The sequence below is a fragment of the Culex quinquefasciatus genome, chromosome 2 (genome assembly GCF_015732765.1).
Source record: "Culex quinquefasciatus strain JHB chromosome 2, VPISU_Cqui_1.0_pri_paternal, whole genome shotgun sequence".
Classification (NCBI taxonomy): domain Eukaryota; kingdom Metazoa; phylum Arthropoda; class Insecta; order Diptera; family Culicidae; genus Culex; species Culex quinquefasciatus.
In genome coordinates this window covers 57984953-58486516 of record NC_051862.1, presented here as the reverse complement: position 1 = coordinate 58486516, position 501564 = coordinate 57984953, and the positions used below count along the sequence as shown (strand labels likewise).

At 37.2% G+C, this 501564-nt stretch overlaps 21 protein-coding genes, 2 long non-coding RNA genes and 1 pseudogene across 41 annotated transcripts in view; 9 read left to right on the top strand and 15 right to left on the bottom strand.

The window, feature by feature from the left end:
- Nucleotides 1–14750: 14750 nt before the first annotated feature.
- Nucleotides 14751–63326, bottom strand: LOC6038117 (SHC-transforming protein 1). Its single transcript, XM_038255545.1, has 8 exons — nt 63079–63326; nt 56611–57168; nt 44716–44786; nt 44409–44640; nt 44055–44342; nt 43844–43991; nt 15282–15496; nt 14751–15214 (listed from the first exon to the last, which is right to left on the bottom strand). Exons 2-8 carry the CDS (start codon nt 56728–56730, stop codon nt 14993–14995), a joined length of 1296 nt encoding a protein of 431 aa, XP_038111473.1. The 5' UTR covers nt 56731–57168; nt 63079–63326; the 3' UTR covers nt 14751–14992.
- Nucleotides 63327–66836: 3510 nt separating this feature from the next.
- LOC6038116 lies at nt 66837–71617 on the bottom strand. Its single transcript, XM_038256791.1, has 7 exons — nt 71397–71617; nt 70985–71335; nt 68184–68275; nt 67950–68119; nt 67768–67857; nt 67558–67711; nt 66837–67503 (listed from the first exon to the last, which is right to left on the bottom strand). Exons 2-7 carry the CDS (start codon nt 71329–71331, stop codon nt 67121–67123), a joined length of 1236 nt encoding a protein of 411 aa, XP_038112719.1. The 5' UTR covers nt 71332–71335; nt 71397–71617; the 3' UTR covers nt 66837–67120.
- A 6572-nt stretch (nt 71618–78189) lies between these two features.
- LOC6038115 lies at nt 78190–84292 on the top strand. The gene is made up of 5 exons (XM_038256793.1): nt 78190–78605; nt 83091–83468; nt 83526–83625; nt 83680–83769; nt 83823–84292. Exons 1-5 carry the CDS (start codon nt 78199–78201, stop codon nt 84102–84104), a joined length of 1257 nt encoding a protein of 418 aa, XP_038112721.1. The 5' UTR covers nt 78190–78198; the 3' UTR covers nt 84105–84292.
- Nucleotides 84293–88946: 4654 nt separating this feature from the next.
- LOC6034238 (40S ribosomal protein S3-A) lies at nt 88947–90609 on the bottom strand. Its single transcript, XM_038250350.1, is given in 3 exon segments — nt 88947–89318; nt 89320–89616; nt 90571–90609. Coding segments are annotated over 3 exon segments (636 nt in total). The 3' UTR covers nt 88947–89018.
- A 200-nt stretch (nt 90610–90809) lies between these two features.
- Nucleotides 90810–92718, top strand: LOC6038114 (odorant receptor 24a). The gene is given in 6 exon segments (XM_038256792.1): nt 90810–91096; nt 91098–91634; nt 91696–91729; nt 92101–92166; nt 92223–92312; nt 92368–92718. Coding segments are annotated over 6 exon segments (1182 nt in total). The 5' UTR covers nt 90810–90851; the 3' UTR covers nt 92578–92718.
- Nucleotides 92719–116063: 23345 nt separating this feature from the next.
- On the top strand, nt 116064–116775 carry LOC6038113. Its single transcript, XM_001847898.2, has one exon. It carries the CDS (start codon nt 116180–116182, stop codon nt 116723–116725), a length of 546 nt encoding a protein of 181 aa, XP_001847950.2. The 5' UTR covers nt 116064–116179; the 3' UTR covers nt 116726–116775.
- On the bottom strand, nt 116718–117551 carry LOC6054142. The gene is made up of 4 exons (XM_001870070.2): nt 117393–117551; nt 117269–117328; nt 117030–117200; nt 116718–116871 (listed from the first exon to the last, which is right to left on the bottom strand). The coding sequence occupies exons 1-4, from the start codon at nt 117394–117396 to the stop codon at nt 116765–116767; spliced, it is 342 nt and encodes a 113-aa protein (XP_001870105.1). The 5' UTR covers nt 117397–117551; the 3' UTR covers nt 116718–116764.
- A 736-nt stretch (nt 117552–118287) lies between these two features.
- On the bottom strand, nt 118288–140411 carry LOC6038111 (cyclic nucleotide-gated cation channel beta-3). Its single transcript, XM_038256251.1, has 6 exons — nt 140278–140411; nt 135668–136616; nt 124167–124339; nt 123572–124107; nt 123402–123486; nt 118288–119868 (listed from the first exon to the last, which is right to left on the bottom strand). The coding sequence occupies exons 2-6, from the start codon at nt 136543–136545 to the stop codon at nt 118610–118612; spliced, it is 2931 nt and encodes a 976-aa protein (XP_038112179.1). The 5' UTR covers nt 136546–136616; nt 140278–140411; the 3' UTR covers nt 118288–118609.
- A 5528-nt stretch (nt 140412–145939) lies between these two features.
- LOC119766018 lies at nt 145940–150012 on the bottom strand (annotated as a pseudogene).
- A 9586-nt stretch (nt 150013–159598) lies between these two features.
- LOC6038110 lies at nt 159599–161301 on the top strand. The gene is made up of 2 exons (XM_001847895.2): nt 159599–160624; nt 160686–161301. Exons 1-2 carry the CDS (start codon nt 159599–159601, stop codon nt 161289–161291), a joined length of 1632 nt encoding a protein of 543 aa, XP_001847947.2. The 3' UTR covers nt 161292–161301.
- A 45-nt stretch (nt 161302–161346) lies between these two features.
- Nucleotides 161347–166529, bottom strand: LOC6038109 (probable tyrosyl-DNA phosphodiesterase). The gene is made up of 5 exons (XM_038257208.1): nt 166326–166529; nt 166180–166260; nt 165031–166108; nt 161622–162207; nt 161347–161558 (listed from the first exon to the last, which is right to left on the bottom strand). Exons 1-5 carry the CDS (start codon nt 166366–166368, stop codon nt 161418–161420), a joined length of 1929 nt encoding a protein of 642 aa, XP_038113136.1. The 5' UTR covers nt 166369–166529; the 3' UTR covers nt 161347–161417.
- Nucleotides 166530–166817: 288 nt separating this feature from the next.
- LOC6038108 (inactive peptidyl-prolyl cis-trans isomerase shutdown) lies at nt 166818–168393 on the top strand. Its single transcript, XM_001847893.2, has 2 exons — nt 166818–166927; nt 166987–168393. The coding sequence occupies exons 1-2, from the start codon at nt 166884–166886 to the stop codon at nt 168275–168277; spliced, it is 1335 nt and encodes a 444-aa protein (XP_001847945.2). The 5' UTR covers nt 166818–166883; the 3' UTR covers nt 168278–168393.
- Nucleotides 168394–172504: 4111 nt separating this feature from the next.
- Nucleotides 172505–177171, bottom strand: LOC6038107 (ATP synthase subunit beta, mitochondrial). Its single transcript, XM_038254214.1, has 3 exons — nt 177042–177171; nt 176054–176841; nt 172505–173605 (listed from the first exon to the last, which is right to left on the bottom strand). The coding sequence occupies exons 2-3, from the start codon at nt 176771–176773 to the stop codon at nt 172811–172813; spliced, it is 1515 nt and encodes a 504-aa protein (XP_038110142.1). The 5' UTR covers nt 176774–176841; nt 177042–177171; the 3' UTR covers nt 172505–172810.
- A 4123-nt stretch (nt 177172–181294) lies between these two features.
- On the bottom strand, nt 181295–196184 carry LOC6054198 (CDK5RAP1-like protein). The gene is made up of 3 exons (XM_038250349.1): nt 194460–196184; nt 182090–182360; nt 181295–182000 (listed from the first exon to the last, which is right to left on the bottom strand). Exons 1-3 carry the CDS (start codon nt 196182–196184, stop codon nt 181612–181614), a joined length of 2385 nt encoding a protein of 794 aa, XP_038106277.1. The 3' UTR covers nt 181295–181611.
- A 430-nt stretch (nt 196185–196614) lies between these two features.
- LOC6054195 (ankycorbin) lies at nt 196615–305329 on the bottom strand. Of its 2 annotated transcripts, none has more exons than XM_038253798.1 (8): nt 303988–305329; nt 261841–261945; nt 228751–228858; nt 223404–223691; nt 216154–216354; nt 199627–200198; nt 198868–199569; nt 196615–198806 (listed from the first exon to the last, which is right to left on the bottom strand). In XM_038253798.1, exons 2-8 carry the CDS (start codon nt 261898–261900, stop codon nt 196841–196843), a joined length of 3897 nt encoding a protein of 1298 aa, XP_038109726.1. In that variant the 5' UTR covers nt 261901–261945; nt 303988–305329; the 3' UTR covers nt 196615–196840. The 2 variants fall into 2 exon arrangements, with proteins under 2 accessions (XP_038109726.1, XP_038109727.1); XM_038253799.1 differs by lacking the exon at nt 303988–305329 and adding an exon at nt 281435–281493.
- LOC119766977 lies at nt 202409–210355 on the top strand. Of its 3 annotated transcripts, none has more exons than XR_005277240.1 (2): nt 202409–202791; nt 209945–210355. XR_005277240.1 is itself a non-coding variant. In XM_038253801.1 (2 exons), the coding sequence occupies exons 1-2, from the start codon at nt 203997–203999 to the stop codon at nt 210251–210253; spliced, it is 315 nt and encodes a 104-aa protein (XP_038109729.1). In that variant the 5' UTR covers nt 203984–203996; the 3' UTR covers nt 210254–210325. The 3 variants fall into 3 exon arrangements, 2 of the variants coding, with proteins under 2 accessions (XP_038109729.1, XP_038109728.1); XM_038253801.1 differs by lacking the exon at nt 202409–202791 and adding an exon at nt 203984–204002 and having other exon boundaries at nt 209945–210325; XM_038253800.1 differs by lacking the exon at nt 202409–202791 and adding an exon at nt 203990–204014 and having other exon boundaries at nt 209945–210325.
- A 1056-nt stretch (nt 305330–306385) lies between the features above and the next one.
- LOC6038101 lies at nt 306386–316408 on the bottom strand. The gene is made up of 4 exons (XM_038253277.1): nt 315964–316408; nt 309932–312172; nt 307528–309877; nt 306386–307471 (listed from the first exon to the last, which is right to left on the bottom strand). The coding sequence occupies exons 1-4, from the start codon at nt 316280–316282 to the stop codon at nt 306451–306453; spliced, it is 5931 nt and encodes a 1976-aa protein (XP_038109205.1). The 5' UTR covers nt 316283–316408; the 3' UTR covers nt 306386–306450.
- Nucleotides 316409–322105: 5697 nt separating this feature from the next.
- LOC6051870 lies at nt 322106–331576 on the top strand. Of its 3 annotated transcripts, none has more exons than XM_038256485.1 (5): nt 322106–322285; nt 322373–323469; nt 329529–330044; nt 330662–330829; nt 330887–331576. In XM_038256485.1, the coding sequence occupies exons 2-5, from the start codon at nt 323359–323361 to the stop codon at nt 330998–331000; spliced, it is 909 nt and encodes a 302-aa protein (XP_038112413.1). In that variant the 5' UTR covers nt 322106–322285; nt 322373–323358; the 3' UTR covers nt 331001–331576. The 3 variants fall into 3 exon arrangements, with proteins under 3 accessions (XP_038112413.1, XP_038112412.1, XP_001868233.2); XM_001868198.2 differs by having other exon boundaries at nt 322107–322285; nt 330662–330826; XM_038256484.1 differs by having other exon boundaries at nt 330662–331576.
- A 3388-nt stretch (nt 331577–334964) lies between these two features.
- On the top strand, nt 334965–335661 carry LOC119767712 (zinc finger CCHC domain-containing protein 24-like). The gene is made up of 2 exons (XM_038256988.1): nt 334965–335289; nt 335356–335661. The coding sequence occupies exons 1-2, from the start codon at nt 335128–335130 to the stop codon at nt 335470–335472; spliced, it is 279 nt and encodes a 92-aa protein (XP_038112916.1). The 5' UTR covers nt 334965–335127; the 3' UTR covers nt 335473–335661.
- On the bottom strand, nt 335544–337999 carry LOC119767711 (zinc finger protein 37-like). The gene is made up of 2 exons (XM_038256987.1): nt 336807–337999; nt 335544–335939 (listed from the first exon to the last, which is right to left on the bottom strand). Exons 1-2 carry the CDS (start codon nt 337535–337537, stop codon nt 335714–335716), a joined length of 957 nt encoding a protein of 318 aa, XP_038112915.1. The 5' UTR covers nt 337538–337999; the 3' UTR covers nt 335544–335713.
- Nucleotides 338000–348756: 10757 nt separating this feature from the next.
- Nucleotides 348757–351067, top strand: LOC119767507. Its single transcript, XR_005277554.1, has 2 exons — nt 348757–348890; nt 350915–351067. It is a non-coding gene; the product is annotated as an uncharacterized LOC119767507 (long non-coding RNA).
- An 8612-nt stretch (nt 351068–359679) lies between these two features.
- On the bottom strand, nt 359680–393689 carry LOC6038097 (trehalase). The gene is given in 8 exon segments (XM_038250105.1): nt 359680–360109; nt 360179–360277; nt 361688–361811; nt 363293–363432; nt 363435–364263; nt 364323–364806; nt 365336–365707; nt 393504–393689. Coding segments are annotated over 6 exon segments (1836 nt in total). The 5' UTR covers nt 365497–365707; nt 393504–393689; the 3' UTR covers nt 359680–360109; nt 360179.
- Nucleotides 393690–398906: 5217 nt separating this feature from the next.
- Nucleotides 398907–399953, bottom strand: LOC119765905. Its single transcript, XR_005276923.1, has 3 exons — nt 399591–399953; nt 399238–399523; nt 398907–399177 (listed from the first exon to the last, which is right to left on the bottom strand). It is a non-coding gene; the product is annotated as an uncharacterized LOC119765905 (long non-coding RNA).
- A 15319-nt stretch (nt 399954–415272) lies between these two features.
- The window catches only part of LOC6052855 (heterogeneous nuclear ribonucleoprotein L), a 357965-nt gene continuing 271673 nt past the window's right edge, over nt 415273–501564 (bottom strand). For 8 of the 14 annotated variants that reach the window (XM_038253811.1, XM_038253810.1, XM_038253809.1 and 5 more), the window contains 8 exons: nt 488007–488024; nt 476682–476696; nt 458102–458280; nt 452315–452407; nt 429747–429874; nt 429529–429679; nt 429258–429462; nt 415273–425530 (listed from right to left, as the gene is read on the bottom strand). In XM_038253811.1, coding sequence (XP_038109739.1) covers nt 425301–425530; nt 429258–429462; nt 429529–429679; nt 429747–429874; nt 452315–452407; nt 458102–458280; nt 476682–476696; nt 488007–488024 — 1019 coding nt within the window. In that variant the 3' untranslated portion in view covers nt 415273–425300. The remainder of the gene's footprint in view (nt 425531–429257; nt 429463–429528; nt 429680–429746; nt 429875–452314; nt 452408–458101; nt 458281–476681; nt 476697–488006; nt 488025–501564) is intronic. The other 6 variants (XM_038253816.1, XM_038253820.1, XM_038253817.1 and 3 more) reach the window with 3 other exon arrangements.

The window sequence follows — 501564 nt, the reverse complement described above, 5'->3', positions numbered from 1 at the left end:
TAAGTTTTACGAAGCATTGTGTCTTGTTTGCCTGTTGTATAGCAAGAGGATTACTAATAACAGTAATAAAATGCTAACTGGAACGATTAGGGACTTATAGGGCTAATGAGTACCCACGGGACAATTATGCGTAGAAACACAAAAAAACGTTCGAAAAATTTCAATCGCGTTTTTCTCAGTTGCTCTATTTCGAACATGGGACAATTATGCGTAAAACGGCAGTAAAGGTATGAAAAGAATGAACAAACACGACAATTAGTATTTTGTTTTGTTGATGACTTTAAAATTTTGACGAAGGTAATTTTTCTTAAATGTAGTAAGGCCGTTGCAAATATTTTTCAAAGTTCTTTTTTTTCAAAAAACTTCAAAATTTTAGTGACAATTGAAGTTTAATCTTGGTTTAATCAACTGAAAACAATCTAAAATGCATTTTTTTGCATTTCCCATAAGTTTGTCTTTGACAGCATTTCAATTTGATTGAAAATACATTGCTCATAACTTAAAATAGGATATATATTTTTTCAAGCTTAAATATTTTGGAAACTAGTGATTGCAAAACAACTTCAAAAAATATTTGCAGCGGCCTATAATGAATTTTAAAACTATTTTTTAAGTTATAATTTGTTTTGACAGAATGTACTGTATGATCAAATCAAAAGCTTACACATAAACATTCCAACTCCCAACCTCTTAAAAAAGTTGGAACGCTAAATTCAACTCCCAGTGCACAGTGGTCCAGATCGCAAAATTAAGTGATAATATTACATGGAAGCCCAAAATATGACCAAAAATCATTTTTTTCAACACTTTAGCTCAATTCTGAAAGCAGATTCAGATTCAGCGGGCAAATTACATTGAAAAACATATATTTGGACAATGTTCGAATTCAGTAAGGGTGGTCCCATATGGTTTTCCTTTGAAAATTAGACTTTTTCAAATGAAGATATCTCAAGTTAAAAAAAACACCCTTGAGATTTTTTCAGCGTTTGTAGTAGTCTCCTCTTTCAAATGCAACCTAGCGCTTTAAATTTGGCTTGCGCCTTTTCGAGATATTTAAGTTTTAAATTTGCATCTTTTAACCTTAAAATGGCTGTAACTTTTGACCCTTAAGTCTAAATTGACTTGTCAAAAAATAAAAATGTTTGTTTTTTAGAGCTCTAAAAGTGCCCTGAATACCACTTTTCTCTAAAACTAAACCCTGAATTGCCACTTTAAAATAACTGATTTTTTTAAGGTTTGCTCAGATGCTTTCTATAAATATGGTCGTAGAAGGTGTAGATTGCTAGATAAAATTTTGGTGTCTTCGACAAAGTTGCTTGGATTGGCAAGCCCAACAACTTTTTAGAAGACAAAAAAATCCCAAAAATATTCCTGAAAAGTTAGATTTTCAAAATCACCCTAATCTTGAACCACCCTAATTTTCAACCAAACCAAAAGTTGCCTCTTTTCATTTACAACAACTCTTCTGAAGACACCAAAGCTCCAAAACTTCTCCATTTTTCGGAAAATAAATTTTCCACTTAATTTTGCGATCAAGACCACTGTGCAGCGATTTGTAAGGATGTTTAGATGATCCTAGAACTTTGCAGAACTCAATTTTATTAAATCTGTAATTTTTGCGATCAAAAACATCGTTCCAACTTTTAGTCGCTTTAAAAAATTTGAATTATGTTTTTAATCGCAAAAATTATAGATTTCTTGGGTGAGTTTTCAAAAAGGCGTAAAAGCCACCGAGACCTCCGACACTAATTTTTATTTTTCTTCAAATTGAAACAAAATTTAATTTATCTTTAATGTAGAAGGACGTGTACATGAACAAAATCAAGATTTATCTGTATCTCAAGAACGGAATTTCGGATTGAGTTGGTGTCATCGGCAAAGTTGTAGATAAACGCTGAAAAAATTGTTGCACTTTTTAAAATATTATCAATTTTTTTATTTCACTTTCTAACACTAAAATTCAAATTGAAAATAAATAACATATTTTTTTGGGACAAAAAATGCCATCTTTGGGCTGTGACACAGAGAGATAAAAATACGTTTGCCCAAGGTATGATTCTTGAAAAAATAGTTATTTTTGGAAAAAAAATCTAAATCTTGCTAAAAACCTTTTTTACCATATTAAATGTAAGGGATGATTTAAACATTCTGCGTCACTCAAAATCTGATGATCTGATCGGATCTGAACATTAAAATAAAATCAAAAAATGAAAAAGTTTTATCAAAATTTGCATATTAATTGCTTAAAACATGCCCCTTAAAAGTCGTTTGAATTTACGAGTCAATAAGCTGGTTTTACACCGTTAGGGAGAGTTATTTTATTACGTAACGCAGTTAGGGGGGGTGGGGGTGTCGGTGTCTGTTACGAAATGTTACGAAAATAGGGGGAGGGGGGAGTGCTGAAAAGTTCTGTTACGTAACGCAAAATTTTCATATAAGGGTAATTCTCCGCCAACTCACACAGCAGTTGCCCCGACCCCTCTTCGATTTGCGTGAAACTTTGTCCTAAGGGGTAACTTTTGTCCCTGATCACGAATCCGAAGTCCGTTTTTTGATATCTCGTGACGGAGGGGCGGTACGACCCCTTCCATTTTTGAACATGCGAAAAAATAGGTGTTTTTCAATAATTTGCAGCCTGAAACAATGGTGAGATAGAAATTTGGTGTCAAAAGGACTTTTATGTAAAATTAGACGCCCGATTTGATGGCGTACTCAGAATTCCGAAAAAACGTATTTTTCATCGAAAAAAAACACTAAAAAAGTTTTAAAAATTCTCCCATTTTCCGTTACTCGACTGTAAAAAAAATTGGAACATGTCATTTTATGGGAAATTTAATGTACTTTTCGAATCTACATTGACCCAGAAGGTTCATTTTTTCATTTAGAACAAAATTTTTCATTTTAAAATTTTGTGTTTTTTCTAACTTTGCAGGGTTATTTTTTAGAGTATAACAATGTTCTACAAAGTTGTAGAGCAGACAATTACAAAAATTTTGATATATAGACATAAGGGGTTTGCTTATAAACATCACGAGTTATCGCGATTTTACGAAAAAAAGTTTTGAAAACGTTACTTTTTGCGTTTCTCTTTGTTTCGTCGTCCGTGTCTGTCGCGGGTGACCATGAACGGCCATGATCGATGACGACCAACTTTTTCAAAACTTTTTCCGTAAAATCGCGATAACTCGTGATGTTTAGAAGAAAACCCCTTATGTCTATATATCAAAATTTTTGTAATTGTCTGCTCTACAACTTTGTAGAACATTGTTATACTCTAAAAAATAACCCTGCAAAGTTAGAAAAAACACAAAATTTTAAAATGAAAAATTTTGTTCTAAATGAAAAAATGACCCTTCTGGGTCAATGTAGATTCGAAAAGTACATTAAATTTCCCATAAAATGACATGTTCCAAAATTTTTACAGTCGAGTAACGGAAAATGGGAGAATTTTAAAACTTTTTTAGTGTTTTTTTCGATGAAAAATACGTTTTTTCGGAATTCTGAGTACGCCATCAAATCGGGCGTCTAATTTTACATAAAAGTCCTTTTGACACCAAATTTCTATCTCACCACCGTTTCAGGCTGCAAATTATTGAAAAACACCTATTTTTTCGCATGTTCAAAAATTGAAGGGGTCGTACCGCCCCTCCGTCACGAGATATCAAAAAACGGACCTCGGATTCGTGATCAGGGACAAAAGTTACCCCTTAGGACAAAGTTTCACGCAAATCGAAGAGGGGTCGGGGCAACTTTTCCCGATTTCGTGTGAGTTGGTAGAGAATTACCCATAAGAATTATTAAAAAAAATGCAAAAAGACCTTGCGTTACGCGTTACAGGGGGGGTAGGGTGTTCGCTCATCTGTTACTATTTGTTACGAAGGGGGGGGGGGTCAAAAATCCCAAATTTTGCGTTACGTAATAAAAGAACGCTCCCTAAAACATGGTTAGGAAATTTTGTCAAAACACACTTCTCTATGTTTTGACAAGTGCGCAAACAAAGTTTTCCTTCACACTACGGTTCAATACTAGGTTTTTGTTTACTTACGTGTTGGATTTGTTGACTTTTTTCACTAACCAACACTATGTAAACATTTAAATTGCTCAATTCTAGACTTTTAGCTGTCGGTTGTAGAAGCAAACCAGCAAAACTAAGTTGCTTGTACCGTTGTTTTGTAGTTGCTAATTTATTTTTTTCATTTAAAAAAATGTCTTGTGTTCCTAGATTTAATATGATGTGATATCTCCTCAAATAAGCATGCACACGAATGTTCAACTGTATTTTAAATATGTATTTCAAGCATTTATCTGCTCTCCTGTTTCGTTATAGTAACTTGATAATGGTTGCATCTCATTTAGTTATTCACTCTTCTTTTTCGTTCGTTCTTTCCTTCTTTTTTCCTTTTGCTAACGATTCTCACTCTCTCACTCTCATTTCTCTCGCTCTCTCTTCTCTCCGTCTATAACTGGTAATGTTTTGTTTACTTGTTTCAGTTTGTTTGCTTGTTTGGAAATAATACGGCAAAATGTATTTAATAACTATATTGTGTTTCATTCTTCTCTGTTTTCTGTTTGTTTGTTTTGTTTCTGCTCTACTCTGCGGTTGTTTGTTGCTCGGAAAAAACTGCGCAAAATTGGGAAATTACTTTTTTTGTTCAGTTTCGCTCGCGTTCAATCTCACTACTTTTCTCATTTCGCGCGCTCTCACTTTTACTCACAAGTATTCAATGTTTGCGTTTCGTTTAATATGTATATATATTTTCTTGTTTTTGTTTTGTTTTTTTTTTCTTTGTTTGTATGTATATTCCGATCATTCAGCCAGCTGAGAGGGAAAAAATTGTTGCACGTGTGACGCAAATGGATAAAGTTTTTTTCTGATTTTTTTTTTCTTTAAATATTTTTGTTTGTGAGAGTGTGTGTGTGTTTGTTATTGTTAGCTTGAATCTACAAATGTTCTGTTGTTTGTGTGTCGAATAAAACATGCTTTTTGAAAAAGGTTTATATTCACAATATTTACTGTATGCGTTTTTTTCTCAATTTTGTTTGTCGCGCTTTTGCTGCAGTAAGTAAAGAAGAGTAGTAAAATATGACGATCAAAAATAAATGTCTCTACGCTTTTCTTTTGCAATTTTTTATTTTTTATCCGTTTTTTTTTTTTCAACCAACAGCACTGTAATTGATAACAATATATAATCGGTACTTTCTGATTTTCTTTTTAATTCTTTTACCTCTGGTAATAGTAATTGTAAGTGTGTTTTGTATTTAATTTCCTGTTTGTCTCATAGAAGAAATCTACTAACCGCTAATAATTTTAAATTTTCCGATTTCCTTCCCCTGTCCCCCCCGCTGTGTGGTAGAATATTGATTTTGTTTTTTAATTGTTATATAATCTTGTTAATCTCTTGGTATTTTTTTTTTCTTCATTCGAAATGTTATTCGTTTGTATGTTTTACAACATGCATGCACATGTGCATCAGGTTTGGTGATGAATCTTTTTAAGTCTACCCGTCCCTGGTTGTTCACTTGGAGCAGTTCGCTAGATTTTCGATATTTTTTCTACTTTTTTTATTTTTTTTTAGATGTAACTTTGATCAAATTGTCAAATTTTTATAAAAATAATATTTGACTTTATTGGAAAACATTGAATCATACGTCGAAGGAGAAAACGACTATGCATTTCAAATCGAGTTTGAAACAACATTTTCCATGCGATATTCGCAGTGCCGATCTTAAAAAGCTTGCAAAAAGCGAAATGAGTGAAAAATCTTTCAGAGAACTTCTGGAATACCTACACGAATAACTTATTACGGAATAAGGCAGAATTTCAACACAAATTCCAGAAGATATTACAATCTCTGACCAAACCAATGACACACAATTATAGCAAAAAAAATTGCATATAAAAAAGAACAACGCTAGTTGTTCAGACCGAATAAAAGAAGTCCAAGCGCTCAGGCTGAGTGTAAAACCAAAAAAAAAGAATCATACGCGAAAAACTCAGTTGGTTACTGTTCATGAACGTCTCAAAAAATCAGGATCGAAGCAGACCGGTACGAGCGTCGAAAAAAATTCCTGTTACATGTTTTTCAATCCCGCAACGCAAACTTTGCGCTTCGCGATGTTTTTGACGTAACAAAAAGTAATTTTGTTTCCAATTTCTAAATATAACTTTAAACAATAAGGTTAAAAGATCATTCCATGGTTTTTAATTCTGAAAATAATTATTTGTGAAAAAATGGCAACGCTATCAATTATTTCAAATTATTTCCAACCCCATTTTTGTATGTCAGCTGTCAAATTTAAATTGAGACTTTAAGGGGCATCTTCGTTGGTCTAAGTAGACTGCCCCTTTTTAAATCAAGCCAGTAAAAAAATAAATAATGTTTGCTATTCTTGAGAATGGCTTTTATTTTTCGATTTCGTGTCAAAGAAATTCAAAAAGCAGCTGGCTTCATAATTTTTCGTTTCAATCAAGAGGTTAAAAATAAACGCCTCAAAAAAATAATAAAGTCGCTTAAACTAGATAAAGTCCAACAAAACTAAACAACAAATTGATAGAATTATGTCGAATGTAGATTTTTCATTGGAAATTATCATCTAAATTAAAATAATTTCTGCAAACAAAAAAAAACTTAAAGATTCTCGACTAGGTTAGTTTACAAATTAAAGTACTCCAGAAGAAGCTAATATAGATTTAGTTTGACTTGTTAAAGCTAGTTTTTAGTTCACGTGAGTATCAATCAATCAGCACATCTCGAATCTAGAAAAAGTTTACTATAGACGCTTCTTGCCAGAATTCATTAAGATAGCTTTACCCATTAAACAGACTATTACGCAAAAATCAACCATTCGTCTGATCTGAGATTTGCGAGAACGGTTTCCAAATTATTATCGTTTGACATTTTCGTGTTGGACAACTGAACATAACACTTCGGCGTCATCAATTAAAAGAAATACACCCTCTCAATCATGGAACTTTTATAACTGACTTTGGGTTTATTCTATCCCAAAATCATGACTTACCAGTAAACTACGCAAACGTTTACAAAAGGCGAGTCGAATGAATCGACAATTGAACAAGAACTTGCTGCCATACATTGGGCAATACATTTAGACCGTATTCGTATGGTAGAAAATTCAGTAAGGGCTGATCAATGACCTCTAATTTATCTGTTCTCTATGAAAGAGCCATCATGGAGACTTACTAGGACATCAGTTTTTTTTATCGCTACTATAATTTGCTTATTTATGCAAACCTTAAGTGTACAATGTCAAGTAGACAAACATTTTGGTCGACTCTGCTCACAAACATTCTTTGGCCCTGGCAAAACAGCTCTTGCTTGCATGTTGGTACCAAACTGACCAATATTATCAGGATAAAGCTCGTTTGATTTAAAGAAGAAATTTTTACGGAATAATGGGATAAGTAGAATCTTTTTTTTTTTGAATTCAATAGCACTTTAAACCATGTTTATTCGAATACTAATAGCACAGGAGCAAGGCAGGGTAATACCGTGCAACGACCCTCGCCCCGAACCACTCCAGTTTTTCCATGCGCTGACGCAAGCATACATAATAGAGTGTAACAAAAATGACTTTTTGGCGGGCATTCAGGGGTTTGTTCCGGTGGGCATACTGAGCCTAAATCCCAAATATGAGCTTGATTGGACGTCGCAGGAGCTGGCGCTCCGCCCTTCAATTTTAAATGGGATTTAACCCGTAAAAAAAGATTTTTTCAAAAATGTCACTTTTTGAGGCATTTTGGCCACCAATGCGTTTACCAAAAACATCACTGGCGTGTAGGCCAGATCCTGCGCATCTTTTGGTATATATAATTGAAGTTTGGAGCATCCTGGAGCTCGGTACAGACCTTCAAAGTTTGGCATTTTTCGAAAAATCGGTCCCAGCAAAATCAAATGGCGTCTCGGGCGTCGCGAGGTGCGACGCATATCTTTTTTGCCGGGGCCGATTTTTCGAAAAAATGCCAAACTTTGAAGGTCTGTACCGAGCTCCAGGATGCTCCAAACTTCAATGTTATATATACCAAAAGATGCGCAAGGATCTGGCCTACACGCCAGTGATGTTTTTGGTAAACGCATTGGTGGCCAAAATGCCTCAAAAAGTGACATTTTTGAAAAAAATCTTTTTTTACGGGTTAAATCCCATTTAAAATTGAAGGGCGGAGCGCCAGCTCCTGTGACGTCCAATCAAGCTCATATTTGGGATTTAGGCTCAGTATGCCCACCGGAACAAACTCCTGAATGCCCGCCAAAAAGTCATTTTTGTTACATCCTAATACATAACCTAGCACCAAATTCTGCTCCCCGACTTATGATGTCACGGTAGAACGACAAAATAATTAAGCTCGTGCAACTGATCATGAGTCATACGCCACCCGAAAAGCCCTTTATAGAATATCGCCAAATATTAGGCAATTAAAGAATTGATTTCAACGGGGCGATGTTATAGCGCAGGGGAAAATTGAGGGAGTGGCATAATTATATTCATGGACATGTCAATTCAGGTAGAAACACGGCTTCCTCATTATGAAACTCATTGTAAAAATGTGTAGATTAAAGCAATCTCGACATTCTAATGTCGTAAATCAAGTCTTTTGCAAAAGGGCTTAAACTCATGACTTTCAGTTTAGAGTTGAACTCGCGCAACCACGCGGACAGCCAGACAAAACCACAGAGGTCAGCATAAAAAAGTTCATGAGGTTCATCGATGCTCTTCATCGAAACTGACCATTTTTGTTAGAACAAAGTTTGGAAAACTGACTATAATAGTCGAAATAATTCTTGAGGAAAGTTAGTTCCAGTTCTAGTTCCAGTAGCAGCTCTAGTCCAGATCCTCTAAGGAAGCCCAGACCAGCCAGACCCACTCCAGCCGGACTGAGCCGTTTGAGAAGTCAGCCGAGACTTAGCCGATTGAGAAGTCCACCCGGGACTTAGCCGTTTGAGAAGTCAGCCGAGACTTAGCCGATTGAGAAGTCCACCCGGGACTTAGCCGTTTGAGTTCAGCAGCATAGCAGAATCAACACGGTATTCGGGGTCTGGTTTCAACCCTGGTCTGGTGCAGAGGAGCGGAAGGAACAAAAATAGCAGCTTACATCTATAAAAGTGATCGAAGGAAGACTTAGTAGACAACCTCATTGTCAATAAAGTAAGTGAAAAGATTTTGAGTGACCAGTGCCTAAGTATTGGGAAATATCACAATTCCACAACCAATAAACGATTATAGTCAGTTCTTGACTGGACTTAACGAGTTTTTAGGTTCCTGGCTAGTATCTACTCAGCCGTAAGGATAACCTCTCTTCTTGAAAAGAAAGTCCTTGTAATAGTCAAGCATTACTCGCGATTCTTCCACTTGCCATTCATGTCCGCTTCGCTTACCACAAAAAAGCGTAACTGATGACAACGCTAGGAGAAATTGAGGCATACATTATCAGAGAATTTAGCAATTTGAACAAGACCCCGAACTCTTCAGAGAATTTTAGAAAAAAACGAAATTTTTAAGAGAACGTCGCCAAAGTGTATTCGGTTGATATAATTTACTTATCAAGAGGTTAAATTTAAATATTCGTTGACATTAGATATTTTGGACAACAACCAAATAATCGTCACGAGTGTTCCGAATCCACCAGAACCAAGTCCAGAATCAAATAAACTAAATGCCTAAGATCTAGAAGCAGTAAATGTTATTGATAAGCTGAAATTAACAAACTTACAATGTGCAAAGACGTCTACAATCTACCCAATTGTAGCGAACCTAATTTCCTACTTAAACTCACATCCTCATCCACGCCCAGACATTATTTTATAATCCAAACGTACATGTATCCCCGCCTAGCAACAAGGCTGGCGAGGCATCACTAAAGCCAGAGGTCCGTCCCTCCACTACTCTCTCCTTAGAACAGACAAAAGAGAAAGAGAGAGAGAGTCAAGAAGGCTCTCACTAATTGATTAATTTCCCCAGGTAGTAACCTTGGCATTCCTGTCCTCGGTTGACTCCTCTCCTCGCCCTCACCCTTACCGAATCTAAAATTCCCAGGAAAAGTGCGCAACTCTAATAAAGCACACCTCTTATTAAGTCCTCGGCCCTGGTTCCATATGCATTTGGGCTGGGACGTAATCATGCCTGACGACAGCACACAAGGGCATCAATTTATGAAGGGTGGTCAGGGATAAGCAAGTCCGGTAGCAAGTGCGCTTCGGACTATGACGTCACCGTTCGGTGTTTGGGGCAGGTCAAGGCCAAGAGGTTCAAGCGGGGAAAAGACCTCTCGCCTGGGGATGATACCCGGGGAATAGGTAACGAGACCTCCAAGTTACTCATCTTCTGGGAAACTAAAAAGTTGCTGGTACTCATGGGCTCCTAATACACCAAATCCACACATAGGGTCCCGAGCGACATCTAAGTACAGCGCCCCGGATCCAAAGGTGAAAACAACAATGGAAATTTCCACTAACTTGATCGTGGGAAAAGTCCAAAGATCACTTAGTAGTGGAAATTTCCGATACCTTTGGAATGTCCACGCGCTCGCGGTTTTTGACCGGAACCAAGGTCACTTCCCCTCCAATTATTGAGAGAACCGATATTTTAGTACAAAGGAGTGGGGATGGAATGCTAATCTCGACCTTAGTATAAATAGTGATCGAATGGACTCCATTATTCTGTTATTCAGTTATTGAGTTATTCGGGTATTCAGTTTAGGCTATTTTCTGATCCTTAAAATCGTGGTAGTAGATCCTTGAATTGTGATCCTTGAACAGTAATTGAAATTGTAATTGTATTTGTGCGTCAATAAAAGGTTGAGTGTGTAAAGTGAAGTGTTCTAAATCCGAAAGTATAATCTCACACCCAAACGACCCCTCGGAACGAAGGTCCTGGCTAGAACCAGTATCTACACAATCTTGAAATACCTAGTTATTTACTTCAACGTTAACTTTCCCAATGCTTCTGCCAAATATTATTGATAGTCTAACTGAGATTATCAAGAGCATTGAAGTTACCGAGTAACAACGAGGCAGCAGTCCACATCATCCCGCTGACGCTGCAGTGGAAATCCGGAGGCGACGACGACGGACGACGAGGCAAAACCGCTGATGCTGAGTCGGCAACCACGCCAGTTGACGTCGCCGCAGCAGCAGGTGTTTTACATTTATATTTTAGGCAAATAAAGTAGTTCTGTTTGAGACTCCGAAGGTTGTCGTAACCTTTTTAAAAAACTGCTCCCTGATTCGTAACTTTGATTCACAGGCCAAAAACTAAGAATAGACAAGTTAGTTCAACTAACACAAATCCAAATACTGTAAACTGTACTATAATTCTTTACAAAAAAAAAAACATAGAATTATAAGTGACCCAATTGAAATACAAAGAATTATAGAATACTATCATGATTTGCCAATTGGAGGTCATGTAGGTTCTTATCGATTTTGAGAAAAATGAAAGCATATTTAAGATTCAATAGACACCTAACGACACTTACGACAGCTGTGTCGGACTTCTTCTACACCCATAAGCTTTAGTAAGTCCTACACTAAAACGTTTAAAAAAAGCATAGAGAATTTCAAGGATTACAGTGCATTTCGCAATTTTTCGGCAAAGTCGACGATGTTTAGAACTACATCGGTATTGCTGACTTATTTCACCGAAGCATTGCTCCGGGTAATTTCGAAACCAAAGTTTTTTAGACGTTATTCTGCTAAACTAAAAGAAGATGCCAAGGAGAGAGCGCTTGATATCATGGCGGACTCCTGGCAATAGGTTAGACAATTTGAACTCAATTTAAATGAACAAAATTTTATAGTCCGAGATACTACAACAATTTAAATCGATGATCCATGTGTTATCAACCTAATTTCCTACTTAAAATCACATCCCCGCCCACGCCCAGATCTTTCCTCTTAGTTAATCCAGACGTACATGTATTCCCGCCTGGCAACAAGAACCGATATTTTAGTACAAGGGAGTGGGAAATGGAGTCCTAATCTCGACACTTAGTATAAAAGTTATGGAGCAACCTGGACCAGCAATATTTGGGCAACTTGAGGAGCTCAACCGAAAACAACAGCAGTTAGTAACGACGCTGGAGACACTCCGAGACGCCTAGGTCAGCACAGTGTCATCGACAGCAGTATGTGTAACATCAACGGACACCATCATCAACCAGCCAGCATTCCTGCCTGCGTAGAGACTTTTAGGGACTAGCGCAGGCCTCTGTACAACATTAATGCATTTCAATAAATCACTCAGTTTTGATACTTCAAGGCGAGCGGCCTTCAATCCGAGACTTAAACTTTAAAAAAACATCCCAAACAACTAATTCGTTAAGATAAATAGTGATCGAAAGGACTCCATCATTAGTTATTAAGTGAGCGGGTAGTAAAGTAGGCTAATTCTGGTCTTGAGCAATTCCAGCCCAAAACAGGAATTTTTTAGGTACTTTTTTCTCGACCCTCTTCGATTTCAATGAAACTTTGTAGACATGTTATCCTAGGCATATATAAGCCATTTTTGTGTAAATGGAGCCAGTAACACTCGATAATGACATTTGAGAGGGGCGTACGTGTTTTCAATATTTTTGTATTTCGTAATTTAAATATTGCTGTATCTCGAAGCCGTTGCATCGTATCAAAAAGTGGTCAAAGACAAACTTGTAGGAAATTTGACGGGCTTTCCGAAAAAAATACACTAATAGAAAAAAACACTCCAGTTTTATGAGATTTTTTGATTTTTAAGTTTAAAAGTTTAATTTGGAGGTAAGCCCACGATTTTTTTCGCTCAAATTTTTTGTGAAAATAGCCTAAGATGTTACAAAAAGACTCACAAAAAAATGCAGGATGGAGCAACTGACCTAAAAAAATACAAAAATCATTTACTGAAACTGTTTTTTTTAAGTGCTCTAAACGTCAAAATTTTCAAAAGCCGAATACGGGAATCGATTCTCCAGACAATTTTACATAAAAGTCCCCATATTGACCATTGTCCTAAGTCCAATCCTTGTGAAGTTACAGCGGTAATTTATTATCCAGGTTACTTTACTACACTGAAAAAATATTATGTTTTCAGTTATGAGCAATGTAATTAGCTTATATCTGTAAGCCCATACATCCAATTGAAATGTGGTCAAAGACAAACTTATGGGAAATTGGACGAGCTTTTCGGTAAAAATATTTTCGAAACTGAAAAATCAAGTCCGTCATATAGAAATTGCCAAAAACCATCAAAAAACCTATTTTTTAACATTTTTATTTTTAAAACCGCTGTAACTTCACAAGGATTGGACTTAGGACAATGGTCAATATGGGGACTTTTATGTAAAATTGTCTGGAGAATCGATTCCCGTATTCGACTTTTGAAAATTTTGACATTTAGAGCACTTTTCAAAAAAAAACAGTTTCAGTAAATGATTTTTGTATTTTTTTAGGTCAGTTGCTCCATCCTGCATTTTTTGTGAGTATTTTTGTAACATCTTAGGCTATTTTCACAAAAAAATTGAGCGAAAAAAAAAAATTGTGGGCTCACCTTCAAATTAAACTTTTAAACTTAAAAATCAAAAAATCACATAAAAGTGGAGTGTTTTTTCTTTCAGTGTATTTTTTTCGGAAAGCCCGTCAAATTTCCTACAAGTTTGTCTTTGACCACTTTTTGATACGATGCAACGGCTGCTTCGAGATACAGCAATATTTAAATTACGAAATACAAAAATATTGAAAACACGTACGCCCCTCTCAAATGTCATTATCGAGTGTTACTGGCTCCATTTACACAAACATGGCTTATATATGCCTAGGATAACATGTCTACAAAGTTTCATTGAAATCGGAGAGGGTCGGGTACAACCGATTCCCTATTTGACATGGAATTGCTCTCTTGCCAACGCGTAGTTAAATAAAACGAAAAGAAGTAAAGTGAACCCGTCGGTTTCTAAAAAAATGTAAAACAGGAGTTGTGTTTAAATAAATTATAAAAGAAGTAAAGTAAAGTAAAGTTTCTAAAAAAATGTAAAACAGGAGTTGTGTTTAAATAAATTATAAAAGAAGTAAAGTGAAGAGAGTAAAGTGAAATGTGTCGAATCACCGAAAGTATAATCTCACACCCCGAAGCAACCCATCGAGACGAAGACTTCAAGTGGTGATAAGGTCCTGGCCGATGCCAGCATCTACACAAGAGAAAGAAGATTCCTTAGAGGACTATCGCAGAAAGGCAGATAAAATAAACCGATTAATTAAATAAACGAAACGGCAATGATGCAAAATAATCGCGAAAAGAAAAAAAATAAAAATATTTTTTCCAAACTCAGCAAGCCAGTATTCAAGGCCCCGACTTCCCTTTCCATGGAAGGGGAAAGCCGTCACAACTGACGCTGATGACACTAAAACGCTGGAACAAATTTGGGGATCAGGTTTAGCATAACAAAAAAAGCCCAAAATTCATTAGTTAAAAAAACGTTATTAAAGAAACAGTAATTTAAAATTTTATATTTAACAAAAAATATAGAATTAGAGTAATTTTACCAAAGCTAGAGGAGCGCCAACATTTCAACATTTGTCACATGAAGATCATACACAAAAATTCATCTAAATTTGAAAAAAGGAAAGATAAAATCGAAAATCTAGTGAACAGCTCAGTTTCCTTTTTTTGTCTGTTTGTTCTATGTCACGCTCGACTTGTTTAGCACTTTTCTTCGTTCATTTGTTTTGATCGAATAGTTTAGTATAATATAATATATATATATACGAGTAAAAAGAAAGAAAAAATATAGGATCTATAGAGTTTCCATTTTACAGTTCTTTGTTTTGTGTTTACCTTTTTTTACATAATACACGTGGCATTACTTTTTCCCGTGCCGGTACCCGGTGCCACCACCTCCATGGCCACTACTGCCACTACTGCTACAGCACGCGTGCAGATTCTGATGCTGCTGCTGGGGCAAACTTCGCTCGGGTGATTGGCTGCCGTGCGAACAGCACTGGCACTCGCACCCTCAGTTGAGCCCCAAATGTGACTGCGACTGGGACTGGGACTGCGACTGCTGCAGCTGCTGCTGGGCCTTCTGCTGTTTGGCCTTTGTCAGCAGATCCGTCGTCCGGAGGATCGGATGTCGCAGCAGCAGCGCACTCTCCGCCGAGATGATCGGCAGCGAGTTCGTCCAGTGGTAGTTGATCAGGTGGCTGATGCTCTCGAAGATTCGGTCTTTGGTTCGTACCTTAAACAGACAAAATAAGAACTCGATCAATAAATCCCAACAAATCAAACCGCTTCAAGCAACTCACTATTCCCTCGGGGTCGATCAGCAGCAGGTGCTTGGGCGAGTTGTTCTGCATGCCGGTGAGCACGTACTGGCCGGGCGTGCCGGCCGACTCGCGCACCAGAAAGTCGCCGTCGTTTTTGAGCAGGTGCTCGCTCTGGGCGCGGCTGATGTTGCCGTGGTACCACGACTCGGTCAGCAGCTGAGATTTCTGGATCTCCGACGAGATTGTAAATGGTTCTGCATATGATTGATTTTAAAAGGAATTATAGATAAGTCTATCATGATAGTTGACGGTTAATGTGAATAGTAAAGTGGTCAATGTAATACCGAATTAAAAAAAACTCTTTTTACAACAAGTAGGTATTATCACATCAAAGTTTTAGTTCTTCATTAATTTAATGTTGCCCATTCATCCAATTGAAATGTGGTCAAAGACAAACTTATGGGAAATTGGACGAGCTTTCCGGTAAAAATATTTTCGAGACTGAAAAATCAAGTCTGTCATATAGAAATTGCCAAAAACCGTCAAAAACCCTATTTTTTCAACATTTTTATTTTTAAAACCGCTGTAACTTTACAAGGATTGGACTTGGGATAATGGTCAATATGGAGACTTTTATGTAAAATTGTCTGGAGAATCGACTCTCGTGTTCGGTTTTTGAAAATTTTGATGTTTAGAGCACTTTTGAAAAAAACAGTTTCAGTAAATGATTTTTGTATTTTTTAGGTGAGTTGCTCCATCCTGCATTTTTCGTGAGTGTATTTTTAACATCTTAGGCTATTTTCACAAAAAATTTGAACGAAAAAAAATCGTGGGCTCACCTTCAAATTTGACTTTTAAACTTAAAAATCAAAAAATCTCATAAAAGTGGAGTGTTTTTTTTCCTTTCAGTGTATTTTTTTCGGAAAGCCCGTCAAATTTCCTACAAGTTTGTCTTTGACCACTTTTGAATACGATGCAGCGGCTTCGAGATACAGCAATATTTAAATTACGAAATACAAAAATATTTAAAACACTCACGCCCTTCTCAAAAATCATTATCGAGTGTAACTGGCTCCATATACACATAAATGGCTTATATAAGCGTAGGATAACATGTCTACAAAGTTTCATTGAAATCGGAGAGGGTCGAGAAAAAAGTACCTGAAAAATCAAAATTGTTATCCGAGCATTCGTTGGAGAAGGTTGTCTGATTCAACATGACTCGTCGCGTCCCGGCGCAAAACGCCGGCAATATCGCCCTACCTGCGGCTCAAGCAGGCAAAAAAGTGGGAATTTCCAAAAGGAAGGTTGAGGCCTCAACTGATGGCCAAAACCGGGGATTTCAAGAGGAAGGTGCTTTTGGAAGTGACATCGAACAGCAAAAAGACGAAAAAGAGCGACGGTACTGTACCGATGGATGAGGAGGAGGAGAACTCTTCGTCGCACGAGGAGCAGCTTTTGAAGAACAACAAGTTCGCTGGACTGCCTGACGAGGACCAGGTAGCGGAAGCAAAGGAGAATGAAGTGAAACAGCGAAAGGAGAAACTGCCTCCTTTTTATGTGCGGCAATCAGCAGCAACGATCGACTTTCGAGCGGGGCTGGTTGAACTCATCAAGTCTGGGAAAGTCCAAGGCAACATTCGTCTGTGTCAGGACGGATTTAAGGGCTAAGAGAAAGACCGAGCTCCGAATTTTGTCGTTTTGCGCTTGCTACATTTCGCTCTCCCCGCGCGTTGCTTTCTCTCTCTATTCTCTATCGCCGTGTGCACCGTGCTGCCAGCAAGGCGATAGGCATACTTTTGTGCCGCATGAACGTGATACCAATAATTATGCCGTTGATTCCATATTACTTCTGATGTAAAAATCTTCAATTATTATTTCAAGAACATTGTGAAGATTTTTGTATTCCAGTATTATAAATTATTACAAAAATATGTAAATAGTTCAAAAAATCGTACATTGTTCGAGAACTTGATTTTTATAGCAATGACCCGGAAGTTTTTGGTTGCATAATGTTTCATCAAGCGTTGGAAACATATTTCAAACGCAATATGAAGAGTTTTGTATTCAAATACTACAAAATATTACAAAAATTCGTAAAATACAGCAAAATTCTAACATTGATCTAGAATTCAACTGTTATCGTGACTACCCCCCAGAGTTTCTAGTTGCAAAATGTTCCATCAAGTATTAGATACATTTTTCTTAAATAATCTGAAGAGTTTTGTACTCAAGTACTACACAATTTTACAAAAATACGTAAATACAGTAAAAAACGTACATTGTTCGAGAATCTGATTTTTATAGCAATGACCCCGGAAGTTTTTGTTTGAATATTGTTTCATCAAGTGTTGGAAACATATGCCAAAAGCAATCTGAAGAGTTTTATATTCAAATACTACAAAATATTTCAAAAACACGTAAAATACAGTAAAATTCAAACATTGTTCTAGAATTCAACTGCTATCGTGACTTCCTTCACAATTTCTAGTTGCAAAATGTTTCCTCAAGTGTTAGATACATATTCCTAAAATAATCTTAAGAGTGTTGTAATCAAGCACAAAAAAGTATAACAAAAATACGTCAAAATCAGTAAAACATCAAAAATTTATCTAGAACTCGAATTGAATCGACATGAACTCCACAGTTTTGGGTTGCAAAATGTTTCATCGAGTGTTGGAAACATATTTCAAAAACAATTTGAAGAGTTTTGTTTTAAAGTACTACAAAATATTACAAAAATACGTAAAATACAGTAAAATTCCATAATTGTACTAGAATTCGCCTTTCATCGTAACGACCCCCACAGTTTCTAGTTGCAAAATGTTTCATCGAGTATTAGATACATATTTCTGTAAAAACTGGAGAGTTCTGTTTTCAAGTACTATAACTTACTACAATAGATTGTTTTTAGAACTCAATTTTTATCACGATGATTTTCACAGTTTTGATTCGAGCATGTTTCTTCACATATTTTTTTATGATGGCCCACCACAATTCCCCACACCAAAAGCTCATTATTCCAGAGCCCCCTGGTTATGGACGCAAACTGATTTCAGATCGAATTCAAAATGAAAAGTAATACAATAATGAGCTGACTTTACTAGGATGTGCGGTGTGTGCGACATATTTCATAAATAATCCAAGGATGTGTTTGAAACATATTTCTCAAATAATCTGAAGAGTTTTGTATTCAAGTACTACCAAATTGTACAAAAATAAGTAAATACAGTAAAAACATACATTGTTCGAGAACCTCATTTCAATAGCAACGTTTTTGGATGAAAAATGTTTCATCAAGTGTTAGAAATATATTCCTAAAATAATCAGAAAACTTTTGTATTCAAGTACCTACTACAAAGTTTTACAAAAATAAATAAATTGTTCGCTCTACAGCATTGCCTTGGCGTTCTCGATTGCGAGATTCCTACTCGAAACTAGGTGTCCGAAGGCTTGATTGTTGAGGCAATTGCAAACCTCTTTTTACGCCTTACCTTCATCCACCCCGGAATTCCAACTGACGACCTTTGGATTGTGAGTCCACCTGCCTACCAGCGACTCCACCGAGACAGGACCCAGGGAGACGATTCCTACACCTGGATTGAGCTAACGACCTAACCTCCAGGTTAGACTGGGGGCCAACATTCACTTCCCCAATCGATGGAAGGCGTGATCAGACAAATCTCGTCTCGAAAAATGCCACCGGGACCGTCTGGGATCGAACCCAGGCTGACTGAGTGAGAGGCAACCACACTTGCCCCTACAGCACGGTCCCGGCAAAATTTTACAAAAATACGTAAATACAGTGAAAATCGTACATTGTTCGAGAACTTGTTTTTTATAGCAATGACCGCCAAAGTTTTTGATTGCAAAATGTTTCAATATGTCGATACCTCTCTGCTCTCTTGTACTAAGCTTGCAGGTTTTCCAATCTTGTAAGCATAAGAGAACACAGAGGCATCGAAGTGTTGGAAACATATTTTTTTAAACAATCAAATACTACAAAAATACATAAGATACAACAAAAATAAAATACTGATCTAGAATTAGATTTTTATCGTGACGATCCCCACAATGTTTAGTTGCAAAATGTTTCATCAAGTATTAGATACGTATTACTGAAAAAAAAATTGAAGAGTTTTGTATTCAAGTACTATAACTTATTACAAAACATTGTTCTAGAACTCATTTTTTTATCGCGCTATTCAAGTACTATACATTGTTACAAAAATACGTAAATACTGAAAAAATCAAACTTTGTTCAAGAACTAGATTTTTATCATGATGGCCTCCACAATTTTTGGTTGGAAAATATTTATTAAAATGATTGCAACATGTTTCCCAAATAGTCTGAAGAATTTGATTGTTTTATATCGTTACTCATTGAGGTATAAAAATATTTTTCAATTATTTATTATTGTGGGCTGGATTAGAGATAAAAGATATACTTCGAACAACTTATCAAACACGCAGAAAAACATTTTCAATTCAATTCAATTAGTGTTTTTATTAGAATTTAGCAGTTTTGTTCAAGGATGTAACATTTGCAATTCAGAGACTTGGAGAACCTTTCAATTGAGATCAATTCATATGCCTTTGCAGGGAGGGTACATATTTCTACGTTTAGATTTTTCCAGCTGAGTGCTCTTTTAGGGAAAATAAATTTTGATAAAAAAAAAATCCTAGATCTGATGATTTTCGAATCAAAAAAATGATTCCTTACACATTTTGTTGATTCGAAAATCATCATTTTTTTTAATCAACGCTAAACGTCAAAGCATTTTTTTTTTTTTTCAAAACACTGAAGGACTTTTGTGGACTTGAGAAAATCTAGGTTTGTCTCAAGGCAAAATTTTTGTTGATTATATTCTATTCTATTCTATTTTTTTATTCATTTTATTTAATTCCTTTATGTTGAAATTTCCTGAATTTCTTGGATATCTAAATTTGTTTTGAAATGTATCATTTAATTTTTTTTTATTATTAGAATTTTTCGAGCTTAAAAAACAAAAATAGTACCTCTTTATAATTTACGCTTGAATTACCTTTTTTATTGCTCAAATTTTATTTAATTTTTGGGTTAGTTTTGAAATTTCATGTGAGTTTTATTAATTATTTGTATTTTATGATATATTTAATTTTCTCAAATTTCGTCAATTCTTGGAAATTTCTAATTTCTTAAATTTCATTAAATTATTTAAATTTCTTGATTCATCCAATTTTTTCAATTTATGAGCAATTCTCTGAGATTTCGGTCATTCGATTTTTTTTTTGTATTTTTTAATCCGGCTGAAACTTTTTTGGTGCCTTCGCTATGCCCAAAGAAGCCATTTTGCATCATTAGTTTGTCCATATAATTTTCCATACAAATTTGGCAGCTGTCCATACAAAAATGATATGTGAAAATTCAAAAATCTGTATCTTTTGAAGGAATTTTTTGATCGATTTGGTGTCTTCGGCAAAGTTGTAGGTATGGATATGGACTACATTGAAAAAAAATGTTACATCGTAAAAAAATTTGGTGATTTTTAATTTATTTTTTGTCATTAAAACTTGATTTGCAAAAAACACTTTTTTTTTATATATGTTTTAGAGGACATAAAATGCCAACTTTTCAGAAATTTCCAGAATGGGCAAAAAATCTTTGACAGAGTTATGATTTTTTGAATCAATAGAGATTTTTTCAAACAATCGAAATACTGGTCGCAAAATTTTTTCAACTTCATTTTTCGATGTAAAATCAAATTTGCAATCAAAAAGTACTTTAGTGAATTTTTGATAAAGTGTACCGTTTTCAAGTTATAACCATTTTTAGGTATTTTTTTGAAAATAGTCGCAGTTTTCTTATTTTTTTAAATTAGTGCCCATGTTTGCCCACCTTTGAAAAAAATATTTTTGAAAAGCTGAGAAAATTCGCTATATTTTGCTTTTTCGGACTTTGTTGATACGACCCTTAGTTGCTGAAATATTGCCATGCAAAGGTTAAAAAACAGGAAAATTGATGTTTTCTAAGTCTCACCCAAACAACCCACCATTTTCTAATGTCGATATCTCAGCAACTATAGGTCCGATTTACAATGTTAAAACATGAAACATTCGTGAAATTTTTCGATCTTTTCGAAAAAAATATTAAAAAAAAAATTAAAATCAAGAATAACATTTTAAACAGGCCAAACATTCAATATTACGCCCATTTGAAATGTTAGTCTCGATTTAAAATATTTTTTCAATAGTGGGCAAACAGGGGCACTATTTTTAAAACATTAAAAACTGCGACTATTTTCAAAAAAGTAACCTAAAAATTCACTGAAGTACTTTTTGATTGCAAATTCGATTTTACATCGAAAAATGAAGTTAAAAATTTTTTGCGACCAATATTTCGATTTTTTGAAAAAATCTGTATTGATTCAAAAAATCATAACTCGGTCAAAGATTTTTTGCCCATTCTGGAAATTTCTGAAAAGTTGGCATTTTATGTCCTCTAAAACATATCAAAAAATAAAAAAATAAAAAATAGTGTTTTTTTGCAAATCAAGTTTTAGTGACAAAAAAATTAATTAAAAATCACCAAATTTTTTTACCGTGTAACATTTTTTTCAGTGTATTCCATATCCATACCTACAGCTTTGCCGAAGACACCAAATCGATCAAAAAATTCCTTCAAAAGATACAGATTTTTGAATTTTTACATATCATTTTTGTATGGACAGCTGCCAAATTTGTATGGAAAATTATATGGACAAACTAATGATGCAAAATGGCTTCTTTGGGCATACCGAAGGCACCAAAAAAGTTTCAGCCGGATTAAAAAATACAAAAATTAAAATTAAAGAAAAAAGACCGATTCCGTAGAGAACTGCTCATATAAGCAAAAAAAATTTGTTTCATAGAACTGAAATTTTTTATGAAAATAGTGCTCTAATTAACACAAAACAATCTAAAATGCCCTTTCTGCATTGATTATTATATTTAGCTTATTTGAGCTCGTTTGAAAATATGTTGAACTTTTATGAAATTACAATGTTCAGCACCGCAAAAACTTTTTTTTCTCGCAAAAGTAAAATTTTCGTCAATGCTTAGATATTTTGGGAACTTATGATTGCAAAATAACTGGACAGGTGTTTAATGCATTTTAAAACACTTTTTTCATGCAAATGAAAATAGTTTGCCCCACTCCCCCCTCGACTTTGGTCAGAGTCGAAAGACATAAATTTCAAAAAATATTTGCTTCGGCCTAATTCTAACTTATCCAATTTTACTAAATAATTCGAATTTCATAAATATCTCAAATTTTAAATATTCTTAAATTTCAACAATTTCTCATTGATTTCAATTTCTAGATTTTTTTTTCTAGCATTATTTCTTAAAAAGTTCAAATTTGTAATGGAATTTCAAGTGCAATCAAATGAAATCAATTTAAAATACATTCTCCTGCGTTTAGAATCATTGTTGGCATGCTTGGATTCATTTAAAAATCTTTGGAATTTTGTTAAATTTTCAATGTACAAAACCACAAAGCATTTATTTAAACAATTATGTTGTTTCGTCAAATCATACATTTTTGGAAGACTAATGATTGCAAATCCACTGTTCGGGTGTATAATGCATTTTCCTATTTCACTGAAATGTTGAAATTCTGGCATGTAATTTAAAAATATTATTTATTTTTTTCCGTAAATGCATTTTTAATCAATATCTGGTAATAAATAGCTTATGGAAAGTGATCAAGCCTGTTTCTATCAGAACTTTTGCAATAATTTAGACGGAAGTCATTTTGAATCTTTAACCATCCAAACATATAAAAAAATCCACAATTATCATTCTGCATAGTTTGAAGATAAACTATCTTTTTCCCACCAAAAATGATTCCAGATAATAACAATAAAATTAAAAAAAAATTGTATCGTTATTTATTTTTTGCAAGAACATGCAAATTGACATCTGCCCGTTCAAAAATTGTTTGTATATATTCAAAAATCCGTATCTTGGAAAGGATGTCGTTGTTTGTTAGTTTATTTGAGGTAATTTTAACCTTCTTGGTCATTTGCTGCCAATCTCTAGAAGGAATTGTTTTATTGATACTGTGTCTTGAGCAAAGTTGTAAGTTATGATAAAGAGAGATTAGAAATAATTGCAAAACTCTTAAAAAAATACATAACTTAACTATCATAAAACAATTAGGCCTTTGTAATTATTTTTTAAAGTTTATGTTCCTCGACTCTGGTCGGGGTCGATGGGGTGGCGGGCAAAAAACAAAATAAATTACAAGCCATCGTCTCAACAGTTGTATAAAAAAGTGTTATAAAATGCATTTTACACCTGCCCGCCCAGTTGTTTTGCAATCATTAGTTTTCAAAATATGAAAGTATTGAAGAGATTTTTTTTTCGCTGAAAAAAACTTTTTGAGGTGCTGTACATTGGATTTTCACAAAAATTAAAAATATTTTTGAACGATCCCAGACATGCTAATTATGATTTTAAATGCAGAAAAATGCATTTCTAATTGTTTTCAGTTGGTTAGACTTCTATTTCCTTTAAAATTTTGAAGTTTTTTGAAAAAAATATTTATTGCTTCCTGATTTTTCGGACCAATTTTGAAGGAGGGGTGACATAAACTTTGTAAAATATTTGCAACGGCTTATTTTTCACAACTTTGTTTTCTAAAAACTGCATTTCTAAATATTTTTCTTTTTTTATTAATATAAATGAACAAAAGAGGCATCTGTAGAAGTGAAAAAAAGTTTATTCAAAAATGCTGATTTTCTAAAGGTGCTATACAATTTATCTGAATTTCTTCATGATGACCTACAACATTGCTGAAGACAATTGATCAGAATTTTTTCTCTAGATATAAATTTTCTTATATTTACAAAACACAAAAATATGAAAATCAAAATTTTATAATGTAGGTCGATTTTGTATAGAATGACATCTCAGAACTCCATTGAGTTGGTAGATGTCCTACAACTTCTCAACAGACCATAGATCTACCCAGTGTAACTCACTGAAGCTACCTGGAAATAATCTACCTTTATAGTTATTGATATAAGCAGCCTTTGATCAGGTTGACCTTCATCTCTGAACTCTGTAGAGTTGGTAGATGTCCTAGAACTTCTCAACAGATAATAGATCTACCCAGTGTAACTCACTGAAGCTACCTGAAGATGTTCCAACTTCACAGTTATTGATATAAGCAGCCATTGATCAGGTTGACCTTCATCTTTGAACTCCAAAGAGTTGGTAGATGTCCTAGAACTTCTCAACAGATCATAGATCTACTCAGTGTAACTCACTGAAGCTACCTGGAGATGTTCCAACTTCACAGTTATTGATATAAGCAACCATTGATCAGGTTGACCTTCATCTCTGAACTCCATAGAGTTGGTAGATGTCCTAGAACTTCTCAACAGATCATAGATCTACCCAGTGTAACTCACTGAAGCTACCTGGAGATGTTCCAACTTCACAGTTATTGATATAAGCAACCATTGATCAGGTTGACCTTCATCTCTGAACTACGTAGAATTGGTAGATGTCCTAGAACTTCTCAACAGATCATAGATCTACTCAGTGTAACTCACTGAAGCTACCTGAAGATGTTCCAACTTCACAGTTATTGATATAACCAACCATTGATCAGGTTGACCTTCATCTCTGAACTCCGTAGAGTTGGTAGATGTCCTAGAACTTCTCAACAGACCATAGATCTACCCAGTGTAACTCACTGAAGCTACCTGAAGATGTTCCAACTTCACAGTTATTGATATAAGCAGCCATTGATCAGGTTGACCTTCATCTTTGAACTCCAAAGAGTTGGTAGATGTCCTAGAACTTCTCAACAGATCATAGATCTACCCAGTGTAACTCACTGAAGCTACCTGGAGATGTTCCAACTTCACAGTTATTGATATAAGCAACCATTGATCAGGTTGACCTTCATCTCTGAACTCCGTAGAGTTGGTAGATGTCCTAGAACTTTTCAACAGATCATAGATCTACTCAGTGTAACTCACTGAAGCTACCTGAAGATGTTCCAACTTCACAGTTATTGATATAAGCAACCATTGATCAGGTTGACCTTCATCTCTGAACTCCATAGAGTTGGTAGATGTCCTAGAACTTCTCAACAGATCATAGATCTACCCAGTGTAACTCACTGAAGCTACCTGAAGATGTTCCAACTTCACAGTTATTGATATAAGCAACCATTGATCAGGTTGACCTTCATCTCTGAACTCCATAGAGTTGGTAGATGTCCTAGAACTTCTCAACAGATCATAGATCTACCCAGTGTAACTCACTGAAGCTACCTGGAGATGTTCCAACTTCACAGTTATTGATATAACCAACCATTGATCAGGTTGACCTTCATCTCTGAACTCCGTAGAGTTGGTAGATGTCCTAGAACTTCTCAACAGATCATAGATCTACCCAGTGTAACTCACTGAAGCTACCTGGAGATTTTCCAACTTCACAGTTATTGATATAAGCAACCATTGATCAGGTTGACCTTCATCTCTGAACTCCGTAGAGTTGGTAGATGTCCTAGAACTTCTCAGCAGATCATAGATCTACTCAGTGTAACTCACTGAAGCTACCTGAAGATGTTCCAACTTCACAGTTATTGATATAACCAACCATTGATCAGGTTGACCTTCATCTCTGAACTCCGTAGAGTTGGTAGATGTCCTAGAACTTCTCAACAGACCATAGATCTACCCAGTGTAACTCACTGAAGCTACCTGAAGATGTTCCAACTTCACAGTTATTGATATGATCAGGTTGACCTTCATCTTTGAACTCCAAAGAGTTGATAGATGTCCTAGAACTTCTCAACAGATCATAGATCTACCCAGTGCAACTCACTGAAGCTACCTGGAGATGTTCCAACTTCACAGTTATTGATATAAGCAACCATTGATCAGGTTGACCTTCATCTCTGAACTCCGTAGAGTTGGTAGATGTCCTAGAACTTCTCAACAGATCATAGATCTACTCAGTGTAACTCACTGAAGCTACCTGAAGATGTTCCAACTTCACAGTTATTGATATAAGCAACCATTGATCAGGTTGACCTTCATCTCTGAACTCCATAGAGTTGGTAGATGTCCTAGAACTTCTCAACAGATCATAGATCTACCCAGTGTAACTCACTGAAGCTACCTGGAGATGTTCCAACTTCACAGTTATTGATATAAGCAGCCATTGATCAGGTTGACCTTCATCTTTGAACTCCAAAGAGTTGGTAGATGTCCTAGAACTTCTCAACAGATCATAGATCTACTCAGTGTAACTCACTGAAGCTACCTGGAGATGTTCCAACTTCACAGTTATTGATATAAGCAACCATTGATCAGGTTGACCTTCATCTCTGAACTCCATAGAGTTGGTAGATGTCCTAGAACTTCTCAACAGATCATAGATCTACCCAGTGTAACTCACTGAAGCTACCTGGAGATGTTCCAACTTCACAGTTATTGATATAAGCAACCATTGATCAGGTTGACCTTCATCTCTGAACTCCGTAGAGTTGGTAGATGTCCTAGAACTTTTCAACAGATCATAGATCTACTCAGTGTAACTCACTGAAGCTACCTGAAGATGTTCCAACTTCACAGTTATTGATATAAGCAACCATTGATCAGGTTGACCTTCATCTCTGAACTCCATAGAGTTGGTAGATGTCCTAGAACTTCTCAACAGATCATAGATCTACCCAGTGTAACTCACTGAAGCTACCTGGAGATGTTCCAACTTCACAGTTATTGATATAACCAACCATTGATCAGGTTGACCTTCATCTCTGAACTCCGTAGAGTTGGTAGATGTCCTAGAACTTCTCAACAGATCATAGATCTACCCAGTGTAACTCACTGAAGCTACCTGGAGATTTTCCAACTTCACAGTTATTGATATAAGCAACCATTGATCAGGTTGACCTTCATCTCTGAACTCCGTAGAGTTGGTAGATGTCCTAGAACTTCTCAGCAGATCATAGATCTACTCAGTGTAACTCACTGAAGCTACCTGAAGATGTTCCAACTTCACAGTTATTGATATAACCAACCATTGATCAGGTTGACCTTCATCTCTGAACTCCGTAGAGTTGGTAGATGTCCTAGAACTTCTCAACAGACCATAGATCTACCCAGTGTAACTCACTGAAGCTACCTGAAGATGTTCCAACTTCACAGTTATTGATATGATCAGGTTGACCTTCATCTTTGAACTCCAAAGAGTTGATAGATGTCCTAGAACTTCTCAACAGATCATAGATCTACCCAGTGCAACTCACTGAAGCTACCTGGAGATGTTCCAACTTCACAGTTATTGATATAAGCAACCATTGATCAGGTTGACCTTCATCTCTGAACTCCGTAGAGTTGGTAGATGTCCTAGAACTTCTCAACAGATCATAGATCTACTCAGTGTAACTCACTGAAGCTACCTGAAGATGTTCCAACTTCACAGTTATTGATATAAGCAACCATTGATCAGGTTGACCTTCATCTCTGAACTCCATAGAGTTGGTAGATGTCCTAGAACTTCTCAACAGATCATAGATCTACCCAGTGTAACTCACTGAAGCTACCTGGAGATGTTCCAACTTCACAGTTATTGATATAACCAACCATTGATCAGGTTGACCTTCATCTCTGAACTCCGTAGAGTTGGTAGATGTCCTAGAACTTCTCAACAGACCATAGATCTACCCAGTGTAACTCACTGAAGCTACCTGAAGATGTTCCAACTTCACAGTTATTGATATGATCAGGTTGACCTTCATCTTTGAACTCCAAAGAGTTGATAGATGTCCTAGAACTTCTCAACAGATCATAGATCTACCCAGTGCAACTCACTGAAGCTACCTGGAGATGTTCCAACTTCACAGTTATTGATATAAGCAACCATTGATCAGGTTGACCTTCATCTCTGAACTCCGTAGAGTTGGTAGATGTCCTAGAACTTCTCAACAGATCATAGATCTACCCAGTGTAACTCACTGAAGCTACCTGAAGATGTTCCAACTTCACAGTTATTGATATAAGCAACCATTGATCAGGTTGACCTTCATCTCTGAACTCCATAGAGTTGGTAGATGTCCTAGAACTTCTCAACAGATCATAGATCTACCCAGTGTAACTCACTGAAGCTACCTGGAGATGTTCCAACTTCACAGTTATTGATATAACCAACCATTGATCAGGTTGACCTTCATCTCTGAACTCCGTAGAGTTGGTAGATGTCCTAGAACTTCTCAACAGACCATAGATCTACCCAGTGTAACTCACTGAAGCTACCTGAAGATGTTCCAACTTCACAGTTATTGATATAAGCAACCATTGATCAGGTTGACCTTCATCTCTGAACTCCATAGAGTTGGTAGATGTCTTAGAACTTCTCAACAGACCGTATATCAACCACCAACTAACTGTAGCTTCAGAAAAAAACCTACCTGAAATTTCTAAATTCATAAAAAAAATATAATGATTTAAAAGTCTTTGAAAAATATAAAGAAAATATTCTGGCACCACTGCAAACGAACTGTCAGCACGCGAGCTCGAGACAAAATGAGAGAGTAGAAATCTGCGGGAATTTGTTTATGTTTCAGATATTTTTTGGGAAAAAGATAACCACTCAATTATTTTACAACTAAAGTATGTCTTTATATATATCAAATTGCAGGTAATTGTCTCGACTACAAACTGTCGAGCTTAGATTTTCCAAAAAGGCTTTCGTTTCTTAAAAAAAGTTGGGAGGAAAATAAGGCATTTTTCAACGTGTTTTAGTACCTTTTACTAAAAAGATAACCACTCAGGCTAGACTTAACCAATCAAGCTCATAGTTAACCAGTAGGTGCGTAAGAATGTTGGCTACAAAATGTCGGGTCGGTTTGTTGAGAAAATGTATCGTTTTCGAGATATTTCAATTTTACTGAAAAAACTCCCAGCTGGTTCTCTTAGCCCTTAAGGTGCTGGTGCAATCCAGGCAGCACTATCAACTGGTCAAGGAATACTTGACCGAAAACGAGGCGGAGTACTTTACCCATGATGTCGCCATGGATAAGCCGTACAAAATCGTCGTCAGAGGTCTGTACGACATGCCAGTGGAGGAATTAGCTGCCGAGCTAAAAGTTTTGAAACTGGATGTGTTGGCCGTGCACAAAATGAGCCGACGCAACAAAGACATCAAGTACCGTGACCAGCTCTACCTGCTGCATTTGGCTAAGGGATCGACGACGCTTCCTGAGCTGAAGGCAATCCGAGCGGTTTTCAACATTATCGTGTCGTGGGCGATACCGACCAGTGCATCGTGACGTCACACAATGCTTCAACTGCCTGGGTTTCGGGCACGGAGGTAAGAACTGCCACCTGAAGCGTCGTTGCGCCAAATGTGGTACCGATGCGCACATCACATCCCAGTGCATCCAAGATTCGCTGGTGAAGTGCCTCAACTGCAACGGTGAGCACTCGTCAACCGACCGAAAGTGCCCCAAGAGAGCTGAGTTCGTGAAAATTCGGCAGCAAGCATCGACGAAGAATCAGCCTCAGCGTCGTAGAACTCCTCCAGCCCTGGTGGAGCAAAATTTTCCACCTCTTCAACCGCGACGCCAGGTCCCGAACTTGGCACCGTTGCCGTTGGATCCCAGGAAGAGAGCTGAGATGAATCATCCACGGCCGGGTTCCAGCCAGGAGCCGAGACCGCCACCACCGGGCTTCAGCCAGGAGCCAAGACCAACCCAAGAACCAGCAGTTGAGGAAAATGGTAATGATCTTTACACCTCAACCGAACTCCTCAATATTTTCAAACAGATGTCCGCTGCACTGCGTGGATGCAAAACCAAGACCCAGCAGATTGAAGTGCTGACCTCGTTCGTCATCCAGTATGGATCGTAGGTCCCTCAAGCTGCTGAATTGGAACGCTTGCTCCATTAGGAGGAAGAACTTAGAGCTGGTGGATTTTCTTCGCGAGAAGGAGATCGACGTAGCTGCCATCACGGAAACTCATCTGAAGCCCGGTGAAAAAGTTTATCTGCAAAACTACAAGATCGCGACGCAGCTCGATAGGACCACCTCTGGAGGAGGAGGTGTGCTTGTCGCTGTTCATCGTGATCTCAAGCCACGCCGGCTGCCACACTTCAAGCTGGACATCATCGAGGCCGTTGGGGTGGAAATTCCCACTTCGGTTGGCCCAGTACTCTTCATTGCTGCATACTGCCCACGTCAGGTGAATTCCAGAGATGGTTCAGCAGCAAAACTGAAGAGCGATATCCAGAAGCTGACACGGCGGAGCGCAAAGTACATCATCGCTGGTGACCTCAACGCGAAGCATGAAGTTTGGGGCAACAGCAGGAGGAATCGGAACGGAGTGATTCTGCACAACGATCTGCAAAACGGATACTACAACGTTGTGAGTCCGGATCGTCCAACGAGGGTGGCTCGGTCTGGGAATCACTCAATCATCGACTTCTTCATTACCAATATGGCTGAGAACGTGGCTCATCCTGAGGTGTTTGAAGAGTTGAGTTCTGATCACTATCCGGTGGTTGTGGAGGTTGGAGCTTCCGTTACTCCGCAGCGGCAACCAACCCGGAAAGATTACCACAACGTTGACTGGCAGCAGTTTCAGCAAGTGGTCGACAGCAACATCGACTATGATCAACACCCGGAAACTTCTGCCGATATTGATCGTTCGCTGGAGGTGATCCAGCAGGCTATCAACCAAGCAGAGGCTGCCAACGTTCGGGAGGTTCCTGTTAATTTTAAGGTAACTGATATTGACGTAGATACTAAACACTTGATTAGACTTAGGAATGTTTATAGGAGACAATATCAACGGACTGGGGACTATGACAAAAGATTTCAGTGAACAATTTGAACAAAATCATACAAGACCGACTTGACAATATCAGAAATCAAGAATTTTCAAAACATGTAAGCCAGCTTGGGAATTATTCAAAACCATTTTGGAAACTTTCAAAAGTTCTTAAAAACAAACCAAAGCCTATTCCTCCTCTTATTGTTGAGGATTCTCCTTTGATTACATCCGAGGAAAAGGCAAATGCACTTGGGCTTCATTTTGTTAGTTCACATAATCTTGGCGCTTCCATGACCAGCCGTAAAGAAACATCAGTTGCCAATAGTATTTCAACAATCAATGACTCTACCTTTGAATTTCCTGCAGATTCCCATGTTTCTGGTGAGGAAGTCAAAGTTGCAGTTAAACAAATGAAAAATATGAAAGCTCCTGGCTTTGATAACATTTTAATCTAGTGTTGAAAAAACAGAGTGATCAGTTCTTTCAACATCTAGCCAATATTTTCAATAAATGTTTGCAACTTGGTTACTTCCCCACCAATTGGAAACTGGGCAAAGTCATACCAATTTTGAAGCCTCAAAAGATCCAACATCGCCAACAAGTTATCGTCCCATTAGTCTTTTGAGTAGTCTGTCCAAACTCTTTGAGAAGGTCATCTATTCAAGGCTTTTGGATTTTACCAACGATAATAATATAATTTTGAATGAGCAGTTTGGCTTCCGAAAGGGACATAATACTGCTCATCAGCTTACGAGAGTAACTAAAATCATCAAGCAGAACAAGCTTGAGTCTAAATCAACTGCTATGGCTTTGTTGGATGTTGAGAAGGCTTTTGACAATGTTTGGCATGATGGTTTGATACATAAACTGTATTTATACGGTTTTCCAATGTATCTTATCAAAATTATCCAGCACTATCTTTCGGAGAGATCGTTCAGGGTTTTTCTGAATGGGATTGCTTCTGGATTATTCAACATTGATGCTGGGGTTCCCCAAGGAAGTATTCTTGGCCCACTTCTGTACAATATTTTTACATCTGATTTGCCTACTCTTCCTGGTAATGGTGTGTTGTCACTTTTTGCTGATGACACTGCCGTTATTTATAAGGGTAAAATAACCAGATATTTAGTTGGCCGTCTTCAGAAGGGTCTTGACGTTCTTTCCGAATACTTTGGCGACTGGAAAATTCGCATAAATGCAGCCAAAACTCAAACCATCATTTTTCCACTTTCCAAATCGGCCAGATTTGTCCCAAAGGATGATGTTTTGATTAAAATGAATGATGTTTCGATACCCTGGTCAAAGGAAGTTGTCTATTTAGGTCTCATACTTGACTCGAAACTATTGTTTCGGCAGCATGTAGATAAAATATTGAACAAGTGCAGCATTCTCATCAGGTGTTTGTATCCTTTAATTAACAGAAAATCAAAGCTATCTTTGAAAAATAAGCTAGCAGTTTACAAACAAATAATTTACCCCGTTATTGAGTATGCAGTACCTGTTTGGGAGTGTTGCGCTAGAACTCATAAATTGAAGCTCCAGCGTGTCCAAAACAAGGTACTCAAAATGGTTTTGAATGTTCCTGGCTGGACAAGATCAAGTGAGGTTCATGAATTAGCAGAAGTAAAAATGTTGGATCAGAAGATTCAAGAAAAATGTTTGAAATTCAGGGAAAAATGTGCTATATCTGAATACCCCTTGATTCAAGGATTGGTTTAGTTTATGGTAAGTTAAGTTAGTTTTAGGTTAGGTTATGTTTTCTTAACATTTTTTTTCCTCATTGTACCTAGTGTTACAAAAATGATAAATCATATACTTTTAAAGTTATGAAAATGAACAGTGTTTAAATCACGAAAAGCAAATTAAAGCTGAAGAGCCACAGCTGACCACTTATTATGTAAACCAAATGTAATTATTATAAGAAAGATTCAATAAAGTATATTTAATTCAAAAAAAAAAAAAAAAAAAAAAGTACTCTTCATTGCTGCATACTGCCCACGTCAGGTGAATTCCAGAGATGGTTCAGCAGCAAAACTTAAGAGCGATATCCAGAAGCTGACACGGCGGAGCGCAAAGTACATCATCGCTGGTGACCTCAACGCGAAGCATGAAGTTTGGGGCAACAGCAGGAGGAATCGGAACGGAGTGATTCTGCACAACGATCTGCAAAACGGATACTACAACGTTGTGAGTCCAGATCGTCCAACGAGGGTGGCTCGGTCTGGGAATCACTCAATCATCGACATCTTCATTACCAATATGGCTGAGAACGTGGCTCATCCTGAGGTGTTTGAAGAGTTGAGTTCTGATCACTATCCGGTGGTTGTGGAGGTTGGAGCATCCGTTACTCCGCAGCGGCAACCAACCCGGAAAGATTACCACAACGTTGACTGGCAGCAGTTTCAGCAAGTGGTCGACAGCAACATCGACTATGATCAACACCCGGAAACTTCTGCCGATATTGATCGTTCGCTGGAGGTGATCCAGCAGGCTATCAACCAAGCAGAGGCTGCCAACGTTCGGGAGGTTCCTGTTAATTTTAAGGTAACTGATATTGACGTAGATACTAAACACTTGATAAGACTAAGGAATGTTTATAGGAGACAATATCAACGGACTGGGGACTATGACAAAAAGATTTCAGTGAACAATTTGAACAAAATCATACAAGACCGACTTGATAATATCAGAAATCAAGAATTTTCAAAACATGTAAGCCAGCTTGGGAATTATTCAAAACCATTTTGGAAACTTTCTAAAGTTCTTAAAAACAAACCAAAGCCTATTCCTCCTCTTATTGTTGAGGATTCTCCCTTGATTACATCCGAGGAAAAGGCAAATGCACTTGGGCTTCATTTTGTTAGTTCTCAGTTTCTTTACGGCTGGTCTTGGCGCTTCCATGACCAGCCGTAAAGAAACATCAGTTGCCAATAGTATTTCAACAATTAATAACTCTTCCTTTGAATTTCCTGCAGATTCCCATGTTTCTGGTGAGGAAGTCAAAGTTGCAGTAAAACAAATGAAAAATATGAAAGCTCCTGGCTTTGATAACATTTTAAATCTAGTGTTGAAAAAACAGAGTGATCAGTTCTTTCAACATCTAGCCAATATTTTCAATAAATGTTTGCAACTTGGTTACTTCCCACCAATTGGAAACTGGGCAAAGTCATACCAATTTTGAAGCCTCAAAAGATCCAACATCGCCAACAAGTTATCGTCCCATTAGTCTTTTGAGTAGTCTGTCCAAACTCTTTGAGAAGGTCATCTATTCAAGGCTTTTGGATTTTACCAACGATAATAATATAATTTTGAATGAGCAGTTTGGCTTCCGTAAGGGACATAATACTGCTCATCAGCTTACGAGAGTAACTAAAATCATCAAGCAGAACAAGCTTGAGTCTAAATCAACTGCTATGGCTTTGTTGGATGTTGAGAAGGCTTTTGACAATGTTTGGCATGATGGTTTGTATGTATGTATGTATGTATTAGTACCCCCGTCTTGGCAGGACTTGGCCATGACCGCAGTATGTTTCAACTGAGACGGTTTGGTTAGTAACCGACTTATATCTTAAGGACCTTAAAAGATTATCATTAACATTCCAATCATTTCTTATGATATGATTAAAAAGACAATGAAGCTCATGTGACTTGGGCCAGGCGATCCACGACTCCCTCGTCCAGTCCATAAAACATATGAAGGCCCTGGGATGTTATTTTTTGAGAGGGGTTAGTATTTTTTTTGTGGGGGGTTGTTAGGCGTTTGAATTATATACAATGAATATAGTAAATATAATAAATATAATAGCAATGATAAATACAATGAATATAATAAATATAATGAATATAATAAAAATAATGTATATACAATAAATGGAATCAGATTAAATATAAGCAAACAAGTTGTTTCGAAGCATTCACTCTCAAAATTGTAATTAAAATAAAGAATGTAATTTAATGCATATTAAAGCAGTTATGTCTTATGAAAATAACAACTAAATAATAAGCAAATAAAAAGCAACAAGCAAATCTAAAACCAAATAGGAGAGAAATGTATGAACCCGAGAAGAAAAACTTCGAAACAATTGTCAAACCTTGTTTTAAATAGAAGTTATAAATTGTACCGATTTTCGCGAGTTTGATTAGGCGTTTGAAATATAATCATATTAAAAAAAAATATAATCAATGTTATTAATTATAAGAGATATCAATGTATATATATAAAATAATAAAACAATCAAATATCCCAATAATATAAAAACTCAACAAGTTGTTTCGAAGCTTCTATCATTTTATTTTGGAAAATGCAAAGAATTAAGAAAAATCAATGTTATTTAACAAAATTATACTTATAATAATTGCATTCAATCTATACCATTACACCGCTATAAAACGATCGAATCCTCCCATCTGTACATTTTGTTTTAACATAATTTTGCCAGAATTCATTTATAAAATATAAAACTCAAGGAAATAATTAAAAAAAAAAAACTCATTTAACTGTGATAAATTTTGTAAAACATGAAATGAAACTAATAAATGCAAATTAAAATTGATTTGCTTTTAAGAAACATAAATTTTAATAACAAAACCAAAATGCCAGTGCAACTCTTTCAGATGGAATTGTGGAGTCTAGAGAATAAATGCTTCGAAACAGCTTAGTTTTAATATTATGTACCGATTTTGGCAGCAATAATATTCATTTATTGTTAAGAAAATAAGAACGACTGATTAAATGAACACAATACGTTACTATTGACAATAAAAAACAAAATCGCAAACATTTAAATTATTAACGAAATTCAGGAAAATAACATTAAAAATATATTATTGATGCCAAAATTGAAAGACAACAAAAGAAATATAATTTTTGGAGTCATCCAGATGGTTCCAATCTTGGGCCTGAAATTCAATATTATAAATTATACATGTGACCAAACAGAGATCTTTAGAATAACCATTAAAAGAAGCCATCAGATGGATCCGCAAACTGTTTAGTAAAAAATTTAAATGAATTTTACAAACAGAAGTCAAAGTTAAAAAAAAATAAACTTATTCAAATTAATGTGAATGAATGTACAAACAATGTTGTAAATACCGAAAAAACTGAAAAAAATTAAGCTAACAAACTGGATTCAAAATTTACCAAATTAAAGGCAGTTCAGGAATCAGTGAATATTTTTCAAAATGCCGTATGTTTGCTAAATTATTTATAAGCTAGAAGTATTGAACTCAAACTAAAACTTAGTAAATTTAAAATTTTAAAAATCATTCATGAGGCTAGGAGCAGTGCTGAAATAAATGTTCAATATTCATTAATATGTTTGAACGTTATTTAAAAAAAGAAGAATATATAATAAATAAGTTGAAGCCGTTAATCATTTCCTAAAAAAAATATGGAGTTCGTCACGTAAAATTATATATCAGCTAACAAAACAATTAACTACGGGTCCTCACTGCTGGCTTTTTAGCTGGAAAAAATATGAATAAACTAACATTTTGAACAAATTATGAAACACCAAATTTGCAGGAAAAGTTAGTTTTTTCCTAAACGAAAAATTTATCATGATTTTTTTAAACTATATTCATAAAAAAAAATTTATTTTCCATAACCTACCACTTTTCTTTATATGGATTTTTATTGTCCAAATGTATAAGAAAAATCAGGAACAGTTCAATTTAAAATTAAATTCTACCCATAAATTGTGTGGGTCAAAAGTCAAGCATGCCATGGAAAACATAACACTGACATAAATTGAAATAAGGAAAAAAAACATTGTTACCATGGTTGCCATGTTGTTGTATGACATGTTTCTAAACGGAACTTTCTCACCGGGATTCTGGTGTCCAGCTGAAAGGTTGTTCATCGCTGGAAATCCTTCAAGCAGCTTACCCAGCGCCATGGTTTTCAATAACATTTAACACCGATATTTCAACAACACCGAAATGGTTTTTTTTCCCAAACTTCCAATGATCACGATAATGATGGCAGCAGCGGCACCAACACGAAAAGATCGCAAATTCACACAAATTCCCCACAGTCTCTTCTTTCGACTTTATGGCACTAAACATCGAAACTTTTATAATCGTTGGAAGAAAATCACTAATTCGACTAAAACACACCAATTTTAAAAGATTTTCCACGAAAAATATCTCTAATCAATCGAAAGTAAAGAAAACGCGACGCAGCGAAAAAAAATCACTTCCGATCACACCGACTACTGCGATCTCTCTTCACAATGTTTGGCATGATGGTTTGATACATAAACTGTATTTGTACGGTTTTCCAATGTATCTTATCAAAATTATCCAGCACTATCTTTCGGAGAGATCGTTCAGGGTTTTTCTGAATGGGATTGCTTCTGGATTATTCAACATTGATGCTGGGGTTCCCCAAGGAAGTATTCTTGGCCCACTTCTGTACAATATTTTTACATCTGATTTGCCTACTCTTCCTGGTAATGGTGCGTTGTCACTTTTTGCTGATGACACTGCCGTTATTTATAAGGGTAAAATAACCAGATATTTAGTTGGCCGTCTTCAGAAGGGTCTTGACGTTCTTTCCGAATACTTTGGCGACTGGAAAATTCGTATAAATGCAGCAAAAACTCAAACCATCATTTTTCCTCTTTCCAAATCGGCCAGATTTGTCCCAAAGGATGATGTTTTAATAAAAATGAATGATGTTTCGATACCCTGGTCAAAGGAAGTTGTCTACTTAGGTCTCATACTTGACTCGAAACTTTTGTTTCGGCAGCATGTAGACAAAATATTGAACAAGTGCAGCATTCTCATCAGGTGCTTGTACCCTTTAATTAACAGAAAATCAAAGCTTTCTTTGAAAAATAAGCTAGCAGTTTACAAACAAATAATTTACCCCGTTATTGAGTATGCAGTACCTGTTTGGGAGTGTTGCGCTAGAACTCATAAATTGAAGCTCCAGCGTGTCCAAAACAAGGTACTCAAAATGGTTTTGAATGTTCCTGGCTGGACAAGATCAAGTGAGGTTCATGAATTAGCAGAAGTAAAAATGTTGGATCAGAAGATTCAAGAAAAATGTTTGAAATTCAGGGAAAAATGTGCTATTTCTGAATACCCCTTGATTCAAGAATTGGTTTAGTTTATTGTAAGTTTAAGTTAGTTTTAGGTTAGGTTATGTTTTCTTAACATTTTTTTTTCCTCATTGTACCTAGTGTTACAAAAATGATAAATCATATATTTTTAAAGTTATGGAAATGAACAGTGTTTAAATCACGAAAAGCAAATTAAAGCTGAAGAGCCACAGCTGACCACTTATTATGTAAACCAAATGTAATTATTATAAGAAAGATTCAATAAAGTATATTTAATTCAAAAAAAAAAAAAAAAAAAAGTACCTGAAAAATTCCTGTTTTGGGCTGGAATTGCTCTAAACACAACCCACAAAACACTTATGCAACTACAAACTGGAGCGTATGGTACGGTATGCCCACGCATCCTTCCTCCCCTGTTGATTCTGTGAAATGTGATCCGTTCACAGAATCCTCTCTGTGGTAAAGACAACACAGTATGGCCGGCCGCTTTAATTTTTGCAATACATTTTTGGGTGTTCTCGTATGTACTGCAATTATTAATATTGACAAGAAAAGCTCAGCCGATTGCATTTAAATATCCATTCAAATTTTGATGTTTTTTGAAAAAATATGTTTTTGCCCCCTGATTTTTTGGGCCAACTTTGAAGGAGGAGGGGGGAGGGCGACAAAAACTTTAAATAACATTTGTACCAGCCTGAAAACAATTAAATTTTTTTTTATTTTGAAAACGCTTCTTAGGGACTATCAATAAACCACGTGAACACTTTTTTAGAAATCTCAAACCCGTGGACAATTTTCATACAAAAAACACTGTTTTGTATGGAGCGCGAAACGCCGCGTACCCCCCCCCCCCCCTCCCATTCCTATGGCTTTTGAGGTTAAAAAAAACCCTAATTCTTCAAATGGTCTTGAAAACGCTTCTTATGCATTGAATTTGAAAAATCATGAGGTTTGACATGCATCTTGCCCTTTTTACTGGACCAAAGTGGCCTGTTCTTCCCTCGGGGCACCTAGAACCGATCACAGTAGGTCAGAATTGATTATTCTAATAATTGGACACTAGTTATAGGCTACTCTGTTGAAATCATGACGTTTGAAATGCAACATGCCAAAATTACTGCACCTTCCTTATCAATCTTTCTCCGGGGTCCCGGAACATGGTTCCTGTAGTTAATTCTTTTTTTTTTTTTTTTCCATAACTTATTTTTATTAGGTCCTTTTAGGTGCTACGACCAGGTTAGGACCGAGGGTCAATGGTACAAAAATAATAAAAGAGAAAAAAACGTAACTGTAGTAGATGATCATTTTCCCGCGCCATGTGTCAACAAGTGTGCGATCACATCGATCTGTTCCTCGGGTGTCTTGCACTGCCTCAAGCGTACTCGGTATTCTCGGTAAATGGCCCACAGCTCCGACTCGCTGTACAGCTTCCGTTCGCCTTGTTGCTCCTTCGGGGTTGCACCGGCGCCGGCGCCAGTATCTTCTCGACTTCTTCCTGCGGGACGAGGATGTTTTCTTCCGTCCCGACGGACGGCACCGCTCCAGGTAGCGGAGGAAAATCCGCCGCGGTGAACGCGGCTCCTGCCGGAGTCTGTTTCTCCTTCTTCCATGCTGGCGGCTTCGGCTTGGACGCCTGCTGCCTCGACTGGATGAACTGCGCACGTTTGGGACAGCTGCGGTCCAGACCCTCGTGGGATTCAGAGCAGTTGACACACTTCTTGGCTTGCGTTTCTTCTGCTTTGCACTTTTCCGTGCTGTGGGCACCCCCACAGCTGCTGCACCTTGGCTTGAGATGGCAGTTACTGGTTCCGTGACCGAACTGCAAGCAGTTCTTGCACTGGGTCACGTGCGGTTCTTTGTTCCGGTAGGCCACCCACCGGACGACGACTGGTCCACTTTCTTTACCTTGCTACTCAACTCCTTCAAACTGGTGTGCCTTGGGAAGAGCACGATGAAAGGCGTCTCATCGATGGCGGAAGCTGCTGCTTCCGCCTGATGGCGTGTACTGCCAAGACGTCCAGCTGATGTTCCGTCTTGAGCAGCTCCTTGATGTAATCTGGTTCCGCGTTCGGGAGACCTCGCATTACTACCCGGTGCGGTCTCGCACTGCGCTTTCCGTGCGTGTAGAACTGCACCTTGTTCTTCTTCAGGTGGGCTTGCACCGTGTCGAAGTCGTCGCTCGAGAAGCACGTAATTTTGGTGCCGTACCGCGTCAGTTTGTGTTCCGGCTGGACATCACATGTCGACATCACCTTCGCAAGGCGGGTGAAGCTCATTTCTTTCACCACCAGCGGCGGCTGCTTCTTCTCCCCGGCCGAATTGCCGGGTGCTGGAACCACGGGGGTGGTTTTTTCTGCTGCTGGGTTCGCATTGTTGTTGTTGCTCTTCTCCGCTAGCGGGCTGAACTTGTTGTTGCTGAGCAGTTTCTCCACTTCCTGGCCATCGCCGACGTTGATCTCCTCGTTAGCCTTCCTGCGCCGAACCTTGATCACGGGACGAAATTCGCCCCCGTCCTCTCCTCCTCCTTCGGAGTTTTCCACCTCCATGCCCGTCGCCGCCTGCGTTTTGGGTTGGAACCCGTCCGGTTTCTCCCACACACTTTTCTTCATGGCCGCGTTCCAGTAGAACGGCCTTCCATCCTCGGTTCTATGCTCCGTCCACTCACTCTCCGCCGTCGCGGCCGCCGCCATGGCCGTCGGCGAAAGTTAAAAAAAAAACACCGTCAAAAACGCGCTCAAAAGACACACGTCTGCTCTGAGCAAGCTGTCAAACTGATCTGTAGTAGTTAATTCTGTAGTGTCTTATATTGGGGGATCTTTATACGTCATATCTTGTCAAGAGCGATATTTTTCGTTGATATTTGGCCACAGAGGATTATTTAAAAATCATCGGAATAAAAGTTCCGGTGAAAATCCGGCCATATCTCGGTTCCCCGTGGTCCACCCAGGATGAAAACTCCATAAGACAAGTTTTGGCAGAACTTGGGGAATCAGCCGCGTTCCGAGATGTGGATTGATTCGATTGCTTCCTAAGTCCTTAGTGAATTGCTTGGCCTACTCCGCCCGTTGGTGACAATCACACACGAAAAAGCTCAGAGAGCACGGCACTCTCTTGATCTGCACTGCATGGTACACCATGGTGCTGTCAAATGTGACATTAATGATGAGTAAATTAAAAAATTGCATTTTTTTTAAAAAAAACATTTATGTTATGCAATCAAACCAACACGCAGCCGATCGCAGACTTTTTTTATCAGCTTGAAACGACATAGTGTTGTGAGGGAGTTCAGAAGAAAAAGCGAGAGTATTCAGACTCAGCGTCCCGAGCAGACGGAAATAACTTGAGAATAACATTTTTTGATATTTGAAAATATTAGGCCAATAACATTTTACGTTATTTATAACAAGATATGTTATTCGCCGTTAAGATTTTTGTGTGTGATTGTTATTGTAATAACAGACTAATAACATTTTGAGTTATTGTTCGAACAAATCTTTGTTATTATTTTTTGTTATTTTAACAACTAATCCGATCATCTCAATGTTATTCCCCAGTTGTTTTTGCTTTCAACCAATATCAGACCAATAACATAAACTGTTATTAAACTCTTATGTAAAAAAGGATTTTTTAAGAAGATTCCATAGCACTTTCTGTTATTTTAACAGTAATTGTTATTGAAATGGCATGAATTTTTTTATTACCGTCTGCCCGGGGTTACCACATTGTTTTTTTGAGGTCTGTAATTTAAAAAAAAAGTCTGTACTTGAGCAATTCTCTACGAAATGGGTCTTTTTTCTTCAATTTTAATATTTGTATTTTTTAATCCGACTGAAACTTTTTTGGTGCCTTCGGTATGCCCAAAGAAGCCATTTTGCATTATTAGTTTGTCCATATAATTTTCCATACAAATTTGGCAGCTGTCCATACAAAAATGATGTATGAAAATTCAAAATCTGTATCTTTTGAAGGAATTTTTTGATCGATTTGGTGTCTTCGGCAAAGTTGTAGGTATGGATACGGACTACACTGGAAAAAAATAATACCCGAAAAAAAAAGTTGGTGATTTTTTTATTTAACTTTTTAACACTAAAACTTGATTTGCAAAAAAACACTATTTTTAATTTTTTTTTATTTTTTGATATGTTTTAGAGGAAATTTCCAGGTTGTGCAAAAAATCATTGACCGAGTTATGAATTTTTTAATAAATACTGATTTTTTCAAAAAATCGAAATTTTGGTCGCAAAAAAAAAATTGAATTTGAAATCAAAAAGTACTTTAGTGAAATTTTGATAAAGTGCACAGTTTTCAAGTTATAGCCATTTTTATGTAACTTTTTTCAAAATAGTCGCAGTTTTTCATTTTTTAAAATTAGTGCACATGTTTGTCCACTTTTGAAAAAAATATGCTTGAAAAGCTGAGAAAATTCTCTATATTTTGCTTCATCGGACTTTGTTGATACGACCTTTAGTTGTTGAGATATTGCAATGCAAAGGTTTAAAAACAGGAAAATTGATGTTTTCTAAGTCTCACCCAAACAGCCCACCATTTTTTAATGTCGATATCTCAGCAACTAATGGTCCGATTTTCAATGTTAAAATATGAAACATTTGTGAAATTTTCCGTTCTTTTCAAAAAAAATATTTTCAAAATTTTCAAATCAAGACTAACATTTTAAAAGGGTGTAATATTCAATTGTTTGGTGACGCAGTGACAATGATTCTATTCAAATATTCTCTAAAGTTAGATTCTCATTGAGTATCAATGGATAAATCTTTACCAAATTCGCTCAAATTTGGAATAACGTCATGATTCGAATTCCCTGACGCTTCGAAACCCGGACACTTTATCTTGTTTTATCAATTATTTGGATATAAGTTCGCATTATGAATGTCAAAACTGTGTTATTTGATGAATTCCAACATTAACTTTCATTTAAAGTTTGTTTGATTGCTGTAGTGCCAAAACAATTAAATACAATAAAATTATAAGTTTACCAAAAATGCGAAACATTTCACTTGAAATATTTCATAGGCGTTCGAAGCACCGGGAAGGCAAAGCAGAAATTTATGGTTTCGATTTCCTTAAATTCTAGCAAATTTTTATATAAACTATCGATTGTTTCAATGTTAACAGCTTATTCGAGACCTTAAGAATGCCATTCAATCACATTTCAGTCCAAATTTGTGCGATTCATAAGTAAAATCGAGTGTCCGGAATTCGAAGCAAAAGTGTCCGGATTTCGAATCAGCTTTTATCAGTGTCCGGGATTCGAAGCACAACAAGTCATTTTAATTTTAAAATTCTGATGAAAAATTGTTAGAAAAGACATAATTTGCATGCATTTTCTTGCAACTGACTGTTTATACTACGTCCTGATGATATTTCTACATTTTCAACTTATTACATGATTTTTTGCCAGCTATAACAAAAATTATATGCTACTAAGTGTCCGGATTTCGAATCATGACGTTAGATGCTAAAAATAACCCAATAAAAAAATCTGGTAATTTTTTCTGGGCACCCTATTACTCACTGATCACTGTCTCACTCATTCACTAACTGACTCATGCACCAGCTCACTTCCACGCTTGTGTGGTCACTTGGACGCCACCGACGCCATTTTATTTTTTTGAGGCAGATTTTTACAGAAAAAAAATAAAAATTGAAGGTCGGAAAAAAACTAACTTAACATATCACTTATTAGGTACTTACGCATATCAAAAACATCCTTCACGATGGAACTGGAAGATATCGACTTATTGCTGTGCGAGTTGGTATTAGAATGTTTGTCGTTCACGTAATCGTGGTTGGGAAGTGGTGTGTTCAGATCTATCAAATTGCTCGATATCCTGTCGCGTGTCTACAAATTAAAATGCGTTACAACTTCAAATTTTTGAGGTTAGCTACACACTTCTTGACTTACCCGCACGCTCGAGGAACTGTGCGACTGCGAGGAGTGACCGTTCTCGGTGAGCAGATCCGGCGGCATCTTGTCCGGCAGATCGTTGTAGTACTCCTTGTCCGTCTTCACAAACTCCCGGAACTTGTTTTGCGTTTCCGGCTTGTTGAAGAACTCCTTGTACCGCAGCTCGAAGGCCTGCCCGATGGTCGCGATGAGGTCCTGGGCGACGCCGCCGCCACACTCGAGCACATAGCACGCCCGCCACTCCTCCATGTCCTTGGCCACGTACGCCACAAAGTCCAGCGTGTCCTGCGAGGGGAATTACAAACTTGTTAGTTGAAAATGCCCGAAACGTTCATGAAAGCTAAAACTCACCGTATCCCCACCGGAGGCGAACGATATCCGGGGCATGTCGTGCTGCGCAATCACGTCCCCCGTGTCCACGCTGACCAGCGACAGGTACTTGCTCGAGACGGTCAGCGTGACGTTGGTGCCGGCGTGCTCCATGTCCGGCGCGTCCGATATGCACTGGAGGACGCGTTTGTCGACGCGCCGTTTCTTCGACGATTTGAGACTAGCGGCTTCACATACCCGGTTGATGCATTCCCTGACAAAGCAAAGAAAATAAATAAATGGTTGAAACAGGATATCGCAAAAATTTGCGCGGTGGTTTCAAGCTTACTTTGCAACTTGTGACCTCGTGGCGAAATCTAGCGTTTTCATGGACGCCTTTATTTCCAGACAGCCAATGTACTGCGTGAAGGGAGAAAAGAGAGAGAAATATCGTTTAAGTTTAACCTTCAGCACTGCGATATTTTACTAGAATTTGAACGATTCTTTCGGTTTTTTTTAAGAAACAAAAGTGTTCATGAAATGTAGAAGTATAGAAAAATAGTTTACTATCATTTTTACACAAAAAAACACCTTTATATTAAGAAACACACTAAAATTATTTGTAATGAGCCATCAATAAACCACGTGAACAAATTAAAAAAAAAAACTCCTAAACTTCCAGTTCAGAGCTTCAGTATTTGGACAAATCTAACCGCAATTAAAAAAGTTTCCAAGTTTCGCGTCAGTAACTGTAATATTTCAAGTAGGTTGCAGTATTTGTTACATCATTTCATTAATGGATACCACATGGAGAGATTTTTCTGGGCAACTCTAAAAATCAAATAATTCATTTTCAACCTGACCCTAAATCGTAGTTCAGTTTGTTCGGTTAACAAACATTTTGGCGAAGCTAGCTGATTATTTAGTTGAATTGGCTCATGCGAGGCATGGGGTTAAATTTGGCAAAAAACTGTTCAATATTACGCCTTTTTGTTTGTCTTGGTTCCAAATATTTCACAATATATATTTTTTTAACAGATATCAGAAAATTTCATCAATATTGTTTTAGATTGAGATTGAGTGTTTTAGATCGATTTTGGAAAAGTTTTCTAAAATGGCAGATTTTCAAACTCGTTTTTCGGGCACTTCCGAGCGTTTTTTCGCAATTCGGAGTGCATATCGCTTGTTTGCTTTTTTTGTTTAAGGTGTTTTTTCTTGTCACTTACTCCGTATTCATAAAGTGTTTTTTTTTTACAAATTTGTTTTAGTTAATAAACAAGATTGTCCTATTAAAATTTAAAGCTTTAAAAATTCTTCAAACATTTTGTATTTATCGAGATGAGAAATTTTCTAATTTTTATTTTATTTTTTGACATCACAATCTGCAATTAAATAATAGTTCAAAAGATTTCGTTTATTTAAAAGTAAAGGCATATTGGTATCACATAGAAAAACTCATCTTTGAAATTGCATTTCATGTATGAACATACTCAATAATCAAAAGTCGGATCAATAGTTTTCAAATATGAAAAAAGTAGAAATTTATCAGCATTACGATTTTTTAGTTTTTAGAAATGGGCGAGAACTGATACTTTTTCTTATTAGTAATTCTCTACGAAGTTGGTATTATTTTCTTAATTTTAATTTTTGTTTTTTTATCGGGCTGAAACTTTTTTGGTTCCTTCGGTATGCCCAAAGAAGCCATTTTGCATCATTAGTTTGTCCATATACTTTTCCATACAAATTTGGCAGCTGTCCATACAAAAATGATTTATGAAAATTCAAAAATCTGTATCTTTTGAAGGAATTTTTCGATCGATTTGGTGTTTTCGGCAAAATTGTAGGTATAGATAAAGAATACACTGAAAAAAATGATGCACGGTAAATTTTTTTTGTAATTTTTTATTACACTTTTTGTCACTAAATCTGGATTTGCATAAAACACAATTTTTTTTTTGTTTTCTGATATGTTTTAGGGGACATCAAATGCCAACTTTTCAGAAATTTCCAGAACGGGCAAACAATATTTGATCGAGTTATAATTTTTTGAATCAATACTTATTTTAAAAAAATCGAAAAACTAGTCCCAAAATATTTTCAACTTTATTTTTCGATGTAAAAGCGATTTGTAATCTAAAATTACTTTAGTGAAATTTTGATAAAGTGCACCGTGTTCAAGTAAAAGCCATTTTTATGTATTTTTTTTAAAAAGTCGCAGTTATTAATTTTTAAAAATTAGTGCCCACTTTTGAAAAAAACTATTTTTGAAAAGCTGAGAAAATTCCCTATATTTTGCTTTTTGAACTTTGTTGATACGACCCTTAGTTGCTGAGATATTGCCATGCAAAGGTTTCAAAACAGGAAAATTGATGTTTTCTAAGTCTCTCCCAAACAAACCAACATTTTCTAATGTCGATATCTCAGCAACTTATGGTCTGATTTACAATGTTAAAATATCAAACATTCGTGAAATTTAGTGACTTTTCGAAAAAAATATTTTCATTTTTTTAAAACAAGGTTAACATTTTAAAAGGGCCAAACATTCAATATTACACCCTTTTGCAATGTTCGGCATGATTAAAAAATTGACAATTTTTTTGGTCGAAAAGATTGAAAAAATAAATTGCGGAAAGTTAAGAGAATTGGTCATGCGTTATTTAAAAATTCGCTGAAAATACTTGGCACTTATTTAGGATGACACTTATTCATGATTGTAATTTTTTTAAATTATTTTATAATTTATATCAATTATGATGAAGTATCCAATTGGCAACATAAACAAATCTTTGAGATATTTTTGTTATTTAGATTAGATAAATCCAAATTCCTGATATTTAAATTTTGAATAGTTATTCAAAATGCACTACAATGAATCATCAGCAAAAAAAACCCCATTTTCCAAATAAGAAATAAAACACCACACCCAAGGTTTGACCACTTCTCATTAGTCTGTCCTTGCCGGCCAATTCCCTCCTGCTGCAGCAGCTTTGATGAATCCAAATAGATACCAATTCCCAGTACCCGGCGGCTGGCAAACTGCGACTTATGATATCCCGCAGTGACTCACGGGCAAGATATTTGCGCGCGATAGAGAGAACCTCTAAAACATCTGATAGGGGAGAAGCATCTATTTTCATCAAGTTTTGGTATTGTAAATCTTGATTGGATTTAAAATATTTGAGTTTGTTTTTTTTCAGATTGATTTTTTTAAATGAGCTGAAATTAAATACTTTTCCCCTACCCTGCGTCATCGCTGGCCGTGTAAAATATGCAACAAAAAATCTTCTTCCTTCAACAACAAACCTCACATATCTCTTCCCATAACAGTCGGCTGAACATCGAGGGCGCGCGCGTCAACGCCGGACTCGTCACGCGGTCTGTTCATCAACTCCACTCAACTGCGAGGTCCAAATAAAACCCCGTTGTGACCTTTGCATGAGTAATATAAAGAATTTTCGCATACGGTACCAGAGCTACACACTCATCAGCGGAGCTCAGCTGGAAAGGTCTCTCCGGTGGTGCCTATTACCGATAATGGCCAAACTACATGGCAGCGAATAAGTGGACTCACGTGACCAGCCTCGGTGTGGTGGAGGGATACCTATGCTGGAAAGTTTTCATTCTTCACAGGTCGCCTCAACAAAACGGTGGCGCTAATCCGTTTGGTATAAGCCGCTTGGAGTTGATGCAGGGTGGCGGCTCAATTGAATAAAACGAGCAGACGTTTGTCTTTTTCAAATGATTGCAATATATATATATATATATATATATATATATATATATATATATATATATATATATATATATATATATATATATATATATATATATATATATATATATATTTTTTTTTTTTTTTTTTTTTCGAAAAAGGCCACTTTGACCAAAGGTCAGTAAGAAACTAGATTACTTTAATGATCCCTTAAGAGTTATCCTCTACGTTTTCGCAAATCGATCTTTCAATGTCCAAAGAACCCATTTTGCATCATTGATTTTTATAGTTTTTCCATACAAATTACAATTACTGTTTATCATCAAAAGTTGAATTTCCAAAATACGTAAAAATGTTTGATATGGGGGGACTAAAACGGCATCCTTTGCTCTAGAATTTAGGATGGTGCAAAATCTGGTATTTTTTGGAAATAACAGTGATTTTTGAGGAAAAAAATAACAAAAAGCGTTACAAACAAAACTTTTGAAACCATTTTCAGAGGCAAAATCAAACTTTAAATCAAAAATACTTTTTCTGTTTTGTTTATCAAAAATAATTTATAAATTAAAAAATCAGGTCCGACATACTGAAAGGTCAAACAATATTTTTTTAAGCCCTTTCAATAGGCTAAGAATAGTTGATTCTACAATTCCAGAACTTCTTGTTGTTTAAAAGAGCAGAAAATATCACAAAAGTTTCTTTATAAACATTTTGACAAATCGAAGAATCACGATACGCTTTATACATTTTTACAGTTATGCTACTCAACTACCAACAATTTACTAAATATAAAACAATTTTTGAAAATGTTTTTTCCTGAAGTTATATGCCTTTTTTATTTATCTATTTTTTATTATTTATGCCTTTTTGCACTCTCTGGTCCCAAAATTATAAATTTGCAAAACAAGTCTTATAGTGCCTATTTTATAAAAATAAATCAAAAACAAACGATAACCAATGCACTTCAAATAGTTTACAATCAATTGTTAAAAGTTTTTTTCTTTGAAACTTCAAACAAAACAATGTAAAAGGTCCAAAGTCAAAAATGTAAACAAACCAGATTTTCTCAGTGAACGAGGGAGTTAAACTATTCTTACATACCGAGAAAAGTATGAAAAATATGATCTTTTTTTTTGGAAACAATATGTATTTTACAAAAGGCAATATATTTTGTTATTTTGATATTTTGTTTGTTTTCAATCGATCCCGCACGGGTAAAACTTTAACGTGGGGCCAAATTTATATTTTCAGTAATTTTATTGACAATTTTTTTTTCGTAAAATTCAATATAGGAAACCATTAACATAGTAGTTTTACACAAATTGGGTAACTAATTTTCGAAGTTTGCATAATCCGGTTGAAATAGGAATTGAAAAAAAACTACAAACTTCATCCTTGTTTTCTCAATGTTTCAAAAAATGGAAACGGCCGTTTTACAATGTTTTGCATAACTTTCCATTTTTTGCAGTAATTTTTTTATTCTGGCCCATGTTTTTTGGGGTTATTTTGAAAGGGGGAACGATTTGAAATTTGCATAGCCCTTATTTAAGGATTTTTTTTTTATTTTGGAAATATATGACTAGTTAACTGTAAAAATATTCTTAAATTGAGTTTTCTGCATCGATATTCATCATGTTTATGTTAAGGCTCATTTAGAAACATTTTGAATTTTAAAACAATTTCAAAACTTTTTCCCCAAGAAAAAAAATCCACAAAACTTAAATAATTTGGAAACTGATTGCAAACCGATTCAGTATTTTCAATTTTTTTTTGTTTGCCTCCTCAACTTTGATCAGTAACGAGGGAAATAAACTTAAACAAAATTTTGCAACGGCCTTTTTCTACATTTAGGTTTGTGATTTTTGTTATTTCTGGATTTTTGTTATTACTTAAAATGTTTTTTTACTCTGATTTTTTTTTTACTTTTTGTTTTTAAATTCATATTTTTTCAATTGCGTCGATGCAAATATTTTTCAAAGTTTCTGTCCTTCGGTGCTTTTTTTGAATTACCTCAAACATGTTAAAAAATATTATAAATGCAGGGGAATTGTTATCAGCTGTTTGCACTTGGATTGCACTTTAAGAGCGAGTCCACGAGCAAAGCATACCCATCTCGCATCGACCTCACCAATCTGCCTGAAATTTTCAGAGGTTGTTTGTACATATAAAACTAGCATCTGGCCAAAATATGAGCACTCTAGGTCAACGGAAAGTGGGGCAAATCGGGACACAAAATTTGAAGGTTCAAAAACGTCAAAAATCTTTAAAAGGCTATAACTTAGGCAAAATTCAATTAAATTTCAAAATTCAAAATGCATCTGAAAGGGCTCAAAAAATGCAACAAAATGCAGGGTCGAGCATCCCGATTGGTTAAATCTAAAGGGAGTTATTGGCATTTTAGTGAAAAAATAGCATAATTTTCAAACTCAAATAAAAAAGTGTTCCATCCAGATATCAACTCGGTTCGACCTGCAGCTTGTAGGGGACATCTGGGACTACCATCTGAGACTGAGAACGCTTTGAGTAAGGCAGTTTAATATATTAAATACACACTTTTACTTTTAGTGAATTTTTTGTTTGTAAATTTTTGCTCGGGGGACCCCTTAGATCCCATTTTCTGGAGATAATTTTATCATATTCGTGTTCCTGAGACAATTTCACAAAAGAAACATGCATAAAAATGTTTATTTTGATCCATTTTAACCCTTTAAAAAATAAAAGTTAAAACAAAATCTTCGATTCACATTTATTGAAAATCAAGCTCGTTTCCAAGGATACTAGATGACACCAGAAAAAAGCAGCTTCATAATTTTTTTTAACTTTCATTTTTTAAAGGGTTAAAATGGATCAAAATAAACATTTTTATGCAGGAACACGAATATGATAAAATTATTTCCAGAAAATGGGATCTAAGGGGTCCCCCGAGCAAAAATTTACAAACAAAAAATTCACTAAAAGTAAAAGTGTGTATTTAACATATTAAACTGCCTTACCCAAAGCGTTCTCAGTCTCGGATGGTAGTCCCAGATGTCCCACAAGCTGCAGGTCGAACCGAGTTGATATCTGGATGGAACACTTTTTATTTGAGTTTGAAAATTATGCTATTTTTCACTAAAATGCCAATAACTCCTTTAGATTTAACCAATCGGGATGCTCGACCCTGCATTTTGTTGCATTTTTGAGCCCTTTCAGATGCATTTTGAATTTTGAAATTTAATTTTGCCTAAGTTAAAGCCTTTTAAGATTTTTGACGTTTTGAACCTTCAAATTTTGTGTCCCCATTTCCGTTGACTAGAGTGCTCATATTTTGGCCAGATGCTAGTTTGATATGTACAAACAACCTCTGAAAATTTCAGGCAGATTGGTGAGGTCGACGTCCCATACAAAGGGGTATGCCCTGTTCGTGGACTCGCTCTTAAATTACACTGAAAGTTTTTTGAAAAAACTTTTTTTTGTCTCCTGATTTTTCGGACCGTTTTTGAAGGGGACAAAACTTTTAAAAATATTTGCAACAGCCCTATATTTAAAAAAAAAATTTATATTTCTTTTTAACCTTAAAAAATGTTTTTTTTTTCTTTTAATTTTGCTATCTTTTTTAATAAATTCTTGATTGCTTAAAAAGTTTAAAAAAATCAATCTCTTCAAAAGTTTAACATTTTATAGATTTTTTTTTGCAGTTTTTTTAGTTTTCAATCATAATTCTTTTTTGCGATACAAGCGAAGAAGAGAACCAAGAAAATAAAAAAAATAAACAAAAGAGGTGGCGACGACAAAGGACGAAATTTAGTATTTAACCAACCCGAGCATGGGTAAATAACAAGGAAATGCGTAATAATACCTTTCTCTGGTATCAATACCAAATTTTGGTATTCCTGGACCCTTAAAAATTTGTCTTAAGGATTATGCAAGAGCAAAATGTGGTATCATACCAATTTAAGGTATTGTTTTGATATTGCAAAATTGCAGAATTTGTCAATGGTCGAACACCACATTTTGGTATTATTTTGGTATTGAAAGGTTTCATCAATTTTCTCTGAAACTATGGATTTTTTTAAATTTTTGACGAGATAATTAATTTTGCGCTAACTTGACTTGAAACCCAAAAATGTTAAAGCTGATTTAATTTTTTTTGTGATATACCCACTAATATTTTTTTCAAAAACGTTGAAATTTTTCTAAGTTGGGATAACCAAATACTTTGAAAAACGAGTCAATCAACAGATTATTGAATTTTGGTGAATTTCAATCCAGTTTCATTTTAATAATACTTATTTTTCAATCTTGTTATTTTTCAGAAGCTTCAAGAACTTCAAGTACAGCCGTTCATCAATGACAAATGCATTCGGTGTGGTGAAGAATATCACTAAAAACAACATGGAATCATCAGGTGAGTAGATTTGGTTGTTGCATAAGGATCATTTACGTTTTTCACTAACTGCAACTGCTGCACTAAAAATGGTATGAAAATAGCAAATTTTGGTATTACTTGTGCAAATACCAGCGACCAAAATGTGCTCTTGGTTGCCCAGTAATAGATGGTAAAATACCATGAAATCAAACCAATATCATGTTTGTGGAAGACCACAGGAATACCAAAATATGATTTTCCAAGCTTAACTTAACTTTCATTTTTTAAAGGGTTAAAATGGATCAAAATAAACATTTTTATGCAGGAACACGAATATGATAAAATTATTTCCAGAAAATGGGATCTAAGGGGTCCCCCGAGCAAAAATTTACAAACAAAAAATTCACTAAAAGTAAAAGTGTGTATTTAACATATTAAACTGCCTTACCCAAAGCGTTCTCAGTCCCGGATGGTAGTCCCAGATGTCCCCTACAAGCTGCAGGTCGAACCGAGTTGATATCTGGATGGAACACTTTTTTATTTGAGTTTGAAAATTATGCTATTTTTTCACTAAAATGCCAATAACTCCCTTTAGATTTAACCAATCGGGATGCTCGACCCTGCATTTTGTTGCATTTTTTGAGCCCTTTCAGATGCATTTTGAATTTTGAAATTTAATTGAATTTTGCCTAAGTTAAAGCCTTTTTAAGATTTTTGACGTTTTTGAACCTTCAAATTTTGTGTCCCGATTTGCCCCACTTTCCGTTGACCTAGAGTGCTCATATTTTGGCCAGATGCTAGTTTGATATGTACAAACAACCTCTGAAAATTTCAGGCAGATTGGTGAGGTCCAAACGACGTCCCATACAAAGGGGTATGCCCTGTTCGTGGACTCGCTCTTAAATTACACTGAAAGTTTTTTGAAAAAACTTTTTTTTGTCTCCTGATTTTTCGGACCGTTTTTGAAGGGGACAAAACTTTTAAAAATATTTGCAACAGCCCTATATTTAAAAAAAAATAATTTTATATTTCTTTTTAACCTTAAAAAATGTTTTTTTATTCTTTTAATTTTGCTATCTTTTTTAATAAATTCTTGATTGCTTAAAAAGTTTAAAAAAAATCAATCTCTTCAAAAGTTTAACATTTTATAGATTTTTTTTTGCAGTTTTTTTAGTTTTCAATCATAATTCTTTTTTGCGATACAAGCGAAGAAGAGAACCAAGAAAATAAAAAAAATAAACAAAAGAGGTGGCGACGACAAAGGACGAAATTTAGTATTTAACCAACCCGAGCATGGGTAAATAACAAGGGAAATGCGTAATAATACCTTTCTCTGGTATCAATACCAAATTTTGGTATTCCTGGACCCTTAAAAATTTGTCTTAAGGATTATGCAAGAGCAAAATGTGGTATCATACCAATTTAAGGTATTGTTTTGATATTGCAAAATTGCAGAATTTGTCAATGGTCGAACACCACATTTTGGTATTATTTTGGTATTAAAGTGTTTTACCAAATTCCTCTGAAACTATGGGAAAATTTTGACCAATTTTGACAAAATAATTAATTTTGCGCTAAAATGATGTGTCAAAACGAATGCTTTTATTGAAAACCGGAAATTTCAAACTTGATTTTAAACATTTTTGATATACCCCCTACAGAAATGACTTAAAATTGTGGAAAATTTTCTAAGTCAGGATGGCACATTTTGGTATTATTTTGGTATTAAAGTGTTTTATCAAATTCTTCTCAAACTATGGGAAAATTTTGACCAATTTTGACAAAATAATTAATTTTGCGCTAAAATGATGTCTCAAAGCGAATGCTTTCATTGAAAACCGAAAATTTCAAACTTGATTTTAAACATTTTTGATATACCCCCTACAGAAATGACTTGATATTGTGGAAAAATTTCTAAGTCAGGATGCCACATTTTGGTATTATTTTGGTATTAAGGTGTTTTATCAATTTCCTCTGAAACTATGGGAAAATTTTGACCAATTTTGACAAAATAATTAATTTTGCGCTAAAATGATGTCTCAAAGCGAATGCTTTCATTGAAAACCGGAAATTTCAAACTTGATTTTAAACATTTTTGATATACCCCCTACAGAAATGACTTGATATTGTGCAAAAATTTCTAAGTCAGGATGCCACATTTTGGTATTATTTTGGTATTGAAAGGTTTCATCAATTTTCTCTGAAACTATGGATTTTTTTAAATTTTTGACGAGATAATTAATTTTGCGCTAACTTGACTTGAAACCCAAAAATGTTAAAGCTGATTTAATTTTTTTTGTGATATACCCACTAATATTTTTTTCAAAAACGTTGAAATTTTTCTAAGTTGGGATAACCAAATACTTTGAAAAACGAGTCAATCAACAGATTATTGAATTTTGGTGAATTTCAATCCAGTTTCATTTTAATAATACTTATTTTTCAATCTTGTTATTTTTCAGAAGCTTCAAGAACTTCAAGTACAGCCGTTCATCAATGACAAATGCATTCGGTGTGGTGAAGAATATCACTAAAAACAACATGGAATCATCAGGTGAGTAGATTTGGTTGTTGCATAAGGATCATTTACGTTTTTCACTAACTGCAACTGCTGCACTAAAAATGGTATGAAAATAGCAAATTTTGGTATTACTTGTGCAAATACCAGCGACCAAAATGTGCTCTTGGTTGCCCAGTAATAGATGGTAAAATACCATGAAATCAAACCAATATCATGTTTGTGGAAGACCACAGGAATACCAAAATATGATTTTCAAGGGCGCGGGAATACCTAAAATTAAAACCATGACAATACCAAGTTTTGGTATTCAAGCAATGTTCAAAATCCAGAAGACCTCAACTTGGTATTGAAATGATTTTATTTTGTGGTATTATTTTACCTTTGGAATAACATGGTATGGTATTGTTGTGCCCTTCCACATACAAGCTTTTGGTATGATTTCATGGTATTTTACCATCTATTACTGGGCAACCAAGGGCACATTTTGGTCGCTGTTATTTGCCCAAGTAATACCAAAATTTGGTATTCCCGTGTTATTTACCCCTGCTCGGGAATAGGGGAAATATACTCATTTCCATCACACTAAGCTTTTCGAACTATTCTCGTCACTTTAGCAGTTTGTCGTAATTTTTCAGATCATAAAGTATACATTTTATTTAAAAATCAGGCGAAAAATCAACATTTGGACAAAATAAACATTTCACAACTCGAAATCATTATAGTTGATGTCAGTAAACGCTTCAGTTTTTCAAGGTATGGTAGATTTAAGCTCCCTGAAAATGTTTCATTCGATAGATTTAAATTTCAGTGAACTCCCTGTTAATGAATAACATTGTAAATTTGGGTATAAATTCCATGAAATCATATAAAACAACCATGCGCACCCATTTTTGTACTACTCCCCATAGATAACCGTGGGTGCGCATAGTTGCTTAAGATGATTCCATAGCATTTAAAACCAAATTTACAATTTTATTTATTGGCAGGTAACTAACATTTAATTCTGTCAATTTGTTCAAATTTACCATACCTTGACGAAACTGAAACGTTTACTAGCATCCATTTCAAAAACTTTGAGTTTTGTTTGCAATGAAAAAACGTTTATACTCGTTTGTGAATTGTGAGTTATGTAAAAAAAAAAACATTGTATAACGTAAATTTTCTATTATATAAATTTTTGCACAGTAAAAAATTGTGTGAAATTGGAAGGTGTAATTTGGGAAGGTTGAATGTTACCTCTTTTATGATGTAATTTTACATCAATTTAGACTGAAAAATTGACATTAAACCAGAAAAGAGGTAAAATTACACATATAATATTACCATGAATTTTATTTTGTGGTTAAAAATTGTGAAGGTTAAGCTTACAATTTTAGATTTAGTTTTTAATAATTAAAACGATATTTGAGTAACCACTCTAGACATTCCAGTTGGTTTCAAATAGTGGTGTGTCATTTTATATCTTTAGGGACCTGATTTTTGTTTTATTTTTATCAAAACAAGCAGACACCATGTGCGCGCCGGCAGAATATACTATCCACACTCACAAAACGAACCAAAACGCGAGAAAGCAAAACAAGACTAAACGAACGGCAAGAAATGTAAAGAAAAAGAACCCGTCGGAACTATAAAAAAAAACGAGAAGCAATTAAAACCCGCTTACCCGCACATCGAACGTGACACCTTCGTTCATGATGACATGGTCCGGATGTAGCCAGTCCGGTGTCGGTTTGCTGTTGCTGAAACCCTTATCCAAGCCGGAAGCTTCACCGTTGCGTGGCATTGTTGCGCTTCTCGGTCTCAGTTTAAACAGCGGCGACGACGACGATTGCGATGCTGGAGAAGGTGAGTCTTCAGCAAATCTCACCACTCTCGGATGCTGCTGCTTGAGGTCGTATTTTTCGCTGAGATTTTTGTTCCCTCCCGCACTTTTGCTTCTTGCTCTTCTACTTTTCCGTTCCGTTGATGTCTGATGTTGCTGCTTCCTCAGACAGGACCCGCGTTGAGATTCGATAGCTTCGTTGCTTGCTATGTTGGTTGCACTTCGTCTTCACTGAATTCTAAACTCTAAACTCTCACAAACTCCCTCTCGGTTGCTCTCCTTAGATTGAAAGTCACATCGGACCTCGCAATGACTATTTGGACTCTGGCTGACTTAGTATGATGATGACTGACTGCTTCTCCGGCGCTGGATATTCACTTTGTGCTGCACATCGATTAACTGTTGGACGAAACGGAAATTTGCAATGTGAGGAATGTGTTACTACCGTAGAGGAGTAAAGGTACTGCTGGTTGAAGCAAGTGTGCTAAGCAAAAACGAGAGATTTTTTTTTGTTTCATGTGCGGTGAATGAATGCTGGTTGTTGCGTTTTGCTGTCTGTTTATAAAAAACCGTAAGGATTTTATTGCGATCGCTGAGGTGTAAAAATGGTAGAGTGAGCTAAATTTTTGCACGAACCTAGTATCAGTTGTTTTGAAACTTATGATAACAGTAAGTTTAAAAAATCATCTCCGCTCTACAAAAAACTAGAAGTTTCTTGTTATGTTTTTTTTCTTTGATATATTTTAAAATATGTTTCATGGTTTCTAGGTTTAAGTTAAGTTTGTTAAGTATTTGTTAGAAAAAAAGCCCAAATTTTTATTTTTATACATATTTATATTTTGCTTATTTTGATTTATCCGTAGAAAAACTATGCACTCTCTTTGCATCTTATTCTTGAACGACGAAATCACCTACTTTTCTCTACCAAAATAACAAAATCAAAAAGTTATACTTTGGATTCTTTGGTCAATTTTCCACTAGGAGAAGGTAAATTAAGTTTGTGAATAATAAATATTATGTACTTCTGAACCATTATTTAAAAAAAAAACTCAAAATTTAAAGGCATTTTCAGTAGAACAAATTTCATATAAAATGTAAAAACTTTTGATTCGTGCTTCGATTTTGAACGAAGAATTATGACTATCAAAGTCTCCCCGGAATTCAAATTAAGAATTTTTAACTTAACTATTTTTAAAACAATTTTGAAAAAACTTTTTTTCCCAAAAAATAGTGCATGGACTTTGTGTAGATTACCCCAACACATGTTTTTAAAATAATAATCTTGAGAAAAACCTTACCAGTTGGAAAATATTCCCATCTTAATTCTATCAATGTCACCTCGGTTCACAATCACATTACACAAGACAAACGCTCAATTTTTAGAGGTTGCGGATGAATTTTTTTTTTCGGATGAATAAATGACCCAAAAATAAAAATTTTCAAAACGAACCTATATTGTTCGTGAATGTATGACAAAAGGTCAAATGCCAAAAGGTCGAATGGACAAAAGGTCGAATGAAAAATGGTCGAATGGACAAAAGTTCGAATGGTCAAAAGGTCGATTTTTTTTGCAAGATGAAATATTATTAAAGAAGCAGTCCGTCAGGCTGGGAGATGTTGTGTCCGGAGAACGTGATGTGATTGACGGCACACCTCAGGGATCCTGCCTCAGCGCGCTACTTTTTAGCCTGTACATCAACAGTCTCCCAGGGTCCCTGATGTGCGAGTACCATCTGTATGCTGACGATCTCCAAGTCTACGTTTCCGGACCATCAACCGAAGTGGACACTCTGGTCGACGCTATCAACGAAGATCTCGCGGCAATAGCTCGTTGGGCCGATGCTAACTGGCTCGCACCCAACCCCAAGAAGACCAAAGCGATTATCTTCTGCAAGTCTGGAGCGGTTGTGCCACTGACAGAAATAAAATTCTGTGGCGAAGCCGTGCCGTGGTCTGACGTCGTTACGAATCTCGGCCTGAAGTTGGATTGTCAGCTGTCGTGGTCCCACCAAGTCAACGACGTTGTTCAAAAGGTGTTCAACTCTTTGCGTACGTTTCGTCGTTTTGGCCCTGTACTCTCTACGTTGACACGACGAAAGCTGGTGCAGGCGGTGGTTATGCCAATTTTCACCTACGCCGACGTTGTCTACTACCCTGGACTGTCAGCTGCGCTCAAGGACCGCTGTACCGCTGTTTCAAAGCCGCTGTGCGTTTCGTGTACAACATGCGCCAGCGAGACACTACTGCACTGCCCACCATTGAAAAAACGGCTAATATCCACTTTTGGCAAAAACGAGATATTAGCACCAGGTGGTAGAGGATGTTCCAACGCATCTCCTGGAACTTGAATTTCACTGAAATAGTGTTTAGATTTGGCTGCCGATGCGAAAAACCAAACGGCTAATATGCCACTCTTACGGGAAATTGCATTGATGGAGATTTTGTGACAAACACTAAAACGCGTTTTTCTCGGAATACTTGATTTGGCATAATAGCCGAATTTTCAATTATGGGCAGTGCAGCCGTGAGGACTACCATCCTGGGTGTTGATCTGCCTGCAAACTATCAACTTAGGATCTGCAGCTTTATGCGCCAGGCCTACTACAAGAACCTTCCGGATTACATCCAGCAGCACCTGCAGCGTGGACAGCTAGAGCGAACACGATGCTTCATCATTCCTCGGCACACAACAACCAGTGGAAAGAGTGTGTTGGTGTATGGATCGACCTGCTGGAACGGACTACCGACTGATGCCAAAAACAAACCAACATTTTTTTTTTTTTTTTATTCATAGCTTATTTTTATTAGGTCCTTTTAGGTGCTGCGACCAGGTTAGGACCGAGGAACGATAATACAAAAAATAATAAAAAAAAAAAAAGAGATAATCATTTTTCCGCGCCATGTGTCAACAAGTGAGCGATCACATCAATCTGTTCCTCGGGTGTCTTGCACTGCCTCAAGCGAACTCTATATTCTCGATAAATGGCCCACAGCTCGGAGTCGCTGTACAGCTTCCGTTCGCCTGGTTGGTCCTTCGGGGTTGCACCGGCGCCGGCGCCAGTATTTTCTCGACTTCTTCCTGCGGGACGAGGATGCTTTTCTTCCGCCCCGACGGACGGCACCGCTCCAGGTAGCGGAGGAAAATCCGCCGCGGTGAACGCGGCTACAGCCGGAGTCTGTTTGTCCTTCTTCCATGCTGGCGGCTTCGGCTTGAACGTCGGCTGCCTCGACTCGATGAACTGCGCACGTTTGGGACAGCTGCGGTCCAGACCCTCGTGAGATCCAGAGCAGTTGACACACTTCTTGGCTCGCGTTTCTTCTTCTTTGCACTTTTCTGTGCTGTGGGCACCCCCACAGCTGCTGCACCTGGGCTTGAGATGGCAGTTACTGGTTCCGTGACCGAACTGCAAGCAGTTCTTGCACTGGGTCACGTGCGGTTCTTTGTTCCGGTAGGCCACCCACCGGACGACGACTGATCCTACTTTCTTTACCTTGCTACTCAACTCCTTGAGACTGGTGTGCCCCTTGGGGAAGAGTACAACGAAAGGTGTCTCATCGACATGGCCGTCGGCGAAAGTTGACAAAACACCGTCAAAGACTAACAAACCAACATTGGGCACGTTTAAAAAATTTGTCCGTCATTTATTATGAGCCTTCTGCCACTTAATTTTGAGCCTTCTGTCACTGTTCTAGCTGTAGTTTAAATAAGCTATAATTTGTTTGATTTATCAAACTATCCATTGTAATTTCCTTTACCGTTACTTCCTTGACCTTAAGCAAAGTGTATACACTAACAGGCTATCGTTACAAATAAACAAACAAATTACAAAATTAAATGAGTCTAAATGCAAAAACAACTATTATTATAATTACTTTTATTAAAGACACTTTACCATTGCAATGGAAAAACAACTATGAAAAGGCACTTTTAACGGTTCACAATCAAAATCACACAATCACAATCACAAAAAAATCATCAATCAAAAATAGGATATTTTTTACAATCTAATCTAATCTAAAAGGATATTTAAAAATATATATATAAAACCTGCAACATATGTTAGAGATCAGTTCATTTAAGAACCGCTCATGTTTGAAAGAATGGACAACTCACCAAAATATTACGACAATCAAGAATAGGTTGTAAAAAGTTTAGAAGTAAAACTTGTTTCTATAGAACTGCTCATGTTCGAAAAGATGGAAAAATCAAACAAAAATATTACGACAATCAAGAAAAGGTTGTTTAAAAAATAAAAATTACAAAATATTTTAGAAGCCACACTTTTTGCCTTCCTCAACTCACTGACGAAAGGCTATAAAATCACTCAAAAAATGAACTTCCTTATTTGACCTCCTAGACCCACCTTCACGTACACATGTCGACTCAGAATCAAATTCTGAGCAAATGTCTGTGTGTGTGGTGGGATGTTGATCAAAAAAAATGTGCACTGCGTTATCTCGGCACTGGCTCAACCGATTTTGTCTGTTTTGGTCTTGGGGTCCCATAAATCGCTATTGAAATTTATAAATTTTAGTTAAGTACTTCAAAAGTTATGGCAAAAAAACGATTATGACTTAAGCCCGGGAGATTGTAAAAAGGGTGGTTTTTGTTACAAAACCCGTCATGTTATACATTTTTAGAAAGGTACCTTTCTCAGGAGTCCAAAACATTGAAAATCTGACAACCCTATCAAAAGTTATAAGCACTTAAGTGTTATTTATACACTTTATTGAGGCCGGATCTCAGATACTTTGGTGAAAACGTTATGCGGATCTATCATGCAACCCGATGTAAGATAAGTAATCAAAAGACCTTTCCAACGCGCCTAAAAGATTGAAGATCTGACAACCCTATCAAAAGTTATGAGCACTTATACACTTTTTTTTAAAGTCGGATCTCGGATATTTTGATGCAAATGTTGTTCTGATCAATCATGCGATCCATCGTTAGATGCGTAATCAAAAGATCTTTTTAATGAGCACAATAGAATGAAAATCTGACAACCCTATCAAAAGTTTATTAATGTGAGGAAGGCTTCAACCAATGTTTTTTTAAAGGAAAGACGCTGAAAATCGATGGGTTCATGTTCAAATCTAAGGCTACCAACTGCACGGATTTTTTCCTTAACATACGGATTTTCAACACTTTTCGTGGATTTTTAACAGACCGGATTTTAAGGATATAGATGTCGCCCTCCTGGTCATAAATCATAAGAATCATTTTCCCTTCAATAACTAAAGGAGCTATTACGCAAACAAACAAACTCGCACTTTTTGACAGTTTGCAAGTTTGCCTGCTTTGTTTGTTTGCCTGGATTTGTTTGTGCAAACGTCAGCCATACATTTTGCCTTGTTTGCGAGTTTGGCAAACTGTCAAATACGAAAAATTGCGAGTTTGTTTGTTTGTTTGCGGTAGTGTAATGGCTCCTTAAAACATATTTTCAATTAAATTTACGCCTGAAAGGGTTAAAATAAAATACAAAAATAATTGCTGGAGGTCATGTTGTTGGCAAGGGCCATTTGTAAACTGACCCAAGTTTTGAAGAAAAAAACGATTTAAAATATGTATGTAAGTAAATCACATTAATGAATATTTCCAAAGCAGAATGGCAAAATTTTATAAACTGACGAAATCTACTTTTTAAAATCAAATAATTAAGCACACAAGCAATAATTTATGCGATTAAATTTGTAGTGTCTTTTGGAAAAAATCCCATCCCCTACATCAATTCTATTGACTTTCAAGTATCTTTTCCTTATATTTTCTTCATGATTATCTTAGAAAAAAAATCCTTCTTCCTGTGCGACTTGAGTACTTTTCAGGATTTTTTTCATAAAAATATTTTTTTTGTAATTTTGACTATAGTTTTTGGAGTGACTAATTTTAAATTTAGAGAAAACAAAAAAAAAAGCTTAAATGTTTTCTCTAGAAATCAAATATCAGAGTTCTTTTTAATCTTCGCAAGTTCAAATTTAACTTGATATCAAACACCAAGAATCGTGAGTGTGTTTTCATTTATGCTGCCGACACACATCCCACATCTCACATCCGCACCACCACCCAACACAACCGCTCGATGCAGTAAATACCAAAGCGGAGAAGTAAAGATATCGATTGCACTTCCCAGCCCCAAAACCATCCAAAGAGATTTGCCGCAAACTGCGCGATGATGGGTGTGGGTGGTTGACACGGGGCTGGTGTGACACCACTCGCCTCTTCCGGAACCACTTTACCCAATCTTGAGCAGCAAAACGGAACAACCGGAACATTATCGCGATGTTGTTTTCTTTTACGAGGGAGGAAATTACCTTTTAAAGGAGAATAATATAATTCTTTGAAACACGAGACACAACACACATTCAGATCACTTGGTAAAATTTAGAATTTTCGTTCTCGGGCCCGCTGCTGCTGGCTGGTGCTTGTATGGGTGCTACTGCTTAAGTCGCTTGAACTAGCTTAGTTGCTTTTACTATCTTCCTTTTTTCGCTTCTGGTCAAACTCTAATGAATTTGCTAATCACTTCTTTGTGGAATTTGTCTAAAAAGCAATGCTCACTTCTTTTGCACTTCCTAACACTGTGGCACTAACCCGGAAGACCCTCGTCGTAACTTAACCCGAATTTTCCCCCGCGATTTCCTTTCCCGGAAGCTTCTTGCTGTCCAGCGCGAAATTTGTCAAAATCGAGGTGTGACGACCTTTTTTTTTCTTCCTTTCGTCACTCACAAACTTTGAGGACGACCCCCCTGTCGGCTGGCCACAACACACCGAGGACGTTGGCACCTAGCTGCTACTGCTGCTGGGTGGTGGCACACGGCGGGGACAGCGGAAAAATCCTCCGAAAGGCTCTGCCCTGTTTTGCTCTTTTTTTCCTCGCAAAAATAATCTGCGCGTTTCGGACTCTTCGGCTGTTGTGGGAAGGGGGCGGTCACAGATTCTACACCGTTGGACACATCCTGCCGGAAGACGTAGCCGAAGGGACACACTGCACTCGCGGCCGATTCGCGACGGAATTTACACTGCAACCGGAACTAAGCTTAGAAGCGATCTGGTTCTGGTTTGTGCGGAGGAATGTTGAAAACAAACTTTTTGGAAAACTTTTCTTCTTCCCTTCGCTCTTTCTCGTGATGACTGTGAGAAGGTGTGAGTGAGTGTGCAGTTTGATGGTTGCACGAGTTGTGTGCGTGAGAGCTGTCAAACGATTATGTCAAATGTTTTTATAGCAAACGGTGCGAGAGCCAATGTCAGATTAGGGGTGGTTTTTCGATGGTGTGCGATTCAAAATGGCCGTTATGTTGTGAGAAACGGGGGTTGAAGGTAGAGTGTGCAATTTTGAACGCTTGATGGCCCATGTCCGGTGAGACATAGGCTCGGTCGTGGCCTCGTGGGTTATTAGAACAAAATTTAATCTGAACATTCAGAGTAGCCCGCTCACTACACTGGTTGTTGGCATAAAGCATAAGCAGGATTCGCTAAATATAAACATTGTGTCTTTGAACCTTTTAAAAATTAAATACATAAATCCTCTTAAGTTGAGGAAGTATTTAACATTATAAGAAACAATAAAAGAAACATTATTTACCGTTACAATTATACAGCAATTCCAGAGTTTTTTTTTTTTTTTTTTTTTTTTATTTTTTTTTTTTTTTTTAAAGGACCAAATATATCTTTCATATGTTTATAGGACCTAATAAAAAAAACTCTAGAATTTCATTTCCAGAGTTTTTTTTTGAAAAGGACCAATAAATTATTGTTTTTCATATGTTTATAGGACCTAATAAAAAAAAACTCTGGATTTGAAAAGAGCATAAACCGAAAAAAAAGTTCTCCGATCGGGCTAAATTTGACCCATGTAGAGAATGGTAACATTTTTTTCAGAATATTTTGATATGTTTGATCGGCTTCTAATAGAACTTTCCAAATTTTAATGAATCTATTGAGAGCTCTTAAAACTGCTGTCCATTTTCAAAAGTCGCGGTGAAAACTTTAATTCTAGAGTTTTTTTTCACCTATAAGCTATTGTCTTTGTTTATAGAACAACTCTAGAATTGAATGGATTTCGTTACCCGATAAAATTATCATTATTATTGCCGCAGTCGTGAACAGAAAAGCAACTTTTTAAACGCTATTATTGCTATGTGAAGAATTTTATCAAATTTTAGAACAAGTTTGAGGTCGGTAAAAGAGTATTGTTACATTTTTTTCCATAGAGCTGCCAAGGAAAAATCTCGATTAAATTTTCAAAAGGCCCTATCTGCATAGGAAACCCATGAGGGATAGGTTGTTTTGAAAATTTAATCTAGAAATCAAATCAATCAAATCAGAAAGAAAGTGGCTGAACGAGTTCATCTTCAAATAAATGTATATCCGGAGTTTTTTTTTAAAGTCCAATAAACCAGTTTTTGCTTTTGGGTGTTTTAATACCCCTGACTGGCGGTTTCAAAAACACCCAAAAAGCAAAAACTGGAAATTTGGTTTATTGGACCTTTTCAAAAAAAAAAACTCCAGATATGATAAAATCAACCAAAAAATAAGAACTAGCATAAATGTTGCATGTGGCTTCTAGATAGCCGCAATAAGAAAATGTCTACTTTTCAGTATTTATTTTCCAACATTTCTACAGCAATCCTATTTGAAAAAGCATAACCCGAAAAAAAAGTTCTCCGATTGGTCTCATAACTTTTCTGGCCAAAATAATTAGACCCGAATTTTTGTTTGTCAATTATCGTGACCTACACCGTGCTTGGGTGTTCCGAAAAACTACCATTTTCGTCAATTTTCGCAAAAACCAAATTAAAAAAAAACAGAACTCGCGCCATCATTTGAGTTGTGTTGGACGCAATTGAAAAGAGAATTTTATTTTCATGATGGAACTTAATTTAAAATCTATAACATATTGAGAAAAAACTATAATTGACATGTAAACGATAGAACACCTTTTTCCATGTAATAATTCGGTTTATTCATAAACCACGTGAACACTTTTTTGAAATCTCAGACCCACCTCCCTTCCTCCTCGTGGACAATTTCCATACAAAACAAATCTTTTTTGTATGGAGCTTAGACAATCGTTGAACCCAAACCCCACCCCCAAGGTGTCCACGTGGTTTATGGATGGTCCCTTATGAAATTTGCAAAAGGTTAACAATGTCTAAAAAACTTTCCGAGAGATTCATGGAAGGCCATTTGCCTGCGATTTTTGTTTATATAAAACAGAATTTCTTAACCTTTTTTTAAGCTGGTAGCTTATTATAAGTACTTTCAAAATATGTAATATTCCAACATGTTACAAAATGTCCATGATTCCTTATGAAATGGGACCATCCATAAACCACGTAGACACTTTTTTGGGAATCTCGAACCCCCCCCCCCCCTTCCCTTCGTGGACAATTATCCATACAAAAAAAAACTTTTTTGTATGGAGCGTGGACAATCGCCATACCCCCCCCCCCTAAAGTGTCCACGTGGTTTATGGATGGTCCCAATGTTGGCGTTGAAATATCAATTTAAACAACTGTAAAAAGTCTCTTATTTATTCTAATTGATTGCTTTATTTTCACATTCCTTCTCTGATACAAAAATATTGCATAAGCCTTCTTATTTGGATGAATAAGCATAATTCAAGACATTATAAAAAAGATCATAATATTTTTCACTTGCAGTAAATAAACAGATAATTTTTTCAACATAGGCAAAGTTATATAAAACAAATCGAATAACCAAATACCAAGGGATGCAAAAAAGACGAAACTTCCAAAAGTTGTATAGTTGAATTGGCATTTAAATTTGAGTTGTCAACTTTATTCTATAATATCAAAATTATTATCACATCTCATCTAGTCTGGTAATAAAAAGCAGTTTTAAAGCTTAAAAAATGCATATTAAAATAATATTATTTTCTTAAAACATAATTTTGTAGAACGACGAATGGCCACAATTTGAGTAAAGTCACCATAATTTAATAAACAATATAAACATTTTATAGAAATAATAAATAAAGCTTTAGATCCTGTTTATTCTTGACACATTTTTTTCATCAAAAGCAAGTTCCGAAAAAATTAAACAATGATTCAATATTCAATCTATTCATATTTATTAATCAATACCTTAAATTCGTGTATTTATTGACGACTTCATAAATAAGTAACACCAAGCTAAATGACAGTATTATATTGAAGTATTTGTGTTGCTGGAACCTCTAGAACCTTACTGTGCTTAATTAATTAACTTCTTCATATTAACAAGCATATGCGCAACTACCAAAAATTCTAACAATCTGAAAGTGATTCCCCTAATATTTGTACTACTAAAAATCTTTTCAAACAAACTACTCCACATTGGTGTTTCAAAAATCTACCATCTCGGCAGCCCGCCATTGTTTCCGTTTATCTTTTTCGAGTTCAAACTGGTGCACGGTTTCTGCTGGCGCCAAAATTCCTGCCGATTGTTCAGGAAGTTGATGGCGTCCTTGGCAAACTCCGAAATGCCCTCCGAGTTGTCGTCGGCCTTTTTCAGATCCGGATGCTTCAGCAGATTCTCCAGATATTCCTTGTCCACGTACAGGTCTCCGAGAAGGCGGCGCGCGGCCCGTTTGTCCAGCTCTTCCCGGGACAGGACCGGCTTTTTAGCGGACTTGGGTTTGTCCACTTTGGGGGGTTTCTTCTGGGCCGGAGGAGGTTGGTTCTTGGCGTTGCTGCCGATGGTGTTCTCGATGGCTTCCTGGGTTTTTTGGACTCCTGATAAAGATTTTTTATTAGGTTTAAAGTTGTTCAAAAAGATTGAAATCTTACCTAATCTGAAACTGGCAAGTTCTGGCCGAAGTCTCAATCCGCGGTGGAAGAACATCAAGCTATGCTCAAATTGGCCCAAATAATAGAGGGCTTCCGCCTTTTGGTAAATCGCTCTAATGTTGGATTTATCGAGGAGAAGAGCTGTTTCGGCATCCTAAAAAGAAAATATTTTAGAAATAACATTGACTCAGTTTTATTTCAAAATTATACCTGTAAAGCCTTGGCAGGTTCTCCGAGCTGAAGATAACACTTGCTTCTAGCAACCAGAGCACTCTGATCATTGGTGTTCATCTCCAAAGCCTAAAACACGTAAAAATCGTTAGTGTCGCCTACAAAACCAAACCCCAAGCTAAAAATCATAAAACAAATAACATATGTGTGCAAAATAGTGCCTTGGAGATAAAGTGGACCGCATTGTCCAGATTTCCGTTCTTGATCTCACGCATTCCCAGCGTCAGAATGGCTCCCGGATCGGCCTCGGTGTCGGTTCCGGGCAGCTGCAGTGCCTCATGCCGTTCCTGGCGGCGTTTGTTCAGTAGGTTCTGCTTGATGTCGTAGTTTCCTGATAATGAAAGTTAAAATTTTATTTAACAGCATGTAATTCGGGATACTCATCATCTATTCACCAATGCTAACAGCAGCTGCGCGATCCTTATCGGTGTAAACCTCATCGAAATAACGCCGTTTTTTCATATCAACTGGTTCATTGAAGAGATCCCTAGAAATTAAAAAGTTTATTTAAAATACAACTCTGTCCTTTTTAGAACAGATTTCTATGATTGATATAGAAGAACATCATGTGAATTTGATAACAACACAAATTTTAATTTTAAAATTGATTTTTCCGAATTTACTAAAATCAGGGCAAAAAGTTATGTAACATTTCGTTACATTAATCTTATCTTATCTTATCTTCTTCTATATATATAAATAATTTCGACGGTTTTGTTCGAACGCGAATCAATTCAACACGGAACGTCAGATCGAGGTGCTCTTTGTTGCGTTGGGTTCGTATAAGTCCAAGGAAGGCTTATATGCTAAAAAATTGCCACTTTGGCCACTCTGGAACCGATTCCGGAAAAAATACAGATTTTATGGGAAAATTTTCGTAAAATCAAATATTGATCTCAGGAGGCTGAATAAGCAAACAAGCAAGAAATGTCAGGAAACCAAACAAGGGCAAGACGAAGTTTGCCGCGACGAACTTGTTCAAATTAAATAATCTCTTTACAAATGACTAACTTTCTGAACTTACAGGAAAAATGCTAAATCAGGCCTAAACATTTTATTTTTGAAGCATTTGTAAACAATTTTTTTTTACATAAGTTCATTTGTAAAATGCACAAAATTCTCCTAAATAGCAAAAGTTGCACTCTAATTCAAGTTTGAAAAATAAATCGAATCTAAATAGAACTAAATAGAAAACTTAAATAGAAAGTTATTTTCTACCAAACGTTTATTTTTTTGACGAAATAATTATGTTTTGTAATTTATGAACAAAAACATGCTGTTCCCTCACTATTCAAGCTCACAAGCATTGTAAGATCTAGTGAAAGAATTTATCTTATCGATTCATCAACACCTGGAAATTCACTCCACAGACATTATAATGTCCGTACATATAAGCGCGAAATGATATCATTATTTTTCTTCAAAAATCTTTGCATTGCATTTAATTCATAAGACATCCCAGGACCCAAAACCGGGAATATACGTTTTCCGGGATTTTTATATGTTTATCAGCTTTATTTGAAGCAAACTGATGCTAAATTTTTGTTACAAAAATTAAATATGATTTTTCCGACACTAATTGTAAATGCGTTTCCTATAAGGAATATTAATTTAATGAATTTTATAAAATTTTAATGGATTTCAAGTCATGATTTTTCACAAGACAGTTCCAAATTATTTTTTGAAGAAGATGAATAGTGCCCAAATGATGAAAATTGGATCGGTTCAATAGTTTTCAAAGTATTATCGATAAAAAATGATGGCTCCATTATTCACACACCAAAAACATTTTTTATAAAAATGTCTAAAAGAGAAAATTAAATTTATTTTCTGGTCTATTTGTACATTTTTTAATAAAAATGGACGACACTACCTTAAACTTTTATTTTTTTAAGAGATATAAATAACTTGAAAGTAGCTAGAACTATTATTTTTTTATGTTTGATGTTTTCACAAAAAAAAACCTTCACAACATTTTTTCTGTAATTGTTTTGATGAAAAAGAGATGAAAAGTAAAGATCGCAATATATTTTAAATTGCATGGGAAGAATGAAGAAACTATTTTTGCAGGGCCATATTGCACCCTATGGTTCAATAGTTTTCTGATCTCATTGGACATATTTTTCAGATATAAACGACACTACCTTTATATTTGATTTGTATTAGATAAATAACTTTAAAATAGCTGGAACTAAAAACCAATGCTAAATATCAAGTTTTAACTGAAAATTGTTGGTTATTAAATGATAAAAAGTTGAAAAGTAAAATTAACAATAAATTTATAATTGCGTTGAACGATTGAAAATACTATCTCCACGGGCAAAGAATTTGTTTCTATTCAAAGCTCTACATACCATTTTGGAAAATTTGCATGCAAAATATCCATTGAAAAATACACTGGAAAGTCACTAACAATCGTTTTTTTCAAGTTTTTGAAGAGTTGAATGGTTTTTTTTTCAAGGTTGGCATGGAAAATTAGGCGGTTTGTCGCTTCTGAATTTGATGTCAAAATTGCAAGCAATATGTAATACTAGAAGCAGAGCGAACCAGCACATTCAAACTTTGTAGAAAACCCATACAAAAATTGGAAAAACAAAATTTCTTTTTTCTACACAGCAAATAATCCGGTGGATAAATGACATAAAAAATCATGCACATCACCTTTTTTTCTACAAAAAACAATTTTTTAAACCTGAGAGATTCAAACCATGCACATAAGGATATGACTGCGTTTTAGCTTGTACAGATATCGAACCGTTGAAGAGTTGAAACAACATGAGTTTAACTTTTCGGCGATGTAGGTTTCCCATTCAGATGGGTACATATTTTTGTGTGTAATATTACTTAAAATAACATAAAATAATACATAACATATTTTACACTCAGGCCTTTTACATGCAACTGAATTTCTACTTTCAGTGTATGCTACCCCATGAATTTAGAATGTGCAAGCAGTTTTTGCATTTTTTTAAGGCTTGGGTTACTGACATCTTCAGAATTACAAGCATTAACAAAATGTTCATGGTTTTAGTCGTATTCAAGTCTATTGTGCCTTTATGATCTCGATCGATGTTTTATTTTATTGTCCCAGTAGTTTGACCTCTTTTTCAACCAGGTCACATGTCTCTTTAAACCATCCAAACCAACCAAAAACTTGTTCCACTTGTACCCTCATTTACCCCTACCCCCAACTCACCTGTACTTTCGCGGCGCATTCTTATTATCACTGACCTCGGAAAAGTGTTCCGAATGTTGCCTCACCAGGTGCGTCTCCAGCTTGGGCTGACTCAGCTGATGGGGCACCGAGAGGGTAGTCGGTCCCGGTCCCCCATGATGCCCGGAATGACCACCACTTCGATCTACTCCAGAGCTGCCACCTCCTCCACTACCCCCACCACCACCACCACCCCCGCCGGAACTGGCGCTGTGCGTCTGATGATGGTGATGGTGACCTCCGTCGTCCCCGTCCTGCAGTCCCACGCGGACAAAACTCTGCAGCAGCTCATCGTCTCCGCCGAGGATCGTGACGGCCGATTTGCTCATTGCCCTTGAAATGATTCTCGTTAATTAGCACAAGTGACACAGTTTACCAACCGGAAATGGCACACCTAACCAACGGAATGTACGGACGACCGACGGAGAAATGTTCAACTTTTTATTGACTTTCAATCCCGACACTCGACGAGAAGTGAAAGAGCTGTTGGAACACCTCGGGTGCCGCAGAGTCATGGAAACAAACACTCTTGATAATCGATTTGTCATGGAATGGGAAGGGAAGTTCCCTTTTTTGTGTCGAGAAGAAATACAAAAATTCGGAGAAAAAAAACCTACATGACCGAGTGTCCTGGCCTCCGAGGGAGACTGGCGAAAAATTGAGGAATGCAAAACAGGCAAACAGCGAGCAGCAGCAGTTGTAAACGGGAATTCTTTCGACAAATACCTGAAAGCGGTATAACAAATAGTGTATTTCATTCCGTTACATGAGCAATTCTCTACCAAAACCGGAAATGGATTTTATTTGTATTTTTTGATTTGGCTCAAACTTTGTGGGGGCCTTCCCTATGACCAAAGAAGCCATTTTGCATCATTAGTTTGTCCATATTAATTTCCATACAAATTTGGCAGCTGTTCATACAAAAATGGTACGTATATATTCGAAAATCTGTAACTTTTGAAGGAATTTTTTGATCAATTTGGTGTCTTCGGCAAAGTTGTAGGTATTGTTAAGGACTATTTAGAAAAAAATAGGTACACGGAAAAAAAAATTCCCGATTTTTTTATTAACTTTTTTTTCACAAAAACTCAAATTCCCAAAATACGTATTTTTTGATTTTCGAGATTTTTTGATATGTTTTAGGGGACAAAAATCCGCAACTTTTGAGCTATAGAGAAACATGGTCAAAAAATCTGCCGCCGAGTTATGATTTTTTGAAAAACTGGTGATTTTTGGAAAAAATCGAAATTTCATACATAAAATTTTTTTGACCTCATTTTTTTATGCAAAACTGAATTTGCAATCGAAAATTACTTTACAGATTTTTTGATAAAGGGCCCCGTTTTCAAGATATAGCCACCGAAAGTTTGATTTCAGCGAAATATTTGCAGTTTTTCGATTTTTAAAAATAGTGACCATGAGTGACCATTTCTAAAAATATTTTTTTTGAAAAGTTCAGAAAATTTGCTATAAAATTGTCCAAGAGACATTGAAGATTGGACCTCTGGTTGCTGAGATACAGCGGCTTAAAGAAAAAGAAACACGAAAATTGAAGTTTTCTAAGTCTCACCCAAACAGCCCACCATTTTCTAATGACGATACCTCAGCAATTAATGGTCCGATTTTCAATGTTAATACATGAAACATTCGTGAAATTTTCCGATCTTTTGGAAAAAAATATTTTGAAAAAAATAAAATCAATACAAGCATTTTAAATGGGCATAATATTCAAAGTTTGGCCCTTTTAAAATGTTAGTCTTGATTTAATTTTTTTCAAAATATTTTTTTCAAAAAGATCGGAAAATTTTACGAATGTTTCATGTATTAACATTGAAAATCGAACCATTAATTGCTGAGATATCGTCATTAGAAAATGGTGGGCTGTTTGGGTGAGACTTAGAAAACTTCAATTTTTGTGTTTCTTTTTCTTTAAGCCGCTGTATCTCAGCAACCAGAGGTCCAATCTTCAATGTCTCTTAGACAATTTTATAGCAAATTTTCTGAACTTTTCAAAAAATATTTTTAGAAATGGTCACTCATGGTCACTATTTTAAAAATCGAAAAACTGCAAATATTTCGCTAAAATCAAACTTTCGGTGGCTATATCTTGAAAACGGAGCCCTTTATCAAAAATCTGTAAAGTAATTTTCGATTGCAAATTCAATTTTGCATAAAAATGAGGTCAAAAAACATGTATGAAATTTCGATTTTTCAAAAATCACCAGTTTTTCAAAAATCATAACTCGGCGGCAGATTTTGACCATGTTTCTCTATAGCTCAAAAGTTGCGGATTTTGTCCTAAAACATATCAAAAATCTCGAAAATCAAAATACGTATTTTGGGAATTTGAGTTTTTGTGAAAAAAAAGTTAATAAAAAAATCGGGAATTTTTTTTTTCCGTGTACCTATTTTTTTCTAAATAGTCCTTAACAATACCTACAACTTTGCCGAAGACTTGGTGATCAAAAAATTCCTTCAAAAGTTACAGATTTTCGAATATATACGTACCATTTTTGTACGAACAGCTGTCAAATTTGTATGGAAATTTATATGGACAAACTAATGATGCAAAATGGCTTCTTTGGTCATAGGGAAGGCCCCCACAAAGTTTGAGCCAAATCAAAAAATACAAAAAATAAAAATGGTCGAAATCGGCCGGTTTTGTAGAGAATTGCTCACATGTGGAATGTAACCAGAGGTTCCAAGTCCAAGAATTATGAATCAATTTAATTTATAAACAGTAAAAATAAAGTTTTAGCAACCCTTCTACAGGCTGATTCAAATAACCATTTACCACATAAATTCTCCTTTTCGAAAATGTAAAATGATTTAGAAAAGAAATGTTGGTTTACGGTAATCGGGCAAGTACGTGTGTCAAACGAGTTCTGAACTGAAATCGCTTTGGCCAGTTGTCGCACACAGCGTGTGTCAAGATAGCACGACAAGATTGAAACTTCTTTCATATAAAGAGTGACAATAATGCATGGAGTTTTTTTGGTTTTTATTAAATAAATCAGGATTGAAATCGAATTTTGGGGATCTTTGACGGTCAAAAGGCGAGGCATTGCTCGGATTCCTGTCTAGATAGTACAAGAATGCACACGGGCATCGATTTACTGATAAAAGCTTATAATTTATCTTCGCAGAATAATTTTAAAAATATGTTGTACACCATTTTAAAAAATCTTATAAAAAATAAAAAAAATAGACCTAAAAAGGATTTAACTAATTATTTTGTTTGAAAACGATTAACCACCCCTGCCAGTAAATGGAAATGGCACCGTGAAATATGTAGAGTCTGACTGTGTTCGCGTGATTGGCAGTCTTATTTTTCCGCCAAAGGGTTGTGCAAACGGAAATGATACACCGAAGGCATGCAACCAAAACTGTTGTTTACTGACTACGTGAAGAATTCCGCACTCTAACTTTTCCTCTGCTACGACGTACTAAATTTGAATTTCCATCGAAGGTATGCCGTCCTAGAATCAACAGGTTGGTGCGAAGGCTGAAAGCTCTGAAATGGTAAGGATATTTTTAGAACTTTTCCGGCTGAAAGAGAATTTCTATTTGGGTAAACACCTGAAATTCGCTATAAATAGAGTGCTAATGGTGCAATCAAATAAACATCATAAAACAACCCCTCCCACTTCAAATCAAATTTTAGAACTCACCTGATCATAAAGCCCCAAAGCTTTGTAAAAGTTTCGAACCTGCAATGGAAAGAGAAAGAGAGCGAAAAAAGCACAGGATATTCCATTGGTACCGTTTATCCTGTACTAAACCCAGTTTGAGCTTTTGCGTGCTTACCTTCATGTACTTCAAAGCTTCATCGCGCAGGTTTTTGCCCGCCACCTCGATTTCGTCCACGACGGGCTTCGAGTTTTTGGACCGCTTTTTGATTGGTTTGTTCATGGCGCGTTTTTGGATCCGCTGTAAGGATATGAAAGAAAATTGTCATTGTTTAGATAACGTTCGATAATGAACTACTTTTTCACAAATCCAAACCACAGATATAGCAACTTGAAAAATAGATATAGGTTCACAAAATTTCAAAACTACTAATTATTGGTTTATCGAAAAATGCAGAAAAAATTTAAAATGTTCAATGGAAATAAAAGAGCTGTAAACAAACTAAAATACATTCTCCTTCGTTGTTTTTTATGTCTAAGAACAAGAAGAACCGCTTAAAATACGAACGATAGTGAAGTTATAGTCTACCTTTAACTGGGTCGAATCGGGACAACACTTTTAGAACATAAAATTTGGAAAACAACTCACTTTTTTATGTTTTTGATGATTTATTCCCATTAGTTTTTAAATAGCTTTTGTTTTGCAATGTTTAATTTATTTTAATTTATCAGTAAAATATTTAAAAGCATAACATTTAAAGTATTTTCTATACTTAAAATACTTTAAAACCATAAAATACTTAAAACACATAAAATACATAAACTACTTTAAAAAAACATATAATACTTGAAAAACATAAAATACTTAAAAAACTTAAAATACTTAAAAAACTTAAAATACTTAAAATACTTAAAATTCTTAAAATTCTTAAAATACTTAAATTATTTACAATACTTAAAATACTTAAAAAACTTAAATTACTTAAATTACTTAAATTACTTAAATTACTTAAATTACTTAAATTACTTAAATTACTTAAATTACTTAAATTACTTAAATTACTTAAATTACTCAAATTACTTAAATTACTTAAATTACTTAAATTACTTAAATTACTTAAATTACTTAAATTACTTAAATAACTTAAATTACTTAAATTACTTAAATTACTTAAATTACTTAAAATACTTAAAATACTCAAAATACTTAAAATACTTAAAATACTTAAAATACTTAAATTACTTAAAATACTTAAAATACTTAAAATACTTAAAATACTTAAAATACTTAAAATACTTAAAATACTCAAAATACTTAAAATACCTCAAATACTTAAAATACTCAAAATACCTAAAATACTCAAAATACTTAAAACACTTAACCCTCTACAACCTAACCCCGCCTTTAGACGGACTTCGATCTAAAAAATCGCCAAAAATCAATTTTCTAACTGATTTTTGATCTGTAAAAAGCATTGGAAAGAATAACTCTTAAAATTTTAGAAAATTTATGGGTTGGAAGTTTTACTTGTTTTATGTGACTTTGCCAATGTTTTTAAAAATGTCATTTTTTTAGGAGTCAACTTTGGCTGTGTTTTTTACTTACATTTCCTATATTTTCAGTAAAAAGAAGTATGCAGTAATTTTTGTAGTGACCCAGACTATGCCTCTACGCATTTTTTTGCAATTTTAATGATGATGGTGCCATTCTACAGCAGAAAATGTGAAAAACATGCAAAAAATTAAAAAAAAGTGACTGTAAAAACGTAAAAAAATTAGATAGGCAAAATGTAATTATATTAGGTGGTAGAATAGGCCAAATACTACCAAAAACAAACATAAACTAAACAAGATAAATGCAAACTAAAATACTAAAAATAAAACAAGAAAAACATAAAGAAGTAAAGTTTTTCGTAGAACAAAAGTTGCTCAAAATGACCTCCTGAACACGGGAAAAATAAATATTTTCGAAAAAAAAATTTGGGCAGGGTTAAAATACCTAAAATACTTCAAATACTACAATTGAAGTATTTTATCAATTTTAAATATTTTTATTAAAATACTACAAACACTGAAATGGCATAAAAAAATACTTAAAATGCATAAAATACTTAAAATACGTAAAAACCTAAGAAAATTTAAATACATGAAAAAAAATGTACAAAGTATGTAATGAAATCGAATTGTCAGACAAACTCCGATGAATGATGATGAGTGTTCGTATTTTATTATTTGGTTTGAATCTTTTTATACGCAACGCATGTGTTATGTCCAAAGTAGACTTTTTTCATCGCCATCATCATTGATTAATTTTCTGTACTCTAATATAAACACTTTCAAATGTTTCAAATTTGAGCAACATTTTTAAAAGGTCCAACTTAGATGGTTTAAGACCTCTCAACTGCCCCTGAACGCATAAATGTCCCATATGCATTTTAATCGATTTTGAGTTAATGATGCAGTTTGGTTCAAAATCGTGTGCCCTTTCAGAAAAGTCTACAACCTCTAGTACTTTGTTCTAGAAATCAGGAGGAAATCCAGTTTTTTCGTGAAAACTTAACACGTAGCCGTATGTGTGGGACAAACTTCAAATGCGTTTTTCTCAGCTTGCTGTTTTTGCATATGGGACATTTATGCGTACAAGGGCACTAAAGGACTTTAAAATAAACACAATGTAACCAACTGATTGCAGATTATGCAGTACAAATCCATAACAGTCTGTAGTTTTGAACCAAAAGCAATCGAAAACTGCCAAAAATAAACTCCCTTGCACTGTTGCTGTACAGAACAATGTTGCGAATAACCTTCTGTTGACCACGTTTTGATAACAATAAAACTTAAAGCTACCAACTTTGTTTTTTGAGTTATTCTTCTAAAATGTTGCTTTTTTCTGAACATTTGTCCTTATTTTTCTTCAAGATTTTTTTTAGAGATATGTAAAGAGATATGTTATATGTTAATTGTTATTATTTTCAACAAATTTCAGCAAATAATAAAAAAAAAGTACAGATAAAGCTTTATAAAATCCTATCAAGTCAGCATTCAAAGGATAAGGTACGCGAAACAACGAATCGCGATACTACAAACTACATCGAACTGCGACATAAATCTAATAAGATAATCGATTTTACATGGTGGGTGAACGTTTTGTTGTGGTTCCGCTGCTGCAGCAAAGTAACGATATTACGTTGATGGAGCAATATAAAATCCACGGTTGGAGGTGGATGATTTATGCTGTTCGATTCACCGAGCTATTGGAACCAAATAAGCACTGACGTTGGGGTCATCAATCGCTATGAGTTATGGGGTCATTGATTTTAAGGGAAATTGGAACTCACGAAGGTTAATGAAAGTTAGAAGAAAGTTAACTGTAATGCAAGTAGTAGCAATCAAGTTACGTTAAAATGTATTAAAATCAGGTCAAATGAAAAAATAATCATTTGACATAATTATGAGAAGTTAACCAGTTGTTACAATCGAGAAATCCGATTACATTTCAATTCAAATTTTACTTTAAATTCAACCGCAACTATTCAACAAGCAACAGTATCCTTTTGCCTAACCAACATGGATTACATCAGGAAGCTGAGCCAATTGAAAGTTTTTCAACACTCTTTCAAAGAGCCATCCGAATTTTACGCAAGTGTCCTGGTTGTTCCAAACCGAGTGGCTGGAGTGTCCGGTTTAGATGTGCTGAGTGAAAATTTCAAAAAGTTTTCAGTAAACTTAACATGCACACTAATTTCGATTACGATGTTCTTACTCGTTTCTGTGAGCACGATGTACGAAGTTCGTCACAACATCGACGATCTGATATTTTGCTTCGTAACAATTGGACTTTTCCTACAAGCTTCGATGAAAATTTTCACTCATCTCTACTATCGCCAGGAACTGCTATGGATCCAGGAATACACGAAAAAATTGTACCAGGAAGAATGCATAAATCACAAGAAACTGTTGATGGACTTTGTCACATTTTTTTTTTTTTTTTTTTTTTTTTTAATTTATATTTATTCAGTTTTCTTTTCCATGTACATTCATTCAGTTAAAATATTATTGAGTGTCCAATCACAATCGATGACTTTTCACCTCAATTTTAAATACTAGCAACTTTCATTTATTCATGAAATATTGTAGCTTTCGCTATTCAGTGATTTCAAATGTAGGAGGTCCTACATGTACAAAAGGGAAAAGGGATACCTTAAAACTAACTTATAAACTATATAAAGAGCGGATCAATGCAGCTGAAGACTGCAATGATTTTTGTCGAAATGCATCAATTATCTTATTGGACATAACATCCAAAGTGTCAACTTCGGCTAATTGATGAAGTTCACTGGTGCTGAACCAGGGAGGAAGTTTCAGAATCATTTTCAGAATTTTGTTCTGAATCCTCTGAAGTTTTTCTTCCTGGTTAAGCAACAGCTTGTCCAGATCGGCACAGCATAAAGCATGGCAGGTCTGAAAATTTGTTTATAAATTAACAGTTTATTCTTGAGACAAAGTCTAGAATTCCTGTTTATAAGTGGATACAAACATTTAATATATTTGTTACATTTAACCTGGATACTTTCAATGTGATCCTTGTAAGTAAGGTTTTTGTCAAAAGCAAGTCCAAGATATTTCACTTGATCCTCCCACTTTAAATTTACCTCATTCATCTTTATAATGTGATGACTTTTGGTTTAAGAAAATCAGCCCTTGGTTTGTGAGGGAAAATAATAAGTTGAGTTTTGCAGCATTTGGAGTAATTTTCCATTCTTTCAAATAAGAATTGAAAATATCCAAGCTTTTGTAATCTTCTTGTGATGACACGAAGGCTTCTACCTTTGGCGGAGATGCTTGTATCATCAGCAAAAAGTGATTTCTGACATCCTGGGGGCAAATCAGGCAAGTCAGAAGTAAAAATATTGTATAAAATTGGACCCAAAATGCTTCCTTGAGGGACGCCAGCACGTACAGGTAGTTGATCAGATTTGCTATTCTGATAACATACCTGCAGAGTACGATCCGTCAAATAATTTTGAATAATTTTCACGATATAAATCGGAAAATTAAACCTTTTCAATTTCGCAATCAAACCTTTATGCCAAACACTGTCAAATGCTTTTTCTATGTCTAGAAGAGCAGCGCCAGTAGAATAGCCCTCAGATTTGTTGCTTCGAATTAAATTTGAAACTCTCAACAACTGATGAGTAGTTGAATGCCCAAGGCGAAATCCAAACTGCTCATCAGCGAAAATTGAATTTTCATTAATGTGCGTCATCATTCTATTAAGAATTATTCTTTCGAATAATTTACTAATAGATGAAAGCAAACTAATGGGCCGATAGCTTGAGGCTTCAGCAGGATTTTTATCCGGTTTCAAAATCGGAACTACTTTGGCATTTTTCCAACTACTGGGAAAATATGCCAAATCAAAACATTTGTTGAAAATTTTGACCAAGCTACTTAAAGTTGCTTCTGGTAATTTTTAATTAAAATGTAAAAATGCCATCCTCACCAGGGGCTTTCATATTTTTAAATTTTTTGATAATAGATTTTATTTCATTCAGATCCGTATTAAAAACTTCATCTGATGAAAATTCTTGTTCAACAATATTCTGAAATTCTATTGAAATTTGATTTTCAATAGGACTCAAAACATTTAAGTTGAAATTATGAGCACTCTCAAACTGCTGAGCAAGTTTTGAGCTTTCTCCCCATTAGTTAATAGAATATTATCACCATCTTTTAAAGAAGGGATTGGTTTTGAGGTTTCTTAAGAACCTTTGAAAGTTTCCAAAAGGTTTGGAATAAGGTTTAATTTGTTCGACATCTCTTGCGAACTTTTCATTTCGCAGGAGAGTGAATCTGTGGTCAATAACCTTTTGCAAATCTTTTGAATTCGCTTCAGTGCAGGATCACGAGAACGTTGATACTGTCTTCGGCGAACATTTTCAGACGAATCAGAAGCTGAAGATCGTCATCAATAATGGGAGAATCAAATTTGACTTGGACTTTAGGAATAGCAATATTCCTAGCATCCAAAATTGCATTAGTTAAAGATTCCAAGGCTGAATCAATATCAGCTTTGGTTTCTAAAACAAAATCATGATTTAAATTATTCTCAATATGATGCTGATACCTGTCCCAATTAGCTTTGTGGTAATTAAACACAGAACTATTGGGTCTGGTAACTGCTTCATGAGAAAGTGAAAAAGTTACTGGAAGGTGATCAGAATCAAAATCAGCATGAGTCACTAAAGGACCACAATACTGACTTTGATTTGTCAAAACCAAATCAATTGTTGATGGATTTCTAACAGAAGAAAAGCAAGTTGGCCCATTCGGGTATAAAACCGAATAAAGACCAGAAGTGCAATCTCTGAATAGAATTTTACCATTGGAATTTACTTTTGAATTATTCCAAGATTGGTGTTTGGCATTAAAATCACCGATGATCAAAAATCGAGATCTATGCCGAGTAAGTTTATTCAAATCCCCTTTGAAATAATTTTTATTTTCCCAGTGCATTGGAAGGCAAATATGCAGCTGCAATCATAATTTTCCCAAAAGAAGTTTCAAGTTCAATGCCCAAACTTTCAATAACTTTTAACTTAAAGTCACGTAACGTGCTATAAGTCATACTACGGTGGATAACTATTGCAACTCCACCGCCATTTCGATTCATTCGGTTATTGGTTATAACTTTATAATCTGGATCACTTTTCAAATAAGTGCCAGTTTTTAAAAATGTTTCGGTTATAACAGCAACATGCACGTTATGAACTCGTAAAAAGTTGAAAAATTCATTTTCTTTCGCTTTTAAAGAGCGAGCATTAAAATTCATAATATTGATGGAATTACTTAGATCCATGATTAAACTTCAGGGTAAGAACAACATCATTCGCAAATTTTAATCCAATCTGGATTGCTTCCATCATGGATGTAGCATTACTCATTGTTTGAATCAAACCAAACAGTGAGTTTTGCAAAAAGTCATTTTTTCAAACGTAACATCGCCGAGATCAGAAGATCCCAAAGCGTTGCCAGCAGAAAAATTTTCAAATGAAATTTGAGGTACCTGCCCAATTTGAAAATTGGTAGAGGATTTAAAATTCGTGGATGAACCCGAACCCGAAACGACGTTGGCATAAGAAATGCCATTGCTGTTACCTAACTTTTCCACGGTAGGGGTATTGTTCGAGTGAGACAGCACGAACGTTTGATTTAAAGATGCAGGTACAACCTGACTTTGAGAAAATTTCGGTTTGGATTTCGGCTGATGCTTAGCACGAGAATCCAAAACCTTTTTCTGATGGGGCAATCCCAGAAATTTGATTTGTGATTTCCACCACAATTTGCACATTTAAATTGGGTGACTTCTTTCACGGGACAATTGTCCTTGTCGTGAGAAGAATCCCCGCAAACCATGCATTTTGGAACCATGGCGCAATGATCAGTACCGTGACCGAATGCCTGGCAACGCCGGCACTGGGTCAGATTCTGGCCATTACCGCCATGTTTCTTAAATGCTCCCACTTTACCCGTACATGGAACAAAAACTGTACTTTGTCCAAAAGTTTCAAATTGTTGATTTCATTTCTGTTGAAATGAATCAGATAAAATTGTGAAGTCAAACCAAAGCGAGAAATATTCCCGTTTGATTTTTTCTTCATTGGTATTACTTGGGATGGGGCAAAGCCAAGCAACACCTTAAGTTCGTTTTTGATCTCATCCACCGACAAGTCGTTGGAGAGACCTTTCAGGACCGCCTTGAATGGACGAGCATTCTTGGTCTCATACGTGTAGAAATTGTGTTTGTGGTTTTCAAATAACCAACAAAAGTTTGGTGATCTTGTAAAGATTCCGTCAACAAGCGACATTCTCCTCTTCGACCAAGCTGGAACGAAACCTTCAAATTGCAAGTTTCCTTGCAATTCTTCAGTTGCGTTCGAAAGCTGGCCAAATCGGAGACGGAAGTCACTACAATTGGCGGAGCCTTTACTCGTTTCTCGACGGCAGAAGGCTCAGTACGAGGAGAAGGATCCTTGTCAACAGTTTCGGATAAAACACCGAAACTGTTTGCCAATGGAATTGGAGGATTGACCTCACTTTCAGAATCAGAATCAGACCTCGGATGAGGCTGTTTTCTTTTTCTGTTTCCGTTAGCCGGTTTAGCGTTCAAACGCTTCACCGACGTAACGACCAAATCTTCAGAAGATTTGCGTTTACCTTTGTTTTGACGCATTTTGCAAGCAAAGTTCTCTTAAAAGATGGCTTCGTTTGTAAAATACAACAAAATTTCAGGTGGGGTTAGTCTTGAAAAGACTGTTTAGAATTTTGGAAAGTAACTCAGGTAGTCTTTAAAAAGACTGTGAATTTTGTTTGAAATAACTCTGAGCTTAGGTAGTAAAAAATACCGCAGCTCTAGTGTCCGTTCACCACGAAGGTTCGCAAGACACTGACTTTGTCACAATGCTGCATGTATTGATGAGAGTTGTTTTGGTGTGCTACGCAATTACGAGCATGTCCATGATTTTGGGCCCATTAATGATAACGTTGTTATCAGGACAAAAACTTCTTACTTTTGGATTCTGGTTCCCGTACATTGACCGTAACTCGTGGCTTGGTTATGGATGTAACTTTTCGTTGCAACTTATTTTGTCCCTTTTCATAACCTGTGAATACATGGGACTTGATATTATTTATTTTATGACAATGCTTAGCTCCGTAAATCAGATTGATTTGCTGATCATCAAAATCAAAAATATTGGAACTCAAATTGAGCAAACTGATGCCAAGTTGCAAGAGTCTTTGATGGAAATTGTCAAACGTCATGAAGAACACTTAAAGTAAGCGTTAGTATATATTGTTTAAAACTTTAGTTAGTATTAATTATCCAATTTTAGATTCGTTCGAACCGTCGAAAACATGTACAGAGGATATTTTTTCGTTCTTTATGCAACTCTTGGATTCACGATTGTTCTGGTTTTGTATGCTATTGTAACGGTGAGTTGAAATTTAATCATCCTCAAATTAAATTATTAATGTGACAATTTTTAGCTCTCATGGATCGCAGGATATGGCTCCGGAATATTTATAACCTACCAATTGTTTATATTTTGCCTCGTACCAACAGTTCTGGAAATTAAGGTGAGACCATTGCTGTTGAAAGAATACCTATCCCCAAATCTAAATCATTTCAGAAAGAAGAGCTCCAACGAGAAATCTACAACATTTCCTGGTACGAGTGGTCACGTCAAAATCGTAAATCTCTTCAACTGATGCTGCAAACCGCCCAGCAGCCCAACTGTCTATCGCTGATCTTCTGCCCGCTGAACATGCCCACCTTTGTGGAAGCGATGAGAATAATCTACACCATTTTGACGCTGCTGCTGACTTTCAGGAGTGGTGGCAATTCACGCGAAAATGTCAGTCTACAGGTGTCTGGTGGAATGAGAAAGTTTGGCAAGCGCAAGCATGATTAAGCAATGTTTAAAGAGTTTTCAATTAATTTTGACAAAAAGTATGGTTTTTATTTTCATCAAGCAAAAACGTATCAATTTTTAACATGACAAGCTAAACTAAAGCAAATAAACATGGATATCAAAATGAAAAAGTAAAGAGTACTTTTGCACTATATATGAATAATAAAATGAATCTGATGAAACAAAAATCATTTTATTAATAAAATATGATTTTGAAAATTCTACGTCAAAAAAACAAAATTTACAACTTTTGCCTTTTGCCAAAACACCCAAAAAGCAACAAATGAAAATTATGTTTATTGGATCTTTAAAAAAAAACTCCACACTCATCAAATTGTATGACAGAAAAATACCCAAGTAGCAAGAAAAACATCGCTTTTTATTTTTTTTTGTTGAACAATTGCTGCACAAGCGTTTTTATACGTTAATTATTGAACAAGTGTCATACAATTTGGTCAATTGTTCTCATTTTGATCAAAAAACCATTGTTCAACATGGTTGTGTAACACAAATGCCAAATCTAGCAATGGATTACGAATAGTTCATTTTAAAGTTTGTTCTGACTCAAATGGAACATGCTTGTAGAACTCGAAAAGCAAAATGACATTTGCAGACATGATGTTCCATTTCAGTTTGCTAAACATGATAACATAATAGAATTGACCTCTGGCTTCGAATGGGATTTCACGTAAACAAGTTGTTTAAGTTTAGTTCACGTTCGTGTTTTACAAACCGAGCAAGAACATGTTGACGAAACAAGCATAGATAGTTCGAAAAATAGAAACAGCTTATGTTCAAAAGAAGTTTTGGGTAACTGTTAGTGAACTTGGTAAAACTTAGATGACCACTCATCCAACATAACCCCTCGTGGAAAGAAGCAGACGCGCGCCCGGACTTGACATTTGGAGTGATTTGCCCCAGATTTTTGTTACAGACATTTTAGTATCTTCAAAACTACGGGAACTAGGGCGTCCAATTTTCCCGGGTTTTGAATTTCCCGGGAAACGGGAAAAACATTTTTGAAATCCCGGGAATTCCCGGGATCCCGGGAAATTTTTGAAGCAGTCATAAAATGTATGTTTTCATAATATTTGATATGTTTTCAAGCTCAATAATAATAATTGGTGACAATCTACACTTCAATCTAAACAAGGACGATAGTTTTTAAATAACTTCAAAGAAATTTAAATTGTTTTTTTTATTTAAAAAAAGTTCAAATTTAAATTTTCAATGTCATTGAAATTAAATAAGTGTTTTATAAATAAATTTCTTCTATATATTTTAATATATGCCATAACTAGAAAAGCTAGACAAATTTCTTTGAAAATATCTACAAAAACGAGAAGCGACAACAAAACAAGAGTTTTTTTTAAAAAAAAAAAAGGTCCTATAAGCTATTGTCCTTCATATTTAAAAAAAAAACAGTCAATGCAAAATTTTAGATAACTTTTGTATGTTTTATTTTATATAAAACATATTTTAATAATTCTCTTTAAGTTACTACCGCCAACTAGGGAGAATCAGGAATACAGACTGAAAAGGTACAGGAGATTTCAGAGCAATACATTTGGAAATCGGTGTACTAATTTTTTTTCTGTTCCTGTTTTAACCGAAGTTATTCAAAACACGATGCAATTTTTTTTCTTAAATAGCTGTCTTATTTCGTTACTTGCCCCAAAATCCGGAGTTTGCCCCAAATTCTACAACAAAATTTGAATTTTCAGAGCAAAATTTGTTTTTTTTCAATTTCGGGAATTCCCGGGACAAATTATGAAAATTCCCGGGATTCGGGAATTCCCGATTTTGGAAAAATCCCGGGATTTTTGTCCCGGGAATTCCCGGGATGGACGCACTAACGGGAACTATCGATATATTTTTGTATTCATCCCCTAAGCTACTATTTCCATAACGATTTACAACAAAATTTGTCAATTTTTATAATCAAATTATTTTAGGATTGGGTCCGTAAGTTCGACAATTTAATAAGACAACAACTTCCTTGGTTGCTGTGCACCCTTTAATTTGAAAATTTGATTTCAATCATAATTTTCCTAAATTCAAATCAAAATATTTTACAAAATTCTTCCAAAAATCCAATATTAATGTTCCGTCTTTTACTGTCTTCTTATTTCGGATCTTAACTAGAGTCAAGAGGCCTTATATTTAAATACCTTAATATTTTAATCGACCAATTTTCAAAGAAAAAAAATATGGTAAAAAAACTGTATTTTAAATACATTAATTTAGTAAATAACAAAATAAATACATAAATGTAGTAACACTGTAATTGCTGTTAGGAACATGTATCAACCAGTTGATTTTTCTCCCACGATAATTATCAAATTGTTTTGAATAAAAAAATAATTTTATTTCTTTAAAGAGTTTTTCATATAAAAAAAAAACAAAATCACATCATTATTTTTCCATACAAGGCAGCATACAATCTTGCGGGATAGTCATACAAAATGGGCTTGTAACAATTCGACAGCCTATATCTTGAGAAGAGGTTATCTGATTGATTTTAGGCCAAGTTGTAGGTTATGATAATGAGATTTAAAAAACTAGGTTCAAGACATTTTGTATGCTAAGGTGGTGCAAAATCTGATACCGGAGATATTTTTCTTATTTTAACGATGCACATCAATCAAAGCTTTTGCACCGAGATTTTTGAAGTATATAGAAAACTACGGGAATTTTCGATTCAGTTTTGAATTCATCCCCTAAAATACTGTATACAAAATTAATTTTACAGTCTGATTCTTGCAGGATTGGGTCCGTAATTCGACAATTTTGGAATCCTTGGTTGCACCCTTAAAACAAATTGTGATTTTTGTAAAAAAATCTAAATCATTATTAAACAATTTCAAAAATCTAGTTTTAGATGCAAAGTCAAATTTTTAATAGAAAACGATTTTAATATTTTTTTTGGATAAAGCCGTTCTGAAGTTAGAAAAGCTTAAATTTGTGAAAAATTCCTATCATTATCGTAGTCGTATTTTTCTGAAATGAGTAAAAATGAGTTTTTCTAAGGATCACCTAATAAGCCTTAATCCTTCAACATTGGAACAATCTCGGCTACTATTGACTATTATGAAACATTAAATTTATTAAGTTTTTTGGAATTTTCGAAACTTTTAAAAAGGGTCAATAAACGCTTAACCATCTTCTCAATCTAAGATGTTACTATGTGACTACATTAATGTATTTAAAACAAAGTTTTCTTACCATATTTTTTTTATCTTTGAAAATTGGTCGATTAAAATATTAAGGTATTTAAATATAAGGCCTCTTGACTCTAGTTAAGATCCGAAATACAGATTCAAGATTTTGATTATTAAAAACATCCTTACCATATTAAAAAAAAAGTGCATCAACAGTTTATAATTTACTTACTCTACACTCTAAAGGATTAACTATGAATCTCATACTATTTATTAACTGGAAAAAAATACTACATTAACAGAGCATTATTTTAATTGAAAATAATCTCTAGAAATTTAATAAAACAGCTGTTTGGTTGAAAAATATTCCCACTGCGTGATGCATGTATTTGCCCACTTTCATTAATTCCCCAAAGAATAATTTAAATCATCATGATATGTGAGGTTTCCAATTGTAAGATTGAAAAATGCAAGTCATGTTTTTTTCATGAAACAATGTGTTCAAAGTACTGTCAACTAGGGTGAAACGGAACTGCAGTTTTAATAGAGACAGTCATACTAATGCACTTATTCTTATTAGCTTTAAATTTTAAATGGCTTTACAAATTGATTTCAGTTAACGGTTGTAAAATGATATGCAAGTCATTAAGGTGAAACGCCTCATCATCACCAATGGCGGTGTGTTAGTGCGATGTGAATGTATTGGAACGATGATGATCATTGAAATCCGCATGTATTAGTCATGACGTCATTGATGTATAAATGTAGTAGTGACGTAATATTCTGTTTACGTCAGCGCTGTAAACAAGGACGATGTTTGAAAATATTAAAATAAATAAATATTATTGTTATATTCGGAACGCATTGAATGTTCCGTTCGCAAAGTTAGGTGGGAAATGGGTTTTTCGAAAAATGGTACAATGTTGAGAGCTTGGTTAAAAATTAAGGCTATGTTTGAAAATTGCCGGGAACGATGGTGTAGTAGTATGCGTGGTTGTCTTATATCCCAGTTGGCCTGGGTTCGCTCCCAGTCTGATACCACCTTCCGTCGGATGGGGAAGTAAATGTTGTCCCGGTCTAACTTAGAGGATAGATCGTTGGCCAGGTGTAGGAGTCGTCTCCCTTGGAAAAAGCCTGTCTCGGTAGAATCGCTGGTCGTCAATTGGACTCACAACCCAAAGGTCTTCAGTTTGAATCCCGAGTGTAAAAAAAATGTTTGGATTGTCTCACCGTTTCAAACCTTCGGACACCTAGAATCTGCGTCATTTTTATGTTGAAATGGTTGTAACTTTTGACCCATTGACCTTTAAAAAAACTTTGTTTTTAAGAGATCTGTCTTTGACAAAGTTGCATGGATTGGCAAGCCCAAAAACATTCTAGAAGACAAAAAAATCCCAAAAATATTCCTAAACAGAAAATTTTTCAAAAACACTTTAATCGTGAACCACCTCAATTTTCAACCAAAAGTTGTCCCTTCCCATTTGCAACAACTTATCTGCAGACACCAAAGCTCCAGAACGGCTCAATTTTTCGGAAAATTCATTTTCTACAATATGAAATGGTATGTGCTTGGTTGATGAAAATTAATTACCTTTATTTTTCTTTTACGCAAACATTTGTATTTTTTACTTATCGAGCACCCATCCGGCTCAACCTTGTCATGTGCCACGAGCTGAGAGGGACTGATTGCGGATCTTAGACTGGTCTCAACTTATCACATTCACATTATTTTGGACATTGAACGGCTTGAATCCTACGCCCAGTTTAACTCAACCACCTCGACGGTTCCACCGGCTCTCAGCTCCAGCGCCGACGGCTTGCTGCGGGGCGTGTTGTACATGATCTCATCCCTCTGCTCCACCACCAACACGTTCTGCGGCAGCGGCTCCTTCGGGCCGATCTTGCCGTTCGATTCCCACTGCAGTATAATCTTGACCTGTATTTCGAGCACTTCCAGGCGCAGCAGGACGTGGCGGGTGATCGTGTCGGAGCACTCGTTGCACGGATCTCCGGAATGGATCATCAGTCCGTCAACGAACTTCATCGACTTGCTAACGCTAACCGCGCAGCTTACCAAACAAGACCGCCTCATAACCCTTGACGCCGGAATCCACCGCAACAACACCGTAGCAGGCACCACACACGGACAGACCTCCGATCAGCTTCTGGACGACGGCGGTCAGCTCCCGGATGCTGTGGCCCTTCTCGCCGAGCATGTTCTGGGTGCGGGTGGTTATGATGATCTCCGAACGGTTTGGGGTGACGTGAAACTCCACATCGAAGTAGCCCACCGCGGCCAGCCAGGCAGAATTCAGGATTCGGTAGACAGATTTTGATGATTTTTGATGATTCTGTAAGCCGTCTCCACACTGCTCGGAGGGCCGTGCTCTTCACTGTCCGCGCACGAGCTGGGAAAATTAAAATAATTATTGATCACAATATTAGGTGAAACAAAACCAAAATTACCTGTGTTTGCAGATTCCGGTGGAATCTCGGAAGGTCCAGGAAAACGGATTTTTTTCTTTCCCGTTCTGTTGCCAACTTGAACTCCGTAAATGACAGATCTCTGCTGAAAAAAACACAACTGTCACAACCTTGCACACCAGTGAAAAGTGTTGCCATTCAGGGCAGAGTTTTATAAATTGTTTTTTGAAATATATTTTTCATGTAGATTATTGAGCATTTATATCAATTGTAATTACAATTTATTAACCAAAACAGCTCATTTATCAATTGTTTCAATATTATACATCAGTACGAGTGAAAAAATCAAACAAGAATACTTAATTATTTAATTTGATTAAAAGTGTTCAATTTAAGTCTCTGGCAACCACATTCTTGATGACAACCAACATCAGTGTGACGTATGGCTGTGTTGAAGTGTGTCTGAATACAAAAAAAAAAAACTCGCGAAAAATTCCAATTCGCATAATTTGATTCTAAATTTCGCTAAAATATCGCGTTTTGAAGTGTTTGACCGCAATTGGCAGGTCCTACAGTGTGCAGCACGTCCAGTGATTATCGATTTATTAAGGTGAGGTGATTAAAACGGTAGTTTAGAGGCGTTTTAAAATGCGCGTATTTTTGTATGGTGAAAATTTTCTTTGCAAAAACAGGCTAAATTTTTTAAAATAAAAGATTTTTCGAGCCTACTATAAGTTTAGCCGTTTTCCCGTGGTAGTTTTGTACGTCGTGATTATTTTTCTATATTTTTAAGCTAATCATAAGTGCGAGGAATCAACGATTTTCAGAAAAATTTCTAATTTTCACCCAATAAGGTGGATCGGGAAACAATCATCATTAACGTGGAACGGGACGGGGTTTCGCCATATGTTTTTCGCCATATTTGATGATGGCCCGTTACACCTTAAGAGTTGCAACAGTTTTTATTGTTTGTAACTGACTACTTATTACTAAGTATTATTGTTCATTTACTTGTTGCAGTTGAACATCTGTTTTAATTGACAAATTCTCACAGTGTATATCCAATTAAATCTCTATCAATTTATCTATTTAAATTTCGCAATAAGATGGTAAACCACTTCTCAGATTGTACCAGTCTTGAGAAGCTCGTCCCTCCAACATCATGGAATATCTCAGAAAGATAAGCCAACTGAAGGTGTTTCGCCACTCTTACAAGGATCCGTTGGACTTTTACAACCACGTTCTCGTTATGCCAAACCACGTGGCCAGCATTACGGGGCTGGATGTGCTGAAAACAGACTACAAAAAGAGTTCGTTCAATTTTGTCGGTTTGATTCTGGTGATCCTGCTGTTTTTCTACGTGACCTTCTTCACGGTCTACGAAATGCGTCACCACGTTGAAGATTTGATATTGCCTTGTTACGATTGGGATTTGCCTGCAGGTTGTGATGAAAATTTACACCCATCTGTACTATCGCGATGATCTGCTGTGGATCCAAGAGTACACGAAAGAACTGTTCCAGGAGGAAACAGCAGCGCATAAGTCGATACTCATGGGTTACATTGAAGTGCTGAATGTAATAGCCAAAGCTGTCCTACTAGCCTACGGGTCGTGCAGTTGTACCATGCTGACTGTCCCGATTGTGTTCACGCTACTGTCGGGACACAAAACCCTCACGTTCGGATTTTGGCTTCCGTTCATCGATCGGTTTTCTTGGCATGGATGGATCCTCAATATGGTAATGCAAATCGTGATGTCCATCGTTATTGTCTCCGAAGACATTGGATTGGATATTATATACTTCATGACAGTGATGTGCTCTGTAATGCAGATTGATCTGCTGAAAGTTAAACTTCAAAATGTGAACGCCAAGATGGAGAAAGGTGAAACGGATATTACGGAAGAATTAAATGATATCTTTAAACGTCATTATGAACACATGGAGTAAGTGCATATTTCATTTTTATTCATTTTTCTTCTAACTTGTTTGAATTGTGAAATTCAGGTTTGTTCGAATTGTCGAGAAAGTGTACAGGAGCTACACAGCAAAAAATCCGATGGTAAAATCGCATGCAAAAGCATGCACATCACCTTCGTCAAAATAAACACTTAATTTTACACGCTGCATGTACAATTTTTGTAAACACAAAAAAAAAGTTGCAACCGACGGGATTCAAACCCAGCACCTACAGTAAGGACTGGCGCCTTAGTCCGCTCGGCCATCAGACCGATGAAAAATGTAAAGGATAAACGTATATGAGAGCTCCACATTTCGGTCAAGTAGGTTTCCCATACTAATGGGCTACACATTTCAGGGTGTAATATTACACAGAATCTCATAGAATAATGCAAAATTTATTTTACACCCAGGCCTTTTACACGCAGCTGGATTACTACTTTATTTGCTGTGTATTTCTTTGTTCTATTCTCCACTCTTGGAGCATCGTTAGTACTTGTTCTTTATGCTATTGTAACGGTATGTTTCATATATTCACCATTGATATTTAAACATCGCCGATTGTAATTTTTCAGCTTTCGTGGATTGCTGGATATGGATCCGGAGTCTTTATAACATATCAATTATTTGTCTTTTGTCTACTACCAACTCTGCTGGGAACTAAGGTTAGTCTTCAGAACTATTAAAACACAATTCATAATCTCCCAAAATTCTGTACAGAAAGAGGAGCTCCAGCGTGAAATCTACGACATCTCCTGGTACACGTGGACGATCGAAAATCAAAAGGTGTTGCGTTTCATGCTGGAGGCGGCTCAGCAGCCAAACTGTCTCTCGATGATTTTCCACCCGCTGAGTATGCCCACCTTCACCGAGGTCATCCGAACGATCTACAGCATTTTGACACTGTTGCTCACGTTCAGGAGTGATTAATTCCTGAGCGTCATTACATTTGAACGTATCACGGAAATGTTTAGAATGTTTTCACCTCACAAAATTTAGTAGACACAAACGATCACCAAAAACTTGTTTGAACTAATTTTGATGTTAAATAATAAAAACTCTAGAATTTCAGATTTCATTGTTTTTTTTTTGTTTTTTTTTTTGAAACTTTGTCCATCGATACCTTAGACCGTTGCAAATTTTTTTCAAAGTTTATGTCACCCCCTTCAAAATTGATCCAATAAATCAGGGGGAAAAACTTTTTTTTTTTAAAACATCAAAATTTTAATGAAAGCAGAAGTTTGATTAACCGAAAACAATCCAAAATGCATTTTCTGCATTGATAATCATATTTAGCATGTTTGGGGTGGTTTAAAAATATTTTGAATTTTTATGAAATTCCGATATACAGGACCCTAAAAACCATTTTTTTCGAAAAAGATAGTTTCGCCAATAATTAGATATGTTGGAAAATAATGATTGCAAAACATCTAGACAAGTGTACAACGCTTTTAAAAAATTCAAGGTGCACGTTGACCTCAAACCTCATGCTTCATGTAGGTCAGTGTCTCCAGAAATGATTTTCTGATGGATTTGGTGTCTTGGGCAAAGTTGTATGTTATGATTAGGACTGTTCAGAAAAAAATATTTACTCGCTATAAATAATATCCCGTTTATTTAAATAACAACATCACAAAAACTCGATTTTGATAAACTTTACCTCCATCGATATTTTTCATTATTGATATGTTTAAGTATGACGGACGTTTTGTTGTTGGCCAAGTTATGATTTTTTGAAAGAATAATTTTATTTATGTATCAAAAAAGCACACAAAAAATTAAAATTTTTATACGTAAAATAAAAAATTAAATCGAAAAGTTCCTTTGTAAAAAAAATTAAAAAGTGCATCGTTTTGGAGTCATAGCCATGTTAAGTTAAATTAATCAACAAAATTGTAAATTTTTATTTTTTTAAATAGTTTCCATCTCTGTCCTTTTAAAAATAAAAATATTCGAATAGCTGAGAAAATTCTATACAATTAGCTATTTTGGCAATTGATTATACGACTTTTGGTTGCTAGTTACAAGGCCACAAAGAATAAAAGGACAAACAATGAGTTTTTTTAAGTTCTACCCAATAAACACTCAATTTTCAATCGATGATATCTTGGAAACCGTTGGTAAGATTTTCAATGATAAATGTCCTTGAATAAAAAAAATTAAATTACGACTTACATTTCAATAGGGCCAAATTAATCTCTAACAAATTGATAATTGCATGCATGAAAACAATTAAAATATGTCTCTAAAATATATTTTTTAACGGTTAATTTATTTTTAGAGGGTAACCATTTTTTTGTTTTAAATAATCTAAGACATATTTTACATCTTTACCAAAGACCATTCGACCAGAAAACTTAGATACCGCATTTTCACAGCACTTTTGTTTGATGAATACTTGTATCAAAATTAAAATGGATAGACAGGTTTAAAAAATAAAATTCTTAAATAAGAAATACAGTCCTGACTCGATTATCCGGAAGCTTCGGACAAATTTCAATTCGGATAATCGAATCACGAGCACAATTTTTTTTTCGTTGATGGGGTTTTTGATTGTCGAGCTTAAGAGCGAGTTTTTCACCAATGTGTAACAGGTCGTATCGCGGTGCTCCGATTTGGATGAAACTTTCAGCGTTTGTTTGTCTATACATGCGATGGCCAATTGCAGTTTTTCTCATGGTTTTTTGATTTTTCTATAACAAATATTTTACAAAATTAGTTTTAGCCCTGTAGGCCAAGAAGACGACACTTTTTGGTCTCAATTTTGTCATATTCGAAATCCTCGGACAATTTCACGTAAGTTAGAAGTATTGGAGTTGTAATTTTGATTTAAAAATAATTAAATAAAACATTTTTGAAAACCCGATTTAATCCCACCTGGGGTGAGAAAGAGCCTTTCTTACTAAAGAATATAACAATGGTAAAACTTCTTTCAATTAAAAACATCGACTTTGTTTATTTATAACGTCAGCACAAAAGAAAGTCTTATGATGAAAGCAATGTATTATGATGATATTATGAGTATTATGAATGATATGATTTCCAAAAGAAATGAAAAACGCTATTTTCACCAAAAGAATATTTTTAATCGTACAATATGTTTGTACGTTTCTAATCAAACAAGCGTTTATGACAAACGCGATCATAGCAAGCTTCCCAACAACGCACACCGCGGTTTTGGTTTTCTAGTTTCGGTACGAGCCCTTTTGTGTGACTGTGTTGGTGTTTTGGTTCATCGTACCAGCGCACTAAGACAAGCAAAACCGAGGTACAAGTGAACTGCGTGTGCCGCACGGTGCAGGGAAGCTAGCCATTCAGCTTCTACGAGAGTGACAGAGTCAGAGATAGCTATTTTTAACAACCGCACCACTACACACTCAATCGCGAGAACCTTAGGAAGAAAGCCATTGGAGTCGCCAGCATTGAACACTTTGAATACGATATAAACGATGAAAAGTTTAGAAAGCTCCTATTATCCTATCCAATGAACCCTGTTAAATAAACTTACGAAATCACGAAAAAATGAAGTCTACATTTAGGCGATTTTAGGAGCGCACGGGAAACAAAATGATTGTAGCCGGATGAATGTCCTATGTCACAAAGGTTTTTGCATAAACATTGGACAGTTATGCAAAAACGGACAGGGCAAAAGAAACCGAAAAGCTACGATATCTTACATATTGAAGGAAACATCGGTAGACAAGCTACTACAAAATGAGTATAAGTCGAGCCACAAAATATATGCGCCAGCATTCTCGCGCCAGTATTCGAAGCTCAACTTGACAACTTGTCGACTTGGCGACGAAGCGTCGAAAATCGATGCAGTGTGATTTTTTGACGATTTTTCCGATTAAAATTCATGCTGAATCGACATATTTACGAAGATGGAAATGACGTCCAGCCTTAAAGTAAAACCTATACCTTTCTTTAGTAAGAAAGGCAAAAAGTAAATCGTTCTAAAAATTGATCGGGATTGCCGATCGATGTCGAATTTGTTTCAGATGCTCACTCATGGTCTGTACTATGAATGTAGCAAGAAATTTCGAATAAAATCAGAAATGAAAAATGTTGGCGAAGGTCACCAGGTGGGCTTTTACCTTTTTTTAGGGATTTTTTTTCTTATGGTAGGTCAATCTAACGGCTCTAACTCCAGAACCATAATATGAATCTGGATGAAAATTTGGGAGGTTGTAGGGCTCAAAAAATGCAATTTTTGAGATAAATAAAAGATATGAAAATGAAAAAATTTGACCATATTTTCATTTGAAAACTGTGTATTTTGTTGAAAAGTCTGGCCGCATCCGAAAACAGATGGATATTTCGAAATTTGCGCGGCAACTCGCCCAGGTTCAGCACACTAGCTTTCATCTGCATTTAGAAGAATCGAAATCGGATATATGGGAGCTGAGAACGGCGCGACACAAAATTTTGCAAAATTTTACCACATACGAACATCACTCGACCTCCACGGAATTTATTTTCTCAAAATTCGAGGGTTGGAGATAGACGAGCTCTGTCAAGGTGAATCGATAGAGCGTCAAAAATCGATGCAGTGTGATTTTTTGACGATTTTTCCTATTAAAATTCACGCTGAATCGAAATATTTACGAAGATGGAAATGACGTCCTGGCTTAAAGTAAAACCTATACCTTTCTTTAGTAAGAAAGGCAAAAAGATTTTATTTTTATCGAAGATGGCGGCCGAAACAGCGGTGATGTAATATTGAAAAATGCATTTTATTTTTAATAGACAATCAACAACTAAAATTTGACTAAAACGGGTTTGCAGAACTCGAATTTTATGTTAAAAAAAAGAAAACGATTTTTTTTTTGTTCTTGCTTCGAACTTCGGATAATCTAAACTTCAGAAAAACGAGGCTTCATATAATCGAGTCTGGACTGCTTATATCAAATGATGCAGTTTTAAGCTATTTTCCAACTATTTGCAAAATATTTTCGTTAGGGAGCGGGAGTAAATGAAAAAAAGGATAATCTATTCGGTAAAAAAAACTAGGTGTTCCGATTTTCGGTTGCTCAGATAATCATTTTATTTAACAAATTTTACATTTTCTAAGCTTAAACATTATTTAGAGAATGTATAATAAATTTAAAAAGAAATGTATATTTAATGATTCATAAAAATAAATTGTAGCTCTAAAAGTATAACAGGATATCTAAATTTTAAAAAGAAAAAATCAAAAAGTTTTATTACCTACAGATTTTCTTATTATTAATTATTTAATTCGCCTTACTTTTTTAATACTTTTCAAGACGGATGAGAAAGTGCTTCTTTTACATTATTATCCAGAACACAGATTCACCTTAACCAATCTTCAGATCAAATTCAAAGTCTAATATATACCGAAGAAATTCCGAAACAATAAAATGTTATATTAATATTAAGCCAAGAGCATTTGGAGATTTTAGTTTTATTTGCTTCTACTGTTGCCCTTTTTGCCTTTTTTGCAAAAGAAAGAGTTGAAAAGCGCAAAATTTGTATCGCGTGCTGTTTAAACTTTCGTGAAGTTAATTATTTTTCTCCAGCAAAAGTTTTAATGATTGTTGCGAAATAAACTTCTCGAGCAGACAGCATTATGAAGGTATCCTTGAAAGTCATTTACTTTAATTTAATAGAGGCAGTCAAATGAGCCCATTCCTGCTAATTTTTTTTGTGAGGTTAATAAATTAGTTTAAAAACAAACTCGACTTCCTACCGCCTACAAACAGACACAGACACACATACACAAACAGTTACCACTGGGATCCGGAAGGCCGGAGGACGACTCATTTTGCGCTTAATGAGCAGCAGTTAATCCAAAATGGGCTGGGAAATTTGTGCACACCGTGTTTCGCGCGTACCGCTTTCGAGTTCGACTTAAAGCTCCGTTCGCCTGGAAACGACTGACTCCTTAGCCACCGGTAGCAATTGGAAAGCACATTCACCACCAATGCTATCCGCGAGCCAATTTTCTAATTTGCTATTTTCATCGAATCAACAAAAGTGAGGGGGGCAGAAGGGGGTTTACGACGGTTGGATTTGCGATATTTGGCGGACTTTAGGAATGGCCAAAGAATAATTTAGGAAATTCTCAGATTTTTTATTTCATTTTTTGGTATCATTGCGTTAGTTAATGATTGATTCGTTGAATGAATTGATTTGTTTTTTTTTTCTAGTTTTACGACACCATATCACATGTGACTTTACTTACATATGATGTAATTTTTTACGTGTTTCCTTGTTTTAGCACGATTTTAAAAACTCTTTTTTTTATTTTAACTCACCACTATCTCTTTTTAGTGATATCAAATGATGGGACCTCCATTTAAATGCTTCCGACAAGGGGGGGGATCCAACCAATTCGCCACCCATTTTAGACCTTGAACGGCGTTGTTGGCTACAGGTTGGTTCTGGCCTGGCCCATCACCCGTCGACTATGGCTATATCTGACTAGGTGGTACTAAAACAATTATCCTTTCTCACCCATTTCAAGTTTTAGGCCGTCTAGGCTGATGATTTCACCAAAGGAGGGTGAGTTGTTTCGACTTTTTTTTCCTCACCCTGACAGAGGAGAAAAAAGTTCCGAAGGCACGTGCCGTGGAAAAAGCGCGGGAAAACCCCGAACCTCGCGGATGGTTATTTTCAGACTTTGGCTTGGTTGCGACGACGCCCTGGCCGATCGCATCGATTCAACAGTTTTATCAATCGGAGCCAAATGGTTGCGTTGCGTTGATTAGGTGGTTGAAAATTGGTGGAAATTGCTGGTGGTTTGTTTGTTTGTTTATTTCTCAACAGGCACTTATTGCCCAAATGAACTTAAAAACTAAGACTAAAACTAGAACATTCGTCTTAACACTGATAAAAACTTGGACTTTAACACATCGCGGGACAAACTGACGTCAAAAACAGAGGACACTTTATTGAAGGCTCGCTTCAGTCCGACGATGGCTCCGTTGGCGCTGTAATTGGTACGGCGGAAAGGGATCTGCATGATTGGCGTGTGGCGTAGCTGGCGGGCAGGTGCAGTTAGGGTGATCTTTTCTCGAAGAGAGGGGCAATCGATCCTGTCGGTCAGAACGTCTGAAACTGTCAACGCACGGGCCAGGTCACGACGCAGCTGGAGAGTGTCGAGATGCATGAGCTGGCAGCGGTCTTCGTATGGCGGCAGCTGCTGGGGATTTCTCCAGGGCAGCAGTCTCAGGGCGTATCGGACAAACCTGTGTTGAATTCTCTCTAGCTGATAAACGGCGTTGTTGTAGTGCGGAGTCCAAACCGACGAGCAATATTCCAGCGAGGACCGGACCAACGAGCAGAACAGCGTTTTCAAGCAGTGGATGTCGGTGAAGTGGCGTGTCATACGGGTGGTGATGATTTCATTATATTTTGGCAAATCTTTAATAAATGTGCAGTTTAGTTGAAATCACATCACTAATTTCAATTTGGTTAATTGATATTCATAAAATGTATCAGGAAATATTACATAAATAAATGATGAATTTACATCAGATTCTGGTGAATATTCATCAGGTTCACATTCTTACACATTGTTTAGGTAATATACTCAAAAAAGAGGTAATATTCAACCTACCAAATTTTCATCATTCTAAAATTCAACTTTTTATTGCTGTGTAATGTGATGAGAACGAGAAAAAATAATTTTAAATCATAAAAAAAATTTAAACACTTTTATAAACACTCAAATACCAAAAATCAAAATGCGTAGCAAAATTGAATTATATCTTGCTGTTATGAAACAAAAAAAAACATTTTTTCGAAAATCAACGATATAAAAAAAAATCTCTTGAAAAACTTTAAAAGTATGAAATTGAACAATATTTCACACTCGTTTTAAACTATTAAATCTTTATAGAATAAGAAAGTCAATGGAAAACCGAAAGTCGTTTTTGTCTCCCATCGATAGCAAATGGGTAATTCTCTACCAACTCACACGAAATCGGGAAAAGTTGCCCCGACCCCTCTTCGATTTGCGTGAAACTTTGTTCTAAGGGGTAACTTTTGTCCCTGATCACGAATCCGAGGTCCGTTTTTTGATATCTCGTGACGGAGGGGCGGTACGACCCCTTTCATTTTTGAACATGCGAAAAAAGAGGTGTTTTTCAATAATTTGCAGCCAGAAACGGTGATGAGATAGAAATTTGGTGTCAATGGGACTTTATGTAAAATTAGACGCCCGATTTAATGGCGTACTCAGAATTTCGAAAAAACTTATTTTTCATCGAAAAAAACACTAAAAAAGTTTTAAAAATTCTCCCATTTTCCGTTACTCGACTGTAAAAATTTTTGGAACATGTCATTTTATGGGAAATTTAATGTACTTTTCGAATCTACATTGATCCAGAAGGGTCATTTTTTCATTTAGAACAAAATTTTTCATTTTAAAATTTCGTGTTTTTTCTAACTTTGCAGGGTTATTTTTTAGAGTGTAACAATGTTCTACAAAGTTGTAGAGCAGACAATTACAAAAATGTTGATATATAGACATAAGGGATTTGCTTATAAACATCACGAGTTATCGTGATTTTACGAAAAAAAGTTTCGCCAGATATACAGATAAATCTGTATTATACAGATTTTTTGATCCCAAAAATCACAAAAATCTGTATATACAGATTTTTTAAAAATGATTTAATTTGAAAATTTCAATAATTTAGTAATTGAATTATGCTTTAATATGATTAAAAAGCTTAAATCTGTTGTGAAAAGTCTAAAAAAATCCTCTATGGCTTCGAATTTGATATGATACAGATAAAATACAGATTTATTTTTAAGAAAATACAGATTTCCCATAAAATAATCTGGCAACGTTGGTCCAGACTCGATTATCCGAAGCCTCGATTATCCGAAGTTTCGATTATCCGAAGTTCGATTATCCGAAGGTTTGTATGGGACTTGGGATAATCGAATCACGAACAAAAAAAATTTTTTTTTTTATTTTCTTAGGCCGTTGCAAATATTTTTCGAAGTTTATGTTCTTTTTATGTTTTCTATTGAGAAAATTATTGAGAAACCGGGACCGTGGTGTAGGGGTAAGCGTGGTTGCCTCTCACCCAGTCGGCCTGGGTTTGATCCCAGAAGGTCCCGGTGGCAAATTTTGAGACGAGATTTGTCTGATCACGCCTTCCGTCGGACGGGAAGTAAATGTTGGCCCCGGACTAACCAAAAAGGTTAGGTCGTTAGCTCAGTCCAGGTGTAGGAGTCGTCTCCCTGGGTCCTGCCTCGGTGGAGTCGCTGGTAGGCAGTTGGACTCACAATCCAAAGGTCAGTTCGAATACCGAGGTGGATGGAAGCTAAGGTGTAAAAAGAGGTTTGCAATTGCCTCAACAATCAAGCCTTCGAACACCTAGTTTCGAGTAGGAATCTCGTAATCGAGAACGCCAAGGCAATGCTGTAGAGCGAATAATTTGGTTTTTTGCCTTCCTCACCTTACTGAAGAAAGGCTATAAAATCACTCGAAAACTGAACTTCTCAATTAGACCTCTTAGACCCACCTTCATGTATACCTATCGACTCAGAATCGAATTCTGAGTAAATGTCTGTGTGTGTGATGTTGATCAAAAAATTGTCACTCGATTATCTCGACATTGGTTGAACCGATTTTGTCCGTTTTGGCGTCATTCGATCCGTCTTGGGGTCCCATAAGTCGCTATTAAAAATTATGCAGTTTAGTTAAGTACTTCAAAAATTATGTTGAAAAAACGATTTTAACAAAAGTCCGGAAGATTGTAAAAAGGGTGGTTTTTGCAAGAAAACCTATCATGTTATACATTTTCAGAAAGGTATTGAAAAGACCTTTCCAATGAGCCAAAACATTAAAGATCTGGCAACCCTATCAAAAGTTATTAGCACTTAAGTGTTATTTATACGCTTTTTGGAGGCCGGATCTCAGATATTTTGATGAAAATGATGTCCGGGTCTATCATGCGACCCATTGTTAGTTAGATAATCGAAAGACCTTTCAAATGAGCCTAAAACATCAAAGATCTGACAACCCTATCAAAAGTTTTTAGCACTTAAGTGTTATTTATACACTTTTTAAAGGCCGAAACTCAGATATTTCAATGAAAATGATGTCCGGATCCATCATGCTACTCATCGTTAGTTAGATAATCGAAAGACCTTTAAAACATCAAGGATCTGACAACCCTATCAAAAGTTATTAGAACTTAAGTGTTATTTATACAATTTTTGGATCTCGGATTTCAGATTTTGTGATAGAAATATTGTCTGAATCTTCCATGCGAACTATCGTTGGATAGGTTTTTTATCAGACCTTGCCGATGCGCCAGGGGTATTGAAGGTCTGCGAACCCTATCAAAGGAAATGAGTAATAAAGTTGATTTGTTAAACATATTAAGTGGGAATGTTGCTATTTTTACTGAATGTATTGACTTTATGAATGTGAGGAAGGCACCAATTACCTAAAGGTGGATTATGTAACGTTTTTATTGAGAAATTGAAATTACAGCGATTCCTATGTTGCTTACCTTTTCGCAATATTAACTCCAAAATAATCCAAGTTTGTTATTCCGAAAAAAAACTGTATCACTTAATATCCTCGCGCGACTTCCGCCAATATCATAACGCTGGCTAAGCTGATTTGCATATGACTCCACCTGCCAGGCACTTGTCAGCAAACACCATATTTCATAGCAGCAGACCCAATAAAACAATCACTTCAAATCAACAAATATGTTAACCTTTACAAGCCACTTTTGCGCCGACACATTTTCCGCGCCCATAACATTCGCACCGATTTCTCTTTTTTATTCACATTGGACTTTTCCTTTTTCCAACCAAGAAATCCCTCCGAAATTTGCACACGTGCACACCACCCACATAAACAACAGCCAAAACTGCCAATCACATGCGGTGACTGTGGCGTGACACACTAAAATCGCGCCCGTGGTGAATCTATTTTTACACACGTGACGAAAGGCCGCGCTCACACGTGGAAAACTCGCTCGATGATTGGCCGAAATTGAATCATAATCCAGCGATTCTCCCCGCGGGGAATTGGCGGTGGTGAGCTTTACGCAAAATTCGTCCTGACATTGATGCAATCCGGCCGGCAGACCGACGACGATTGGCACCGGTTACGGCCACGGGAGCTCCCGAACCTCGAAGGAAACTCTGCCGCGGGAGGCTTGCGTGTGTACTATGTATAGGAGTTCATAGTGAAAGTGAACCTCCCCGCCCCTCAGGTAAGAAGCAGTAGGTAGCACAGCGCAGTCACTCACTAGTGGAATAAGGTTTGAAAATGTCGTATCTTGAATTAGTTTTTGTCAAAAAAAAAAAAGCAAAGCAATCCACTTAAACGACCCCCGGGTCTTTTTTGTTCTCTGTTGTAAGTTTCTGCTCATTTCCAGGCGTTCGAAGGCTATGTGTGGTGAGTCACTCAAAACTTCTTTTACGCTAATGGACCGACGTTTTACTTCCCCATCCGATAGAAGGCGTGGTCAGACAAATCTCGTCTCGAAAAATGCCACCATCTGGGATTGAACCCAGGCCATACTGGGGTGAGAGGCTACCACGCTAACCACTGCGCCACCGGACCCGGACGAGTTCTTGTCAACGATCAACGAAAAAAAAATCGGATACCAATCGCATCTAAATAGATGACTTTGGGAAAACCTGGTTATCGTTCAATTTGATCAATTTTTATTGTTTCCAAACAGCTTTCAGCAAGTCTTGTACATTTTTATCTTTTAATTCTAAGCAGACCTGCCAAACCTTTTGGCTCAATTTTTACATGTTTGATCGTCAAAATAACAGTTGATTTTTTTTTTGGTTTTGTTTGGTGGAATCGGTTCATAGATGACCAGTGAACATAATTTTGACAAAAGATTTGTTTTATGTTTTAAGTAAAAAAGTGGTCCGGTGCGCGGGTCGGATTGATGTTTGACCAGGGCCCCGGCGATGGCCTGATATAAGCTACCGAACAACATTAAGTTTTACGCCGACTCGATTTGGAGGTTAGAAAGGAGTGCACTGTTTACATGGACTTAGCACAGTTCGATGCGGTCGTCGATTTTGTTCGGGGAAATTCGTCGACAATCGACGAAGACCATGTAAACAGTGCACACGAGGTGTCAAATGACGTCACGGTGTAAAACCTAATTGGCAATATGGCGTCGTTTGTTTACCAACATGGGATTGTTTGTGGACGAACCAAAAAATTCATTTTTTGTAGAAATCGACGGTAACATTTCAAAAGGCATCATGTACATTTTGACACTTTCTGGGTTATTGCATATTCTGAAAGTACTCCTAATAAGCTACCTCTCCACCAAAAATGAGCAAAAGTTACTTCAGTAAAGTCTGTTTAATCATGATTTTAAATAAAGTAACATAAACAAAATCTCTGCCATCAGCAGTCCCTGTTTATATAGCCCTGTCAACCTGTCAAACAAAAGACTACATGAACCTCGTGACGAAGAAAAAAGCATCATGAACAAAGCGCCATGTAGGGAAACTATGCCCTTTCTCAGCCTATTTCTATTATCAGCCTATCAGCACTTTGATCATGAATTACAGCTTTCATAAAGTGTTTTTTACTTTTCCAAAGTAACAAATAGCTCAAATAAAAGTGAGCAAGCAACTCTCCATTGTTGATACATCTGAAAATGTTGATTTAATAGCGAAAAACGGCAAAAGTGATGAGAATTGGTCGAACGGCTTAGAGTGATTAAAATGGGTATATTTCCCCTACATTCGGCGAAGAAAAGCGAATCATAACAAAGCAACCCCCCTCAATGACAGCAGGGTGATATCGACGTTGGTGATTTCAAAAGGAGTTATGTTTGTTTTACTGAAATAAAATTACGGAAATGATGTTTTATTGAATTTGGATGATCAAGTATCAATAAAAGCAACCTTTTTTCATCGTTTGTTATTATCAGAACATCTTATTTTGCTTTTATATTAAATTGGGAATTGAAAATGGGTGCTCAACATTCAAATGCGTTTTTCTCAAAACGCATGGTTTGTACATGACGCTTTTTGAAATGTTGGCGTCGAAATTTCTATAATCGTTGTGTACTAATTTCAAAGTCATACATAATAAACAAAATTAAGTTAAATTCTAGAACAGAAAAAATATTTTTTTTATGTTTAAAGGACCTAATCAAAAAAAGTCTAGATATTTAAATCAATTGTTCGAAAGCAAATCCATAAATTCGTTTTTTTGGGGTTTTCTTTATTACTATCACAGTTAAAATAAAAGTTCATAATTTCAGAAAATTGTACGCCTTTTTGCTGCCCACTCTACCTGTCCAAATATGAAATAAACTGTATTAATTTTTTTAAACATCTTTAAAAATACGTTTTCGATTTGCGAAAATGAAACATGTACTTGCGATGAAGTCTACATTTCAATTCAATTTTAGCCTAAATGTAAGCTGTTTAAAACAATATTAACCTAAACATAAGTTATGTGCTTACATTAAAATATATTCAAAGAGTTTTGTTATAGAAGAAATTTGTTGCTTAAAAAGTGAAAATCGGAAATTGGGTACTAAAGCCCTATGTCAATTTTTATGTACAGCGGTAAAAAACACGATTAAAAACCATTTCTAATCACTTTTTTTCATTTTAATGCAAAATTTTTTTTTGACAAGTTAACATTTTTTCGATGGATCAACTATGGTCCCCTTGGAACGAGCTGTCAAATAGGAGCTTTTCTGTCAAGAAGGACCGCGAGGTTAGTTTTTCAAAATTGATTTAAAAATCCATTTTAAACTCTTTGTGGTCGTACAAAGGGTCATTGTACTCAGAAAAATAAGCTTTATCGCTGTAAACAATAATATCAGTATTCTAAGCTTCATTTTAGGACCCAATTATCCTTAACAAAACATTTCCCCTTTTTTGACATAAAAAGTAGGGAACAACAACTACCAAAGTTGACCCCAGAAAAAACTAAAAAAATGGCAATGTAACATGAGAAGCAAACTCACCAAACCCAACATTTAAAAAAATCCAGCTTTTTAATGCATTTTGAAGATTCGAACTTGGTTAAAAAATGGATTATTGGCGAAATGCAAGTTATAGTTATATTTGCTTTGCTTTAAAATATTTTATTTAAAAAAGTATGTTAATTCAACTGGTCCATTCCCCAAAAACCCATTCTCAACTCTGTATTGCTCTTTTGAGTCGTAATTTATCATATTGCAAAAATCCTAATACTGGGAAATTATATATTAGCTATTTTTTACATCACAAAAATCTAATAACAAGTTCATGCAACAAGTTTGTGCAACTTTGTAAAATTACTCAGTGCGAATTTTGATTCGTAAACATTTTAAACTACAATAATGAGTCCCAAAAAGCTCAAGAAACGATCTTGAATTTGCAGTTTCAGGCAAAAAAATAAAAGGTAGACAAGGAAAAAAAACATATTTATTACTTTTCTTTATAAATTATTGACACTATTGACATAGTAAGCAAAAAACTCCCGGGAATTTCCGGGAAATTGAAAAAATCAACTTTCGATTCCCGGGAAATTGAAATCTCGAGAATCGTCACCCTCTAAGTGGATTTTTTCCCTTAATTACAGAATGGCAAACTAAATGCCAAATGGCATCATGCCGAATGGGAACAATATTTTTTTTTCAAGGTCCTAAATATGTCTGGGGAATGGGTCATTCTGGGGAATGGGTAATTCTGAGAAGGTGGCATTCTGGGGAATGTAATTCTGGGGCATGGGATATTTTATTGTTGACCTTTTTTTTTTTTGATTGATACGATCTAAAACTGCCATATTCATCTTCATGTACAAAGATTATTTTATTTTTCATTCAAATTATTTTAATTTTTTAAGACAATATGAAACTCTCCACCACAAACTTCTACACTTGCAGTCACTCTCGCCCTGTTTGGCTCTGTGTTGAAGCAAAAGGTTGTTTTGCCAAACTTCTCCATGCCACCCGCGCATCTATCGGTTATAGCTGCATGTTTGATAGTGAATTCAAAGAAACGACGAAAAATATAATAGCGAGAAAAAGATACTAGAACAAATATCTTATGATGGTAATAATCGAATCATTTTTTTATGAATCAACATTTTATTTAATTTTTCAATATTTCTACTAAAATTTAAAAATAAGATTTTTAAAACTCAAAAAAGGGTCATCAAAGCTATTTGTTCAAAGTTAATTAGAAGGATTAAAAAACGTTATTTTATAACAAAAAAATACTATAAATGCTTTTACACATTTCAGCAAGGTTTCCTTAACCAAATATAGATGTTGCGATTGGCGCGAATAAACAACCCCAAACCTCTAAGGGGAAAACCCCAACTCTATAACCCTATTCCACTGTATAGAGTCACCCACCAACCAACCGTCCCAATAATAACTGATTCAAAAATAGCGGTAGCGAAAAACCAACCAAACAATGCGACCGCCGACCGCGAGCTCCGCTCGGTTGTTATTTGTGTGTAGATAAATTTGTGTGTCAGAGACCTAGCTCCTCTGCAAAATAAAAAGGAAGTTTGAATATAAACAAGAGGTCGTGCAAAGGGGTTGGGAAACTTTAATGGGTGGAAATTGAATTCTAGAGGCTATAAATAATATTAAACGGGGTTGGCAAAATTATGTCGTTTCAAAAAGTTCAACCTTTCAGGCGGAGCGTCTTCTTTGCCTTTTTTTGTTATATTTTTTTCCTTTTTGATCAATTTAAGAATACACTTAAACGAGTCACTCAAATGTTTAAATTATTTTCAGTTAGACTCTTATCTCAAAACTTATCACAGTATCATTGTTATTGAATGTTTGATTTATCGTTGAAAATCAAGCTTGCATTCAATGCAAAATACCCTTCAATACGCGATCTTATGATTTATGGCCAACAGACACGCCTTTTCCTCTCGGCTTCGACGATGATGATGATGAGTTGATGAAGGTTTCATGTTAGTCGATTTGCGTTATTGTTTGGAAGAATTCCGCAGGTCTACCGGTACCTGCCTTGGAGTTCGTTCAACCACCACGCAGTATTGATTAGACAAATATAAATTTAACGGTAGCCGATAATGGCGATAAAATGAGCCGAACTTTATCTTTTTGGTGCCAATGAGAAGCTGCTACAAGGAGCAACTACCGTTAGTTTTATAGTTCTTGATTGAAATTTGAGCCAAAGGTTCCAAAACCAGAAATTTTTTAACAAAATTTTATGTTCAACCGAAAACAAATAGCTAAAAGTTAATTATCTTTTCTCAATCAAAATTTTATATCAATATCTTAGGTGGATTGTACAATGACCTTAACATGCCATAATTTAAAAGTAAATTTATATTTTTAAAAGTCATTGAAAGTCCTTACTTCAATATACTCTGTAAATTGGAGAAGCTTCCATTGACCGATTCTTCGGCTCCTTTTTAAAAAATCCCAAGTTTTTTTCAGCGTTTTGGCTGTAGTGGCACAATTAAAGAAGAAACCCCCCAATGTTATTACATATTTGAAAAGATATTAATCTTCTCATTGAAAAGTGCCGGCGACAAAATTGGGCGAAATGTTCACCGCCCGGAGATCGCGAGTTGGCGCGAGCGAATGAACACCGCGAAAAAAGATTCGGGGGTGCATTGGGGTTAAATGATCATTTCGTCATTCGGTGTAATTAAAAAATAATTATTTTTTCGTAAATATCGCTACTGTGATGCGATGTAATTCATTTTTACAGTAAATCAGGCATTGTTACATCAAATTTGACCTTTCAAACGCACTAGAATGGCCAAATTTTAAAACATCAATGTTTGCCAATTTGACCGTTTTACCCCCAATTCCCCTTGTAGAACAAAAGAAAAGTTCATCCGCGGTCTGTCAGCAGCGCGCTGTTTTGTTTGCTGGATCAACATTTGGAAATGTCGAACGTTGAAGGAAATCGCTCAAAAAATGGAAATTAATCGATTTCAAATGTTATGGCCGCAAATGAAAGGTAAGGGTGGCTAATTTTTGATTCCGATCTGTAAAACTTCTGGCGAGGGTTCTGGGCACTGCGGCAATCGATTTTACCGGCGGGTTGCTTCCGGTTGCATTTGATTTGAGGAGAAGGTTTTTCAATCCACCAGGGGCTTATTCGGGGGCAACAGTTTCGGTAATCCGGAACTTCCGGTAAGTTTCATATTTGCAGTGTTTAGCATGAAAAACAAACTTAGACCAATCTTTCAAGTGTGCGCTCTTTTTGAGGAGGGGGCGCAAACCGAAGAAGAGCGCAACTCGGGGGAGCGTTATTTCGGGGTTTGAGCGCAAATCGAAGGAGCGTTATTGCGGGGTTTTGGCGTAAAATGGGATTTTCTTTTTAATTTTATTTACAATTAAACGAAACATTTATATAAGGGTCATCCACAAAACACTGATAATGGGCCATCCTCAAATCTGGGTGTCCAAGAACTCCCGGATGTCATGGCCTAGATAGCTACCTGATCAACGGAGGTCTATATGGGTGAATTAACCATCGGTATAGCTTCAGATAGCTTTAGTGAACCACGATGGATACCCTTCGCCATGTTGGATTATTATGGGTCCTCCAGGAACTCCCGGGAGTTATGACCTGATGATTTACCTGACTTCCGAGAGTTCCTGGGAAACCCATAACAATCAAGCATGGTGCAAAGTGTCTATCATGGTCCACTGAAGCTTCTTGAAGCGATACCGATGGTTGATATACCCATATAGTTTCGCGTTGATCAGGTAGATCATCAGGTCATCACTTCCTAGAATTCTTGGATGATCGATAACAACGTACCCCAGAGTATCTATCGTTGTTGACTGAAGCTACCTGAAGCCACACCGATGATCAATTCACCCATATAGACAATAGGGTCCTAAAGCCCTGAGTCAATTGTTATGTTCAACGGTAAAAAAAAGATTATAACCCATTTTTGATCATTTTTTTTTTTTTCATTTAAATGCAAAAAATAGGACAGGACAACATTTTTTTTGATGAATCAACTAAGGTCCACTTAGAACGAGCTGTGATTTTTTTTTAAATTGATTTAAAATCGATTTTAAATCCTTCTCGGTCGTACAAAGTGTCATTGTACTCAGACAAATAAGCTTTATCGTTGTGAACAATAATATCACAAATGTAAGCTTCACCTTTGGGCCCAATTGAAACAAACATATCAAACGAAATATTTGAAACCAAACCTGCACAACAACAAACAAACAGAGAAATGAGGCGCTAATTTGGATTCAACAAAGTATTTAATTCCTTTCGTTATTGCAAATCGACTTTTGATTGCATTTTCAGATTTGTATGAAACCGAGTTGCGTTGGAGAATTTGAACGGTGTGCGTCGCGGTCATCACGCAGAATTTTCGTCGCCGTTTCCGTCTTTGTTGTCCCCCCGATTGTGTGTGTATTTCGATCCGGGCGGTTTCGGGATGTTTGACAGTTGCGTTGGAGAATTTGAACGGTGTGCGTCGCGGTCATCACGCAGAATTTTCGTCGCCGTTTCCGTCTTTGTAGTCCCCCCGATTGTGTGTGTATTTCGATCCGGGCGGTTTCGGGATGTTTGACAGTTGCGTTGGAGAATTTGAACGGTGTGCGTCGCGGTCATCACGCAGAATTTTCGTCGCCGTTTCCGTCTTTGTTGTCCCCCCGATTGTGTGTGTATTTCGATCCGGGCGGTTTCGGGATGTTTGACAGTTGCGTTGGAGAATTTGAACGGTGTGCGTCGCGGTCATCACGCAGAATTTTCGTCGCCGTTTCCGTCTTTGTTGTCCCCCCGATTGTGTGTGTATTTCGATCCGGGCGGTTTCGGGATGTTTGACAGTTGCGTTGGGGAATTTGAACGGTGTGCGTCGCGGTCATCACGCAGAATTTTCGTCGCCGTTTCCGTCTTTGTTGTCCCCCCGATTGTGTGTGTATTTCGATCCGGGCGGTTTCGGGATGTTTGACAGTTGCGTTGGAGAATTTGAACGGTGTGCGTCGCGGTCATCACGCAGGATTTTCGTCGCCGTTTCCGTCTTTGTTGTCCCCCCGATTGTGTGTGTATTTCGATCCGGGCGGTTTCGGGATGTTTGACAGTTGCGTTGGAGAATTTGAACGGTGTGCGTCGCGGTCATCACGCAGGATTTCCGTCGCCGTTTCCGTCTTTGTTGTCCTTCCGATTGTGTGTGTATTTCGATCCGGGCGGTTTCGGGATGTTTGACAGTTGCGTTGGAGAATTTGAACGGTGTGCGTCGCGGTCATCACGCAGGATTTTCGTCGCCGTTTCCGTCTTTGTTGTCCTTCCGATTGTGTGTGTATTTCGATCCGGGCGGTTTCGCGTTTTCGCATTTTATTTCGTTTTATCTTTCCACAGCCGGCTGTCTAAGATTAAATCATTTATGCTAAACTCAACACCAAATAACCGGGAATAGTCTCATCCGCATACTCCGACTGATTGCCTTGAGAATGCATAATACATCACACCATTAAACAAAATTTATTGATTATTGGGTCACATCATCATCCTCTATGTTGAATCCTGACCATTACCCTTACCCACTAACAAAATCCCAAGTAGAAGTAGTTTTCCGGCACACGCGGGGGTGTGGATATCGTATAGAACCCACCCTTGGTAGCAGCCTGTGCTAACTAACATTCCCGTCCCATTCCTCGAGATCTACAAACTGACATGGCGGGCGCCGTTGGTGGCCAACGACTGTTTCCTATTCGCACCGGCTCTAGTTTTGATGATCGTGATGTTTTATCTTTTCAGCGCATTCATGCATGCTGTTGATAAGGGAAACATCATTTGATCGTTGAAGCGTGTGACCGGTTGTGCTGATGGGATATTATGGTCCTGTTCAGCAACGGAGAAGGACAACCATGGGTGGTCTCTCATGCTCATGCTCATGCTCATTTTCAGATTTGTATGAAACCTTGTCCATTGATGTTTTTTTATGACCAAAATAGTTATTGTGCACTATTGCCTCATATTCTTCATACAAAATGGTGTCTGTCTATACACAAGTGCTGTGAATGTTTTCGCAAATCTGTATCTTGAGATAAGATTTTCTGAATACCAACCATTTGCAAAGTTTTAAGTTATGACCAGGATTGAATTAAAAACTTTGTTTAGTCTAAAAAAGATTATAGTTACAATGGTTAATACACCCACACCCAGAACTGGGCATCGGCATACGAGAGGATAAAGAGCACGATTCGGTAGTAAAATGCTACTGTATGCGGACGGAGAGGATAAATCCCGAAATTGCCGTGAGTACTTTACTCATGGGTTCATTTTCCAAAAAAGTTCATCAATCAAAAAAAAGTACCGGTACCGAGATTCGAACCCAAGACCTTTGGCTTATTGAACCGTGCCTTTGCCGTATAGGCCACCATGGTTCGGTGACTAAGTGGTGGTCATTTGTCCATATAAGCCACTCAATTGGATGAACTCGTCAATTAACGAATGAACTCGCGAGAGGTCTTTACTCACGCAAAATAGCACTTTCCTCACGTTTATTTTCGGGAGGACTTTCCCCTCGTTCTTTAACTTTGGGTGCATATAGACCCCCGTTGATTAGGTAGATCATCAGCATGGCTTTCTACCTTAGGTACTCGCGAGTGTGTAGTAGTGCGGTTGTCAAAATCGTTATATCTGACTCTCTCACTCCACTGCCACTGACATTGTTTATGTTTTGCTTTTCCTGGCACGGTTTATTGTTCGTTTGTTATTGTTTTGGTTTTAGTGGCACGGAGTCATGCACTCACACTAATGCAAAGCAAGATCGTGAGTACCTATGATATACAGCCTTGGATCATCAGGTCATAACTCCCGGGAGTTCCTGGAGGACCCATAATAATCCAACATGGTTCTTAGAAGACTTATAACAATCCAACGTACCCCAGTGTCTTCATCGTTGCTCACTGAAGCTACACTCAAACCCCGATGGTTTGACACAAACTGTTGTCAGACGAACGGGGTCACTTTTTAGTTTGACACCCCTTTTACACGGAGTTCACGCACACTACCAAACGTGTGTTTTGATAGTGTGCGTGAGCGCCGTGTAAAAAGTGACAGTTCGTCACTTTTTAGTTTGACTTTGACCAACCAACGGGGTACAAACTAAAAAGTGTCCAACGAAAAGTGACCAACCATCGGGGTTTGAGTGTATACCGATGGTTAATTCACCCATAAAGACCTCCGTCGAGACCTCCGTTGATCAGGTAGCTTTCTAGGCCATGACATCCGGGAGTTCTTGGATACCCAGATTTGAGGATGGCCCATTATCAGTGTTTTGTGGATGACCCCTTATATAAATGTTTCGTTTAATTGTAAATAAAATTAAAAAAGAAAATCTCATTTTCCGCCAAAACCCTGCAATAACGCTCCTTCGGTTTGCGCTCAAACCCCGAAATAACGCTCCCCCGAGTTGCGCTCTTCTTCGGTTTGCGCCCCCTCCTCAAAAAGAGCGCACATTTGAAAGATTGGTCTAAGTTTGTTTTTCATGCTAAACACTGCAAATATGAAACTTACCGGAAGTTCCGGATTACCGAAACTGTTGCCCCCGAACAAGCCCCTGGTGGATTGAAAAACCTTCTCCTCAAATCAAATGCAACCGAAAGCAACCCACCGGTAAAATCGATTGCCGCAGTGCCCAGACCCCTCTCCAGAACTAGTTTTACAGATCGGAATCAAAAATTAGCCACCCTTACCTTTCATTTGCGGCCATAACATTTGAAATCGATTAATTTCCATTTTTTGAGCGATTTCCTTCAACGTTCGACATTTCCAAATGTTGATCCAGCAAACAAAACAGCGCGCTGCTGACAGACCGCGGATGAACTTTTCTTTTGTTCTACAAGGGAATTGGGGTAAAACGGTCAAATTGGCAAACATTGATGTTTTAAAATTTGGCCATTCTAGTGCGTTTGAAAGGTCAAATTTGATGTAACAATGCCTAATTTACTGTAAAATGAATTACATCGCATCAAAGTAGCGATATTTACGAAAAATAATTATTGTTTAATTAAACCGAATGACGAAATGATCACTTAACCCCAATGCACCCCCGAATCTTTTTTCGTGGTGTTCATTCGCTCGCGCCAACTCGCGATCTCCGGGCGGTGAACTTTTCGCCCAATTTTGTCGCCGGCATCTTTCAATGAGAAGATTAATAATTGATTTTCCAACATAGAAATGACATGCATAATGAACAATATTATACCTGTGCTTCTCCTGAAATGAAAATGTAGCGTGACGGGACAACATCGTAAAACTGGAATTTTAAAAGGCACACCAAAAAAATCGACACAGTTTTGCCAGATTGATTTTTTAAAACTTTTGCTCTTCTACACATTATCACAATTTGAAAAACGAATCTTTTGCTTCTTGAACTGAAAGATTTGGTTGAGATTTGAGTTTTTGCCAGCCATTTCTTTTCGTGACGGGACAACGAAAGGAGCAGATTTATGAAAAAACTCCTCTCCCATTCAATGACTTGCAGACCTTATTTGGTCAATATTTTTGGCATTTCAGATAAGAAAACGCATTTAAAGCACATTGCAATTATTAGATCATAATTAAAATGAAATTTTTCATATAAAAAATCACATTGAAAATTGAAAAAAGTGACATTTTGGTGTAGCTTCGCTAAGAATCGGTCCATTGCGTTTAATTTATCCTACCTAGTAAAATGCACAATAAAGAAGTTACTCATGTGGGAAAATCCTGCCTAAATCACCTCAATATACAAAAAGCAATTTACGAAAAGTTTATCATTCTATATTATTGAGAGTTGCTTTGCTGCGATCAAGCTTGACTTGCAAAAGTTGCCCCAAAGTCGATTAATCCCTAACCGTTGAAAAAGGCGTAATTTGGCAATTTATTTGTCCATAATAACATTATATTTTCACCACATGAGGCACGGTTTACACGCTCCAAACAGGTGAACAACTTATTTTCCAATTTCGATATCAAAGTGTGAGACAGCCGGCGGATGTGTGTGTGTGTGTTGGTATCAATCGAAGAGTGTATCAACAACTCAGCGGCAGCAGCAAAAAAAGAGCAGGAAATTTGTGCAGCCACCTCGCGCACGATGCTGTCAAACAATTCAAGTTTAATATTTCAGCAGGTTGGTTTGGTATCAAGTGTCAAGGGTACCCCAGTGTGGGTTCGATGTGTTATTTAAAAAAAGATAAAAAATGAACAATTTTTAAATTGGTACTTCACTCAGTGATATCCTTTAATTTTTCATTTAAAGAAAATCATTTAAGTCTTTGTCTGAAATTCATCTTTGTTGGTAAATCATTTTATATTTTATTGCAAAAAAAGTGGAAAATATGTCCGGATGAGTCTTTGAAAAACTTAAATTAAAAACACAAATGAAGAAAAGATAATCTACTAGAATGCTTTAAGAATATTTAGCTCTTTAAGAACTCTTCGTGAATCCTGCGTGACTGAGATAGAACAATAAACGGAATAAATCAATTAAAAAAAACTTTTCTCAAAATCTGATGTTTTGTGCAAACATTGTACAACATTTTGATCAGTAAAGAAGGACCTAGAAGGTATTAGACTATGACAAACAAACTCGATTTTTTTTACAGTTTGAAAGTTTGCCTGCTTCGTTTGTTTGCTGAAATCAGCCTCTATACATTTCGCATTATTTACGAGTTTGAAGAAATGGAAAGATAATGAAATATATATACAGGGAAACCTTTAAACAAGAAAAATTAGTTCCCAAAATCGTAAACAAGCGTTCTTGAAATTCGGAACCACGAACAAAGTGTTCAAATTTCAAGGCACGTTTTTTAAATCATACCATGAAATTTGTGCATTTTGTCCGTGGTTCCGAATTTCGTAGACGCTTGTTCACTATTTTGGGAACTGATTTTTCTCCGTGCAGCTTCTAAAAAAATTGACGACTCCGACTACGGCTCCGATTCCATAGCCCTAATTCTTCCAAAACATTAATTTTTCTTTTTTTTTTGTAATTTTGGAAGACAAATAGAAGACAGAAGATTCTGACACGCAGCCACCCCAACTGTAAATCGTTCTTAAATATTCCACTATAAGGCTACTACTACCGGTTCACGGTCAAGGACGTCTCGCAATGGAAATCAATAAATCTAGCTTGTTTATAGTGGCTCCAGCGAGCAATCTTAAACTTGTTCGGAATAGGACTTCCCCCAGAATGGTTTCCCAACGCCTCGGGTCTTACAATTATCGCGTCAACCGTCATCATGCGCGTTTATTGATTCAAATAACACGGTGCTCACCGTGCATCAGTCATTGATCTCGCAGATTTATGTCGGTTTTGCGAGCCCAATTCGCTGAGGCAGTAGCGGTTGACATTGAATCACGCTTCGTACATCCCTAAAGTTGAACGAACTTCTTGCTTTATGCAACTTCAACGGTCGTGATATCCCGGGTACAGCGGAAGAAAGTGAAACTGGTTCTTCCATTATGTCGCGTGTGTACGCAAGAGATGTTACCAGACACACGACTCACCTTGAACGGCACTCGATATATAGATCACCGCGCGGGCTAGGAAGTGACTTAGTTTCGGACCCGTAGTTCAGCAACGATGTCGTCGACCAAGTGCGCGATCGCGGCAGGTCTGCTGCTAGTCATCGCCGTCGGGATGACCCTGGCGGCACCCCAGAAGCCATCGGAGCAGCAGCAGCTTCCGGTGAAGGACGGGCAGTTCAACGCGGTGAAGAGTGATCCTCAGGGATCGACGGCGAGGAACAACGAGCGGAAATTGAGGAAGAACGACGATGGCGAGGAAACGCTGGAGGAATTCCAGGCCAAGTCGGCGCACTACTCGTACGACTCGTCGATCGACGACTCGATCATGGACCAGAAGATCACCCGACAGGAAACTCGCGAGGGGTTAGCGTTGAAGGGCATGTACGCGTACAGTGATGGGTTCTACAAGCGGGAGGTGCACTACGTGGCGGACGAGAAGGGCTATCGGGTGGTGAAGGAGATCTCGATCCCGATCGGTGACGGACCCCAGGTTGACCCCAACGGTAAGGCGGACGTGTCGTCTTCGTTGTCCGGCAAGTACTCGATCACCGCTGATGACATCGCGAGGCCGATCAAGAAGAACGCAAAGAAGGTTGTTTAGTTGGAGTTATTTATTGTTCAGATGAATAAAGCGAATGTTTTAAGATCGTATACACTTTTGGCGTTTGGTGGTCTTGTCCAGCTGGCAGCTCTCGTACGAGTTGCACTTTACGTTACCGCAATAGGCTCCGGCTCCGCCAGATTGATCTGCAACGGAAAGATTACGTCATCACAAGTTTATGTGCGAATATTCTACTTTAAGGTAGACTCGGCTGTTATTGACTTTGGTTATTGACTTGGGTGATCATCAGCCATTAAACAACCACGAACCTACTATATCACAATCTTAAGGGTAGTAGACTTACACTTGTTGGAACCCGATCCGGCGCCCTGCTGCAGCTGGTTCGGGCTGACACAAGACTTGTAGTTGCACGTATTAGGGCAGCACTTGCCACCACTGGCACTGCAATCTACGTCGCTTAGACACTTCGGGGTACAGGTCTGCACCTTGGAAGCCAGCGGGCACTGCCCGAAAGCTAGACACAAAAGAAGAAGATCGAATTGAAGATTCTACCTGGGAATTCAAGGTTAAAGGTTCACTTACAGGCGGCCTCGATCGTGGCGATCACCGCCAGAACAAACAGTCCCAAAACAAGAAATTTGGCTGAAATAATCGAAAAAAGGATCAATTCCGGGTCAAAAATACTAACTTTCTACCTCGATCTTACCCATTTCAATCGCGTTGAACTAGTTCTTTGTCTCTCCAAATAGAATCGCTTTCTCCGAGTTGGATGCTGCTACGCTGTGAGTTGTAACCACCTCGACAGACTGATTAAGAATGCCGAACAGTTCGGCTGGCTCTATCAGCTTAACCTGTTTTTAAGTGGGGCTGATCAAACAACAACATAAGCGGTGAGGTAGGCAAAAAAGTGGCTGGAGTACGCGCTGCCGCCGCGTGGCGCTTAGGTCATTTGCGTATTTATAAGCTGCGCGGGTAATAAAATTGTCTGTGGACCGGTTTAAACGGCGCAAGATGCTTGCGGCTGGGCCGGGGGTCTCTGAGAATTGCGAATTACGTCGTCGATCACGTTTCAGTTAGGTGGAATAACTGGGTTCATTGCGAATATGAAGAGCTCGTGAGGAAGAGGTTTTACTTCCGGCTGTAGCGAGGGATTGTTTATAGTGTTTGTTTTTAAGGACACGCTGAATCCGGAGTAATATATCACGATTAATTTAAAATTTTGTTTGTCCTTTTATCAGCAGAATTCACATTGGAGTTGCTTAATTTACTGTTTGAAACTAGAAGAAATAGTTTGATAACTGTAAAGTACTTTTAAGGCTACAGTTTATCAAACCAAAGTATATGTAAGCAAATCTAACTAAATTTAAAACGAATTTTTCGATTTTTGTGATATAGCTCAGTCCCTGGTTTTAGGTGTTGCTTCCATGGGTCAAAGAATGGCAGAGAACCGGATGGTCGAATTTCGAGGTCATTGGACATTGTCTGGCCCCGCCTAAACTCAAAAGCATACACCGATGATCTTATTATTCATCTAGAGACACAGTTAAAAAATGGTTTTAAGGCTTTTCTCAACAAGATAAGGCACAAAACTATACAAAAAATAATTTGCAACTCTTTCCGTTTATTTGCATCCAGCCTTTTGGTCGTACATGTTAAAGTACATAAATATATGTAACTCTCTCGGCGCGGCGCGCAATATCGGCATTGACATTGATCGGTTTATGAGGCCACTCCTGACATTTATTTATGACGCCGAAGGGTACCGATTATAACAGCTATAGAAAGACAACGTTCAACACAACTGGTAATTTATCAGAAGAGTATAGGGTGAGAAATTACGTAGTTATTAGACTCTTAGAAGAATAGATTAACATAGTGCTTCAGGAGGTTGAGTTTAGTGGCACGTGTAACATCGTTCAACATTTAAACGGGCGATTTCTGCTGATCGTAATCTTCTTTGGACTCTTTGGAAAGCTCGTTCAGCAGTTCGTACTTTTCTGCGTCAGTCAAGTTGATGTAGCTGTTGTTGTCCATCAGCTCCTTCTTAATACTGTACATGAGATCGCACGGTAGATCGACGTTCTTCTCGTTCTCGATCTGCACCTGGGTGGTGTGAACTTCCAAGCTGTGCGTTGAAATTGCATCATCGGCTTTCGCGGATTCAACTCCGTTTGCCTTAACCCCAAGCTCTCCCTTGAATCCCTGCGTCAGCAGCTGAACCGCTGCGGACTCTCGCGGTAACGCTTGGATGACCGTTTTCAGCAGCTTGGGCGACGTGGTGTGATCAGGGTTACTAATCACCACGTCGGTGTCCGCGTCGTTGGTGTTGATACTCTGCTGAGATTCGGCCTTTTCACGGGCCGCGTTCTTACGCATCAAACTCTTGGCACGTTTCTTCAGGATGGCTTGTGCGTTAGGATAGTATACGATGGCCTCATTCAAGTCTGATTTAGATAGTACAAAAAGGTTCGAGAACCCTTTCGATCGCACATCAGCAGTTCGACGATTTCCTTCAGCCCCATTTATCGCAAGCAGACTAATCTCCCCAAAAACAGACCCTTCGTACAAAGTCGCAAGCACCACATCACTCCGCGGACCTCCCATGACCTGAACCTGTCCAGTCTTCACGATGTACATCTCCTTGCCAACCTCTCCCTTGCGACACACATAATCCCCAGGTAGGAACGTAACCGATCGTAACTTCAACACCAACTCCCTCAACAACGCTTCCTCACAATCAGCAAACAACTGAACCTTAGACAGCGTCTGAATATGCACCGAAATGGCAATATCGGTCTTCAAATTCGCCGGCAGCGCATCCATAATGTGCGTTTCGTCCAAACTTCGCTGCTGCTCCCAGGTAAACGTGAACCACATCTTGACCCGCCGTTGCAAATCCGTCGGCAGGTTCAACTGACGCATGTACTCCAACGTTTCATCGACCAGCTGTTTGTACTCCGACTTGGACCGGGTGGCGGTTGCGATAATGTCCCGAATCTGACCGATCAGCAGGGCAAACACAAACACCCCCATCAGCCAGGCGGCCGTCATGAACAGCAGTTCGCCTTCCTTTTCCGGCTTGGGGTTCTTCCCGATTGAGGTCGCCGTTTTGGTGGCGAATGCGAAACACCGCACGTACGCGTGGCCTTTGTTGCTGAAGACCCACCGGTTGGAACCGAGACCTGGAAGGGGAAAAGTAGGCTTTGTGAGGTTTTGGATCGAAACATTTTTACAAAAAAGGGATTTTATGAACGATTTCGTTCTTTTAACTAAGCTGTAGATAATGATGAAGACAATTTATATTTTAAAAAAATGCTTTAACTTTTTTCAACATGATATTAAATTTAAAAACCCGTTTTTTATATTTAAAATAATGTTTTGACATATAATTTGATACATAAAAATGGGTATCGGGAAAAGTTGCCCCGACCCCTCTTCGATTTTCGTGAAACTTTATCCTTAGAGGTAACTTTTGTCCCTGATCACGAATCCGAGGTCCGTTTTTTGATATCTCGTGACGGAGGGGCGGTACGACCCCTTCAATTTTTGAACATGCGAAAAAAGACGTGTTTTTCAATAATTTGCAGCCTGAAACGGTGATGAGATAGAAATTAGGTGTCAAAGGGACTTTCATGTAAAATTAGGCGCCCGTTTTGATGGCGTACTCAGAATTCCGAAAAAAAAACGTATTTTTCATCGAAAAAAAACACTAAAAAAGTTTTAAAAACTCTGCCATTTTCCGTTATTCGACTGTAAAACATTTGGAACATGTCATTTTAAGGGGAATTTAATGTACTTTTCGAATCTACATTGACCCAGAAGGGTCATTTTCTCATTTAGAACAAAATTTTGCATTTTAAAATTTCGTGTTTTTTCTAACTTAGCAGGGAAATTTTCTAGAGTGTAACAATGTTCTAAAAGTTGTAGAGCATACAATAACAAAAATTTTGATATACAGACATAAGGGGTTTGCTTATAAACATCACGAGTTATCGCGATTTTACGAAAAATAGTGTGAAGGTTGACTTCAGATAATCGAATCCATACAATTTTGGGGATTGGTCATAACTAGTTTTTCCATACAAGTTTCCATACAATATTGGGGATAGGTCATACAAAATGGGTTTGTAAATGTATGAAATTCTGAATCTTGAGGGATTTCCTGATCGATTTGGTATCTTCGGCAAAGTTGTAGGTTATGATCAGGTTTTTTTAGTTGTATGTTATGACTAGAAGGCGACGGGCGGGAATTCCCAGGAAATCAACCATTTTTGGACCTCTCAATTTCCGGGAAATTCGGTCGAGACTCCCGGGAGATTTTAAACTTATAACTATCGATGCAAAATTATGTAATCTCTGATAAGATAACAAGTTCATGCAACAAGTTTGTGCAACTTTTGAAAAATCACTCAGTGCTAAGATTTGTACCGTAAACTGGGGTCAATCGGGACACATGGGGCGAATTGGGACAACAGTTTTAACTATGTTGGAGCACAATATTTTGATTTTTCTGGTTGGTTTCGGTTAGAACAGACTCAGACCAACAAAATGTGTACATCCATTTCCAAACTTAAAAGCTTTAAGTGCTCTAAAAACTGTTGTCCCTATTCAGACTGTAGTCCCGATTCGCCCCAGATTACGGTAATCATTTTAAACTACAATTTTGAGTCTTGGAATGCTTGTGTATTCGCAGATTCAGAAAAAAACAAGAGGTTGATATAGTTCCTCAAAATAATTAGGCTACTTAAAATAACGTTTCTTAGAATACGTTAATTGCAACAAAATTCATCTATTTTTTATTTTTGACACTATTGCCGTAGAAAAAAACTCCCGGGTCCCGGAAATTCCCGGGAAAGGGCCAAATCCAACTCCCGGGAAAATGAAAATCTCGAGAATTGACACCCTCTAGTTTTATGATCAGAAAAAAATACACGACAATTTTTATTTTATTTTATCTTTTATGACTAAAAGTTGAAAACATACAGACAAAAACTTGGACAAAAACGTATTTTTTTATTTTCGAAAAAATATAAAATACGTATATTTTGCCTGAAACTAAAAAACACATCTTTAGAGCCATGGTGCGTGATGGTGAAAAATCTGGTTTAAGAGATACGATATTTAAATAAAAGTATTTTTTGAAAAATAGAAAGTTTGGACAAAAAATCTATGAAATCATTTTTAATAGCAAAATCGAATGGGCAACCGAAAATGACTCTACATTTGACCTTATAAAATCAACGGTTTTCAAATAATAGCTACATTTAGGTGTAAATTTTCGATATTATTTGGGTTTCTCGGGTTAAAAAAATAAATCTTGAAAGAAAAGCATCTTCAGGAGGGTTATTTCATATCGAACTGAGAGTTCGGTAGTGAACAGCCTTTTACTCATAACTTTATAACTACTATATCAAAAGACTTTCTTCAGGTTGCATTTTATGGAAAATATTCCAAGGAATTCCATTAAAATACAAATTTAGCCCTTAAATACACCCTAATATTATTTTTAAACATTAAAAGTTTTAAAATGTGGTTTCGACCCATTCCCTATTTTTGATATTTTTTTATTTTTTCAACGTCGTATTCTCTGGACAATTTTACATAAAAATCAATGAAAACCTCAAACTAAAATGAACGATTGACGGAATACAACGATTTTACTGAAACAAGTTTGATTGTGCGAAATAGAGCTCACGGAAATAGACAGATCTGTTGCTACACACCAATTTCTCATTACTGAATTCAGTTAAATTTACTGAATTCTGCACTACTGGAATTTCCAGTAAATGAAAACTTGCTGAAATTTCAGCAAACTTTGACAACTCCATACAAATTTTAACTGAAGTTCAGCGAAAAACTAACTGAAGATTTCAGTAGTGCAGCTTCCAGTAAATATTAACTGAAAACGAACATAAGAATTTGCTGTGTAGCGAGCATAATGAAAATATATTCATGGCCGTTTCCGCTGTCATTGTCATTTGGTCATTTAGTAGATGCTTTATTTCGCAAAATCACACATTTTTTGTAAAATCGCTGTTTCTCGGCAATTGTTTATTTTAGTTTGAGATTTTAGGGAGCACTTAAGGGTAAACATTTTTTTTTAATTAGCCTGTGATTTTCAACTGACAATTCTTGAACACTATTTTTCTGATTTTCAACGTTAAAAATTGAAACTTTTGCGAAACTTTCTAATCTTTTCAATAAATTTAAAAAAGTTGATCTAAAATAGAAAATCTAGAGCAAATTTTCAAAACAACCTATGAGTCATGGGTTTCCTATGCAGATAGAACCTTTTGAAAATTTAATATAGAATGAAGAAAAAAAACTATGTTTAGACCTTTTTAAAAGTTAAAATAATAGAAATGTTAAACCTGTAAAATGTCTTGCCGCACTGTAAAAATTTACAAGTTCAATTCAAATGGAATTAGAAAACAGTTAGCACGTAAAAAATCAAATGAGATCAACGGATCGTTATTTAAAAGTACGAAACGCAGGTTTTTTTTTCTTGCTAAGAAATGATAAGAAATTTGTAGAAAAATGAAAAGGATTTTTAAAATTGATAAAATTTTCTGTTCACTTGTTATATATTAATTAACTTTGGTTATCAACTGCTTTGAAAGTAACATGTTACACTCTTCGATTTAAAACAAAAACCAATCCCATATATTTAAAAAATAAATAAATAATTCTCAACCCTCAAACAACAGCGACTTACCTTGATAAGCACTGTACGCATAGTACGAGCACGCCGTCAGGTGAATCATGTACAGCATATAGGTGAGCGTCTTAACCACACGAATCTAGCATGCAAATGAGAACCATCTATTAATACCAACTGTATACGGGAGACGTGCCAATGTCGGTCGTCTGACCGTCGGTACTTACCATGTGCGGTGACGAGATCACTCGATCCATAAGTTTGAAGAACTCCCAGAAACTTTGTATTTTCAGCAGTCGAGGCGCTCGGAAAACCACGTGCTCCGTTCCAAACTGCAGATAGAGCAAATCTAGCGGCATAAGCGCCAGAAGATCCATTTTGAACTGCAACTTCCGCATGTAGTTCTTCCGGGTGAGATCGGTATCCTTTACCCAGAACCCTTCAAACAGGTACATGACCCGATGCTTCACGAACAGAATATCAATCAGGTAGATCACGTCGGCACAAATGTCCACCGCGATCCAGTACTTTGTGTTCTCCGGAGTTTGGTACGGAAAGGAAGATCGCAACGGGATGACCCAGGCATTGTACAGGAACGACAGCGATACGATGAACAGCCACGAGATGTAGAACTTGCCCTGTGGGTCGAGCACGGTGTTGGTTTTGGTCCCCGCGCAGAATATCGGGCAGAAGTAGTGGTGGGTGCAGGTGTTGGTTCCGGTGGCCGACTGGAGCGTCAACGCCGAGTTCTGAATAGCTCGTACTAAAAAAAATGAGACAATTTTACTACCAACAATTACACACAACTATGGAAAAACCCACATTCAACGTTGTGCTTCTGGGTGGAGGGTGCGGTCGAGGGGGCGCTGGCACTGCTCGAGGGCGTTGGCGGTATTTCCAGCTTGTTTCGCATCCGTTTTGTGCGCTCGGAAAATCGATTCGCCAGGTGCCTCAGGCGCCCGGTCACGAAATCGTTAGCGTTTGGTTGGGGGCTCCTAAAGGGGAAGGTCGAATGAGTTTTGCGTTATTAGAATTTTATGCTAGTGAATCATCAACAAACCAAATATACAGTCGAAATTGATACTATTTATGAAAGACACATTTTAAAATAATTTAGGGGATAAGCATAATTCAATCTTAAAAATAATCAATTTGTTAGAAAAGAAAAAAGACAAATAATTAAATAAACTGAAATTTGATTTACAAATTGTACATGTTTATGACATTTAAACACCAATAGTTTGAATTTTATTCTTAAATCAAAACCATATTGTTTAGAAAGAAAAAGTGCAATCAATGGCATGTTTTTAAAAATACATTTCTTAATACTATTGTATTAGTCATTCATATTAAAATTAAAACATTGTTGAACTCAATGGAAATTTCGAATCTTAGCTTTAAATTTAGATAGTAATAAGAATTCTAACCAATCAAAAAATCAAAACAGTACCGTCATCAGGGGTGACATTGGGTCTGGGGGTTGAGATTGGGTCATACAAATTTCAGCATTTTTGTATGACCCAATCTCACCCCCCAGACCCAATGTCACCCCTGATGACGGTATGCAAAAAATTGCTGAAACAGCTTTCCCAATTCACCTCAGATGACGATATTTCGAAAAATTAGAATTTATGAAGAATGAATCTTTGAAATAGTCTCGAACAATTTTGCCCAAAAAAAAAAAAAGAAAAACTAGGAACACAGATGAGCAGATTTTGCAAAAAACATTTAATGAATACAACCCTATAGCTTTCAATTTAGAGCAATTCTCTACCAAAATCGGAAATGGATTTTATTTCTATTTTTCGAATTGGCTCAAACTTTTTGGAGGCCTGTCCTATGACCAAATAAGCCATTTCATGTCATTGGTTCACCCATACAAGGCTCCATGCAATTCTGGCAGGTATTCGAAAATCTGTATCTTTTGAAAGAATTTCCTAATAGGTTTGGTGTCTTCGGCAAAGTTATAGGTATTTATTGATGAGGACTATTTAGAAAAAAAAGCTGGCTCACGGAAAAATTGCCAATTTTTAAATTACCTTTTTCACATAAAATCACTTTCTTGAAATCCTTATTTTTTATTTATTAAAATTTTAAATTATTGAATTTTTATATGTTTAGAGGACAAAAAACTGAACTTTTGAGCAAGAGACAAAAAAAATTGCCGCCGAATCGAAAAAAAAATTCTCGAATTTTTTTGCTTTAGTTTTAATGTAAAATCAAATTTGCAATCGAAAAGTACTTAACAATTTTTTTGATAAAGTGCACCAATGTTCAAGCTATAGCCACTTAAAATTTAATTTTAACCTGATTTTTTTTTCAAAATAATGTCCATGATCCAGTCTTAACAATATTTTTTCGAAGAATTGAGATTTTTTAAATAAAATTGCCTAAAAGATAATGAAGATTCCACCTCCGTGTACGCACGAGTGCAAGCAGCAGTCAAGTGCTCAGTGCTCCATCGTTTTTTCGAAATTTTTCGCCGTTTTTTTTTTTTTTTTTTTTTTTTGAAATTAAATGTGTCTTTATTGAATATTCTTATAATAATTACATTTGTTTTACATGCTAAGTGGTATGGCCTAATGCTCTTCATTTTTGTTGTATTTTTCGTTTTATTATTAACTGATCACATTTATTTTATTTAGTTCAAATTGTTTTACATTATTGCATTGAATCGAATACATTTGGGTAAAAAAGAAAAAAAAATCATTTCAACAACTAATCCTAACTTAAAACTAAAAAAAAAATAAATTCATTGAAATATTCAAAATCACTAGAACGAGTAAACTACGAACTGTATTTTAAGATGAATGCTCCAAGAGTTCTTACTTGTTCCTGGCGAGTTTTGCAACCACGCAGTGTTGTTGTCATCTCGATGAAAATGTTCAAAAGTTCTTGTGGTGAAAACAGGTCACTACTGCCTTCACCCGTTGATGTTGGTTGGTTTTCCTCGGTTGCTGACTGAAGCCTGGAGGTGTTGTATGCTCTGCAACTCTTTGCCGCTGATTCAACGGCAATGGCTGCAGATTTGGAACCACTCGAACAGATCCCGCTCCTGGTGACGCCAAAGCAGGAAAATCCACGTCCGTGTATGCTGGTGGTGTTTTGCGACGATTTGGTTGGTGCCTCGTCGTCGCTTGCTGCCGAATTTTTACAAACTCAGCACGTTTTGGGCAGCTCCGATTCTTGGTAGAATGGTCGCCGCCGCAATTGAAGCATTTCGCTTCGATGTTGTCGTTGATTGTTTCGCAAGCTTGAGTTTTGTGCTCACCTCCGCAGGTTGCACAACGACTCTTGATGAAACAGTTCCTTCCACCATGCCCAAACTGCAAGCAGTTCGAACACTGTGTCACGTCACGGTGCACTGACGATAACGTTCCCAAGTCACGATGATGTTGAAAATTGCCCGAACTGCTTTCAGCTCAGACGGCGTTGTCGATCCTTTCTCGAGATGAACCAGGTACAGTTGATCACGATACTTGATGTCCTTGTTGTGTCTCGTCATCTTGAAGACTTCGATTACGTTCAACTTAAGAGTTTTGAGCTCAGCTTTCAGCACACTCACATCCATGTCGTACAGGCCTCGGAGGACCTGTTTCATGGGGCGTTTACCTGGATCGTCATGGCTGTAGTATTCAATCTTGGTGTTGTTCAGAAAATCTCGAACGTAGTTGTAATCCTTTCTGGTAGGTAGCAGAATTTTGAGTCCATCAGCACACAAGCGAATGGAAGCTCGTAAAGCACCAGATTTGATAAACCCGGTCAGCCACTTTCGCACCGAATCCGATGACGATGTTTTCACAAAAATGGGTGGCAACTTTTCCCGTCGTTCAAATTCTTCCTTCTCGCTCACGTCCACAGGAGGGTAGCGAACTGGTTTCCAGACGAATTTTGAGCGTCCTTGCTCAAACTGCCTGGCTTTGCAGGTAGCGCTTCGGCATTCTTTAGCTTCTTCAAATCTGCCGATCCTGCTGGTGAGGACCGCCTCTTTTTCTTGCCCTGAGGCATTTTTGCACTTTTTAAGCACTTTTCAGGAGCTAAATTCCAGGAGTACCTCACTGATTGGTGTTCCACAAGGGAATTATTTTTCGCCGTAATTTACCGTGATTCGCCGCGAGTTTGCTCCAACAGCATGCCAAGGGCCGGCCGTGGCCGTGGCAGTTCGAGTGCGGCCTCGAAAAACCCGCGAAGTTCGTCTACCGGCCGTGTGCAAAAAGGTAAACAAACCAACGCCTCGTCGTCCGCCATCGCGCCGGGGAGTGTGTGCGCCAAAGGATTTGACCCCAAGTTATTACACCCTAATTACCGTGTCAAGGGCCGCAGCCCTATAAGGCTCCGTTCAGCTACTTCCGGCAATCTGTCGACCGATGGCGCTTCAACATCCGCCAACATTCCCACTAGTAACAAGTTCGCGAGACTGAGTGACGAGGAAAGCAGCTACAACAACACCGACGGTAGCACTACCGACGACGACGACGACCATGGTCGTGCACGGAAGAAAGTGATTTCGCCAAAAAAAGTAATTACTCCAAAGGAACGACGACCACCACCAATTTTCGTTTTGGACACGTTGGCGGACGATGTTGACGAGCAGCTGGAAGGCCTCGTGTACTGCCTCAAAATAGGTAAATCGTCAGTGCAAGTGTTCACATTTGACCAAAAGAACTTCGACCTGGTTGTGGAGAAATTGAAGCGTAAAAGCTTCAAGTTCTACACATTCGACCCCGTGCAGAAGACAGCTGTTAAGGTCGTCTTGCAGGGTATCAAGACCGCCCGATCTCCGTCCTCAAGGAGCACCTCTCGGGTGTCGGAATAACGCCGCGAGACATAAAAGTCCTCTCGCGGAAGACAACCGTCACAGGTACACACACACTGTACCTGTTGTACTTCGACCGCGGCACCGTCAAAATTCAAGACCTGCGGCGGACTAAGGCGTTGGACGGTTTTGGGTAAACTGGCGGTTTTACTCCAAAATCCGACGGACGCAGCGCAATGTCACCGTTGCCAGAAATTCGGCCACGGCTCGCGGAACTGCAACCTCCAGCCCCGCTGCGTGAAGTGCGGTGAGTCACACCTCTCGGAGGTGTGCGCACTGCCACGAAAGGCGGACTTGGGGGAAAACGCAGAACAAACCAAGCCGCGCGTAAAGTGCGCGAACTGCGGCGGTAACCATACCGGTAATTACACAGAAAAAAATATGTAAATTTCCAAGTCATGTAAACTATGTTTTAAATGTAAACTTGGTACATGTAAAAATAAAATCATATGTAAAATGTTAAATCAGATGTAAAAGGCGATCATGTAAAAATATATCGCATGTAATCTATGAATCAAATGTAAATGGAACAGTTTTTGCCATTTATTTACAAATCTGAAACATGTAAATCTTGAAAGAATGTAAATAACAATCAATGTAAATTTGAATTAAATGTAAATTTTCATTGCGACTGCCAAGTGACAGCTAATCAAAATAAAACAGTTCAAGTGTGTTGTTGTTAGGAAGCGGTCGTTCAAAAACATCCATAGATTGATTCGATTTTAAAATTAGAATATTTCGTGTCAAATTTAGTTGTGTTTGTAACGATATGCGAATTGGAAGCGGTGTCCAGGTGTAACATCAGGTAAGAGAAAGTCAGACGTGAAAATAAGTTCACCGGTGGATTGATTGTAGCTTTTAGAATTTTCAAACAGTTTTGACTGTTATTTTGCCTAATCTTGATCCTAAAAGTATCCAACCTTTTTAGCGCAAACGTATTCCCATCAGCTGGACTCATCCGAAGCGGCCGTAATCTTCAGTATCAGCATCTGACTTCCACCGGTCAGCCAACCAACGCAGCGTACGCAATTGGCCATACCAACCTCGGGCATCCGGAAGTCGACATCGCAGAATACGCTCGGAAGCATCAAACTACTTTTTTCTTCAACCCGTTGTGCGCGTGCAATTCGAACTTCGAGGTGATTCTTCCGGGGCAAATGGGGACAGTTGGAGGTTGTGCTAATTTTCGCTCTACATTCTTCCTCGAGTGCACAAAGCTGGAGATGTCCGCAATGTAAAAAATCCAGCCGGATCGATTCCATTAATCTGGAACATTCCGCAACTCCAATGCCTTCTGGGCTCTCCAAAAACACCGGCTGATCGGAGCAGGGATGCTTGTCGTTGGGCCGCTGGCAGCTTAATTTCTGATCACAATTTCAAACAGTTACTTCTTTTGATGTTTTTAATGTTTTTTGAAGAAATCTATAGAAACACATGCATTTTTGTGAATTTTCTCCTTAGATGTTCTGTTTTTGTCAGCGCTCTCTTTTCGCTTTGTTTCTTTTCGTCAACAGTGTCGCGGCAGTGACAGTATTATCGACGAACAAGTTTTGCTGCATGGGCAAAAAGCCAGCTCCCAGTCAACTCAATCGGAATTCTGAAACGGAATTCGATTTGAATCGTTTACGTATTCCGTTTCAAACGCAACAACCGATTCCGTGTACGTATCGGTTGTTGCGTTTGAAACGGAATACGTAAACGATTCGAATTGGGTACTAAAGCCCTATGTAAATTTGTATGTACAACGGTAAAAAACACGATTAAAAACCATTTCTGATCACTTTTTTCATTTTAATGCAAAAATTTTTTTTTGACAAGACAACATTTTTTCGATGGATCAACTATGGTCCCCTTGGAACGAGCTGTCAAGTAGGAGCTTTCCTGTCAAGAAGGACCGCGAGGTTAATTTTTCAAAATTGATTTAAAAATCCATTTTAAACTCTTTGTGGTCGTACAAAGGGTCATTGTACTCAGAAAAATAAGCTTTATCGCTGTAAACAATAATATCAGCAATCTAAACTTCATTTTAGGACCCAATTGAATTCCGTTTCAGAATTCCGATTGAGTTAACTGGGCTGTTCCTGATCAAGGTATACGAATTAAAAGCGGCCTTTTTGCCTTCCTCACCTCACTGAGGCAAGGCTATAAAATCACTCGAAAAATGAACTTCTTAAATACTACTCCTAGATATACCTTCACGTATACCTATCGACTCAGAATCAAATTCTGAACAAATGTCTGTGGGGATGTGTGTAGACATGATTTTTTTTCCACACGATTATCTCAGAACTGGCTGAACCGATTTTGGCCGGATCCGCCTTATTCTGTTCGTTTTGGGGTCCCCTAAGACCCTATTAAATTTTATTCTGTTTAATGAAGTACTTTTAAAGTTATACCAAGAAAAAGTTTTTTTGTAGCTGCAAGAAAGGGTAATTTTTGCATAACCTCAAAGGCCGGATCTTTTTGCTTACGCGCGAGAGTCGCGCAGCATGCGTAGGGATTTTGGTCCACGCGGGGGATTGGCAGCCACACCCCCTTGCATGCGTATCGCCCGGTTGCCACATTGCTTAAGCAGTGTCTGCGTCTCTTCTGGAAAAAAATCTGTATTGATTATGTTGCTGCATCATTTTGTCTCGACAAAGATTTACACGAACTTTTTAATTTTTTTTATAACTCATGAGACTTTTCTCCTTTGTTTTGGAGAGTTTGTAAAAAAAAATTGAAAATTGCTGTTCAAGTTAAATCAATAATTCTCGATTAAATTTTCAAAAGGCCCTATCTGCATAGGAAACCCATAAGGGATAGGTTGTTTTGAAAATTTAATCTAGAATTATAAAAAAAAATGAAAAAAAAATTAAAAAAAAACTCTTAAATTAATTTGTAAATACAACCTAAAATACAACATAAATGCGAGGAAGGCACCAACCACCTTAAGGTGGATTCAGTAACGTTTTTTATTTAAAATTTTAAATTTTGTTTAAAAAAATCTAGAAATTTAAAATTTAATAAACCCAGGTTCTTTTCTAAAAATTTGAGAAAAATAGTTTACTCACTGAGATGTTTTTTATCTAAAATTTTGTGAAAAGCACCTAGTTTTTTTTAACTTAAATAATTTCTAGAGATTTTTTAATAAGGTTCTGAAACATTTTTTTTTTCAATTTTAGCTTTTTGAGTGTGTTTAGCGCCATGAGTCAGGGGTATTTTGAAAGACTCAAAAAGCAAGATATGGAAATTCTAGATTTGTCGAACTTACAGATACAAAGTCAAGCAAAATAATGTAAAAGGGCCGAAGCCGAAGTGTAAACAAAGAGTATATCTTGCTCATGTCAGTGGATATTTACAATAGGAACGAGTTTACACTTCGGCTTCGGCCGAACTTGACTTGAAAAAATTAAAATATATATCAATATAACTAAATTTAAAGCATTTGGCGCATTTGGACACTAATAAGAAGTAAAGCCTAATCTTTTGAATATTTTTTTAAATTCTTTTCAAATAAAAAAATCTGGCCACGTACAAATCTTTGCATCTGACATCCCTAGTTTGGTTAACAGCGCAAGCCCTAGCAGCAAAAGTTTTGAAACACAATTTTGACTACGCCCATGTGTTTCAACCAACAGAACAGAAATGCAAAACAGAATGTCAAAAAACATAAAAGCCAGATGAAACGTCTTTCAGTCAGCAAAAACATTTTTTACAAACAGATAATTAGTGTCTCTGTTTTCGAAACGTTCCGGTTAAATCACGACTGCGATGGCATCGTGTGCGGTTCTCAAGATCGGCTGCAACAGGTGAGCGTGTAGTAGAAATTCGTCCGCAGTCTGGGACTGCTGGTACAGCCATCCCTCATATTCGGAACAGTTTACAGATCTGACAATGTTCAACAAATCATATAAAATCGATAATTGAACATAATGATTTGCTTTTACCTTCACTTGAAAGCTTTTCTTGCGATCTTTCGATTGATGTATAGACCGGCTGTACATTTTTACGTTTTATATCAAGTTTTCAAAGAAAAACATTGACCCTTGAAATCCACAAATTCGGAACACTTTTTTCTTACGATGTAAACAAACTTTTTTTTTCTCTCCAGGAGTACATATTTTTACAAAATAATGACTTTGCATTCTGAAATCAATGAAACTCATTCTTAGTAATGTTTTATGAATGGTCTGATAACTTTTTTGTGAAAATATCAGTTAAATTCAGGTGTTCCACAATTGTGGGAGACACAATAACATCCCACAATCATGGAACAGGCAATTTGGAGGCAGTGTTTTGGTGCTCTGGATAAAATAGTCTTGAAATGCAGTTTTTGTTTAAAAAGTATTACTTTTACTAGTGAAATAGCAAGAGAATGTCCAAATAAAGGCCCTAAAAATAGCAGGGTCGACAGAAAAGTTGCATTTGGCATTCTATTGACAAATTACCACAAAAGTGTTCCGAATTTGTGGGTGTTCCGAATATGTGGGATGACTGTACCGGTTACGACAGTCAAGTCAAACGCTAACCTTTTCGACTGCAAGGCGATTTCCATCATAACCTACATTCCAGTTCTCAGGTGGCACCAATGGTGACAAATCTGCCACGACGAAACACCCAGCTCAACGAGGTCGAGGTTGGAGAGTTCCAAAATGTGCAAGAAAAAAAAAAAACAAAATACCCAAACTGACGATCGTCGTTCGCCACGGAAGGGGAGGATGTGGTGTTTGTGCGGTCCAGACCGGAACTAGCGGTGCAAAATCGCTAGCTGATAATGCCCAGCTGCAGCCCCCAAACGACCCGGCGTATTCGAGTAGCCCGTATGACCGCGTACATGACTTGGTTTAACGAAGCCTCGCCAATCCAGTTTGAAGGGTGAGTAGAGCGTAGATTTCAACTTATTCGAATTCAACCTCTAATCTTCTTCTTCTGCAGGTTATCACTATCTGTACACGTGCACGTAGCTGTGCCGCTGGTCCCGGAGGTTGCCGATAATCTTGCCGTGCAATAAAGTCATTACACCGCAGCACAGCCGAGGTCGTTTGCCTTAACACAAATCATCTACACACAAAAAAATATTTCCGAATGTTACATCATTTATGATGTAACACTTTTGCACGTCATTAAACATTTAAATTTAAATGCAATTTGATGTAAATTTGCAACAAATTAAACGCAAAAACATGATTTTACGTGTGATTCAACCGTTTACGTTGAATCTCAAGTTTACATTAACTGAGTTTACATGTGATTCATTTTTTCCGTGTCGAGTAAATTCACATATTTTTTTCTGTGTACTTGCAAAAATTCTAACTTGATTTTCTCGCCTTGGAACGCATTTGCCCCTCGCCCCTGGTGTGACCCTACAAGAAAGGTGGCCACAAGTTGACAACGATCTAGCGTGTGTGAATCATCCCGAGTTCAGCGTTGCGCATTGCGAGTTCTACAACTAATGAATGTTCGGCTCCAATCCGGGCAGCATCCGCCATCTACATTCCGATCCTCGTCGCGATCCTGATCGCGTGATCTTTCTTGCGATAACTTATCATCAAGAAAAGGTTATTCTGCGTGGTGCCTCAAAATATCTTCAAAACCATAACCAGGTGAGTTACTTTAGAGATTTCTTTTTTGCAAGCTTTGTTTACAAACAATTTCTTTGTCGTAGAATTACATCAGAGAGTTAGAGAGCCGCAGACGATCATGGATATTTGTAAGATTAGGCTCCCCACGGTCATCAATACAATGGTGAATAAATGCGCCACGCTGCAGACCTCAATTCGTAGGTAAATATGTTCTTTAGTGTTAAACTCACAAAATAATATTCGATATCATCAACTAAAACAAAGCTCCGTTGTGTCTGGAATCTGGAAACGGTTACAGATTCCAGATTCAGCGGAGCAAAAAAATTTTTTTGCTTTGGAAAGTTTACATTATTTTCATTGGAAATTAGCATTACATTTAGTGGAAATTTACACGTTTCTTGAATTGTTTTGCTTTAAGCATTTCCAATGAAAAGCATGTAAATTTCCGATGAAAGTAATGTAAATATACATCATTTATCATGATACCTTTTGGTACATGATAAATAATGTAAATTTACAGGAATATTTTTTTCTGTGTACCGCGGATGCGTCGTGCGCAAGTCCTACCTCGAGGAGCAGGAAAAGAGGAAGAAGAAAGCAGCAGCGTCCCACCCTCCTCAGCGAAGTACGAGTGCAGCCGTTCCTGCAGCTGGCCAGCGAACGGTTCCAGCAGACAACTCAGCGTTCCCTCCTGGCTGGGGGCGATCGTTTGCCAGCGTGGTCGCTGCCGGCAGCGGCAATGAGGCCCAGCAAGAAGTGACCGGGGAAGATCTCTTTACCCTGCCGGAGTTCTTTGCTCTCGCGGGGGAGATGATGACGCGGTTTCGGAGCTGCCGTAACAAGGCGGAGCAATTTCTAGCCCTCGGGGAATTAATGATTAAGCACATCTATAAAGGATAAAAACTGTGATCTAGTTTTAAGCTTTCTCTATTTCTATCCCCTTTTCCTAGCAAGTTTAGTAAGTTTTTTTTCTTAATTTTTCTTACTCTTGGCAACACCTTTATTTACAAGCAATAACTGTTCCAAAATGGATTATGATGTAACACACAGCTGAAAGGAACTCCAAAACTCTGTTTTGTACCTCAAAAGAACTTATTGTATCTGATTATTCACCAATAAAACCGAATTTGAATTTGAATTTGAATAATGAAGATTGAACCTGTGGTTGCTAAAATACCTCGAATAAAAGATTTTTTTTTGTCTCATCCAAACAGCCATTTGTTTTCTAGTACCAATATCTTAGAAACTACACCCAACCGGCGGTCGCATGATTTTGATGCATGGCAGCATGAAAGTATATCAGAATCTGCATGAAAACTGTCCTCATGCATTTTTTGCGATATAGGGGTATGACATTTTTGCCCGTTACCGACAATTATCGACATTACCGACGGCAGATTGATTGTATTGCAGAAAAAAAAAACCTTAACAGAACGAGGATTGAACCATCAACTTCTAGGTTGCTGATCCGACACGCTACCACCGCGCCATGGACGCTTGATGAATGGTGAGGGACAGAGCGCGAACATAATGTTCTCTCTAGATTGTTGCTCGGGGACGCGCCAGCATTCTATGTGTTGGTGAGAACTGCAGATCGCTGACGTGTTTACACGCGGGCAAAAATGATCTATGGGCTTGCTGCAAAAATGTAATAAAATATAACATTTTCACTGTTGCAGATTTTGAGATATATTTTTCGTTTGGGTGTAATGGCCCTATTATCTGCTACAGTTCTATAAATAATAAAAAATATAAATTTAAACAGGTACTTTTGAATTCATATGAAAATTATGTTTAGAGACCAACCATGCGTTTCCTTCAAGTTAAAACATAAATCACTATGCGTCTCCATAACATACTGTTATGTTAGTTACAAAATAAAACTATTTAAAACATCTTCAAAACATAAAACTAACTCCTAAAAATTAAAAATTTCGACTCACGTGGCATCCCTGTCCTCGATAATCCGCTCGTTACTCGCACTGTTGTCGTCCACCTTGGTCGGTTCCGACACGTTCGACACATTATCCCCCGGTTCGTCACTTGCGCCACCCATGTCTCCTCCCCCTCCCTCACCATTACCAACACATCCTTTAAACGGTTCATCGCACAGCGAACTTGCCGACTCGGAGACACACACCTGGAGTGTCTCCAGCGGAGTTCCTACCGCCACCAGCTTCGGTGACCCGACCTTGACCTGTGGAGACTGTGGTGACTTCTGCTGCTTTTGATCCTCTTCCTTCATCGTGTAATGCTGGTGTTCTAATTTGACCAACATGTTGTTTTCATCGTTGATGATCCGCTTTACCAGCTCGTGGGTACTTTTCAGGTTCGAGACAGCTTCCTCGGCTTCCAGGCAGCCTATCTTGCCGTTCCGGAAGTACAACCGGGATTTGTAACTTCGTGGACTGAAGGTTTTGATGCGGCGTTTCTGTGTGATGTTGACCTTAAAGGTCGGTGACTTTACCTTGGAACTATCGGTTCTTCCGAAGCACATCTTCGTTGGACTACACTTGTTCCGAATCTGTTGCATCCTCCGCTCAAATGCCTTCCGTTGACGTTCCCGCCGGTACAGCTGTTCATCGTACTCCCGTTCCCGCTTCAATATCTCCTCCGTTACGGAAATAAAGTCTTCCAACTCTTTTATGTCCTTGGAGATCTCCTCCAAACTTTTGTGCAACTTGTTCTCATCACGACTCCCATTCCTGGAAATCCCAGGACCACCGTTGAACCGAGTCCCATTGGCTGATCTACCATTTTTCTCCGGGTACAAAAGGGTCTCCGAGCGGGACTTGTTGTCCTCCCAAGCGGTCGAGGACATCCTGTCGTTTTTTTTCTACGCGACACGCGACTCGCCACACGCGCGTTTTCAGCGCGACGTTCTCAGACCAACTGTGGGGAATAGATAAAACAGCAAGCAACGTGCGACTAAATTAATACGACACTCTCTGTGTATGTGCACTTAGTAAGTGATTAGTCGCAGTCGCTGGTATCATCCTCGCCGGGTAGGTCTGTTCAATGCTGACCGCAAGCGCGTTTAAAATCGATGATGGCGACCGGTCGTGAATACTAATCGCGTGTTTGGAAGTAAATTTGTGGTCGTAATTGTGTTTGCACGACACTTCAGCTAGAAGCTGAGAGGTATGGAATGAAGGTAGGTGGAATGACTTCTAGTTGGCTATACTGCTGGCTTCTTACTAAAACAAACATTCGAATCGAAGGAGTAACTCAACTAAATTTATTAAACATCATTATCTTTCTTTATGAAAAATCTCGTTATCAGCGAAATTATATATTATTTTCTATCATTTTCAAAATATAAGATTTTTAAACTTTTCTGAAGTCATGTTTTTTAAATCAAGCTTTAATAAAACTCCATTGCAAACATATAGCTGGCAGTACAAACACACATTACATTATCATGATTACTGAGCATTTTTTCCCGAAACCTGGATTTGAGATTTATTCATTTTCATACGAATCCAGAAAAAAAAAACATTTTATGCATAAACTATTTTCTAAAAATCATATCTCCGGAACTGTTGACCCAATTTTAGCTCACCACGTTTCAAAAGAAATGTGATTAGTTGAGCTTTTAACGACAAATACTAAGACATTTTAGAAACATAGCTAAATATATCTCCAGATCAATTCTAGAGTTTGATTGGACCTATAAACATATCGACGCTGTCGTGCTATCTTGTCGCACCCGCCATTTCGATGTTCCGAGAAAAATGCGTTTTAATGTTTGACCTTGCATAAACAAAAAACTAGAGCACGCAATGTAAACAATAACAAACACGTTTTGTTTGGCTGACCACTCTGTGCATTGTCCCGAAGTTTGGTTGAAGTTGGTTGCTGGAGTACCGAGTTATATTTACAAATATTTACGTTAGTCTAACTTGTACGTGCGTCAAACGCGTTCTGACCTCAAATCCCTTTGGCCAGTTGTCGCATTTACATCAACTTTCAGTGAGTGACAAGATAGCACGACAAGATTGAAACTTCTTTTATATGTAGAGTGACAACAATGCACAGAGCTTTTCGGTTTTTATTGAATATCTCAGGATTGAAATGGAATTTTGGGGATCTGTGAAGGTGAAAAGGTGAGGCATTGTTAGCTGCACAAAATGGCGTTCTTAACTCAATTTTACCCAAAATCCACGTGCGACAAGTTAGCACGACGCCGATGATATGAAACACAATACCTTATAGGAACTTTTTCAAAAAAAAACTCTAGAATTGAAACATTTTTTGATGATTTGAAGTTCTCAGGACTAAAATGCTTACAGGAAGGAAGTTTTATGTAGCATACAAAAATATGTTGAATATCCATCAAGGGGTTACATGCATGCAGAAAATCTCAAAAATTCATATTACAGAATATTGAATAAATCCGATTAAATGATGATTTTTCCGCTTTTTTGATGAAAATTTCATGAAGATATTTCATGATTAAACTGAGTTAGAGACGATTTGACCTAAAATTTTTGCCATGCCTATAGCGAACTGTCATATTTTCTGAGCGTTTTTCTTTAACACTTGTAGCACCAACGGGGTCAAAACTTACGCGAAGCACCAAGGAGGCAAAAAAAAGTTAGAAATGCAACTTCATCCGGCTGTATCTTGGCGAAAACTGAACCGATTTGGATTATTCTTGTTGCATTCGATCCAGAAGGATGTCAAGAATCACCTACAACAAGGTAGATCCAAAACAGATTCGTCTACCCTAAGTTACAATGAAAAAGGCATTTCCAACTTTTTTTTCCAAGGGTTCCAAGAGCCGGTGTAAATGCATTTCCAACTTTTTTGACCCCGTTGGGGCTACAAGTGTTAAACACAGAGTTGATTTACGGGAGTGAAGACTCTCAAGACATATCCCGTGTGTTCAGACAAGCCCGATTTTAAATTATGTTTTTTTTTTGAATAATAAGAAAATAAAAAAAACTCATGATTTTTTCAGTTTAAGGCAAAAAAATATTTGTACCTGATACAGACTTTTCCTAAAAACATGCAACCGGGCGTTTCGAATCTGGCGCGACTCTCGCACGTAAACAAAAAGACCCGGCCTTTTGAGGTTATGCAAAAAAATCACCCTTTTTTGTAGATACAAAAATCTTTTTCTTATCATAACTTTTTAAATACTTTACTAAACAGAATAAATATTAATAGGGTCATATGGGACCACAAAACGAATCGAATAAGGCTGACCCGGCCAAAATCGGTTCAGCCGGTTCTGAGAAAATCGTGTGGAAAAAAATCATGTCTACAAACATTCCCACAGACATTTGCTCAGAATTTGATCCTGAGTCGATATGTATACGTGAAGGTATATTTAAGAAGTTCAATTTTCGAATGATTTTATAGCCTTGCCTCAGTGAGGTGAGGAAGACAAAAACCTATTTCGGTACATTAAGCACCATGCGTCTCCAGCAAAATGCACTGGAAACTCATTTCGATGAAGACGCATGGTACTTCGAGTTCGATTGATATACCAAAATTCGTGTTTTTCCAAATGTCATATCTCAAAATCCTGTGAATGAATATTCACCATTTTTGGATATTCAACGCAAAATATCCTAGAAAATCATGGAAAAATATGTTTAGCTGTGAGCTCTTATGTCCCAAGACCTTCAAATCACCAAAGAAGTTTTTAATTGTATGCAGCGATGACATGGCTTCGTATTTTTCGTTAAAAGCTCAACTAATCACTATTCTTTTGAAACGTGATATATGATGATATATGATTATTTTTTTATCTGGCTTTTGCGAAAATCGTTAAAAACGCATTTTTTTAAATTCTTTTTCGAATAGAACCATGGACTACCCAACCGCCAAACAAAAAAAGGTTTAAATTCTATAGGCCAAGGATGTCTTATGCCAAATTTGAGCCCTTTTGATCTTGATCCTGCTAGTTTGACGATCGATGTGTGCTTTCGTTAAATTCTATTTAAAAAAAATAACAACTCGTCTCTTTGTATTCATAGTAATACATTCTGCTAAAACGCTCAACCAAACCATAATTTCCACCCTCGGCTACATTATAAAAATAAAATAAAAAGTTTCAACAAATTCCAACTCCATTATTATACATCTCAACATAAGAAGCATAACCAACAACGAAGTCAACACCACCCATTAGCCCACCCGACTATATTTCCACTCTTCCTTCCATTCCTGGGGGTGGTTGGTTGGGTGCTGTTCCAGTAAACCTTTTACTGAAGGCAACAACAACGAAAATGAAGGAAAACGCCAGTAAATCCAACAGACAGCTCGCGTGCTTTTTCCGACCAAAATTTGCCTTCAGGTTACACCACCTTTTAGTGTGGCCTAATTGGACGTTCCGTAATTCGTATTTACAGTTCTGCGACCACAATTGGGGGGCGTTTCCCCGATGGAAAACTCAGTTGCATTTTTTGCTCGATTGCCTTTGTTCTGCGTTTGGGATACCATTTCCGTATTGATTGGCAATCGTGAAAGGGGTGTGATTTTTTGCATTTGAGATTATTCGCTAAATGTTGCGCTGTTTCTAGAAATGTTTACATTAACTTACACGTAATACACTAACTAACACATTGAACCGCTGAACCGACCAAAAACTAGCCTAATTTTCCCGAGGAAAAGGTTTTTCACTAGACCAAACTGAGTATTATGACATCCTAAATGAGCTATTCTTTATTACTGCGAATAAGATAAAACGTCGGAGATGCCGATTGAGCTGGAGCGCATGTCCTTAGAGGTCCTTCTTCCCGCTAACACATCCACACTCCTCTCCGGAAGGATGCGGAGCACGTGGCGGCAGCAACAGGTCTACGTGGAACGTGGTCGGGTTTGTTTACCAACATGCCGTCTTTGCGGGACCTGCGCAAACGTGACGTTGATATTATTATTTTTTTGTGTGCAAAGGTCCTTGCACTGTCGCGGGATTATTATTAAAAAATTCAAGAATCGAAACGTGACTCAAGGTTATGGTATACATCGTTTAGGTTGAACACTACAAAGTAAGCCATTATGTAACGTGATGATTTGAAATCCGGACACTTAGTACCATATTATTTTTGTTATAGCTGGCAAAAAATCATGTAATAAGTTGGAAATGTAGAAATATCATCAGGATTTAGTATAAACAGTCAGTTTTAAGAGAATGCATGCAAAATATGTCTTTTCTAACAATTTTTCATTAGAATTTGAAAATTAGAATGACTTGTTGTGCTTCGAATCCCGGACACTGTTAAAAGCTGATTCGAAATCCGGACACTTTTGCTTCGAATTCCGGACACTCGATTTTGCTTATGAATCGCACAAATTTGGACTGAAATGTTAGTGAATGGCATTCTTTAGGTCTCAAATAAGCTGTTAACATCAAAACAATCGATAGTTTATATAAAAATTTACTCGAATTTAAGGAAATCAAAAACATAAATTTCTGCTTTGCTTTCCCGGTGCTACGGACGCCTATGAAATATTTCCGTTGAAATGTTTCGCATTTTTGGTAAACTTATAATTTTATTTTATTTAATTGTTTTGGTATTAACTACAGCGTTCAAACAAACTTTAAATGAAAGTTGATGTTAGAATTCATCAATTAACACAGTGTTGACATTCATAATGCTAACTTATATCCAAATAATTGATAGAACAAGTTGAAGTCCGGGAATTCGAATCATGACGTTATCATCTTTCAGTATTGTTTTTTTTTCTGAAAACTGGATAAATGTGTATATTAACCGATTTCCATAACATTAAAGCTCGATTCTACTGTCAAATTCATAAAATGATTTGCTTGATTTTGAGATAGATTTAAATTTTAAAATATAATTTCCAACTACTTTTACGGCAATCATATAAAGCACCATGGGAGGAGGCGCATGGTGGCTTAACCCTCTACAGCCCAATTTTTTTTTCGAAAATATTTATTTTTCCCGTGTTCAGGAGGTCATTTTGAGCAACTTTTGTTCTACGAAAAACTTTACTTCTCTTGTTTTATGTTTTTCTTGTTTTATTTTTAGTATTTTAATTTGCATTTATCTTGTTTAGTTTTTGTTTGTTTTTGGTAGTATTTGGCCTATTCTACCACCTAATACAATTACATTTTGCCTATCTAATTTTTTCACGTTTTTACAGTAACTTTTTCATTTTTTTTTTCATTTTTTTCACATTTTTTGCTATAGAATGGCACCATCATCATTTAAATTGCAAAAAAAAGCGTAGAGGCTAGTCTGGGACACTACAAAAATTACTGCATACTTCTTTTTACTGAAAATATAGGAAATTTTAGTAAAAAACACAGCCAAAGTTGACCCCCAAAAAAATTAAATTTTTAAAAACATTGGCAAAGTCACATAAAACAAGTTAAACTTCCAACCCTAAAATTTTCTAAAATTTTAAGAGTTATTCTTTCCAATGCTTTTTAAAGATCAAAAATCGGCTGGAAAATTGATTTTTGGCGATTTTTTTGATCGAAGCCCGTCTAAAGGCGGGGTTAGGTTGTAGAGGGTTAAGTAAATTTTAACATTTCGTCTGCTGTGTGCTATCTTGTGACATAGACCGTTTTGGTCGAAAATGAGTTAATGATGACGTTTTGCTATACTTAACAAACACTACAAGATGCTTTAACCCGATTTTGGGAACTCGCTTCCATTTCCCGGATATCGGAATACACACTTGTGACATAGACCAATTTATCATCAAAATGATCGTGCACACTTGTGACACGTCATACATGTTGTTGGAAAATGTGGAAACGTTTTCTTGTTTTTCACAAATTTATGTTGATACACACTTTCTAAAGGCAGTGCAATCTTTTGTTTTTGAAAATATACTGATTGAGTCGGTTTAACTATTGATTTAAGCCTGTTTTAGTTTGTATGGGAATTCTGTGCACACTTGTGACACGTAGTACAATTTTAAGCGGTATACGCACTTCGGAAGTAACCGGTCAAGAAAAAAATCAAATGGGCAGCAGCGGCAGCGCAAGCAAGTCAGAGAGGGTGAAGAAAAGCCCCAAGAAATCGCTCTCTCTCCTTTGTTCTGCTGTTCGTAAAGCTGTTTCTTGACCCCTTTCCTTCCGATCTCCATACTAGCCTTTACTTTCAAACACACTTGTGACACGTGCTTTTCACATTTTTGTTTACATAATTTACTGTATCTTTTAACTGGCGTTACCAATTTAGTTGAAACTTTTGGAGCGTTTAAAGCGATATTATATGAATCGATTGCTTAAAAAAGTTTGGCTTTATCATTCATAGTTTTGAAAATATTTATCATTAAACTTGTCATTAAACTTTAAAAATCGATTTTCTCGAATAGTACTAAATCACAGAGATACTCTGTAACTAAATGGTCGTTGTCACAAGATAGCACACAACAGACGATTTTGTAAATAAGCCTTGCCGTATTTCGAAATGTTTTGCGTTTCTTTTACCTTTAATAAGTATAAACTTAAAAAAAAACGATTACATTATTTTTTAAAAGTTTCATTGTTACAGTTTATTTCTGTGATTTTTGGATGTTCTTGAAAATGATAAAAAGATTTCGAATTTCGAATTTGGAAATTTGTTTGATCCGGAAAAGTTTTCTGGGTTTTTTTTTCGAATAATAATATTTGTAAATGTTTTTAATTAATTGTTTTTTTTTTTAGGAGCAGCTGTGGCTGAATGGTTACAGTGTTTGCTTTGTAAGCGAATGGTTCTGGGTTCGATTCCCATCTGCTCCCATCGAGAAAGTTAAGGACATAGAAATACTTGAAATGCTGAATATAAACGAAAAAACAAAGTCGCCGAAGGCGGGGTTCGAACCCCCGTCCTTTGGATTGGTAAGCAAAAATGCTAACCACTAGGCCATGGCGACTTGGTGAGCCTAGACTGGAATTAGGAATACTGTTACAACCAACCCGCAACGCCTTTCGAGGTGTATCCTAGGGTTCCACCTCTCCTACTAACATTGAGTCCAAAACCTCCCTACAAACATCTATACCACTAAGGTGACGTAGGGGTCCTTGCGCACTTTAGATACGTGTTTATTAACGATCCTTCCCATTCCTGAGGATAGCTTGGACCCGGCCTGGACCCCCTTATGCCCTGGGCTGTATTACACACTCATCAAAAGATGAAGACATGGTATCTCCCGTGTTGGATTATTGTTCCGGATGAGGGTCTAACACAACCAGACCAAACAGAGGGATAAGCGTTGTGGAGCCTTCCGGTGGTGGGGCGTCCTCCAAATGCTAATGCTAATGCTAATGTTTTTAATTAATTGTTTTTTCTATTGACAAGACACAGATAACGATAATCAAGAGTGTTAACTCATTAAAGTATGTTTATGGAACGTTTTAAATAAATCGTTATCTGGCTGGCTGTATCTCCTACAGACATTAAGAATTTGTTTTAGGTTTTGCTGAATTGGGTCCTAAAGCCCTTTGTAAATGTTTATGTACAACGCTAAAGAAACGACTAAAAACCATTTCTGATCACTATTCATCACCATTTAAATGCAAAAAAAATCGACAAGACAACAATTTTTCAATGGATTAACCGACGACACGACAAGACACTCGGTGAAAAATCCCAATCAAAAAGTGGTTCCTCCGTGAATTCCGTGAAATCCCCGTGATTCAGCAAAGTCACGGTAACTTTGAGGGACCCCTCGGTTTTCGTCGAAATAAATGTTTCTCGCAGCACTGCTTGTTGATAAATATTTACAATCGATGGAAACAGCTGTTTTGTGTTTTGATTGTTTTTATTTTTTTCGATTACGTTCCTGGTTTTTTTTTTCCTTCGGAGAAACCGCCTGAAAAGTCCTCGGGTCAATCGGCCGAAAAGAATGAAAAGAGACCAGCGACCGCCGCTGCTGCTTCCGGCTGGGATGAAAAGAAAGCCGCTCTGGAGAAGAGGCAGCGCACTCCAGATTTCTTACACTTCAAACGATCCGTTACCTGCGCCCAAGTTTTGAAAAATTTTGGCCTACATCTCCTCTTCGGCGATGGTTCGGGACAGGTTATGAAAATTATTCGATAAGTTCCTATTCCTTCGGTCCGGGAGCTTCTAGTCCTGCTTATTCTCTGTCTTCCTCTTTTGTTAGCTCATATTGGCCGAGTAATGCCCGATCAGTAGTTTAAAGAAAAAAAAACCCCGAGAGCGAGAGAAGTGCTGGTTTGCGAAAGTAATTCGCTGTCAGCTGAAGAAGGGAAGCTTAGAACTTCCAAGAGGACGGTCAACAGGATCAAGAAGGTGACGCCAAGCTAAGTAATTTGTATGTAGTTCAACGATGAATAGCATCAGCCGGAAAAGATGCAGGTGTTGCCGCGGCCATCCGTTCCACAGACTTCAGAACGACGGAAAAGATGGCCGCAACGCCGGAGACATGACGGGTTACGAGGGCGATGCGGTCCATCAAGCGTATCGGAGCAGTCACCGTTAACGAGAAGACCCGAGAGATGCTGGAGCAGCCAAAGCTCGTCAATTTTTTTCAAGATGGCGATACTATCGCCGAAGAAGCGCCTCCAGCCCGGTCCGGCCAAGGCCAAATCGACTACCACGACCAAAGCGTCCCATCCGCTGGCGTCGGCCAAGGCAGAGTTCGGTAGCGCCAATAGTGCCGGGAATTTGGACTGTGAAATGAAAACCGACGTCGAACGCTTTTCCGCACAGGAAGAGGAAAATCAACCCGATTAGGACGGCGAGGAGATCCAGTTGAACATGGTGCTGGTACCAACTTGTCTACATGGAGGAAAAGCCAGTACAAACAAGAATGAAATGAAATGAAATTTACGAACCATGTGGAGGTGGACCGGATACGGTACCTGCTGGTACAGTCTGGACGAGGAGTCGGAACGTTCGGCCGAGAAAAAGGTTGTCGGCGGGAGAACTTCGGTTTGCGACGAATTTGTACAAGAGCGCCGAGAGCCTCTTTCACCAGGTTGCGGCACATTCCGCAAAGCTACCAGGACAATGAAACATCCACAAGGCGGTTCCGAACCTGAACAGCCACCTGTTTGTACGGGCGATGGAGAATGTGGCGGAGTATTCGATTAGTGCCGATCGTGAGGAGGACCAACGTGACGGGCAGGTCGTAAACTGCTCGTGTTGGAGGGGATTGTGGAGAATTCATGTACCTTTATTATTGCATAACAATATGAAGGAGTTACCCAACTTTAAATTTATTATCATTGAAATAGTTATATTTTTTATATTTAAGTTTTCACCCCCTAACCCAAATACAGTTCTGACTTTTGAACCGATCATTACTGCGCCGCTCCTTACCCTCCAGCAGGTAACCATTTACAGGGCCACTCTGTCCAGGTCAGGAAACGAAGACGACCCGCGTTGAACTGCTTCTCCAGGGCGGAATACATCTTGGCGTACTTCTTGAGCAGATCTTGCTGCGCTTCTTGGCCAACACATTCACCTCGCTTGTCTTCAGGTCACGCTTCTTGCCCAGCGACGTCAGGTAGTAGTTCTTGTACCACTGGCGGAACGGGGCCACATCGAACATTACCGTCGTCCAGACAGAGCGCACGAAACTTCCTGTTTTCACCTCGGGTTCGCACAAAGTGGATACGGCTGCCATCAATCTTGGCGGCGTAGTGTCCCAACTGGTACTTCCTCTTCTAGCGGATGGCGGCCTTCTTGCCACCGGTTGTCCGCTACTTGTGATAGCTATCGCGGCTGATACAATCAAGTGGAAAGACAAAATTATATTATTAACATGATTGTTTCTGAAATCTCTCAGAATCGATTCCTCTCCCCACCAGCTGAATCAACAGAACTTCACCAGTTCGAACTTGGATGCTTCAGAGCCACATCGGTTGATCAGCACAAATCTTCTCGTACTCTCAGCTCACAATGGCCATCCGTCCGACCCCGTCCAATATCGTGCGTTCACTTATCCCACCACTCGTTTCCACACTCGTTCTAGAGTCGGAAATAAATCCGCCAACTGCCCCACTACGCGGCGTCGTATCAACAGCGGCGTCCATCGTCAAGATGACCAGTGGTGGGTACACTATCGTAGGTTGGCCAACGGTACCGGACGTGGCCCTGCTACAGACGAAAAGCCGCGGGAAGTCAAGCTCTTCCCAGATCAGCAACCGGTCGCCGGAGAAGGCTTTTGTTTATTTTGCCAAAATGACATTTCTCGCCATCACCAAGCCAGTGCAGCCAAATTCAAGATTTTTTTAGAAATTTGTTTGACGTTTCCAGTTTGGCATTTCGAGTTCCCGAGGAACTGGAGGGGTAAGCCGATTTGGTACCCACTTTTTGGAGCCGAGTGGCTTGTCGTGTCGTCGGATTAACTATGGACCCCTTGGAACAAGCTGTCAAGTAGGATTATTTCTGTCAAGGAGGGCCGCGAAGTTAATTTTTTTTAAATTGATTTAAAAATCAATTTTTAATCCTTTGTGGTCGTACAAAGGGTCATTGTTTTCAGAAAAATAAGCTTTATCGTTGTGAACAATAATATCACATTTTTAGGATTAAGTTTAGGACCCAATTGAATGCTCAACTGGAATATTATTATTCACAACGATAAAGCTGTTTTTCTGAGTACCGTAATCTGGGGTGAATCGGGACTACAGTCTGAATAGGGACAGCAGTTTTTAGAGCACTTAAAGCTTTTAAATTTGGAAATGGATGTACACATTTTGTTGGCCTGAGTCTGTTCTAACCGAAACCAACCAGAAAAATCAAAATATTGTGCTCCTACATGGTTAAAACTGCTGTCCCAATTCGCCCCATGTGTCCCGATTGACCCCAGTTTACGGTACAAGGGACTGCTTTACGACCACAAAGGATTTAAAATGGATTTTAATCGATTTTAATTTTTTTTTCATTAATTTTTTTTAATTTGACGGAAAGCATTCTACTTGACAACTTGTTCCAAGGGGACCATAGATGATCCATCGATAAAATGTTGTCTTCAATTTATTTTTTTGCATTAGAACGAAAAAAAAGTGATTAGAAATTGTTTTCAATTTCAATAGGGCTTTAGGACCCTATTGGGGACCTTATTGTGCAACCCAGTCACGAAATATTCTAGCAGAGCTGGTTCTACCAGAATATTACTAGAATGATGGAAAATTTCTGCTAGAATGCTTTAAGAAGTTTATACTGAAAGCCAGACCATGGTAATTTTAAGAACATTTGCTAAAAATGCTGCTTATTAAATTAACTGTGGCTTTTTGGTAAAAGTAAACGCAAATATGGTAAAATGTACCATACTTCTGCAAAATTACATGGAAGCAACTACAAAATCATTATCATTCTCTCGGTATTGGAGGGTTAAAATTACCATACCGCTCTCGACATAGTAAAACTGACTGCGTTAATCAGTCAATCCAATCACAGAATGTTTTTAACAAAAATACGTCGGTGCGTGTTCTCAATTTAACCCTACGATATGGTAGCAACTACCATGGTTGGGTCACAGGTTGGGTTTTCAGCACTGACGAACTGACGTGCCACCCCGAATCCAAACTTGACCACACTTTCCTATCTTCCTTATCACTCACCCTCAGCGATCAGCGATTGTCAAACAGACGATTTGACAGATGCGCAGCTGCACTTGCTGAGAAACTTTCAGGAACAACAAATGAAAATGGGGGAAAACATATTGAAGCCTAAAAACTTTTGCGAATTCTGAACTAAAGGATGAATATTTTGCAAATATTGCATTATTTAATGTGAAATGAGGCAAGAAATTGCGTTAAACATCCAAATTAGGCCATTTTTTAGACTTTTCGTAACATTTCCATCCCAACTCTTATCCGCCATTTTGAAATGTTTTTCCAGATTTCTTCACAGCAAGGAAACAGCTGATGTGAGAAAATTTCAAACTCGAATTCTGACAATCGCCGAAGAAGAGAATAGTAGAAAGAAAAAGAAACAGTGTGCGGTCAAAAATGATCGATAAATTTGTTCCTGGTGGCACGTCAGTTCGTCAGTGTTTCCAGTGTAAGAATATCCAGCTCTGTTAAACCTACTACCCAGTAAGAAATACGGGGCCGATCGGGTCTGATCGTAAGAACGACGATCAGACCTACAGGGGCCGACGCGGGTCTGATTTTGAGACACGCATCAGACCCGAATCAAGGTATTTTGCACCCGAAACGTCAACCTGTCAAGGTTGTTCGAACATCGCAAGAGGCCTACGTGCGTGGCCGATGTAAGAACGACGTAAGGGTGAAAAATCGGACGCGCATCAACCCCTTTTTTGTGCTCTTCTTCTTCTTTTTCTGTCATCTGTCATTGGGTTTGTTTTGATTAAAACAGTTATTTTCAGGTTTTAATTCATTTATTTTGCTGCTCCGCATCACCAACTTAGGCACGATTTCCCGAAAAAAAAAAACGGTGTACACATAAAGAATGCTCTGGACGAGGGGAACTGGCTTCGGTTGAATTGGAGTTGGACGCGTTCGTCCAGCGGCCGTTCCAAGGGCACTTGCATCGCGACAGAAGTCCGTCAATCCTGTTCCGTGGTGCGTCGTACCGAAGGTATCTGCAAGGAGGTGGCCTTCCGGCGTGACAGTTTCGGATTGCAGCTGAGGGGAGGGTGAGTTCCTCGAATGTTCCATTTGCTCTTGATCTGGACGAGCGTCCCACTCGTCGCTCCGAAGGAACTTGTGAGCTGTCGTCGTTCCAAGGTCGCTGGTAATGCCATGGTCGTCCTGCGTACCTGTTCCGGACTATATCGGCCTGTTAAAAGAGAGGAAAAATAACGGGAATTGGAGAGTTAGAAAGCGGGTAATTGACCGGAATCGTGTTGAACAATGGTGGCAGTGTATCAGGAACGTGGACCGGTTTCAGAGATTCTTCCGGGATACTCACAATCGTATATGTGATTGTCATCGGCTTCCATCAGGATCCAGGATCGGAGTTGTCCAATTGTTGCCATGCGCGTTCCGATCCTAATCCAAACAGCGACGTGACGAGGGAACTTGCAGGGTAATGATTGTCCATCGAGCATATTTCGTCCAGCGTCGTTTCCAGAGCACTTGCAGGTTGGCGACCACCCGGCAAGTTTGTCCTTTCCGAGGGAACCTTGAGGTCGTCACTGCCGTACCAAGTGGCATTTCCGAATAGCAACTAGAGCAAAGTTCTAGGAACATCTTCGGGGAATCTTGGGGAAAGAACTTCGAGGGACACGGTTCCGGAGATTCTTCCGGGCTTTGTTCGTACCTCCAGTTGGGATCCTTGTTCATGAGCTCAATCGAGTGCATCTGAACGGCCCGCAGACACACGACCACTGTCGATCTTGCCAGCATCCGATCCGGAATCGCCCTTTTTGTCGTCATCTGGTCCAACGAGGTTGCGCACACGTCAAGTGACTAGCTCGATTCCTCCGCAGCTTCTACCAAATCTTCCCAAGCTGCTCAGGTTCGCTGACTTTTTGCTCCACCACCTTTGATGATGACATCCACTACCCTGCGGTTGACTTCCCTGCACACTGTTTCCGGAAGGATTTCGCACTAGCTTAAGCTTCTAGAACAGCGATTCTCAACGGGGGTACCGGGCCTACTTGATTTACATGGTAGGGGGTACCAGCCTAGAAGAAGGTTGAGAATCGCTGTTCTAGAACATCGATCCTGGCCGCGGCCTGCTTGTCTTCCATCTCTTTTCGCTGGTACTCCTCGCGAAGGAACTTGAGACGTTCCTTGGCCTTGGCGTCCAGTCCACGACCTCCGACGCCGGCGTGGCCATTCTATTGCGAGGGAGATGGCGGTTGACTGACTGGAACCGGTGAGGGACGCCCTTGGAACAGACCGGAGCATGACCGCTTTGCAATTGAGCAGCTTGCTGAGCCGGTGAACTGCATCTCTGAAAATATGGAAAAAATCAATTTTAAAATGAAATTTTATCACATTTGGTTTTTTTTTCTTACTAAGTACTTTAGAACAGCCAAGTCGTGCATCGAGAGTGTCTGGCCGGCGGCAGAAGTTGAAGCTGGCCGGTGTAAAGGTTCTTCAAATGGTCGGAGTCATCTAGGTAGGACTGCTGGCGATGAAGAGATGGTGGTGGATGGGGCTGGATTTCCCATCGTCGTTCCAAATGATGTCTCCATGTTCTGGTGTCCATTGGCAACTTCAGCGCGTTCCGGAATCGAGTCTTTTTCAACTTTTTCGGGTTTATTTCTGGCGTTTAGTCCGGGTGCACGGTAGAGTGCACTTGTATCAACCGGAACCGGCGAGTTCAAGTTAGAGTGATTGCGCTGTCCATGTGCTTCTCATCATCTTCGACTAACATAGATGTCCGCCGTCACGGAATCATCTTCCGCAGCTACACTGTAATGACGCCGCGACGTTCGGCGATCACCGGAATCACCAAGCTGGTCAGCATTCACGAGGTGGTATGCGACCAACGGTTCCGGATTCTGGATCGCATTGTTACCCACCCGCCGGGTCGGTTCTGTCGACGTGCCATTGTTTAGAGAGTCGCGTTTCATAGAATGGCCCTTTTGGCGGTTATCTAGGGCTTCCTCGGCTCGGCAGGAAGGTATCAGTCGTTTAGCAGATTGGCCAAAACATGTCGTCGCCTCTGCGCTTCTCTCTGACATTGAGAAGTCCGGAAACCTGCCTCCCAATGGCGGAATCTTTGGCTTGGCCCTGGTTGTGCTCGTGCTGTTGTGCAGTGAACTGGTAGTAGCCAATTTGGACGTCTCAGGCGACGAAATTTTGGCGATTAATGTGGTTACGATGGCCACTCTGTTCCACTCCAGCTGTGGTTTATGTTGGCACTGGCATTTCTGCCACGGATTCTTCTCGCGAAAGGCCAGGTCGTGGATCGCTAAAAAAAAGTTAAAATTATTCTAATATCACTCTGAGTTTTAAAGATTCCTTACCCTCTGCTGTGTCGACGTACCAAACTGACGGGTTACTGTTGAATTGGAAGTAAAGAAGCATGCCATGAAGAAGAACTCTTGCACAGATTCATTACTATTCTAACTATCGTACAATAAACACACTACTAAAGCGTACTCTCGATAGGTTATGGGCCTATCACTTTGAAAAGTTTAAAAATGTCAAACGGTTCCAGAAGTCGCGCGGATGGCGCAGTAGCTGGAAGCTCCAACACGGGATCCGGCGTTCCGGGCCTCGAAAGGCTGGTGGGACGCGCGAATTGGAGAACGTGGAAGCTGGCGACGAAGACCTATCTTCAGCTGGAAAAGCTCTGGGGCGCAGTGAAGCCGAAGCGGAAGACGGACGGAACGTTCGAGGCGGTTGAGGAGGAAACGGATCTTCGGGCGAGGCTCAAGATCATCACTCTAATCGATCCGTCGCTGTACGTCCACATCGAGAACGAAGAATCTGCGCGGACAGCCTGGGACAGTCTGGAGAACGCGTTCGAAGAAAAGGGCCTGGTCCAACAGGTCGGCCTTCTCCACAAGCTTCTCCGTTTGACCCTGGAAGCGTGCAGCTCGATGGAGGATTACGTGAATCAGGTGATTTCTGCCACGAACCAGCTCAGGAACGCGGATTTCAACATCCCGGATCTGTGGGTCGGAATGCTCCTGCTCGCGGGACTTCCGAAGGATTTCAAGCCCATGATCATGGCGTTGCAGAGTTCCGGCGTGGCCATCACCGGAGATTTCATAAAAAAACTTCTCCAGGAGGAGGAAGGTTTCTATGGCAACGAGCAAAACAGTCCGGCCTTCGCAACCACCAAACAACCTGGTCGCCACGGTAAGCAAAAGCAGCAGCAGCCTACTTCGTCCAAAGGTCCCAAGTGCAGGAAGTGTCAAAAGTTTGGCCACATCGCTAAGGACTGCAAAGACAACAAGGAGCAGAAGAAAGGTGGCAGCACGTTTTGCACCGTGCTTTCGACGTTCGATTTGGGCGACGCCGATGACTGGATCTTCGACTCGGCCGCGTACGCTCACATGACGGCCAACAGGAGCATGCTGGACAACTTGGACAACGGATGCGGTAAGGTCATGGCAGCGAACGGTGAACTGATGGACATCGTCGCTACCGGTACTGCCGAAATTTGGCCGAAGTGTTCCGGCGGCAAGGACAGCGTGACGGTCAGTGAAGTGCAGTTGATTCCGTCGATTGCGGCGAACCTTCTCTCCGTGAGCAAGATTGTGGAGAAGGGTTACACGGTGAACTTCACGAACCGAGGCTGTGAGGTGTTCAACTCCGACGGCGACCTGGTGGCAACTGGGAGCCACATCAACAACCAGTTCAAGCTGGAAAAGGTGTGCGGCTCGAAGGTTGCGATGGCGTGCGGTGCTGCTCAAGGCATGGACCTGTGGCACAAGCGCCTGGGTCACCTCGGTGCGGACAACATCCGCAAACTCGCGAACGGTGCAGCAGATGGAATCCAGATCAACGCAAAAGCTACGAAGGATTGTCGGATCTGTCCGATGGGCAAGCAGGCGCGGTTACCATTCGGGAAGAACGGATCACGAGCTTCGGAACTGCTTCAGTTGGTGCACTCGGACATCTGCGGGCCGATGGAGGTGAACTCCTACGGCGGCAACCGTTACTACATCACGTTCATCGACGACAAGTCTCGGCGCATGTTCGTGTATTTCCTGCAACGAAAGTCGGAGGACGAAGTCCTGGCAGTGTTCAAGACCTTCCACGCGATGGCGGAGCGCCAGACCGGAATGAAGCTGAAGACGCTGCGCACCGACAATGGTAAGGAATACACCAACAAGGGCATTCAAGGCTACCTGCGGACCGCAGGGATCCGGCACGAGACGACGAACGATTACACCCCCCGAGCAGAATGGGATGGCGGAGCGAGCCAACCGGACCATCGTGGAGAAGTCTCGGTGTCTATTGTTCGAGGCGAAGCTGGCGAAAGGCTTCTGGGCTGAAGCTGTGTCGACCGCAGTGTACCTGATCAACCGATCGCCAACCCGTGGTCACGAGATGACCCCCGAGGAAGCCTGGACTGGTAAGAAACCGAACCTTTCGCATCTCCGTGTCTTTGGCACAAAAGCCATGGTCCAGATTCCGAAGCAAAAAACGTCGCAAGTGGGACGCCAAATCCCACGAATGCATCCTTACCGGTTTTGACGAAGAAACCAAGGGATACCGGTTGTACGACCCGACGCAGAAGAAGACGCTGATAAGTCGCGAGGTGATTTTCCTGGACGAAGGAGTCGCCGAACGCGGCGAGGTAGCAGCGCAGCAGGTCAAGCCGATCCCGGTGGTAACACTGGACGTTTTGGACTTCGGAGAGACGAGGTTGCAGCCGGCCCCGGCGGAGCCTGTTCCGGTCGAAGCTGTACCGGACGCCCCGATCGACCACAGATCGGACGATGAAGACGAGGAGGAGCAGTCTGAAACTGACTCAAGCGGTGAGCGATTCATCCACGGGAACGTTGACCGACCTTGTGCTCCCTCCGCAACAATCTTCACAACCAGCTCGGTCACAGCTGTTGAGGCGCAGCGGACGGGAGCACGCGTTACCAGGCAAGTACAAAGATTTCTCTGTCAAGTGCCCTGGTCTCCCCGGTTTCAACCCTCCACAGGCAGCTGCATCTGAGGACGAGTTCCCTGGTTCCTCGGACGACGACTACGAATCGGCCGACGAACACGGCTTCGCGGCGATGGCAGCCGGGTCTGGAGTCGACGACCCCGTTACGTTCCAAGAGGCGCTGAAACGAGACGACCGTGATTGCTGGAAACGGGCCATGCAGGAGGAGTTCCAGGCCCTGGTCGACAACAACACGTGGACGCTCGCCGAGCTGCCGAGCGGACGGAAGGCCATCAAGTGCAAGTGGGTTTTCAAAACCAAGCACGATGCTGAAGGACGAGTGCAGCGGCACAAGGCGCGGCTGGTCATAAAGGGCTACTCGCAGCGAAAGGGGGTAGACTTCGACGAAACTTACGCCCCGGTCGTTCGATATAGTTCGCTGCGGTACCTGTTCGCCCTGGCCGCGAAGCACGACCTGGCTGTGGATCAAATGGACGCCGTGACTGCCTTCCTCCAAGGAGACCTCGTCGAGGAGATCTACATGGAGCAGCCACCATGTTTCACCGACGGTGAACAGAAGTCGCTGGTCTGCAAGCTGAACAAGGCGCTGTACGGGCTCAAGCAGTCGAGTAGAGTCTGGAATCAGAAGCTGGACGCAGCTCTGAAGAAGTTCGGACTGGCCCCGACGAAGTACGATCCGTGCGTCTACCTCAGCAAGAGCGATGGCAACATCCTGATCGTGGCCATCTACGTCGACGACCTGATGATCTTCAGCAACAACAGCGCGCGGACGAACAAGCTGAAGAAGCAGCTCAGCAGCCATTTTCGCATGAAGGACTTGGGAGCCGCGAAGCACTGCCTCGGAATCCGGATCGAGAGGACGGAAGATGGAATCGCCCTGGACCAGGAAGCTTACATCGAATCCGTTCTGAAGCGGTTCAACATGAGCGAGTGCAAGCCGGTCAGCATCCCGATGAACGCGAGCGAGAAGCTGTCGAACGAGATGAGCCCGAAGACCGAGGCCGAGACCGCGCTGATGAAGGACGTCCCCTATCAAGAAGCGGTCGGCTGCCTCATGTATCTGGCCCAGAGCACGCGGCCGGATATCCTGTTCGCGGTCAACACCTGAGCCGGTTCAACCGGAACCCGGGACCGAAGCACTGGAACGCGGTGAAGCACCTGCTGCGATACCTTCGCGGCACAGCTACGCGCAGGCTGAAGTACAAGCGGGACTCTGAGTCGGAGATTGTCGGCTACTGCGATGCTGACTGGGGATCGGACCCGGACGAGCGCAAATCCACAAGCGGATACATTTTCCTGGCGCAAGGAGGAGCGATTTCGTGGTCCTGCAAGAAACAACCCACGGTGGCGCTCTCGACGTGCGAAGCCGAGTACATGGCGGTGTCTGCGGCTGTCCAGGAAGCGTCGTGGTGGCGCGGGATCTCAACGCTGTTCGGATCCAACCAACCGATCGAAATTCGGTGCGACAACCAAAGTTGTATCGCCATCGCCAAGAACGGTGGCTACAACCCCCGCACGAAGCACATCGACATCCGGCATCACTACATCCGGGATTCCCTCGAGCAAGGTGTGGTTAAGCTGGAGTACGTGAGCACGGACAACCAGATTGCCGATGGACTCACGAAGCCGCTGCAGAGGACGAAGCTGGAGGAGAACAGGAGTTCTATGGGCATCACTTCTACTTCAGGAGGAGTGTTGAATTGGAAGTAAAGAAGCATGCCATGAAGAAGAACTCTTGCACAGATTCATTACTATTCTAACTATCGTACAATAAACACACTACTAAAGCGTACTCTCGATAGTTACACAGCCAAAGAATGTCCCCCTGCTCCGTTCAAATCTGGTTGCTGATCCGCGCTGTTCAACCTGTTGACCGTCATTGAGTCACTTCCGCGCATTACGTTTTGAGACCGTGTAGTGTTGTTCCGAAAGCTCTTGCAGATTGGCCAGCGTCCTGCGGCCATGGCCGTTGCGTGTGGCGGTTCCGGATTGCAAGAACCTATTAAAAAGTAAAAAAAAGAATTATTGCTCTGACTCTGGACGAAAATATTACAAGAACATTACCTAATTTATAAAAACGGATAGGTCGGGAACGTGAACCGGTTCAGCATTTAATCCGTCGTCCCGAGGGCACGTGTAGGGCGACGGCCGTCCGGCCAGCGTGCTCCGAGCTGACTCTTTCCGGTGGCGACAAGCCTGCGAGCCTGTTTCATGATGCGTCTATCGAGGGAACTTCTGGAGCCATGGCCGTACCACGTGGCAATTTCGGATTGCATGAACCTATTTAAATAGAACAATTGAACTTAAAGTGGACGAAAGTGTCACAAGAAAATTACCGAAATTTTTAAAAGAATTGGCAAGGAACGTGGAACGGTTCGGGTGATCTTGACCTAGCGCCTAAGTGCAGCATTTAATCCGTCGTTCCGAGCGCACATGCAGGGCCATGACCAACCATCGAGGCTGTTTCGTGCAATTTGCCAATTGCGGTATTGAAGCGCTGTGGAAAATAATTACGTTTATTCACGTTTTTATTTACCACGCTTCGCCGGGCTGGGGCCGAACGCGACTAGCAAGTTGCGGCTCGTGAGGTCAATTCCTGCATTCCGTTGGTAGCGCTGCGGACCCCTCGATGTTCTGCCATGGCCCTAGAGTATCTTGTAGTGAAGCCGGCTGGCCGTCACGCGTGACAATTCCGGATTGCGGCTGGGGTGAGAATTTCTAGGACCGTGGGCCAGATTTTAATCTAGTATTGGCGTTGCGGCTTATGCCTCGATTCAACTGCCGCGTTGTACGGCCACCGCCTCATCTTCATCATCCTATTGAATTAATTTCGGCGATCGTTCTCCTAAACTACCCTGCGGTTGATTTCCCTACAGACTATTTCCGGAAGGATTTCGCTTCTTCAACCTAGGCGGAAGGTCGTTCTGCTGATCCTCATGAACGGGCTTGACCGGTGAAGACCCCAGTCTTCCGTCTTCATCCTTTTTACTCTTCAGCTTCTGATCCAGTTCCTGCAGCTTCCTGGCCGCGGCCTGCTTGCGTTCCATCTCCCTTCGCTGGTCCTCTTCGCGACGCAACTTGAGACGTTCCTTGGCCTACCTCCGATGCTGACGTGGCCATTCTATTGCGAGGGCGGCTGCTGTTGACGGACGGCCAGTTCACGCTCTTAGCGTTCGCGTTCACATTGCTTGTTGTTGTTGCTTTAGTTGGTGGCGGCATATCCTTCGGCGGGCTCGGTTCCGACAAACTGTAGCTTCTGGTTGCAGTCAAAATCGTCGTCCTTCGCCAAGCCCTTTTCTTTGATGATAGCCTCGATGCGCTGCAGCTCCTCGTCCTGGAACAGAGCCGCCGCCGTCGAAAGTTTCCGCGGGTGATCGTTGTGATCCCGGTGCTGGTCTCGCTGCTGCTGATTGGCCAACCTTGGAGGTTGCATTTGTCCACGATCGTCTATCGCCTTCTCCGTAGGGGTCACGATATCTACCACCTGACTGCGTTGAGATTGAAGATGGTTTGTACCGCCCCGTAGCCGTCCGATACGAAGCTCGGGGGGATACTGTTGTATCCGCCTCCGACGCCACTGTTATTTCGCATTCCACGATTGTCCCAGTCATCGTTCATCGGTCCCGACAAAATTAACCGTCCGATGGAGGCGGTGCCGATCCGGAACTTCCACCTGACCTCATCTTGCTTGCGAATGTCCACGTCAACCGGATCAACTTCCGGCATCCTTACTGCCGACGCATTACTTGTGTCCATCTCGTCACTATCGTGGACGGCACCTCACTCATGTTAACCGGGATTTTGTTGGTGTGATGATTACTGTCACGGAACCATTATCAGAGCGGAAGAATCATGTGAGACACGACGTCGCGGCTTTTGACACCACTAACTTTCACATTCTGCTCGGAAAAAGAAGTGGCACAAAGCAAGACCGTTTCCGGTTCGAACTCAGCAGCTGATGCCCCGGGAGGTTGTTCCACCGTTGTTTCCGTTGAAGTGGTTCTGAAGTATGGCGAACTATCCGCGTTGGACCGCTTGTTATGGACAAGTACGTGAATCGGTCTTCGTCAACCGAACCTGGACGCATTCGTATTGCGTATGCCAACGCTTGCGACGTCCAAATTGTCGTTTCTAGGGCAGGTTCAAGTGCACGCCCGTTTTGCAAGCTATTATCGGTCTGATCAACCAGACGTCTATAACTGTGAAGAATCTATATAAAAAAAATCAACAGTTGCTATAACGAAATTACCAAAAATCAGAAAAACTTGCCAAAATCATGGTTATTTCGCTCTTGTGGTCAACGGGCGGGGAGGTTATTGGCCAGGTCCATCGTTTATCGGTTCGTTCACGTCGTCGGGACGAGACGGAAACCAACTCCTCGCTGGACCAGTTCCTGCATTCCGACTGGTTGTTTCCGGAACAGTGGCAAGGTGCAGTTTCTCTACTCCTTGATCTCATTTTGCTAAGACCGGAAATAGCCGCCGAACTTGAACCTTCTTATCTGCCTGGCCATGCAGTATTGTCGACGAATCTGCAAATTTTCCGCACCAGAAAGCCGGCAGGTTCTTGCTGATAGACTTTCCCGCAGTGTTCCCAGCTTTTCCTCCTAGTGAATGTCCCGTATGTCCTTCCGGAGATTTGCATGATTCATGCTGGGAGAACTGACCAGGGCTAATGGGCTGACTGCCTTGCAAATGATCTGTACCAGGTTCCGGGAGCATCTTTGGAGTTGAAATTCTGGAAGTAATGATTTTTAATAATAATTTAAAACTCGAGCGTTCTGATCTAATTACCATTTGAACACCGTGACCCATTTTCCTGAGCTCAGCTGGCATCTCTGGCAAAGCTTGTCCTTTCGAGGGTCACCACTTGCCGGCAGGTTCCGGTGGGCGATTCAGGTACGGACTTGTTTTTGTTTAGCAGCAGATCGGAACGGCTTTAATAAGGAGAACTTTAAATTAATCAAATTTACTCAGAAATACAAGAATTGACTCACCGTAAAGCTAAATTTCTTCCGAAATTTTCCCGACTTGAAAAAATGTCCAAAAGCAAGATGGTTGTTTGGCAGTTTGACAGTTCTTCAAAATTTTCGCAATCACGAAAGAGCGAGAGAGCATGCTTTGCAAAACTTCGATGAAAATCAAAATCATGCCTTCTCTTTTACTCTACCGCGCAGCATACAGTTCATCGAAATTTTCGAAAAACATCGTTGCCTTACAAAACATCGTGGGTCTACGGACTTTCGATCTGGGTAGAATCCTGCTAGAACGCCGTGACTGGGAAGTACGGGTGTACTCGGTTTTATGTCAAGTATCTTTTATGTCAAGACGACTTCACCCCTCAATATTAAATATTTTAACTTCTTTTTTGACGTTTGTTCGCTAAGTTTTTGCGGTTTCTGCTAAAGTGTTCCAGGACAGAATAAAACCCGGAATGGTATCTACGCCGGAGGCCCACACCGTTACCTGCAACGGGCCCTGCGGACGGACCGTCCCGCCGTCAAGCGCCTCCACTTCCGGCCTCATCCTAATCAGCGGTTCCGATCTGCGCTACTGGTTCTATGACCAGTGCCAGCTGAAGCTTTGTCCCATGAACTGGAAGCGTTGCGGCGGTCCGGATGTTCCTGGAGGAACGCGGAAGGTGATCAAGGTGTCGGAAGAACACTTTGATCCTTCGGTGCTGTCACCGGAGATGTGGACCGGGATCTTTTCGGAACTGTCCCCTCGTCAGCTGCTGCAGGTTCGACTGGTGTGTCGCCACTGGAGGGACATCGTGGACGGAAGTGGTTCATTGAAGGACAAGCTGACTGTCGTATTCACGAAAAGGGTTACCATTGATCAAGACTACAAACCGGCCCATCTGCTTCCGGTTCATCGAGCTAACTTCGAGTCTAGCAAAATTGCCTCTGTTGGCTCGTGGTGGCCACCGTTTGGACACAATCTTGTTGAAGTTTCCTTCAGCAGCTGCAAAGTGTCCCTACCGAATTTGCTGGAAATGCTTAAACACGCGCCAAATCTTCAAGTCATTGAGCTGCTCTATTACGATGAAACCAGTGAATGTCCCGATCCGGCGAACTTTCGGCTTGACAAGGTTGAGAAGCTCACGCTTGATGGACGCAATATTACACAGCTGTCGGAAGTCTTTCTCGATGTTTGCCGCAACCTGAAATCCCTGCGGCTCACCTGGAACTTTTACGGAAACCACGACGATTGCGTCAAGCCGTTGGAAATGGCTAAATTTGTCGGCGACCTGCGCAACACTTTGGAGGAACTTTACATTAACTCTTCGGATGAAATCGTTACCGAACTGCTCAAACTTGATGGCCTAAAGTTGAAGAAAGTGGCGCTGCTGGATGATCCGGTGGATTACAAACTGCTTGTTCAACTTTACCAAAAGTATCCAGCTTTGGAGTATCTTGATATTCATGAAGTCGTTGATTTGGGATTTATCGTAGAAAAGGTTTGCATAAAAACAACATCGGTAATGTTCCTAAATTATTGTTTTTGTACTTTATTTACAGATTCGCAACGAAATGGTTCATATGCTGCCCAATTTGAAGCATTTATCAATCAATGTGGGTCCGTACTTCGGCGCGGATCTTACGTGTCTGTCCAACTTTACCAAGCTTCAAAGCCTCGCGCTTTATGGCTACCAAGAGCAGAACATAAGTGCCTACGAGTTCGATTTTCCGGACGGTGGAATGCCCAATCTGAAGGAACTATACCTGGAGGGTATTTACTTTCCTTACAACCGTCTCCAGCAGTTCCTTGCCAAGACGCCGAACGTGCACACCTTAATCATCGAATACGAAAACCTCTTCGACACCTGGTCGGACTTTCTGACGGCTATCGGAACGCTCAAGCTGCTGCGGAAGCTGTCCATAGACATGATCACCTTCAAGAAGTCAACCCGTTGCCCGTTCCAGTGTCTGCCAACTCTGAACATTCTAAACATGAATCTGGGCACAATGCCGCACTCTCTAGCGAACATGGTTCTGGGCCTGTGCCCACACCTGCGGGACTTTCACGCAAACTCAATTTCCAACTCGAAGAGCACGATCAACGACGAAGTGCTGCGTGTCATCCTTAATCAGCTGTGCAAAGTTAAGCTGGAGCACGCCAAGTAGGGAAATTTTGTTACTTATCTCATAAAATAAACACTAGAATTAGAAAAGAACTTGATCGGTATATTTATTGAACAAAAAGTGTAAAGATGCGAATAAGTTACATAATTATTCCATAATACTCTTAATTCACCCCCTCAAATAGTCCATAAAGAACGGTGAATCCTCCGGGGCGTACGGAATGATCGGCACATCGTACGGCATCGGGAACGCGGGATGCTTTTTGTCACCACTGCTCTTCGAATCCATCGGGAAGAAGTTTTCGTCAATCTGGAGAGAGACAATCGACAAATAGAAAAAAAACTAATCTTCAAAGCACCTTCCGCAACCTACCACAAACTTGGGCAGAAACAGCACGCCCACCTCGTAGCTGTTGATCCGCAGCGGCGCCTCGAACTTTGCCGACTTGTTGTACACGCCCCACGCCGCCTTCGAAAGGTTGGCCGACGTCAGCAGGAACCAGTACAGGCCCCGGTGTGACCATCGGCAGTAAGTCTTGATGTGCGGAACCGCCTTCGTCCGATTCCGGCAGTCGCTCTTCCACTGGTGCAGGTGATCCTTCAGCCAGGGCTGCTTCTCGTGGGTCGCCCTCATGTACGGCAGACAGCCGCCCCCGAGCAGGTTGTCGTGGCTGTTCCGGACATTCGAGAAGCTCGGGAAGATCATCCGAAAGGCGGGCACCCGTCGCAACCCGATCGGGGCGGAGTCCCGCCGGAAGCTGGCCATGATTTCCGACAGGACCCACGATTGTGGGTTCGGGCCGAGGCTGCCGATGCTGGAACTTTGCGCCACCAGCGGGCACGCGTCGTCGATCGGGGCGGAATGCTTGCCCAGCAGGTAGCCGAGCCGGGGGTGGCCCCAGAGGGGGCCCTTGGCCGTGTTGAGGTGGCCGCCGGGGATGGAGGCGACGAAGAAGACGCTGGAAAGAGATTTTTTGTTCTGTTCAGACTTGTTTTCTTATTACAGTCCTGCCTCGTTTATCCGAATTCCGAAGTCCTCGGAAAAAAATCACGAAAAAATAATCGAATCACAAAAATAGTAATTTATGCAACAAGTTGCAAAAAGAAGATTTTTAATACGAGTGCTGAATTCTAATATTTGAAAAAATCTAAAACTCTAAAATTCTAAAATTCTTATGTTTGAAAATTTTGGAATCCTTAAATCCTTTAAATTCTTAAATTTTTAAATTTTTAAATTCTTAAATTTTTAAATTCCTATATTTTTAAATTCTTAAATTTTTAAATTCTTAGATTCTTAAAATTCTTAAATTCTTAAATTCATATATTCTTAAATTCTTAAATTCTTATATTCTTAAATTCTTATATTCTTAAATTCTAATATTCTTAAATTCATTTATTCTTAAATTCTTAAATTCTTACATGCTTAAATTCTAATATTCTTAAATTCTTATTTTCTTAAATTCTTAAATTCCTTTATTTCGGAGTTTTCTAAATTCTTAAATGCTGCCATTTTCACCGCCATCTTAAATAATAAAAAAGACATTTTTGGAGTCATATTTAAGGTTAGAAATTCTAATTCATAGAATTTAGAGATTGCAAATTTTGACGAGAACTTTGGACAATAGAGTACGGACTGGGTTTCAAATTTTCTAATTCCTTGATTTCTGGATTTTTTTATTTCTTATTTTTGAGTTTTTGATATTTTGATTTACACTTTTTTTAAAATTAAATAATTTTGAAATTATAATTTCTTTGATTTTTTTTAATTGTAACTTTGTTGAATATTTAAATTTTTGATTACTTTAAAATGTTTTAATTTTTGATTTAAAAAAAATAATTTTTGAATTTTTAAACGACATACCGTCATCTGGGGTGAATCGGGACTACAGTCTGAATAGGGACAGCAGTGTTTAGAGCACTTAAAGGTTTTTAATTTGGAAATGGATGTGCACATTTTGTTGATCTGAGTCTGTTCTATCCGAAACCAACCAGAAAAATCAAAATATTGTGCTCTAACATGGTTAAAACTGCTGTTCCAATTCGCCCCATGTGTCCCAATTCGCCCCAGTTGACGGTAACTTATTTTTTTATTGTTTGAAGTTTTGAGGCTTTGAGTTTGTGATTTATTGATTTTTTTCTATGTTTTTACATGTATAAACTAACTGATTTTTTTGAATTTGTGTTTTGAATTTCTTTTTCAATTTCTAATTCTAAAATTCTGTGTTTCCATTTTTTTAGTTTATGAATCACCTATTAATTATTTTATTTTTTGAGTTATTCTGCCAGAGAATTGAACTGTTTGGCTTTTACCTTTTGTTCACTTTAATTCGAGCAAAAACAAAATCTGAAAAATCTTTCGTGACCCGTTCCTTGACCGTTTCTTGGGCGTTTTTTAATATGGATTTTTGCGTTCTTTCCGAGCTCCGTGCCAGCCTTAAACAAGAACCATGGCCTATCTATTTCCTGGGCAGTAACATAATGTTTTTTTATGTTGAAATTTTGGGTTTTTAAATTTCTTCATTTCTAAATTCAAACAGTTTACAAAATAATAAACATTAGTTTTTTTTTTATTTTTTGTATTAAACTTATTAAATTTAATTTAATTAAAAACTTACCTAAATGGAATATTTTAAATTTCAGATTTTTTTAACCCTCTTCAACCCAACTCCGTCTTTAGATGGGCTTCGATTTAAAGAATCGCCAAAAATCATTTTTTCAACCAATTTTTGATCTTTAAAAAGCATTGGAAAGAAGTACTCTCAAAATTTTAGGAAATTTATGGGTTGGAAGTTTTACTTGTTTTATGTGACTTTGCCAATGTTTTAAAAAATGTAATTTTTTTAGAGGTCAACTTTAGCAGTGTTTTTTACTATCATTTCTTATATTTTAAGTAAAAAGAAGTATGCAGTAATTTTTCTAGTGCCCCAGACTATGCCTCTACCCATTTATTTACAATTTAAATAATAATAGTGCCATTTTATAGCAGAAAATGTGAAAAACAAGCAAAAAAATTCAAAAAGTGACTGAAAACATGAAAAAAATAGATAGGCAAAATGTAATGATAGTAGGTGGTAGAATAGGCCAAATACTACCAAAAAGAAACATAAACTAAACAAGATAAATGCAGATTAAAATACTAAAAATTAAACAACAAAAACATAAAACAAGAGAAGTAAAGTTTTTCGCAGAACAAAAGTTGCTCAACATGACCACCTGAACACGGGGAAAAAAAAAAAGTTTGGGCAGTAGAAAGTCAATGTTAAAATTTTGGGTTTTTGAAATTTTAGATTTATAAATTTTAATAACTTTCTATTTTTTTATTTTAGATAGCTTTTAAAAAAAATATTTATATTTTTTTAGAACTTAGTTGAAATTAAATTTATCATTTTTTTTAAATTTTTTTTTGAACTTTAATTTTTGTTGAATGTTGAAATTTCATGATTTTTAAATATTTGGTTTTCTAAATTTAAATAATTTCTGTTATAAATTTTTTGTTGCATTTTGCAAATCAATTTTTGAAACCTTGACGTATAAGAATTTTATAATCTAATTTTTTTTTGTGATTTCTAATTGAATTTCTGCAATTAATATTTTCTAATTTCTAAATTTTCGAATTCCACATTTTTTTTTACTTTTAAATTTCTTATTTTTAATATATGAGTTTTTTATATTTGAATTCTAAAATTTAGATTTTTTTAGAACTTCTGACTGCTTTGAATTTTGTTTTTTGGCAAATTAAATGATATTGATTCCCCTCTGTATAATTTAATTCTTACACTTACTTGACCTCCCCGAAATCGGTCCGCTGAATCCGCGAGACCCACGCCGCCAGCTGGGCAAACTTGTACGAGTTCAGGTACGTGATCAGACTTTCCCGAAAGCCCGTCCTGCTCTCGCCCGCTCCGGTGTCCGCGTCTTCGGCCAGGGCCGGCAACCGCGGACTGATCCACAGGCCCTGCGTCCGATTGTGAAAATCGTCTTCGTACAGGTTGGCAGTCGAAATGACGACCCGCATCGATCCGTCCGTGTAGCCGTACAGTCCCATCTTGGTGTGGTGAACTCCGAAGGGTGTCGCAATGTGCACCTTTAGTGCCGTTACGTTGGGCTTTTTGGTGGAGACCGTTTTCAGCTCGGGCGATTCATCGCCGTACAGGATGAGGAGTGGACGATCCTCGTAACCGGCGAAGAAGTAATGCCCCAGCAGCCAACCAATGTCGACCATGAAGTTCATCTGCACGGAGCACTCCAACTCGCCCAAGCTGGGATCTAGGAGCTCCTGGAACGTGACCGAGAGGGGCTCCCGATGCGTCACCGGAGCGTCCGTGATGGTCGTGAAGAACATGTTGTAGGGAGCTGCTGCGGCGAGTTTCGCGGCCATCTTTCCCTTGGGCGCCACCACCGGGTAGTAGTCGTGGATGTTTCGCGGGATCACCTTCTTCAGCGACACTCCCGTTTGTGGAGTCGGTTTGCGCGGTTGACTCGACGACGGTTGCTGGGCAGGAGGAGGTGCTTCGGCCTTCTTCTGTTCCTGCTGCTGTTTGGCCATCCTGGCGCGGCGTTCGGCAAACAGGTCCGCAACGGCATTGCCCTTGGAAGGGGCGCCACTCGTCGTCGCAGGTGATTTGGTTTTCGGAGGACTGGAGGCCATTTTAGCCGGCTTGGGCGGTGTCGCGGCCTTTACTTTTTCGACCGCTGTTGGCGTATCGTCCTTTTTGGGTTGCTTCGCCGGAGGGTTGCTCTCTAGCTCGGGGTACAACTGGGCGATGATCTTGAGCTGTTCCGCGACCACCTCTCGGCTCATGGACAGCTCGTCCGGGATGCGGTATTTACCTTTGGGAGATTCCGTAAGGATGGATTCGACTGTGGTGAATAGAATGAAAGTTGTTAAATTTTTGGGAAAACATTTCGTGTGAAAGGATTTTTGGACTTACGGTGTGGGTGAGAAAGGTCCTTGAAATGGTTAGGGTTTTTGCGATAACAGTCCGTTCCGTACTGGCAGATCTTTGTAGGTACTGGAAATAAAATTAATTGATTTACTATTATTTGTCCAAGCTTTTATCCTTGCTTTGATACTGACCTTTGTCGAAAGTCCTTCTTTTGTTGGTGTCCTTATCAGCCATAACAATTACAAGACTAGTAACAAAATACAACAGGTACACTGATAACAGCGCACAAAAAACTGGTAGCAAATTCTTTATTATGTTCTTTTCACAAAAACACGAATTTTCCTCTGAAAATTTACAACTCGGCTTGCCACCTAGAGAAACAATCGGCACCGCTGTCAAAACAGCATAAACGCATCAAAACAAAACCGCTACGCAACATGACAGCTGAGACAGTAGCGGCCCCCTCACGTGCCATACACGCTTACTGAAAATTACACTTTGTTTTGTTTGATTTTGGCACATTTCAAACGTTTTTTTGTTCAGTCAACTCAGATCACCATCGGAAAGTGTAATTTTTGTTAAGCGTGCAAAATTCCGCGCGCCTCTTTCTCCCTCCTTTTTGCGCTGACCGTTCGCCATTCTTCAACGCGCGGAGTCATATTTGTTTACAAAAGCGCGAAGCACGCGACTTGCACCGGCGAAATTCGCGACTCTTGATTATTCGTACCGGATCTTCCACACCAGAAAAAATGGACGAAAACGGTTCCGTGCTGAAGGAAGCGCTCAACATTGCGTGAGTTTTGCGTTTTTTTTGTGGGAGCCTGAATTTTTAATGCTTTTTTTTCCCGATAGAGATTTGCTCGGGGAGAATGGCGCCCAGTTTCAGATCAGCACCAAGTACAATGACCACGGGGAGGAGTTTTTCATGGAGGACGACTATGGCAGCGCGGATGAGGACGAGGACGCCCACCGGAAGATTATGAACCCGTGGGACAAGAGCTTCGACGAGTTGCGCGGGCAAATGTTTATGGTGTCGGAGTTTGTCTACAAGCGGATTACGAAGCCGGGCGTGGGGGACGAGCTGGTGCCGGACCGGGCCCGGGTCAAGATCGACTACAACGGGTACTTTGAGGGGGAGACGTACGCGTTCGACAGCACGTCGATGCGCGGCGAGTTCAAGACGTTTACCATTGGCAAGTCCGAGGTGCTCGAGGGCCTGGAGGAAGCGGTCAAATCGATGAAGCCCAGTGAGGAGGCTCAGTTTGTGATTGGGTACCAGGTGCTGTTCGGGGAGCTTGGCTGCAAGCCGCGAATTAAGCCCAAAGCCGATGCGCTGTTCATAGTCAAACTGGTCAGCTTTACCGATCCGGGAGATGCGGCCGCACTGGACAATCTCACCCCGGAGGAGCAAAGGTCGTACGCCGTCGTCAAGCAGAAGGTCGTCGACACGCGGAATCACGCCAAGGATTACTTCAAGAAGAACCTGGTGGCGAACGCCATCAACGACTACCACAAAGCGGTGAACTACTTGGAACAGTGCAACATCAAAGACGAAGCCGAGCAGCTCGAACAAACCGAAACTCTCATCCAGATCTACACCAGCCTGGCCGTGTGCTACAACAAGAAGGACAACCCGCGCAAGGCGTGTCTCATGATCAACGAAATCCGCCGACTAGGCAACCTGGAACGACTCCCGCGCGCCCTCTTCCACGAAGGTCGCGCCCTCATGAACCTCGGCGAGTACGGCCGGGCCAAAACAAGTCTCGTGAAGGCCCAGAAGTTGGAACCGACCAACAAAGAGATCGCCAAAGAGCTGAAAATCCTGAACGAACGGTGGGAGAAGAGCCGCCAGGACGAGCAGTCCATCTGCGCGCGGGCGTTCGGCCTGAAGGAGCGCAAGGACATCCGACTGACCGAGGAGCAGATCAGCTTCACCAACACCATGAAGGGCACGCTGGAGGCGTTCACGGCGGACGAGCGCAGCAAACAGCTGACGCTGCCCGAGGGGCTGACCAGCAAGGAAATGGACATGGTGCAGGATTTGGCTGACCAGTTTGGGCTGCGGCTGAACCTGTACAAGGACAACAACAAGGACTTTTACCGGCTGGAGAAAAAATCGACTTCAAAGAAGGACGAAGAATGAGCGAGGAGCAAAGCTCCTGGTGGACATTCCGTGATTCGATACGTTTTTATTATTACCAGTACAACTTGGATTACACGTTCTATGTGAACAATAAACAACAAAGATAATCTGTAAAATATGTTTAAATTGCGTCCTTCTACAAGCTTGAACTATAGTTATATTACCCAGTCACGACTTTCTAGCAGGATTCTGACAGAACCAGCTCTGCTAGAATATTTCGTGACTGGGTAGCTGCGAAAGTACCAAAATATAACGAGGAGTCAAGAAAAACGACATTCTATAGAGTTTTAATAGGTCCTATTAGGGTCCTATAGAGTTATCTAAGGCCGATGTCACGCACACTAGCACACCATTTGTTTTGCTGGACGGTACAAAATTTAACCTCAATCTTTTTCGTGTACATACACGCAATACATGCGCACGTAGATAACTCTATAAACATATGTTAATTAGGGCGGGTCATTTTTTTCGAAAGTGCTCGGATCCGGCTAATTTCCATGTAAACTTTAACCCCCCAGCGACAACCCAGTTTTCAACCAAATGAGCTCAAATTTGGTATGAGACTCCGTATGGGTACAAGATGGACCTTATTTCAGCCGGATCCGAGCACTTTCGAAAAAAATGACCCACCCTAATGTAAATATATCTAGAGTTTTTTTTTAAAGGTCCTATAAACTATCGAGAAATTAAAAGTGAGAGTGTGTGCGTGCCACATGGAGTTAAACTTTTCGAAGTGCCATGGAAACCTTCACAGCAACTGCACAGAAAGTTTAACTCCATGTTGCACACACTCTCACTTTTAATTTCTCGATTGTCTTTCATATGTTTAAAGGACATATCCAGAGTTTTTTTTTTGATTAGGTCCTGTAAACATATCTAGAGTTTTTTTTTTATTAGGTCCTATAAACATATGAAAGACAATAGTTTATTGGTCCTTTTCAAAAAAACTCTGGATATGAAAGACAATAGCTTATAGGACCTTTTCAAAAAAAAGTCGAGATATTCAAAAAAAAACTCTAGAAAGTAAATAGTTGATCTCAAAATGTTATGAAATGAAGAACCACCCTAATGACGTTTCATAACGTTGGTAGCCCTTTTAGCTGTTCGCTCTTCATCGACAACTTTTGACAGACCTTATTTACTCTCTATCTTTTTCTCTCAAAAATTTTGTAGAGAGAATTAATGGATATTGACAGGCAGACTGTTTTCATCATGTCAAAATACAAAATTTTTAAAATGCCGACATGCCTTTAGAATCCTCGGCCACCTCGGGAAAAAACCGGGAAAAAACCGGGAATTTATTCCACCGGGAGAAAACCGGGAAAAACTCGGGAATTCGACTGACAAACCGGGAAAATATTTTAAGTTTAGTTAAAATTCGACAAATTCCTCTTAAATGACTTCAACTTATACTTTTCTCTATTAGAATATTATTCTAGATATTCTAAATGAATAATTCGGGAAAGTTTGGTTGTTTTTTTTTTTCTGTTGAGTATTTAATGATATATTTCTTAGGCGAGGGGGGAGAAGCAACTACGATTACCACTACACCACCGGACCCGGTTTAAAAAAACAAATGTTTGATAAGCTGCAATTTTTCCGAACCGCGGTTCAATAGAAAATTTACTCAGCGCTATGATTTTAGAAGTCTTATTTCAATAAGTATTGAATTTCATAAGCACAATAAACAATTTATTTTTATTTTGAGGGTGCACAGCAGCAATTATTCCAAAATTGTCAAACTTACGGATTTAACCCTTCAACAATATGAGTGTAAAAAGAGTTAAAATCTGTTTTATTTTCTTTTTTTGGATACAGTAAATTTACGGAATAAATAACCGATAGTTCCCATAATTTCGAAGATACTAAAATTTGCGTACCGAAAATCGTGATGCAAAAAGCTTAGCTTGATGTGCACCGTTAAAAATAAGAATACAGCTCAGACTCGATTATCCGAGGGCCTCGGAAAAAAATAAAAAATATAATTATTGAAATAAAAAGCCACAGTTTCAACATTTGCATGGAAAAAGTGTTTTAAAATGCATTTTACACTAGTTCAGTTGTTTTGCAATCATTAGTTTTCAAATAATGTAAAATATGACGAAAACAAACATTTAAGCGCAAAAAAATAAACATCGAAAATTTTCAAAAATTTTAATGATTTTTAAATCAGCCCAAACATGCTAAAATTGATTTCAGTTGAATCCACTAAAATTTTCAATGTATAAAAAAATGTGTCCCCTGCTTTTTCGGGCCAATCTTGAAGAGGGGGGGAAAATAAAATTTAAATAAATAAAAATAAAATTTGCCTAAACTATTTTAAAATGATTTAGAATTATGAAATCCAAGATAGCGGGCAAAATGACTGAAATGAAATATAAAAAAATGCATTTTTAAATTTAATAGGTGACTAAAATTAAGTCGCTGAACTCGAATTTGATGTTCAAAGTAAGAAAATAAAAAAATACGAATTGTTTTTTTATTGTTCAAACTTTCGGATAATCGAGACACGGACTGTTTACAATTTTTACTGTAAAACATTTGGTGGAATTTCAAAAATCTGTTTTCAGTTGTATTTTATAAGATGATTTTTGGCTATCTCAGTCAAACAAATTATTAAGGACAAATTGCTATGAAACTTTGTGCCTATGTTTTTAAATCAGATTTGAGTACTTTTGTATAATTTTAAAATGTCGGAAATATTTGGTATTTAAGATATTTTTATACAGTTTTTTGGGAATCTTTTAACAGTTAAATGCCTACCAAATTGTGTTCAGATTCAGAACATTTGAAAAAATATCTTTCTCTTAAAATTTATTTTAAAATTGTAATTTAAATTTTAAATAAAATTTTCAGATATTTTAAAATTACAATATTTTCAGAGCTCAACTGCATAATAGTCATTTCAATACAAACAGTCACTATTTATTTTTATTCAAACACAAAAATGTAGTTTTTGTTGGGTTTTATTTAGTTCTCATCTGAAAATTCCGTAAAAAAAAAGATTAACTGAATTTTTGACTGTTTCGGTTGTGTTGTTCAGAAAATCGTTACTCACAAATTTAAAAACATCCAAACATGTTTATTTTTTCTTTTTTTCAATAAATTTGGCACGGCTCATACAAAGGATGTATCGAGAAATTATGCCATTATGTTTATGTTTGCGCGATCTGGGAGTCGCGATGAGGGGTTGAAGTACAGGCCAACTCAGAGGGGTTTTTTTTACAGTTACATTTTTTCTAGAAATCATCTCATCAATACCTAAATACTTGCCGAAGAGACCAAATCGATCAGCAAAAAATGTTTTAAGTTACCGATTGTTTAAATATATAACACTTTTTCTCTGGAAGAATCGTTCTTCTTCAATTTACAAAAGCGTTTTCAAAGAAAACTGAAGAGTATTTGCATAAATGTTGTTGTCTTTGCAAATCTTTTCTACCCATGCTCATACCCAACATTGTCAATGCTATTTCCTGCCTTCCAGTAATAATTTATGTAATTCTTAAATTTAATACAAAACGATTTTATGTTTAGAAAAATTGTGGAGCATGGAGATGAAAAATCACAAGCATTATGGATATTAAGGAATTGGACTAAAAACTGTTAAAGACGGCTTCTTAATTTTTGTACTCAATTTGAAAGCTTTCTTGAGAAATAAAAATATTGAACCAAAGGTATAGTTGTGTATGCGTTCAAAAAGTATTTTGATTCTAACGTCAGTCTATAAAAAACATTGTAATTTGATTCAAAACTATATGGAAAAATTCCTTCTGGCCTCGGGAGAAAACCGGGAAAAAACCGGGAAATTGAAAATCCAAATCTGGTGGCCACCCTGCTTTAGATTAATGAATTCATTATTTTCAGGAAATATATTGAAAAGACAAACTGGATTTAACTAGAATAAAGTCTCTCAAAATATTTTTGAAACATTTCTGCATTTTTCCTTTGCCTTAACCCATAACCCAAGTCCATTTTGTAAAGAAAAACATGCCAAAAAATTTCCAACGTAAAAATAGACACTCAAAACCGCAAATTACCTAACATTTCAATCACGGGATGCAATTTTAGAACCAAATTACGTCCGTTCCCAAATTATCCAGCCGACCATCCCACAGTCCACGGAACCGAGCAAAAACAAAACTGTTACGTAACATAACCACACTTTTCGGACATTTCTTTTTCTCATCGGGAAATTTTTCTTTCGAAACACACAAAAAAACGGCAAGATTTTCTCACGATCAATGCCATAAGCCTATATTTTGAACCGATTCCACCCTGCCGCGCAGCGTTCCCCTTTCACGCGTCGCGCGGATCTCTTTACCGTCGTTTAAAAAAAATCGTATTATTCGTGTTGTGTGCTCTAGAACACAGCGCGGAATGAAACTCGAAGAAGATCCCGAAACAATGTGGGAGGACTTCGGGATCCGCTTCGAAGGCCCCATTCGCGGCCAACTCGCTCGCTCTCTACTGGTGACTAATTACTGTTGCTGCTGCTGATCTTTGCGGGTGTTTTGTGTGTGTGTCGATCAGATCTTAGGCGGCTTCCTTGGCCAGACGTTCGGCCTTCTCGGCGACCTCCTCGATGGGGCCGACCATGTAGAAAGCGACCTCCGGCAGATGGTCCAGCTCGCCGTGCAGGATCTTGGTGAATCCCTTGATGGTTTCCTCCAGCGGGACCAGCTTGCCGGCGTGACCGGTGAAGACCTCAGCGACCTGGAAGGGCTGGGACAGGAAACGCTGAATCTTGCGGGCGCGGGCCACGGTCAGCTTGTCCTCCTCAGACAACTCATCCATACCCAGGATAGCGATGATGTCCTGAAGGGACTTGTAGTCCTGCAGGATCTTCTGGACGCCACGGGCAATGTTGTAGTGCTCGGCACCGATGATGTTGGGGTCCATGATACGGGAGGTCGAATCGAGGGGATCCACGGCGGGGTAGATTCCCAGCTCGGCAATGGCACGCGACAGCACAGTGGTGGCGTCCAAGTGAGCGAAGGTGGTGGCCGGGGCGGGATCAGTCAAATCGTCAGCCGGCACGTAGATGGCCTGCACCGAGGTGATGGAACCCTTCTTGGTGGTGGTAATGCGCTCCTGCATGCTACCCATGTCAGTGGCCAGGGTTGGCTGGTAACCGACAGCGGACGGGATACGACCCAGCAGGGCAGACACCTCCGAACCGGCCTGGGTGAAGCGGAAAATGTTGTCAATGAACAGCAGCACGTCCTGTCCCTCCTGGTCACGGAAGTACTCGGCCACGGTCAGTCCGGTCAGGGCGACACGGGCACGGGCGCCGGGGGGCTCGTTCATCTGGCCGTACACGAGAGCGACCTGGGGGGAAGAAGGGGGAAAGAAGAATAGAGAGTGTTAGTGCATTCCTTACAATTTCTTAATTTAAATAGATTTTTCAGATCTTCAGTTTCTCCAATGGCTCAATTTAAACAAAGAAATTTATTATTTGTATCAACACTTGTTTCCAAATCCAAAATAAGGAGAAATTTTCATCAAAAGGCACCTTTTTTTCTCTAACTTAGGAATTTAGTGTGAAATATGAAGGGGTTATTAGACTATGACAAACAAAAAACTCTAACATTTTTCGCGTTTGACAGTTTTCCAAACTCGCAAACAAAGCGAAATGTACGCAGCAAATTTTGTAATCATCAGTAATCATCACTTTTGCTGAAATTCGGCAATGTACTAAAACATTGCTGAAACATCAGTAACTGCATATCTGTTTGGATGCTGCCGAGAAAACAATCCTCTTTCAAATGTCTTGTATTTTTTAAATTTTGTATTGTGATCTTTAAAAACAAAGGTAAAAAAAATAATAACAAATGTCTCGATTAATGAAATAAATGTATAAATAACATGTTTAATGGCAAGCAAAATCAAATTTTGATAACTGAAATACCAGCAACGATTGCTGAATCTTCAGCAAATGATCTGTCAAACTGACACAAGAAAATTACTGAATATTCAGCAAAATAAATTGACGTTTCTTTTGCTGAAATTTCAGTTGTTTTGACAACCATTTTACTGAAATTTCAGTAAACTATCTTTCAAAGTGACACATGTCAGTTAACTGAGAATTCAGTAAAATCTAAATACAGTAGTTGTTCGGTAACTGGGCTGAGAATGTAGCCCAGTCATCGAATGCTGTTCGCTAACTGGGCTGAACGAAAAATAACGAGGGGACTACCGATGCACAATATTTATTTGATGAAATATGAAAATAAAAGTTACTCAAATTTGTTTACAATGATTACTTTTCATATTTCTTTAATTGTGACTTGAAATTACATAAAAGTTTGAAAAAAGTTTTTTTATTTGTTGACCATGATTTTTGCATCCATTAACCCCTCGGTGATTTCGGTTTGTTTTGGTTTTTTGACGTTTGTCTGCTTTTTAACTGGGCTACGGCCCAGTTATCGAGCGCCCAGTTAAAAAGCAGCCCAGTTAAACAACGCCCAGTTACCGAACAACTACTGTAACTGAATCGTTTACAGAAATTTCAGTAGATGAAAATTCAGTAAAACTTTAACAGCGAAAAAAAATTGGTGTGATGCAGGCTGCCGTTTCTGCAAACAAATGCAAGCGATCAGTGCGAATGTTTTGTTTGTTCGGCATAGTCTAATACCTTCTTTAAAAGCTTCAACATATTTTTATTTCAGTTGAAGAATTCAAACAATGTTTGTTTGTTCTCGATAAGTAATTTATAGCCAATAATACGAGAGAAAATTGTATAAAAAATTTCTGATGAGACAAATACTTTGAAGATTTGGCAACCTTGTTAAGGAGGCATTAGACTATGGCAAACAAACTAGCACTTTATCACGTTTGACAGTTTGTCAAACTTGCAAACAAGCCAAAATGTATGCAAGCTGACGTTGCTGCAAACAAATATGTTGGCGAACAAACAACGCAGACAAACTGGCAAACTTTTTTTGTTTGCCGTAGTCTAATATCTCCTGTACGATATATTGCCACTTAAGTTGGATTTATAGAATTCTTCATGACAGAATGTTATGTTTTTATATGTTGAAGGGTTTGCGAAAGGTAAAAATCGCCATCAAGTTGTTTAAAATCATCATTTTTTTTTTATTTTATAGCGAATCTTGTTATATTCTTGGATAAGTTTTAAAACAGTGTTCAAATGCCAAAAAAAAACTTGTGCATTAAACCGCTATAAAGATTATTTAGCACAATACCTTCAGTTTTGAACTTGTTTCATCGATTTTAATGATTATTTCTAATGAATTTGTAACTGTTTCAAATTAACTTTTTGTTTTGTTGTTCAGTTTTCTTTAAAAATAGCACAACCAGAAAAATAAACAATACTTAATTAGTACAGATTTTTGAGAGATGTTGAGTTTGAATTGCATTCATATGTTAATTTTTAAAACTTGATTTGCTGAAAATGATTTTTCATTTTGATTTTTACAAAAAGGCAAGGATAAGCAAAGTTTGTAGTAAAAACTATTTCAAAATTAGTTTTTACGTTGTTATTATTCTGGAAATTAGCAAACACTTATAAGTCTGTTACACCTACAAATAAGTTGAATAATTATAATGTATGCTTTTTGGAACTTGATTTCAGTGAAACAAAACAACTTTGAGTTGTTTATTCGACTGAACAGCTAAAATTTTTCTGTAAGGTAAGAATGAAAGATCTGTATGTGTTATCTAAACCCGGGTTACATAATCTAACCAGCGCAAGTTCGTACTCCAAATGTAATGCCCCCTTTTCCCACATCCCAAATCTCTCCACGTAGATCTTACCTTGGAGGTCTTGTCCTTCAGCGAGATGACACCACCCTCAATCATCTCATTGTACAGATCGTTACCCTCGCGGGTGCGCTCGCCGACGCCGGCAAACACGGAGTAACCACCGTGGGCCTTGGCAACGTTGTTGATCAGCTCCATAATCAGTACGGTCTTGCCGACACCGGCACCACCGAACAGACCGATCTTACCACCCTTGGCGTACGGGGCCAGCAGGTCGACGACCTTGATTCCGGTGACCAGAATCTCCTGCTCGACGCTCATCTCCACGAACTCGGGAGCTTCGGCGTGGATCGGGGCGGACAGGTTCGTCTCGATCGGGCCGCGCTCGTCGATCGGCTCGCCGATGACGTTGATGATGCGGCCGAGGGTTTCGGCACCGACCGGGATACGGATGGGCGATCCGGTGTCCAGGACACCCTGACCGCGCACCAGACCCTCCGTACCGTCCATGGCAATGGTACGGACGGTGTTCTCGCCGAGATGTTGCGCAACCTCCAGCACCAGACGGGCCTGACGGCCCTGCACCTCCAGGGCGTTCAGAATCGGCGGCAGATTGTCTTCGAACTGGACGTCGACGACGGCACCGATAACTGCCACAACCTTACCCTGGGCGACGGCAGCTGCCTTAGCGGCCGTCTTGGCCGCATAACCGCGGGCCAGCACCTGTTCGGCACGGGCCGCCACGGTCAGCGCGGTTTTCATCGAGGAAAACATCTTGCGGAACCCTTGCGTTGTCCTTTTTCACTTCACTGGCCGATCTCTGCTTTTTTTGGATCGTCAGCCTAAAAGAAAGAAAAACCCGCAATTAGAAAGAACCGACTCCAAGGGGGCAAGAAAGAAGAAAAATCCGCCGCCGGAACACACAATTATCTAACATGGAGGAAGGTGATTACGCAAACCTTTTTTCCTCTGTCTCTCTCCCGGCGGGGCTCTGTCTCTCTCTCTCTCTCACACTAGCAGCAGCAACGGCAGGCACACTTACCCTTATGACATTCGGTCCAAAAATGAATCTCGCGAAATGCTCGTTCGTGTGGTCTCGAGGCTGGGCAGGTTGTGAGCGAGCTGAGAAGAGAACCGGGCCCAATCTCCAAGATGTCGGCCGGCCGGGCAGGGTTGGCAGATTTGGCTTGAGCAGGGATGTCTGTAAAGAGGTTGTGAAATGTGCTGTGCTTGTTTAGAAAATACTGAAGATTCTTCAGATTCTTGAGAAAAACAGAACTAAGAAACAAAGAAGCCAAATTTTTCAGAAAATATGCCATTTTTTCAAGAAAGGTAACAAACGAAATTAGTTTATCAAATTTAAAGCAAATCTGCTGTTCCAATGTTTTGTTCTGTGTCCAACATGATTAATCTGTACCGCACTAACCTATCTGTTCGGCTGGCAGTTTTGTCACCGAGAGAAATCGACGAAGAGAGAAATGTGCAGAGAGAACCAACAGCTAAAGTCGATGAAGCAACTGCCAACGGGAGAAAAAGCGACAACACTTTTTAGCTCAAAATTAGTCTCGCGAGGGGCTTCAATTTTTTAAATACCTTAGTTTAGGGCGGTTAATTTGTTTATCTTTTCTTGCTGATTTTGAACGATTAAGCGACATCCGTGAAAATATGCATAATTTTAGGATGCCCACTGGACTATTTATTTCGAGGTTATATAAATACTCGATTACAGTTGAAAACGCCTTTCAAAAGCTGTAAAATTGAAAGTCTGAGTACTGATATGCCAACATAAGGCGCTCGATAAAAATAAATGTTATTCCCTTATCAAAGTTCAGGCGCACTTACTATTTTAACATTTTGCGCTTAAAATACAAAATGAGTTATGGATGGCTCCTAAACGAACAATTGGGTACTAAAGCCCTTTGTAAATTTTTATGTACAACGGTAAAAAACACGATTAAAAACCATTTCTGATCACTTTTTTTTTCATTTTAATGCAAATTTTTTTTGACAAGACAACATTTTTTCGATGGATCAACTATGGTCCCCTTGGAACGAGCTGTCAAGTAGGAGCTTTTCTGTCAAGAAGGAACGCGAGATTAATTTTTCAAAATTGATTTAAAAATCCATTTTAAACTCTTTGTGGTCGTACAAAGGGTCATTGTACTCAGAAAAATAACCTTTTCGCTGTAAACAATAATATCAGCAATCTAAGCTTCATTTTAGGACCCAATTTAAAGAAAAATACTGATAATGCAATTTTTAACTGCGGCGAAATCGTGACTTGCCATTTTTTTACTTACCTCAATTTTCAAATTAAATTACAGTCCAGGCTCGATTATCCGAAGGCCTTGGCAAAATTTCACTTCAATCGAATCAAGAATTTTTTTGACGAAGAACTTCGTCTTAGGGCTCTATACGGGGTAGCAATCCAAAATTTCGCGAAGCGAAATTAAACCGAAAAATGAAACGCCTTCCCCAAGCAGAGGGGAAAATCACAAAAGCAGCGCGGCCGACGGTTTTGATATAAATATAAACGCCACTCCTTCCACAGCATTAGTTTAGTCGGTGGTCTCCCACCGAAGCGAGAGGAGCTCAGCTCTTCTCGCTTCCCTACAAAACCATGGGTAATTTAAAGGCTGGCTTCAGTCGGTGGTCTACCACCGAAGCGAGAGGAGCTCAGCTCCTCTCGCAAGCGCCACCAGGTGGCGTCTTCAGGAACTAGCCTTCCCGCTTCCCTATAAAAATGCAAGCGCCTCAATGTGATGCCTTCTCTAAATACCACCTAGCCTTCCTTACATGATGTTAAAAAATCAAGAATTCAGCTAAATGTTTCTTTATTCGTTCTTCGTCATTTTGGTTATGCCTGTTACATTACCACTGCACCTTTTTTTGTCTTATTGTTGATTGCTCCTAAATTACTCTAAAGTGATTTAAAAAATTTTAATCCAAGATGGCGGCCAAAATGGCGGTGGTAAAATAAAAAAAATGATTTTGTAATTTAATAGGCAATCAACCATTCAAACTTGGCTAAAATGCGGTCGCAGAATTCGAATTAGGGGAAATTCTCGTATGTTTGGCAGGTTAAGCACTCGCTCCTAACTCCATCCAATTTGCTGATTTTCACTATTTAAACAACTAATTTTGCAAAACTTTTGATAGAAACTTGCTTGCTCACTTCTTATTAAGCTATTTATCACTCCATTTCAGTTGAAAACGCTTTTAATTAGCTTTAATTGAATGTCAAAGTTCTGACCTGCCAACATTAGAGGCACGCTGGAATTAGATGCTGTTCCCCTAGATGTTAAAAACAAGACAATTTAAAAAAACGAAAAAAATGTTGTTAATGTTGTTGGATAATCGAAACTTCAGATAATCGAGTCTGGACCTCGGTCTAGACTGTATTAATAATATTAATTAACTTTAATTAATAATATAACTTTTATTTCCTGTTTTTTTGCTATAATTCTTGGATTTATAGAATTTTATTAAATTACAGTCCAGACTCGATTATCCGAAGTTTGATAATCCGAAGGTTTTATGGGACTTCGGATATTCTAATCAAGATCAAAACAACAATTTGTCAACATCAAATTCGAGTTTTACGACCCCAATTTTGTTAAATTTGAATGGTTGATTGCTAATTAAATTACAAAATGCTATTTTTCAATATTTCAAAACAGCCATTTTGGCCACCAGCTTCGATTTAAAAATTCTAAAACACTTTAGAGTAGATGAGGGGCATATGAAAGCTCGACAGTCAAAAATAAGACAACGATAAATAGTCGAGTCTGGACTGTAATTAAATTTCTTGATTTTCATGAATATATTAGATTTCTAAAATTTTCAGAATTTCTGAATTTTTAGTTCTATTTGAATCATCGAATCCTCTGTTTCTTATTTTTTTAAATTAAATTTGAATTTCTTGTTTTTTTTCAATTTACTGGTTTTTTATTTTTGCTACGATTTTTTTAATTTATGTAAATTAGGTGAACGGCATGTTTTAACGTCGTGCAAATAATATCAGCACTTTGGCGTTCGATTACAGCTTCTAAAAAGTGTGTTAAACTCGTATCAAGCAATAAATAGCTAAACGGGAAGTTAGCAAGCTAGTTTCTATCAATACATTTGCAAAACAATTAAGTCCTTTTCCAATTAAGGGGTTTCATACATTTAGAAAATCACAAAATTTCATATTACAGAAAATTCACTAAATTTACTAAAAAGATGATTTTCAATCACTCCTGAAACTTTCACGAAGATATTTCATGACTGAACTGAGAAAGAGACGATTTAAGTTCACAATTTTGCCATGGGCAAAGCGAACTGTCAAACTTTGTGAACGTTTTTCTCTAAACAAGGAGTTGATTTACGGGTGCCACGATATCTCGAGATGGGATGGTCCAAATTTGATGAAATTTGAGGTGAAGACTCCCAAGACATATCCCGTGTGCATGACGAAGCCCGATTTCGAAATGTAGCTTTTTCAAAAAAATACAATAATCAAAAACTGACGATTTTTTTTTTAAACATAAAAATATTTTTATCTTTTTTTTAAAATTATGTTTTTGAAAATCGGTCTTCGTCATGCACTCAGGACCGGTTTCACGAGTCTTCACCAAAATTTTGAGCTGATTTGGTCAAAGCAGTGTTGAGATATCGTGGTACCTGTTTTTTGAAACTAACTTACTTAAAATAGCTATATCTCGAATGGTACATCCAAATGTCTTAAAATTAATTTCGTTAATAGATGAAAAAGTACATCTAAATGCCATACAAAAAGATTATAAAAAAGTTTGAATGTGTGCTCACACCAACCTCGGACATTGTTGATGATTTATATGTATGTAACCCCTTAAGTCAAACACACGAGATTAATTCCCCCTATTTAAATTTGCTGAATTTTGGATTTTTTTCAACTTTTTCATTTATTTTTTTTTATTTCTTGGATGTCGTGTTTTTTTAAATTTCTTGATAATTTTAAGTTTGGTATTTTTTATTGAATTATTTAAATTTTCATTTTTTTTTAGAATTCTTGGAATTCATAAAGTTCTTAAATTTCTTAATTTTTTTAATTCCTAAATTTTCTGAATTTTCAGAATTTCAGTTTTTTTAATTTCTGCAATTCTTGAATTTCTTGAATTTGTAAATTTTTTACTAATCTCATAATTTGTTACGGAACTTGAAATTGTGTTCCGGTTTCGGCTCTGCATCTTGAATTTCTTATGTGATTCTTAGGTGGTTTTGGTTTCTTCCAAAGAAGAGGAATTTTCGGATAAATAACATTTTCCTCAACGCTTAAGTTAGAATATCAACTTTATTGAAATTGGTCTATACTTAAAGAATTCAAGTACAGCTTAAGATTGATGATTTGCTTGGATACAGAATTAAAAATAGAAGAGCAAAAGAAACCGGGCGCGACGATTCCCGTTCGCTTGCCCAGCGAACACACACCCTAATCTTCCAAATATCTACTTTTTTTTATCTTTCCACAATTTTAAAGTGAAAGTAGAACGAACGAACACGTTACCTGTGTGTCCTCAGTGCAAATTGTGTGTGTGGGTGAGAATCTCAAGAAAACGAACCTGGAACGCGCGGATCGCGGGGCCACCAGTCTAGCTGTCGTGCAGCGAGTTGAGCTTCTTTTCCAGCATCTTCTTGGAGTCGCAGAAGCCGTGCTTGGTCTTACCGAACGAGTTCGGCCCGGAGCTGGTGGGCGTTTCGCGGCCAATGTTCCGCATCCTCATCCGGCACTCGGCGGGCATCTCTTCCGGCTCGTCATCGCTGTCGTCGGCGAATGCATTGGCGGTTGGCTTAAGCAGCTTCGGCTTTTCCTTTTTTGGACCGGACGCCAGCTTGAGCTGAACGGCGGATGGTTTCTGCTGCTGCTGCAGTTGGAAGCCGGCGGAGGTGGGTTTGGCCGAGGGGGGTTTCTGGAAGCTGAAACCAACTTTGGATATGACTGGAGGGGCCGGCGGAGCGACCGGTCCTTCGTTATCTGAGCCTTGAAAGAGAAGATTTCTCCAAACATTTAGCAAGACGCCCTCCCGCAAAAGGGCACTTTCCACCTTCCCAAAATCATTCAAATCTCACCATCGCTGCTGCTGCTGCCGGAACTGGACGAGCTTCTTCGGTGGTCGTACTTCCGCTGCGACTCAGCGGCCTTCCTCAGCTGGGCCTCCTTCCGTTGGCGTTCCTCGTCTAGCTGGCGCAGCCGTCGCTCCACCGGTGAGAGCGACCGTGACCGGGACCTGCTTCTCTCACGAACCACCGGAACAGGTTCACGGCGGGGTCGCGGCGGTCCTGTTTGTAGCAAGTTTGTGGACGAGGGGAAGCAGGAGGAGGAGTAGGAGGGCAAAGACAACTGGCAAAATTAAATATCTACGGTTCAATTTTGTTGTGTAATTCGCAGTGGCCGTGTTGCGTTACGTACGTTTGCGCGTTTAACCTGGCCAAATCACAGAAAATTTCGTTTCGCAACCGGGAAGGAACAAAGAAAATCTTTTGCAAACACCCAATTTTACAGTACCTTCAGTTCGTTGATCCCAGCGGCTCATTGTGCAATTTTGATTATGGTTTGATGATTGCTTACTAAATTACACTTTACAGTTAAGTTTGCTATTAAATTATACAATTTAATGGGATTTTATTCACAATTTCTTTTTGGTGTACGCAAAGGAGTGCTCTCCTCCTGATGATGGCCGAATCGATTTTAATTTTATTTTTGACATCTGTGTTGGGTGACATTTCTCTTGTAAACACGAAAAGGCCTTTTTGATTTTTGCACGCTAAATTGAAAATATTAATTATTCGTTGTCATCCATTCTCACTTTTTGCTTTGTTATTTTGCTTAGGGACGTACCTACTCAAAAGTCTTCATGAAACAGGGTCATTTTTATCGAGCTGTCAAATCGCAACATGGAGATAAAGTTAAACTTTGTGGACAGTTGCTGTAAAGCTTACCAAGGCGTTTCAAAAAGTTCAACTCCATGTTGCACGCACACACTCTAACTTTTAATTTCTCGACAGAGTAAATTTTCTGTTACGGCAGTTGGACAGGTGGCCGTGACCAGATGGTCATCGTAATAAAACTCGCCGTAAACGATTACACTATAATTTATTATAAAAGAACTGTCCGGCTTGGCGGCACAACAGAGAATGGACGAGGATCACAAACAACATGTTAAAAGAAGACGGTATTGCTTGTTGGCATCTATCAGCTGTCACCACAAATGCCAGTGACGAGCCCAGCGATAAAGATCTGGGGCGGACTGCAGGGTTTCCAGATCCCAGGTCCAGTTGTCCTAACATTTTCAAAACAATCTGATTTTGTGTTATTTTTTATATTTACAAGCACGAAAATATGGTATTCACACATTCTGCTGTGACCTTACAACGGTTTGACTTTTTTTCGCAATAACTCGGAAATTTCAAAGAAACACCCCAATATTTTTACAGATTCTAAAAGTACGTTAAATTTGCCATAAGAATAAACATTGAGCAAAGGACTTAAGAGCGAGTCCACGAACAGGGCATACCCCATTGTATGGGACGTCGTTTGGACCTCACCAATCTGCCTGAAATTTTCAGGGGTTGTTTGTACATATAAAACTAGCATCTGGCCAAAATATGAGCACTCTAGGTCAACGGGAAGTGGGGCAAATCGGGACACAAAGTTTGAAGGTTCAAAAACGTCAAAAATCTTAAAAAGGCTATAACTTAGGCAAAATTCCATTTATTTTCAAAATTCAAAATGCATTTGAAAGGGCTTAAAAAATGCAACAAAATGCAGGATAGAGCATCCCGATTGGTTAAATCTAAAGGGAGTTATTGTCATTTTAGTGAAAAAATAGCATCATTTTCGAACTCAAATAAAAAAGTGTTCCATCCAGATATCAACTCGGTTCGACCTGCAGCTTGTAGGGGACATCTGAGACTACCATCTGAGACGGAGAACGCTTTGGGTAAGGCAGTTTAACATATTAAATAGACACTTTTACGTTTAGTGAAGTTTTTTGGTTGTAAATTTTTGCTCGGGGGACCCCTTAGATCCCATTTTCTGGTGATAATTTTATCATATTCGTGTTCCTGAGACAATTTCACAATATAAACATGCACAAAAATGTTTATTTTGATTCATTTTAACCCTTTAAAAAATAAAAGTATAAAAAAAACTTCGATTCACATTTATTGAAAATCAAGCTCGTTTCCAAGGATACTAGATGACACCAGAAAAAAAGCAGCTTTTTAATTTTTTTTTAACTTTTTTTTTTAAAGGGTTAAAATGGATCATCATAAACATTTTTATGCATGTTTCTATTGTGAAATTGTCTCAGGAACACGAATATGATAAAATTATCACCAGAAAATGGGATCTAAGGGGTCCCCCGAGTAAAAATTTACAACCAAAAACTTCACTAAAAGTAAAAGTGTCTATTTAATATGTTAAACTGCCTTACCCAAAGCGTTCTCCGTCTCAGATGGTAGTCTCAGATGTCCCCTACAAGCTGCAGGTCGAACCGAGTTGATATCTGGATGGAACACTTTTTTATTTGAGTTTGAAAATGATGCTATTTTTTCACTAAAATGCCAATAACTCCCTTTAGATTTAACCAATCGGGATGCTCTATCCTGCATTTTGCTGCATTTTTTAAGCCCTTTCAGATGCATTTTGAATTTTGAAAATAAATGGAATGTTGCCTAAGTTATGCCTTTTTAAGATTTTTGACGTTTTTGAACCTTCAAACTTTGTGTCCCGATTTGCCCCACTTCCCGTTGACCTAGAGTGCTCATATTTTGGCCAGATGCTAGTTTTATATGTACAAACAACCCCTGAAAATTTCAGGCAGATTGGTGAGGTCGATGCGAGATGGGTATGCTTTGCTCGTGGACTCGCTCTTAACGTTTCGGTTGCTGTTCTACGAGCGAATATGTAGCGTGACGTTACAACGGTGGAGAACTTTATTCCTTTAATATTTTTTAGAAAAGGCTGTGATTCTGCTCTGATAATCTACATAAACTAGACCTTGTTATGTTTTTAAACGTAAAATTGACTGCTGAATGCCAAGGGAGCGGCCGTGGCTGACTGGTTACGGTGTTCGCTTTGTAAGCGAATGGTTCTGGGTTCGATTCCGATCTGCTCCCAACGAGAAAGTGAAGAACATAGAAATTTGAAATGATGAATATATGAACGAAAAATCAAAGTCGCTCGAGGCGGGGTTCGATCCCCCGTCCTTTGGATTGGTAAGCAAAAATGCTAACCACTAGGCCATGAAGACTTGGTGAGCTTGGACTGGAATTAGGAATACTGTTACAGAGAGCGAGTTGTGGCGCTATAACCGCGGCAAATAGTGTCCAGGGCATTCGTGAAAATACAATGTCCCATCCCAGAGGGTCCCGGAGTACCAAACATTTTTAGCATGGTGCTCCCAACGAATACAACCAAATCTCGGAGCGTATGGTGGTGTGTCCCCACGCTTCTTCCTCCCCTGTCGATTCAGAATTGTGTTTTTGTTCGAACACTCTGTGCTCAAACTCAACCCACTTCAAACGAATCATGTCTCTGCGATAAACTTTACGCAGTAGGCCTGGCCGCTTTACGGTCTGTGATGTTTCAATGCATTCCGATGCAATGACGCACTACAGATGTTAATAAATGACAAGAAGAGTGCTAGGCGTCATCTAACCTAAGGCACTCTCCAGGATCCCTTCGAAAGATTGGCTGCGCTAGAGTTTGGTTAGATTGATTAGATTAGATTAGTAAAATTGACTGCTGAATGCCATCATTGGTTTCTGAAGAAAGTTAAGCAATTTTTTGCAGCCGCTGTACATTTCGTGACGTTACAACGCAGACTTTCACAGCAAGGGCACAGAGTAATCCAGAGGGAACAGTCCAAACAAAAGTCATCAAATCTTATGGCTGCGTTACGAGTTTACCCTTTGGAATCATAGCGCGTTATGGGATTCCCGTTGAAATTTGTCATCGTAGTAAACTCATGGTTTTTCTTTTTTTTTTTGTTTTGACAACTGCTGGCATGGATTTGAAAAATGTCATCTGTTCAGAGTTTCTTTAGAACATTAAACAGCAGGAAACTTCTAGCAACTGTTAGAAGACGACCACATTAAGTGAAGTTTTGAAATTTGACCTTTGAATCAGTTGGCCATACGTCCAAGTGTCCAAATTGATACTCCTCAGAACGTTGAAGTTTACAACCAAAAAAGTCGACTAAAATTGTGGCCGGCAAAGCGAACATTAACGAGTGGGGGGCGGGGTGGAGGGGTTCATGAACGCCAGCAGTGGAAACCAGGTTGTTTGGTTTCCAACATCAGAACTCACGGGAAGCAATGATGAAAATAAAAAAAACACATTTATAGTCCTTGTTCTAGTCTTGCAAATTAGGGAAGTCAGTTCATCAATTCAGTTAAGGATTAAGATAATAAATTGAAGTAAACTAAAAGCAAAAAGCTTCCATCGACTCAACATCACATATATTTCTGGTCACTCTTTGAAGAAATAAACTAAAAATATTAATATAAAAATAAATTGGTAAATTCGACTAATTCGACGGTAACATTTCAAAAGGCATCATGTACATTTTGACACTTTCTGGGTTATTGCATATTCTGAAAGTACTCCTAATAAGCTACCTCTCCACCAAAAATGAGCAAGAGTTACTTCAGTAAAGTCTGTTTAATCATGATTTTAAATAAAGTAACATAAACAATATCTCTGCCATCAGCAGTCCCTGTTTATATAGCCCTGTCAATCTGTCAAATAAAAGACTACATGAACCTCATGACGAAAAAAAAAGCATCATGCACAAAGCGCCATGTACATTCGGCGGAGAAAAACGAATCATAACAAAGCGTCCCCCTCAATGACAGCAGGGTGATATAGACGTTGGTGATTTCAAAAGAAGTTATGTTTGTTTTTCTCAAATAAAATTACGGAAATAATATTTTATTGAATTTGGATGATCAAGTATCAATAGAAGCAACGTTTTTCATCGTTTGTTATCATTAGAAGATCTTATTTTGCTTTTATATTAAAATAGGAATTGAAAAATGATGCTCAACATTCAAATGCGTTTTTCTCAAAAAGGATGGTTTGTACATGATGCTTTTTGAAATGTTGGCATCGAATTGATCTATCTGTGAAATCACGACGAAGCGGTCGGTCACAAGGGTAAAAATTAAGTTCCGATCTCGGTTCCGATTTCAATGGATCGGTGAACGGCAGCAGCTCCAGAAATCTTGTTCAAAATAGTCACACAATTTTATTCTCAAAACACAGCCAACGTCCTGAAAATATCACATATACATTTTTTTTATTAAATTTATCGCTTTCAGAAAATTCACCTTGTTGATTTTAGAAATGTTAAAAACTTTGACAGTTTACAGAAGTTATCTGAACCTATAATTACGACAAGCAAAAGTTTTGCTGAAGGGGGGATGTACCGCGATGTACCGCGTAACGCAACCATGAATTAAATGCCAGTGCTCCCTCTGGATTACTCTGTGGCAAGGGTTGTAACGTTACGGAAATTCTCAATGCTGTATCTTTGCGAAAAATTCACCCATTTCGATTAAATCAGTTGCATTCGACGGGAAATTTATTCTACTTTCAGGATATTATTCAGCTTTGTAAAAATGGTTCCTGACCACCGGAGATATTCCGGGTTTCCGGAGGTGGGTTTGAAGTAATTTTTTGCTGATTGAGGTGCCTGAAAACAGGATATTTCGGGTTGTTGCACTTTATATTTCACTTCCGTCAAAAGTCAAGGATGTAAATCTTTGATTGTTTGTAAACATTGATTTTACAACCCTGAAACTATCGAGGTTTTTAAGCGAAGATGGCGTTCGAATGGTGAACGCCCGAAATGTCAAAATCACGCAGTGGTACCAACATTACGGAACAAGTGTGGCTGTCATGCCATGGCACACATTTTTTTTTTCTTATGTTGGTGCTACTGCGCGATTTTGACATTTCGGGCGTTCACCATTCGAACGCCATCTTCGCTTAAAAACCTGGATACAGAATCCAATCACAGCATCTATTTCGCCATTAAATCAAGTTTGAAAATTTTCCCACTGGTATACTAGCCCGGAGGATTCTATGACAATTTCCGGAATTCCATTTCCCGGAAAGGACGTTTTCCGGAATGGACATTATCCGGAATGGACGTTTTCCGGAATGGACATTTCCCGGATTTTTTTTTATATGACCTGATATGAGACTGAATGGAATCTTGCCTACTCACTTACTTGTAGTTAAGAATTATTTAGTTTGTACTCCGTTGGTTTTGACAACAATATGAATATTAGGGTGGTCCAAATCTGGACTTTTTTGGGGCTACCCCCTGAAATCAAAGATTGACCCATCACTAGGCTAAATTCCAAATTTGAGCTCATTCTGACCACGGGAACCCCTCCCTCCAATCGCTTAAAGTTTGTATGGGAAAAATCGTCAAAATGTATGGAGAAAAGCAACTGTTTTACTTTTTTACCTGTGGAAGGCGCCATAATTATCCGATTCTTACCATTTCTCAAATGTAGAACCTTCATTATATTTAGAACAACTTTCCCGAAGACACCATATTTTTAGGATTTTTTCCCGCAAAGTTATTAGCGCCCAAAGCTGACCATTTTTGCGCGGCCAGCTGTAAGGGGCTACCTAACAACGATGTTTATTTCCAATTCGTACACGCACGTGCTCTCTCTCAGGTTCAAATTCTCTCACGAGCTTGCTCGCCTGCTTGCCTGCCTGTTTGCTTACAAGCGCGCGCTGTTTCTCTGCTTGGACTTTTGTCGTCGTCGTCGTCGTTTTCGTTTGCCGTCCACTGCGCTGCGTTCCTGCATGTTTATTATAATTTTCAACTAAAATAGCAGGTTTGATTTGAGATATAAAATTTAATGTAATATGTGATCAACAAAAGATATCATATTATAAGAGCGTGTGAGAGAGAATACAAATTTGATGAATTAGTTCATCCATGAGTCGTCATCTGTTCTGATCCAAACCTAATTGCAAACGTTTTGGATTTTAATTTATCTGCTTTTGTTACAAGAATGACCATGCAGTTTTTTTAGATAAAAAAGGAAGGATTTTTTTAAAACTGAATCCAAATGAGTATCTTAAAGGGAGGCCGCAACTGCAAGATCTGAAGGTAGTTAACGATTGTGCAGAAAGAGATGTTTCCTGAATCGAAAAATTTACAGGTAAACTGACAAAAAATGATAAACAGTTGCAATATTTGTTGCAGGTGGTCTTGGAACACAGAAAGAAATTTCCAGAAAGAATAAAAAAATAATTTTAGAGAGTATGTATAGAAATTTTCAGCAATAATTGTAAAATTGCCTTGATTTGTTCTGATTTGTACTAAAGTATATTTTTGTTAAAGCAAACTACCTAAAGGAACAACATTTGTATTACCAGAAGATTTTTTTTAAATAATTGAATCATTATCATGTTTCTTTAGCATATACGAAAAACTGCGTGTAATGCTTGGAAAAACAAACAAACCCTGTTCTCATGACATTTGCTGTAACTTTTTAATTGAGCCTAAGCTGTCTTTTCTTTAAACTATTTTTTTCAGCGAGGTTTTTTTTATTTTTGACATAATTTAAGAATTTATATGCTAAATATATGTCAAGACAATCCTGCTATTTTAGTTGAAAATTATAATAAACATACCAGAAACGCAGCGCAGCGGATAGCAAACGAAAACGACGACGACGACAAAAGTCCAAGCAGAGAAACAGCGCGCGCTTGTAGGTAAACAGGCAGGCAGGCAGGCAGGCGAGCAAGCTCGTGAGAGAGTTTGAACCTGAGAGAGAGCACGTGCGTGTACGAATTGGAAATTAACTTGGTTGTTAGGTAGCCCCTTACAGCTGGCCGCGCAAAAAGGGTCAGTTTTGGGCGCTAATAACTTCGCGGGAAAAAATCCTAAAAATATAGTGTCTTCGATAAAGTTGTTCTAAATATAATGAAGGTTCTACATTTGAGAAATGGTAAGAATCGGATAATTATGGCGCCTTCCACAGGTAAAAAAGTAAAACAGTTGCTTTTCTCCATACATTTTGACGATTTTTCCCATACAAACTTTAAGCGATTGGAGGGAGGGGTTCCCGTGGTCAGAATGAGCTCAAATTTGGAATTTAGCTTAGTGATGGGTCAATCTTTGATTTCAGGGGGTAGCCCCAAAAAAGTCCGGATTTGGACCACCCTAATGAATATAAATACATGAATGATAAAAAGAAAGTGAAATGTTCGGACATGAACAATAGAAGCAAGTGTTGACTATTGAAACAATACTTTATCAACCACCACGAGATGTAACAATGTAGATCGATAGATATTAGATGTTTCTTACATTCTTTCAATGTGTTGTTATGTAAGAATTTTTCCTTCTTTTGTTAATCATTTGACTTATGTGACTAAATTCTACCATATTTAACTATAAAGCAGAATGATTATTTTCAAAGAAGGGAAAACCTGAAGAAAATAAAAAGCTTTTCAGAAAATCAATGTGTAATAAGTCCTGTCAAGAAAATAAATAGCTTGAGTGTATTTTTAAAGAATGAAAAACCTCAAGGAAAAATACATTATACATTGATTTTCTGAAAAGCTTTTTTTTATCTTGAGATTTTCCCTTCTTTAAAAATACACGTTCTTTCATCAAAGTAATGGGATTTTATGTAAGAATTTTCCTTCTTTTGTTAATTCTACTAAATTTCAACTAGTTTTTGTTAAGGAACTCTGCACTATAAAGAAGAATGTGTTTTTTAAAGAAGGGAAATCCTCTAGAAAAAAAAGCTTTCAGAAAATCAATGCATAATGTATATTTTCTTGAGGTTTTCCCTTCTTTAAAAATACACGATCTTTAATCGATGTGATGGAATTTCGTGTAAGGAATATCCCTTCTTGTGTTAATCGGTTGACTTTTGTGACTAAATTCTACCAAATTTTATTATAAAGCAGAATGTTTATTTTCAAAGAAGAGAAACCTCTAGAAAAATGAAAAGCTTTTCAGAAAATCATAAGCATAGGTGCCCAAAACCTATTTTTCAGCCTCGGGATTCGAACTGGCGACCTCTCGATTGTGAGTCCAGTGCGCGGTCCGGTTGATCCACACAGGCAGACATGAAAAGCTTTTCAGAAAATCAATGTATAATGTATATTTTCTTGAGGTTTTCCCTTCTTTAAAAATACACGATCTTTAATCGATGTGATGGAATTTCGTGTAAGAGATTTCCCTTCTTGTGTTAATCAGGTCACTATTGTGACTAAATTCTACCAAATTTTACTATAAAGCAGGGTGATTATTTTCAAAGAAGGGAAAACCCCAAGAAAATTTATAGCTTGAGTGTATTTTTAAAGAATGAAAAACCTCAAGGAAGTACACATTATAAATAGATTTTTTGAAAAGCTGTTCATTTACTAGAGGTTTTCCCTTCTTTGAAAATAAACATTCTGCTTTATAAAAAAATTGGTAGAATTTAGTCACAAAAGTCATCTGATTAACACAAGAAGGGAAATCCCTTACACGAAATTCCATCACATCGATTAAAGATCGTGTATTTTTAAAGAAGGGAAAACCTCAAGAAAATATACATTATGCATTGATTTTCTGAAAGCTTTTTTTTCTAGAGGATTTCCCTTCTTTAAAAAAACACATTCTTCTTTATAGTGCAGATTTCCTTAACAAAAACTAGTTGAAATTTAGTAGAATTAACAAAAGAAGGGAAAATTCTTACATAAAATCCCATTACTTTGATGAAAGAACGTGTATTTTTAAAGAAGGGAAAATCTCAAGATAAAAAAAAGCTTTTCAGAAAATCAATGTATAATGTATTTTTCCTTGAGGTTTTTCATTCTTTAAAAATACACTCAAGCTATTTATTTTATTGACAGGACTTATTACACATTGATTTTCTGAAAAGCTTTTTATTTTCTTCAGGTTTTCCCTTCTTTGAAAATAATCATTCTGCTTTATAGTTAAATATGGTAGAATTTAGTCACATAAGTCAAATGATTAACAAAAGAAGGAAAAATTCTTACACATTGAAAGAATGTAAAAAACATCTAATATCTATCGATCTACATTGTTACATCTCGTGGTGGTTGATAAAGTATTGTTTCAATAGTCAACACTTGCTTCTATTGTTCATGTCCGAACATTTCACTTTCTTTTTATCATTCATGTATTTATATTCATATTGTTGTCAAAACCAACGGAGTACAAACTAAATAATTCTTAACCACAAGTAAGTGAGTAGGCAAGATTCCATTCAGTCTCATATCAGGTCATATAAAAAAAATCCGGGAAATGTCCATTCCGGGAAACGTCCATTCCGGATAACGTCCATTCCGGATACTGTCCATTCCGGATAATGTCCATTCCGGAAAACGTCCTTTCCGGGAAATGGAATTCTGGAAAATGTCATAGAATCGCCCGAAGAATGTGTCTATTGAAGCCTTTTTTTAATTTTAATATTTTTGATCAGTATTTTTGCCTTCCTCACCTTACTGAGGAAAGGCTATAAAATCACTCGAAAAATGAACTTCTTAATTTGACCTCGTAGACCCACCTTCACGTATACCTATCGACTCAGAATCAAATTCTGAGCAAATGTCTGTGTGTGTGTGTGTGTGTAGGGATGTGGGTCTGTGCACCAAAAAATATGCACTCGATTATCTCAGCACTGGCTTAACCGATTTGGACCGTTTTGGTCTCATTCGATTCGTCTTGGGGTCCCATAAGTCCCTATTGAAAATTATGAAGTTTAGTAAAGTACTTCAAAAGTTATGCTAAAAAAACGATTTTGGCGTATGTCCGGAAGATTGTAAAAAGGGTGGTTTTTGTAAGAAACCCTGTCATGTTATACATTTTCAGAAAGGTATTAAAAAGACCTTTCCAATGAGCCTAAAACATCAAGGATCTGACAATCCTATCAAAAGTTATTAGCGCTTAAGTGTTATTTATACACTTTTTGGAGGCCGGATCTCAGATATTTCAATAACAATAATGTCCGGGTCCATCATGCGACCCATCGTTAGTTAGATAATCGAAATACCTTTCAAATGAGCCTAAAACATCAAGGATCTGACAACCCTATTAAAAGTTATTGGCACTTAAGTGTTATTTATACACTTTTTGGAGGCCGGATCTCAGATATTTCAGTAAAAATGATGTCCGGGTCTATCATGCGACCCATCGTTAGTTAGATAATCGAAAGACCTTTCAAATGAGCCTAAAACATCAAGGATCTGACAAACCTATCAAAAGTTATTGACACTTAAGTGTTATTTATACACTTTTTGGAGGCCGGATCTCAGATATTTCAGTAAAAATGATGTCCGGGTCCATCATGCAACCCATCGTTAGTTAGATAATCGAAAGACCTTTCAAATGAGCCTAAAACATCAAGGATCTGACAATCCTATCAAAAGTTATTGGCACATAAGTGTTATTTATACACTTTTTGGAGGCCGGATCTCAGATATTTCAGTAAAAATGATGTCCGGGTCCATCATGCAACCCATCGTTAGTTAGATAATCGAAAGACCTTTCAAATGAGCCTAAAACATCAAGGATCTGACAACCCTATTAAAAGTTATTGGCACTTAAGTGTTATTTATACACTTTTTAGAGGTTTGATTTCAGATATTGTGATAAAAATATTGTCTGAATCTTCCATGCGAACTATCGTTGGATAGGTTTTTTATCAGACCTTGCCGATGAGCCAGAAATATTGATGGTCTGCGAACCATATCAAAAGAAATGAGTTATAAAGTTGATTTGTTAAACATGTTAAGGGGGAATGTTGCTATTTTTACTGAATGTATTGACTTTATGAATATGAGGAAGGCACCAACCACCTAAAGGTGGATTAAGTAACGTTTTTTTATTTGTATGACTGAAAATAGGGTCTTTACTGCCGCTTTCAATGCAAAAAATGTCAAGAAAACATTTTACGATGGATCAACCATGGTCCCCTTGGAACGAGCTGACAAGTAACATACTTTCTGACAAGAAAGGGCGCGAATTTAATTTTTCAAAAACGACTTTTTTCCATGTTAAACTCTTGTGGTGGTTTAAAGGGTAATTGTACTTAGACAAATAAGCTTTATTGATATGAACAATAATGTCACCCATTTATGTTTAACTTTACGACTCAATTTATCACGCATATAAAACTGGTTGTTAGAATTTCACGAAAAATTAGAAATGGGAAGTGTTTAAATGTGAAGAAAGGACGTAGAGCAATGTCGTACCGCCCTTCTCAAATGTTGCTCCAGTTATGTAAATTAACGCCAAAGTGTTGATAGGCCGATAATAGAAATGCGACGAGAAAGGGTATATTAGACCTTATCTAAGGGGTTTTGTTCGTTTCAAGTTCCATACAGAAATAACCCAACAGTATCTTTAGTCAACTTAGCTAATTATTATCAAAAACTTACACTCTCCGCCAACTTCTTGGCTCCATTCCTGTCGGCAAACTCTCTGATACTACTCAGATACAGCGGCACCGCCTTCAGAATCTGCGAATTCGACTCCACAATCCTGACCGCGACGTAATCCCCACTCACGATGGTCTTCCGTTCGTCGGCGTCCTCCCCTCCAACGGGAACATCCCCTCCGGGAATAATCACCTTCACGTTGCCATCGTTTCGCCCGGCCAAATCGTTCGGCGACCGCTTGCTCGTCCCTTCGACGAGGATCAACTCTTCGCGACCGACAAACTGTGCGTTCAGGCGTTCCGCTCCCGCGCGGAAGACTTTTATCATTTCGCGTAGGCGTTGCTGTTTGACGGGGTTTGGGACGTCGTCCGTGAAGCGCCGATGGGCGGTCGTTTTCTCCCGCATGCTGTACGCAAACAGGAATGCCGTGTGATAGCCGACCTGCTCGATCAGGGACAGCGTTTCGGCGAATTCTGCGTCGGTTTCACCGCAAAATCCGCAGATGAAGTCGCTGGACAGGGTCACGTTCGGCACGATGGTGCGTACTTCGTCGACTAGGTTTAGGTAGGCTTGCCGGGTGTAGCCGCGGCGCATTCGTTCCAGGACGGTTGAGCTGCCGGATTGTGCTGGTAAGTGGAGATTCTTGCAGATGTTCGGGTAGCGAGCGATGGTTTCTAGAACCTCACGGGGGAAGTCCTTTGGATGAGGAGAGGTAAATCTGATTCGCATCTCTGGAACTGTTTCCGCGAGTTCAGTTAGAAGTTCGGCGAATCGGAGGCCTCCAACCTTAGTTTTGTAGACAGTTTTGAAACCTGGTGCTAGAACGGAGGCTTGCTTCTTGCCATCCGACTCCGTACTAAGATCCCGATAACTGTTCACGTTCTGGCCAAGCAACGTAATTTCCTTAATTCCTTTCGCCTCCAAATGAAGAGCCTCCTCGCGGATGGAAGCCACCGGCCGGGACCGCTCCTTCCCTCGCGTAAACGGAACAATACAGTACGAGCACATGTTGTCGCAACCTCGCATGATCGACACGTACGCCGTCCGCGATTTCCGATCCAGCTTCACCGGCATCACGTCCGCGTACGTTTCGTCCAACGAAAGCAGCACGTTGATCGCCTTCTGTCCCTTCTGGCCAACCGCCAACAACCGCGGTAAATCCTTGTAGCTATCCGGACCCGCAACCACATCAACGGAACCCTCCTTCTCCACCAGCTGCCGCTTCAACCGCTCGGCCATACAGCCCAGAACCCCAACCTGCAATGCCCTTCCCTCCGATTCCCGCCGCTCCTTCATCAACCGCACGTGCTTCAACCGGTTCCACACCGTACTCTCCGCTCCGTCCCGAATCGCGCAGGTCATCAGCAGCACCACGTCGGCGTCCTTAATGCTTCCGGTCCGCTGGTACTCGTGACCCTTAAGTATCGACCACACAATCTCCGTATCGTTGGTGTTCATCTGGCAACCGTACACCTCGAAGAACACCTTCCTCCTCTGGCCCAGCAGACTCTCCCGGGACAGGTACGGCGGGATGTCCCGAGGGTGTTGAACCTGGTGGACATTTATACCGTTTGACGATGCGGAGGCACTAATGAAGTCCTGCAGGCCTGGTCCGCTATGGAGGTCCGGTTTACTGGGGCTGACTTTATCGTGTTTCCAGCGCACGGCGAGGGTGTTTGGGTTTAGATAGCGGCGGGACAGGAACCGGAACGCGGTGCACTTCATTGTAGAACTAGTTTTAAGGATTGATTAAGTAACCGAACTTAGTGCAATTTTGGTAGATCTCTTGTTTACATTGCAAAGAACTAAAAAACTGTTCAAAAATTCGATTGACCGCTGTACCACGCTGCTGCCGGAAAAGGCCTTTTCGTGACAGTTCAATCACACGGTTAACAGCAATTACGTAGAATCTGATATGCTTTTAGAAAAGTACAGGCTGGATTGTTCATTTTCCACTGCACTAGAAGCTTATTTCATTGGCCAGGCCTACCTCGTAAGTTTAACCGCAAATATGATTGTTTGAAAATGAATTAGCTTGAGTGAATTCTCAAAGCTGCTCACTAGGTTTGTAAAAAGATCTTGCATGTCCAAAAAGCAAATTTACAAATTAGGTAAATTGGAATTTTCTTTCACACAAAAGGTATATATATATGGATTTTATTTTCAACATATTTATGTACACACAATACGCATTCCAGTACCATAAATGCACGACGGTTGGTACTATCAAGTTAAAACAATATAAAACAAAGTATAGTCTAGTTTAAAAACCGTTTCTCGATTAAAATACTGAGGATTTAAGGAGTAAAATAATTTAAAAAGGGAACACTTTAAAATTCACAATTAAAATACTCTCGTATATCTACACATTTGTTCACAATTCACACCAAACTCGACGCCCCCAAATTGTACACCTGATCATCGTTACCCCCGTAAATCCCCGCCGTCGAAGCTCCATGCTGCATCCCATTCGCTGACGGTGCCCCTCCATTGCTCAAGTGGTACGGTATAAACTGCCGCGGCATCGGCACGACCACATCCACCTGCGGATGTGGACTGCCCCCGGCAACGGGCACGACTCCACCGGAGTTGGAGGCTGCGGCAATTTCACTAACTTTGGCACTGATGTAGCCGGAATCGTCGTTGGACAGGTTGTCCTGCGACTTGCGGAACTGCTGGTGGAAGGGCGGGGCTTGCAAGTGGTGGTGGTGCACGGGTTGGCTGTTGGGGGTCAGTTGGTAGGGGAATTCGGGGGACGGGGTGCCGGTGCTGCCGCCGGAGATGGCGTAGGACGACGGGTTGATGTACTTCCGGCTGGAGAGGAGCTTCTCCTGGAGCGGGGGTTGCGGGGGGACGTAGTGGGAGTGGTGGTGGTAGGAGGAGGGCGGGATCAGGTAGGGGTCGTTGCCGTTGAGGAACTGGGGCGAGTGGGAGGGGTAGTAGAGGGCGGGGGTCGATTGGTGGTTCGGGTTGACGCGGCTGTCGAAGTGGGTGGAAGGGTAAGGGGATTGGGTGAAGATCTCGTTGTCGTTAAGGTATGACGGGAGGGGGTTACGACTTCGGGCGTGGGCGGTGAGAGGCATGGGTTCCGGGAGGACCGGCTGGGACAGGTGTGAGGTTAGATCTGGAGGTTTGAGGGGCGGTTTTGGCTTGTTTGGCAGCTCGTGGAAGTAGGCATCTTTTGGTATGAACAGCTGCTGCCGGATGGCAGCGACCGGCGGTTGGTTCTCGACCTTTGGCAGTGCTTTCTCGTACATCTCGATTAGACTCTTGGCCGTCACGGGGCGATCATCCTGAGGAGGGGGTCCGTCCACGCAGTCCAGGTCGTCCTCTTCTTCACTGGAGTCTGAGTAGTTGTCACCCTGATCCAGTTCCGAGTGAACTTGTGGTGGTTCAACCTGTTGAATCGTGGTGTTCTGCAGCTTCGAGATGATGTACCTGACTCGATTTTGATCCGAATCTTCCGCTGTAGCGGGATCTTCCTGAGTTCCACCCTCAACAGGATCGCCATTCTCGTTAGCCTTCTGGAACAGGTCGTGAACACTCTTCTGCAGCACCTGACTTCGCCAATTCGTCCCGTTCAATATCCTACTCTTCAGCTCCTTCAGCTGCGTCAAATTGGCCATGTCCGACAAATCGCACTGATCGTCCGACTCCCAGTCTTTGTCCTGTTCATCATCGTCCTCCTCTTCCTCCTCCTCATCTTCATCTACCTCTTCACCCTCCTCCTCACTCTCTTCCTCCTTCACCGCCTTCTTCCGGCTATGGTTCGGCGCCGACTTGATCGTCGTATTCGACGAACTCGGCAAGTCCTCGAAGCAGTTGTTCGCGTAAAATCCATTCACCATCGGCACGTTCACACTATCGTGCACGTGCATCTCCAGCTCCGAGTCCTCTTCCTCTCCCCTCACGCTAACCATCTCCATGAAGTTCGTCGACGCCATATGATGATCATGACCGTCGTCCAAGCTCCCAATCACCTTCTGAACGCGACCGCCCAGCAGCGACGAGCTCGGAGACATGGTCGAATGCGGCGTCGAACTACCACCCCCGCCGTTGATTCCGAGCATCAACCCGGACGCATTCCGGTGGGAGGAGTTTTGCGAGCTTAGCGATCGCTCCTTGCGCGTGGTGATGTCTTTGGAGATTTCCGGCGAGACGGGCACCGCCGGCAGCAGGGATTGGGTTATCTTTTCCATTTCCTGGGCGATGTCGTAGGCGGTGCCGTTCAGGTGATTCGTGGAAGGATCGCCGCGCTTTGAGGAGGCGGTTTGGGCATGGTAGACCTGCTGCGGATTGCTCTCGTAGTGGTGGATGTCCTTGAGGCGGTCCAGGGCGAGGATGTACCTTGAAGGAAATGTTACATTTAATTTATCTTTATTTCAGTTTAAAAATCATTCTCATTTACCTGTTATCCGTATGCTTCTTCTTGGTGATCTTCTCCAGTTCCAGTATCTTCTTCGTTTTACTGAGCAACTCCTCCAACCGCTCCGTCACCTTAATCTTCTCGTTCCGATGATCGTAGCTCGAAGACCCGGCCGACGACGACACCTTGCGATCTTCCTTGGAAGAATTCCCACCGTACGCCGAACTCGGCACCCTGTCCTGGTATATCACATGCTGCTGCGGTTGCTTCTCCCGATCGTTGTCCTTGTCCGAGTAGCAGTAGCTGTCCCGGCCGGAGTGACTGATCGACGAGGATCGCTTGCTACCGTTGAGGTGTTCTGCGTCGAACTTGCGGAGAGGCGTCCGTCGGTTTGGCTCGTCTATCTCCGAGTGGTTCTTGATGTTGGAGTTGTTGGAACTCTCAAAGTGGTCGGAGTAGTCCGGGTTCCGGTTGTGGCGCTCGGGGAGGTGATCTTGCGAGTCCAGGAAGTCTATGCTGCGCGAAAACTGCGGAGTGGAGGACTTTATCCGGTCGGACAGAATGTCATCGGCACCGTCCAGGAGCTCCAGACTTCGACAGCGCGTTAAGGTGTTGGTGTTGGCTTCGTCCTTCTTCGTTTTTGAGTTGTGGGGACCGGTTGATCGTTCCACGATGCCACGTTTCAGCCACTGTTCCAGATGTAACCGCTTGTTCTCGCACTGAACCCGGTTGGCGATCATTGTTCTGAAAGAAATTTATTTTCATTAAAGTAACCTCAACTTGAGAAAAAAACCTTCTTACTTCGTCAACTCCTCAATCTGGTCGTCGGTCTTCAGCGCCAACGCCGTCATCCGACTATCCAACTTCTCCGTCGCCCGGTGCACGTACTTCCGTATACTCTTCCTATTCTGGTTCATCCTCTGCTCCAGATGCTTGAAGAACGGCGCACAGTAGCACGTGTTCCCCACGCCCACCGGTCCCTTCCGGATGTTCCCCGCCAGATCCAGAAAGTACTGCTCCCCCGTCGCAAGCGGTTCCTTCGGCAGAGTCTCCAGCTTCGGCGACGGAAACTGCCGCGGATCGGGAAAATAATGACACCCGTACGGGGACCAGTGCTGCGGATCGACGTCGTACCGCGGGTCCGGACCGCCACTCCGGCCGCGGCTCTTGTCGCGAGACTTGCGACTTTCGTCTTTGCTGCGCGAACGATCTCGACCGTCCGCGGTTTTGGGGTCGCGGCTTTTCCGGTTGTGGTGGGAACTGCTGGAGCTGCGTTCGCGGGCGTGCCGCCCGGAGATCTCCACCGGTGTGTTGAGGATGTTGATGATCTCGACCAGGTTCTTGCGGATCGCGATGTCGCGTGGTGTTTCGCCCTGAAAGAGAGGAAATGAGACGATTGAGACACATTTTAAATGTTATTCAGAATGGCAGAGAACCGGCGGCCAAATTCCGCAGTCTTTAGGCACTGTCTGGCCCCGCCTGAACATAGAAGCAAGCACCCGCTGGATTACTCTCGACTTCCAATTCCCTTAGGCAATTCAGGGATCGATCGACGCGTATTTAATATGAGAAGGTAAGGCTTCATCCATAAAGTACGTCACGCTAAAATCAGCCAAAATTTACTCCCCTCCCCCCCTTTGTCACGCTTTTCCTATACTTATAACACGCAATGTCACACTTGCTCGGACCCCCCCTCTCCCCCCCTAGAGCGTGACATACTTTATGGATGACGCCTAATATGGTTCATCAACTACGGGGATATATGCGATTTTAATGTGTGGACTTTCTGATGGTCAACTGGTCAAATTTCAAGGATAAATTCCGACCGGGATTTGATGCCTGAACCTTCTGTATGTGAGACAGATGGCGTAACCATTAAGCCATTGTATTGGTTATAGGGTACGTTATCCATTAGTGGACCCCTTCCCTCTGACCCTCTGGACCCTCTGAAGGGTTTTTGATGAAAAATTCAATAAAATCACAATTTATAGCGTATTGTTGTCTACAAATCTTTTATTTGCCATGTTCAGCATCATTTAAAACAATGTTGACTGACATTGAATAATTCAATTATTGTCCTTTTCACCAAAATAAGTGTTTTGCCTTCCTCACCTTACTGAGGAAAGGCTATAAAATCACTCGGAAAATGAACTTTTTAATTAGACCTCCTAGACCTACCTTCATTTGTACACATCGACTCAGAATCACCAGCTGAGCAAATGTCTGTGTGTTTGGCTGTATGTAGACATGTGTACCAAATTAATGTCACTGGAATATCTCGTCACAGGCTTAACCGATTTTGGCCGGAATGGTTTTAATCGATCCGTCTTAACGTCCCCTAAGTTGCTATTTAAATTCATGCAGTTTTATCAAGTATTTAAAAAGTTATGTTAAAAAAACTGTTTCATATTAAATTAAAATTATGGTAAAAAGGGTGTTTTTTTCATGAAACCCTCACATGTTATATATTTTTAGAAAGCATATGAGAAGACCTTTTAGGTGGTGTAAGAATTTTCAAGATCTGACTTACCTATCTTAAATTACAAGCAGTTTACAAAATGGTCTGAATTCACATAACCTCAACTGGTCGGGTCTGATCGCCGCGAAAAAGCCGTGTAGAGGGATGCCATTTTCCTCAAAGGCCGTGTCTGTATAATCTTAACAAAAAGTCTGTAGGTAGTCTGTTTTTTTACTCATCACTTATTTTTATTAGGACCTCTTAGGTGCTGCGAACGTTAGGGGATATACATAAACATGTGGACACTTTACGGGGGGTTGGAATCACTATAAATGAGAGGAAGGCACCAACCACCAAAAGGTGGATTAAGTAACGTTTTTAGTTCGACATCTGAAATCAGCCATGGCCCAGCATTTTTACAACAAAACTGCATTTATGTTTTAACTATCCAATCATTTTTTGACTGATTATTTAACTTCAGCAAGTCGAAATAATGTAAGTTTAAGGAGCATTACTATAAAATAAAGCGAAGAACTGCTAATTGAGGGGTCCAATATAGAACAACGAAAATCCAAACTTTTCCAAAAGTGGACCCTAAAACGTATGCTGGGTGGGGAGAGATCGGACAGCATACGTTTTAGTGGCGACGGGGATCAAGGATTTTTTTTTCTCCGGTGAAAAAGTAGTGATTTTGGTAATTTTCATCGCGTTTCGCGGTACGCGTTTTGCGTTTTTATAACTCCAAATCATCTACGGCTTTGCCGAGGCAAAGAAGTTCAGTGGTGATCGGCTCGAGTCTACCAAGCAAGCGGCCATTTTGAAGCTTCTTCGAGAGCGTCGGTGGAGCGAATTCCGTACGAGAAATCCGGCTGATCACGGTTCCGGAGTGGACGCAGTAGGCTGTGGCTGTTGGAATCTGGGAGGAGAATCGTTAGCGGCAAGTAGCAGAAGCGGAGGTCGGCAATTTTGGCAAAATCTGTCGGCGTTGGTTTACGTCGGTGTGGACCGGACAAAGGCTGCCACGCGGTACGATTCTTTTGTTTGAGCTGTTTCTTAAGGTAGGGGCGATTGGGGCCAAATAAGTTCCTTTTGCTTTTTTTCTTTATTTTAAAATCATGTTCCACTGATCGTATCACAGTTGGAACAAGTTCGTGATTTTGTTTGTCCTAACATTTTAACATTTTAGAAAATTGAGTGTGCGTGTGTGTGAGCTCTTTTTGTTCTGGGTAGAACAAAGGAGGATAGAAAATTTTCATCCCATTTTAAGAGTGTTCTTCTTTTTATTTATTCAGTGCGGTGAATTTGCCGAAGGTTTGTGAAGGTGCTTATTGGCGGCGGAGGACGTTCACGTTCTGTCTGCTGAACTTCCGGGTGAAATCCTCGGTGCTTTTCAACAAGGTCGGAGTTCTGGTATAGGAGAGCCGGAATTCTGGTGAAGTGCGTCGGCTTTTTCTGCTGTCAGAACGACGGTGCTTCAGCCCAGGAGCAAAGGTTTGGTAACCTTGGTGGTGAGTTTTTAAGCAGACTTTTTTGAAAACTTTTAGAGCCTAATTTGGCCATTTTTGGTGTTTTCTTTTCTTTTATTTTTGATCTTTTGTTCAAAAAAGTGGTTCTAAATAGAACAAGATGAGCATTGCTTCCACAATTGAGCAGTACCGGAAGGGTTCGTCCTTCGGTGACTGGGCTGAAAGATTAGAATACAATTTTAAAGCCAACAAGTATACCGACGACTTGATGAAAACCCACTTTATGAATTTATGTGGTTCATACTTATACTCTGAACTGAAAACTATTTACAAAAAATCTGATCTCGATAAAGCAACCTATACAGAATTAGTTGAAAAACTCAAACAAAAACTGGATAAGACTGTACCGGACCTGGTTCAGCGGTTCCGTTTCAGCAAGAGGATTCAGCATCCTGACGAAACCGCTGAAGAGTTTGTCCAGGCGGTCAAACTCCAGGCCGAGTTTTGCAATTTTGGGGAGTTTCGCGATAATGCAATTTTAGATCGGGTTTTGGTGGGTTTAACTGACGATGACTTAAAAGAGCAACTTTTGAAAGAGGAGAAATTGACGATTGCTAAAATGGACAAATATATTACAACATGGAATATAGCTAAATCAAATGTACACGCAATCAACGCACGAACACACACACCACCAGGGAACATCAATCAAATTAGAAGGCCGGTTAGGGAGCGACTTGGCTTTAACCCATACAATAATAGACAGAACTCGCAATATCGAAATAATTACAATAGAACAAATAACTACAATAGACAGGAACATTTTAACAATCAGCAACGTGCACACATTTCACCACGAGCTCACAATTCTCAACGTAATGTTCGATTTCAACACAGCAACAGAAATTTTAATCGAAATGCAAATTACAACAACAATAACAATGGTTACAATGGGGAAAACAAAAACTTCAGATACAGGGCGGACTATTCCCGCATGACGTGTGATCACTGTGGTCAGTTGGGTCACATCAAGCGGAAGTGCTTCAAGCTGAGGAACCAGAGAAGGGAAGCGGTAAACTTTGTTACTGAGGACAGAGCGGGACCTTCAGGTAGACCGTCAGCTGGACCTTCAGGTGGAACGTCTGCTGAGACTGGTGCGGAGAGACAGCTGTCTAGCATGATGGGGCGGCTGAGCACTGGTGGGAATGTTGATCTCGATACATCTGATACTGACTGTGAGGAGTGGAATGCAGGTGATTTACAGTGTATGTGTGTTGCGTCCTTGAATAAGATTAGTGAGCCTTGTTTGATCAACGTTTTGTTGGATAATATTTTTGTTGAAATGGAAGTGGACTGTGGTTCAACTGTGACTGTGATGGGAAAATTGCAATTTGACAATCTTTTTAATAAGCGTTTGCTGAAGAGTAACAAGCAACTTTTAGTTGTGAATGGGAACAAGTTGAAGATCTGGGGAGAAACTGATGTTTTAGTGCAACTTAATGGTTTGAAACGCAATTTGAAAATTATTGTTTTAGATACGGACTTCAAATTTATTCCTTTGTTTGGTCGAAACTGGATGGATGTTTTCTTTCCACAGTGGAGACAGTTCTTCTCTAACAATGCAGCAATTAATGAGCAGGTAAACAAAGTAGCAGCGCCAAATGGTGACAAGTTGATTGAGCAAATTAAGAGTGATTTTCCAGAGTTGTGGTTTGGTTGAGCGTTTTAGCAGAATGCATTACTGTGAATACAAAGAGACGAGTTGTTCCTTTTAATTCCGCTATATATTTTTAATATCTTGACAGATACGTATTTCGTCTACTACTTGCAGACTTCATCAGTGTTCTGTTCTCGACTGAAGGTTCATCGCTGGTGTATCCGTATTTGTAGTTACTGTAGGTACTACCTCTTCGTTCTTCTTTTGTGCCTGTATAGGTAACAGCTTAAACAGCCACGTTGAGCCGTTACCTGAATCCTTGTTGAGTAAACGTTTGTTGCCTGCCTTGAAGATTTCCAAACTTTCAGCGACAGCCAGCTTCGATGGGTTTGTGATGTGTCTTAAGATGACCGCGTCGCTAGTTGTGATGTTATGTTTTTCCTCGATGATGTGTTCGGTTACTGCTGACTTGAAATGGGGACAAATCCTTTCCGTATTTCCTCCTTGGCAATTCTGACATATGTGTTTATATGCTCATCCAACCTGGTTTGCAGCAATCTCTTAGTTTGTCCAATGTAGCTCATATCACAGTGGCCGCAGGATACCTCGTAGATGCCGGGTTTGCCTAAAGTCGGTATGGGGTCTTTCGTTGAACCTAAGATGGATTCCAACTGGCTGTTTCTACTGCTGAAAACTAAATCGATGCCAAATTTAGCCAGTTTTTGTCGTAATGGGCGTGTTATCCTGTAGTCGAATTCTATTGCTGCTCTTCGTAGTGGCTCTACTGATGGCGTAAGGGTTGTGAGTGAGGTTCTGTGGAGTTTTCTTTCCTTCTTATCGATGATTGCTTGGATAGTTGTTCTGCTGTAACCGTTGATTTCCGCTGTTTCAAATATGTACTCCAATTCTTTCTGTTTTCCTGCTTCGCTGAGGGGTAAAGTTGTCATCCTATGTATGAAATAATGATATGCTGCCATCTTGTGTTGGAATGAATGGTTTGACGTGGCTGGGATTGTTCTTCTGGTGTTTGTTGGCTTCCTGTAGATCTCGAAAGAAAACGAAGATGGGCAACCTGGTTCTCTTAAGATCAGGATGTCTAAGAAAGGTAACTTTCCTTCGACTTCCACTTCGTAAGTGAACTTGATGCTCCTGCGTGCACTGTTTATGGTGTCCAGTACCGTTGTTAGTGAATCCCTTTTGATGATGCAGAAGACGTCATCTACGTATCTCCACCAACGTTCTGGTAGTAGGTATTTGGTTTGTAGTTCGTGTTCCAAAGCTGCCATATATACATCGCTCAGGAACGGTGACAGTGGGTTACCCATCGATGCTCCCATCCTCTGTTGATAGATGCGATCCCTGAACTGGAAGTAGCTCTGTTCCATGCATAATTTGACGAATGTTATATACTGGATCGTTTTTTGTCTCCATGGTTCTCCCTCGTATTGTGATTGCAGCCAATCCCGTAAAGTTCCTATTGCGTTGTTTACTGGTATGCTTGGGAACAATGCTGTTACGTCGAAGGAAACCATTATTTCATCCTCAGCTATCGGTCCCGACTCTAAGAGCTCCTTTGTGAACACCTGCGAACTGATGATCGAACGGCTCGGGAAGGGTTTCGGCATACTCTTGAATTCCTCGACAAGCCACTTTGCGATCCGACTGGTTGGGGCATCCACTGCTGAAATGATTTCTCGCATCTCGTTGCCTGGTTTATGCACTTTAGGTAGTGCTTTAATCCTTGGTAGAGTTGGGTTCAGTACTCTCAACGATTTTGCAGTTTTCCCAACCGATTTCAAAAGGCCTGCACATTCTTTGATGGTGTTCTCTACTTTTTTGACCATATCGATTAGCGTGTATCCTCGTTGTAGTGAATATTTTTCCCTGTTTCCGAGTTTCTCAAGAAGTTCCTTGTCGTATTCGTCCCGGTCCATGATTACTACCCGGTTTCCCTTGTCCGCTTTTAGGTAGTACACGGGTTTCTCCTTGAGTTCCTTCACTACTCGTACTTCGGCGTTGTCCTGGTGTTTTGTTGTTGCTTCTCGTATTAATTTGGATACCGTCATCCTGACGCTGTTGATTTGTGCTGGAAGGAGCGGGGGAGGTTTTGTCTGTTTTTCGTCGATGCTTTTAGCATTGATAACAGTTTCGATGTCGATAACAATGTTTTCCAGGTTTGGTTTTGATGATACCGCGTACTTAAGACCTTTGTTGAGTAAAGTTAACTGTTCTTCTGAAAAAGTTTCAGAAGAACGATTAACAACGAACTCTTCTAAGGGTTTAACTACTGGTTTCGTTGTAGGGGCAGTGTGGGAAATCAGTTGTCGGAATTTGTTGTCCAGTATCTTGCGTTTCCTTTCCGATTCGCACTTCTCGGCTACCTTCACTTTCGTCAAAAAGGCTTCGAATTCGATGGGGAATTCTTTGGCTAGTTTCAGATGGAGTGAATAGCATTCGAGAGTTTTGATACTCAGTCTACCGTAGAGTTTTTTGATGCTCTCTTTGACAAGCTCTAACTCCACCCTCCGGATGATCTTGCTGTCCGTATGACCCTTCGTCCTAATCCTGTGGCTAGTTGGTGTAACTCGGTGTTCTACGCATTTTTTCAAGAAGGCGATGTCTTTGTGGATACCTGCGATGATTTTCTTCAGTCCGATGAACTTGTTGTGCTTCCAGAGGTTTTTATCAAGGATTTTTCTATACCTATCAAAGGTTTTGAAGCCGAATTGGTTTTAAAAATTAATGTCCCGATTTTTAAGAAAGCATATGATGTGCCTTACCGTTTAAGGGAGCAAGTTTTGGAATATTTGGACAGATTGGAAAAAGAAAACGTTATTACTCCAGTGAAATCTAGTGAATGGGCTTCACCAGTAATAATCGTAATGAAGAAGGATAATAAGATAAGACTGGTTATTGACTGCAAAGTTTCAATTAATAAGGTCTTAGTTCCAAATACTTACCCTTTGCCAATTGCGAGTGACTTATTTGCTAAACTGGCAAATTGTAAGGTTTTCTGTGCTCTTGATTTGGAGGGAGCTTACACGCAGTTGGCATTGTCGGAAAGGTCCAGGAAATTCATGGTGATAAATACAATTAAAGGTTTATATACATACAATCGCCTTCCACAAGGTGCTTCCCCAAGTGCTTCGATATTTCAGCAAATGATGGATCAAGTCTTGGGAGGAATTGAAAATATTTATTGCTATCTTGATGATGTTTTGATTGCGGGAGAAACCCTGGATAACTGTCATAAAAAGTTGATGATTTTATTGAATCGTTTGGCAATGGCTAATATTAAAGTCAACTGGGAAAAGTGCAAGTTTTTTGTTTCTGATTTGAAATATTTAGGGCACATTATCAGTGAGAAAGGTCTCATGCCCAGTCCAGACAAAATTTCGACAATTCAAAAGGCAAAAGTTCCTAAAAATGAGAATGAACTGAAATCTTACTTAGGTTTGATTAATTATTACAATCGTTTCATACCTAACATGTCTTCAAAGCTGTTTTATTTGTACAATTTGTTAAAAAAGAATGTGAAGTTTAATTGGGATCATAATTGTGATAAAGCTTTTCATGACACACAGCAAAAAATCCGATGGTAAAATCGCATACAAAAGCATGCACATCACCTTCGTCAAAATAATCACTTAATATTACACACTGCATGTACAATTTATGTAAACACAAAAAAAAGTTGCAACCGACGGGGCTCAAACCCAGCACAAACAGTTAAGACTGGCGCCTTAGCCCACTCGGCCATCAGACCGATGAAAAATGGTAAGGATAATTGCATATATGAGCTTGACATTTCGGTCAAGTAGGTTTCCCATACTGATGGGCTACATATTGCAGGGTGTAAAATCACATAAAATTGCATAAAATAATGCAATATTTATTTTACACCCAGGCCTTTTACACGCAGCTGGATTACTACTTTTTTAGCTGTGCAGTAAACAGGCTTTGGTTGAAGCAAATATTTTGGAGTTTTATGATCCAAAGAAAGACATTATTGTGGTTTCTGACGCATCGGGCTATGGCCTTGGAGGAGTGATTGCTCATGTTATTGATGGTGTTGAAAAACCGATTAGTTTTACTTCTTTTACTTTAGATGACGCGCAGAAGAAATATCCTATTCTTCACTTGGAGGCATTGGCTTTGGTTTGTACAATTAAGAAATTTCATAAATATTTATTTGGACAAGAATTCATTGCTTACACTTATCATAAACCATTGATAGGTATTTTCGGCAAAGAAGGTAAAAATTCAATTTTTGTAACGAGACTCCAACGGTACATTTTGGAACTTTCCATTTATAAATTTGAACTTTGGTATAGGCCTTCTGCGAAAATGGGAAATGCGGATTTTTGTTCGAGATTTCCATTGGAGCAGTCGGTTCCTGCTGAATTGGATCAAGATATTGTACGGAGCATAAACTTTAGTAGGGAGTTCCCTTTAGATTCTGTTTCGATTGCTAAGGCAACAGTTGACGACGTTTATTTACAGCAAATTATGAACTATCTGCGTGTTGGATGGCCGCAAAAGATTGACAAACGCTTACTGGACGTTTACGCAAATCAAAGTGATTTGGAAGAAGTCGATGGGTGCTTATTGTACCAAGACAGGGTGGTTATACCACGTAAAATGCAAAGCGGGATTTTGAAGCTTTTGCATGCCAACCACGCAGGGATGGTTAAGATGAAACAACTGGCAAGGAAGCAGGTTTATTGGTTTGGGATTAACAAAGACATTGAAAATTATGTTTCTACGTGCGACGTCTGTGCAAGTATGACTGTCGTACCAAAAACTAAGATTGAGTCTCAATGGACACCTACGACTAGACCTTTTAGTAGGATTCACATCGATTTCTTCTACTTTTCCAATCATACTTTTTTGTTGATTGTTGATTCTTTTTCGAAGTGGTTGGAAGTAGAATGGATGAAGAGGGGCACGGATTGTGCAAAGGTTGTGAAGAAATTGGTATCGTATTTTGCGAGATTTGGATTACCGGATGTTCTGGTATCAGACGGGGGTCCTCCTTTCAACTCTTATTCTTTCACTTCTTTCCTTGAGAGGCAAGGAATAAAGGTGATGAAAAGTCCACCTTATAATCCACAAAGCAATGGACAAGCCGAAAGGCTAGTGAGAACAACTAAAGATGTTTTGAAAAAGTTTTTGTTGGATCCGGATTTGGATAGCATTGATTTGGAGGATCAGATTAACTTATTTTTAATGAATTATCGTAATAACATTGTGACGAGTAGTGGGCAATTTCCCTCGGATAAAGTATTTTTATATAAACCAAAAACAGCGTTGGACTTGCTGAATCCCAAAAAGCATTATAAACAATTTTTAACTGTGCCACCAACCCCAAATGATGAAGTGGTAGATGTACCAAAAGCAATCAGAAAGACGTCAAAGGACGAATTAGATGAGCTGATAGCTGGGGATTTGGTGTGGTACAAGAATAACAAAAATAGCATACCAAATAGATGGATTAAAGCAAGCTTTATTAAGAAATTTTCTCCAAACGTTTTCCAGGTGTTGGCTGGAAGCGGGGAAATCCTCGCTCATAGAGATCAGCTGCGACCATACCGGGCTCGTGAGGAAGCGAGGACAAATATCCTAATTCCGACGGCATCCGGTGCAAACATGAACCTGGAGCAACCAGCGACGCTGAGAGCGTCCGGAAGCGCAGACGAGGATGGAGATTTCAGTGGATACTCGAACGCCGAGCTGGCTAGGGCCAGAAAAAGAAAAGTCGATGCGGCTCAATTGCCGGAAGTGTGCTTAAGACGTTCAAAACGTTTGCGTAAACCTAAACAGGATTTCGAATTTAAATATGTTTAACTTTGGTTTTTTTTTCATGTCGTTGAATTGCGATTTCGGATTTATATAGAGAAATGTATTTTGATCAGAATTAAAATGAATTGATTTTGTTAGCATTAGAAGTGAATTCTTTTACTTTGGAAACAGTGAATTGTAAAATATTTTTAGTTTAATTTTAGACTATAGAAACAACTTCCGAAAGGGGAAGGAGTTGTTGCATACGGGCCTTGGACCAAACAACTGTACTAAAAATGTAACACTAATACACTCACAAAGAAAATGAATAAAACGACATCGCGACGGTTGTCGCGCTCTCTTTCGCTGTTCACCAGTGCAACATACAAGACGTGCGTTATTCTTCTTACTCGACTTGCTGTCCGATCTCTCCCCACCCAGCATACGTTTTAGACCCCTGTTAATTCAACCTTCAAAAATTAAGTATATTAAGTATATGAGTATAAATATAGCTGTTTTCATGTTAAAAGTACCTACCAAAAATGCTGAAGCCGTAAGAATTTATAATTAATTAAAACTATAGTTAATTGTACTTAACTGAAGCATCATGATTGCAGTTTCAAATGTTATTTTATAATAATAAATCAATAACTCAACTTTTTTTTTAAAATAAACATGCGTCGTTTCATCTGCAACTGTAAACAAATCTATTGTTTAGTTTCGGTCAACCATTTATGTAATTAATATGGAAAATTTTGCATCAAAATTACTTTTTTTATTATTTTTATGTTTACAGTGGTTTTTGAAATGTTTTCTCTGATCTTTTTCGGAAATAAATGTGTTTAAATGTCTGTCAGGTTTTTTTTGTTGTTTAAAGCCAAATTTGTTAACAAAACATATTTGTTTATGATGAAAAGTGAGCAAAATCCATCTTTTATTCATTATATCTATCATTAGACCTACACCATGCATCAAAACATCAAATATCGGTTAAATTTGGTATAAAAATAACAGTTTACCTATAGTGGACCCGGGTCCACTATAGGAAAAGGGGTCCATAACAGACAAAAAAAACTTTTTTTTCAAATGGTTATTTTTCTGCTCAAAGACTTCAGATTTTTTTGCAACTTAAAAGAATGACAGCGTGTTTTCCTTCTCGTCGATCTTGTCAGCCAATCGAAATCTGACAGTTGTGCAGGGTTGCCAATTCACCGGAGGGGAGCCACCGGAACATAATCATAATAAATAAAATAAAACAAATTAAGGTAAAATAAAAGCAAAATTACTGCTAGATACGCAAAAAAACAGGAAAAGGAAAAGGAAAAGGAAAAGGAAAAGGAAAAGGAAAAGGAAAAGGAAAAGGAAAAGGAAAAGGAAAAGGAAAAGGAAAAGGAAAAGGAAAAGGAAAAGGAAAGGAAAGGAAAGGAAAAGGAAAGGGAAAAGGAAAGGAAAAAAAAAAGAAAAAAAAAAGGAAAAGGAAAAGGAAAAGGAAAAGGAAAAGGAAAAGGAAAAGGAAAAGGAAAAGGAAAAGGAAAAGGAAAAGGAAAAGGAAAAGGAAAAGGAAAAGGAAAAGGAAAAGGAAAAGGAAAAGGAAAGGAAAAGGAAAAGGAAAAGAAAGGAAAAGGAAAAGGAAAGGAAAGGAAAGGAAAAGGAAAGGAAAAGGAAAGGAAAGGAAAGGAAAAGGAAAGGAAAAGGAAAAGGAAAAGGAAAGGAAAAGGAAAGGAAAGGAAAGGAAAAGGAAAAGGAAAGGAAAAGGAAAAGGAAAAGGAAAAGGAAAGGAAAAGGAAAAGGAAAAGGAAAAGGAAAAAAGGAAAAGGAAAAGGAAAAGAGGGAAAGGAAAGGAAAAGGAAAAGGAAAGGAAAAGGAAAAGGAAAAGGAAAAGGAAAAGGAAAAGGAAAAGGAAAAGGAAAAGGAAAAGGAAAAGGAAAAGGAAAAGGAAAAGGAAAAGGAAAAGGAAAAGGAAAAGGAAAAGGAAAAGGAAAAGGAAAAGGAAAAGAAAAAGGAAAAGGAAAAATTAAATCAAAACTAAATCAAAAAAAAGAAAAAAAATGTAATTTTATGAGATTTCAAACATCATAATTGCTACAAAGTTAAATACCTAATATTCAAAATAAAGCTAAATATATATAAAACAATGCATATTTGAGTGTTGCTAAATAGGGGAAATATACCCATTTTAATCACTCTAAGCCGTTCGACCAATTCTCATCTTTTTTGCAGTTTTCCGCTATTAAATCAACATTTTTAGATACATCAACAATGGAGAGTTGCTTGCTCACTTTTATTTGAGCTATTTGTTACTTGGGAACAGTCAAAAATACTTTTTGAAATTTCGTCGTGAAACTACTTACTTTTCCTGTCATTCTTGAACGATGAAATAGCCTACTTTTCTGTACCAATAATAACAGAATCGAATAGCAACACTTTTCAAAATAAATGCTGAAAAGTTCTACTTTTCAGCACTGAAATGGGTGCTGAAAAGTTGAACTTTTCAGCACTTGTTTCGAAAAGTAACACTTTTCAACATTTTTTTGATTTAAACGATTTATTGACAAAATACATGAAAATTTGACTTAAAATTTCACTCAATTAGTGTTTTTCGGAATTGCAAAAAATGTTGTATGGAACTCGTTGCAAAACTTGATTTTTTCAGCACTCTTCGTATTTATCCAACTCGGTGAACCTCGCTGCATAAATGTACGACTCGTACTGAGCAGTTCTCTAGGATTTCGGTCATTCGATTTTTTTTGTATTTTTTAATCCGACTGAAACTTTTTTGGTGCCTTCGGTATGCCCAAAGAAGCCATTTTGCATCATTAGTTTGTCCATATAATTTTCCATACAAAGTTGGCAGCTGTCCATACAAAAATGATGTATGAAAATTCAAAAATCTGTATCTTTTGAAGGAATTTTTTGATCGATTTGGTGTCTTCGGCAAAGTTGTAGGTATGAATACGGACTACACTGGAAAAAAATAATACACGGTAAAAAAAATTTGGTGATTTTTTTATTTAACTTTTTATCACTTAAACTTAATTTACAAAAAAACGCTATTTTTTTTTTATTTTTTTATATGTTTTAGAGGGCATAAAATGCCAACTTTTCAGAAATTTCCAAGTTGTGCAAAAAATCATTGACCGAGTTATGAATTTTTGAATCAATACTGATTTTAAAAAAAAATCGAAATTTTGGTCGCAAAAAATTTTTAACTTCATTTTTCGGTGTAAAATTGAATTTGCAATCAAAAAGTACTTGAGTGAAATTTTGATAAAGTGCACCGTTTTCAAGTTATAGCCATTTTTAGGTGACTTTTTTCAAAATAGTCGCAGTTTTTCATTTTTTTAAATTAGTGCACATGTTTGCCCACTTTTGAAAAAAATATTTTTGAAAAGTTGAGAAAATTCTCTATATTTTGCTTCTTCGGACTTTGTTGATACGACCTTTAGTTGCTGAGATATTGCAATGCAAAGGTTTAAAAACAGGAAAATTGATGTTTTCTAAGTCTCAGCCAAACAGCACACCATTTTTCAATGTCGATATCTCAGCAACTAATGGTCCGATTTGCAATGTATGAAACATTTGTGAAATTTTCCGACCTTTTCAAAAACAATATTTTGACAAAACTATCAAAGTAGTAGCTGAATAATAATAAAATGAAAGCAAAATGATGGTGAAATAAAAACAACTATTAAGATTTAATCGAATCTATAAAAAAAAGATACACAAACGCGGAATAAATACAAAAATTGTAATTGAAGCAAAATAAATGAAAAAGAAACCCGTGGTGTAGGGGTAAGCGTATTTGCCTCTCACCCAGTCGGCCTGGGTTTGATCCCAGAAGATCCCGGTACCATTTTTCGAGACGAGATTTGTCGGACGGGGAAGTAAATGTTGGCCCGGTCTAACCTAGAGGTCAGGTTGTTAGCTCAGTCCAGGTGTAGGAGTCGTCTCCCTGGGTCCCGCCTCGGTGGAGTCGCTGGTAGGCAGTTGGACTAACAATCCAAAGGTCGTCAGTTCGAACCCCGGGATGGATAGAAGCTAAGGTGTAAAAAGAGGTTTGCAATTGCCTCAACAATCAAGCCTTCGGACACCTAGTTTCGAGTAGGAATCTCGCAATCGAGAACGCCAAGGCAATGCTGTAGAGCGAATAATTTGATTTTTTGAAACACAACTTTTGTAAAACAATTCAAATAGAGCCAACAATAATTAAATTAAAAGAAAAATGAGGAAAAATTAACAAAAAAGAAACCAAACAACAACATAAAATTCAATTTGAAATAAAAGTTCAAAACTTCAAATACATCACATAATAATTTAAAAATAGAAATAAAAGCAGCAGCAAACAAGCATGATAAAAGCTAAATAGCAAAATAATCCCCAAAACAATACCTGCATTGTTCATCAGCAAACTAAATCACAAAAAGGCGTTACACATCCATCACTGCTAGCGAGTAACAATCAAAGTCTTTTTCTTGTACACTTTGTAATCATACCCAGCAGAGACACCACCTTGTCATTACATTGTCCACTGAACTCAGCACCAGAGCTGAAAATGTCAGGGGTCCTGACGCGAAAATCGGCGACGCATACACGATTTTTTCAGATCCATTCACTGAACCGCAAAACCGTGACATAAACAAACCCGACTCAGTCGTGAGTGCCCTAGCTCACTGAGCAGCTGCAATGCGAGGCAGTAGTCGACCAACGCTCATTCGACGTTGCACGCACACACATAAAGAAACAAGTTTTTACACAAAAAGTTGGTATTTATGCGTGGAAATGTAATTTTGAATATAAGTTATGGTTGTTTTAAGTGTTTTGCACAGTCTAGAACCATTCAATTGTTTACAAATAGTCAAAATAGTGTTTAGAGAGGATTTTACGAGTCAGTCATACGACACGAATTGAGTGAGTGTAGCTCATTTTTTCACGTCTCTCATTTTTCAGCAGTCGACCGGCACGAGTCAGGCGGCAGTGGTTGAACGGACACAGTAGGCTTACAGTCAGATGCTAGCAGTGGACTGACATTTTGGTTTGCTTCATGTGTACGCTGGGTTGGAAACATTTTGCAGGCCTGCTCAGCACAACACAAACTCAACAATCCCTTTGAAAAATCTGTGCCGCGCAGGAAGAAGAAAAAACGCCAAGTTGCATTGTTGCCCAGCTCTCAGGTGGGTGGATGTAGCGGCAAAACCCAGCTTCCAAAACGAAAGTGGAGCCACCTTTTTTTTTGTTCGTTCTTTCTTCGGTTATTTTGTTACAGTCAAGAAAAAAAGGGTTTTGCTGGAGTTGCACCGAGCGAAACGAGCGCTTCCGGTGTGGTTTGAGATTGGTTGAGGGCTTTTTTTATTCTCGTGTGGTTTGTCAAAACAAAAAAATCTATGTTTTAAATGAGATAAAACCAATTTGTCAACTTGAACAATTTTGTTAGATTGACCCAATGATACATATGCAAAAGCGGTTTTTGCCACAATTTGAAGCAGTTCAAAACAAAAATCGAAATCGTTTAAAGCATTTGAACGCCAACAAGAAGCAAGTCTGCAGAAAAATGCAATCTTTTTTGCAAATTGATTTATAATTTCATGTTTAACGTTTTGTTTCTTTTGCTCGGATGCTGATTACGCGCTCGATAACACGCAGTTTTGACCAGGCACGAATCGATTATTTGAGGCTTTGAAAATGAGAAGAAAAAAAACGAGAACCAACCATCAAAACCAAACTGGCCCACAACAACGCAGATAACGGAAGTGAATAGCCCAAAAGAGGTTCGAAATTGCCAGTATCTTGGCTTTTCTTGCATTTTCGTTTATCAAAAGCATGTATGTTTCTCCCCCTTTTGTTTCATCCCAACAGCACGACTGCGATGAAGAATAAAGAGAAAAAAGCAGCTTTTTCGAGCTTTTTTGTTACTGACCGTCGGACATGGCCGTTTGAAGGCCAACCTGGCCCCCTTTCCGTCTTCTTACCTGAGCATTCTTCGTGTCTTGCTTGCAGCCGGCCTCGAGCAGAATCCGGGTCAGCTTCCGCCGGCCCATGGCACAGGCGATGTGCAGCGGCGTATCGCCGTTCAGGTTGATCCGCTCGAAGTCGCACTTGGCCGAGAGCAGGATGCGGATGGCACCGGCGTGGCCGTAGCGGCAGGCCGTGTGGAGCGGCGTGTCGCCGTACTGGAATAAAAACGAGAGTAGAAAGAGGAGTTCGATTAATACATTTCAAAATAAAAATACATTTAATAAAAAGAAGTTTAACGTATAAAAGGAGTTATAAAATGAATTATTTTTGCGAGCATTTTATGGTAAGACATAATGCGACTACCCAAATATTGATTTGCTGAATGTCAATAAATCAATTTATATTTGATTTTTTTTAAATTATTCTCAAATAAAAAAAACGAAATATTAAATAAAACTAAAACATTGCATAACAAAGCCAAAATCTTCTGTTTCCTCATTTGGTTTAGAACGGGCTTAGTTTTTTTTTTCCTTATCAACAACATGTCTAAATGCACTAAAATTACATTACACTAAGGCTACCAACTCTTGCTGAGCAAAAATCCGGTAAAATCATGGTATAACAAAAACTGTCAATGAATTATTAAGGTAAATTAAATTTAATAAATCTGAGAATTAAAAATATAAAACTGTGTCGTTTTTACAGCTAACAAATTTCACAAAATGCTATCAGAGTGCTTATGACTTGCACGTTTAAAAGTGTTCATAAAATTAACCGTGATTTGAATCAAACCAATATGTTCTTCAATTTTTTTTGTTAAACGTTTAAAAGTTTACGAAATGTCAAGTTTGCCTTTACGAATAATATCGTTCTTAGTGTTTTCACGAACACTTTTCCAGAGTTTTTATTTTTTTATTGAAAAGGTCCTATAACATGTGAAACACAACAGTTTATACGACCTTTAAAAAAACTCTAGATTTGTTAAATGTTCAAATGTTTTCACAAGTTTTAGAAAGCCTTTAGAAATGGAATATATTTAGTAAGGAATTTCTAAAAGAACAATTCTAGAGTTCTTTTTAAAAGGTCCTTTCAACATATGAATACCTTCCATCGGATGAGGAAGTAAAATGTCGGTCCCGGCCTTGGTTGTTAGGCCGTTAAGTCATTCCAGGTGTAGGAGTCGTCTCCATGCCATAAGTACAAACAACACACCAAACCAAGCCTACTCCGGTGGAATCGCTGGCGGCGGATGGACTTGCAATCCAAAGGTCGTCAGTTCAAACACTGGGGTGGAAGGTTCCTTGGAGTAGAAAGAGGTTTGGGTGCTCTCCCCATTCAAGCCTTCGGACTCCTAGGTTCGAGCAGAAACTTGCAATAGAGACCACAAAAGACCCGGGGGTCGTTAATGTGGATGGTTTGATTTTTGATTTCAACATATGAAAGACAAAAGACAATAGTTGCCCGTGGGAGTCGCTCAACCTGCATTCCTGTCACACATGAGGTCTGCACAGCTGATTCCACGTAGATTTTTCCCGCCAGTAATGACAGGAAACGCTGACAAACGGAATATGTGCCAAAACCATAAGTGGTTTTAAACATATGAAGGGAAATCATCGTGAACTGGAACTGCCGGTCGTTAGCCCGGGTAAAGTGGAAACGTTGAGATGATTGTTGTCCTCTGCTCTCATCTCGCAAAAAGCCATACAGAGAACCACGTCCCATTCAACCGGCTCCGTGGCTTAATGGTTACGGCTTCTGTCTCCCAAGCAGAAGGTTCAGGGATCAAATCCCGGTCGGTACCTTTGAAATTTGGAATCAGGAATTCGAATATGAATAAAAACTAAAATGAATCAGGTGGGATTCGAACTCACACCTTTGGATTGATGGTCTGGGACGCTAAGCAGTCGGCCATCAGAAGGTTTATCCGTAGTGTTGAAACATGTTATATCTATCTTCTCATATTAAATACGCGCTGATCCCTGATTTGCCTGAGGGGTTTGGAAGTCTAAATATAGATCGAGTTTCCATCAGATGCTTGCTTCTATGTTTAGGCGGGGCCGAACAATGCCCAGCGACCTCGGAATTGGACCGCAAGGAGCTCTGTCATTCTGAAACGGGTCGTTGGAAGCAGCGCGAGGGCTATCACCACCTAATACCCGGGACTGAGATAAGTTGTATCAGCATTCGGCATATACACAGTCTGATACAAATTATACTTTCCCATAATTTCGCTACCGGTTAGCGGGTATTGGATTGGACCACACACACACACACACACAACATATGAAAGACAATAGTTCAAAAACTCTAGAATTATTGATAATCAAGTTTGAATTGTGGAAACCCCGGAAAACTCTCCCTTTTTAAATCAAACTCACAGAAAAATAAAAACTTATGGTTAACAAAAGCTTCGATCAAATCAAAAAAGATTAAAAAGTTGTTAAAATTCCGTACAATCCGTAAAATTCCCTACCAAAATTCCGGTCTGTTAAAAATCCGCGAAGAGGTTCGAAAATCCGTATGGTATGGAAAAAATCCGTACAGTTGGTAGCCTTACATTACACCAAGATCGCTAAAACTAGACCATGTGCGCAAAACAGGTAACAATCATTGACCACTAACGGTGCCCACCGTGTCAGTTTGTAGATCTCAATGGGATTAGAAAAATAAAAAATAGAACCTAATATAAAAGTTTAGTATTAATTGTTAAAAATGTTGAAACAAAGCTAATCACTTAATACATTGTTATCAATATCAAGGACCACTTAAAGTTTAAAGTTATTATTAAATTATTTAAAATTATTAAAAGTTGCTTATGTTGAAAAGAATGCCTAAAATCAAAATTTTTAATTCCTTCAAAAAATCTAATTATTCTTAGAATAGCAAATTATTTTCAGAAAAACCTATTTCAGCAAACTGTTGGAAGAAATACAAAATCTCATCGAAATATATTTGAAAATCTTCTCAATCAAAATCAAAGAACTACTCTTGCTTAAAAGAATTCAAAAACTCACAAAATTTAATCCAACTCACAGAAATTATTTTCAAAATTCAAGTGTCTTTTCAAAGAACTTTTTAAAAAAATCAAAGATGTGCAATTTTCCACCAAAACAGGAACTGAGTTTTATTTGATTTGGCTCAAACTTTGTAGGAGCCTTCCCACACTAAAACGTTACGTAAATATTCAAAAATCTGTATCTTTTGGAGGAATTGATGAGAACTATTAAAAAATATACAGGTCTACAAAAAAAATTGCCGAGTTTTAAACGAACATATCTCGTTTTTTTCACCAAAATCAGTATTTTTTTAGTTTTCAAATATTTTGAAATGTTTTAGGGGACAAAAACCGTAATTTTTGAGCGATAGACAAGAACGGACCAAATTTTGCCTTTTGTAATTTTACTATGTTTTTTATACTTCGGTCTTAAATTTTTCATCGAATTTGCAATCGAAAAATACTTTACAGAAATTTTGATAAAGTGATTTATTTAAACGAAAAAATATCAGCTTTTTGATTTAAAAAAAACCTAAGTTAACTTTAAAACTCGATTAATTCGAAAGTGTAGATAATTTTGGGAGCTTTTTGGGTAATCAGTGAACGTGAACTATGTAATTAAAAGTCTCTCAAAGCATATTTAGAAATTTTATAAATATGTACATGAATACTTTATCTTCATTCACACCAACTAAAAAAATATGATAAATTCAAATAACACTTGATTGGTTGAACCTTTTATTGTATGTTATTTTGAATTACTGAAATTCATCGATTTGTTTTTTTATTATATATAAAACTAAAATTTAAAATGAGACGCTTTAAGTTATTTACCTCCATCCAATTCTACAATTTCAAACAGCTTGAAAATAGGTTTTTCATAAATTTTTTTAATAAGAGCGTAAAAATCGTGCAAAGAAGCCTCTTTTTTATAAGCTACTCAGAAAAAAAAGTTGAATTTTGGACGGTTGAAAATTTTGTTGGTTGAATATAACCTCTTTGTTGAGTAATTTTACCTAAACAATGCGTTAAAAAGTGAAATTCATCAGGCTTGATGAACATTTCAAAAGTTTCTAAAGTAAAACTTCACCAGTTCCTGATGTTAAATTACACATTTTTTACACTAAGTCTGTCACCATTACTAGTAGTAATATACACGGAGAGACCGGCCGGGGCAAATCTAAGAAAATCTTGGTTAATTTAACTAAAAGTATGGGTTAATTTTTTACACAGCTTTTTTTCAACAATCGATTGTTGATTTTGTTAACCCGAAATTGCTGACCACCGATAATTAAAATTAACTAAAAAATACTTGGAATTGCCATTTTTGTTGGTTAAATGGCCGAAAAAATCTAGCAGTCGACTGCTAGAATATTTTTTTCAGAAAATTAACTAAAAATTTCTTGTTTTCAGCTGAAATATTGTGGAATATTCTGTTGAAGACTGGCTGGGAAATGTTTTTAAACTTTTTTTCAACAATTTTTTTTCGTTGTATCAACCGAAATATTTTTGCATGCAGCAAATTATTAGTATTTTATAATAAAACATTTCTTAATTAGACATAATTTATGTAAGTGTTGATATATATTTTCTTTAATTATCTAACGATATAGGCTGGGCCGAATTTCTAGCTATATTTTAACTGTCTTACTTGAATTCAGAAAAATATTCGTACATGTAGTCAATAACTAGCAGTTGTTAGCGATATTTTTATTGAATTTGCAGTAAATTTTGTAATAATGCCTCACAAATTAATGCTGAGTGTTTTTATTTTCGCATTTATTCTGCCTAAAAATTTAACGTTTTGTAATAATTTGTTTTTTTTTTTTTTGCATGAAGTTGTTAAGTTACTGTTAAAAGCATCAAAACAAAACTTTTTTTTTAACTGTTGTTATAAAACATGTAAAGTTTGATTAATGTTTTAAAAATTACGTTGCATTAAACTAAAAATAGTGAAAAAGCATATTACAAATTTTGTTAAACATATTTAAAAAAGATGTTTAATTTAACATGAATTCCTGAAAAATAGAAATCGAGCAAAATTTTCACCAAGTTTTAAGCTTATATTTTTATTATGTTGTATAAAATTAAGTGTTGCATCCACTTACCATCACTGTGAAATCATCCGATAAGTCATCATCATCTACAATGGTCTCAGGTTTAGTTATTTTTCTTGTGGTTGGAAACAGAATTTTTACTAAAGTGAACCTTTTGCTGCAAATAGACATGTGAAATGTATTAGTAATTTAATACAAAATTCTTAATTTCGGCTATAAACTGAAAAAAGGAACGAAAATAAATGAAATTATATTGAGGAAAGAAGAAATATCAATAATGCTACTTACCAAAGTTGCATTAATTTAACAATTACTTTTGGCAACAAACTTTCATTGCATTTGATTCAATTTATTCAACGTGCTTCGATTCCTGAAAAAAAAATTTGAGTTTTACTTACCAGTTTATTGAGCAGTCGTATTGCAACAAAACTTTCAAGATAATAATTATCTTCTTTTATATATTTTATATATTTTTATTTTTTTTATATTTTACTTCATCTCTATTTTTTATGTTGTTTATGTTGCTTACACATGGCATTTCTATGTATTTTATAATTGATGATTCTGGAAAAAATAATAATGGTTCATTAAGATTTTATCCGTCGTAAGCACGAAGCTTTTTAATGATTCAGTTTTCTAATAAGAATCACATTAGATAAATTATTGTGCAAAAATAAACCCATACTTACTTGGATTAACCAACATTTTGTTAAATTTGCCCGGGCTGCTCTATCCGTGAAGAGTCGGCCCGCATTTCCCTTCTATTGCCCTCTCGTTCCATCAAACATTCTTCTGACATGTTCAACTCACTCGCATTGGAGGTCCTCATGGCAAATCGTCCTCTTGCTCTTCATAGTTTATCACCTGCAAAGAAATCATCAACAAACCTACTCACCAATTCCACCTCCCCAGTTGCAACACTTTGATGTGCCACTTCAACATTAGCTAAATAGTGTAAGTTTCACCTTTCACATCCTCTCATTTCATAATTAACAACACAAACTCAACAAATCGACCGCTCTCGTTCGAATCCTGACTTCAAATGACAGACGTAAACAAACCCAAGTTCATCTTTTAAATATTCAACCAAATGTAAATTATATTCAACCAACAAAATTTTTGATTTTCCTAAAACCAAAGCTAACAGTCGAGCACGTTCATTCGAGTTCGGGAAATCTGTTAGCTTTTTGCCTTTAGCATTTTCAACAAACAGGTTATTAAATTAATACTAAATTTTAGTTATTCTAACGGAATATTGGCTGTAACAAGTACGTTTTTGTTAAAATTAACGAAAGTAAAATCAACAATTTTAATTGTTAAAATTTCTGGGCACGGTCTCTCCGTGTAACAATCATTTTATTTTCTATGTAGCAAAAATGAGCAGGCTCTTCAGAAAAAGCGGTTTTGTCAGCTGATTTTGAAAAAAATCAGAAAACAACTTTACGCATAATTGTCCCATGTCAGTTTTGGCCGTTTTTTACTTTTGGTCACCAAGTAGTCCGTTTTGGTGTAATTTTTTAGAAAAAAATCTCAAAAGGTGTACTTTGTTCGGACGAACTGTTCAAACATCAAGTGTGTTTATTCCAGTATGTTTTAAGGTTCGAGGATTATATATAAAAAATTTAGACCTCAATTTTCAAACAATGAAGTTATGGATAAGTTTGATCCGATTTTCGTTGATTAAATTTTTCCGTGAATTATTTTCATTAAAAAAACGAGCTTTTTCAGAATTCAGGACTCACGTCTAACTTTTAACAAGTGATTTAAGCGTATTATTTGTTTACTTTTAAAAGTTGGGCGCAATTTTTAAGAATCAAAAAATGTTTATTTTTTCAAAAAGATAAGAAAATTTCTATAAGATCAAGATGTCTAAACAAAAAAATTGAGAGAATTTTCTTATCTTTTTGGAAATATTCTCTAAGTGATGGACGACGATGGACAACTTTTTAAAATAGAAAAAAACTAGATTTTATAAATTAGGGGGAAAAGATCTTTAAAATATTGTTTAGTGTTTATTAAAAAAATAGATTATTAAAAATAGGCAAATATTGTTTACACTGTGAGCCTTTTTTCTGAACAGGAATTAAATCGATAAAAAAATCTACTTGAGAAAAATACTATCGGATATTTAAGCCCTTTTGTATGGAACTGTTATTGTTTTTAATCAAAAAAAATAAAAAAAAATAAAGATAAAGTTTTATTTGATACTCACATTATTTTGTACATCCGGGTCGGCCCCGGCCAGCAGGATCTCGCGGCAGCTTTGGTTGTGCCCGTTCTGGGCGGCCAGATGTAGCGCCGAAAAGCCACCGTAGTTGCGCGTCCCGAGCAGGGCACTGTGCAGCGCCCCCTTCGTTTCCTGCAGCACCGACTTGATCTTGGCGGATTCGGCCTTTCCGCCGCAACCGATGGGGGCGGCCACCTTTGGCAAGGAACATAGAACCTTCACGCACCGGCTGTAACCCTTCCAGGCGGCCTCGTGAAGTGGCGTGTTGCCGTGCTGCGGCGAGAAGAAGAATAAAACAAAGAAAAATTAAACATTACTTTACTTTTACATGCCACCTTGTGTAAAATTACTTAATTTTAATTATCGGCGCGAAATCATCTCTGAGAGGCGGTCGGCAAACAACAGGTGTAAAGGAGGAGGACTTTTGCCGTTGAGTTTCTCCACTTGTTCAGAAAGGTAGGTAGGTACCTGAACACTTGATGGGCATGACGACCGCTTCGAGAGCACTTCTGTTTGAACAGATGAGCAATAAAACTTTGTTGCAATTTTTACGAGGGGCGGCAGAATTATGTTTCTGTGTGTTTCTTTTTTCTTACGCTGTGCGACCGACTCTGTCTTAAAGCCTTGCAAACGCAATTTCAGCGAGGGTTATTAAATTGTGTAAGGTAATTATAAATTGTATGCTTCTGTTTGGGGTAATATTTCAGACGGCTTGCTTGTAAATTAAGTTAGGAAACAACAAATCATAAATGTCACTTAGAATGCTCATTTATCATTCGGTAGAATGTTCAAAAGAAACAATTTGGATATTATGCCGAGCGAGGAAACATAATTTGGCAAACAATATTTTGAACTTAGTCAACTTAGCAACCTATTTGCTGATTGCTAAAATTTAGCTGAATATTTGAACAGGTTAACAGCATTTTGGCATTGAGTGGTGCAGCTGGAAATTTCAGTTTTGGTTGAAAAGGGAATTTTCTTAGGGGGTCATTTGTTTTTGAGTGCTTTTTATGCTGTCCTCATTATCCCTCATGAAAGGAAAACCTTCAAAACAATTTATTTGATTTAAATTAAATTCGTTTAATTTTATATGTGATAAATTTTTAAAATATGTTTTTTTTTATATTTTGAACTTGACTGATAAAAAAAATGTGTGGTTCGGTTAGAGCTCTCGATAATTGAGTCTGGACTGTATAATATTATACTGTAATTCTTTCTGTCTATTGCAATATATGATCCTTTTTCACCAACTTAAAAAATAAAAAATAAATTATAATGTTGTCCAGAGGATACACAAAAATTATATTAAAAACAACAATTCGGGCGCATTATTGACTTTGAAAAAACTGAACTTGGATTTAATTACGAAAAAACACTTTTTGCGGTGCTTTGCATGTTAATTTTAATATATTACAAAATATTTTAATTGATATAGAATTAAAAAAAAATATGGGTCAGTTATAAAATTTTGATAAAACGTAATGTTCAAAATGATTATGATCTTATCTTTCAAGTGCTCTTAGTTTCATGTTTAGCATCGGTTAATAAAAGATTTACTCGATTATCAAACACAAAAATACGTTTAAAAAAATACAGGATGTAAAAAAAGTATTTACACCCCTTGGGCACTATGCACATTTTGTGATGAAACATGTAAAAAATTTAAAGTTTGACAGGAACCTAGTACTACGTTTTGTTCAAAAACTCATGCCAAACATTTTGCTACAAAAAGCTCATGAAAAGATGATTTCTATAAAAAGTTATATAACAAATACTATTACGAAAATAAAAAAGGTGCAAAAAAAGTATGTACACCTTTCGAAAAATTAATATAAATAATGTTATTTGTTGACAAATCACCATAAATCCAGTCTCCCAACTCCAAATAGGCATCCTTGACTGATTAAAAAAAGAATTTGGATTGAATATAAAGTTTACTAACTCTTAGTATAAAAGTTTATATAACTCTGGAAATTCTATATAAAACTTATCTAAACTTAATTTTGCAAACTTTTAATTCAACTAAATGTCAATATATTACCATATAATTGCTAAATAAACATTTTGGAGTGCGTATAACACCGTTTTGGGGGAATTTGTATCGATAGAATAGATTTTTCGTTGGAATTTCGTACCAACCCGGAATTACGTCGTAGGAAAATCCGCCTGCATCCGAACCGGTCCACGATTCACAAGTCAACCTATGTGGAATCGGAAAGGGCATAAAATTTCCGATCTTTTGATACCCAAACATCTAGGTTTTCTTTAAAACCTACGTTTTTAAATACCTGGGCAAAAAGTAAGTTTGATCCACGAGAACAAAAATTACGAAATTCCATACATTTTTGGCAGGTTGCTCAAACGAAACCATAACAACGTTTTTGCTTAAATATTTAAAAACGTAGGTTTTAAAGAAAACCTAGATGTTTGGGTATCAAAAGATCGAAAATTTTATGCCCTTTCCGATTCCACATAGGTTGACTTGTGGTTTGCCGGCGGATTTTCCTACGACGTAATTCCGGAAAATCTATTCTATCGATACAAATTCCCCAAAACGGTGTTATACCCACTCCAAAATGTTTATTTAGCAATTCTATGGTAATATATTGACATTTAGTTGAATTAAAAGTTTGCAAATGAAGTTTAGATAAGTTTTATAGAATTTCAGAGTTATATAAACTTTTATACTAAGTAGTTAGTAAACTTTATATTCAATCCAAATTCTTTTAGTCAAGAATGCCTATTTGGAGTTGGGAGACTGGATTTATGGTGATTTGTCAACAAATAACATTATTTATATTAATTTTCGAAAGGTGTACACCTTTTTCGTAATAGTATTTGTTATATAACTTTTATAGAAATCATCTTTTCATGAGCTTTTTGTAGCAAAATGTTTGGCATGAGTTTTTGAAAAAAACGTAGTACTAGGTTCCTGTCAAACTTTAAATTTTTTACATGTTTCATCACAAAATGTGCATAGTGCCCAAGGGGTGTAAATACTTTTTTTACATACTGTACTCCAGTTTTTAAATAAAAACTACAGTTTTTTGTTTGAAAACAACACTTCATCATTTAATAGTTTCAAGGCTTATCTTATTATCTTTCCAACGATGCATAAAAGTCCAAAAAAAATATTCAAAATAGCAGAGCTATGTTAAAATTAAACAATCAGCTTTTTAACGAAAAACGCTTACTTTTTACCCCATTTTTGACTTTCAATTTGCGTATCTCCGTAATGATCAAACATTTAGCTTTGAAAATTTGGATTTTTCTTAGTTAGAATGTTTACTGTCGTGAATAAAATACAGTCATGCCCCGGTTTTGCACGCCTCGGTTTTGCACTGCCCCGGTTTTGATTCGTCCCACTGCATAACTGAATCACAGAGCTTATGGGATTTGGGCTATATTGGAGACATTGGCTAAAGTCCTATAAAAAATCATCCGAACTTCCAAAAAATAAAGTGTTTTGGAATTGGGATGATGTCAGCATCTATTGCAGTTGTAATTACATGACAATTCTTCACACAATACGTATTTTCCCTGTATTAAAATGTAAATACTCAAAAAAAAAAAACAAAGAACTAAAAAATAAATGTTATTGCAATATGGGTATCAAATGATTGGGATTTTTTCATACATTTCGAAAGTTATGACACATTATTTGATAATTCTAAAAACTTTCACAAAACTACGTGTTTTCGAAAAAATACTTAAAATTTCTGTTTTTTACAAAAGTTTGGATTTTTTCGTATATTTCAAAAATATTAACACAATTTTTTGAAAAAAAAAATACAATATGGATATCAAATGATCAGATTTTTTACATATATTTTATTTAAAAGTCATGATTGTTTTTAATACTCAAAATTTTCACAAAACTAAGTATTTTCGAAAAATTCACAAAATTTCATTTTTTTAAATACGTAGTTTTGTGATTTTTTTTAGTATTCTCGAAAATTTGCGTTAATATTTACAAAATGTATAGAAAAATCCCGATCATTTGATACCCACATCGTAAAAAATTGAAATTTGGAGTACTTTTTCGAAAATATATAGTTTTGTGAAAATTTTAGCATTTTCAAAAAAAAAAAGTTTTTACTTCCGAAATTTATGCAAAATCCCGATCATTTGATACTAAAAAAAAACAACGATCTTGAGATTGTTTTCCAGAAAAAGTTGCATTTTGAAAATACAGGAAAAATACTTATTTCAGTGATAATTTTCATGTAAATATAATTGCAATGGATAGCTGACATTATCCCGATTCCAAACTTGGCCACCCAATGTACCATAGTGCGCCGATGGGTCAGTTCATTTTGAATAGCTCAACTCATTGCTCTTTACATTTTTGTTTATAAATTTTGTCGTTTAAAACATATTGGTGTTTCAAACATTGATTCTGAAATTTTAAAAAAAGAATCTGAAAAAAATGCCAAGCAAATATTTTTAACAATCTTGGTTCTTCATTCCTTGAAATATGACAAATTATTGTACCATTTTTTTTACTGTAACTTTTCAATCAGGTAATTAGTTCTGAAAAATATAAGTTTGGATAAGAAGAGAATGAAATTCAAACAAAAAATATGTTTTGAATTAATTGATACAATTTGGTTGCATATGCATTGTAATCAAGGGAATGTTTCTAATTGAATTTTCGAATGTGAAAATCCGATCTCAAACTTTTAAAGTAAATACTCAACATATTTATTCAATATTTTATAAACGGCCTAAGGGTCACTAATTGAAAAATTCGGGCACCGCTGGCTAATGACAAATTTAAAACATTTGTAAAAAAAATCAAAAATCTAATTTTTTGAGACTTGATTATCCGAAGCCTCAGTTATCCGAAGTTCGATTATTCGGAGGCTTTTCAGGAATTTGAATAATCGAAGCATGGACATAAAAAAAATTGCTTTCGTATTTTTTATTTCTCATTTTAATTTATATCAAATTCGAGTTATGTGACCCCGTAAAAAAATCAAAACACTTCAGAGCACATTTAGGGTCATATTTGAGCTCACAATCTCAAAATATGACAACAAAAAAACTTTTTTTTTCGTGATTCGATTTTCCGAGGCATTTTTGATTTAAAACTTTCTGTTTTTTTTTTAGAAATTACTGTTGTAGTATAACTGCTAATATGAAAGAAAATCAATAGATTTCTATAAAAAATACTGCGGTTGTAAAACACTTCATTATTTTTTCAAATGCTAAATCTGTGTCTTAACCTTGACCCCAAGCCTTAATCCGTGCCAAACCCTCTCGCCGAAAATTACACGATCCATTAGATTATCGACACGATCGACGACGACGGCGTCAAAGTCAAACTCACCATCGACTCCCTCGCGTTCCGGTCGGCTCCGGCGGCCAGCAGCGCTTCCACCGCCGTCTCATCGCCATTCGACGCCGCGTCGTGCAGGGGTGAACGATTGGTGTTTTCCTGAAAGATAAAGAAAAAAAAATCCTCAGACACAGTATTAAAACTTAATTTATGGATCACGCGCAAAGTCTGGGCTGACTTTGACTGACTGACTGACGGTGACTTTGGCCAGACCTGGGAAGTAAGACATCAACCCCGGGTGTGTCAGCTTTGGCGTTAATATTGTAAATATTGTTTTATTACTTTACGCGAGCGCTTTTTAAGGGGCGGAACCTCAACGCAACAATACGCGGGAAACGCGAATGTCCACCCATGGCGGAGTAGGAGGAGGAATATGCAAAGATGATTAATGTCCCTAGCAGGAAGGAAGTCACGAAGTGATTTTTGTTGTTAAGCTTTTTGATGGATTCAAAGTTTATTGTGTGCAAAAGTTATGTCATAAATTTCACACCAAATTTAGAGCTCAAATTCAAAGTTTTTTTACACAGCAAAAACTCCGATGGTAAAATCCCATGCAAAAGCATGCACATCACCTTCGTCAAAAAAGATACTTAATATTACACGCTGCATGTAAAATTTTTGTGATCACAAAAAAAAAGTTGAAGCCGACGGGATTCAAATCCAGCACCAACAGTAAGGACTAGCGCCTTAGCCCGCTCGGTCATCAGACCGATGAAGGATGGAAAGGATAAACGCATATATGAACTTGACATTTCGGTCAATTAGGTTTCCCATACTGATGGGCTACATATTCCAGGGTGTAATATTACATATAATTTCATGAAATAATGCAACATTTATTTTACACACAGGCCTTTTACACGCAGCTGGATTACTACTTTTTTGCTGTGAAGGAAAACTATGAGAACTTAGAATATTGTCAAAACAACTTCGAGTTATTGCTGAATAAATCTCCAGACATCGACCGCGTAACTCCAGTATAAATTCAGTCGGGTCTCATTGGAGTCCAAATGAGGGGACGGTCCCCCTTTGACAGGGTAGGGAGTACCGGAACCCCGCGGAAAAAGTCACGGTCACCTCTGCATGTATTATGCTTTGGTGCAAGTCGCGGTGACGACGACGGGTCGCTGTTGGTGTGACTTATTAGCAGCAAAGAGTTATTGCTCTTTTTCTCTCTCCCAAGCCCCCCCATTTCCTCGGACAGAGTATTGTATATACGGTGTTGATGGTCTCGTGTCGTGAGTTTGAAAAATGACTTGATCGAAGGGGGTTGAACAACTGGGGACGAAGATCGCTGGGTGTCTCGTCCCGACTGAATGGTATGTCTGTTGATGACAGAGATGCGTAGTTGGTTGGAAGTCATAAGTAACCCTTAAATCCCTTTTTTCACTTTTTTATTTTTTTACTCAGAGCAATTGGGTTCCTGAAATCGAGTTTAGATTGCTGATTTCATTTCACACAACAATAATGCTTATTATTCTTAGCACAATGAAACTTTGAACGACCACAAAAGGTTTAAAATATTTAGCTTTTTTCAACTTTGTTGATAAGACCCTTAATTGCTGAGATATTGTCATGAAAAAGTTTAAAAACGAGAAAATTTATGTTTTCTAAGTCTCACCCAAAAAAACCACAATTTTCTAACGTCGATATCTCAGCAACTAATGGTCCGATTTTCAATGATAAAATATGAAACATTAGTTAAATTTTCCAATCTGTTACCTATAATAAAGTATGACTTAGGGGTTACATACATGTATATCGGCTAAAAAGTCAGACGTTAGTATGAGCACACACTTCAACTTTTTTTTAAATTCTTTATTCAGGGCCTTAAAATATACATTTTCACCTACTAACAAAACAAATTTGAAGATATTTAGTTGCAGCATTGCCGAGATATAGCAATTTCAAGTTAGCAGTTTCAAAAAACAGGTGCCACGATATCTCAACACTGTCGTGAACAAATCGGCTCAAAATTTTGGTGAAGACTCATTAAACCGGTCCCGTGTGCATGACGAAGCCCGATTTTTAAAAAGTTTATTTAAAAAAAAGATAAAAATATTTTCGTGTGTTTCATATAAAAAACCGTTAGTTTTTGATTTTTGTATTTTTTTAAAAAAGCTAATTTCAAAAATTGGGCTTCGTCATGCACACGGGATACATCTTGAGAGTCTTCACCTCAAATTTCAGCCAATTTGGTCCATACCATCTCGAAATATCGTGGCACCCGTAAATCAACTCGGGGTTTGGAGAAAAACGCCAACAAAGTTTGACAGCCTGCTTTGCGAATGGCAAAATTTTGAGCTTAAATCGTCTCTTAATCAGTTTAATCATGAAATATCTTCATGAAACTTTCAGGAGTGAATAATAATCATCTTTTGAGTGGATTTAACAAATATTCTGTAACATAAAATTTTGTGATTTTCTACATGTATGTAACCGCTCTTAAATAACTTTTGGTTATTTTTATTAAGAGCTTTTACAAAATCTTGTTCAGTTTGTTCAGGAACAGGGATGGAATAATCGCAAAAAAAATCAATTTCGCTTGCGAACTTTCATCACCCGCAAAAAAAAGAGAGGAGGCAAATCACGCAAAAGAAAATCGCTCCCGAAATTCTCTAAGAAAATCAATCTGCTGATGATTTTTTGTGAATTTCCTTGTCAGCACCACTTAAAAATATTTATTTCACTTTGTTTACACACATTGCCCATCAATAAAATGTGACAGGTCATTTATCGACGTGTGACGTTACACTTACAAGTCTCGACATTTTTTTGATTAGGTCCTATAAACATATGAAAGACAATAGCTTATAGGACCTTTTCAAAAAAAAACTCTGGAAGTGTAGTAGTGAAAAAGATTTTCTGCCGAATAATAAAGATCATGATTTTTTTAGATTCCTTTTACCGATCTTTCGTGCGCGAGAGAGGAGAGCCATGCTCCCTACGGATTTTTTCTCTTGATGAACGTCCAATGATTTTCTTTTGATGATGATTATTCCATCGCTGTTCAGGAATTGCTGTAACAACATGTTTTATTGGGATATACAAACATAAAAGTACTTAAAAACTGATAAAAACTGATATTATGAAAAATTACTATTTATCATGTAAGTAATTTTTTTTTTCGTAAAAACGATCATTATTATTTAATCTAAAAATGGAAGAAACGTTTCAAATACATTCTAATCTGATGTATCTAGGTGATAACAGTTCAATTGTTAACAAATTATCATGTTGTTTCATGCATTGTTCCTCTTGCCCCAACGGGTTGTTCGTCTTGCCCCACTAGTTGAGTAGAACGTACGGAAAATCAAAAATTTTAAAATCAAATTTTTACATTAAAAAACACAATTTAAAAAAAAAAAACTTGTTCTGTCAAAGTCTTAGTCAAGACCTCGAATAAGATGATTATAAAAAAATCCGACAGATTTTTTAACGTTTTTAATGGGTTATAACGAGCATTTTCTTAGCTTGTTACACTTGCCCCACTTTCCCCTGTCAATAAAATTCATCACATCGATCATAAAATCCCTTCTGAAGATACATAATTTCATACATAAAATAAATAAATAAAAAATACAAAAAAAAACGATTTGCAAAATAGTAGAGAACCACTCCGAAAAAATATTAAATTTGATTGATTAATTATAGCGAAAATGTGTGATTTTTCAACATAAAGTTTACTAAGAGTACAGTCATCCCACATTTTCGGAACACCCACAAATTCGGAACACTTTTGTGATAATTTGTCAATAGCAATAGCAAATGCAGCATTTCTCTCGACCCTACTATTTTTAGGACCTTTATTTGGACATTCTCTGCATTTCAAGACTATTTTATTCAGAGCACCAAAACACTGCCTCTAAATTGCCTGTTCCATGATTGTGGGATGTTATTGTGTCTCCCACAATTGTGGATCACCTGAATTTAACTGATATTTTCACAAAAAAGTTATCAGACCATTCATAAAACATTACTAAGCATGAGTTTTGTTGTTTTCAGAGTGCAAAGTCATTATTTTGTAAAAAATATGTACTCCTGGAGAGATCTAAAGTTTGTTTACATCCGTAAGAAAAAAGTGTTCCGAATTTGTGGATTTCAAGGGTCAAAGTTTTTCTTCAAAAACTTGATATAAAAGTTAAAATTTGCAGTTGTTTGATACAGTATTCGAAAGATCGCATGAAAAGCTTTCAAATGAAGGTAAAAGCGAATCATTAAGTTCAATTACCGATTTGCTATGATTTTTTGAACATTGGCCGATCTGTAAACTGTTCCGAATATGAGGGATGACTGTACTAAGGGATAGACCGGTAGCCTGAAACACTCGAATCATCTAATGCAACATTCACTCCTTGCAACTGCAAATGTACACATTGTCGCACCCACAACTGTTTTGAATTATTTCAGTTGTAAAACGGAACGACAAACCGAGATAAGATTCTGCGAGATGCCAATTTGCAGCCGTCGCTGGAATTGTAAAAAAAAAAAATCTCGGAGAGTCATTTCTACAGTATGTAAAAAAAGTATTTACACCCCTTGGGCACTATGCACATTTTGTGATGAAACATGTAAACAATTTAATGTTGACATAAACCTAGTACTACGTTTTGTTCGTGGGTTTTATAGAAAACCTAGATGTCTGGGTATCAAAAGATCGGAAATTTTATGCCCTTTCCGATGCCACATAGGTTGACTTGTTAATTGTGGACCGGTTCGAATGCCGGTGGATTTTCCGACGACGTAATTCCGGGCTGGTACGAAATTCCAACGAAAAATCTATTCTAGCGATACAAAGACCCCCAAAACGGTGTTATACCCACTCCAAAATGTTTATTTAGCAATTCTATGGTAATATATTGACATTTAGTTAAATTGAAAGTTTGCTAAATTAAGTTTAGATAAGTTTTATATAGAATTTCCAGAGTTATATAAACTTTTATACTAAGTAATTAGTAAACTTTATATTCAATCCAAATTATTTTTTAATCAGTCAAGGATGCCTATTTGGAGTTGGGAGACTGGATTTATGGTGATTTGTCAACAAATAACTTTATTTATGTTAATTTTTCGAAAGGTGTACAAACTTTTTTTGCACCTTTTTTATTTTTGTAATAGTATTTGTTATATAACTTTTTATAGAAATCATCTTTTCATGAGCTTTTTGCAGCAAAATGTTCGGCATGAGTTTCTGAACAAAACGTAGTACTAGGTTTATGTCAACATTAAATTGTTTACATGTTTCATCACAAAATGTGCATAGTGCCCAAGGGGTGTAAATACTTTTTTTACATACTGTATATGCAGTCGGGCATCACAGGTCACCAGATCGCAGTCACGATCGTGACACCAAATCTAAGAATGGGCGAGGCTATTTTGCGAGAAGAATGCCTTGCATCATTGTTGTTTTAGGTTTTAAATTACTCGGTTTATGCTATTATGTTTGTGAGATTTCGTTTCCATAGCTTTCGCGTGGATTTTCGCGATTTTCGCGGCGCGGATTTCGCGGATTTCTGTTGAATGTTCCTGTGAGTCTATCTTCAAGAATACAACGCAGATTTCGATGGCTAGTGAAAATGTTTGTCTAAATCTAGTACTTCCAGAAGAAAGAACGCAAATTTATCTAAATCCTGCTCGGTGAGAGCAATTCAGATTTCCGCGAAATCCGCGAAATTCGCGAAAATCGCGAAGATTTAACCACCCTGTATTATGTTTGTGAGATTTCGATTCCACGGCGTGGGTGGAGAGGTTTGGCATTCTTTTAGATTGGCATGCGATTGTTTTCAGCGCGAATTACAAATGAAGTCCATAAACGTCCAGTTCGATCAGCGAACGGCATAAAATCTGTTGATAAGTGGAACAAAACGGTTCGTATAAAACCACAAACGATTAAACACAACTTGCATTGACGTTCTGGTTCTTCTGGTTCACCTTACCAATCTTGCACCCGTTTGGCCCATTAATACGATTTTATTTCCTACCAGCAGGCGCCCACCTTCCATAATGTTGCTTTATAATGCTGTTGAATCTTGTCCCGATGTAGGAAAAATATATCTCAAAATCTGCAACATTGGATTTGCTGCAGAAAATGTCACATTTTATAACATTTTTTGCAGCAAGCCCGTAGATCATTTTTGCCCGCGTGTAAACATTTCAGCGATCTGCAGTTCTCACCAACACATACAGTGGACTCTCTCGTTATCGATATTGAAGGGACCGTCGAGAGAGGGAGTTATCAAATTATAGAACGGAAAATCAAAGCAATCTTCTTGAAGGGACTGAAAATTTTATTGACAGCTGGAGCAATATTGATATCGAGAAGATCGACAGCCAGAGAGTCCACTGTATAATGCTGGCCTGTCCCCGAGAAACACTCCAAAGAGAAGCATATGTTAGTGCTCTCTCACTCACATTTCATCAAGCGTCCATGGCGCGGTGGTAGCGTGTCGGATCAATAACCAAGAAGTTGGTGGTTCAATCCTCGTTCTGCGAAGTGTTTTTTTGGTGAAATACAACCAAAAAGCCGTCGGTAATGTCGATAATTGTCGGTAACGGGCAAAAATGTCATACTCCTATATCGCAAAAAATGCATGAGGACAGATTTCATGCAGATTCTGATATACTTTCATGCCGCCATGCATCACAATCATGCGACTGCCAGTTGGGTGTACAAGCAAAAAAAAAAAAACTGGATACACGAGCCTCCAGGTTGAGTTGTAGTAAAAAAAGGTGCTCGCGCTAAACGCACCAACAACATACCTCGAGCATGTGTACTAACCCACTAAAAGCATAAAAATCTTGCCTCGCCGCACTAAATTGCTAATCCGCTCACTACCGACTTACCGGTGGACACGGGTAATGTATTTTTTGCTTACGATGATCTTTATACTTTGATTTCACTGCTGGTAACAAGGGCACAGTGAAAAATTGGCGTAATTAAAGCATCAGAGCAATTCTCTGAGATTTCGGTCATTCGATTTTTTTTGTATTTTTTAATCCGGCTGAAACTTTTTTGGTGCCTTCGGTATGCCCAAAGAAGCCATTTTGCATCATTAGTTTGTCCATATAATTTTCCATACAAATTTGGCAGCTGTCCATACAAAATGATATGTGAAAATTCAAAAATCTGTATCTTTTGAAGGAATTTTTGATCGATTTGGTGTCTTCGGCAAAGTTGTAGGTATGGGTATGGACTACACTGAAAAAAATGATACGGTAAAAAAATTTGGTGATTTTTATTTAACTTTTGTCACTAAAACTTGATTTGCAAAAACACTATTTTTAATTTTTTTATTTTTGATATGTTTTAGAGGACATAAAATGCCAACTTTTCAGAAATTTCCAGAATGGGCAAAATCTTTGACCGAGTTATGATTTTTGAATCAATACAGATTTTTCAAAAATCGAAATATTGGTCAAAATTTTCAACTTCATTTTCGATGTAAAATCGAATTTGCAATCAAAAAGTACTTTAGTGAATTTTTGATAAAGTGCACCGTTTTCAAGTTATAACCATTTTTAGGTAACTTTTTCGAAAATAGTCGCAGTTTTTCATTTTTTAAAATTAGTGCCCATGTTTGCCCACCTTTGAAAAAAATATTTTTGAAAAGCTGAGAAAATTCTCTATATTTTGCTTTATTGAACTTTGTTGATACGACCCATAGTTGCTGAGATATTGCCATGTAAAGGTTAAAAAACAGGAAAATTGATGTTTTCTAAGTCTCACCCAAAAAACCCACCATTTTCTAATGTCGATATCTCAGCAACTATAAATCCGATTCACAATATTAAAACATGAAACATTCGTGAAATTTTCCGATCTTTTTGAAAAAAATATTTTCAAAAATTTAAAATCGTGACTAACATTTCAAACGGGCCAAAAATTCAATATTACGCCCATTTGAAATGTTAGTCTTGATTTAAAATTTTTTAAAATATTTTTTTCGAAAGGATCGCAAAATTTCACGAATGTTTCATATTTTAACATTGTAAATCGGACCTATAGTTGCTGAGATATCGACATTAGCAAATTATGGGTTATTTGGGTGAGACTTAGAAAACATAAATTTTCTTGTTTTTAAACCTTTGCATGACAATATCTCAGCAACTATGGGTCGTATCAACAAAGTTCAATAAAGCAAAATATAGAGAATTTTCTCAGCTTTTCAAAAATATTTTTTTCAAAGGTGGGCAAACATGGGCACTAAAAAAAATGAAAAAACTGCGACTATTTTCAAAAAAGTTACCTAAAAATGGTTATAACTTGAAAACGGTGCACTTTATCAAAAATTCACTAAAGTACTTTTTGATTGCAAATTCGATTTTACATCGAAAAATGAAGTTGAAAAATTTTGCGACCAATATTTCGATTTTTGAAAAAATCTGTATTGATTCGAAAAATCATAACTCGGTCAAAGATTTTTTGCCCATTCTGGAAATTTCTGAAAGTTGGCATTTTATGTCCTCTAAAACATATCAAAAAATAAAAAAATAAAAATAGTGTTTTTTGCAAATCAAGTTTTAGTGACAAAAAGTTAAATTAAAATCACCAAATTTTTTTACCGTGTATCATTTTTTTCAGTGTAGTCCATACCCATACCTACAACTTTGCCGAAGACACCAAATCGATCAAATTCCTTCAATACAGATCATTTTTGTATGGACAGCTGCCAAATTTGTATGGAAAATTATATGGACAAACTAATGATGCAAAATGGCTTTTTTGGGCATACCGAAGGCATTAAAAAAGTTTCAGCCGGATTAAAAAATACAAAAATTAAAATCAAAGAAAAAAGACCGATTCCGTAGAGAACTGCTCATCAGTAAATGTAAATTAGGCCGCTACAAATATTTTAAAACTTTTTTAAAGTGCAATCATGTAAATATGCAAAAAAAAGTGTTCCCCATAACGAAGTTGTACACATACAAAGTGATGACGGTGCTCCCCACAAGTCCAGCATCACTGCTCCCCCAAGTCAACTCAGGAGGGAGTTCGATTGAGGGGTCTTGTGTGAAGGTGCGATCGTTTCAATTTTACTGTTAAATCATTTAACAGTAATAACAGAAGAGCCATGCGGGGGAAGGGAAACGCATGGGTTTGCTTGGACATACGTACACGGAAAATGATTGATTTTTGAGAATCAATCGAAGATTTTTTTGTCGGTTAAACTTTAAGTTTTTTTTTTATTTCGATAAAATAAATAAATAATTAATATGTAAGGCAATCAGCAAAAACCCAAGAAATTTTTCCTTTATATCAATGTTTATACAAAACAGCTGTTTCGACATTTAAGTATTTTTTCAGCTTTTGAAAATTTCATTAAAATCAAAATATTTTTAAGCGAGCCCAAACATGCTAAATATGATTATAAATGAAGTAAAATGCAAGTCAGAGGTTTTAGAACAATATAAACACAAAATATAAATTATGCCATTTACTGGCCAAGAGATCAAATTCAATGCACTTTTGATCATAATTTATATTTTGTGAGACCATTTCTCTTCATTTTGTTGGCACAAACATTCACACGCAAGATGAGAGCTCATCTGCTGAACGAAAGTCGCTATTAATATCTTTTCACTTGCAAAGCGCTTAAGATATGAAATTGCATCCAACTACCGGCAACATGTTCTTTTCAACATTAGTTAGTCACTCACTTGAAAAATAATCCCGAAACATGTAAATAATTAGCAAGCGCCATAAAAAAACAAACGCACCAAGGTTGACGTTTGACTATTGACGACCCATTCCAATCGAAGGCTGAAGAAAATCGAGCGAGAAGCGAAGGCAAATAAAGAACAAAGGTCGGCCACCAGTGATGCCAGGAAACTTTTGCTACTAATCCTACTTTTCGCGAGTGTTCGCTTTAAATTTCGTCACAAATGGCAGCACTAAGCAGCCCCAAAAGAGCGCTGGAAGAAAAAAGAGCCAAACTGCAAATAGAAAAATGGGCGTGGCCCAATGCATCTTGTGTGATTAGAATACATTTGGGAAATATTTTTTTAAATGCTTGTAAAAGGAATAGAATAACTTTTCGTAACAGTGAAAATAAACAGAAATGTTCAAAAAAGTTGCTCTACTCGTTGGTGTACTTGGTTTTAGTAAATTTTAAGGAACACTCAAGATTATCCAGCATCATTCAAACAGGACCGCTTATTAGGCTTAACATGGGTATATTTCCCATAGTAACCCTTCTTTTGAATTTATATTTTATCACAAAATATGAGATTGCAAAAAACCGATTTGAAAAGGTTACGTTAGAGCTTATGAAGGGTATGGAAATATTTGAACAGAGATATATTTTTTTAAACATGTTAAAAAAAAAGAAACCTGCTCCGAAAAAATCCAAAAAATATTTTAAAATGTAAAAGTTAGCGAATAAAAATATTAAAAATGAAATAAGAAAAACAAAAAAACCCGATTTAATCCCACCTGGGGTGAGGTAGAGCCTTTCTTACTAAAGAATATAACAATAAAGAAAAGAACTTCTTCTTTACATTCATAACAACGACTTTGTTTATTTATAACGTCAGTACAAAAGAAAGTCTAATGATGAAAGCAAAATATTATAAATGATATGCTTTCCAAAAGAAATAAAAACGCAATTTTCACCAAAAGAATATTTGTAATCGTACATATTCTTAATCAAACAAGAGTTTATGACAAACGCGAGCATAGCAAGCTTCCCATTCGTCAGTGCCAACGCACACCGCGGCATTGAAAACTTTGAAAACGATATAAACGATGAAAAACTTAGAAAGCTCCTATTGGAATCCAATGAACCCTGTTAAATAAACTTACGAAATCGCGAAAAGTGAAGTCTACTTTTAGGCGATTTAAGGAGCACACGGGAAACAAATTGATTGTAGCCGGATGAATGTCCTATGTCACAACTTGTCGACTTGGCGACGAGGCGTCAAAAATCGATGCAGTGTGATTTTTTGACGATTTTTCCGATGAAAATTCATGCTGAATCGTAATATTTACGAAGATGAAAATGACGTCCAGCCATAAAGTAAAACCTATACCTTTCTTTCTAATCTAATCTAATCTAATCGCAGCCAGTCTTTCGAGGGCATCCTGGAGAATGCCTTAGGTTGATTAACGCCTAGCATCTTCTTGTCATTATCAACATTTGCAGTGCGCCATTGCATTAACATGCATTGAAACATCACAAACGTCGAAGCGGCCAGGCCAACTGCGTAAAGTTTACCGCAAAGATGATTCGTTGAATTAGATTGAGTTTGAGCACGAGTGTTCAAACAGCAATACATTTCTGAATCTACAGGGGAGGAAGAAACGTGGGGATCCCCCGCTCACGTTCCTGTTTGTTTGGGCAATTAATCGTTGGGAGCACCATGCTAAGAAGTTTTGGAGCTCCGGGATCCTCGAGGATGGGACATCGAATTTCCGCGAATGCCCTGGACACTATTTGCCGTGGTTATAGCGCCACAACTCGCTCTAGTAAAACCTATACCTTTCTTTAGTAAGAAAGGCAAAAAGTAAATCGCTCTAAAAATTGATCCGGATTGCCGATAGATGTCAAATTTGTTTCAGATGCTCACTCATGGTCTGTACTATGAATGTAGAAAGAAATTTCGGATAAAATCGGAAATGAAAAGTGTTGGCGAAGGTCACCAGGTGGGCTTTTACCTTTTTTTTTGGGATTTTTTTTTTTGGTAGGTTAATCAAACGGCTCTAACTCCAGAACCAGATTATGGATCTGGATGAAAATTTGGGATGTTGTAGAGCTCGAAAAATGCAATTTTTGAGATAAATAAAAGATATGAAAATGAAAGATTTTGACCATATTTTCATTTGAAAACTGTGTATTTTGTTGAAAAGTCTGGCCGCATCCGAAAACAGATGGATATTTCGAAATTCGGACTCAAAATGACCCTTGTTCAGCACACCAGCTTTCAAATGCACTTGGAACAATCAAAATCGAAAATAGGGGAGCCGAGGACTACGCGACACAAAATTTGGCAAAAATTTTACCACACACGGACATCACTCGAACTCCACGGAATTTATTTTCTCAAAATTCGAGGGTTGGAGATAGACGAGTTCTGTCAAGGTGAATCGATAGAGCGTCAAAAATCGATGTAGTGTGATTTTTTGACGATTTTTCCGATGAAAATTCATGCTGAATCGTAATATTTACGAAGATGAAAATGACGTCCAGCCATAAAGTAAAACCTATACCTTTCTTTAGTAAGAAAGGCTAAAAAGTTGCTCAAAACGGCAAAGATTAACCCTCTACAGCCAAATATTTTGGGTGTTAAGAGTTCGTTGAACATTTTTTTTGAAAAATTACTTCTCTTGATTTGTTTTGTTTTTTTCTTGTTTCATTTGAGTATTTTTTTCTATTAATCATGTTTGGATTATGTTTGTTTTTGATAACTTTTGTCTAACTGGTTTTTTTATGTTTTACAGTCAAAATATAGGAAAGTTTTACAAAAAATACAGCCAAAGTTGACCCCAGAAAGAATGAAATTTTTAAAAACATTGGCAAAGTCACCAAAAACACGTGAAGCTTCCAACCCTATTTTTATTTAATTTTGTGAGTTCTTCTTTCCAATCTGTTTCAACATCAAAAAATTAGTTTAAAATGGATCGAATGGCTCGAATTTTTAGATCGATGCCCACCTAGAGGCGGGGTTGGGTTGTAAAGGGTTAAAAATCTTCGAAAACAATTGGCCATTTTTTCTCGTTTACTTAATATTAATTGTTTCTGATAGTAGGATTTCACTTATTCTATAATCTCTTATTATTACCTTTTGCCTATCTAGTTTATCATGTTTTTACAGCCACTTTTTATTGAATTTTTTAATATTTAGGCTGTAGTTAACGGTAAACAAAAAACTGATGTATTCGAGATAAATTTGAAGTAAAATTTTGTATACAAACATTTAATTGCAAAACATTTTTTTTTCAGTGCAGGGAATGCGTAAATGTGTGAGATGCTCCCATGGGATGCTGCGAAGTGTTGTTTTGCTTTTCCGATTTCTGATCCCCCTCTTAGACCCCCTGGATTAAAGGCCAGAAGGGGTGAGGAGGTGGGGGATCAACTCAAGACACTTCGAGTGGGCATCCCTAAGCTGATACCCGAGAGGAAGGTGAGTTGAGTGTTAAGGTGAGATGCGGGTCGATGGTGTGGTAGCAGGTTTTTGTTTGTTTATGGTTTGGTTTAACTTCTGCCGCATGCCGCGGCTGGGGCAGAAGTGGGAATCACTTTGGAATTTTATTCTTTGGTTTGTTCGACTTTGACTTGTTCATTTTTCCACTTTTTTTTTGTTCTGTTTACGCAGAAACATGCCGTGATTGTGAGAATTCAGCTGAACGCACAGCATGCAGCTCTAACCGGGAAGAAGAATAGGACGGACTTAAGAACTGCTCGAGAGCAACTCTGTCTAGCGTTGAATCAGAAGCTCTGTGCTGAGAGGTCTAAAGGGGAAGTGAGGCGCAAGGGGAATAAACACAATCGTTTGATGCTGAATGTGGGATTGTTAAATAAATTAAAATATTTCTATTGAGGATATTTACACGCGAATTAATGGTCGGGAGTGGAGTGGAATAGCTTTTAGCACATGTACTCTTGCTCTCAATCTAAGTCGTACGTATGAGGCAAAGTGATGCTTGTTCTGTTTTTTTGCCAATCAGGAGTGTATTATGGAAAGCTTTTGTTATGGAAATTAATTAAGTGGATCATGTTCCGTGGGATCATTACTTTAAACGATTTGCTTGAGCCGTTTTTTGCTCGATATGATTTACTTATCAGAAGCAAAAGAAAAAGTTTAGTTTTATGGTTTACAAAACTTAACACCATTCGTAACGGAAATTTTCATCTTTATTTGATTTTACGTTGCGTTACGATAACAATGATAATATGATGTTAACAAAAACTGATTAAGATCAAACGTGGTAAAAAATCAATATTTTAGAGGATAAATTGAACCTTCCTAGAATCTTGATTTTGCTAGAATAAAAGCATTCAATAACACATTTAAACAAAAATTTCTTTAAATTCAACGAAAACCATTGGATGGTGGCTTCACTCACCACCATAACCAACAGCTATGCTCCAAGGGCTCCCAGACGGGGTTGCGCCACTTGAACTTTGGAGTGCTCTACTTTTTTTGATGAATAGCTTCCAGACTCGCCAAGAAATATGAGAGAGAGCGAGTAAAGCGCAATAAAAAGATAAACATTTCGCGGCAGTACCTTTTTAAGAGACGGAGGGCGCTCCAAGATCAAACAAGAAACGAACTCGCTGACTGACGGTTTGCCGGTCGGGGTTCAAGTTATTAATAAGAGAAGTGTATTTATTTGAAAAGTGCTCTCGCGTGTATTTGAATGATTACTGCTGGGAAGTGCAATCAAAATATTTTCCGCTTCCTCGCGACGTTGATTGTAGTGTAGATGTAGATACTTGACGGAGGACGTCTAACGAGATTAATAGGATGGAGGTCAAATGACTTGGAAGACCTCGTTGACGGGAGGGTCTCGCGAGTTTCACCCCTTTGGGGAAAGCTCCGCATGTAATCGAAGAGCGAATTAACGACACCTAATTAATTCAAATTATGTTCGCGAGTTTGATCGGTTCGCCATTTCGCTTAATGCCAGAGGCCACTTTCCTACGCCCCATTAAACCTCATTATCGAGTGAGAGACAGAGAGAGATGCCCATTTGATAAATTAGCCAAATTTCACCCGCGGAATCGCGCAGGCATCACAAGTACCTCGCTCGATGAGTCGATGCAAAGTGCGATGGCAGTGAACTCTCGGTGGTTTGAGAAAAAAAGGGCACTGAACTGACTTTGATTGCGTCTGGCAAGCTCTCGTTTTGGGGTGGTGTTTTCATCTAGCAGGAAAAAAAGGTGGGACGAACTTATTAAAACGAGTTGTGAGGAGGAGACCATTGTCTTTAAGGTTATTTTTTTCTAAAGAAGCTGAGTAAGAGTGTTATTGACACTAATTATAGCTTGCACGTATTTGTTAGAATTGCTAATGTTGAAATAGAGCTTCAGAACCTGAACTTTTCCAATAGGCAAGCAGATTCTTTCACTTGGATATTTTTATAAATCTCGATTAAATTTTCAAAAGGCCCTATCTGCATAGGAAACCCATGAGGGATAGGTTGTTTTGAAAATTTAATCTAGAAATGTTGCAGAGTTCAAAAACAGTTTATTTAACATTGTAAAAATAAGATAAACTGCAAGAACATAGTATGCATGTTTTTGAAAAAGTAAAATCTATTTCTTGACTAGAAAAGTTGTATTTTGTATTGTTCTTTCTCGATCTAATAAAATGAATAAAATGCTGAATTAGGCATTTTAGACCTATTGTCACGTATAAACATGGACGCAAAATCATAAACTGAACAGATGCCTGAGTAATTATTCAACTCGGTTTCCTCAGAACTGCTTGACAGTTTTTGCTAGGTAGTGTTATTTTTGAAGCATGGGAAAGAACTTTCAATCTTATGCTAAAAATCGATTTTAGATTAAGTTCAGATTTTTTTTATAAAAATTGTCAAAACACTGAAGTGAAATTTGCAAAGCTTTTCGAAATCAAATAAAAAACTAACTTAATCCACCTATGTGGTTGGAGCCTTCCTCACTTATACCAACAATGGCTGTACACAAATTTCGTCTATTTTTTAGATCCGGATTAAAAAATACATAAATATCACTTAAGTGGCCATATCTCGAGACAGGGTTGCCAGATCTTCAATGTTTTAGATTCGTTGGAAAGGTCTTTTGATAACCTAACCAACGATGGGTCGGATGGTGGACCCGGACATTGTTTACATACATTTAAGTGAGATCCGGATATATGTGAAAACACATTTTTATACATAACTTTTGAACTACTTATCGAAACTTCAATCTGTATAAAACTAGATCTATGGGACCCTAAACCAAGTCGAATGCAACAGGTTCGGGTCAAATCGGTTCAGCCAGTACCGAGAAACATGAGCTAGTTTGTTGGTCACATACATACATACACACACACATACACACACATACACACACACACACACACACACACACACAGACATTTGTTCAGTTTTCGATTCTGAGTCGATATGTACACATGAAGGTGGGTCTACGACGTTTTCATACAAAGTTCATTTTTAGAGCAGGATTATAGCCTTACCTCATGAGGAAGGCAAAAACCCTACATTTGTTTAAGTCTAGAGTTTTTTTGATCAGGTCCTTTAAACATATGAAAGACAATAGTTTATTGGTCCTTTTAAAAAACTAACTCTGGAAGTGACTCTTTGAGCAATGTTTGTATTGTTGTATGTAATTTAACTCAGGGGTCAATTTGATTAGATGTTTTTACTAATATTTACTTATTTTTAGAGTAAAATTTAACATTCAGTAGTTTTTGTTTTGTCTCCGCATTTTCCTACAATTTTAATGATTATTGTATCAAAAAATTGCTTGAAATTACCTCCGGAACACGGGAAAAATAAAAATCTCCGAAATATGAAATGGGCATTAGAGGGTTAATAATTTTAACGTGCCGTTAGACATTTTTTGACGAGTCATAATTGAAGAAAATATATTTATTGATGCATGGAACATTTTACTGAATGCAGTGGTCAAGATCACATAAAAATGTGTTTTTTTTCTAGAAAGTTGTTGGGGATGCCAAGCATCTTTGTCGAAGACTTTTTCAACTCGCAGTCTACGCCTTCATAAAACTATGAGAAAAACTGCGATTGGCCAAAAAGTTAATTCCGTAGGCTAATAGTCCATGAAACTCTCTATTTTTTGACCTATGGGAGTATGGGTGTTGGAGGCTGTTGCATAAAGATATTTGGGTTTTGAAAAAATCCATTTTTAGAAGTAATTTGCAAATGCTATGAGAAAAAGTCAAACCAATCCTGGATGTCTATAGCACATTTTGAAGGGCTTCAAAAGACCTTTCGAATGCATCTAAGTTGGAATTGATGAATTTTTACGAAAGTGCGACCAAATCGGAGCACCTTGATACGACCTCTAGAACAAATCGAGTAAAATCTACAAATATTGCCTCTTATGTTTCAAAGAAAAGTGACGTTTTAAAAGCGTTTTTTCAAGAGATCTATCAATACAAATGCTGAAAAAATCTCTGGGATATATTTTTAAACTCAAAATATCTTCATTTGAAGTTCTTTTGAATTTCAAGGGAATAGTTTTTCACCCTAACGAAATTCCAAAATTGTCCAACTCCAACTTTTTCCTTTCTTTATAATTTTACCCGCTAAAAATATCAATATTTTTTTTTATATAAGGCCGTTAAATTTTTTTTGAAGTTTACATTTCATTTCAATGCAAAAAGTGTTTTAAAATGCATGATGCACCTGTCCAGTTGTTTTGCCATCATTAGTTTCCAAAATATCTAAGTATTGACGAAAATTTTATTTTGCGCGAAATTTTTTTTTTTTTGCGGTGCTGTTTATTGGAATTTTATAAAAATTCTAAACATTTTCAAACAAGCCCAAACATGCTAAATATGATTATAAATGCAGAAAAATGCATTTTAGATTGTTTTCAGATGATTAGACTAATATTTTCATGGAAGTTTTTTGGAAAAATATTTTTTTGCCCCCTGATTTTTCAGACCAATTTTAAATATTTGCAACGGCCTAAAATAATCATAAAAATAATTCTGAAAATCTGGAAACAATGGCAAGAGTATTCGGTAAATTAATGTTTGTAAAGAAACAAAAAGAAAAAAACTCAGGCTTTAATCAAATGTGAAGCAGGATGTCTCCAAGACCTTCAAACTGTCCTAAACCACGAACAAAATATTCCCCAAGAGTAAAATTAAATAAACATCATCTTTGTCATCGTCATGCCGAGAGGGGAGGTCGTTCCGAGAGACCCATCCCGCGAAGCTCGTCTTAATTAATGATGAGATGATTTTGGGGGGCTTCGCTTTTTGAATGGAAAAATTAGTTTGTGTACGACGGACGCTGTCATCGTGTCCTTCATGGTCTTCACGACAAGGGTCCATTCTGGGACCGCGCACCGCATTTATTGGTCATTTTGGAAATCAAGATAACATTAACCGTCGCCATCAATCATTTTAATGGTTCGCGGTGGGTAGATCAGGTTTCAAGCGATTGATGGTCAGGTGTTTTTTTTAAATATTTGATTACAGTTATAATGTGTTTTTTTTTTCTTTTTTTGGAGGCAACTTGTGCGGCCTTGTGATATTGATTGACCTTCAGCATATTTTCGATAATAGGAACACCAGCATTCCAACACAAACTTCAATGGGTTAACAATAATGCCCCATCAATAAGCAACATGAACCTGGCAAAATGTAGCCCACTCTGTTATATTAATTGCCGTTGCATGACTTGGCACAACATCTACTTAGCGCAACAGGTTACAAGGTCTTCAGCTAAAACCCTCGAATCATCATCATACATCATCGCTGTGCAGTGCTATCTGATGCTCCATAAACCTAAAATCTCGTAATTGCTGTGAACCGGCAGCTGCCGTCTGGACTCCAAAACTGGGTGACTTGGGACACTTACGAACTATGGCAGAAGCAGAAGTGATGCACTTTACCAACTGGAGTTGCACGGGGTCGTACGATCCAGCATAATTGCTTTTGAAGTCGGTGGTATCTCTCTACACTCTTAAGCCGTTGAACGATCTCCAAAGGCTTATCTACGTGTCTGTGTCTTTGTCTATGTTTCTTGTTTACCTCCGAGCATGTGTGCGGAGCGCGGTGGATGATCCCCCTCCTTGTCGGGAACCTCCTCGACGTATCTTCCCACTTTATGCTATGTGGATGATGAAGAGTTCTTGGCAAAGCACAAAAGATTGCGAACATGATGGCAGCGAATATTCCCATTACTCAATTATGGAGGAGGATTTTTTTGTGGCTTAGGGTGTTCGTTTTACTGGAAGATACCTAATGTAATGTAGAGTGACTTTGTACATCAATGTCAAATCAAAAGAACACAAAAAATAACTAGCATTAAAAAATCCTTAAAAATATTCTGTCATGGGTCGCAACGCATGCTTCGAACGAATCCTAAACCACAAAATCGTCAAAACATCAAGTGAAACTTATTGGGATACCGTGGAGATTTTCCCTTATCCCCTTAAAAAAGTGGATTATCAGAAGATGTTTCAAGTAATCATTTATGATCTCAAAGATTTCCTTGAATTTCCAAGTAACTCCACCTCACGGTTAAGAAATTCTTGCGCAAAACCATTTCAAATCGAGCGTTTTAAGCGCTACGAGCTGCAAATATCGCAACACTTTGTACGTGTGAGTGTGTTTTCGCTTGTTCCAGTGCAAAAAAGTGTATTCGTGTTCACCGCGCGCGATAGCAGGTGAGTGCTTTTGTTTTGTTCCATTTAACTCGCAAGAAGTACCTGGGCCGCGAGTTCAAACACGTCATGCCACATCAAGAAGAGGTGAGGAGACCCTCGACCTCCACTCGGAAACACTGCGCCGGTGGGATTGCTTTCGTTGGGAGACTATTGCTCCGGTTTTGTTTCATATATCAATAGGCTGCTCGCTTTGTCGTTGAAGTCGTCTTCTTCAGTCTGTCTTCCTGAAAAGCTTCTTCAGATGATGGATCATTTTTCGCGAAGAGGCCGAGGTGTCTGCAGCTTGTCTGTTTCCTCCGACACCTTTGGGCGAATCATAATGGCACAAACAACAATACCACACAGCAAAAGTCAAATCCGGGGTGGTTAATTTTATGGTTGATTTAGTTGTATCAACCTTTCCACAATCCCTGCACAGACAGAGAGCGAAAGCGGGTCTGTAGCTGTTTTAATTCACGTTCGGATCATAAAATAATTTAATGTGCAGTTATTGAGTCTACCTCCTACGCGCATTAAGCCGGACAAGCCACGTGACGGGTGTTGATTGCTTGATGGAGCCTTTCTGTGCGTGAAAAGGTTTAAAGTGCTCAAATTTTGCGGAAATGGGAGTGGCGTTTGATGTAGGATGTGCCCACACGGTGACATTTTTTAAACTTTCTTGTTTTGAAGTTGATTCTACACCCAAAGGAAAAATCCGTGACAAAAAATGTCGTTCATCACACTTTTTGTTATTCTAAGCCCTTCTGACAGCTTTACAGCATTCTTATCTCGCTTTACGCCAAAGAGCTAGTTATAAAAATGCCGATTTTTATCTCATTTGGGTGTATCTACTTGTTTAAGGGCTAAGGGCAAGCTTTGTAACTTTTTCAATGAAATTGTGATTTCTCGAAAACTATTATTTTTTAAAAAAAATTGGCCTGACACTTTGTAGCTAACACTCTTACTCACCTACTATTCAAATAAGATCTGAATTGTTTCAGTCTAGCTTTAGTTTTATCTTTTTGGTCAAAAGTTTGTTTTAAAACACTCTAAAAATTTCTTTTGTACTTTTTACCCAAAAATTCATATACAGAAAAAATCCATATTGTGTTCACTCTGCTTATGAGACATTATGAACAGTTCGACTAGAATTTATCCCACTACAATGTAACCGCAACCGTTCAACAATGACCACAATTTCCATTAAAATTGCACGTGCAAAATTATCGCGATTCCGCATCATCGACAACAACGGTGCACTCGAGCATCATTGTCGTTGATCACTATCTGCGTATGTGTCATCTGGTTTATTGTGCCCGCTTTCCTCTCTGTCACCCTCCTTTAGCTTACAATCTACCTTGTGGTGGTAACCTGTTGATTACATTGTAATTCGCTTCTTTCAACACTTCATCTGCCTTTAAGTGCATATACGCAACGCAGGCAACTGCACATGGCAGCTTCCCATCGCTGCTAATGAGAGCATTTAAAAAAATAAGTAAGATCATCTTCTCTTCTTTTGTTTTTGTTTGGCGTGGAGTAAGTGTACCTATTTTGAGTCTAATTGTATCTTATTTGGACCTATACAACTTTAAATTCATTTTTAGACCGAAATTCGGTAACATTACTTTAAAATTATCTAGAGAATTCAACTGAGTAAAACATGACAGCCAAATTTGATACGAGTTGGGGTTCAAAATCGTGGCAATATGTTGAAATTTCGACTAAAAAATAACCTGCAACTTTTTTCTTCTCTCGCACATTTCGCAACTAAACTTAAAAGCTCACCAAACACAACCTTGCGTGCCCCCGTTGTGACAGACTCGGTGGGTTCTCGTGTGCATATGTTTGGGATGTTGAAAGGGTGAGATAACTTTTGCATCGAAACGCCCCATCAAGAAAGAGCTGCTGGCACGCAACTGCATGCGGCGTAGGAATTTAGGGCTGGGAAGAACTGTCATGTAGACGAGAGTTTACTAGCACCTCGGCACCGGGGCAGACAATACTGCTGTCGCGTGACGGAAGGGTATGCGATTTGACTGGATGACGGATCAGCGCAAAACGCATGGGATTCACATTAGGCGAGGTCGAGCAATTAGGCGTGAATGGAAAGAATGTTGTAACAATTAGGTGAGCTTAACATACATTTGATTGGGAAATTTTTTTTTTGAAATTAAATATGTCTTTATTGAACTTTCTTATAATAATTACATTTCATTTACATTCTAAGTGGTATGGCTACATGCTCTTCATCTTTGTTATATTTTTCGTTTTCTTATTAACTGTTCACATTCATTTATTTACTTCAAATTGTTTTACATTTTTGCATTGAATCGAATACATTTGGGTAAAAAGAAAAAAATATATCGCTTTAACAACTAATCCTAACATAAAACTAAAAAAGTAAATTCATTGAAATATTCAAAATCATTAGAACGAGTAAACTACGAACTGTATTTTAAGATAAATCCTCCAAGCGTTCTTACTTGTTCCGCACGAGTTTTGCAACCACGCAGTGTTGTTGTCATCTCGATGAAAATGTTCAGAAGTTCTTATGGTGAAAACAGGTCACTACTGCCTTCATCCATTGATGCTGGTTGGTTTTCCTTCGGTTGCTGACTGAAACCAGGAGGTGTTGTATTCTCTGCAACTTTTGCCGCTGATTCAACGGCAATGGCTGCAGATTTGGAACCACTCGAACAGATCCGCTCCAGGTGACGCCGCTTGCTGCCGAATTTTTACAAACTCAGCTCGTTTTGGGCAGCTCCGATTCTTGGTAGAATGGTCGCCGCCGCAATTGTAGCATTTCGCTTCAATGTTCTCGTTGATTGTTTCGCAAGCTTGAGTTTTGTGCTCACCTCCGCAGGTTGCACAACGACTCTTGATGAAACAATTCCTTCCACCATGTCCAAACTGCAAACAGTTCGAACATTGCGTCACATCACGGTGCACTGGACGATAACGTTCCCAAGTCACGATGATGTTGAAAATTGCCCGAACTGCTTTCAGCTCAGACGGCGATGTTGACCCTTTCTCGAGATGAACCAGGTAAAGTTGATCACGATACTTGATGTCCTTGTTGTGTCTCGTCATCTTGAAGACTTCGATCACGTTCAATTTAAGAGTTTTGAGCTCTTCTTTAAGCACACTCACATCCATGTCGTACAGGCCTCGGAGGACCTGTTTCATGGGGCGTTTACCTGGATCGTCATGGCTGTAGTATTCAATCTTTGTGTTGTTCAGGAAATCCCGAACGTAGTTGTAATCCTTTCTGGTAGGTAGCAGAATTTTGAGTCCATCAGCACACAAGCGAATGGAAGCTCGTAAAGCACCAGATTTGATAAACCCGGTCAGCCACTTTCGCACCGAATCCGATGACGATGTTTTCACAAAAATGGGTGGCAACTTTTCCCGTCGTTCAAATTCTTCCTTCTCGCTCGCCTTCTCGGGGTGGTTAATTTTATGGTTGATTTAGTTGTATCAACCTTTCCACAATCCCTGCACAGACAGAGAGCGAAAGCGGGTCTGTAGCTGTTTTAATTCACGTTCGGATCATAAAATAATTTAATGTGCAGTTATTGAGTCTACCTCCTACGCGCATTAAGCCGGACAAGCCACGTGACGGGTGTTGATTGCTTGATGGAGCCTTTCTGTGCGTGAAAAGGTTTAAAGTGCTCAAATTTTGCGGAAATGGGAGTGGCGTTTGATGTAGGATGTGCCCACACGGTGACATTTTTTAAACTTTCTTGTTTTGAAGTTGATTCTACACCCAAAGGAAAATCCGTGACAAAAATGTCGTTCATCACACTTTTGTTATTCTAAGCCCTTCTGACAGCTTTACAGCATTCTTATCTCGCTTTACGCCAAAGAGCTAGTTATAAAATGCCGATTTTTATCTCATTTGGGTGTATCTACTTGTTTAAGGGCTAAGGGCAAGCTTTGTAACTTTTTCAATGAAATTGTGATTTCTCGAAAACTATTATTTTTTAAAAAAAATTGGCCTGACACTTTGTAGCTAACACTCTTACTCACCTACTATTCAAATAAGATCTGAATTGTTTCAGTCTAGCTTTAGTTTTTATCTTTTTGGTCAAAAGTTTGTTTTAAAACACTCTAAAAAATTTCTTTTGTACTTTTTTACCCAAAAATTCATATACAGAAAAAAATCCATATTGTGTTCACTCTGCTTATGAGACATTATGAACAGTTCGACTAGAATTTATCCCACTACAATGTAACCGCAACCGTTCAACAATGACCACAATTTCCATTAAAATTGCACGTGCAAAATTATCGCGATTCCGCATCATCGACAACAACGGTGCACTCGAGCATCATTGTCGTTGATCACTATCTGCGTATGTGTCATCTGGTTTATTGTGCCCGCTTTCCTCTCTGTCACCCTCCTTTAGCTTACAATCTACCTTGTGGTGGTAACCTGTTGATTACATTGTAATTCGCTTCTTTCAACACTTCATCTGCCTTTAAGTGCATATACGCAACGCAGGCAACTGCACATGGCAGCTTCCCATCGCTGCTAATGAGAGCATTTAAAAAAATAAGTAAGATCATCTTCTCTTCTTTTGTTTTTGTTTGGCGTGGAGTAAGTGTACCTATTTTGAGTCTAATTGTATCTTATTTGGACCTATACAACTTTAAATTCATTTTTAGACCGAAATTCGGTAACATTACTTTAAAATTATCTAGAGAATTCAACTGAGTAAAACATGACAGCCAAATTTGATACGAGTTGGGGTTCAAAATCGTGGCAATATGTTGAAATTTCGACTAAAAATAACCTGCAACTTTTTTCTTCTCTCGCACATTTCGCAACTAAACTTAAAAGCTCACCAAACACAACCTTGCGTGCCCCCGTTGTGACAGACTCGGTGGGTTCTCGTGTGCATATGTTTGGGATGTTGAAAGGGTGAGATAACTTTTGCATCGAAACGCCCCATCAAGAAAGAGCTGCTGGCACGCAACTGCATGCGGCGTAGGAATTTAGGGCTGGGAAGAACTGTCATGTAGACGAGAGTTTACTAGCACCTCGGCACCGGGGCAGACAATACTGCTGTCGCGTGACGGAAGGGTATGCGATTTGACTGGATGACGGATCAGCGCAAAACGCATGGGATTCACATTAGGCGAGGTCGAGCAATTAGGCGTGAATGGAAAGAATGTTGTAACAATTAGGTGAGCTTAACATACATTTGATTGGGAAATTTTTTTGAAATTAAATATGTCTTTATTGAACTTTCTTATAATAATTACATTTCATTTACATTCTAAGTGGTATGGCTACATGCTCTTCATCTTTGTTATATTTTTCGTTTTCTTATTAACTGTTCACATTCATTTATTTACTTCAAATTGTTTTACATTTTTGCATTGAATCGAATACATTTGGGTAAAAAAGAAAAAAAATATATCGCTTTAACAACTAATCCTAACATAAAACTAAAAAAGTAAATTCATTGAAATATTCAAAATCATTAGAACGAGTAAACTACGAACTGTATTTTAAGATAAATCCTCCAAGCGTTCTTACTTGTTCCGCACGAGTTTTGCAACCACGCAGTGTTGTTGTCATCTCGATGAAAATGTTCAGAAGTTCTTATGGTGAAAACAGGTCACTACTGCCTTCATCCATTGATGCTGGTTGGTTTTCCTTCGGTTGCTGACTGAAACCAGGAGGTGTTGTATTCTCTGCAACTTTTTGCCGCTGATTCAACGGCAATGGCTGCAGATTTGGAACCACTCGAACAGATCCCGCTCCAGGTGACGCCAAAGCAGGAAAATCCACGTCCGTGTATGCTGGTGGTGTTTTGCGACGATTTGGTTGGTGCCTCGTCTTCGCTTGCTGCCGAATTTTTACAAACTCAGCTCGTTTTGGGCAGCTCCGATTCTTGGTAGAATGGTCGCCGCCGCAATTGTAGCATTTCGCTTCAATGTTCTCGTTGATTGTTTCGCAAGCTTGAGTTTTGTGCTCACCTCCGCAGGTTGCACAACGACTCTTGATGAAACAATTCCTTCCACCATGTCCAAACTGCAAACAGTTCGAACATTGCGTCACATCACGGTGCACTGGACGATAACGTTCCCAAGTCACGATGATGTTGAAAATTGCCCGAACTGCTTTCAGCTCAGACGGCGATGTTGACCCTTTCTCGAGATGAACCAGGTAAAGTTGATCACGATACTTGATGTCCTTGTTGTGTCTCGTCATCTTGAAGACTTCGATCACGTTCAATTTAAGAGTTTTGAGCTCTTCTTTAAGCACACTCACATCCATGTCGTACAGGCCTCGGAGGACCTGTTTCATGGGGCGTTTACCTGGATCGTCATGGCTGTAGTATTCAATCTTTGTGTTGTTCAGGAAATCCCGAACGTAGTTGTAATCCTTTCTGGTAGGTAGCAGAATTTTGAGTCCATCAGCACACAAGCGAATGGAAGCTCGTAAAGCACCAGATTTGATAAACCCGGTCAGCCACTTTCGCACCGAATCCGATGACGATGTTTTCACAAAAATGGGTGGCAACTTTTCCCGTCGTTCAAATTCTTCCTTCTCGCTCGCCTTCTCGGGGTGGTTAATTTTATGGTTGATTTAGTTGTATCAACCTTTCCACAATCCCTGCACAGACAGAGAGCGAAAGCGGGTCTGTAGCTGTTTTAATTCACGTTCGGATCATAAAATAATTTAATGTGCAGTTATTGAGTCTACCTCCTACGCGCATTAAGCCGGACAAGCCACGTGACGGGTGTTGATTGCTTGATGGAGCCTTTCTGTGCGTGAAAAGGTTTAAAGTGCTCAAATTTTGCGGAAATGGGAGTGGCGTTTGATGTAGGATGTGCCCACACGGTGACATTTTTTAAACTTTCTTGTTTTGAAGTTGATTCTACACCCAAAGGAAAAATCCGTGACAAAAAATGTCGTTCATCACACTTTTTTGTTATTCTAAGCCCTTCTGACAGCTTTACAGCATTCTTATCTCGCTTTACGCCAAAGAGCTAGTTATAAAAATGCCGATTTTTATCTCATTTGGGTGTATCTACTTGTTTAAGGGCTAAGGGCAAGCTTTGTAACTTTTTCAATGAAATTGTGATTTCTCGAAAACTATTATTTTTTAAAAAAAATTGGCCTGACACTTTGTAGCTAACACTCTTACTCACCTACTATTCAAATAAGATCTGAATTGTTTCAGTCTAGCTTTAGTTTTTATCTTTTTGGTCAAAAGTTTGTTTTAAAACACTCTAAAAAATTTCTTTTGTACTTTTTTACCCAAAAATTCATATACAGAAAAAATCCATATTGTGTTCACTCTGCTTATGAGACATTATGAACAGTTCGACTAGAATTTATCCCACTACAATGTAACCGCAACCGTTCAACAATGACCACAATTTCCATTAAAATTGCACGTGCAAAATTATCGCGATTCCGCATCATCGACAACAACGGTGCACTCGAGCATCATTGTCGTTGATCACTATCTGCGTATGTGTCATCTGGTTTATTGTGCCCGCTTTCCTCTCTGTCACCCTCCTTTAGCTTACAATCTACCTTGTGGTGGTAACCTGTTGATTACATTGTAATTCGCTTCTTTCAACACTTCATCTGCCTTTAAGTGCATATACGCAACGCAGGCAACTGCACATGGCAGCTTCCCATCGCTGCTAATGAGAGCATTTAAAAAAATAAGTAAGATCATCTTCTCTTCTTTTGTTTTTGTTTGGCGTGGAGTAAGTGTACCTATTTTGAGTCTAATTGTATCTTATTTGGACCTATACAACTTTAAATTCATTTTTAGACCGAAATTCGGTAACATTACTTTAAAATTATCTAGAGAATTCAACTGAGTAAAACATGACAGCCAAATTTGATACGAGTTGGGGTTCAAAATCGTGGCAATATGTTGAAATTTCGACTAAAAAATAACCTGCAACTTTTTCTTCTCTCGCACATTTCGCAACTAAACTTAAAAGCTCACCAAACACAACCTTGCGTGCCCCCGTTGTGACAGACTCGGTGGGTTCTCGTGTGCATATGTTTGGGATGTTGAAAGGGTGAGATAACTTTTGCATCGAAACGCCCCATCAAGAAAGAGCTGCTGGCACGCAACTGCATGCGGCGTAGGAATTTAGGGCTGGGAAGAACTGTCATGTAGACGAGAGTTTACTAGCACCTCGGCACCGGGGCAGACAATACTGCTGTCGCGTGACGGAAGGGTATGCGATTTGACTGGATGACGGATCAGCGCAAAACGCATGGGATTCACATTAGGCGAGGTCGAGCAATTAGGCGTGAATGGAAAGAATGTTGTAACAATTAGGTGAGCTTAACATACATTTGATTGGGAAATTTTTTTTTTGAAATTAAATATGTCTTTATTGAACTTTCTTATAATAATTACATTTCATTTACATTCTAAGTGGTATGGCTACATGCTCTTCATCTTTGTTATATTTTTCGTTTTCTTATTAACTGTTCACATTCATTTATTTACTTCAAATTGTTTTACATTTTTGCATTGAATCGAATACATTTGGGTAAAAAAGAAAAAAAATATATCGCTTTAACAACTAATCCTAACATAAAACTAAAAAAAGTAAATTCATTGAAATATTCAAAATCATTAGAACGAGTAAACTACGAACTGTATTTTAAGATAAATCCTCCAAGCGTTCTTACTTGTTCCGCACGAGTTTTGCAACCACGCAGTGTTGTTGTCATCTCGATGAAAATGTTCAGAAGTTCTTATGGTGAAAACAGGTCACTACTGCCTTCATCCATTGATGCTGGTTGGTTTTCCTTCGGTTGCTGACTGAAACCAGGAGGTGTTGTATTCTCTGCAACTTTTTGCCGCTGATTCAACGGCAATGGCTGCAGATTTGGAACCACTCGAACAGATCCCGCTCCAGGTGACGCCAAAGCAGGAAAATCCACGTCCGTGTATGCTGGTGGTGTTTTGCGACGATTTGGTTGGTGCCTCGTCTTCGCTTGCTGCCGAATTTTTACAAACTCAGCTCGTTTTGGGCAGCTCCGATTCTTGGTAGAATGGTCGCCGCCGCAATTGTAGCATTTCGCTTCAATGTTCTCGTTGATTGTTTCGCAAGCTTGAGTTTTGTGCTCACCTCCGCAGGTTGCACAACGACTCTTGATGAAACAATTCCTTCCACCATGTCCAAACTGCAAACAGTTCGAACATTGCGTCACATCACGGTGCACTGGACGATAACGTTCCCAAGTCACGATGATGTTGAAAATTGCCCGAACTGCTTTCAGCTCAGACGGCGATGTTGACCCTTTCTCGAGATGAACCAGGTAAAGTTGATCACGATACTTGATGTCCTTGTTGTGTCTCGTCATCTTGAAGACTTCGATCACGTTCAATTTAAGAGTTTTGAGCTCTTCTTTAAGCACACTCACATCCATGTCGTACAGGCCTCGGAGGACCTGTTTCATGGGGCGTTTACCTGGATCGTCATGGCTGTAGTATTCAATCTTTGTGTTGTTCAGGAAATCCCGAACGTAGTTGTAATCCTTTCTGGTAGGTAGCAGAATTTTGAGTCCATCAGCACACAAGCGAATGGAAGCTCGTAAAGCACCAGATTTGATAAACCCGGTCAGCCACTTTCGCACCGAATCCGATGACGATGTTTTCACAAAAATGGGTGGCAACTTTTCCCGTCGTTCAAATTCTTCCTTCTCGCTCACGTCCACAGGGAGGGTAGCGAACTGGTTTCCAGACGAATTTTGAGCGTCCTTGCTCAAACTGCCTGGCTTTGCAGGTAGCGCTTCGGCATTCTTTAGCTTCTTCAAATCTGCCGATCCTGCTGGTGAGGACCGCCTCTTTTTCTTGCCGTGAGGCATTTTTGCACTTTTAAAGCACTTTTTTGGTTTGTGAGGGACGCACGTCTGACTCGCTTCTCTGCTGATCGCAGACTTTGATTGGGAAATAGGTTCACTATACTTGAACAAAGTTGCACAGAAATGTAAAACCAAACTTAAATCTGTGTTTTTTGCTGATGACGATAATTTAAAAAAAGAAACATTGATGTTTTTTTATAGATCTGAATGTTAGATGAGGTACGCTATTTTATCTGTGATCAATATTATATTTTATAAAGTAAGGCTGGTACAAATTGAAAAAAGTGACTGTAAAAAACATGAAAAAATTAGATAGGCAAAATGTTATGATAGAAAGTGGTAGAATTGGCCAAATGCTACGGAAAACAAACATAAACTAATCGAGATAAATGCAAATTAAAATACTAAAAATGGAACAAGAAAAAATAAAACAAGAGAAGTAAAGTTTTACGTAAAACAAAAGTTGCTCAAAATGACCTCCTAAACACCGGAAAACTAAAAAAATTCGAAAAAAAATTGGGCTGTAGAGGGTTAAATTTTGATATTTTTTTTGTATGTTTTTTGTTTCTAAAAAAAACATTTTCACATTTTCTATTCAGAAAACATAAAAAAGTGCATTTTTTTTTTACATTTTAGCAAAATGGGGCACTTGAACCCTTTTCGGTAATATTGACACAAGAATACAAAAATTCTGAACTATGCTATAATTTTCGTATGGTCTTAAAAATCATTTTTCAGTCAATAAATGAAATTCGTTTTTTTTTAAATAAAACTTTAAAGCCTTATTGGATAAATTTTAAATTTTGGAAACACTAATCGGAAATAGACGTAGGGAAGGGAAAAAAAGAAAATAATCCATACAATTTAGAAGCTATCCATACAAAAATGGTGCATAAATATTCGAACATCGGTATCCCGGAAAAGAATTTTTATTTAATGTCTTCGGCAAAGTTGCAGGTTAAACGAGAGTTTCACTTTAAAAATTTTACCCATTTTTAAAATTAACTTTTTATTATCAATGGTTGAATTCCCAAAATCCGTATGTTTAAGATATTCGATTTTTTTTAAAGCAGGCAGTATTTGATGAAAAAAAAGAAATATTTTAGAGTATATGTTTTACAAAGTTGTAGAACAGACAAAAAAATACATAAAAACATATTGGGTTTGCATGTATTCTTCATGAGTTATTAGAATTTGACGAAAAAGTTATGATGTTGTAAATTTTTGGCCAGTTTTTGAAGTTTAGACCCCTAAAACCCAATCCTTTGCTTTATGAATTAATTTTTAGGAAACTTCAGCAAATTTTTCACAAGAATACCATTTATTAACATTTTTAAAAATGTTTTTTGTAAATCATATCGTGAACTTTTTTTTCAAAGATCTAACAAAATTTCCAATGCAATGTCTAAGAATCGTTGAAGCTTGATTTATTCGTTCAAACAATAAAATTGATGTTTTCCAAGTGTCATCCAGACAGCTTTAAATTTTCAAATGTTAATATTTCAATGGTCCAATTTTTAATATCCAAAAATGAATCATTCTTGAAATTTTCTGTTCACTTCGAAAAAAACATTTTGATAGTTTTAATGTCAACCCATTGAAAAAGGGACAAAAATCAATATTACACCATTTTGAAATGTTAGTCACACATTCTCATTAATTTCGAACTTGAGCTCATAAGAATTTGATAACTAGATTGTTAATGTTTAAAAATCAAAATCATTTGGCAAATCATTAAAAAAAAAAGAAATAACAAGATGAACTTATGGCTAATTCTAACTTCTAACGAGTTCAGTGTAGCCATTTGTTCAGTTAAACCTTAAACGACAGTAAAATCAACTAATTTCTGATTATTTTGAACATTTTGGGTTTATTAATAAGGGTTTGTACATTTGTACACATCTATAAATTTAAAGATTTTGAAAACTTAGGGAGGTATTAGACTATGACAAACAAACAAACAAACAAACTTGCACTTTTCGTATTTGACAGTTGGCCAAACTCGCAAACAAAGCCAGGCTGTTGTTTCTGCACACAAAGTTGACAAACTGTCAAAAAGTGTGATATTGTCTGTTTGTATGTCAAATTCTAATACCTCCTTTATGAAAAATAAAGTATCCTTATAAAATTCATTTAAAAATATATATTTCCTTATAATCCTTTTTTTACACAAATTCAGTTTTAATCATGTTTACTTTTTACTTTTAGAAAAATTCTTCTTCCCCTTAAATCACGTCAACCAGAGGTACTAAAATATCTGCACCAAGATTTGTGTTACAGATATTTTAGTATCTTCACGCAGAAAAATAAGGCATATTTATTGCGCCTTGCAGCAATTTCTAGAGTTTTGTGTCAATCGTGCTAGGCCTAGATTTTTTCATCACACTGCTTTGCAGGACTGAGAACTGTCACCTTTGCGCACTTTGCACCGTGCTAGAGTGCTGCGGGATAATTTTCATCACAGTTGACAAACCGAATTTTCATCACACCATCAAAACAAAACAAGTGCAATACATCGACTTCTGACCACAATCTAGTCATCAAGCTGTGGTGGCCGAGGCAGTTAAGTCATTTAGATGGTCTGTTAAAGGTTCTTGGATCGATTCTTGTAGTTGACACTTTTGGGTTTTTTTACGGGTTATTTTTTCTAATGAGCTCAAGGGCATAACTATATCGGCCATCTTGTAACTGTTGGTCACAGTTCTTGAACGAACTTTTACTTTTTAACTTAATTACTCATCATACAAAATTACACCCTACACTAGCAGGAGTTTCCCTCTGGAAAAGATTAGGAGAGAGATGTGGAATTTTATCACCGATTCTTTTGCCATTCAGGCGTCCGTGTGGTTAGTCGAGTGTCCCAGTGTCAGTCCCGTTTTCGTACTGGTCACGCTCTGCATTCCGGAAGAGAAAGTGTCCCGGCGAAAGTAAATAATCCACAGGACCTCCGCAACCCACGATTTTTGGTCGGTCTAGGCCTGTGAGTGCGCAGTGGTCATTGCCTGCATCGAACGTCAAGGATCATCTTCAATCTGGCGCGGAACGCGCCATCATCGTTAGGGAAGTTCCCCTCTCGGTTCAACCGGATCAGCCAGGTGCTGGGTTGGGCAATACCGTCACTAAGGGAAGACGCCAAGCCGCGCGGAAGTCCAGCCACGCCCGCTCGACATCCGGCAGCGGAATCCTGCCCGAAGCAGCAACAACTTCCATCAGCCGTTTTTTGACTGCAAAGATCCACCGTAAGCCAAAATGCCGGCACAACACCGCTGCATCCCGGCATCGAAGACCACGATTCCACAGTCGGAACAATTCGTTGACCCTTTAATTACTTAGACGGTCCAAAACACTTTTTCTGGGCTGGACAAGCTTTCTGAACTTCCAAAAATAAATAAACAGCCTGCCATAGCAACGGATATCTTCGTCATCACTGTGAAGAAAAATCACTGTGATGAAAAAATACTGTGATGAAAATAATTGCGCAAGACTCTAGTAAAGTGCAAAATGCGCAATAAATCAACAAAACATTTTGTTGATTTGAAAATCAAAATTTGTTGAATCAACGCTAAACGTCAAAGCAACCTTTTCAAAGCAACAAAAGATTTTTGTGGAATTGAGAAAATCAACGTTTGTTCCAACGCAAAATCGGCGTTGATTATATTCAAAAAAATTTTTGTTGAATCAAACCTCGTACAGGCTGAACGTACAAAATATTTTTCTGCGTGTTATAAACAACGGGAACTATCGATACAATTTTTCATTCATTCCCTAAAGTACTGTCTACAGAAAAATGTTTACAATCAGATTATAACAACATTGGGTCCATAAGTTTGGCATAAGAAGACAACAACTTCCTTGGTTGCTGTGCATTCTTAAGGTGAAACTTACCGGTACACTGTTGGGGAGCGGTTTCTCCCTCGTTGCTTGTACTGTAGACTCATTATGCATGTCTGGGGGTATTTGTCCTGTTTCACATGGTCTATTGGTTTCGATCTGCAGAGGGGAAAGGGAGATAACGAAAAGAAAGAATGTTGTTGCATTAAAACGTTATACTATGTGAATAATTCTTTGTGTCACGGCTGCATAAAACATGGCGGCGTCTTTTGCCGAAGAACGTCGACGATGCGCGCTCCTTGGAAGGTAGAAACACAAACCGCCGCCGTGGATGATTATGGAAACATGAAATTCATATTTTTATATAATAACGGAATTGTGCGACCGTCTGAGCGCGCCAATGTTTGCTCAGTCAATGAAGTTCGGGTTCGTCGTCGCTTTTTCCTCAGTTGATTGAAGTCTCTCCCGAGATGATGAATTCGAAAGGGAGTGCGCGACCCCATTTTAGTAAAGCGAGCTGGCCGGTGTTGTAGCTGAAGCTGAATTTAATTGCCCTCGTTCTGTGCGTAACTAATTGCGCCAGGGCGGAAGTGTCTCGTGTTCTTTGGAAGGCGGTAACGCAGTTATTATGGAAAGTAGATGACCTTTTTTTCGGCTTGGTTTATGTAAATTTTGTGCGAATTTTGCCGGTTTTGATGGTTGGTTTGCTGTGTGTTCTGGACTGTTGTGAAAATGTTTCGTAACACTGTTGTGAAATTAAAACACTAATTAAGGCGAATAGGTATCTGTCAAGTCAGCCACAGACAAACATATTTGATACATTGCACAAATTTATCACAAATTCATCAATCACTCTTTACTAGAGCCATCTGGTTGTGAATGAGCGAAACGCAGCCGTCAATCGAGTATTAACGAGATGTGGTGAATTCAAAGTTATCGTGGTGAGTTTCCGATCAATCAACCCGTTATTAGATGGACTAACCTAATAAATTGCTAAAAGAAATATGACAAGTTTGTTAAAATGAACTTATTCTTTTAAGTATTCTTGTTTTGCATTTTCTAAGTTATATCTCAGACTAGATTTTGCAGTCAGCTACAAACTCAATCTTTAAACCATTTTTTTGTATTTTCGATGATCTGCTTCACCCATCCAACCAACAATGATAACCATCCAGAAACTCGCTTCATTTCACTTTCACCCCGATCCGATCCGGTGATCCGGTGAAGATCCAAAATTCCCACGTAAGTGACATTTACCGCTGATCGAAACGACCCCGAGAGGAAATTATTTCGAATCGATAATTATCCTGTCAAAATGGATTTTTATATTTCGCGTTCCTCGGCGCTGTTGGCCATTGAGTTGCAACTCACAGACAAACAGACGCGAATCATTGCACATTTTTACAACTCAAAATAGCCAAAGCAACTGTCAAATTCTGTGGTGAGTTTCGAAATTGTTGTGGTGAATTTTCGAACATTCAAGTTGACCGTTGAAATTTTGACCCCTATGTAGATTTTTGGAATAAGAAAAACATTCGTCCGTTTGCCTGTGGGCACACAAGAGATATGCGAAACCGAACAATTCGCCACATGTACAATGTGGCCCGAAATTACTTTGGGTGGCGGCGGCGGCTGATGGCAATTTACTGTGGACACCATCCCCGAGCAGGCAGCGCGTGCAAAGACCGGTATCATAGCGGAATCCAGTTTCGAGGTGGGTCGTCGGAATGGAGTTCGGGAGTCCTTTTGAACCGAAAATTTATACAGCAACAACTCGCTAAGCTGGTCGTCGTGGATTTCGAACATTGAAATTTTGGTTGAATTTGGTTGTGAGAAGATCAAGTTCCGCAAAACAACAACCAGTTCCATGACTTCCCGAAAAAACAAGAGTCGATGAAATACCGGGGCAAGCGTGACCGCCTCTTTCTCTTATTGAGACTGGTATTTTGCCACCACACCGGGGTTCGAAAAACAGCTTTCACCTTCATTTGCTGCCTGGGACGACTCGACGACGGATTGCGTCAACAGGCAGGGCACTTTTGTTGTTGGTCGAAGACGTCGTCAGATCACTCATAATTTCCTTGAAAAGTAAAGGTTGGGTCGAAGTAAAGGTCTGCAATAACAGGTGCACGGAGAGTTGCCAAATAAGCTGCATGCAATTATTTGCGGTAGGTGACAAGAAAGATTAAAGCTGACGTTGTCATTTTTATTGACATTTTGTTGGTTGTTAAAACCTAGGCAAAAAGTTAGAACAACATTAAAAAAAATTAATAATTCATTAATTCTCACAGAAAATCAGACGTAGATCTCTTTCAAATCCATTTATCACCAATTTAACGGTCAATTTGAATGTTACGAATCTCACCACCCCAATTTTAAATTCACCAAAGCTCATTCATCTGTAGACTTACCATTGTGCGTGCGAACTGTTCAAAAAAACTGTCAGATGCATGTAAATAAGCTGTGGTGAATTCAAAGTTTACGTGGTGAGTTTCAGATCAATAAAACTGACAGTTAAATTTTGGTTTGATGGATTTAAAAAGAGCATTCCGTCAATTTGTCTGTGAATTTTATTGTGTTTCTCTAACAAATCGGATATGTTTGACTCAACCTCAAACCACGTTGATTGGAAGCGTGACAACAACAACAACGGGGTTCAATTTCATTGCTATTAATCCAAACTAATGATGTTTTCCCCCTCGTATATGTCATACGGGCGAAGACGCAACAAACACGAGGCTTGAAATGGCCAAATTCGATTCCCTCTCACCCACGCAAAATCTACGTGAGTAAGTAATTTGAAACTTCCCCCGTTTGAATTACCGGTGTCGCAATCCAGCTTCGAACCATATTCGGTAGGACGTGATTTAAAGTTCGTGAAAAGGTCGGAGCAAAATAAATAGGGGAGAGTGGGGAGACTTGATCCCCGGGGACACTTGATCCCAAGCCTGTATCTCGTCAGCATGTGGGTAAAACAATTAGCTTTGTTCTAGAAAGAAGTGCGAAATTAACTAAAACTCATTGTAGAAAACAAAGAAAAAAATTAAAAAATGTTTAGATTCAGTTACACACATTTTTCTAAAACGAGCTGCAAAAAACTTCCAAGAGATTTTTTTTCTTTGTATTGATATGTATAAAAAACACTCAAAAATTATTCAAAAAAATATTTTTTACACATGAATTGTTTGATAAACTTATCAACTCCAAAACCCTTACGCATTTGATGTTAAATTTATCGTCATACTATTTTTACAATCAATTGTTTAAAAAAGTGCGTTTAGGGAGACTTGATCCCTGCATTTTTACAGTCACTGGAATCAGCCTCAAGATTAATTGAGCTGGGTTTTCATACATAGTTTCCTTTAGTATAGTTGTACATAACTTACTGCAGTTTGAACCATTTTTCAAAAGTTTCGTAAACAAAAATTTGCAGATTTTGTAAATATGCTTAATTTTGGTCTAAAAAATAATATTTTAAGTTTTTAAATATTTAACCTAATAAACTTGATATATTTTGAACACAAACGTACAGGTTTTATGTGAAATTGCTGTAACTTATAGAAAATTAAAAGTTTGGATGAATAAGAAACATTTTGCTTAAGATTTCTTCAAAATATTGAAAGGGGGATCAAGTTACCCCTAACATTTTTAAAATGCCGGTTTAAAATATTTTTTAAAACGCTTGGCATGATTCGAAGAGTTCATCTGATGAAATATCCTTATTAGCCAAACACAGATGAATGTTTAAGCTTTCAATTCATGCAAAAAGTTTATAGTTTTGTGAGAAATTTACAGAGTTATGTGCGATACAAAAAAAGGGGATCAAGTCTCCCCACACTCCCCTACAGGTGACATCTGGAAAGACACTGTGAAAAATTTACACTTTGATTTTTCTAATTTATATTATTATTGATTTAACAGAGTTTATGTTGATAAAAAATCACAATGTTTTAAATGAAGTTTCGAAAACCTAAAATATAAGTTATTTCTGTCATTTTTAACAGTACACAAGTAATTTAATTTTAGATTGACGTGCCACGACTACTGGTCCTTTGGTTCACCTCGCAGACGCAAGGTGTGAATAATTGTGCTCACCTGATGGCGCGGTCACGATCAACCGGGCTTACGCAGTTCAGCCCGAACGCCCGGGTGATTGATGCGCGGTTCGTTTGATTCAAATTTGTGCCGCCGCGCGCCGCCACCACTTTGACAGCTTGTCAAAAACAATCAAGCCTTTTGAGCCGTCGCGGAAGGAGAGATTATCGGCAACATTTTTGTTACGAAATGATTGTTTTTGAATTATTTTTCGAGCTGTCCGAGTTGAAACAAAGGAGTACTGTGTTATATTTGGGCGGGTTAAGGAGATATTACACTATATCAAACATTGTTTTAAAACAAAGACTTTTTGTGTTTGACAGTTTGTCTGCCGCTCTACCTCTCATGTATCGTTTGATAAAATTACGACTGTCAAATAAACAGTTTTTATTTGTAACAAATTTGAATGTAGTGTAATACCGCGTTTAGTATGCAAAGCAACACGTGCCTCAATGTGTATGCCGAAAATGCATAAAATATGATACTTTCTCTGAACTATACATCTTAAACACGTGCAAAGATCGCACCCTAACCTTTTCTGCTCCCTTTTCAAGGGTTAGCCTTAAATCACTTTCCCCAATAGTGTTCAATTACGTTCTCACCTTCGGCCGAAAAGGCCAAATCCCCTTAAGTGCCTCCATGCGGCCACTATGCCAAAATTCACACAAAGCCGGGCAGGATGTACTCCATTTCAACGCCGAGCTAATTGTTATTGACTACCCTAACTTGGCACTTACCCGGTGTAGCATTTCACCCGAGAAAAAAAAAGAAACAAAAGTGGAGGAGCCATTGAACTTCACTTTCCAAAGGGTCCCCCGAAACCAATTCCGCACCAAAAACACACCCCAATGAAGCACTTGAAGTGTGGGCTCCCAACTACGACCAAATGATATGTTGTTACTGATCGGGGTGATGAAGCTCTTCTTCGGGCCGAAAATTGCAAACAAAACGATTTGGTGATCTCAATTCGAGAAGGTCTTCTCGCGGTAATTGGTGGTGCCTTTCGAGGTTAAAGTCAATTGTGGCACGAAATCGACTTGAGTGCGCCTAAAACCGGCCATAAAAATACGTCAGTTGCGCGCATCTGCCCAAAGTTCGAGCGCATTTCTTCATAACTGCAACGCTGACTGTAGGGGAGTTGGTGTAAAATTAATGAGACGATTTGTTTCAGTGTTTTGACAAAACATTGAATATGCCATAATGACGTCGGTGACCAAACGTCAAATTCGCCATAATGGCGGCGAATTTTATAGCAAGCAAAAAAATGGTTTACACCGCTCTCCCTTATTCAAAGCAGTGAAGCGAGCTTCTGTTGACCGTTGAAGAATCCTTCGATGGTCGCCCGAAACGGTTGATTTTTCAATTACGCTTAATCGCTCTCTGTTGCTTTTGTTTATAACAGCTGCGGCTTGGTTGGATGGGTCTTGATGTGTTTTCGAAGATCGCCGCGGCTAATGAACGGTTTTTGGGTGCTTCTTCGTCGAAGAAGGGGGCTGATCTTTGTGCATAGCTATAATAGATCGACCGGCGGTGGAATGTGCATCAAGGTTGCTTTTGGTACCGCCGAAGAATCGGCTGCAATTAATAACGTTTTAATGGAATGGTATCCATTCACTGGATTGATGGTCTTGCGAAGGGTTTTGAAGTCGTTTTTGGAATTGGTGGTGACCATCAATAAGGGTCGGCATTAGTGTGCTGAAATAGAGTTATTGCTCATAATAGGGTTGATTCTGTAAGTGAATTTTGAAGACCGCGATCGTAAAGAACTTTCCGTGGCATCAAAGCTCGAAAGGCACGTCGACGATTGTGCGAGTTGAAAAAATCATGTTTAATCATGTATTAAACAACAACATAATTTTGATTTTTTCGTAGCATCGATGCTCGGAAGGCACATCGACGGACGATAGTTTAAAATCATAATAAATCGTTTTAACCAGATTTACATAAGGCAAGTTAACTGTGTTAGCACACAACGGTACAATCGTTCAACGCAGGAAGTTACGCCACTCTTAAACGGAAGCACGATAACTTCCGTGACGCATCGTGGTCAACAACATCCGTTGATCCCCAAGATCTGCTCGCTCCCTCGTGGTCTCCATCGCAGGCAGGGGGTTCACACTTTAATTGAAAAAGAGAAACTAATCGATGCCCGAGAAATCGCTGTAAAAATTAGCCATTTACCTCACCCGAACGTGTTGCCTGCCTCCTCGTGGTTCAAACATTGAGGGGACCTCAGAGAGACGACCTGGACGGTCCGTCGTGTACTCCACGTCTGATGTTAATGAGCTTTGAAAGATGCGAGAAACAAACTAATTACGGAAACACACGCGTTTGCCCATCGAGGTTGAGCTTTGAACGTGGGCAGTGAGTTAGGGGATCCCGGGAGATTGTGCGCCATTAAAGTCGATTAAGGGTTGACATCGATCATCGATCGATATCTGCTGCGGAGACCAATGCGGAAGAAAGCTGAGGCCCCTGGGTACTTTAAATGGGGTATTTACAAGGAAAATAAGGGTTTGCGGTTTGGACGGCGCACACAGAGTCGGCAATTATTGACTTTCTCCCCGCGATCGGATTGATTTCGAATAGGGGTTCCGATGTCAAAGTGCTCGAAATGGAGAACTCGTTTTTGTTTGCGCTGGAAAAGGGAGAGTTTATTGTTCGTAAAGGCCAATATGAATCTAATTTTGTCATTATATCAAATATCTCATTCCAAGGCAAATGTCAGAAAGCCTGAAACAAACCTGGGCTGCGAAGTCGACTAATATCCAGAAACCGTAGTTGGACAATTTCAACAACTTCACAGCAAATAAAGTAGTAATCCAGCTGCATGTAAAAGGCCTGGTTGTAAAATAAATTTTGCATTATTTTATGAAATTCTGTGTAATATTACACCCTGAAATATTGTTGCAAAAAAGTCTCTCTTTCAAATAACGACACCAACAAATGGCAATTTGCCCCACAAAACCTTTTATTCTGCCTCTTTCATCACACACGTGATCTTCTTCCCACTTTTCTCATGGCCTTCTTTTCCCGTCAGCGCACCGCACCGATTCTTCCTCACGCTCACCCTCTTCCGTCGCCGTCCTCCAGCACCGCTCCGCGGCCACGTGGCTGGCCACTCAGCGACCGATGTTCACCGCCGTTCGCACTCCGGAACCATACGATTGTTGTCCGCCGCCGCTGGTTCTTGCGCGACACGACTCGCCGACAGGTCGCCTTGCGGCCTCGTGTTGCGGCCTCAAGCCGCGCGATTTGCTCCCGGCTCGGATGGGGCGTTTACCAGGTTCCAGAAGAAGAATCCGCCTTCCGGTTTCGAGCGCCGCCGCCGAGGACTCGGCACTCGCCGCCGGCCTTTCCCGTTAGCCAAGAACTGAACAAATTTGGCTCGCGTTGCGCGCGTCACAGGATTCCCCCAAAGTCTTCTTTTTTTTTTTGCGTCGGTTTTGACTTTTCCGCGACGATCGACCAGAACGCGTGTGTTCGCCTACTCAGGTTGGGAGGAACTCGAGCCGAACGGCAGATGAGCTGAACTACCCCAAAAACTCTCACGATCTCCACGCTCTCTCTTCTCGCACCTTTCTCCCGTACAAGTTCGCTCTCAGCTTTTGTCGATCGGACCGGAAATCGAGCGCGTGTGGTCGTGTGCTCAAGTTTGGCAGCCTTTCTTGTGTGTGAGTGAGGTGGCGGGGTACGTTTAGTGGCACAAAGAGGGGAATTCTTATGTTAATCAACTTAAGTTTAATACATTGTTTGTGGTTTCTATTCAAAATTTACAAAACAAATCTTCAAACGCTACACAACCCCAACGCAAAAGCTGAGTTTTTTGCGAGCTTCGAACAGTAGCTCGCAAAAAACTCGCAGACCTTCTCTTCTCTTGGGCACCGTGCCAAAATGCAACAAATCGTGTTTGCCGAAGCAACTAAACCTTAAACAAACTGAGGTACGCGAGCCTCTACTGCTCGCCAGATCAAAATTGTACAAAATCCTTATACTTAACTAAGCCCAATACGGCAGCGAGTCCTGCCAGAAGTGATTTGAGCGCCATCTTGATGGCAAAAACTCTTGGCACGGCCCCTTTTCCTCCTACCCAAACCAATCACAAATATTCTCGATCTGAACGAGCTTATGGCTCAAAACTCATCGATCACACATCGAACAATTATCCGGACAATTGCACTTTCCCTAGTCTAGCTCTTCCGTGTGGGTCTTTTAGTTGGGCGCCATTGTTGCAAAAAAGTCTCTCTTTCAAATAACGACACCAACAAATGGCAATTTGCCCCACAAAACCTTTTATTCTGCCTCTTTCATCACACACGTGATCTTCTTCCCACTTTTCTCATGGCCTTCTTTTCCCGTCAGCGCACCGCACCGATTCTTCCTCACGCTCACCCTCTTCCGTCGCCGTCCTCCAGCACCGCTCCGCGGCCACGTGGCTGGCCACTCAGCGACCGATGTTCACCGCCGTTCGCACTCCGGAACCATACGATTGTTGTCCGCCGCCGCTGGTTCTTGCGCGACACGACTCGCCGACAGGTCGCCTTGCGGCCTCGTGTTGCGGCCTCAAGCCGCGCGATTTGCTCCCGGCTCGGATGGGGCGTTTACCAGGTTCCAGAAGAAGAATCCGCCTTCCGGTTTCGAGCGCCGCCGCCGAGGACTCGGCACTCGCCGCCGGCCTTTCCCGTTAGCCAAGAACTGAACAAATTTGGCTCGCGTTGCGCGCGTCACAGGATTCCCCCAAAGTCTTCTTTTTTTTTTTGCGTCGGTTTTGACTTTTCCGCGACGATCGACCAGAACGCGTGTGTTCGCCTACTCAGGTTGGGAGGAACTCTCGAGCCGAACGGCAGATGAGCTGAACTACCCCAAAAAACTCTCACGATCTCCACGCTCTCTCTTCTCGCACCTTTCTCCCGTACAAGTTCGCTCTCAGCTTTTGTCGATCGGACCGGAAATCGAGCGCGTGTGGTCGTGTGCTCAAGTTTGGCAGCCTTTCTTGTGTGTGAGTGAGGTGGCGGGGTACGTTTAGTGGCACAAAGAGGGGAATTCTTATGTTAATCAACTTAAGTTTAATACATTGTTTGTGGTTTCTATTCAAAATTTACAAAACAAATCTTCAAACGCTACAATATGTAGCCCATCAGTATGGGAAACCTACTTGACCGAAATGTGAAGCTCACATATACGTTTATCCTTTCCATTTTTCATCGGTCTGATGGCCGAGCGGGCTAAGGCGCCAGTCCGTACTGTTGGTGCTGGGTTTGAGTCCCGTCGGTTGCAACTCTTTTTTTGTGTTTACAAAAATTGTACATGCAGCGTGTAATATTAAGTGTCTTTTTTGACGAAGGTGATGTGCATGCTTTTGCATGCGATTTTAACATCGGATTTTTAGTGTTTGTATGGGAGTTGTTGTTGAAGTCGATTTTGGTTGAGTCGGAGTCGGTTGATCTCCAGAAGCCGTAGTCGAAGTCGCTTAAGAGGATACCCAACTCCACAGCCCTGACATCGTCAGTTTTGAAAAACTGTTTCATTCAACTTCTGGAAGCCAATTTCAGAAAGGTCAACTTTGTATCCCATCGATCCGGTCATAAATCAGACCCTAACTGCATCTGACATACTGCGGCAGCTCGGTTCGTCGTGTTGATCCAACACGGATAAACCTGCCGGCCCAAACTCTTAACGACCCTGTAAACGACATCGGATCGGAAGCTTCATCTCCGCTCATAAATCGCACCCCGAAAAACGAGAGCTGATGGGACGACAGATCAGCGCCAAGTTCACTAACGAGCTACTCCACCAAACGGCTCAACTGCCGATCAAAGGGTGTTAAGCTGCTGCTGCACCCAAGGTAGTTCATAATAAAAAGAAAAACATGCATTTAATCCGAGCCCGATCAAAACAGCGCGCTGAGAAATGGTGCCGCAGAGTGTCAAGATTGGGCCGTTTTCATAAAAAATACCGTTCCCAGCTCGAGCGACACAGGAAGTGGCCGTTTTTGATGACGAACGGTCAGGTGGAAAGAATTTATGGCGAAACGGTAACAACGTTTTACGCACATTTTCCAACGCTCGTATTTTTGCTGAAAAAAACCTTTAACGCACCACTCTAAAGTATATCCTTCGGGCGAGAGGTAAACCAACTTTCGGGGACCTTAAAATGCAAATTGCCCTCACCGCCTGAGCATGGAACGACGGCCAGACTAAATTGATTTAGCGCCCAGAGCAAACTGCCAAATGGGACAGATTAAGTTATGCGTGGCGCGGAGACTGTGGCGGCCCGGGAACCTGTTGCAAAAGCCGGGGCTGATTATGTGTAATGTATACGATAATATCCCTGGGCCGAGATTGCTGAAAACTATTATGGCTTTAAAATGCGCGGTGTGGGCTACAAGCAATTTGGCCCGATTATGGGCGGTAATTGTGAGGGGGTCAAGAAACTTTAATTTTGAAAATGCAAATTATGCAGTTTTTCTTTGGAACATGCATGTGCTGGTAGAAAATATGTTTAAATCGAATGCTTGCTTCAAACAACATCAATACTACAATCCAGCATTTTACGTAAAATTACGATTTTTACAATCAGTTGTTTCAGGTAATCAAATCCAATAATTTAGGAAAAAGAAGACAACAATATTCTCCAGTTAATGTGTACCATTAATTTGTAATTTAGAGAACTACCGTCAACTGGGGCAAATTGGGACAGCAGTTTTAACCATGTTAGAGCACAATATTTTGATTTTTCTGGTTGGTTTCGGATAGAACAGTCACAGAACAAAATGTGTACATCCATTTCCAAAATTAAAATCTCTAAGTGCTCTTAAAACTACTGTCCCTATTCAGACTGTCGTCCCGATTCGCCCAAAATGACGGTACTCAACGATTTCGCAATTTTGAAATTTTCATTTTTTTTTATTTAGATGAAACTTTGTCCAAGAATTCTCTATGACAAAATAGACTTTTTTGCATCATTAGTTTTTCCATACAACTCTCCATACAATTTGAGGGGCTAACATTAAAATTGAAAGATCAGAAAATCGGACCATTACTTTCCGAAACATCGTCAGTTGAAAATTACAGGGTGAAACATAAGAAACATAATTTTCATCGATTCGAATTATGTGTGAGCCTGTATCTCAGAAACTAACTGCAAAAATACAAAAATAATACAAAAATGATGTATGAAAATTAAAAAATCTGTATCTTTTGAAGAAATTTTTTGATCGATTTGGTGTCTTCGGCAAAGTTGTAGGTATGGATATGGACTACACTGAAAAAAATGATACACGGTAAAAAAATTTTTTGGTGATTTTTTATTTAACTTTTTGTCACTAAAACTTGATTTGCAAAAAAACACTATTTTTAATTTTTTTATTTTTTTATATGTTTTAGAGGACATTAAATGCCAACTTTTCAGAAATTTTCAGGTTGTGCAAAAAATCTTTGAGCGAGTTATGAATTTTTGAATCAATACTGATTTTTTCAAAAAATCGAAAAATTGGTCGCAAAACTTTTGCCATGTTTGCCCACTTTTGAAAAAAATATTTTTGAAAAGCTGAGAAAATTCTCTATATTTTGCACTTTTGAACTTTGTTGATTCGACCCTTAGTTGCTGGGTTATTGCCATGCAAAGGTTTAAAAACAGGAAAATTGATGTTTTCTAAGTCCCACCCAAACAACACACCATTTTCTAATGTCGATATCTCAGCAACTAATGGTCCGATTTTCAATGTTAAAATATGATACATTCGTGAAATTTTCCGATCTTTTCTAAAAAATATTTTCAAAATTTTTAAACCAAGACTAATATTTCAAAAGGGCCAAACATTAAATATTACGCCCTTTTAAAATGTTAGTCTTGGTTTAAAATTTTTGAAAATATTTTTTTCGAAAAGATCGGAAAACATCAATTTTCCTGTTTTTAAACCTTTGCATGGCAATATCTCAGCAACTAAAGGTCGTATCAGCAAAGTTCAAAAGTGCAAAATATAGAGAATTTTCTCAGCTCTTCAAAATTTTTTTTTTCAAAAGTGGGCAAACATGTGCACTAATTAAAAAAAAAAGAAAAACTTCGACTATTTTCAAAAAAGTCACCTAAAAATGGATTTAACTTGAAAACGGTGCACTTTATCAAAATTTCACTAAAGTACTTTTGATTGCAAATTTGATTTTACATCGAATAATGAAGTTGAAACATTTTTGCGATCATTTTGAAAAAATCAGTATTGATTCAAAAATTCATAACTCGCTCAAAGATTTTTTGTACAACCTAGAAATTTCTAAAAAGTTGGCATTTGATGTCCTCTAAAACAAATCAAAAAATAAAAAAAAATAAAATAGTGATTTTTGCAAATCATGTTTTAGTGACAAATCACCAAATTTTTTTTACCGTGTATCATTTTTTTTCAGTGTAGTCCATATCCATACCTACAACTTTGCCGATGACACCAAATCGATCAAAATATTTCTTCAAAAGATACAGATTTTTGAATTTTCATACATCATTTTTGTATGGCCAGCTGCCAAATTTGTATGGAAAATTATATGGACAAACTAATGATGCAAAATGGCTTCTTTGGGCATACCGAAGGCACCAAAAAAGTTTTAGTCGGATTAATTTTTTCAATTCAATTGTGTTTTTATTAGAATTTAACAGTTCTGTTCCAGGATGTTACATTTGCAATTCAGAGATTTGGAGAACCTTTCAACTGAGATCAATTCATAAGCCTTTGCAGGGAGGATACATATTTCTGCGTTTAGATTTTGCTAACTGGGTGTTCTTTTAGGGAAAATAAATTTTGAGAAAAAACCCTAGATCTAAGTTTGGCTTAAAAACTAATATCACAGTTGTATTTTAGTCGGATTAAAAAATACAAAAATTAAAATTTAAGAAAAAATACCGATTTCGTAGAGAATTGCTCAAAAGCAAAATATAGAGAATTATCTCAGCTATTCAAATTTATTTTTCTTCAAAAATGGGCAAACATGAGCACTAATTTAACAAAATGAAAATTTCACTTAAGTAATTTTTGATTGCAAATTCGATTTTACATCGAAAAAAGATGTTGACAATTTTTTACGACCAATATTTCGATTTAAAAAAAACAATATTGATTAAAAAATTCATAACTCGGTCAAAGATTTTTTGCTCGTTCTGAAATTTACTGAAAAGTTGGCATTTGATGTCCCCTAAAACATATCAGAAAAAAAAATAAAAATAGTGTTTTTTGCAAATCAAGTTTTAGTGACAAAAAGTGAAATTAAAGATCACAAATTTTTTTTAACCGTGTATCATATTTTTTCAGTATAGTCCTTATCCATACCTACAACTTTGCCGAAGACACCAATCAAAAAATTCCTTCAAAAGATACAAATTTTTGAATTTTCATATATCATTTTTGTATGGGCAGCTGCCAAATTTGTATGGAAAATTGTGTGGACAAAATAATGATGCAAAATGGCTTCTTTTGGCATACCGAATGTACCAAAAAAGTTTCAGACAAATTAAAAATACAAAAAAATCGAATGACCGAAATCTCAGAGTATTTGTTTAACTTTGAATGATACTGTAGAAATTAAATCTATATTTTATTTTCTGAGTCCAGTTTAAAAAACCATGAAGTTTGATACCCAAATTGCAAAAAAAAAAAAATGTCTCCCTGTCGGAACACACCTGAGGGCACCAGTAACGCCAGGTTGTGGTCATTGTCATAGATGTCTAAATGTCATTGCTAGAGTCCAGTATTAATAATCATGAAGTTTCCAGCCACTTTTTTTGTCTATTTTTTTAAACATAGCTCGAGACATGAACAAATAATAACTGCTATCATATTTTGACACAAAAGACACAAAACTCGGCCAAAGCAGACCATAAAAAGTACAATAACATCTTTTCGAGTGCTTTTTTTAAGATTCTTAGTTAATTACAAAAAAGATTTTTGGTGCAATATATATTTCTACGATTACTCTTATTTAATATTGCAATATTCTGGATTCTGAATCAGTGCCATGCCATCAGAATTACTCTAAATTTTCTTTTAAATTTGGTTCAAAAACTGATGTTTTTATTACTTCCCCTTTTTTGTACAAATCTAAATATAAATACTTGTCAATTCCAGAATTTCTCCGTTATTGTTTCCATAAATCAAACCTAGTAATCGATTATCCGGATAGTTTTACTTGAATATTAGCAATTTATCCGTAATCCACCTGATTGTATGAAAAAAAAAGATTATTATCGAGAAATCGGACGAGCATTTGGTAAGTCATTTGTGGATGGAGTCAAAATGTTTTTTTTTTAATCTATTTTATAACTTTAACTTTTTATAAGTTTGTTTTAGAACATTTTTCAATAAAGGCTACACTTAGTTGGCTACTTTTCAACATTATTTGTAAAAATATGATGATGTTATGCATTACAAAATCCATTAGGATAACAACCATAAAAATATGTATATTTTAAAGCCAAATAAGCACATAAGGACAACTGGATGCCATTAACTTTACCATGATTTGCAGTTATTTTCAGCATAGTCTTTAGATGGTGCCATTTATTTGTTCAAATCAAGTTTAGCAAATAAACCTGACATCCAGCTTGTTACCACATTCAGCTCAAATTAGTTTCACTTTCATTTCGTGGAATGTCGCTTGTTAAAAAGCCGCTGGTATCATTTTATACAACCTTCGCTATTTTACATTTTGCTCCTAATAAACTAATTCAATGGAACCGGGAAATGTCTCCTTCTATTCAAACCAGAAAAAGCGCGAAACCGCTAACCAAGTGCCATGTTGCTCCCAATTATCGAGCGGGTCCCAAAATGGTCATCATAAAACTATACACACTACGACGGATCGAAAGCAAAAGTTGTTTGAGCCCCGTGTGAGAATCTCTCTTTTCGCGGAACTGATTAACGGTGGCGCTGGTCCGGCTTATGCAAATGAGGTGCCACTTTGCCTACGGTCAACGGGGGGTTGGACCCCCGAAATCCGGTACTACCGCGTAAAAGCTGCTCTCGTTTTCCCCTTAAAAAGAAGGGGCTTTTGGGGGTAGATAAAGAAACTTCCAGGTTTCAAAAAGCAGCTACCACGAAGTCTGTTCGAGGAGAATGTCAAAAAAGAAAAAAATATAAAAACACAAATGATGACGGTCATAAAGTGCAGTAAAACGTTAGTTTATTGCCCTTCCGTTTCCCCGGAGGGAGGGCGCAGACGATGGCGACGACAACAACGGTAATCACGTGGAAAGAGAGCGGATTAATTAGATACCGTGTTGTTGTGGTTTGGGGTCGTTCTTTTTTTTTTCTTTCAGATATTTTGCGCGATGCCTTTTTGAAAGGCCATCGTCGAGGTAATTTATGTTAATTTTCCTAACCATTTTCCCTTTGCGGCACAAAACAATGCCACAACAACTCATGTTTTTGGGAGGCGACTAAAGACGGCGAATCTATTCAAATTCTAATTTTGGGGAGCAAATTGTAAGCTGCGGATTGATGCATATGATAATAGATAACGTGGTTAAGTTTGGGTTTTAAACGTTGTTCACTAGGTTGATTTGTGGTTCTATTCACAAATTAAAAAATGATCTTAATTTATTTTCAGGTATAACATTTCGTGCTTTGGCCGTTGCAAACATTTTTGAAAGTTTATGCTCCTTCAAAGTCGGCCCAAAAAATTAGGGGCCAAAAAACTAAGAAAAAACTTCAAAATTGTAATGGAAATAGAAGTCTAATCAACTGAAAACAACTTGATATGTACCAACACTTTTGCCGAAGACACTAAATCGATCAGAAGTTGCTTATCAAGAAACTAGTTTTGAAATATCCGCAGTAACAGTTCAATAGGGCGTATCTGCGTTTGTAAACAAGCAGTCTATCCCTGTCTTACTTGACGTGAACTGTCACTTGAGCAAAAGGGATAGACTGTTTGTTTACAAACGCGGATTCGCCCTATTGAAATGTTACTACGGATATCATCTGTCACATCCCAGCTGCCAAAATTGCATGGAGACTTATATGGGATAACCAATGATGCAAAATGAATACATTGCACAGTAAAAAAATTCATGGTAATATTACATCTGGGAAGGGGTATCTTATATGTCAGAATAAAATGTGAGCAACTCTTTACCAAAACCGGAAATGGATTTTATTTGTATTTTTTTATTTGGCTCAAACATTTGGGCCTTCCCTATGACCAAAAAAGCTTTTTTGTGTCATTGGTTCACCCATACAAGTCTCCATACAATTTTGGCAGCTGTCCATACAAAAATGGTACGTAAATATTTGAAAAAATGTAAATTTTGAGTAAATTTTCTGATCAATTTGGTGTCTTCGGCAAAGTTGTAGGTATTGTTGAGGACTTTTGAGAAAAAAATAGGTACACGAAAAAAAAATTGCCGATTTTTTCATTAAATTTTTTTTCACAAAAACTAAATTTCCCAAAATAAGTATTTTTTATTTTCGAGATTTTTTGATATGTTTTAGGGGACAAAACTACGTAACCTTTAAGCTATAGAGAAGTATGGTCAAAAAATCTGCCGCCAAGTTATAATTTTTTGAAAAAAGGGATTTTTGGAAAAAAAATTAAATGTCATGCAAAAATAAATTGAATTTGCAATCGAAATGTACTTAACAGATTTTTTCATTAAAGACTTCGTTTTCAAGATATAGCTACTGAAAATTTGATTTCAACGAAATATTTGCAGTTTTTCGATTTTTAAAAATAGTGACCATGAGTGACCCTTTCTTAAAAATATTAGATAATTTTGTTTTCGAAAATATCGAAAAATTTCACAAATGTTTCATGTTTTAACATTGAAAATGGGACCATTAGTTGCTGAGATATCGACATTAGAAAATGGTGGGTTGTTTGGGTGAGACTTAGAAAACTTCAATTTTCATGTTTCTTTTTCTTTAAGCCGCTGTATCTCAGCAACCCGAGGTCTAATCTTCAATGTCTCTTATACAATTTCATAGCAAATTTTATGAACTTTAAAAAAAAAACATTTTTGGAAATGGTCACTCTTGGTCATTATTTTTAAAAATCGAAAAACTGCAAATATTTCGTTAAAATGAAATTTTCAGTAACTATATCTTGAAAACGGAGTCTTTTATGAAAAAATCTGTAATGTACATTTCGATTGCAAACTCAATTTTACATAAAAAAAATAAGTCAAATTTATTTTTGCATAAAATTTATTTTTTTCCGAAAATCAGTATTTAAAAAAAAATAAAACTCGGCGGCAGATTTTTTGACCATACTTCTCTATAGCTTAAAAGTTGCGGGTTTTTGTCTCCTAAAACATATAAAAAAATCACGAAAATAAAAAAATACGTATTTTGGGAAATTTAGTTTTCGTGAAAAAAAATGTTAATAAAAAAATCGGCAATTTTTTTGCCATGTACCTATTTTTTCTCAACAGTCCTCAACAATACCTACAACTTTGCCGAAGACACCAAATCGATCAGAAAATTCACTCAAAAGTTACAGTTTTTCAAATATTTACGTACCATTTTTGTATGGACAGCTGCCAAAATTGTAAAGGTGAACCGCTGACACAAAAAAGCTTCTTTGGTCATAGGGAAGGCCCCCTCAAAGTTTGAGCCAAAACAAAAAATACAAAAAATAAAAAAGGTCTGAATCGGCCGATTTTGTAGAGAATTGCTCATGTGTAATTTTACCTCTGAAAATGTGTAATTTTACCACTTTTCTGGTGTAATGTCACTTTTTCAGACTAAATTGAGATAAAATTTAGTTCATAAAAGAGTTAATATTCAACCTTCCCAATTTACATATTTTTTACTGTGTGGTCTTAGAGAAGCCCCTCGAACATTTTTAGTGAATAAAAAAAAACAAATTAAATCCGATTTTGGTTTTCGTAGAGAAATTGCTCTCTTTAAAGGGCTGTATCTTTGGCCTTTTTAGACCAAATAATCTATTATTTCAGAACCTCCGGAATTCGGAAGTGGTCACTTGGCCACGGAGATATTCCGGATCCTTCTGAGCTAGGTTTTTGTCCGGGTATGCAACCGAATCTTCAAGTCATGATTTTAATCATTTATTACCTATTTATAAAAAAAACATTACCAATTTGCTCCAAAACCTATTCTGGTTCCTATTTTGGCCACCTTGTATTGCTAGTATTGCCAAGTATTGCTTTCAATATGTCAAAACACATGGATTGTGGAACAAGAATTAAAATTTAACATTCACAATACGATCTGGTTCTGTTGAGCTACATTGCCATCAACCCGGTATATCCGTAACATGGTTCGAAGGTCCGTTTTCGTTTCCTTTTTCTGCAAAAACTGAAACAAAGTCTCGATAATTGTCAATACAGCTGTTTGACCTCAATATTCGCTTCAATTAACATGAAACTAGGACACTCTGATTGTAAATTGCCAGTTCTGCCACAGATTGACTTTATAGACCTGGTTGATCAATCCAACGGTCAATTTGCATGACCAATCCCTGAGATTGAACGACCGTCTAGCGTCTCATCAGGACTGTCTCAACAGTCGATAAACAATCCGCACTGCCCCGTGTATGGTCCGTGACTAATCATAACATCGCGTCGATTTGCTACTACTCATTGCGTTCAAGTGGGTCTAGTCTGGTGTAATCTGCAGCAAGAAAAAGTAGCTATTCCACGCGATCTTGTAGACGAGTTGATGTCCATGCTCGATACCGCCGCCTCGTTTATCAAGAAGATTATTACACCATCATCAGCGCGCGCGTACAACTTGAATCTCCGATCGTAATAGTACATCAAGAGGAGAGCGTCCTCGCTAGCTCCGCTGCTCCAGCCAACGCCAAACAGATGCCATAATATTTTAATGAATTAATTAAATTCAGCGTTTACTACCCACCACCACCACCTTGGCGGGATCATCCGACAAGGTCCGGTTGGTTGGCTGCCGCTACTACCGGACACTACGGACTGGACGTAACTGGACTGGAACCGCAACAACGTGACCAAGACTTCGGAACTTCACACGCTGAGCGGTCAGCTGTGTCTACTAGTAGAGAGACTGATGCGTGTTTTTCCAACTGGTTGTTGATTGCCGAGTTGCCGGGCTGAACGATAGTGAGAGTGAGCGTTGAGCGTGGAGTCCCGTGAAGACTTGCTCTACATGTGTCTTTTGCCGGTGTTCACTCGTTAGTTTGGGGGCTGGAACGGACACGGAATGCTTTTTTTTGGTTGATAATAGGGGATTGAAGGTAGCTGAGGGTGGTCTGAAGTGATTTGATAAGAAAACTTTTGGGATTCTACGATATTGTTATAACCCTACAAAATCACATACAAAACCGTTGTAACAGAAATTTTAGAGTAAAACTGACAACACCCTCCTACCAAAACCCCCTTCAATCCCTCGCTCGATCTCGCAAACTCAAAGTACATATCGCGTATGTTTACGTACAACAACCTCCAGTCATTTGATTTGATTAGAGGCTTTCGTCCCCAATCGGCAGAGCTGCTGCTGCCTTTATCATCATTCACTCCGACGTCGCCCCTAGCATTTCTTCGAGGTGTCTTCCCATGACGATCTTCGACGACTCACCCCAACGTTCGTCAGACAACGTGTCGAAGCGTTTTTCCCAACTCAACTCAACGACGGCCGCGAGGCGAGGTTGGGATCAAAGATCTGTAATAATAATAACGGAGGAAGAAAGTGAAATTTTATGTTGTAATGAAACGAAACGGGCCGCGAGATACGTGCAATCTTTTGCATTTTCCCCACGACAGAGCGACCATCAAACCATGTTGGTGTTTGGGTTGGGTCCAGGAGAGTTCAACGTGGCGCAGGTTTTGGCGTTGTTTTCACTTTTTTCGGCGAACGCGAGGTGCAGCCAGACTTTTGCATGATGTGCGATCGTAATTTTTTGCTTTTTTTGTGATCTGAGGGTTGCTTTTGGGGTTGGTTTCAAGGAGTAACTACGTAGCTCAAGTGCCCGGTAGCGGTAATGTGGTCGAACTAGCTTTTACTGAGCGTCGTAAAAATGTTCAAACACCCCAGCGTTTGTACAGAGTATCTATTGAAACCCAACATTATAGCTAACATCTTAACTAAAAGTCACTGGATTGTGGTTTACTTCGGGGTTGGTGGTCTTAGGAAAAGAGAAATGATGTGGTTTATCGTTTCTTCAAATATTAGCAAAGCACCGTCGAGATGCTATTTATGACATGGTGTTGTAAGTTAGATGACCATTAGTGTGTCCCAAAAAAAGCATTGTTGCGGAAACCTTCGAGCTCACCATGATTTGATAGGTTTTTACCTCAGTAAAAATGTTTTAAAAATCCTTAAAAATCGCTTTCACTATTTGCGTTTTGGGACATGTCATTTTAAGGGAAATTTAATGTACTTTTCGAATCTACATTGACCCAGAAGGGTCATTTTTTCATTTAGAACAAAGTTTTTCATTTTAAAATTTCGCGTTTTTTCTAACTTTGCACGGTAATTTTTTTTTTGAGTGTAACAATGTTCTACAAAGTTGTAGAACAGACAATTAAAAAAAATGATATATAAACATAAGGAGTTTTATAAGCATCACGAGTTATCGCGGTTTTACGAGAAAAAGTTTTAAAAAAGTTACTTTTTGCGTTTCTCTTTGTTCGTCGTCTGTGTCTGTCGCGGGTGACCATGAGCGGCCATGATCAACGACGACCAACTTTAATAAAACTTTTTTTTCGTAAAATCGCTATAACTCATGATGTTTATAAGCAAACCCCTTATGTTTATAGATCATTTTTTTTTGTAATTGTCTGCACTATGGAGTAGCGAGATACACTCAATTAAATTAAATTTGATTCGACTATCGAAGACTTCGGACTGGAATTTTGACAAAATGCACCGTTTTCAAGTTATAACCATTTTTATGATGAAATTCTAAAAAAAATCGATCTTTGAAAACAAAAATCGAAAGGCTGAGAAAAAACTCTAAAATTCTTATCTTGAACCAAATATTTGTTGCTAAGTTATAGCTTTGAAAAGCATCAAAATTAACAATTCATTAAGCCCTCATTTTTCAACAGAACATTGTTTTTTCTTATTATTTTCCAAATTTCGCAACAAAAAGTATCACAAAGTGCTTTAATAGTAGTTTTTGCAATTCCGTCGTGAAACTACTTACTTTTCCTGTCATTATTGAACGACGAAATAGCCTACTTTTCTGTACCAAAAATAACAGAATCGAATAGCAACACTTTTCAAAATAAATGCTGAAAAGTTCTACTTTTCAGCACTGAAATGGGTGCTGAAAAGTTGAACTTTTCAGCACTTGTTTCGAAAAGTAACACTTTTCAACATTTTTTTTATTTAAACGATTTATTGACAAAATACATGAAAATTCGACTTAAAATTTCACTCAATTGGTGTTTTTCGAAATTGCAAAAAATATTGTATGGAACTCGTTGCAAAACTTGATTTTTTCAGCACTCGTCGTATTTATCCAACTCGGTGAACCTCGTTGGATAAATGTACGACTCGTGCTGAAAAAATCCTCTTTTTGCAACTTGTTGCATAAACTACTATTATGCAACAAGTTGCAAAAAGAAGTTTTTCCAGCACGAGTCGTACATTTATAAATACGATAAATACAGGGTGACCACTCAAATCCCATTTTCATATTCCCGACTTTTTCCAGACTTTTCCACAGAGCTCAAATTATAGGCATTTCTTATCTTAATTTTAAACAAAAAAAAAACTCTTTATAAGAAAAGTCAATACCAACCACCGAAAAAAAGATTCTAATTTTTTTTTTAAATCCAACTATTCGCAATTTTTGTAAACACAGAAACTTAACAACAAATAAAAAAATATTTCTAAAATTTACATTTATTTTTATGATTCAAAGTAAAAACACAAACAATTAGTCTTTGAGAATAATCGAAAGTTTAACAATACTTATAACTTCCATGTTATTTTTTAAATTGGAAAACGTAAAGTTTTTACTACTTCGATTCAACTGGAAATGGCAAAAAGTTAAAGATAACTGAATTAAAAATTTCATTCTTATTTTTTTTAAACTAATCCAGTTAAAATCAAAAAACGATTAAAACATAATTGCTGCTATTATTCTTTCAAAGGATTTAGAAAAATATCAATATTTTTTTTTTTGCCAAGTTCCATTTTTAATTTTGTATTTTTTGATATTGAATTTTGTAATCAATGTTAATTTATGTAGTGGTCAGTATTCAACTGTTTTTTTTTCAATAAAAATTGAGTTTGATCTCCTTTATATTTTAAGCAAAATGTTTGAAGAGACAAGCAATTTTGCTCAAAATTTCTTGGTTTAATTTATTTGCAATTTCAATATTTTCTTCATGTTTTCAAAACGTAAAAAAGTTTTTAAATTTTGGATTTTATTAGATATTTCAGTTTTCCGAAAACTGAAAATCAACTTTATCTATAGTAGGTGATTTTTTATTAATTTATTTTATTAATTTATTATTAATTAAATAGAGTTATAACTCTAAGCTGGCCATTAGGCATTAGGCTATTTTTTTATATTAGTTTTTCATTAACTTTTCTTCTTGTTTGATATATAAAAATTAATAGAGATAACTTGATTCATAAAAATATTATGAAAATCTGTGTCAAAGGTGTATTTTGAAAGTCTCAAACAGCTTTTCCATACTCAAATATATTGAAATAGTGAAAAGAACTTTAAATTTAAAGTAAGTTACTAAAGCAAAATTGAATGAATTTAATTTGAACTCCCGACTTTTTCCCGATTTTTTGCGGATTTTGTCGAAATCCCGACTTGAGTGGCCACCGTTCTAAACAAAAAAATATCGAATAATGTTGCAATTCAGTGCTGAAAAGTTGAACTTTCCAGCACTGGTGTTGAAAGGCATTAATTTTCCATTTTGTTATTTTTGGTAGGGAAAAGTAGGCCGTTTCGTTTCTCCAAAAGGACAGGAAAAGTTGGCAGTTTCACAGCGGAATTCCAAAATATTATTATAGTTATGCTACTATCAAAAAAATGCAAAAAGTATCAATGAATTTATGAAAATATTTTTTTCTTAAAATTTCAAAAAAAAAGTGTCCACGTGGTTTGTGGAAGGTCCCTAATGGCAACTCCATAAAAATCCATGAATATTTTGTAGCAATCTCAAGATATTCGAGAATCTGTATCTTGAAAAGGAATTTCCTAAGCGCTTTAGTGTGTTCATTAAGTTAAGAAATAGCCACTCAATCCGATTTGTGACCCCGATACTCTTCATGGGTGATTCGTGACAAGGTTGTCAACAGTTAGACTCTTAAAAAAAATCAAGCATTTTTGGTCCACGTTTTCCAACAGCCAATCTAATTGAACAAAAGTAATCTGTAAATACAAAGAGACGAGTTGTTCCTTTTAATTCCGCTATATATTTTTAATATCTTGACAGATACGTATTTTATAAGCCTACAAGTAGTCGACGGAATACGCATCTGTCAAGATATTAAAAATATATAGCGGAATTATAGCACCTAAACTCCTAAACTCGAGAAAAAGGGGAAATTTCCATGCAAATTCCCCCTTTTTCTCGAGCTTGGGAGTTTAGGTGATAAAAAACGACTCGTCTCTTTGTATTCACACTTTTGTGAAAATAAGATAAAGAACGATTTGTAGTCACTTCAAGTGCGATAACCTGACAATGTTTTTTGTCTTTTCGGTCATGTCTGCAACATAATTCATCCGTTATTTACTTTAACTCATAAGTCGGCATTTTTGTCCACTAAACATAATAAAATTGAAAAAGGTAGGATATGAAGTTTATTATTACCGATTTCCAAAAAAAAAAATCAATTTAAAATGTGGTTGTTTGGGGTAAAGTTACAACATTCTATTCAAATTCGATTAGAAATCCATACTCAAGGTATAGATTTTCGAATATTTTCTTAGCAAGTTTATAAGTTATTGTGTACCTATTTAATCCAGGTGACTTTAGCTTTGATATAAAACGCTTACAAATTTATATTGAGACCTGTGTGAACAAACTTGTGGAGCAAAATGAAGAAAGCTCGAACTGAAAAAACTTTTTGAAAGCATGAAAAATTTAGCTGTTATTATAAGCATAACGTTTCAAATACTTAACAGTTTGATTCAGAAAACATTGATGCTTCAAAAAACGTACACAAATAAGCAACTGCCCTCTTCAAGATTTCAGCAGCTGCCTCCCAAAAAAAAAATCCCGTTTTATCTCTGTGACATTTTCGTCATCCTCCCAGTTACTCATCTCAAGCCCCAAGGCAAATGCAAAGTTGGCATGAGAAAAGGTTTCAAATTCTTTTCAACTCCTCCGTTCCCTTTCGGAAAATAACGAGCTTGCGACCGATTTTCGACGGTCCAAGCGTTTATTATTATGATTTATGTCGCATCTCGCTGCTGTGTGTAGCGAAAAAATAAAATCCCCCTAAAAAAAGCACACCGGCTCTGCAAGAAGCCCCCCGAAAAAGTAAACAGATGTGGTGTTTCGGATCTTCGGACATGGCTTTTTCACAGCACATTTTGAAATCCAATCTCGTCTCGCTCAGCAGCTTCCTCACCACGTGTGGTTTGGCTTTTTTTCGCCCCAAACTGTGACATCGGAGAAATCTAAGTCGCTCCCGGCGGGAGTTCCGCTGAAAAATTAAGCGGTTTTTTGTTTGTGTCCCCAAATTCAGCCTCACTATACGTTTGAACTGACCTGCAAAAACATTTCACGGTGGGTATTATAGCCCGCTGGAAGAGAGTGTTTATCGCGATTAAATGTGGGTTTTTTTTCTTCTTTTATTTAAATCCACCATCAAATTTCGTTATTTTAGCAAAAAATTCCACCTGAAGCTTCTGAATGTCGCGCTGGGCTTTCGGTCAAAACTGTGGAATCTGAGAGCAAATAAACTTTTTTGTCACGTTTTAATGTTTCGCTGCGTGGTTTCCTTTGCTTACCCTGTCTTCGAAGGGAGGGCAAAATTCCGTAACTATTTGACGCCGTTTAGCGTTCCGTTAGGAACACATGGCTTGGGGCCACAGGAAAGAGATCGCATTTTTTTGTTGTTTAAGGTTGGTGTGGGAGTTCGATAAATGGATTTGCTTGACTAACGGTCTGTACTGATTTTTTTTTGGTCCAAGTTCTTTAGCAGGCTGATAATAAGAAAAAAAACTGCTGAGCAATTCTCCACGAAAACCGGAAAGGGATTTCGATTAAATTGTTTATTTAAAAAAACACAAATTTTGCCCCTTTTGAATGTTAGGGTTGAAACCGTTGCAGATTGGGAAAAATAAGAGTCAATGAGATCATGAAATTTCGGGTAAGTAGGATTCCCATACAGATGGACTACATATTTCTGCATGTAATATTACATGAAATTACATAAAATAACGCTACATGCAGCTGAATTGATATTTTTTCTGCTAGTAAAATTAATTCTCAAATGGCTATAACTTGAAAACGATGCGTTTTGTCATAATGTATAGTAGAGGAACAGCATCTAATACCACAGTGCCTTTAATGTTGGCATATCAGCATTTTGACGTTCAATGACAGCTCATAAAAAAGCGTTTTCAATTGAAATAGCGTGATAAATAACACAACAGAAAGTTTCTACCAAAAGTGTTACAAAATAAGTTGTTTAAATAGTGAAAATCAGTCAATCTACGAGTTGTACATTAATCTATCGAGTTTTTACCGAGTTGGATGAATATGAGTGCTGAAAAAATCAGGCTAGTCAATTCACGTTCAAATCAAAACCAAAGTACCGTAAAACCCCTTTGATAGCCTGTGACATTTTCGTCAGACTTTGATAGGTTTGCGATTATTCCGCAAAATGAAGAGTACAACTAAAATACGTATGGAATGGTTTAGAAACATACTGACCGTGGTAGAGAAGTGTTCAAAGTACCTCAAGAAGAACTTTTCATAAAATTTTGACAAGTTTAAAAAGTTAGTTAACTGTTGATAACTGTTGTTAGTGTTGATGAAAGTCATTATTTAAACTTCTCAAAGTGTTATGGTTTTCTCAATGAACATGATTTTTAATCGGAAAACGGAATGCATTTTCGGATTCTTCGGACAATTTTCCACTAGGAGATGGTTAAAAAAGTTTGTAAATAATAAATAATATGTGTTTTTGAAACACAATTAAAAAAAAACCCCAAAATTATAGGCAATTTCAGTTGAAAAAATTTAATGTAAAATGTGAAAACTTGTGATTCGTGCTTCGAATTCAGTATAAAATGCAATATAAATCGATAATTTTATAAACAAAACTAGTTTTAACAAATTTCAGGCAAAATTCCGACTTTTTAACAATTTTACCTAAAATTTATATGACACATTCTCCAGCAATGTACACCTGAGGATGAAATTTTGAAAAGCGTGTATGAGCTATTTGGATATTTTTCCTCGATTCTAGACTACTTGAAGCTTCAAAAATCATGGTTTTCATTAATTGATCATTTGAATATCATTTTGTACAAGTTGGTTAAGTTATGCATCAATTCGTGATAAAATCATCGTTTTAAAACATTTTTCTAAAAACTCCTGGTTTTCAGCGAAATAAAATCCAAAAATTAGTCTTTTGATTGCATTTTGTTGGTTTATAGATGTACTAAATGGAAATTTCATGGATTTGCATTTTATCTTAAGTTAAGTATTTTTCGAACTAGTGTAAGTTTACCATTTTATTGCGTTGCGACGTCACGAAAAAGGTACAGTTGTTTATGCCAACAAAAAACTAAATATTCAATCATTTTGATATTTCGGATGCTCTTTGTATTTGGAAAGAGCTTTCAAATGCAACCTAGAGCGACTAAATTGGTTGTCTAGATCCAAAGTTACAACAGGTTTAAGTTTGCGTTGCAACGTCACGAAATTTTAAATCATGTTGGTCACATGGCAAAAAAGTGTATGCGTAGTTGATTGTTGAAGATAAAGGGCTACTAAATATTATATATTTTATATAATGTTTCCGAGCATATTTACAGAAGAATTGTACATGGGTCATTCACAAATTCCGTCACTTAAGTTTGTATGCAACTCGAAAAAAGAAGGTATTTTATGAAACTTGTTGAACAAATCAAAATAGACCGATGTTCACAAGGGGGAAAAATTCTAAAACTTTCAAAAAAGTAATCACGTGGTTACTGGATGGCCCCTTTATGATAAACTGATTTACGTGAGGGTTCATTCTAATACAACGCAACCAATTTTTTTTTATTCCAAACCCTTATGTTGGCCAAATTACAGTAAAATTCACTAAATAATAAAAATCAAGTGATTCTATTGTTTTTTTTACAAATTTTTGTCACTTTGTTGTTGGACGATCCCTTACATAAATAAGTTGTATGCAAAGTTTAGTTTTTCGAAATTAAAAATGTTATGTTGCGCAGATAAACACTGTTACTATTTCCTCAAATTTTATTTAAAAAGCATAAAAGTCAACAAAATAAGTTACGTTGTTTGCAGATCACCCTTAGGGGCCATCAACAAACGATATGGGCACTTTATTTATAAATTTCAGCCCTCCTGAAAACTTGAAGCTCCTTACCTCCTTCTAAAACTTCCACGTGTTTTGTGAATTGCTCAAAACTATTAAAATATTAAGGGAGCGTTCTTGCATTACGTAACAAAACATTTATATTTTTAGACCCCTCCACCCCCTGGTAATACATTTCCGATGCATTTTTGGTTTAAATCATCGAATCCCCCTCCTCCCCTTGATATAACGCCGTCACGTAATGCATGGACGTCCCATTACATGGATAGAGGAGGGAGGGAGGGGTGTCCTTCGTGATAATGGAATAATACAAATATTTATTTTTACTTTGAAAGCCCTTTGAAAAACATCGTAAATCGTACTACTACTGTGTGGTATAGAAAGAGGGGGGGGGGTCTAACATGGGCGGGCCAATCAATTCACATGTCCTTGTACTGTCTAACAATGTCTTATAATAAAATTTTAACGTACAGTTGTTAAAACTAACAAAAACTATGATTTATTTTGAAACTAAAATTTCGTGACGTTGCAACGCAACGAAAAACCCTGTTTTCAAAAACAGAGCGTTGCAACGTCACGAAATGTAAGTGGTCTTTAAAAATCGGGGTTTGATTTTTTCGAAAAACTTATGATTGCATTCGATTTGTTGGCCAATTTTACATTAAAAATGGAAGAAGAACTCAAAATTTGCCGTTTAACAGAGCAGAGTTAATGGCGAAACATGAATTGGGTCAGGATTGTGAAAAAGTCACGCGTTGCAACGTCACGCTACATATTCCTCTCTCAAAAACAGAATATTTGCTTAAAATAATGTTTCAACACTGTTTCTTATAGTAAATTTAATGCCCTTTCCGAATCTGTAATCACATATATACCTTTTTTATGTATTTTTTGAGTTACAGCCGAATACTGAAAAAAGAAAAGTCAAACCGTTGCAACGTCACGGCGGAATGTGTCATATGTATTTTGCTAAAAAGCTTATACACTTAGTTAACTAAATATAAACATTGATTTTTTTTCTTAAAAACTATATCAGCTACTTAAGTGATGGTACATTTAGCGTACACATAAAGTTTGAACATCTTAAATATGATTTTAACAAGAAAAACTATGACTATCAAAGTCACCCCGGAATTAAAACTATTTTTTTTAACGTAACTATTTTTCTAAACATTATTGAAAAAACTTTTTTTTCGAAATAGTGCATGGACTTTGTGTGGTCTACCCTAGTACATGTTTTAAAAATCATAATCTTGAAAAAAATCTTACCTGTTGGAAAATATTCTAGAAACAAATTGAAATCCTATCAAAGTCACCCCGGTTTACGGTATTACTTTTCAAAACATGGGTCGAAATGTTCAATTTTATAGCACCCCGAAATTTTAAAATGAAAAATTTTGTTCTAAATGAAAAAATACCATTCTGGGTTAAATGTAGATTCGAAAAGTACATTAAATTTCCCATTAAATGACATGTTCAAAAAAAAATTACATTTGAGTAACGGAAAATGGCAGAGTTTTTAAAACTTGTTTAGTGTTTTTTTTCGATGAAAATCGGGGCGTCTAATTTTACATAAAAGTCCTTTTGACACCAAATTTTTATCTCATCACCGTTTCAGACTTCAAATTATTGAAAACACCTCTTTTTTCGCATGTTCAAAAATTGAAGGGGTCGTACCGCCAGGGACAAAAGTTACCACTTAGGACAAAGTTTCACGCAAATCGAAGAGGGGTCGGGGCAACTGCTGTGTGAGTTGGCGGAGAATTACCCGATGTACATTCACTGCAAAAACTTCTTTTTTCGCAAAAAAAAAGAAATTTAGGAAACTCATAATTGCAAAACAACTGGACAGATGTGTAAGGCATTTTAAAACACTTTTTTCATTCAAATGTTGAAACCGTGGCCTGTAATTAATTTTTTTAAACTTTTTTTTATTATTTTGCCCCCCCCTCCCTCTCGACTTTGGTCAGAGTCGAGGGACATAAACTTCAAAAAATATTTGCAATGGCCTTAAAAATACTATTTTCTTAAAAAAAATGATTCCATGGCTTGCAATTTCAATTTTATTTTTTTTTAAGTAGAACTATGTTTTCAGAATTGTCCTTATTTTACCATACAACTTTCCTGAAGACACCAAATCGATCAGAAAGTCTCTTCCTGAAAACAGCTTTTCATATATTTACATACCATTCTTGTATGGAGACTTCTTGTATGAACAAACACATGAGGCAGAATGTCTTCTTGGATTATAGGGATGACCCCCAAAAAGTTTCAAACAATTAAAAAAAATAATTCTATGCAATCGGCAGATTATGTACAGAATTGAAAAAAAAATGCTTCAAATAGAAAAATCATAAAGACTCTTCAACTCTACACAATTTCACCCCAACCATCCCGCGTTGGCATACCACAGATTCAAGACCAACGCTCCCGCGGTGTATAATTAAATTAAACGGAGAGAAAAGGACCACGTACGGAGAGCGTGTAGTTTTGTGGGCACGCGTGCCAATGATGACCATCTTAACTCCCCCCTTCAAATGAAGATGATCACGACTCTGGGTCCATCCAGCATCCTCTCATCCCCATCAACGGGGAACAACTTTCGTGAAAGGAAGTTTGATGATTGTGCGTAATTTTTTTTGTGGGCATGTTTTTTTAGGTACGACTTAGAGGTCTTGAAGAGTTTTTAGTTATGGTGCTCCGCCGAGGAATGTTAATTACAAGATCCGCGGTAACTTCAGGTGGACAACTGTCAATGACATGACATTTGCTTGCTTGTTAAAATGGGTAGCAGTAAAGGTTTGATTCTCTAGGCTTATCCCACGATCTGCTGGGGCTGGTGGATTTGAAACAATTTTCAGCAACACTCTCAGCAACGAAAAATAATGAGAGCAGGTCATTGCTGCGTTGGCGCGCTCAAAAACCACTGCTGCTGGACTCTCCACCAAACCCGGAGCCGGTTTCGGCCAGTAATTAAAAAGATTAATGTCAGATGATTGCCGAGAACACTCGCCAGGCCTTCAAATGGACGGACGGCCGCCAGAAACCTCGGACCAACGGAGACCACACAGCTGAGCGTTGGAGTCAATGAGAATCGTATTCGGTAATTAGATCGTTCTTCAAGGTGAAACGAATATCTGAAATGAAACATGGACCCCGATTAGCAGAACCAAAACGTTCCACAAAGCTCATCCCCAAGCACGATCAAACATCGAAGGAAGATGAGCGTATAAATATTCATGTCAACAAATTAATTAAAATTAATAGCAATCTACTTGTTGCAACAGCACAGACGAAAAACGATTAGTCCGCGTCCGGTGGCTACCCACTATAAGACCTCTCTTGAGACGCACGATGTCGTTACGTCACATCACAGATCATCGGACGTGATACTTCAGTCCGTCAACCTTCAACCGCCGGTCCGTTGTTGGTGGCCCAGCCAACCTCGTTCACTTTCCCCCCATTCGTTAATTAGGCCCCCACGCGAAAAGCCGTCAACACACGCGTGATCAAGCGGGCTAAAATATTGACCAAACTTAACGAGATGATCGGTCGCATCAATCGCGAAGGACAGTACACGCGCGGGTTCGTCGCTTCTGGTTGATTTTGAAGGCACCACCGGTGACCCTCGTCGGAAAACGCCTCATTAATCGAGTTGAATGTGATCGGGGGGATTTATGGACGAGCTTCATTGTTTGAATTTTGTAGCTTGCAATGCAAATGCAAATTTATGATATTTTAACTTTATTTGAAGACGCGATGATAAGAAGTATTTCAATATCATTGTATGAAACAAAAATCAATGATAACTACTGTACTTTTTATTTTTATAAAAATGCATAATTATCCCCCATTTTCAGGAAGTAAAGATCGTAAATTACGTAGTTCTTCGCAATTCCGGTTATGTTTGTGACATAACTACTTTGGCTTTTGTTATTCAGAAATCTCGAGAAGCAAACCAATATGATGCCGAAGTAAACGCTACCGACTGTAATTTTTTTAATGAGATTTTTTAAGAATTTATAACATGTCCTACAACTTTGCAAAGTTTTACCAAAACATTTATCATTTGGTCGACAATACAAATCTCCAAGTGTTAATCACAAAATCTTTGTCAACGAAATTTTCCCTAGAATGGCTTATAAACCATTTAGTTTTAGGCATCGGCAGTCAAAACTGAATAATATTTAAATTGAATTCAATTTGAAAATCTCAATATTCTTAAAATAAGACGAAAGTTATAATTCTTGAAATTTTTGAAATAAAAAAAATGGAACCCAATTTATATTTCAGGTTTTAGTTGAATTATTTGAAAATTGTAAGTCAAAAAATTTATTTTTGTTTTGAACGTTGCCAGTCAAATCTCCTTTACTTATCTTTTTTCGTAAATTATCATTTTTTCAATTCAAACCAGGGCTTGCGATATTTCGACTTTGTTTGTGATAGCTGACAGAACACTCCAATCGTCTTCACCACGACAACCTGATTTTTACATTCTACTTTCGTTCGTTTAACACACAAAGGAATGAGTGCTACGCAAAGTCACTCGCACAATCATTGATTTCCCTCCAGGAGAAAAATCGCTTCGAGAGCGGTCGTTTGACATTCTACCGAGATTCCGATCATCTTTCCAATGATAGCTATCATATGATTTCTGTCACCACGCAGCATACACTAGGAAGAGAGAGACAAAAACGAGAGAAAGAGAAAGAGCACGTTGTCTCGTTCGGGCGGCTGCTTGAGTGGAGCTCATTTTTCTTTCGTTTCGTCTTTGTGTTTACGTTCATCGACCGTCGCCAAGCAATGACGGTCATGACAGGCGTTGTGTGTCAGCGATCAAATATCGTTTTGGGAAATGATCGCTGACAGAAAGTTCTATCGAATATCGAGCAGTCCCGTTCAGTGATAGATCCCTTTTCAAGCATTGATTCAAACAGTTCAATTTTGCCTAAAAATCCGAAGTCGATTTTTAACTTGAATAAAAAAAGATGTTTTCGTTTTTAAACTGCTTTTATTTTATCCTAAATTAAATTACACCCACTAGTTTTTGTAAATTTGGAAGAACTGAATGATCTTGTGCAAAAAAAAAACAACAAATTAGAATTCGGTACATTTCGCCGAAGGACTTTTCGCCGAATAGACATTTCGCAGACAGCTTTTATGCTTAAAAATCATGAGAAATGCTTTGTAATTATCACAAAAAAGAATGTTTTGGCAAAATGTTACTTTAAAAGATTAAAAAACAATCACATAATTTTTAATAACTTTTTTTTAACATAATAACTTCTTTTTCTTAAAACTTTTCTTGTTGGAAAGCTTGCTAAACTCAGCAGTTTTGTTTTGATATTAAATGTTTTTGCAAAGAACTGTAGATTAATAATTAAGAAAAGTTCAATGTTTAAAAATTAGCAAAAACACAAAGAATTATTTGTTTCCGAAAACTCTTTTACATGAATTCTAAGGAACTGCCCATATTTGAAACAATCAAAAACTTACAGAAATCATAGAATTTTTTTTACGCTATCTCGAATGTACAACCGATTGATAAAGACGTTTGATTTTGGATTGATATGTTCATTGTTTTTATAAAATTTAAATTTAATAACAAACTGTTGGAAACGGCCTACTCACACCTTCATTTTATTCAAATATGAGTAAATTTACTTAGCCCTCACACTAACGGTGAGTATCGAGAGTGTTTGCTGTGAGGAAGCCTACTCGATTTGTGAGTGTGAGTGGTTTTCCGAACTCTGATAGAAAATTACTCAATAAAAAATTAAGAAACTACCGTGTTTTGAAAATATGTTTGCTGAAAAAAAATTGACGAACACCTAAATACTTTTAATCGTAAGAATACATTAATCCCAATTTAAAAAACCCGATTTAATCCCACCTGGGGTGAGAAAGAGCCTTTCTTACTAAAGAATATAACAATGGTAGAACTTCTTTCAATTAATAACACAAAAGAAAGTCTTATGATGAAAGCAAAGTATTATGATGATATTATGAGTATTATGAATGATATGATTTCCTAAAGAAATAAAAAACGCAATTTTCACCAAAAGAATATTTCTTGACTTTTTTTTGATAAGGTCCAATAAACAAATGTAAACATTGAGTGTATCCCGCTTACTCCGATGGACTTTGACATAAGGTGTGAAAGGGATACACTCAATGTTTACATTTGTTTATAGGACCTTATCAAAAAAAAGTCAAGATTTTCAATCGTACAATATGTTTGTACGTTTCTAATCAAACAAGCGTTTATGACAAACGCGATCATAGCAAGCTTCCCAACAAAGCAAAAAACAAAGTGACAGAGTTAGAGATAGCTTTTTTTAACAACCGCACCACTACACACTCAATCGCGAGAACCTTAGGAAGAAAGCCATTGGAGTCGCCAGCATTGAACACTTTGAAAACGATATAAACGATGAAAAGCTTAGAAAGCTCCCCCTCCTGGAATCCAGGAGTCTACATTTAGGCGATTTTAGGAGCGCACGGGAAACAAAATGATTGTAGCCGGATGAATGTCCTATGTCACAAAGGTTTTTGCATAAACCTTGGACAGTTATGCAAAAACAGACAGGGCAAAAGAAACAGAAAAGCTACGATATCTTACATATTGAAGGAAACATCGGTAGACAAGCTACTACAAAATGAGTATAAGTCGAGCCACAAAATAGATGCGCCAGCATTCTCGCGCCAGTATTCGAAGCTCAACTTGACAACTTGTCGACTTGGCGACGAAGCGTCGAAAATCGATGCAGTGTAATTTTTTGGCGATTTTTCCGCTTAAAATTCATGCTGAATCGACATATTTACGAAGATGGAAATGACGTCCTGGCTTAAAGTAAAACCTATACCTTTCTTTAGTAAGAAAGGCAAAAAGTAAATCGTTCTAAAAATTGATCGGGATTGCCGATCGATGTCGAATTTGTTTCAGATGCTCACTCATGGTCTGTACTATGAATGTAGCAAGAAATTTCGAATAAAATCAGAAATGAAAAATGTTGGCGAAGGTCACCAGGTGGGCTTTTACCTTTTTTTAGGGATTTTTTTTCTTATGGTAGGTCAATCAACGGCTCTAACTCCAGAACCATATTATGAATCTGGATGAAAATTTGGGAGGTTGTAGGGCTCGAAAAATGCAATTTTTGAGATAAATAAAATATATGAAAATGAAAAAAATTGACCATATTTTCATTTGAAAACTGTGTATTTTGTTGAAAAGTCTGGCCGCATCCGAAAACAGATGGATATTTCGAAATTTGCGCGGCAACTCGCCCAGGTTCAGCACACTAGCTTTCATCTGCATTTAGAAGAATCGAAATCGGATATATGGGAGCTGAGAACGGCGCGACACAAAATTTTGCAAAATTTTACCACATACGAACATCACTCGACCTCCACGGAATTTATTTTCTCAAAATTCGAGGGTTGGAGATAGGCGAGTTCTGTCAAGGTGAATCGATAGAGCGTCGAAAATCGATGCAGTGTGATTTTTTGACGATTTTTCCGATTAAAACTCATGCTGAATCGACATATTTACGAAGATGGAAATGACGTCCTGGCTTAAAGTAAAACCTATACCTTTCTTTAGTAAGAAAGGCAAAAAGGCTTTTATTTGAAAGAATACAACAATTTATGAAAATTGTTTTTTGAAAAACAACTTATTTTTTAAGTGTTCGAAAAAACATATTTTTTTTTCAAACCAATTATTTTTAAAGAACCGGTCCTGTTAAAAAGAATGCAAAAACTAAAAGACTTAAAAAAAAATAAACAACATTTTCATAAATAAATACTTATTAGGATCACATTAAAAAAAACGACCTAAAGGATACCCTCTGATTTGAATCCTTAGGCATAAGTAACTATAAAAATGTTGAGCGAATTTAAAGGGTCGCTATATTTCGTTGTTGTTGTAAAAAGCCGGGACCGTGGTGTAGGGGTAAGCGTGGTTGCCTCTCACCCAGTCGGCCTGGATTTGATCCCAGAAGGTCCCGTTGGCAAATTTTGAGACGAGATTTGTCTGATCACGCCTTCCGTCGGACAGGGAAGTAAATGTTGGCCCTGGTCTAACCAAGAGGTTCGGTCCAGGTGTAGGAGTCGTCTCCCTGGGTCCTGCCTCGGTGGAGTCACTTGTAGGCAGTTGGACTAACAATCCAAAGTTCGTCAGTTCGAATCCCGGGGTGGATGGAAGCTAAGGTGTAAAAAGAGGTTTGCAATTGCCTCAACAATCAAGCCTTCGAACATCTAGTTTCGAGTAGGAATCTCGCAATCGAGAACGCCAAGGCAATGCTGTAAAGCGAATAATTTGATTTGATTTGTAAAAAATCTTCTCGTAGAAAAACGTCTTCGTTAAATCGCTAATAACTCTTCAGGGTTAACTCGGATCGTTTTGAGGTCTTCGACACTTGACAATGATCCGGCACATTTAACGCCATCTTTTGGTGGAATTTCGATTTTTTTGCTTTTGCTCAAACAATTTTGCAAATTTTCCCATACAAACTTCAACGACCAAAAGCGACCCTGAAACTTAACCGATTTGGTTTAAAATTGGCACTTTTTCTTACTTTTACCTGAATCGAGCCAGGGAGTTTCTCTTTACATTTTCCAAAATTTTCAATTTTTCTTGTCACCCTAATGCTTATGTTCATAAGAATTCAACAAAAAGGAAACTCGTGGCGCATTGGTTGTTTTGAAAAAGTACTCTAGATATTATCCTTGCCGATTCATCCGGAACATTCTCTCTACAAAATTGCAACCTGTTACAGGCAAACAACTTTCAACCCCAGCTCCCCGAAGTAACTTTTCAGTCTCGGGTTCGTCGCCTGCTGGGCATCGACAGGGTTCGTTGCATTCAGCCTAGCTCGATGTACGAAGTACCTACTATTGATGGCATTTGTCGGGTTTGCGTGTTTTTCTGTGTTTCGCGATCGCTCAGGAATCGATCAACGGCATTTCAAGTGTCCGCAGGGACATGCGGATACAATGCACGCGGGATGGCTAGGCGTTCTTGTGCGACTGGTTGTGGGATTCTCAACGATAAAGGTAATTTTGATAAATTAACTTTATTTTTGCAAATTTGTAGGATTTTCTTACATTTTTATTCTATTTTTTTAACTAAAACAAATAATTTAAAACAATATTTCATGCAAGGAAAAGATATTGAAGATCTGACAACACTGCTTAACATCATGAGTACTTATTTGAAGTTCACATAATCATTAAACACTATAGCCAGGATATTGTCAATTCGAAGAAAAAGTCAAAGATTTTTCAAATCGACTAGGTTTTGAAATTTCTGATAAAATTTTATGATCTGGCAACACTGCATTGAGTTATTTTTGAGATATGGGAATGAATGATAGGAAAAACGTACATTTTTAACGTTTCCAGAGAATTGCAAAGTTGTTAAGTGTTCGATCTCGGATCAAAGCCATCAGCCATCAATCTTCCACTAGCAACAGGGGACACAATCGACTCGGTATTTGCAGAAATTCCAACGCACAGTTTTTAGAAGCTTCACTCCCAATAGTCACGCCCAGAGCTCAGCAGTTTTAAAACAGAACCTTGGCCTTCCAAACAGTTGCGTCAGTTGCGATACTGTTCAGCAGTTCACCCCCACCCCTTTCGCAAATAAAGAACATTTTCGCTCGAAAGCCGACGATAATGGGACCGGCCGTTTGGTTTAATAATAACGGCCGTCCATCATCAAAGGTTTCGTTTGGGAAATTGCGCGCAATATGCCGTAATCTACCACTTTAGGAGCGCGCGCTGGCCAAAAACGTCCATTTCTCGACGAAGATCGCGCGCGCAATCTCCGGTTTGGGGAGTCAAATCGAAGAACTGGCCGTCCTCCTCCTTCCCCCTTCAGGGCTGTCCAATGTGTGTATTAGATAATTGAAATAATTACAGTCCACGGCGACGGCGGTGGGCATCACTTTTCGCAAGCAACGCTGATGGCGCGCGCCAGTTGTGGGCCATTTTTTCGGTCGATTTCCTTCCATCAAGATTGAAGTGTGGCCTGGATGGGGTGTCTCGAAGCTCGATTTCAAGATCGGATTTTGTGACTGGAGGTGCGTGTTTTGAATTGAAAAAATAAAATCAATCAACGTTTTTTTTTGGGTTTTTGGAGCGACGCGACAGCGAATCAATGGCAAATGGGTCAATAACTGACACCTTGAATGGATTACATTTTGAAGCAAACGCAGTTTACTTTTATGTCCAGTTTTGATACACATAAACATTTTTGTGATATGAATCGATGCTCTTGGTTTTATTTGTTTGGGAATCCTATTAATATAAATCAAGAGAGCACACATTTTACAAGGCATTCGTGAATTATGAATATTTCGACTGACTTTTGTTTATAGATGACAATTTTCATGAAATTTATATAAAAGATTGATTTGATTTGATGTGATAACCAACAGGGCCACAAGGATGACCTATGTAGCGGTTGCCTAGAATTACAGTGGCTCAGACTCAAAGGGAGCATCTTCAAATTACTGCCTTATGAAGGGCCAAAAGGGGATGGTTGGACGCGAACAAGCAAAATCGCTCACGGTGTCCTCAGGGGAAGAGAATCTCCTTCCGACAGTAACCCCCAATAACTCCGAAAAAAGTCTGACAAAGCTGAAAAACAGGGCTCGCACCCTGTTGGGGGCCTAAAAGGGCGCGGCAGACAGCTGGAGACTGACAGAGGTCAAAAGATCTAGTAATTAGACAATCCTTTAGAATGGTATAATTAATAAACTATTTCCCCCTTGTGACGTAGTTCTGGTCTTCCACTATCCACATCCAGTCTCCGCCATTACAGCATACCGTCCACTGCCCTGATGCTCCCTCCCCGATCCCCGGCATTGATTCTTACTACTGATAAAAAGGAAAATCATAGTTGAGAAAAGGTCAATGCGGATGGAGAGAAAATCGAGCTCAGTATCCCCTCACAAAGACTGGTAGTAAGTGTGAAAAAAAAACAAGAAAGAAAAGACAAGAAGAAAAATGAAAAGATAGTTTGTCAATGCGGATGGATCGATGATCCCCTCACAAAAAAACTAAAAGAGACAGATGGCAGACAGAGCAAAAGAAGAACAGAAAAATAGGACATAGAAATAGTCAATGTGGATGGAGAGCAAAGTGAACTCTCCCCTCACAAAGACATCAATATAGAAATTTATATAAAAGATGACTGAAAATAATCTTGCCAAATTATTTAATTATGTTTCGAAAAAATATCAATACCAGCTCCGTTTCCGAAATGACGAAATGTCTTCAAAAAATTCATCTGCTTTTTAAATAGTGTTTTATTTTTTATGGCGCTTATTTTCATTAAAATTAAAATTTCCATAAAATTTCATGATGCCTGCCCTAGTAACATTTTTAAACATGAACAGATCTCTACCAAAATCGGAAATCGATTTTATTTGTATTTTTTGATTTGGCTCATACTTTGTGGGGGCCTTCTCTATGACCAGCTATTTTGTGTCATTGGTTCACCCATACAAGTCTCCATACAATTTTGGCTGCTGTCCATACAAAAATGGTACGTAAATATTCAAAAATCTGTAACTTTTGAGTGAATTTTCTGATCAATTTGGTGTCTTCGGCAAAGTTGTAGGTATTGTTGAGGACTATTGAGGAAAAAATAGGTACACGGAAAAAATAATTTGCCGATTTTTCAATTCACTTTTTTTTCACAAGAACTTAATTTCCCAAAATACGTATTTTTTTTATTTTCGAGATTTTTTGATATGTTTTAGGGGACAAAAACCCGCTTCTTTTGAGCCATAGAGAAGTATGGTAAAAAAATCTGCCGACGAGTCATAACATTTTGAAAAATTAGTGATTTTTGGAAAAAGTCAAAATTTTATACAATTATGTAAAATTGAATTTGCAATCGAAAAGTACCGTAAACTGGGGTGACTTTGATAGCCCGGGGTGACATTGTTAGAAATTTGATCTGGCCACTAATTTTGATACATTCAATGGAACAGTCACATGTTTTCATATATGTTCAATAATAAGTTATCCTTTAATGCTTACATTAGAGTGTAACAAAAATGACTTTTTGGCGGGCATTCAAGGGTTTGTTCCGGTGGGCATACTAAGCCCAAATCCAAAATATGAGCTTGATTGGACGAAACAAGAGCTGGCGCTCCGCCCTTCAAATTTAAATGGGATTTAACCCGTAAAAAAGATTTTTTCAAAAATGTCATTTATTAAGGCGTTTTGGCCACTGAAGCGTTTATTTTCAACATCATTGGCGTGTAGGTCAGATCCTTGCGCATCTTTTGGTATATATAACATTGAAATTTGTAGCACCCTGGAGCTCGGTACAGACCTTCAAAGTTTGGCATTTTTTCGAAAAATCGGCCCCGGCAAAATCATATCTTTTTTGCCGGGACCGATTTTTCTTAAAAATGCCAAACTTTGAAGGTCTGTACCGAGCTCCAGGGTGCTCCAAATTTCAATGTCAAATGCCAAAAAGTGTATGTTCACCAGCGACAGAACGATTATCATTAGGTGCGCACCTTTGCCCCACTCAACTCTAATTGTCTGCTCTTCAACTTTACAGATCATTGTTACACTCTAAAATATAATTCTGCAAAGTTAGAAAAACACGAAATTTTAAAATTAAAATTTTTGTTCTAAATGAAAAAAATACCCTAAAGTACTGTAAATTTCCCTTAAAATTACATGTTCAAAAAAAAATAATCCAGTTGAGTAGCGAAAAATGGCAGATTTTCAAAACTTTTTCAGTGTTTTTTCGATGAAAGATACGTTTTTTCGGAATTCTGAGTACGCCATCAAATCGGGCGTCTAATTTTACATAAAAGTCTCTTGGATACCAAATTTCTACCTCATCACCGTTTCAGGCTGCAAATGATTGAACAAACCTCTTTTTTCGCATGTTCAAAAATGAAAGGGGTCGTACCGCCCCCTTACCGTCACGAGATATCAAAAAACGGACCTCGGATTCCTGATCAAAGGACCTTAGGACAAAGTTTAACGCAATTCTAGGAGGGGTCGGGCAACTTTTCCTGAATTTTCGTGAGTTGGTAGAGAATTACCCATTTTGCTTTTCAACCAAACTGCAATCTTAAAGAAACTTTCAGAAGGGACAACAACTAACAGTAAAGTGCGATAAACTTGATTTTTTTTGATGATGTTGTAGCAACAGTTTTTGCGTAAATTTAAATACCATACATTATTAAATTTGATTGACATAATAAGCAGTCCGCTTTTGCCCTTTGTCTTTAGTTTGCTTTTCGTGTTTTCAACAGTGTTTTTATAGCTAATAAAACTGATACACATTTATATATTTAAAATAACCTTCTGAATATGTATTATATGACAGCATTCCAGGCAGATTCCTTTAAGAAATTAACCTTGAAGATATTTACAATGAACTGATACCAATTGTAATTATTTTCTGCATTTAAGTCGCATCCAAAATTGCTAGCCGCTTCTAACAACGGGGTCTCCAAACTCCGAAAATTACCTCACTTTCTCCGTCGTCGTCGTCGCGCCTGAAAGCCAAAGCTTCCAAAATTGGCGGGAACAATTATAAGTATTTCAGAGTGGCTGGCGCGCCCCGAACCAAATGAACCGAAATATTGTGAAAATAGGCCGAAATTTTCCGTTATTATGCTACTTTCGTGCGCTTCGATCGCAACAACCCCCTCTCCAACAAAAAAAGAAGAAAAAAACGCACGCGCGGCACCCCATGCAAATGAGAGTGCTCGAAATTTTCGAGTTTCGCGCCGGTTTGCATTGTTTCCAACAGCAGCAGCAGTTGAGAAGAAATTCCCGCATTCGTGTCGGAGGAGCAATATAATGGCCATAATAAGTCCAATGTGGCACGCCAGGGGAGGCTAGACACTTTGTGGGCTTGATCAGTCGATGATCAACAAAAGCTCTTCTCGCGTTTGAAAGCGGAAGGGGGGTCTTTTGAGCGCTTTACAAACAGGTACAGCACCTGGTCTGCGAGTAGAGTAGAGGGAAAAAAGTGCATGTGAAAATCGATTATTTCTGGGTGCTAAATTTTGGAACGCATTTAGCCTAATGGTGGCCAAATGAGAGAGAAAACAAGGTGGAAATTTACTGCGTGGATTAGGGAGCGCTGCTGCATGGTGAATTTCAAAATTGATCTTTGGAATTTCTTTATATTGGCATGTTTGCCTTACGAGAAGAATAACATTTTTGAGACATGATGTTTCTTGCAAATTTAAACAAGATTATTCAATTAATATTAGTCTTAATATTTTCTTATGTTGACAATATTTAAAGTTAATTCAAACCTGTCTCTGTAATTTGATTGGATTGACTCAGTTTTTTTTCAGTTGACAATTTTTATATATATAGAAGATAACAGCAGCTGGTTTGCTAAAATATTAACCTGTTGCCTCGGAATTTGTAAAATAGTTCCAGCTGTCAAAATGCTTATGCGCTCTTTTCAAATGTTGCTTAATATTTATTTTTTTCAGATCATATAAGAAGACAGTAAAGTTGATTGCTTTTTTGATTGGTTGAATTTCCGCTTCACAATTATAAATATTTACATATTTTTCATTACACAAAATCTACAGTTTCAAAAGTATAGAGAATATTCCCGAATAATTAAAAAAAAATCTTCAACTCACCTTTTTGAAGTCTGGCACTCCCACCGCAGCTGAATATGTGCCCTCTTTCTCCAGCGGTATTCCTTGCAGGCTCACTTCTCCTCCTTCAGATATCCGTTCCCGTGTCGTTTCTTCTTTTCTTCACCACACGACCGACTTTGTCGACGACGCTTGTTCGCCGCTAGTGCCGTCGTCGAGCTCACTTGAATTTATTTACGCTGACCCGCGCGCACCACAGTCCTAATCCTTCTTCCTTTCTTCTCTTTAAACAGTGCAGCAACTGCAGCAGGGCTGAATTATTTCCTCTGTTGTTGTTTTCTTTTCCTTTTTGGTGGACGGTTGTATTCTTCCTACTTCACGACGACGGTTTTCTACCTTTCTTCGCGCTGCGCCAGCAGCCTGATGTTTTGCGCAATCGGTATTCTTCTGGAGTAATTCTTTATTGATACACCAACACAAATTTAAAAGAACTTGAGCCACTCACACAACGCTTTGTTTGGCTTAAACCCACCAATACACCGACGGTGCGCGCGCGTAGAAGATCACTGATCGCGCACCTCTTCGTCTTCAGAGCACACACTAAGCTGTACGGCAAGGGGTTTGGAGAACTCCGGACTGCAGTACGCGGAGGAGAACACAAATTCTGCATGCAAAATTAAGCCAGCGAGCGGAATTTTTAATTTTCTCTTCCCTGAGGGGCTTTTGCGCGGTGGTCACCGATGCGTGTGATGTACTGGGACTTGGCTTCGCCTAACCGCGAACCGTTGACACCACCGCCTAGCGGCTAGGGAAGTTGTCTAGCGTCCAACGGGGTGTTGATCGCAGCTGTTCCAGCGGTGGCATTTAATGACTTCTTTTCCGTCGGCTTCCCAAGCATCCGGACGCGATTTCGCACCGTTTCCAGCAGCGTCTCAGGTAATTAACCTCACACAGACACCACGACACTATCTGCACTACATGTGTTCTCCGCCTCGATCCATCATTCGATCGCGCAGCGGATATCGATTATCCTGGAATTCTACACCGTCGTCGTCGTCGCTGCGACTCCAACTGCAGCTCCACCATCCGCCATATTTACAACAATACACAGGACGGATTCCGACGGCTGACTTTTTTTCTTCCTGTGTAGTCCGTCCGCTTTCGCGTACGTTCGCGCAGCGATCCCTGTGGCGAGTCTACACACCGATACACACAGGATGACGAGCTCCGCAACCTCACACGCGCCCAGAACGCCAAAGAATTAATTTATCAAAGTCAGTCAAGTCACCGCATCGCTGTCCAGATCTTGCAACCGCCAAACGATCCGCAAAGCTGCCTTCTATACCGCGCTCGCGTCCGACACGTCCACCGAGAACCGTTGAGTCGATCAAACTGACGTCGGCGGATTCGCGATGCGATCGCGCAACCTGCGCGTTCGGAACCGGTTCTCGCTCTCTCTTCATCGCGAAGCCCTCTCTCGTGCACAGCAGTTGTTGACTCTTCATTCGCTACGACGACGATGATCGAGCGGTTTCACGGTTTTCCTCTTTGGATGGGTCGAAAAGCGGAGCAAAACAAACACGGTGCGGTGAGTGGTTGAGAGTCATGCTGTGCTGGGCAGTGCGACAGGTAGACGCAAGTTGATCGATTTTGGTTCGGCTTGTTGTAGTTGTGTGGATTGATTTTTGTAGATGGTGGAGAGGTTTGGATCATGGATCAAGCGGTTGCATACATGCTGGCGATTCACTACACGATTATGGAGTCAGCTCTAATGCAGACGTAACAATCGAGTTTGAATTGCTTCTTGTTAGTGTCACTTTTGTACTTCACTTAGCTTCATTCGTATTGCGTCTTGTTAGTGTCACTTTTGTACAACAACAGGTTTCATTCGTATTGGATTATGTATTCATCCACTGCGTCTTGTTAGTGTCACTTTTGTATTTGAACAGGCTTCATTCGTTTTGGGTCATGAATTCATCCACTGCGTTTTGTTAGTGTCACAGGTTTCATTCTATTTGGATCATGGATTCACGATTCACCACTGCGTCTTGTTAGTGTCACTTCTGTACTTCAACAGGCTTCATTCGTTTTGGGTCATGAATTCATCCACTGCGTCTTGTTAGTGTCACTTTTGTACTTCAACAGGCTTCTCCCGTATTGGGTCATGGATTCACGATTCACCACTGCGTCTTGTTAGTGTCACTTTTGTACTTCAACAGGCTTAATTCGTATTGGGTCATGAATTCATCCACTGCGTCTTGTTAGTGTCACTTTTGTACTTCAACAGGCTTCATTCGTATTGGGTCATGAATTCAACCACTGCGTCTTGTTGCATCTGAAAAGTTGTTTTTGGGCTGAGACTGGGACAAAGGTCATCGTTTTAAAGTTGCAGAGTTCAGGGCTTTCTTCCAATTCTACCGAAACCTAGAAAAGTTCCAAGTAATCGTCGCATAATAAGCTTTATACAAAGAGAAAAATATAAATCCAAGAAGCACAAGTTACCACTCACTTACTAACCACTCCCTGCTGCTGCTGCTGCGCCGCCTGCCACCGTATGACGAACCGCCTCAGCGTCAGCACGATGTAGGCCGTGCTCTCGTCCATCCCGCTCGCCAGCAGCTTCTCCCCCAGCGACTGGCAGTCCTCGGCGTTCGCACTGCCGTTCAAGAGCACGTACCTCACATGCCAGAACTGCTCCTCGAACAGCTTCGCAAAGTACTCCAGCATCATGTCCAGCACTTCCTTGTTGATGAGCGCGATGTTTGCCGGATTTTCCTTTGTTGTCTTCTCCAGCAGGTTCAGGAATCGGGACAGCGTTTTGCTCGAGCTGCGCGTCGAAAATAGTGGCAGCAGCTTGAGCAGCATGATCAGCACCGATCGGCTGAGCTGCTTCATGTTAAACTCCTTGCGCTGGATTACGGCCGAGTACCACGCGTTGCTGATGATCCCGAGGAAGGCTTCGATCGTTTCAAAGTGGAAGCTTTCGACGTGCTCGATGCGTTCGCTCAGCCAGGTGAGGAAGCCGAGCGAGTTGAGCATCACTTCGCAGGACTTGGGGATCTTGACGATGCTGTTCAGGGTGTTTAGGATCAGGATGTTTAGGTCGCGGTTGGACAGGGTGGATCCGTAGAACTCTAGGAGGGCGCGGATGACCGGCGAGGTACGGAGGACCATGAAGTCTTCGTGCGTTTTGAGCCCGTTGTAGATGGTTTCCAGGATGAAGTGGCGATGGGTGTTGTGCTTGACTTCGGAGCTGTGGAACATGACGAGGAAGTTCGGGACGGCACGGAAGTCGAAGGTGTCCTTTAGCATGAAGTAGCGCGTCAGGGTAGAGTGGAGCTCGTTGAGGACGTCCGAGAGGACGTTGACGGTTTCCGCGATGAACAGGGATGAGAGGAAGGCCGGTTTTGGGATCTTCAGCTTGACGGTTTCCGAGTCTGCTGGACGTTTGTTGCCTCTGAGGGCAGCGAGACCGTTTTGGACTGCGGTGAACATGTGAAGCCAGAACTTGGAGTCGATGAATTTCCTAGAGAAAACGAATGATTAGTAACGAGAATTCAGATCTACCAGAATCTTACAAACCTCGACAACTCCAGATGTCCCTTGATGCGCACGATCACGCTGGCCGCCGCCAACCGCATATGCTCATCGGTACTAGCCAAGCAAGCGAACGGAAGTGCAAACGCTCCGACCTTCCCAGCCAGATCCAGCACGTCCGTTGCTTCCGGTGCGAACAAATACCCAAGCATGGGCAGCAAGAACGCTGGATCGTAGATCGCAGCCAGCACCTCCTTCTTCCCGGCGCAGTGCTCCAGTAGTCTCGGCGGAACCCGCTGCTTTTTGTCCTCGACGAAGCGCTCAATCTCCGACGCGGCCGGATAGCGACCCACGGAGGAGCCGTTCTTCAGCTCGTCAAAGTTGACCTCCGGAAGTTGCCAGTTGGCGTTCAGCTTGCGCCATACGGGGAAGCTCTGCAGGGTGTTGATCATTTTTTCGCGATTGAGGAGCGCGAATACCTCGGCGTTGTTGGTGCGGAACAGGGTTTGCTGGTTGGCGGAGTCCTGGCCGAGCGAGAAGTGCTTGATGGCGGCGTCACCCCAGAGGAACGGGCGGAACTCGTGTATGTGAACTCCGGAGCGTTCGTAGTGCTGGATGAGGGCCAGGATGAAGCGGTTGGTTTCGGTGAGGGTGGCGCCGTACGAGCCGAGCAGGATCGGGATGTGCTTTTTGTCCATGACGGAGTGGTTCTTGCGGGCGAGGATTAAGAGGAGGTGGACGAGGGATTTCTTGACCTTAAACTGGAATGGGACTAGGATGACATCTAGGAAGCGGGAGTGGGACAGGGCGAGTTCGTACAGGGTAGCGATTTCTGCGGGTGAACTGTTGTCCGCGTAGAACAGGTCTACGAGGATGGCGGTGATCTTCAGCAGGATGTGCAGACGTTCGTCGAGTCGGGAGGGGTTTTCAGGGGACTTTTGGGTGTCGATACCGGTTTTCAGGGCAAGCTTGCAGAAGTTAGTCCAGTTTGAAGTTTCGATGATCTCCTTGAACTCAAGCCCGTGTAGTTCTTTGCAGTTTAAGTGCAGCTTTACCCAGGAGAAGGTAGCCAGCACGATTTCGTTGAGCTTTTCGACCTCCTTCAGTAGGTCGTTGACCTTCAGCAGAATGTTGAAGAACTGGAGCAGTACGTTGAACACGTTGCTGTAGACAACCCTAAGCTGAGTCGCATCTTCTTTGCAGCTTTCAAACGCCTTGCGGTAGATCTCCATCATCAGCTTGAGCTGGTAAACCTCGATCGAGTCCAGCTTCAGCTTTTTCTTCGCGAAATCCACGCACTCGTTCTTGGGCATGCAACGCTGCAGCAGCTGTTGATTCGCAATCGTATTCTCCTTGTAGATAACCGCGGCCTTACCCGGTTTCTCGATCGTCTTGTTCAATCCACTCTTGAACTCGTTGTAGACCGTCCCAAGCAACTTCTTATGCTCTTCAGAGTCCTCCTTGAACACTCCCTTCTGGAACGCCACGTTCATCAACGGGTAGATCAACTCCTTCTTGCTGACATTCCCCGGAATCAACTCCAAGAACGCCGCCTCCAACCTCGAATCTCTCGCGAGCAAAAAGGCCGCCAACTTCACCATCGGCTTACCAATTCGCTTGCTCTCGAAGAAGCACCGGAACAGATCCTCTTCCAAGTGTCCAACATTGTGGCTGAACGTCCCCAGATAAGCCTGCAGCGCCGTCTCCAACGCCTCCAAGTTCAACTCGTTCCCATTCTCCCGGATAAAGTCCACGTAGATCTTCGACAACCCGCGCACGGTTTCCGCCTCAAGGAAGTGATCCGGATTCGTAGCAAGCTTGTTCAGCCCCGTCGTCAGCAGGTTGTAATGATACGTCCGTTCATTCTTCGCATCAATGAACCGTCGATGCGACAGTTTCGAGTAGTGCCGCAGCAGGTTCACGCAGTGACGTTCGTTAAGTTGGAAGATTTCCAGCAGTTTCGCGACCAGCATCGCGTCCAACTCTGCGCTGTCGGACGACGACTCCACCGAAGAAGAAATGATCTCGTTGACGATCTTGTTCGAGTACAGCACGGTGTGCTGGGCAAAGTCCGCCGTAGACTGGAGCTTCTTCATGAGTTCGTACACGAACGCCGTAACGATGGAAGCGGGCGATCCCGACTTTGATTGCTTCGCAATCGTGAATCGCTGGAAGAGTGCAGGGCGGTGGCAGAAGATGTGCCGCACGACTTCGCCGAGCTTTTGGTCCGATTCGGGGATGTCGACCTCGGCAGCGATCAGCAGATCGAAGAAGTGGTTCAGGTAGAAGAGACAGGTGGACGAGTAAGTTGCGTCGAATTGGTCCAGCTCGATCAGGCGGGACGCGTAGAAGATGACCTCGTGGATGAGGTAGACCAGGTCGCAGCGGGTTAGATCTGAACGGACAATTTTATGAGCGATCTAGATTTATTTTAATTTTACATGCTTACCTTCCGTCACCACCTTCTTCACGTTCTGCTCCTTCGACAGCAATTGCGAACTCAATCTCCCGAGGAAAGTTGTCTCACCGCACTCCTCCAACGACGGCGTCTTCCCCTCAACGATCCACTCAGTGAAGTAGCTCCCAAACTTCCCCTCGACACTCTTTGCGCAGTGCTCCACAATCTCCGGATGCGGCAACAGGTGAAAGTATCGCAGCGCAACGGCCTCCAGATAGGGATGGTACTGCGCCGGCTTCTTAGTCGCCGGATGGAACATGTAGATCAGGAAGTTGTCCGCCACTGGCAGTTCCTGGGGTTCGTCTTGCAGGTCAACCTGACCTTCAGCTTCCTCCTCAACGCGACGAAACAGCTCGTCCAGGTCAGTTCGGCGAACCTTTTCGAACGCCTCGTTTACCAGCGTGTGATCTTTGGCCGCCGGTAGGTTTTGACGTTCGGCGGCGCGGGCGAACGAGAACGCCAGGTAGGACACGAGTTCGGGGACGATTCGGGGCTCGACGGCGAGTAGGGATTGGAACCAGACCTCGATTTCGGTCGCGTTATTGCCGAAGAGGGTGGTGTTTTGGAACAGGGCGATCAACAGGTTGGTAGCTTCGCGTTGCATGGGCGGGTCGCCGTTGAGGTAAACTTTGGTCAGGAGTTTCAGGACGGATGGGAAGAGGTCCGAGTTGAAGGCGATAGACTGGGGTTCCAGAGCGATGACGACCTTGATGGCTTTAAACTCGTACGGGAGGTATTCGTGCTCGAGGGCGCGGCTCTTGTAGACCGGATCCAGGATGTTGCGGTACGCGGTGATGAACGAGGAACTCTCGATGTACGCCGGGAAGGCGCGGATACAGTGCAGCAGGATGTCCATAACGTGCTCCATGGCGATGTACGGCTTGCTGACGGATTTGTCCGATCGGTGGTTGATCATGGCGGCCATGATAGCGTCGATGGACGGGAACATGCCGAGGATCTGGTTAATGACGTCGAATTTGACCTTCTTCAGGTCGAACTGATCGAGGTTCTTCAGTTTGGGAACTTCCTGCAGGTACTTCTCGCACTGACTCAGCATCACCGCCAAAAATTCCATACAGAAACCCGTAGCGATCTTCTTCTCAATCGAAGTCGTGACAAACTCCAGAATCGTTTTCGGCAGCGTCGTCTTAGTCACAAAGTTGGACACCTGCTTGGCGTCCGCGGACGTAAAGTGTTTCGTAACTTCCACCGGATTCGGTTGACGAATAATCTCCAGCACAAATTGACGATTCTCCAGATTCTTGGTCTTGAGCAGCGATCCAAAATTCTCCAGCACTACCGGCAGCACCTCCGGACAAACGTCGAACATCTTGAGTACCAACTTGCGCTGATGCTTGTGCAGCTGACTGTTCTTCAACGCTAGCAATATATGCTTATGGCGTGAGTTGACCTTCCCCAAATCAGTCACCTTCGGCACCAGGTGATACTTCCGTGACGTCAACAACGGCAGCACCACCTTCTCGGTCGCATTCATCACCGTATTCCTAACCTGCTCATCAACCCCCTTCTTGTCCGGACCAACCCACTCGTACACGTTAACCAACGCCTTCAAAATGTCCGTACTAAACGTCGTCCTGTAAATGTACTTGTCGATTTCCGAAGACCCCAACACGTACTTCTCCAGCGTCTTCATCACCAGAATCACATTTTCCGCACGGTCCCAAATCAAATTCCCCACCAACGGACTCAACAGCTGGAACCGACTCAACCACGCCCGCACCAGTTCCGACCCCGTCTCAATCAAAAAGCACAGATTAAAGTCCACGAACACCCCCCGCAGCGACTCCAACCCATCTCCCGCGTTCTCCCGACACTTGCCAATCTCCATCTCGGGCAAGCAAATGTCCAGCAACCCAAGAATCTCCTTCCCGTGCGCCGCCGGATCAACCACCAGGATCGCCTTCAAGATCCGGAAGCCACCCATCAGCAGCTGCTCGTTGCGACCCTTCAGCAATGCCATTATGCTGGGTTTGTACTCTGCCAGCAGCGTCTTGGCGCATTTGGCCGCGTAGTCGGCGTGCGTTTCGTCGTAGTTGACGCTCTCCAGCAGGATGTAGTGGATCAGCTGGAAGAGGTCCGCGATGTCCGGGAGCTTTTCCTTGTCCAGCCCGGCGAGGATCTTGAGCAGAGGTTTGAAGGTGCCACCGGCACGGATAAAGTCCACCGCGTACGAGGGGTTCTGCTGGATGGACTGGGTGAAGTGACGGATGACTGCAAGAGAAAGAGTTAGAAATTTGTTAAACTAATGTTTTATAAAAAGTGAAAATTTATAGGGGAGAGTGGGGAGACTTGATCCCCTTTTTTTGTATCGCACATAACTCTGTCAATTTCTCACAAAACTATGATCTTTTTGCATGAATTGAAAGCTTAAACATTCAACTATGTTTGGCTGATGAGAGTATTTCATCAGATAAATTCTTAGAAAAATGCCAAGCGTTTTAAAAAAATATTTTAAACCGGCATTTTAAAAATGTTGGGGGTAATTTGATCCCCCTTTCAACATTTTGAAGAAATCTTAAGCAAAATGTTTCTTATTAATCCAAACTTTTTATTTTCTATAAGATACAGCAATTTCACATTAAACCTGTACGTTTGTGTTCAAAATATAACAAGTTTAGCATGTAAAATATTTAAAAACTTAAAATTTTCTTTTTTAGACCAAAATTGAGCATGTTTACAAAAGCTGGTCATTTTTGTTTACAAAACTTTTGAAAAATGGTTCAAACTACAGTTAGTTATGTACAACTATACTGAAGGAAACTATGTACGAAAACCCAGCCAAATTATTTAATCTTGAGGCTGATTCCAGTGACTGTAAAAATGCAGGGATCAAGTCTCCCTAAACGCACTTTTTTAAACAATTGATTGTAAAAATAGTATGACGATAAATTTAACGTCAAATGCGTAAGGGTTTTGGAGTTGATATGTTTATCAAACAATTCATGTATAAAAAATATTTTTTTGAATAATTTTTGAGTGTTTTCTATACTTATCAAAACAAAGAAAAAAGATCTCTTGGAAGTTTTTTGCAGCACTTCTTCGAAAAATGTGTGTAACTCAATCTAAACATTTTTTTATTTTTTTTCTTTGTTTTCTACAATGAGTTTTAGTCAATTTCGCACAACTTTCTAGAACAAAGCTAATTGTTTTACCCACATGCTGACGAGATACAGGCTTGGGATCAAGTCTCCCCGGGGATCAAGTCTCCCCACTCTCCCCTACGTTTTTAGAATTGAAAAATACACAACCTTCTTGAAATGTGATAAAAAATGTCCAGCAAAACTTTGGCATCAATTTACTCCGATGGCGATTACAAACCACAAGTTTTTGCACATAACCTTTTAAAAATTTTTTGTAGACATTTGATTTGGGCAAACTTTTTTTTAATCTTATGGAAGAATTATCATGAAACTTTTAGGCTTATTTGAAAAAAAAAAACTAACCTAATCCACCTATGTGGTTGGAGCCTTCCTCACTCATTACCAACAATGGCTGCACACAAATTTCATCTATTTTTTAGATCCAGAATAAAAAAGTACTTCAATATAACTTAAGGGGCCATATCTCGAGACAGGGTTGCCAGATCTTCAATGTTTTGGACTCGTTGGAAAGGTCTTTCGATAACCTAACCAACGATGGGTCGACGTTTTTTTTTTTACAAAGTTCATTTTTAGAGCAGGATTATAGCCTTACCTCAGTGAGGAAGGCAAAACGATATTTTTGTTTAACTAATAGTTTAATTGGGTACTAAAATCCTCTGTCAATTTTTATGTACAACGGTAAAAAAACACGATTTAAAACCATTTCTGATCACTTTTTTTTCATTTTTAATGCAAAAAAAAAGAATTGCAAGACAACATTTTTTCGATGGATCAAATATGGTCCCCTTGGAACGAGCTGTCAAGTAGGAGATTTTCTGTCAAGAAAGACCGCGAAGTTAATTTTTCAAAATTTATTTAAAAATCCATTTTAAACTCTTTGCGGTCGTACAAAGGGTCATTTTACTCAGAAAACCCGATTTAATCCCACCTGGGGTGAGATAGAGCCTTTCTTACTAAAGAATATAACAATGGTAGAACTTTCTTCAATTCATAACATCGACTTTGTTTATTTATAACGTCAGCACAAAAGAAAGTCTTATGATGAAAGCAATGTATTATAAATGATATGATTTACAAAGGAAATAATAAACGCAATTTTCACCAAAAGAATATTTTCAATCGTACAATATGTTTGTAAGTTTGTAATCAAACAAGCGTTTATGACAAACGCGATGATAGCAAGCTTCCCATGCGCCAGTGACAACGCACACCGCGGTTTTGGTTTTTTAGCTTCGGTACGAGCCCTTTTGTGTGTTGGTATTGTCCGTTTTTTCAAAGGTACACGCCGTGTGGCATTTCAGAATATGCCGCAGACACTGTTGCCAGTGATTTTTTGCCCGCGAGCGAGAAGACCATCGCCTCTTCAGCACAAGGCGCCGTGTGCGGTGAGCGCGAGTGTGGAGAGGAAAGGAATATAAGTTCTCTCCCTCTCTCGCTTGCGATCAAAGCTTTCCTTTTTCACCCAACAACAAGAAGCAAGCCAAGAACTTTCGAAGAAGATCCCCACTCTCTAAAAGCTCTTTCAAATTCACCTCAATGTTTCTCAAGATTTAAATCTTTTGCCTCTGATCTAGATAAAATATTAGTAAGGACACAAACCTCTAGACCACCACACAACAAAAATAAATGACAGAATTTAAATCGCATAATGGTCTCATGTCGCAGGTTTCAAAACAAATACTGGACAGTTATGTATGTAATGATAATACTAAAGAGCCGAAAAATATACTTTATATACTATACGATATCTATAGAAGAAAATGAAAATCGATAGGGCACCCAACACATATTAGAGTATATTGGATCCTAATAACAAGACGCGCCAGCATTAGAAGCTCAACTTGACAACTTGTCGACGTGGCGACGATGCGACGATGCGTCTAAAATCGATGCAGTGTGATTTTTTGACGATTTTTCCGAAGAAAATTCATGCTGAATCGACATATTTACGAAGATGAAAATGACGTCCAGCCTTAAAGTAAAACCTATACCTTTCTTTAGTAAGAAAGGCAAAATAAGCATTATCGATGTAAACAATAATATCAATAATCCGAGCTTTACTTTAGGACTTAATTCCCAAAATAAGTACAGTCCAGTCTCAATTATCCAAAGTTTCGATTATCCGAAGGTTTGTATAGGACTTCGGATAATCAAATCACCAACAAAAATAGTTTTTCGTACTTTTTTATTTTCTTACTTTTAACATCAAATTCTAGCTCTGCGACCGATTAAATAAAAAATGCATTTTCTCCAAGATTTCTCAATATTCGATTATCCGAAGTAAGTTTTGCCAAGACTTTCGGATATTCGAGTCTGGATTGTATCTATTTTTCATTTTTTTTCGTATGTTTTGAGGACAAAAATGCAAATCTAATACCGAAGCATAAATTAAATTGAAAAATTAACATGTTTGAAATAATCGATTATTTAATAATCCTCAAATTAAATTTTAAGTCCAGACCTAGGTCCAGACCCAATTATCCAAAGTTTTGATAATCCGAAGATCGATTAGATGGGACTTTGGGCAATCGAATCATGTAAAATGCATTTTAAAACACTTTTTTCATCCAAATGTTGAAACCTAGGCTTGTAATTTAAATTTTTATATTTTTTTTTATTTTGTTTGCTTCCCCCCTCGACTTTGGTCAGAGCCGAGGGTCATAAACTTCAAAAAATATTTGCAACGGCCTTATTTTCTTTGCACAAAATTTGGTTTTCTAAACCGTTACAAATTTCAATTTACATATTTCGTTTGAAATATGAAAAATTACTGAAAAATTATCTTTTTGTAGATTTTTTCAAAACTTATGAACTTATAAACTTTGTTTATTAAATTATTTTCAATAAAAAAATAACTCAAGATTTTTTTGTTTTTATTTGGCCAGTAGAAGGTTAACTCACCGTCAATCGCAACGGAACCCTGGTTCAGCTTCTGCCGAAAGTTCTCCACCAGCTTGTTCGTCGGAACATCCCCACCGGCAAATCCATTCTCCTCCTTCTGCGTCCCACCTTTATCCTTCGCCACCTTCGCCTTTTTCACTTTCCGCTCATTCCCATTCTCCCCCGGCCCACCGGCATGCACGACCTCCTTCTTCTTTGCCTTCTTGACCTTCTTCCCGTCGCCACCACTTTTCACTCCCTTTTCGGTTTTCGCTTTTTTGCCCCCGAACGGACACTCCCCGGTCGAATTTGACTTTCGCTTCATGGCTGTTGTGGTCATGCCGGTTTGGAGACACTTTTGAACACTTAATTCACCGGATTTTTTCGTGAAATTAACTAAAAACTGAACGCTGCACGAAACGCGGTACGCACGAGAAAACCACGCGGTCGAAAAGTGCGACGATCCTCGAACTGTCAACGCGAGAATGAAGGAATCTGGGAAAAACAAGACGATCTCACGCACACCACCTTGCGTTTGTTGGTAAACATTGCTCCGTTTGTGGCGAGTACATGGCGAAGGCAGCGCCAAACAGATGAAAGGTGGAGTATAAGGGAACTAGAGAAGGGAGTTCGTGTATTGATTGGGAGGTGGTTGGTGTCGTGGGAATTGGACCACGCGACAGTGAAGCACGTGCAAGTCTCCTGGAGATTTAATTTCATTGTTCGTAGTTTTTAATTTAAATTACCAGACTCGATTATCCAAAGGAACTTAAGAAATTTATGTTTGTCTTGGAGCAATTCCATGTCAAATAGGGAATCGGTTGTACCCGACCCTCTCCGATTTCAATGAAACTTTGTATACATGTTATCCTAGGCATATATGAACCATTTCTGTGTATACGGAGCCAGTTCCACTCGATAATGACATTTGAGAAGGGCGTAAGTGTTTTAAATATTTTTGTATTTCGTAATTTAAATATTGCTGTACCTCGAAGCCGTTGCATCGTATCAAAAAGTGGTCAAAGACAAACTTGTAGGAAATTTGACGGGCTTTCCGAAAAAAATACACTGAAAGAAAAAAACACTCCACTTTTATGAGATTTTTTGATTTTTAAGTTTAAAAGTCAAATTTAAAGGTGAGCCCACGATTTTTTTTCGTTCAATTTTTTTGTCAAAATAGCCTAAGATGTTACAAAAAGACTCAAGAAAAATGCAGGATGGAGCAACTCACAAATAATTTACTGAAACTGTTTTTTTGAAAAGTCCTCTAAACGTCAAAATTTTCAAAAACCAAATACGGGAATCGATTCTCCAGACAATTTTACATAAAAGTCTCCATATTGACCATTGTCCTAAGTTCAATCCTTGTGAAGTTACAGCGGTTTTAAAAATAAAAATGTTGAAAAAATAGGTTTTTTGATGGTTTTTGGGAATTTCTATATGACAGACTTGATTTTTTAGTCTCGAAAATATTTTTACCGGAAAGCTCGTCCAATTTCCCATAAGTTTGTTTTTGACCACATTTCAATTGGATGTATGGGCAGATATAAGCTAATTTAATATCCAGGTTACTATACTACACTGAAAAAATATTATGTTTTCAGTTATGAGCAATGTAATTAGATGTAAGCCCATACATCCAATTGAAATGTGGTCAAAGACAAACTTATGGGAAATTGGACGAGCTTTCCGGTAAAAATATTTTCGAGACTGAAAAATCAAGTCTGTCATATAGAAACTGTCAAAAACCATCAAAAAACCTATTTTTTCAACATTTTTTTTTTAAACCGCTGTAACTTCACAAGGATTGGACTTAGGACAATGGTTAATATGGAGACTTTTATGTAAAATTGTCTGGAAAATCGATTCCCGTATTTGGTTTTTGAAAATTTTGACGTTTAGAGCACTTTTGAAAAAAACAGTTTCAGTAAATGATTTGTGTATTTTTTTAAGGTGAGTTGGTCCATCCTGCATTTTTCGTGAGTCTTTTTGTAACATCTTAGGCTATTTTGACAAAAATTTGGAACGGATCACCTTCAAATTTGACTTTTAAACTTAAAAATCAAAATATCTCATAAAAGTGGAGTGTTTTTTTCTTTCAGTGTATTTTTTGGAAAGCCCGTCAAATTTCCTACAAGTTTGTCTTTGACCACTTTTTGATACGATGTTTTGGGCTGGAATTGCTCCTTGTTGTTTATTGTTGAGCTTGAATATGACCCCAAAAATTGAGTCGCAGAACTCAAATTTAATATTAAAAATAAGAAAATAAAAAAAACGTTTTTTTATCATGATTCGACATTCCCAAGCACCATACAAACCATCGAATAATCGAACTTCGGATAATCGAAACTTCGGATAATCGAGTTGAGGCTGTATTCGAATTTGATTATGGAAAAAAAAATGTATTTTTGTATATTTTTAATCAAGCAAATGGTTTTATTTATATGAAATTTAATTTTGTTAAGCTCAGCTAACTCGACCAATTCTTCTTGCCAATTCTATTTGTTTAATATGTATGTAATTGTTTTACACTTAAGCAAAACTAAATATTAGTTTTTAATAATATTTCAAAATGATTTTACATAAAATTATGTGTAAACTTTTGTTACCTATTTGCAAAAAATTGTTAATTCAAAATTAAATTTTCAAAACAACCTATGAGTAAGGGGTGTTTTCTCTGCAGATAAGGACTTTTGAAAAATTAAACTAGAATTTATGTTTAGTTCTTCAACTTCTTAGTATTTCAATTCAAGTCATCATTAAAATTTCGGGCACATGTGTGTAATTTATGCATGAAATATGTACCTAGAGAAGGGATTTTCTTATCGAGTTGGATTCTTTGGTAAAGTTGTGGAAATATTTGGTCATTCTTAAAAATAATTCCTAGCTGTTTAAAAGCCTTCGAGCACAAATAGGAAATGTGGTTTTTGAAAGAATGTTTCGAATCCAACAACACGCCTAAATCCTTGACAAAAAAGTCACGAGTAAGTGGGTTACCAAGAATTTTGTAACTGAAAAACGTTGGGCAGCGTTTACGGGTGAATGTAGTAATTGTCGAACATTTAGAAGGATTGAGAATCATCTGATTCAAGCGGCACCAGGTTTATCGGTTCATCGTAAGTAGGTCAAATACCGATGCAAAAAGGGTTGTGTTAATCAATGGCTTTTCGAAAACTAATCCGAGATATCGATTTCTCGTTTTCTTTGTTCCAAAGAAATTTTGATAATTTTAAGCGGATTGGATTGAAATGGTAGACTCAAAGAAGATGTTTCAATATTCCAATTAAAAGTAAAAAAAAATCATTCAAAATTCTACCAAAATAAGAAGAAAAAATCAAAATAAACAACATTATGCTGTTAATCTACACTGTAAATCTTATTTTAATTTTTTCAAAAAGGTCAAATCAATCAACACAAATATAACGAGACAAGTTTCACACACGTAGATTCAGCACCACGCATGCACGCACGTAAATAGACTCCAAACATATGTTTCGTTACGCAAGAAGATAAGTGCAGACACACGCATACGCGGACGCATCAGCGCATGGTCTCTTCTAATCCACACTTGAAAGATCAACCAACTCGATGCATTGCGCTCGTGCTAAGCTCAAGAACAGATCGGTGAAGATCTCCCGGCTCTGCCCTGCATCCAGCGTAAAAGGTCTCCCGTCCTGTCTTTTGATGCATGCAGTGCATTGCCTTAGGAAGATGCACTCTCTTATTATATTTTTACGCACGCATTTTATTCTCCTTCTAATGCCGTCGTCACAATGATGCTGTGAAGCTTATTTATATTTTTGTCATTTCTTGATTTTTGGTTTATGTCTCTAATGTGCTCGCTGCATGGTGCTGCTGATGCATTATCATCATCATCAGCAGCAGTATCATCATATGGTTTTCCCACTAATGTTTCTTGACGGTAATTGGACGGATTTTCACCAATACATGTGTTTTCACCGCAAATTTGAAAATTATTCCCAAATTACGATTGATTTTTTCTACTCTACAGTTTCAGTATTAGGTGAACTCATCTTGAAATACAAATAGCCTGACATTTTTTTTGTTAATTCTTTTCTTTTTTTCTTACAAAGGAATATGTAAGGGACCATCCATAAACCACGTGGACACTTTAGGGGGGGGGGGGGTATGACGATTGTCCACGATCCATACAAAAAAGTTTTTTTTGTATGGAAAATTGTCCACGAAAGGGGGGGGGGGGGGGTACGAGATTCCCAAAAAAGTGTCCACGTGGTTTATGGATGGTCCCTAAAGGAACAGCATCTAATTCCGGCGTGCCTCTTGTTGGCATGTCAGAACTTTGACATTCAATTAAAACTAATTAAAGGCTTTTTCAAATTCAAATCGAGTGATAAATAGTTCAATAAGAAGTGAACAAGCAAGTTTCTGTCAAAAGTTTTGCATAATTAGTTGTTTTAATAATGAAAATCAGCAAATTGGATGGAAATAGGAGCGAGTGCTTAACCTGCCAAACCTGCGAGAATTTACCCTACATTAGCAATCGTGAAAAGTGACGAAGATATCGAATTAATGCTTATTAAAAAATCTTTGGAGAAACTATTTAATGTGTTTAATACACAAATTCTGGACCAAAATTTGAAAGGGGCTGTACGAAATTTCTCTTACGGTCTTTCTTACCATTTAAACGCGTGTGATGAAAGGCCATATGAGCATTGCATCTCTTCGCAGTCTTCAGCTAAGTTGTACCCTGGAACACAAATTATAAGCTCATGAGGTTTTTGAAAAATCCAAAATTCGTTGAAGGACTCAAAAATGCCAAAAACCAAAACGCACCCATTTAAACTTTGAAGCCGGAGCGCCAGGTCCTGTCGCAACCAATCGGGATCATATTTGGGATTCTGACTCAGTGCACTTAGGGGATCATCCCCTAAAATGCCCGCAAAAAAGTGTGATTTTGTTACATCCTAAGGAGCAATGTCAAATGTTATAGAAAAGCTGCATAATACAGCTAATATAAATTGGATTATAAGAATCTGCTTCCAGTTTTCTTTTCGACTCTTGAACTGTTCATACAAATTCAACGCTTTTTTTTGCAAAACTAATTTTACATTTTGCCTGTTTTTTGTTTTTGATGTTTCATTAAAATTACAAACTTGAACAATTACACAGAAAAAAATCAATTCTTGTAATCGTGAATGAAGTTCACGAATGTGAGAACAACGAAGGAATTTATTCATGAGTATGGTGAATTTGCACTATAAACGTGAATATATTTCTTCGTGGTTCTCGCGTTCGTGAATTCAATTCACGATTTTGAGAATTGACTTTTTTCCGTGTAGGTCGATGCAAATATTTTCGAAAGTTCGTGTTGCCCCCTTCAATATTGGCTCAAAAATCATTCAAATCGTCAATAAAATTAGAAAGCAACAAGCCAGCTTTTCTGGCGTTATTAATCAGTTTTAGCATGATTGAACCGGTGAAAGTGTGGAAATTTTTGTTCTACCAAATAAACTTTTATATTTTTGTTTTGTGGTTTTTTTTTTCTATTTTTGATTTTGACGGCCTTTGTATATTGTTTAGTATTTTATAATTTTTGGTTTTATTAGACCTTTCCTGGGCTGATTTGAATTATTACTCTTTTTCTGGTAAGTTTTCCGTTTTTTCTTTACTTAAAATGTTAAAGGATGTGAGTAAAATCACGGTCAAAGTGAATCTGTAAAAAACGACATATTCCAAAACATTGAGAAAGTCACAAGTGCACATGGAATAACAATTAAAGCACCAAAATTATAATATTTTTAAAATAGGATTTCAGCTCACTAACTGCCTGACCCTGATTTTTGGTTGGGCAGTTATTCAAAAGTTAAGCCATAGTGCACGATTTCCTCGATACGTAACCATATGATCTTCAAATCATCACATTTTCCATTTACATTTATTTCCACTTGTCCCATTCCAGTGATGCCAGTTTCACTCATCTTCAAATCTTCCCTACACTTGACACGATCAATCCTCAACCTGCTAATCACCACGATCAACTCGGCAGCCCTGCCACTCTCCGTCGGGAAAACGTTCTCTCACGCTCGCTCAAAAGGAAAATCCCAAAAGAAAACTCCTCAGAACGGGGACTCTCTCTCACAATCTCTGCGGGGAAAACTCTTTCCCATAATTTTCCCGCAAGACATCCTCCGATCAGTCTCCGTCGGATCGTTGCGTTGCGAGGTCTTGAAAATTTCCGGGCTGGTTTCTTGTCGGTGTCCCATGTCGGGATTGAGGGGGTAAGAGGAGCACATTTTTTTGTGGGTCAACATACCTTGGTCCGCGATCGGTCAGTTTGAGCGAGGGGAGCAAAACGATTCAGGTGAGCTTGGTGATCGCTTTTGGGGCGGGCGCCATGTTGGAATAGTTGAATCTAACCTCACTCTTTTCTGTGTATTTTGTTATCCAGGTGTGTGCTCCTGGAGTGCGAGCGCGGACGCATGGTAGCTGATTGGCCACATGGCCTGCTGCAGGCGCCACACCGGTTTGTGACCTGGCCGGCTGCAACTGGGCGGCCATCTTGGATGTGTTTGCAGTGAGGTGCATGCAAGGATAGATTTTGCAACGCAACGGTTTGGATTGGATTGACCGTGCCTTGAGGAATTTCACGAATTTCATCACGCATTGCGGGGAATGGTCAGTGGAAGACGGAAGACAGACAAAAAATACTTTCGAATAAACATGTCACCGAGTTGTGCGATTTGGTGAATGTTTAAAATTGCGACCTCACACTCTTAGGGGAGTGTGTCACGGAAAAGCAGGAAGAAAATCGCACGAAAAACAATCGTTTGAAAAGTCGCGAAAATCTTCGAACATCTCAGAAAAGGTGAACCATTTTCCACCGTACAAGTGCGTGTGCTGATGATGATTTTCGGGAAGAGAGCGCTCGCGTGAAGTAAAGATCAACTTCACTTAGACCATTTAGGCTAAAAATAGTCCAAAGAAGGGATATTTATAGTTTAAAACAACACACGAACCAAAGTAGAGTCGTGGACGCGTGTTCGAACCTCCCTGGCTGGCCGTGGACTCCGTCGAGGCCTACTGAGGGAAAATAAAAGGTGCGCACTGTGGGTATCAAATTTTCGGTTCTGCGGGAAAGTTACGTACCGAAATAGTCCGAAAACCAAGCGAGAAACACAAAAAGAGAAAAATCATTGCGCCTCGCATTACATGCTGTGTTTTCGTTGAAGAGTTGAGTGGAAATTTCGAGGAAAACAACAACAAAAGCTGGCTGCAAATTGTGTCGCGTGAAAGGGGAAGAAAAAACACGCGGGTGGAAAACCAAAATAAAACGCACAAAATTTAATCTCAGCCGGTTGAGGCGTAGAAGAACTCGCGTTGGCAGGCCTGGAGAACGTGTTTTGTGATATCGAACGGAGCCAGTAGATCGTCGCGATGGGTTTGGAGGGGGTCCAGCCGCGCTCGAATGGGACCAACGGGCTGTACTCATCGTCACTGCAGTGGTACTATCTGCCCAACGTGGACCATTCGAGCGAATCGATACAGGTGAGTTAAGCTGGTTCCATTTTTATGATTTTTCTAGCAAACAAATGTTTTTTTCCTCAATCCTCAATTAGTTTTATTGGTCTATTAGAATAATGTATTTGTATGAAAAAAATCGTGGCAAGGATTATAATTTAAAATAGATTTTCAACAATAAACTAAGTCAACAGGCTACATGCCAAATACATTTAAATTTTTAGTATTTTTGAATGTACTTTTGGCAAAATTATGTTAAATATTTATGTCTCCCCCTTTAAGAATTTCCTAAAAAGTAATAATTGAATTATAAAATATTTATGTCCCTTTCCTTGACAAAAACTGATATACAAAAACTGTTGAAAAATGTGTGCAATGAACCTATGTTAAAACTCAAATTTTAGTCATTTTTCGATATTGATACTTGACTTCAGTTTATCAAAACAATTGTAACGTCTTTCATTTTTCCGTACAATCAATTTAAAAATATAGCTTTTTCCCTCGTTGATAAACATTTCTAGAATGGTGGGACTCGTTTGACAATGTTTTAAATATTTGTGCTGAACGATGTTTTGCAAACATTTTTTTTGTTGAAAAAATGATTATTGATGTCTGATCACTGAAACATAACATTACTGGTATATTATGCACCCTACAAAAAAATCATTGAAATCGGGGGCGGGCTTATAGTTACAAAATAAAAGCACAATGTATTTGAAACCAGAAAACACAATTGATCAAATAACACATAAACTCACAAGCTTGAGTAAAAGGGGAATTTCCTTACATATTCCCCCTTTTTCTCGAGCTTGAGAGTTTAGATGTTAAGAAGGGGTAATATGACAGTTGTGAACACAATTTTGAAAACTGTCCAAACTAGTAAACAGTTTAATGAATTCAACTCAGTAGAATATTATTTCTCTGTAGAATATTATTTCCCTTATTTGGAACACCTACAAATTTAAAAAAAACTTGCGGAAATCTATCAACAAACTTTTCATTTGACCTTCATATTTTAAGAGATTTGCTCAGAAATTTTTCTGAGCATTTCAATTGGATGAGGGCTTACAGATATAAGCTTAATTACATTGCTTATAACTGAAAATAGAATATTTTTTTCAGTGTAGTAGAAAACAGTAGTAAATTTGATTACGTAAATATAAAAACGATATAAATCAAAAAGCTGTCAAAGGTATGGAAAATTGGACGAGCTTTCCGGTAAAAATATTTACGAGACTGAAAAACCAAGTCTGTCATAGAGAAAATGCCAAAAACCACAAAAAATCCCGTTTTTAACATTTTTATTTTTAAAACCGCTGTATCTTCCCAAGGATTGGACATAGGAAAATGGTCAATATGGAGACTTTTATGTAAAATTATCTGGGGAAACGATTCCCAGTATCGGTTTTTAAAAATTTTGACGTTTAGACCACTTTTTAAAAAAACTTTTAGTAAATGATTTTTGTATTTTTTTAGGAGAGACATACCATCCTGAATTTTTCGTCAGTCTTTTGGTAACATCTTAGGGTATTTCCTCAAAAATTTTGAGCGAAAAAAAATCGTGACATCACCTTCAAATTTAACTTTTAAACTTAAAAATTGAAAAATGACGTAAAAGTGGCGTGTATTTTTGTTTCAGTGTATTTTTATCATAAAGCCCGTCCAATTTCCTACAAGTTTGTTTTTGACCACTTTTTGATACGATGCAACGGCTTCGAGATACAGTAATTTTTAAATTGCAAAATACTAAAATATTTAAATACCTTACGCCCTTCTCAAATGTTATTCTCGAGTACTATTGGCTCCATATGCACAAAAATGACTTATATAGGCCTAGGATAACATGTCTACAAAGTTTCATTGAAATCGGAGAGGGTCGGGTACAAAAGCACCAGAAAAAATCCTGATTTGAGCTGGAATTGCTCTATAAGTGAAAATAATCAGCAAAGGGTTATTTAATAATGATGAGAGTTTTGTTGCCTTCTATCGGACGGGGAAGTAAAACGTCGGTCCATTTGCGTAAAAGAGGTTTGGGTGACTCACCACACATAACCTTTGGACCCTAGAAATGAGCAGAAACTTGCTACAGAGACCACAAAAGACCCGGGGTCGTTAAAGTGGATTGCTTTGCTTTGAAAGCTTTTAGGGTAATTCCGTTTTCAATCACTATTAAACGTCAGTTGATGTTTATATTCGGAACGAGCAGGATAGACTCTTTGTTTTCACTTCGGCTTCGGCCCTATTACAATGTTTTGCTAGATTTCGATATTTACGTGAATGATGGATAGACTCTATAACTTTAGCCTAGATCACGTTGAATCTGGATTTTTCCCACGCAAATGTTTTCTTTAAAATACAATTCATTAAAATGTCTCCATATTTAGCCAAATTTGTCCATTTGCGTCAATTTATTCAACCTTCTTTGAGTACTTGAGAATTAAATCACAATGAAAGAAATGAAAATCAAGCAAATTAAAAAAATCAGATGTCAAGCCTCATTTTCGGAACTTCTGAAGCAAAAAGTATCGCAATAGTTTTATAAATCATTACAGTTATACTGCTCCTGGTCGCATGAATGTCCCATATGCATTTTTATCGCTTTTGAGTTACTGATGCAGTTTGATTCAAAATCGTGTGCTCTTTCAGAAAAGCCTACAATATCCAGTACTTTATTCTTGGAATCAGGAGGAAATCCAGTTTTTTCGCGAAAATTCACCACGTAACCTTGTGTGTGGGACAAACTTCATATTAAGTGTTAAGTGTAAAACAAAATTTTCATTTTTTGCGTCTTCCAAAAACATCCAAAAACAAAAAGTTAAATTTACATTTAAAAGTTACATAAATGATTGAATCAGATCAATTTTCACAATTTAGGCTAATATTTGTAATAAAGTGTCTATCGAAGTCAGCGCGGTTTATGAAATAACAATTTTCAACAAAACTAGTAAAATAAACCTCTATGAAAAAAACATCAAATTCAAACATATATATAATTTCAATTAAACTCCAAAGAATCTATGGAAATGTTTTTTTCCTAAGTAAAATTTTGTTTTCAATGTGATAGCCCAACATAAAAATCAGAAATAATACTAAAATAGTAATTTTTGATTAAAAATATAAAAATAAACGTTAACAATGTTTTTTTAATGGTTTACAATCAACTGTTTTTTTTTGAATAAAAATTCCAATTTGAGGCAACAGTTTTTTGCACCAATTTATTTTTTGGGAGCCAGCAAGCGTGGTCGAATCGTTACGCTGTCCGCTTGGCAAGCGGGTGATCATGGGTTTGATTTCCATCTGCTACAGCATCTCATCGGATGGGGAAGTAAAACGTCGGTCCCGGCCTTGGTTGTTGTTAGGCCGTTTTGTCATTCCAGCTGTAGGAGTCTTCTCCCCCATATAATTACACAGAACTAAGCCTGCTCCGGTGGAATCGCTGGTGGCGGTTCGACTCGCAATCCAAAGGATGAATGGTTCCTTGAAGTAGAAAGTGGTTTGGGTGCTCTCCCCATTCAAGCTTTTGAACTCCTAGGTTCGAGCAGAAACTTGGCATAGAGACCACAAAAGAGCTGGGGGTTGTGAAAGTGGATGGTTTGATTTTGATTGTTGATAATATTTCACGGTATTTGGTTGAATTTGTCCACGGTATTTGGTTGAATTTGTTCCATTCCAGAAAAAAAGATTAAATAAGAGATTAAAAATATAACAATAAATAAATATATTCTTATTGATTTAAAATTTCAACGAGCTGAATTGAACGAAAACAAAATAAACATTATTAGTGCCATGAAGTTAATAAAATGAATAACTTCCGTTTGAATTTCTGGAATTCTTGGGAAATAAACAAATTTCCCAGAAAACGAAATGTTTTTATTTTCTGGAAACCCCACGATTTGTTTCCCGTGATGGGAAATACGCTCTAGTAAAAATAAATAAATTGGCTAAATGTCAATAGATAGAAAAGAGACAAAATCGACATAGCCAACATAAATGTGCTTCATCTTGCTGAAAGATAGTATCAAAATATCATGTTTAAATGTTTTTTTGCCTCATTTAATGAAAGTATTTTCCTTTTTAACCATGACGAAATTTAAAAAAATATCAACTTGTTTTTTTTTTCGAAAAAACCAAATTATTTTCAGAATAATTTGTTTAAGCTTATTTCTCTGTGATAGTCAGTAAAATCCAGCTTTATACATTTGAGCAAAACTGCCGTTTTACGGCGATATGATGTATACGCCATTGAGGTGATTTTGCTATGGACACGATTTTCTGTTTTTATTCATTTTTTCAATTTAAAATGACTAATTTTAGGTCTGCTCTGTAGAAACTGTTAAAAAGTACAATAAAAATGTGGCCTCTACAAAATTTCTTGTTTTTTCCTATTCTCTGCGATTTTAAACCACAAACATCATTTGGCCGAAAAAATAGCAATAAAAAATCACTATTTTTCCTGCCCAATGATGTATGTATACATTGCTCGATCAAAGCGATCAAAGCTGGCTTTATTTTTTGTGCCAGCTATTTTGATAGCTTAGTGAATCCCGTAATGCATTGTCCACGTGGATACTTTAAGGGGGGGGAGGTATTAGGGAGCGTTCTTTTATTACGTAACACAGTTGGGGGGAGGGGGGTCGGAGGCCGTGTTACGCTCCATACAAAATTTTTAAAATTTGTATGGAAATTTTGTTACGAGGGGGGTCTAAAAATCGTTACGTAATAAAAGAACGCTCCCTTAGCGATTGTCTATGCTCCATAAACACATTTTTTGCATGAAAAATTGTCAGCAAGGGAGGTGGGTGGGTCTAGAATTTTCAAAAAAGGGTCTACGTGGATGTGGATAAGGTGTCATCCATTAAGTACGTCACATTAAAATCAGCCAAAATTTACTCCACCCCCTTTGTCACGATTTCCCTATGCTTTTAACACGCAACGTCACGCTTTCTCAAAACCCCCCTCTTCCCTCAGAACGTGACGTACTTTATGGATGATGCCTAATGGACGTCCCCTTAAGAATTAAATCGAAATAATGTAATAAAAAATTGCCCAGTCTTGATATGGTCCCAATACCTCAAATCAATATTCAAACAGTATTGAATTTGACTTCTATCAATTCCAATGTATACATACATCATGATGAGTAAAATTGGCGTATACATCATTGTTTGTTTGCTTAATAAAATGAGCCCCTGAGGAGCTTTTTGAAAAATTCTTTCGTCAGGAGGTAGCTTTTAAGATTCCTTATCAGACTGTACAATAAAATTGAAAATGTTCAAAATGGCGTATACATCATATCGCCGTAAAACGGCAGAAAAGTACAAATCTAGATTTTAATTTGGAAAATTTTCACAAACATAGGAAGCTCCATAGTAGGATGGCTCGAGAAGGTCGATTTTTCAGAACATGTATTTTTCGGTTTCTTTTAGGCCCCTAAACAACTCCCCGAAATTTGGGAGCGATTGGTTGCGTTCACACTTTGCGCATTGCATTTCAATTATGTATGGGAATCAGTATGGGAAAATCCTCTTTTTTAAATTTTGATTTTTATTATTTTTATTTTCCACTGAAGTTTTCAAACCAACACAATAGCGTTGAAATTGAGAAAATTCTCTAAAACTATCCTGAAGAAAGTATTGTGCTATCTTGCTACTGTCAAAAGATACAGCGTGCTCAAAACTGGTCTAAGTCGCTGTATCTTTTGACAGGAGCAAGATAGCACAATACTTTCTTCGGGAATGTTTTAGAGAATTTTCTCAACTTCAACGCTATTGTGTTGGTTTGAAAACTTTAGTGGAAAATAAAAATAATAAAAATCATAATGTTAAAAAAAGAGGGTTTTCCCAAACTAATTCCCATACAAAATTGAAATGCAATGCGCAAAGTGTGGACGTATCCAATCGCTTTTAAATTTTAGGGGGTTGTTTTGAGGCCCAAAAGGCATCCTAAAAACTATGGTCTGGTTTGATTTGATTATTTTTTATTTTTTATTTTTTTTTTCATATAACGACGAGCCAGTCTACTCCATAGCTTCACAGCTTATAGGCACCTATAAAAAAAAACTCTTGGAATTCCAATTCTCTTTCCAGCCCAATTCCAAACTGTTTCCCGCGCTGTGGAGCCCTTTTCCAACGTCGCAGAGCTGCGACGATTCCATCTCACCCCTTGCCGATAGTATTACCGACCTTTGTGACCAGTTTACCGACCTCACGCTATTCGGCCTGGGCCGGAACCAAACCCCGAACCATTCTACGACCCAAGGTCAACTGCTCCAACAACATCACCATCACCCTCATCATCAGCAACAGCAGCAACCACAGCACATCGCACAACCTCTGGCCAGTCCCAGAACCTGTAACGGGTATTCCAACGGGCTGGAGTGCTTGAACGGGCTTGGGAATGGTTGTAACGGGGCTGGAACTCGCTTGAATGGGTCGCTTTTGGGCAGCGGAGGGTACACGGATCAACACCATCTTCAACATCAACATTCGCTGCTGGGGATCAACGCCGGACAGCAGAACCAAAAGTACAGCAAAATTCCTCCGGCTAACTATTTGTGCCACTTGTGCTTCAAGAAGGGCCACTACATTCGAGATTGTCCGCAGGTGAGTTTTGTTGAAATTTTTTTCGAAAGTTAATCAAAGAAAATCTAGGTAAATTGACGTAAATAAAGAAGTAATTTAATGTAAATAAAAGTAAATCAAAGTAAATCATTGTTAACATTCCAACGCCCAAGGCTCCAAAAAAGTTGGAACGGTAACTTCAACTCGCTGGTTCTCGGGTATAACTAAACCAATCAAGATGATTCTTCTTTCCAGTGATTTGTTAGGATGTCTAGATGATTCTAGAACTTTGCAGAACTTAATTTGATCAAATCTGTAATTTATGCGATCAAAACCATCGTTCCAACTTTTTTTCGCGTGTAAAAAAAAATTCACCAAACATTCCGCGGAGGCAGTCATTTTTAAAAAAATCAATGTTCAAATCAAGTTCTGCAACATTTTAGAATCATCTAGACATTCTAACAAATCACTGGAAACAAGAATCGTCCCGATTGGTTGAGTAATGCCTGAGAACCAGCGAGTTGAAGTTACCGTTCCACCTTTTTTCGGAGGCTTGGGCGTCCGTGTAAGTTGGACATGCGTTGGGCGTTCCAGTGTTAATCGATTAAAATGAATCGAGAAAAGATAATCTAATTCGCTTCAATTGATTCTTTCAACAGGCTCGTCCCAAGGCCGAAGGCAAGACGCCGTATCAGGGCAAGAAGCGTTGCTTCGGCGAGTACAAGTGTCCCAAGTGCAAACGGAAGTGGATGTCGGGAAATTCGTGGGCCAACCACGGCCAGGAGTGCATCAAGTGCCACATCAACGTGTATCCGCACAAACAGGTTGCACTGCCCAGAGGGCTTGAAGTACGGATACATAACGATTTATTTCCACAATTTCAGCGTCCCTTGGAGAAACCCGACGGCTTGGACGTTTCCGATCAGTCCAAGGTCCATCCGCAGCTGCTGTGTGAAAAGTGCAAAACACTTGGATACTACTGCAGACGAATCCAGTAGTTGTGAAGATCAACATTTCACTAAATTGTGAGAAAAAGGGCCAATTTAAAAAACAGTGTTGTGTTATCCCTTTTATGCTAGACTTTTCAAAGACCATCATTCTCAAACTCTTTTCCGCGAGCATTGCTTGAAGTAAACGAAGCTATAATTTATGTTTTATTTCCCCATTATGTATTCACGACAGTTCATTTAAGCACATGATTTAGTGCAATTTTAATCCACGAGGATAAGGAGAGGACGAATGTGCCATATTATAATTTTCTTTTTAAATCGAACGAATAAGCTAAAAAACAAACTAAAAAAGTACGCCCAGCTGCCAGTTGAAAGAAAGCTAATCTGTATATAGTAATGTTCTATCGTGTTCGTGATTTTTTTTACCTTGTTTGTGCTATAAACTCTATCGAAACCATTATATATAATCTTGAACTTTAGAAGGTTTTTTTACCGCTGAGCGAAAGAAGAAAGAAGATTACAGATTGTTACCGTACTACAATACCAGCAAAGCAACTTTGTGAAACTATGTGCCAAAGAATATCTTTATTCAAAAACGAAACAATAAAATGCGAACCAAATCGACGAATTGCCTTTTATTGTTTAATGAGATTGCGTCCAAATCTGGAAGTAAGATAAAATACCTATACTATGATTTTTTTCAACTGTGTTTTATTTCTTTGTTTGCTGGAAATATTACACTACACAAGCTGAATATTGTTCCTTAAGCTATTTTAGGACTCTGGGTCAAATATGAGCAAAATCGATCAACGTTTAACCATTGATACTCGATGGTGAAGTTTGCATGGGAAAAATCGAAAAATGTATGAAAACTCTAATTTTCTTACGGTTTGATCTGCAGGGTGCGCTACTTCCATCCAAATATTCCTAACCGTGAGTAGCAGTAAAATTGTTATTACAGCGAATGCAAATATTACCTACTAAACTTAGTAAGTTCCTAAAAACACTGAACAATCTGGAAAATTCTTCAAATGTTGCGTATCAATTGAAAACTAATAAAATTAACTTAAATAGTATGTATGGATGAAATATTAATTTTGTTGTTATTTTGAAAAACAATTGATAAATTTCTCGAACTTCACGCCGTCCACTTTAATAATTAAACAAGGGTATTCACTCACTTAATTCTACAGTATAGCAATTCTCTACCAAAACCGGAAATGGATTTTATTTGTATTTTTTGATTTGGCTCAAAATTTGTGGGGGCCTTCCCTATGACCAAATATGCTATTTTGTGTCATTGGTTCACCCATACAAGTCTCCATACAATTTTGGCTGCTGTCCATACAAAAATGGTATGTAAATATTCAAACAGCTGTAACTTTTGAGTGAATTTTCTGATCAATTTGGTGTCTTCGGCAAAGTTGTAGGTATTGTTGAGGACTTTTGAGAAAAAATAGGTACACGGAAAAATAATTTGCAGATTTTTTTATCAACTTTTTTTTTACTAAAACTCAATTTCCCAAAATAAGTAATTTTTGATTTTCGAGATTTTTTGATATGTTTTAGGGGACAAAAATCCGCAACTTTTGAGCCATAGAGAAACATGGTCAAAAAATCTGCCGCCGAGTTATGAATTTTTGAAAAAATAGTATTTTTTGGAAAAAATCGAAGTTTTATGCAAAAACAAGTTTGACATTACTTTTAAATGCAAAATTTAATTTGCAATCGAAAAGTACTTCACAGATTTTCAAGATATAGCCACCGAAAGTTTGATTTTAGCGAAATATTTGCAGTTTTTCAATTTTTAAAAATAGTGACCATGAGTGACCATTTCTGAAAAAAAAATTTTGAAAATACCTACAACTTTGCCGAAGACACCAAATTGATCAGAAAATTCACTCAAAAGTTACAGCTGTTTGAATATTTACATACCATTTTTGTATGGACAGCAGCCAAAATTGTATGGAGACTTGTATGGGTGAACCAATGACGCAAAATAGCTTATTTGGTCATAGGGAAAGCCCCCACAAAGTTTGAGTCAAATAAAAAAAATACAAAAAATAAAAATGGTCGAAATCGGCCGATTTCGTAGAGAGTTGCTCAGTAGTTTTCCCGCCCGTGTGGATCAATCGGACCGCGCACTGGACTCACAATCCAGAGGTCGCCGGTTCGAATCCCGCGGCGGGCGCTCTAAAATTATTTGTGTAAATATGGGTATTCGGCGCCGTCGCTCCGTGCCATACTTTCATACACTTAGGAGCCAGGGCGGCGAAGTCCTTGAAGATAAAAGGAAGACACTAGTGGTTGGTACTAGCAATAGTGGCCGACAGCTATAAAGTCAACTTCGTTTTTGCTCAGTAGTTCATAAGATTATATTTATTCCTATTTGAGTTAGACAAATCATTTTGAGAAAAATCGTAACAGTTTCACACAAACATAACATTTCACGGGATTTCGCGGAAAAGGCCAAACTTCACGAATTTCACGCTGTTCGCGAAATCGTGAAATTTCACTAACCCTCAAAAAAATCAAACCATCCACATTAACGATCCCCGGGTCTTTTGTGGTCTCTATTGCAAGTTTCTGCTCGAACCTAGGAGTCCGAAGGCTTGAATGGGGAGAGCACCCAAACCTCTTTCTACTCCAAGGAACCTTCCACCCCAGTGTTTGAACTGACGACCTTTGGATTGCGAGTCCAACCGTCGCCAGCGATTCCACCGGAGTAGGCTTGGTTTGGTGTGTTGTTTGTACTTATGGCATGAAGATGACTCCTACATCTGGAATGACTTAACGGCCTAACAACCAAGGCCGGGACCGAAATTTTACTTCCTCATCCGATGGAAGGTTGCAGCAGATGGGAATCGAACTCAGAATCATCCGCTTACAAAGCGGACAGCGTAACCATTCGGCCACGCACTGCCACAACCCTACCTATAATCATATTTCAGGGACTCTCGTTCCTACCAAACACCCTGGTCACTGAAATCCATTTCTGAACTCTACCACTTTTTTTACTGATTAGATATTTGAAATTGAAAGCTACTAATTACGCAAAAGCATCGTGATACCTTGAAAATAAAAAAAATAAAAATAAAAAAAATATATAAAAAAAATAAAAAACAGCTAGGGGAAATATACCATTTCTCAGCCTATTTCTTTGATCATGAATTACAGCTTTCATAAAGTGTTTTTGACTGTTCCAAAGTAATAAATAGCTCAAACAAAAGTGAGCAAGCAACTCTTCGTTGTTGATACATCTGAAAATGTTGATTTTATAGCGCAAAACGGCAAAAGTGATAAGAATTGGTCGAACGGCTTAGACTGATTAAAATGGGTATATTTCCCCTAGATGTTAAATGGAGTTAAATATGAAAAAAACCTAATTCTCAAACTCATGACACTTACAAATTCAGTAATGGAACGATCTGGAACAGTTGTCCTTTAAATAATGGTTATTTTTTTCAATTCCTGGATTATCTTTATATTTACTGCAATGGAATCATCTGAAGCATTCGTACTTTTAATTTTAGTTATTTATTTGACAGCTTCCAGGAATCGTCTTTTAATTTACTGCCTATTTATACTATTAATATATTCGCTATATGATTTATTTTAATGTTCATATTATTACTTAACCACCATACCAAAAAAGATAAAATAGAAAAAAACTGCACATACAAACATACACCACATCAAAACAGATCTTGAGCGTTTGATACGGTATGTCCACGCATCCTTCCTCCCATGTAGATTTCGTGAAATGTGATCTGTTCACAGAATGCTCTATGACAAGAAAGAACATGGGGCGTAATTTAACCAGGGTGCATTCTCCGGACTGGCTGCACTTGTGTTCGATTAGATAAGATTAAATTTAACTTTTGAAGCCACTGAAATGCACTGCCAACGGCATTGTTTATCAGTAACCTCAAATAATTTCGCATTATCTTGCTATCGTCTAAAATAATGCTTGATTTATCTTTAAACCGGATACTATTTATAATCGAACAAAATTTCTCTGCGTGTAGGTCTTCATGACTCAGAACGCCTGAAGTAGGAGACCCAGCGAATAGAACTCAAGCCTACTTCGATACTCATTCAGTGTTCGACAAGCGCCAAGTGCTGATCACCATCCACCCACGCGCTGACCTGTCAGTTCTTTTCTCCCTGCAAAGATGGACGCCACCGGCAACAAGACTCCTTATCAGGGCGCAGCCCGGTGCTTCGGTGAGTATCGCTGTCCCAAGTGCAACAGGACCTGGATGTCCGGAAATTCGTGGGCCAACACTGGCCAACAGTGCACCCGGTGCGATATTGTCGTTTATCCACACAAGCAGGCAAGTCTGGTTTGGGGCGGCTTATCAAAGTTAAACGACTTAATGTTTACTCATTGTTCCCGATAGCGAGCACTTGAGAAGCCGGATGGGCTGGACAAGTCGGACCCGACGAAGAAACACCCCCAGGAGCTGTGCCAAAAGTGCCAGTCTCTCGGATATTTCTGCGGGCGGAAGCAATGGTGAAACGAGATAAGAAACCATAAACAACAGCCTGCTGAGCTTGGAGCTTTCGAATTGATTCAAATTTTGTAGAGTTAACTGATTAAAAGCTTTATTCTGATGAAGCGAGTTAAAATCTGAATTTTATAAAATTTATGAAATGCGATATAAATACAATAAAATGTGTTGAGTTAAAATCTATTGTTTAAAAAATCACGAGTTTTGTTTTTTTAATGTGCGTCATTCATTGTCCTTAGCAAGAGAGTCACTTCAGCGCCAGTATCTCCAGGTGGAAGCGGACCATGTGGTTCTTGACGGCGTAGCTGTGGGTGAACTGCAAACCGCAATACTGGCAAGCGTAAGGCCGGACTCCAGTGTGGATGCGGCTGTGAACCTCCAGGTTGTACTTGGTGTAAAACTTCTTCTCGCACTTATCACAGTCGAAGGGCCGATCGTTGGTGTGGACGCGGTAGTGGCGTTTCAAACGGTTCCTGGAAATTTTGAATGTATACAGTACAGGGGACTATCATGAGGAGTACGGTTTCGTAAATTAGCGATTTTTAAATTTTATTTTTTTTATTTTGATGACACTTAGAAATTTTGCACCATTAGTTTTTCCATACAAGTCTCCATACAATTTGGGGCTGGTCACACAAAATGGATTTGTAAATGTGTATTTGGCAGAGTTGTAGATTATGACTTGGACTTTTCGAAAAAATAGATTCACGAAAAAAATCGATTTTTTTATTTAACTTTTTATCCCTCAAAATATGTAGTTTAAAAAACATTTTTTTGCAATTCCGTCGTGAAACTACTTACTTTTCCTGTCATTCTTGAACGACGAAATAGCCTACTTGTTTGTACCAAAAATAACAGAATCGAATAGCAACACTTTTCAAAATAAATGCTGAAAAGTTCTACTTTTCAGCACTCAAATAGGTGCTGAAAAGTTGAACTTTTCAGCACTTATTTCGAAAAGTAACACTTTTCAACATTTTTTTGATTTAAACGATTTATTGACAAAATACATGAAAATTTGACATAAAATTTCACTCAGTGTGTGTTTTTTGGAATTGCAAAAAATGTTGTATGGAACTCGTTGCAAAACTTGATTTTTTCAGCACTCTTCGTAATTATCCAACTCGGTGAACCTCGTTGGATAAATGTACGACTCGTGCTGAAAAATTCCTATTTTTGCAACTTGTTGCATAAACTACTATTTTTTTACTATCGAGACAAGCGATTTCGAATTAGTGAATATGCTATGTATAGAGTTTCAATGAATGTTTTAATCAATTCCCTCTAATACCTAATTTTGGTTTACCGGCAGTTACGCAACGTGCTTTGCGTCTACTTACTTTGTCCTATACTTTTTGTGGCACTGATCGCATTTATGTTCTGCTTCCTGATGCATTAGCTCGTGCAGCATTAATCCCGTTTTCGATTTGAACTCCTTTGCACACACCTTACAGCGGTCCACCGTAACGGCGTTGTGCGACTCCAGGTGTCTCCACAGGTGCTTGTATTCTTTCCCGCATATATTGCAAAGGCCATGATAGGCTTTCGGAAGTCTCAAGTCACGCTTGGTTAGCTTCCGAACTTTAAACTTTTCCTCAAAGGTCGCCTGCTTCTCCTGATCCGAGTCTGACGGTGTCCAATCCCCATCGTTGCTATCGTTTTGTGGGTCATGTTCCGATGGACTGAACGCTTCCTGGTCCTCGGTCAGGGTCGGTATATCTCGCAGTATTGTTTCGGTAAATTTATTGTTGGCTTCTTCAGAGCTTTTGGCGACGGGATCTATCGGAGGTTGGCCCACGGTTTTGGCAATTTGTGCGTTCGTTTGTTGGCTTTTCCGGCGAAAAATCATGAAATCGTAGATATGGTTGTAGCATAATGCGCAAATACCCCGCAGTCCGTCCGATTCATTGGCGGTGATTCCGGTCAAATGAAGGACAAGCTCGGCAAGATTCGATCCATTTGATGATGGTGCAAAAAGGGCATGCAGCTCGTCACACTTAATTAGACATAGGCGACAACATTTTGATAAGGCACCACTAGTTTGAGTTGAGTTTGCTGGTGACAAATCCATCGTGTAAAAAGGAGTGGCTTCTGGAGGAATGTTTGTTTGATCTTTTACGCGATTGTTGTATTCGTATACATAAGATGGCAATCTGGTTCTAGTTTCAACGACGATTTACTCTTATTCGAGATATGTTTATGTTGATTAAATGTTGCAGAGGTTGATTGTTAAATGCTACTCAATTGCATGTGCCTGGGTTCTCTTTGTGCCAAGATGATGATGATTTGGGCGTCTTTTTTGTTTTATGTCTGGAACATTTCTCAAGTATGGCATTGTATCACTTAATTCTTAATGATTAAATATTCGATATAAAAGGATAATTTATCACAAATACTAATAGATCAACTCTTGGCTTAAAATTAGGAAAACCGATTTAACACAAATAAAACGGAAAAAATCACAGAAAATTTAAAACTAAACTGAACGAAAACCTATGTTTACTTATGCAAATTTAACTGTTGCACTTCTCGGCCCGCGTGACGGTTTTGACAGCTGTTTTTAACCTTTTTAACCTACCTAGGTGGGGTAGGAAACAAAAACCATATGATGGTTACAACTTTCACATACAGATGTCGTGTTGAATTTCTTGCTACTAGATTTTTCATATAAGAATTCTCAAAAAAAGTTTCAATTCTATATTTTAAATTGACATCTCATATTTAGTAAATACCAAATAATGTTTTTCGTAAAGTTTTAAATTAACTCACTTAAATGCTTTGGAAGCACGATTTAATGTAATATATGATCGTTGAAAAATACAATTTTATTCAGTTGAGCAAACATACCTTGAACAAAAACATAACAATGCAGCTATGGGACCATCCATAAATTATGTGAATACTTTTTTGAAAATCTCATTCCCCCCCCCCCCTTCGTGGACAGTTGTTCATACAAAAAAAAATCGTGGCGTGGTCAAACATCATACCCCCCCCCCCCTCCCATCAAGCGTTCAGGTGGTTTATGGATGCTCCTTATATATTTTAGATAAGTAGGGGAAATATACCCATTTTAATCACACTAAGCCGTTCGACCAGTTCTCATCACTTTTGCCGTTTCTGCTATTAAATCAACATTTTCAGATGTTTCTACAATGGAGAGTTGCTTGCTCACTTTTATTAGAGCTATTTATTACTTTGGAACAGTCAAAAACACTTTATATAAGCTGTAATTCATGATCAAAGTGCTGATAGGCCGATAATAGAAATAGGCTGAGAAAGGGTATAGTTCCCCTACCTGTACAAAGAAAATCAAAACCAATTCAAATATAAAAGTTGAGGAAAATAAAATATCAATACTAAAATTTAGGATAGGACTTTTCGGAACAGTACACATGAATTTAATTTTTGTGTTCCATGAATTTTCAAACAAACTATTGATTTGCTGACAAATGACCAATTTTTTCATGATATGACAATTGGGTCCTAAAATTAAGCTTAAATAGTACTGTTTACGACGATAAAGCTTGTTTTTCTGAGTACAATGACCCTTTTTTAAGACCGCAAAGGATTTAGAATGTATTTTTAAATCAATTTAAAAAAATACTTCGCGGCCCTTCTTAAAAGAAAAGGTCCTACTTCACAGCTCTTTCTGAGAGGACCTAGTTGATCCATCGAGTTTTGCATGCCAATGAAAATATTCAGAATACCATAAACTTGGAAGACTTTTGTGATCATTTGTCAATAAGATTGGTACGGCAACCTTTCTTCTGACTTTTCTATTTTTATGGAACTGTTAGGCCATTTCATTTACTATCTATCTAGAAAGTGTAGTGGTTCTGATGTTTTTGAAAAATCAAACATGTTCAAAAACAAAACTACTGTGGAATTACTGGGATTACACATGTTCTAGAGACTGTTTCTAACAAAATATTAACTTGTAAAAATATAAAAGCACAAGCCTTACCCGACAAACTTCGTTCTGCTTTTTTTTCGTTTGTTGACGTTTTTTACTTTTTTGCTTATTTAGACTCCTGTGATCAAAATTTGATTTTACGTAACTTTTCCCATACAATCTGCAGATTTTCCGGAATTTGGTTCCAGAGTGGTCAAAGTTGTAAGTTTTCGGCGTAAGAACCTTCCTTGGACTTATACAAGAGCGGCCGTGGCTGATTGGTTACGGTGTTCGCTTTATGAGCGAATGGTCCTGGGTTCGATTCCCATCTGCTCCCAACGAGAAATAATAGGAAATATAAATCTTGAAACTCTGAACATGAACGAAAAATCACGAAAAGTCACGCGAGTCGGGGTTCGATCCCCCCCCCCCCGTCCTTTGGTTCGGTAAGCAAAAATGCTAACCACTAGGCCATTGCGACTTGGTGTGATACAACTGGAATTAGGAATACTGTTACTACCAACTATATACGCGCTGGGTCCTTTTCCATTTGACAAGGGTTCGGAAGTTCTAAATAACGTTTAACCTGGCCATGGTCTTCGTTTCGTACATACACTTAAGGTACTCGGGTCTATGTGACCCAGAAATGTATTTGGCTGCCAAAATTCGGAATCTTGACCGATTTTGGATGTCTTGACCGCAAATGAAAGGTTAGAATGTCTACTTTGCGATTCCGACTGGCAGAACCGGTTTTGGGCACTGTGGCCACCGGGAACCTGCTACAACCGAAAAAAGTCCTTTTTGAGGCCCCGACTTTGAGGACCTGTATCCACAGAGTAATCCAGAGGGAGCACTGGCATTTAATTTATGGTTGCGTTACGCGGTACATCGTGGTACATCCCCCCTTCAGCAAAACATTCGATTGTCGTAGGCCTCTGAGCGTTACTTTTTTTTCGCAGCAACCCGACGTTGTCTTTGTTTTGTTAAAAATTTTCACAAACCCAAAACAACAAAGTCTAATGACTCTGAAGAAATTAAAAAAGTATTCTTGCTAAAATTACAGATAATTGGTTTTATTTTTAAGTTAAAAGGTGCGCGAATTTGGAGCAGAAGGTTTCTATGTTTGGTTGTGATTTCACGTGACTTATGGCAAGAATAAATTCTCTGGCCAGTTTGTGAGAAATGACTGAACAGATCACCAAAAAATATGTTTATCAGATGGAATGTTCGTGCTTATCCGGTTAATTTTAGTGTATTGTCCTAATCCTGGTCTGACTAAATGTACTGACTTATCTCACTTTCAGGACTAGAATTTTGTTTAATCATTTCCTGGAATGACGACTATCCTTGACTAAGAAATTGTTTCATAAAGAACAAAATGTTGTTGCCTGTACATTAATTTGTATTCGTTTGAATTGAAAACTGTAAAGAATATAATGCATGGCATGTTTTTGGGAGTGAGGAATCCCTGAAATAAATTCATTAAAGGTACCTCTGTACTAATTTCGGAAAACAGCTACTATTAAAACCTCAGGTTAAACCATAACTTCGTCAGATAGTGCTCATGGATCTGGAGGTGGAAAAAGATCTTGGCAATGATAATACGGAGGCGAATTCGTTTTCCACTTGGAAAATCTAAGGCTGGATTTTCATGGATCATGCAACGACATCGTAAGCACGAGCATCGAAATTTTTACGATGCTCTTGGATGGCGTTATGACTTAGCTATGACTCAAACCTAAATAACGGGCAGACCGCCATTTTTCCCGCAAGCGTTTCAAGAAGGAACGGTAGAAAATGGGAGAGAAACGCTTGGGGAAACGTCAACACAAAGCAACACGTGCACGGAAAAACCAAAAATAAAAAATTTGGACAAATGCAGGGGAACTTTTAATTTAGAACCATTCAAAATACATTTCCGTATAGAACAAAATAATATTAATATTAATAATGTTTGGCAGCATTAAGTAGAGCACGACAAAATAGACCAAAATAAGACCGGCGAGAACGGGAAGTATCTAATTATAGATCGAAAAATCAAAGTATGCTATTTGAAGAGACTGAAAAATAATTGATAGATGGAGCCATATTGATATTGAGAAAATTGACAGCCATAGAGTCAACTGTACAAACATGGGGTGAGTTGAAATTCAGAAATTTAGAAATTCAGAAATTCAGAAATTCAGAAATTCAGAAATTCAGAAATTCAGAAATTCAGAAATTCAGAAATTCAGAAATTCAGAAATTCAGAAATTCAGAAATTCAGAAATTCAGAAATTCAGAAATTCAGAAATTCAGAAATTCAGAAATTCAGATATTTAGAAATTCAAAAATTCAGAAATTCAGAAATTCAGAAATTCAGAAATTCAGAAATTCAGAAATTCAGAAATTCAGAAATTCAGTTATTTAGAAATTCAAAAATTCAGAAATTCAGAAATTCAGAAATTCAGAAATTCAGAAATTCAGAAATTCAGAAATACAGAAATTCAGAAATTCAGAAATTCAGAAATTCAGAAATTCAGAAATTCAGAAATTCAGATATTTAGAAATTCAAAAATTCAGAAATTCAGAAATTCAGAAATTCAGAAATTCAGAAATTCAGAAATTCAGATATTTAGAAATTCAAAAATTCAGAAATTCAGAAATTCAGAAATTCAGAAATTCAGAAATTCAGAAATTCAGATATTTAGAAATTCAAAAATTCAGAAATTCAGAAATTCAGAAATTCAGAAATTCAGAAATTCAGAAATTCAGAAATTCAGAAATTCAGAAATTCAGAAATTCAGAAATTCAGAAATTCAGAAATTCAGAAATTCAGAAATTCAGATATTTAGAAATTGAAAAATTCAGAAATTCAGAAATTCAGAAATTCAGAAATTCAGAAATTCAGAAATTCAGAAATTCAGAAATTCAGAAATTCAGAAATTCAGAAATTCAGAAATTCAGAAATTCAGAAATTCAGAAATTCAGAAATTCAGAAATTCAGAAATTCAGAAATTCAGAAATTCTGAAATTCTGAAATCATGAAATTAAGAAATTTAGAAATTGAGAAATTCTGACATTTTTTCTTAATTTCTTAATTTCTTAATTTCTTAATTTCTTAATTTCTTAATTTCTTAATTTCTTAATTTCTTAATTTCTTAATTTCTTAATTTCTTAATTTCTTAATTTCTTAATTTCCTAATTTCTTAATTTCTTAATTTCTTAATTTCTTAATTTCTTAATTTCTTAATTTCTTAATTTCTTAATTTCTTAATTTCTTTAATTTCTTAATTTCTTAATTTCTTAATTTCTTAATTTCTTAATTTCTTAATTTCTTAATTTCTTAATTTCTTAATTTCTTAATTTCTTAATTTCTTAATTTCTTAATTTCTTAATTTCTTAATTTCTTAATTTCTTAATTTCTTAATTTCTTAATTTCTTAATTTCTTAATTTCTTAATTTCTTAATTTCTTTATTTCTTTATTTCTTTATTTCTTTATTTCTTTATTTCTTTATTCCTTTTTTTTTCTTTATTTCTTTATTGCTTTATTGCTTTATTTTCTATTTTTCCATGTTTTCAACTTTCCGTGCATGGTAAACCGTACACACTTTGATCTAGCGTACTGTCTAAAAATGTTTTATGTTTATGGGAATCACTCGTATCATAGATGGCAATCAACATTTTCCTTGAATTACATACATTTCATGCTGTGAAATAAAATCAAAATTCTTTCTTGTTATTTGAAAACGTAAAACCCACTTTAAAATAATTTGAGGTAGCCTATCGCCTCTTTTCAAAACTTTGTCGACATCAACATCAGCCGATTCCATTGTTGCCATTTTGGCATCGGAAAAATCTCATGTGTTTGCCACACAACGCTTGAAACGCTTGCCTGCTTGAAATATTCACGGAAATATTTCACAGCGTTATTTGGTTTGTGTCCATGGTGTCGCGGCAGCAATATGGCTGTCAGGACAGGCATCGAACTACGATGCACTGACATTTTAGCAAAGCATGGTAGTGACTATGCTTTCGATGTCGGTCATCTTACGATGCTCGTGCATCGAAAATCAAAAGTCGGAAAATCACATTTTCGGGGCTTTCCGGCAATTAGTATTTGTTTTTATTGTTCGTACTGCCATGAACAATCAATCTAAACTATTTTACCTCTTAACTTGGTCGAAAAATATGAGTTTTCGACCAAATTTGACCACGAGCATCGAAAGCCGCTTTCGATGTCGGTCATCGAAAAATCCATGAAAATCCACCCTAATAAACAACCCGGAAGAGAGGAATTCCTAGGCGATGCTCTTTCCCAAAAGCCAAATCAAAATATTTGAATTTATTTGAGGGACACTGTGCTCAATAACTAAAATTTAACTGCTCCACAAGCTATTTGAAATTAAAACAATCCATATAACTTGAACAGCAAACATTTCCAAAAATCTATGCTTGGTGACCAGCCACCTGTCAAAACAAACAAACAAATCCAGAGATTACTATCCCACTCTAACTTTAGGGGGGCTGCGGGCGAAAATCGGGCATCCCCAGTGCCAGTTCAGACCCTCTATCCAAGACTCAATCCACGAAAATGTTGATTTTATATTTGCACACGCACACCAATAAACTTCGTGCATGCCAAAACGCACACTCTCTCTTTTTTCATAACGCGCGAACTGTCAAACTTTTTCGTTTGAACTTTTCAGTTGGCTAGAAAAAAAAATGTTGTTCTGGTGTGTTTTGGTCGGCAGATTAAAGGTAAGTTTTTATCTTTCATTTTCATTCCACCATCACCATCACTACTACCGCCTCCAGGACACGGTCATCGAGGAGGAGCCGGAGTGGATGGCCGCGGAAGTGGATGGCCGCCGGAGGTTGGGCCAGCGGAACGGAGTCAACTTGGAGAACGTTGACTCGATTTTTGAGGATCGTTAGCGGCACCGCCCAATCCGGACCGTGCTCCAGTGATTGGTTCCGCCGTTCCAACTGGTGCTGGTCATCATGGTTGCCCGAAATCGAGCAGGCAACTAACTCCTGGCCCAGAACCAGCAGCACAAAGCAACACCAGCCGCATATTCCGACCCCGCAAGAGCTGTAGATTCACAACCAGAGCATCATGCAGAACGAGCTGCTGCGCATGATGTTGTACGAGTAGGCCGTCGAACCGGCCGCCGCCAACCCGGCCGTGCAGCAGTTTATCCCGTCCGCCTGCCCCAACATCCAGCGCAGTTTGTCGGCGCTGAGCCAAACGGCCGCCGGAGGGAAACAGTTTTCTGCGCCGCCACTGCAGCCGTCGGTGGGCCAACTAATTGTTCCCCGTCGGATCAACCGCAACCGAGCTGACCAACTCGAGGCAGCAGATGCAACCACTCACAACTTTAGGGACGTCACGCCGCCGGGTCCGGCCGAGGTCACTTCGGCATGAGTACCGTCAGCGGGAACCTCAACTGACCAGCGTTGGTTTGCTAGAGTGTTCCGCATTTTGTCCCATTTTTTCTTCCGAGATAGAATTGACATTTCGCACCCGTTTTGTTCTGCTTCATCTGCAGGAAAGTAGCTTTTATTTTACTATTCAAAGTTCAATGTTTTTTTTTTTTTTTTTTTTTATTTGAATGTCCCCCCACATCATTTTTTTTATCGATTCTTTACTGTGTTTCGTTCCCTCAGTATTTCTTTTACGACATAAAGTTTCCATCATTACTAATTTTTTTTAATGATGTAGAAATTCCCAATAATATAAATACATCGATTCAAAAATACAAAAAAAAAAAAAACAAAAAATTACAGATACGAATATACAATTAAACAAAAACACTAAACAATTATTAATTTAATATTCTCGATTGCAATAAAAAATATAAAAAACATAGATTAAAAAATCAACAAAAATAAAAAAATACAGAAGTTCAAAAATACAAAAATAAAAATTAGCAACATCATTTTTTTACAGCATCAAAACAGGAAACCATTTGTTAAGAAATTTCAACTAAACTTAACTAAATTTTAATTGAACATAAACAAATTACCAAAATTTTGATAATTTAACTGATTAATGTTACTAAAAAAATTAAGTAAATTTCTTTAACTTTTGCAATTTTGAGTAATTCTTACTATAATTTAAGAAAATTAGCAAACTGAAACTATTTCAGGTAATCATTTTAAATTATTTTACTTAATTTAATCTAAAGTTGACATAATTGAATTAAATTTAAATAAATTTAACTAGAAATAACTAAATTCTAACAAATTAAAAATATTTTAATCAATTTAACTAAATCAGAATAAATTTAACTAGATTAAAAATCAATTTAACTAAATCAAATCTAATTCAAGTAAATTTAGAGCAGCTCAACGAAATTTTGATAATTTTTAATAAATTTAATTATATCATATTTAATCGAACATTTAATGTTACTAAATTGAACCAGATTTAACTAAATTTAACTACATTTAACAAAATTTGAATAAAAGTAACTAAATTTTAATCAAATTAACTAAATGTTAACAAAATTAACTAAGTTTAAATTAATTTTACAAATTTAAACATTATTTCACCAAATTAAACAAAATTTTCAAAATTCAACTGAATTTTACAAAATTTAAAATTTTGTTAAATTTTGATTAATTAATGTAATTTAAGTTAAATTCTGCAAAATTAAGTAAAAATTAGTTTGATTATGTTATATTAAGTTAAATTTAGGTAAATTAAGTGAAATTTAGTTGAAGTTAAAAAAAGTTAAACTAGGTTAAATGAAGTTAAGTTAATTTAAATTAAAAAAAATAGTGAAATTAAGGTAAATTTAGTTAAATTTAGGAAAATAAAATTAAGTTAACTTATATTAAGTTAAATTTACTTAAATTTAGTTGAAATAAGTTTAATTAAGTAAAATTTAGTTAAATTCATGTAAATTAAGTTAATTTAGTTTGAATTTGTTAAATTGAGTTAAATTTAAATAAGCAAAGAAAAAAATAAGTAGAAACAAGTATATTAAGTTTAATTTGTTAAAATTTAGTAAAAATTTTAAAAAAATAAACTAGGTTCAATTTAGTTCACGTAAGTTAAACTAGGTAAAAAGTAGTAAAATTTAGTAAACTAAAGCTAAATTTAGCTAAATATGTAAAATTTAGTTAAATTTAGAAAAAAAAATAGCTGAAATCTACTAAATTTAGTTCAATTTGATTAAAATGGTTAAATTTAGTAAAATGTTGCTGAATGAAGAAAATTTTTGTTAAATTTAGTAAAATCTGCAAAACTTACTTAAATTTAGTTATATAAAGTAAAATGAAGTTAAGTTTAGTGAAATTAAGTTAAATTTAATGAAATTAAATTAAATTTAGTTTTAAATTTGGCGAAATTTAGTTCATTTATGTAAAATTTAGTTGAATTTGGCTAAAATTATTTAAATTAGGTAAAATTAAGTTGAATTTAGTAAAATTAAGTTGAGTAAAGTTAAATTGGGCTAAACTTATCTAAATGAAGTAAAATGAAGTAAAATTATGTTAAATTTTGTTAATTTGATGTCAATGTAGCCAATTGATTCAAATTTAGTTATTTGTTTTAATTTAGTTAATTTTTTATTTAGTTTAGTTTATTTCAATTTAAGTTAACTTTTATTAGAGTTAGTTAAATTTAGAAATTAATGATTAAATTTTTTGCACAATTGATTTTATTTCAGTTGAATGTAGTTAATTTTAGTAAAATATATGTGAAATTTTGTAGAAGTAAATATATTTATGCTTAATAAGATTCAGTTTAATTGATCTAAAATTAGTTTAATTTATTTAAAATTAGTTTATTTGATTTAAAATTAGTTAAAATGATTAAAACGTAGTTAAATTGATTCATATTTAGTCAAATTGATTTTAATTTATTTTGATTTCAATTTATAGTGAAATGTCATTTAATTTTGCAAAACGTGTTTTTTTTTATTTCGTTACAGTTATTTACACTAAGTTCAATTTAGTTACAATGAGTAAAATTTAGTTACAATGAGTCTAAAGTAGTTAAATTCCGTTATTTTTTGTAAAATTTAGTTAAATTTAATAAAATTTATTAAAATTTTACTAAAATTAACTAAATATTTTTATATTTTACAAATTTTACAAAATATAACTAAATTTAACTGAAATAAAAGCAATTGTAAACAAATTTAATCATTAATTTCTAAATGTAACTAACTCTAACTAAAGTAAACTACATTAAACAAAATTGAAATTTATTTAACTTATTTAAAAAATGAACTAAATCAAAACAAATAACGAAATTGACATCAATTTTACTTAATTTTGCAAAATTTAAATTTTTTTTCAAACTTGATATAAATTAAACTATTTGTTACTATTTTTTTACTAAATTTCAATAAATTTTAAATAAATAAAATCAAATTGACAAAACTGAACATAATTTTACTTAATTTTACTCATTTTTACTCAAATAAAGATAAATTTTACTTAACTTTATTAAACTTAATTATACTTAATTTAAAGTTAAATTCAACTAAAATAAATTTAAATTTTACTTAATTTCACTAAATTTTTATTTATTTTACTAAATTCAACTTAATTTCACTACATTTAACTTAACTTAACGAAAATTTACTTATTATAACTAAATGTAACTTAATTTTACAGATTAAACGAAATTTTACTAAATTCATCTACATTTCGCTAAATTCAACAATTTTCAATCAAATTTAACTAAATTTTGTGAAATTTGGCTTTTTAAATTTTTCAAATTTAAAATAAATTTAACTTTATTTAGCTGGATTCAAGTAAATGTTACCGAAATAATTCATTCAACTTAATATAAACTAATTTAACTTAAATTAACGTAATTTAACTCAGTTTACCAAAATTTTACTAAATTAAGCAATATTTAACACAATTTTACTTTATTTATTTTTATTTAACTGTATATTACTATTTTTAAGCTTATTTAAGATTATTTAACTTTATTTAACTCAATCTTACCTTAATGTAACATAATTTATTTGAATATATTTTCATTTAACTAAATTCACTATATTTAACTATACTAAGCAAACCCAATTTAACTTTATTTAATTTAATTTGGTGATATTTAACTTAATTTATCTAAATTTAACTAAGTTTAACTGAATTTAACTTAATTTAAAGTCAATCTTAAAATCATATCTTAATTTAACTTAATTTAACTAAATTCACTTTATTCAACTTTACTTAGCAAACCCAATTTAACATTATTTATTTTAATTTAGTGAAATTTAATTTAATTTATCTAAATTTTTTTTTTTTTAAACTTCATCATCCCGGTACGAGAATCGAACTCACGACCTCTGGATTGGAAACCCAGCACGCCGCTAGTCGAAACCCATCCCCTTCCGGTCAGTAATCCCAGTGAGCATATTTACTCTTTTAAGGGATCTGACTTTGCCGAGCCAGACAGGAATCGAACCCATCACCTTCCGCTTACAAGGCGAAACCCGTAACCTCACGGCCACGGAAGCTCGGAATTCAACTTAGTGTATCTGAATTTCACTAAATTTAAAGTCAACTGATTCTTACTAAATTGTAAGTCAACTGATTCTTACTAAATATAACTAAATTTAACTGAAATAAACTAAATATTAATAAATTAAACTAAATGTAACTGATATTAACTAAGTTTAACTTAATTTTACTAGATTTCACTTAATTTAACTTAAATTTACTTGGTTTAACTTTATTTAACTAAATTTTGCTGAATTTAACTTATTGTAACTAAATTTAACTTAGTTTTATTTTATTTAACTAAATTTTACTGAATTCAACTGAATTGAACCAAATTTTACTAAATATAATAGAATTTATCTTAGTTTAACTGAATTAAACTTATTTTAACTGATCTTAACTCAAATCAATTTAATTTAATCTACCAAAATTTAATTAAACTGAACTATTGAACTAAATTTAACTTAATTTAGCTAAATTTCACTAAATTTTACTAAACTTCAATTTTACTATTTTCAACTGGTTCAATTTTACTATTTTTTTTTCAAAATTTACGTTTATTTTTTTTCAAAAGTTACGTTTGGTAAAAGTTAGTAACATTTAGTAAAATTTAGTAAAATTGAGCAGACTTTACTTAACGAAACTAAACGAAACTATTGGCACTACGCCCCCCGGGGCATGGCCTTCCTCTAACGTGGGATTTCTGCTCCAGCGCCTCTGACGAGACAGGAGAAACCGGGACCGACGTTTTACTTCACCATCCGATAGAAGCTCAGTGGATAAGGCGGGAATCGAACCCGCGTCTCATAGCATCATCGGGACTTTACTTAAATTAAGTTAAATTTATTAAAATTTTGTTAAATTTAGCAAACTTTAGATAAATTTAGTTTAATTTAGTTAAATATAGTAAAATTTAGTTAAATTTAGTTAAATTTAGTTAAATTTAGTTAAATTTAGTTAAATTTAGTAAAATTTAGTTAATAATAAATTTAACTAAATTTAAATAAAGTCTGCTCAATTTTTAAAAAATAATAAATTTAACTAAATTTAAATAAAGTCTGCTCAATTTTACTAAATTTTACTAAATGTTACTAACTTTTACTAAACGTAACTAAATTAAACTTAATTTAACTTATATTTATAAAATTTTACTAAATTAACTTAATTTTACCAAATTTTACTATTTTTTTTTCTAAATTTTACTATTTTTTTCTAAATTTTACTAAATTTTACTAAATTTTACTAAATTTTGCTAAATTTTACTAAATTTTGCTAAATTATGCTGAATTTTACTAAATTTTACTAAACTTTGCTAAATTATGCTAAATTTTACTAAATTTTATTAAATTTTACTAAATTTTACTAAATTTTACTAAATTTTTCTTAATTTTACTAAATTTTACTAAATTTTAATAAATTTTACTAAATTTTACTAAATTTTACTAAATTTTACTAAATTTTTCTAAATTTTACTTAATTTTAGAAAATTTTTCTAAATTTTACGAAACTTTACTAAATTGTACTAAATTTTACTAAATTTTAATAAATTTTACTATATTTAACAAATTTTAAACGAAACAAAACTAAATTTTAATAAATATATTTATTTTCTAAATTTTACTAAATTTAACTTATTTTTTCTTATATATGAATTCATCTGAATTTCTTCAACTTAATTTAACTTCATTTAACTTAAATTAACTTGATTTAACCTAATTTAAATTTATTTAACTTAATCAACTAAATTAAACTAAACTTGACATTTAACTCAATTATTCTAAATTAACCTTAATTTATCAAAATTTACCTAAATTCAACTAAATTTTTGTAATTACTACTAATTTAAAGTTATTGAAACTATTTTGGTTAGTTTAGTAAAATAATTTTATCAAATTCAGTTATTTAAACCAATAGGACCATTTTAAATTAAGTTGAACATATTAATTCAACTTTTATTTACATAGGCTAGTTTTAAATAGGTTAAGTGGCTTTTATTGTAATTTTAGAAACTCTTTGAATAAACATTTTAATCTGTTTTGTTTTTTTGTCACCCTAATTGTATTGATCACCCTAACCGCTCTAAACTGGATCCGGAAATACTAAAGAAGAAGAAGAAGCACCCCCCAAAATGCGCCCCGTTCCGCCATCGCTTTTTTGCCCGTTATCGTGGTCAAAATGTGCCCAGAAGCATGCCACAGACGGGCGTAACAGCTCGGCCAAAATGCGTAACGCCCGCCTAAATGTTGCATTCTGGCACGTGTCCAAAACTAAGTGTGAACATCATTTTGACAATTATTTGACAAAATTAATAAAAGTACATGTTTTCTAACGAAATCTCTTTTATTTGCATCAAATTTACCCAAAAATCCGAAACGAGAGCACCCGACAATGGCAGGACAATCTAAATAACAAAGTCGCCCGAAAACGGCCCGACGACGGCCCGTCAACGTCGACTTCCTCAAACGTCGATTTCGACGATCGTCGGACAAAGTGTTGCATATACGCACGAAAAGGGCCCGAATTCCGTCGGACAAACCGACGGAATTCGGGCCGTTTTGTCGAGCCGTCCGGCGGTTTTCGGGCCGTTGTCGGCCCGGTCCGTCAGTCAGGGACGCAATGGGCCACAACGAGGGGAAAAAGCGTGCTGAAAATCGGGCCCGCTTTCAGGCAAAACGTCCCCGCTTTCTGGCCGTTTTCCGCCCATTTTTCTATGTGGGATGATGATTTTTTTTCTTCATCCAACCCGTAACGCTAAAAACATAACGCCTGATGCTACTACAATTCCAAAGGGTAATCTGGTAACGGAGCCACAGAATTTGATTACTTTTGTTTGGACTATTCTCTCTGGGTTACTCTGTGACCTGTATCTCCGGAACGATAACACATAACGGGTTGCTTCCAGTTGCATTTGACGGGTAATAACCTCAACTTTAAGCACCCGTAGAGATGATTTGTCAAAAGTGGACACCGGTTCCGTTAACCCGGAACATCCGAAAAACATGATTTTTTCAGCTTTTGTTATAATATCAACACATTAGTCAATTTTTTCAACCGGATTTTTTGTAAATCATTACATTCATATACTATATACTACCCCTGACTGTTTGGGATCGTTCCGGCCAACTGTGGCCAATCCGGAACCGGTTCTAGGGTACCACCAAAACGGTTCCAATAATGGTATCGCTAGAAACCCGTCATGTTGCATATCAAACTTCATGAAATTGAAAATTATGACCATCTGAGGTTATGCCGATATCCTCTGACCCAACCTGGTCACTCCGGAACCAGTTACCGATGGCCACTGGGGGACACTTCCGGAGTATGCAGGAAAGCATATCATGCGACATATCAAACGTCATGAAATTAAAAATTATGGCCATCTGAGGTCATTCCGATATCCTCTGACTCGCCCTGGTCACGCCGGAACCGGTTACTGGTGGCCACTGGGGGACACTTCCGGAGTATGCAGGAAAGCATATCATGCGACATATCAAACGTCATGAAATTAAAAATTATGACCATCTGAGGTCATTCCGATATCCTCTGACTCGCCCTGGTCACGCCGGAACCGGTTACCGGTGGCCACTGGGGGACACTTCCGGAGTATGCAGGAAAGCATATCATGCGACATATCAAACTTCATGAAATTGAAAATTATGACCATCTGAGGTCATGCCGATATCCTCTGACCCAACATGGTCACTCCGGAACCGGTTACCGGTGGCCACTGGGGAACACTGCCGGAGTATGCAAAGAACCCTACCATGCGACGTATCAAACTTCATGAAATTGAAAATTATGACCATCTAAGGTCATGCCAATATCCTATGACCCAACTTGGTCACGCTGGAACCGGTTACCGGTGGCCACTGGGGGACACTTCCGGAGTATGCAGGGAAGCATACCATGCGACATATCAAACTTCATGAAATTGAAAATTACGACCATCTGAGGTCATGCCGATATCCTCTGACCCAACCTGGTCACTCCGGAACCGGTTACCGGTGGCCACTGGGGAACACTGCCGGAGTATGCAAAGAACCCTACCATGCGACGTATCAAACTTCATGAAATATAAAATTATGACCATCTAAGGTCATGCCAATGTCCTATGACCCAACCTGGTCACGCCGGAATCGGTTACCGGTGGACACGGGGGGACACTTACGGAGTATGCAAGGAAGCATATCATGCGACATATCAAACTTCATGAAATATAAAATTATGACCATCTAAGGTCATGCCAATATCCTCTGACCCAACCTGGTCACGCCGGAACCGGTTACCGGTGGCCACTGGGGGACACTTCCGGAGTATGCAGGGAAGCATATCATGCGACATATCAAACTTCATGAAATTGAAAATTATGACCATCTGAGGTCATGCCAATATCCTCTGACTCACCCTGGTCACGCCGGAACCGGTTAACGGTGGCCACTGGGGGACAATTCTGGAGTATGCAAGGAAGCATATCATGAGACATACCAAACCTCATGAAATTGCAAATTATGACCACCAAAGGTCTTGCCCACGTTTTTTAATCCAACCTGGCCACTGGGAGACAATTTCTGGTGGCGATGTCCTCCGGCCCATCCTAATTAATTTGGAACCGAAAATGGGTTGGGAATGGAGGAAATTTGTGAAACATGCAAAGAACCAAGTTTGAAGTTTCTTCTCGAACCTAAGATTTAAAAGGTTTTAATGAGGAGAGCACCAAATCCTTTTCATTTTCCAAAGAACCTTCCATCCCAGAGTTCGGACTGACGACCTTTGGATTGGGAGTCCAACCGCCGCCAGCGACTCCACCGGAGCAGGCTTGGTTTGGAGTGTTGATTGTAATTAAAGCAGGGAGAAAACTGGAATGATCAAATGACCGTACAACAACTGAGGCTGGAACCGACGTTCTACTTCCCCATCCGATAGAAGGCGTGATGACACATTACTCGTCACAAGAAATGTGGACGCAATCACACTAGCAGCTACACAACCGAGCCCGATTACCATTCCGGAACCATTTAATTGATGGTGGTTTTAATTTTCTGTAGTAGATAAATTTAGTTGAACCTTCCAAAATTACCTAACTTACAGACCCTCCGGAAGTGTCCCCCAGTGGCAACCCGTATCCGGTTCCGGAGTGACCAAGTTGGGTCATAGGATATCGGCATGACCTTAGATGATGATAATTTTTAATTTCATGATGTTTGATACGTCGCATGATATGATTCCTTGAATTCTCCGGAAGTGTCCCCCACTGGCACCGGTAACCGGTTACGAAGTGACCAGGTTGGGTCAGAGGATATCGGCATGACCTTAGATCAGTGGCCCTCAGCCAGCTGATCATCGCGGGCTTATTTGGAAATTTGCCTCGGAGTCGTGGGCAACATGTAAAATATAAATAAAAAATAAGTTGTAGAGTAGAATAGTTTGAAATTGAAATTTTGACAAACAACTAAATTTTTGACAACTTAGAAATTGTCACCAATTATACATAATCAATTGAAAAAAAAAAAATCAACATTCTTCATAAATTTTTCTCATGTTTTAAAATATAAATGTTGTACAATTCGACAATATTTCACTTTAAAAAAAAATATTTTTTTGTTATATTTATATTAGCTTTTTTTTGTTTATAATTATTTTCTTGGTTTTGCGAACACATTTGGTTTGATTGTTCCATTTAAGCTTTGAATGTTTTGAACATTTTTTCAATGATTTTTTGAGTGAATTTTGAAGAAACAGTAATAAGTTTTGAATTATCCGTATGTTATAGGAAAAATTCATATTTATTGAAATTTAGAAGTTTATTTTGGTTCGAAAAATTTGTATTATTGAACAAGATAAAAAAGTGTTTTTTCAATGATTTTGAAATTTTTAAGATCTTTTCGTACGAAGTACAGTTTTCTCGTTTCATTTTGAATCAAAGATTCGGGCACAAAAAAATCAAAAATATAATCAAATTGAATTTTTATGTTCTGTCGATTTTTTAGGATAACAAAATTGAACCAAAAAATATTAGCTCGGAATTCATATTTTATAATTTCCTTATTCAATATTTCTAACAAGTTTTAGTCAGAAAGTGATCTGATGTTTAGAACTGTTTGATATTTATTTATTCTTAGTATTTTTAGCAACGTGATTCCCAGATAATACAAAGTTTTTGTCACACTATCACATTCATAATTTTATATTTTTAAAGGAATGAATGTTTCATATTCATTATTTCCAAATTTAGAAATTTAATCGCTTTATAAATTCTACAGGAAAATAAGGCACCACTAGTTTAATACTTCCCATGACCTTATAAATATTATAGAAATCAGAAATCAATTATGGTTATTTCGTCAAAAAAACATATTTTTCTTTTAAAGAAACTTAGTTCATGATTTCTCTAGCGAACTTCATATGAGAACGCAAAGTGGGCCGGATTCCAAAATAATTTCAAAACCATCCCGAAGGCCGTACAGAAGACCTCGGTTAGCCACATACGGCCCGCAGGCCGCATTTTGGTGACCACCGCCTTATATGGTTATAATTTTCAAATTCATGAAGTTTGATACGTCGCATGATATGCTTCTCTGCATACTCCGGAAGTGTCCCCCAGTGGCCTCCGGTTCCGGCGTGACCAGGTTGGGTCATAGGATATTGGCATGACCTTAGATGGTTATAATTTTCTATTTCATGAAGTTTGATATGTCGCATGATATGCTTCCTTGCATACTCCGTAAGTGTCCCCCCGTGTCCACCGGTAACTGGTTCCGGAGGGACCAGGTTGGGTCAGAGGATATTGGCATGATCTTAGATAGTCATAATTTTCTTTTTCATGACGTTTGATACGTCGCATGGTAGGGTTCTTTGCATACTCCGGAAAAGTCAACCAGTGGCCACCGGTAACCGGTTCCGGAGTGACCAGGTTGGGTCATAGGATATTGGCATGACCTTAGATAGTCATAATTTTCAATTTCATGACGTTTGATATGTCGCATGATATGCTTCCTTGCATACTCCGGAATTGTCCCCCAGTGGTCATCGGTAACCGGTTCCGGAGTGACCAGGTTGGGTCAGAGGATATTGGCATGACCTCAGATGGTCATAGTTTTCAATTTCATGAATTTTGATACGTCGCATGGTAGGGTTCTTTGCATACTCCGGAAGTGTCCCCCCGTGTCCACCGGTAACCGGTTCCGGCGTGACCAGGTTGGGTCATAGGATATTGGCATGTCCTTAGATGGTCATAATTTTCTATTTCATGAAGTTTGATACGTCGCATGGTAGGGTTCTTTGCATACTCCGGCAATGTTCCCCAGTGGCCACCGTTAACCGGTTCCGGAGTGACCAGGTTGGGTCAGAGGATATCGGCATGACCTCAGATGGTCATAATTTTCAATTTCATGAAGTTTGATATGTCGCATGATATGCTTCCCTGCATACTCCGGAAGTGTCCCCCAGTGGCCACCGGTAACCGGTTCCGGAGTGACCAGGGTGAGTCAGAGGATATCGGAATGACTTCAGATGGTCATAATTTTCAATTTCATGAAGTTTGATATGCAACATGACGGGTTCCTAGCGATACCATTATTGGAACCGTTTTGGTGGTACCCTAGAACCGGTTCCGGATTGGCCACAGTTGGCCGGAACGATCCCAAACAGTCAGGGGTAGTATATAGTATATGAATGTAATGATTTACAAAAAATCCGGTTGAAAAAATTGACTAATGTGTTGATTTTATAACAAAAGCTGAAAAAATCATGTTTATCGGATGTTCCGGGTTAACGGAACCGGTGTCCACTTTTGATAAATCATCTCTACGGGAGCTTAAAGTTGAGGTTATTACCCGTCAAATGCAACTGGAAGCAACCCGCTATGTGTTATCGTTCCGGAGATACAGGTCCTCAAAGTCGGGGCCTCACGGTGGGTAAGAAGGAGATTATTATGCAACTTGCATGCACCTCGGAAATTCTTTCTGGAGGTTGTTGGGGAGACTATTCTGAGTCAGAAAAATCAACTCCCAAAATATTCTGTCGGTGAAAACTGATTTTATCTCGATTTGAAGTTAAAAAACCTAATATATCACCTAAAAACTCAAAAATACGTCTAAAAACTCGGTCTATCTCTGGACAAAGGTGTACATTTTCATCTAGATATCAATTTTTAGTTCACAAAATATATTCCTGACATAGTACACCTCAAATCGATCCATTACTTGAGTCCCAGCGTCATCAGGAGGTGTAAAATAATGTTATTTCTAAAAAATATTTTCAATTTGCTCTGGTAAATAAACTGTCATGTCTGAATTCAAAAACTAATGTTGTAGCATTGTTGCAAACGAAATGAAGAACAATTTTGCAGAAAAATGTATGACATTTTATCCATTTACAGCAAAGTTATGTCTATTTTAGTGGGAAAATTTCTGCCAATTTTCAAAATTCTTCAATATTTATCTCATTTCTGTTATAAACAGCTACTATGATCATACTCAGAAGGATGTAACAAAAATTATAATTTGGCGGTCATTCAGGGGCTGGTTACGGTGGGATTACTGAGCTCAAATTCCAAATATGAGCTTGATTGAACTTAACAGGAACTGGCGTTTGCATTTGAATTTTTAATGAGATTTAACCCGTAGAAAACACTTTTTTCAAAAATGTAGATTTTTTAGTCACTTTGGTCACTGAAGCGTTAATTTTAAACATCACTGACGTGTAGGACAGATCCTTGCGGATGTTTTGACCTATATAACATTGAAGTTTTGAGCAAAATGAAATGGCGCGACGCTTATCTTTTCTGCTGAGACGTTTTTCTAAAAAATAAAAAAAATTGAAGTCCTGTGCAGAGCTCCAGAGTGCATCAATTCAGTGTTCTATATACCAAAACATCCGCAAGGATCTGTCCTACACGTCAGTGATGTTTAAAATTAACGCTTCAGTGACCAAAGTGACTAAAAAATCTACATTTTTGAAAAAAGTGATTTCTACGGGATAAATCTCATTAAAAATTCAAATGCAAAGCGCCAGCTCCTGTTAAGTTCAATCATGCTCATATTTGGAATTTGAGCTCAGTAATCCCACCGTAACCAGCCCCTGAATGACCGCCAAATTATAATTTTTGTTACATCCTTCTGAGTATGATCATAGTAGCTGTTTATAACAGGAATGAGTTAAATATCGAAGAATTTTGAAAATTGGCAGAAATTTTCCCATTAAAATAGACATAACTTTACTGTAAATGGATAAAATGTCATACATTTTTCTGCAAAATTGTTCTTCATTTCATTTGCAACAATGCTACAACATTAGTTTTTGAATTCAGACATGACAGTTTATTTACCAGAGCAAATTGAAAATATTTTTTTAGAAATAACATTATTTTACACCTCCTGATGACGCTGGGACTCAAGTAATGGATCGATTTAAGGTGTACTATGTCAGGAATATATTTTGTGAACTAAAAATTGATATCTAGATGAAAATGTACACCTTTGTCCAGAGATAGACCGAGTTTTTAGACGTATTTTTGAGTTTTTAAGTGATATATTAGGTTTTTTAACTTCAAATCGAGATAAAATCAGTTTTCACCGACAGAATATTTTGGAAGTTGATTTTTCTGACTCAGAATAGTCTCCCCAACAACCTCCAGAAAGAATTTCCGAGGTGCATGCAAGTTGCATAATAATCCCCTTCTTACCCACCGTGGGCCTCAAAAAGGACTTTTTTCGGTTGTAGCAGGTTCCCGGTGGCCACAGTGCCCAAAACCGGTTCTGCCAGTCGGAATCGCAAAGTAGACATTCTAACCTTTCATTTGCGGCCAAGACATCCAAAATCGGTCAAGGTTCCGAATTTTGGCAGCCAAAAACATTTCTGGGTCATATAGACCCGAGTACCATAAGTGTGACTTTTTTTCTGGGGGGCACTTCCGGTGGCCACCGGAAGTCCATTTTTGGCTCAAATGTGTGTCTTGGTAAGATGCACAAAGTCATAAAATTTCAGCTCTGTAAGTGCCAAAGGTCAAAAGTTACGATAACTTTTATCATGCTCTTGGGTCATATAGACCCGAAGACCATGCCCGGGTTAAATCCGATTGATGCAAACGTTCTTCAGGGCGGGGCTTGTCGATAAAAGCTGAGGTACCTCGCGCTCGGCTAGCCGGCGTAGAAATGGGTCACCGAAGCTCGGCAGAGCTAACACCTACCAAATGCCTATGCGAGTTATTTGCATGTATAGAATGTAGATCTAAAAATGCATGGAAACAACTCAATTTGTAAGAAGCGACCGCGTGGTCCCGTTTGGTTGGTTGCACACACACGCACACACACAAGAACCTTCCTTGGACTTATACGAACCCAACGCAACAAAAAGCACCTCGATCCGAATTTCCGTGTTGAATTGATTCGCTTTCGAACAAAACCGTCGAATTTTTTATGTTTATAGATTTTAAAATAAAATAATTGATATTTGATTGAAAAACTGACTAATTAACTGACATTATCGATGTTTAGCATACTTTTGCGTTCAAAACAGTGGTTGCAATTTAGTTACTTCACATTACATCAGGTCAGAAGTTTTTTTTTTGAAAAGGTCAAATAAACCAAATTTCCAGTTTTTGCTTAATGGGTGTTTTTAAAACCGCCTTGAGTCAGGGGTATTAAAAAACACCCAAAAAGCAAAAACTGAAAATTTGGTTTATTGGACCTTTTCAAAAAAAAACTCCAGAGGTGAACTTATGAATTTTCAATAGTTTATGGTGGTTTCAGGTTCACATTTTTATATATTTTTAGGTAAAATTTACATTAGTCATTAGAGCCGGCGTTGTCATCATGGAGAACAAATATATTTTTTAAATAAGGATTCTTTTATTACAAAACAATAAACAGTATTTTTGCGAGGATTTCAATCCCACGGTCACTATCATCGACCGAAAAATCGACGGAAAATGCTGTACGGAAATAAATAGAAGCAAAGAAATTATTTCTCTTAAAATACCTAATCTATTCTACACGACTACATTCAGTTAGCAATAAGTAAAATCTTAATAAAAAATATGTTTAATTATTTTTACAAATTGCTTAGCAACACACACGTCCTACATGCATCACTATGATCAACATAGATGAGGGGAGGATCAAACGAGTACTCGTGTAGTCAATACTATAGTAGGAATGTGGAAAATATCATGCAAAAACGGTTTGTAGGTAGTAGTATCACGCTGTTTTAGTAGGAAATAGGCGGCTTTCACGTCATCATTGCTTTAGCCAGCACGCCTAACAAACACACTCTAGTCCAAAGCTTGGATGGATCAGTCGTTTCTGGAAGAAGAAATGATTTAAAAAATAATTAAAAATCTTAAAAAATAGACTCGGCTCCTACGAACTTACCTCACCCAAAGATGCCAACGAAGAAGGCTACGATGGTTGCTAAGATACCGGTGTTTATCGAGTAGGAGACCAGGGCGCCAGCATTGCTTTTGCTGTCATCTGTCAGTTGGGCAAATGTGTGTTGAAATTTGATTTTAGTAATTTTTCTAATATTTTGTTTTGAAATATACAAACTCAATGAACACCTCATTTGTGGATGGTTTAAAGACTCACAAGATGCTACCATAGTGACAGATTACCAAATACCGATTCCAGAAAAATTATCAATCAATTTAGCATGCATTTAAACACTTCCTGCTTTCAGTGTAACTGTCAACTCGAGGCTTGATCTTCACACGGTGAAATTGAAGGACACACGATAGAGAATGTTTTACCCGCTTTTTGACAGAAACTGAAAGGACAATCTTAACAAATGAATGAATGCCATCACCGATGAATGAATAAATATGAACACCATGGTTGAAACAAAATAAGTTTATTAAATCATGCTTGCACTTTCTTATTTCTAACATGTTTTCACGATGGAAACACCTACAAATGTAGTTTATCTTGATATTCTGCGAAGTAGAGAAAAATGGTTTTCTAAAAATACATCATAAACCTGTCTATCACATGCTGGCTGCTACAAATAGGCACAATAGTGTATGTGCAACTGCTTGTTTTCCTCTTCAAACCTCCCTAAATGCAATTTAAAAAGCATCCAATTTGAATACAATGAAGTAGTATTTTCCATTTAATTGCAACTAAAGACATACATTTCACAAAAAAAACGGGGAAAGACATAAAAAGTGCATACTGTTACGTAACTTCCTCCTGAGGGTATGTCTTTTCCTGGAACTACTTTTTTTTCCTGCACAACGAATTGGGATCCTTACAATATGGTATACAATCTTCGCATTAACGAGATAAAACGACTCTTCAATAAATATTTTCTTGTTAAAAACAACAGATGTTTAGTTTAAAACCAAAACAGACCCAATTCGGTCTAGAATCTAGCCAGCTGTTTTGTTTTAAAACGTTCGCCATTTTTGTATTGTTTTGTTTTTTGGTGATACTGTTTGTTGTTGTTGTTGGTGGTGTTGGTGTATTTGTTTGATGTGTTGGTGCGACCACGTGCGTCGATCGCCACGATAAACATGCACATGCGGTTTTGTGTTTGATTGTGTGTGTGTTGTTTGAGGTTTGTACATTTGATTTGGTCTTCGCCTTAATATCGGTTCGTCGGCTGCACATGAAAAAGAGGGTTTAAGAAAGTAGGGACAGTCACAACACAGGTGCGTACACAGAAGGAAGTAGGCGATGACAGTAAGCTTAGAATTAAATAAACGTGTAGCTGAGGGTGCAAAACGAGATGTGAACCGATTTTGGGGCGATTTAGAGCACTATTTTTGTTGAGAAACACACAATAGTTTCGAACGATAGAACGATCGAGGTTTTTTTTGGCAATGAGAAATCCTATCGGTGAAACGATTAACACCCCAAGCGTGCTTTAATCGTATTTAGCCGAACCTGTTGTGAGCCGGTCGCCGTACTTGTCCATTAGATCCATCACGGCACCGTTGGACCAGCCAAAACCCTTCTGGACCTCGTACTCGCCGCCACCACCGTGGCCGCCGAGCGATTGGGCGTCGTACTGAAAAAAGATAAAAATAAAATTTGGTTGATTTTTTAAAAGTGAAACTGGATAGTCCCACAAACTCACATTTTTTACCGAGTTTGGTAAAATTTTATCAATTTTTCAACTGCTGAAGGGTCGATAAACTAGGAAGTACCGAGATCGGTAGAATTTCACCGAAATTTGGTAGTAGACTTCATTATTGTTCATCGTACAACCGATTTTCGGTTATACACTGAACCCCCGGTGGTTGGTCACGATTTCGTTTGACACTTTTTTTGTTTGTACCCCGATTGTTTGGCAATGTCAAACTACAAAGGAGGAACTGTCACTTTTTACACGTGACTCACACTTACTATCAAAGCAAACGTTTGGTAGTGTGTGTGAGCTCCGTGTAAAGAGGGTGTAAAACTAAACAGTAAACCCGTTCGTTTGACAACAATTGGTATCAAACCGTCGGTGTTTCAGTGTAATTTGTTGAATTTTACAGACGGTTTACTGATCTTAACTTTACCGATTTTTCAACAACCGAATTCGTTAAAAAAAACATTCAAATTATGGTAAAAAATCTGGCCTAAAAATTAAGATATTTGCCAAGAAATCTATATAAAATCACATAGAAAATTTTGTGAAACATAAAAACAGTACCCTTAATGGGGGCTAATCGATGCTGCAGTCTGAATAGGGCATTTAAGAAACTCAAGTTTGTAAAGTGACCTAGTTATTTTGTTGTTCTTTATCTCGTCCGCTGTGTGCTAGCTTGTGACATAGACCATTTTGGTCGAATATGAGTTAATGATAACGTTTTGCTATACTTAACAAACACTACAAGATGCTTTAACCCGATTTTGGAAACTCGCTTCCGTTTCCCGGATATCGCAATACACACTTGTGACAGAGACCAATTTATCATCAAAATGATCGTGCACACTTGTGACACGTCATACATGTTGTTGGAAAATGTGGAAAATTTGTCCTATTTTTCACAAATTTATGTACGCACATACTTTCTAAAGGCAATGCAACCTTTTGTTTTTGAAAATAAACTGATTAAGTCGGTTAAACTATTTATTAAAGCCTATTTTAGTTTGTATGAGAATTCTGTGCACACTTGTGACACGTAGTACAATTTTACTTGCAAAACACACTTGTGACACGTGCTTTTCAGATTTTGTTTACATTATTTACTGTATCTTTTAACTGGGGTAACCAAATTAGTTGAAACTTGGAGCGTTTGTTAAGCGATAGTATACGAACCGATTGCTTCAAAAAGTTTGGCTCTATCATTCATAGTTTTGCAATTATTTACCAACAAACTGTAAAAAATCGATTTTCTCGAAAAGTACTAAATGGTCGTTGTCACAAGATAGCACACAACTGACGATCTGTTCTAACAAAAAATAAACAAAAGTATCAAAAATTGTTGGCCCTATTCGCAACATTTGTCCTGATTCGCCTGCAAATTACGATATCTCAAGTTACGAAACAATCAAACTCACCTTCTCATACATGTTGGAAGTTTCGTTGTACGCGATATAGTTGGTGCGCACCCACCGCTGGGCCCACTTGTACGCCAGATCCTTCGCCTCCTGACTGTTCAACCCATCCAGTCCCATGACCAACATGTGCTGCATCGGGGCCACACGTTCGGGAAGTCCCACTGCTCGTGAGTGTTGGCAATGGTATTTGGGACTCCTCCCGGGTACTTGTCCAGCTCGTTCTTCTCGATGTACTTTATGATCTTCTTCGGAAGGGTTGTGTCCTGCTTGTCGTAACTTCCGGTCCACAGAGGGGACAGATTCGTTGGGACAAAGTAGTTGCGGTGCTTCTTGTTGATGAGGTCGTAATCGAGCCAGGCCCCCTCGGCTTCGCTCCACAGGACGGCATCGATGGCTTTCTTGATTTCATCCGCTTTCGCTTCGTACTGTTGTGCCTTGCGGAGGTCGTTCTTGAGCTTGTAAAACTCCGAGATTATGGCCGCGTTCCAGTACAGGATGGCGTTCAGCTCGACGGCGATGATCGATCGACACTTGAGGTCGGTGAGGTTGCCAGCGTTCGTGCCGTCCTTGATGAACCAGCGACTGCTAAAGTCCATGCCACTCTCTGCGGCCGCCTTCAGCTCCAGGTAGAACGCTTGCTTGTCCTCTTCCTTCTCGAAGACCTCGGCGGTCAGGATGTCCTCGCGGTACGATTCGGGCCGGGGTCCGCTCGACTTGTACCCGTACGCGGCCAGGTGATGACCGTTCACTTCGACAAGGTAGTTGTTCATGAAGAACTGGAACTCACGCTCGAGCGTGTCTACGGAATCCTGGGCGAACTGGGTGTCGTTGGTGGCATCCACATACGCTTTGACCATAGCGCAAAGGAGTGGGGGCTGCGAGCGCATGCTGTAGTAGATACGACCTCCGTTCGGGATGAAACCGTACCGCTGGACGATGGACAGGAAGTTCTCCAGCATGCCGCGGGTGGTCTGGTGGAGAAGAGTTGAAGATAACAGATTTGAAAAGAGCTTTTCCGTGACAACCTTACCTTCTTCATCTCCGAAAGCAGCAGTCCCTTAACGATCCAGTACGAGTCCCAGTAGTAAAACTCCCGGAACCGTCCACCGGGCACGATCACCGGATGATCGACGGGGATGATCGAGTACTGGTCGGAGTTGATCGCCACGTCGGCAATCATCTTGCGGCCCAGTTCGTGCCAGATCTGGTTCAGCTTGCTGGCAAACTCGCGCAGGTCGGCGTCCTTGATGCGCTTCAGGAAGGCCGGACTGGCCACCCAGTCGTCCGGAATCCATTCCTCGAACTCGGCGCCCGGCTTCTCAAAGTTGGACTCGACCCACGCCTTCAACTCCTCCCGGCTGGGGTCGTTGTTCTTCTCGGCCATGAACGCGTTGAACGCTTCCAGCGTTTCCTTCGGCTTGCCCTTCATCTTCATGTCAACGAACGTCTTCGAGTCCGTGTAGATCTCCTTCATCTGCACCGTGTGCAGCAGCTGTCCCTGGCAGTAAATTTCGCTGGAAGATGGAATAAACAAAAGTGATGATTTAGCTAGAATCGAATACCTTCACTGTCATCAACCAGTAGCACAAGTTACATTCACCATGGCGATTCGTTGAAGTGACTAAGCTGACGACAATTAAGCTACAAAAAGTTTACGCATCAGCTGTTTCTATTCTTGGCTGGTCGTCGGCTTATGTACCGTACATGGAGTCATAAAAAAAGATTCTTCAGATTTGGTGGCGCACGTGTTCGCGGTCAAGAACACGTGAAAAATGCTTATTCTGTGCTTGTCCGTCATGTCTACCTAGTAAAACCAACGCTTGATTTTATAGCAACTGCCATTACGGCGATCAACCTGTCATTCGCATTATGCAACCGATCCTCCCATCGATCACGTTTTCCGGTTTTTCTCAACTCATCTCGTGAGCGAAACCGCCAACTTGGATTGATGACGCACACAGAGTTCAGCTTGGAATTTCCCCCGCCCAAGACAAGCCTCCTTCGATCATTGTGAGGGGCTCGCCAGTCTGGTAGATCGCTTACCTTGGACAGCTCGGTAGCAGATTCCCCGTCGCGTCGAGCCGGTTATCGACGATGTGGGGGTATTTCTCGATAACCACGGCACCGTGCAGCACGTGCAGCAGTGTTCCCAGCACCAGGGCGGTGCAAGAGAATGCCCGCCGAACTGGGACAACGCGGGACATTTTGCTTTTTTTGTGGCGGGTTCTTTTTATAGCACAAGCAAGTTATCACAGTTTAGAGGTTACGCTTCGTTCCTCGCAAGGTTCACTGAGCTCCGATTTAGCACTAATAACACTTTAAGTGTGCTTAAGTATTCCTATGACTAGAGGTTCCGCTTATCTAACGCACATGGTTACTTCGATGGGCACAGTAGGTCGTATACAAGTTCTGCTGCTATAAACAAATATCTCACAAGGATGACTAGATTAGACGAGATAGCAAATGGTGTGGGAATTGCAGGTTGATATCAAGCTAGAGTTCGCGCGCGGGTGCAGGCGTTGTTCCTTGCGGTTTCAGTCGTGGATTTCAGGTGAGAGAACAAATCGAGACTGGCGCGGTGCGACCGCGGTGAGGGCCTTTTTATTCGCCGGTTAACGGCGATCACTCAAAGAAATGTTGTCCCCGATAGGGGGTTTTCCAATATTTCGCTTTCAGATGCTGAATATGGTAGCTTAAACTTGAGAAAGTTGTTACCAGCAGAGTAAATTTCTTCTAAAAGCAGAAAAAATGTGAGATTTGTCTTTACTGCCATAATGGCAACTACCATAAAAATAAAGCAATCGTGTCACACCCATTTGAATGCCAAAAACTCATTATGAAATTATATTTTAATTGCCAATAAATTGCGCAACAACCCTGGCCTTATTGTGAATCCCAAACTCTGAATTCAGAATCCCGATGAGGTATACAGATTGCGCAAAAAGAACTACACTATAAAATTTTTGTATTTCCCACCATGCGGAGAAAAAATCGAACAAACAGCATTGTCAACCGTTGACGGCATTGAGGACATAGGGTACGTTATCCATTAGTGGACCCCTTTCCTATAGTGGACCCTCTGAAGGGTTTTTGATGAAAAATTCAATGAAATCACAATTTCAAGCGTGTTGTTGCCTACAAATCTTTTATTTGGCATGTTCAGCATCATTTAAATCAATGTTGACTGATATTGAATTGTCCTTTTTACCAAAATAAGTGTTTTGAGTTCGACATCAGAAATCAGCCATGGCCACTAGCATTTTCGCAACAAAACTACATTTATATTTTATGATTGAATTAACTATACAATATAATTTTGACTGATTATTTAACTTCAGCAAATCGAAATAATGTAATTTTAAGGAACATTACTAAAATAAAGCGAAGAACTGCTCATTTTCGAGCAAAAATAGGGGGGTCCAATATAGGACAACGAAAATCCAAACTTTTCCAAAAGTGGACCCCTGTTAATTAAACCTTCAAAAATGAAGAAAACTGTGTATTTAAGCAAAAGTTTCTCTTAAACATACAATAAATGCTTGTTGTTATCAACCTAAACGCATATTTTTTTCAATTAAATATACACAGCTAAAAATGTAGTAATCCAGTTGCGTGTAAAAGACCTGGGTGTAAAATAAATATTGCATTATTTTATGCAATTTTATGTGATTTTACACCCTGAAATTTGTAGCCCATCAGTATGGGAAACCAACTTGCCGAGATGTCAAGCTCATATATGCGTTTATCTTTACAGCTTTTCATAGGTCTGATGGCCGAGTGGGCTAGGGCGCTAGTCCTTACTGTTGGTGCTGGGTTTGAATCCCGTCGGTTGCAACTTTTTTTTGTGTTTCCAAAAAATGTACATGCAGTGTGTAATAATAAGTGTTTATTTTGACGAACGTGATGTGCATGCTTTTGCATGCGATTTTATCATCGGATTTTTTGCTGTGTAAATATAGCTGTTTCATGTTAAAAGTACCAAAAATGCTGAATCCGTAAAAAATATAATTAATCAAAACTATCAAAACTTAACTGAAGCATCATAATTGCAGTTTGAAATGATATTTTTTAATAATAAATCAAGAACAAAACTTTTTTTTTAAATGAACATGCGTGGTTTTATCAGCAACTGTAAACAAATCTACTGTTTAGTTTCGGTCAACCATTTATGTAATTAATATTAAAAAATGTGCATCAAAGTTACTTTTTTTATTATTTTTACGTTTACAGTGATTTTTGAAACGTTTTCTCTGATCTTTTTCGGAAATAAATGTTTTTAAATGTCTGTTAGGTTTTTTTTGTTGTTTGAAGCCATTTTTGTTAACAAAATATATTTGTTTATGATGAAAAGTGAGCAAAATCCATCTTTTATTCATTATATCTATCATTAGACCTACACCATGCACCAAAACATCAAATATCGATTAAATTTGGTATAAAAATAACAGTTTGCCTATAGTGGACCTGGGTCCACAATCGGATTATGGACCCGGGTCCACTATAGGAAAAGGGGGTCCATAACAGGAAAAAAAAAACTTTTTTTTTCAAATGGCTATTTTTTTGCTCAAAAACAAATAAACTGATGAAACAAATAGTCAAAATTGTTCAAAAGACTTCAGTTTTTATTGTTTTGAACAAAGGGTTATGAAAAAGGGCTTAAAATATTGACAATTTGTGAAAAATGTGCATCGGCTTTACTAGGGGGTCCACTAATGGTTAAAATACCCTAAAACGGAGCAAAATTTTAACCACAGTTTGGCCAGTTGGGGCTGCAGGGATTTCCCCACTTTTTAAGTTGCTTTATTTGGATAGGTAAATCTCTGTGATTTTGGTTTACATTGGGTGCAAATGTTCACAAGCATTATGGCATCACATTGAACAATATTGGTATTAAGTAATTGTTTTTTTTTATTAAAATATCTTCTAAAAGGCATTAAGTTGCGTCTAGAAAAGAAAACGTATTTTTATTTATAGATAAATTTACATTGTTTGAGACGAAAATCAGAAATCAATCAAAGTAAAGAGAAATAAAATAGACAGCGATACCCCCCTTCATTTTTTCCCAAAAAATCAATTGATCAAAAAGAAAAAATAATACCCAAAATAGGGATTTTCTTGGAATAAACTTGTTACGTTTATTTTTGCATGTATGATCATATACGGCACATAATAGTTTTTTTTTTTTGCAAATCGGACTTGAAACTATATGAAAAAAAATGTTTTCATTTATTCATTAAAATTTACAACTTTTTGACAGAAGCATAACTATCAATAAAACATTTTTATACTTTTTGTTTAAACATTTCGAATATTGTGCTCGAAGTTTAATTTGTTTAAGTATGTTTTCCTCCACGACCAGGAACCGAGGGATAACTTAAAATAAAATATGTGCTTGCCTGATTTATTTTATTTTATTATGCTTTTACGTAAACCGATTTTTAGTAAAATTTTGCACCTTGTAAATTTTTGCAATTGAAATTGTTCACCGCATGCAACTTCTTAGGTTGTACTAGGTGAACAATTTTGCGTTTCTTTACTTCTCTTATTTTATGTTTTTTTTCTTCCTTTTTTTGCTTTTTAGTTGCATTTATCTTGTTGAGGGTCCATCCATAAACCACGTAAAATAAGTGTCCAAGTGGTTTATGAATGTGTTTTAAAAATGAAATTTCATTTTTCCACATTTTTTATTGCAGTTTTTTTTTTATTAAATGCTAATATTTTCAAATACTACACTGAAAAAAAAGTTTAATTTGGAAGGTTGACACTTCGATTCTTTGAATACCACATTTTTTAAGAAATATTAATTAAAAAATGTGTAAAATGTGAACCTGATGAAAATTCATCAGAAACTGATGAATATTCACCAGTTTCTGATGTAGTATTACATTTTTCTTGACACTAAATCTGTCACCATGTCCTGATGAATATTACCATCATTTTTTCTGAGTAGGTACCATTTGAATTGCATTTTTAATTCAAAATACCGGGGCTCAATGATAGGCCAAAGTTGACCCTCGAATAAAAATACATTTTTCAAAACTTTTTCAAAGTCACAGAAATCAAATCAAAATACAAAACCCAAAAAAATAAGAGTTCTTTTTTTCAATGCCTTATAAAGGTAATAATTAAGTTGGCAGTTGCAGAAAACCATCAAAATAAATTAAGAACTATCCAAAAAGTATTTTTTCCGAAAATCGGTTGCATGATAAACTTATACCGATTTTCATTATAGTTAGACTAAAAAGGTAATGTTCAGGTTCAGATTTCCGCAGCAATTGATTTAAAAAATCCACCGAATATTGTAAAAACACTTTTTTTATAAACACTTCACAGAAAAAAATGATGGTTATATTCATTAGAAAATTAGGCAGATTTTGTGTAAAAAAACTGTGTAATATTACATCAGAAATTTTAACCAACCAAAGTTTCAACCTTCCAAAATTAAACTTTTTTTTCTGTGTTGGTACTGCATTTTTTGATCAAATTGGCATTTATGGAAACTTAACGGTTCATAATATGTAAAGATTTGCACTATTCGAATCGGGTCTCTTCAATAATGTAATCACACATTTTTATGAAACTTCACTAAAATCCACGACTGTAATTTGGCTGGCGCTCAGCATTTTTCCAACCAAATTCTACCACAAAGTACCAATTCGCAACACCCAATTATTCTACCTTTCCACACAATCACTTCAATTGATTCGCACTCCCAAAAAACTGTATGGCTGCTATCAACCAGTTGTAAATAATATTTTTCGCTCACAGGTAATCACTCTTTTCCGTCCACGGTTTAACTAACACTTTAACGAACAAAAAAAGAACAAACTTGCAATTTCAGCCGTAATTAGAGATCCTCTATTAGCGTTCGTACCCGGCCCGACGAAGCAACGAAACGAGTAAAAAGCCCGCCAGATCCTTTCTTGCCGGCGTTTGGCAGACGAGTGAATTGGGCGAAATTGCGGTGGCTCACTTTTATAACTCTGTGTAGTACTAGTTTGTAGGTAACACCTTGAGAGAGAAGTACTTCAAATAAGTCGCGCTCGGGAGAACTTTGGCTAAGTTAGTTGTACCGGTTGATACTGCGACAGTGCACAGTTAAATTTAGTTAGAATTTTATTACCTTTGAAATAATAGACTTTTTTCTATTCAAAGCATTATAATTTAACTGGGATACTTTAAATTCTTATTAAAAGTAACTGAAATAAAAAAATCTAAGTTATCTTTTTAACTGTGATGCAATTTTGTAGTTTTGTTTCCCACTGAGGGGTTTTTACTGAAAAAGTCCAGCAAACGCGTTGTTTCTTGTTCGAGTGGCATTTGCATTATTAAACATATCAATCCCAGTGGGAGGGAGCCGACTCCAGCCAGCGGAGCTGGATTTGCGGTTTAGTTAACATTCATGATTAGTCTATTTCCAGATAAGATGAATGAAATGTTTAGAAAATGTGGCGCAATCGGGAGCGAGCTCACGGGAAATGCGGGAATTAGTCGTAATAAAGTGGAAATTTTGGCTGGGAAACACGCGGTTATTGTGTTTTATAATATTGCTTTGTCGAATACACTGAAAATAAACTACTGCTGTAATGTTTATAACAAAAGATAAACCCAGGATCCCTTATAATATACACTTTACAGATCTCAGATTGTCAACTGTTTTTTAGTAATCATTTTAAAGAATAGAAAATTTTAACTAGATTTCGAAATTTCGTAAAAATATTTTAATTTAAATATTATAACATACAATAGAAAACATGACAAAAAATTTAGTTACAGTTTTACCAATTTAAAAATAAGCATTGCAAAGAAGATTTCTTCAAATTTTCAAATTAGAACGTAGAACAACTAATTTCTGGTAATTTCCAAAACTTGCAAGGCAAAGGTTGGATCAATAATGTTCTGAGCAATTCCAGCCCAAAACAGAAATTTTTTAGGTACTTTTTTCTTGACCCTCTCCTATTTCAATGAAACTTTGTAAACATGTTATTCTAGGCATACACCCAAAATTCAGAGTTGAGAGAATCGTTCTCTCAAAATTTATTGAGGGCTCAGTGCCAAAATCGATAGAATAATTGTACCAACTCACACCATCATAACAAATGAGTTCATTCGTCAGTTGAATCAATAAATCTCCAACAAGTGTCATACATCGACTTCTAACCTCTCCATGGTCACCAAGCTGTGGTGGCCGAGGCAGCTAAGTTATTGGATTGGTCTGTCAAAGGTCTCTGGTTCGATTCCCGTAGTCGACACTTTTGATTTTTTGTTTGACGGATGAACTTTTTTTTGCAAATGAACCTCGAGAGAATAGTTCTATCGCCCATCTCGAGCTGTGTTCTCTGTGTCCGTTAATGGTACCACTATTCTCTCAAATCGAGACCATCATTCTCTCGGACTAGCGCTGCCAGTTTTGGGTGTATATAAGCCATTTGAGACGGGCGTAAGTGTTTTAAATATTTTTGTATTTCGTAATTTAAATATTGCTGTATCTCGAAGCCGTTGCATCGTATCAAAAAGTGGTCAAAGACAAACTTGTAGGAAATTTGACGGGCTTTCAAAAAAAAAAAAAAAAATACGCTGAAAGAAACAAACAGTCCACTTTTATGAGATTTTTTGATTTTTAAGTTTAAAAGTCATATTTGAAGGTGAGCCCACGATTTTTTTTCGTTCAAAATTTTCGTGAAAATAGCCTAAGATGTTACAAAAAGACTCACGAAAAATGCAGGATGGAACAACTCACCTAAAAAAAATACAAAAATCATTTACTGAAACTTTTTTTTTTTCAAAAGTGCTCTAAACGTCAAAATTTTTAAAAGCCGAAAACGGAAGTCGATTCTCCACACAATTTTACATAAAAGTCTCCATTTTGACCATTGTCCTAAGTCCAATCCTTGTGAATTCCAATTTCCCATAAGTTTGTCTTTGACCACATTTCAATTGGATGTATGGGCTTACAGATATGGTGAATTGTTCCATTCTGCATTTTTCGTGAGTCTTTTTGTAACATCTTAGGCTATTTTCACAAAAATTTTGAACGAAAATAAAAAATCGTGGGCTCACCATCAAATTTGACTTTTAAACTTAAAAATTAAAATATCTCATAAAAGTGGAGTGTTTTTTTCTTTCCGTGGTTTTTTTTCCGGAATGCCCGTCAAATTTCCTACAAGTTTGTCTTTGACCACTTTTTGATACGATGCAACGGCTTCGAGATACAGCAATATTTAAATTACGAAATACAAAAATATTTAAAACACTTACGCCCGTCTCAAATGTCATTATCGAGTGTAACTGGCTCCATATACACAAAAATGGCTTATATAAGCGTAGGATAACATGTCTACAAAGTTTCATTGAAATCGGAGAGGGTCGGGTACAACCGATTTCTTATTTGACATGGAATTGCTCTTCTAAAAAGAGAATTTTTGAGAATTTTCTCAGCTTTTTGCGTTTATTTTTATCTAAACCAGACACTTTTATTTAAATAAAACTATAACTCAGAAACGATATACTTCATCAATTTTTTACAAAATACTTATCGGTTCAAAAGTTTTACATCTACATATATTTATGGAATTTGTTGTGCATTTTTGATATTTAAAAAAACACGTATTCTTATTTTTTTTTTTTCAAAAAGTCACAGCTTGGCCAAAACCAAAACGTCCATCAGACCCTGTAGCTCATAAACTGGTCAAAAAAGAATATCAAAAATGAAAAAAATATTGAAAACGTAAAGTTTGTCAAAGTAGAGCTTATGTAATAAAATGTAGTTCAAAAAACGGGTGATTTGTTTTAGAGTGCAACTATTTTTACTGAATTAGGTTTTACGCCGTGACGTCATTTGACAGCTTGTATGCACTGTTTATATCGTCTTCGTGGATGTCGTCCATGTAAACAGTGTACTCCTTTTTAACCTCAAAATTGAGTCGGCGTAAAATCTAGTAGTCCTAATTATAACCTATAACTTTGCCCAAGACACTATATCGATCAGAAAATTCCTTCTCGAGGTGCAGATTTTGTTTTTTTATAGCACTTTTCTATGGACAGCCCTGAAATTTGTATGGAGACTCGTATGAAGAAACTGAAGATGCAAAATGGCTTATTTGGACATAAGGAATTGGTACACAAAGTTTCATACAAATAAAATAGAATAAAAAGTTGATTTGCCATATTTTAGCGATTGATAAATGATGTACAATCTGTAAACTGTTTGAAATTATTTGTTAAAAAAAATGTATTAATATTTATTCAAATGGAATAAGATAAAGCTCATTTTAAATTTTTGGATTCATTTTTTCAAAAAATATAATAAAATAGTTATTAATAAAATAGTTTTTTACACTATAAACATGTTTTCGAAATCAAATGAATGTGACAAATATTGCAAGAGTTTTGTTTTGAAAAGGTCCTATAAGCTATTGTGTTTCATATGACGTTGAGACCTTTTTAAAACAAAACTCTAGATTTCTCGTTCGTATTTTATCTGTTTATCAGCAACAACAACACTCAGTGCAAAATCTGGCGGATTAGATTTGGACATGTTCCTGGGCAAAAAATGATGCATTGTTTGACGCTTGATAGACCTTTTTATGTCGAGGCTTGTTTTGATGAGCAAATAACGTGTCGTATCTCTATATAAAGCTTTTTCGCTGCCCCCTATCAGGTGACGAGGTATTGCTTGTACTGCAGAATTAAATAATTGAGATTGATAACATGTTGCTTGCGCTGCAAAGTCAAATTAAAATGGATTGAAGTGGTTGTTGTGGATATAAAAAAGTGTTGACATTTGCTAGTGTTTTGATTTTCAAAAAATTAACTAGGTTCCATTAGGTCACAAAGTTCTAAAAAAATAAAATGCTTTTATATTCACAAGACTGGTATTATTTAATATTTTCTATGTAAATGGTTCACCATAGAATACTGTTTAAATAACTCCTCCAGGATGACTCAATGTAGCTGATTCCTCTTGTAACCACACGCCCTGACCGCGAGTAGCGCGATTCTGATTCAAAAGTGCTTGAACAAACAGCACGTGCCGGCTTGCTAGTACAAGTAGACAAATCACGAGATTACAGATTTCCTATAATCATAATCATTCTGAATCCTGAAATATTTGGACATCCTTGACAAACGAAAACAAACACAGGCTTTCTGGATGAACAACATTTGGTTGGGGCTGTTTGACATGATCGCTGATAGCAACCCACCTTCGATTATGCGCACTAATTTCCTAAGCCTACTAGACGTTGATTAGAAGCGCATGTAATCCCATGCATCCTGCACTTGCACGACAGGATTTATAGCAAATCCCGTCCGCCATTATGGCGGGCGTCGATGACAGCTCATCACCCAGAGACAAAACCTGCTCAAAACAATGTCTGCTATGTCTACTTTGTTGACGTGGTGTTGTTTGTTTATGAATGCGACCCGATCGTTACCTGAACAGGTCGCGCCTGATCATCGCCAGTGTCTGGCCGTACAACGTCCTTCGGGGTTGTTGCTGGCCGTCTTTGATGACAGCAGCAGCTGTCGTTCCCGTGCTGCTGGCGGAAGTAACGGAAGTGCTGCAGGATCGACTGCTGCCGCATTTCAGCCGAGTTCCAATGAACTTGACGGCGATCACCGGTTGATACGGAGCTAGATGATGGTTGTAAAGCTGGCAACGTAGCGCAAACATCTCGTTGGTTCAGATGCATACCAAAGTTGGTACACGACAAGCGTTTTTTTTAAATGTCGTGTGCTGATGAAAACAGAATATCGCAAAAAAACACGACTTGAAGCGGAATTAAACCCGGGAAACGCACGATCGGAAGTGTCACGACGGTAGTGCGAATGGTTTAGTAGCACGAGTGGGACTGATTAGACGATCAGAGAACAGCTCTGTTGCGAATCGTACTGGAAACGTGCAGATGGTTTGTATTGTGTGTTTTTTTTCAAATCTAAGCGCGACTTTTGAATTCGCACGAGGCAACGTGAGAGTCTAGTCTCGGGCATTCATCTGCGGGAAAGCTTGGCAGAGATAAGGTGCGGTACGTCACGGTTTGTGTTTACTGGCAAGTTCAATGTCGATCGTAAAGTTTTTGCAAAGCTGTGGAAATTTTACCTGGGTTATCGCACGTTTTTATAACTTAGAATATTGAAAACATGAAAAGGGGCACATTTTAACAGACAAAACAGTATTATGTTTGTGATTGAACTCCCCCTTGCGGGTTTCTAAGCTTGATTTTTTGCAATTGAGACATTTATGCGAACATGAACAGTTAACAAACGCTCCAAGTTTCGACTAATTTGGTTACACCAGTTAAAAGATACAGTAAATAATTTAAACAAAAATCTGAGAAGCACGTGTCACAAGTGTGTTTTGCAAGTAAAATTGTACTACGTGTCACAAGTGTGCACAGAATTTTCATACAAACTAAAATAAGCTCAAATCAATGGTTTAATCGACTTAATCAGTATATTTTTAGAAAGTATTTGTGAAAAACAAGAAAAATTTTCCACATTTTCCAACAACATGTATGACGTGTCACAAGTGTGCACAATCATTTTGATGATAAATTGGTCTATGTCACAAGTGTGTACTGTAAACCGGGGTGACTTTGATAGGATTTCAATTTGTTTTTGGAATATTTTCGAACAGGTAAGGTTTTTCTCAAGATTATTATTTTTAAAACATGTACTGGGGTAGGCCACACAAAGTCCATGTACTATTTCGGAAAAAAGTTTTTTCAATAGTGTTTAGAAAAATAGTTACGTTAAAAATTCTTGGTTTTAATTCCGGGGTGACTTTGATAGTCATAGTTTTTCTTGTTATGATCATATTTAAGATATTCAAACTTTATTTGTACGTTAAATGTACCATCACTAAAGTAGCTGATATAGTTTGTAAGAAAAAAAATCAATGTTTATATTAAGTTAACTAAGTGTATAAGATTTTTAGCAAAATACATATAAATTTTAGGTAAAATTGTTAAATAGTCGGAATTTTGCCTGAAATTTGTTTAAACTTGTTTTGTTCATAAATTTTTCGATTTATATTGCATTTTATACTGAATTTCAAGCACGAATCACAGATTTTCACATTTACATGAAATTTGTTCGACTGAAATTGCCTATAAAGTTGGTGATTTTTTTTTATTGTGTTTCAAAAACAAAATATTAAATATTATTTACAATTTTTTTAACCTTCTCCTAGTGGAAAATTTTCCAAAGTATCCGAAAATGCATTCCGTTTTCCGATTAAAAATCATGTTCATTGAGAAAATCATGACACTTTGAGAAGTTTGAAGAAATGACTTTCATCAACATTTTCTTAACTATACTTAACTAACTTTTTAAACTTGTCAAAATTTTATGAAAAGTTCTTGTTGAGGTACTTCGAACACTTCTCTACCACGGTCAGTATGTTTCTAAACCATTCCTTACGTATTTTAACTGTACTCTTCATTTTGCGTAAAAATCGCAAACCTATCAAAGTCACCCCGACTATCAAAGTCACCCTGTTTTACGGTATTGCGATATCCGGGAAACGGAAGCGAGTTTCCAAAATCGGGTTAAAGCATCTTGTAGTGTTTGTTAAGTATAGCAAAACGTCATCATTAACTCATTTTCGACCAAAATGGTCTATGTCACAAGATAGCACACAACTGACGAATTGTTAACCATCTACAACCCAACATCGCGTTTAGGTAGGCTTTTTTTTCTTTTTTTTTTGGCTTCGATAAAAAAATCGACAAAAAACAATTTTTGAACCAATTTTGTATGTTTTAAATGCATTGGAAACAAGAACTCATTAAATTGGAAATTTTAGGGGTAAAAATTTCGCTTGTTTTATGTGACTGTACTGTACTGTACTGTACATTAAATTGGTAATTTTAGGGGTAAAAGTTTCACTTGTTTTATGTGACTGTACTGATGTTTTTGAAAATGTTAATTTTACTGGCTGTGTTTTTCACTAACATTTTCTATACGTTTTGTTAAAATAAGTATCCAGTAATTTTTGTAATATTTCAGACTATGACGCTACGCATTTTTCTACCATTTAAATGACAATGGTACCGTGCTTTAGCAGAAAATGTGAAAAACAAGCAAAAAATGAAAAATGTGACTGTAAAAATCTTTTAAAAAACTAGGAAGTCAAAATATAATGTTAGGCTATTTGTTTTTCAAATTTGTTTCGGATACTTAGATACGACTTTTTTTGTAAATTGATACAATTTGGCTAAATCATCACGTGAGCTGATGTGATTTTTTTTCAATATTGATGAAATAGTCACTAGTTCATGCTTGTATTTGTCGTTTTTTGATGCAAATCTTTCTGGCTAGGGTAGACTTTTTATCTTCAAAGGTCTAAACTGTGCTCCAGAGAGCTGAAAATTTCAAAATATTGCTAGATTTTAGACTTCCATACTTTATTCTTGTTTTTTGATTTGATCTCATTTCTTTAAATAAAGTCTTGAAAAACCGACAAGAGCCAATATCGAATTTTGATTTTTTTTCTAACTTAAAAAAACGTGGAACCATTTTCAGTAAAACAAACCTATATCACAAGAAATACAGCTAGGCTTAAATTTTTCTCAGTTTTTAGTTTTGGTAATTTATTTTTTGCTTTAAATCCAAAACAGGCTCAACGAAAGCTTTTAATTAAAAAAACAATTTCAGCGAATTTTCCCCGAAAGTGTTTGTTTGTTTCAGCAGTGCAAACTTGTAAAGGGTTGCAGACAATGATTTTAATTAGTTTATTTTTATTGCACTTGGGCGTCCTCAATTGGCACAAGGTGTAAGATAAAGAGGGGTCGATATTTCAAGTTTAACTTGTCGGTTACATTTTTTGCATGCATGACCGACTATTCGGAGCAACAAATGTCGCACTTTACATTACAAAAGCAAATATTTATTGCCTTTTAAAAGCGTGCATGCGGCTTGGTAAACTCGTAAAATTAGGCAACCCTTTACGTTCGGTAACCCCAGCTTTGCTGGTAATGAAGTTCATATCACAAGGCCATTTTGGTATCATTTGGCAATCTTTGGGTTATTTTTAGATACCTTTGTGGGTTTTACGGAGGTACGGGCCCTATTAAAGCCCTTGAAACGTTGTTTGTATGGTTAAACTGCTTGTTGGCTCAATTTGGTTCCCTGGAAACAATAAAAACTGCCCGTCATTTGCGCCACTCGAGCTAACCTCTTTGCATACTGATAACAACGAAGGGGCCACGATACTACTGGAACTGCTTTAATCATATAAAGTGATGTCAATGCGAGATAATAGAATATTCAATGTAATACACAGCTCAGATATTCACCTTCCACCCAGCAGTGCGCAGACCATTTTGGCGCTGACCAAATCCGCGGTGAATCCGAAGTTGTCCTGAACGACCTCCTAGGAATCGTCGCCGGAACGTTCACGGAAGCACGTGGTTATGGCCCTTTCGCTGGATGTCACCGTCGCATGATCCCAAGTTTTCGGCACCTCTCACAAACTTTTAAAAATAACCGTCGTTCGTGTGGATCGCGAGACGAAAGTCACACAATCATCGCGAAATAAAATTATCGCAAAAAAAAAGTTCAATAATGATCCACCTGGCGGCCAATTATCGTCAATTTTTCGGCGTCGCGAATCGTCGTTATCGTCCCATTATGACCACACGAGAAATGTACACCTCAACACACAGAGTTGTTCGTCACGTACGTACAGATTCTATTGTCACGAATAAGTTAGAGATAAAAAGCAAAATGGCGAACACGCGCCTTACAAAAAACTATCATAAAATCATGTTTTTTTTTGTTTGTGAAAAATTCACTTGTTTGCTCGCGGTTCAGTAGCTCTTTGCTAACTGATCAGAAGTGACGAGAATCTTGTCTTTTGTCCAGGAAAAAAAAGCTTAAATTATGGCAAATTGGTTTGACCAGTGCAAAAAAAAATCTGTAGTGACCGACAAAGAGTGGCACGTTTTCGAACATCTGATCGGGAAGGGCAAACAAAATAGGGTGTTTCGCGCTGGTATCTTTCCTGCAGGAATATTTTCAAACAAATTCAGCAAATAATCGGGGGCAGTTTGCAAGTGTGTGAATTGATTTGTCAACAATTTTGCCACCTTGGAAGTGAGCAAATTGCGTGGAAGATAAATGTGTATCACATCTAAATGATTGTTTATGAGTTCAAGGAGCTGGCCACTTCTAGAGAAGGTAAATAACAATTCTTAATGACTGATAAATTGTTAAACTACTGTGAAACAATGTCTGTAAAAATATTAAAAATTGCATATTTTTTTTTTGAACAGTCTGAACAAATAAATTTATATAAGACTGAACTTTGAAACTTACTGTACGTTCATCTGAGGTGAATCAGGAATAATAAAATATTTAAAGATTGAATGAAAATTTTGGAGAGTTAATTATTGGCAATGATTTTGTCAAAAATCAAATCTGGAGTTATTTTTCAAAAAGGGCCATACAATTGTAAATTGTTTAATTTTGAAAGGTTAAAAAACAGGACGGTTGAAAATTAACTTTTATGCGATGTAATCTTACCTAAAAGAATGTGGAATATGTTAAATCACACATAAAAATATGTAATTATACACAGTTTCAGGGAATATTCAAAACCTTTTTTCTAAACAAACTCTGTCAACTTTTCTTGATGTAAATTTCACACTTCTGAACTACCCATGTTCGCATAAATGTCTCATATTCAAAAACAGCAAGCTGCGAAAAACGCATTTGAAGTTTGTCCCACACATAAGGCTACGTGTTAAGTTTTCACGGAAAAACTCGATTTCCTCCTGGTTTCTAGAACAAAGTACTGGATGTTAAAGGCTTTTCGGAAAAAGCACACGATTTCGAACCAAACTGCATCAATAACTCAAAAGTGATGAAAATGCATATGGGACATTTATGCGATCAGGGGAAATGAATGATATTTGAAAAATAAATTGAAACGCAGTTTTTTTTCTCACGTATTTAAAAATCGTTTCTGACGCAAAATATCAGACTCAGAAGAGATTTACAGGAATTTTTATATATTTCAAAATATATTAATAAGGAATTTATATTTTTAACCCTCAACCACCCAATTTTTTTATTTCGAAAGTTTAATTTTCTGCGATAAACTTTACTTGTCTTGTTTCATTTTAAGCATTTTAATTTGCATTTATCATGTTTAGTTTTTGCTTGTTTCTAATAGTATTTGGCCTATTTTACTATTACCATATTTACTTTTGCCAGTAAAAAATTACTGCATACTTATTTTTACATAATATAGAGGAAATGCTGGTGAAAAAATTACATTTCAAAATATATTGGCAAACTCGCAAAACACAAGTCAAATTTCAAACTCTAAAAGTTTTCAATGCTTTTTAAAGATCCTAATTTGGTTACAAAATTGATTTTTAACTATTTTTTAGATCGAAGATCTAAATGGTATATATTTTTATTTTAAAGAAGCTGTATCTCATGAACTAGTAGACCAATCTAAAACGGTTCTTAATAATGTTTTAACTGCATTTTAATTCATAAGGGAACATTTCGGCTGTCTACAAATTAACAATTTTGGAAAAAAATCGTAACAGACTTAAATCTTTTTAAAACATACATGTTTATATAAATTCATTAATATTATGTTGTACTAAAATATTTTATTTTAATTTAGATGACAGCACTGCCACGATATTTTTTGAATTGAAATATCGCATTAATAATATTTTTATAGGTGGTTCATAATTTCTAATGACATTATTTTAAAATTTATTCGGACTCAAAATTCTGGACCTTTTTTAGTCATAAGGTCGTTGCAAATATTTATTTTAGTTAATGTCATGCTTCTTTGACCAAAGTTGAAAGAGGGTATTATAATTTATGAAAATTGAACTAAAAAGCTATCATTTCAACATTTAATGAAAGAAAAAGTTTTTTGCTATTCCGCTGTCAACTTTTCCTGTCCTTCCGGAGAAACGAACCGGCATACTTTTCCCTACCAAAAATAACAGAATGGAAAATTAATACCTTTCAATACCAGTGCACTGTAATGGGTGCTGAAAAGTTGAACTTTTCAACATTAGTGTCGAAAAGTAACATTTTTCAATATTTTTTGCTTCGAACGGTGAATTTTACTAAACACATCAATGTTTGACATAAAATTTCATTCTAGAAACGTTTTTCGGAATTGCAAAAACAATGTTGTAAGCAACTTGTTGCAAAACTTGATTTTTCAGCACTCGTCGTCTTTGTGTAATGTATGACTCGTGCTGAAAAAATCTTCTTTTTGCAACTTGTTGCATAAACTACTATTAAAATGCATATTGCAGCAGGCCAATTGTTTTGCAATCATTAGTGTTCAAAATATTGACGAAATTTTCATCAAAATAAAAACGTTTTGCGGTAAAGTACAAACAATCTAAATGTTTTCAAGCGATCTCATATGCTTTAAATATGATTATCAACGCTGGAAATTGCATTTAATTTATTTAGATGATTAGACGTTTTCTTCCATTAAAATTTTAAAGTCATTTGAAATAATATTTTGTGTACAAGGTAGATGTTTTATTTTTTTAAATCTTGAGAAAAAATAGTGATTTTATTAACCTGCATTTTAATATTATTATAAACCCATTTTATTAACTTATCCAGTAAAAACTGTGGCGTGAGTTTTTAATTTAATGTTTTTTTTTTGATATTTGTGATAATTTTGTGTCTTTGTTAGTCTACAAATCAACCATTATCTACATTTTCAACATACTTTTTTTTAAATTAATCTTGCTTGATTGCACCGCATTAGGATAAACATGGAGATTAGCGTGGCTCACGGATATATGAAAAAGACAAAAGTGTTTTTTTTTTGTACATTGTACATATATTATAAAATTATTTTTTAAAATTGAAAATTTAATTATTTGTTCAACTCTATATTTTTAACTTTTCAATACAAATTGAAAAAAAAATGCATCACTAAATATTTATTAAAACTAGGCCCTTTTGTTTTGATCGGTAAAATAACAATTGTTATTTTTTCATGGTTTATTTAATGGAATCGGTTCTAGAGTATCAGTGAACATAACTTAAATTATGAAAAAGCATTTATACAGAATGTTTTTATTTACATTTTTAGGTCAAAAATTAATTCAGCACGCGGGCCTGACCAACTTTTCACTTGAGTAACCTGAGAACCGATTCCATCATATACACCATGAAAAAAATTATAATTGTAATTTTGACGATCAAAAGAAAGCAATTTTCTATCCCTATGAAATAGGTCTTTTTTTAAGTTTTTTATTTTTTTTTATTTTTTTTGGAGATGATTAAATTATTTTTTGAGAAAGTAGCTTTTTATTTCACAAAACTGCTCATATATCTTTGGTAATCATGAACAGGTACGGATATTGTATTTCGAGAACGTTTTCTGCAAACTCAACCGGTGTGATTGGGTAAGAAGAATCAACAAATATTGTTTGAAATCTTATTGTAAATAAGTAATTTTTAAGTGCATTCTAATAAGTTAAACATTATCTTTAGCAATTTGTATCCAAGCAACATTACAATGTGAACAGCCATCCTGGTTTGATCGATAATAGGTAATGTAGGGGAAACATACCCATTTTAAGCCTAATAAGCGGTCGTGTTTGAATGATGCTGAATAATCTGGAGTGTTCCTTGAAATTTACTAAAACCAAGTACACCAACGAGTAGAGTAACTTTATGTGAACATTTTTGTTTATTTTCACTTTTATTATAAGTTATGCTATTTCTTCTACAAGCATTTAAAAAAGATATTTCCGAAATGCATTCTAATCTGTCGAGTGAATTGGGCTACGCCCATTTTCCTAGTCTCAGCTTAGTTCTTTCTTCTTCCAACGCTCTTTTGGGTCTGCCTAGTGCTGCCAATTGTGATGAAATTTTAAGCGAACACTCACGAAAAGTAGCGTTTATAGAGAAAATTTCCTTGCATCACTGGCTCACTCCAACAGGCGCTGCTGGTGGTGTTGATGGCCACCCTTTGTTCTTTATTTGCCTTCGCTTCTCGCTCGGTTTTCTTCAGCTTTCGATTGGAATGGGTCGTCAAAATTCAAACGTCAAAAGACTTGGCGCGTTTGTTTTTTTGATGGCGCTTGCTAATTATTTATATGTTTCGGGATTATTTTTCAAGTGAGTAACTAACTAATGTGCAAAAGAATGAATTGCCGAAAGTTGGGGGCAGTTTTGCATCAAAAGCGCCGTGAAAAAGCAAGCGAAAGTGAAAAGATATTGACTTTCGTTAAGCAGTTAACTTCTCATCTTGCGTGTGGATGTGTGTACCTACAAAAAGATGAGAAATGGTCTCGCCAAATAGGAATTATGATCAAAAGTGCATTAAATTTGATCTTTTTGGCCGGTAAATGGTAAGTATATAGCCAAAATATTATTTTTGAAGTTTTAATCGAGCATCAAACTCTCCATAAGACGAAGATAGGTGTTTGATTAGAAAAGGCATATTTCCCCTATTTTTTTTATTACCTAAATTAAAAATTCACAAGGAAATCAACACTGATAACGATCCCCGTTCATACCCAGTGTCCAGGTACACGACGAACGATTTGTTTGCATTCTTCGTCGTCGTTGATAATAGCGGATTACTAAAATTACAGCTAATTAGCGGAAGCAGGTTTGTAAACAATCAAACCCGAAACCCCACACGCGAAACACATATAACTTGTGATGCTATATTCTCAGCCACCGCCACTGCGCTTATACTAATGAGTTGAGTCGCTGGCCCTTTGAGATGCTTCACATGCCCGAGCCAGATAGTATTCATTCATTTATATATGGAATGAGCTGCCAGCAGCCGGTGGGGCTGTCGGGGGTTAATTGAATTATTGCAAATGCCGTTTTTTTTGCTGTCATTCTGTAAGGTGGTAATTGCGTGGGAAAATGTTCAATTGGGGTTGGTAACCTTATTTGGGGGGAAATTACTGTCAAATTGTTTTAAAGATTTTTGTTTGTTTATTTTTAAGGCAAACTCAGAAAACGTTTGAATGAAGTTCACATGTTGTGAACAGTTAAAATTGTGGTTGCGATACAATTGATAGAAAATACCTTGCAAGCAAGTTGAGTTAATATTTCAATGCAATTGTTGACCCCTTAACACCTGATGACAGACTACATGATTATGGCTGGACAAAATTGCAATTGTCCTGTTTGTAGAATAGTAAGGTGTCATCAGAGACTCGTGCGCATCTGTTTATAAGAAGACAGTATAATGAGGTTTAAACAACTGATATGTGCTAACCAGACACGAGGTACGGTGATCTGAGATGAGTACAGTCCAGGCGCAAGTTTCAATTGTCCAAAGCAAATATTAGAAAAAAGTCCTTTGCAGCCAATATCCCATGGGATTTTGCATGACATATTCCCATGTCACATTAGAGTAAGTAACTTTAAAACGGGTGTACCCCATTTGGCATAATGGACATTTGGCATAACGGGTTTTCAAGATGGACGTTTGGCATAATGGACGTTTGGCATAATTGGTCCAAGACATCAGGGACGTTTGGCATAATGGACATTTGGCATAATGGATGTTATAAACCCATCAAGGACGTTTGGCATAATTTTTGCTAGCTATTTTTTTGCCTTTTTTCTAAGCAGATAACTTTACTTTAAAAATGATTTTTGTTTTCAAGAAATCTAGTATCTTTGTCATTTTCTACCAATAGATGTATTTTTTTCCTTTTTTTCCCAATAAAGCTTGAAAATGCAATTTTTCATTAATATTAAATGCATTTTTTCATAAATATATAATATTGAGATTTGTCTTCTTTTAAAATATTTGCAGCTAATTTTTTGTATTCAAATTATTAGGGGAGAGTGGGTAGACTTGATCCCCGGGGAGACTTGATCCCAAGTCTGTATCTCGTCAGCATGTGGGTAAAACAATTAGCTTTGTTCTAGAAAGTTGTGCGAAATTGACTAAAACTCATTGTAGAAAACAAAGAAAAAAATTTAAAAATGTTTAGATTGAGTTACACACATTTTTCCAAGAAGTGCTGCAAAAAACATCCAAGAGATCTTTTTTCTTTGTATTGATAAGTATAGAAAACACTCAAAAATTATTCAAAAAAATATTTTTTATACATGAATTGTTTGATAAACATATCAACTCCAAAACCCATACGCATTTCACGTTAAATTTATCGTCATACTATTTTTACAATCAATTGTTTAAAAAAGTGCGTTTAGGGAGACTTGATCCCTGCATTTTTACAGTCACTGGAATCAGCCTCAAGATTATATAATTGGGCTGGGTTTTCGTACATAGTTTCCTTTAATATAGTTGTACATAACTTACTGCAGTTTGAACCATTTTTCAAAAGTTTTGTAAACAAAAATTACCAGCTGTTGTAAACATGCTCAATTTTGGTCTACAGAAGAAAATTTTAAGTTTTTAAATATTTTACATGCTAAACTTGTTATATTTTGAACACAAACGTACAGGTTTAATGTGAAATTACTATAACTTATAGAAAATTAAAAGTTTGGATGATTAAGAAACATTTTGCTTACGATTTCTTCAAAATGTTGAAAGGGGGATCAAATTACCCCCAACATTTTGAAAATGCCGGTTTAAAATATTTTTTTAAAACGCTTGGCATGATTCGAAGAGTTTATCTGATGAAGTACCCTTATCAGCCAAACATAGTCGAATGTTTGAGCTTTCAATTCATGCAAAAAGTTCATGGTTTTGTGAGAAATTGACAGAGTTATGTGCGATACAAAAAAAGGGGATCAAGTCTCCCCACTCTCCCCTATATTTTAAATTCAACCTAACAAAGTCATATAAGTTTTGCCAGTCTTTGAAATTTAGCAATAAAGATTTTATACTGTTTACCCTTTTCCCTTCTTTTTCAAATTCAACCTAAAGAATGTATGTACATTTTGCACTTCTTTAACGAAATGCATTTATTTTTTTTAAAGCAATTTGCTCTTCTTTTATTTTAAAGCTAAAATAAGGTAAAATCTCTCAAAAAATGCAATCATTGTTTTTATGCAATTTTTTCTTCTTTAATATTCATCCTTAATAAGGGATGTACATTTTTTCTTTCTTTAAATATTTGACAAATGAGTTATGAAATTTTCCCTTCTTTTATTTTAAATTCAACTTTTAGAAGGGAAAATCTCTAAAAACAATACTTTTTGAATATTTAACAATTAACTTCGATTATGAATTTTTTTTATAACATTTATATTTATTTATATAAAATTCAACTTATGGAAGGAAAAGTAGATTTAAAGATTCACATTTTGACACTCTTTAAATGTTTGACTATCGCAAAATTTTTATGTTTTTCACCTACCTCTCTTAAAAATAACATTTAATCAGCATCTATTTTTTTTTGGGCAGTTGTCCCTTCTTTAAGATTAGTATTGAATAAATAAAAGAAGGGAAAATTCCATAAACAACTTTATTGCAAAAATTAAACCGACAGAGAAAAAATGTGCAGAAATTATATAAATGTTTAAAGACAACATCTATAAGAGAATTTCCCTTCTTCAAGTTAAATATAAAAAATGATGGGAAAATTGAATAAAAAACCTAATTGCAAAATATTTAAAGAAAAGCAACATCGACATCCATTCACCCAAAATACAGGATCGAGAGTATAATTCCATCAAAATTTATAGAGAGCTCAATGCTAAACTCGATAGAATAATGGTACCAACTCACACCTGCAAAACAATTAATTTAATTAATTAATTGAAACAGTAAATCTGCAACAAGAGTCATACATCGAAATCTGACTACTCTTATGTCAGCAAGCTGCTGTGGCCAAGGCAGTTTAGTCATTGAGTTAGTCTATTAAAGGTCTCTGGTTCAGTTCCCGTAGAGAACACTTTTTGTTTTGAAGGATAAATTTTTCTTGAAAATGGACTCGAGGGCATAATTCTCTCGGTCATCTAGAACTGTGTTCTCTGTGTCTGTGAATCTTTCCGCTAGTCTCGTGTCGGATGAGTGCTGCCCAGTTCTGGGGTTTCTTTAGATTAAATTCGAAAAAGAAGGGAAAATGTGAATTTATTTAGAGATTTCCTTCTTCAAGTAAAATTTTGATCAAAAGAAGGGAAAATTGCATTATAAAAGCTCAATTGTCGAAAATTTGAAGTGGTTTTTCTCATCATGAATTTCATATAAAAGGGAAAATTTCATTTAAAAAATTACTGATAATTATATTGAAAGGGGAAAAATCTTAAGCTAACAAGAGATATTTTCTTCTTTATTCTAATTATTTAATAAAAATATCAAAATTTCATTGAATAGATTTATTGTGAATTATTCAAAAAGGAAAGAATTGACTATTGGGGAAAAAATATAGAGATACCTAATTTTTTATAGAAAAAAATGATAATCTCTTAAAGTAATATAAAAAAGGTAAAATATACATTTTCGTTCGTGAAAATGACAAATACTTTTAACAAAAACAAGCTAGTAATAATTATGCCAAACGTCCATTATGCCAAACGTCCTTGATGGGTTTTGAACGAATTATGCCAAACGTCCATTATGCCAAATGTCCATTATGCCAAACGTCCCTGATGTCTTGGACCAATTATGCAAAACGTCCATTATGCCAAACGTCCATCTTGAAAACCCGTTATGCCAAATGTCCATTATGCCAAATGGGGTACACCCCTTTAAAACATTGGTAATAGTCGATTTCCGATTACTTTCAGAGTCTTTTGAACATTTTAGATATTTTTAATCTTATAGCAATAACAAAAAAATAAACATGTCAAATCTATTCTTAACTTATTCTTATATAAAAAATGTTGCCTACAAATTACAATTGCACAACCTGTTTAGCAATAACAATTCTATCACATGGAAAGCATCTCTTTATTTCACCGCCTGCTTTGCCTTTCAGCTAAGTTTGCTTGGAATGTGATGTGAAATCAAGATCTTAAATCTTAGAAACTTTCCACCTTAGCAAGCTCGATGAGTAATTTCACGTTTTAAAACATAAATTCTAGTAAATTTGAAGGAAATTTACGAATGCCTTTACGACTAAGCTCTCTACTATCTGTGGTTCATTGAAGCAATTATAAATGCAAACCTCCGTTCAACTTGAATATTTAAACGGCTGAGCGAAAGACATTCTCGTGCTGGCGGTAGCTACCTAAACTGCTAAAGTGAATGCTACTGAACTGGTTAGCCATCCAGCACTAGCACTACCGTTTCTGCATATTATAGATGCATCCCACAGTGGAGTGGTGAATAGACTAACGGCTGAATTGAGGGTCGGTTCGATAGATCACGTTCAACTTGATGGCTGGTGTGACTTCCTTCTGGCCTTGACTTTGGATAGCAGCTCACGATATAGCTTGGTTGACTGACGTATACGATTCTATCGAACCGGACATGGAGCGATGATCGCGTGGAAGTTACTGCTACTGAATCGGATCGTATCGTACAAATGACACCCCGTAACAAAGGAACTATTAAATTGATACCGCAAGTACCTGCTGAGAGAACGTGGTGGGATATGACGTAAGGGGTTTGCGGTGAACTCACCTCAAATTCATTATTTTAATTTTTGTTAAAAAAATACAAATATTTATCTTTGTATTTTGTAATAAACATGAGACTCTAGAACCCTATTAGATCAATTCACTCTCTTCCCAAATCTCGTGCCCCTCTTCAGTCCAATCCTGCTGAATCAAGCATGATTGTCTCAATTTAGTGCTGGTCTAAAAATAAACTTGCCTCCGTCATCATCACACAGTCATGATTTCGCGAGCTTTGATTTAATCGACCAATTTATGCTGCCAGCAATTTAGCACTTATGGTGACGGTAAATCATAAGCTAGGGTGGTTGACCTTTGTTGGTCAATTGATGCGAGTTTACATTCAATGTCAATATTTTTGTAACTTATTTGATCCAATTCTAAACAATTTTAGTTCAATTAAAACACGTTTTCTTGGAAATGACTCATCATTCAGCAAACTGAAATAATGTTGTTTACTCGGCCAAAATAACAAATACAAACAGTTACAAATATAAACCTTATAGGTAAACCGCTTCACTTACTTAATTTGCGCTCGTATTCTTCGTCACAGACTGTCGTCGTTAACTGAATCAACGAGAGCCAGCTTGTATAGCTTTAGGTACACCGAGTCAAAAAACATACAGTGTTGTACTGTTTGCGCCACATCCGTCAACACCTGTTGATGTTGTCGCTCTCGTATGTCTGTCCCAGAATGAGACGACTGGTGGTAAATTTGAAAAGCACTTATTTTTTATGTAAAATAATATCGCAAAAAATAAAAAAATCACTAAAATTTACAAAAAAAAATTATTATGAAAATCTTTTTTTTGTCTAAATTGACCGCAATTACGACATGACTTTGCACATTTGTCGGTAGTATAACTAATAGTACATACAACATGATGCAGATAGCTAGACAGGTCTAAGTCACACAGAGCAATGTATCTTGTCAGCTGCTTGATACTTGTGCACAGTTTGTACAGTTTATTGCTGCATCAGTTTTATTTTCATTGCCTGATCGACCTTCAAGGAAGGACACGGCCACGTTGGAGGCTTGGCCCGGCTATACGAACTAGTAATGTATAACTTTACTGTATACTTTAAAGGTTGAGGTATTCTAATAGCAGTTTGCGACATATTTGTATACCGGGTTAAATGTGCTTTTTGATAAATTCTCCACGAATACCGGAAATGGATTTGAATCAATTTTATTTAGTGTGATAGAAGTCGAATCAACTGGAAACATATGGTGCGTCGCTAATCATCTTTAGTATGTTTGGGCACGTTTAAAATTGGTTAGACTTTTGTAAAATTTCCATGTTCTACACGAAAAAATCGTCAGAACTTCGATATTTCTAAAACTTGTTACAGTGGACTCTCTCGTTGTCGATGTTGAAGGGACCGTCGAGAGAGGGAGTTATCAAATTATAGAACGCAAAAGCAAAGCAATCTTCTTGAAGGGACTGAAAATTTTATTGACAACTGGAGCAATATTGATATCGAGAAGATCGATCCTTCTTTTTTCATTAAAATGTTTTATAGCTTATGGTTATCTAAATTTTTGATATACTGCAATTCCATTTGAAAAGACTATAAACCGAAAATAAAGTTCTCCGATCGGGCTAATCCTTTTTACACAGCAAAAAATCCGATGGTAAAATCGCAAGCAAAAGCGTGCACATCACCTTCGTCAAAAAAGACACTTAATATTACACGCTGCATGTACAATTTTTGTAAACACAAAAAAAAGTTGCAATCGACGGGACTCAAACCCAGCACCTACAGTAAGGACTCGCGCCTTAGCCCGCTCGGCCATCAGACCGATGAAAAATGGAAATGATAAACGTATATGGGTAATTCTCCGCCAACTCACACAGCAGTTGCCCCGACCCCTCTTCGATTTGCGTGAAACTTTGTCCTAAGGGGTAACTTTTGTCCCTGATCACGAATCCGAGGTCCGTTTTTGATATCTCGTGACGGAGGGGGCGGTACGACCTTCCATTTTGAACATGCGAAAGAGGTGTTTTCAATAATTGCAGTAAAACGGTGATGCATAGAAATTTGGTGTCAAAGGACTTTTTGTAAGACGCTGATGGCGTACTCAGAATTTGAAAAACGTATTTTTATCGAAAAACACTAAAAGTTTTAAAATCCTCCATTGTTACGACTGTAAAATTTTGGAACACAGTTTAATGCTAATCCAGTAGGGTTTTTCATTTAGAACAAAATTTTTCATTTTGTTTCGTGTTTTCTAACTTTGCAGGGTTATTTTTGTGTAACAATGTTCTACAAAGTTGTAGACAATTACAAAAATTTTGATATATAGACATAAGGGATTTGCTTATAAAAATCACGAGTTATCGCGATTTTACGAAAAAGTTTTGAAAAGTTGGTCGTCATCGATCATGGCCGTTCATGGTCACCCGCGACAGACACGGACGACGAAACAAAGAGAAACGCAAAAAGTAACTTTTTCAAAACTTTTTTTCGTAAAATCGCGATAACTTGTGATGTTTATAAGCAAACCCCTTATGTCTATATATCAAATTTTTTGTAATTGTCTGCTCTACAACTTTGTAGAACATTGATACACTCTAAAAAATAACCCTGCAAAGTTAGAAAAAACACGAAATTTTAAAATGAAAAATTTTGTTCTAAATGAAAAATGACCTTCTGGACAATGTAGATTCGAAAAGTACATTAAATTTCCCATAAAATGACATGTTCCAAAAATTTTACAGTCGAGTAACGGAAAATGGGAGGATTTTAAAACTTTTAGTGTTTTTTTCGATGAAAAATACGTTTTTTCGGAATTCTGAGTACGCCATCAAATCGGGCGTCTAATTTTACATAAAAGTCCCTTTGACACCAAATTTCTATCTCATCACCGTTTTAGGCTGCAAATTATTGAAAAACACCTCTTTCGCATGTTCAAAAATGGAAGGGGTCGTACCGCCCTCCGTCACGAGATATCAAAAAACGGACCTCGGATTCGTGATCAGGGACAAAAGTTACCCCTTAGGACAAAGTTTCACGCAAATCGAAGAGGGGTCGGGGCAACTTTTCCCGATTTCGTGTGAGTTGGTAGAGAATTACCCATATGTTAGCTTGACATTTCGGACAAGTAGGTTTCCCATACTGATGGGCTACATACTACAAGGTGTAATATTACACAGAATTTCATAAAATAATGCAAAATTTATTTTACACCCAAGCCTTTTACACACTGCTGGATTACTACTTTATTTGCTGTGTTGGCCAAAATAATTAGACCTAACTTTTTTTGTCTAGACACGGTCAAAACGCTATTTAAACTATTCATAAAACTTATTAAATGTTTGGCTTTTTTTTCGGATATCAAATTATTTTTCCTTGAAAGGCAAACTAATCACCTTTCATTTGTGTCCAAGACAGCTAAAGTCAGTTGAAATGGCATGAAGTTATGATTCCTATTCCAAATAGGAGGTCTGTTTTCAGCAATTTTCGTAAAAAACACATTTAAAAAAAATCCGGAACACATATTTAACTATCGTGGCGAGCAAAAATTGGTTTAGCTGTTTTGGAGGTATGATTTTTAGGAAAATTAAGGTTTTTGTGAAAATCGTTAAGAAAGTATTTTTTGGACCACCCTAGGACCTAGGACAGTTCTTATCGTCAAACAAAAAAAAGTGAAATTATTTTGGCCACGGTAATCTCATGCCAAATTTCAGCCAAATTGGAGCACTGTATAAACGGTGTATAAACGAATTTAATATTATTATTCATTTGAGGTTATTTTTTTGAAATTGAAATTATTTAAATTTTCGACGACTTGTCTGTAGAAACCTCTTTCAAAGATTTGAAATATGTTTTTGATTAACCTTAACTTTTTGGACAAAAATTAATGTCAAGCATTTTTTTTATAATGAAAAATGCAGAAATCAGAATTGCTCGCATCTATAAAAGGTCGATGTTAGGTAGGCAAATTATCAATTTTGAAAAGCAATTTATTTTAAAATATGTGGTTGACAAATTTCGAACCGAATGCTGTTTGCCTCAGAGTTAAATGCTGGCGCCTCAGAGTCAAAGAAAAAAAAACACATGATTTAGTTAGAAACAAACATTATTCAATTTTTGACGAAAATGAAGTCCATTTTACCCTTTATCAGCTAACCTGAACTGGTGACAAATTATACATATCCACCATAGATTAAGGGGACACAAATTAAGAACAAGTTGAGCAGGTTTCTGCGTGAAACCAACACATCCACGTCGAATAGTTCTCAGCTCCCCCCCCCCCTCAAACACCACCCCCTTCCTTAAAAATGCACCACTTTCACCTGGAAATCCGCTGAAACGCGCAAAACGAAATTCCATTCTGCACCGCGCCATTTCTTCGAAATTGCTTACTCTCTGCACAACCAAGTCGGTATCTAATCTGATCACATGCCTTCTTGCTTGCTCTCACTGACTGCCTTACACTAACCGCTTATTTAGTGTAATTTTGCGCTTTTACATCACTTTGACGGTGTTTTTTTTCTGAAACTGAGTTGCATAATTTTACGTCGCATTAGGAGGGCGAAATGCGATCAGTTCCAGCGATCTGCTGCACATGCGTAATCCACTTCCAGTGGCTTTAACCTCTTCGAGCGACAAAGTAGAATCTTCCAAAACGAGGATGACTTCCTCAAAGCAACAAAAACACTGATAACGATGACACTAGTACTACCTTAAGCGTGTTTTGTTTGATAATACAAGTGGCCTTAACACTAAACAACAAGCCACTTAAAGCACCTATTGTTTCAAACAATTTCAAACAAAATAACAACAAACAAGTCAACGACGAAGAAGACGGGCCCGAAATTCTGTCCGAGGCGCGCGCACACGGTGACGAACGTGGACGGATCAAGACTGCAGTTTTGAGCTCGACGCCGACCGTTCTCTGGTCACCTTTTTTCCGTATAGCTGCTGAGCTGGGTTGAGCCGAGCTGTGCTTGGAGAGTGTCCAACCTGCAATCGGTCGTCGTGGATGAATGAATGAAACACCCTCCTCGTTGCCGCTACAGCTAGCAAAGCTTTGACAAGATCTGCCTAGCAGTCTGTGGATTGGGATTAACTCGCGGCTTAGTAGGTATACGAGCGCTCTCCACGGTTCAGTTAGTACAGCGGCAAGAGCTATATAGTAGTGCCGGTGTTGATGAACCGTCATAAAGCGTCTGAGCCGGTTGGTACAGAACAGTGAAGTGGTGGAAAGAGAGGAAGGTAAGGGTTGTGTTCATTTCAGCAGTACCCGAGCAAAAATGAAGTCAATTTTGGTACTTTAAGATGAATAGTTCATATATTTAATTTACTAAAAGTTTACAAGTTAAGAAACTTGACTTGGCTTACGGACAGAAATTATTAATAAAATTTCTAGAGATTTTTTTAAAGGTCCTATAAACATAGAGAATCTCGTAGTTTATGAAACCTTTTCAACATAAAAATATGAAGCCGAAAAATTAAACCAATAGTTCAATTTCCAATCAGGTTACATTGTGAAAAAAATAAAAAAAACTCTTAAATTATTTTTTTAAATACAATCTAAAATACAACATGAATGTGAGGAAGGCACCAACCACCTTAAGGTGGATTAAGTAACTTTTTTTATTTAAAAAACCAGAAATAATCGATATTAAAAAAATTATATTTTTCACACAAAAAAAAAACATTTAAAAAATCGAAAATAACAAAGTACGTATTTTATAAAATTGCTTTCAGTGATAAAGATTGGTTTTTTTCAGTGTAATTATCTATTTTAATGAAAAGTCATAATAATATCCTTCAACGTGTCTTTGTCAAAGACACTAAATCGATTAAAAAATCCTTCATAGATTCACGTGCCATTCAAAATTACCTCCTTTTAAAATGTTAGTCTTGATTTGAAAATTTTGAGAATATTGTATTCAAAAAGATCGAATAATTTCACAAATGTTTCATATTTAGACATTGAAAATCGGACCATTAGTTGCTTATCGGCATTGAAAAATGGTGAGCTGTTTGGGTGAGACTTAGAAAACATCAATTTTCCTGTTTTTAAACCTTTGCATTGCAATATCTCAGCAACTAAAGGTCGTATCAACAAAGTCCGAAGAAGCAAAATATTGAGAATTTTCTCAGCTTTTCAAAAATATTTTTTTTTCAAAAGTGGGCAACATGTGCACTAATTTAAAAAATGAAAAACTGCGACTATTTTGAAAAAAGTCACATAAAAATGGCTATAACTTGAAAACGGTGCACTTTATAAAAATTTCACTAAAATACTTTTTGATTTCAAATTCAATTTTACATCAAAAAATGAAGTTGAAAACTTTTTGCGACCAAAATTTAAATTTTTTGAAAAATCAGTATTTATTAAAAAAAATCATAACTCGGTCAATGATTTTTTGCACAACCCGAAAATTTCTGAAAATTTGGCATTTTATGTCCTCTAAAACATATCAAAAAATAAAAAAATTAAAAATAGTGTTTTTTTGCAAATCAAGTTTTCGTGATAAAGAGTTAATTAAAAAAATCACCATTTTTTTACCGTGTATCATTTTTTCCAGTGTAGTCCGTATCCATACCTACAACTTTGCCGAAGACACCAAATCGATCAAAAAATTCCTTCAAAAGATACAGATTTTTGAATTTTCATACATCATTTTTGTATGGACAGCTGCCAAATTTGTATGGAAAGATATGGACAGACTAATGATGCAAAATGGCTTCTTTGGGCATACCGAAGGCACCAAAAAAGTTTCAGTCGGATTAAAAAAATATAAAAATTAAAATTTAAGAAAAAAGACCGATTTCGTAGAGTATTGCTCTGTAGGTTAAAAAACTTAAAATGAAGATTAAAATACAAAATAAGAAACTTTTAAAAGAAGAGATGAAATTTAATGAAAAAGAATTGGACAATATCAGTCAACCTTCGAAGCGTTAATTGAACTGGAAAATATACCAAGATAGTGAATTATCTAAAAATCGCAAAATATTTTTACTGGTCCAATTTAATTTGAAAAGCGGTAACAAAACATTTTTCCTAACTCAATTGTTGATTTTTATTAGGAGAGGAAGGACATAAAACATAAGGGCTGGGGCTGGGGAATCGGGAAGTTTTTGCAGCCATTCCGACTCTGATTCTCTGAAAACTATGAATGTGGTACAGTCATCCCACATATTCGGGACACCCACAAATTTCGAGCACTCTTGTGATAATTTGTCGATAGCATGCCAAATGCATCTTTTTTGGCGACCCTACTATTTTTAGGACCTTTATTTGGACATTCTCTTGCTGTTTCTCTAGTAAAAGTAGTTTCTTTTTGTACAAGAAACTGCATTTCGAGACTATTTTATTCAGAGCAGCAAAACACTGCCTCCAAAATGCCAGTTCCATCATTGTGGGATGTTTATGTGTCTCCCACAATTGTGTAACACCTAAATTTAACAGACATTTTCACACAAAAAATCAGGCCATTTATAACTAAGCTTGAGTTTCATTGGTTCTAGTCTGGGTGCTGAATAGTGGTTCGCAAAACGGCCTCAATTTTGAACTGTCAATATGATACCAATATACTGTTCGCCAAAGGAAGAGAGTATTGTTATCAATCATTAAATTTTATATTATTTTTTGCAAAAATGAAAAATTTGTGGCTTTTAAGGACCTGGAGTTGAAGTCAAGAAATTTTGAGAAAGTTGAGGGCGAAATTGTCATTTTTTTATAATCATGAATGGAAGTTCTTTAGGGGGTCGATGCGGTTGTATCCATCCAGAAGCTGTCTTAATTGTTTGATTCCGTTCGAAACCCTACTGGTTTAGTGAAAATCTTATCTGTTTGTTGGATAAGATTCGCTAGGATTAGCGTTTTTTTTCGCTGGGCCAGGAAGAGCTGCAGGATTTCAAAACCAATCAGCGAATTTATCTACGACATCGCAGAATGACACTATCGCAGCTCTTCGTCACCTGTGAAAAAGGAAAGCCTCTTCTTACAGATCAAAACTTGAAATCACACACAATTTCCAGCAAAAAAAGTCAAAAACTAGACGAAGATAAAAACATACCACTGATTATAAAACAACTCATTTACCAGTAAGAAAAAAGTCATGCTTGTGCTTGAACAGCATCCTATTTTGTAGTCATCAATGAGACACTTTTGGTTTTTAACTTTCAACGATTTTTGTATTTTTTTCATCAGCATGTTTTAATGAGCTTTTTGTTGCATTTTCTTTTCTTTCTTTTAATGTGTTCTAACCAGGCCTGCAAAATGTTTCCAACCCAGCGTACATATGAAGTAAACCAAAATGTCAGTTCACTGCTAGCATGTGACTGAAAGCCTACTGAGTCCGTTCAACCACTGCCGCCTGACTCGTGCCGGTCGGCTGCTGGAGAATGAGAGACGTGAAAAAATGAGCCACACTCACTCAATTCGTGTCGTATGACTGACTCGTAAAATCCTCTTTATACACTATTTTGACTATTTTCAAACAATTGAATGGTTCTAGACTGTGCAAAACACTTAAAACAACCATAACTTAAGTTCAAAATTACATTTCCACGCATAAATGCCAACTTTTTGTGTAAAAACTTGTTTCTTTATGTGTGTGCGTGCAACGTCGAATGAGCGTTGGTCGACTACTGCCTCGCATTGCAGCTGCTCAGTGAGCTAGGGCACTCACGACTGAGTCGGGTTTGTTTATGTCACGGTTTTGCGGTTCAGTGAATGGATCTGAAAAAAACGTGTATGCGTCGCCGATTTTCGCGTCAGGACCCCTGACATTTTCAGCTCTGGTTCTAACATTGACCAAAATATGAGATCGATCCGACCTCTACAGCCAGAGCTATCCAACTGTCTCATTGTAGACGCACTTGGCAGGAACAATGAGACAGGTGGGGAACAATGAGACACTTTACGAAAATCAATACTTTTCTAGTAAAACATCATGTTTTTTTATTGTTCCATTGCAGGTGACTTACCTTAAACATTTTAAAGCAATTTTGCCAACTTGAAGCTTTCATTAACAAAAGTTATACTAAAAAGTATTTAAATTTAGTAAAATCCATTTATTCATACCATATAACTTTATATGTTTGGCGAAATGAAGTCAAAACTCAATAAATATGCCAAAAATCACTTCCGATTCATGTTTTGAAGGATTTCCCTAGATTTTGAAAAGTTTAATGAAGAAAAATCAAAGTGTCTCATTGTTACCCATAGGCTGAAAAGAGTGGGGAACAATGCGACAGCCCTGGATTCTGGGTATATTCTTAATTTTGGTCAATTCTAATGAAAGGCCATTGTAGCCCAACTCATGCCCTATGAAAAGACTAAAGAAGTTTGGAGAAATTTTAGTTTTTGTATTATTGGCAGAATATAAGCGAAAATGTAATTTTCAGTCATAATTTACTTTTACACCCCTAAATCAAACATTTATGAATAACTTTGCAAGGGAGCGTCCATAACCAAACCCACTATTATGGCAGACGTGTATCCAGTAGATACACCTTTCCCCAAAATATGAGCCTGATTGGTTGAAACTACGACTTGTGAGAGCCATTTTATCATTGTTCCCCGTGTCTCATTGATGACTACTCTACCCTAATCCTGGAGAGATCCAAAGTTTGTTTACATCCGTAAGAAAAAAATGTTCCAAATTTGTGGATTTCAAGGGTCAAAATTTTTCTTTGAAAACTTGATATAAAACGTAAAAAAAATACAGTTGGTCAATACATCAATCGAAAGATCACAAGAGAAGCTTTCGCATGTAGGTGAAAGCGAATCATTATGTTCAATTATCGATTTACTATGATTTGAACATTGGCCGATCTGTAAACTGTTCCGAATATGAGGGATGACTGTACACACCAAAAAATAAACGCGTAATTTTAAGTTAATTTGATGCACATAACTGGAGCGTCAAATTTGTCTGAATATTACGTCAAATTTGAAAATTACATGATCCAATCGACCAATTCGTTCATTCATTGAATTTTACCTTAACTGAATATGGGACGATGTAATTTTACCCGTGCTGCTGCTGGATGAAAAAAAAACTGGGATTTTTAGGTTAGAAATTAAAAATAGAAAAGTTTTCACATAAATATTTCTTTATTTCATGCTCATAACATATTACGCTATCGTTTTCATAAAACATGCACTAGAACTGACAATAACATACATCACTTTTTCTGATTCATTCAAAAGCACTATTTTCGCCAAATTAATCCGTCCATGTTCCGGCCCGTCCTCCGACCCGTTCATCAGCTGGCGGCCTCAAACTGCTCGAAACTGTCACGGGGCACGAATCCGTTCCCCTTCCACTAGAAGATCTGTGTGGACAATCTTCACTCCGGATCTGGTCAGTTGACGACAATCGAATCAACCCAACCTAGAAAATTTGTAACAATGTTTAGTTAACAGTTCTGATTACCGTACCAGCCCAGCTTACCTTGTTTGAAACTGTTTCGGCTGGGGCCAGGCGAGAAGCTTGCTTGTTAAAAATAAAGCAGGAATCGATTCCACAACGAGGTATTCCGGAAAAGACGGGGAGAATCTGCCTCTGGTCACCGGAACGTTGCTCCGGAACTTCGTCAAAATCCCCTTCTATGGGGCCAAGAACTCCGTTGTCTTTCCGAAATGAGAACGGGAATGGCCATAGCCATGGCCTGCAGGAACCTAGAGTTGCGGTCCAGGATCGGGTGGCAGAATAATCTTGATAATGAAAGCTCCAACATCTATAAATAAAACAGTCAAATAAACGACATGCTATTTTGAATTCAAGCGAAAAAATATTAAACTTACCTTTATGTAGTAGGTACTTTTCAATGCTCTACCAATATTTGGCAAAAGATTTCTACTTTTCTGGACAAGTTTCGCGAAACTAAACCTTTTCGTTCAAACGCATCTTTCTTTGTGGATTCAAACATGGCCGCCTTCTCACTAGAGTTATCTAAGCCCGACCTCACACACACTAGCGCACCATTTGTTTTGCTGGCGGTACAAAATTTAACCTCAATCTTTCTCGTGTACGTATACGCAATACATGCGCACGTAGATAACTCTCTGGACAGTACACGGTCAAGCGAAAAACGTAAATACACTTAAAATTGAGTCTGATTTGCCGCAAAATTACGTCAAAGAACACGCTCCAGTTATGTGCATCAAACAAGATGGAATTTTATCTCTTCGCAGATGTAATTTTGAGTTTTATTTGTCGAACAAGATATTCATCAGTTTACGATTGAGAACACATAATTTTACGTTAGATTTTTGTTTACATGCTTCTGTTTTGCATTAGTTATGCAATTACGTTGGACGTAATTTTCATTATTTTTTAGTGTGTAGAACCTTTTTGCTAAGATAAGAATTAAATGTTTTATATTTATTTCGATACTTTTTACCGTTTATACAGTAGAGTTTTTCATATTGTCGTATTTGTTTGGTATTTAAATCCTCAATCTTTTCTACTCGAAAAATGATAGCCTAAAACTTTTCAGATCGGGATTTTGCCATAAGAGTGCCATTTGAATGAACATTCGCTGCCCTAAGACATTTACTATAACATTGCGTTATCAAGTTCACTGGGCTGTTATTTATTGATTCTCAAAACGTTTAAGTTCATAGAATTCATCCAAATGCACTAAAAACATTCATCAGAGTAACCACCCACTTCCCTTCACCAACCAACCAGCAATTCAAGTCTCTACAAGTGACAAGCTCGTATTATGCCAGCCATAAAGTTCTCAGAACTTGAACGCCCGCCGCCGTCGCCTGGCGACCGACGACGGTCAAGGCCGGCCTGCCGGGTTAACCAGGTTGGTATGTGTACTAAAGCTAGTTAGTGCGACAAACCATCCAAGCAGACCGGAATCGCGATTCCTTGCGGTCGCTGTGTACTTTGATAAGATCTCCCTGGTAAAACTCTTGCGGAAATAAACGCAACGCCTGCTCGGGACTGATGCGAGTTCCCGGTGGTAATCATAATCACGTGTGTGTAAACCGGTTACGGCGTGTTTACGGTCGATTGTTGTGTCCCAACTTTGGTTAGGTGGACATGCCTTGATCAGGAGGTACGAGGGTAGAGATTCACCTTAATCACGGTTATATTTTTAAAGTTTATTTTGCGATAGAAATGGTCGAGTTAGAGATTGTTAAAATCACTTTTTTATGACTAAAAACTGGCTCAATCACCCTACATAATGTGAGGTCGCCCGGATTCGTTGAACTCGCTTGATGCGCAAGTTGCTAAAATATAGATCTTGGTGCGTAGTACATGAAATACGCGACACCACACAATTTGATTCAATAAGCAGTTGTGTAGCATGTAGACAGTATGAGGGTGACGGCAGCAATCAAGTTGATTGAGGTACACCCATGCACATTACGACTTGGCGGTATCCATCAAAAGTTTGGATTGTATACAGAATGGGGACGGAAGCGTGATGTGCGCGATGCAAAAATTTTTAGTCAATTAAGCCACTTAAAGGGAGACACAAGAAGAAGAGATTTAAAACTGCGACGTTGATATACATTCCACACGGTTGTGACCTTTACGAGTCAATTCCATTAGCGCAGATTATGAGATGCAGTTTAAACTGTTTAAGGCGTACTTATAGTTGGTTCTTAAAAGAAACGGTTTATCGTTGAACTAAACTCAGCAAAATGTTAGTTACTTGCTTTGGTTGCGCCGACAGAAAACTCCCGCATTTATGCAATTTTACAGCAGTTCAGGACAGTTCCGATTAGCTTGAGAGTCACGTATTGATGAAGGGTGTTTGTCGTTTGTAGATAACAACGTACTTAGTGGAACCTACTTAAGGTGAGCAACAGTTAGTCGTATTTAAAAGCTTTTTGATGTTTGTTAAAAAAACTCTCAGCTACGTCAAACATTCCTAAAATGAAAGGTCAAAAAATTTAAACTTGATTGACAAAAAAGATGTCAATTGATGTGTTTGCTTTCATCAACATCAATTTGCTCAATTAAGCGCAAAACCAAACCGATCCTAAATTCTAAAACTTTCTTCGATTGGCATCAAACGCTCTTGCGTCAGCCGTCGACATCGAAAGTGTTTCCGCTCGATAAATAAATGATTCATGGTCTCGCTCGTGAAGTGACGTAGAATGACCGAATAAACAGTGCTCTCCCCCGGCCGCCCCACATGGATCCACTTGAAGTCAGGACGGCCATGTGCGTGCCAGAAGGGGTTGGGTTAGCTATTTTTCTGAGAGATTGATAGAATTTCACCATTACCAATCAGTCTGACACACACACGGTGAAAACTTACCGAAATTCGGTAATGAAGTTCACTATTGTTCATCGTTCAACCGATATTCGGTAAAATTTTGTTAGAGAGTGTGGATTTTATTATAGCGATTACAATTTAAGAGATTTTTTTCATTTTTCTTAAGCCGTTGCAAATATTTTTCAAAGTTTATGTCTTTTAGTCGGTAAATCAGGGGTAAAAAAGATTTTTCTCAAAAACTTCGAAATTTTAATGGAAATACACGTGCAATCAGCTGAAAAATGCATTTTCCTGCGTTGAAATTCATTTTTAGCATTCTTGAGATTGTTTAAAAATATTTGAATTTATTTGTAAAATCTGATGTTCAGTACACTCAACCCCCGGTGGTTGGTCACTTTTTCGTTTGACACTTTTTTAGTTTGTACCCTGTTGGCTGTTCAAAGTCAAACTAAAAAGTGATGAACTGTCACTTTTTACACGGCGCTCACGCACACTATCAAAACAAACGTTTGCTAGTGTGACCCCGTTAGTTTGACGACAGTTTGTGTCAACCCATCGGGGTTTGAGTGTACTGCAAGAAGTTTTTTTTTTTTGCGAAAAAATACGTCAATAGTTAGACCAGGCCTGCTCAACGTCCGGGCCGCGAGCCGGATCCAGCCCGTGAAGCCATTTCATCCGGCCTGCGACGGCTTTTCAAATAATTGTATCACCGGCCCTAAAGGCTGTTCATAAAATACTCAATAAATAAATTGAGCGTCAAAATTAAAAAAAAAAAGAAAATAAAGATCGCTGCAAATATTTTAAAAAAATAAAAAAAAATCTAGATGAGTCAAGAAATCAGTTATCTTTTTTTCATGTTTTCATAATTCTAAGAAATTTGAAGATTGACGAATTAAAAACTATCAGATATAGGGGAAATATACCCATTTTAATCACTCTAAGCCGTTCGACCAATTCTCATCACTTTTGCCGTTTTCCGCTATTAAATCAACATTTTCAGATGTATTAACAATGGAGAGTTGCTTGCTCACTTTTATTTGAGCTATTTATTACTCTGGAACAGTCAAAAACACTTTATGAAAGCTGTATTTCAAGATCAAAGTGCTGATAGGCCGATAATAGAAATAGGCTGAGAAAGGGTTCCCCTATATTTTTATTCACATGAAGTCTTGAAAATTATTTTGAAATTGTTTTTTCTTAGATTTGAATCCAAATTTCGTTTCAATTAATTTTATCTTGCCTCGTTCAAACTTGAAAAAAACTTGTAGCGACGAAATTTTAAGGTTTTTAAAGTTAATGATGTCAGGGAATACAATTTCAATCGACAAAAACAATGACAATATTGTTTGTCCAAAATAAAATAAAAATAAATCTAATAAACACAATTTTTAAAGTAATCTTTGTTTTTCTTTCTTAAAATCAAGATATTTGAATCTTATTTGCCACATTAGTTTATAAATTTGTTTATTTGAATCAACCGATTAAAAACAATATATGGAAAAATGTTTACTTTCTTTAATTTTTAACAACATTAGTTCCGGCCCGCCCCTGCTTTAGAAAAATCAGATGTGGCCCGCAGGGCCAAAAGGTAGGGCTCCCCTGATTTAGACATTTTGAAATTTTATGCTTGCAGACAGGTGTAAAATGCATTTATAAAACACTTTTTACATTTAAATGTTGAAAATATGCCTTGTAATTTCTTTTTTTTTGCTCCCCCTCGACTTTGGTCATAGTCGAGGGACATAAAATCAAATAAATATTTGCAATGGCCTTGTGGATTCAAACATTTTGGACCCAAAAACTATGAATCATCACTTGAACAATTATAATTTAATATTAACGCAGTTTTATCAAATAAAAATGATTTATTTTCAAATATCAGAATAGATTTTAGAAGCTTCAAACTATATTTAAAAGCCTAATCAAACACCTTTCATTTGAATCCAAGAGAGCTAAAATCGGTTGAAATGGCACGGAGTTCTTTGGACTGACTATACATAGTAAACAGTTTAATTGAAGTATCATTGTTTAGCCAAACTCTGATCTATCTGGTCTAATCTAATTCCCTATTATGGCTCAGAGGGCCTCGTGGCGCGGTGGTTAGCGGCTTTGGCTGCCGATCCCTAAGATGCTATGGGGCGCGGGTTCGATTCCCGCCTTATCCTCCTGGCCTTCTATCGGATGGGGAAGTCAAACGTCGGTCCATTTGCGTAAAAGAGGTTTTGGGTGACTCACCACACATAACCTTCGGACGCCTAGAAATGAGCAGAAACTTGCAACAGAGCCCACAAAAGACCCGGGGGTCGTTAAAGTGGATTGCTTTGCTTTGCTCATGGAAACCACTATCAGCATTCACTGAGATTTGAACACAAGTCTTAGTCTAATTCTTGTGAGGTTTGCATTTATTCCTAACTATTACATCAATTCAAGATTAAATTTTCAAAAGGTCCTATCTGCATAGGAAACCTAAGCCTCATATGTTGTTTTGAAAATTCACTCTAGAATTTTAACCCTTATAGCTATTTAACTAATACGAATAAAACTTTTGAACACATTCTCTAACGGACACACCCCCCTCATCGCACATAGCTATGTACAATTCGTCGACATGTTCGTGTTTCTCGATATCGCGTAATCCAAACAGCACATGCTAAACAGACAAATGTGATGGTATATTCCACCAAACCTAAACAACCTAGCAAACTCTCTGCAGACCCGATATCTAACGTGCTACATGCAGCCATTTGTTTACGATATCTCCGAGTTAAAAACGAAACGTAACCGGTCCCACATCAAACTCTGTCCGAATCCGCTCCGCGCGCTCGTGACTCTCATGAGACGTTATATATTTAGAAGTAAACTAATTTGACATTCACCGCAACATTGGAGGTCAATGCGTCGCCAGGTATCGCCGAAGGATGGATATTTCGCGTAATTATCGGTCATCCAGGAGGCTGTTTGCGAGCAATGGCAAAAACATTCCAACGTGCAACAATTTGCGCTGTCATGCAATCTGGTGGCACTGAACGTGACCGATCTGGGGTTCCTTTTGAAAAACGATCGCACTTCTCGGTTTCGCCAACGGTGATGTAACTTGGTTTAAATTTTTGGATGGATGGATGAAAGATGCAGGTGATCCTACCTGTTGGTAACCATTCTGATGATTAAGCTCGAAAGTTGTGTGATTCTCTGCGACAATCCGCTTTTTACTCAGTACGTTGCGTACTGACACCTGTTGATATCGTTTGCTTTTTCGTAACACTTGTTACACGTCACTTGCGGATTGTGATCCGCCAAACCAATGCTTCACTGTTATCTTTGCGGAAAAGATCCGTCAATGCTTCGGCAGTATTGTTCTGGTGGTTGATGGAAAATGCTTTCCAACTTGGCCCCGTTTTGAGTAAGAGAAATGTTCCGTATCGTAGGAAGAACGTCCGATTGATGAAAAATGTACAGCACGACTAATTTTATACGACTTCTTTTGTTTTGCTGGCGGCTCGAACGTCTACTCGACAAGCACACATACTAGGAACGTGCTCGTTGTGTTGAGTGGACAGCGTGACGTTTTACGACCTGCGTTTCTCCACGTTGTTTAGATGGTCTGCAGTTTTTTTCTTACTTGAATTCTTAGCACCAGTCCTTCCAACGATGAGTTGTTTGTTCTACTGCCTCTTTCAATGATTTCTCACCGCAAATTGACCTCAAAACTTCTAATATTCAAGCAAAAACACTCTCCTTTCAATCACCACCATCGACGATAAATGTCAAACTGGTCGGCAGTCGGCGGCGTCGTCGTCGCCTGCTTCGGGTTTCACTCGCTGCGATGACGTCAAAGCTTTATCCATCGCGTGCTGTGGCTGATGCAACTCATCGTAGCTCGTTCATTCAAGAGTGGCTGTGGCGGTTTTAGCCGAAAGAAATTTTACCCGTCACGTACGCACGCACACAGCTGATTTGGTGGTGGGTTCGTCCAAACACTTACACCGCCATCTCCAAAGATAAATCGCCGTATCTTTTTGCAGACGGTGCAGCGCGGCGCGTCGACTTACCAACACAGGGAAATTTCGGCCACTTTGCGGCACGTGTGAGCGATGGCTTCACCTACACCAGCTTGATATCCGGTTTTTGACCAATCAAAAGCAGGGGCCCGTCAGGCGTTACGGTTTAATACCAGGGCAAAAGTGCAACACCATTGCACTGCACTTTATTGGCGGCGCTTGCAGTTTTCTCGGTGTCGCGAAATACCAATGCAAATGGTCGTGTTTGCAGCTTTGGGCTCATTTGTAATGCCAGCGTGAAGTTGCTGATTTCGCAATGTGCTTCAGGTAACCTGTCAGCATCGGAAGCGGTGTAAACGGGTGGAACTGAAAGGTGTGTCTAGCGATTGTAAGATAAGACTGGTTGCTGCTGGTTTACAACAGATAAACTAGGCTAGACTGCAAACTTAATGATTTTATTGTATTCTTAGAAAGTATGTATTTAATTTGACTTTGGATCTGCCCCTTATTAAAACCATTATTGATTTAAAATATATAAATAATTCCAATTATATTAAAATATTTAATGAAATACATACGGCATTAACGGGTTCCAATCGTTTCCTTTTTTTATTTTAAATAAGATAAGATACTTTATTGTAAGACTGATTAATTGTAATGCTGTAGGGTACCACTTATATGTCACGTGATATCTAAATTGATAAATGAGGGAGGGATAGTTGTTTGCCCGAAGGAGATCATCAATCGAGATATTTTAAACAAGCAGACGTTATTTCGTCATGCCACTCATAAGTACAGGAGCGTGAAAAGTTAAAGATGCTTGATTGTGGAATAATTTTGTTCGATCGTTCTAAAATAAACAACTATTATTCTTCGAAATCATCCATGTAGAGCAAAGTCTTAAAACATACCTAAAATTGTTTGAAAATTTCAATTTATTTTTGGAATATTTCCCAACTGAAATTTTTTTCAAGATAATTATTTTTAAACATGTACTGGGTAGGCCACACAAAGTTCATGCACTATTTCTTGAAAAGTTATTTTTCTATAATGCTCAGAAAAATGCACGTTAAAAATCATTTGAAATTCCTGACTTTGATAGTCATAGTTTTTCTTGATAAAATCAGATTATAGTGTGCAAACTTCATTTTACGTTAAATGAACCATCACTAAAGTTGATAATATAGTTTTCAAGAAAAATCAATGTTTATATTAAGTTAACTAAGTTTTAAGGCTTTAACAAAATACATATAAATTTTAGGTAAAGTTGTTAAAAGTCGGAATTGTGCCTGAAATTGTTAAATCTAGTATTGTTCATAAATTATCGATTTATATTACATTTTAAATGAATTCGATGAATCACAACAACATTTCATATGAAATTTGTTCAATTGAAATGTTTATAAATTTGGAGTTTTTTTTTAATTTTGTTTCATAAACACATATTATTTAATATTTACAAAATTAGTTTATCTTCTCCTAGTGGAAAATTGTCCAAAGAATCCGAAAATGTATTCCATTTTCCGATTAAAAATTATGTTCATTGAGAAAATCATGACACTTTGAGGAGTTTGAAATAATGCCTTTCATCAACATTTTCTAATAATAGTTAACTAACTTTTAAACCTTCAAAATGTTATGAAAAGTTCTTCTTGAGGTACTTTGAGTACTTCTACCATGGTCAGTTTGATTCTAAACCATTCCGTACGTATTTAATTTGTACTTCATTTTGCGGAAAATCTCAAACCTATCAGAGCAGCGCTATCAAAGTCAATTAACATACTTTTTTGGTGTTTTTGCCTTCCTCACTGAGGAAAGGATATAAAATCACTCAAAAATGAACTTCCTTGTTTGACCTCCTAGACCAGTGTTTCTCAACCGGTGAGAAATTCCCCCTGGAATTTGGCCATTCTAGGGGGAATGAGGGTTCAATAGAAATTCAATGTCTTGAATCATTATTTGAATCATTCTTTGCAACTTTCAGTTTCTTTGATTAGTAGTAACAATATTTGTTTTTTCGCAAAAAATAGTTATTAAAGTTTCAATTTCTGTGAATTTTGACATTTCTTGAAACAATAAAATGATTTTTTTAATATTTCTGAGGTATTTGTATTTTTGGACTCAAGCAGATTTTTTGGGACAGATTTGCTGGTTTCTGTGAGATTTTTGTACACTTTTTAACAAGAATGTTTTTTTTTAAATAATTGGTAGTTGACAAAAAGTTTTTCAAATATTATTTAAGTTTGTTTGAATTCTTTACATTTTTAAGAGTAATCTATCTTTTGCCGCAGATAATTATTAATTTTGTTTAATAATTGTACATATTTTATAATTGTATTTTTTAATTGTAATTTAAACGAAAAGAAGCTCAGAATAGTGGCTTTTCATTTTTTTAATTAAAATAAAACGTTTTCAAATACCTTCTATAGTTTTTTTTATGTTATGAAAACTGTAATTTTTACAAACCTAAAAAAATAATTATGTTTGTGCATTGGTACCAGTAAATTAAAAAAGGGGGAATGAAGTTCTTGCAAATCAGTCAAGGGGAATGGATCGCAAAGGTTGAGAAACACTGTCCTAGACCCACCTTTACGTATACATATCGACTCAGAATCAAATTCTGAGCAAATGTCTGTGTGTGTGTGGTGGGATGTTGATTAAAAAAAATGCACTGGATTATCTTGGCACTGGCTCAACCGATTTTGTCTGTTTTAGTCTCATTCGATCCGTCCTGGGGTCCCGTAAGTCTCTATTGAAAATTGTAAAGTTTAGTTAAGTACTTCAAAAGTTATGCTAAAAAAAAGATTTTGACTAAAGTCCGGGAGACTGTAAAAGGGTGGTTTTGCAAGAAAACCCGTCATGATATACATTTTTCTAACGAGTCCAAAACACTGAAGATCTGACAATCCTATCAAAAGTTATAAGCACTTAAGTGTTATTTATATACTTTTTGAGGCAAGATCTCAGATATTTTGGTGAAAACGTTGCCGGATCTACCATGCAACCAGGGTGCAAGGTTGCCAGATAAATTTGGCATTGCCAGATTTTTTGAGTGCCGATTAGAAAAAAATAATTTTCTATTCTTCCTCAAATTGTTTTATTTGTGCATTTTGTTTATTTTGTGAATCTATAATGTATAAAAAGTGAAAATACACTGTTTTTGAACACAAAATTGCTAATTACTTTGAGAAAAGTGGCTTGCCAGATTTTTTCCAGATTTTTTGCCAGATTTTTTTCTGTTCAGATTTGGTAACCTTGCATGCAACACGATGTAAGATAAGTAATCAAAAGACCACTTCAACGCGCCTAAAAGATTGAAGAAATGCCCTATCAAAAGTTGTGAGCACTTAAGTGTTCATTATACTCTTTTTTGAAGTAGTATCTCAGATATTTTGATGAAAAAGATGTTCTGATCAATCATGCGACCCATCGTTAGATGCGTAATCAAAAGACCTTTCCAATAAATTAATGTACAATATTGTTTTGATCACCGGAAGTCAATTATAATTATTTGCTTATATTGGCAATTTGCGGCGAGAAATATTAAGCTAACCTAGGACAGAAAGAGGAGAGACAGAATTGAAGATCGCGACAACAGTTTTTTCAAACCTTTTGTCACATGATGGATAGATCCAGACAGGGCGCTGGCAGTTATAAGGGGAAAGGAGGTGAAGAAGCTAAGGGCCATTCATTCTAAGTGTAATATTTGGTTGAACTAGCTTTTTAGGGGTCTTCCATTAACCGACACAGAAGGTGTCGGAGAATGTCCCACATAGTTGACACACGATAATTTCTTTTCGTGTTTCGTCATCTATGGGTCGTCAGAGATGAATTGGAATTAAGAACAAAAAAAAAAACAATAAAATAAAGACATTTCAAAGCAAAAAAATGTCTACACCTTGGCAGCTAAGTATTTCAAATAATACAAACTTTTCCACGATGCTGCAAAAACACGTGTGCACGGAGGGACAAGCCATTGCAAATCACTGTATTTCCACTAGTTGGATTACTTAGAAATTTGAAATCATTAAGAAACTTCCCCTCCCCCTCGTAACAGATTTTTGAACAAAAGATAAAAAACTCATTTATTTCAGCAATATCAACAAAGAATTCAGTAGCAAAACAAAGCTGGATTTGTCTTGCCCTGACTCTCCGTGTGATATTTTGTTTTGCTTCGATCGCAATTCAAGAAGCTCATCGAGTGCGCAAATTAAATTCCATAACTGCGTCGGTTGACTGTTTAACACAGCAAATCAACACGTTTGATTGTACTCCCTTAATAGGTGTACTGTACGTACTACACAATCGTGTACTAAGCAGTTGCAAACGAGCGTAAAAATGTCGCCCAAACGACCTGGTAGCAGCAGTTTTGCAATGCCGTAAAACGCGTTCGGCGTGGGCAATTATCGGCTTCTGGAAGTGCTGGTTTTATCGTTCCTCAGCCACTTATCATGCAAACGGTGCAAAGAAATATGTTAATTTCAGCGCTCGCGCATCCGACAGTTTCCTTCCGTTTGTGGATGCCGCCATCGCGAGACTGAGGCGTGAAAATTGACACACGGTGTCGTAAATTTGTATTTTCAGTTCTTCAGAGTTAGGCTCGATTTTAGAATAGATTTACCAAGAAATCAGTAAACCATCTCTTTGAACTAAAGTGTGCAACGGATTATGGAAACTATTGGCTAATCACACGAAATCGTTAAAAAATGCCCCGATTCCGATTTGATTTTCATGAAACATCTCACGATCTTATTTTTTTAAAGCAGCCGGAGATAAAAAAAAAAAATATGCGTTTAACTGAAACAATATACATTTTCCTATATTTTCTATACTAAAATTGTCTTAGGAAATCGAATTTGATAAATTTATCGCATAAAAATAGGATCTTAAGAGCGAGTTTTTCACCAATGTGTAACAGGTCGTATCGAGGTGCTCCGATTTGGATGAAACTTTCAGCGTTTGTTTGTCTGTACATGAGATGAACTCATGCCAAATATGAGCCCTCTGACATATTTCAAGTGGGCAAAACGGGCTTTGAGGTTCAAAACCTGTGCACGGAATTGCAAGCCATGTAAAACTTCACAATTCCAACTCTCTTAGATGCATTCAAAAGGTCTTTTGAAGCCCTTCAAAATGTGCTATAGACATCCAGGATTGGTTCGACTTTTTCTCTTAGCTTTTGCAAATTACTGTCAAAAATGGATTTTTTTAAACCTTAATATCTTTTTGCAACAGCCTCCAACACCCATACTCCCATAGGTCAAAACATAGGTAATTACATGGACTATAAGTCTACGGTGTTAACTTTTTGGCCAATCGCAGTTTTTCTCATAGTTTTTCGATTTTTCTAGAACAAACATTTTACAACGTTAGTTTTTGCCATGTAGGCCGCCATAGCGGCCCTTTTTGGTCTCAATTTTGTCATATTCGGAATCCTCGGACAATTTCACGTAAGTTAGAAGTATTGGAGTTGTAAATTTGATTGAAAGTGGGGTAATTTGCAAAAGCTAAGAGAAAAAGTCGAACTAATCCTGGATGTCTATAGCACATTTTGAAGGGCTTCAAAAGACCTTTCGAATGCATCTAAGAGAGTTTGAATTAATGAAGTTTTACGCAAATGCGAGCAATTTTAATATTTTTTAGGTTTTTTGGACCTCAAACTTCAAAGCCCGTTTTACCCCACTTCCCATTGTCGTAGAGGGCTCATATTTGACATGAGTTCATCTCATGTATAGACAAACAAACGCTGAAAGTTTCATCCAAATCGGAGCACCTCGATACGACCTCTAGAACAAACCGAGCAAAATTTACAAATACTGCCTCTTAACTTGAGGGTTTCCAGAGCAAAAACGTACCCCCCAAAAAAAACCTAATGTGCCTATTTCATGCGTAAACATCATTTAGCTAAAGCGTAGAATTTTGATTGATCAGTTCTCTACATTATGCCATTTTGAAACGCTGATCTCAAAATTTCCCGAAAGACCCATTGTTTGCCATTGAAAATCGGATCATTAGTTTCTGAGATATCGGCATTTCGTCGCCATCGTGCTAACTTGTCGTACGTGCATTTTGGGCCAAATTGAGTTAAGAACGCCATTTTGTGCAGCTCACAATGCCTCACCTTTTGACCTTCACAGATCCCCAAAATTCGATGTCAATCCTGAGATATTCAATAAAAACCGAAAAAACTCCGTGCATTTTTGTCACTTTACATATGATAGTAGTTTCAATCTTGTCGTGCTATCTTGTCACTCCATGAAAATTGATGTAAGTGCGACAAAAGGCCAAAGGGATTTCAGGCCAGGAAAGTCAGGATGCGTTTGTCGCACGTACGCTTAGACTACCGTAAACATTTGTAATTATAACTCAGGACTTAGCAACCAACTTCAACCAAACATTGGGACAATGCACAGAATGGTGAGCCAAACAAAACGTGTTTGTTATTGTTTACATTGCGTGCTCTCGTTTTTGAATATTCAAGGTCAAACATTAAAACGCGTTTTTCTCGGAACGTCAAAATGGCGGGTGCGACAAGATAGCACGACGACGTCGATTTCAAAATTGAGCGCTGCTTGGGTATCCCAGGAATGATATTACCCATGTTCAATCTTTGTTAGCAGCAATTCCTTCCGGAAATTCGGCAAAAACAGTTGTCTTATCGGGCTAAATTTTTTTCTGGCGGTTCCTTGGTCGGTCCTCCATCCACCCCGGGATTCAAACTGACGACCTTTGGATTGTTAGTTCAACTGCCTACCAGCAACTTCACCGAGGCAGGACCCTCTAGGTTAGACCGGGGCCAACATTTACTTTCCCGTCCGACGGAAGGCGAGGTCAGACAAATCTCGTCTCGAAAAATGCCACCATCTGGACCATCTGGAATCGAATCCAGGCCGACTGGGTGAGAGGCAACCACGCTTACCCCTACACCACGGTCCCGGACATTTTGAAACATACTATGTAAAATTGTCCGAGGAATCCTAAAACAATATTTTCAGGCATAGGATGTTAGGTCCCGAGACATCCAAAACCGCGTTTCAAATTTTCATACGATCTTTTCAAATATTAGACTGGATTTTTGAAACTTCAAATTATTTTTCTCTTAAAGTCCAATTAATCACCTTTATGTTGCTTCCAAGAGAGCTAAACTGCCCATGTTCGCATAAATGTCCCATATGCAAAAACAGCAAGCTGAGAAAAACGCATTTGAAGTTTGTCCCATACATAAGGCTACGTGTTAAGGTTTTGCGAAAAAACTGGATTTCCTCCTGATTTCTAGAACTAAGTACTGGATGTTATAGGCTCTTTTGAAAGAGTACTCGATTTTGCACCAAACTGCATCAAAAACTCTAAATCGATGAAAATGCATATGGGACATTTATGCGATCAGGGGCAGTAAAATCGATTAAAATGGTACGGAGTGATAAAAAATTTGGTTTTCGGACCACCTTAACTTGGCGTAGGTTGCCCTAAGGACCGTTCAAAAAATATGGGTCAAATTATTTCGACCAAGGAACAACTTTTTTTTTAATTAATGCTGTTTTCGTAGGGAATTGCTATTAGACGTTGTTAAAGGAAATTAAGTATGCATCTTGAATATTTTTTCTAAATGACACTTTTTTCTTAATCAAAAATTGATGTTTTTTTTTCTCAAAATCGTTCTGAATGTGACGAAGATTTCAAAAATATTGTGAAGTTTTTTTTCAATTGCAAATTCGAAACTTTGAGTGTAGCTATATGTAGCTCAAAAAAATAATAAGAAAAATACTTAAATCAAAATATCAAAAGTTATCACAAATGCTTATCCGCCCTTTTCTCGAGTTGCTGCAGAATTTCTTTATGATAAAGCCATTGTAGTGATTGTGTGTTGATTGTTTAAACAAATTGTATGTCAATTGTAATTTTGATTCTCTGAAAAAAATGCCTCCATGATTCATGATTAATTTAACTGGTCAAAATGGAAACAAATATCATTTATCTACAAAAATGCAAATGTTTATAATCATTTTGAAAAAGGGAGCTTGATAGAAATGCTGAAAATAGATCCACATAAATTAAAAGAAGCGAATTTAAAAATCACAAATATTTCTCAACTCACGCAATTTTTTTTTTTTCACTTAGAAACTCCAGAGTTGTCCATTGGGCTTTTGAAAGAAAATCCAAATAATTACCATTTATGTCGACCATTGCAAATTAAAACATTTGTTTAAAAAAACATTTTAAACTACTCAGAATACATTATATAGATCGGTTAAAGACGTAAAAGTTTAAGAAAAAGAATATACATAATATCTATTGATATTACGTTATTTTTCGAAAGAGCCTAACTGTAATGGTTTTTAAAGTATGTTGTGATAATTTGGTTTATCGAGTCCGGACTGTAATGAATGAAATGTCGAAAAAATAAATACTTACCATTTCAAACCAACTACCCTGCAGAATTTAAGTACTCACCATCCTTTCGCTTCCAAAACCTGCTCGATAAATGTAAGAGAGAGAGAGCAAAAACCTACCGATCAAATCAAATCAGTGGAGACGCCCGGTCCTTCAAACCAAACCAAACTCCTCCACTAGTCGACACGGACACAAACCACCGAGCGTCTCCTTCGCGACCAAATCTTAGAGGAAAACTTGAGGAAAACAAGCCAAACCGCCTACTTCGAGAAAACCGATCCTTGCCTTAGAGTAGTAAAAGGTGCTGCTTTGTTGGTGCTTTCGTTGTAGTTGTTGATGTGTTTGTTGTTTTGAAAGAGTTGAAACGACGTGGTTGCTTGGTTGATTGTGGTGGTGGTGGTGGTGGTGACAAAGAAGAATAAGAAGATGAGTGAGAGCTGAGGCAGAGTTTTGGGGTTGGGGGCTGAAGTTTTTTTTTTGACAGTTTGTGAGACATAATTTTCAACCCCTCTCAGCCTGCTGTGTCGAAACCTGCTGTTTGCTGTTACTGTTGTTGTTGATGTTGTTGCTGTTTGCTGAGGAAGAGAGGTGGAGAGTTTGTATGAGAGAGGCGTTTTGTATTTGGCGGGGGGAGAGAGTGATGAAAACAAGTTTTTTTTGTGTTTTTCTTCTGTGTCTAAATGTATATATGTGTATTAATGTATTGTTTACATGTAGTAATTAATCCATATCTAGAATAGGGTTGTTTTTTGTTTTTCTTCGTTTTTTCATGTATTTTTATTGATTTTTTGTTTGTTTTTCAAATGTTTTCATGTTTTTTTATGCTGTATTTTTCATTAATAAGAGATGTGATTTTTTTGCTGTTTTTGCGCTAATGTTGGTATTTGCTTCCGTACAACTTCTTTTGTTTACTGTTTCTTTTTGTCTCTAATTGCTGTGGGTGGAGAGAGAAGAGGAGAAAAATGATGTTGTGGTTTGCGGTTTGCTTTTCATGTTTTGTTTGTTTGTTTGTTTATGCTTGTTTTGCTTCTCCAGAGCGTGCTCTGTCTGAACGTGTGTATTTGCTTTCATGTGTTTGTGTGCACACACCTTTTGTGTATGTGTTGTTGTATCTGTACTTGTATTAGTGTTTATGTTGTAATTGTATGTGTGTATTTGTTTACGTGTATTAACTTGTTTTGTAAATGTTGGTGGATACAGCTTATCAGTGTAATTTATTCATGTATTTAGTATTCGTTTTTTTAGTATATAGTGTAGTGACATTTAATCTTACAATTGATTAGCATTGTTTGCTTTGTTTTGACATAATCGTTTTACAAGTACGTTTTCTCTAGATGTATAGCGGTTTGCTTATTACTGGGTAAGTATTGAGATTGCTCTAGCAGCAATCTGCAGCAGCGATTACCACAAAAATTTCCTACGATTATTCTCTCACAAATGTGTTGGGTTCACCTTTGTCTTTGTGTTTTTCTTTTGATCGCACATTATTCTCTACTAATTATATGTAAGATTGTTGTTGTTGTTGTTGTTATATTCTCTTTTTTGCAAACGATATGTTTAGTTCTAATTTACCTAGCCTTCCTCACATTGTATGCATCTTAATGTCACATGTGTGTTTGTATGTATGTTGGTAGTATTCGTGTTGTTCTGTAAGTGTGTGTTTGGTGTGTCTCAAGTGTGTCAACGCGTGTGTGTTTCTGTGTTCGTGTGTCTTGTTTGCTCCAATTTTCACCCTTTTTACTGTCCAACCCATCCCTTTCCTGTCGCTTTCCAGTGTGTTGAGCCAGTGTTTTGCGCAGTGTCTTGCTGTTTTTTGTGTTCGTGTGTTTGACCTTCGCTCATAGAGATTTATTTCCAGTGTTTGTGTTTGGTTGTGTGTTATTTCTCCCTTTTTAAAGAATCGTAAAACAAAACAAAATCAACAACTTTGCCGCGCGACAAGCGCGTCAAATATAGCATCCATTGCAGTTAAATACCAATCTGAGTTTAAAAAGGAAAACAAGCAAAAAATTCGTTGTCAAATGCGTTCTTTTGATTTGCTTGCGTTAAATTTCTCTCCGTGTGCGGGGGTGTGTGTGAGCGTGTAGTATGACTGACGTTTCCTTTGTTCGCATGTATTGGTGAGAGGAGGGAGGAGGAAATCCGGTGGTGTGTTTACGTTGTAGCGCAGCACTGATAGGTGTTTGCGCGTACTCTGGAAGCTGTCACTTTGTGTGAGTGTGTGTGTTTGCGTGCTGTTTTGTATTGATTCGTTTTTGTTTGTAAACTTTTCAACCAGGACAAAAACAGCAACTAACAAGCACGGTTTTGTTTTGAATTTTAAAAAGCTTTTATTCAATACTTTGGTCGCTAGTAATTGGTTTTTAAAATTTTCTCATTTTACCTTTTTTTTGTTGTTTGTTGTCATTAATTTTCATGTTTCTCATTTTATTTCCTCCTTTGTTTTCTTTGTTTAGAGTTGTTCGTTCGTTTTTCTAGTTTTATTTACTGTGTTTGGCACATAACCTCGAAAAGGAACAACGCAAAGGTGAGTGGGCGCATTTGCGCGAGTGAGTGCGTATTGGTGAGACTCACGCAAAGCGCGGCTCATCAAAGGAGGCGAGCGGACAGTGTGGTAGTAGTGACAGAAATCATAGCAGCCTCGTTGGGAGAGGGGAAACGAAGGGATATCGGCTGGGTGAGAAATTGACAGATAGTTTTGTTTTGCTTTCTTTCGATGGGCGGAGCTTCGGAGGAGCAACCCGTTTCTGGTGGGTGGGGGGTGGAGTCAAGCCGAACCAAAGTGGGCGGGGATAAAATCTGCGCTGGACTGACATCGTTTTGGGTTTTGCTTGGCATTTCACAATTTCGCTAACTCGGGTTGGCTTCTTCTCTCTTGTTTCTTAAAATTTCACGGTTATCGTAAGTTGTTTGTTTGTGTTCTTCTCTATAGGCACATATTTATATAAATAATTGACACTTGCCTTTCACGTTTCTCTATACCTTTTTGTTTGTTTGTTTGCTTGCTGTTGTTTATTTCTCTCTCTCTCTCTCGTTTAGTATATTTCTTCGGTAGAGCTCGCACTGTTGTTGTTTTTAGTGCGCTGCGGCGACTTTTTTCTCTCGTGGTTTTTGGTCTCCGTCAGTGAAATGGGTTTGTTTTTGTTTCGGTTGGGTGCAGTTTTTCGTATCGTTTTCGTCCTTTGTCGGTTCTTTTTTCAAAATTCTTCTCGCGCTGGCTGTTATGTATTCGCTGAATCTGAGAGAAAACTAGATGCTCTACAATGGTTAGTTTGATGTTGTTGTTTGCTTTCTCTAATACATTAAATATACGGGTTTGAAACATTTAGAATGAATACTTGTTTGTTTTTTCCTCTTATTTCATGCTGCACGACTTGTTCTGTTCATTTTTTTTTGTTCTGGGGGGAGTAGGATATAATTTGACTTTGCTCTAGAAAGATGCCATTCGACTCTGTTTACTGATCGAAGTATGTCGCGGAAAGGACCGCCCACGCAGCATGCTTGGATCCCCGATTTTTCTTTTCGGTCAAATTTAGCTAAAATATGAACTACTTTCTACTTTCACTTGTTTAAAGTACGGTTTTTGTTTTAAATGTTTGTTTTATGTGATACTTCTAAATTTACACTAGAGTTGGGTCGTTTCATTGTTTTACTTTCTTCTTCTTTCCCTTTTAGTAAATATTTTATCCACTTTAAATTACTTAATTAAATCCAAAAAAGATTCTCTCGCTTATTATCTCCGTTCGGGTCCTGTCCAACACAACTAAAACACTGATTATCTCTCACCGACTGACTCTGATTTAGCTGTCTCTCTCTTTTCTTTAAAGTTTGCGTGCTCTCAACTCTTCAAGCTACTTAAAACGTGTGTGTTTGTAATTTTGTCATGTTTTGCGTTCGTAACTAAGAGAAATCGCGTCCTAGGGAAAAACAGATATGTTTAGCATAACCTCAATATTGTCGTTTATTCCAGTGTGTGAGCGTGTAACTTGCACACACACACTGCTGCTTCGCTCGTTTTTCCTCACTAATTGATGTCTGACTATCGCATAGTTATTAATGTTTAAACACGCACACACAGACAGAATGCTGCTGCTCCTCCTTAAAAACTTCATCTTACGAAAAGAGGTGAGGGAGGAGGGGGTCGGACACTGCAAATCAAAAACAGATGCAAGCTTTCCCGCTCTAGGGTGGGAATATGTGGGGGTGGGGAAACAAAGAGATGGTCAAAATAGCGTGATTTTCCTCGTCTTAAAAACTACCGCCCTAATCTTTTGCTGTTTATATCTTATAGAGTAAACGATTTCGTGGTTGTTTTTACTTTAGTTTTGTTTTTTGTTTCTTTGATTTGTAATGGTTGTTTTTCTTTTTCTCTCCTTTAAGTAGAGTGTATAGTTAGGTGGGAAGTACAGTAGATTTCATTTTTTTATCTTCATTTGCTATGTAACTTTCTCTTTAAAAAGTTTTGCTTTAAACTTTTTTTCTCAGTGTCGTAAGCTTGCTCTTACGGGAGCAACTCTTGGTTTCTGCTTGGTATATTGTAGAATTTTAGCCGGTTTGCAACCATGTTTGCGCGGGGAGAGTCAAGTTTAAGATATTTGCAATCAAGCTAACATCGACTTGCTCTGGGAAATGATAAATATTGACGGTAAGTGGATGTTTCAGTATCATAAGGGATGAAACAAAGCAGAAATTGTTTGAACTAGCTAAACTTTGTTAGGGCAACAATGTAAAATGGCCTAGATTGAAAATAAAATAAAATGTTTAATATCCAGTCCATTTCACATTAAAAACGGACAACTTCACAACGTCGTAGCTCAGGTGGCACGTCGACGAATAGAAAAGGTTTTGAATATTTTTTGTTATGTTTCATCAGAATTATTTTTCAATTGGCTATCAAATTATGTGGGAATAATACTCATTTTCGATCAAAATCATTTGGAATGTTTGAAAATCTCGAAAAGTTTTCAAAATGCCATTGCAGTGTTGCCATAATTGCAAAATTTATGTATCGGAAAGATTTTCCAAAAAATCTGTCAATAAAATTTTCTTGAAAATTAACAACGTTTAAAAGGTAAATTGCACGTTAGTAAAGATATTTTAAATCACAGTGTTGCCAAATCAACAAAATCAACAAAGGTCTGAATTACCCAAGATAAGAAATTTGAATTTTACTGAGAAAAATTGTACAGAAAATTTGCAAATTCAAAGTTCAAATAATCGAAAAGTTTTAAAAATGTTTTCTAATGGTCAAAATATTATAGCAGTGTTGCCAGATTTTTAATGATTTGATAAAGTTTTTTCCCAAATACCTATCAAACATACAAAATTATGGATCTGAATGTTATTTTATTAAAATTTTCTACGTAAGGACCTAAAATTGTTTTGAAAAATTCGCCATCTTTGAAACATTTGACACTGTTGCCAGATTTTCAACTTATTTGGTATTGCTGAATTTTATGCAACACTTTTTGTTTATCAAAATCGTGTTGAAATTCAAGGGATTAATTGTGTTTCTTGCATCCAAAGCTGAGAAAATATCAATTATTATCCACTTCACAACTTCGCAGCTTAGGTGGCACATCGACAAGTGTAGAAAATTTTATGAATATTATTATGTCAGGCAAAAGTAACTCATATTGGAAATCTAATCCAACACAGACGCTGCCAATCCCATGAATGGGTCCGAAGCACGTTTCTTAAATTGTAGCGACCAGCCCTACTGCGTTGTGTTTACCGCAGAGATGATTCTTAGAATGAATCATATTTCTCTTAATAAACAGGGAAGGCTAATTTAAAGAAAGTATTTTTTAACAAATCAAATGAAGGTTATTTTTGACAATTTAAGTTAAGGACATTTCACATTGTTTCTCCCTCTTTATATTGCACATAGTGTTAAAGAAAATAAAAAGATTTTACGTGTTTAAAATTACTTGGTTCTCCCATATGTATCGACCCATTATCAATAGCGATCCACACTGATAAAAATCAACACATTACTTGAACGCAGAAAGCCAAACGAACGGAAAATTCATTGAGCAACATGTTTCATGATATTTAGCTACTACGTATTGATACTGTGTTACACAAATTTTAGTATTTTTTATGTCTCTGATTGCTTTTCCGGTGTCGATATTATTTTTATGCACAAGTCTTGCAAGGTTTGCAGTGTTTTCTTCTTCAAGTCTGTCGTTTTTTTCTTCTTGTAATTCTCTGTCTATTCTCTAGTTAGCGCCTCTTTTACTTTCTTGATTTTTTTAACCTTAATGCAATATAACAAAACGCCAGCTTGCTTAATTTAAGAAGTGAAAACGAGTGATTAACAAATGAGAGGGGTGCTTCGCATGTGAACTTTCTTTTTTTGTTTCAACGGAGTTTCATTTTCGCTACAATTGGTTCGCTGCACCACACACAGTCATCGTTCTTACGCACATACATAACAAAAACATTGTTTTAAGATATTACACATCCACAGCCTTTTGATAATAAATCGATATTTTGTTTTTTGTCTGTTTGAGGGGGATTATTGAATCTATACAGTGAGAGAAGAGGGGGGGGACTAACAACGTCAAGTTTGTGGGAAAGTGGGAGTGGAAAGGGTCGTTTCTGATTAAAAATACATGATTGCCACTTTAAACTAATAATTGATTTAAATATGCGTTTTTTCTGATTTTGCATTTACTTGTTGCTTATTCGCTTCTTCCTCTTCTTCTCAGTGAGGAGGGGAGAATGATATCGGTTGGTTGATTTTTGTTCAGCCATTTTTTTCTACTAAGATATTTGTGTGTGTTTTCCTCTTCTCTTCCGCCTCCGCCCCGGAAGCTGTATAGAACTTCTCAAGTGCGCGGCACCGAGAAGAGAAGAATAGAGATTTGTTACTTTTTTTTGTTTTGTTTGGTTGTTAATAAACTGTTTCTTCATGTTTTAGCTAGAGTTATTTTTTCTTCTTTAGTTGGTAATGGTTATTTTTTCTCCACTGCGCGCTTAATCGCGCAGCGCAATATCTGTCTCAATAATAATAAAATGATATTTCAACATTGGACCACCATACATTATTGATTATTTTTTCTGTTCTTTATACAATTATTTTAAGATTTTGTTTTCCTTTTGTTCAATCTGACAAATTGTAAATATATGTATATGCATCATCTTCTCTCTGCTTGGTAATTATGCTAAAGATTTAGCGTGGTTTGCTCCGTTTGACTTATTCTTTCTTGAATTTATTTTGTAGACTAAATTAGTTAGTGTATGTTTGGGGACGATTCCATGCTTTGATGCACGGAATCGCCGTGAGTTTTGTGAGTGGGATATGTTGCTTCTAAACGAAGAAAAATAAGGGCACAAAAAGATCGAAACGAACGAACGAAAACTCCAAACAAAACGGAAACAAATGGGGTTGGGTTGCAATTTCTGCGAAAATCAGCTTGATTTTATTTCCTTTTGGAAAATTGTGAAACAAACAGACCATTTCATGTCGTTGTAGCTCGGGAGGCACGTCGACAAATATCGAAACATTCAGTTCAAGCACAGCTTGCAAATGTCAAATATCGACAAAATATGCATAAAAATGACTCAAAACTGAATTATTTTGAAAAATCGTGTCCGATATGCAAAGTCTATAGTGAACATATCACACAACAGGAAGCACCATTTCATAGCAGTCAAGATTTGGTGGCACATCATCGACAGATTTTTTATAAATTGGCCAAAATTTACAAAATAAGTGTGTAATTTTTTGCTGTTTTCATAACAAAATCTAACCTTTCTGATTTATTTTAATTTTTGTTTCCTCAACTTCATTGCTTGGGCGGCACGTCGTCGACGAATTCGTTATATGTAATAGAAATTTAGCAGAAGATTGCTTCGTTCGGTATTATATTGTTATGTTATTTTCACTCTGATTTTACCAAAACTGACCCTATTCTGAAATGAGATCAGTAGATTTTCAATTCCCTCAAAGTTCCTGTAAAATTTACCCAGATTTTAAATCAATTTAATCAAAATAATATTGTTGCTCGACACAATGCAAGTCATAAAGGCCACACATTAAAATAACTCAGGGATAGGTTTGTAATTTGGAGCTATTGTCATGAATAAATTTGACAAACTCTACACAAATTGAGTGCTCGTTATAACATCACTACGTGGGTGGCACGTCAACGAATTCTAAAAATGCACTTTTTTGCATGGAAATAGTTCACTAACGAATTATTTTTACTTTGATTTTGTCAAACCTTACCTGAACGAGTTTTATGGATTTTTTCCAGTTAAATTTATTGTAAAAATAGCTCAAATTTTGTTTGAATGAACCCCAAAATTTATTAAGAGTATTCTGTGGAGTTTGGAAAAAATTGAGTCACTACAATAAACAGCAAAGTTTCCCAGCATCTCGGCTTGTAAGGCACGTCGACGAATTTGGAAAGTTTGTTGAAGAAAAAAAATCTATTAACAAACTGGTCAATTGTTTGCTCTTGCTTGAAAAAGCTATAACAAATAAACACACAAATCAAGTCCACATGTTAGCATCCTAGCTTGGACGACACATCGGCGAATTTTCAAATGATTAAATTTAAAAAATTTGATTTGATTTGATTTGATTTGAAAACAATCTTCAAAATTCTACGTTTAATATAATTTGCTTCAAGTCTTGAAAAACCGAAATTTTGAGTGATTTTTGATGAAAAAAATAATGTTAGAAGAAAAATAAAATCAAGAAACTGATTTTCCCGCCAAAACGCAACCCAATTCATCCAGGAAAAAAAACTCGAACCGAAACGGGAAGAACCTTGGGCGGGGAGAGAAAAAAGGGTGGACACAGCTTTCACAATCATTTTCACAACGTCTGTCGACAGTTCAGTTTGACATCCTTAAAACGGCTTTGTTTCTCTTTATTTCTCGACTCTCACTTACTTTTTTCTTTCTGTTTTCGCTGCATCGTGTTCATTTGCTTCTTTTTGGCTTTTGCTTGCTTGCTTGCTTGCTCGCGCAAAACGTTGATTGTGAAAAATCTCGCGCGCCTCGAACAACTAAAGCTAGATTAAATCTGTGTGTAATAGTAGAAATAAAATAAAAAAACAAAAAAACTGAAAGCAAGAAAAAAACTTAACTTGTAAACAACTAAAAACAATTACGCGCGATTGTTTTTTTTTCTCGCGCGCTTAAGGTGGAAGATCGGTCTCTTACGTAAGACAAAAGCATTAAAGGTTTGATTGAGAGAGGGAAAGAAAGGTTATTTTAGGAAAAAAAATTCTATAACATAAACAAAACTAGACTCACTTTTTTTCTCTTTGTCATTTCGCCTAACTTTTCGCTCTCACTCTCTGGTTTTTCTTTTCTCTCGCTCTCTCTCTCTCGCGTTCGCTTACGTTACTTTGTATAAAAATTTACAAAAATGAGCTAAACCTTACCAACTAAGTAGTATTACAATTTAATTAATGTTTGTTTTTATTTTTTTTGTTGAATAAATTTGAAAGAGCTTGCCTAGATGACGTTTGTTTTTTAGCTTTTATCTTTTATAGCCGTTTTTGTTTCATTTTCAACAACAAAACAACTAACTAAGGGGACAACCTATAGCGTTAGAAACGAAAAAAACAATAGTGTAGGTGGTGGTGGTGTGTTGTTTAATGTTTTTGTTGTTGTATTTTTTCTCTTCTTCGATGGGATGAAACTGTTTCATCGATTCATTTTTTTTTTTCATGCATGTAATTGTGGTTGTGGTGGTAGTGTGGAAGTGTTAATTGTATTTTTTCCTCATTTCTTCTAATATTTACTATACACTTGTGAGTGTGTAATCATGTTTATGTTTATGTATGTGTGTAAGAGTGTGTCTCGTGTTTGTCATTTCAACGGTGATGATTGTTTGTTTTTTTTTCTTTTTTGGGAAGTAAAGATAACTAAAAATAAAAACGATTCTATACAAGTTTTTTTTTGTTTGTTTGTTTGCTTCGTTTCCATTAACTAACTTAGTTTCAGCTAAACCTAAAGGTTTTTCAATTTGAATTTTTCTCCATTTTTCTTCTTTTTCTGCTCCGCTTGCTTACACTCGCTTTAATATACAATTTGAAACTAATTTCACTACGATGTTTGCTTTCAATTTATTTAAAATAGTTCAACAAATTCAGTTTTCTTCTTATTTTTGCGATTTTCCAATTGTTTTAAGCTGCTTCTCTTATTCTCACGTTATCTACACAAATCTGCGCGCGCTGTCCAATTAAAAGAAGTGAAAACAAAGTTAAAGACTCTCGCTGAATCGCGCACGCGCGCGCTTTACTAAACTCAAACAGTTGAAAATGTATGAAAAGAAAGAAAGAGTGTGTGTGTGTTTTCCTAAACTTCTACGAGTGTGTGTAAGAGTTTCCTTATATCCTAAGCAATAAATAATGTCTTTTTCAATGTTCTTCACTGCTTGTGTTTTTTTTACTTCTTCTCTAATTGCTTCTTCTTCTAGCGCTTTAAAGGAAGCTGAATTGTTTTGTAATTATGAAGGAAAATCAAAAGTTTTACGAGAATAAAGGGAAATGCAAATCTCAAAATTTCTACGGTGACTAATGTTGTTTGTTGGTTTTGCATCTCCGGCCAAAAAATCTGTACAAATTTTACGCGATATCGATATTGTGTTGAGTCGGACGTTAATGAACCACTTTTTTTTTTGTTGCTGATAAAAGTAAGATTTAGGTGATGATCATCATTAAACGGTTATCGAATCTGCTTCTGATGGTGGGGTTTGAAGAAGACAGGGGCTCTCTACCGCCCCCGCTTCCCCATTTCATTCTCAGTGGTGGTGGTGGCTGATTACGCTCGCTGTTTTTGGACTCTGGCTAATCACAGACACACACACGCACACCGTTACGCCAAAATTTAAAGCGCGATCGTGGACGAAGAATTTACATTGGTTCGTCATCCTGCTTCCCCTGTACGACCCCAATGGACTGCACCTGCTGCTGTTGCTGCTGCTGCTGGACCGAGACGGCGGACACGGAGGAGGAGGCCATCGGGACGCCCCCGCTTACGACCGGGATCGTGTTGATGTTCTCGATGTTCTCGTTGTTCCACGCGCCGTTCATCGTCTTGGACGAGGAAAAGCACAGCTTCATGATGAACGGGAACTTTGTGCCTGACGAGAGAAAGTGGGAGCAAAAAGATATAATGTTGAATGTTGAATCAACCATAAACTATGGCCAAGCGTCTCCATTAGATTGAATTCGATAGCAAATGATCGATGGAGACGCATGATAATTCAGCGTCAACCAGCAGAATTTAGAGCAAAAGAGCTCCGAGTATTCCTCCCCCATTTATGGATATGTTACGTAACACATCCTGTTAAATCATACAAACATATTTTCAGCTATGAGCTTTATGGATCCGAGATCTTCAAATCAACAAACAATTTTAACGGTACAAATCAACCAAAGCTTAACAGTAAAAATTCCCATGTAAAATCGCATGTAAAAGTATGCACATCACCTTTGTGAGCAAAAGTATGTAATATTGCATGAGAAAACATGCACACAAAAAGCATGTACGAGCAATTCCAGCTCAAAATCAGGAATTTTTCTGGTACTTTTGTACCCGACCCTCTCCGATTTCAATGTAACTTTGTAGACATGTCATCCTAGGCCTATATAATCAATTTTTGTGAAAATAACATTTGCAAAACAGCAGGCTGAGAAAACGCATTAGAAGTTTGTCCCATACATAAGGCTACGTGTTAAATTTTCGCGAAAAAACAAGATTTCCTCCTGATTTCTAGAACAAAGTACTGGATGTTATAGGCTCTTTTGAAAGAGCACACAATTTTGAACAAAACTGCATCAATAACTCGAAATTGATGAAAATGCATATGGGAAATTTATGCGATCAGGGGCAGTATATAAGTCATTTTTGTGAAAATAACACTTGAGAAGGGCGTAAGTTACTTAAATATTTTTGTATTTTGTAATTCAAAAATTACTGTATCTCGAGGCCGTTGCATCGTACCAAAAAGTGGTCAAAGACAAAGTTGTAGGGAAGTGGACAAGTGTTTTAGTAAAACAAATTTTGAAAAGTGGTCTAAACGCCAAAATTTTCGAAAAACGATAGTGGGAATCGAGTCAGACAATTTTACATAAAGGTTTCCGTATTGACTATTGTCCTATGTCCAATTCTTGGGAAGATACAGCGGTTTTAAATATGAAAATGTTGAAAAAGTAGGCTTTTTGATGGTTTTTGGCTTTTTCCAAATGGCAGACTTGATTTTTCAGTCTCGGAAATATTTTTACCAAAAAGCTCGTCCAATTTCCCAAAAGTCTTGGGCAAAGTTGTAGGTTTAGATAAGTACTTTTCTGAAAAAATATTCAAACTAAAAATTTTTGGTGATTTTCAATTTAAGGCTTTTTGTCACTAAAACTGATTTTCAAAATCACTATTTTTTTAAATTTTCTGATATGTTTTAGCAGACATTAAATGCCAACTTTTCTATTTTTGTTGAGAGCAAAAACCTTGTCCAGGTGGGGCAAGTGTATCAATATGTTTTTTTGGAAAAATCGAGAATTGCTGCACAAAATTTAATTCATTTTTCTATGTAAAAATTTGAAATCAAAAAGTACTGAAGCAAAATTTTGATAAAGAGCACCGTTTTCAAGTTATAGCAACTTTTTTGAAAATAGTCGCATTTTTGTAAATTAGTGCCCATGTTTGCCCACTTCTGAAAAAAATATTTTTGAAAAGCTGCCCAAGTAGCAAGAAAAACATCGCTCTTTATTTTTGTTGAACAATTGCTGCATAAGTGTTTTTATTCGTTAATTATTGAACAAGTGTAAAAAATTTGGTCAATTGTTCACATTTTGATCAAAAAACCATTATTCAACATGGCTGTTTAACACAAGTGCCAAATCTAGCAACGGATTACGAATAGTTCATTTTGAAGTTTATTCTGACCTCAATGAAACATGCTTGTAGAACTCGAAAAGCAAAATAACATTTGTAGACATGATGTTTCATTTCAGTTTGCTAAACGTGATAACATAGTAGATTTGACCTTTGGCTTCGGCTGGGATTTCACGTAAACAAGTTGTTTATGTGTAGTTCGCGTTCGTGTTTTAAAAACCGAGCAAGAACATGTTGACGAAACAAGCAAGGATAGTTCTAAAAATAGAAACAGCTTATGTTCGAAAGGAGTTTTGGCAAACTGTTGGTGAACTTGGTAAAATCTAGATGACCGCAGACTTCTTATTGACGTTTAGGCCTGCTCATCCAACATAACCCCTCGCGGAAAGAAGCAGACGCGCGCCCGGACTTGACATTTGGAGTGATCTTGGGTTCGATACTTGCCCTGAGCATTCTTCATCAAAAAGGAGAACTGAAAATGCAGCACCGGGAACCAGCATCAGTAGTAGAGTAGTAGTAGCAAGCGATGTTTAATTAGCACTCAAACACAATTGAAAAAAAAATCCCCAAAGGCAAAATTATGAAATTGAATGATTTTTTATGGTTGATATTTTTGTATTATACATCATTCATATTATTATCATTCATAAATGGCGTATCCCTGTTCAAACTAATTAATTACAAAAAACTAGTAGTTAATGTATCGTAAAGCGCCATTACTCACAAATAAAGGATTAAATTAAGAAAAAAAAACTTTTGTGCGAACACCTTGGACATATTTTATGAAAAGCCTGTTTAACATTCTTGTCTGCCACGATATGTTCTTGAACGGTTATAAAAACGTTTGCCTTACTTTCTCCTGAATCTTAAAGGCAGAATGTTGTTAAACGGTTCTAACGACGTTATCCAACCCGGTTCAGCATCTTATATTCAAGAGTTCTTATGACATGTTCAACAAACGTTCTCTATGCAAGTATGACGTTCGCTGTAAAATTTAATTAACCAACATTTCTAACAGGTTAAGAGATGTTCAACAACAGAAAAACGTGCGCTTTTCCCAGCGTTCAAGAGTTCTCAGGGACGTTGGGAAAACATAGTAAATGAGTTCAACAATAAGTTCGGAAATCTTTTGGCGAACAAAGTGTGCTACTTGGGTGAGAAAATTCTCTATATTTTGCTTTTTTTGAACTTTGTTGATACGACCCTTAGTTGCCGAGACTTTGCCATGCAAATGTTTAAAAACAGGAAAATTGATGTTTTCTAAGTCTCACCCAAACTACCCACCATTTTCTGATGTCGATAACACTGCAACTAATGGTCCGATTTTCAATGTTAAAATTAAAGTAAGACTAACATTTCAAAAGAGCGTAATATTGAATGTATGGCCCTCGATTTTATGAAAAAATCAAAATTGATTCAAAAATTCGTAATTCGGTCAAAGATTTTTTTCCCGTTCTGGAAATTTCTGAAAAGTTGGCATTAGGTGTCTCCTAAAACATATCATAAAATATAAAAAATAAAAACAGTGTTTTTTTTTTTTTGCAAATCAAGTTTTAGTGACAAAAAGTGAAACTAAAAATTATCAAAAAAATTTTAACGTTTATATTTTTTTCAGTGTAGTCCTTATCCATACCTGCAGCTTTGCCCAAGGCACCAAATTGCTTGTTTTCACATTTTCTGCTCTAGAATGGCACAATCATTTGAATTGTAAAAAAAAGTGTAGAGGCGTAGTCTGGGAGACTACAAAAATTACTGCATACTTCTTTTTACTTAAAAAATAGAAAATATTAGTAAAACACACAGCCAAAGTTTAACCTTAAAAAAATACCTTTTTAAAAACATTGGCAAAGTCACATAAAACAAGTCGAACTCAATCCTATTTTTTTTAATTTAAGAGTATGTCTTTCTTTCCAATGCTTTTTAATCATCAAAAAATGAAAAAAAAAGGCGATTTTTGCGGTAAGCCTTCGCCTTACCTTTGTGGTCGATCGCGCTGTGGTTGCACTTCATGATGGCGGCCACCGCGAGCGACACGCTGGGGAACTCGACGAGGCCGGACGAGGAGCGTTCCGACTTGAGCGGGAACATCCGCACCTGGGCCGGGTGGCAGTCCTTGCTGGTGAACGCCTGCAGCAGCTGGTCCTCGGACATGCCGGGCGGGGTGTTGAAGAAGTGGAGGATCTGCGGAAAGGGGGAGATGCAAGCGTAAGAGATTTGAACGAGAGTGGGATAGAGCTAGCGACGAACCTTGCTCGGTGGCTGGATGCGATTTTTGCTGGCCTGGGTCAGCGACAGGAAGCGGTTGTTCTTGGAGGCGCTGTAGTCCTTGAAGCTGATCGAGTTGTCCGGCAGGGTGTACGGGTTGGTGGACTCGGACAAGTAGTTCTGCTTGGAAAATCTGCCGAAAAAGGATGAAAGAGTTTAATTTCAAGTCATTACCATAAAATTTCGAGGGGAAAACTTACGCGATCTGAATTTTGCTGCCATCGTTGCCGATTGGAATGTTGTTCAAGTGCTGGATGCTGCGTTCCACGGCGATGGCATCTCCCATCTGGACCATGGCGGTGCCCTCTTTGGTCTTCAGGAACTTTATCTGGAAGTAAACAGCAAGCAAAACAGAAATATTACAATCTTAATCTCGCTTTTCAATGAAATTCCCCCCATTCCAAACCGAACGGAGTGGAAGAGGAAACTCTCAAGCTAGTTTTGACTTTTTCCGGAATCGGAAGTTTTTCTCGCTTTTGCACTATTTGCAACAAGTTTCACAGCCGCCGGCCGGCCACGACGTGGCAATCAGCGCACCGCACAGGGCCAGTCTGGGAAAGTTTGCTCGCCTTAGTGGTAAAATTACGAGTTGCAAAATACATTTTCCCGTGGTGCCAGAATGTCTCTCCCGGAGGGAGGGAGAGAGAGAGAGAGAGAGAGAGAGCGTGCAGAGTCATAAAAATTTCCTCTTGATTCAATGGCTGGGTGCCGGCGGGAAAACTTTGCTTCGGTAGCTTCATATTTTTTTCGTTAGCACGCCATTATTCGTGCGCTTGTTCTGGATTTTAACCATATTCAACGGTGAAAAAGGCTTGATTTTGAAGGACTTTTTTCAAATGATTGTGAGTAAATGAAGAATTTTTCTCGACTTTTATGTTCATAATTATTTAACTAAAATTGATTAAAAATGAATGTAGCAAAAAAATGACCGGAATAAAAACATAATTTTTCTCAAAACTGCTTTTTTCGAATTTTTTATGTTTCATGTGTTTAGGGAGGTCGGTCATTTTGAGCAACTTTTGTTCTATGAAAAACTTCACTTCTCTTGTTTTATTAATTTATTTTAATTTGCATTTATCTTGTTTAGTTTATTTTTGTTTTTGATAGTATTTTGCCTATTCTACCACCTCCTATCGTTACGTTTTGGCTAACTAATTTTTTCACGTTATGACCTTTTAATTGTTAAAACAAAACTAACTTAATCCACCTATGTGGTTGATGCTTTCCTCACTTTTTACCAAAAATGGGTATATGAGTGGTTTCATCATTTTTTTAGATCCAGAAAAAAAGAACACAATGTATAACTTATGTGGTCATAACTCGAGACAGGGTTGCCAGATCTTCAATGTTTTGGACTCTTTGGAAAGGCCTTTCAATTACCTTACCAACGATGGGTCGGATGATGGATCCGGTCATAGTTTACATACATTTAAGTGAGATCCGGCTTCAAAAATGTACATGAATACCACTTAAGTGGTCATAACTCGAGACAGGGTTGCCAGATCTTCAATTTTATGGACTCATTGGAAAGGCCTTTCAATTACCTAACCAACGATGGGTCGGATGATGGATCCAGACATCGTTTACATACATTTAAGTGAGATCCGGCTTCATAAAAGTACATAAATATCACTTAAGTGGTCATAACTCGAGACAGGGTTGCCAGATCTTCAATATCTTGGACTTATTGGAAAGGCCTTTCAATTACCTAACCAACGAAGGGTCGGATGATGGATCCAGACATAGTTTACATGCATTAAAGTGAGATCCGGCTTCAAAAAAGTACATAAATATCACTTAAGTGGTCATAACTCGAGACAGGGTTGCCAGATCTTCAATGTTTTGTACTCACTGGAAATGCCTTTCAATTACCTTACCAACGACGTGTCAGATGATGGATCCGGACATCGTTTACATACATTTAAGTGAGATCCGGCTTCATAAAAGTACATAAATATCACTTAAGTGGTCATAACTCGAGACAGGGTTGCCAGATCTTCAATGTCTTGGATTCATTGGAAAGGCCTTTCAATTACCTAATTAACGATGGGTCGGATGATGGATCCGGACATCGTTTACATGCATATAATTGAGATCCGGGTATTTGTGAAAACACATTTTTATGCATAACTTTTGAACTACTTATCGAAACTTCAAACAATTCAATAGCGATGTATGGGACCCTAAACCAAGTCGAATGCAACTGGTTCGATCAAAATCGGTTCAGCCAGTGCTGAGAAAACTCAGTGAGAATTTTGGTCACATACATACATACACACACACACACACACACACACACACACACACACACACACACACACACAGTTTTTGATTCTGAGTAGATATGTATACATGAAGGTGGGTCTAGGAGCTTTTAATAGAAAGTTCATTTTTAGAGCAGGATTATAGCCTTACCTCAGTGAGGAAGGCAAAAATGCGTAGAGGCATAGCCTGGGACACTAAAAAAATGACTGCATACTTATTTTTGCTTAACAATATAGGAAATGTTAGTAAAAAATGCAGCCAAAATTGACCCCTAAATAATGTCATTTTTTAAAACACTGGCAAAGTCACATAAAACAAGTTAAACTTCCAATCATAAAATTTTCAAAATTTTCCAATGCTGATCAAAAATTGGTTGAAAATTTGATTTTGGCGATTTTTCAAATCGAAGAACGTCGAAAGGCGGGGTCAGGATGTAGAGGGTTAAACAAAGTTCAAAAATCAAAAATAAAAGTTTTTTTTAAATAAAAAAAGAACTGCACCAGTTTGAAATAATGATACTTTTTTTCGAAATCCTAAAGGAGGTATTAGACTATGACAAACAAACTCGCACTTTTTGACTGTTTGACAGTTTGCCTGCATTTGTTTGCAGAAACGTCAGCCTGCATACATTTTGCTTTGTTTGCGAGTTTGGCAAACTGTTAAACACGAAAAATTGCAAGTTTGTTTGTCATAGTCCAATACCTCCTTAATTTTTTTTCGATGAACTGCTCTTGTTTGAAAACAATGCTATTTTTTTGCATTTTTCTCAAATCAGAAAGCCACACTCACACTTTTAGGAGACCAAACCCTCGCAAAACTCCCACGCAAACATTTTTCCTTGATTTTTTCTTTCGCCGTCCTTCGGCGCGAATGAGAAGAAATCCGAATTCCATAACTAATAAATGTTAAAGTCACGCGCGGCGATAAATTCAATATATATTTCGTTTACTTCGGGCCGAAAGTCGAGCCTGGAAAATGCCAGCGAGCCCAGTTGCAGCAGCTGAAGGATGCAGGCCTCGTCGCCGGCAGGGATGTTTAATGTTCGACGGAGGTGGGAAAAAGGGAAGCAGAACATTATTTTGCAATATCAATCCGGTTTTTCCGGAAAACGTGTGGCTTTATGGTTTTGTGGCAACTTGTGGGCGTGATAGCGTGTACATTTTTTCTTTCGGGAGTTTGAGAAGTGAAAGGTTTTCGTAATCAGGCACGTTTTGGGAGCGAAAACGTGAAGAATTGCAATGACAGTGAAGTTCGCCAGGAGTGTTACTGAATTTAATAACCGATCAAAATTTAGGGGAAACTAGAAACGCTTTGATATTCGTGTTGATAAAAAATAAAACAATATTAATTAATAGCATACACATGATTTGTTAAACACTTTCCATTACCAACTTACATCAAGCCTTAATCTATCGAATAATATCGACAGCTGGCGTCATGTCCGCCCAATCAAACGCTCGTAACCACAATCAATTAATGTCCATCACTTGCACCATCAATTATTCCTTCCTGAACCCTTAACATGCACTGCGAAAGGTACATCAGCTATGACGATCTTACTCTATATGTAGGGGAAAATCACCAATTTCCAGCATAACCAGTTTTCATCTGAACCATATATTTATTTTGATTGTAGTGGTTATTACATTTCTTTTCTCAAATATTCAAGTGTGATGAAATTCATTCAGATATTGACATGCTCAAAATTAGTACTTTTCCCCTACAATTGTGTTCTATGAATGGAAAAGCCCACTACGGCGACCACATCATAAACCCCGCCGCAAAAGGCAAATCGCACACCCCAATCGAACACTTTGGGAGTGAACATCGCAGAAAATCGTGCGTGACGTGGACAGGCACCACCGCACACACGGTGATTGAACGGTCGTCGCTCAACTGCCAAGAAGGCAATATTTCACGAATTCATCACGCAAAACGTCACACGAAGACCACGTGACATGCCAAACGCGCGCCATACCCCATCAGCGCATTCACCAGAACCGAATACCACCGCCGCAGTTACTCCAACGAATGTCGGTCAATAAAGTCGTCAATAGTGTGCACATTTGACGCAAACGCCATTTTAAAAAACAAACTGTTTAATTTTGAAAACATCTTCACTATGTACGATGAGATTTTGCCACATACCATACAAATTGCATGTCAGAATTGATCAAATCAATTTTCAAGCGACCAATATGTCACAAGAACACAACATGGACGATTTGGCAACCTTAACCAGATAAAAATGACATTATTACCATGCATCTGTGCACGCGGCGCACGTGGACCCCCCACTTATCAATGACTTTAATTAGCGTGGCATAATTCAAAACGTTTAATCGAGATGTGCGACCAGGCTGACATTCGATGATTTAATTTCACTTCTGACGCAGAAACACACACACAAACCTCGACCGTGTGGTGATGATCGACATCGCAATGGAAAGTTGATTAATTTGGTTTTACTATTTGTAAAACTAAATATATTTTTGTAGATTTATATAGCTTTAATCAGCAATTTAAGGAGAAAAAATATCCTTACGAAATTGTAAAGAATATTTTTTCGATTATTTTTTTTCAACCTGAATCACACTGTGCCAAATTTCAGAAAGCAAAACTAAATTCCGCCATGGTTGGTAGTTCTAACTCTAATACGGTTCACCGCTCTCTAGCCCAGTGGCAAATGACAGCACTGGACGAGAGTGACGGGCAGCATCTTTCAAGTCAGAACCGCGTCGACCACGTGTAGCAGTCGTTTGATCGCACCTTGCAGGTTGAATGTCGAGTGCGAGGAAATTAATTATTGTTTCAGAGTGATGAACATGGTGGTCAAAATCGGTTTAGAAATTTACTTCTTCTAGGTGAGATTAGAGATTTCTTCAGAAGAATGTTTTTCATCGAATATTCTTTGATTGAGTCTATCTATCATTAATGGTCTTTGTTGTTTTGTAAAGTAAAATGCAACTAAAATGATACAGTTGTCAACTGATTGAATCTGTTTAAATTAATTTTTCACATTTTTTTATTTTTAAGATCTTTTTTAATAAACTATTTAAGAAAAATACAACTAACTAAAAATATTGATTTTGTTTAAAAGAATCACATGTATGTAACCTTTTTATAAATTTCAGAAACCTGCTTAAAATATCTTGTAAAAATCTTAGGTTAACGATGCTCATCAACCAAAGCTTTTGCAACCGTGATGTCTCATTCTGAAAATTACAAAATAATATATATGAGCAACTCTCTACGAAATCGGCCGATTTCGACCATTTTTATTTTTTGTATTTTTTTATTTGACTCAAACTTTGTGGAGGCCTTCCCTATGACCAAATAAGCTATTTTGCGTCATTGGTTCACCCATACAAGTCTCCATACAATTTTGGCTGCCGACCATACAAAAATGGTATGTAAATATTCAAACAGCTGTAACTATTGAGTGAATTTACTGATCAATTTGGTGTCTTCGACAAAGTTGTAGGTATTGTTGAAGACTTTTGAGAAAAAAATGGTACACGGAAAAAAAAATTTGCAGATTTTTTATCAATTTTTTTTCACTAAAACTCAATTTCTCAAAATACGTATTTTTTTTATTTTCGAGATTTTTTGATATGTTTTAGGGGACAAAAATCCGCAACTTTTGAGCCATGGAGAAACATGGTCAAAAAATCTGCCGCCGAGTTATGATTTTTTGAAAAAATAGTGATTTTTGGAAAAAAATCGAAGTTTCATGCAAAAACAAGTTTGACATTATTTTTTAATGCAAAATTGAATTTGCAATCGAAAAGTACCTTACAGATTTTTTAATAAAGGGCTCCGTTTTCAAGATATAGCCACCGAAAGTTTGATTTAAGCGAAATATTTGCAGTTTTTCAATTTTTAAAAATAGTGACCATGAGTGACCATTTCTAAAAATATTTTTTTTTTTGAGAAGTTCAGAAAATTTGCTATAAAATTGTCTAAGAGACATTGAAGATTGGACCTCGGGTTGCTGAGATAGGGTATTTTAACCATTAGTGGACCCCCTAGTAGAGCCGAAGCACATTTTTCACAAATTTTCAATATTTTAAGTACTTTTTCATAACCCTTTGTACAAAACAATGAAATCTGAAGTCTTTTGAACTATTTTGACTATTTGTTTCATTAGAATATTTGTTTTTGTGCAGAAAAATAGCCATTTGAAAAAAAAAGTTTTTTTCCTGTTATGGACCCCCTTTTCCTATAGTGGACCCGGGTCCACTATAGGCAAACTGTTATTTTTAAACTAAATTTAACCGATATTTGATGTTTTGATGCATGGTGTAGGTCTAATGATAGATATAATGAATAAAAGATAGATTCTGCTCACTTTTTATCATAAACAAATATGTTTTGTTAACAAATTTGGCTTCAAACAACTATAATACCAAACAGACATTTAAACACATTTATTTCCGAAAAAGATCAGAGAAAACGTTTCAAAAACCACTGTAAACATAAAATAATTAAAACAAAAGTAATTTTGGTGCACATTTGTTCATATTAATTACATAAATGGTTGACCGAAACTAAACAATAGATTTGTTTACAGTTGCTGATAAAACCACGCATGTTTATTTAAAAAAATGTTTTGTTCTTGATTTATTATTATAAAATATCATTTCAAACTGCAATTATGATGCTTCAGTTAAGTATAATTGACTAAAGTTTTGATTAATTATATTTTTTTACGGCTTCAGCCTTTTTTGGTACTTTTAACATGAAACAGCTATATTCATCTTCATAATTGAAAAAATATGCGTTTAGGTTGATAACAACAAGCATTCATTGTATGTTTAAGAGAAACTTTTGGTTAAATACACAGTTTTCTTCATTTTTGAAGGTTTAATTAACAGGGGACCACTTTTGGAAAAGTTTGGATTTTCGTTGTCCTATATTGGACCCCCCTAATTTTTGCTAGAAAATGAGCAGTTCTTCGCTTTATTTTAGTAAAGTTCCTTAAACTTACATTATTTCGACTTGCTGAAGTTAAATAATCAGTCAAACAATGATTGGATAGTTAATTCAATCATAAAATATAAATGCAGTTTTGCTGTGAAAATGCTAGTGGCCATGGCTGATTTCAGATGTCGAACTCAAAACACTTATTTTGGTGAAAAGAACAATTAAATATCAGTCAACATTGGTTTAAATGATGCTAAACATGCCAAATAAACGGAATCTACGGAGGAATTTATCATTCACCTAGCAGCAGTGACACGGAGTTTATTGACAGCTACGAAGAATGGCTAAGAAGTGTGTTCGCAGATGAAAGAAGGAATGTATTCGTCGGTGACTTCAACATTCGATGGAATGAAACAGGGTGTTACAGAGAGCTAAAGAACGTTGCAGATGCTATGGGAATGAGGCAGATTGTTTTGGAACCCACGCGCGTAGGACCGACAAGCAGCAACATCATTGATCTCGTCTTCACCAACATGGAGAATGCAGAAGCACGTGTTGTTGAAGAACTGAAAGTGTCTGACCATGAGACAATCAGTATCGCGATTGGGAATGACACAATCAATCTTCCGGAGCAAGAAGAATCGTATGTAAGCTGGAAGCGGTACTCCAAGGACAAGCTGCAAGAAATTCTTCGAAGAAACAGGAGCAGTAATAGCAGGATAGATGAGACAATTGGAGAAGCATCGCGTAACTTCAGCACAAATCTGGTGTCCGCTGTTGAAAGTTTAGTCGATGTTCGCTGCTGTAGACGCACAGAAACAAGTGACTGGTACACTGATCATCTGAGGGCTATGAAAAATGAACGAGACAACGCGTACCGGCAATATAGGTGTACAAAATCTGTTCCAGCGCTGGAGAGGTACAAGCTGTTGAGGAACGCTTACGTCCGGGGTCTGAAACAGGCGAAAAATCAGTCGGTTGAGGAAGAAATCAGAAGCTGTCATGGAGATTCTAAGAAGCTATGGAGATGTTTGAAATCGCTGATTCAGCCCGGAGGAAAGCAGCATGCAGAAATCGTCTTTGGAACCGGTTGCAGCGATGCAGAAACAGCAAGGCGTCTAAACAACTTCTTTGTGGACAGCGTAGAAGAGATTCATGCGAAGATTCCGCCTCCATCAGTAGTTCCAGTAGCAGTGCAGGAAGAGCCAGAAGAGTCGCTGTACGAATTCCAACAAGTCACCATGGCCAAACTCAAGGATACCGTTCGATCGCTAAAAGACTGTGCTGGCGTCGACAACGTGACAAAGCGTGTGATGTTGGATGCTCTGGATGTCGTAGGAGGAGAGTTGTTGGATATTGTGAACAGGTCTCTGAGCCAAGGTGAATTCCCACAACATTGGAAACAAACTTTGGTAATTCCAATTCCAAAGGTGCCGAAATCAACGCGTCCGGAAGATCACAGACCAATCAACATGTTGCCGCTGTACGAGAAGGTCATAGAAACGATTGTGAAAGAGCAGCTGACGGCGTTTGTGGATCGAGCGGGAGTACTAATTGAGGAGCAATCTGGTTTTCGGAGACATCATTCTTGTGAGTCAGCTCTTAACCTCCTACTTGTGAAGTGGAAGCAGTACGTGGAAGAAGGAAAAATTATCTTGGCTGTATTCGTGGACTTGAAGCGCGCTTTGAGACAATTGACCGATCCAAGTTGAAGGCAGTTTTGCATCGTTGCGGAATACGTGGTACAGCTTTGAGGTGGTTAAGCAGCTATCTAAGCAGCCGAGTACAAGTGACAAGGTACAACAGCGCAACATCGCCCGCTACGGATGTGAATCTTGAGTACCACAGGAAGTGTACTAGGACCGCTGCTGTTTATCCTGTACATGAACGACCTAAAACAAGCGTTACGGCAGGCACAAGTGAACTTGTTCGCCGACGACACAGTTCTGTTCGTAGTGGGAGATAGTTTGGACGAATGTTTTGACGTGATGAATGCTGAACTAGCAGGATTTGTCGATTGGCTGAGGTGGAAGAAACTTCAACTTAACGTCAGCAAAACGAAAAGCATGATTGTGACTACACGGCGGCTCAATGACATTAGCAGATCAGTTATGGTAGATGGCGAGGCAGTTGAACGGGTGGAAGCGATTAAATATCTTGGAGTAATGCTGGACGAAAAACTCAACTTTAACGAACACATTAACTACACGATACGGAAAGCAGCTCGCAAGTATGGAGTTATGTGCAGAATCAGCCGATACCTGACCTCAGAAGCAAAGATACACGTCTACAACTCTTTGATTGCTCCCCATTTTGACTATTGTGCCTCAATTTTGTTTCTTGCAACCCGGACGCAGCTAAAACGAATGCAAGTGCTTCAAAGCCGAGTTATGCGTCTGATACTGAAATGTGACCGTTTGACTTCAAGACAACTTATGCTAGAGTGCCTGCAGTGGATGTCCGTTAGGCAGCGCATCGAATACAACACCTTAGTTTTCGTGTTTAGGATTAGGAAAGGGATGGCCCCAAAATACTTGACGGATACGGTGGTACACGGAAGTGACATTCATCAGTACAACACAAGACAAGCTGACGACCTCAGACTGCTGCAATGCAAGAAGACTTGCACCCAGAACTCCCTACTTTATAAAGGATACAACCTGTTTAATCAACTCCCCGACGAAGCTAAGCTCACCAGCAACATCAACGAGTTCAAGAGGCACTGCAAGACTTTCGTTTTACGAAGACCACTGGAGTAGGTACCCACGATTGTACTGTGAGGAAGAGCATGTTATGACGGCCGGCCATCTTCATTATCGGTACAAATCGCATGGGATTTACCTTGGGCCGCATATGAAAAAGTTTGATCAAAAGTAACGCGAATCTGGGCGCGGTTTTAACCCTATGTGCTCATATGTGTGTGAGATAGCAAATGATCTCAAATCCCTAAATAGGAGAAAAGGAAGCAGCAGCGAGTGACATAAAAGACTCAACAAAGGACTTGTATGAGCGCCTTGAGGTGATGTAATGAGAGAAACGGATGGGCATACACGGAAGTCGAGTAAGATTTAAGGATACTCTCAAGCACTGGAATAGAATTATCGAAAGATATCTGCTCGTAAACCTTCCATACTACAAATAATGTGTATGGGCAAGAGGTGGGCCATCCAAGGAAAAAAAAAAAAAAAAAAAAAAATAAAAGATTTGTAGACAAAAACACGCTTGAAATTGTAATTTTATTGAATTTTTCATCAAAAACCCTTCAGAGGGTCCACTATAGGAAAGGGGTCCACTAATGGATAACGTACCCTAGAGCCGCTTGAAGAAAATGAAACACGAAAATTGAAGTTTTCTTAATCTCACCAAAACAACCCACCATTTTCTAATGACCATATCTCAGCAAATAATGGTCCGATTTTCAATTTTAATACATGAAAAATTCGTGAAATTTTTCGGTCTTTTCGAAAAAAATATTTTGAAAAATTTTAAATCAAGACTAACATTTTAAAAATGCCAAACATTGAATATTACGCCCATTTAAAATGCTAGTCTTAAAACCAAAATTTAAAAATTTCAATATATTTTTTTCGAAAAGATCGGAAAATTTCACGAATTTTTCATGCATTAAAATTGAAAATCAGACCATTATTTGCTGAGATATGGTCATTAGAAAATGGTGGGTTGTTTTGGTGAGATTAGGAAAACTTCAATTTTCGTGTTTCTTTTTATTAAAGCGGCTCTATCTCAGCAACCCGAGGTCCAATCTTCAATGTCTCTTAGACAATTTTATAGCAAATTTTCTGAACTTTTCAAAAAAAATATTTTAAGAAACGTTCACTCATGTTCACTATTTTTAAAAATTGAAAAACTGCAAATTTGATCATTTGATTTTTTTGTACTTCGAATATCCGAAGCAACATTTTTGCGCGAACTTCGGTTAACCGAGTCTGGACTGTAACTTCAAAAACCATAAAAAGTTTTTCAAATATCAGCTGAATTGTATTTAACCAGACTTTCAAAGAACTGTTTGTTTCAAAAAAGATGTTTCTGGAGATAGTCGAGGTTTCGGATTATCAAGTCTGGACTGTATAACCAAGTTCAGATTTTCTAAAACATGTTAAAACCAATAAAATGGCAATAAAAAAAAACAATTGTTTTATTTTTCACAGACTCTTCAAAACGTTTTACGATACACAGAAATCACAAAGGTTAAATGAAAGTACAATTTTAAGCATAATGTTATTGCTAGTACACTCTCTTGTATTCCCTATCAATGAACGAGAAAGGTATTTATCTTATGCAAGTATCCAGAAAAAAAAAATATCATAAAACTTTTTTCCCCAGCTTCTCCCTCCAGCGAGGAATTCAATTTACTTCGCACCACAAAGCAGGCGCTGAACGTAACCCACGAACCCGGTCCCGAGGGGAAATTGAACGAAGATTTTCGCTCGCCCCCGCAAATAATCCACGGTTAAACGTGCATAGCTCAAACCTCGAGCAAAGAAAAACACACAGAAAAGGTTAAATTTTGGTCCAGCCAAAAATTCCATCACGTGTCAGTCCCTTCGAGCAGCATCACATTATGCGAACAAACTGAACCGTAATGAACCCTTGGCCATAAACCTAACCTCCGTCCTGTTTGCTGTTGAGGCGGAGTGGGGGAGGGCCGGAATGACCAGGATCCGTTGGTCAACCGGGTGATGGTTTCGTTTAAATCAATGGCTCGTCCCTTGGAAAAGGAAGGAAGGGAGGAAGGGGGTGTACCATTTTCATAAACCACATCAGAAGGGTCGGGTTAAGCTTGTTTTGATCGATACATTGTTGTTAGGACGCAATCGATTGGAACGATGATGGAGGAGTGAAAGCGCTTTTTATTTGCATACTTTGGGGCGTTTAGATCAACTTTATCTAAACGGACTAAACAAGAAGCTTGACCAACAGAGACAAACAACAACAAAAAGTAGAGTTGAGAGCATATCTCCCTCAACTGTAATATTAGAGTGTAAATATTTGAAAGCAATTTCCGCCAACGCACATTAACCTGGGCAACCTAAAATGTAAACCAATTGTAATAAAGTGAGTGATTTTATGATCCGCAACTGCTCGTTTTCGCCTTGGCCATCTATTTATGCGAATCGTTTAAGGATTACGGACAACTCCACAGAAGAAGCTACCGATAATGGTGACAGTCAGTGGTGATGGCGGTCAGTCTGGTTGCTCTACACTGCCGTGTGGAGTGATTGTTATTGATGCGAATATGTGTTACATTTTTTCTCCGCAAAAGATTGCACTCCCTCTGTTCAGGACGTGATAAGCGGATTTGTGGCGATGCTCTTTTTCTTCTGTCATTGGTGTACGCATTTCCATTATTGAGGTTAGGATGTGGGACTGGCGGCTTGAGACAAATGGGGCACATGGAAATGGTTTGTAGAGTGTGTTCGTATTTTTTTCGCTACTGAGGGTGACTGGGGAAACATGAAAACCAACAAAGCAGCAAATTTTATGGGTACTTCAAGAGGAAACATGCAAACGTGTGTGGCGTTAAATTTAATGTGGTATTGTGTTTAAAAGCATGGTTAACCTTTGCTGATACGTGGTGAAAAAGAATATAACCTCATTCAGAAGGATTCAGTCTTTTAAACCCTTTACTAGGTTGGCACAAGATTACTATCTGTTTCTGAAGTTTCTGAAATGGAATTTTTTTTACTTGAGAGCGAGTTTTTTACCAGTGTTTAGCAGGTGGTATCAAAGTGCTCCGATTTGGATGAAACTTTCAGTGTTTGTTTTTCTATACAAATACGAGCCCTCCCTAGTAACATTTTTAAACTTACAGGTTTTATCATGGTTCTGAAAACCCTGATACGGCCTAAATAGGCTATTATAGCCTACTTAAAACCTAAAATGTTGCTTGGGCTCTACGACAAAGGGAAATGGGATAAAACAGGCATTGAAGTTTGAGGTAAAAAAAAACAAGAAAAATCTTAAAATTGCTCCCATTTGCGTAAAACTTGATCAATTCTGATTCTCTTCGTTGCATTCGAAAGGTCTTTTGACGCACTTTCAAACTTGCTATATACATCCGAGATTGGTTTGACTTTTTCTCAAAGGAAAAGTAAATAAGTAAATCTTTCCCTGTTCCTGTGGGGAACATCCGTGAAGAGTATCGGGGCCGGCATTTACAAAGCGGATTCAGTGACAGTTTATTAATCAACTCAATGTAAACATGTTAAGGGCTAAGAGGAAGAGATGCCGACTCGCTAACTGTTTTGAAACCAGCTCAGGAACCAGCGAAATTTGACAGATGCTCAGTCGACACCGTAGACAAAAAACTACAACAGGGCATCATCCATCGCGTTTGGCAGTGTTGTCAGAATGGGTAGAATTTTATGTTTCAAATAATTAAATGAAAGTTTTATTTCAAGTAATGTTTTATTTCATGTTTAATCAGTAGCAAAAACCGTTTAAAATAAAAAAAGTGATAACAACAAAATCAGTCAACTCAAACGAAGATCAAACATACATACTCCTGCTGTCAAACTTCATTTGTCTCGATTTTCGTGGATGATATGTCTTCAATCGTAGGCGGATGAATCTTCCCACCAGGGTTTTTTTGAATTTACCGCAGTGGAAGATGTTCGGAAGTACCTCTGCTTCACGTTCGATTTTATTCTGGATATCAGATTCATTACCGAAAGGCAATTGCAATTTTCATGTCCAGTATCAAAAACCATGAATTTTGATACCCATATTGCCATAACTCGTCCACACAAAGAAAAACTACTGTTGGGCCAAAAGCTTCGTGGGTTGAGATAAAACTACGTATTGGAGAATTTCAGTAGAAAGTATAAAATGTTTGGATCAAAGTACACCTACTTTTAATGCCACAGTACTTTTCGTTGGAAAACTACTGTTACAGTAAAAGTATCGACTTTTGAGTAAAAGTAAACCTTTTTATGAAGAGTAATGAACATTTGGTACTAAAGTTAAATAAAGAAAAAGCTTGGGGTTTTTCAGTTTTAAATTATTATTATTTTAAGCAATCAGCTCATGGTCGGATGCACCCGAGTATGCACCAGCTCGTCTAGGATATGCTAGCAGTCTCCTTTTTCGGGATTATCTTCTTGGCCCTCAGCTGCCGGAAGCTGTAATAGTTTAACTCCTGATCGACGACCGGTTTGATCACTTCCAACTTGGAAGTTCCAAAGCGCATCCTCCTTTGGAAATGCCGCGCGTGTTTCCACGCAGTCTTCCTGTGCGACCATCGCTAGAAAAAAACAAAATCAAAAAGCAAAATCTTCAGCAAAATGTCTTCTGTATTCAGAACCCGGAACGGTTTTCGTCACCCACGCACTTACCATTCTGGAAACTGGCGAAGATCCGATGATTTTTGGCTGGCGCTCTCGCCGGAACTGCTTCCTCAGCTGACCAGCCCTTGTGTCCTCCCACACCCAACAACCATACACTTCATGTTAAAAATACAAAAAAACTGAAAATCAAAACCACACACTCCAATCAAAACAAACGCGTGCGCTACAAGCAGTAGGATGCAACAGAATGACACTTTCTGGCAACTCGGTATCCCTCTTCGCACTACCCCGTCGAAATGTTTGATAGGGCACAATGTTGTCAAAAAAAGAGGTGGAAAAGAAAAACAAGAAGCTCATTGGCACCTCTTCCTCTTAGGTTAAGGGTAATGTTAACACTCCATAGGTTGTCTCCCTAAGGTGGTCCAGTTTGTGGCGATACACTTCCTTCCCTTTACTAAGCAATCAAATCCAGAAGGGAAAAGATCACCAGTTGTGTTGGTCCGAGCCGGGATTTGAACCCCGATCTACCGCTTACGAGGCGGAAGCGTTACCACTGGGCTACGTGGCTCGGTCACTTTTTCTCATAGCTTATGCAAATTACTGTTAAAAAATTAATATTTTTAAAATCCCAATATCTTTTTGCAACAGCCTCCAACACCCATACATCCATATGTCAAAAGTTAGGTAATTCCATGGACTTCCATGGAATACAAGCCTACGGAATTAACTTTTTGGCCAATCGAATGCAACTAAGAGAATTGGAATTCAATGCCCCTTTTTCCCCACTTCCTTTTGTCGTAGAAGGCTCATATTCATCTCATGTATAGACAAACCCACGCTGAAAGTTTCATCCAAACCGGAGCACCTCGACCTATAGAACAAACCAAGCAAAATCTACAAATACTGCCTTTTAAGGTGCAACTGAACGATTCCTAACCACTGACACTGAAAAAAAATCAGATCTCAAGTTTAACTTTCATATTTTGGAAGCGAAAAGTATCACAAAATGCTTTAAACATTATTGCAATAATGTTTCTATCAAAAAGTTGCAAAATATTTAAGAATATATGGAAATAATTATTTTCCTAAAATGTTATGATTTTTTCCGAACTGGTCTCATATTCAAAATTAGTTAAATGTCCAAAATATCCTATTTAATTAAAAATAAAACATTAAAAAAAAGTTATACAATTTATTGTATCAATTGTACATGTTTTTTTTAAATAAAAAAAATTCAGTTATTATTTTTTTATCACTTGATATTTTGAAAAATCAAAAGGGGGACAATATGTTTTGCATTTGTGCTATTTTGCGTATTTTCTAGTCATTTTATTATTTTATTTTATTGAGTGTGTTTTTTTTACATTTTTTTGCTCAAAACTCAAATTATTAGTTTTTAGGTCGTAACAAAGTGAGTCAATACATAATCTGGGATAAAACCAAATTTATTGCATGCTTATTTTGACATAAAATTAAGAGGATATAAGTTAGAAACACGGCAAAAATCCCTTAAAACAAGTGAAATCATCAAACCTAAGATGTTCTAAAAATAAAAGAGTTCTTCCTTCCGATGCTTTTTGATGGTTTAATCGGTAAAAATAAACGAAGCCCATCTAGAGGTGTGGTTGGATTATATAGTGTTTAATATTTGTTTTGCAATAAAAAATAGCACTATTTTTTAATATTACGTGTTAACTCACCCTCCTCGAAAATTTCTCATATAAATTCAGAGGCATAAATAATATTGCTTTAATGTTAAAAAAATCATTTGCAAAAATATGTTTTTGTTAAACACGCTATTTTTCAACTGCACTACTGAAATTTGTTTATAAAAAAACAATCAAAAAGGTGTAGTTCCTGATGCTGCTATTTGTTTTACTAATTCATTTTGGGGAAGATTTGTAATATTTCTTTAAAAAAATCAACCTTTCAAATGTGTTTTTTTCGTTTTTACTCGCACAGTGTTGATTCTAACATTGTTAATCCATATTTTTCAAAAGTGACGCATTTAAAATTTATTTTTCGAAATATGAAATGGTCGACTTGGTTGGTTTCTATTATTATTTGATGAGAAATAGATGATTAAATTTTCTATTAGTTGATACCAAAATCAAACAATAAACTTTTTGCAATTCCGTCGTGAAACTACTTACTTTTCCTGTCATTCTTGAACGACGAAATAGCCTACTTTTCTGTACCAAAAATAAAAGAATCGAATAGCAACACTTTTCAAAATAAATGCTGAAAAGTTCTACTTTTCAGCTTTCAAATGGGTGCTGAAAAGTTGAACTTTTCAGCACTTGTTTCGAAAAGTAACACTTTTCATTTTTTTTTTTGCTTTAATCGATTTATTGACAAAATACATGAAAATTTGACAAAAAATTTCACTCAGTGAGTGTTTTTTGAAATTGCAAAAAATGTTGAATGAAACTCGTTGCAAAACTTGATTTTTTCAGCACTCTTCGTATTTATCCAACTCGGCGAACCTCGTTGGATAAATGTACGACTCGTGCTGAAAAAATCCTCTTTTTGCAACTTGTTGCATAAACTACTATTTCAAAACCGTTTGAAAATATTCAAACAGTATAGTTTTATTTTTCTGAAAAACAGCTATAAAAATCACTTCGGTTAATCGAATCATCAAAAAAAAAATTACTCTACATTTTTCTCGTGAGATTTCTCGTAAAGTTCGCCTAGAATCCCTGAATCATATTTCTCCTGTCTATAGAATAGTAGTTTATGCAACAAGTTGCAAAAAGAGGATTTTTTCAGCACGAGTCGTACATTTATCCAACGAGGTTCACCGAGTTGGATAAATACGAAGAGTGCTGAAAAAATCAAGTTTTGCAACGAGTTCCATACAACATTTTTTGTAATTTCAAAAAACACCCATTGAGTGAAATTTTCAGTCGAATTTTCATGTATTTTGTCAATTAATCGTTTAAATCAAAAAAATGTTGAAAAGTGTTACTTTTCAGCATTTATTTTGAAAAGTGTTGCAATTCGATTATGTTATTTTTGGTATAGAAAAGTAGGCTATTTCGTCGTTCAAGAATGACAGGAAAAGTAAGTAGTTTCACGACGGAATTGCAAAAAATATATTAAAAAGTATTGTACGAGCAATTCCAGCTCAAATCAGGAATTTTTCTGGTACTTTTGTACCCGACCCTCTCCGATTTCAATGAAACTTTGTAGACATGTTATCCTAGGCCTATATTAGCCATTATTGTGGGCTTACAGATATAAGCTTAATTACAATGCTTATAACTGAAAATAGATTTTTTTGTGTGGTAGAAACCAGGATTGTAAATTTGATTACGTAAATATAAAAACGACATTAATCAAAAAGCTGTCAAGGGCAAACTTATGGGAAATTGGAAGAGCTTTCCGGTAAAAATATTTACGAGACTGAAAAACCAAGTCTGTCATATATAAATTGCCAAAAACCACCAAAAAACCCGTTTTTCAACATTTTCATGTTTAAAACCGCTGTAGTTCCCAAGGATTGGACTAGGACAATGGTCAATATGGAGACTTTTATGTAAAATTGTCTGGAGAATCGATTCGCACTACCGGTTTTCCAAAATTTTGACGTTTAGACAACTTTTCAAAAAAACAGTTTTAGTAAATGATTTTTGTATTTTTTTAGGAGAGACATACCATCCTGCATTTTTCGTCAGTCTTTTGGTTATATTTTAGGCTATTTTCTCAAAAATTTTGAACGAAAAAAAATCGTGACATCATCTTTAAATTTATGTTTTAGACTTAAAAATCAAAAAATCTCATAGATGTGGCGTGTATTTTTGTTTCAGTGTATTTTTTTCAGAAAGCCCGTCCAATTTCCTACAAGTTTGTCTTAGACCACTTTTTGATATGACGCAACGGCTTCGAGATACAGTAATTTTTAAATTACAAATTACAAAAATATTTAAATACCTTACGCCCTTCTCAAATGTTATTTTCGAGTACTACTGGCTCCATATACACAAAAATGGCTTATATAGGCTTAGGATAACATGTCTACAAAGTTTCATTGAAATCGGAGAGGGTCGGGTACAAAAGTAGCAGAAAAATTCCTGATTTGAGCTGGAATTGCTCGTACATAAACTCAAAAATTATTCTAAAGCACCAAGCTTTTCCATAAATTTATTCTGAGAGACCCAGCGCCTCCACTTAATCTCTCTAAGAAGATTTGTTTGTACTTTTAGCCAAATGCACGTAACATCAACCAGCACTGGATTTTGAGCACCTTTAATAATTTGATGAGTTGAAAAATAATTGAAATCTTATTGAAATTTTAAAATAATGTTTATATTAATTTTTAATTTTTAATGAAAATGATATTTTTGGGATTTCTGCGTGAACTTAGAGTTCAAGGGGTTTCCAGCATCGTGTCAGACTGGTCACTAATCCGGAATTACTTGGAATTTGAGCAAGTAATTCAATAATTCCGGATTTATTGAGTAATTCCAGAGTAATCCTGGTAATTCTAGATTTTTTTTTGTGAAAACATTCTTCGGAAAATAATAAAATAATAGAAAACAACTGTTGAAAAGATAATTTCGATAAACCTTTTATGATTCTATTAAATGCCTATAAATTTTCATGTAAGAAACCAGCTAGTACGGGATCATTCGGATTTTAAGTAAGTAATTCAGTAATTCCAGAATTACTTCGCAATTCTGCAGTAATTCCTGTAATTCTGGAATTACCTAGTAATTCCGTAGTAATTCGTGTAATTCCATAGTTACTCAGTAATTCGTGCATTTCCCATCAATTCAACACAGAAAAAAAGTTGAATTTTGGAATGTTGAAAATTTGGTTGGTTGAATATTACCTCTTTTTTGAGTAATAATACATTGAAATGTGTAAAAATGTGAACCTGATGAATATTCATCAAAAACTGATGAAAATTCATCATTTTCTGAGGTAAAATTAATCATTTTTTTTATGACACAAGATTTGTCACCATTTCCTGTTGAATATTACCATATTTTTTTCTGTGAAGTAACTACTAGTAATTCTTTAAAGGTAAATTGGCAGAATGCTTTTCCTTGATGCCTTTTATGGTTGTAAGAAGTACAGAGCGGATTGGGAATGTCCGCTAATTCGGATGTTCTCTAATGCAAATGTATTCGGATGAAAAAACACTCAAACGTCAAAATCAGTTGTCAAACTGATGTTGTTATTAACCCCATTATTCGATGATTTCCAAGTCCAATTTTTCCCGGGTTTTGAGTTTCCCGGAAAACGGAGAAAAATATTTTTTATTCCCGGGAATTTTTTGAAAACGTCGTAAAATCTATGTTATCTTTATATTTGTTATGTTTTTCATGCCTCAAAATCATACTATTAGCTCAATATTATTAATACCAATCTTAACAAGGATAGCACTTTTAGATAGTTTTAAAGCCAAAATCGCCAAAATCAGTTGTCACACTGATGTTGATGGTTACCCAATTTTTCGATGATTTCGAAGCAGGACGTCTAATTTTGCCAGGTTTTGAGTTTCCGGGAAAACGGGGAATATATTTATATATTCCCGGGAAGTTTTTGAAAAAGTCATAATATCTATGTTTTCTTTTTATTTGCTATGTTTTTCAAGCTTCAAATTTATAGAATTAGCTCAATACTGTTGATATCAATCCAAACAAGGATAGCAGTTTTTTGATAACTTAAACAAATTTTTGTTCTTCTTTGTTGTGCTTTGAATTTTATATGCACAACATTTCTAATTCAAATTAAATAAGTATCTTATAATTTTTTTATTTATTTATATATGACATGAATAAAACAGCTTAAAAAAATTGTTTAAGATGGCTAAAACAAAAATGACTACAAATAAAATGATACCAATAAATGTAAAATTTTAGAAAAGTTTAAACTTATAAATTGTAATACTTATGTAATTCCCAGATCAAATAATGTTTTTTGTTTGATTCCGAGAATTCTCCGTACAACATATAAAAATCCCGGGAATTTTTTCCCGGGTTGGGCGCACTATTGCCAAGCACATGGTTTTGTGCGTTTGACAGCTGTCATTCGAACCAATTCCAAAGATTTTTCTCAATATGCTGGAAGCTAGGCAGTAATTCCAAGTTATTGTTATAAATTTGAGCAATTCTGCGTGGTTTCTGGAAATCCGAAGTAATTCTCGGAAATCATAGTAATTCGTGATATATTGTCAGTAATCCTGGTAATTCCATTTAGACTGGTCAGTAATCCTTGATGCTGGAAACCCCTTGTTAGAGTTCAGCGGCCTAGAATATCCAATAACTGTCTGGACCCATATGATCTATAGGTTTAGAGAGTATGGTGGACTACTTTTTGATATGTTGAGATATGCTGGGTCAATTCATAAAACCATAATACAACTAAACATTCAGTCTCTTTCAGCTTAAAGTTGAAGAAATTTGATTTATAACTTGTAACAAATGTTTATTCGTCTGATCTAACGATGAAAAATGAAGATAAAAAAAACACATAAGACAAAATAAAACAAACATATTCGGCCCAACTAGATCACATTTCAACCGGGACCGTGGTGTAGGGGTGAGCGTGATTGCCTCTCGCCCAATCGGCCTGGGTTCGATCCCAGAAGGTCCCAGTGGCAAATTTTGAGACGAAATTTGTCTGATCACGCCTTCCGTCGGACAGGGAAGTAAATATTGGCCCCGGAATCGCCTAAAAAGGTTAGGTCGTTAGCTCAGTTCAGGTGTAGGTGTCGTCTCCCTGGGCCCTGTCTCGATGGAATCGCTGGTAGGCAGTCCAAAGGTCGTCAGTTCGAATGCCAGGATGGATGGAAGCTAAGGTGTAAAAAAGGGGTTTGCAACTGCCTCAACAATCAAGCCTTCGGACACCTAATTTCGAGTAGGAATCTCGCAATCGAGAACGTCAAGGCAATGCTGTATAGCGAATAATTTGTTTTGAGATCACATTTCAAACTGAACTTCTGCCTGAAAGTGGGTTCATTTTAAACTCATCACGTTCGAGCGAGCGCAACACCGCCAGGAATGCCCTCTCCGCTAGTAGCCAGTCAGTGACTTGAGAGTCTGGTGACACTCGCAGCTGCGTTGGGATCGCTGTCTAGAATTCCTTTTAACCCGCTAAACGTTCCGTTGGACGACGCCAAAGAATGTCCGCGTCCACTCGGCAATGCAATGCACCCGTTCACTAAACTCTGCGGTGGCTCAGGCGAAAATTACAGCAGCAATGGCGCAGTGTTGCCAGTCGTTGCTTCGTAGGAGGAGGAAAAAACAAACACCAAGAGGGCAGAGATAAATCATGGTGGGAAATGAGGCATGTGGAAAGTAGATAAGCTCTGATGGTGTGAAAAATTTATTCCCCCCCCCCCCTCCGTGCCATCTTGGCTTGCCACCCTCCCTCCTCGAAAATGGTTCAAGATGGTCGGTTGGATCTTACGGGCGATAGATGATGTGGCGTGCGGTGCAATTTCGCAACTCTGACACACAATGCAATTTCGTTTGGCCGGGACGACGACGACGACGACGATCCATTGTTCAAAGGACCTCTCATCGTCGTCGTTTGGTTGGTCAGGATATGGCTATTTTCCAACCCATAAATTGCATTCTTTGCTGGTCCGGAGATGGCGGTGGAAATGGTGACCACCACCACCTTGCCTTTGAAGAAACGGACAGGAAAGAATCAACTGAGGGTTTTAAAAATGAAATCGGATAAATTGAATCGCGGCGAAGGAAAGTGCTAAATGGATTTTCACTGTTTTTCTGGTGCCTATCGTGCCAATTCTGAACTCAATTTGCGGTAAGCTGGTCAATTTAGAATAAATTGAGTTTTTGATGTTTGGAATCTGAAACTAGGACAGGTTGGATGAAGCTGATTTTAGTTAACTTCTGAACGCTTTCAATCATCACAAAAAAAATCTGTTATTATTTAATATTGCGAAATATTTGAAAAATCAAGTATCATCTTAAAGACGAGAAACCTGACAACACAACACAATCCAACATAAATTACGACCCCCTCTTCAAAATAAGAGGGAAGCACGCCAACTGACAGCGACAATAAAAATTGCACTAATTAGCCTTCGCAAGTGCCTTCTTGTCCCCGGGATGGTGTGTGTGGTTGATGTGGTGGTCATTCTGGCAGGCCGATATTTTCGTCAACCGTAATTAATTTTTATATAAAAACAAGGGGTAATGTTTCGAGCAATTTTCCCCCCCTTTTCTTTTTTATATTTTATCTTTCTTTTTTTTTTTTTTTTTGATAAATCCCTTCCTCATGGTACTTACCCTGACAACGTTTCCGTACAGACAGAACAGATTGAACAGCTTATCGGTGTTGGCTGTGCTGCTGTCGAGGCCGTAGACCATCATCACGGCGCCCTGAAAGAGAAAAAAAACAGAAGGTCTATTAGTGAGGAGGAAAAACCACAAAATTCACGTGTAAAAATAAATTTCACACTTTTGAGCGACCCATTTAACGACGGTGATTCAATTAAAAGATAAACGAACAAATCGCGGAAAAAAATATCGAGGAAGCAGGTGCCATAAAATCTGCAAAAACCGCAAAAATAAATAAAATATTTGTCAGGTGTCCTGCAACCGATTTCATCGATGAACGGCGGAAACAATCCGTTTTCGCTAGCGGGAAGGGAAATGAGTTTGGAGAGTTGGTCGAAAGCAACGACAAAACCATTAAATTCGAATCTTCATCGTCATCGTTCCGAGAGTGGACAGAACAGAAACAAATCAAAAGCCATAATGCCACATGCAACAGAGGGCAAACAGTTTGAAAATATAATCACAATAAATAACTCGGAGCATGCTCAAGTGACTTCTTTCTTGATTGGGAAGGTTGGACGTGGCGGAAAACTGTCGTGAGGAGAATGCATTTGGCTGCTCTTGATGCTTTTCAATCGAAATATTCTAAATATGCAGACTTGAGAACGACTTTCAAGTTGGGCAAATGAGCGGTGAACCCGTTGAGAGAAGTGAAGTACTTCTGCGATTTTTGCTGTCTTTTTTATGGTGATTTTTTGGTTGTTTACATTTGAAGTTGATCGGTGTTTGATTTCGAGTCGCATTTTTAAAGACTTTGATCTTTATTTGATTGATAGTATTTATTTGAATCAAAGATAATTCACATCCTCCTTTTAATATATTTTATTTATATTTAATTATATTTTGAATCAATCTTAATTAAAAAATATTATGAAATAAAAATATTCTTTTCTAAAATTCCGCACAGATTTTAAAGTCATGCTAACAAAGTATTACAAGTTAAGTTTTATTTGAACAAACTTTTAGCTTTAAATGAAATCTTTGATGCTTTTTTAAAAATAATGAAAAATCTGTTAATATTAACCTAAAAGGGATTTAAATTTATTTCCAACAAATAAAAGCAGGAAATATGAGAAAATGCTTAAGATATGGTTATAGTTACACAGTCTACATATTCGGAGCACCCAAAAATTTGGATCACTTTGGCGGCATTTCGTCAATATATTACAAAAGGAAACATTTCTTTTAACCTAGCTATTTTCAGAGACTTTGTAGGCCAGGAGTGCTCAACCTTTGGGCCCTACGTGCCAGGTATAATTATTGAGAAACAGTGGCTGGCTGGAAAAAAATATTAGATTAGACATTAAGGTACACAAAAATATAAAAATTCAAATTTTGATATGGCGCGATTGCATTTGATATGTAAACGAAAAAAAAACTAAGTTACGGTTATAAACATTGTTTAACGAAAAAACACCTCTTTTGCTGCTACTAAATTTGTTAAATTTCTACACTTTAAGAATATTTTAAAATAACTTCAAAACCATGAAAAAATAGCTTAGAAAAATATATTTCTGAAGAGTTTTCAATTGCAACATACAGTATGTAAAAAAAGTATTTACACCCCTTGGGCACTATGCACATTTTGTGATGAAACATGTAAAAAATTTAAAGTTTGACAGGAACCTAGGACTACGTTTTGTTCAGAAACTCATGCCAAACATTTTGCTTCAAAAAGCTCATGAAAAGATGATTTCTATAAAAAGTTATATAACAAATACTATTACGAAAATAAAAAAGGTGCAAAAAAAGTTTGTACACCTTTCGAAAAATTTACATAAATAATGTTATTTGTTGACAAATCACCATAAATCCAGTCTCCCAACTCCAAATAGGCATCCTTGACTGATTAAAAAAATAATTTGGATTGAATATAAAGTTTACTAACTACTTAGTATAAAAGTTTATATAACTCTGGAAATTCTATAGAAAACTTATCTTAACTTAATTTTGAAATCTTCTAATTCAACTAAATGTCAATATATTACCATAGAATTGCAAAATAAACATTTGGGAGTGGGTATAACACCGTTTTGGGGTCTTTGTATCGCTAGAATAGATTTTTCGTTGGAATTTCGTAACAACCCGGAATTACGTCGTCGGAAAATCAGCCGGCATCGAACCGGTCCACAATTCACAAGTCAACCTATGTGGAATCGGAAAGGGCATAAAATTTCCGATCTTTTGATACCCAAACATCTAGGTTTTCTTTAAAACCTACGTTTTTAAATACCTGGGCAAATAGTAAGTTTGATCCACGAGAACAAAAATTACGAAATTCCATACATTTTTGACAGGTTGCTCAAACGAAACCATAACAACGTTTTTGCTTAGGTATTTAAAAACGTGGGTTTTATAGAAAACCTGGATGTATGGGTATCAAAAGATCGGAAATTTTATGCCCTTTCTGATGCCACATAGGTTGACTTGTGAATTGTGGACCGAGATGTTTTCGTACGAAAATTCCAACGAAAAATCTATTCTATCGATACAAATACCCCAAAACGGTGTTATACTCACTCCAAAATGTTTATTTAGCAATTCTATGGTAATATATTGACATTTAGTTGAATTAGAAGATTTCAAAATTAAGTTAAGATAAGTTTTATATAGAATTTCAGAGTTATATAAACTTTTATACTAAGTAGTTAGTAAACTTTATATTCAATCCAAATTATTTTTAATCAGTCAAAGATGCCTATTTGGAGTTGGGAGACTGGATTTATGGTGATTTGTCAACAAATAACATTATTTATGTAAATTTTTCGAAAGGTGTACAAACTTTTTTTGCACCTTTTTTATTTTCGTAATAGTATTTGTTATATAACTTTTTATAGAAATCATCTTTTCATGAGCTTTTTGTAGCAAAATGTCTGGCATGAGTTTCTGAACAAAACGTAGTACTAGGTTTCTGTCAACATTAAATTGTTTAGATGTTTCATCACAATATGTTCATAGTGCCCAAGGGGTGTAAATACTTTTTTTACATACTGTATTTGCAAAGGATTCTTTTTCTACATTACAAATTGGCTTTATATTAAAAAATGCTTTTTGAGTAATATTTGAGCTCGGAAAATTGAAAAAAAAAAACATATTTTTAGCAGCCTTGCTTCCGATTCTATAAAAAAAATTCGTTATATTAAAATTACTTAAATAAATTTCACTTTTAAGTGTACGCAGTAAAAAAATTATCCAATTGTACATTTATAGCCAACAATTACAGTTTTTCATGTGTTTTACTTTTCTTTACGGAATGGAAAACTTTGTTTCCGATATATTTCGATCAAATATTTACTATTTTTTCATTTTTTTCATGAGATAACCTGTTAAATCGATTGTAAACTATCAAGAATATATTGTATAAAGTTTTGTTATGGTTTAATCAATTGAAGCATTTGTAATCTGCTTTTTTTAATTTATTGACCACTAATCAGAAAAAAAGGAAAAACTTCAGGAAAAAATATTCTCATAAATTCATTGATATTTTTTGAATTTTTGATAGTAGCATGATACATTTTGAAAACTTGACTGATTTTTTTTATAAAACATTTCACTAATATTTGAGCAAATTAACCATATTACAAACTTTTAAATAAAAATACCAAAAAAAAGCTTCTTATTAGTAATTATTAGTGATAAGTTATTACCCATGATTAGGGCTAGTGATTTGTCACGGCACAAAAATCAAAATTGCGCGGCATGTCAATTACCAACTACTCTGAAAACTGCTCAAAAATGAATCAGAAAATGTGTTCTTTTAGCATAATTATGAACAGAAAAGTGCCAAAAAAGCTTGCAGTAGTTCAAGATGCAAAATAAACCCACTGACACCGAATACTTTTAAAAAAATCAGTTCTATTAGATTAATTTAAGCAAATTTAAAAAAAAAACCGGCGGTGTCATTCAGCATTCAGCTATTTTAATATTATTGAGATTTTAGAAATTGGATTTTTGGAACGAAGCACATCTTAATCGTCATATACATAAAAAGTAGAATCAGTGAAAATCAGTGAAAAAGGTGTAATGAAATCTTTTTTGTTCCTAAATTTCAGCAATATGAAAATATGAGTATTTAAACAAGGTTTTGGCAAAGCTTCATAAATAGCTGTTTTTACTTTTAGTGATAATTCCACAAAATAATAATACATTGCAAAATGCTTTTTTAAGTTTTATTCCAAAAAACATAATTCATAAACAAAATCTTTAAAAAATATATTGATTTCACATTAAATGCAACTTGTTCCTCGTTATTTGAATCAATTTTAGTTGAATAATATTCATTAACAACCGTTTTGTAATTTGTATAATCAACATTCTGTATTTCGTAGAATATTCTTATAAACATTATCTTCAACAAATAACTCTAAATCTGACAGGCAATATTTTTGAATTGGAAACTGCTTCCAAAATGATTGTTAAAAACCTTGAGAAATGTTTGAATTTAAAAATTAAAGAATAAATGCAAAAAGCATAATTCAAATTGCACGGCATTTCACGGTATTTACCAAATTTCACGGCCAGGGGCAAATTTCGCGGATTACGCGGCTTCCGCGAAATCGCGAAAAATCACCAGCCCATGATGTTTATTTTTTTTAAATCCTTTGCAATATGTCATAACAAATTGTCTTAAGTAAAATATTTTTTGTTTGTTCTACTTGTTTGTTTATTGTTTGATCTAAAATGTTATTAAACTGCTGATTTAGGTATTGAAACTTTTGGTCGGTGCTCAAATATTGGTGAAACATGGTATTAAGAGTCTGGCATTTACAAAAGACATTGTTTGCCTTTTCTCTTGTTTCCAAAGATTTTCAGCGACTTTTTAAAATCATAAAAAAAGTTGCACTTGATTTCAGGAGACAATATTTTTCTTCATTTTTTTACCTAAAACTTTTATATTTGCATCAACCAAAAAATCACATGAAAACTTAAAGTAAAGAATAAACGGATCATTTTCAAAAATCAATTTTCTGTGATTTTTTTTAACAATGGACGTAAACTGTTCCGAATTAGTGAGATGGCTGCAAATCTTGAAAAAAATGATTTCGAACACCAGAAATCCTTTTACACAAACTTAACCAAATAGGCGTTCATTTAGCTCGAAGTTTACCTACAAGCTCAGCCTAGAGCTTTTGCATTGTAAGGGTAGCAGAACAAACATCAAGGAAACAAAAAAAAAAAACACAGAATACATCCCGAAAATTCCGGAATTCCTCTCATTTCCAAGGAGACGCGCGATATTTCATTAAAGGCATCAAAAACAAAGACATTTCTTCACAGTTCCGTTCACACAACAAACCTAACGCCATCATCCAGCAGAAGAGACAACAAATAGTCTACATTTCGGCGCATTCCACCTCTACTCGATCCATCCCTTGCCAGTTATGGCATGTAACGCTTCATCACGTTCCCTCGAAGAAAAACGAAAGAGCAAGAATACCAAGCGCCCCCTCCTTTCAATTTTCTTTGCCTCTACGCCCTGCCAATTTATTACATTTTACGTGAACCGAAACGCAACCGAAAGCAAACAAAACACCGACTTGAAATTGCTTTCAAGCGGGGGAAATTCCGTTTGTTGTTGCCGAGAGACGACGATAAACGATTTGATGAAACCTGCCACGGCTGTGCCGCCCAATTTCGCGGCGGCGGCGCCACCATTGTGCGTAAATCTAGCGCGCCTAATTAATACGCAGCGATTAGCGGTCGCCGAAAGTGTAATTTCCGAAAGTAGGTACTGACCTGTTGCTGTGCCGGTTGGATAAAGTTGGCCGGGCCGTTCCGGGTCAGCGGCGGGTCCTTCATCAGGCCGACGTGCGTTCCGGCCGGCGTGGGCTTCCAGTTCTCCGACGGGTGGAACTCGGGCGGGGAAAAGTTCGGGGCGAATCCGTTGCCACCGCCGGCGCCGAGCAGGGCTGGTTCTGGAAAAAAAGAAAGAGGAGATTTAGCATGGATTTACATAAAATAGTCTAGAGTATATCGCTCAGTTTGTCGAATTTGTGGAAATTCCCGAGCATTGTTGTGAAAAATACAGGTACGTTAAACCACCATGCACCTCCACCAATAGGCACTTTCTCAACTTTGAGCTAGCATCGCGTTCCCTTGATGAAAGGCTAGCATCATCTTAGCACAGCAACAGCTGCTTATCACACGGTTCTCCCCTGTGGCGCGGTGTTGATTGTCTTTTAGAGCGCTGCTAAAAGGACAAGAAACGAGGATCTAACGGAGAGTGAGAAAGCAAGACTTCAAGTGCACTTTTCGTCATCGCGCGGAAAACATCTAACAAGGAGTTCCTCTTTCTCCTCCCCCAGTTTGGGACTCCATCACTTTAGGAGCAGGAGAACAACTCATAATGCACAATTACACAGTAAAAATTGAATAAAAATATGAATTTTGACCCGCAATTATGTTCAATTTTTAATACAAATTTCGTAGTTTTTTTTTTTGGGTCTTAATTTAACCATTGTTTTATCATTTTTTTAACACCCATTTCCCACATGGTGAAAGGTGTGCATCAGCTTGTAGAACCAAGTTCAGACGTTCTAATCGGTACTTATCAGCACGAGGCTTGCTATGAACATGCTATGCTACGAAAAGTGCGCGTACTAGTACCATACCGTAAATTGTTCTCCACCGGACGGGACGGGGCGGCGAAACTGTCAAATCGGTTCCCCGTTAGACAACCAGACGACGACGATGTGGAGGACACTCGTCGCTTCTTGATGGCGTGAATGACGTGGGGAAAAGCTTAAAAGGTGAGCATCGAAAGCACTTGTTGTTTGGAGTGCGCGGTGATGTTCAGTTTTGTGGTCCATTTTGAAGAGGGGATCAGTATGAAGTCGTGAAGCGCAGAACAACCAACCGATTGCAACAACTTAAATCGTTATTTCATTACACGGCAAGGAGACCATCTAAAATTTTGCAATTGGAATAAGCTGGATTTAGAGGGTAACGATTCTCGAGATTTTTCATTTCCCGGGAATCGAAAGTTGAATTTGGCCATTTCTCGGGAATTCCCGGGACCCGGGAGTTATTTTTTTGACTATGCCAATAGTGGCAATTATTCAAAAAAAAGTTAAAAATAAGTTTTTTAATGAATTTAATTACAATTGATTCTTACTTATTCTATGAAAAGTTAGTTGAAGTATCCTCATTATTAAGAGGAACTATATCTACCTTATGATTTTTTTTCCTAAATCTGCAAATACAAGATTTTTTCTTGAGCCTTTTGGGACTCTGGGACTCACTTAGAATTTTAGTTTAAAATGTTTACGAATAATATTTATTTCCCAGTATCGGAATTTTTGCAACATGATAATTAACGACTTAAACGACAATTTAAACATGTTTTTTTTTTTCTTTTTAAGGTCAACTGTAAATATTAATTGAAGGAATATTTACAGTTATTAGGAAAACCCGAATGTTCACAATTGGCGGACAACAAAGGTAGCCAGAGTTTTTTTCCCCAAAATATAATTTAATATTGAGGTTGACGTGAGACACAAAATGACTTAAAAAAAATGAGGATTGCTATTCTCGAGACAAGATATGGAAATTGAACTTATTTTGAAAAACTAACTTAATCCACCAATGTGGTTGATGCCTTCCTCACTTTTTACCAACAATGAGTAATATGAGTGGTTTGGACACATATTTCAGCTATTATTTTGAATCCAGAAAAAAACGTACACACATATAACTTAAGTAATCATAACTCGAGACAAGGTTACCAGATCTTCAATGTTTTGGACTCATTGGAAAGGTTTTTCGATTACCTAACCAACGATGGGTCGGATGGTGGATCCGGACATAGTTTACATGCATTTAAGTGGGATCCGGCTTCCAAAAAGAGCATTAATATCACTTAAGAGGACATATCTCGAGACAGGGTTGCCAGATCTTCAATGTTTTGGACTTGTTGGAAAGGTTTTTTGATAACCTAACCAACGATGGGTCGGATGATAGATTCGGACTTCGTTTACATACATTTAAGTGAGATTCGGCTTCAAAAAAGTACATAAATATCCCTTAAGTGGTCGTAACTCGAGACAGGGTTGCCAGATCTTCAATGTTTTAGACTCGTTGGAAAGGTCTTTTGATTACCTAACCAACGATGGGTTGGATGATGGATCCGGACATAGTTTTCATGCATATGAGTGAGATCCGGCTTCAAAAAAGTGCATCAATATCACTTAAGAGGACATATCTCGAGACAGGGTGGCCAGATCTTCAATGTTTTGGACTCGTTGGAAAGGTTTTTCGATTACCTAACCAACGATGGGTCGGATGGTGGATCCGAACATAGTTTACATACATTTAAGTGAGATCCGGCTTCCAAAAAGAGCATTAATATCATTTAAGTGGCCATATCTCAAGACAGGGTTGCCAGATCTTCAGTGTTTTGGATTCGTTGGAAAGGTTTTTCGATTACCTAACCAACAATGGGTCGGATGGTGGATCCGGACATAGTTTACATACATTTAAGTAAGATCCGGCTTCCAAAAAAAGCATCAATATCACTTAAGTGGCCATATCTCGAGACAGGGTTGCCAGATCTTCAGTGTTTTGGATTCGTTGGAAAGATTTTTCGATTACCTAATCAACGATGGGTCGGATGGTGGATCCGGACATAGTTTACATGCACTTAAGTGGGATCCGGCTTCAAAAAAGTGCATCAATATCACTTAAGAGGACATATCTCAAGACAGGGTTGCCAGATCTTCAATGTTTTGGACTCGTTGGAAAGGTCTTTTGATTACCTAACCAACGATGGGTTGGATGATGGATCCGGACATAGTTTTCATGCATATAAGTGAGATCCGGATAAATGTGAAAACACATTTTTATATATAACTTTTGAACTACTTATCGAAACTTCAAACAATTCAATAGCGATGTATGGGACCCTAAACCAAGTCGAATGCAACCGGTTTGATCAAAATCGGTCCAGCCAGTGCTGAGAAAACTTGGCAAGAATTTTCAACACATACATACATACACACACACACACACATACACACACAGACATTTGTTCAGTTTTCGATTCTGAGTCGATAGGTATACATGAATATAGGTCTACGAGCTGTATTTCAAAAGTTCATTTTTCGAGCAGGATTATAGCCTTGCCTCAGTGAGGAAGGCAAAAGCTTTACCCGCGTAGAAAAAAGAAATCATAATTAAAAAACTTCAAATTTCATTTCAGGCGTGTAACTGCTACGTAAACTTTAAGGTAAATTTTGGGTTCCACTTTTTTTGGCATCTCTTAATTATGATCATTGGAATTTAAAATTTACACTTTCTGAATAAGAAGATTAGAGAAGAATTGGTTTATTCGAGCTTGAAAATCGAGCATTGAACATCGAATGTTCAAAACAATTTAGAATTTTCCGAATAATTTTCTGATTAGTTTATACATACAATTTTGCTTCGATATTTATAAATTTAAAATTTCCCGAGAGTCTCGACCAAATTTTTTCATATATTTTTGGTGTTTTTTGGAATTTTTAGTATTTTTTTTTGGTATTTTAGTATTTTAGTATTTTAGTAGTTTAGTATTTTAGTATTTTAGTATTTAAGTATTTTAGTATTCTAGTATTTTAGTATTTTAGTATTTTAGTATTTTAGTATTTTAGTATTTTAGTATTTTAGTATTTTAGTATTTTAGTATTTTAGTATTTTAGTATTTTAGTATTTTAGTATTTTAGTATTTTAGTATTTTAGTATTTTAGTATTTTAGTATTTTAGTATTTTAGTATTTTAGTATTTTAGTATTTTAGTATTTTAGTATTTTAGTATTTTAGTATTTTAGTATTTTAGTATTTTAGTATTTTAGTATTTTAGTATTTTAGTATTTTAGTATTTTAGTATTTTAGTATTTTAGTATTTTAGTATTTTAGTATTTTAGTATTTTAGTATTTTAGTATTTTAGTATTTTAGTATTTTAGTATTTTAGTATTTTAGTATTTTAGTATTTTAGTATTTTAGTATTTTAGTATTTTAGTATTTTAGTATTTTATTTTAGTATTTTAGTATTTTAGTATTTTAGTATTTTAGTATTTTAGTATTTTAGTATTTTAGTATTTTAGTATTTTAGTATTTTAGTATTTTAGTATTTTAGTATTTTAGTATTTTAGTATTTTAGTATTTTAGTATTTTAGTATTTTAGTATTTTAGTATTTTAGTATTTTAGTATTTTAGTATTTTAGTATTTTAGTATTTTAGTATTTTAGTATTTTAGTATTTTAGTATTTTAGTATTTTAGTATTTTAGTATTTTAGTATTTTAGTATTTTAGTATTTTAGTATTTTAGTATTTTAGTATTTTAGTATTTTAGTATTTTAGTATTTTAGTATTTTAGTATTTTAGTATTTCAGTATTTTAGTATTTTAGTATTTTAGTATTTTAGTATTTTAGTATTTTAGTATTTTAGTATTTTAGCATTTTAGTATTTTAGTATTTTAGTATTTTAGTATTTTAGTATTTTAGTATTTTAGTATTTTAGTATTTTAGTATTTTAGTATTTTAGTATTTTAGTATTTTAGTATTTTAGTATTTTAGTATTTTAGTATTTTAATATTTTAGTATTTTAGTATTTCAGTATTTTAGTATTTTAGTGTTTTTTTTAAATTTTCATGAATTTTATGTACTTTTTTGTTTGATTTTTAATTTATTCCTCTGTTTTTTGATAATTTTGATTTTTTGATTTTTTAAAAACTTACCAAAAATTACCAAGATTGGTAAAAATAATGTTAAAAGTGTCGAAAAACTAGCAGAAGTAATCGAGAAACCAAGCAAAACAAACAGACAAATAAGAAGAATCATTCAAAATTTTGCTTAAAAATAAATAAAATCTACTGATTTGCCGCTTTAGAAATTGGTTTGTACTGTAAAATTAATTTTATTAAAAAATTTAATACATACACAGAGAAAAAAATTAATGGTAATATTCATCAGGAAGTGGTTACAGATTTTGTGTCGAAAAGAATGTGGAATGTTACATCAGAAAATGATGAATTTCTATCAGTTCCTGGTGAATATTCATCAGGTTCACTTTTTTCCACATTATTTAGGCAATACGACCTTAAAAGAGGTAATATTCAACCTACCAAATTATCAACATAACAAATTTTAACTTTTTTTTTGCTGTGTAGCTAAGGATGCGAGTTTGCCGCAGACAAACACAAAAAAGTGCGAGTTTGTTTATTTTTTGCCATAATCTAATAGCTCCTTTATATTGGTGATTTCTCAGGGCATTTGATACAATTTTCAATGTTTAAAAATAATTCTTTTTTAAATCGTATCGAATCTCTTTTAAAAAAATATATTATTTTTAGAATTTTCAATTACCAACTGCAGGATTTTAACATTATGTTTTGCAAAAAGCTAGAGAATCACTCCACATTAGATTTAACAGCAAATTCCAATAATCCAGTTTCACATGTTGTCTCACTGAACAATTACTTCATTTACAATCAGGATTTATGCTGTTCCTGGTGCTCTAATTGAATGTTGTCGCTTTCCACCCGTAACACATGCAAACATTTTTCTCCACCCTCCAAACTCATCCCATGTAGTTCTGGTTCTGGTTCTGTTTCTCTATTCCGACTGTGATGGTTTTGGATTACTTAAATGACTTCTGGCAGCTGGCATGTTTTCTTTTCCCTGGCTCCTAATCAATTTCTGCAACATGCTCCCCCCCCCTCGCAACCTATCCCTTCCAACCAGTTTGTTGCTGCAGAAACTTAAACGGAGAAGTCCACGTTGTCGAGGACGACCTGGAGCGCACAAGTGTAAATAGAAATTGTGGTACAAATAATTCAGCACATCTTGTCCTTGTCACATCGGTTATACTCCCTATCTCTTGCCTGGAGGGGTGAGGGGTGGGGTCTCCCTGCCCTGGCTGGCTGGGTAAACTCCCAGGAACACCCGGGATATATGAACATGTTCTAAACTGGTGCTACTACAGCGACTGCCGGGCTATATCTGGTCCAAAGGATCTCGCAAAAGGTAGACGGAGTAAGTCCTCCGGAATGATATTGAATATTTTATTGGTTTATTTTGTCCCGAGAATCCTTTGGAGAGAAGACTGGCTGGCTGGCAGGTTGGCCGGAGGAACCTCCTATATCAACAGATTCCTGGCGTGCCAACTGCCGCTGGAACCGTTGAGAGGGGGGAAAAGAAGGAGGACAAATGCCATCGCCGGTCGTCGTAATCAGGCCAGCAGGATCGGTTTGACAGTGAGCTGTCCGCCATTGCAACGCCAACGACCGAAACATCATCACATGCAAAACTCTCATGACGGGGTTGCAGCGGCTGAGGGTCTGAGCTAATTGAAAATGGTGATTGTAGGACATCGAGAGAGTCGGTGACATTCCGTGATTACTGTAAGAGGATTTCGAGGAGCTCGTGTCCCGGGGGAGAAATCATCTGTCAACGTCGTTATCGTTGCACTGATAGGAGCATTTGTGACATCCCTTAAGGTGTTGGCGAGTTATGAATAACTGAAGTATGTTCTGTAGTAAGTATGTTCTCAACAAACCAAAGACTCAACTATCCAGATTTGTTTTGGTTGGCTTCCAATTTGTATCAGCACAATGGCAAGATATTACATTACATTCCAGTCTCTCAAAGCTTCTCGTAACGAGCAATTAGAGCAACAAGAATTCACAACGTTGAATCGTTTTATAAATCAAGCCTTCTGTTTTTTATACATTTCTTACTACCTTCTTCTTTAGGGCAATTTGAAGAGAAAGTCTCAAAGAGAAAAAAAAAGTAGACATTTGTACACGTTTCAAACAATCCTTGTAATTTCAGAGACGCAAGAAAAAAGTTTTCAAAAATGTCCTATCAACCAAATGAATTCAAATGATGCTTTTGAATTCACATTCACAAAATTGTCCCTCTTGAAAAGTGCCCTCCCCAAAACCTGCCAAGCTGCCGTCTGTAGCGCTGTATACGTTCAGTTCCGTTTCCGGTGCACACAACAGGCAGGACAGGAAAAATGGCGCGAATAACAAGCAACTCAGCCCGGGACGGGCCCAGATTTTCCGTCCTGATGGCGGGAAATTCGTTCCCGTGCATAATGCGCTTATGATGCAGTTTAAACGCCGCTCGAGCTCTTGAAAGAGTGTGTGGCACGACGACGATGAAGAACACGGTAAACGGTTACCTCCTTGCACTAAAACCTCTTGTGGGTGGAAAACACTTGAGAATTGTGCGGGTTTGCGGAACAGTTTAAAAGACTTTTTCTTAAAATATTGTGTTGTGTTCATATTTTAATTTTTTTTAAAAGCAGGTTGAAAGTTGTTACATTCAAAGTCACTAAATTGAACGGTGAAAACAATTTCTTCGTTTACCAAAAAAACATGCAGACTCAAAGGGTTGAGAGCATCTTCCAGTACAACGTGGTGTACTGCCACGACCCTAGAAGATGGCGATAAGCGAAGTAGTATTCCCTTAACCATGCACAACGCGAAGAAGCATCAGCCCCATATTTTCTCCCGGACCAAACTGATGGCCAAGGATCCATCTTTCTTTATATTGTACACACTGTACGAGGAACCGCAATTTTCCGGACGACGTAGTCTCCTTGATGGTTCCCCGCTTTCCTTTCTCTATAGTTAATAATACTGTTTGGTTAGGAAAATGACGTCATTAGCCATCGTCGAGGGGGAAACCTGAAAAGCAGGGTGGCAGAAAAAAAAACTATTCAACTAGCCAGCCGGTTGAGCGGAAAATCTGTGCTTCACGTGCACACGGAAGTTGGTAAACCCTTGGTTGAGCAGTTATAACTTTAAAATTTGTAGACAAAATTTGACGTCACAATAAAACAAAAACTTGGAAGATTAAAATTGGATAAAATAACACCTCTCTTTGATGCATTTTTAACTTATTTGTAATTTTGTAATTTTGTAATTTTGTAATTTTGTAATTTTGTAATTTTGTAATTTTGTAATTTTGTAATTTTGTAATTTTGTAATTTTGTAATTTTGTAATTTTGTAATTTTGTAATTTTGTAATTTTGTAATTTTGTAATTTTGTAATTTTGTAATTTTGTAATTTTGTAATTTTGTAATTTTGTAATTTTGTAATTTTGTAATTTTGTAATTTTGTAATTTTGTAATTTTGTAATTTTGTAATTTTGTAATTTTGTAATTTTGTAATTTTGTAATTTTGTAATTTTGTAATTTTGTAATTTTGTAATTTTGTAATTTTGTAATTTTGTAATTTTGTAATTTTGTAATTTTGTAATTTTGTAATTTTGTAATTTTGTAATTTTGTAATTTTGTAATTTTGTAATTTTGTAATTTTGTAATTTTGTAATTTTGTAATTTTGTAATTTTGTAATTTTGTAATTTTGTAATTTTGTAATTTTGTAATTTTGTAATTTTGTAATTTTGTAATTTTGTAATTTTGTAATTTTGTAATTTTATAATTTTGTAATTTTGTAATTTTTATTTCTTATTTTTGCAGACTCTTGCTAGTGCCATAGTTAAAGAAATAATTGTTCAAAAATTAATTATGATGCAACAGACAGCTGAAAGGAAATCCAAAACTCTGTTAGTATGCAATTCAAATTAAGGGGTTTCATACATGTAGAAAATTACAAAATTTCATATTACGGAAAATGTTTTAAATCCACTTAAAAGGAGATTTTCAATCACTCCTGAAAGTTTCATGAAGATATTGTTTAACTGATGATTAGGGTTAGTGAATTTTCACGATTTCGCGGACAGCGTGAAATCCGCGAAATTTGTCTTTTTCCGTGAAATCCCGTGAAATTTTATGTCTGTGTGAAACTGTCACGATTTTTCTCAAAATATTTTATCAGACTCAAATAGGAATAACAATAATTTAAAGAATTACTTTAGAATTCAGCGAGGTAATACCCTTGTTCAATTACTAATATTTATATATACTGATATTTATAGGGTAAGTGAATTTTGATGATTTCGCGGACGGTGTGAATTTCTTGAAATTTATAAATTTTATCAAATATTAACATCAATATTTTAACTATAAAGACTATTTAAGTAAATTTTATAAGTTTTCAATTGAAAAGCTTAATATGAACAATTTAAGGAATTGTTTAGATATTTCAGTTTTTTAGGAACTAACAAAATTTTGAAATATTTTTTTCACTTTAGTAAAAATTTTACTTATATTTTATTTGAAATGTAAAATTTCAAAAAAATATTATAGAAATAAGCTTTATTTTATTAGAAATTAAATGAAGAGCATTCTTAATCTTTGAAATCACTTTTTTAAAACATTTTAGATTTTTTCGAAGTCCTGTTTAATTTTAAAAGAATTTTGATTATTTGGGTGATGATGATTCCCGTGAAAGTTAGAAAAATGCCACCTTTTCTGTTCTCATTTTGAATAAAAATTTCGATTTTGTTACAAGTTATATTATTTTTGCCTATTGATTTTAAATTTAGGCTTTGAAAAAAGAAATCCTTTAAAAATATTTTGAATGGTGCAGAAAATTCAAACTATTTTACTCATTTTAGCTGGACAAGATGCTTTGATATGAAATTCAATAAAATGTAAACTGATAAAACAATAGCCAATTGGGTACTAAAGCCCTATGTAAATTTTTATGTACAACGGTAAAAAACACGATTAAAAACCATTTCTGATCACATTTTTTCACTTTAATGCAAAAAAAATATTGACATGACAACATTTTTTCGATGGATCAACTATGGTCCCCTTGGAACAAGCTGTCAAGTAGGAGCTTTTCTGTCAAGAAGGACCGCGAGGTTAATTTTTCAAAATTGATTTAAAAATCCATTTTAAACTCTTTGTGGTAGTACACAGGGTCATTGTACTCAGAAAAATAAGCTTTATCGCTGTAAACAATAATATCAGCAATCTAAGCTTCATTTTAGGACCCAATTAGCGAAAATATTTTTGCATTGTTAGTCGAATTTAAAAAAAAGTACTTCAATAAATGATAATACGCATGCCGTACATTTTGTTTTAAAATATAAATAGAGCTCATCCATAAATCAGGTAGAAACCTTTTTGAAAATTATGAGATTTTTTTTGTGTCACGTTAGAATTTAGTGAAGATTTTTCTAGTTTATTGAAGAATAATATATAATGAAGCATAAAAAGTAGTTTCTGTGATTTAAACAAAAGATTTTTAGAGTTATTTTAACATTTTTCACGTTCCGCGAAATTTGCGTGATATTTTGTGTTTTGAAATTGAGGTCCCAGTGAAATTTGCTATTTTCGAGCGTGAAAAATCACTAAGCCTACTGATGATTTAACTGAGTTAGATACGATTTAAGCTCAGAATTTTGCAATGCGCAAAGCAAACTGTCTAACTTTCTGAGCGTTTTTCTCTGAACACCAAGTTGATTTACGGGTACCACGATATCTCGAGATGGGACGGACCAAATTGGCTGAAATTTTGGGTGAAGACTCCCAAGCCATATCCCGTGTGCATGACGAAGGCCGATTTTGAAATTTTCAATTTTCAAAAAATACAAAAATCTAAAACTTTCGATTTTTTATATGAAAAACAGAAAAATATTTTTATCTTTTTTTTAAATAAACTTTTTGAAAATCGGCCTTCGTCATGCACACAGGACCGGTTCAACGAGTCTTCACCAAAATTTTGAGCAAATTTGGTCGAAGCAATGTTGAGATATCGTGGCACCCGTTTTTTGAAACTGATGTTCAAATAGCTTTATCTCGGTTATGATACGACCAAATGTCTTCAAATTTGTTTTGTCAATAGATGATAATGTATATTTTAATGCCCTGAAAATAGATTTTGAAAAAAAAAAGTTTGTGCTCAAACCAGGTTGTGCAAAAAATAATTGAGCGAGTAATGAATTTTTGAATCAATACTGATTTTTTCAAAAAATCGAGATATTGGTCGCAAAATTTTTTCAACTTCATTTCTCGATGTAAAATCAAATTTGCAATCAAAAAATACTTTAGTGAAATTTTGATAAAGTGCACCGTTTTCAAGTTATATCCATATTTAGGTGACTTTTTTGAAAAAAGTCGCAGTTTTTCATTTTTTTTTAAATTAGTGCACAAGTTTGCACACTTTTAGAAAAAATATTTTTGAAAAGCTTAGAAAATTCTCTATATTTTGCTTCTTCGGACTTTGTTGATACGACCTTTAGTTGCTGAGATATTGCAATGCAAAGGTTTAAAAACAGGAAAATTTATGTTTTCTAAGTCTCACCCAAACAACCCACCATTTTCAATTTCGATATCTCAGCAGCTAATGGTCCGATTTACAATGTTAAAATATGAAACATTCGTGAAATTTTCCGATCTTTTCGAAAACAATATTATCAAAATTTTCAAATCAAGACTAACATTTCAATTCAATATTACGCCCTTTTAAAACAGTTTTAAACACACTGCCATTTTCCGTTACTCGAGTGTAAAATTTTTTGGAACATGTTATTTTAAGGGAAATTTAATGTACTTTTCGAATCTACATTGACCCAGAAGGGTAATTTTTTCATTTAGAACAAAATGTTTCATTTTAAAATTTCGTGTTTTTTTCTAACTTTGCAGGGTTATTTTTTAGAGTGTAACAATGTTTTACAAAGTTGTAGGGCAGATAATTACAATTTTTTTTTATATATAAACATAAGGGGTCGCGAGTTATCGCGATTTTAAGAAAAAAAGTTTTGAAAAAGTAGGTCGACGTCGATCATGGCCGTTCATGGTCACCCGCGACAGACACGGACGACGAAACAAAGAGAAACGCAAAAAGTAACTTTTTCAAAACTTTTTTTTCGTAAAATCGCGATAACTAGTGATGTTAATAAGCAAACCCCTTATGTCTATATATCAAAATTTTTGTAATTGTCTGCTCTACAACTTTGTAGAACATTGCTACACTCTAAAAATAACCCTGCAAAGTTAGAAAAACACGAAATTGTATTGTATAAATGAAAATTTTTGTTTTTAATAAAAAATGACTTTTCTGGGTCAATGTAGATTCGAAAAGAACATTAAATTTCCCTTAAAATGACATGTTCCAAAAAAATTTACACTCGAGTAACGGAAAATGGCAGAGTTTTTAAAACTTTCTAAATTTTTATAAATTACAATAAACTAAAAGCGTTCAAGGGTTATCCGCAAGCAAATGCATTATTTCAATACCACATCAAGCAGGAGGCACTTTTCCCACAGCAGCGCATGAGAACAGTGCAGCAAAGATTTACAAATCGTTATCCTTTGTGGCCAAGTCGCCGAGAAGTGGTCCCCAGCAGCAGCAGATGGCGGTCACTGGATTTCTGGTCCCCGGTGGCCAAATCGCAGAGCATAATGGCTTGCGGGGGTGGGCATCCGACGTCCAAAGTGGGCGGGACAAATGATGCAAATAAATTCTACTTTATTACTATGGACTCTGTTTTTCTGGCCGGGGGAGGATGGCAAACATAGAAGAGAAGCAAAAAAAAAAAAAAAGAAAATCACGGAAAAGGGACCCTCCCCCCTGGGGAGGGGGAGTGCATGGTCCTTCCTCATGTGACCAGTGTACATATAATATGGAGTGTTATGCATCAGCAGCAGCTGCCGGCCGGGGTCGAAAATGGAACGTTAAAAATGATTTTTCCGCCTACCTCCCCCAAATCTGGTGGAATATCCCCCGGTCGTAGTTGTTTAGAGAGTGCTTTCGAGGTTATGTTATTGTCGAAAGAGAGGCGGCAGGACACTCTTTGTGTGTACTTGTGTGAGTATATTTCCTACTGGGGAGACTATCTCTCTGCCCAAGGATAAATCGGCGGTTTTGCAAACATTCCATAATGGTTTGAGGTTCTTTCTCTACTGTTTCTGTTTAGTTGTTGTTTGTGGAAAACAGGTCGTAAATTTCAACAACCTTCAAGAAACTGTATCAATGTGGAAACTTTTGCGTTGTTAGGACAGCTGGAAGCTGAATAAATCAGAACTGTTGTTTTTTGCAATTAAATATTTTTGTTTTATTTGTCCCAGGTTTAACCAAGAAAGAGACACGGTGTAATAAGCCAACCAACCAACGCAAAACGTTCAACAGCTTGCAGATTATTATCCTTAAGTAGGCGAGCTAATGTCACCACCAAGCGCCAAGTGTTGCGATCCCACTAATTAGTCTAATCCCTGTCTCAAAAGGATGCTTGAGCTGGTTGGGAAAAATGAACGTAATGAGAAGATTTGTACACCAAAAAGTAGAACAAAAAGCATTCACTCTTTCTACAGAAAAAATAAATTAATTAGGCAGAAAAGGAACCCTAAGGAAATTGATGTAATTGAAGACAAATTTAATTACAAAATTGGCTGAGTAACGAGAAATCACAATTTGGAAACAATTTTTTACCATTTAATGATTTTTTTACAGCAGTTTTCTATTTCTTCACTGTTTTTAACTAGAAATCATTGAAACACAATTCCGGAAAATAGAAGGGGTCGTACCAATCCACCGTCATTATCGAAAATGTCAGATTTGTGATCTGGGGCCAAAATTACCATTTAGAATTTCATGAAGTTGGCGAAGAATTGCGTATCTCTTTTATTTTTTCACATATTTATGTATGTAATATTACATGAATAGGAGTTTATTTACTACCTATAAATTCAAAAGATTGTTAACTTTAATGTGTGGATAAATCTCACTTAGAAGATTTGTTTCCTCAATTTCAATTTTCAAGGTAACGTTACAAACCATTTCTGGCATAAAACATGTAATCTATTTTAGATGTTAAATCACCACGATTTTAAGAATGTTTCTATACATGTAACAGTTACATGAAAATTAGGAGAATAAATAAAATTAAATTAAATTTACGTTGATTTTTTTTCTAATTCCGTCTGTGAGTTTTATCAAACCACAAAATTTAAATGCTACACGTACGAGCTTTTCGAATGTCAAGGTAACCACTACTCATTCGACTGAAAAGCCACTGTGGACTTTTCACCTCTCAAGGAAACTTTTCCAATTTTCCCCATTCACACTGACCGCTAATGAAACCATTTATTTCGCCCACACTTATTCAACTTTTCCGTCCCACCCCCTAAGAAATCGGCCTGTCATTGTGTAACGACCTCCGCCCCTTCCCTCACTTCCACATTCCAAGCTTTTCCACACCATTAAAACCACATTGATTAATGGTTGGTACCTGATGGAAGGTTGCCCCCTAAGAAAAAAAAGGACACAACCACAAACAAACCAACACACACTTGGCAATTATTTATCGCTTCTTCCCGGTGAAGTCGTCGCCGCCGCCGTCGCAATCGCTTCCAGAAGTAACACTCATCCTGGTGACACAAATACCAGCTCGGTGGCGTCGTCGTCCTCCCCGAGCGAAAACCCATTAACAGCAAAGTCAACACCATCCGACAGTACCACCGACCGGGCTCTTTCTTTACTCGGTGAAGGAAAAATGTCCGGCTTTTCTTCACAATCATGGAGAAAGGATTTGAATACCGGTGGCCGGCCAACCGACGCCCTCCCCGTCAACTCCTTCCCGTCCTGGGCGTAACAAATCCCGGAAATCAAGAAGATTAATTATTCTCGATTATCTTTTGCCTTCTCAGTCTCCGCTACCTTAAGTTTACGCCACCAGGTGTTTGTTTGTTGCGTTGTTGGAGTGAGGTGGGAAAACGGATTTTCTTTTCACCGTTTGGGCCTTGCTTGACGGAGGTTTAGCTTATTGTGAAGAGAGATTTTTTTTGTTAAAAATTTATCATGTCCTGCTTTAAATGATTTTATTCATTTCAAAATTTTCAAATTAAGAACAAAAAGTTTGAGAGTTAAAAAAAGGAAAAAATTAATGCAAAAAAAAATGCGAACGAAGTTGACTTTATAGCTGTCGGCCACTATAGCTAGTACCAACCACTTGTGTCTTCCTTTTAACTACAAGGAACTTCACCACCCTGGGCTCCTAAGTGTTTGAGTACGGCACGGAGCGACGGCGCTCGCCACGGGATTTGAACCAGCAACCTTTGGATTGTGAGTCCAGTGCGCGGTCCGATTGATCCACACGGGCGGGCAAAAAACAAATTGCGTGAAACACTGCTCCAATTCTCCTATTTTTTTTTTGCAAAATTTTGCTTTTTTCCGTTTGCAATATTTAAGTTTGCGGCATGGTCAATTCGGGATCAATTTTTCGGTATCTTCAAGCGGAGATATTTTTTTTAAATAATTTCTACTCTTTTACAAAAAGTAAATCAACGCGAATACATAAAAAATGGATTTTTTTACTCAAAATTGATTTAAATAATGTTCAAATCCTTGTAATTTTCGGGATCTTTACTGTTATTTTGACAGCTGGTCAATACATGGAATATGAAGTATCAAAAAGTCGGTACCAAAAATAAATTGAAAAATAATTAAATAAAATTAATATGTTTATGAAAATGTATTGGTTACCAGGAATTCTTTAGCTTAAGTTAAGACTAAAGTGATAAATCTAATAGGAAATTTCAACTTTCATTGAATTTCTCAACTGAAAACAATTTGAAAAGCACTTTAAGCGTTCAAAATTGTATGTACTACTCTAACTCAAGTATTTTATGAAAACTGGCAGGGTTCGTTATTATTATTGAATTCCTAGGATGATGCACCGTTTTTAGGTTGCATGCATCAAAATTATGCAAAAAAAAAAAAAAAACAATTTCAAACAGAATTTTCAAAGCTATCATTTATGAAGTGCTTCATACCTACGACGGAAATTTTCAAAAACAAAAAAATATAGAAAATCAAAATTAAAGCAAATTGAACATAAGAGTAGTTTTTCTAGAATTTCGCATAAAATTTAAAGTTTTTTTAAGCATAGCATAGCACAGCATTGCGGATCTGTACCCCGCTGTAGGGGGTGCCACAATGGACAATTCAATATTCTTAGACAACTTGGTTGCTGCCTGATACAAACAAAGATATCTAAAAACGTAAATTTCTACACTATGCTCCAAGGCTACGCCCATACAGTCCCGAGAGGATTTGGGAGGGAAAGTTTGTTTTGTTCACTAGTGGCAAAAGTGCGGGGAACCCACGTTCTAATTCAGAGGTATATGTAATTTTTTGATCGATTTCGTGTCTTCAGACAAGTTATGATCAGGACTAACTTTTCAGCACTTGTTTCGAAAAGATATACTTTTCAACATTTTTTTTAAATTTAAACGATTAATAGACTCAATGCATGAATCCTACAATTCTGTTCAAATGGTGTTTTCGGAATTGCAAAAATCGTTGTATGGAACTCGTTGCAAAGCTTGATGTTTTCATCACTCGTCGTAGGGTAGAGGACCCAGAAATCGCCCACTTTATAGTGGCAATCTAGGAAATTTGATGAGAATTTGATGACAATTTATGGTTTTTGGTTCTATTTGTTGTAGAACGTTGATAAACTATTTGATTTTAAGTTTCCATAAGGTTTTTATCATTTACATGTTCATTTTTGATAAAATTTTGCGTTTTACACCCAAAGGAAAAACATATCTCAAAATCTGCAACATTGGATTTGCTGCAGAAAATGTCACATTTTATAACATTTTTTGCAGCAAGCCCGTAGATCATTTTTGCCCGCGTGTAAAAATTTCAGCGATCTGCAGTTCTCACCAACACATATAATGCTGGCCCGTCCCCGAGCAACACTCCAAAGAGAAGCATATGTTGGTGCTCTTTCACTCACTTTTCATCAAGCGTCCATGGCGCGGTGGTAGCGTGTCGGACCAATAACCAAGAAGTTGGTGATTCAATCCTCGTTCTGCTAAGTGATTTTTTTTGTGAAATTGTGTGTCGTCGGTAATGTCGATAATTGTCGGTAACGGGCAAAAATGTCATACTCCTATATCGCAAAAAATGCATGAGGACAGATTTCATGCAGATTCTGATATACTTTCATGCCGCCATGCATCACAATCATGCGACTGCCAGTTGGGTGTAATAAAGTGCTCTGAAGAGCCTATTTTCACCCCCCTAAATCCAATTTTCGCCCACCCTTGGAACCAGTTTTCGCCCACAACAAAAATCAAGAAATCAAATGAAATTATGACACAAAGCTAAGCAAATATGGTCTCCTATTGACACACAACATGTTCCCGAAGCTAAATTTCATTGATGTGCACATATTTTGTCGTACATATTATGAATTGAGGTTCAAAAAATCCTAGGTGTTTTTTTTTCAAATATTCTACTTATTTTGAGATTCTCTGTCTATTATAACTAAAACCAAAACATGTTCTCACTCTCACAAAAAAATATGACTGAATCAAAATTTGTAATAGAACTCATGTGTCCCTGTTCACCCAAGATAAGGGCACACAGTTACAATTAGCTTCATGTTGTTGTTGATTTTATTAGGGGAGCTTCAACCCTATGGGTCATTTGCTCCCGAATTGACTCAATATAAAACATCGAGTACTTCTTAATAAAAACATTAAAGCACATGTGTAACTACTTCTCCATCCTTTGCTTAATGTGTTCTCCTATGTACCAGTAAACTTTTACAACATTTGAACCAAAATCCCTTATGAATGAAAGTAATTTAAATGATTATTTAACCTTTAAAAATAATCTAGAATGTTCCAAATATATTTTCAAGCACATTTCGCTGCGATTAGAAAAGTTTTTATGGTAAACGAAAACTGGTTCTAGATAAAAACAGGCAAATCACTAGATTTTTATGAAATTCAGACATACATTGAAGTCATGAATTATTCATTTACATTATTTTCGGACAAAATGAGTTGTTTTCCCTCATTAACATTATTACCCGCTGTAGTCTAAATTGACAAAAATATGGCGGCTGCAGTAGGGCTTTTTTTTGAAAAGCTTATAAAAACTTATTAAACAATAGAAATTTATTAGGAAAGTTTCAACTGGTACTAGAAATAAATGAATATGTAAACCTGCATAATAAATTCAACCAAAAAACGGTATGAGTTTGCTAAATACAGATTAAATCCAGTAGGTGGGCGAAAACTGGAGCAGGGCGAAAACTGGGTCATCTACCCTATTTATCCAATGCGGTTGTATCCAATGCGACTGTACGACTCTTGATGAAAAAATATTCTTTTTGCTACTTGTTGCATAAACTACTACTGTGAATTTTCGATAAATAGCATAAAATTTCCGAGTTAAAGCTATTTTTTGGCTAACATTTCAAGAAAAACTGTTTTTGAACATTTTTTTTCAAATTGTGAATATATGAAAAGTTGGTCAACATTTTTGATCCGACCTTTAATGCCTGAGATATGGCCCAAAACGAAATACAGTCATATACATCAACAATTTAAATCGAATACATGTCAACCCACGAAACATTGTTATGTAGCAAGACAAATAAACTGGTCGAATACTTACTAGGTCCTCGAGTGACTGAAATAGACAGAAAAAAAGACATTCATCAATATTGTTGCAATGTTAGAGACGGGACAGAGTGTTAGTAGTGCGGAAAACCAAAAACAATAACCGAAAGGAAAACTGAGAAAACTTTAAACAATCACAACACAAAGGAATAACTCCTCCTACCCATAACGCCTCCAACTTCGATTCACTTAGCTGATGTGGTAATAAACAAACTTTTCACCAGAAATGAAAACATTCTCTTTTCGTGGAACTAACAGTAGCAGCAGCAGACTATACCGAAGTCGGAACTAAGCTTTCTGCACCCGTAGCAAGGGCACTCCTTCCAAGGAAACTCATAATTCTATTCAATTTGAAATTCAAACTAACCCATTAAACTTTATGGCACAAAATTTCGATTTCTTCCCACTCACCTCTCTCTCTCTTCCCATGGAAAGGTTGGTTATTCAGCCAAATAAAAGAATTCACAAAAGTTGGGTTTGGCAAATCGTACGCAAGTGCCCATAGTTCCGTTCCGTCGTTTTGCAGAAGATTTTGCGCAGAAGAATGAGGAATCGTTCCGGGCGAACTTTTGACGAGTCTGTTTGCGTTTAACTTTGTCCTTGTGAAGGAACTTTTGATGCAACTAACTAGTTGTGTGCGGAGAGCTTTGCTTAATTCTTTATGACAGTTACAAAAGTGTATTTATTTTTCAATCACTGCTTGATTTTCAAAGGAAAATAATGGCGATTTTCCCCCCATTACGAGTTGACCTTTTTTCCCCGAAGGGAAGGAACATCACGACGTCGAGAACACAATTTATTTATTTATCTTCGACAACGGGTGGCATTATAATGGATGCAGCGATTATGTCCATCCACCCCCTTAAGGGACATCCCCCGTCCCGCCGCCGTAACGACACAGTCGTCGGAAAAACGAACCGAAGAAACCGGGGCTGCATTTTCCCGGTCATCAGAGCACAGTTGGCACATGTTGAATTTGCATCGATTGCAGCTGCAGCTGGCCGGCTTGTTTTGATTGGGAAAACGAGCAGCAAAATGAGAGTGGTGGTGGCTCAAAAATAAAAAAGGCAGCGCATCTCAGGTCCCTCCGGGCTGAACTCGCAAACGATGTCCATTTCCATCCATTAGTGAGAAGGAGTCACCTCGTTGGTGTACTTGGGAGTTCTCGTTAGCGAGGGAAGAAGTGGGCACCGATGAAAATATTTTTCAAAATGAGCAACATGAGTTTTAATACAGTTTTTACCAGTATTTTTTGAAAAATTGCTGGAAAAACAACATAAATATTCAGCAAAAAAAATCAGTACATAAGCAATTTACTAGAATTTCTCAAAATGACTTTCATCGTATTTTTTTTTGTATGAATCTTTGTCCATCGATTTCTTATGTCCAAATACGCATTTTTGTGCATTTTATAATAGAGCAGTTCTCTACGGAATCGGTCGTTTTTCTTTTATTTTAATTTTTGTATATTTTAATCCGGCTGAAACTTTTTTGGTGCCTTCGGTATGCCCAAAGAAGCCATTTTGCATCATTAGTTTGTCCATATAATTTTCCATACAAATTTGGCAGCTGTTCATACAAAAATGATATGTGAAAATTCAAAAATCTGTATCTTTTGAAGGAATTTTTTGATCGATTTGGTGTCTTCGGCAAAGTTGTAGGTATGGATATCAACTACACTGAAAAAAAATGCTACACGGTAAAAAATTTTGGTGATTTTTTATTTAACTTTTTGTCACTAAAACTTGATTTGCAAAAAACACTATTTTTAATTTTTTTATTTTTTGATATGTTTTAGAGGACATCAAATGCCAACTTTTCAGAAATTTCTAGGTTGTGAAAAAAAATCTTTGATCGAGTTATGCATTTTTTAATCAATACTGATTTTTTTCAAAAAAATCGAAATATTGGTCGCAAAAATTTTTCAACTTCATTTTTCGATGTAAAATCAATTTGCAATCAAAAAGTACTTTAGTGAATTTTTGATAAAGTGCACCGTTTTCAAGTTATAGCCATTTTTAGGTAACTTTTTTGAAAATAGTCGCAGTTTTTAATTTTTAAATTAGTGCCCATGTTTGCCCACCTTTGAAAAAATATTTTGAAAAGCTGAGAAAATTCTCTATATTTTGCTTTATTGAACTTTGTTGTTGCGACCCATAGTTGCTGAGATATTGCTATGCAAAGGCTAAAAAACAGGAAAATTGATGTTTTCTAAGTCTCACCCAAACAGCCCACCATTTTTTAATGTCGATATCTCAGCAACTATAGTTCCGATTTACAATGTTAAAACATGAAACATTCGTGAAATTTTCCAATCTTTTCGAAAAAAAATATTTTCAAAAATTTAAAATCAAGACTAACATTTCAAATGGGCGTAATATTGAATGTTTGGCCCGCAATATCTCAGCAACTATGGGTCGCAACAACAAAGTTCAATAAAGCAAAATATAGAGAATTTTCTCAGCTTTTCAAAAATATTTTTTTCAAAGGTGGACAAACATGGGCACTAATTTTAAAAAATGAAAAACTGCGACTATTTTCAAAAAAGTTACCTAAAAATGGCTATAACTTGAAAACGGTGCACTTTATCAAAAATTCACTAAAGTACTTTTTGATTGCAAATTCGATTTTACATCGAAAAATGAAGTTGAAAAATTTTTGCGACCGATATTTCGATTTTTTGAAAAAATCAGTATTGATTCAAAAAATCATAACTCGGTCAAAGATTTTTTTGCCCATTCTGGAAATTTCTGAAAAGTTGGCATTTTATGTCCTCTAAAACATATCAAAAAATAAAAAAAATTAAAAATAGTGTTTTTTTGCAAATCAAGTTTTAGTGACAAAAAGTTAAATAAAAAATCACCAAATTTTTTTTACCGTGTATCATTTTTTTTCAGTGTAGTCCATATCCATACCTACAACTTTGTCGATACACCAACTCGATCAAAAAATTCCTTCAAAAGATACAGATTTTTGAATTTTCACATATCATTTTTGTATAGACAGCTGCCAAATTTGTATGGAAAATTATATGGACAAACTAATGATGCAAATTGGCTTCTTTGGGCATACCGAAGGCACCAAAAAAGTTTCAGCCGGATTAAAAAATACAAAAAAACGAATGACCGAAAACTCAGAGAATTGCTCAATAACATTTTTTAAGATTATTCATCAAAAGTGTCCATCGTTGTCAATTAGCGTAGCTTTAAAAAGACAAAAGTGTTCAATTTTGTTTGCATCAACCAGAAATTTAAAGTGCTATGAACCCAGAAGCTAGCCTGAAAATTTAAGCTTATTAGTTAAGGTATAGTTGCTCCAGTTTTAATCTGAAATTAGAATGGAATTTTAATAAATTTAATTGATTTTTTTTTCACTTTTTTAATCTTCTTCTAGAAAGTTTTCCTCAACTCAATGAGCTTTTATCATCTGAGAGATTTCTAATAGGGTTTGATCTTCGGGGAACAACTTTGTAGAACATTTGCGATATTGCTGGGAATTAATCCCGAAAAGATACAGGATGTTTTTTGGAGTCCTTTTCTCGGCAAAATTTCAAATCGTAAGAATAAGAAAATTTGACAGAGGTTTGAAAATTTTTCTATAAGCTGTAAAAAGCTACAATTAAAATTTTATACTAACTTCAGATTAAAACTAAAGCAACTAAATCTTAACCAACTTAGCTTAAATTATCAGAATAGTTTCTGGTGTCATATTACTTTGAAATTCCGGTTATGGCAACTGAAATTGAACACTTTTGTCTTTTTAATATATCGGTATAGCGTGGTTCGTGGTCGATATTGGAAAAAAAATATATCCGAAATGATGTGAATATTTCCTACAATTTGCTATTTGCCTAGAATGAGTTTGTGAAATTTTGAAAAAAATATTTTCAGATTTTGAAAATCACGAATTACATCTCAATAGGGCCAAATAATATGGGTTAAACCAACCATAACAAAAACGAGTCAATTTATTTAGAATCACATCAAATACTACAAAAACATTTAAAAATCATGAATTTTTTGCTTAAATGTATAAAAAATCACACGGACGTCAACCTAAACTGAGGAAACAAATGTTTCACTGAACATCCTATTCTAAATAAACTTTCGGAGAGTTGCAACTCCAACTCGGTAAATTTGATAGTTGATAGTTTAGCTTTGTGGAATATTTTAAAATGATTTGAATAATTGTCAAAATAAATCTTTACTGTCGTCGTTATTATAATTGTACGACTCGTGCTGAAATTTTTTTCTTTTTACCACTGGTTGCATAAACTACTAATTTATCACGGTTAATTTTAATTTTTCCCAAAAAAAAGCACTTTTTTAGTTGTCTTAAATATGTTTACGATTTCAATCCTTCTTTCAACTGTGCCCTCCACAGCATCCACTTTTTTCCACCCAGCGTGTTGCCACAAAGCATTTTATTGTGCTCAGTGCAAAACAACATTAGTTGCTCCTGCTACGCTTTCCCCGTCCAAGAATCAACCCCGAACCTGGAAAATGATCTATTTTTAAGCTATGACACCATTAACGCGAAGCTCTGCTTTGCTGTGTTCCTGTCCATTTTCCGGCAACGCTGAGTTTCATGTACAGTGGAAACTTTTTCCGTAATTTATAAATCATCGAATTATATAGAGGTACCTTTTTCCTATGTTGAAAATGTTGAAAGTTTCGGCAGGTTGGGCCTGTCTCTGTCTCTCTCTCTCTCTCGTAAAAGCTTATGCCAAATGATTGGGTAGGCAAATGGACCAAGTTCTGCTGAGTCTTTCTGTCTATCTGTCTCCGGCATTGTGAGTGATGAAATTTTAATCACAATTGATACGGGGGGGAAGTGAGTCCCCTAATTGGTCGAAAGAGGTTCTAAATTGAATTTGACAAAACGGACCTTGGACTGTAGCGGGGAAGAGGGTTGGGAAGGTGGTTTTAAATTAATTGGAATTTTACGGTTATTTGAGGGGGGTGGAGGCGTAACTTTGGGTTTAGGATTCGCAAGATTGATAAGAAATGGACTAAGCTGAACGCAGCTAATGTAAATTTAATGGATTGAAGTTTTGAAAGGAAATTGTTGGCACAAAGAAGTTAAGACAAAGCAGCTGGAAGTCATTTACGAAAAGTTGGCCAGAAGCCACAAGGCCGAAATCACCAATCAACAAAGTATTGAAAAACTGTTTGTACTGGTTTACAACAAAAACGACCAAAGTGCACAATAATGTTGGATCTGGTCCAGCAAACCAATTAAAATAATTCCCATAACTATGCACCTGTACAACATGTGTGCCCCCCAGGGATGGAATAATCGCAAAAAAATCAATTTCGCTTGCGAACTTTCATCACCGAGAAAAGAGAGGAGGCAAATCACGCAAAAGAAAATCGCTCCCGAAATTCTCCAAGAAAATCAATCTGTTTATGATTTTTTGTGAATTTCCTTGCCAGCACCACTTAATAATATTTATTTCACTTTGTTTACACACATTGCCCATCTACAAATAGTGACAGGTCATTTATCGACGTGTGACGTTACACTTGCAAGTGTAGTAGTGAAAAGGATATTCCACCGAATAATCAAGATGATGATTTTTTTAGATTCTTTTTACCGATCTTTCGTGCGCGAGAGAGGAGTGCCATGCTCCTTTCGGATTTTTTCTCTTGATGAACGTCCAGAGATTTTCTTTTGATGATGATTATTCCATCGCTGGTGCCCCCTACTCTCCCTGTAAAATGCTTTACATATTTGCTCTCTGAATGCAATTTCAATTTCACACCCCACTGGGTCACTTTGGCTTTTGACCCTCATTCATGGCTTTGGAACTCTAAATTATGCCCCCATTTTAATCTGGGTAGTGAGAAACTCATTACAAATTGGAATTTCACTAACCACCCGCACATAAAAGGCAAATAAAAATCAATCGTGTACAATTTAACATAAAATGTAAATCCCACACCTGCCCGGTTCAACAGATGGCTCTCTTTGTGGGACAAATATTGAATTTTAAGTTGGTTCGTTTTGGTGGAAAGTGTTGCGTTTAATTCATTACTTTTCTGTTTCTATATTCAAAAAAAATCATTCCCTCACCACTAGGTGAATTAATCTTTTATTTCTGTTTAATTTCGTCCTTCTGATTCCCAATTAGCTGCTGGAAAAAGATTTTTTAAATTATTTCGATTGCCCCCGCGCTCAGGTCGCGGTTGAACGAATTTTGCGATGGTGAAAATTAATGAACACCACACAGAGGAAAGATTTAAGGGCATTTCATTGATTGCAACTCTGCTTTCATTATCCAGGGATTGATTGGTGTGTGTGTATGTGCGTGGTGGATTTTCGGACTAAAGCTCCCCGGAGGCGAATTTAAGCTGGCCTGGGGCTCGCAAAATTCGACGAATCGCCTAAAGTGAGCTTAATTTTTATTAAATTGGAAAACATAACCAAATTATTGTGGGCACGTACCACTCTCGTCTACAGGGAATAATTAATTTTAAATGAGTAATGAATGCGTGATGGAGGTAACAAAAAATGCGAAATAATGGTTATTGATTTCAAGCGAAACACCACCTCAATTTATTATCATCAACGCTCTGTGGTTTGAAATTTGTGACATATTTGACGTTGAAATTAAACAGGTGCAGGTGTTTTAATAGTAATTGGTCATGGCTTATCATGGCTTAAGAAATTAAACACTACTTTTTTTAAATACATTTTGATAACATTTCTGTTTTCACAAGTGTGTCCAATTCCCAGGAAAAAACTCCCGATTTTTTTCCAAAACCAGGAATTCTTGAATCCAAAGATTTTATATTTTGTTCGGGAATTCCCGAAATTAACAAATAATTACAATTTGGTCTGGAAATTTGAAATCAATATAATAGCATTATTATTTTTATTCAGCATATAACAGCAGAGCTATTCTCTCAGATTTCGGTCATTCGATTTTTATATTTTTAATCCAACTGAAACTTTTTGGTGCCTTTGGTATGCCCAAAGAAGCCATTTTGCATCATTAGTTTGAATATTTGGCCCTTTTGAAATGTTAGTTTTGATTTCAATTTTTGAAAATATTGTTTTCGAAAAGATCGGAAAATTTCACGAATGTTTCATATCTTAACATTGTAAATTGGACCATTAGTTGCCGAGATATCGACGTTAGAAAATGGTGGGTTGTTTGGGTGAGACTTGGAAATCATTCAATTTTCATGGCAATATCTCAGCAACTGAGGGTCGTATCAACAAAGTTCAAAAAGAAAAATAATGGGGAATTTTCTCAGCTTTTCAAAAATATTTTATTCAAATGTGGGCAAACATGTGCACTTATTTAAAAAATGAAAAACTGCGACTATTTTGAAAAAGTTTCCTAAAAATAGCCTTAACTTGAAAACGGTACACATTATCAAAATTTCATTCAAGTACTTTTGATTGCAAATTTAATTTTACATCGAAAAATCAAGTTGAAAAATTTTTGCGACCAATATTTGGATTTAAAAAAAAAAACAGCATTGATTAAAAAATGCATAACTCGGTCAAAGATTTTTTTCACAACCTAGAAATTTCTGAAAAGTTGGCATTTGATGTCCTCTAAAACATATAAAAAAAAAATAAAAATAGTGCTTTATTGCAAATCAAGTTTTAGTGACAAAAAATTGAATAAAAAATTGCTCAGCATTTATTTCCTTAAAAGGGAAAAATGTTACAATTTTAGTCTATAGATCGGTAAAATGCCTAGCGCGTTATATATTTTCTTTTCAATTTTATTTATTTTTGAAAACCTAGATTATTTGCGTATTTTCATGATTTTGAACCTAAAAATAATTTTTAATTATTTTTCATCAAACACATCGACTACTATTTTAATTTGTTTCATCTTCTGCTGCTGCTGCAAAATCTCGTGTAAATCAGGACAAATAAATTGAATTAAGACAACTGTTTATGCCAAATTCTTTGCACATCGTTTTGATTTTATAACAGAAATCTCGAGATTCTAAAAGAATATTTTCCCGTATCCCGTGAAATTCAAACTTGAAAAATTGGATGCCTAAGTTATCACAATAAATAAATTTAAGATTTAAAAAAAAGAAAAAAATTGCAGTTTTGATGTACAAATTGAAAAAAATCAGGTAGCTCAGCTTAACAGACCTAATTGCAATAAATGTATCTTCCTTCATTCAAACATATTTAACTTATTTGAGAAAAAAATAATTTGGGACCCCAAATACACTGTAGTGTGCGACAAGATATAAAAAGACTTAAGGTCAAAAGTGTAAAACAATGTTCTCTGAATTGCATTTATTTAAAATAGATTTTAGTGATTTTTGTAATTTTTTCTGTTTAAATGTTTTACATTTAAAGTTGATTGTAACAATATTTTGAACAAGAACTATTATTCTTTTTTTGCAAAATATGTTTTTTTTTGTAATTTTTGGAATCTTAAAAAAATTGCGTGAAAATTAATTTAAAATATTAGTTTTGCCACCTTCCAATCGAATATTTGTGAAAAAAAAGGCAAAAATATAAAAAAAACACGATACCAATTTTAATATTTTTAATGAAATTTAATTCTCTTTTTTCATCAATCAGGCTTGAACAATTTATTTCAGAAACATAAATCGGAAAAACACTTTTTTTATATAAATAACAATGTGTTCATGAAATCTTCTAATTTTTTGATTTTTTTTTTACGGAACAATTGTTTTCATGCCTTAAGTTCTTTTCTTCTTTAAAGCATTTCCAACATTTCTGGGAGACAAAAACATAAAAAATGTATTTATTTCAAGTACCAACAAACTGTTTCATGAAGAAGAAGAAAGTGAATTTGTAGATTATTATTGTATTTTCAGACTTTAATGTTGATTTTGTTAATCGATTTTTTAATTTTGATATTTATTTTTAAGTTTTAAGATAAAGAAGAATTATTAAGTCCTTAACGGTGCACATCAACTAGAGCTTTTGCCAGATTTATGTTACAGCCATTTTAGTATCTTTAAAACTACGCACATTATCGATTTATGTTTTCATAATCCCCTAAACTACTGTCTAAAAAATAGTGTACAACAAAATTTGGCTATTTTTAAAATCGGATTTTTGCAGGATTGGATCAGTAAGTTTGACAATTTTTGAATGAGAAGGAGAAGACAACAACTTCTTTGGTTACTGTGCGCCCTTTCAAATGAAAAAGATTAAATAAGATTTCATTCTTCTGATTGATTTTGAAAATTCAGTAATATTACACATGCTTTTTGATTCTCTTGAGATGACTGTATCATGTCTAAATACAAAAAAAAATCTGATAAACGCATTTGGAGTATCGATAAACGAGGTTAAGCAAATAAGCACATCGGTTTGAATGATTTTAAAAGAGATTATAAATAAATTTCCAAAATGTTCAAATACTTTTCCAGAAAAGAGGAACAGATTTATTTTCCGCTGTCGAAACTCTAATCAAACAACCGCTGGCTAAAGCCATTTATTAGCCGTTCATGTTGCTACAAACACACACAGATGCACCGAAATACACCCAAAACCACAACCAAAACACCACCATCAACAACAACAATGGGGGCCACTTTACAATATTGCCAATGTTGGAAGCAAAGAAGAAAAAAAAGGTCCCATACACACATACGAAATTTCCCGCCAGTGGCCCGAATGACGTCCTCGTCGTCGTCTTCAATGTCAGTTGTGTGCAGTGAGCCCAAAAGCCAATATTGACATTGTTTTTCCTCTAGCCCAGAAGCGGTGGCAACGGACACCGAGTAACCCGCTTTTCCTCAAAAGTGCCCTCAGATTTGGTGGACAATGGGAAAAACTTGAGTAAAAATCTGTCATTTTTTTATATTTCATAAAAAAATGTTTTAATTTTTGTGTAGACCTCACGAAAGTTTAGATTTCAATATAAAATTCGGCCAAATTTTAAACCAAAAATTTCATTATTCATTTAGAAGAGCTTCCAGAATCTTTAATCCATCCGATTTGCTCTTCAATCGGAGGAGACGTTAAGGATAGACAGAGAAACCTATGAAGAATCCTGTTGGGTTTCTTCCTTGTGTCACTTTTCCCTGGAAGACACACGACTATCCGGACTTCAAGTCGGTTGCAGGAAATGGGTGGCAAGCAAAAGTGGAGTTTGTTTTTTTTTGTCTTTTTTGTGGATTTTTCTACTTTTCTTGAAAAGCGAATAAAAGTAAGTTAAAGGAATAAGAAAATTTCCTTGCGAACTGAATTTGCCCCTTCAAATCTAATATGTGTGTGTGTACGGAAGTTTACACAAATGTGGGTGGATTTTCATCTTTCCTGTAAGGAGGATCACGCCCACACACGTGTATGTCATTGCGAGTCTTGGGAAATGCCTCCAAGATGCAATGTGGCCAGATAGAAAGGATGAATGAAATGTTGATATGGCAGAATATGAACCCGCTAGGAGGCAGTGGTTGGAAATCTAAAATGTACACTATGTTTAAAGAAATAAAAGAACTTAAAGGAAACGAATAAATAAACAAATCATTATAAAAATAAACAATATTGAACTCAAACTCAAAAAAGGAACTACAAACTACAAAAAAACAAATTAAACATAAAAATAAAAAAATCTTGAAAACCACTGACACCGTTCAAACAAAGGTACATATTACAAATTCCGGCAAAGGCGTGTGTAGGCAATGAAATTCAGCTCGAGATCCGGCTCACATTGAGCTCACCCTCTTAAGGGATGGGGGTGGAACGACTCTCTCGTCAGCCTTTGACAAAGTTTTATGATCCTAGCCTTGGCTGATGGCGAAATTGTTTTATCGGAAAACAATCGCTGCCGGCTATGACGATGGTACTTAATATTAAGTTTTGGCTGATTTGATAAATTTTACGGCTGTTTCGGGTAGCGAAGCTTCGGTGGGAGGATGCGATAAAATCGGGTGCGTAGGCGTGTTTGCCAAGCAGGGGGTGGAGGTTTCTCTGTTTACAACCGTATTTGGAGCATTAATTGCTGTTTGCAGTCAAGTTTTTCGAGCAAGCAGCAGAGCTGGATAGTGGAGTTTGGATAGAAGATACGCCTAGATTTGGGTTTAATCATGATGGGATAAGAAAGTGTTTTAATGTTGGAGATTTGGAAGATCATTTCAATCACCCTTCAAGTTCCTTAATCAGTGTTATCAATTATAACTCAATTCGATTTAAAAAAAATGTTCAAAAGCATTATAAATAAATTAATAACCTTGGAACTAAAATAATAAAAAAGGGAGGAAAATACGAAGAAACAAATAAACATAAAAAAGCAAAATAAATTAGAATAGCGCTAACAAAACAAGTAAAACAATCAGCGTGGTTTTCCACAACTTACCTAAAGATTGACGATCGTCTGGAATAAAGAGAACCACGTGTTAGAACATTTGGAGAAACAGTTAGAACAAACAATCGAGATTAAGAAATAAATTTGAATTTTATGTAGACTCAGAAAAGCCTTACATTTTACAAAACGATACTATTTTCTGAGTTTCCACCCTCAAAAATGGTTCACATGTAAACAAGATTGATGAAACTGTGTTACTCACAGAAAAGACAAAACATGTTTTGCAATTTTTTAACCATAATTAACCTGGCCATGGTCTTCGTTTCGTACATACACTTATGGTACTCGGGTCTATATGACCCAGAAATGTTTTTGGCTGCCAAAATTCGGAATCTTGACCGATTTTGGATGTCTTGACCGCAAATGAAAGGTTAGAATGTCTACTTTGCGATTCCGACTGGCAGAACCGATTTTGGGCACTGTGGCCACTGGGAACCTGCTACAACCGAAAAAAGTCCTTTTTGAGGCCCCGACTTTGAGGACCTGTATCTCCGGAACGATAACACATAGCGGGTTGCTTCCAGTTGCATTTGACGGGTAATAACCTCAACTTTAAGCTCCCGTAGAGATGATTTGTCAAAAGTGGACACCGGTTCCGTTAACCCGGAACATCCGAAAAACATGATTTTTTCAGCTTTTGTTATAAAATCAACACATTAGTCAATTTTTCAACCGGATTTTTGTAAATCATTACATACGCACACTACATACTACCCCTGACTGTTTGGAATCGTTCCGGCCAACTGTGGCCAATCCGGAACCGGTTCCAGGGTACCACCAAAACGGTTCCAATAATGGTATCGCTAGAAACTCGTCATGTTGCATATCAAACTTCATGAAATTGAAAATTATGACCATCTGAGGTCATGCCGATATCCTCTGACTCAACCTGGTCATGCTGGAACCGGTTACCGGTGGCCAGTGGGGGACACTTCCGGAGTATGCAGGAAGGCATATCATGCGACATATCAAACGTCATGAAATTGAAAATTATGACCATCTGAGGTCATGCCGATATCCTCTGACTCATCCTGGTCACGCCGGAACCGGTTACCGGTGGCCACTGCGGGACACTTCCGGAGTATGCAGGGAAGCATATCATGCGACATATCAAACTTCATGAAATAGAAAATTATGACCATCTGAGGTCATGCCGATATCCTCTGACCCAACCTGGTCACTCCGGAACCGGTTACCGGTGGCCATTGGGGGACAATTCCGGAGTATGCAGGGAAGCATATCATGCGACATATCAAACTTCATGAAATTGAAAATAATGACCATCTAAGGTCATGCCAATATCCTATGACCCAACCTGGTCACGCCGGAACCGGTTACTGGTGGCCACTGGGGGACACTTCCGGAGTATGCAGGGAAGCATATCATGCGACATATCAAACGTCATGAAATTGAAAATTATGACCATCTAAGGTCATGCCAATATCCTATGACCCAACCTGGTCACGCCGGAACCGGTTACCGGTGGCCACTGGGGGACACTTCCGGAGTATGCAAAGAACCCTACCATGCGACGTATCAAACTTCATGAAATAGAAAATTATAACCATCTAAGGTCATGCCAATATCCTATGACCCAACGTGGTCACGCCGGAACCGGTTACCGGAGGCCACTGGGGGACACTGCCGGATATCGGCATGACCTTAGATCAGTGGTCCTCAGCCAGCTGATCATCGCGGGCTAATTTGGAAATTTGCCCCAGAGTCGTATAAGTTGTGGAGTAGAATAGTTTGAAATTGAAATTTTGACAAACAACTTAATTTTTGACAACATAGAAATTGTCACCAATTATACATAATCAGTTGAAAAAAATTCAACATTCTTCATACATTTTTCTCATCATATTTCATGTTTTAAAATACAGTGGACTCTCTGGCTGTCGATCTTCTCGATATCAATATTGCTCCAGCTGTCAATAATTTTTTCAGTCCCTTCAAATAGATTGCTTTGATTTTTCATTCTATAATTTGATAACTCCCGCTCTCGACAGTCCCTTCAATATTGACAACGAGAGAGTCCACTGTATAATTGTTGCACAATTCGACAGTATTTCACTTAAAAAATATATTTTTTTTGTTTTATTTATAATAACTTTTTTTTGTTGATAATTATTTTCTTGGTTTTGCGTACACATTTGGTTTGATTGTTCTATTTAAGCTTTGAACGTTTAGTTAATTTTTTCAATGATTTTTTGAGTGAATTTTGAAGTAACAGTAATAAGTTTTGAATTATTCGTATGTTATAGGAAAAAAATCATATTTTTTGAAATTTAGAAGTTTATTTTGCTTCGAAAAATTTGTATTATTGAACAAGATAAAAAAGTGTTTTTTCAATGATTTTAAAATTTTTTAAGATCTTTTCGTGCGAAGTATAATATTTTCGTTTCATTTTGAATCATAAGGGCACAAAAAACAAAAAAAAATCAAAAATATAATCAAATAGAATTTTTATGTTCTGTCGATTTTTTAGGATAACAAATTTGAACCAAAAAATATTGGCTCGGAATTCATATTTTATAATTTCTTGATTCAATATTTCTAACAAGTTTTAGTCAGAAAGTGATCTGATGTTTAGAACTGTTGGATATTGATTTATTCTTAGTATTTTTAGCAATGTGATTCCCAGATAATACAAAGTTTTTGTCACACTATCACATTCATAATTTTATATTTTTAAAGGAATGAATGTTTCATATTAATTATTTCCAAATTTAGAAATTTAATCGTTTTATAAATTCTTCAGGAAAATAATGCACCACCAGTTTAATACTTCCGACGATCTTATAATTATTGTAGAAACCAAAAATCAATTATGGTTATTTCGTAAAAAAACATATTTATTCTTTTTAAAGAAACTTAGTCCATGATTTCTCTTGCGAACTTCATATGAGAATGCAAAGTGGGCCGGATTCCAAAATAATTTCAAAACCATCCCGAAGGCCGTACAGAAGACCTCGGTAAGCCACATACGGCCCGCAGGCCGCATTTTGGTGACCACCGCCTTAGATGGTTATAATTTTCAAATTCATGAAATTTGATGCGTCGCATGATATGCTTCTCTGCATACTCCGGAAGTGTCCCCAGTGGCCTCCGGTTCCGGCGTGACCAGGTTGGGTCAGAGGATATCGGCATGACCTTAGATGGTCATAATTTTCTATTTCATGAAGTTTGATATGTCGCATGATATGCTTCCTTGCATACTCCGTAAGTGTCCCCCCGTGTCCACCGGTAACTGGTTCCGGCGAGATCAGGTTGGGTAATAGGATATTGGCATGACCTTAGATGGTTATAATTTTCTATTTCATGAAGTTTGATACGTCGCATGGTAGGGTTCTTTGCATACTCCGGAAGTGTCCCCCAGTGGCCACCGGTAACCGGTTCCGGCGTGACCAGGGTTATTCAGAGGATATTGGCATTACCTTAGATGGTTATAATTTTCTATTTCATGAAGTTTGATACGTCGCATGGTAGGGTTCTTTGCATACTCCGTAAGTGTCCCCCACTGGCCACCTGTAACCGGTTCCGGAGTGACCACGTTGGGTCATAGGATATTGGCATGACCTCAGATGGTCATAATTTACAATTTCATGAAGTTTGATACGTCGCATGATATGCTTCCTTGCATACTCCGTAAGTGTCCCCCCGTGTCCACCGGTAACCGGTTCCGGTGTGACCAGGTTGGGTCATAGGATATTGGCATAACCTTAGATGGTCATAATTTTCAATTTCATGAAGTTTGATACGTCGCATGGTAGGCTTCTTTGCATACTCCGGCAGTGTCCCAGTGGCCACCGGTAACCGGTTCCGGCGTGACCAGGATGGGTCTTAGGATATTGGCATGACCTTAGATGGTCATAATTTTCAATTTCATGACGTTTGATATGTCGCATGGTAGGGTTCTTTGCATACTCCGGAAGTGTCCCCCAGTGGCCACCGGTAACCGGTTCCGGCGTGACCAGGTTGGGTCATAGGATATTGGCATGACCTTAGATGGTCATAATTTTCAATTTCATGACGTTTGATATGTCGCATGATATGCCTTCCTGCATACTCCGGAAGTGTCCCCCACTGGCCACCGGTAACCGGTTCCAGCATGACCAGGTTGAGTCAGGGGATATCGGCATGACCTCAGATGGTCATAATTTTTAATTTCATGAAGTTTGATATGCAACATGACGGGTTTCTAGCGATATTATTATTGGAACCGTTTTGGTGGTACCCTAGAACCGGTTCCGGATTGGCCACAGTTGGCCGGAACGATTCCAAACAGTCAGGGGTAGTATGTAGTTTGCGTATGTAATGATTTACAAAAAATCCGGTTGAAAAAATTGACTAATGTGTTGATTTTATAACAAAAGCTGAAAAAATCATGTTTTTCGGATGTTCCGGGTTAACGGAACCGGTGTCCACTTTGACAAATCATCTCTACGGAGCTTAAAGTTGAGGTTATTACCCGTCAAATGCAACTGGAAGCAACCCGCTATGTGTTATCGTTCCGAGATACAGGTCCTCAAAGTCGGGGCCTCAAAAGGACTTTTTTCGGTTGTAGCAGGTTCCCAGTGGCCACAGTGCCCAAAATCGGTTCTGCCAGTCGGAATCGCAAAGTAGACATTCTAACCTTTCATTTGCAGCCAAGACATCCAAAATCGGTCAAGGTTCCGAATTTTGGCAGCCAAAAACATTTCTGGGTCATATAGACCCGAGTACCATAAGTGAGACTTTTTTTCTGGGGGGCACTTCCGGTGGCCACCGGAAGTCCATTTTTGGCTCAAATGTGTGTCTTGGTAAGATACACAAAGTCATAAAATTTCAGCTCTGTAAGTGCCAAAGGTCAAAAGTTACGATAACTTTTATCATGCTCTTGGGTCATATAGACCCGAAGACCATGCCCGGGTTAAGGTGAAGCCGTCAATAATTTTCAATGAAGATTGATCATCACCCTAAAATGCTCTGTATGAAGTTCAGTTTTATGAATTTCTGAACCAAAATGAATCAGCATATTCCGGTTGTCGAATTCTTGAAGGCACTGAAGGAATATTTGATAGAAATCGAATGTGTCTCAAAATTCATATAATTTTGTATAGCAATCAGAGATTGACAATCATTGATTTATGATTATTTGCACAACTGTACATTGTTGACATGTTACCAATTGTTACCAACACGTGAAGAATTCTATTCTGAGAAAATTTAAGAATTTTGTGAAAATATTTTAAACGAAGACAATGATTGAAGTCGTCACCTTAACCAACAATTAAGCATTTAACAAATTTAAATTAATGATTTTGGTGAGCAATCCTGTTTCAAATGACCCATTTTCCAAAATGGATTCTTGTAGTTTCTGACCTAACTGAAACTTTTTGGGTGACTTCTTTATGCCCACCCAAAGATTCTTAGTTTGTCTATTTCCATACAAATTTGGAAGCTGTCTTCGGCAAAGTTGTAAGAATCACTTTTTGTCACCTAAAATTGATTTAAAAACAAAATTATTTTGATATGTTTTAGAGAACATAAAATGCCATCTTTTTTAAACAAGAAACAGAAAGATCAACAAATCTTTGACCAAGCCATGATTGAAAGAAATTATAAATTAACAAAAAATCTTTAAAGGCTAAACTGTAAACATAAATTTGCAATCAAAACATACTTTAGTAAGATTTAAAAAAGCTGAAAATATTCCTAACATTATTCTTTTTTAAATTACATTGATACGTCTAGAGGGTGACGAGCGGGAATTCCTGGAAAAATCCGGAAATTTAGCCATTTGTGAGCCTCTCGATTCCCGGAAATTTGGTCGAGACTCCCGGAAATTTGGATGGCAATACATTTGCCGAAACGTCGGAAATTAAAACAATACATTGTTTTCACTGCTATATGACTGAAAGCCGAAAAACCAAACCCAAAATTATAAACATTGAGGCAAAAAATGATAAATCATATCAGCAACAAAAGAAGAGTTGAATTCCATATACAGAAAACAAATATAACTCTATTTTTAAGTTCGATTATCCCTGATTCTTTAATTTGTTAATTCAGAAAGTGTATCAAAATTGTAAAAAATACAACATTTGTAATTTATGCCACGACCAATAAGTTGGTGAGCTCAAATTTTTCCTTCATAAAAAAACAAGCAGTCAAAGCCCGGAAATGAAAAACCAAGGTAGTTAAGATAAGTAGACTTCTTTCCTTCAAGGTTATTTCAAAATTGAAGGCATGTAATTTTGATTTTCTAAAGGGCACCAAAAATCTATTATTATTTAACCAAAACTCTGGCATTTTTCATAATGTTTAGGAAAGCCTACTGTTCATAATCAGTTCAGTATTGCTTGTAACTGTAAATAATATTTTGCTGATAATTAACAGTTAAAAACGTTCAAACAACCATTAAATGTTGCTAAGGATTGTTATAGCCAAAATCACGATCTTAAAAATTGATAATCGAACTATAAATCAAATAAAAAGTTGATGACGACACAATAAAAATTAATAAAACTCAGGAAAAATGATTGAGTGAGAATTTATTATAGAAAAAAAATAATTCGTTACTTGGATCCCAACAAACCATTGAATTGAACTTGTACCAGCAGATTTAGAAAGCTTTTTCAACAAGAAGATCGTATTCCACAAAAAAAAAATGAAATTCAACTTCCATTGTGTTGAGTAACTATGACTTAATGATCTTATATTTATACAGATGTTTGATAGTTTTTATTCAAAATTATGTCAAAAATCGATGATTTTGTCAACAAAATTCAACTCCCGGGTCCAGGAATTCCCGGATATTGCAAAATTCAACTCTCGATTCCCGGAAATGCAAAATCTCGAGAATCGTCACCCTCTAGATACGGCCATTGATTCTTAGATATGACCATGCAAAATTAAAAATCAGGAAAAACTCGATTTTTTCAGTGTTGCCCAATCAGGCTTATTTTTTTATTTCTATTTTTTCAGATTTTCAACTTCAGCAGGAAAATTGTCTGATATTTTTAGTAAATAAAAATATTTCGAAATTTTAAAAACTAACCCAGCATTTTAAAACATCAAAAATAAGTGTTTTTAGCCATTTTTACAAGCCATCCTTGACGGCACAAACTTCAAATAAAATTTGTGATAGTCTTTTTACCACAAATAGATTGTATTTGAAGCATAGAAACAAAAAAAAAACCTACATAGGGGAACTATACCCTTTTTCAGCCTATTTCTATTATCGGCCTATCAGCACTTTGTTCATGAATTACGGCTTTCAAAAAGTGTTTTTGACTGTTTCAAAGTTGTAAATAGCTCGAATTAAAGTGAACAAGCAACTCTCCATTGTTGAAATATCTGTAAATGTTGATTTAATAGCAGAAAACGGAAAAGTGCTGAGAATTGGTCGAACGGCTTAGAGTGATTAAAATGGGTATATTTCCCCTATTTTCAAGAATTTCCTGCCATTTCTTCATCTTTGTTGATCAAACTTGTTAGTGCGAAACGACCTGAAAAAATACAAAGTATCTTTAACTCTCTACTGTCCAATTTTTTTCGATTTTTTTATTTTCCCTTGTTCAGGAAGTAATTTTGAACAACTTTTGTTCTACGAAAAACTTTACTTCTATTGTTTTATGTTTTTCTTGTCTCATTTTTAGTATTTATATTCCATTAATCTTGTTGAGTTTTTTTTTTTTTTTTTTTTTTTTTAATTTATATTTATTCAAATTTCTTTTCCATGTACATTCATTCAGTTAAAATATTATTGAGTGTCCAATCACAAACGATGACTTTTCACCTCAATTTTAAATACTAGCAACTTTCATTTATTCATGAAATATTGTAGCTTTTGCTATTCAGTGATTTCAAATGTAGGAGGTCCTACATGTACAAAAGGGAAAAGGGATACCTTAAAACTAACTTATAAACTATATAAAGAGCGGATCAATGCAGCTGAAGACTGCAATGATTTTTGTCGAAATGCATCAATTATCTTATTGGACATAACATCCAAAGTGTCAACTTCGGCTAATTGATGAAGTTCACTGGTGCTGAACCAGGGAGGAAGTTTCAGAATCATTTTCAGAATTTTGTTCTGAATCCTCTGAAGTTTTTTCTTCCTGGTTAAGCAACAGCTTGTCCAGATCGGCACAGCATAAAGCATGGCAGGTCTGAAAATTTGTTTATAAATTAACAGTTTATTCTTGAGACAAAGTCTAGAATTCCTGTTTATAAGTGGATACAAACATTTAATATATTTGTTACATTTAACCTGGATACTTTCAATGTGATCCTTGTAAGTAAGGTTTTGTCAAAACCAAGTCCAAGATATTTCACTTGATCCTCCCACTTTAAATTTACCTCATTCATCTTTATAATGTGATGACTTTTGGTTTAAGAAAATCAGCCCTTGGTTTGTGAGGGAAAATAATAAGTTGAGTTTTGCAGCATTTGGAGTAATTTTCCATTCTTTCAAATAAGAATTGAAAATATCCAAGCTTTTTGTAATCTTCTTGTGATGACACGAAGGCTTCTGCCTTTGGCGGAGATGCTTGTGTCATCAGCAAAAGTGATTTCTGACATCCTGGGGCAAATCAGGCAAGTCAGAAGTAAAAATATTGTATAAAATTGGACCCAAAATGCTTCCTTGAGGGACGCCAGCACGTACAGGTAGTTGATCAGATTTGCTATTCTGATAACATACCTGCAGAGTACGATCCGTCAAATAATTTTGAATAATTTTCACGATATAAATCGGAAAATTAAACCTTTTCAATTTCGCAATCAAACCTTTATGCCAAACACTGTCAAATGCTTTTTCTATGTCTAGAAGAGCAGCGCCAGTAGAATAGCCCTCAGATTTGTTGCTTCGAATTAAATTTGAAACTCTCAACAACTGATGAGTAGTTGAATGCCCAAGGCGAAATCCAAACTGCTCATCAGCGAAAATTGAATTTTCATTAATGTGCGTCATCATTCTATTAAGAATTATTCTTTCGAATAATTTACTAATAGATGAAAGCAAACTAATGGGCCGATAGCTTGAGGCTTCAGCAGGATTTTTATCCGGTTTCAAAATCGGAATTACTTTGGCATTTTTCCAACTACTGGGAAAATATGCCAAATCAAAACATTTGTTGAAAATTTTGACCAAGCAACTTAAAGTTGCTTCTGGTAATTTTTAATTAAAATGTAAAAATGCCATCCTCACCAGGGGCTTTCATATTTTTAAATTTTTTGATAATAGATTTTATTTCATTCAGATCCGTATTAAAAACTTCATCTGATGAAAATTCTTGTTCAACAATATTCTGAAATTCTATTGAAATTTGATTTTCAATAGGACTCAAAACATTCAAGTTGAAATTATGAGCACTCTCAAACTGCTGAGCAAGTTTTTGAGCTTTTTCCCCATTAGTTAATAGAATATTATCACCATCTTTTAAAGAAGGGATGGGTTTTGAGGTTTCTTAAGAACCTTTGAAAGTTTCCAAAAGGTTTGGAATAAGGTTTAATTTGTTCGACATCTCTTGCGAACTTTTCATTTCGCAGGAGAGTGAATCTGTGGTCAATAACCTTTTGCAAATCTTTTGAATTCGCTTCAGTGCAGGATCACGAGAACGTTGATACTGTCTTCGGCGAACATTTTCAGACGAATCAGAAGCTGAAGATCGTCATCAATAATGGGAGAATCAAATTTGACTTGGACTTTAGGAATAGCAATATTCCTAGCATCCAAAATTGCATTAGTTAAAGATTCCAAGGCTGAATCAATATCAGCTTTGGTTTCTAAAACAAAATCATGATTTAAATTATTCTCAATATGATGCTGATACCTGTCCCAATTAGCTTTGTGGTAATTAAACACAGAACTATTGGGTCTGGTAACTGCTTCATGAGAAAGTGAAAAAGTTACTGGAAGATGATCAGAATCAAAATCAGCATGAGTCACTAAAGGACCACAATACTGACTTTGATTTGTCAACACCAAATCAATTGTTGATGGATTTCTAACAGAAGAAAAGCAAGTTGGCCCATTCGGGTATAAAACCGAATAAAGACCAGAAGTGCAATCTCTGAATAGAATTTTACCATTGGAATTTACTTTTGAATTATTCCAAGATTGGTGTTTGGCATTAAAATCACCGATGATCAAAAATCGAGATCTATGCCGAGTAAGTTTATTCAAATCCCCTTTGAAATAATTTTTATTTTCCCCAGTGCATTGGAATGGCAAATATGCAGCTGCAATCATAATTTTCCCAAAAGAAGTTTCAAGTTCAATGCCCAAACTTTCAATAACTTTTAACTTAAAGTCACGTAACGTGCTATAAGTCATACTACGGTGGATAACTATTGCAACTCCACCGCCATTTCGATTCATTCGGTTATTAGTTATAACTTTATAATCTGGATCACTTTTCAAATAAGTGCCAGTTTTTAAAAATGTTTCGGTTATAACAGCAACATGCACGTTATGAACTCGTAAAAGTTGAAAAATTCATTTTCTTTCGCTTTTAAAGAGCGAGCATTAAAATTCATAATATTGATGGAATTACTTAGATCCATGATTAAACTTCAGGGTAAGAACAACATCATTCGCAAATTTTAATCCAATCTGGATTGCTTCCATCATGGATGTAGCATTACTCATTGTTTGAATCAAACCAAACAGTGAGTTTTGCAAAAAGTCATTTTTCAAACGTAACATCGCCGAGATCAGAAGATCCCAAAGCGTTGCCAGCAGAAAAATTTTCAAATGAGATTTGAGGTACCTGCCCAATTTCAGAAAGATTGGTAGAGGATTTAAAATTCGTGGATGAACCCGAAACGACGTTAGCATAAGAAATGCCATTGTTGTTACCTAACTTTTCCACGGTAGGGGTATTTCTAGAATTGTTCGAGTGAGACAGCACGAACGTTTGATTTAAAGATGCAGGTACAACCTGACTTTGAGAAAATTTCGGTTTGGATTTCGGCTGATGCTTAGCACGAGAATCCAAAACCTTTTTCTGATGGGGCAATCCCAGAAATTTGATTTGTGATTTCCACCACAATTTGCACATTTAAATTGGGTGACTTCTTTCACGGGACAATTGTCCTTGTCGTGAGAAGAATCCCCGCAAACCATGCATTTTGGAACCATGGCGCAATGATCAGTACCGTGACCGAATGCCTGGCAACGCCGGCACTGGGTCAGATTCTGGCCATTACCGCCATGTTTCTTAAAATGCTCCCACTTTACCCGTACATGGAACAAAAACTGTACTTTGTCCAAAAGTTTCAAATTGTTGATTTCATTTCTGTTGAAATGAATCAGATAAAATTGTGAAGTCAAACCAAAGCGAGAAATATTCCCGTTTGATTTTTCTTCATTGGTATTACTTGGGATGGGGCAAAGCCAAGCAACACCTTAAGTTCGTTTTTGATCTCATCCACCGACAAGTCGTTGGAGAGACCTTTCAAGACCGCCTTGAATGGACGAGCATTCTTGGTCTCATACGTGTAGAAATTGTGTTTGTGGTTTTTCAAATAACCAACAAAAGTTTGGTGATCTTGTAAAGATTCCGTCAACAAGCGACATTCTCCTCTTCGACCAAGCTGGAACGAAACTTTCAAATTGCAAGTTTCCTTGCAATTCTTCAGTTGCGTTCGAAAGCTGGCCAAATCGGAGACGGAAGTCACTACAATTGGCGGAGCCTTTACTCGTTTCTCGACGGCAGAAGGCTCAGTACGAGGAGAAGGTTCCTTGTCATCAGTTTCGGATAAAACACCGAAACTGTTTGTCAATGGAATTGGAGGATTGACCTCACATTCAGAATCAGAATCAGACCTCAGAAGAGGCTGTTTTCTTTTTCTGTTTCCGTTAGCCGGTTTAGCGTTCAAACGCTTCACCGACGTAACGACCAAATCTTCAGAAGATTTGCGTTTACCTTTGTTTTGACGCATTTTGCAAGCAAAGTTCTCTTAAAAAGATGGCTTCGTTTGTAAAATACAACAAAATTTCAGGTGGGGTTAGTCTTGAAAAGACTGTTTAGAATTTTGGAAAATAACTCAGGTAGTCTTTAAAAAGACTGTGAATTTTGTTTTGAAATAACTCTGAGCTTAGGTAGTAAAAAATACCGCAGCTCTAGTGTCCGTTCACCACGAAGGTTCGCAAGACACTGAATCTTGTTGAGTTTATGTTTGTTTCTAAAGTATATACCTTTTGTCTAAATAGTTTTTTTTAATGTTTTTGCAGCCATTTCTCTTATTTTTTTCTTGTTTTCGTCTGCAAGAATACAATAATTACTGCATTAGGGTGTAATATTGTTGTATGGAAAAAAATAAAGTTGTTCAAAATCAACGAGCACAGCAATTTTTCAATTTTTTTTTGGGGTCCTAAACAACTCCCCAAAGTTTGGGAACGATTGGTTAAGTCCTCACATTGCGCAAAGCGATTCAATTTTCCATATAAATTTGTATGGGAAAAACCTTTTTTTTAATTTTGATATTTAAAAAATCCACATTTCACGTTGTACTAAAACCGGATTCATATTCGGATGCTCTAGAAGGTGCTCTACAACTTTCCCGAAGAGAGAGAGTATGGTGCTAGCTTGCCCCTAAATAAAGATACAGAGTGTTCAAAACTCGTCTAAAACGTGTTTTTTGCTCGAAAATCACGTTTTAGACGAGTTTTGAGGACGCTGAATCTTCTTTCAGGAACAAGCTAGCACCATACTCTCTTCGGGAAAGTTGTAAAGCACCTTCTAGAGCATCCGAATATGAATCCGGTTTTAGTACAACGTGAAATGTGATTTTAAATATCAAAATAAAAATGGGTTTTCCCATACAAATTTATATGGAAAATTGAATCGCTTTGCGCAATGTGAGGACTTAACCAATCGTTCCCAAACTTCGGGAGTTGTTTATGACCCCAAAAGGAACTAAAAAATTGCTGTGTTGGAAAATCGATTTGGATATTACACCCTATTACTGCATACTTATTTTTGCATAAAAAATGCATAAAATATGAAATATTTGTGAAAAACACAGTCAAAGTTGACCCCAGAAAAATTACACATTTAAAAACATTGCCAAAGTCACATAAAACAAGTCACACTTCCAACCCTTAAATTTTCTAAATTTTAAAAGTTCTACTTTCCAATACTTTTTAAATGTCAAAAATTGGTTGTAAAATAATTTTTTGGTTATTTTTAAATCGACATTTCTTGACTGTTGAAAATTTTAAAAATCGTCTTTTTGACTGATTTCAAATTTCCAAACATTGTAAAAAAATAATTATGAAACAATCGATTTATTCCAAGCTATCAATTTAAAAATGTATGCATTGAGATTGTGAAAAATACATTCATTTCAACGATTTTGATTTTCGGAAAAAGTACACAATATCCACATCAAAATTGAGCGTATCAGGCTTATTAATCCCAATTCAAATAACCCCCCCTGACTCGCACCGGATGCAAGATCTGTAACTTTCTCATCCTCGTCAGGGCAAATCTGGGCACGATTTTTGGAATAAAAGCTGTGGCATTACGAATTTTCCGCGCCACCAGATTCGAAA

Excerpts from the sequence above, each read along its gene's own strand:
- LOC6038117 (XM_038255545.1), bottom strand. The coding sequence starts at position 56,730 with ATGCCACGCAACGGTGAAGCTTCCGGCTTGGATAAGGGTTTCAGCAAC. Across the intron at positions 44,343-44,408 it reads TCGCCTCCGGTGGGGATACG|GACACGCTGGACTTTGTGGC; the intron begins GTGAGTTTTAGC and ends TTCCCCTCGCAG. Across the intron at positions 43,992-44,054 it reads ACAGTTCCTCGAGCGTGCGG|ACACGCGACAGGATATCGAG; the intron begins GTAAGTCAAGAA and ends TTTAATTTGTAG.
- LOC6038116 (XM_038256791.1), bottom strand. The coding sequence starts at position 71,331 with ATGAGCAAATCGGCCGTCACGATCCTCGGCGGAGACGATGAGCTGCTG. Across the intron at positions 68,120-68,183 it reads CGCAGCTGCTGTTAGCATTG|GAAACTACGACATCAAGCAG; the intron begins GTGAATAGATGA and ends TTTCATTATCAG. Across the intron at positions 67,858-67,949 it reads CGGTCCACTTTATCTCCAAG|GCTTTGGAGATGAACACCAA; the intron begins GCACTATTTTGC and ends TACGTGTTTTAG.
- LOC6038115 (XM_038256793.1), top strand. The coding sequence starts at position 78,199 with ATGGATTACATCAGGAAGCTGAGCCAATTGAAAGTTTTTCAACACTCT. Across the intron at positions 83,469-83,525 it reads CGTCATGAAGAACACTTAAA|ATTCGTTCGAACCGTCGAAA; the intron begins GTAAGCGTTAGT and ends ATCCAATTTTAG. Across the intron at positions 83,770-83,822 it reads CAACAGTTCTGGAAATTAAG|AAAGAAGAGCTCCAACGAGA; the intron begins GTGAGACCATTG and ends AAATCATTTCAG.
- LOC6038113 (XM_001847898.2), top strand. The coding sequence starts at position 116,180 with ATGTCGTCGACCAAGTGCGCGATCGCGGCAGGTCTGCTGCTAGTCATC.
- LOC6054142 (XM_001870070.2), bottom strand. Across the intron at positions 117,201-117,268 it reads CGCCACGATCGAGGCCGCCT|CTTTCGGGCAGTGCCCGCTG; the intron begins GTAAGTGAACCT and ends TTTTGTGTCTAG. Across the intron at positions 116,872-117,029 it reads CGGATCGGGTTCCAACAAGT|ATCAATCTGGCGGAGCCGGA; the intron begins GTAAGTCTACTA and ends TTTCCGTTGCAG.
- LOC6038111 (XM_038256251.1), bottom strand. The coding sequence starts at position 136,545 with ATGTCCTCGACCGCTTGGGAGGACAACAAGTCCCGCTCGGAGACCCTT. Across the intron at positions 124,108-124,166 it reads CCAGAAGCACAACGTTGAAT|TACGAGCTATTCAGAACTCG; the intron begins GTGGGTTTTTCC and ends CATTTTTTTTAG. Across the intron at positions 119,869-123,401 it reads TGCGTACAGTGCTTATCAAG|GTCTCGGTTCCAACCGGTGG; the intron begins GTAAGTCGCTGT and ends TTCCCCTTCCAG.
- LOC6038110 (XM_001847895.2), top strand. The coding sequence starts at position 159,599 with ATGGTATCTACGCCGGAGGCCCACACCGTTACCTGCAACGGGCCCTGC. Across the intron at positions 160,625-160,685 it reads TGGGATTTATCGTAGAAAAG|ATTCGCAACGAAATGGTTCA; the intron begins GTTTGCATAAAA and ends CTTTATTTACAG.
- LOC6038109 (XM_038257208.1), bottom strand. The coding sequence starts at position 166,368 with ATGGCTGATAAGGACACCAACAAAAGAAGGACTTTCGACAAAG. Across the intron at positions 166,109-166,179 it reads GGACCTTTCTCACCCACACC|TCGAATCCATCCTTACGGAA; the intron begins GTAAGTCCAAAA and ends TATTCACCACAG. Across the intron at positions 161,559-161,621 it reads TGTTTCTGCCCAAGTTTGTG|ATTGACGAAAACTTCTTCCC; the intron begins GTAGGTTGCGGA and ends GTCTCTCTCCAG.
- LOC6038108 (XM_001847893.2), top strand. The coding sequence starts at position 166,884 with ATGGACGAAAACGGTTCCGTGCTGAAGGAAGCGCTCAACATTGC. Across the intron at positions 166,928-166,986 it reads AAGGAAGCGCTCAACATTGC|AGATTTGCTCGGGGAGAATG; the intron begins GTGAGTTTTGCG and ends TTTTCCCGATAG.
- LOC6038107 (XM_038254214.1), bottom strand. The coding sequence starts at position 176,773 with ATGTTTTCCTCGATGAAAACCGCGCTGACCGTGGCGGCCCGTGCCGAA. Across the intron at positions 173,606-176,053 it reads TGAAGGACAAGACCTCCAAG|GTCGCTCTCGTGTACGGCCA; the intron begins GTAAGATCTACG and ends TCTTCCCCCCAG.
- LOC6054198 (XM_038250349.1), bottom strand. The coding sequence starts at position 196,184 with ATGAAGTGCACCGCGTTCCGGTTCCTGTCCCGCCGCTATCTAAACCCA. Across the intron at positions 182,361-194,459 it reads CCAAGAAGTTGGCGGAGAGT|TTGTCTTTGCCCTCCTACTC; the intron begins GTAAGTTTTTGA and ends TAATTTTGCCAG. Across the intron at positions 182,001-182,089 it reads CGGCAGCAGCAGCAGCGATG|GCTCAGATAACGAAGGACCG; the intron begins GTGAGATTTGAA and ends TTCTCTTTCAAG.
- LOC6054195 (XM_038253798.1), bottom strand. The coding sequence starts at position 261,900 with ATGCATAATGAGTCTACAGTACAAGCAACGAGGGAGAAACCGCTCCCC. Across the intron at positions 223,692-228,750 it reads GGAACGCGAGGGAGTCGATG|CACGGCAACACGCCACTTCA; the intron begins GTGAGTTTGACT and ends TTCTCGCCGCAG. Across the intron at positions 199,570-199,626 it reads CAGATTGAGGAGTTGACGAA|AACAATGATCGCCAACCGGG; the intron begins GTAAGAAGGTTT and ends AATTTCTTTCAG.
- LOC6038101 (XM_038253277.1), bottom strand. The coding sequence starts at position 316,282 with ATGACCACAACAGCCATGAAGCGAAAGTCAAATTCGACCGGGGAGTGT. Across the intron at positions 312,173-315,963 it reads GGGTTCCGTTGCGATTGACG|TCATCCGTCACTTCACCCAG; the intron begins GTGAGTTAACCT and ends TTTCTCTTGCAG. Across the intron at positions 309,878-309,931 it reads GAAGAAGGTGGTGACGGAAG|ATCTAACCCGCTGCGACCTG; the intron begins GTAAGCATGTAA and ends TTGTCCGTTCAG.
- LOC6051870 (XM_038256484.1), top strand. The coding sequence starts at position 323,359 with ATGGGTTTGGAGGGGGTCCAGCCGCGCTCGAATGGGACCAACGGGCTG. Across the intron at positions 323,470-329,528 it reads ATTCGAGCGAATCGATACAG|CCCAATTCCAAACTGTTTCC; the intron begins GTGAGTTAAGCT and ends TTCTCTTTCCAG. Across the intron at positions 330,045-330,661 it reads ACATTCGAGATTGTCCGCAG|GCTCGTCCCAAGGCCGAAGG; the intron begins GTGAGTTTTGTT and ends TTCTTTCAACAG.
- LOC119767712 (XM_038256988.1), top strand. The coding sequence starts at position 335,128 with ATGGACGCCACCGGCAACAAGACTCCTTATCAGGGCGCAGCCCGGTGC. Across the intron at positions 335,290-335,355 it reads TCGTTTATCCACACAAGCAG|CGAGCACTTGAGAAGCCGGA; the intron begins GCAAGTCTGGTT and ends TGTTCCCGATAG.
- LOC119767711 (XM_038256987.1), bottom strand. The coding sequence starts at position 337,537 with ATGGATTTGTCACCAGCAAACTCAACTCAAACTAGTGGTGCCTTATCA. Across the intron at positions 335,940-336,806 it reads CACAAAAAGTATAGGACAAA|GAACCGTTTGAAACGCCACT; the intron begins GTAAGTAGACGC and ends CAAAATTTCCAG.